This window comes from Aulonocara sp. 'chitande type north' Nkhata Bay, linkage group LG17, assembly GCF_057382095.1.
Source record: "Aulonocara sp. 'chitande type north' Nkhata Bay isolate Kocher_YH1m ecotype deep benthic linkage group LG17, A_spYH_male_GT1.1, whole genome shotgun sequence".
In the NCBI taxonomy this organism is placed as follows: Eukaryota; Metazoa; Chordata; class Actinopteri; order Cichliformes; family Cichlidae; genus Aulonocara; species Aulonocara sp. 'chitande type north' Nkhata Bay.
Genome location: NC_141360.1, coordinates 3,324,315 through 3,901,030, shown reverse-complemented (window position 1 = coordinate 3,901,030; position 576,716 = coordinate 3,324,315). Strand labels below are relative to the sequence as shown.

The following is a 576,716-nucleotide window of genomic DNA, read 5'->3' as shown; positions in this document are numbered from 1 at the left end:
CAATATCCCCGTGCTGGGCAAACAGGTTTTGCAGCCGTTTGAGCTAAGATTTTAAAATTATTCACATAATGAAAACCTATACTTTGTTTCAGGCGAGTTTCCCATTCAAATGCATGTAACAGTGAGAAACACACTGTCTTGGCGAAATAAAGCGTTTTTCAACCACTTCATATAAATCGCTGTAACTTTTGATAGAAGACTCAGACAAACATGTTTATGGCTTTATCTTATAGAACTCAATATCCCCGTGCTGGGCAAACAGGTTTTGCAGCCGTTTGAGCTAAGATTTTAAAATTATTCACATAATGAAAATCTATACTTTGTTTCAGGCGAGTTTCCCATTCAAATGCATGTAACAGTGAGAAACGCATTGTCTTGGCGAAATAAAGCGTTTTTGAACAACTTCATATAAATCGCTGTAACTTTTGATAGAAGACTCAGACAAACATGTTTATGGCTTTATCTTATAGAACTCAATATCCCCGTGCTGGGCAAACAGGTTTTGCAGCCGTTTGAGCTAAGATTTTAAAATTATTCACATAATGAAAACCTATACTTTGTTTCAGGCGAGTTTCCCATTCAAATGCATGTAACAGTGAGAAACGCATTGTCTTGGCGAAATAAAGCGTTTTTGAACAACTTCATATAAATCGCTGTAACTTTTGATAGAAGACTCAGACAAACATGTTTATGGCTTTATCTTATAGAACTCAATATCCCCGTGCTGGGCAAACAGGTTTTGCAGCCGTTTGAGCTAAGATTTTAAAATTATTCACATAATGAAAACCTATACTTTGTCTCAGGCGAGTTTCCCATTCAAATGCATGTAACAGTGAGAAACGCATTGTCTTGGCGAAATAAAGCGTTTTTGAACAACTTCATATAAATCGCTGTAACTTTTGATAGAAGACTCAGACAAACATGTTTATGGCTTTATCTTATAGAACTCAATATCCCCGTGCTGGGCAAACAGGTTTTGCAGCCGTTTGAGCTAAGATTTTAAAATTATTCACATAATGAAAACCTATACGTTGTTTCAGGCGAGTTTCCCATTCAAATGCATGTAACAGTGAGAAACGCATTGTCTTGGCGAAATAAAGCGTTTTTGAACAACTTCATATAAATCGCTGTAACTTTTGATAGAAGACTCAGACAAACATGTTTATGGCTTTATCTTATAGAACTCAATATCCCCGTGCTGGGCAAACAGGTTTTGCAGCCGTTTGAGCTAAGATTTTAAAATTATTCACATAATGAAAACCTATACTTTGTTTCAGGCGAGTTTCCCATTCAAATGCATGTAACAGTGAGAAACGCATTGTCTTGGCGAAATAAAGCGTTTTTCAACCACTTCATATAAATCGCTGTAACTTTTGATAGAAGACTCAGACAAACATGTTTATGGCTTTATCTTATAGAACTCAATATCCCCGTGCTGGGCAAACAGGTTTTGCAGCCGTTTGAGCTAAGATTTTAAAATTATTCACATAATGAAAACCTATACGTTGTTTCAGGCGAGTTTCCCATTCAAATGCATGTAACAGTGAGAAACGCATTGTCTTGGCGAAATAAAGCGTTTTTGAACAACTTCATATAAATCGCTGTAACTTTTGATAGAAGACTCAGACAAACATGTTTATGGCTTTATCTTATAGAACTCAATATCCCCGTGCTGGGCAAACAGGTTTTGCAGCCGTTTGAGCTAAGATTTTAAAATTATTCACATAATGAAAACCTATACTTTGTTTCAGGCGAGTTTCCCATTCAAATGCATGTAACAGTGAGAAACGCATTGTCTTGGCGAAATAAAGCGTTTTTCAACCACTTCATATAAATCGCTGTAACTTTTGATAGAAGACTCAGACAAACATGTTTATGGCTTTATCTTATAGAACTCAATATCCCCGTGCTGGGCAAACAGGTTTTGCAGCCGTTTGAGCTAAGATTTTAAAATTATTCACATAATGAAAACCTATACGTTGTTTCAGGCGAGTTTCCCATTCAAATGCATGTAACAGTGAGAAACGCATTGTCTTGGCGAAATAAAGCGTTTTTGAACAACTTCATATAAATCGCTGTAACTTTTGATAGAAGACTCAGACAAACATGTTTATGGCTTTATCTTATAGAACTCAATATCCCCGTGCTGGGCAAACAGGTTTTGCAGCCGTTTGAGCTAAGATTTTAAAATTATTCACATAATGAAAACCTATACTTTGTTTCAGGCGAGTTTCCCATTCAAATGCATGTAACAGTGAGAAACGCATTGTCTTGGCGAAATAAAGTTTTTTTGAACAACTTCATATAAATCGCTGTAACTTTTGATAGAAGACTCAGACAAACATGTTTATGGCTTTATCTTATAGAACTCAATATCCCCGTGCTGGGCAAACAGGTTTTGCAGCCGTTTGAGCTAAGATTTTAAAATTATTCACATAATGAAAACCTATACTTTGTTTCAGGCGAGTTTCCCATTCAAATGCATGTAACAGTGAGAAACGCATTGTCTTGGCGAAATAAAGCGTTTTTGAACAACTTCATATAAATCGCTGTAACTTTTGATAGAAGACTCAGACAAACATGTTTATGGCTTTATCTTATAGAACTCAATATCCCCGTGCTGGGCAAACAGGTTTTGCAGCCGTTTGAGCTAAGATTTTAAAATTATTCACATAATGAAAACCTATACTTTGTCTCAGGCGAGTTTCCCATTCAAATGCATGTAACAGTGAGAAACGCATTGTCTTGGCGAAATAAAGCGTTTTTGAACAACTTCATATAAATCGCTGTAACTTTTGATAGAAGACTCAGACAAACATGTTTATGGCTTTATCTTATAGAACTCAATATCCCCGTGCTGGGCAAACAGGTTTTGCAGCCGTTTGAGCTAAGATTTTAAAATTATTCACATAATGAAAACCTATACGTTGTTTCAGGCGAGTTTCCCATTCAAATGCATGTAACAGTGAGAAACGCATTGTCTTGGCGAAATAAAGCGTTTTTGAACAACTTCATATAAATCGCTGTAACTTTTGATAGAAGACTCAGACAAACATGGTTATGGCTTTATCTTATAGAACTCAATATCCCCGTGCTGGGCAAACAGGTTTTGCAGCCGTTTGAGCTAAGATTTTAAAATTATTCACATAATGAAAACCTATACTTTGTTTCAGGCGAGTTTCCCATTCAAATGCATGTAACAGTGAGAAACACACTGTCTTGGCGAAATAAAGCGTTTTTCAACCACTTCATATAAATCGCTGTAACTTTTGATAGAAGACTCAGACAAACATGTTTATGGCTTTATCTTATAGAACTCAATATCCCCGTGCTGGGCAAACAGGTTTTGCAGCCGTTTGAGCTAAGATTTTAAAATTATTCACATAATGAAAACCTATACTTTGTTTCAGGCGAGTTTCCCATTCAAATGCATGTAACAGTGAGAAACGCATTGTCTTGGCGAAATAAAGCGTTTTTGAACAACTTCATATAAATCGCTGTAACTTTTGATAGAAGACTCAGACAAACATGTTTATGGCTTTATCTTATAGAACTCAATATCCCCGTGCTGGGCAAACAGGTTTTGCAGCCGTTTGAGCTAAGATTTTAAAATTATTCACATAATGAAAACCTATACGTTGTTTCAGGCGAGTTTCCCATTCAAATGCATGTAACAGTGAGAAACGCATTGTCTTGGCGAAATAAAGCGTTTTTGAACAACTTCATATAAATCGCTGTAACTTTTGATAGAAGACTCAGACAAACATGTTTATGGCTTTATCTTATAGAACTCAATATCCCCGTGCTGGGCAAACAGGTTTTGCAGCCGTTTGAGCTAAGATTTTAAAATTATTCACATAATGAAAACCTATACTTTGTCTCAGGCGAGTTTCCCATTCAAATGCATGTAACAGTGAGAAACGCATTGTCTTGGCGAAATAAAGCGTTTTTGAACAACTTCATATAAATCGCTGTAACTTTTGATAGAAGACTCAGACAAACATGTTTATGGCTTTATCTTATAGAACTCAATATCCCCGTGCTGGGCAAACAGGTTTTGCAGCCGTTTGAGCTAAGATTTTAAAATTATTCACATAATGAAAACCTATACGTTGTTTCAGGCGAGTTTCCCATTCAAATGCATGTAACAGTGAGAAACGCATTGTCTTGGCGAAATAAAGCGTTTTTGAACAACTTCATATAAATCGCTGTAACTTTTGATAGAAGACTCAGACAAACATGTTTATGGCTTTATCTTATAGAACTCAATATCCCCGTGCTGGGCAAACAGGTTTTGCAGCCGTTTGAGCTAAGATTTTAAAATTATTCACATAATGAAAACCTATACTTTGTTTCAGGCGAGTTTCCCATTCAAATGCATGTAACAGTGAGAAACACACTGTCTTGGCGAAATAAAGCGTTTTTCAACCACTTCATATAAATCGCTGTAACTTTTGATAGAAGACTCAGACAAACATGTTTATGGCTTTATCTTATAGAACTCAATATCCCCGTGCTGGGCAAACAGGTTTTGCAGCCGTTTGAGCTAAGATTTTAAAATTATTCACATAATGAAAACCTATACTTTGTTTCAGGCGAGTTTCCCATTCAAATGCATGTAACAGTGAGAAACGCATTGTCTTGGCGAAATAAAGCGTTTTTCAACCACTTCATATAAATCGCTGTAACTTTTGATAGAAGACTCAGACAAACATGTTTATGGCTTTATCTTATAGAACTCAATATCCCCGTGCTGGGCAAACAGGTTTTGCAGCCGTTTGAGCTAAGATTTTAAAATTATTCACATAATGAAAACCTATACGTTGTTTCAGGCGAGTTTCCCATTCAAATGCATGTAACAGTGAGAAACGCATTGTCTTGGCGAAATAAAGCGTTTTTGAACAACTTCATATAAATCGCTGTAACTTTTGATAGAAGACTCAGACAAACATGTTTATGGCTTTATCTTATAGAACTCAATATCCCCGTGCTGGGCAAACAGGTTTTGCAGCCGTTTGAGCTAAGATTTTAAAATTATTCACATAATGAAAACCTATACGTTGTTTCAGGCGAGTTTCCCATTCAAATGCATGTAACAGTGAGAAACGCATTGTCTTGGCGAAATAAAGCGTTTTTGAACAACTTCATATAAATCGCTGTAACTTTTGATAGAAGACTCAGACAAACATGTTTATGGCTTTATCTTATAGAACTCAATATCCCCGTGCTGGGCAAACAGGTTTTGCAGCCGTTTGAGCTAAGATTTTAAAATTATTCACATAATGAAAACCTATACTTTGTCTCAGGCGAGTTTCCCATTCAAATGCATGTAACAGTGAGAAACGCATTGTCTTGGCGAAATAAAGCGTTTTTGAACAACTTCATATAAATCGCTGTAACTTTTGATAGAAGACTCAGACAAACATGTTTATGGCTTTATCTTATAGAACTCAATATCCCCGTGCTGGGCAAACAGGTTTTGCAGCCGTTTGAGCTAAGATTTTAAAATTATTCACATAATGAAAACCTATACGTTGTTTCAGGCGAGTTTCCCATTCAAATGCATGTAACAGTGAGAAACGCATTGTCTTGGCGAAATAAAGCGTTTTTGAACAACTTCATATAAATCGCTGTAACTTTTGATAGAAGACTCAGACAAACATGTTTATGGCTTTATCTTATAGAACTCAATATCCCCGTGCTGGGCAAACAGGTTTTGCAGCCGTTTGAGCTAAGATTTTAAAATTATTCACATAATGAAAACCTATACTTTGTTTCAGGCGAGTTTCCCATTCAAATGCATGTAACAGTGAGAAACACACTGTCTTGGCGAAATAAAGCGTTTTTCAACCACTTCATATAAATCGCTGTAACTTTTGATAGAAGACTCAGACAAACATGTTTATGGCTTTATCTTATAGAACTCAATATCCCCGTGCTGGGCAAACAGGTTTTGCAGCCGTTTGAGCTAAGATTTTAAAATTATTCACATAATGAAAACCTATACTTTGTTTCAGGCGAGTTTCCCATTCAAATGCATGTAACAGTGAGAAACGCATTGTCTTGGCGAAATAAAGCGTTTTTCAACCACTTCATATAAATCGCTGTAACTTTTGATAGAAGACTCAGACAAACATGTTTATGGCTTTATCTTATAGAACTCAATATCCCCGTGCTGGGCAAACAGGTTTTGCAGCCGTTTGAGCTAAGATTTTAAAATTATTCACATAATGAAAACCTATACGTTGTTTCAGGCGAGTTTCCCATTCAAATGCATGTAACAGTGAGAAACGCATTGTCTTGGCGAAATAAAGCGTTTTTGAACAACTTCATATAAATCGCTGTAACTTTTGATAGAAGACTCAGACAAACATGTTTATGGCTTTATCTTATAGAACTCAATATCCCCGTGCTGGGCAAACAGGTTTTGCAGCCGTTTGAGCTAAGATTTTAAAATTATTCACATAATGAAAACCTATACGTTGTTTCAGGCGAGTTTCCCATTCAAATGCATGTAACAGTGAGAAACGCATTGTCTTGGCGAAATAAAGCGTTTTTGAACAACTTCATATAAATCGCTGTAACTTTTGATAGAAGACTCAGACAAACATGTTTATGGCTTTATCTTATAGAACTCAATATCCCCTTGCTGGGCAAACAGGTTTTGCAGCCGTTTGAGCTAAGATTTTAAAATTATTCACATAATGAAAATCTATACTTTGTTTCAGGCGAGTTTCCCATTCAAATGCATGTAACAGTGAGAAACACACTGTCTTGGCGAAATAAAGCGTTTTTCAACCACTTCATATAAATCGCTGTAACTTTTGATAGAAGACTCAGACAAACATGTTTATGGCTTTATCTTATAGAACTCAATATCCCCGTGCTGGGCAAACAGAACAGGTTTTGCAGCCGTTTGAGCTAAGATTTTAAAATTATTCACATAATGAAAACCTATACTTTGTTTCAGGCGAGTTTCCCATTCAAATGCATGTAACAGTGAGAAACGCATTGTCTTGGCGAAATAAAGCGTTTTTGAACAACTTCATATAAATCGCTGTAACTTTTGATAGAAGACTCAGACAAACATGTTTATGGCTTCATCTTATAGAACTCAATATCCCCGTGCTGGGCAAACAGGTTTTGCAGCCGTTTGAGCTAAGATTTTAAAATTATTCACATAATGAAAACCTATACGTTGTTTCAGGCGAGTTTCCCATTCAAATGCATGTAACAGTGAGAAACGCATTGTCTTGGCGAAATAAAGCGTTTTTGAACAACTTCATATAAATCGCTGTAACTTTTGATAGAAGACTCAGACAAACATGTTTATGGCTTTATCTTATAGAACTCAATATCCCCGTGCTGGGCAAACAGGTTTTGCAGCCGTTTGAGCTAAGATTTTAAAATTATTCACATAATGAAAACCTATACTTTGTTTCAGGCGAGTTTCCCATTCAAATGCATGTAACAGTGAGAAACGCATTGTCTTGGCGAAATAAAGCGTTTTTCAACCACTTCATATAAATCGCTGTAACTTTTGATAGAAGACTCAGACAAACATGTTTATGGCTTTATCTTATAGAACTCAATATCCCCGTGCTGGGCAAACAGGTTTTGCAGCCGTTTGAGCTAAGATTTTAAAATTATTCACATAATGAAAACCTATACTTTGTTTCAGGCGAGTTTCCCATTCAAATGCATGTAACAGTGAGAAACGCATTGTCTTGGCGAAATAAAGCGTTTTTGAACAACTTCATATAAATCGCTGTAACGTTTGATAGAAGACTCAGACAAACATGTTTATGGCTTTATCTTATAGAACTCAATATCCCCGTGCTGGGCAAACAGGTTTTGCAGCCGTTTGAGCTAAGATTTTAAAATTATTCACATAATGAAAACCTATACTTTGTTTCAGGCGAGTTTCCCATTCAAATGCATGTAACAGTGAGAAACGCACTGTCTTGGCGAAATAAAGTTTTTTTGAACAACTTCATATAAATCGCTGTAACTTTTGATAGAAGACTCAGACAAACATATGGCTTTATCTTATACAACTCAATATCCCCGTGCTGGGCAAACAGGTTTTGCAGCCGTTTGAGCTAAGATTTTAAAATTATTCACATAATGAAAACCTATACTTTGTTTCAGGCGAGTTTCCCATTCAAATGCATGTAACAGTGAGAAACGCATTGTCTTGGCGAAATAAAGCGTTTTTGAACAACTTCATATAAATCGCTGTAACTTTTGATAGAAGACTCAGACAAACATGTTTATGGCTTTATCTTATAGAACTCAATATCCCCTTGCTGGGCAAACAGGTTTTGCAGCCGTTTGAGCTAAGATTTTAAAATTATTCACATAATGAAAATCTATACTTTGTTTCAGGCGAGTTTCCCATTCAAATGCATGTAACAGTGAGAAACACACTGTCTTGGCGAAATAAAGCGTTTTTCAACCACTTCATATAAATCGCTGTAACTTTTGATAGAAGACTCAGACAAACATGTTTATGGCTTTATCTTATAGAACTCAATATCCCCGTGCTGGGCAAACAGAACAGGTTTTGCAGCCGTTTGAGCTAAGATTTTAAAATTATTCACATAATGAAAACCTATACTTTGTTTCAGGCGAGTTTCCCATTCAAATGCATGTAACAGTGAGAAACGCATTGTCTTGGCGAAATAAAGCGTTTTTGAACAACTTCATATAAATCGCTGTAACTTTTGATAGAAGACTCAGACAAACATGTTTATGGCTTTATCTTATAGAACTCAATATCCCCGTGCTGGGCAAACAGGTTTTGCAGCCGTTTGAGCTAAGATTTTAAAATTATTCACATAATGAAAACCTATACTTTGTTTCAGGCGAGTTTCCCATTCAAATGCATGTAACAGTGAGAAACGCATTGTCTTGGCGAAATAAAGCGTTTTTGAACAACTTCATATAAATCGCTGTAACTTTTGATAGAAGACTCAGACAAACATGTTTATGGCTTTATCTTATAGAACTCAATATCCCCTTGCTGGGCAAACAGGTTTTGCAGCCGTTTGAGCTAAGATTTTAAAATTATTCACATAATGAAAATCTATACTTTGTTTCAGGCGAGTTTCCCATTCAAATGCATGTAACAGTGAGAAACACACTGTCTTGGCGAAATAAAGCGTTTTTCAACCACTTCATATAAATCGCTGTAACTTTTGATAGAAGACTCAGACAAACATGTTTATGGCTTTATCTTATAGAACTCAATATCCCCGTGCTGGGCAAACAGAACAGGTTTTGCAGCCGTTTGAGCTAAGATTTTAAAATTATTCACATAATGAAAACCTATACTTTGTTTCAGGCGAGTTTCCCATTCAAATGCATGTAACAGTGAGAAACGCATTGTCTTGGCGAAATAAAGCGTTTTTGAACAACTTCATATAAATCGCTGTAACTTTTGATAGAAGACTCAGACAAACATGTTTATGGCTTTATCTTATAGAACTCAATATCCCCGTGCTGGGCAAACAGGTTTTGCAGCCGTTTGAGCTAAGATTTTAAAATTATTCACATAATGAAAACCTATACTTTGTTTCAGGCGAGTTTCCCATTCAAATGCATGTAACAGTGAGAAACGCATTGTCTTGGCGAAATAAAGCGTTTTTGAACAACTTCATATAAATCGCTGTAACTTTTGATAGAAGACTCAGACAAACATGTTTATGGCTTCATCTTATAGAACTCAATATCCCCGTGCTGGGCAAACAGGTTTTGCAGCCGTTTGAGCTAAGATTTTAAAATTATTCACATAATGAAAACCTATACGTTGTTTCAGGCGAGTTTCCCATTCAAATGCATGTAACAGTGAGAAACGCATTGTCTTGGCGAAATAAAGCGTTTTTGAACAACTTCATATAAATCGCTGTAACTTTTGATAGAAGACTCAGACAAACATGTTTATGGCTTTATCTTATAGAACTCAATATCCCCGTGCTGGGCAAACAGGTTTTGCAGCCGTTTGAGCTAAGATTTTAAAATTATTCACATAATGAAAACCTATACTTTGTTTCAGGCGAGTTTCCCATTCAAATGCATGTAACAGTGAGAAACGCATTGTCTTGGCGAAATAAAGCGTTTTTCAACCACTTCATATAAATCGCTGTAACTTTTGATAGAAGACTCAGACAAACATGTTTATGGCTTTATCTTATAGAACTCAATATCCCCGTGCTGGGCAAACAGGTTTTGCAGCCGTTTGAGCTAAGATTTTAAAATTATTCACATAATGAAAACCTATACTTTGTTTCAGGCGAGTTTCCCATTCAAATGCATGTAACAGTGAGAAACGCATTGTCTTGGCGAAATAAAGCGTTTTTGAACAACTTCATATAAATCGCTGTAACGTTTGATAGAAGACTCAGACAAACATGTTTATGGCTTTATCTTATAGAACTCAATATCCCCGTGCTGGGCAAACAGGTTTTGCAGCCGTTTGAGCTAAGATTTTAAAATTATTCACATAATGAAAACCTATACTTTGTTTCAGGCGAGTTTCCCATTCAAATGCATGTAACAGTGAGAAACGCACTGTCTTGGCGAAATAAAGTTTTTTTGAACAACTTCATATAAATCGCTGTAACTTTTGATAGAAGACTCAGACAAACATATGGCTTTATCTTATACAACTCAATATCCCCGTGCTGGGCAAACAGGTTTTGCAGCCGTTTGAGCTAAGATTTTAAAATTATTCACATAATGAAAACCTATACTTTGTTTCAGGCGAGTTTCCCATTCAAATGCATGTAACAGTGAGAAACGCATTGTCTTGGCGAAATAAAGCGTTTTTGAACAACTTCATATAAATCGCTGTAACTTTTGATAGAAGACTCAGACAAACATGTTTATGGCTTTATCTTATAGAACTCAATATCCCCGTGCTGGGCAAACAGGTTTTGCAGCTGTTTGAGCTAAGATTTTAAAATTATTCACATAATGAAAACCTATACTTTGTTTCAGGCGAGTTTCCCATTCAAATGCATGTAACAGTGAGAAACGCATTGTCTTGGCGAAATAAAGCGTTTTTCAACCACTTCATATAAATCGCTGTAACTTTTGATAGAAGACTCAGACAAACATGTTTATGGCTTTATCTTATAGAACTCAATATCCCTGTGCTTGGGCAAACAGGTTTTGCAGCCGTTTGAGCTAAGATTTTAAAATTATTCACATAATGAAAACCTATACTTTGTTTCAGGCGAGTTTCCCATTCAAATGCATGTAACAGTGAGAAACGCACTGTCTTGGCGAAATAAAGTTTTTTTGAACAACTTCATATAAATCGCTGTAACTTTTGATAGAAGACTCAGACAAACATATGGCTTTATCTTATAGAACTCAATATCCCCGTGCTGGGCAAACAGGTTTTGCAGCCGTTTGAGCTAAGATTTTAAAATTATTCACATAATGAAAACCTATACTTTGTTTCAGGCGAGTTTCCCATTCAAATGCATGTAACAGTGAGAAACGCATTGTCTTGGCGAAATAAAGCGTTTTTGAACAACTTCATATAAATCGCTGTAACTTTTGATAGAAGACTCAGACAAACATGTTTATGGCTTTATCTTATAGAACTCAATATCCCCGTGCTGGGCAAACAGGTTTTGCAGCTGTTTGAGCTAAGATTTTAAAATTATTCACATAATGAAAACCTATACTTTGTTTCAGGCGAGTTTCCCATTCAAATGCATGTAACAGTGAGAAACGCATTGTCTTGGCGAAATAAAGCGTTTTTGAACAACTTCATATAAATCGCTGTAACTTTTGATAGAAGACTCAGACAAACATGTTTATGGCTTTATCTTATAGAACTCAATATCCCCGTGCTGGGCAAACAGGTTTTGCAGCCGTTTGAGCTAAGATTTTAAAATTATTCACATAATGAAAACCTATACTTTGTCTCAGGCGAGTTTCCCATTCAAATGCATGTAACAGTGAGAAACGCATTGTCTTGGCGAAATAAAGCGTTTTTGAACAACTTCATATAAATCGCTGTAACTTTTGATAGAAGACTCAGACAAACATGTTTATGGCTTTATCTTATAGAACTCAATATCCCCGTGCTGGGCAAACAGGTTTTGCAGCTGTTTGAGCTAAGATTTTAAAATTATTCACATAATGAAAACCTATACTTTGTTTCAGGCGAGTTTCCCATTCAAATGCATGTAACAGTGAGAAACGCATTGTCTTGGCGAAATAAAGCGTTTTTGAACAACTTCATATAAATCGCTGTAACTTTTGATAGAAGACTCAGACAAACATGTTTATGGCTTTATCTTATAGAACTCAATATCCCTGTGCTTGGGCAAACAGGTTTTGCAGCCGTTTGAGCTAAGATTTTAAAATTATTCACATAATGAAAACCTATACTTTGTTTCAGGCGAGTTTCCCATTCAAATGCATGTAACAGTGAGAAACGCACTGTCTTGGCGAAATAAAGTTTTTTTGAACAACTTCATATAAATCGCTGTAACTTTTGATAGAAGACTCAGACAAACATATGGCTTTATCTTATAGAACTCAATATCCCCGTGCTGGGCAAACAGGTTTTGCAGCCGTTTGAGCTAAGATTTTAAAATTATTCACATAATGAAAACCTATACTTTGTTTCAGGCGAGTTTCCCATTCAAATGCATGTAACAGTGAGAAACGCATTGTCTTGGCGAAATAAAGCGTTTTTGAACAACTTCATATAAATCGCTGTAACTTTTGATAGAAGACTCAGACAAACATGTTTATGGCTTTATCTTATAGAACTCAATATCCCCGTGCTGGGCAAACAGGTTTTGCAGCCGTTTGAGCTAAGATTTTAAAATTATTCACATAATGAAAACCTATACTTTGTTTCAGGCGAGTTTCCCATTCAAATGCATGTAACAGTGAGAAACGCATTGTCTTGGCGAAATAAAGCGTTTTTGAACAACTTCATATAAATCGCTGTAACTTTTGATAGAAGACTCAGACAAACATGTTTATGGCTTTATCTTATAGAACTCAATATCCCCGTGCTGGGCAAACAGGTTTTGCAGCTGTTTGAGCTAAGATTTTAAAATTATTCACATAATGAAAACCTATACTTTGTTTCAGGCGAGTTTCCCATTCAAATGCATGTAACAGTGAGAAACGCATTGTCTTGGCGAAATAAAGCGTTTTTGAACAACTTCATATAAATCGCTGTAACTTTTGATAGAAGACTCAGACAAACATGTTTATGGCTTTATCTTATAGAACTCAATATCCCTGTGCTTGGGCAAACAGGTTTTGCAGCCGTTTGAGCTAAGATTTTAAAATTATTCACATAATGAAAACCTATACTTTGTTTCAGGCGAGTTTCCCATTCAAATGCATGTAACAGTGAGAAACGCACTGTCTTGGCGAAATAAAGTTTTTTTGAACAACTTCATATAAATCGCTGTAACTTTTGATAGAAGACTCAGACAAACATATGGCTTTATCTTATAGAACTCAATATCCCCGTGCTGGGCAAACAGGTTTTGCAGCCGTTTGAGCTAAGATTTTAAAATTATTCACATAATGAAAACCTATACTTTGTTTCAGGCGAGTTTCCCATTCAAATGCATGTAACAGTGAGAAACGCATTGTCTTGGCGAAATAAAGCGTTTTTGAACAACTTCATATAAATCGCTGTAACTTTTGATAGAAGACTCAGACAAACATGTTTATGGCTTTATCTTATAGAACTCAATATCCCCGTGCTGGGCAAACAGGTTTTGCAGCTGTTTGAGCTAAGATTTTAAAATTATTCACATAATGAAAACCTATACTTTGTTTCAGGCGAGTTTCCCATTCAAATGCATGTAACAGTGAGAAACGCATTGTCTTGGCGAAATAAAGCGTTTTTGAACAACTTCATATAAATCGCTGTAACTTTTGATAGAAGACTCAGACAAACATGTTTATGGCTTTATCTTATAGAACTCAATATCCCTGTGCTTGGGCAAACAGGTTTTGCAGCCGTTTGAGCTAAGATTTTAAAATTATTCACATAATGAAAACCTATACTTTGTTTCAGGCGAGTTTCCCATTCAAATGCATGTAACAGTGAGAAACGCATTGTCTTGGCGAAATAAAGCGTTTTTGAACAACTTCATATAAATCGCTGTAACTTTTGATAGAAGACTCAGACAAACATGTTTATGGCTTTATCTTATAGAACTCAATATCCCCGTGCTGGGCAAACAGGTTTTGCAGCTGTTTGAGCTAAGATTTCCAAGTTATACACATAATGAAAACCTATACTTTGTTTCGGTCGAGTTTCCCATTCAAATGCATGTAACAGTGAGAAACGCATTGTCTTGGCGAAAGAAAGCGTTTTTGTACAACTTCATATAAATAGCTGTAACTTTTGATAGAAGACTCAGACAAACATGTTTATGGCTTTATCTTATAGAACTCAATATCCCCGTGCTGGGCAAACAGGTTTTGCAGCCGTTTGAGCTAAGATTTTAAAATTATTCACATAATGAAAACCTATACTTTGTTTCAGGCGAGTTCCCCATTCAAATGCATGTAATCGTCAGAAATGCACTGTCTTGGCGAAATAAAGCGTTTTTGTACAACTTCATATATATAGCTGTAACTTTTTATAGGAGATTCAGACTCACATATTTATGGCTTGATCTTATAGAATTCAATATCCCCGTGCTGGGCAAACAGGTTTTGCAGCTGTTTGAGCTAAGATGTTAAAGTTAGTCACATAATGAAAACCTATACTTTGTTTCAGGCGAGTTCCCCATTCAAATGCATGTAATCGTCAGAAATGCACTGTCTTGGCGAAATAAAGCGTTTTTGTACAACTTCATGAAGACAGCTGTAGTTTTTGATAGAAGACTCAGAAATACATATTCATGGATTTATCTTATAGAATTCAATATCCCCGTGCTGGGCAAACAGGTTTTGCAGCTGTTTGAGCTAAGATGTTAAAGTTATTCACATAATGAAAACCTATACTTTGTGTCGGGAAGAGAACTCCATTCAAATGCGTGTAATAGCGAGAAACGCACTAACGTGGTGAAATAAAGCGTTTTTCATGGTCTTCATAAAGACAGCTGTAACGTTTGATAGACGACTCAGACACACATGTTTATGGCTTCATCTTATAGAATTCAATTTCCCCGTGCTGGGCAAACAGGTTTTGCAGCTGTTTGAGCTAAGATGTTAAAATTATTCACATAATGAAAACCTATACTTTGTTTCAGGCGAGTTTCCCATTCAAATGCATGTAACAGTGAGAAACGCACTGTCTTGGCGAAATAAAGTTTTTTTGAACAACTTCATATAAATCGCTGTAACTTTTGATAGAAGACTCAGACAAACATATGGCTTTATCTTATAGAACTCAATATCCCCGTGCTGGGCAAACAGGTTTTGCAGCCGTTTGAGCTAAGATTTTAAAATTATTCACATAATGAAAACCTATACTTTGTTTCAGGCGAGTTTCCCATTCAAATGCATGTAACAGTGAGAAACGCATTGTCTTGGCGAAATAAAGCGTTTTTGAACAACTTCATATAAATCGCTGTAACTTTTGATAGAAGACTCAGACAAACATGTTTATGGCTTTATCTTATAGAACTCAATATCCCTGTGCTTGGGCAAACAGGTTTTGCAGCCGTTTGAGCTAAGATTTTAAAATTATTCACATAATGAAAACCTATACTTTGTTTCAGGCGAGTTTCCCATTCAAATGCATGTAACAGTGAGAAACGCATTGTCTTGGCGAAATAAAGCGTTTTTGAACAACTTCATATAAATCGCTGTAACTTTTGATAGAAGACTCAGACAAACATGTTTATGGCTTTATCTTATAGAACTCAATATCCCCGTGCTGGGCAAACAGGTTTTGCAGCCGTTTGAGCTAAGATTTTAAAATTATTCACATAATGAAAACCTATACTTTGTTTCAGGCGAGTTTCCCATTCAAATGCATGTAACAGTGAGAAACGCATTGTCTTGGCGAAATAAAGCGTTTTTCAACCACTTCATATAAATCGCTGTAACTTTTGATAGAAGACTCAGACAAACATGTTTATGGCTTTATCTTATAGAACTCAATATCCCCGTGCTGGGCAAACAGGTTTTGCAGCCGTTTGAGCTAAGATTTTAAAATTATTCACATAATGAAAACCTATACTTTGTTTCAGGCGAGTTTCCCATTCAAATGCATGTAACAGTGAGAAACGCATTGTCTTGGCGAAATAAAGCGTTTTTGAACAACTTCATATAAATCGCTGTAACGTTTGATAGAAGACTCAGACAAACATGTTTATGGCTTTATCTTATAGAACTCAATATCCCCGTGCTGGGCAAACAGGTTTTGCAGCCGTTTGAGCTAAGATTTTAAAATTATTCACATAATGAAAACCTATACTTTGTTTCAGGCGAGTTTCCCATTCAAATGCATGTAACAGTGAGAAACGCACTGTCTTGGCGAAATAAAGTTTTTTTGAACAACTTCATATAAATCGCTGTAACTTTTGATAGAAGACTCAGACAAACATATGGCTTTATCTTATACAACTCAATATCCCCGTGCTGGGCAAACAGGTTTTGCAGCCGTTTGAGCTAAGATTTTAAAATTATTCACATAATGAAAACCTATACTTTGTTTCAGGCGAGTTTCCCATTCAAATGCATGTAACAGTGAGAAACGCATTGTCTTGGCGAAATAAAGCGTTTTTGAACAACTTCATATAAATCGCTGTAACTTTTGATAGAAGACTCAGACAAACATGTTTATGGCTTTATCTTATAGAACTCAATATCCCCGTGCTGGGCAAACAGGTTTTGCAGCTGTTTGAGCTAAGATTTTAAAATTATTCACATAATGAAAACCTATACTTTGTTTCAGGCGAGTTTCCCATTCAAATGCATGTAACAGTGAGAAACGCATTGTCTTGGCGAAATAAAGCGTTTTTCAACCACTTCATATAAATCGCTGTAACTTTTGATAGAAGACTCAGACAAACATGTTTATGGCTTTATCTTATAGAACTCAATATCCCTGTGCTTGGGCAAACAGGTTTTGCAGCCGTTTGAGCTAAGATTTTAAAATTATTCACATAATGAAAACCTATACTTTGTTTCAGGCGAGTTTCCCATTCAAATGCATGTAACAGTGAGAAACGCACTGTCTTGGCGAAATAAAGTTTTTTTGAACAACTTCATATAAATCGCTGTAACTTTTGATAGAAGACTCAGACAAACATATGGCTTTATCTTATAGAACTCAATATCCCCGTGCTGGGCAAACAGGTTTTGCAGCCGTTTGAGCTAAGATTTTAAAATTATTCACATAATGAAAACCTATACTTTGTTTCAGGCGAGTTTCCCATTCAAATGCATGTAACAGTGAGAAACGCATTGTCTTGGCGAAATAAAGCGTTTTTGAACAACTTCATATAAATCGCTGTAACTTTTGATAGAAGACTCAGACAAACATGTTTATGGCTTTATCTTATAGAACTCAATATCCCCGTGCTGGGCAAACAGGTTTTGCAGCTGTTTGAGCTAAGATTTTAAAATTATTCACATAATGAAAACCTATACTTTGTTTCAGGCGAGTTTCCCATTCAAATGCATGTAACAGTGAGAAACGCATTGTCTTGGCGAAATAAAGCGTTTTTGAACAACTTCATATAAATCGCTGTAACTTTTGATAGAAGACTCAGACAAACATGTTTATGGCTTTATCTTATAGAACTCAATATCCCCGTGCTGGGCAAACAGGTTTTGCAGCCGTTTGAGCTAAGATTTTAAAATTATTCACATAATGAAAACCTATACTTTGTCTCAGGCGAGTTTCCCATTCAAATGCATGTAACAGTGAGAAACGCATTGTCTTGGCGAAATAAAGCGTTTTTGAACAACTTCATATAAATCGCTGTAACTTTTGATAGAAGACTCAGACAAACATGTTTATGGCTTTATCTTATAGAACTCAATATCCCCGTGCTGGGCAAACAGGTTTTGCAGCCGTTTGAGCTAAGATTTTAAAATTATTCACATAATGAAAACCTATACTTTGTTTCAGGCGAGTTTCCCATTCAAATGCATGTAACAGTGAGAAACGCATTGTCTTGGCGAAATAAAGCGTTTTTGAACAACTTCATATAAATCGCTGTAACTTTTGATAGAAGACTCAGACAAACATGTTTATGGCTTTATCTTATAGAACTCAATATCCCCGTGCTGGGCAAACAGGTTTTGCAGCTGTTTGAGCTAAGATTTTAAAATTATTCACATAATGAAAACCTATACTTTGTTTCAGGCGAGTTTCCCATTCAAATGCATGTAACAGTGAGAAACGCATTGTCTTGGCGAAATAAAGCGTTTTTGAACAACTTCATATAAATCGCTGTAACTTTTGATAGAAGACTCAGACAAACATGTTTATGGCTTTATCTTATAGAACTCAATATCCCTGTGCTTGGGCAAACAGGTTTTGCAGCCGTTTGAGCTAAGATTTTAAAATTATTCACATAATGAAAACCTATACTTTGTTTCAGGCGAGTTTCCCATTCAAATGCATGTAACAGTGAGAAACGCACTGTCTTGGCGAAATAAAGTTTTTTTGAACAACTTCATATAAATCGCTGTAACTTTTGATAGAAGACTCAGACAAACATATGGCTTTATCTTATAGAACTCAATATCCCCGTGCTGGGCAAACAGGTTTTGCAGCCGTTTGAGCTAAGATTTTAAAATTATTCACATAATGAAAACCTATACTTTGTTTCAGGCGAGTTTCCCATTCAAATGCATGTAACAGTGAGAAACGCATTGTCTTGGCGAAATAAAGCGTTTTTGAACAACTTCATATAAATCGCTGTAACTTTTGATAGAAGACTCAGACAAACATGTTTATGGCTTTATCTTATAGAACTCAATATCCCCGTGCTGGGCAAACAGGTTTTGCAGCCGTTTGAGCTAAGATTTTAAAATTATTCACATAATGAAAACCTATACTTTGTTTCAGGCGAGTTTCCCATTCAAATGCATGTAACAGTGAGAAACGCATTGTCTTGGCGAAATAAAGCGTTTTTGAACAACTTCATATAAATCGCTGTAACTTTTGATAGAAGACTCAGACAAACATGTTTATGGCTTTATCTTATAGAACTCAATATCCCCGTGCTGGGCAAACAGGTTTTGCAGCTGTTTGAGCTAAGATTTTAAAATTATTCACATAATGAAAACCTATACTTTGTTTCAGGCGAGTTTCCCATTCAAATGCATGTAACAGTGAGAAACGCATTGTCTTGGCGAAATAAAGCGTTTTTGAACAACTTCATATAAATCGCTGTAACTTTTGATAGAAGACTCAGACAAACATGTTTATGGCTTTATCTTATAGAACTCAATATCCCTGTGCTTGGGCAAACAGGTTTTGCAGCCGTTTGAGCTAAGATTTTAAAATTATTCACATAATGAAAACCTATACTTTGTTTCAGGCGAGTTTCCCATTCAAATGCATGTAACAGTGAGAAACGCACTGTCTTGGCGAAATAAAGTTTTTTTGAACAACTTCATATAAATCGCTGTAACTTTTGATAGAAGACTCAGACAAACATATGGCTTTATCTTATAGAACTCAATATCCCCGTGCTGGGCAAACAGGTTTTGCAGCCGTTTGAGCTAAGATTTTAAAATTATTCACATAATGAAAACCTATACTTTGTTTCAGGCGAGTTTCCCATTCAAATGCATGTAACAGTGAGAAACGCATTGTCTTGGCGAAATAAAGCGTTTTTGAACAACTTCATATAAATCGCTGTAACTTTTGATAGAAGACTCAGACAAACATGTTTATGGCTTTATCTTATAGAACTCAATATCCCCGTGCTGGGCAAACAGGTTTTGCAGCTGTTTGAGCTAAGATTTTAAAATTATTCACATAATGAAAACCTATACTTTGTTTCAGGCGAGTTTCCCATTCAAATGCATGTAACAGTGAGAAACGCATTGTCTTGGCGAAATAAAGCGTTTTTGAACAACTTCATATAAATCGCTGTAACTTTTGATAGAAGACTCAGACAAACATGTTTATGGCTTTATCTTATAGAACTCAATATCCCTGTGCTTGGGCAAACAGGTTTTGCAGCCGTTTGAGCTAAGATTTTAAAATTATTCACATAATGAAAACCTATACTTTGTTTCAGGCGAGTTTCCCATTCAAATGCATGTAACAGTGAGAAACGCATTGTCTTGGCGAAATAAAGCGTTTTTGAACAACTTCATATAAATCGCTGTAACTTTTGATAGAAGACTCAGACAAACATGTTTATGGCTTTATCTTATAGAACTCAATATCCCCGTGCTGGGCAAACAGGTTTTGCAGCTGTTTGAGCTAAGATTTCCAAGTTATACACATAATGAAAACCTATACTTTGTTTCGGTCGAGTTTCCCATTCAAATGCATGTAACAGTGAGAAACGCATTGTCTTGGCGAAAGAAAGCGTTTTTGTACAACTTCATATAAATAGCTGTAACTTTTGATAGAAGACTCAGACAAACATGTTTATGGCTTTATCTTATAGAACTCAATATCCCCGTGCTGGGCAAACAGGTTTTGCAGCCGTTTGAGCTAAGATTTTAAAATTATTCACATAATGAAAACCTATACTTTGTTTCAGGCGAGTTCCCCATTCAAATGCATGTAATCGTCAGAAATGCACTGTCTTGGCGAAATAAAGCGTTTTTGTACAACTTCATATATATAGCTGTAACTTTTTATAGGAGATTCAGACTCACATATTTATGGCTTGATCTTATAGAATTCAATATCCCCGTGCTGGGCAAACAGGTTTTGCAGCTGTTTGAGCTAAGATGTTAAAGTTAGTCACATAATGAAAACCTATACTTTGTTTCAGGCGAGTTCCCCATTCAAATGCATGTAATCGTCAGAAATGCACTGTCTTGGCGAAATAAAGCGTTTTTGTACAACTTCATGAAGACAGCTGTAGTTTTTGATAGAAGACTCAGAAATACATATTCATGGATTTATCTTATAGAATTCAATATCCCCGTGCTGGGCAAACAGGTTTTGCAGCTGTTTGAGCTAAGATGTTAAAGTTATTCACATAATGAAAACCTATACTTTGTGTCGGGAAGAGAACTCCATTCAAATGCGTGTAATAGCGAGAAACGCACTAACGTGGTGAAATAAAGCGTTTTTCATGGTCTTCATAAAGACAGCTGTAACGTTTGATAGACGACTCAGACACACATGTTTATGGCTTCATCTTATAGAATTCAATTTCCCCGTGCTGGGCAAACAGGTTTTGCAGCTGTTTGAGCTAAGATGTTAAAATTATTCACATAATGAAAACCTATACTTTGTTTCAGGCGAGTTTCCCATTCAAATGCATGTAACAGTGAGAAACGCACTGTCTTGGCGAAATAAAGTTTTTTTGAACAACTTCATATAAATCGCTGTAACTTTTGATAGAAGACTCAGACAAACATATGGCTTTATCTTATAGAACTCAATATCCCCGTGCTGGGCAAACAGGTTTTGCAGCCGTTTGAGCTAAGATTTTAAAATTATTCACATAATGAAAACCTATACTTTGTTTCAGGCGAGTTTCCCATTCAAATGCATGTAACAGTGAGAAACGCATTGTCTTGGCGAAATAAAGCGTTTTTGAACAACTTCATATAAATCGCTGTAACTTTTGATAGAAGACTCAGACAAACATGTTTATGGCTTTATCTTATAGAACTCAATATCCCTGTGCTTGGGCAAACAGGTTTTGCAGCCGTTTGAGCTAAGATTTTAAAATTATTCACATAATGAAAACCTATACTTTGTTTCAGGCGAGTTTCCCATTCAAATGCATGTAACAGTGAGAAACGCATTGTCTTGGCGAAATAAAGCGTTTTTGAACAACTTCATATAAATCGCTGTAACTTTTGATAGAAGACTCAGACAAACATGTTTATGGCTTTATCTTATAGAACTCAATATCCCCGTGCTGGGCAAACAGGTTTTGCAGCCGTTTGAGCTAAGATTTTAAAATTATTCACATAATGAAAACCTATACTTTGTTTCAGGCGAGTTTCCCATTCAAATGCATGTAACAGTGAGAAACGCATTGTCTTGGCGAAATAAAGCGTTTTTGAACAACTTCATATAAATCGCTGTAACTTTTGATAGAAGACTCAGACAAACATGTTTATGGCTTTATCTTATAGAACTCAATATCCCTGTGCTTGGGCAAACAGGTTTTGCAGCCGTTTGAGCTAAGATTTTAAAATTATTCACATAATGAAAACCTATACTTTGTTTCAGGCGAGTTTCCCATTCAAATGCATGTAACAGTGAGAAACGCATTGTCTTGGCGAAATAAAGCGTTTTTGAACAACTTCATATAAATCGCTGTAACTTTTGATAGAAGACTCAGACAAACATGTTTATGGCTTTATCTTATAGAACTCAATATCCCCGTGCTGGGCAAACAGGTTTTGCAGCTGTTTGAGCTAAGATTTCCAAGTTATACACATAATGAAAACCTATACTTTGTTTCGGTTGAGTTTCCCATTCAAATGCATGTAACAGTGAGAAACGCATTGTCTTGGCGAAAGAAAGCGTTTTTGTACAACTTCATATAAATAGCTGTAACTTTTGATAGAAGACTCAGACAAACATGTTTATGGCTTTATCTTATAGAACTCAATATCCCCGTGCTGGGCAAACAGGTTTTGCAGCCGTTTGAGCTAAGATTTTAAAATTATTCACATAATGAAAACCTATACTTTGTTTCAGGCGAGTTCCCCATTCAAATGCATGTAATCGTCAGAAACGCACTGTCTTGGCGAAATAAAGCGTTTTTGTACAACTTCATGAAGACAGCTGTAGTTTTTGATAGAAGACTCAGAAATACATATTCATGGATTTATCTTATAGAATTCAATATCCCCGTGCTGGGCAAACAGGTTTTGCAGCTGTTTGAGCTAAGATGTTAAAGTTATTCACATAATGAAAACCTATACTTTGTGTCGGGAAGAGAACTCCATTCAAATGCGTGTAATAGCGAGAAACGCACTAACGTGGTGAAATAAAGCGTTTTTCATGGTCTTCATAAAGACAGCTGTAACGTTTGATAGACGACTCAGACACACATGTTTATGGCTTCATCTTATAGAATTCAATTTCCCCGTGCTGGGCAAACAGGTTTTGCAGCTGTTTGAGCTAAGATGTTAAAGTTATTCACATAATGAAAACCTATACTTTGTTTCAGGCGAGTTCCCCATTCAAATGCATGTAATCGTCAGAAATGCACTGTCTTGGCGAAATAAAGCGTTTTTGTACAACTTCATGTATATAGCTGTAACTTTTTATAGGAGATTCAGACTCACATATTTATGGCTTGATCTTATAGAATTCAATATCCCCGTGCTGGGCAAACAGGTTTTGCAGCTGTTTGAGCTAAGATGTTAAAGTTATTCACATAATGAAAACCTATACTTTGTTTCAGGCGAGTTCCCCATTCAAATGCATGTAATCGTCAGAAACGCACTGTCTTGGCGAAATAAAGCGTTTTTGTACAACTTCATGAAGACAGCTGTAGTTTTTGATAGAAGACTCAGAAATACATATTCATGGCTTTATCTTATAGAATTCAATAATCCCGTGCTGGGCAAACAGGTTTTGCAGCTGTTTGAGCTAAGATGTTCAAGTTATTCACATAATGAAAACCTATACTTTGTTTCAGGCGAGTTCCCCATTCAAATGCATGTAATTGTCAGAAACGCACTGTCTTGGCGAAATAAAGCGTTTTTGTACAACTTCATGAAGACAGCTGTAGTTTTTGATAGAAGGCTCAGAAATACATATTTATGGCTTTATCTTATAGAATTCAATAATCCCGTGCTGGGCAAACAGGTTTTGCAGCTGTTTGAGCTAAGATGTTAAAGTTATTCACATAATGAAAACCTATACTTTGTTTCAGGCGAGTTCCCCATTCAAATGCATGTAATCGTCAGAAACGCACTGTCTTGGCGAAATAAAGCGTTTTTGTACAACTTCATATATATAGCTGTAACTTTTGATAGAAGATTCAGACTCACATGTTTATGGCTTCATCTTATAGAATTCAATATCCCCGTGCTGGGCAAACAGGTTTTGCAGCTGTTTGAACTAAGATGTTCAAGTTATTCACATAATGAAAACCTATACTTTGTTTCAGGCGAGTTCCCCATTCAAATGCATGTAATCGTCAGAAACGCACTGTCTTGGCGAAATAAAGCGTTTTTGTACAACTTCATGAAGACAGCTGTAGTTTTTGATAGAAGACTCAGAAATACGTGCTGGGCAAACAGGTTTTGCAGCTGTTTGAACTAAGATTTTCAAGTTATTCACAAAATGAAAACTACTTTCTGTCGGGCGAGAACTCCATTCAAATGCATGTAATAGCGAGAAACGCACTAACGTGGTGAAATAAAGCGTTTATCATGGTCTTCATAAAGACAGCTGTAACATTTGATAGACGACTCAGACACACATGTTTATGGCTTCATCTTATAGAATTCAATTTCCCCGTGCTGGGCAAACAGGTTTTGCAGCTGTTTGAGCTAAGATGTTAAAGTTATTCACATAATGAAAACCTATACTTTGTTTTGGCGAGTTCCCCATTCAAATGCATGTAATCGTCAGAAAAGTATTGTCTCGGCGAAATAAAGCGTTTTTGTACAACTTCATATATATAGCTGTAACTTTTGATAGAAGATTCAGACTCACATATTTATGGCTTCATCTTATAGAATTCAATTTCCCCGTGCTGGGTAAACAGGTTTTGCAGCTGTTTGAGCTAAGATGTTAAAGTTATTCACATAATGAAAACCTATACTTTGTGTCGGGAAGAGAACTCCATTCAAATGCGTGTAATAGCGAGAAACGCACTAACGTGGTGAAATAAAGCGTTTTTCATGGTCTTCATAAAGACAGCTGTAACGTTTGATAGACGACTCAGACACACATGTTTATGGCTTCATCTTATAGAATTCAATTTCCCCGTGCTGGGCAAACAGGTTTTGCAGCTGTTTGAGCTAAGATGTTAAAGTTATTCACATAATGAAAACCTATACTTTGTTTCGTGCGAGTTCCCCATTCAAATGCATGTAATCGTCAGAAATGCACTGTCTTGGCGAAATAAAGCGTTTTTGTACAACTTCATATATATAGCTGTAACTTTTTATAGGAGATTCAGACTCACATATTTATGGCTTGATCTTATAGAATTCAATATCCCCGTGCTGGGCAAACAGGTTTTGCAGCTGTTTGAGCTAAGATGTTAAAGTTAGTCACATAATGAAAACCTATACTTTGTTTCAGGCGAGTTCCCCATTCAAATGCATGTAATCGTCAGAAACGCACTGTCTTGGCGAAATAAAGCGTTTTTGTACAACTTCATGAAGACAGCTGTAGTTTTTGATAGAAGGGTCAGAAATACATATTTATGGCTTTATCTTATAGAATTCAATAATCCCGTGCTGGGCAAACAGCTTTTGCAGCTGTTTGAACTAAGATTTTCAAGTTATTCACATAATGAAAACCTATACTTTGTTTCAGGCGAGTTCCCCATTCAAATGCATGTAATCGTCAGAAACGCACTGTCTTGGCGAAATAAAGCGTTTTTGTACAACTTCATGAAGACAGCTGTAGTTTTTGATAGAAGACTCAGAAATACATATTTATGGCTTTATCTTATAGAATTCAATATCCCCTACTGGGCAAACAGGTTTTGCAGCTGTTTGAGCTAAGATGTTAAAGTTATTCACATAATGAAAACCTATACTTTGTGTCGGGAAGAGAACTCCATTCAAATGCATGTAACAGTGAGAAAGGCACTAACGTGGTGAAATAAAGTGTTTTTCATGGTCTTCATAAAGACAGCTGTAACTTTTGATAGAAGACTCACAAATACATATTTATGGCTTTATCTTATAGAATTCAATTTCCCCGTGCTGGGCAAACAGGTTTTGCAGCTGTTTGAGCTAAGATGTTAAAGTTATTCACATAATGAAAACCTATACTTTGTTTCAGGCGAGTTCCCCATTCAAATGCATGTAATCGTCAGAAACGCACTGTCTTGGCGAAATAAAGCGTTTTTGTACAACTTCATGAAGACAGCTGTAGTTTTTGATAGAAGACTCAGAAATACGTGCTGGGCAAACAGGTTTTGCAGCTGTTTGAACTAAGATTTTCAAGTTATTCACAAAATGAAAACTACTTTCTGTCGGGCGAGAACTCCATTCAAATGCATGTAATAGCGAGAAACGCACTAACGTGGTGAAATAAAGCGTTTATCATGGTCTTCATAAAGACAGCTGTAACGTTTGATAGACGACTCAGACACACATGTTTATGGCTTCATCTTATAGAATTCAATTTCCCCGTGCTGGGCAAACAGGTTTTGCAGCTGTTTGAGCTAAGATGTTAAAGTTATTCACATAATGAAAACCTATACTTTGTTTTGGCGAGTTCCCCATTCAAATGCATGTAATCGTCAGAAAAGTATTGTCTCGGCGAAATAAAGCGTTTTTGTACAACTTCATATATATAGCTGTAACTTTTGATAGAAGATTCAGACTCACATATTTATGGCTTCATCTTATATAATTCAATTTCCCCGTGCTGGGTAAACAGGTTTTGCAGCTGTTTGAGCTAAGATGTTAAAGTTATTCACATAATGAAAACCTATACTTTGTTTCAGGCGAGTTCCCCATTCAAATGCATGTAATCGTCAGAAATGCACTGTCTTGGCGAAATAAAGCGTTTTTGTACAACTTCATGTATATAGCTGTAACTTTTTATAGGAGATTCAGACTCACATATTTATGGCTTGATCTTATAGAATTCAATATCCCCGTGCTGGGCAAACAGGTTTTGCAGCTGTTTGAGCTAAGATGTTAAAGTTATTCACATAATGAAAACCTATACTTTGTTTCAGGCGAGTTCCCCATTCAAATGCATGTAATCGTCAGAAACGCACTGTCTTGGCGAAATAAAGCGTTTTTGTACAACTTCATGAAGACAGCTGTAGTTTTTGATAGAAGACTCAGAAATACATATTCATGGCTTTATCTTATAGAATTCAATAATCCCGTGCTGGGCAAACAGGTTTTGCAGCTGTTTGAGCTAAGATGTTCAAGTTATTCACATAATGAAAACCTATACTTTGTTTCAGGCGAGTTCCCCATTCAAATGCATGTAATTGTCAGAAACGCACTGTCTTGGCGAAATAAAGCGTTTTTGTACAACTTCATGAAGACAGCTGTAGTTTTTGATAGAAGGCTCAGAAATACATATTTATGGCTTTATCTTATAGAATTCAATAATCCCGTGCTGGGCAAACAGGTTTTGCAGCTGTTTGAGCTAAGATGTTAAAGTTATTCACATAATGAAAACCTATACTTTGTTTCAGGCGAGTTCCCCATTCAAATGCATGTAATCGTCAGAAACGCACTGTCTTGGCGAAATAAAGCGTTTTTGTACAACTTCATATATATAGCTGTAACTTTTGATAGAAGATTCAGACTCACATGTTTATGGCTTCATCTTATAGAATTCAATATCCCCGTGCTGGGCAAACAGGTTTTGCAGCTGTTTGAACTAAGATGTTCAAGTTATTCACATAATGAAAACCTATACTTTGTTTCAGGCGAGTTCCCCATTCAAATGCATGTAATCGTCAGAAACGCACTGTCTTGGCGAAATAAAGCGTTTTTGTACAACTTCATGAAGACAGCTGTAGTTTTTGATAGAAGACTCAGAAATACGTGCTGGGCAAACAGGTTTTGCAGCTGTTTGAACTAAGATTTTCAAGTTATTCACAAAATGAAAACTACTTTCTGTCGGGCGAGAACTCCATTCAAATGCATGTAATAGCGAGAAACGCACTAACGTGGTGAAATAAAGCGTTTATCATGGTCTTCATAAAGACAGCTGTAACATTTGATAGACGACTCAGACACACATGTTTATGGCTTCATCTTATAGAATTCAATTTCCCCGTGCTGGGCAAACAGGTTTTGCAGCTGTTTGAGCTAAGATGTTAAAGTTATTCACATAATGAAAACCTATACTTTGTTTTGGCGAGTTCCCCATTCAAATGCATGTAATCGTCAGAAAAGTATTGTCTCGGCGAAATAAAGCGTTTTTGTACAACTTCATATATATAGCTGTAACTTTTGATAGAAGATTCAGACTCACATATTTATGGCTTCATCTTATAGAATTCAATTTCCCCGTGCTGGGTAAACAGGTTTTGCAGCTGTTTGAGCTAAGATGTTAAAGTTATTCACATAATGAAAACCTATACTTTGTGTCGGGAAGAGAACTCCATTCAAATGCGTGTAATAGCGAGAAACGCACTAACGTGGTGAAATAAAGCGTTTTTCATGGTCTTCATAAAGACAGCTGTAACGTTTGATAGACGACTCAGACACACATGTTTATGGCTTCATCTTATAGAATTCAATTTCCCCGTGCTGGGCAAACAGGTTTTGCAGCTGTTTGAGCTAAGATGTTAAAGTTATTCACATAATGAAAACCTATACTTTGTTTTGGCGAGTTCCCCATTCAAATGCATGTAATCGTCAGAAAAGTATTGTCTCGGCGAAATAAAGCGTTTTTGTACAACTTCATATATATAGCTGTAACTTTTGATAGAAGATTCAGACTCACATATTTATGGCTTCATCTTATATAATTCAATTTCCCCGTGCTGGGTAAACAGGTTTTGCAGCTGTTTGAGCTAAGATTTTCAAGTTATTCACATAATGAAAACCTATACTTTGTTTCAGGCGAGTTCCCCATTCAAATGCATGTAATCGTCAGAAACGCACTGTCTTGGCGAAATAAAGCGTTTTTGTACAACTTCATGAAGACAGCTGTAGTTTTTGATAGAAGACTCAGAAATACATATTTATGGCTTTATCTTATAGAATTCAATATCCCCTACTGGGCAAACAGGTTTTGCAGCTGTTTGAGCTAAGATGTTAAAGTTATTCACATAATGAAAACCTATACTTTGTGTCGGGAAGAGAACTCCATTCAAATGCATGTAACAGTGAGAAAGGCACTAACGTGGTGAAATAAAGTGTTTTTCATGGTCTTCATAAAGACAGCTGTAACTTTTGATAGAAGACTCACAAATACATATTTATGGCTTTATCTTATAGAATTCAATTTCCCCGTGCTGGGCAAACAGGTTTTGCAGCTGTTTGAGCTAAGATGTTAAAGTTATTCACATAATGAAAACCTATACTTTGTTTCAGGCGAGTTCCCCATTCAAATGCATGTAATCGTCAGAAACGCACTGTCTTGGCGAAATAAAGCGTTTTTGTACAACTTCATGAAGACAGCTGTAGTTTTTGATAGAAGACTCAGAAATACGTGCTGGGCAAACAGGTTTTGCAGCTGTTTGAACTAAGATTTTCAAGTTATTCACAAAATGAAAACTACTTTCTGTCGGGCGAGAACTCCATTCAAATGCATGTAATAGCGAGAAACGCACTAACGTGGTGAAATAAAGCGTTTATCATGGTCTTCATAAAGACAGCTGTAACGTTTGATAGACGACTCAGACACACATGTTTATGGCTTCATCTTATAGAATTCAATTTCCCCGTGCTGGGCAAACAGGTTTTGCAGCTGTTTGAGCTAAGATGTTAAAGTTATTCACATAATGAAAACCTATACTTTGTTTTGGCGAGTTCCCCATTCAAATGCATGTAATCGTCAGAAAAGTATTGTCTCGGCGAAATAAAGCGTTTTTGTACAACTTCATATATATAGCTGTAACTTTTGATAGAAGATTCAGACTCACATATTTATGGCTTTATCTTATAGAATTCAATATCCCCGTGCTGGGCAAACAGGTTTTGCAGCTGTTTGAGCTAAGATGTTAAAGTTATTCACATAATGAAAACCTATACTTTGTTTCGTGCGAGTTCCCCATTCAAATGCATGTAATCGTCAGAAATGCACTGTCTTGGCGAAATAAAGCGTTTTTGTACAACTTCATATATATAGCTGTAACTTTTGATAGAAGATTCAGACTCACATATTTATGGCTTGATCTTATAGAATTCAATATCCCCGTGCTGGGCAAACAGGTTTTGCAGCTGTTTGAGCTAAGATGTTAAAGTTAGTCACATAATGAAAACTTATACTTTGTTTCAGGCGAGTTCCCCATTCAAATGCATGTAATCGTCAGAAAAGTATTGTCTCGGCGAAATAAAGCGTTTTTGTACAACTTCATATATATAGCTGTAACTTTTGATAGAAGATTCAGACTCACATATTTATGGCTTTATCTTATAGAATTCAATATCCCCGTGCTGGGCAAACAGGTTTTGCAGCTGTTTGAGCTAAGATGTTAAAGTTATTCACATAATGAAAACCTATACTTTGTTTCAGGCGAGTTCCCCATTCAAATGCATGTAATCGTCAGAAACGCACTGTCTTGGCGAAATAAAGCGTTTTTGTACAACTTCATGAAGACAGCTGTAGTTTTTGATAGAAGACTCAGAAATACATATTCATGGCTTTATCTTATAGAATTCAATATCCCCTGCTGGGCAAACAGGTTTTGCAGCTGTTTGAGCTAAGATGTTAAAGTTATTCACATAATGAAAACCTATACTTTGTGTCGGGAAGAGAACTCCATTCAAATGCATGTAATAGCGAGAAAGGCACTAACGTGGTGAAATAAAGCGTTTTTGTACAACTTCATGAAGACAGCTGTAGTTTTTGATAGAAGACTCAGAAATACGTGCTTGGCAAACAGGTTTTGCAGCTGTTTGAGCTAAGATTTTCAAGTTATTCACAAAATGAAAACTACTTTGTGTCGGGCGAGAACTCCATTCAAATGCATGTAATAGCGAGAAACGCACTAACGTGGTGAAATAAAGAGTTTATCATGGTCTTCATAAAGACAGCTGTAACGTTTGATAGACGACTCAGACACACATGTTTATGGCTTCATCTTATAGAATTCAATTTCCCCGTGCTGGGCAAACAGGTTTTGCAGCTGTTTGAGCTAAGATGTTAAAGTTATTCACATAATGAAAACCTATACTTTGTGTCGGGCGAGAACTCCATTCAAATGCATGTAATAGCGAGAAACGAACTGTCTTGGCAAAATAAAGCGTTTTTGTACAACTTCATATATATAGCTGTAACTTTTGATAGAAGATTCAGACTCACATGTTTATGGCTTTATCTTATAGAATTCAATATCCCCGTGCTTGGCAAACAGGTTTTGCAGCTGTTGGAGCTAAGATGTTAAAGTTATTCACATAATGAAAACCTATACTTTGTTTCAGGCGAGTTCCCCATTCAAATGCATGTAATCGTCAGAAAAGTATTGTCTCGGCGAAATAAAGCGTTTTTGTACAACTTCATATATATAGCTGTAACTTTTGATAGAAGATTCAGACTCACATATTTATGGCTTTATCTTATAGAATTCAATATCCCCGTGCTGGGCAAACAGGTTTTGCAGCTGTTTGAGCTAAGATGTTAAAGTTATTCACAAAATGAAAACTACTTTGTGTCGGGCGAGAACTCCATTCAAATGCATGTAATAGCGAGAAAGGCACTAACGTGGTGAAATAAAGCGTTTATCATGGTCTTCATAAAGACAGCTGTAACTTTTGATAGAAGACTCAGAAATACATATTTATGGCTTTATTTTATAGAATTCAATAATCCCGTGCTGGGCAAACAGGTTTTGCAGCTGTTTGAACTAAGATTTTCAAGTTATTCACATAATGAAAACCTATACTTTGTGTCGGGCAAGAACTCCATTCAAATGCATGTAATAGCGAGAAAGGCACTAACGTGGTGAAACAAAGCGTTTATCATGGTCTTCATAAAGTCAGCTGTAACCTTTGATAGAAGACTCAGAAATACATATTTATGGCTTTATCTTATAGAATTCAATAATCCCGTGCTGGGCAAACAGGTTTTGCAGCTGTTTGAGCTAAGATTTTCAAGTTATTCACAAAGTGAAAACTACTTTGTGTCGGGCGAGAACTCCATTCAAATGCATGTAATAGCGAGAAACGCACTGTCTTGGCGAAATAAAGCGTTTTTCATGGTCTTCATAAAGACAGCTGTAACTTTTGATAGACGACTCAGACACACATGTTTATGGCTTCATCTTATCGAATTCAATTTCCCCGTGCTGGGCAAACAGGTTTTGCAGCTGTTTGAACTAAGATTTTGAAGTTATTCACATAATGAAAACCTATACTTTGTTTCAGGCGAGTTCCCCATTCAAATGCATGTAATCGTCAGAAACGCACTGTCTTGGCGAAATAAAGCGTTTTTGTACAACTTCATGAAGACAGCTGTAGTTTTTGATAGAAGACTCAGAAATACATATTTATGGCTTTATCTTATAGAATTCAATAATCCCGTGCTGGGCAAACAGGTTTTGCAGCTGTTTGAGCTAAGATGTTAAAGTTATTCACATAATGAAAACTTATACTTTGTGTCGGGCGAGAACTCCATTCAAATGCATGTAATCGTCAGAAACGCACTGTCTTGGCGAAATAAAGCGTTTTTGTACAACTTCATGAAGACAGCTGTAGTTTTTGATAGAAGGCTCAGAAATACATATTTATGGCTTTATCTTATAGAATTCAATATCCCCGTGCTGGGCAAACAGGTTTTGCAGCTGTTTGAGCTGAGATGTTAAAGTTATTCACATAATGAAAACCTATACTTTGTGTCGGGCGAGAACTCCATTCAAATGCATGTAATCGTCAGAAACGCACTGTCTTGGCGAAATAAAGCGTTTTTGCAAAACTTCATATAAATCGGTGTAACTTTTGATAGACGTTTCAGACGTTTCATGGCTTTATCTTATAGAATTCAATATCCCCGTGCTGGGCAAACAGGTTTTGCAGCTGTTTGAGCTAAGATGTTAAAGTTATTCACATAATGAAAACCTATACTTTGTTTCAGGCGAGTTCCCCATTCAAATGCATGTAATCGTCAGAAATGCACTGTCTTGGCGAAATAAAGCGTTTTTGTACAACTTCATGAAGACAGCTGTAGTTTTTGATAGAAGGCTCAGAAATACATATTTATGGCTTTATCTTATAGAATTCAATATCCCCGTGCTGGGCAAACAGGTTTTGCAGCTGTTTGAGCTAAGATGTTAAAGTTATTCACATAATGAAAACCTATACTTTGTTTCGGGCGAGTTCCCCATTCAAATGCATGTAATCGTAAGAAAAATACTGTCTTGGCGAAAGAAAGCGTTTTTGTACAACTTCATATATATAGCTGTAACTTTTGATAGAAGACTCAGAAATACATATTTATGGCTTTATCTTATAGAACTCAATATCCCAGTGCTGGGCAAACAGGTTTTGCAGCTGTTTGAGCTAAGATTTTCAAGTTATTCACATAATGAAAACCTATACTTTGTGTCGGGCGAGAACTCAATTCAAATGCATGTAATAGCGAGAAAAGCACTAACGTGGTGAAATAAAGCGTTTTTAATGGTCTTCATAAAGACAGCTGTAACTTTTGATAGAAGACTCAAAAATACATATTTATGGCTTAGCTCAAACAGCTGCAAAACCTGTTTGCCCAGCACGGGGATATTGAATTCTATAAGATAAAGCCATAAATATGTGAGTCTGAATCTTCTATCAAAAGTTACAGCTATATATATGAAGTTGTACAAAAATGCTTTCTTTCGCCAAGACAGTATTTTTCTTACGATTACATGCATTTGAATGGGGAACTCGCCCGAAACAAAGTATAGGTTTTCATTATGTGAATAACTTTAACATCTTAGCTCAAACAGCTGCAAAACCTGTTTGCCCAGCACGGGGATATTGAATTTTATAAGATAAAGCCATAAATATGTATTTCTGAGTCTTCTATCAAAAGTTACAGCTGTCTTTATGAAGACCATTCAAAACGCTTTATTTCACCACGTTAGTGCTTTTCTCGCTATTACATGCATTTGAATGGAGTTCTCGCCCGACACAAAGAATAGGTTGTCATTATGTGAATAACTTGAAAATCTTAGCTCAAACAGCTGCAAAACCTGTTTGCCCAGCACGGGGATATTGAGTTCTATAAGATAAAGCCATGAATATGTATTTCTGAGTCTTCTATCAAAAGTTACAGCTGTCTTTATGAAGACCATTAAAACGCTTTATTTCACCACTTTAGTGCGTTTCTCGCTATTACATGCATTTGAATGTTGAACTCGCCCGAAACAAAGTATAGGTTTTCATTATGTGAATAACTTTAACATCTTAGCTCAAACAGCTGCAAAACCTGTTTGCCCAGCACGGGGATATTGAATTCTATAATATAAAGCCATGCATACATATATCTGAATCTTCTATCAAAAGTTACACCGATTTATATGAAGTTGTGCAAAAACCTTTATTTCGCCAAGACAGTGCGTTTCTCACTGTTACATGCATTTGAATGGGGAACTCGCCCGAAACAGTGTATAGGTTTTCATTATGTGAATAACTTTAACATCTCAGCTCAAACAGCTGCAAAACCTGTTTGCCAAGCACGGGGATATTGAATTATATAAGATAAAGCTATAAATATGTATTTCTGAGTCTTCTATCAAAAGTTACAGCTGTCGTTATGAAGACCATGAAAAACGCTTTATTTCACCACGTTAGTGCGTTTCTCGCTATTACATGCATTTGAATTGAGTTCTCACCCGACACAAAGTATAGGTTTTCATTATGTGAATAACTTGAAAATCTTCACCCAACCAGGGTCTCTGCTGCTCGTTGATGCCATCCACATTACACCTGGGCCTTTGATGCCGGCTTCTTCACCACACAAGGTTCTTTGCTGTTCGCTGAGGCCATCCATATTACAACAGGGCCTGTCCTACTGGGTGAGGACATTTACATTTCACCACGGCCTGCGTTGCTTGGTCATGCCATCCACATTTCACCAGGGGCAGTGGTGTTGGCTAAGGCCATTCACATTACACCAGTGCCAGTGGTGTTGGCTAAGGCCATTCACACTACACCAGGGTGTGTGATGCTGACCAATACCATCCATATTTCACCAAGGACTGTGTTGTTAGATGAGGCCATCAACATTTCACCAGGGCCTTTTCTACTGGCTGAGGCCAACTACATTTCACCAGTGCCTGTCTTGGTGGCTGATCCCATCCACAATATACAAAGGCCTGTGCTACTGGCTGATCCCATCCATATTACACCTGGGCCACTGCTCCCTGTGAGACCATATTCACCACACCAGGGCCTGTGCTGCTGGCTTATACCATTCTCCTTTCACCAGGGCCTGTGTTGCTGGCTGAGGCCAACTACATTTGACCAGGGACTGTGCTACTCGTTGATTGCATCCACATTACACCCGGGCCTGTTTTGCTGTCCGAAACCATCCACATTTCACCAGGGCTTGTGTTGCTGGCTGATGACATTCACAAAACACAAGGGCCTTTGATACTGGCTGATGCGATCCACATTACACCAGGGCCAGTGGTGTTGGCTGAGGACATTCACATTACACCAGGGCCTGTGCCAATACCATCCACATTTCACCAGGGCCAGTGTTGTGGGATGAGGCCATTCACATTACACCAGTGCCTGTGCTATTCGTTGATTCCATTCACATTACACCAGGGCCTGTGGTGCTGGCAATTACCATCCACATTTCACCAGGGCCAGTGTTGTTGGCTGAGACCATCCAGATTACACCACGGCCAGTGCTTCCTGTGATGCCATCATCACATCAGGGCCTGTTCTACTCGTTGATACCATCCACATTTCACCAGGGCTTGTGTTGCTGGCTGATGCGATCCACAATACACAAGGGCCTGTGCTACTGGCTGAAGACATTCACGTTAAACCAGGGTGTGTGGTGCTGGCCAATACCATCGATATTTCACCAGGGCCTGTGCTGATGGCTGAGGTCAACTACATTTCACCAGGGCCTGTGTTGGTGGCTGATCCCATCCACAATATAAAAAGGCCTGTGATGATGCCATCCACATTGCAACAGGGCCACTGCTCCCTGTGAGGCCATCCTCATTTCACCAGGGCCTGCATTGTTGGCTGATGCCATCCACATTGCACCAGTGCCAGTGGTGCTGGCCAATACCATCCACATTTCACCAGGGCCACTGTTGTTGGCTGAGGTCATACATTTTACACCAGGGAGAGTGCTTCCTGTGAGGCGATCTTCACCACACAAGGGCCTTTGCCCTGGGCTGAGGCCATCCACATTACTCCTAGGCCTATGGTGGTGACTGATATCATGCACATTTCCCAGGGCCAGTGGTGTCGGCTAAGGCCATTCACATTACACCAGAGACAGTGCTTCCTGTGAGGCCATCTTCACCCCACCAGGGCCTCTGCTGCTCGTTGATGCCATCCATATTACGCCAGGGCCTGTGGTGCTGACCGATATCATGTACATTTCACCAGGGCCTGTGGTGTTGGCTAAGGTCATTCACATTACACCAGGGCCCTGGCCTTTGTTGCTTGCTGAGGCCATCCTCATTTCACCAGGGCCTGCGTTGCTTGGTCATGCCATCCACATTACACCAGGGCCTGTGCTACTGGGTGAGGACAACTACATTTCACCAGGGCTTGTAACAACACAAGCCCTGGCTGACGCCCTGGCTGACGACATCCACATTACACCAGGGCCAGTGGTGTTGGCTAAGGCCATTCACATTACACCAGGGCCACTGTTGTTGGCTGAGGTCATACATTTTACACCAGGGAGAGTGCTTCCTGTGAGGCGATCTTCACCACACAAGGGCCTTTGCCCTGGGCTGAGGCCATCCACATTACTCCTAGGCCTGTGGTGGTGACTGATATCATGCACATTTCCCAGGGCCAGTGGTGTCGGCTAAGGCCATTCACATTATACCAGCGCAAGTGGTGCTGTCCTAAACCATCCACATTTCACCAGGGCCTGTTGTTGGATGAGGCCGTCCACATTACACCACTGCCAGAGCTTCCATTGAGGCCATCATCAACACACCAGGGCCTGTGGTGCTGGAGGAGGCAATCCACATTACACCAGGGCCTGTGCTACTTGTTGATACCATACACATTTCAACAGGGCCATCCAACAGTGGTGTTGGCCGAGGACATCCACATTACACCAGGGCCTGTGATGCTGGCTTCTACCATCCACATTACACCAGGGTCAGTGAGGCCATCTTCACCACACCAGGACCTTTGCTTTGGGCTGAGGCCATCCACATTACACCAGGGCTTGTGATGCCGGCTTCTACCATCCACATTAAACCAGGGACAGTGCTTCCTGTGAGGCCATCTTCACCCAAACAGGGCCTCTGCTGCTCGTTGATGCCATCCACATTACACCTGGGCCTTTGTTGCCGGCTTCTACCGGAATCACAGGCCGATAGAAGCCTGGTGTAATGTATCCTTGTGTAATGTGGATAAGTTACACCAGGGACAGTGCTTCCCTTGAGGCAATCTTCACGCCACCAGGGCTTCTCCTTCTCGTTGATGCCAACCACATTAAACCTGGGCGTGTGGTGCTGGATTATCATGCACATTTCACCAGGGCCAGTGGTGTTGACCAATACCATCCATATTTCACCAAGGACAGTGTTGATAGATGAGGCCATCAACATTATAACAGGGCCTTTTCTACTGGCTGAGGCCAACTACATTTCACCAGTGCCTGTCTTGGTGGCTAAATTGCTGGCTGTCTGAGTGGTGTCCCAGAAACGATGTGGGCTTCATAGATAATTGGCAAACCTTCTGGAGGAAACCTGGTCTTGTTAGGAGAGACGGCATCCATCCCACTTTGGATGGAGCAGCTCTCATTTCTAGAAATATGGACAAATTTATTAAACCCCCCAAAATATGACTATCCAGAGTTGGGACCAGGAAGCAGAGTTGCAGTCTTACACGCTTCTCTGCAGCTTCTCTCCTCCTGCTACCCCCCCAAAAACCCATCTCCATAGAGACTGTGTCAGCTTCCAAAAAGACAAAAAACAAACTAAAAACCAGCAACAAACAACTTAAACATAAACAATCACAAAGAAAGAACAATACAGTATCCACATCTGAACCAAAGAGTAAAACAGTGAAATGTGGATTATTAAATATTAGGTCTCTCTCCTCCAAGTCTCTGTTAGTACATGACTTAATAATTGATCAACAAATTGATTTACTCTGCCTTACAGAAACCTGGTTGCAGCAGGATGATTATGTTAGTTTAAATGAATCAACACCCCCGAGCCATTCTAACTACCAGAAATCTCGAAGCACAGGCCGAGGGGGCGGTGTGGCAGCAATTTTTCACACCAGCCTATTAATTAATGAAAGACCAAGACAGACTTTTAATTCATTTGAAAGCCTGATGCTTAACATTGTCCACCCCAGCTGTGAAACTCAGAAACCAGTCTTACTTGTTATCATCTATCGTCCACCTGGGCCTTACACAGAGTTTCTGTCTGATTTCTCAGAGTTTTTATCTGATTTAGTTCTGAGCTCAGATAAAATAATTATTGTGGGTGATTTTAACATCCATGTAGATGCTAAAAATGACAGCCTCAACATGGCATTTAATCTGTTATTAGACTCAATTGGTTTCTCTCAAAATGTAAAAGAACCCACCCACCACTTTAATCACACTCTAGATCTTGTTTTAACATATGGCATCGAACCTGAACATTTAACAGTGTTTCCTGAAAACCCTCTCCTGTCTGATCATTTCCTGATAACATTTACTTTTACAATAATTGATTACACAGCGGTGAAGAGTAGACTTTATCAAAGTAGATGTCTTTCTGAAAGCACTGTAACTAAGTTTAAGAATATAATCCACCCACTGTTATCATCTTCAATGCCCTGTACCAACACAGAGCAAAGCAGCTATCTGAACGCTACCCCAACAGAGGTCGATTATCTTGTTAATAATTTCACCTCCTCACTACGTACGACTCTGGATACTGTAGCTCCTGTGAAAACTAAGGCCTCAAATCAGAAGTACCTGACTCCGTGGTATAATTCTGAAACACGTACCCTAAAGCAGATGACTCGTAATCTGGAGAGGAAATGGCGTGTCACAAATCTAGAGGATCATCATTTAGCCTGGAGAAATAGTTTGCTGCTTTATAAGAAAGCCCTCCGCAAAGCCAGAACATCTTACTATTCATCACTGATTGAAGAAAATAAGAACAACCCTAGGTTTCTCTTCAGCACTGTAGCCAGGCTGACAAAAAGTCAGAGCTCTTTTGAGCCAACCATCCCTTTAACGTTAACTAGTAATGACTTCATGAACTTCTTCACAAATAAAATTTTTATCATTAGAGAAAAAATTACCAATAATCATCCCACAGATGTAATATTATCTACAGCTACTCTTAGTACCATTGATATTAAGTTAGACTCTTTTTCTCCAATTGATCTTTCTGAGTTAACTTCAATAATTACTTCCTCCAAACCATCAACGTGTCTTTTAGACCCCATTCCTACAAAACTGCTCAAAGAAGTCCTGCCATTAATTAATTCTTCGATCTTAAATATGATCAACCTATCTCTAATAATCGGCTATGTACCACAGGCCTTCAAGCTGGCTGTAGTTAAACCTTTACTCAAAAAGCCATCTCTAGACCCAGCAGTCTTAGCTAATTATAGGCCAATCTCCAACCTTCCTTTCATATCAAAAATCCTTGAAAGAGTAGTTGTCAAACAGCTAACAGATCATCTGCAGAGGAATGGTTTATTTGAAGAGTTTCAGTCAGGTTTCAGAGCTCAGCACAGCACAGAAACAGCTTTAGTGAAGGTTACAAATGATCTTCTTATGGCCTCTGACAGTGGACTCATCTCTGTGCTTGTCCTGCTAGACCTCAGTGCAGCGTTCGATACTGTTGATCATAATATCCTATTAGAGCGATTAGAACATGCTGTAGGTATTACAAGTACTGCGCTGCAGTGGTTTGTATCATATCTATCTAATAGACTCCAATTCGTGCATGTAAATGGAGAGTCCTCTTCACACACTGAGGTTAATTATGGAGTTCCACAGGGTTCAGTGCTAGGACCAATTCTGTTTACATTATACATGCTTCCCTTAGGCAGTATCATTAGAAGACATAGCATACATTTTCACTGCTATGCAGATGACACCCAGCTCTATCTGTCCATGAAGCCAGATAACACACACCAATTAGTTAAACTGCAGGAATGTCTTAAAGACATAAAGACCTGGATGGCCGCTAACTTTCTGCTTCTTAATTCAGATAAAACTGAGGTTATTGTACTCGGCCCTGAAAATCTTAGAAATATGATATCTAATCAGATTCTTACTCTGGATGGCATTACCTTGGCCTCCAGTAACGCGGTGAGGAACCTTGGAGTCATTTTTGACCAGGACATGTCCTTCAACGCACATATTAAACAAATATGTAAGACTGCTTTCTTCCATTTGCGCAACATCTCTAAAATTAGAAATATCCTGTCTCAGAGTGACGCTGAAAAACTAGTTCATGCATTTATTACTTCCAGGCTGGACTACTGTAATTCATTATTATCAGGATGTCCAAAAAACTCACTGAAAAGCCTTCAGCTAATCCAAAATGCTGCAGCAAGAGTCCTGACAGGGACTAGAAAGAGAGAGCATATTTCTCCTGTTTTGGCTTCCCTTCATTGGCTTCCTGTTAAATCCAGAATTGAATTCAAAATCCTGCTCCTCACATACAAGGTCTTAAATAATCAGGCCCCATCTTATCTTAATGACCTTGTAGTACCATATCACCCTATTAGAGCGCTCCGCTCTCGCTCTGCAGGCCTACTTGTTGTTCCTAGAGTATTTAAAAGTAGAATGGGAGGGAGAGCCTTCAGTTTTCAGGCCCCTCTTCTGTGGAACCAGCTTCCAGTTTGGATTCGGGAGACAGACACTATCTCTACTTTTAAGATTAGGCTTAAAACTTTCCTTTTTTCTAAAGCATATAGTTAGGGCTGGACCAGGTGACCCTGAATCCTCCCTTTGTTATGCTGCAATAGATGTAGGCTGCCGGGGGATTCCCATGATGCATTGAGTTTTTCCTTTCCAGTCACCTTTCTCACTCACTATGTATTAATAGACCTCTCTGCATTGAATCATATCTGTTATTAACCTCTGTCTCTCTTCCACAGCATGTCTTTATCCTGTCTTCCTTCTCTCACCCCAACCGGTCGCAGCAGATGGCCGCCCCTCCCTGAGCCTGGTTCTGCCGGAGGTTTCTTCCTGTTAAAAGGGAGTTTTTCCTTCCCACTGTCGCCAAAGTGCTTGCTCATAGGGGGTCATATGATTGTTGGGTTTTTCTCTGTATCTATGAAGCGCCTTGAGGCGACTTTTGTTGTGATTTGGCGCTATATAAATAAAATTGAATTGAATTGAATTGAAAAAATTGAATTGATCCCATCCACAATATACAAAGGCCTGTGCTACTGGCTGAGCACTGGCCCCATATTACACCTGGGCCAGTGCTCTCTGTGAGACCATATTCACCACACCAGGGTCTGTGCTGCTGGCTTATACCATTCTCCTTTCACCAGGGCCTGCGTTGCTGGCTGAGGCCAACTACGTTTGACCAGGGACTGTACTACTCGTTGATTGCATCCACATTACACCCGGGCCTGTGTTGCTGACCGAAACCATCCACATTTCACCAGGGCTTGTGTTGCTGGCTGATGACATTCACAAAACACAAGGGCCTTTGATACTGGCTGATGCCATCCACATTACACCAGGGCCAGTGGTGTTGGCTGAGGACATTCACATTACACCAGGGCCAGTGTTGTTGGATGAGGCCAACCACATTACACCAGTGCCTGTGCTACTCGTTGATTCCATTCACATTAGACCAGGGCCTGTGGTGCTGGCCAATACCATCCACATTTCACCAGGGCGAGTGTTGTTGGCTGAGGCCATCCAGGTTACACAGTGGTGTAAGCTGGATGGCCTGGCAGTGGCCAGTGCTTCCTGTGATGCCATCATCACCACATCAGGGCCTGTGCTACTCGTTGATACCATCCACATTTCACCAGGGCTTGTGTTGCTGGCTGATGCGATCCACAATACACAAGGGCCTGTGCTACTGGCTGAAGACATTCACGTTACACCAGGGCCTGTGGTGCTGGCCAATACCATCGATATTTCACCAGAGCCACTGTTGTTGGCTGAGGCTATACACATTACACCAGGGACAGGGCTTCCTGTGAGGCCATCTTCACCACACCAGGGACTGTACTGTTGGATGAGGCCATGGACATTACACCAGGGACATTGTTCCCTGTGAGGCCATATTCACATTACACCAGGGCCTGTGCTGCTGGCTGATACCATCCTCCTTTAGCCAGGGCCTGCGTTGCTGGCTCATGCCATCCACATTACATCAGGGCCTGTGCTGCTCATTGATGCCATCCACATTACGCCTGGGCCTGTGGTGATGTCCGAAACCATCCACATTTCCCCAGGGATTGTGTTGCTGGCTGATGACATCCACAAAAAACAAGGGCCTGTGATACTGGCTGATGCAATCCACATTTCACCAGGGCCACTGTTGTTGGCTTAGGCCATACACTTTACACCAGGGACAGTGCTTACTGTGAGGCCATCTTCACCCCACCAGGGCCTCTGCTGCTCGTTGATGCCATCCACATTACACTTGGGCCTGTGGTGCTGACCGATATCATGCACATTTCACCAGGGCCATTGGTGTTGACTGAGGCCAAGTACATATCACCAGGGCCTGTATTGGTGGCTGATCCCATCCACAATATACAAAGGCCTGTGCTACTGGCTGATGCCATCCACATTACACCAGGGCCAGTGGTGCAGTCCAAAACCATCCACATTTCACCAGGGCGAGTGTTGTTGGATGAGGCCATCCACATTACACCACTGCCAGTGCTTCCATTGAGGCCATCATCAACACACCAGGGCCTGTGGTGCTTGATGAGGCCATCCACATTACACCAGGGCCTGTGCTACTTGTTGATACCATACACATTTCACCAGGGCCATCCAACAGTGGTGTTGGCCGAGGACATCCACATTACACCAGGGCCTGTGATGCCGGCTTCTACCATCCACATTACACCAGGGACAGTGAGGCCATCTTCACCATACCAGGGCCTTTGCTGTGGGCTAAAGTCATCCACATTACACCAGGGACAGTGCTTCCTGTGAGGCCATCTTCACCCAACCAGGGCCTCTGCTGCTCGTTGATGCCATCCACATTACACCTGGGCCTTTGATGCCGGCTTCTACCGGTATCACAGGCCGGTAGAAGCCTGGTGTAATGTATCCTGGTGTAATGTGGATAAGTTACACCAGGGACAGTGCTTCCCTTGAGGCAATCTTCACGCCACCAGGGCCTCTCCTTCTCGTTGATGCCAACCACATTAAACCTGGGCGTGTGGTGCTGGATATCATGCACATTTCACCAGGGCCAGTGGTGTTGGCAAAGGCCATTCACACTACACCAGGGTGTGTGATGCTGACATATACATCCATATTTCACCAGGGACACTGTTGTTAGATGAGGCTATCCACATTACAACAGGGCCTGTGCTACTGGCCGAGGACATTTACATTTCACCAGGGCCTGTGGTCATGGCTGAGGGCAACTACATTTCACCAGGGCCTGTGGTCATGGCTGATGCCATCCACATTACACCAGGGCCAGTGGTGTTGGCTGAGGACATTCACATTTCACAAAGGGCCTGTGGTGCTGGCCAATACCATCCACATTTTACCAGGGCCACAGGTGCTGTCCGAAAACATCCACATTTCACCAGGGCCTCTGCTGCTCGTTGATGCCATCCACATTACACCTGGGCCTGGGCTGCTGACAGATATCATGCACATTTCACCAGGGCCAGTGGTGTTGGCTAAGGCCATTCACATTACACCAGGGCCTGTGGTGCTGACCAATACCATCCACATTTCACCAGGGCTTTTGTTGCTGGCTGATGACATCCGCAATACGCAAGGGCCTGTGGTGATGTCCGAAAACATCCACATTTCACCAGGGCCTGTGATACTGGCTGATGCCATCCACATTACACCAGGTCCAGTGGGGTTGGCTTGGGACATGCACATTACGCCAGAGCCTGCGTTGCTGGCTGAGGCTATCCACATTTCACCAGAACTACGTTGCTGGCTCATGCCATCCACTTTACATCAGGGCCTGTGCTACTAGTTGATGGCATCGACATTACACCCGGGCCTGTGGTGCTGTCTGAAACCATCCACATTTCACCAGAATTTGTGTTGCTGGCTGATGACATCCACAAAACACAAGGGCCTGTGATATTCAATTCAATTCAATTCAATTCAATTCAATCTTTATTGGCAGACTACATGTCCATAAAAACAAGACAAGAAACACACACACACAACTCCCCCCCCCCCACACACACAACACAAGGTATACCATTAAATATATATATGTATATAAATAAGTATATAAAGCATTTGTAAAAATATAAAACCATAATATACATAAAACACAATTACTTAAAATAAATCAATAAATACACAAACACTTTAACCAGTGCTTTCTGAGACTGGATGAGTAACGGGAACCACTCACTGTCGGATCTGTAAGTGCTAAAATTATACTGTTACTCGAACCATCCAGTCGTTCTCTAAAACTGAACATTAACTTTCTTAAAAGTGCTTTAAAAGTCCAGACACCCACAGCTACAAACATCTGACTGGCACTACCACTTCTAGGTATCCTGCAAAGGATTCTCATCGCATCATTATATGCAACATGCAGCTTCTGCATGCTACATTGTTTGTAGGATGACCACAAGGGGGCAGTATATAGCGGTGTGCAATACGCTTTAAACAAAGCCACTTTAACTGGAAGTGAACAAAAGCTGAATTTGCGTGCAATAGTATTTGCCTGCACATAGAGCTTACATCGTTGTCTGTATATGTCATCATCATCATTCATTTGCTCAGTAATAAAGTGACCGAGGTATTTCACCTTTTTATGAACTTCAAGAGTTTTTTTTTGCCAGTTTAAACAAAGGGAAATTTAGCTGTTTATCCTGTTTGGTTCTACATATCAAAACAGCACTTTTAGCAGCATACTTAGATACTGGCTGATGCCATTCATATTAAACCAGGGCCAGTGGTGTTGGCTGAGGACATTCACATTACACCAGGGCTTGTGCTGCTGGCCAATACCATCCACGTTTCAGCAGGGCCAGTGGTGCTGATCAATACCATCCATATTTCACAAGGGACAGTGTTGTTAGATGAGGCCATCCACATTACAACAGGGCCTGTGGTCATGGCTGATGCCATCCACATTACACCAGGACCAGTGGTGTTGGCTGAGGACATTCACATTACACCAGGGACAGTGCTTCCCGTGAGGCCATTATCAACACATCAGGGCATGTGGTGATGGATGAGGCCATCTTCACCACATCAAGGCCCGTACTGTTGGATGAGGCCATCCAAATTACACCAGGGAATGTTCTTCCTAAGAGGCCATCATCACCACACCAGGGCCTGTGGTGCTGGATAAGGCCATCCACATTACACCAGGGCCTGTGCTTTTGGCTGAGATCATCCACATTACACCAGGGACAGTGCGTCCTGTGAGGCCATCTTCACCCCACCAGGGCCTCTGCTGCTCATTGATGCCATCCACATTACACCTGGCCCTGTGCTGCTACCCGATATCATGCACATTAAACCAGGGACAGTGTTGTTAGATGAGGCCATCCACATTACAACAGGGCCTGTGCTACTGGCTGAGGACATCTACATTTCACCAGGGCCTGTGTTGGTGGCTGATCCCATCCACAATATACAAAGGCCTGCGTTGCTGGCTGAGGCCATCCACATTGCACCACTGCCAGTGCTCCCTGTGAGGCTGTCTTCACCACACCAGGGCCAGTGGTGCTGGCTGAGACCATCTTCACCAGACCAGGGTCTGTGCTACTACCTGATGCCATCAACATTACACCAGATTCAGTGCTACCTGTGAGAACATCTTCACCAGACCAGGGTCTTTGCTAGTGCCTGATTCCATTCACATTATATCAGGGCCACTGCTTTCTGTGAGGCCATCTTCACCACACCAGGGCCTGTACTACTTTCTGAGGCCATTTACATTACACAAGGGCCTGTGTTGCTGGCTTATACCAATTAAATTTCACCAGGGCCTGTGCTACTTGTTGATGCCATGCACATTACACCAGGGCCTGTGGTTTTGGCAGTTACCATCCACATTTTTACCAGGGCCAGTGTTGTTGGATGAAGCCATCCACATTACACCAGAGACAGTGCTTCCTGTGAGGCCATCATCACATTTCACCAGGGCATGTGGTGCTGGATGAGGCCATCCACATTACACCAGGGCCTGTGCTACTCGATGATACCATCCACATTTCAACAGGGCTTGTGTTGCTGGCTGATGCGTTCCACAATACGCAAGGGCCTGTGGTGCTGGCCAATACCATCCACATTTCACCAGTGCCAGTGTTGTTGGATGAGGCCATCCCCGTTACACCAGGGACAGTGCTTCCTTGTAGGAAATCATCACGACACCAGGGCATGTGGTGCTGGATTACGCCATCTTCACCAAACAAAGGCCCGTACTGTTGGATGAGGCCATCCAAATTACACCAGGGACAGTTCTTCCTGTGAGGCCATCATCACCACACCAGGGCCTGTGGTGCTGGATGAGGCCGTCCACATTACACCAGGGCCTGTGCTACTCGATGATACCATCCACATTTCACCAATGCTTGTGTTGCTGACTGATGACATCCACAATACGCAAGGGCCTGTGCTACTGGCTTAGGACATTCACATTACACCAGGGCCAGTGGTGCTGGCCAATATCAACCACATTTCACCAGGGCCACTGTTGTTGACTGAGGCCATCCACATTACATCACGGTCTGTGATACCGGCTTCTACCAACCACATTACACCAGGGACAGTGCATCCTGTGAGGCCATCTTCACCCCACCAGGGCCTCTGCTGCTAGTTGGTGCCATCCACATTACACCTGGACCTGGGCTGCTGACAGATATCATGCACATTTCACCAGGGCCAGTGGTGTTGGCTAAGGCCATTCACATTACACCAGGGTGTGTGGTGCTGACCAATACCATCCATATTTCACCAGGGACAGTGTTGTTAGATGAGGCCATCCACATTAAAACAGGGCCTGTGCTACTGGCTGAGGACATTTACATTTCACCAGGGCCTGTGGTCATGGCTGAGGGCAACTACATTTCACCAGGGCCTGTGGTCATGGCTGATGCCATCCACATTACACCAGGGCCAGTGGTGTTGGCTGAGGACATTCACATTTCACAAAGGGCCAGTGGTGCTGGCCAATACCATCCACATTTCACCAGGGCCTGTGGTGCTGTCCGAAAACATCCACATTTCACCAGGGCCTGTGATACTGGCTGAGGACATTTACATTTCACCAGGGCCTGTGCTACTGGCTGAGGAAATTTACATTTCACCAGGGCCTGACGTGCTGTCTGAAACCATCCACATTTCACCAGGATTTGTGTTGCTGGCTGATGACATCCACAAAACACAAGAGACTGTGATACTGGCTGATGCCATTCACATTACACCAGGGCCAGTGGTGTTGGCTGAGGACATTCATATTACACCAGGGCCTGTGCTGCTGGCCAATACCATCCACGTTTCACCAGGGCAAGTGTTGTTGGCTAAGGCCATTCACATTACACCAGGGCCAGTGGTGCTGACCAATACCATCCATATTTCACAAGGGACAGTGTTGTTAGATGAGGCCATCCACATTACAACAGGGCCTGTGGTCATGGCTGATGCCATCCACATTACACCAGGGCCAGTGGTGTTGGCTGAGGACATTCACATTATACCAGGGACAGTGCTTCCTGTGAGGCCATCATCACCACACCAGGGCATGTGGTGATGGATGAGGCCATCTTCACCACATCAAGGCCCGTACTGTTGGATGAGGCCATCCAAATTAAATTTCAAATTCAAATTTTATTTGTCACGTACACAGTCATACACAGTACGATATGTAGTGAAATGCTTGGACAACTGCTCGTGACCTAAAGAGAACAAAAAAGGAAAAGGCTATGAATAAGATAGGAAATAAATATGAAAAATTAAAAAGGGTAAATTTAACTAGGAAGGAATAAAATATAAATTAAGGTTAAAAATGAAATAACTGTACAACACAAATTAGAATGAAGGGTAAATTTAACTGGGAAGAATAAGATAAAGATAAATATATAAATTAAAGTTGAAAATAAAATAACTGTACAACAAAATACACAATACACAATATAGAACTATATAAGAATGTATGAAGGAATCTAAATATAAATAAATATATACACAATAACAGCAGCTGTACAAGTATTAACCGGAAATGAAGAATATAGTGACCAGTGTTGTGCAAAACCAAAGTCCAGAAAGTCCAGTGTGTGTGTAAGAACCATATGTGTGGGTCAGTACTGTGTGGTGGTGTGATTGAGAGACCGTATCGCCTGCGGGAAGAAGCTCCTCCTCAGTCTCTCTGTGTTGGTCTTCAGGGAGCGGAATCGCTTTCCTGACCTCAACAGAGAGAACAGTCTGTTGTTGGGATGGCTGAGGTCCTTCACGATCTTCCTGGCCTTGGTCCAGCACCGCCTGCTGTAGATTGAGTGCAGGTCAGGGAGCTCGGAGCGGATGGTGCGCTCAGCTGACCGCACAACCCTCTGTAGAGCTCGTCTGTCCTGCATGGTGCTGTTCCCGAACCAGGTTAAGATGTTTCCCGCCAGGATGCTCTCTATGGTGCACGAGTAAAAGTTCCTGAGCACCTTGGAGGGCAGTTGGAAGTCTCTCAAGCGTCTGAGGTGGTAGAGACCCTGTCGGGCCTTTTTCACCACGGTGTTGATGTGACAGGACCATGACAGGTCCTGCGTGATGTGAACTCCGAGGTATTTGAAGCTGTCCACTCTCTCCACTGGGCACTCGTTGATGACGGGGGTCTGGTAGTTCCTCTCCTGCTTAGTGCTGAAGTCCACTATCAGCTCATTTGTCTTACTGACGTTTAGAAGGAGGTTGTTCCTCTGGCACCAGTTCTCCAGATTCCTAATCTCCTTCAGGTAGGCCGTCTCGTTGTTATCAGAGATCAGGCCCACCACGACGGTGTCGTCAGCAAACTTGATGATGGTGGTGGAGCTGGTAGTGGCCACACAGTCATATGTGTACAAAGAGTACAGCAGGGGGCTCAGAACACACCCCTGGGGGGCTCCAGTGCTGAGAGTGGTGGAGGCTGAGACATGTCCGCCCATCCTTACTGCCTGTGGTCTGCCAGTTAGGAAGTTGGAGATCCACTGACACATAGATGAGCTGAGTCCCAGATGCTCCAGCTTGGTGGTGAGTGTGGAGGGAATTATGGTGTTAAATGCAGAGCTGTAGTCTATGAAGAGCATTTTAACATAATTCCCCCTTCTAGTGTCCAAGTGAGTGAGTGATGTGTGGAGGAGATGAGAGATGGCATCGTCTGTGGAACGATTTGGATGGTAAGCGAACTGTAGTGGGTCCAGTGTGTCTGGTAGTGAAGAAATGATGAAGTCTCTGACCAGGCGTTCAAAGCACTTCATTACTACTGAGGTGAGGGCTACAGGGCGATAGTCATTGAGAGAAGCAGGGTGGGGTTTCTTCGGGACAGGAACAATGATGGACTCTTTGAAGCATGTGGGGATCACCGACTGAGATAAAGAGATGTTGAATATCTCAGTGAACACAGGAGCTAGCTGGTATGCGCAGTCTCTTAGGATACGACCTGGGATGCCGTCTGGTCCTGCTGCTTTCCTGGTGTTCACTCTCTTGAAGGCTCTCCTTACTTCATGCTCGGAGATGACGAGCACGTTTCCGGTGCTGGCAGTATCTTCCTGTCTGCAGCCGTTAGCGCCGCTAACACTAGCATTGTTGGAGACCTTAGCTGCAGCCTCGAAGCGAGCATAGAAAGTGTTCAGCTCGTCTGCCAGAGTCACGGCCGCGTTCGTCATACCGGTTGTTGGTGCTTTATAGTCCGTTATTGTCCTTAGTCCCCGCCACAGGCTCCTAGAGTCACTCTGTTGGAGTTGTGACTCTAGTTTCCTCCCGTAGCGCTGCTTCGCCTCTTTCACCGCCCTCCGCACGTTATATGACGCGGCTTTGTACGGGTCCATGTCCCCCGTCATGAGTCCCGTGTTGTAGGCAGCGGTGCGGGATCTCAGAGCGTCGCGGATGGTTTTATCCACCCACGGCTTCTGGTTGGGAAACGTTGTGATAGTCTCCACGGTATCATCCGCTAGTTTCCCAATGAATCCCACAACCGCTTCCGTAAACACGTTGACGTCATCGTCGGAGCTGTTTCTGAACATGCCCCAGTCTGCGTCATCGAGTGCGTCCTGTAACGCGGCCACCGATTGATCCGTCCAGCGCGCGACCTTCCTCTGAACCGGAACTTCCTGTTTCAGCCTTTGTTTGTATTTTGGCATGAGGAAGATGGCGGCGTGATCAGATTTGCCAAACGGGGGGCGGGATTGTGCCTTGTAGCCGTCCTTGACCGTAGTGTAGCAGTGGTCCAGTGTCCTTTCACCCCTGGTGGGGCAGGTGATGTGTTGATAAAAGTTCGGCGCTGCGCGTTTGAGGTTGGCGCTATTAAAGTCCCCCATCACAATAAGCGCAGCGTCCCGGTGTTGTGTCTGGTGCTGTGTGAGTGCCTCATGCAGCTCGCATAAGGCGGTGACCGTGTCCGCTTGTGGTGGAATATAAACGGCACTTACAATGACCGATGTAAATTCCCGAGGTAGATAAAAAGGACAACACATGATGGACAGTAGTTCCAGATTTGGTGTGCAGGAGCGTGTGAGAGGAACAACGTTCGCACTGTTGCACCAGTTGTTGTTCACCATTAAACACACGCCGCCTCCCCTTGACTTCCCCGAGTCCCGTGTCCTGTCCATGCGGTGAACCGAGAAGAACTCGGCCGGCTGGATGGCGTGGTCCGGCACCGCTGGGTTCAGCCATGTCTCGGTGAAGCAGAGGAGATTGCAGTCCCGAATGTCTCTCTGGAACTTTATCCTGGCCCTGAGGTCGTCAAGCTTGTTCTCCAGTGACTGGACGTTGGCGAGCAGGATGCTAGGCAGAGGTGTGCGGTGTGCACGAGCTCTCAGCCTGTTCCTGACGTCGGCTCGCTTCCCTCTAGGCCGCCGCCGCTTCCCTTTGTTCTCCCTCGAGATCTCACTCGGCCAGCTCGGATCCGGAGTTAAAAACTTCGAATTGTGAGTACATTGTATACCAATAGAAACAAGAGTGTCACTGTCATACCTAATGTACCCAATGGTGATGATTTTGCCGATTTAGAAACGCTGAAAACTAACTTAAAAAACAAAGACAAAGAAAAAGTGGTCGGAGCAGTCGTGACGGCAGCCGACCTCACCGGCGCCATCTTAAAGAGGCATCTTAAATTACACCAGGGAATGTTCTTCCTAAGAGGCCATCATCACCACACCAGGGCCTGTGGTGCTGGATAAGGCCATCCACATTACAAAAGGGCCTGTGCTTTTGGCTGAGGCCATCCACATTACATCACGGCCTGTGACTCCGACTTCTACCATCCACATTACACGAGGGACAGTGCGTCCTGTGAGGTCATTTTCACCCCACAAGGGCCTCTTCTGCTCATTGATGCCATCCACATTACACCTGGCCCTGTGCTGCTGCCCGATATCATGCACATTTAACCAGGGACAGTGTTGTTAGATTAGGCCATCCACATTACAACAGGGCCTGTGCTACTGGCTGAGGACATCTACATTTCGCCAGGTCCTGTGTTGGTGGCTGACCCCCTCCACAATATACAAAGACCTGCGTTGCTGGCTGAGGCCATCCACATTTCACCAGGGCCACTGCTCGCTGTGAGGCCATATTCACCACACCAGGGCCTGTACTTCTGGCTGATACCATCCTGATTTCACCAGGGCCTGCGTTGCTGGCTCATGCCATCCACATTACACCAGGTCCAGTGGGGTTGGCTTGGGACATGCACATTACGCCAGAGCCTGCGTTGCTGGCTGAGGCTATCCACATTTCACCAGAACTACGTTGCTGGCTCATGCCATCCACTTTACATCAGGGCCTGTGCTACTAGTTGATGGCATCGACATTACACCCGGGCCTGTGGTGCTGTCTGAAACCATCCACATTTCACCAGGGCTTGTGTTGCTGGCTGATGACATTCACAAAACACAAGGGCCTTTGATACTGGCTGATGCGATCCACATTACACCAGGGCCAGTGGTGTTGGCTGAGGACATTCACATTACACCAGGGCCTGTGCCAATACCATCCACATTTCACCAGGGCCAGTGTTGTGGGATGACGCCATTCACATTACACCAGTGCCTGTGCTATTCGTTGATTCCATTCACATTACACCAGGGCCTGTGGTGCTGGCCATTACCATCCACATTTCACCAGGGCCAGTGTTGTTGGCTGAGACCATCCAGATTACACCACGGCCAGTGTGATGATGCCATCCACATTGCAACAGGGCCACTGCTCCCTGTGAGGCCATCCTCATTTCACCAGGGCCTGTGCTGCTTGTTGACACCATCCTCAATTCACCAGGGCCTGCATTGTTGGCTGATGCCATCCACATTACACCAGGGCCAGTGGTGCTGGCCAATACCATCCACATTTCACCAGGGCCACTGTTGTTGGCTGAGGTCATACATTTTACACCAGGGAGAGTGCTTCCTGTGAGGCGATCTTCACCACACAAGGGCCTTTGCCCTGGGCTGAGGCCATCCACATTACTCCTAGGCCTGTGGTGGTGACTGATATCATGCACATTTCCCAGGGCCAGTGGTGTCGGCTAAGGCCATTCACATTACACCAGAGACAGTGCTTCCTGTGAGGCCATCTTCACCCCACCAGGGCCTCTGCTGCTCGTTGATGCCATCCATATTACGCCAGGGCCTGTGGTGCTGACCGATATCATGTACATTTCACCAGGGCCTGTGGTGTTGGCTAAGGTCATTCACATTACACCAGGGCCTTTGCTACCCGCTTAGGACATTTACATTACACCAGGGTGTGGTCATGGCTGAGGCCAACTACATATCACCAGGGCCTGTATTGGTGCCTGATTCCATCCACAATATACAAAGGCCTGTGCTACTGGCTGATGCCATCCACATTACACCAGGGCCAGTGCTCCCTGTGAGGCCATCTTCACCACACCAGGGCCTTTGTTGCTTGCTGAGGCCATCCTCATTTCACCAGGGCCTGCGTTGCTTGGTCATGCCATCCACATTACACCAGGGCCTGTGCTACTGGGTGAGGCCAACTACATTTCACCAGGGCTTGTGTTGCTGGCTGACGACATCCACAATACACAAGGGCATGTGATACTGGCTGATGCCATCCACATTACACCAGGGCCAGTGGTGTTGGCTAAGGCCATTCACATTACACCAGGGCCAGTGGTGCTGACCAATACCATCCATATTTCACCAGGGACAGTGTTGTTAGATGAGGCCATACACATTTCACAAGGGCCTGCATTGCTGGCTCATGCCATCCACATAACAAAACAGGGCCTGTGCTACTGGCTGAGGCCAACTACATTTCACCAGGGCCTGTGCTAGTCGTTGATGCCATCCACATTATACCAGCGCAAGTGGTGCTGTCCTAAACCATCTACATTTCACCAGGGCCTGTTGTTGGATGAGGCCGTCCACATTACACCACTGCCAGTGCTTCCATTGAGGCCATCATCAACACACCAGGGCCTGTGGTGCTGGAGGAGGCAATCCACATTACACCAGGGCCTGTGCTACTTGTTGATACCATCCACATTTCACCAGGGCCATTTAACAGTGGTGTTGGCCGAGGACATCCACATTACACCAGGGCCTGTGATGCTGGCTTCTACCATCCACATTACGCCAGGGACAGTGAGGCCATCTTCACCACACCAGGGCCTTTACTACTTTCTGAGGCCATCTACATTACACCAGGGCCTGTGTTGTTGGCTTAGACCAATTAAATTTCACCAGGGCCTGTGCTACTCGTTGATGCCATGCACATTACACCAGGGCCTGTGGTTTTGGCGGTTACCATCCACATTTTTACCAGGGCCAGTGTTGTTGGATGAGGCCATCCACATTACACCAGGGACAGTGCTTCCTGTGAGGCCATCATCACATTTCACCAGGGCATGTGGTGCTGGATGAGGCCATCCACATTACACCAGGGCCTGTGCTACTCGATGATACCATCCACATTTCACCAGGGTTTGTGTTGCTGGCTGATGCGTTCCACAATACGCAAGGGCCTGTGCTACTGGCTGAAGATTTTCACATTATGCCAGGGCCTTTGGTGCTGGCCAATACCATCCACATTTCACCAGGGCCAGTGTTGTTGGATGAGGCCATCCCCATTACACCAGGGACAGTGCTTCCTGGTAGGAAATCATCACCATACCAGGGCATGTGGTGCTGGATTAGGCCATCTTCACCAAACAAAGGCCCGTACTGTTGGATGAGGTCATCCAAATTACACCAGGGACAGTTCTTCCTGTGAGGCCATGATCACCACACCAGGGCCTGTGGTGCTGGATGAGGCCATCCACATTACACCAGGGCCTGTGCTACTCGATGATACCATCCACATTTCACCAGGGCTTGTGTTGCTGGCTGATGACATCCACAATACGCAAGGGCCTGTGCTTAGGACAATCACATTACACCAAGGCCAGTGGTGCTGGCCAATATCAACCACATTTCACCAGGGCCACTATTGTTGACTGAGGCCATCCACATTACATCACGGTCTGTGAAGCCGGCTTCTACCAACCACATTACACCAGGGACAGTGCTTCCTGTGAGGCCATCTTCACCCCACCAGGGCCTCTGCTGCTCGTTGATGCCATCCACATTACACCTGGACCTGGGCTGCTGACAGATATCATGCACATTTCACCAGGGCCAGTGGTGTTGGCTAAGGCCATTCACATTACACCAGGGTGTGTGGTCCTGACCAATACCATCCATATTTCACCAGGGACAGTGTTGTTAGATGAGGCCAACTACATTTCACCAGGGCCTGTGGTCATGGCTGATGCCATCCACATTACACCAGGGCCAGTGGTGTTGGCTGAGGACATTCACATTTCACCAGGGCCTGTGGTCATGGCTGATGCCATCCACATTGCACCAGGGCCAGTGGTGTTGGCTGAGGACATTCACATTTCACCAGGGCCTGTGGTGCTGCGCAATACCATCCACATTTTACCAGGGCCTGTGGTGCTGTCCGAAAACATCCACATTTCACCAGGGCCTGTGATACTTGCTGATGCCATCCACATTACACCAGGGCAGTGGTGTTGGCTAAGGCCATTCACATTACACCAGGGCCAGTGGTGCTGACCAATACCATCCATATTTCACCAGGGACAGTGTTGTTAGATGAGGCCATACACATTTCACAAGGGCCTGCATTGCTGGCTCATGCCATCCACATAACAAAACAGGGCCTGTGCTACTGGCTGAGGCCAACTACATTTCACCAGGGCCTGTGCTAGTCGTTGATGCCATCCACATTATACCAACGCAAGTGGTGCTGTCCTAAACCATCTACATTTCACCAGGGCCTGTTGTTGGATGAGGCCGTCCACATTACACCACTGCCAGTGCTTCCATTGAGGCCATCATCAACACACCAGGGCCTGTGGTGCTGGAGGAGGCAATCCACATTACACCAGGGCCTGTGCTACTTGTTGATACCATCCACATTTCACCAGGGCCATTTAACAGTGGTGTTGGCCGAGGACATCCACATTACACCAGGGCCTGTGATGCTGGCTTCTACCATCCACATTACGCCAGGGACAGTGAGGCCATCTTCACCACACCAGGGCCTTTACTACTTTCTGAGGCCATCTACATTACACCAGGGCCTGTGTTGTTGGCTTAGACCAATTAAATTTCACCAGGGCCTGTGCTACTCGTTGATGCCATGCACATTACACCAGGGCCTGTGGTTTTGGCGGTTACCATCCACATTTTTACCAGGGCCAGTGTTGTTGGATGAGGCCATCCACATTACACCAGGGACAGTGCTTCCTGTGAGGCCATCATCACATTTCACCAGGGCATGTGGTGCTGGATGAGGCCATCCACACTACACCAGGGCCTGTGCTACTCGATGATACCATCCACATTTCACCAGGGTTTGTGTTGCTGGCTGATGCGTTCCACAATACGCAAGGGCCTGTGCTACTGGCTGAAGATTTTCACATTATGCCAGGGCCTTTGGTGCTGGCCAATACCATCCACATTTCACCAGGGCCAGTGTTGTTGGATGAGGCCATCCCCATTACACCAGGGACAGTGCTTCCTGGTAGGAAATCATCACCATACCAGGGCATGTGGTGCTGGATTAGGCCATCTTCACCAAACAAAGGCCCGTACTGTTGGATGAGGTCATCCAAATTACACCAGGGACAGTTCTTCCTGTGAGGCCATGATCACCACACCAGGGCCTGTGGTGCTGGATGAGGCCATCCACATTACACCAGGGCCTGTGCTACTCGATGATACCATCCACATTTCACCAGGGCTTGTGTTGCTGGCTGATGACATCCACAATACGCAAGGGCCTGTGCTTAGGACAATCACATTACACCAAGGCCAGTGGTGCTGGCCAATATCAACCACATTTCACCAGGGCCACTATTGTTGACTGAGGCCATCCACATTACATCACGGTCTGTGAAGCCGGCTTCTACCAACCACATTACACCAGGGACAGTGCTTCCTGTGAGGCCATCTTCACCCCACCAGGGCCTCTGCTGCTCGTTGATGCCATCCACATTACACCTGGACCTGGGCTGCTGACAGATATCATGCACATTTCACCAGGGCCAGTGGTGTTGGCTAAGGCCATTCACATTACACCAGGGTGTGTGGTCCTGACCAATACCATCCATATTTCACCAGGGACAGTGTTGTTAGATGAGGCCAACTACATTTCCCCAGGGCCTGTGGTCATGGCTGATGCCATCCACATTACACCAGGGCCAGTGGTGTTGGCTGAGGACATTCACATTTCACCAGGGCCTGTGGTCATGGCTGATGCCATCCACATTGCACCAGGGCCAGTGGTGTTGGCTGAGGACATTCACATTTCACCAGGGCCTGTGGTGCTGCGCAATACCATCCACATTTTACCAGGGCCTGTGGTGCTGTCCGAAAACATCCACATTTCACCAGGGCCTGTGATACTTGCTGATGCCATCCACATTACACCAGGGCAGTGGTGTTGGCTGGGGACATGCACATTACGCCAGGGCCTGTGGTGCTGGCCAATACCATCCACATTTCACCAGGAAAAGTGTTGTTGGCTGAGGCCATCCACATTACACCAGGGCAAGTGCTCCCTGTGAGGCCATATTGACCACACCAGGGCCTGTGCTTCTGGCTGATACCATCCTGATTTCACCAGGGCCTGCGTTGCTGGCTCATGCCATCCATATTACACCAGGGCATGTGGTGCTGGATGATGCCATCCACATTTCACCAGGGTCAGTGTTGTTGGCTGACACCATCCACATTACACCACTGCCAGTGCTTCCTGTGAGGCCATCATCACCACACCAGGGCCTGTGGTGCTGGCTGAGGCCATCCATGTTTCACCAGGGCCAGTGCTCCCTGTGAGGCTGTCTTCACCACACCAGGGCCAGTGGTGCTGGCTGAGACCATCTTCACCAGACCAGGGTCTGTGCTACTACCTGATGCCATCAACATTACACCAGATCCAGTGCTACCTGTGAGAACATCTTCACCAGACCAGGGTATTTGCTAGTGCCTGATGCCATCCACATTATATCAGGGACACTGCTTCCTGTGAGGACATCTTCACCACACCAGGGCCTTTACTACTTTCTGAGGCCATCTACATTACACAAGGGCCTGTGTTGCTGGCTTAGACCAATTAAATTTCACCAGGGCCTGTGCTACTCGTTGATGCCATGCACATTACACCAGGGCCTGTGGTTTTGGCGGTTACCATCCACATTTTTACCAGGGCCAGTGTTGTTGGATGAGGCCATCCACATTACACCAGAGACAGTGCTTCCTGTGAGGCCATCATCACATTTCACCAGGGCATGTGGTGCTGGATGAGGCCATCCACATTACACCAGGGCCTGTGCTACTCAATGATACCATCCACATTTCACCAGGGCTTGTGTTGCTGCCTGATGCGTTCCACAATATGCAAGGGCCCTACTGGCTGAAGACTTTCACATTACGCCAGGGCCAGTGGTGCTGGCCAATACCATCCACATTTCACCAGGGCCAGTGTTGTTGGATGAGGCCATCCCCATTACACCAGGGACAGTGCTTCCTGTGAGGCCATCGTCACCACACCAGGGCATTTGGTGCTGGATGAGGCCATCTTCACCACACAAAGGCCCGTACTGTTGGATGAGGCCATCCAAATTACACCAGGGTCAGTTCTTCCTGTGAGGCCATCATCACCACAGCAGGGCCTGTGGTGCTGGATTTGGCCATCAATATTACACCAGTGCTACTCGATGATACCATCCACATTTCACCAGGTCTTGTGTTGCTGGCTGATGACATCCACAATACACAAGGGCCTGTGATACTGGTTGATGACATTCACATTACACCAGGGCCAGTGGTGCTGGCCAATATCAAACACATTTCACCAGGGCCACTGTTGTTGGCTGAGGCCATCCACATTACATCACGGTCTGTGATGCCGGCTTCTACCATCCACATTACACCAGGGACAGTGCTTCCTGTGAGGCCATCTTCACCACACCAGGGCCTCTGCTGCTCGTTGATGCCATCCACAGTACACCTTGGCCTGGGCTGCTGACAGATATCATGCACATTTCATCAGGGCCAGTGGTGTTGGCTGGGGCCATTCACATTACACCAGGGTGTGTGGTGCTGACCAATACCATCCATATTTCACCAGGGACAGTGTTGTTAGATGAGGCCATCCACATTACAACAGGGTGTGTGGTGCTGGCTGAGGACATTTACATTTCACCAGGGCCTGTAGTCATGGCTGAGGCCAACTACATTTCACCAGGGCCTGTGGTCATGGCTGAGGCCAACTACATTTCACCAGGGCCTGTGGTCATGGCTGATGCCATCCACATCACACCAGGGCCTGTGCTGCTGGGTGATACATCCTCATTTCACCAGGGCCTGCGTTGCTGGCTGAGGCTATCCACATTTCACCAGAACTACGTTGCGGGCTCATGCCATCCACTTTACATCAGGGCCTGTGCTACTCGTTGATGGCATCCACATTACACCCGGGCCTGTGGTGCTTTCTGAAACCATCCACATTTCACCAGGAATTGTGTTGCTGGTTAATGACATCCACAAAACACAAGGGCCTGTGATACTGGTTGATGCCATTCACATTACACCAGGGCCAGTGGTGTTGGCTGAGGACATTCACATTACACAAGGGCCTGTGCTGCTGGCCAATACCATCCACATTTCACTAGGGCAAGTGTTGTTGGCTAAGGCCATTCACATTACACCAGGGTGTGTGGTGCTGGCCAATACCATCCACATTTCACTAGGGCCAGTGGTGTTGGCTGAGGACATTCACATTTCACCAGGGCCTGTGGTCATGGCTGAGGTCAACTACATTTCACCAGGGCCAGTGGTCATGGCTGATGCCATCCACATTACACCAGGGTCAGTGGTGTTGGCTGAGGACATTCACATTGCACCAGATACAGTGCTTCCTTTGAGGCCATCTTCACAACACCAGGGCCTGTGCTTTTGGCTGAGGCCATCCACATTACATCACGGCCTGTGACGCCGACTTCTACCATCCACATTAGACCAGGGAAAGTGCTTCCTGTGAGGCCATCTTCACCCTACCAGGGCCTCTGCTGCTCGTTGATGCCATCCACATTACACCTGGGCCTGGGGTGCTGACAGATATCATGTACATTTCACCAGGGCCAGTGGTGTTGGCTGAGGCTATCCACATTTCACCAGAACTACGTTGCTGGCTCATGCCATCCACTTTACATCAGGGCCTGTGCTACTCGTTGATGGCATCCACATTACACCTGGGCCTGGGGTGAGGACAACTATCATGCACATTTCACCAGGTCCTGCGTTGCTGGCTGAGGCTATCCACATTTCACCAGAACTACGTTGCTGGCTCATGCCATCCACTTTACATCAGGGCCTGTGCTACTCGTTGATGGCATCCACATTACACCAGGGCCTGTGGTGCTTTCTGAAACCATCCACATTTCACCAGGAATTGTATTACTGGCTGTTGACATCCACAAAACACAAGGGCCGCTGATGCCATTCACATTACACCAGGGCCAGTGGTGTTGGCTGAGGACATTCACATTACACCAGGGCCTGTGCTGCTTGCCAATACCATCCACATTTCACCAGGGCAAGTGTTGTTGGCTAAGGCCATTCAAATTACACCAGTGTGTGTTGTGCTGACCAATACAATCCATATTTCACCAGGGACAGTGTTGTTAGATGAGGCCATCCATATTACAATAGGGCCTGTGCTACTGGTTGAGGACATTTACATTTCACCAGGGCCTGTGGTCATGGCTGAGGCCAACTACATTTCACCAGGGCCAGTGGTGTTGGCTGAGGACATTCACATTTCACCAGGGCCTGTGGTGCTGGCCAATACCATCCACATTTCACCAGGGTCTGTGGTGCTGTCCGAAAAAATCCACATTTCACCAGGGTCTGTGATTCTCGCTGATGCAATCCACATTACACCAGGGCCAGTGGTGTTGGCTGGGGACATGCACATTACGCCAGGGCCTGTGGTGCTGGCCAACACCATCCACATTTCACCAGGGCAAGTGTTGTTGGCTAAGGTCATTCACATTACACCAGGGTGTGTGGTGCTGACCAATACCATCCATATTTCACCAAGGACAGTGTTGTTAGATGAGGCCACTCACATTACAACAGGGCCTGTGCTACTGGCTGAGGACATTTACATTTCACCAGGGCCTGTGGTCATGGCTGATGCCATCCACATTACACCAGGGCCTGTGCTACTGGCTGAGGACATTTACATTTCACCAGGGCCTGTGGTCATGGCTGAGGCCAACTACATTACACCAGGGCCAGTGGTGTTGGCTGAGGACATTCACATTACACCAGGGACAGTGCTTCCTTTGAGGCCATCTTCACCACACCAGGGCCTCTGCTGCTCATTGATGCCATCCACATTACACCTGGCCCTGTGCTGCTGACCAATATAATGCACATTTAACCAAGGACAGTGTTGTTAGATGAGGCCATCCACATTACAACAGGGCCTGTGCTACTGGCTGAGGACATCTACATTTCACCAGGGCCTGTGTTGGTGGCTGATCCCATCCACAATATACAAAGGCCTGCGTTGCTGGCTGAGGCCATCCACATTGCACCAGGGCCACTGCTCCGTGTGAGGCCATATTCACCACACCAGGGCCTGTGCTTCTGGCTGATACCATCCTGATTTCACCAGGGACTGCGTTGCTGGCTCATGCCATCCATATTACACCAGGGCATGTGGTGCTGGATGATGCCATCCACATTTCACCAGGGTCAGTGTTGTTGGCTGAGACCATCCACATTACACCACTGCCAGTGCTTCCTGTGAGGCCATCTTCACCACACCAGGGTCTGTGCTTTTGGCTGAGGCCATCCACATTACATCACTGCCTGTGATGCAGGCTTTTACCATCCACATTACACCAAGGACAGTGCTTCCTGTGAGGCCATCTTCACCCGACCAGGGCCTCTGCTGCTCGTTGATGCCATCCACATTACACTTGGGCCTGTGGTGCTGAACGATATCATACACATTTCACCAGGGCCAGTGGTGTTGGCTAAGGCCATTCACATTACACCAGGGCCTTTGCTACTGGCTTAGGATATTGACATTACACCAGGGTGTGTGGTCTTGGCTGAGGCCAAGTAAATTTCACCAGGGCCTGTGTTGGTGGCTGATCCCATCCACAATATACAAAGGCCTGTGCTACTGGCTGATGCCATCCACATTACACCAGGGTCAGTGTTGTCGGATGAGACCATCCACATTACACCACTGCCAGTGCTTCCTGTGAGGCCATCATCACCACACCAGGGCCTGCATTGCTTGCTCATGCCATCCACATTACACCGGGGCCTGTGCAATTCGTTGATGCCATCCACATTACGCCAGGGCATGTGGTGCTGTCGGAAACCATCCACAATACACAAGGGCCTGTGATACTGGCTTATGCCATCCACATTAAACCAGGGCCAGTGGTTTTGGCTGAGGACATTCACATTACACCTGGGCTTTTGGTGCTGGCCAATACCATCCACATTTCACCAGGGCCACTGTTGTTGGCTGAGGCCATACATTTTACACCAGGGAGAGTGCTTCGTGTGACGCGATCTTCACCACAAAAGGGCCTTTGCCCTGGGCTAAGGCCATCCACATTACACCAGGGCCTGTGGTGCTGACCGATATCATGCACATTTCCCAGGGCCAGTGGTGTTGGCTAAGGCCATTCACATTACACCAGAGACCGTGCGTCCTGTGAGGCCATCTTCACCAAACCAGGGCATCTGCTGCTCGTTGATGCCATCCACATTATGCCTGGGCCTGTGGTGCTGACCGATATCATGCACATTTCACCAGGGCCAGTGGTGTTGGCTAAGTTCATTCACATTACACCAGGGCCTTTGTTACTGGCTTAGGACATTTACATTACACCAGGGCCTGTGGTCATGGCTGAGGCCAACTACATTTCACCAGGGCCTGTGCTAGTCGTTGATGCCATCCACATTATACCAGGGCAAGTGGTGCTGTCCGAAACCATCCACATTTCAACAGGCCAGTATTGTTGGTTGAGGCCATCCACATTAGACAACTGCCAGTGCTTCCATTGAGGCCATCATCAACACACCAGGGCCTGTGGTGCTGGATGAGGCCATCCACATTACACCAGGGCCTGTGCTACTTGTTGATACCATCCACATTTCACCAGGGCCATCCAACAGTGGTGTTGGCCGAGGACATTCACATTACACCAGGGCCTGTGGTGCTGGCCAATACCATCCACATTTCACCAGGGCCAGTGTTGTTGGATGAGGCCATCCACATTACACCAGGGCCTGTGATGCCGGCTTCTACCATCCACATTACACCAGGGACAGTGAGGCCATCTTCACCACACCAGGGCCTTTGCTGTGAACTGAGGCCATCCACATTACACCAGGGCTTGTGATGCCGGCTTCTACCATCCACATTAAACCAAGGACAGTGCTTCCTGTTAGGCCATCTTCTCCCCACCAGTGCCTCTGCTGCTCGTTGATGCCATCCACATTACACTTGGGCCTGTGGATATCGGTCAGCACCACAGGCCCAAGTGTACCAGGGCCAGTGGTGTTGGCAAAGGCCATTCACACTACACCAGGGTGTGTGATGCTGACCAATACCATCCATATTTCACCAAGGACAGTGTTGTTAGATGAGGCCATCAACATTACAACAGGGCCTTTTCTACTGGCTGAGGCCAACTACATTTGACCAGGGACTGTGCTACTCGTTGATTGCATCCACATTACACCCGGGCCTGTTTTGCTGTCCGAAACCATCCACATTTCACCAGGGCTTGTGTTGCTGGCTGATGACATTCACAAAACACAAGGGCCTTTGATACTGGCTGATGCCATCCACATTACACCAGGGCCTGTGGTGTTGGCTGAGGACATTCACATTACACCAGGGCCTGTGCCAATACCATCCACATTTCACCAGGGCCAGTGTTGTTGGATGACGCCATCCTCATTACACCAGTGCCTGTGCTACTCGTTGATTCCATTCACATTACACCAGGGCCTGTGGTGCTGGCCAATACCATCCACATTTCACTAGGGCCAGTGTTGTTTGCTGAGGCCATCCTGATTACACCACTGCCAGTGCTTCCTGTGATGCCATCATCACCACATCAGGGCCTGTGCTACTGGGTGAGGCCAACTACATTTCACCAGGGCTTGTGTTGCTGGCTGACGACATCCACAATACACAAGGGCATGTGATACTGGCTGATGCCATCCACATTACACCAGGGGCAGTGGTGTTATCTAAGGCCATTCACCACACCAGGGCCAGTGGTGCTGACCAATACCATCCATATTTCACCAGGGACAGTGTTGTTAGATGAGGCCATCCACATTTCACAAGGGCCTGCATTGCTAGCTCATGCCATCCACATAACAACAGGGCCTGTGCTACTGGCTGAGGCCAAATACATTTCACCAGGGCCTGTACTAGTCGTTGATGCCATCCACATTATACCAGGGCAAGTGGTGCTGTCCGAAACCATCCACATTACACCAAGGACAGTGCGTCCTATGAGGCCATCTTCACCCCACCAGGGCCTCTGCTGCTCGTTGATGCCATCCACATTACACTTGGGCCTGTGGTGCTGAACGATATCATGCACATTACACCAGGGGTGTGTGGTCTTGGCTGAGGCCAAGTACATTTCACCAGGGCCTGTATTGGTGGCTGATCCCATCCACAATATACAAAGGCCTTTGCTACTGGCTGATGCCATCCACATTACACCAGGGCCATTGGTGCTGGCCAATACCATCCACATTTCACCAGGGCCACTGTTGTTGGCTCAGGCCATACATTTTACACCAGGGAGAGTGCTTCCTGTGAGGCGATCTTCACCACACAAGGGCCTTTGCCCTGGGCTGAGGCCATCCACATTACACCTGGGCCTGTGGTGCTGACCGATATCATGCACATTTCCCAGGGCCAGTGGTGTTGGCTAAGGCCATTCACATTATACCAGAGACAGTGCTTCCTGTGAGGCCATCTTCACCAAACCAGGGACTGTGCTTTTGGCTGAGGCCATCCGCATTACATCAGGGCCTGTGATGCCTACTTCTACCATCCACATTACACCAGGGCCAGTGCTTCCTGTGAGGTCATCTTCACCCCACCAGGGCCTCTGCTGCTTGTTGATGCCATCCACATTACGCCTGGGCCTGTGGTGCTGACCGATATCATGCACATTTCACCAGGGCCAGTGGTGTTGGCTAAGGTCATTCACATTACACCAGGGCCTTTGCTACTGGCCTAGGACATTTACATTACACCAGGGTGTGGTCATGGCTGAGGCCAACTACATATCACCAGGGCCTGTATTGGTGGCTGATCCCATCCACAATATACAAAGGCCTGTGCTACTGGCTGATGCCATCCACATTACACCAGGGCCTGTGCTACTGGGTGAGGCCAACTACATTTCACCAGGGCTTGTGTTGCTGGCTGACGACTTCTGTTAGGCTTTGTATTGTTGATTGTCATTTATGCTTAGAAATATTTAACCATACAGTGGGGCAAAAAAGTATTTAGTCAGCCACCGATTGTGCAAGTTCCCCCACTTAAAATGATGACAGAGGTCAGTAATTTGCACCAGAGGTACACTTCAACTGTGAGAGACAGAATGTGAAAAAAAAATCCATGAATTCACATGGTAGGATTTGTAAAGAATTTATTCGTAAATTAGGGTGGAAAATAAGTATTTGGTCACCTCAAACAAGGAAAATCTCTGGCTCTCACACACCTGTAACGTCTTCTGTAAGACGGTTTTCTGTCCCCCACTCGTTACCTGTATGAATGGCACCTGTTTGAACTCATCATCTGTATAAAAGACACCTGTCCACAGCCTCAAACAGTCAGACTCCAAACTCCGCCATGGCCAAGACCAAAGAGCTTTCGAAGGACACCAGGAAAAGTATTGTAGACCTGCACCAGACTGGGAAGAGTGAATCTACAATAGGCAAGCAGCTCGGTGTGAAAAAATCAACCGTGGGAGCAATCATCAGAAAATGGAAGACATACAAGACCACTGATAATCTCCCTCGATCTGGGGCTCCACGCAAGATCTCATCCCGTGGGGTCAAAATGATCATGAGAACGGTGAGCAAAGATCCCAGAACCACACGTGGGGACCTGGTGAATGACCTGCAGAGAGCTGGGACCAAAGTAACAAAGGTCACCATCAGTAACACACTACAACAGCAGGGAATCAAATCCCGCAGTGCCAGACGTGTTCCGCTGCTGAAGCCAGTGCATGTCCAGGCCCGTCTGAAGTTTGCCAGAGAGCACATGGATGGTACAGCAGAGGATTGGGAGAATGTCATGTGGTCAGATGAAACCAAAGTAGAACTTTTTGGTATAAACTCAACTCGTCGTGTTTGGAGGAAGAAGAATACTGAGTTGCATCCCAAGTACACCATACCTACTGTGAAGCATGGGGGTGGAAACATCATGCTATGGGGCTGTTTTTCTGCCAAGGGGACAGGACGACTGATCCGTGTTAAGGACAGAATGAATGGGGCCATGTATCGTGAGATTTTGAGCCAAAACCTCCTTCCATCAGTGAGAACTTTGAAGATGAAACGAGGCTGGGTCTTCCAACATGACAATGATCCAAAACAAACCGCCCGGGCAACAAAGGAGTAGCTCCGTAAGAAGCATTTGAAAGTCCTGGAGTGGCCTAGCCAGTCTCCAGACCTCAACTCCATAGAAAATCTGTGGCGGGAGTTGAAAGTCCGTGTTGCTCGCCGACAGCCCCAAAACATCACTGCTCTCGAGAAGATCTGCATGGAGGAATGGGCCAAAATACCAGCTACTGTGTGTGCAAACCTGGTAAAGACCTATAGTAAACGTTTGACCTCCGTTATTGCCAACAAAGGTTATGTTACAAAGTATTGAGTTGTATTTTTGTTATTGACCAAATACTTATTTTCCACCCTGATTTACGAATAAATTCTTTACAAATCCTACCATGTGAATTCATGGATTTTTTTTTCACATTCTGTCTCTCAAAGTTGAAGTGTACCTCTGGTGCAAATTACTGACCTCTGTCATCATTTTAGGTGGGGGAACTTGCACAATCGGTGGCTGACTAAATACTTTTTTGCCCCACTGTATATGCTTAGAGGTGTATAATCAATTGTGTAGTGATAGGACTGTGATCTTTAACAGGCTGCAAAGGCTTGGTGTGTATTCCACACTAGAATGCACACCCACATCCTGGGAGCACGAGAGAGGTCGTACCTTCTCTTATTGTTTTATGGTAGGATTAACGTAGCTACGTCTGTTCTAGTCTAAGTGCTTTTTGTTTAGATGAACTGTTGGATTTTCCAGACCAGCAGGTTAAGGAAGTCGTTTATGGGGTCACACTCTGACCCCCCCCCCGCCCCCCCCCCCCCCACACACACACACACACACACACAGTATTCTTTGTTTACATGTATACCTATGTAAGATGTTATATGTTAATGACCCTATGCATATTCATGTAACCACAATTAAAGGAGTGCTATGGGGAACCTGGCTGAGAGTCTGATGGAGGTCAAGTGGTGGAACGACACTTGGCTCCAGGCAGGACTCCCTCATGCATGAGTAACATGAAGAACTTTGCCTACTTGTGTCTTGCTTTGCAGTGTAATTATATTGTCTTCAACGTTCCAGCAGATGGGTTCAAGCTACAAACCTATCAACTTCCACAATACACAAGGGCATGTGATACTGGCTGATGCCATCCACATTACACCAGGGGCAGTGGTGTTGGCTAAGGCCATTCACATTACACCAGGGTGTGTGGTGCTGAACAATACCATCTATATTTCACCAGGGACAGTGTTGTTAGATGAGGTCATCTACATTTCACAAGGGCCTGCATTGCTGGCTCATGCCATCCACATAGCAACAGGGCCTGTGCTACTGGCTGAGGCCAATTACATTTCACCAGGGCCTAGTCGATGATGCCATCCACATTATACCAGGGCAAGTTGTGCTGTCCGAAACCATCCAGATTTCACCAGTGCCAGTGCTTCCTTTGAGGCCATCATCAACACACCAGGGCCTGTGGTGCTGGATGAGGCCATCCACATTACACCAGGGCATGTGCTACTGGCTGAGGCCAACTACATTTCACTAGTGCCTGTCTTGGTGGCTGATCCCATCCACAATATACAAAGGCCTGTGCTACTGGCTGATCCCATCCACATTACACCTGGGCCAGTCCTCCCTGTGAGACCATATTCACCACACCAGGGCCTGTGCTGCTGGCTTATACCATTCTCCTTTCACCAGGGCCTGCGTTGCTGGCTGAGGCCAACTACATTTGACCAGGGACTGTGCTACTCGTTGATTGGTTCCACATTACACCCGGGCCTGTTTTGCTGTCCGAAACCATCCACATTTCACCAGGGCTTGTGTTGCTGGCTGATGACATTCAGAAAACACAAGGGCCTTAGATACTGGCTGATGCCATCCACATTACACCAGGGCCAGTGGTGTTGGCTGAGGACATTCATATTACACCAGGGTCTGTGCCAATACAATCCACATTTCACCAGGGCTTGTGTTGCTGGTTGATGCGATCCACAATACCCAAGGGCCTGTGCTACTGGCTGAGGACATTCACATTACACCAGGGCCTTTGGTGTTGGCCAATACCATCCACATTTCACCAGGGCCAGCGTTGTTGGATGAGGCCATCCAAATTACAACAGGGACAGTGCTTCCTGTGAGGCCATCATCACCACACCAGGGCCTGTATTGCTGGCTTAGGCCATCCACATTGCACCAGGGCTAATGCTCCCTCTGAGGCCAACTTCACGACAGCAGGGCCTGCGCTGCTGTCTGAGGCAGACTACATTTCACTAGAGCGCATGTTGCCGGCTGAGGCCATCTACATTTCACCAGGGCCTGGCTGCTGTCTGAGAACATCCACATTACACCATGGCCTGTGCTTCCTGTGAGGCCATCTTCACCACCCCAGGGCCTGTATTGTTGGATGAGGCCATCCACATTACACCAGGTACAGTTCTTCCTGTGTGGCAATCATCACCAAACCAGGGCCTGTGGTGCTCGATGAGGCCATCCACATTTCACCAGGGATTGTGTTGCTGGCTGATGCGTTCCACAAAACACAAGGGCCTTTACTACTGGCTGAGGATATTCACATTACACCAGGGCCTGTGGTGCTGGCCAATATAATCCACATTTCACAAGAGCCACTGTTGTTGGCTGAGGCCATACACATTACACAAGGGACAGTGCCTCCTGTGAGGCCATCTTCCCCACACCAGGGCCTGTACTGTTGGATGAGGCCATCCACATTACACCAGGTACAGTTCTTCCTGTGTGGCAATCATCACCAAACCAAGGCCTGTGGTGCTCGATGAGGCCATCCACATTTCACCAGGGATTGTGTTGCTGGCTGATGCGTTCCACAAATCACAAAGGCCTTTACCACTGGCTGAGGATATTCACATTACACCAGGGCCTGTGGTGCTGGCCAATATAATCCACATTTCCCAGGGCCACTGTTGTTGGCTGAGGCCATACACATTACACAAGGGACAGAGCCTCCTGTGAGGCCATCTTCACCACACCAGGGCCTCTGCTGCTCGTTGATGCCATCCACATTACACCTGGGCCTGTGGTGCTGACCGATTTCTTGCACATTTCACCAGGGTGTGTGGTGCTGACCAACACCATCCATATTTCACCAGCGACAGAGTATTTAGATGAGGCCATCCACATTACAACAGGGCCTGTGCTACTGGCTGAGGACATTTACATTTCACCAGGGCCTGTGGTCATGGCTGAGGCCAACTACATTTCATCAGGGCCTGTGATCATGGCTGAGGACATTCACATTACACCAGGGCCAGTGGTGCTGGCCAATACCATCCACATTTCACCAGGGCCAGTGTTGTTGGATGAGGCCATCCAAATTACACCAGGGACAGTGCTTCTTGTGAGGCCATCATCACCACACCAGGGCCTGTGGTGCTCGCTGATACCATCCACATTAGGGCCTATGATGCTGGCCGATATCATGCATATTACACCAGGGCCAGTGGTGTAAGCTAAGGCCATCCACATTACACCAGGGTGTGTGGTGCTTACCAATACCATACATATTTCACAAGGGCCAGTGTTGTTAGATTATGCCATCCACATTACACCAGGTCCTGTGCTGCTGGCTGAGGCCATCCACATTGCACCGGGGCCATTTGGTTGGATGAGGACATTAACATTACACCAGGGAATGTGTTGCTGGCTGAGGCCATTCACATTGCAGTAGGGCCTGTGCTGCTGGCTGAGGCCACCTATATTTCACCACGGCCTGTGTTGATGGCTGATGCCATCCACAATACACCAGGGCCAGTTATTTCTGTGAGGCCATCTTCAATAGACCAGGGCCTGTGCTGCTAGCCATCCAAATTACCCAAGGGCCTGTGTTGCTGGCCGAAAACAACCACATTTCACCAGGCCCTGTGGTGTTGCTGGATGAGGCCATCCACATTACACCAGGGCCTGTGCTACTCGTTGATACCATCTACATTTCACCAGGGCTTGTGTTGCTGGCTGATGCGATCCACAATACACAAGGGCCTGTGCTACTGGCTGATACCATCCCCATTACACCAGGGCCAGTTGTGTTTGCTGAGGATATTCACATTACGCCAGGGCCTGTGGTGTTGGCCAATAGTCAAAGGAGCTTGCAAAGAAAAGCGTCTGGACTTCTTTAAGTTGCTTGAAGACGTTTCACCTCTCATCCGAGAAGCTTCTTCAGTTCTAATGTCAAATGGTGGAGAGTCCCAGATATAAACCTAGTGGGAGTATATCTGGGACTCTTCACCATTTGACCTAGCCGAACATCATGAAATCTGTATGTGTTTCATAGTGTCGAACAATCTTTGTACAGTTAAAGCCAGCAGTTAATACATGACGGAAACACCAACGTTATCTCTTTTATGTGTTTATACACAGGTCACGCTGATTACTGAACAAAAACCCAAAGATCAGATGTTAAACAGATTTATTTGCTCTCTCTCCTCCTTAAACATGTTTTTAATGTTAGTTATAATTCAGAATTGGCGACTGAAACACGTAGGACACATAAGAACATCAGGAAATAAAACACCGATAAATAAAAGAAGTAAAAGAAGTAAAAGAAGTCAGCGGGGGTTACTACAGCTGTGTACCGGGGCCTGCGCTTTGTCGGTGGGATTGCTTGCGAGGCGAGCGGGTCTATCCCACGCTTTGCCGTGAGACTGGGCAGACATCTCCAAAATCATCGAAACACTTTTGCAAAGAGGCTGTATCTTGACAAACCGACCAGACACATGAAGATTAAACCACTACATTCTCGGCTAAAAAAAATATTAAAACGGTATTTGGTAACACACAAACAGGGTTTTTCAAAGCTCAGTTCTGTTAGCTTCCACATGCTGTTGTGTGCTAGAAACAATGGCCACCAGGCCAAAGCAATGGTTTTGACTCGATCAGCGTTAACCCCGCCCCCTGAGTTTGATAAAATTATTTCATGATGAGAGCCAGGCGCCAGGACTGCCAAAATGAAATAAATAAATATATCATTAAATAATTAATTAAATGTGTCAATAATTAATTAAATGTGTCAATAATTAATTAATTACATGTGTCAATAATTTATTAATTACATGTGTCATAACTATTTATTTAATTAATTAATTCCAATTTTAATTAATTATTGCCACATTTAATTAATTATTTAATGGTGTATTTAATTAATTCATTATGGCAGTCCTGGCGTTCCATAACATTAAACATTATCTTTGTTAGAATTAGCTTTGAGTGTATATTCCAGATATCTATAGTATTATTAGAATCATGAGATTACAACACATTTACCTCTCCTCCACTTCTTTGAAGTGTCTCCCAGTGCCACTGGTTAGCATGTTTTGGTTCGTGCAACTGGTCCGTCGGGTTATTGTCTCCCCAGGAACATTTCCGTTGTCTTTTTTCCTATTTCCGTTGTGCTTTGTGTGCTTTTGCAGCGTTTTTCTTTTTGCAGCGTTTTTCTTTTTGCAAGTGTTTTCTGAGGTTGCAGTCCGTTTGGCCTCTCAGGGCCACTGTAAGGAGCTGAATAACGCGACTGAAAAAAATCGCAGTGTTTGCCCAGCTTAACGCAGACTGTTTAAATTAAGCTGCTGTTTCACATAATAAACCCTGTCAGCCGCAGTATTGCCTTCTGTCTTAACAGTTAAAGCAGTAGAGACGAGCTGTTTACATGTGCGTGGAACTCTAGCGTCATTAACCATGCTAGCTGTTAGCTTATAGCTCATGCTAGCTAACCAGCGAGCAGTTAAAAGGACAACCGAAGCTGCACAAAACACCCACAAACTTATCTCACTACAACGTAGCGCCGAAAATATGACTCGCAGCTCGAGCTCGACACAGCGTCTGTAACATAAGACTGACATCCAGCTAACCACAGCTAAAAAGATATTTAGAGAAAACTTACTGTTTCCTCAGGTTACACGAGTTTTTTCACGCTGAAAAGTTGTTGTTTTGGCTCTCACTGAAGACACTGATGCTGAAGACATAGCTGTTCTTTTGTACTGCTTTTAAGCGAAACATCCTTTGTATGTAAGGTGTTAAGGTTCACATAATTGAGGAAGGAGAGTACAAACAACCAGGTCCAGAAGATCTTGGTCAAACAATTGATTTTAATGAATACACGCGTGGGAAGACCACTGTACGCAGACAGCACTTGATCTTCGACTTAATCAAAGCATACACAGATTTTTATAGCATCAGGGTTTGAATTAACGACACCCCTTCATACGTCACAAACAGAATATATACATACGTCAAATCAAAACCACAATGACTTTTAACACAGTTTAAAAGAACGTTGTCTTCGTCTCGTCTGGAACACGAGCCCCACATCCTGCCAGACGCTGTTCCTCTTTCCAGAGACAAACATGACCAACTTCTCACCTATAAATGAGTCTAACTAGTGTGTGTGTGTGTATGTGTTGACCTTACATGCTCTCTCATCTCACCCGTTGCACTTCTGACCTTTTACCAAACCAGAGGCTCATCCTTATGTGTAATAACCTAACTGAAACTACATGTACTATGTTGAATAAATGTTTTAATCAAGAACCTCTACTAAGAGCTTAGTAAAAGAATATAAAAGTATAACAGACAATTTGAATAACCTAGTAATTCAAATAGCCTCGTCTAACCTGCTACTCAGAATAACTTAGACTCTGCTTTCACTTCTGCTTTCACTTCTGCAAACTCTCTGCAACTTCCTGTCAGCCTGCAACTTAGTCTTTCTAAAAGACACACACACTGTTTAAACCTCTGAATACAATATCAATGCTGCAGATTCTATTATTAATGCAATGGTAATGATGATGATTATTTAACAATAGCAGTAAAATAATTTCCCTGCTCCACAAAGGCCAAGGGTGTTCATCCTCTTCAGCTCTAGCGTAGACGACTGGCTCTGCCATGTTTTTAATGTTTCTTCTTTCCGTGTGTCCGCTACTTTGAAACGCTTGGGCCGCTCTGCCCGCCACAGGTTCAAACTGGTCATATCACTGCATGGCCACATCTGATTGGTAAAAAAGTTACCGGAAACTCCACTGGCAGCATGTTATCTAATGTGTTAAACTAATTATTTTTTAAAAAGTAACGAGTCAAATTTTGCAAATGTAGCGGAGTAAAAGTACCGTTTCTTCTTCACAAATGTACTCAAGTAAAAGTAAAACCTATCGTGCAATAAAGATACTTTAAAAGTACATTTTTTTCAAAAACTTACTCAAGTAAATGTAACGGAGTAAATGTAACTCGTTACTACCCACCTCTGAGTACACAAGGGACTGAGCTGCTGTTGGTAGAGGCCATCTACAGCACACCAGAGCCTGTGCTGCTGGCTGAGGCCATCTAAAGCACAGAAGGGCATGTGCTGCTTGCTTAGGCCATCTACATTACATCAGGGTCTGTGCTGCTAGCTAAGGCCATCAACATTGCAACAGGGCCTGTGCTGCTGTCTTAGGCCATCTACGCCACACCAGGGCCTCAGTTTCTGTTGGTAGAGGCCATCTACAGCACACCAGGGTCTGTGCTGCTGGCTGAGGCCATCTACAAAACATCAGGGTCTGTGCTGCTGGCTAAGGCCATCTACATTACACCAGGGCCTGTGCTGATGGCGGAGGCCACCTACGTTACATCAGGGCCTTAGCTGCTGTTGGTAGAGTCCATCTAAGGCACATCAGGGCCGGTGCTGCTAGCTGAAGCCATCTACAGCAGACAAGGGCGTGTGCTGTTGGCTGAAGCCTTCTAAATTACACCAGGTCCTGTGGTGCTGGCTGAGGCCTCTTTTTTTTTTTTGACTAAATAATATCAATGCAGTTTATTGTAACAAGTCCTTTTTTCCAATAAGAATATAATTTAAAAAAAGAAAAAGAAAAAGAAGGGCCAACACTACAAATACTGACTCTTTGCATAAATGTCATGTAATTGTCGATAAAAGCCTTTGAAACATATGAAGTGCTTGTAATTATATTTCAATACATCACAGAAACAACTGAAACAAAGATCTAAAAGCAGTTTTTTCCCATTGTGATGTTTTCAAAGCGTTCCGCTTAATTTTATTTTGAGCAGTCAAAAATATTCAGATGAGCAGTGTTTGTTGCTCTCAAAAGGAAAAAATAAAATAAGGTGGTTTCTATGAGGGAATGATCTGTTTTGGCTTTTCTTGATCGAGCTGTTGTTATAGGTCAGTTAAGAAATAGAGAGATATTTTTTAATGCGTATTTGCTCATTAGATTGTTTTATGTGTAAAAGAAGGCCAGCTTTGAGACTAGGTCACAGGCTGACAGGAAACTGCATGTTTTTTGTAGACTATGAGCTCCAGACAGAGTGAAACTAAGTTCAGAGAGGTTGCCCTGGCAACAGACCTTAGAAAGGGGAAGTTATTGCAAGCTGCACAGGAAGTTTTAGTGCACAGGCATATTCATAAATCAGACACAGAAAAGAGGAACTGAATAGAAGAAGTTTTGTTTGTAATGAAACTGTGTGTGTCACGTGGGACGTGTGTGACGTCTGAAGTACCGAAATAACACCATATAAGACACATGTTGAGCTGGTAATGTTAGAGATCCTGCAACTGGCGTTTTGGGCTGTGAAGGGGTCTCTCTCTTCCGGAAGATGATTGAATAAAAAGAAATATAAAATGTTTTGACCGCTATGAGTTGGGTTTTCTCTGTTCTATCATGGGGACTGTCATGAAACGCTGTGTGGCAGGCAGGAGATGTGGACCCAAAATGCAGGACTCACAGACTCAGGGGAAGAACTCAAAATCACAGCTTTATTTGCTGGCAGGAAAAAAAACATATAAACTAAACTAGGGAAACAACAAACTAAAACTCACAGGGAGATCCACACAGCATGAGGGACAACACGACACTGACTCAGAGAAACACAGGGTTTAAATACACTGGGAAGTAACGAGGGGAATGAGACACAGAAGGAGAGCACAGCTGGGAGAAATCAGAACTGACAAGACAAGGGAGCAAAGTAGGATACACTCACATGAGACATAGACCTTCAAAGTAAAACAGGAATTAGCACAGACGCAAACTAGACTAGGGGAGACAGAGCAACTAAGAAACACAGACAACACCAACTCAGAGAACTAAACAGAATACAAGAAAACCAAACTAAGACACTACACTAAAGAATAAGCTGGGACAACAAAGAGAACTAAGAACATAATACAAAAAACTCAGAGGCACAAGAAACTCAAAACACTGGGTCACTGACCCAGGACCGTGACAGGGACAAAAGAGTTAAACTGTGGTTTAATACTGTGTACACATTGCATGGTCTGAATGGTCATCTGAATAACTGAGTTCAGACTAAGTCAGGATTAAACATTGCATTCCCTTTCATCTGAGAAATGTTTCAGGTCAAGCATGCCCATATGGAAAAGAAATAGTAAAAACTTATATGTGATTACTCATGAAAGTGGCCACTTTCATGAGTAAATCATATAAGGCTTACATGATTTACTCATGAAAGTGGCCACTTTCTCATTACTTTCATATATTGTTTTAGTAAGTATCCACAAGTTTCATTATATAATTTTTCAAGGGATCTTACAGTGGGGCAAAAAAGTATTTAGTCAGCCACCGATTGTGCAAGTTCCCCCACTTAAAATGATGACAGAGGTCAGTAATTTGCACCAGAGGTACACTTCAACTGTGAGAGACAGAATGTGAAAAAAAAAAAAATCCATTAATCCACATGGTAGGATTTGTAAAGAATTTATTCGTAAATCAGGGTGGAAAATAAGTATTTGGTCAGTAACAAAAATACAACTCAATACTTTGTAACATAACCTTTGTTGGCAATAACAGAGGTCAAACGTTTACTATAGGTCTTTACCAGGTTTGCACACACAGTAGCTGGTATTTTGGCCCATTCCTCCATGCAGATCTTCTCGAGAGCAGTGATGTTTTGGGGCTGTCGCCGAGCAACACGGACTTTCAACTCCCGCCACAGATTTTCTATGGGGTTGAGGTCTGGAGACTGGCTAGGCCACTCCAGGACTTTCAAATGCTTCTTACGGAGCCACTCCTTTGTTGCCCAGGCGGTGTGTTTTGGATCATTGTCATGTTGGAAGACCCAGCCTCGTTTCATCTTCAAAGTTCTCACTGATGGAAGGAGGTTTTGGCTCAAAATCTCACGATACATGGCCCCATTCATTCTGTCCTTAACACGGATCAGTCGTCCTGTCCCCTTGGCAGAAAAACAGCCCCATAGCATGATGTTTCCACCCCCATGCTTCACAGTAGGTATGGTGTACTTGGGATGCAACTCAGTATTCTTCTTCCTCCAAACACGACGAGTTGAGTTTATACCAAAAAGTTCTACTTTGGTTTCATCTGACCACATGACATTCTCCCAATCCTCTGCTGTATCATCCATGTGCTCTCTGGCAAACTTCAGACGGGCCTGGACATGCACTGGCTTCAGCAGCGGAACACGTCTGGCACTGCGGGATTTGATTCCCTGCCGTTGTAGTGTGTTACTGATGGTGACCTTTGTTACTGTGGTCCCAGCTCTCTGCAGGTCATTCACCAGGTCCCCCCGTGTGGTTCTGGGATCTTTGCTCACCGTTCTCATGATCATTTTGACCCCACGGGATGAGATCTTGCGTGGAGCCCCAGATCGAGGGAGATTATCAGTGGTCTTGTATGTCTTCCATTTTCTGATGATTGCTCCCACAGTTGATTTTTTTCACACCAAGCTGCTTGCCTATTGTAGATTCACTCTTCCCAGTCTGGTGCAGGTCTACAATACTTTTCCTGGTGTCCTTCGAAAGCTCTTTGGTCTTGGCCATGGCGGAGTTTGGAGTCTGACTGTTTGAGGCTGTGGACAGGTGTCTTTTATACAGATGATGAGTTCAAACAGGTGCCATTCATACAGGTAACGAGTGGGGGACAGAAAAGCTTCTTACAGAAGACGTTACAGGTCTGTGAGAGCCAGAGATTTTCCTTGTTTGAGGTGACCAAATACTTATTTTCCACCCTAATTTACGAATAAATTCTTTACAAATCCTACCATGTGAATTCATGGATTTTTTTTTCACATTCTGTCTCTCACAGTTGAAGTGTACCTCTGGTGCAAATTACTGACCTCTATCATCATTTTAAGTGGGGGAACTTGCACAATCGGTGGCTGACTAAATACTTTTTTGCCCCACTGTATGTATATATGTAGCTGTAGCCAGTCTTATTCATGATCTCACTGAGGCCTTTGCAGAACAGCAGTGGGGACAGCGCATCTCCTTGGTAGCACTTGATGGTGACTTACACTGTAAAAAAAATAACCCTATTCAAATTAAAAAAAATGATGTCCAGTTGTCACATCCAAAATATTTGGCTTTATAGAATCCAAATTGAGTCACTTGATATGACCTGATACTTTTATGTTGATATAAACAATATTACTAGACTTGACTGAAACTTTAAATTTTGCATTGATCCAAATTGATTTTTTTACATAGAACCATATTTTAATTATTGAACCAAGCTAATATATTGAAATTTAACCAACCTAATGTATTCACATCGAACCAAATTAACATGAACTAATATGTTTGTGTTGAAGCCAGGTAATTGATTTACATATATTCAAACTATATTTTTTACATTTCATTTCAGTTCAAAAATGCTCTGCATTTCCTATAAAAAACAAGACAGTTGGCCAACCAATTATTTCAAAATTATTTATTGTTCCAAACCATTTTAACTATAATCAATAGAGAGGATTAGTAATATACAGATTTAGTGCTACGGCAGAAATGATTAGAGAAATGTTTGTTTTATAAAACCTGCAATCTTTTGAAAACCAGTATAAAACCTGCAATCTTTTGAAAACCAGTATAAAACCTGCAACCTGTCTAAAACTGGCATAAAACCATTATAAAAACTCTTTTTAAACCAATTTGCAAGTACTCAAAAATGTTTATATGTGCACTGTGCCTGTACAATGTAAAAAAAAATAATCTACACATGTATCAATGAAATCAACTTAAATCTCCCTTTCAAATGGGTGTTCTTATAAATTTTGAATGTAGAATACCACTGCAGGCCAACCAAGCAAAATAACCAAGCACACATGCACATGCATGTGCACATACACATGCACACATGCATGCAAACACACTACTGTGCAGTGTTAAGTTCACAATTAAGTTTGCGAATCTTAGAGGTCATCTTGTTAAAGTCAAGCTCCATCATAATCTTTTGAAGAGCCTCAAAGGTGAACCTGAATCCTCGTGGATATTCCATATTAAGAGCATAACAGAGTCCAAAGACCATTGCCACTCCAGCTGCCACAGAAGGCAACTCATTCAGGACTTCCACACCATCAATGATTATCCCGATGTCTCGAGGCTGATGTAGGAGGCTTGAGTTGTCCCTGAAGACGAAGAGTGCCATGGTGGTACTCTGCAGCTCTTCCTCAGCTTCATCTTTCTGGGATATCTTGAGGTAAAATATGGAACAAAATGTACAAGTGAAGAACTGAAGTCTGGCACACCTGATAAATCTTTGACCATAATAAACTACTATTTTGATAGTTGTTTGGTCACAGACTATTAGAACAATTATTTGACTAATCAGATTGTGAATTGCATAATCATTAAATTAAATCAATGGTGGAACATTTTCATAAATGTTCCACAAAGCCCAAGAAAAAAAAAAGAAAACAATACAGAACCCTAAGATATTAACTTGATGAGTTGATTAATCGTTGCTGTCCTACATTAATCACTGCATTTAATAGCAGAGTTGTCAAATTTACATCAAGAGACTGCATCTCATGTAGAGACAGAACAGATATGGACATACCATGTATTCTTTTATCAAGTCCTCAACACATCAGCAAGGTGAATGAGAGGATAATGAGGGAGAGTCTAGATTATTATGAAATGTTTAAAAAGGATGTGCAGTGTAAATGCAAAATGATACCTGTTCAGATTAAATGAAAATGTATGCTTCAGCCATGGAATGGATGGAGCGATCTGTGGTTCTGAAAGCATACAGAAAAAAAAGAATAATGTTACTTCTCTATAAAACACATTACATAGAAAAACCAAGAAATACGTAACATGACATACCAAACAGTCTACAGACCAGCCATTAGCGACTAAGTTTGGCATAGGGTCAATTTTTTGCTGTTAAAATTAAAATTTCTTCAGAAAATGCACATTTTTCCGAGCCGCGCCTGAAAGTCAATTGAAGGAATTAGTCTTATGTCATTGATCTTATATGCTGGCTTGTTATTTCTGTCTCTAAATCATGCACATTAATAATTATCTTTTGCGCTCGGTGTACACACACATAACACACAGATATTTATATGAAGAGAGACAAACGTGCGCGCACAAACACAAGCTTGTGTCTAGAAACCGCGAGCTCACCAGAAAAATTCAAACGAAGCGGAGCACGGAGTTATACTATGAATGTTATGAACTATGAACTTATGCTAGCTAGCTTTATCCACCACCGATGCATCGTGGTAACGCTAGCTAGTTAGGCAAAAAGCCGTTTTTTACCAGTATACTAACTTGTATTCCCGACTGTGATGGTCGGTTTCTGGTAACCAGTTCTAACGTTGCGCAGGATAGCTAGCTAGCTTATAGCTAGCAGCTACAATCATGCAAAAATTAGGGGTGGCTGTCGACCCAGCTTAAATGGGGTTATTTTCTGCAATTTTGGCAATACAAATTATAAAAGCTTTTGTAACACACTTGGCTTTACTTACGTTTATTTTCAGATGAAATTAATCAAAGATGTGACATGATGTTTCCAGCAGCCATGCAGAATAAAAATGGGTCCCGGTCTATTTCTGGTGGGCGTGTTCAAGTGCAAATCACTTTGACTCAAATTAAAGATATTATCTGTTCAACATGAAAAGAAATATATGTTTTGAGAGAAATCAAAAACTTTGCGTTGTGTCCTTTGTACAGATATTTAGTTTCATCCAAATCAAAAGTGGTATTTTAAAATGCAAAAAGAAAGGGTTTCACAATCAAATCAATGATTTTATTCTGTTTTGAATGGCACTTATTAGATTGAATGAATGACTGCATGTTAGACTTTTTTCAGTGTATCGTATGGGCTTGAAGTTGGCCTGTAGTGTTGCACTCCACATAGAGTTTCCGATGAAGGATCCAGGTGTGGGGATATTCTTCTTTTTGACATCCATAATCTAGAGGGGTTTTGGAGCCAGCCTTTGGACGCAATTCCCAGAAATAAGGAGTGACAAAGAGTGAGCAAATGTTCTCTTGTACAGCCACGACAATAATCAGGTGGTGAAAGGCCTTGTAGGAGGAGAACATGTTCAGAGGTAAAAATGTGTGGGGGGGCAGGAGTGCTTGATGAGGAACCCAACGTGGTTGTGGAGAGTCTCCCCTCTTCCAGTTATTGTGCCGTTCTCATCCTCCATCCCACAGAGTAAAAAAAATACTCAGTAAAAGCAAAGGGGTATAGAGAGAAACACACTGACACTACTGGCCAAGTAAGAACAAAATCCAAGTCAATGCTGAAGTACTCCTGTCCATGTTTTTCTATCCTCCTGCGTGGAAAGTGGCGCCGCATGACGTCACACATAAACAGGAAATAACGATAGTGAGCGGTGCTGTGGAGAAAGAATTAAGAAATCACGACCTGTCGGATTTAAAATATTAACACACAAATACAATGTAAAGCTATCAGTAACAGTTAAGACGGACGAAGTCTGAGTTTGGTCCCAGTACGACGTGTCGTTTTCCCAGCTCCAGGAAATCAGCAGGCTCAATGGTCCAGAACGGCACAGATCAGGTCCTGCAGCACGTCAAACCTGTGAGTCACGCTTTGTGCTAAGAAAGACTTAAGTAGGGGAGACCGGGGATAGTTGTAACATTTTTGACATTTCTGTCTGTAAATTGGAGCTCTTTTAAGGTAGTGGATTCAAAATGTAATGCAAAGTATTTACATGTCTCGGCTATTAAATAGTGCAGCTATTTTCTCTGCAGCACAATTACCCATTGCATGGTATGGCCTCAAACACAAAGAGTGAAATGTTACAATTAACCCCATAGTCTGGGTTAGTTGTAACATATCCCGGGGTGAAATGTAACACAATGAAATAAGGGTACTAACAAAACATTAACATGTAATCTTTGTTTATTCAACACATGAATGCACTTAGAGCCATTTATGTAGCTGTGTGTGTGTGTGTGACAGAATGCAGAAATCTAGCTTTTGAACATATTCCAACCCCCCAAAAAAGACAAATTATGGAATTTTCTGTTTTCTGCAACTGAATATTTCATTAATTTTGGTTGGTCTTCCTTGCGTTTGGCCTCATTGGCTCAGTGGGCATTATAACCTACAACTCTTGCACCAATTTTGAACATAACAATGAAGCTGAAAAAATTTAGTTGTTCACCAGCATCGCAATTCCATTACTTTTTATCATGGCTTACCTTGGTGTGGTTTGCAGAGTGCTTCAGAAAGATGAGGAAATCTGTTTCTTGCACCCATCCTGATTTATTTCCACTACCAGTACTTCCTACTGGTCCATCTCTGACACAGTGTGGGAATGTGTATGTGTGGGAACACAAACAGTGGAGGAATTTTGTTCCCAATGGCATTAACCGCATATACAAAGGTGACCAGTGAACCTCTCTCTGCTGATGTCATTGCCCCAACTTGTTTAATATAAGTTAAAGTAATAGTGTGGTAAGTTGTAACATCTGCATTAACCCAGACTGTTGCTGTTACAACTGACCCAGACTCCTATAGCCATGAACTAGCTAACATTACAGCCAACGGCTAAAACATTAGCTCTAAAGACCTACACAGAATATATCCCCATAGACATACAAATAACATAATTTAAGTTTGATGAGTTTAACTGCAAAGCAGATAATGCTATTAGAAATTGAAATAAAGTAGAAAAACTTACTTTTTGGCATACAAATTACTTTTTTTCGTGTTAAATTGTTTGTGTTTGACAAAATGTGCTGATTTTTCACATGTGATAGCAGAACTGAGTTGGGCATGCACAGGATTAATCACATCATTTGAAACTTAGCCCTGATTGGAGAAATTGGAAGTGTTACAACTGACCCACGTTACAACTATCCCCGGTCTCCCCTACAATAACTAGAGTCAGTTATCCGCAAAAACAAACATGACGAGGTCATATTTGTTAGGATAAGACCATATGTCATTTATGTTTATTTATCCCAAAGTTGTGAAATTCAACTACAGCTGTCATAAGTGTGCGTGCGTGTGTGTGAAAACCTAGATGAATATGGAAATGCACAGTAGTTTATACAGGAACCATTTTCCTTGTTTTAGTTTTATATTGTTTTAAATGCAGGGAAAACGTGCTGCTGTTGTACTGAAGGGTTAAAGTACCAAATAATCATAAACAGCCAAAATAAATAAATATCTGCTTACACCTATGAGTAATGTTGAAAGCTCATTTATATTTTACAGGCTGGGCCGCAATCATTATAACGTTCAAATATTTTGATGAAAAATCACTCCATGTTTATTAGCTGGCAGATGTTCATCATCTTCTATGATTCCAGAGAAGTTTTATGAGAAGTTTTATGAGAACTTTTCTTTTCTTTTCTTTTCTTTTCTTTTCTTTTCTTTTCTTTTCTTTTCTTTTCTTTTCTTTTCTTTTTGAATAAATAGTTACCAACCCTTTTTTTTTTTTCTTTAATTTTTACCTGTACCAGGTGAGCTGGGAAAGATGAGTACTGTTCATCAATCATGAAATTCCAAGTTTATAAAAGAAAGGTCTGCACATGCCTTCCAAGGTATGGCTGCATCTTCCTATTCTTGGTCGTGTTTGCCTTAAGCTTCGTGATAGATTTCATGGACATCCTGGAGGTGAGGAATTGTTTTTTCATTCATTTATACATCTTTTCTCTTACGCTTGTCCAATTCAGGGTCATGAGGGCTGTCCCAGCTGTCTTTGGGGAGGAGGCAGGGTGCACCGTGCACATAGAGACAGACAACTATTCACACTCACATTCACACCTATGGACAATTTAGAATCACCAGTTAACCTAACCCCACTAATTGCATGTCTCTTTATTCATTTATTTGGGACTTAAATCATTTTAGGCAGTGAGATAAGGTTCAAGAACTGTGTTTTTAGAATAGTTTCATTTAATGACAGGCATTGTTTTTGTTTTGTTTTTTTACATTTCAAAATTAGCAGTGTAGTTTTCTTGCCAATGGTTTCTGTATTTAACTGGAATGTTGTAAATATAACCAGCAGACATGATGGTGAAGGATTGATCTGTGAACTCTATGTGGCAAATAAATGTCTACCTGTGCTAACCAAGAAGCATTGTAAACAGGTGTATTTATCTTATTTCCACCAGTCCTGATACGAGAGTAATTCTTTCACCTAGCATGTAACAAATAAATCTAAACCAATTTAAAAAGTGATTGGTGATTATACCCCCACATTCCATACATTATACACCTCTCCAGAAGTCCCACAGTCACTGTGAGTGGAAACACATGTAAAAAATGTTTGTACAAAATGGCCTTGGGCACCTTAAATAGCAACATAATGGCTTCTTACACAAAAAATACAATTTCTAATCTGACAACTTAACTATAAACTTTGAAAAAAGTAACAAAATAGGAGTATATTTCACAAATAATTATTTTAAATATTGCTTCAGTAAAAATGTTTAAAATCCACAGTATACTACTAAAAGTTTTCAAATCTATTACAATCGACTGTGCTGTTCTCATTGTCAAATACAAATTCTTTTCCATTATGTGTATTTTGTCGTATATGATAGGAAAGGTCTAGAAGTTACTCCATAGTCATTTGCAATTACACTGTAAGGAGGGGAAGTCTTATTTCCTATTTACCCATTGGTAAAACTAAATACCTACACTAACTGAGCAAAAGAATGAGAAACAATATACAGAATCTTCAAGTTTTATTTGTTTTGTCCCTTTTACCAGGACAAGGTAACTCCATAAACCTTTTTTTAGGTTTGCCCCCTTATGATTGAGGAGACACGCTGAAGCTCACTCACCAGGTAGCTTCCAACTCTCTTTACTTGTAAGCACAATCAATGAAGAGCAGTTACAACCCACTCTCTGAATAATGATTTGTATTCACAATGTAAGAAGAGAAGGTTAACATGCTCCATAATATGGGCTGCATCAAAAATATTGTGCAGTTAAAATGTGCAAACATCATTGTTTTTTTTGTTTTTTTGTTGAAAAACAACAAAAATCTATCTAGTACGACCATCTTTTTTTTTAACTACTCAGAAGGTACTCATTAGTTTAAAAAAAATAGATGAAGTATCCATCCATGTAATTTGAAAGTTTTGTCATAATTTCTTTCTCTTGCAGTGTATTTTTAATCTTTACTGTAAAAGTCCAGGTCAAAAGAAAATTAAACCATGAGTCACGGGCAAGCAACATGACTTACTATGTGTTAATAGACCTCTCTGCATTGACTCATACTTGTTATTAATCTCTGTCTTCCTTCTCTCTCCCCAACCGGTCGCGGCAGATAGCCGCCCCTCCCTGACCCTGCTTCTGCCGTAGGTTTCTTCCTGTTAAAAGGGAGTTTTTCCTTCCCACTGTCGCCAAAGTGCTTGCTCATAAGGGGTCATACGATTGTTGGGTTTTTCTCTATATGTATTATTGTAGGATCGATCTTACAATATAAAGCACTTTGTTTGTATAGCGACTTTTGTATTGATTTTGTGCTGTATAAATAAAATTCAATTGAATTGACCGTGGACCACAAATTACGCCCTTGGAACTGTTCTGTAGGATGGATGTCTGGAAAGATGGCTGGCTTTGTTGCCTCATTGTCCTAAATAGAGCCAACATTGTGATAAAGTGCATGTTCATGGTAAATCATCTCTTTCTGTCAGTTTAATGTTAATGTTAACCCAGACAAACCTGAAGTAACTCAGATATTGGAACAAGCTCGGGTTTAGTGCACTCATTTGTATTTGACATCTTCACTGAATAGTTTATTAATTTTACTGAAGATTGAAGATCAAGCAGATGTGGATCATTAGACATTTGTATTGGCACAAATAAGACATGAAAGTAGGAAATACAATTTCAAGAGAAACGTTTTATTGTAATTTGTTAACTGCTGGCCATTTATTTGATGGATTTTTGTGTCTGCTGTGCTCTCTCTCTGTTTCCCATTTTCAGAATACTGTGAAATCTACCATCCATAGCTCATATGCAGACAGACATTATGACTTCTGCAAATTCCAACCACTGTCCCTTAAGGAGACTCGTGAAGAACACCTCCTATTAAAGTCCATCGCTTGGCCTGAAACTCCACCTTTACCATTTCCTCATTACCTGAGCAAGACCAGTGATCCCTCACACAGCAGCTTCACCATTCTCTCAGGGAGGGAAGACGGAGAGTGGCACAAAGATGATAACCTGGAGATTCTGATCAAAATGTACGACTTCCAGGGGCTTCCAAAGAAATTTGGGGGAGACGTTTTACTTGCCCGGCTCCATAACCCGACTCTTGGTGCAGGTGTGGTAGGGCAAGTGGTGGATCATCTCAATGGCTCCTATTCTGCTGTGTTCTATTTACCCTGGGAAGGAAACGCAGAGGTTGAGGTGATGCTAAAACTGAATTTCAATGTGATCATGGTCTTTCAGTCAACCTTCCTTTTTAATACAATATGATCTTCAGACAAAGGTAGGATTCTCATTTCAAGATAGTAGACTAAACAAGACACAGGTGCAAACGATTAAAATAAGGATAGGGAAGTAAAATTCAGACACAGGAGACAACTTTCAAAGTAAAACACAGAAATGGTAACAGAATCTAACCAATCAGACACAATTCACACTTGACATAAAATGAACTAAATCTGAAAGCCAAGCTATAAACACTGAAAAAAAAGGTTTCAGGTCCTAAAAGGACATGGAAGTTAGCTCTAATTTGGCACTTGTCACGTTTAACTTTAAACTTTGTTAAAACTTCAACTGCACCCAGTCAAAAAGCCACACTCTAAAGCCGAGACCACATTTTTGTGCATGACTCTTACTGCAACCAACTTTAAGCATCAATATTATGTGATACATCATACAACCTCACTTCCAAAAAAGTATGGACGAAGTGATTTGCAAATATCATAAATCAAGATTTTCTTCATAATAGAACAATATAACAAGTTTAAACTGAGAAAATGTCCTGCTGTAAGGAGAAAAAATGTCATTTTGAATTTAATGGTAGCAATACATGTTGAAAAAGTTAGAACTGGGTCGTGTTTACCACTGTGTGGCATCTCTTCTTCTTTTAACAACTAAGGAAACCAAATTTTGTATCATCCTCACTTGATATAGGATTCTAGTGGCTTAACAGGCCTCATTTTATTTTCCTAATGTTGGTCAAAGTCTGTACTGTAGGTAGCCCAATTAAGCAGTATGTGACTCTTCTACTATGAAGCCATGATGTTGCAAAAGATGCACTGTTTGCTTTTGCATTCTCTTTCTGAAACATGAAAGTCTTCCCATGAAAATGCCATCATCTAGATGGGAGCATATATTCCTGTAAAACCTGTAGAAGAACGGATCCTCCCACCAAGCACTGATGATGCTTTTCCACATGTGCAAGCTGCCAGTTCCAATAGCATTAATGTGGTGCGCCTGACATCAGAGAAGCAGGCTTTTGAACGGAGTGCTACTAACATGTTTCCTTTCCTCTTTATTAGAATTTCAATTCATATGACCACAGAGCAGTTTTTTCCACTTTGTCTTAATCCAAATGACCTTAGCCCAGAGATGATAGTGGTGTTTCTTTATCATGTTCACATGTTGCGTCTTCTTTTCAGGATAGATCTTTAACCTGCACTTGTGAATTGCATGGTGAACTGTGTTCACAGAGTGATTTCTGGGAGTGTTCCTGGGGTCACACAGTGATTTCCATGACAGAATTATGCATGCTGTCTGTAAGCCTGAAGGTCATAGCTATCTAATATTTTTTCCCCTTATCCCATGCTTACAGAGATTTCTCCAAGATGCTTGATGATATTATATATTGTAGGTGCCGAAATATGCTAAGTGTTTTCAATCCTACATTTTGGAGCATTGTTCTGAAATTGTTCCACAATTTGTAATTTTTGCATATTTTCTTTTATTCAAAGAAACTGGGCCTCTCTGAAATGTTCTTTATACCCAAATATGTTACTACCATGTTGCCCATTAATCTAATTACTGCCAAATCCAACTGTGTTTTAGTAGAGCTCACTTTTCCACTTTTCTTTCCATTATCCCAATTTTTTTTGAGATGCTGCCATCAAATCCAAATTGAACTTCTATTTCTTAGAAAATAGTCAAATCTTCAAACTTCTAAAAGTATGTTTAAAATGAACAAAGAAAAAAAATGTATATATATAAAATGTATTTCTGTTCCCTTACAGATAAATACTCAGAGAGTGCACTGGTGTGGTAGCGGTTTGCACTCCTGGAGTACTTCTTTTGCTTGTTGATTTCTAAAGCAACTAAAACCATATTAATACTGATAAGATGACCACTATACATCGATATACATGATGTCTAAAAGTGTGGTTTGCATATTTAACTTCAACCATTTGTTCTTGTCATAAGCAGTATGCCGAGGCATGATCATTATGACGTCATCATGATCTAAGGGAAGTTTAGCTGTGCTGTATGCCAATCCACAGGGAAATACACAAATAGGAATGTCATTCTTTGTCCTCCCAGGTAACACTGGTTCACCCCAGTGAGGCAATCACAGTGCTGCGCAGTCTGACCAGAAAACACCCTGACAGGATTTACTTCAAGAGCTTCTTCCGCTCAGGCTACATCAATGAAACTACTGTCTGTAACGTATGTTTGCGTCCAACCCAGCAGCCTGTGTGCAACTACACTGACCTCAGTACAGGCGAGCCGTGGTTCTGCTACAAGCCAAAGAATCTGAGTTGTGATACCAGGATCAATCACTCCAAAGGAAGGCTTAAAAAAAACCTCAAGACCACAGAGACCCTTTTTCAAAGGTGTGTATATGCCACATTATCTGTGTGACCTAAATGGGGAATTTCTAAAGTCGAGGCAAAAAGTGGGTTTTGAGGCTTTTCTTCCAAAAAGCTAATTATTTACACTCTGATATGAAGAAAACTTCGTCTGTACTTGTGTTAATGGTAAATGGGCAAAAAAAAGGGTATTTTTGTTTTGTTCTCTGCAATCTAAATCATTTTGTTGCGTGTGCTTTGCCTCAGTGATGTCAACATGAAAGTCTCCATTCCAGCTTCAGGACCTTCCTGTGTCACTGTTTTGCCAAAAACTAAAGGTAAATTACAAGTTTTCCAATTTTTTACATTTTTTTTAGTAGTATGGAGTAAGCTAAAAGTTTTTGGATGCGATGTTAGTGTTCATGTGGAGAGATAATCCCTAAGAAGTTTTTTTCAGTGCTCCTTCAGAAGCTTGACTGCTACACATGGATCACTCCCTGGAAGCCATGTTCTGTGCCCTTGCAGTGCTGGGTCTTCGTAACTGTGTCAAAACACAACTTGTCTTGATCTCACAATTTTCTTTGCACTGTGTGTGGGCCCACAGTTGTGTGCTGATACATACTACATGTTCAGTTTCCAGTGGATATACTCAGACTTCCCAAAATGTTACAGTACAGCTGTCCTTCAGGAATTCACCTGCACAAACCTGTAAATGTCAAACAGTGACTACAGTTCCAGTTGATCTCCCACTGGATGTGCTCTCTGCACAAATTTAAGGTCCATAAGTAAATGTAAGTGATTATAACAGGACCTTCCAGATGCAATTTAAAAGTAGCTGCAACAGAAGAGTGTCATAAATGAACCATGAGCAAGAGATAAGGTTTTTGGTTTTTCTGACTAGTTTCCAAAATGTTTTGATCACAACACAAGCTGCACTTAGCAGATAAAATGCTGAATGAAGTGCACCCTCTCTCTTTAATCTTCAGTTTGAGGCAAGTTTTCAACATCCACATATGTGGTGAGTTGTAAGGTTTACAATCAAGACAGATTATGATATGTTCAAAGCTGCCATGATTTCATGTAGATGGCCACAGGGTTAAACTGTTCCAAAACTAATATAGTGGTGTGAAGTCTTGCATCTGTAGTATGATGGTAGAGTGGCTTTTTTTCTCTGGAATTTGCTTAACTTACGCATGATTGCCACAGTAAGATTAGACTTATCAGCTGGTTAAAAATATACTATTATTTATTTTTTAACGTCTTCTCAGGTTGGTCCATGGTGAGTAGGCGCACTGTGAAGTCTAGACCCTCTGGGTATTATTTCCACGGTGTGTGGCAAGCATTACGTGGCCACAGAGTTCCTCACTTCAACACTTCCTCAGCTATCACTCAGTGTCTGAAAGGAAAGGTGGTTCATATATACGGAGACTCCACCGTCAGGCAGTGGTTTGAATACTTTAACGCAACACTACCAGGTAGCTGCTCCACAAACCTCTCTGGCAACAATTTGATTTTTTTCACAGTGAAACTTAAATCATTCTCTCTGTATTATTTTCAGATCTTAAGGAGTTTAACCTGCATAGCCAGAAAAAAATTGGACCTTATATGGCTCTAGACTATGTGAACAACATCTTGGTGACATACCGCTGCCATGGTCCTCCTATCAGGTTTTCCAAAGTCCCAATCAGCGAGTTGCGCTATATTGCCAACGAATTAGACAGCTTGACTGGAGGCAGCGATACCGTCGTAGTTCTTGGCATTTGGTCGCACTTCAGCACTTTCCCCGTTGAGGTCTACATCCGGCGTTTGCAGAGCATCCGCAGGGCGGTGGTGCGGCTGCTGTCCAGGGCTCCAGATACACTGGTTGTCATTCGGACTGCAAACCCAAAAAATCTGACGCTCTATGAGACAATCACTAACAGCGACTGGTACTCGCTGCAGCGTGACAAGGTGCTCAGGGCCATGTTCAAAGGACTGAATGTCCATCTGGTGGATGCTTGGGAGATGGTCGTGGCCCACAACCTGCCACATGAACTCCACCCACAGCCTCCAATTATTGAAAACATGATTAATGTTCTCTTGTCCTACATATGCCCTAAAAAAGGTGGCTAGATGTGATTGTTTTTCAGCAGCCCATGCACACACACATTTATTCCTTGCTTATTTATAACAGAGATAAATAGTAATGAATAATTAAACTGAGCCTTTGGATTCTCATGCAACAATCCAGGAAATACTGGAACTCCTTATCTGACACACAAGCAGGATTTACATAAGGGAATATTGCCTCATACAGGCTCATTCCAATGAACCAATCTATGACACACTATGAATGTTTTATTGACAGTAGGTTGTAATTCAAAGTCACTTATTGAGTAGTTTACTCATTACCACAAAAGAAGTAAGCTTCACTATGCTGCCTTGCTTCCAAAGAAAATGTGTTTCGCCACAGTCATCTTTTCAGTGCAACTCTTATTGTGTTTTCTGCAGCAAATCAAATAACACAAAAAGGCAAAATAAAAACGTAAAAAGGGGTAACATTGAGCAAAGTTAGAAATAATTCAAATGTTTGCCATAGATATATATTCAGGTGGACATAAAAATACCGAAATTAATGCTACTAAGAAGGGACATAAGATGGGATATAACATCTCGAAATAGTCACTGATTGTTAATTTAATAATGCTAAACATTACTTTATAAAATATGTAAACCCTGTAAAATGACGTCAGATTTTACACAACACTGCCAGTGAATTTGCATCTATTTCTAGAGTACTGTTGGGAGCATTAATCTGACTGACTTCTCAGGTATTACCTCTAGAGTTAAGTGTTTACTGAAAATATCACAAGACACGTGAATGTATTTTCTGGATTCATGAAAGGACAAAAACAAGAAAAATGTTCTCCAGCTGAATGAAAAGAAAAAGGAAGTCCTTGTCTTTGCCCGTGACAGATTAAGTTAATGACAACTTAGGTTCTCTTGCCACATTTGCTAAATCTTCTATCAGGAACCTTGGTGTAACGTTTGACTCTGTCTTCACTGTCAATGCTTACTTTAAATCTCTGGTTCGTTCTTATTTCTGTTACTTGGATCACCAGGTTGAGTTCTACTGTGTCAGGCTTTGGATTGATATTTGTTATTTATGCCTTTATTTTATCACATCTGGATTACTGTAAATTCATTGTTTACTGGTTTTAATAAAGCATCCTTGGAATGCCTGCAGGTTGTTCAGAACGCTACCCACATACATTAATCCAGGTGCACTGACTGAATTATGCTAAGGACAATTTGGAGAAAAATTATTTATACCAAAAGCATGACCTGTGGTCAGATGAGACTAAACTAGGTCTATTTGGGTAAAGAGATACTGCTCATGTTTGAAGAATGAATCCATCCACAACCCAAAGAATACCGTCCCCAAAGTAAATATGAAAAAAAGATATGAGAAGATTTTGAAAGTAGTCAGCAGCAAAACTTGGGTTCTCGTGTTCTCTTTCAACACGACAATCTCCAAAAATATACGTTGGCATTCTGGTCTGCACATAGCCCTGACTTGAATCCCATTCTCAGGGGTGAAGACCAAGAACCATGCCAGAAGATGGTCAAATCTGGAGAAGTTTAAGAGATTTGCCAAAGAAGAATGGTCTAGGACTGCTCAGGTGGTGCATGTGAGACTTGTTGAAAAAGACAACAAAGGACTGCTGGCTGTTATCCAGCAAAAAGGATTTTCAACATAATTACTGGCAACAGAGGGGCTAATAATGTTGACTCTGGCATATTTTAGTTCTTGTAAAAATATTTTTAATACATAAAAAGAGAGGGTAAGCAGTGCTTTAACAGGAAGAGACCTCGGGTAGAACTTGATTATCTGGAAGGCATGTTTTTCAGTTTAGTACAGAAATGACTAAGCATTAACAATACACTGATTTTCATGCTTTTAGCATTGTATTTTACATATCTCCTTCACAGTTACTTTTCTTAAAAGCTTTGTTGAAAGTTTTTTGCAGAATGAAAATCAGCACTTGATAATTTGAGGAGGTTCCTTTCACACCGACTTGATCATCATTCTTGTGGCCTTGGCTGAGTATGGTGCAGGTGGTTTCCAGGTGCGCCAGTGGAGGCCCGAAGCCCAACCTATGTGTTCACCGTAGGAATGCCAGTCACCGTTTAGATTGGCGGACCCACACTTGCTGTACCACCACCCGCCGCCCTCTGTAAATGTACATGCTCCAACAGCAATGTCACCAAAGATGCAGGGGGAGCAGCCATCATTATCGCGGTCAACTGTGCTAAAGCCATAGCCATTCTGATCAATGCCTTTATAGGCACCACGGATGGCATCACCTTTGGATAGAGTGGGAAACAAATCAAGAAAAATGAATTTTTAAAATTCACAGGGTTTCTTTAAAGTACAAAAAAAGAACAATATCTAACACCTGATTGCATTAACAAACAGTGAGTAACATTTATGTGTATATAAAAAGCAAAAGAAATATGGCGACAGTAAAAACTTCAACAGGCTTCAGGCTTCAGTACCTGCATTTCCACGGTACTTCCCAACATGTAGTTTGAACGCAGTTTTCTCATTTCCCAGTCTAAAGTTTTTGTACTCAGCGAAAGCAGTCCCATCTTCATGATCCCACAGATCCACCCTCATTGTCCACTTCTTGGACTTGTCTTTGGTAAGATAAAAAATCTTATTCAGCCCGAGCCAGTGGTCCTCTGAAAATCAAAGCACAAAGAAATAAATGGTAAATGGCCTGTATTTGTATAGTGCTTTATTTAGTCCCTAAGGACCCCAAAGCGCTTTATACTACATTACACTACAAAGAAAAGATTTAATATTTTTATGTTAGATCCATTCTTGATCTCTAGGATTATATATCACTACATCATAATAATAATCATTGTAATTTATTTACGTGTCAGGTTTCCAAAGCCAGTTTTATATGCTGCCCATTTTCTGTGGAAAGAAACGGCTCCTCCGCTTCGTTTTTGAAACACCGTCCAGCCTCCATCTGGATGCATCTCACAGTAAACCTGAGTAAGAAGTTCATTCACCACATATTAAGAAATTCAGCTGGCATTTACTTCTACTTTTTATCTAAGGAGCAAGAAACATTTTAGAATATGGCCTACAAGTAGTGGAGTAATTCACCTGTAATAAATGGAAATTGAATATTTTATTTGAAATTACAATCTAATCATACTAACCTATGAATACTTAAAAGTAGGTACACTACAATAACTCGGGTTTTTACAGGAAACAAAGAAATTATTATATTGTATGTTAAGTACAGTGTAAGTAATTTTAGCTTGTGTAAAATGTCATGGTAATTTTGCAGAAAAATAAATATTTATGTATCTTACATCCATTTAGATAAGGGGAAATTACACCCTTGGTCGGGGCTATATTATCGAGTATATAACCAGAAGCTCAGTGTGCTTTTTGTCTAACATTATTGTTAACTTAATAGTTATGAATATAAAGTAAACTGTATCCTGTTATCTATAACCAAATGAAACCTTGTTCTGGTGAAATCATTTGATAGATAAATTGCAGTTATAGTTTACAGTGCTGCTTCTGTTTGCTGTGATCTTATAAACATGACTTTGTTATTATTTCTTGGCTCGATCGATACCTTAAACTTGGTCGCGGCTCCATTTGGCTGGATCGTATAAACGCCACTGGATGCTCGTGGTGACAGAGTCTTAATCTGTGTGCAGTCTGTTCCTGAGGCGTGCACCATAACAGAAAGAAACACAATAAGAAGCAGAAGAATAAGACTGAAATAGTATACTTATCTGAGTAATAACAAACAAGATGATCCATACCTTGAGGAGAACCTGCTTTGTCCTGTCTCTAGCAATACAAAGAAACAGTTTTAAAGTGAGTCTTAACCTCGTTTAAATATCCATCTTAAATACTGACAATACAGAAGCAGGACAGACCAAGTAGGGAAAGAATTTTAAAGCTCTTACTTTTACCCCGGCCTGTTCTGTGCAGCTCGAAAGAAATGCCAGGATGAGTCCACAATACACAACCAGACTCTTCATTTTGACCTGTGTTTAAAACAGACCAGACTGTAAACAGTGTTTAGTCCGATGAAAATTGCTGGTAACTCTGCTCTCAGAAGATGACTGGCTGCTCAGAGTAACTCTGTCCTGTTCATTACTGCAGCAGTAATAGTCAACAGTTTTTTCTCCAAACACATACTTGCGTGTTAGGTGAACCTTAAACCCCGTCTCAAGATTAACAACAGCAGCAGTCCCTTTATCCAATAGCTTAACTACCACACCCCCTTCACTGCTATGACAAGCGCGTCACTTCCTACCTTAGGTCAGTGTGAGTGTGACAACTCAAATCTGAACAACTGATGCAGTCATCCAACATGAACTGCACTGTTCTCTGAAAGAGCTTGTTTACCTAATGTTACACAACTTTCACAATGCTAATTTCTCAGACCTCTCTGGCTACACCTCTCTCTAACATTCCAACTGAGTAGTTCTATTTGCACAGCAATAAAGTCAATGTTTGTGGAAGCCAGTTACAGACATTATCTTTTTATTGACTCGGATAGCAAGGGATGTTTACAATTGCTCCTTTGGCGTCTGTAGTTAGAAAAATTACATGTTTCCCTTAAATCTAAATTTCTCTTCAGATATTGTTATTCCCCAGAGACTCTGCTCAGTCATTTCTTCTTATTCTTGAAGATGATAAATTTGATGTAGATATGAAACTGAAAGAATAAATTCTAACTACTTTTAAGCAATTGCCTAACTTTTTATTTAATGGCTCCACCAGATGAAATGTTTTAACCATTTAAGCATGGCACCAAATTTTCCAGTTATTTATGGTTTGTAGTAGTTTCAGTGATCGCCAGGTGTCCCATGAGACGTGTCGTTTTAAGTAAAATGTTTTTGCAACTTTTAACTTCAACTTTTTACTATGAAACACAGAGGTGCCACAGTTCTCAAACCAAACTCTGGAAGTTGATCAAAAAACAATTTATGTCTTATTTTTCCAAATGTTTACAGTAACTTTGGATAAAGCACTTGTGAGATGCTCCACATTTCCCTTGTGTATCTGCGATAATGTCTATATGTACTCTAGCAGGATGATCTTTGTGGTTGTTATGCTACAATCACAGTAGGAAAAACAGTGGTTGGAGAATGCAACACAACCAAAATTACTGTGTATGGTGCGCAATGAACTTGGTTGTTTCGAGTGATTGTTTCGACGACGGGGCCAGCATGACGCACAGGGTGACGGCTGAGGGAGTTGCATGCTTAATCTCTGGGTGACCTTGGTTAGAGCAACTACTTCCAACTGGTTTTTGACAGCAAAGAAATTGCAATTGTTTCTAGGGAGGTTGCAATCTACTCTGGTGTGACTGAGCCATTAAATACAAAAAAGCTAGACTGTGGTGAGTAGAGCAGACAATAATAGCAATTAAGTATGTTATTGTGTGTACCCAATAGGGTAAGCATGAACATGCATGAAGATTGTCACACATACAGCGATTATCAACAGCTATACATATAATTCTTTTGATTTTCATATTTATCATCCCCCTGTGAATCCAATGTTATTTGTTTCCACAATGGAATTTCACCACTAAATAGGGAATGAAGAAATTGAAAAATTTGATGTAATTTGGTGTAACTTGGTGTACCTATTTCTACTGGTCATGTCATCGAGTCAAGTGCTGACTTGGAGTCAAAATTGGGACCAGTCATTGGTTGGGAGCAATGGGACATCTGCAAAAGGGATGTTTAGTGCAGCTATCAAGTTGAAAGCTAGCAGTTACAGTATTAACATTTTATAACCTGTTACCTTGGTCTTGAATATTATTAATGGAATGAACATGGTTTCTGCCATTTTTATGGTCATTTTTTTTTACCTCTTCTTTTGTGGCAAACTAGTAATGGAGTGGGCTCATTGGAGGGTGAAAGAAGGTATCTTTTGTAATTAACTGATTTAAGCCTTGTGTAACAGAGATGACTGTTAAGCTGTGAATGCTAAGTTACGAAATTTGGGCATGTGCTATGGTACTAAGGTTTATCCAATTTATTGTAAATCTATTGTGTGATATGTGTAGTGTGGTGTATTTTCCAGTTGTTTAATGATTCAAAAGCTGTATATTTTAATTATATAAAACTCTAAGTAGCCAATTATGACCAACTGTCACCAACATGATTATCACTATTGTTTTCATCAGCAGTGATTTTTGAATTATTTGCCACAATTATTCATCGGTTTTAGTGACAAAAATATTTTTAATGCACTGCCATCTACACCAAACACTGCTTTCGCATTTTCTCACCTGTACAAATCTTTACATCCAAGTAAAACTGGTCTTCCGCCTTCCTCCTGCTTTAATTCAGTGCATCTCTTATCAGAAAAATAAAAAATTGACACCAAAACTTAAAGAAATTACATCAACAGGGCATTGCCTTCACTTTTACATTGTCCTACATTCCTGCTAATTAAAATTTCTTTGCAGGAAATGTGTTTAGTATAAGTCCTTCACTACATGCATTGTAGGGGGGGCGTGGTATGAAAAGGGGAAAAAACCCCAAAGAAAATGCTTGGACACTGCTAGCATGGGCGCCCACACAAAGGCAAAGCAGGAGATGAAGCATCGCTGAATATGTTTCCAAAACAACTTCATTCTAAGCAAAGACTAGAAAATATGGTGAAGCATATCTTCCCTTTGGCTTCACCTGCACAAGTGCCAAGATAGGTCTCCCTTGCATAATTGGTTTTCCCTTTGTTGGAAGCACGCGTTGGGCTCTTCAAATCACGGACAAACAGTATCCCACATTCTTAATTTTTAGTTCACAAACACTTCTTTAATGACTAACTACTGACATTTTGGGGATGTTAGCTCTTTATACAGTAAGGTTACAGTGGGATACAAATAATATCAGGCTGATCCTGCCACGATTTGTTCCCTCAGTTCAAATCACGGACTAACAGTATCCTACAGTTGTTTATGTTTTTAAACCCATTTTGCACAGAGAGGCATTTTTTGACAAATGTATTGATAGCAATGTTGAATATTATTATCCATCCATCCATCCATCCATCCATCTTCATCCGCTTTATCCGAGGCCGGGTCGTGGGGGCAGCAGCCTAAGCAGAGAGGCCCAGACCTCCCTCTCCCCAGCCACCTCCTCCAGCTTATCCGGGGGAACACCAAGGCGTTCCCAGGCCAGCCGAGAGATATAATCTGTCCAGCGTGTCCTGGGTCTGCATGCCCGGAACACCTCACCCAGGAGGCGCCCAGGAGGCATCCTTGTCAGATGCCCGAACCACCTCAGGCTGGCTCCTTTCGATGTGGAGCAGCAGCAGCTCTACTCTGAGCCCCTCCCAGATGGCCAAACTTCTCACCCTATCTCTAAGGGAGAAGCCAGCCACCCTTCGGAGGAAGCTCATTTCTGCCCCTTGTATCTGCGATCTCGTTCTTTCGGTCACTACCCACAGCTCGTGGCCATAGGTGAGGGTAGGGACGTAGATCGACCGGTAAATTGAGAGCTTCGCTTTTACACTCAGCTCCCTCTTCACCACGACGGACCGGTGCAGCGTCCGCATTACTGAGGCTGCAGCCCCAATCCGTCTGTCGATCTCCGGCTCCCTTCTCCCATCACTCGCGAACAAGACCCCGAGATACTTGAACTCCTCCACTTGGGGCAGGAACTCATCCCCGACCCGGAGTGGGCACTCCACCCATTTCCGGCTGAGAACCATGGCCTCAGATTTGGCGGTGCTGATCCTCATTCCCGCTGCTTGACACTCGGCTGCGAACCGTTCCAGTGCGAGCTGGAGGCCCCCATCCGATGAAGCCAACAGAACCACATCATCCGCAAAAAGCAGATTCTGAGGCCACCAAAGTGAAAGCCCTCCGCCACTTGGCTGCGCCTAGAAATCCTGTCCATAAAAATCATGAACAGAACCGGAGACAAAGGGCAGCCCTGGCGGAGCCCATCACCCACCGGAAACAAGTCCGACTTATTGCCGGCAATGCGAACCAAGCTCTTGCAACGGTTGTATAGGGATCAAATGGCCCATAGCAATGGGCCAGACACCCCATACTCCCGCAACACCTCCCACAGGACAGCCCGAAGGACACGGTCGAATGCCTTCTCCAAGTCCACAAAACTGTTGTAAACACGCAGTTCTTTGAATCTTTGGGCTGAAGGAAGGACACTACTCGGTGTATATATGCTCAATCAACAATCATTTATTTCGGTACAAATCACAATAAGAGCATTACAACGTCCGGACGGGAGCGATGCCTGCAGAGGTTCGACAGCATGTCTCAAAATGGTGGCAACTTTCACAGACTTTTATAGCTAATCCTGGCCCCCCTCTTTGTCATAAAAGCTGCATCTTCACATGTTTTTCTAATTCTTAGTGAGCCTGGCTCCTGACCTTGCCTCCCTGTCTTTCTGTGTGAAACTAGAAGGGGGGTGAAGAATGTGGTTTTATCTCTTCTGCCCAGACACCTAGTCTCCCTCTTATGGCCTTCTTCACATGATTCAGCAGTAAAACATTCTCAAGAAGACAGTGTCAGACATTCACAGCTGATCAAGGATACAGAGTAATGCACATTTTGTCTAATGAACTACAAATGATTATGTTTCTTTTATTCAAGAGTATAATAGAGACTAAACTACATACATAGCACACCATTAGAACTAAAGGATAATATATGGCCTGCAGCTGTTAAGCTAATCTACTACCTTGACTACTGGTCATAAAATGGCATATGTTTAGCTACTTGTCATTAACAACAAAACACATGTAGACTGGTTGGGCAAACTCCCATGCACCCTCAGGTATCCTTGAGAGGATAAAGAGCTGGTCCAGTGTTCCGCGACCAGGACGAAAACCGCATTGTTCCTCCTGTATCCGAAGTTCGACGAGTGGACGGACTCTCCTTTCCAGCACCCTGGCATAGACTTTCCCAGGGAGGTTGAGGAGTGTGATCCCCCTGTAGTTGGAACACACCCTCCGGTCTCCCTTCTTAAAGATGGGGACCACCACCCCGGTCTGCCAGTCCAGGGGTACTGCCCCTGATATCCATGCAACATTGCAGAGGCGTCCACAACGTCCTACAACGCCCAGAGCCTTCAGGAACTCGGGGCGGACCTCATCAACACCAGGGGCTCTGCCACCAAGGAGTTGTTTAACTGCCTCAGTGACCTCGCCCCTGGAAATTGGCGGGTCATTCCCCTCATCCCCAGACTCTGCTTCCTCCCCAGAAGACGTGTCAGTAAGTGCACCCGGTCTGTCCAGCGTCCTCCCCCGCCACCTGATCCAACTCATCACCAGGTGGTGATCAGTTGACAGCTCAGCCCCTCTCTTTACCCAAGTGTCCAGAACATATGGTCGCAGGTCTGGTGATACGATTACAAAATCGATCATCGACCTGCAGCCTAGAGCGTCCTGGTGCCACGTGCACTTATGGACACTCTTATGTTCGAACAAGGTGTTCGTTATGGCCAAACTGTGATTTGCACAGAAGTCCATTAACAAAACACTGCTCGGGTTCAGCACGGTGGCACGGTGGTTAGCACTGTTGCCGCACAGCAAGAAGGTCCTGAGTTCAGTTCCAACATCAGGCCGGGGTCTTTCTGTGTGGAGTTTGCATGTTCTCCCCGTGTCTGCGTGGGTTCCCTCCGGGTACTCCGGCTTCCTCCCACCGTCCAAAGACATGCAGCTTGTGGGGATAGGTTAATTGGATAACCCAAATTGTCACTAGGTGTGAATGTGCAAATGAATGTGAGTGCGAATGGTTGTTTGTCCCTGTGTGTTAGCCTTGCGACAGACTGGCGACCTGTCCAGGGTGTACCCTGCCTCTCGCCCTATGACAGCTGGGATAGGCTCCAGCGCCCCCTGCGACCCTGAAAAGGATAAGCGGAAGTGAATGGATGGATGGATGGATGCTCGGGTTCAGACCAGGGAGGCCATTCCTCCCAATCACGCTGTCGTTACCCACGTGAGCATTGAAGTCTCCCAGGAGGACAACAGAGTCTCCAGGTGGAGCACCTTCCAGCAATTGATTAAAGCAAAAATGAAAGCTTTCACGTAATGTCAAAATTGAAAAGCTTCGATTTTTGAGTTCATATATTTGTTTATCTGACTCAGAGGAGTCAGTGCCTTACCAATCATGAACCTCACTGCACGTCACTGATGTGAGTTATGAAACACTGCTTAATCACTTATCTGGATTATGTGTTAATATTTTTGACTTTGTTTTGTAAAGAGGTTGAAAGGAACCAAAATAGGAAACTTCCCTCATATTGAGTTCTTATCTCCACCAGAATCCCAGCGTTGATGTTTGACGGGAATGCATTCTGAAAGCTGTCTGTGTCTACTTAAATGAAAAGCCAGATAACCTGTTCAAGGAATTCTTGGTAAGTTAAAAACGGAACGATCAGTTATTTTCCTTTTTTTTAATTTGGGATTGGAAATGGAAGGTGGACTTACTTGTCCATATGTATATGTAATTAACTTATCTTTTTCTTTTATTTTTATTTATGTGGATCTTGGAGCAAGCAGAGAAACAGAGAAGCTGACTTTGGGAGTCTATGTTGTCAGACATGAAGGAGCAAGCTCTGCAGATACACCTTAGGACATTGGTGTCATCGTAGAAGGATGCACTGTGCAGCAAGCTCTTAGTGATGTGGCAAAGGGTTGTGCCCTCCTGCTTGGACTAATCTACACTCTAAATCTGAGCATTTGAATTTCTTCAGAAGGTACTGATGGAGTTAGATGGGAACAACCTATCCATGAAGGTGCAGGTTCTGAAAAACAAACTGCTTGAGTTTGAGCAGCCTGCACTCTATAGTTCTATAGAGGACACTGAACTTCTGCAAGGCCTTTCACTTTTCTGCGTTCTTTGTTCTTGGACCTTTACCAACATCCAACTACACTGAAAAAGACTGCTCCTAACTTTGGACTTCAGTTTACGTTTTGAAGCAAAGGTTATTTTTCTAAATATGGACAAAAATGACACTAAAGTAATTTCTCCCTGCTGTTTGCAGGGCTGTATTGTGGGCTTTTCATTGTAGCCCAATCAAGTTTACATTAAGTCATGTTAATGTTAAAAGGGCGATTGTGGCTCAAGAGTTGGGAGTTCGCCTTGTAATCGGAAGGTTGCCGGTTCGAGCCCCGGCTTGGACAGTCTCGGTCGTTGTGTCTTTGGGCAAGACACTTCACCCGTAGCCTACTGGTGGTGGTCAGAGGGCCCGGTGGCGCCAGTGTCCGGCAGCCTCGCCTCTGTCAGTGCGCCCCAGGGCAGCTGTGGCTACATTGTAGCTGCCATCACCTGTGTGTGGATGACTGGATATGTAAAGCGCTTTGGGGTCCTTAGGGACCATTTACCATTTAAAAATGTTGGAATCACAACACTTTCCAGTTTTAATCATTTCAGTTTAACATGACATTCTTTATCTTGTCTTCCTGCGCTTAAAATGCACTTGAATACATGTAAAGATTGTTTAGGAAAAAAGATCTAGAAGCATTTGAATTGCTCAAAGTGTGCTTCAACAAGTTTTACACAAAGTGTTATTAAAGTTAGGTTAACTGAATAAACTTGTGTTCGATTTTTTAAATTTACAAACTTAAATAGAGTAAGTTGCAATTCTGTTAAAGTGATTTAATCCTATAGTTTCAGTAGAGCGTGTTTTGGGTGAGTAGATTTATCAGATTTACTTAAAATTTGTTGTTCAAATTAAATATATCATACATTTTATATTTCACTAACCCAGTTGTGTGGAACCGGTTGACATAACTGGGTGGAGTAAATACAACATTTTATTTCTTAGAGTGTATAGAAAAACATATTATAGCTCCCATATCAACAGCCATAAAAGAGGGGTGGCCATTCTTATGGCGAACAATATGTCATTCGAACTCTTTAAAGAAATAAAAGATAAAGAAGGACGGTACATTGTTGTAAAGGGCAAAACCTTAAATAGTGTCTTGACTTTTGTCTGTATATATGCACCACCAAATAGTCCCAAATCATTCTTTAAAGATCTTTTTGACCTAATCTCAGTGGAGGCAGAGGGAATTTGTATTTGTGCAGGGGACTTCAACGTAATATTGAATTATAATTTGGACACGACTAGTCAAACTAGATGCAAAACACATATAAGCAGACACTTAAACTTGACACTTGAGGAAACGGGACTGGTGGATGTCTGGAGATTACTGCACCCTTCACAAAGGGACTACACACATTACTCAATTCCACACTCAGTGCACACCCAGACTGATTATTTTCAAATGCAAAAGGAAGAATGTCACAGAGTGTTAGACTGTAGAATCGGGGTAGCGGATGTCTCAGGGCATAATGCGATTTTTTAAACAATTCAGTTGGACTCACTTCCAAAGAACACGGTTTGGCACCTTAATGTTGGGCTTCTGAATAATTTTAAAAGAAATTTTTTTTTTTTTAAAAGAGCTGGAACAAATCTTCAGGACTAAAAAGGACACCATAACACAGAAACAAATTTTAGAGGTTAAAATACAAATAGAAAATTTATTGAATCAGGAAGCAGAAAGAAAGGCAAGATATTTGAAACTAAATTATTATGAGATAGGCCCTAAATCTGCCAAATTATTAGCTCGCAGACTGCGAAAACAACAGATAGATACAGCAATACACAAAATTAGAAACCCTATAACTCAAAAGTTGGAAACTAAACCGGAAGAAATAGAAAACATTTTCAACAATTACTACCAAAATCTCTATCTGCAAGAAGGAAATGTAGATGTACAATCAATGAAAAACATTTTGTACTCCCTAGATCTACCTACCATCGGGAAAAACCAAAACGAAGTACTTACTAAGGAAATCACAGTAGAAGAACTGAATAAGGCAATCAGTAGACTGAAAGCCAACAAAACCCCAGGCAGTGACGGGTTCCCCGCAGAATGGTAAAGGTATTTCGGGAGAAGCTTAACCCTATATCCTGCTAAGAACTCTGAATTGGACATTAAAGAATGGCCAGATACCCCCGTTGTGGAATGATGCTATCGTATCTTTGATCCCCAAGGAAGGAAAGGAAGGATGTAATATTGTATCTGAGGGACTTGAACACCTCCCTTCCTAAGCTTCTGGAAGTAATAGCAGAATTTCATGAATGCTCGGGATATAAACTAAACATCGCAAAAACACAAATGATTCACTTCAATTATGTACCGAGCAAAGAAATTAAAGAAGGCTTTAATATCAATTGGAAAACTAAAAATATCAAATATTTGGGTGTCTTCATAACAAGAAGCCCAGCTTCATTGTACATCCATCCATCCATCCATCCATCCATCTTCATCCGCTTTATCCGAGGCCGGGTCGTGGGGGCAGCAGCCTAAGCAAAGAGGCCCAGACCTCCCTCTCCCTCCAGCTTGGAGGAGGTGTACAGTTCATTGTACAGTTCAAATTATTTTCCAATCACGGATGATATTAGAAAAGACTTGGAGAGGTGATCAACATACCCATTGGACTTTAGCAGCAGAATAAATGTGATAAAAATGAATATAATGCCAAGGCTGCTGTACATTTTCCAGGCACTGCCGGTTGAAATCCCATCTCAACAGTTCGAGGCCTGGGATAAAATGTTGTCGATATTCGTATGGGGAGGCAAAAAAGGCAAGAATACACTTCTCCACCCTGCAGTTGCCAAAGGACAAAGGGGGTGCCCAACCTTAAATTATATTTCCAGGCAGCACAATTACCCTTTATGCCTATGGTGTGATAATTCATACACTGCAAAGTGGAAACAGATTGAGACACAAGATAGCACGGACTATAATGTCCAGACACTGTTAGGAGAAAATACCTTAACTGACATTATTAAGTCAAAACTCGATCCCATATCCCAGTTTTCATTACAAATGTGGTACTCTACTGTCAAACATTTAAAACTGCAAAATGGCCGGAGGAAGTTGAGATGGATAGCCTTGGACAAGAGTTTTAAACCAGGACAATATGACTGCTCTCTGTTTAATTACCAAAAAGGACAAAGTTAGGAGCTTTCAAGAGCTTAAGGACATGTTTGAATTGGAAAACCAGGATTTTTTTCGATATCTACAACTTCAAGATTATTACAATAAAGAGATAGCTGAAGCTGAGATGATTAACCCTCTAATTGAAACATTGTGCGACACCTACCAGCAGAAAACTACTAAACTAGCATCCAAATTATGCTCTAATTTGATGAAGAATCAAAGATTTACCTCTTTATATGTAAAGACAAAATGGGAACAGGAACTAAAACTATCAATTACAGATGAAACATGGTACCAGTTATGGGGTTCACTTCAAACGTCTACAAATCCCCTACAGTGACGGGAATTTAATTGGAAATGTCTTATTAGGTTTTTTATCACTCCTCACATTAGGAGTAAGCAGTTGGGCATACAGCAGCCTTGTTGGCGAAACTGTGGTGAAATGGCAGCTAACCACTCCCATATCTTTTGGTCTTGTTCTAAAATTAACCCATTCTGGAAAACAGTGAATGATACCTTACAAAAAGTCTTTGGTTACAAGGTCCCTGAGGATTGTACTGCTTTATTTTTAGGAAATATTGATGATAGAGTTAAAAGAGAGGACTTATATTTAACTAAGATTCTTCTTACTGCAGCAAGAAAAGCCATTACCAGGCTGTGGCTTAAGCCTGAGGCCCCAACTTTCCTTCACTGGACAAACATAATTCAAAAAGTATACATAATGGAAAAATTAACTTTCGCATTGCGACTGAAACTACAGCTCTTTACTCAGAACTGGAAGAAGTGGTCAATGTTTATCATTTCTGATGCAAGAATTGACTTTACTCTCTGAGAACTGTCTCTTATCTGGAAACCATAACAACAACGACATGTAGTCCTGTGGATTTTTATGGATGTAACTTTTATTGTTATTATTAATATTATTATTATATGTGTGCTTTATCTTTATCTACCTGCATATAATCTGTACGAGGGGTTCAGTGGAAAACCAAATTACTGTCCTTTATGTGTACAAACGTTCTAATCTCTACAAATTTTCAACATGAAGGTTTTGGTTTCACATAGGAATCTTAAATTTTATTTTAGTTTATGATCAAATTCTAACTAAGAAACAAAATGCTAATAAAAAGAGATTTGCAAAAAAAACAAAAACAAAAAAAACATTACCTTGTATGTATGTGTGTGACTGTCCTTTATATTCTTACCTTTGTCCACATGATTGCTGGGAACTGATAAGGAAGCAAAGAAAAGAAAGAGCTGTTATGTAACCAAGCTCTTTTGCCTTTCAAACTTTAAACACTAAAGTTTGTACCTGTAAAAAATGTTTAACCTTTACTATAATCCTCCTTTAGAGTATCAGCCCACAGTTTGAGTTTCATTCTCATCAGTATATCCTCAGTAATAGCAACAGCACCATCGTAGCCAAATGTTTGCACCAACAGATCCACAGTGCCTGTTCTGTCCATCCCATCAACCCGAGACTTTGGAATGTGTGTGAATCCTTTCAAGTAATGTGCTCAAGCACATTACTTGAAAGGTACCAGTGGAAAGTCCTGAGTTGCTCATCGACCATTTCTTCCAAAATCCCAAGAAGCAGCTCTGGAACACGGGCCATAGTTACATGTCGTGTAATTAGTTGCACTGCTTGTGTCCATCCTCTGCTTGAGTTCAAATGCAGAAGCACTTTCAGTTTTGAGTTCATCTAGTCTGCTGTTGTTGTTGTCGTCTCACCCACTTCCTGCTGACCTCACAGTCATGTAATCAGATAGAAACTGCTCTCACTGCACACAGTTAAGAGCCGGGTGTTTACTGTAAGTGCTTTACCCCTGCCCTTTCTGCCTATTTTTCATAGAAGTCAGTACAGTATATGGAAGAACAGGTTCAGCTAGTCCACTGAAGGTGGTTGTATGTGGATTTGGGGGTTTCTTACAGTAATAAAGTAATAATAATGTAAAGTAAAAGACAAGATGCCTTTTTATAAAGTGCTTTGTACAAATAAATGTGACTCACATTATAAATTTATGAAAGACATCAGGTAAGATTTCACTTTATTGTTGTCAGAAAAGTTGAATCTGACCTGATTGTTATAAGCCTTACCTTATATACCTTATAATATAAAGTGCCTTGGGGCGACTGTTTTTGTAATTTGGTGGCATATAAATAAAATTCAATTCAATTCAATTGAGAAGTGTGTTTGTGTGTGTGTGATTAGTCCCAGCTGTGTTTCCCTCCTGGTCCTCATTCCTATGCTTGTGATTATTTTTACATTTGTCTTATATAAATATGATTAAATAAATCCTACTTTATTGAAAAACTGGCTATACCATGATTTGATGACTGGAACAGGAACTCCCTTTATCTACTTGTTGTGCTCCATTATCCCTAGAATCTAGGGATCTCAAAGTCCTCGAGGGCTGGTGTCCTGCAACTTCTCCATGTGTCCCTGTTGCAGCACTTCTGAATATAATTGGTAGGGTCATTAGCAAGACTCAATAGAACTTGACTGCATGCTGAGGTGGCAATTTAGTCATTTGATTCATGTTACAGCAGCGCATAAGTGAATGAACATGCTGCAATAAAAGTACTTTTAGAAGTACATTTTTCCAAACACTTACATTTACTTCAATTTACTTGAGTAGGGTTAGGGGTTGCCACTTCAAAACATGCAGTCAGGTTCTATACTCTTGCTAATGACCTACTAATTTTATTCAGAAGTTTTGCAACATGAAAACACATGAAAAAGTTGCAGGACACCAGCCCTCAAGGATTGGACTTTGAGACCCCTGCCCTAGATGGTATGTAACTAAATCACACTGGCTTTCTTACTAACGGTCATCTATCTGTATTGCTATTACTATTTCTGAGTAAATGTAAGACATGTACATGATTATAGTGAACAAATGATAAAAAATAAACACATTTGAGAAATTACAAAATAATTAGGAATGAAATGCTGTAAAGTATACAGGCTATTATTTGCAAATGATTTATTGGGACTTTAATTAACAGGTCTAAAATCATGTTATTTAACAAACAATATATTGTTATTAACTAATACCCACAAATTCTCACATGCTTATGCCACTAATCATATCATGTTCAGCAATTTAAACTTCTTCATTTTGTTACTATTAAGCTATATCCTGATGTTCATTTGTGTTTCAAGCCCAGGCAGATCATTGTGTGACTGGTAGCCTGAGCCATCATACTTCATCAGCAGTGACGTTTCTGTTTGTCTATTTTTTAGTCTTTTCATCAGACACATTTGCACACTGAAATAAAAGTGTGTGATCACACAAATACCAAACTAATTGCACAACAATGAACACCAGAACACAGAGGACTGCATCACATCCTCCTAACAGGAAGCAGGAAATACAGTCTGAGAAGAAAATGGAAAATAAGTGAGTTGTTGATAACAAAATGGCAACAACAGATATCATTTGCTTGTAAAATTGCTGTCCTACAGACCTTCCTCCACCTGCCTCGGAGGCTTTACGAGGATCATGTGACACAAACTGTTTGTGCCCAGGCTGGAGGCTTCCCGTCATATGCGACATCAAGCTCCGCCCCACTGTGCTCCATCTCACCACATCCATCAGGTCCAAACAAAGTTTCAGGATCAGAATATGGTTTCTTGAGAACTTTGAGAACCCTAACAATCTGCAGGACACATTGATAATAACCTTTAAATGACCTGTAACTGGAGGTACAATAAGTTCACTCAAAGAAATGAAACAGCTGCTAGACATGCAACAAGGCAGGTGATGACTGAAACATGTTTTTCTCCACCTAGTGACGGACTCAATTTAACTGACTTGTACTCACTTCAATTAATTCCAACAATAATGCTGAGGTAAACAAGCACTTCAATGAGAAATTCACTACTTAAGGACTACATTAAAGTTTCATGAAAAAAAAAAAAGTTGCCTAACCTCAGAGAAGTCTCCTTTTTCTGCAGCTTGAATTGCATTCTGAGCAATGTAATTGCGTAAGACCACACGGGGGTTGATGCCGTTCATCACTTTGAGTCGCTCCTTTATGATAACAGGTAAGTCACTTGTGCTATCACACTCCCGTCCTAAACGCATCCTGAGATTTAAACACATAAAAAAGCAAGATGGTAGAAAAATGATGGGGGTAAAACAGATATTCCTGCTGATTCATACAATCTGAAACATTGTGTAAATAAGCATGAACAGATATTTAGCTAGGCAGCACTGTGGTGCGGTGTTTGCATGTACTATTTATATGTGGCTTCTTTCCAGTACTTTAGCTTCCTTTCATGGTCCCAAGACATACATGTTTGGTTAAACTGGCAATTCTAAATTTCCCTTAGGTGTGAATGTGAGCCCAGGTGGTTGCCAGTCTCTCTGTGTGAGCTCTGCAAGAGACTGGAAACCTGTTCAGGATGTACTCAGCCTTTCACAGCTCCAGCCACCTTACAGCCCTGAACTGGATAAGCAGAAAAAGCTTTTTGTTTCATATTGGATGGATGGATAGATAGATAAATCACGGCCTTGCTGTATTGGTCCATTTGATCGACCTTTGTTGTTACTATTTATTTTATTTTCAGTTGTTACAAACGGGACAGACGTGTCTGGGGGATAGGAAAGGGAGAAAGAAAGAAAGATGAAGGAAAAGGAAAAACAGAGGGGAAGAGGGACAGTGAGAAAGGACACTTAAAAAGAAAGAAAATCTCCCGGATCACCTGTTGAGAGAAAAAAAAGACAGAAAACATGCAAAAAAAAAAAAAAAAAAAAAAAAGCGCAACATAATAAACACAACACCATCCATCCATCTCCATCTTCATCCGCTTTATCTGTGGCCGGGTCGCGGGGGCAGCAGCCTAAGTAAAGAGGCCCAGACCTCCCTCTCCCCAGCCACCTCCTCCAGCTTATCCGGGGGAATACCAAGGCGTTCCCAGGCCAGCCGAGAGATATAATCTCTCCAGTGTGTCCTGGGTCTGCCCCGGGGCCTCCTCCTGGTGGGACATGCCTGGAACACCTCACCCAGGAGGCGCCCAGGGGGCATCCTTGTCAGATTCCCGAACCACCTCAGCTGGCTCCTTTCGATGTGGAGCAGCAGCTGCTCTACTCTGAGCCCCTCCCGGATGGCCGAACTTCTCACCCTATCTCTAAGGGAGAGGCCACACAACACCATCGCATTAATCTAGCTAAGTGTAAATAACAGTAAATACTAAATATTGAATGTTGTTTTGCAGCACGCAGGACCAACAGCACAATGTGCTTTGAGGTAGCAGCCAAGAAAGGTGTAGTTTGTGTCTATGAACAGTGCACACCTGTGTGCACACCTGTGTGGATGACCGCGCTTGTATTCAAAAGGTTTCTCCATGTAATGATCTACTAGATGGTGTAGGGAGACATAGCCCCGTCCCCCAGGGCATCAAGCAGGCATGGAGGAGATCCAGCCAGTACATACCTGAGCAGCCAGCCCCAGACACCAAGAACCACCAACATTTTAATAAATAAATAATAAATTCAAATAAAATAAATAATGCTGTTCCATCCCAGCGGTGCTGAAGGTAGTCAGGCCATTAATGGCAAAGGAATGGGCTATCTGAGTCCGGCTCTGGAGGTCATCCATTCAAGGCCTTGACATAACCCCTCTCCCATAAGTGCACAGCAGGACTGTATGTGCCACGCCTGAGGGCATCAGCAACCAGCAGGGAGTGTGGTGAGGGGAGATAGGCCTCCATACTTTGGAGGGCCTGAGATGTTCCCAGAGAGGTGGAGTCTGAGACCCGACCTGACATATAGACACAGACAAACAGGCACACACAGACACAAATGTGCATTCCCACCCTCATGCACACATATACAAACACTTGGCACTCACCCAACGTAAAAACAGACACAAATACATATTGCACACACAATCACACTCCCCAAACATACTCTATACCCCAGGTCCAGGTACCCTCGCCCCCAGAGGGGGAAACCACACCCAGGAGACCCAGGAGGTGTTACCCTTTCCCCTGGGGTGGAGGCAAGCAGACTGCCCCCAGCTCCGCAGCAGCAGGGAGGCCTCACATCCCAGACCCCAATTGGACAGCTAACACCTTCTCCCAGCCCATCCGCCCCAATGGATAATAGAGAACGGGGGTGTGTGAAGATGTGTGCTGCCCACAATATAAAATGAGTTGGATGTGGAGCAGCAGTCCCCAACCCCCAGGCTATGGACCGGTACTGGTCCGTGAGTCATTTGGTACCGGGCCACGAAAGTTGAGGCTCAGGTGTAAAATTCATGGTTTTTATCGTTTTTATTGTTAACTGTGTTTCCCTGGGTCTTTTCCTGTGTGTTATGAAAAAAAAATTTTTTTTGGTTTTATACTGGTTTTATTTTGCTGTATTTATCCGCTACACCTTAAAGGCCGGTCCGTGAAAATATTGCTGAACATAAACCGGTCCATGGTGCAAAAAAGGTTAGAGACCGCTGATGTAGAGTACAACAATTATTCTTTTGTTTTGCATCTTCTTTTCAGTTTTTCTGGTAAACATTCATCAGCGATGCTATTCCAACAAATCAGAGTGCAACACAATCAATCACAAGTACCCTCAGTGCTCTTGCAGATTGGGGGATCTAGGGACCAAATCAGTTTTTCAATTAATGTGCTGCACCAGCCGCTTTTGTAGAAGCCATAAAAAAAATTCTGGCTTTCTTTTCATACCTGTATCGACCAATCCAGTGGATCCAGTCATCACGTTGCTTCCTTTTAAGGTCATCTTGGTTGGTCTCGACGAGCTCCTTGAGTCGGCCCAATAATTCAAGCTGTTCGGTCATACCTGGGCTGTCTGCCACCATGCCATACATGAGTGGATTGGTTTGTGCCAGAGACAGGATCATTGCCAGTTCACTAAAAAGAGACATGGTTATGTTTAAAGTTCATTTTAACCCTGGGGTCAAATTTGACCCCATGGTTTCCCTAGAAAACCAATGGGGTCGGCTCTGACCCCATGGGTTCTCCAGGGTTAAGTCCACCTCTAGTGCTTCTTGGTTTTTCCATATATACATATTAGAGTCTTCCACAATATACCCATTTAAAATACCAGAAAACTTAGCTTTAACTTACAGATTATCCTGGTAAGATTGGCTCCCGAATTGCTAGCATATAAAAAGAAGAACAGATGTAACAATTTGAAACTACAGTGGTAAGCAAGGATTCGAGTAACATTGGGAGTATATGGTGGGCAATTGGCAGATCTTATATACATGTTCTGGTTGTTCTATGAAAAGAACATCAGCCACCATACACCCCCTCACCGATCTTCCATTGTTGGCTTATTAGCCACCTTTAGCTCCTCAATAGAGGCACACTGCTCTAGGATGAGGTCCACCACTGAGCCCACAGTGGCTCTCTCACTATCGCCCTCTTCAGGCCAGGGGACACGACTCAGCAAGCGGAAGGTGTTTGTGAAATCGGCACCTGGAAGGCATAATACCAAGGCACAATGGTGACAGAGTGAGAGGGAGAGGACATATAGGTAGCTTAATGATTAGGCTTCCAAGAATCCTTTTTTTTTTACCTGTGTTGTGCATGACACGCAACAGATCTGATACAAGCTCTCGGTCCTCTACCTCTTCTATTCTTACAAGGCCCAGCTTTTTCCTCATGATAGATAGGTAGAACGCCTTATACGTGGGCATGAATTCATCCAGGACGGCTCCTGCCTCTGCTGGATCAAGCTCAGAGCCCAACGCCTCAGCTAGGCGAGCCAGGTTCCAGCGGCACACAGATGGCTGTGCTTGGTACGAGTAGCGCCTCTTTTTGTCTGAGGCATTGCTGACAAAGTCTGGATCAAATCTGACACACAGAAAGACGGTCATCATGTATCATATAATACAAGCACAGAATGTAATTTTCAGTTACTATGTCTCCAAACACTGCAGAGTTAGACTGTAAGGCTTCTACTCTCCGCTGCATACCTCTCCATGAAGCCAAAGGGGCCATAGTCCAGGGTAAGACCCAGGATGCTCATGTTGTCTGTGTTAAGGACACCATGGCAAAAGCCAACACACTGCCACTGGGCCACTAGCCTAGCAGTTTGCGTCATCACCTGAAAATAAACAGAAACTGAAAACTGACACACCAGCATGGAATGAACCAACCTAAACGGAGAGTAAAACACGTGAAATTTTTGTTAGTTCTCACCGCTCTGAAAAAAGCCAAATTCCTGTCTTTCCGGATGCTGTGAGCCTGCTGAATTTGAGGATAAAAAGTGCCACCAATATAATCCAGCAGCTGAGCACGGATATCATCCCGCCCGGCACTGGGACCCTGCAGACCTGAGAATTCATCTCGGCCCAGAAAGATTTCAAAAGAGCCAAACCTTCAAAAATGAAAAAAAAAGAGAGAAAGAGCCATGATAGCATCTGTTTTTTAAAAACACCATTATTACTTATATTTTTCTCTCTATACTGCTTCCTGTGTGGCAACCTGATGAATGTAGGAGCGACACGAAGGACAACTGAGCAGCGCTCAAGAATGCGTTGGCCATTGTTGAGTGGATCTCTGCTGACATAAAGGTCAGAGGTAACAAGGGATGCTGCTCGAGTGCTGGGTATCCCTAAGGCAGCCATGGCCTCGCTGCAAAGGAACTCTCTGATGCTGGAGCGCAGCACCTTCCTGCCATCGCCGTCTCTGAGAAAATCCAAAAATATGTCAGATTATTCAGCTCTCAGTAACCATCAAGTGGCCAAGCTATTTTAGCAACTCAAACAAAGGCTGAGATAATTTATGATCAATTCCAATCAAGTCATAATACTAGCACAATTCTTAAAATCTGAGAGGGGCTTTCCCCCTTAACTTCAGCTGCATCCAATGGTCCTTAAAGGTGATTTTTTTTAAGCTAACTTCATCCACTGGGAAGCCATGGGAAAAAAGTTTTTCTTCGAGTGCTAGAAATGTGGTTAGGAAAGATTGAAAAACTACATCCTTTTGTTATTTATTTACTGATTTATTTTTAATTTGAAGAAAACCTTTTCAAAAGCTCTTTACCCCCAGGTCAGTGTGAAAATAATAATAAATAATGGATTAAGACTGCTGAATTATAGCTACTTTCTTTCTTTTAGTTGACAGTCAGATGTTTGCTGTGCATATAACACTTTTGGAATAGTATGATTATTTCGACCTCTGTTAGAGGGAACTTTCTCTGTTTAACCTCCTTAACATTTAATTGAACACCCCTACACTAATCAAATAAGATGGAAAGGCTGGGTGCGCTTATTTGTAACAGGCACACAGCTATTGAGCAGCATTTAATGTGTGCCAGGCAGTTAATCTCTTAAACAGCTCTGCCCGGGTGAACGCTTTCACGTGAGCTATACTAATGTTTGCTATGTCACTTACTGAAGTGACCTTATTTATCATTTAGCAAGAAGAAAAACGGTCCCGGATGTATAAATATCAACTTTGTCCATGAGATGAGTCTGTATAATGTTTGAAAACTGAGATTAGTATTTTGGTCTAGACAACCCAAAACGTGGTGTCCACATATGTGGGAAGCAAACAATACCTGGAGTAAGGTGTGACTCCTGCGCCTTTCACCTGAACCTCCCATCTCCCGTGTGCACAAGACTCCACTTCACCGAGATACATCACAGCCCCATCTCCGAGCTGACCCGCAAACAGCCCGAACTGGTGCCCGCTGTAGCAGTGCGCCGCTGGCTCGGAGCCTGGCAACAGCCTGGAGCCACTCATATACTCCGGACCCAGAGGATCGCTGAGCACCTCCTGCGCACTCAGGCCCAGTAGCGAGAGCGCTGACTGTGATAGTGCCACAAAAACAGGTCGGACCAGCGGTTGGAGAGCCCGAATTCGGGAGAAACAAGCCTCTGGCACCACCCGAGACCCGGGTTGGTCCGAGTCATCTATTGGTAGTTTTTTCAATACGGTGTTATTGAAAGGTAAGCGCCCCAGAGCCGACGGAACACACTCAGCAGACTCCATGAAGACGTCGTGCGGCTTAATATGAGCCAGTCATTCATAATCACAGCTGTGTGGTGGTGTCTGGGACTTTGTAATGTCAACGAGTGTGAAATAGCCCCCAAGGATTCAGTTCTATGAGGTCTAAATTATGTGTATGAAAATATTAAGTTTAGAAATATAATAATTTGTCATCAGTGTTATTTGTAAAAAAACAACAACAACAAGGGGGTGGGGGCAAAATAAGTTTATTTGGGGGAACATGGGACGTTATACAAAGAATCTCCAGCAGATGGCGGTAACAAGACGAAGAATGTAACGTAACGTAAAAAAAAATACATATATAAAGAAGAAGAAGCCCTTAGCAACAAAAATGCAACATGTATGATGTAAATATGTGTGTTTTTAATATTCATACGTTTTTCCTCTAGCAGCTCGCTTAATTTAGAAAAGAGCTTCCAGTTGGATAACGACCGCGTTCAGAGCTGTGTCTTCCTCTGGCTGTGTGGGTAGTTGTCAGGCTAACAGCTAATAGCAGCTAATCAAACTTTTCAGCACCGATCCGAGAAGAAGATGGATTCAGGGGTTTTAATGGCCACCTCCAGAGGTCGGTTTGTGGAGGAACACTTAACACACTAAAACACATTTTCTAAACAATTAGGAGCAGGTCACAGTTGGGTTAACGCAGACATTTAGGGATTCGTTCCTAGCAAAATTAGCTTAAGTATACAACATACCTTTGAAATTAGCTCTGTATGCTAGCTTATTGTCTTATTCCTGTGTGCTAAGGTTACCTTGACAAATAATTTTACAGCATGTCTTATGAACGTGAATGCTGAATGTACAGACTAGGTAGCAAACATGGGGGAAATGAAGGTAACGGAGTTTGAGAAACATTGTTGTTGTTGAACATTCACTTGGAGGTTGCATTCAAAAACAAAAAGCTCCAGTAGGTAATGAACGAAAACGCTTTTGCTCACTGTGAACTACAGAATATTATTGTCTAACACCATATTTGTTTTATTGATTATACCGTTTTTTATTATTCAATACAAAAAAATCACATAATGTCTCGGAAGTAACTGTAAATGATAACTTAAAGTTTACATCCCAAAATCATATATATATTTTGGTGTAATGTAATCGTTAACATCACAAGCTAATGTGATTTTCCAATATGGTGTCTATATACAATTTTTGTCCTATTCTCAATTAAATATAAGATGTAAATTATTTGCATAATTACATTTCATTGTTATTAATTAAATTTTACAGGGCATGCAACCTTTTTTTTTAAAAACAACAAAAAAACTGGATAGTCTGAAACGATGGGCTTTTGGTTAAGCATAAATGGAAGTACAGATTTCAGTGGTTTCTTTTTCTTTACAGGTGACTCATTACCTCTGGCATCACTGCGCCTTCTGGTATCTCCTTTGCAGCTTATGACAGCGTCAATGTGGCAGGTGCTAAAGAAACAGGACGTGATGAACTACTGGAAGGTGGCAGAGTTTGTCTCATTGGTGGTGGATATGGTCCCTGAGCTGCTAATGTGCAAATACAGGACTCAACTGAACCTAGGGTTAAGAGCTAGAGTGAGTACTAATGATAGTTATTTTAAAAAAAATAAGGCTTTAGGCTCATCACCCTCATGGATGCAGATAAACTACATGACTAGTAAACTGTGCTGTGAACAAAGGGCTTTTCTACTTTTTTTCTTCCCCTTAAACAGTATATTCTTGAATTGTGTCGAAATGAAGACCTTGTGAAACCTGAGTTTATCATGCGTTACCTGGACAAGGTTAAATCGTCGCACACCACCCTGGTAGATGTGAGTGTTTATACACAGATTAAGTTTTCATATTCAGCACACCTGTGTTTGACCCTTAATCCGCTTAGTCATGGCTTTATGAGGAACATAATTTTTATACATGTGTTGCAGACAGAAGCCTCAAAAGAGGATGTTACAGTTACCTTTCTTGAGTTGATTCAGACTCTCCTCAAAGACCCTGAAGAGAGACAAGACTTTTTCACGGTGAGGCAGCATAATTTACAACCCGTTAAACCAAATGCACCCAATTGTGTTATTTGTAGTGACAGTAAATTTCATATGAAGCAGATTTCTGTTGTCATTATTGTTATCAAGCTACAATACACCATGTTCTTTATTGTTTACTGTAATTAAGAATGCATGAATGAAAATGCCATAAAAGATAATAATGATGACAGAAACAAAATATCCAAAATGTATTATTTTTAGGGGTTAAAATGTTAAAATAATATATTACACTGCTGCAGTGTCTGGGTGTGGTTTTTATTTGGGTTCCAGTAACATTGCTTTTATCACAGGAAGTCTTTCCTGCAGAGTTTGGATCTCAGTATGACCGTGATCTGCAGACGCTGTTTTGGGAGTTCTACTGTCGACTGGCTCAACTGCTGCCTGTTCCTGACGTTGAGCAGGTGAGAGGTGTTGTACTGATAAATACAGTGTGTAACAATAAAATTTGTTCAATAAATCACTATGATTTAGTGAGTCACTATATAGGATCATTGTACAAATACTGATGTGGTAATATAAAGGAAGTGTTATATGGAGGTTTCCCACAAAATTACCAAAAAGACCCCACCCCAATTAATTGTATGTTTACAGCTATTTGGTACAGCTCTTAAGTTTAATGCAGTTTAATACAGCATATATTAAGCTTCAGTAATTTGAGTCTTTGATGTCAGAAAGTTGGCAATTCTACTTTGTGTTTATTATTACAGTCATGGTGATAGTGATGTATTGAGATTTTATAGAGATGTGACATTAAGTTGTCTGCCATTTTGGACAATCATGGTGACAATGTAGGATCAAGTGAATAAGGCCCCAGTCACTCAGGCCTAAAGACCAGTCCACAATCATCTTGTAGCCACTGGTCATGAGCGAAAAATGAGTGTTCCTGATAGTGATGTGTCGGTCGCGAACGAAACGGCTCTTAGAGCCGACTCTTTGAAGTGAACGACGCGAGCCGGCACCTTATTGGGAGTCGTGGGTTTTTTTTTTTTTTCTTTCTCTCACCCTCTCTCTCGCACTTTTTTTCCGCTTCACTCCGCACGCGAGCCTTGTGCTTTGCGCTGGGAAGAGGGGGGAGGGGCAGTAGTTACACTCTCAGTAGCACAGGAACAGAGCGGGAGGGAAAGAGAGCCAGGGACAACAGCGTCACATTAGAAAGGTATAGTAATCATCTACAACTATTTTCATTTGCGGATGATAAAGGATTCAGAAAGTTTATTCATGCAGGCCCATATGACAGAGAATGTGCATCTTCTTTTTGTTTTCGTATTTTAATTTATATTTAATTGTGTTGTGGTTTGCAGTGTTTTGTGTTGTTTCACTTTAAATTTGTTTAAAAGGAAAAAGCTGAAAATTTAAATAGTTAAAAGTTGAAATGTAAATAGTTGGTTTTTGTATTATATGATTTATTTATTACATTTTATGTGGAGTGAATAAATAAAAGTATATTTACAGTGGCCCCTAGAGACAAAGCACATAAAAACTCCAAAACACGTACAAAACACAACAGAAGTGCTCCAGGATGCTGGGCGCAGTGTTGAGCTTTTGTTACCTAGTGGCTACACAAGCCAGCAAGTACCAACAACCGGATTTGGTGTGTGGTAGTAACAGGTAAATGAACTTTTTTTTTTTTCAATTATTTGAACATATATGAGTGCTTGTGTATAAATACACACACACAATACACATGTGCTTTCAATTGTGTAATTTAAGTGATCTAGGTAGCTCTGGTTTGGAAGTTCAGTTAATGCTAGAAATGTGTTTTGGAGTTTGTATGTGATTTTTGGAGTTTGTATGTGCTTTGTCTCTAGGGATCACTGTATATATTTATATATAAATAAAACCACTTTTTTTTTTCTTTTACATTAGTAATTCTTTTTGTGAAAGAGCCGGCTCTTTTTTAGTGAGCCGAGCCGAAAGAGCCGGTTCTTCAAAAAGAGCCTAAAATCCCATCACTAGTTCCTGACTGGTTGTGTTTGGTTGCTCGAGGTTGATGATAGTTGCTGGGAAAATTGCTGAAGCCTCAGTCAGGCAGAGAGTCATTGGCCCTGTACTATGAAGCAAGTTCGGTATACCCAGGATATATTTATGCCATCTGGCTTCAGATTTTTTTAAAAGATTTTTTAAAAGATTTTTTAATATACAATAACAATAAAAAGGTTATGTACATAAAATCCAAACAACAAAACTGGTTGAAAACCTACAACTTTCTGTCCATGTAGCATTTATTCCAGTAGTCTTTGCACTATATGCTCATGCTCATCAGTTCACAAAATGTGTTTTTTGTCTAACTCTTAAAGGTAAATGGATAAGAGCTCCTTGTATCCTTGTATTTGTCTAACTCGGTGTCTTTGTTTAGCTTTCACTGTGTCAGCATATTTTACTCTGAGCAGTCAGTTTTAGTAAAGTTTCAAGCCCAATGACACAAGAAATTACTGCTAATAAATTATATGTTAAATGAGTCAAAATAAGTTAAAAATGTATTTTTATTAAAAATATATTATAATAATAATATATATTATGAATAATAATAATAATAATAATAATAATAATAATAATAATAATAATAATAGTATTATTATTAAAATGCTTCTGCATTCTTAGTCCTAAACCAGTGATGAATCTTACACCTGTTGTAATTTTAGGATCCTGTATGGGTCTGTATTATAGATGTGTAGAAAACTGCAAAAGGTCGAATCAACACGTAACAAATTAATGCTCTTAAATGAAAGCTGTGACCTAATATTTTAAAACCTACTTATTGTAGTGTCACCTGTTATGACATATGGAAAAAGATAAAGTTTATGATTAATACGAACTACATTATGTCACTGCTAATAATGCCACGTGCATTAGTAACACTGTTTAGGAACTGGTAACTGTCTGCACTTCTGAGGATTTAGGCCTTTTCATTTATTTAATCACTTGTACTAATAATGCCTGAACTACAGTAAAGGCACATTTTACTTGATAATACCAATGGTTCAGGTTGTTTTTAAGCTATTTTTGAAGTTCAAACCTGTGTTTAGGTAATTAATTCAAGTATACTGCATATTTATTACCTTTACCACAGACTGTGTCCTGGCTCAGAGCTGAATCCTCTGCATTGGAGGATTGTGTTCATGCAGTCTGTGAACCTGCAGATCTGAAAAATCTGCTCCAACACCACAAAAACCTTGCGCATTTAGAGCAACATGGTTAGTCACTTCTTGCAATCGCATCAATTGTATTTTACATTTTTGTGCAAACCAGTGGAAGTAACTCATGAATCTACCTCATTCCGTTTGTGCAGTTCCACCTTCAAGTATGGGCGACAGCATCGTTTCCTCACTCTCTGCAGTCCTCCCCAGCAGAGGATCAAAATGTATAGAACAGGCCAACGAGTCAGATCCACCACAGGGTACCGGTGAAGACGCACACACTGTGACATTTGTGGATGACATTGCAGTTGAAATAATCGCAGTGACTGATTATGCAGAGGTTGAATTGGGTCCAAGCACTGATATTGAAGTGCTGATGGGAGAACACTGCTTTGAAGGAAGAGGTGCTAATGCAGTGGCTGAAGATTCATTGGTCACATTTGCTGAAGAGAGAGCCAAGGAAGAGGGGTCAGGTGAAGCAGATGAGAAAGAAAGACAAGAAAAATCAAACGCCCATTCAGAAGTGAACATGGTTGACTCGGCATCCCCTCAGCCTGTAATGCCTGCGGGGCCGCATGACTGCCCTGACTGCGAAAAGAAATTCAAGTTTGCGTCTTCACTAATTGCCCACAGAGTCATCCACACCGGGGAGCGCCCTCATCGTTGCAGCGACTGTGGCCGCTGCTTCTCCTTCAGGCAGTCCCTCGACAGACACCGGCACACACACAAAACTGGGCGCAAGTATAACTGCCTCATCTGCGGAAAGATCTTCAACTCCCTGTCAGCACGCACTGAGCACAAGCAAACGCACATGAAAGACTACGTTTACACCTGCCAGCAGTGCAACAAGACATTTAACTGGGAGCTGTCGCTTGCGAGGCATCTAAAAACTCACACTGATGGGCAGACTGCAGACGTGCCTACAGACCGCTGTGAAGATGGGAAAGACTTTGCGATGGCCGAGGCCAACATCAGTGAGGCTAATGTTGAACTCTCTGAACTGCAGTGCCAGGTGCAGGCAGATGATAACTGCAGCCCAGACGGTGAGCAACATAAGGGCAGAGAGCCTCAGGGTCTCATCTCTGAACCTGACAATGATGTCATTACTCCAGTCAAGGTCCGTACAAGTGGGCGCAAACGCAGACCAACCATGAAGATCCAGCTGATAAATTTACAGAAGCAAATGATGACTAAAAGCAGGAAAGAGATCACGAGTGCAAACCCTCCTCCACTGAAGCCTTTGCCTTTAAGCTGGTAAAAACTTGCTTTTGATGCGTCATGTTTTAGATATGGTTTAGCTAGTTCCTGATTTTGTTGTGGTGGCATGATGCATGCTCTCTGAAACATAACATCCTGTTTTGCTTACACTTTTTATTACAAGTGTAGTTGTACATATGATTGAGTATAAAAATAATGGGAAAGAGGCTGATTAAAATAATTTTTGATTAATGTCTCTTTTCTTTTCTTTTACAGTGCAGAACACTCATATGGGTCACCTGTGGTCTCGTCGAAGGATGCTAATGAGAGCAAGTGTTCTTTAGCATTTTGGAGTTACTGAATCTTTGCACCATTAATACAAAATCCCAGAGAGAACAATTCATAAATAAGATTGAATAGAAAGTTTATTTATAATATTTATATAATATTATAAATGTCAAAGTATTGATAGATGTAGAAATTATAACTTTATTAAAAACGCAAGCACACTAATAAAGGAATAAAAAAATCCATTAAGAAATTGAAATAGTAAAAGAAAGGGCGATCATAAAATAAAAATCACATAAACGCAAATCTACAAGGGTGTGCATGAGAAGTGATCAAGGAGGTCACTGATTCTGTTAGGATTGGCTCATTGGGCAGGTGATTTCATGGCACAGGGGATCTGACAGCAAAAGCAAGGTCATCTGGAGGTTTATCCTCAACTGTGGAACAACCAGTTCACCTTGTCCTGGTCAATATTCCTGCTGTGTATAGTTATCGGTACAGTCTTAAATTAATTTTAAAAACTGTACATGAAGGTAGGATTGATGAAGCCAGTGCGAAGTCAGGCTGCCACATAATGAACTACTTGGAAACAGGAGAGCTTAGTTTGTTAATGCTAGAAAAAAAATTGAATTACTTTGAATTCCACCTGACCCCCTCAAAGTCAACTTTTTTTAGTATAAGTATTATATTATGACATATCTAATGAAGCTTCGTCACCTTTGAATCATGTCATTCGATTTACTTTAACTCAAGGGTTATTTATATAGAGCTGTTCAAAACAAGTCACCTCAATATGCTTTATATAACTGTCAAATAGCATTTAGGGTCACCGGCTAGGCGTATCTGTGGCCTCTTATAGTGCATAGCAGTGAAAATAAGCCTGAAGTACCTTATTAAACAACAAAAATATAAAAGCATGTAACTGTTAAAACACAAAAGTTATAACAATTTATCCAACATTGATTTTGTTTTATTTTTAGTATGTTTTGTTTTTTTTTACTCTCATTTATGATCATTTTGTCAGGTTCTGCAGCAGACAGCTCATCGGCTGCTTTCTCCTGTCCTGAGTGCTCCTTCCATCACTCAGAACAAGCACAGGATCAGCAGCACATCTATGACGTTCACTCCATTGAGATCACTGAGGACAAGTCAGTCCTTCAGGCACTCACAGATGAAGAGGGAAATTTTAGTTGTGCAGACTGCGAGAAAAGCTTCAGGTTCCTTTCCTCACTAAAAGCCCATCAGCGCATCCACACAGGTGAGCAGCCCTTCTCGTGCTCCCAGTGCGGGCGCCATTTCTCTTTCAAACAGTCGCTGGAGAGGCACAAGCAGACACATACCTTGGGACGCCAGTACGAGTGTGTGATCTGCGGGGAAGTCTTCAAGTCCCTGGCTGCTCAGAAAGAGCACAAGAGCACCCACATGGAAAATGGGGAGTACCTGTGTTCAGATTGTGGGCGCGCGTTTACCTGGAAGTCAGCACTGGTGAGGCACCTAAAGACCCACAGCCTGGATGCTGGCAAGTCAGAGGATTCTTACAAATGTCCTCGCTGTGATTTGAGTTTCAGCTGTGCCAGCTACCTCAACAGGCATCTCCAGACTCACCAGGAGGAACGAGTCCATACCTGCAACTGTGGAAAGAGCTTTGCCTACCGAGCAGCTCTTACTGCACACCAGCGTATTCATCAGAAAGAACGGCCACACATGTGCACACAGTGTGGCAAGGGCTTCCTCTACAAGGGAGGTCTTCTGAGCCACATGAAGATCCACTCCAAGGAAATGCCATTCATGTGTTCTTTCTGCGGCAAGAGCTTCAAGAGAGAACGCAACATGAAGAAACACGAGCGCTGCCACACCAGAGAAAACGTTTTCAGCTGCTCACAGTGTGACAAGAGTTTTGTGTACAAGGCAACACTTGTCAGACACGAGCTGACGCATTCAGGTGAGAGGCCGTATCTCTGCTCTGATTGTGGGAAGGGTTTCTTCTCCCACGCAGAGCTTTTGAAGCACGAACGATTCCATACAGGCCACAAGCCCTTCCAGTGTCCCCACTGTGGCAAGAAGTTCACTCAGTCTTGCTACCTTACTATCCATCTGCGTTACCACACCGGAGTCCGACCATACGCCTGCAACGAGTGTGACAAGAGCTTCCTGAGTGCCAACCGCCTGAAAAGACACCAGCGAACACATTCAGGGGAGAAACCTTATGTCTGCGGAGAATGTGGGAAGGGTTTCAGGCAGTCTTATAATCTGAAAATGCATCAGAGGACACACGTCATGAAGTTTCCATAGAAATGATTTTCATTGTATTGACTGCATTTGAATTGTGTTGCAGGTAAAACACACTGACTAGAAGTTTGTTTGTCATCTTGGCTTGAATTCCTCAAATAATAAAAGTAACAAGGTACTATAGAAATTCAGTCTTTTATTGGTAAGTGTGGCAACAGAAACTTTAACCAAGGTTTGGGGAAAAAAATGTTTACAACAAGACACGTTATTTTCTTTTAACAGCAGTTGATTCATTTTACACAGTAACAAATATCTGGCAGTTCCTGAAAATTAGCTTACACATTTTGATTATTTAGTGTTGCATTTGTTATAAAATTGTCAAAAGAAATTTGGATCTCATTTAGGGACAGAATTCAGTTACAGGAAGGAAGGACATTTTATGTAGAGAGGGGGGGAAAAGTACAAGAAAGTATGTCCTAAACTACCAAGATGAAACGCTGATTTTACTGTAAGAGTGAGTTTGAGCAGCACATAGAGAAGACACCTCAGAGTGACCGGATTATACAAGTTGAAACAGACGTATGAACAGACTGAAGGTTATGCAAAGCCTGTTGAACTCAGAGTAAACTTACACAGCTATGTGCAGAGTGATAGGGCAGTGGTCGCTCCCCATCGCTTTGTTGCGGATCTTGCTGTCGCACAAGCCCGGCAACAGAGAGGATGACAGCACAAAGTAGTCGAGCCTCCAGCCCACGTTCTTTGAGCGGGCATTCATCATGTAGGTCCAGAAGGTGTAGGCGTTGGTCTGCTTGGGGTAGAGCTCGCGGAAGCTGTCGACAAAACCTGCCGCCAGTAGCTGGCTGAAGCCTTCGCGCTCCTCGGGGGTGAAGCCGGCATTTTTCTTGTTCCCCTTGGGGTTCTTCAGATCGATCTCCTGGTGAGCAACGTTGAGATCTCCACACAGCACCAGGGGCTTCTGCATGTCCAGCTCACTCAGGTACGCCCGGAAGTCCACGTCCCAGGTTTTGCGGTAATCAAGGCGAACAAGGCCTCTGCTAGCGTTTGGCACATATGCCGTCACCAGGTAGAAGCTGGGAAACTCGGCAGTGATGACACGGCCCTCCTTATCGTGCTCTTCTTTGCCTAGAATATTAGTCAAAATTAAGTCAGTTGCTTCACCAGTACTTAAACTGTTTGTATAGGTTTAATGTGTTGGTAAAGCATACTAAAAATGTCTCTGTTGGTTTCATCTAAAATTTTATACTGATAAGGCAAAAACATTAGTTTTTCAAGAGCAGGAATCTGGTAATCACACAATGTGCTCATTATGGGAGGACCTTCTAAACTACCAATGGGGCTTCATGCTAAACAGTCCCTATTTGCTGTTATCCACTAATAATTTAAAATAATCATTTACTTCAAACATAGAAGATTACACATCTTTAAAATGTTGCTGTACATGTTTTTTTTGCCATTTCTAGGCACCATAAATAACTAAGCAGAACACAAAGTTCCCCCTTACCAATTCCATAGGTCACTTTGATGGGTTCAGTCTTGCAGAGCATAGCCACCCCACTGTAACCCTCCTTGTCACCTGATGCAGCCCAATACTTGTGAGGGTACTCAGGCATTGAGGTGATTTCAGCAGGGAGGGCTTTCTCTGCACACTTTGTCTCCTGTAGGCATAAAATGTCTGGATCCTCCTCTCGCACCCACTGGGAAAAGACAAATGTGCTTGTTAGTATCAGTCAGTCTCAAAACTAGCTAATTAATGCTTCTCCAGACAGCAAACTCACATCCAGGCCCTTCTTTTTAACCCAGGCCCTCAGCCCATCCACATTCCACGACGTGATCTTCATGTTTGCGTTGCGTCCGTCTTTGCTGGTCATTTTGTCAGGAGGGTCATCATACAGTATCGGAGCCTCTGGTTCCTTGGCTGCCTTTGCTTTCTTTGAAGGAGCTGTGAAATGAAAGACAAATAGCACAGGGTTGGATAATAGATGATGTTGGAAAATCTATCTATAGTAAAGGAAAAATCCATTTCAGTTCATCAGGGCATGCTGGTAGTACCAGAGGCTGTGTCATTTTCTCCTTCCGCAGCTGCCTCTTCTGCCTTCTTGCCCCTCTTCATACTTGAACTCACTCGGACGGCAAGCACACCTCGCAGACACACAACACCACAGGCACCGCTGAAAAACACAACAAGAACCATTTAAGTAATGCATCTGTTCAGTGCACAAAGGTCAAATGCTGCACCAGTATGCAGGACACACAGGAAGGAATCTCATACATAATAGAAAACAATCTCAACATTGAGGATTTGTTGCGTTTCCACTTTTATGTCTTTGTGTACACGTAATCAGCGTTTTAAAATGTAAGCCACAGCAGTCTGAAACAATCAACTCTGTATATTTTTATATATTTTATTTATTGTTTACTCTATTTAATTTGTAAAATGTACACACACACACACACACACACACACACACACACACACACACACGTAGAAAAATATTTAGTATACACATCCAGAAATGCATATACTATTATATATTGTACATATATTTATTAGTTTCAGATGTAGCCATTCTTGTATTTTGCTTGTTTACATTATTGTATTTTGCACAACTCTGTTGCTTGTGAAGCTCGCACACAAGAATTTCACTCACATGTGCTGTACCAATGTACCTGCACATGTGATGTGACAATAAAAGTGATTTGATTTGATTTGATTTTGATTTGATTTGATCATCCTGTGTTCTGGATAATTGCAACCAGCTCTTTTCTGAATCAAGACAAATTCAGAAAATCAGCGTTAGTTCAAGTTTTAATTCAAATAAATTAAAACTAGATTGATTTAGCAGAGCATTTATATAGGTTGTTTGGCTGAATACAGAGCTGTAAACATGATTAAGGCCAACAAACTAGAAACGGAAATTAAAGAAAAAAAACAATAGAAGGAAATGGAAAAGGTTTCAACACTGTAAAGGTAGCAGGTACACCAGAGACGTCTTGAAGAAATTTCACCAGTATGATCGGCAGTTGCTGACTTATGTTATTATATTCAAAGATGCTCAGGGATACATTCAGAACCTTGCGGAGCGTCTTAACTACATCTGAAATGTATTATTAATAAAAGTAACTAATACTGGACAGATGCTGCTGATATCAATGTTTATGTTTGACAGTTAACAATTTGGATAAAATTAAGTCCTTCTATCGCATAAACATACGTAAAACGAAAATAAGCGAACATAAACACAGTGCAGAGGAGCAATAAATACGTACAGTAAGTTTTTCTAGTTCTCTCTGTCTGTATGCCGAGAATTAGACTTACAATGGCCGACTTCAATGTGACTATTTACATCCTAATCACATTTTCTGACAAAGCGGAAGCGAGATGAGCTTTTATTTCAGTGCAAGTCTCTGGTTGAGTGCTTTAAATTCAACACATTGTAGAAATTGGCGACCAGCTGATGTAAAATTAATGCATGCATATAATTTAACAGCAACAGAATGAGCTATTAGGAAGTTTGCCATGTTAAACAACAAGTTTAGCTAAAAGCAGACTGTGCTACCGCTAGCCTTTTCTCTCTGACAAAGAAAGCATGCGGCCTACGCCGAGAATGAATGGAGAATAAGCAGCCAGCTAACAAGCTTTCCTCTGAGCTTATCTGATTATCAACGAATGCAAATGCGCTGAGAATAATTAGCGTCTTCATTTCAAACACGTTTCGGTGAAAAGACATGCAAATAACCTTACTTGCACTTTCACAACAGGATGTAAAGCCCAGACAACTGCTGCTTCCCAGGCACTCCCCCCCAAACACACACACAACACACGCGCCACAGCACAGCTAAGACTTCTGTCCACGTGCTTTGCTGAACTACTGACTGTCTAAACACATGCCTGAAAATTACCGAGAAAAATTCCACATTTGTATGTCTTCTTGAAAAATAAATACGTACTTGCTGCTGTAATGTACACAGTTTATTACCGTGGCATGTTAGTTAAGTAAGGCTCTGTTTTTACGTTGTCTTATGTTAAGGGAAAATGTTAAGGCAAAATGGTCTGTCAATCCTACCAGTGTTTGGGTCCTCTGGGCTTCGTTATGGAGGAGCTGAGCTACAGAAATTAGCCCAGCCAGTTAGGTTTACGTGCGTAAAAGTTAAAGCGATATGAATTAAGATTAATGTGACCTACCGAAGGAAATTTTAAAAAGTAGGTAAATATATTTTGTTTTCAAAACCGCATCACCATAAATTTACTTTTGGAAAAAAAAGTCGGTCTGTTCTCTGGCGGTTAGCATAGGAGCTAATTAGACAGCTATCAGGATGCTTATGCTTTGGTTCTTTTAGAATAGAATTGAATAGAATGCCTATATTGTCACTATACAGTTGTACAATGAGATACAGAGCATCTCCTACTCAGTGTAAACATGCTGGGGGGAGGGGGGGGGGGGTACAGTTCTGCAGCGCTATGTACATATGGACAGTATTAACAAACACCCAGCACGCCCCTGCGGGCGGTTTATCCTTCAAGCTCGGGTCCTCTACCAGAGGCCTGGGAGCTTGAGGGTCCTGCGCAGTATCTTAGCTGTTCCCAGGACTGCGCTCTTCTGGACAGAGATCTCCGATGTTGTTCCCGGGATCTGCTGGAGCCACTCGCCTAGCTTGGGAGTCACCGCACCTAGTGCTCCGATTACCACGGGGACCACCGTTACCTTCACCCTCCACATCCTCTCGAGCTCTTCTCTGAGCCCTTGGTATTTCTCCAGCTTCTCGTGTTCCTTCTTCCTGATATTGCTGTCATTCGGAACCGCTACATCGATCACTACGGCCGTCTTCTTCTGTTTGTCTACCACCACTATGTCCGGTTGGTTAGCCACCACCATTTTGTCCGTCTGTATCTGGAAGTCCCACAGGATCTTAGCTCGGTCATTCTCCACCACCCTTGGGGGCATCTCCCATTTTGACCTCGGGACTTCCAGGTTATACTCGGCACAGATGTTCCTGTACACTATGCCGGCCACTTGGTTAACACACACACATATATATATATATATATATATATATATATATATATATATATATATATATATATATATATATTTATATATATTTATATATTTATATATATATATATATATATATATTTATATATTTATATATATATATATATTTATATATTTATATATATTTATATATTTATATATATATATATATTTATATATATTTATATATTTATATATATATATTTATATATTTATATATATATATATATTTATATATATATATATATTTATATATATATATTTATATATTTATATATATATATATATATATATATATATATATATATTATATATATATATATATATATATATATATATATATATATATATATATATATATATATATATATATAATGTACAATATACAAGACGTAAGTAATATGTAATAAATAGTGTTATGTATATACAGTTGAGTATTGCACATGGAATTGGTATAAATAGTGTTATGTATACGTTATGTTGTTAACGTATGTTATGTTTACGTATTGATTGTCCGAACGTTTAATGTGGAAATATGTAGGTTAAAGGTGTATTATCAGGGTTAAAAAAATGCGCGCAATAACATGTTATCTGCATAAAAATGTTTGCTGCTAAATAATTTGAATCTTGAATTTTGGTGTTGATTGTATTTGTGTTGTGGTCAAGTCAAGTCAAGTGGCTTAGGACCATCCATCCATCCATCCATTCGCTACCGCTTATCCTTTTCAGGGTCGCGGGGAGTGCTGGAGCCAATCCCAGCTGTCATAGGGCAAGAGGCTTAGGACCATATAATAATAAATATGTGCGTGATGAAAGTTGGGCAGCTCGACTTTATATGCTCATATGGGTCTGACCCTTTCACTCCTTTGATTTTTTTCCGTTTTGTACATAACTGTTTTTGGGGCAAATAAAATGCAAGTAGGGATTAAAACCGCAGAATTAATGATTACCGGTGCTGGAAATACTAGCGCTTGATGCAGTGTTTTGATTTTGTTGCCACGGGTACCCACAAAGCAATGCGTGAAAGTCACGTGGTCTGTCAATCTATCCGGTTGTTCAGTCTGACGTCACTAGCCGTGTCTGGGTCTAAACTCCGCTGCAGGTCCATATATCAAACGATCACTATGGCATTACTGAGAGTTGAAAAACTGTCTAAAGTCTTTCATCTTTAATAAAATGATCAGTGTCTGCTCTACCAGGCGTAACAATTGAGTTTAACATCCAGGCATCCATGAAAACGGAATTTATGACATTTAATGGAGTTAGAAGTTAGCAGGGAGTTAGCTCGCTAGCTTCTATCTAAATACAATATAGCATGTCCTGACTGCGGGGTTTTGGAAACAAATTAAAACGTACAGCTCTGTTATCACTTCCAGCATAAATGAAGACAGAAAACTAAACAGCAGTGACGTTTGTAGGGTTACTGAAGTTGGGCTAGCTGGTATATAATGGTGTGCTACGTGACCGCTAGCGACACAGGTATGTTAGCATAATATAAACAAGCTAACTTTTTTTCCACTCGATAAAAGTTAACGTGAGTGTTCTCGGTGGTCAGAAACAAATGTAATCGCATGGCAGGATGCTGTAAAAGGACCAAACTTCAACCAGGAGAACAACTGAGATAATCCATCCACAATACGAGGTTAGTCATTCATATACTGCTGCATGGGCTGGGCTGTAGTTACATCCTAAGGTTTTAAAAACTGAGCTTAAATAAATGATTAGCGGTAATAAAAGCCGAGGGAGGTCAACAGTGATCACTGACTGTTTTAGGAGCTTTTTGAGATCAAATAGAAGAAAATACATAACATTAAACATGTTAACAACACAAAAGCCATATTAAACGCAGACAACTTTAGACCCGGAAGTAGGCTTCGTGGCGTCATCACTGAACAACCGGATTGTTATTTCAACCATGAGCACCGCAACACCAGACAGAACAGCACGGTACAGACACAAGACAGTGCAGACACAACAGTGCAATAGAAAAGGGCAACAATGACAGTGGGTTGTGCAAAAAGTAACTTGCTGTATGAAGGTGTGTGTATGAGATTGTGCAGATGAGTCCAGTATGAGTGTTCTGACGGCTTGGGGGAAGAAACTTTTTTGCAGTCTGGTAGTGAGAGCCCGAATACTCCGGTACCTCTTGCCAGAAGGCTGCAGGCAGGGTAAAGAATGTGTGTGAAGGGTGCATGGGGTCCTCCACAATGCTGGTGGCTTTGTGGATGCAGTGGGTGTGATGAGTGTCTGTGCTGGAGGGAAGAGAGGTTCCAATGATCTTCTCATCTTTTCTCACTATCCGTTGTAGGGTATTGCGATCTGATACGGTGCAGTTACCATACCAGACATATTTAGATATGTGGATGTCTAGTCCAAAAATTTCCAGTATAATCTGATTTTGTTTTATTGTGCCTTTTTCTTGCCTGTAATAGACTTCTAAGAGAGATGAAGGGTTTAAATGAAAAGACACTATAACAACACAATGACTTCCTTCTTTCTGAAACAGTTTTTTCTGCAGCCATGACTGTAGTGATTGGATTTGAGGGCAGTGCCAATAAGATCGGCATAGGCATAATCAGGGATGGGGAAGTGCTTTCCAACCCCAGACGGACTTACATTACACCTCCGGGTCAAGGTAAGTTAGAGTTCCTCTAAGATATTAATGATAACTCCAACATACTGCTTATATGAAAATCTGTTAGTTGACTGCATGCTTTTTTTTATATCTCAGGGTTCCTGCCAAGTGACACAGCCAGACACCACCGTGCTGTCATACTAACCGTCCTGAAGGAGGCGCTGGAGCAAGCGGGGCTAAAACCTGCAGACATCGACTGTGTGGCATACACCAAAGGTAATATAAAAGATTTTAACTTTCAGATGTCTGTCAAAAATTTATCCAAACATGTTCTCATCAAATAAGGGTCATAGTGAACTTTAAATAACTGAGAGTTGATTGTTTGTTAACAAACAAATGTTAGTTTTATATTGTAAGTTACTCAAAAATGTCACTAATTTCTGTGTGCCATTAAAGTTCAGACCTTCGTTAATGAAGAGCTCCCAGTCAGAAAAAGGATAGCTTAAAGAGATAGGGGATTTTTCCTAATAAACAAGCCAAAGAACATTTGTCAAGCTCCACAGTTTATAAAGAAAATGGATCATGTCAAAATTTCTCTTATTTGTCCTTCCTTTGACAACTATGACAATTATTAAGGCCTGCTTTAAGAAACACATGCTTATCTGACTTACATCTTACATCTTGGGTTTTTTTTTTAACTATGACAGAGAGAATATAGCTTAGGGCTATAGCAGCTTTAGACTCTAAGAACATAACTAATGGAGGGTTCAAAACCACCTGATCCAGCCCTAGTTATCAACTATAACAAAAAGTAAGTTTAATCAGACCCTGAGGAGTCTGAGAGCTGAAGGCTCTGGCTCCCATTCTATTTTTATAAACTCTAGGAACTTAAATTAAGCCTGCAATCTGAGAGCAAAGTGCTCTGTAGGAATATTATTGTACTAAAAGGTCTTTAAGATATGAATTGAAATAAAGGGACTGTGATTCTTGACTGATGTCTGTAGAAGACCAAACCAATAAGTTGTTCTCCTTCAGGTCCTGGTATGGGTGCACCCTTGGTGACGGTGGCTCTAGTGGCACGCACAGTTTCACAGCTTTGGGGAAAGCCGCTGCTCGGTGTGAACCACTGTATCGGACACATAGAGATGGGACGACTTATCACCAAAGCCAACAACCCCACCGTGCTTTATGTTAGTGGGGGCAATACACAGGTTGGTTCCTCCCTGTAAGCCTCATGCAGAGCTTTTTGGCACAGAACATCTGCACTGCATTTTCTGATGAGCAGCTGTCAGCTAAACAGCAGTATATTTGAAGTAGAAATGCAGTTTGAGTTTTGTTCATCCTGAATTTTGTGCAGGTTATTGCATATTCAGAGCGGCGGTACCGAATATTTGGGGAGACCATCGACATTGCAGTCGGCAACTGTTTAGACAGGTTTGCCAGAGTTATTAAGGTTTGTGTCATACTTCTCAACATGAAACCATCAAGTTGCATTTCACTTAGTGCAACAGATTATCGAAGTAATCATACATCTATGAAACGATTTCTACACTCAGATTTCCAATGATCCAAGTCCAGGCTACAACATAGAGCAGATGGCCAAAAAGTGAGTGAGATCACTGAATAGTTGTGAATATTTAGTGTTCTTTATGTCTTTTAATTTTTTTTATGTTTATTCTAAACTTTGCTTTCTCTCCACATTGCCAGAGGGAGTCAGTATGTGGAGCTGCCATATACAGTAAAGGGCATGGATGTGTCCTTTTCTGGCATTTTGTCCTACATTGAAGTAAGTCCTTTGCTCTTCTGTAAAGTTGGTTGTGTCATATTGATTGAGTTATCTCAAGGCTACTTTTGGTTTACGTTCTTTACATTTATATTCCTTCCACAGGACGCTGCTCATAAGATGCTGAGCTCTGGTCAGTGTACATCAGAAGACCTGTGTTTCTCACTTCAGGTACAGCATAGCGCCTTTATACACACGAAAGTCAGAAAGTTCATATTTTGGTTACGTGGAAAACATTTGATCCAGTTACCTTTGGTGTCGCAGTGTAGTTATCCTCTGATAAAACACGTTAAAGGAGTTTTTCTCATTGACTTTATAAGATTGTCAGAACATATTCTGAAACAAAAATACTCCTTCTCATTTCAAGTGCAACTGGAATGAAAAGGAGCAGCTGGCATCTTCTGGCAGCTGGTTTACCAGGTTTTGTACATTGTGTGATTTACTGAAAAGTGTGATTCAATTTGTTTAAGGAGCGGCACAGAGGAGGTTTCACACTTTTTTAATTGATAAAATAAACTAAAATAAAAAAAGAACAAGCTTTTCACACACACTGATTTGAACATAAAGTCCTTTTTTGAAAAGCTTGTTCTTTTTTTATTTTAGTTTATTTTATCAATTAGTTTTAGCGAGAGTTACGAGAGTTTTAGCTAATAGATTAATTACATTTTGATTACTGAAATGATCAGTTGAAAGCAGCACATTATTTGAATTGTTTAAGATGATTAAAGCATACTGGATTATCAAAATATTTACCTCTTGAATTTCTGTTAATCAACTACTTGTTGCAGCCCTGATTGGTGTGTTGGCATCAGTGATGTCAGTATTTCCCATTAGTATTGCTTCTGTCTTTGCAGGAGACATTGTTCTCCATGCTGGTGGAGATCACAGAAAGAGCTATGGCTCACTGTGGCTCCCAGGAAGTGCTGATTGTCGGGGGCGTTGGCTGTAAGTATATCTGAAACGATCAGCTGCAGCTTATTCTAAAATATTAAAGCAAATATGCTGAAGCATTTAAGTTTTTGCAGTCATTTTGTGTGCGCTACTTTTACTGTTATGAAATGCTTTGCAATCAGAGTGTAAGGCTCGATTTTATCTGTAAAGAAACGGGAACACCAGTTTTCTTCTGTGTAAAATCCAACAGAATAAAATGACTTCCCACAAGCAGTAAAGCTGTCTACATGAACTTCAGCAATTCTAATTATTATACTCTACAGCGATGGGATACTGTCATTGCCTATCCCTAGCCTGGTTGAGGAGTTTAAATGTGCAGAAGTGAGGCCTGAGATGTCACTCATGGACTCCCACGACCCCATAGTGAGAGGCACTGCTCCCACCCTAGCAACGGGGAGGAAGTGGACCCCAGCCACATCTGTGCTACAGGCGAAATCCGCTCTTCGGCATCGTGACGTGGTGGGTCACGTCCAACAGGGCAGAGGAGGATAATGGCCGAATCACTCGATGAATCCAAGGTCCACTACTGATGATGTGTCCCAAATTTTAAAATGATAAGCTAGATCAGATCTCTAATCCCTAAACCTAACCAAGGAAGGAAAATGGCAGATTAGCCTGGGTAAAAGACCGAAAGTTGAGGCACACAACGATGCGTGCTGCTGACAAAGTTTCTGGGCTGCCTTTCCATCCCTCAAGAGTCTCTCCATCTAAAGCAATGCATTCTTATCAGGGACTGTAACATCTAGTCCTTCTTACTGATTCCAAGGTTCGTTGTTTCTAACTACTGTTTGTTTATGTACTTATTGTTACAGTCACCCAGGAATGCCTTGGATCCCTTAAAGTCTAAGCCCATTTTTGAAACTCCTCTCTGTTTACTGTTGCTATGAATGGAAATGAGTTCACGCTCTCAGAAATGTGTTTATCTCATGTTCCAACCACAGGTAATCTGCGTCTGCAGGAGATGATGGGAGTGATGTGTAAGGAGAGAGGAGCAAAGCTGTTTGCCACAGATGAAAGGTAACCCAGTCTGCCCAACACTCAGATCCTTCACTTTCATTTCCATTGAAACTTCACTAGAATTAGTTTCACTTTTACACGCACGAGCAGCAGTTTGGTCCTAAGACCGAGTACAGCATACTCTCACCCGCCCTACTTTTAAGAGTTAATGTGTTTGTTATTTTCAAAGCTCTGTGAATTCCAGGTACCGTACAGTCATGAAATTTCCTAGCTGATTCCACAGTCAACTGTTAGTGATATTTTAAGAAAGTAGAAATGATTGGGAATGACAGCAACTCGGACATAAAGAGGTAGGCTACATATAATCACAGAATGGGGTCAGCGGCTGTTGAGCCACATAGTCAAAAATTTCCATAGACACACCAGAAGGTCAGAAGCTGTTATAACTGCAAAGCCTGTGGATTAAGAGTTGGATGTCACTCAATCTCATATGTGTGTGAAGGCAGATGAGCAAATACTTTTGGTTATAAAGTGTACCATTCATAGCCACAAAAACATCTGATGTATGAAGCTGTTCTTGTGTGAACACATGCAATGGAGCTCTTCATTGTGACTTTTTCAATTGGTGTGATAGGATGTTGATCTGGCTGAAAGATGCAGATAACAAAGATCAGTTTGTTGCCACAGATTTTGCATTGACAATGGAGCGATGATCGCTCAGGCCGGCTGGGAGATGTTTCGGTCTGGTCAGGTGACAGAGCTAGAAGACTCATGGATCACACAAAGGTAAGGCTTCATAGACCTTTTCAGTTGTGATTTACGGTAATAACCCACCATAGAATCACATTTATGTTCCTTACTCATTATAGGTCGATTATATGTCTGTATGAGTTAAAGTGGCTGTTGGGTTTAAAAGTTGCTAATCCTGACTCTAGGATGGAAAAATTCATTCGTATTGTGTTTGTGTTCATATTGCTGTGCTTGCAGTAAATGACCATGGGTTTCTCTCCTGTTGCAGGTATAGAACAGATGAGGTGGAGGTGACATGGAGAGACTGACTGCAGCACCATCATTTTGTGGTCTGTTGTGACACATTTAGCGTGGTACAGCGGGCCTCAAACATAACACGGCAGCTCCACAGATGAATACTTTTCTGTACATCCAAAACCTGATCTCATCACATGTTTGAAAAACTATTCAAACACATCCAAGAGACATACTGCTGTAACATGGTCCTTCATGAAAAATGTCTCAAACGCTCAGACTGTAAATTAGTTCAGTTCCTGAGCTATGCTTCACTGGTTAAGGCCTTTACACACCAACAACAAAAAATGCAGACTATTAACCAGGAAGACTGCAGGTTTCCATTTTGAAGGGTTTATCCAGACAGATATTTGATATCAAAGGAGCTGGTTTCATATTTTTAGTGCCTAACTAACATTTAAACAGCTCACACACAGAGCTCGGTGTTGGATTGTATGAAGGAGTAGCTTTGTATTACCAAAAATTTTACTTTTCTTAAATTTCCCACCTTTGTAACTTTAGGTTCTGGAGATGTACCCGCGGAGGCCCTCTCCCAGAACTTGCTAGTATAATTTCTTGCACATTTGTGCTCTTATGTACAGTTACAACAGAAAGTTTCTCATGAAATAAGTGAGATTTTCAACCCTGTGAGGTTGCCAGCAGTAAATGACAATTTGTATTGAAATAAAGAGGATTAACAGATCCACTCAAGTTTACTCATTTTTATTAAGCAATACTGTCCTTTTACATTCTTCCTCCTTCTCCAGTGTAATTTTTATTTAATAAATTCTTTTCAAAAATCAACACACTGAACATGGTGACATCCCTTATGGATTCATAAGTAACATTCACCCAATTGGGACCAAATGAAAACAAAAGGAACACAGCATTAATATGGTGATGTGATAAAGGGTGAACTCTTCTGTGCCTTTGACTACACCCCCTGTAAACTGAAGACTTGGGTACAGGAGTCCTCTGCATACATTAACAGTAAAACTCAAGCAGGAATGAGACATTCTTCTGATTTGTAATTGATGGGGGAGGGGGAAAGTCACTCTGGTGAGGGCTTGCACACAGGGATTGGTAAACAAATTCTTTGAACAAAGTGCTTGATTGACCACTCGCTTCACAGAGGACAAAGTATGATAAAAACGGCAGCTTTCAAAAAGGAAACAAATTAAATTACAGCGCCTATAGTTTAAAAAAAAAATAAAAATCTACACATACAAGCTTAAAATGGTAATGAGAGACAATGAAAACAGGTCTGATTAATTAAGGCAGGCTTTCTGTAAGGCGTTAAAAAAAAAGTCCATTGCTGTAAGATCTTAAAGGAGTTAGTCCAAAGTGTCTCAGTGTGGCTTTGCGTGAAGACATCATCCTGAGTGCAGTGTGTGAGAACAGGACTCAAATTCGTCCATCTTTATGTATTTTATGTGTATGTACTTGTGTGTGTTTCCACTAGGGGCCTGTCACACTGCTAGGCTGGGTGCTCCTTGGTGTCCTTGTACCAGATCACCCTTTTTGGATCTGAGAAGCCAAAAAAAAAAAAAAAAGTCAAAAGGGACGCTTCATACAAACAGCAAAGATTAGACCACTTTGTTATGCAACACATTTTAGCAAATTACCATCAATGAGTGTGTGTGACAAAATAGTAGGGAATAATGTCTTGCGCATATGAATGAATGCGCATAAATTAGGAAAACTCACCTTTTTTCTGTCTGTTGCAGATAGCGTTCCACTCTATGGAGTGAGAGAGGGGAAAAGAGGTAGTTGTTATTCACCATAATTTCAGATTTAATGATCTCTAGCCAGATGTCATTTTTAAAGCTTCTTGTGGTGGTTACCTTTACTATGATAGTTCAGAGCTTCCACTAGGTGGCGACAACTGAGCAGCAGCTTTCCATTGCTCTCGTCGACCTCTGCGCATGCAATTGGGTTGAGGGAGGTAGACACTGGAATTGGCCTTTCTTCTGGGGGCCTCACTGTGAGAACTGTGTCTAGCTGTAGGTCTGCTGGATGTTTAGAATCTGTGGGCAGTGGGGTACTGGAACGGGAGTTGGGGCCGGAGCCCTCTGTGACTGGTCTTGCCTCGCTAATGAAACTTAGACCCCACTGGTTCTGTAGCAGCATGCCGATGGCAGGTCGGTCTTCCTCCAGTGCTCCAGTTGCAGCTCCCGCCTTCACCTTGGAGGCATAGCTAACAGCAGGCTGTAGCTTGGCAGGACTGTCTTGCACTGGGAAGGCAGGTGGGGGCTTAAGTAGAGACAAACTGTCCTCGACCCATCTTTCCTTTTGATTAACCTTTTGTGGCCTTTCACTTACACGGCCAACACCCTTCTGACTTTCCCTGCGCAGACTACGACCTTTGTGCTGTGGGCCCCTGCGTTCCTTTTCCCTGCGGAAGCTAAAGGCATGGCTGGGACCCATCAGGTCACCATCGGGTGAAAGCTGCCGTGGCAGCTTGTCGCCTCCAGAGATGCATCCTCCACCCCCACCACCTCCACAGTTTCCCGAGCCAGGAGACAGGCGGCGGTTCCGAATGTGTGGCTCAGAATTGGCGGCTGAAACAAGGACTGCTTGGTCACATAGACCATCAGGCTCACACACAGTGTTGCTGGCTTCCCATGTACCTGAAGAAAATGAGCATTGACAAGTTGATCAGGTATCTGCTGTTTTAATATGTTATCATGCATACGAGCAGAAAATTCCAGTGCTTGGTGATTTGTAAGTGAAATCACTAAATCATATCATAATCACTTCCAATCAACATTACTGTCCTACTAGTATCTTGCCCTTACTTTAGTAAGCATACTTGTAGTGAGTAGTACACAAAGACTTATCACTTGGCATTGGTTAATAATGGTCTTTGCACTTGTCTCTACCATGCACACAAACATTGGGGGTAGATGACACACTTTCATGTGACTTCGGTGTGGCAGAGGAGGTGAGGCTGAACAACAGTTCCCTGTATAGCTGGCTACTTGCAAAGTTGTACAGAAAAAAATACCAATCCCAAAATAGACAGGATTGCTGGAATCAAAACAACTCTTCTGAAGAAATCTACCATCAACACTTTTGATGAGCAATTTATCAAGCACCAGTATAAAACGTTTTAGGTTCAACTTCCTGAGTCGGAAGGTGGAAAAAATGTAATTAAACAGACTTCACCTCGGGCCGTACCATGTGACTATTAATGCAATCTCACACAAGATGCTGATATAATTCAGGTCAACTAATCTCAAATTAATAAATAAATAATGTTGCCGTTGGTTAAGAGTAAACTAATTGTATTCCTAACTGGCAGTTGCCCATCACAGGTCTCAGCTGTCATCACCATACTTGTCCCCGTGTCTGATCTTGCCCAATGACCTGTGTCACGCTGTCCCACTTGCTGGCTCATCATGAAAAGGAGTGACTGGGTAACAGTCTTTACGGGAAGGCTCTCCCGTTTTGGTTGTTAAATCATTCTCTGTCCGCATGGCGCCACTGAAACATACTCAGACCGACTCAGACATTACTGTTGGCCGTGTTCAAATGCACCACAAGTTGAAACATAAAGAGGAAGCACATAGCTTACAGCGGGCCTGATTAGCGTACCCGCTCCAAAGCGCCACATTTCAAAAGAACTGGTGAGACCGACCACCGCCCGGCCGACCCCGTCTCATTTACCGCTCCGAAATTTCGAGAAGCAGGCTACCTCCGCAGACTCTTCAGTGTCCCGACTATTTAGAAACAAAGATGTCAGAAATGATTTAATAGTTTCCATTTGTGGAAAACAACTCCCGCTGGTTCATGTGAGCGGTGCTTGCGGCTAAAAAGATAGAAGCTAACAGCGAGCACCGGTGTTAGCAAACTTTAATTAGCAGCGTCACGATGTGGAGCATAAAACTCGACGGTTTTATGTATCTAAAGGTTCCACTTTGACCATCGAAAAATGTATGAACATTAACTACAGCGGGTCGAGTAGATATGTTTGTTTTTACACGTATTAAGGTTGTAAAAAGCCACCCAGAACGCTAGCCGAAGTTTCGTAACTCCCCCCACCACCTCATTCAAAGCGGAGAAAGGCTTCCCTCGGCGCTGCTAGCCCGCCGCTAATGCCGCGGCCAAACACATAAATAACACATCTGAAAGTGAAGCGTTACACTCAAATATACCGAAATATAGCACAAACTCACCTGTTTTAATATGCATCTCTTTTCGCTTGATGTGTCGTTGAAGCTAAACCGTTGAGTAACTTGTTTACAGCGTTGAGATAACGACAGCAGCCTGCTTGTAACCACCACCCGGAAGCGACACGAAAATGTGGGTGGGACAGGAAGTGCCTGCAGATAAGTGGTCCGGCGGGAATCTCGCCGTGAATTTAACCCTCCACTTCACACATTGTGATAGTGTATGCTTAAAATTGTTCAGCATTATTTTCTGACACATTTTGGACCATTTTATTGCCAAAAAAAAAATGTTATATTTCAGACACCCGTTTCCGAGATATATCCACAACTTGCCCCTAGGCAACTAGGCTTGTATAAAACAGGCAATTACTAACTCATAGATCATTACACAATTGTTGGAAAGCAATAAAAACATAAGAAAATCGTCCAAAAATGTCAACCAATTTTGATCAAAGAATTGAAAAAACACATTTAGATTATTTAGCTTTATGGCTTGATACAGGCTTAAGTTCGAATTGTCCAATATAATGTCATATTGATTCTCATGTTGTGAGACTTTGCTGTCATTCTGTGTGAAACTTAATAAAAACAGTTCTTTTGTGCTGTAAAACAGAGCCGCACATTACACTTTATAGACATTACCTCTGTTTTTTCTGTGCACCCGGGAACCCTGCATCTTGCCTTGTTCAATATTGTATATAACAATGCAGAGAAAACCCTGACAATTAGACGAGCCCCTATAAGCAAGAACATGGCTACAGTAGAAAAGGTAAACTCCCTTTTAACAGAAAGAAAGCTCCGACAGAACTAGACTCAAGGATGGGCGCTGTGGGTCTCTGCTTCCTTGTTTTCTCTTCATGCTTTTGAGATATCCCACACTGGATTTGCACAGACTTTGAGCAATTTTGCATTTAAAACCACATTTTCATTTTCAGGTGCCCCTACACCTGGAAGCTCAGACAGATGGACACACTTTCCAATGTAAACTTAGGATTGTAAAAATAATAATCTGATATCATTATTATTACTTGGTGCTACATGAAATAATATTATTATGAAAAAACACACAGTTATCAAAGTCTTCCACAAAAGTACCCCTTATCGCACAAAGAAAAATTGAATTTCTGATCAGGCAAAGTAAAAAAAAGCAAAATTAAAAACAAAAACGCTCTCCACATCTTCTTACACTCACACGTATTTTTGATTTACAGTTTATGTCATTTTAAATATGATTACTAGAGGAAATATTCTTACCTTCTTCTCACATCATGCGATCGTGTCACTGTGTCAGAAAAGGATGCCCGATGTTCAAATCACGCTTCATAGTGATTCCCACATCTTATTGAACTGAAATTAGATACCTTTCCAAACATTCTGATTGATCATTTAAGTTCACATGTACTGGGCCTGAGGCTTAAAAATGTTCTGTGTTGTGCTGTAGAGGATTAATGTACAAAACAGACTACCATGACAACTCATGTGAAAATCATGTGGACACTTTATGTCAGATACAATTTTGTGATTATTATTGTTACAACACTCATTACATTACTTTTTCATTATTCCACAAAATATCCTGAAATGTATTGTCTTATAATTACAGTTAACCCCTCTGAGGTAGTGTTAGAGCATGGTTCTTAAGCCCAGGTCCTCTGCCAGAGGCCTGGAAGTTTGAAGGTTCTGCACGGTATCTTTGCTGTTCCTAGGTCTGCAGTTTTCTGAACAGACACCTCTGTCTCTGACCTCTGTGACTGTGGAATCTTTAGAGCCAATCTTACAGCTTGGCAGTTGCAGCTCTTAATGCTTCTATTGCCACCGGGACCAGTTGTTCTTCTAGCCACTGTTACTTTTCCTGTGCTCCATCCTGATGTTGCTTTCAGCTGGGATTGCCACACATGTCACAGCTGTGATCTTCTGTTCCTTCCAAAGCACCTCTATATCTAGTTGGTTGGCCAGCAGCTGCTTTTCTTAGCCCTGTGTTCTCAACCACCTTTGGTGGTAATGATAATTGGAGACTTCTAATCTATATAATAATAATGGATTGCATTTACAGTGGCTTGCAAAGGTATTTGGCCCCCTTGAACTTCTCCACATTTTGTCACATTACAGCCACAAACATGAATCAGTTTTATTGGAATTCCACATGAAAGACCAACACAAAGTGGTGCACACGTGAGAAGTGGAACGAAAATCATACATGATTCCAAACATTTTTTACAAATAAATAATTGAAAAGTGGGGTGTGCATAATTATTCAACCCCCTGAGTCAATACCTTGTAGAACCACCTTTTGCTGCAATTACAGCTGCCGGTCTTTTAGGGTCTGTCTCTACCAGCTTTGCACATCTACAGACTGAAATCTTTGCCCATTCTTCTTTGCAAAACAGCTCCAGCTCAGTCAGATTAGGTGGACAGCGTTTTTGAACAGCAGTTTTCAGATCTTGCCACAGATTCTCGATTGTATTTAGATCTGGACTTTGACTGGGCCATTCTAACACATGGATATGTTTTGTTTTAAACCATTCCATTGTTGTCCTGGCTTTACGTTTAGAGTCGTTGTCCTGCTGGAAGGTGAACCTCCGCCCCAGTCTCAAGTCTTTTGCAGACTCCAAGAGGTTTTCTTCCAAGATTGCCCTGTATTTGGCTCCATCCATCTTCCCATCAACTCTGACCAGCTTCCCTGTCCCTGCTGAAGAGAAGCGCCCCCAGAGCATGATGCAGCCACCACCATATTTGACAGTGGGGATGGTGTGTTCAGAGTGATGTGCAGTGTTAGTTTTCCACCACACATAGCGTTTTGCATTTTGGCCAAAAGGTTCCATTTTGGTCTCATCTGACCAGAGCACCTTCTTCCACATGTTTGCTGTATCCCCCACATGGCTTGTGGCAAACTGCAAACGGGACTTCTTATGGTTTTCTGTTAACAGTGGCTTTCTTCTTGCCACTCTTCCATAAAGGCCAACTTTGTGCAGTGCACGACTAATAGTTGTCCTATGGACAGATTCCCCCACCTGAGCTGTAGATCTCTGCAGCTCGTCCAGAGTCACCATGGGCCTCTTGGCTGCATTTCTGATCAGCGCTCTCCTTGTTCAGCCTGTGAGTTTAGGTGGACGGCCTTGTCTTGGTAGGTTTACAGTTGTGCCATACTCCTTCCATTTCTGAATGATTGCTTGGACAGTGCTCCGTGGGATGTTCAAGACTTGGGAAATCTTTTTGTAGCCTAAGCTTGCTTTAAATTTCTCAATAACTTTATCCCTGACCTGTCTGGTGTGTTCTTTGGACTTCATGGTGTTGTTGCTCCCAATATTCTCTTAGACAACCTCTAAGGCCGTCACAGAGCAGCTGTATTTGTACTGACATTAGATGCACACAGGTGCACTCTAGTCATTAGCACTCATCAGGCAACATCTATGGGCAACTGACTGCACTCAGACCAAAGGGGGCTGAATAATTATGCACACCCCACTTTTCAGTTATTTATTTGTAAAAAATTTTTGGAATCATGTATTTTCGTTCCACTTCTCACGTGTGCACCACTTTGTGTTGGTCTTTCATGTGGAATTCCAATAAAATTGATTCATGTTTGTGGCTGTAATGTGACAAAATGTGGGAAAGTTCAAGGGGGCCGAATACTTTTGCAAGCCACTGTATATAGCACTTTTCTAGGCACCCAAAGCGCTTCACAATTCCACTATTCATTCACGCACTAGTGCAGGCAAACCACAGTTGTAGCCACAGCTGCCCTGGGGCAGACTGTCAGAAGCGAGGCTGCCATATCGTGCCATCGGCCTCTCTGACCAACACCAGTAGGGTAAAGCGTCTTGCCCAAGCTTTCTTTTTCCTTTTGAACTACATGTTTTGTCTCTCTTTAGACCTCTACAAGTTATTTAAAGCACAATCAAAATAACACAGTTCACTGTCATGAATATGCTGCTACAGAATAAAAAATATTCCAGACTTAGCTATCCAACAAACAGGAGGGTCTAAGACTGGGCTGTAAAGCAAACATTTAAAGCCTGCTTCAGTGTGATATTCAGCACACTGACTTCGTGTTTAATCTTTAATTCAATTTGATGAGCCAAAATATCAGAGCAGTCACTGCTGATGTACCTTTAGAGACAATGTATAGATGATGTCCAGCTTGAGCGGACTGCTAACATCCTACAAGATGATCTGTAATCTATTATTCTGCTCCAGTGATATTTACACAGATGGATGAGTTAATCAACATGTAAAACACTAACAACACAGTAATTTAACACAAGCTCACACTGGATGCAGTCCTCATCCTGTGCCAGTGGTTTCATCTAACAAAAAAAAAAAATCTGTCTTCAAGATCCTTCTTCCAGATTCTTCCACTTTTGTAACTTCCCTTTCTGTACCTCATTCAAATTTCTTTAGCCATCCTCCTCTTTTCTGTAATTCAGATGTTACACTTTTTTTGCTCTCTGCTTCTGTGCTTTTAAAGATTACAAATGGTTTTCTTGATAAGCCAAAACATAAATCCATAAATCCTCCATGTAGTGGCATCAGTGGGAAACATGTTTCAGGACCATCCCCACAGACAGAGCGGCCAGGAAAGCAGAAGAACACCATGTCAAAAAGGCCCTGAGTAAATGTGGTTATTCCAGCTGGCCATTTGTCAAAGCTGGGAAGACACTTAAAGAAAGCTCCAGGCAATCCAGGAGAGGAGGAGGACAACGTAGGCAAAAACCCTTAGTGATCTTATGTGTCATGAGTATTGGAACAGCTGACATACATTTTCTCAAAATACTGCCTATCTGTGGCTTTCAAACCCCAAAACACGTTGCGCCAAAAATTGGTCCGCAGCAAAGATCCGCTCCCCTGGCACAAACACAGTAATATAGTGCCAAAAAACAAAACAAAAAAATACACACAGTGAACTAATTTAAGGCTCTTTTTATTTTAAATGACAACAGTTATGTTGGAGCAACGAAGTGATTTTCTCCCAATAGCTCAAGGACTCAATAAATCCACCTTCTCTGAGTGTGTGCGCATGTGTCTCTTCAGCCTCGTAGACGTACAGAAGCCCTTCTTACAGAATGCGCAGCTGTGTGGCTTCTCGCCGGTGTGAGTCCGTACGTGTATGTTGAGGTCTGATGAGCACCTGAACCTCCTCTCACAGTAAGAGCAAGGGTACGGCCTCTCTCCAGTGTGTGTGCGTTTGTGCAGGAGCAGCTCCCCAGAGGTCAGGAAGGTTTTCCCACACTGGGAGCATGAGTGTGGTCGCTCCCCCGTGTGAGTCAGGTTATGTCGGACGAGCGAGGTGGACTTGGAGAACCTCTTTCCGCAGCGGCCGCATTCGAACGGGTGCTCGCCTATGTGGCTGTGGAAGTGTTCACTCTGAGCGCGCTTGGTTTTAAAGCTCTTCGGGCACTGAGGACAGCTGAAGGGCCGGAAGTTGCTGTGGATGCGCTGGTGCCTCACAAGCTCTCCGTGAGTGAGAAAGGACTTCTGGCAGGTGGTGCAGAGGTATGGCCGCTCCCCTGTGTGGATTCTCTCGTGGCGTGTGAGGCTGGCCAGCTGGGTGAAGCTCTTCTCACAGTATGAGCACTGGAAAGGCCGCTGGCCATTGTGAGTCAGGAGGTGCCTGTTAAGGATCTGAAGCTGCGTGAAGCTCTTTCCGCACTCTGCACAGGGGTGGGGACGCTCTCTGCTGTGGGTCTGCTGGTGCTTATTCAGAAGCCACATGTGGGTGAAGCTTTTCCCGCACTTGCATGGAAATGGCCGCTCACCTGTGTGCTTCATCTGGTGTCTCTTCAGGTCCGAGGCTCGGCCGTAGATCTTCTCACACATGGGACATTTGTACTGACGCCTTACGATGTGCCTCTGCCTGTGCCTCAGTCGATCCAGGATGCTGCTAAAGCTCTCACCACATTTCTGGCATTTATACTGACCGCCCCCCTTCTCTGACACCACCTCTGTCACCACCACCTCTGTTGTTAGGTCTAGCTGAGGGTTGCAGGTCTGGCCACAAGCTGTTCGCTCAGAATGCAGTTTGAGCAGCCCCATCTGAGTGAACCGTTTGCCACAATGAGAGCAAAGGAAGGGGCGCTCTCCAGTGTGGATGCGCTGATGTCTGGTCAGATCCCAAGAGTTCTTGAAGCCCTTCCGACACTCCTCACAGGTGTACGGGCGCTCGCCCGTGTGGGTCCGCTGGTGACGAGTCACGTCCGAGACCCGCGTGAACGTTTTGCCGCACTCCTGGCATGTGTGTGGGTCGGGCCTGTTGTGGATGGGGAAGGGCTTTGGGAACTCAGGAGGGAACGTCTTCTTGGGGGTCTCACATGTCTGTGCAGCCCTCTGGAGTTTGGCGTATTGTTCAGGATGGCTGTGCTCAATGTGCTGCAGCAGGTAGGACTCTTGCATGTGGAAGAAGGGACACTCTGAGCAGGCAAAGACCTGGGTGGACATCTCCACTGTGGTGCCTACAGAGAAACACAAAAGTTAAAATGTGCAACAAAAAAAGAGAGAAAAACTCACCTTAAAGTGTAGATGCCTCATCTAAAACTTTAAATGACAGTTATTAAAAGTGAGACAGCAAACCTTGAACAGCTTTAAAGTGACTAACTGATTTACCTTGGGTGCTGAGGTGCTCAAGGCATTTGTGGTGTTGCAGGAGAGACTTGAGGTCACTGGGATTGGAGAACACCTGCAAGCAGTCCTTCAGCACAGAGGGGGCAGAGGTAAGCCAGGAAACAGTCTGTTTGATTATGGAAAAAAAAGATTCAGTCTGAAGAAGTTTAAATTCCAAAAGACAACTGTTTTGAAGAGAAGGAGGGGGAATGGTGATTAAATATGAGACGTGACCAAATAGTCTCGGGAACCAGCTCACTAATATAAAATAACTTTATCTGATTGAAATTTGCCCAATCTCACCTTCAAGATCATCTTCTCATGTATCACTGGACTGCTTTCACTCTGGCTGTTGGTTTTTTACCTGGCTTCTTGGGAAACCTGTTCTGTCCCTGTTTACTTACAGACTGGATCTTTGTTGAAAGATCACAGTGTGTTAAAACAGTAATCCTTCAATGTGATATTCATTCAGGTGAGTCAGTGAAGTCTTGGGGAGTACTGAGTGAAGACACAGTCCTACTAACAATCAGCCAACTGCAACTAAATGCAACACTTTTACAGCAGAGCTGTGCACTGACAGTTTTCACCCTGTGGGTACAAATTCAAACGTGTAAAATCCAGTGAATGCTGGTGAAAATCAGGGAGGTTCCTGGTAATTAATTTCTTAATCGACCAAACAATGAAAAAAAATACTTGATTAACTGCTGAGTAGTTGAAAACTAAGAAGAAAAAACAAACACTGAAAAGGCTAAAGATAGGAAAAATGTATGTATATCTTTAATACTACATGCACAAACTACTAATACTGTTACTCATCTTCAGTACCTTTGGTGACTGCTGCCCAACCATTCAACAGTGTTTGATGTATAGAACAGTATTTTATAATAATAATGAATCTTATATGGCCAATATTACGCTTTCACGTAGGCCTACCTGACCGAGGTCTGGCACCGGCAGAAGTCTTTCTAATTTGGAGAGAAACTCCCACACAAGCAGCTGCATGTCCGCATCATAGCTGAGGCCATATTCTGTGGGGAAAACCTCCTGAGAAGAACAAACATTAACAGCTAGTAATACAAAAAAAAGTTAAAAGGAAGAAGATAAGAAATACATGGATTGGCTACATCTAAGAGCATTTGCCTGGTAAAAATGTTCCCTCTCTGCTGGGTCTTTCAGGAGTGTTTGGGTTAGCTCCACAAAGATGGCCTCTTCTGCATCCACCTCTGCATCCCCACTCTGAAAGAAATCATTACAACTGAGATCTTTGTCACTATCAGACCAACAATAATGATAAAGGATGAAAAATGATCTTGGAAAGCTAACATTTATATTTGATCATCCACTGCATATTTAATGGGTGATTAGAATCATTATTCTGTTTTAGAAGCCATTCTCCCTCTCTACAGAATATGCAGATTAAACTAATCCATACCTCTCACAACCAGTAAAACGTTCCACATGACACTAACAGCAACACAAGCCCTGAATGTGATCAATCCACCGCAGCTACATTACTGGTAATACTGATAAAATATGTTGTCTCTGAACGCAGCTTTGCTCATTGCATTCAGAAAGCTCTATTTTAACTCTACCAACAGACTATGCCTGTTTCCAAAATGTATCGCCTTTCACAGTTTGTTATCAGACTTCTGATGCTGGATTTAGAGGTGAGTTCAGATGAAATGTTTCCTCTGCAAGGTCTTCACTCACTGAACTTTTAACAGTAACACAACTTTGGACCTGGACTTTGGACTTGTTCAAAATGGTGCTAACACTTACTCCTGTGTATCCCGGTGGGTGGATTCGCTCTAGGTGAGGCTGTACACACAGGATGTTGGCTGTTTCCTCATTTCTGCACAGCTCAAGTATAACCTGAAGCAACAGGAAGGTATTCATTCAGCTACTGTCACTGGATTACCCACTTGTGGAGTGGAATGCATTTCTGTGCACCTACTGACTCACTCTGGCTCGCAGCCGAAGCAGCAGTTTTCCTCGTTGCTTCGGATTGAGCAGGTCCGGAACTGATGCTGTGACCAGTGTCACAAATTCATCAAGCTTTTCATAGTCGAGAACATCCCTCCGTTGAGCCACCTGCCACATGGCTGCAGAAATCAGCCGCATAGGAGGGATCAGCAGTCTTAGGGATGACAACGGCAGGAATATATCTGATTAAACACACACAGTGGACAGAGTTATGTCTTTTTTGGAAAGTCAGATGTCCTCTTGTGACAGCTCGGCAAACCATCTTTATAATTTAGCACCAAGAGACAAAGTTACAAGAAAATCATCTGTGAACCCGCTGGTGCACAGGTGCTGCTAAGCTACTGTGAGTATAGATGAAGTCTAGTCTTCTCAAGACGTTGTGAGCCACGTAAGCCTCAACAAAATATTTCACAGGAACTTAAAGAAACATCAGAGAGATGCATGAAGGTGGGAAAAAATGGGTGTTTTTCAGGGTGCTGCCTAGATTAAAACACTGCTCTCCAAAGCAGCACTGTAACACATGTCGGGATTGCAAAAAATAATATAAAACATCCAACCTGTTTTTCGAGATAAAAGTTGAACTTGTTGGCAAAACAGTCCAATAACCTTTTGAGAGTACAAAAGTACTGTTTCTATAATTGGGACTCAGGTGAATTTATGGCCACATATTACAAGCAATCGATTAAAAATTCCCAGTTATTTCAAAATATTTACAAACATTTCCAAGATAGCTTAATGTTGCCATTTATTGAAAGTATATTTAATTACTCACACAATATATCAGAAATAGAAATTTAGTCATGTTGAACAGTATTTGAATATAGCCCAGTTAAATTAGCTAAAAACAGATTAACTAACTTAAAATCATAACACTAAGAACAAATTTACTTAAAAAAACAACACGAATACAGTGAACATATTGTATGAACCTAAGTATTAACGGTTAACCCATTAAGTTTTCCATGTTTACATTAGCATAGCTAACTAGAATCACTGCATTTAGCCGCGGCGAGGAGCTAACGCGCACACACATGGGCGGCCTGGCTCGCGGTACCAATGAACGCTGCTGTGACACGGACCTGTGCTCTCAACTGGACCGCTTTCCATAACGCAAACTACAAGAATTCCTTTAAAAAAGTCACTAGAAAGCTGCAACCAGCAATTAATTTGCTATTAGCCCTAACGCAAAGCGGAAACACGTGGGCCAATGTGTGATTTCCAAAATAAAAGCATTAACAAGTGCCCAAAAGTGTAAAGAAAAAAAAAAGCAGCCCCGGTTAATTCAAAACATTTAAGTCATTAGCTAAACAGTTGCGCTTTATGGGTCTCAAAAGTGCAGTCACTGCCAGTGGTATAAGAACCTAACACTGAACTCAGATCCTAATAACAGATGTGATGCTGATAAATGAGAAGTTCATCCAACAGATAACAGAATGTTGTAATTTACCAAGTAGACAAAAAACTTTATTTGAAGTGTTTTCCAAGTGCAAATTTCCATGACTTTGGCATTCTAGTATTTCTCCCAACACAGCATTGTTCTTTCACGAGTGAAGGTGGACGCTAATCTTCTGGTGTCCATATGGGTCCCACACCTATTGATCGCATAGCTTGATATGACAATACATTCATTTGGAGATGTCAGATTTATTTACAGGTGATGATCAGGAAAACATGGAAACAAAACCAAAACACTAGGAAGAAGCCAGAAAATTAAACATTATTAATAAAACATGGGTTAATAAAACTACTTAACAACTGACAGTAACAACACTTAAAGTGTCTTAGTAACTTTCTGGTCAAAGCATTTTGTAAGTCCTGATGACATCATTGTGACTTTTCAACAATACAGCACTTGAAATGTTTCTCGCCCCCACAGAAAAACTGATTCCACGCATTAAAGAGGATAGTCCAGTCACAGCAGCTCTGTAGTTCAGATGTTTGTTATGCAGCCAAATGATGTACGACATCCAATCACATGGTGTTAGATTCAAAGCAGAGTTAGCATTTCCAAGGGCAGGGCAGGGCGAGCACTCTGCATCTTCAAGCTCCAAAGTCCTGGAACCAACCTTTAACAAAGAGAAGTACTTTGAAAACAAAGTTCTAACACAGGGAACACAAATGCATAATCACAAATACTACACATCTATACATTCTAATCAATAACATTTCCAGCATCTCAAACTGGAGAATTAGCTGTTCGTGTCTCAGTGTAGCAGTAATAGAAATAGATTTTGGATATGGAGGGCTGATTGGACAAAACGAGGAGCCGATAACAGAAGAAAATTAGTAACGGGGAAAAGTCACTGCGCTTCTACACCGGATATCTCGTATCATGCACTTCGAAAAGCACATAAAAGCATGACGTTAAATTATTGCATCAAAATTAGCGAAGACAGGCACATGACTTTTCTAGAGCGATAACGGCCCACCCTACACAGGAAGTGTAGAGTGTAAATTCTTAAAAATAGTACAATTTACATTGTAAATTGAAGACCTTTCAGGCAAACGTTGCATAGCTAATACTAGATCCAAGGAAGTGATCTTGAATCTTGATACCAGCTGGCTAACCACTGAATATGAGCTCTCAGAATGGTATTTATGATACAGCTGCATCAATACTAACTTTAAAACTGTTTGTTTCAAATTAGCGCTATTTAAATCCCATTTTTATATCAGGCTCGGCAGCTGTGGGACAAAAAAAGTTAGATAACATCCGTAGCCACCCACTTTTAGCTGGAAACTTCCAGGCGCACTCATTCTTACCTTTTAAGGGACTAAGAAATACACGACGAGGAATAACACGAAATCAAAGACCACGAAAGCCCAGAAGTCAAACCAGTAGGAATGTTTCGGTAAAGATATCGGAGCTCCTTTAGATTTAAAGATTTTAAGATCTTCCTCTGACTCCGTTACAGGAGTCGTGCCGGGTGCCATGTTTGCTATGGCTTCAGTCTCGCGCTCCTGGAAGAGAACACGATAATCCTTCAAAATAAAATCACACCTTTGCAACAACGATTGGTTACTGAATATTATCACCTCATTTCGTCTACTCCTGCGTGTATAGATCTGTTTCCCCCCCTTTGAACAATGTATTTCATATAGCAAGCGCTAGATGCTAAAAAAAAAAAAATCACAAACATTTTAGGATTAGGCCACCTCATGTGACTGGTCGGGTGACATGGTATTTTCACCTAGTTTTACTGCACTCTTACAGCTAATATTTGTGACATTCAATCAATTATATTTTCAATGGACAGCACCTAATTATAAGCATGTTACTTCTCTGGCCTTCTTTGACACACCAGAAACTGAAAAATCCTTCTCAGTTTCAGGGTGGCTGTAGCTCAGGAGGTGGAGCAGGTCACCTACTGATTGGAAGGCTGGTGGTTCGATCATTGGCTCCTCCAGTCTGCATGTCAAGTATCCTTGGGCAAAATACTAACCCCAAGTTGCTCTCCAATTCATCCATCGGAGTGTGAATGTAGTAGCACTAAGTACAGTGAAAGTGGTTGTGTAAATGGGTGAATGTGGCATGTTGTATAGAGCGCCGTCAGTACTCTGGGACAGTAGAAAAGTGCTATATAAGAATCATTCCATAGTTGTCATCTTATAATCTTGTTAGGTGCATCTTTTGTATTGGACTGTAAAAACTCTTCCTACAAACCAAACTCCAGACTGCATCCAAAGCATATAACATACACGCAATTGATATCATCAGCAGAACGTCCTGCATGTAAAACTCTTTAGAGTTAATGCCACATCTAGCACCATCTTTGTTGGAATTAGTATATACTGATCTGATTCTAAGTAAAATGTGTTTCATATTCCTTACTTTCACTTGAACATGTTTTTTTTATTTATATTTTTCTTTTAATTCTTATCATTCTAAGAGACATGAATAAAATAAAATGAACACAAAAGACCGTTTTTGCCTGTGTGACACCAAATACCATTTATTAGGGCTTTACAAAGACTACAAAATCCTCCAGATGAGGTAAATCACTGTCTCTGTCTATTTACATGATATGTTACATACAAATGTACAAAATATAAAACATTTAAGGACAAATGTTTCACCCAAAAAGAAGAAAACGTTCTCTCAAACCAGAGTAAATGCTATGGTTTTCAACTGAGATGTAACTGCAAAGTGTTAAGTGGGGAAAATGTCACCATGGTGTACACTGTTAACAGGAGTGTAGATAGGTTTGATATGCGGGTGTAAGTCTAGGTAAGGAGCAACCACCCCTTTAGCATGCAACTACACCCCTTTGCCAAAAGAATGTGCGGACCATCAACAACTTGGCTGCGGAGACACGCGTGAAGCTGAACACAGGTAGGATTGTAGAGGATAGAATTGTCCTGAGGTTGTGACAACATGACTTCTTGGTCTCTGGTGAGCTCTGACCAGTAGCACCTGTTGGTTGTTGGTAAATGTTTACAGTACGGTGTCAGATCAGCTTCGGTGCCTCGGCCAACTAGCAAGCCTAACATGGCGGTAAGCTTCAGTTAAAATGTCCAGAGGGGAAGTGTTTCTAATGAACAACTGGGATTCCTAAGATCCAGAAATATTATGGCAGGATGAGGAATACTGGAGTAAGTGCCTATTTTTTTTCTTCTCCTTTTGTGATTTTAGTGAGTTAAAAAAAAGCTGTTTCTTACTGTACACTGTATGCCTCCTGCATAGGCACAACATCCAATCACCACAAGACACACACCTGTTTCTGACAGCGTGTTAAATTTTGCATTTCTTTTTTTTTCTCTCTGTTTTCAAAGTACAATAATTTATTCGGCGGGTTAAGCATATTGGAACATCGACAGGGCAGAATGCATCTTTGATTCACTGTGCAAGACTTAAGTATTTACAACCCAACCCAACCTCAAAGTGTGCAAAACCAACCCACTCGATAAACAAAGAGAGGACAATCAAAAATCTAAATGGCTTCCGTCCAATACACGCATACATAAAGGTAAAGGTCTCCTCATAATGCATCCCCTTTAAAAAGGTTCAAGACATGCTCATCAGGCAAGAACACCTGAAACAGTTTGGTTGTGCTCCTATCAGTTCAAGTGAGCCCAGCTCAACTGGGCACAAAACAACAACTTAAAAAAATATCCCAACCCCTCTATTATATACTTTTTTAAATGTTCATACAATATTGGTCAAATTCAAATACACTATTCACTCTTTTATAATCTAACTGTCAGAAAGGAGAAAGGGTGCTTTAGAGGGAAAGGGAGGGAAAACAAACAAAAGTGGCTGTTTGTCCCACTGCAAGCAGCATCTTTGACATAGCAGGAAGCATATCAATACTATCTCGTCTTCTCACCAGAAGATGCTTGAAAAAAAACTTTTGAACATTTAAGGCAGTGGAGAAAGCACCAATATCATTGTTCCCCTATTCAGCTCTTTGACTGATCTGGTTAACTTGTATACGGATGCGACAATTTGGATTCCTTTCGGGTACCTCACGGGTAGAAACCGAAGCACATGTCAAAAAAGAATTTCTAATGAGGGCCGCAGAATACCACGCTACTCTGTTAGGTATTACTGAACTCAGGGTCAGCCTACATTGCACCAAACCCTGTGCAGACTGCCAAAAATACCTGGTTACTCCTGTTACAATCCACAGAGGGCGCTGTCTGCTCTCTTCACGGTACATTTCATCCAAACATTGACAGCAGGCCAAGAACAGCGTAATGTAGACTTCTACAACCATGTTCGGCTCTGCATTGTGTTTACATTTGGCAGTCAAATCGAAACGAAACGTTGGCACTTTTCAATTTTTTTCTTCACAGTAGTAGTGAGACTGGATCACACACACACACACAGACAATGCGCTTTCGTTGTGCTTGTTGTCGGCATGGGGGGGGGGGCGAGGAGCGGCTTGGCAGTGCCTGACGCCGACAACGTTCAGGGCAGGAGACCAGCACCACGAGGCTCAACTAGTGACTGAGCTGAGGGCAGCAGAGTGTGTTAGTATGCTCCAATATTAGCTACACCCTCGTCATGTTCACAAAAAGCAAAGATATTTTTTTAAAAATGGTACAGCGGTGAACAAAATCTACCCAGTAAGGAGCAGGTTTGGTTGACCATAAATAACTTTTACTGAAACCTGATGATTTGTGTGTAAACACAATGGATGTAAAACAGCCTGTGGCCACTAGAGAGCATTACATCACCTGAAAGATAGTGTAAGAGATCAGGGTAGTCAGAAGTGGAGATATGGTACTTTGCTCAAGGACACTGTGGCAGGCTGGACTGTAGATTAAATGATGGCCTGAACTTTTAAAAGCTTTCATTAACAGAGAGTCTCCTCCTGCTGCCTGTGTGCAAGTGCATTCATTTGAGTGTGTGTCTGTGAGAAGCACCTCTGTAAACAAGGAAAGACATACACAACAAAACCCGACCCTAAATGTAAACACCTGAAAATATAACTAGATAACAAAAAATCCAGTTTGATCACGCTGAACTTCTTTCATTTTCTCACACCCAAAATGAAAAGTGTGAACAAAGTGTGATGTTCCTTATCAGACACACTAAAACCTATAATATATATGAAAAGTTGTATTCTTCAAATGTTACACATCCATTAAAAATGACTGGCGAACACTATCCGATGTCAGTAAAATAGATTCGATCTTACGCATATTGTCGTTTACCTTTTTGATCACCGGGGACCAAGTTGAAGACACATCTTTAAGACATAAAATAATCTGATTTAATATTGCACCATCGCTGTGTAAAAATAGGCTTTTTTCTCTCTCAAATGTTGGGTAAATCATTTTGGATAATAAAACTTTTCATATATCATTTGCTAACTATAGGGGTGTCCGGTAGTGATGGGGGTTTGATAGTTCCCAGGTTCTGGGAGGTCCAAGGGGTGCGGGTTAGGGGATCAGTATCTCTTGCTCTCATAGTGCTGACTCCAGTGAAGAGTCTAGCTGGTCGTCATGGTGACTGGTGCTGTCACTGTCGCAGCTCTGCGTGCTGGAGTAGTTTGCTGCCTCCTGCAGCCGTAGCAGCATGTTCATCTGCAACATAATGCAGAGTTAGAATGGAATGGAAAACTAGAGACACTCAAAGCAGGAAAACCTCAGCATTTCATAACTTTAGCAGGGCTCTACTGTTGGCGTACAGGTTTGATCGTGCTCTGATGAGTGTGATAATTCCTACCCTGGTGATCAGCACATTTGCCAAGAGTTTACAAGATAAATCTGAGGACTCTCCAAATGATTACTACAGTTAGGATTTACTGTTGCTAATATTCAAAAGCAGATTTCACAAAATCAATCAAGAATTTTACGCAACTCTAAGCTTGTGGCTCCTGTTTTTATTTTATACCTTGTGAGTCAGTCTCCATTACCATGGCAAAATGTGCTCAAGAGATACTGTAATGGTAACTACCACAAAGGTGGCACATAGTACACATAGTGTTTGTAGACACCATAGCATTGCAAATGTGCAAGATGAAGTTATGAAACATTACAGGTTCGTATCTGAGATTAAAACCCAACAGAAAACCTTGTGCTAAATAGCCCGCAATAAAACAGCAGCACTTTTCATCCCTGCAATAGAGCTAATGGTCTAAATAATGCAGGAGTGTTGCTGCATCTGGCGCGTCACTTCAAGTGTTCCTGAAATGAGCTGTGGCACACCTGCGCTCCAAATGCTCACACGTGGACACACACACACATTTATTAAATCAAGCCAGTTGATTTTGGGTGACTAGTCTTTATATCCTTTTGGGCTGCAATAATGATTATGAATTCTCTCTTTCCACCATTTCCTGCCTCGTCTTCCAACCCTCCGTCACGTTAAGCATCTGGTGTGTGTGTGGGTGGGTCACTGTGGTACTGAGGAGCATTCTCTTCTCAACCTGTCCTTCTTTTCTAATAGTGCTGTGTGGTACTGCAAATAGTATCAGTCTGATACCAAGTAGATCCAGGACCAGTATGGCTACTACTGACACTGATACTTTTAACTCATACAGCTTAGAGACAGCAGTTTGTCATGATTTATAAATAAGTTACATCATCAGTAAACAAATGCAAACATATTGTCATAATACACATATGGGCTATAAATAAAATAGAATAAAATAAATAAAACAGGAAAAAAAGCATTTTCCATAGTGCATGTCTGAGGTGTATTTTTTCATTTCCCAAAAAATATTTTTCTGTACTTACAGGACAGAAATAAAGTATCGATACTGCTATGATGGCATTGATCTGATACCAACACCAGCGTCAGCATCGATGCTATCAGCCCACTTAGCTTTTTTCATTTTCATTTTGTTCTGGTGCCAATGTAAACGACGTGTTCATTCATTTGTTAGAAATCAAGTATTGACAAAATGCAACCTGCAGGTTATCAACAGCCGCTGGTAATAATTTTCAGTCCCATGAGTCTGTACCTCTTTATAAGGCCACGTCAACAACACCCAAACACTGCCTGAGCAGTGGCCCGCAGCATTGACGTGAACATTCATGCTCTACAAAGAACTTGCTCCATCAGCTTTCTCAGCATTCATGTTTGCTCTTTTAATTCTTAGTCACTTAAAAAACTCTGAGAACATCCTTTGTCTTTTGTTCCTCACCAGTGGGTCTCCCTCAGTGTCACTCTGAGACACTTGCTTGGATGAGGCGCCCTCCTTGGACGAGCTGTATCCATCATATCCCACGTCCTCCGGCCTCAGCTGGAGCAGCGACTGCCCGTCCTGCTGCAGTGAGGCGGCGTTCCATGGATATGTGTCATTCACCCACTTGGATGGATCTTCCCATGCAGCTCTTTTGCCGTACAGCTGCAAGAAAGGCAGAAAAGGGAGAGAGGTCAATCAAGCTTTCTTTTTTAATAAAACACTGTTGTTCTAATCTTATGATGGTAAAAATTTATGGTCACAGAGACTAAAACAGTTTGCCACTCTAACCTACAATTTTTTTTAGCATTGTGTGAAGTGACATAAAAATCAGACACTGTGGTGATGATAATTTCTTTCTCAGTTTTATTTCTCGTCTCATGCCATTTTAACATTCATGCCAGCCCTATGGTGCATGACAAAATGGTCCGGCAGAACGAGAACCCCCTTAGATGAAAGTAAAAGCGTAGAAGTGTTTTAACACCGCTAATTTCATCTGGACTAATGTGTCCTTTGTAATAGAAATACTGCTAAAATCCTGTTATGCAGGGTTAAAAATGTTGAAATTTGATCTCAGCATTTTCTCTCACAGTAGCAGCCAGCATTCATTCACACAGACAATGGCACACATTAAAACTTGTGCAGTTAATGAGGCAGCAGTGCAGATGTGTTAAGGCTTTATTTTACTGCATACTTCCTTTTGTTTGGATTTTATTAGATGCTGTTATATACTAACCTGAAAAAATGTGTCACTTTAATGTTCTTTTTTTATTTCTAGCATTATGCTGTAAAAAGATTTATTGGTGAAACCACACAGTTATGTTTTATCAGGTCCTACCTGCAGTCCTTCCCTGACAGCCTCCAGCAGGTAGGGCACCAGGGAGTAGTTCCACAGGTCAGTGAACCAAACCCGAGAACCCTCTACATCCATGGGACAGGACAGGAACAGACGAGGGCCTGTAGGGACAAAAAAGAGAAAGAGGATGATGAGTGAAGCAAAGATCAGTGACATGGTGCACAGTTAAAACTAATGAGCTGCCGAAGAGACGACATACAGAAAAACTTTATATTACTGTGCACTGAGACAGATAAGAGCTAAAATAAGGCACAACAGAGATTTCAGTGTTATGGTAAATGGTAAATGGCCTGTATTTGTATAGCGCTTTTCTAGTCCCTAAGGACCCCAAAGCGCTTTACACAACCTGTCATCCACCCATTCACACACACATTCACACAGTGTTAGACAAACAGCACACACACTAGTGTGTGTGTTTTTGTTTGTGTGTGTGACACCTGACCTATGGTAACATCGGAGGAGCTGTGTGCCTCCAGGAAGCTGTTGAGGTGCTGCCAGGTTTTGGGGATCCAGTCAATGATCTTAATCAGGTCATTGCTGCGCATATTCTTATCAATCTCTGTCTCAATCAGCTTCCGCCGTAGGAAGCGCCCCAGGAAACCTTTGACTGGTTCAGTGTGGTTGGTGCACAGCACCCACCTATGATAGGACAGATGATCAATGGCCAAACAAAAGCACAGAAACAAATCAATCAGCTCAACATCAAATCAAATTTCTCATCAAAACATCTCAGTTTAAACATGATGTGATAGCGTTTCTTCCATCACAGTTTGGATCCCATTCTGTGTAACTATAATAGAGTCATATTAAATTAATTTCTGGCTCATGTTAATCTCTTTCTAATCATATTGTATTTGTCCAATCATCAACTAGTCAAACATGCCAAGCAGAAATGGTCCTCACTCAGAACAGGCATCACAGCCTATTAATTCTCATTTAACAGGGCTAATTATCCAGGAGACATAATTAGAGCACTCCCTGTGGAAGAATTTATTTATGATCTCTGAGACACAGAGTATTGCAACCAAACAGATCCAAAGCTCGGCAGGAGGACAAGTAAAAGTACAAATCATTTCTCTTTTGGAGAACTGAAGGAGCTTTTAAACACAACACAATAAAAGTAAGGTATACAAGTGAATAAGCAATGTTACACAAAGAATAACAGAGCCAAATGTGTCAAACCTGAAGTTGTGATGCAGCTCGAGGTTAGGAGACGAAGACACCCCCTGATTCATGGTCCCAATAACGTAAGGGCTGGACAGACAAACACATGCGATTACTTAGAGTGCTTAACCGAGAGAAAAATGCAGAGTTTTTAATACATAACATTTAGATATGTTATTATAGTGAGTTTACAACTTGACTTGAGTGGGCACGAGCATGCTACAAAGCTGTTCTTTCCTTTTGCCTATGAAAGTTTTTTTCTTCCCATATTTGAATCCAGCTTTCAAGAACAGAAGCTGAACAGACTAAAAATGCTGAGAGGCAAAACTTGTGACATCTGAATTTAGGCTGTGAAAATAAAATGGACTTGACCTGACTAGAGCTGTGAGCGACAGTAGGACTTGTCCCTGCAAGGCGTTTCAGCATAGAGGAGAGGAAAGTTTCTGGCTCACCATTTGTGATACTTGCAGTTGAGAAAGCCATTGAAAATGTCGCTGAGGGAGCCGATATGGTGGAGGTTGTCCAGGATGACCACAGTGGGGAGCTCTGTGTCCGTGTCCTCAGAGTTACACTGCTCAGCCAGGGTTGATAGGTACTGACGCAGGTCCTGTGTGGAACAAAAATATTAATTCATTTGTGATATAACACTAATTGGACAATTTTTAAATGCAATGTAACAAGTCCTCATATTTCTGTATAAAATCCATATGACATGCGCCACTATCAAATCTGTATGTAATAGCCTTTCTACCCTTCTGGATAAACTTTTATGCTTAAATTATGAATTATAATGACTTGTGACTGGTCAGAAACAGCATTCAGTAAACGCAGCAAAAATGGAGCAGGCATTGATGACAACAGATTGATGGGGTCAGTATGAAAGGAGGAGGTGGGCAGCAACAGTGGACAGGCTAAAGCAGCTTAAATAGTGCTACCTATATCAGTTTTTCCTGATAGGCAGGTAGCTGATCTGCCACAATCGTGACTGAGCTTGACTTTGTAGCCTTGATAAGCTAAAAAAAAAAAATCTTGTTCTTCATACCTTGCTGGAATTCTGGTCGACATTAAAGCTGGCCACATTGTGCTCCGTCACTTCCTGCCCCATGTGGGAAATGATGTACTCAGCCAGTTTGGCAGCCAGAAAGGATTTACCGGTGCCACTGGGTCCTGAGAGGATGATCCGACGGTGCTCCATCAACAGGTTGAGATATCGCTGGATGATGGGCTTCGGGATGAGAGTGTCAAACACGAGACTGTCTATGCTGTTCTCCTTAACACCTGTAATGAACAAGGAAGGAAAGAGGAAAGGAAAATATGAATATTATACAGCAGACTGGAAAATGAGGCTCAAGTTTACGTTATTGTTACCAGGTCTGCATATTTTCTGCATTGCATTACTACAAAATCTATAATCCACAAATAAAACGTCCCAGCTGACTCACCTTTAAGGTTGACCTTGATGATGTTGTTGCCACCCACCAGGTAGCCGCAGGGCAGCAGCTCGGGCACTTCAGAGGCGTGGGAGCGAATCACCTCACCCATCCTGTAGCAGACAATGCTGTCTGAGCTGAGACCCAGGCTGGTCAGAGGATCCACGCGGAACACATACTCCTGCAGCGAGGGTGAACAGTGGAACTTTAACAACTGCACAATCAGCCAAGTTTACAAATCTCTCTGTGTTGTGAGGGCTTTTTTTTTTTAAGTCATTTAAATATGAAATCAACGATGACAACAGGAGCTTTAATTTGCACAGATTCATTACTGAGATGATTTATTACACAAGCTAGTCCTCTTACAAACTACAGCAAGCTCAGTAAGGAACATCTGTCATGTGGACAAATGATTTCTGCTTACTTTAAAGAGGCGTCGGATAACCCCATCCAGGACATCCCACTTGGTTTTCCCACTCACACCTATAGACCCAATCAGGTACTCCTGGCTTTGTGTACCCTGAGGAGTTACATACATGTATTACATATAGCAATATAGCCTAGAACCTCTCAGAGTTTAATACAGTGGTTTTCCTGGAGGAATCATTCACAAACCTTGGTGATATTTGGCCCACTGCTGATGGTAACCACTATTCGCACACTGCGGCCCTCTTTGCGTAGGTTGCCCTCATAGCTGTCATCGAGGAGAATATCTGAAAATAGACCTTAATGTTAGAAGGAAAAACCAGCTTGAATCCGTCAGAATAAACACACTCTTGCTCTGCCTGCCAAAAAATATAGCTAGAAACACACAGACTCCAAAGTAAAATGCAGCTATCTTTAATGTGATAATTACATTTAGTCGGGGTTCTCATACACTGATTTTTAGGAAGTGCACAGAATGATAATGTATGAGCAGAAATGAAAGGCGAGTAAAGAAATGAGAAATCGTTCAGTGGAATGAGCTCATTTGAGTGTTTCTAGCCGAAGAATTGTTCATCCATTCACGAAGGATGTGACAGAAGAGTGGGATGATGTGACTTTTGCCACACTATTAACAGCTCCCCTCCTAAGTCTCATTCGTTCTCTTTTTTCTCAGGTTCCATTTTGGCGAGAGGAAGGGGGTACTTTGTATTCGGCTGGCTACCCTTGGCAGAGGGCTCTGTGCTCGGGTGATAACAGCCCACTGGCCCACTTGCCTTCCCATATGTCGCTGCTCTTGGCTCACCGGACGTTCAGGTAATGAGAGGCTAGGTCATCAGAGGGGGCCGTGCCTTCTAAGTTAATTACAGTCCAAGTGAGAGGGACAAAGTTTTCCAGCTCTCAAAAGGGGCAGGCCTGAAGAGATTGAAGAGTGTTTATGTAATAGGTCCTGCTTGGCTGCAAACCCCCACAGCAGGGAGGGGCAGATATTTCATCATTTTAATGCAGCTCATCCGGATCATTTCTCTCCACAAACACAATTCTCTGGCATTTATTGAGGCAAGTATGAAGAGAGCTAATCCAACTTGATGCTGCACAAAAACACGAATTACTGCAGACTATAAACGATGTCCTTCAGCATCACCAGACACACAACTCCTACACTTACTTCTCAAATGAGAAGTATGAATACAACCTTGATGATGAATACAACCTTTCTGAAAGAAGTGCCTTTTATAATCAAAAAACATATCTAGTTGTATGCTTTGTCTTGACTGTGAAAATCCTTTTTGTTTCTTTTTTTCCAGTTATCCACCCTCCCACTGCATTCACTGCCCAGAACAAACTGCTGGGTGCAATGCTGCTACACAGAGACACCTCAGATCGACGGGCTGCAGAAACTGAGCTCACCTGACATGATGGTGTCTGTGATGTTGAGGTTATTGAGGGACAGCCCCAAGGACTGACGTGAGGAGGATGAGGAGGTGCTAGAGGTCTCAGAGGGTGGCCGGGCTGTCTTCACGGGTGTGGCTGTCGGTGTTGCGTTACCGCTGGACTTCAGACGATCATTTTCTGCTTTCAGCGTCTCAATCTCATTCTGTGTGTTGCAAATAAAGAAAATCATAGCAAATCTAACAGAAACTGCTTTTAAAGACACTGACTGATAGGCTCCTCCAACAGCAGATGGTCATTTCCTGCATTGTTGTTATTCTGAATCAGTATCACTGGAATTATAGGCTGTAGGCAGCTTTTTGATCTTCGAGCCTTCTTTGTACTGAAGATTAAGTCTCAGATAAGGAATTGGACATGATCCCCATCTGACAGGGAAACTATACGCAGCCCACATTCAGAGGCATCCACTTAACTGAGACACAGGATATTCTTTAATATGTGTTCCTTTGAAAATTTGAAAGTCACAGCATCTGTGTACACTATGCTTTGAAAGGATGATTTCATTACACTGCATCAGGAGTACTGGAATAAATAATGGGAGTTTGTTTTCATGGAGAAACTCCCCTTTTTAAAAATTCAGCTTCATGGAAAAGTAAACAATTGAATTCCACCTTCATGAGGTGTTTTCCCCTCGAGAACCTAACTTTATCAACAGATATTTGATAGGAGTCTGTTTGCAGTACGTTAGAGGCTATGCTGGGTTGCAGGTAAAGATTAGTGGAAAGCAGAAGAGAAATGCTTTGGCTCACCGACAAACTCAAAATCATCGACTATCATCTGAGAGCTATTTAGCTTTTATCAGCTTTTTACTTTATCTGCATTCATAGCTGGACAGCAAACAACGACCGGTGGAACAGGAAGTCTTGGCCTTGGCCATCCTCTGTTCTCTGATAATCATCAGAGAACAGAGGATGGCTTTCCAGACTGCTTAAAAATAGAATGACTGTTTTTTGATGATTAGTGCCTGTTTGGAGGCTGCTGGAAGTTTTTGCATTTCCCAAAGTTTATATCCTAATAGGACTTGATGTAATGGTTGGACTTTTCTGATTTAAGCTTACCTTCTTTCTTGCATAGCATTAGATGAAAACAACTAGTACCACGATCAAGTACCAATAGCAGTTTTCTGTTGCAGGTAGTGGAGGGTAAGTCATGCGGAGTATTTCTCAGTGTTGTTTACCTTGATGCAGATGTCTGGAAGGTGTGCTCCTCACAAACTAGAGTGAGATTTTGCAATCTGCATCTAATTTCAACTCACCATGCTCATTGCTGTTTGCACTATTCCTCCCTCCAACATTTTAACACTTGTCTGCTGACCAAATAACAGATTATGCTTTAACAGCAAGACATGTTTGGTTTGCATTGGCAGGAAGTTAACACACCTCTCACCTCTCACTGGAAGAAAATCAATTAACAGCAATATGTGCTCATTTTAATGTCAGTGTTTTGCCCATCTCCAGTGGCTCCCTGTGGCCACTTTACTTTTTTTTTAATTCTCCTGAACTTTAACAGCAGTTAAAGCAGATTTAATCAGATTTCAATTATTTAAAAAAAAAAATTTAGCAATTGAAGGAAAAAGCAGGTTGAATTCACAGCCAGACTGTTGGCTCGCTGACATGCCTGATATTAAAATGCAACTGGATGATTTATTTTTTACTTTTAGTATTATTAAAATTATTATCCAAGTAGGATACTTGGATTTTAATTCATTTGCACAAAGACAGGTAAAATTCAAAATGTCAACATTTTAAGAGTAGGTATAACAGATATAATCACTTCATTCTATTTCTACAATTTCATAATGTCTGTATTAATGTTTTGTGACTCTATGCAGATTGTTGTTGGTGAAAAACTGCCAAAAAATGGCTCTGCTGTTACTAAAGCTTGCAGACCCCAGTACTAGGAGCTGAAAAATAAGACATCAAGCACAAAACCTGAAAGTTTGTTGTTTTCACTTCATCACTTAAATCACTTTAAGCATATTTGCACTGCACAAGACATAATGTGGATTGCACAACACTGGTCACTATATTCTTCATTTCCAGTTAATACTTGTACAGCTGCTGTTATTGTGTGTATATAAATATATATATATATACATTCTTATATAGTTCTATTGTGTATTTTGTTGTACAGTTATTTTATTTTCAACTTTAATTTATATTTTATTCCTTCCTAGTTAAATTTACCCTTTTTAATTTTTCATATTTATTTCCTATCTTATTCAAGCCTTTTCCTTTTTATTTCTTTAGGTCACGAGCAGTTGTCTAAGCATTTCACTGCATATCGTACTGTGTATGACTGTGTACGTGACAAATAAAATTTGAATTTGAATTTAATTATATCGTCCTACATGCTGTTATGAAGGACTGCAGCATCACTTTGCACAATGTGGTGAAAAAGCACTGACAGAGGTGACTAAATGAAACTGGGCCAAAGTAGGCGGAGTTAGCAGTGAGTCAGCTTAGCTTAAAAAAGGCTGAAAGTCGAGGGAAAGCCTGGCTTCCAGGTCAAGACAGCCAAGTGTACAAATGAAAGAAATGAGAGACAATTTTTCATCAGTGGGCAGAGCCAGGACAGACATAATATGAAGCTATACTAATTTGCTGCAAGTTCCAGCTACACATTAACCACACTGACAGTTCTATTGTGCCTCTCATTTTACTCTTGGCCCGAAGGCAAAGAAGTTTAAATGTCATTACGGTCATTGACAGTTTCATTTTCATTCTGGATTATGAAGCTGCAGTACATTTAAGATAAGATAAGATAACCTTTATTAGTCCCACACATGGGAAATTTGTTTTGTTACAGCAGAAAGTGGACAGTGCAAAGTTATATAGCAAAAATGAGAGAACATTACCTGGGTTACACATTTTAAACAACACCATAAAATAGAATTTAATAGCTAAAGAGTGAGAGCACTAGGTGACTTGTTATGTTGTGAAAGGATATTCATATTTTTCACTACAATGACCCCTGGCAAGCTGATAGCTGTGCATGCTGATGCAGCTTGAGCTCAAATATAAATCGACACAGTTCAGCATTGACCTGGGTTTAGTTTAAGCTCACCTGCATGCGGTTCATGGCCTCTCGGATCTGGTCCAGGTGATGGGCAGAGCTAAGTGCCTCCAGGCGGATGTCCGTCAACTTGAGCTCCTTCTCCCTCAGCTCGTTCTTCAGCTGGAGGATGATTTCTGCCTCAGCCTCAGTGCATTCACATAGCCTGAAAGTGGGTTCACACACAGGGAGGAGGAGGGCTCACCTTTAGGGTTATACCAAGCACGTACACCAAGTCTGGAGAATGTGCACTTTCAGGGGGAACAAGAAAGCTGAAGTTCAAGCTGAGTCAGTCTGGGCTGGTATCACATGGGTGAACAAGGAACGTTAAGCACTTGGTACAGCAAATCCTTCCCATTGATACTACAGTACTTTATTTTAGCAATCTTACAGGAAAAGAAATATTGCAATATGTGTAGGATGTTTATGCCAGAATTTATGACAGCCATGCAGCATACCGGTTGCTCTTTTCTTTATTTAACATTAATGTTTAGTCTGAAATGTAAGAGATCATTTTCAGAGTAAACTAAAAAGGCTGATGTGGTGTTGTCATAATGACAGAGATTCAGCTGTTTTCGTAATCAGCAGGCAGATATTAAAAAAGTCGACATGTAAAAATGCTTTGTTTGCTAAGTCAGAAACCTCCACATGCCGAGACTATAAGAGTTAAGATACCACGCATGCCAGGTTATCTTAACCCAAACAATACCTGGCATGACTGTGATATATATTTATATATCTATATATAAATAGATATATTGACCTTTTGTAGTAAGATGCAGACAATTTTTTCTGACATGTCTGACAAAACAAGAACAGTTTTCTTTCCATTCTGCTACTTTTCCATAACCGAGAACTGGACAATTTTAAGGTCCTGGTTCAGTTTGTGTCCCGGAGCAAAGCGCTAATATGGAGAAGAACGCCACACAAACACAAACCACTGCAAACACACTCCCAGGGAGCATGCCACTCAGTGCCTGTTACCGAGATCTGTGCTTGTAGACCACATAACCATTTAGCTTTTTCTTTGCCGTCCAAATGGGGGAAGACTTGCTATCGCAAACGCACTTGCTACAGTAGGTAGAGAAATAGTAAAGAAATAATGAAACAGAGTGGTTGGATGAAAGAGAAAAGAAAAGTGAAGTGAGGGTCAGAAACAATTACATATTCAGAGAAGAAAAAGAAATGAGACAAGTGTGTATTTCAGTTATTATAGATCGTAGATACGGCAGAAGACAATGTCTCATGTGAATAGAACTGTGAGAGTGAATGAGTATACATTTACTCACTCTGTGGTGGAGGGTGAAGAGCGCAGCGTGGCGATACTGCCTTGCCTGTTGTCGTGCTGCAGTTTGGGTGAGGAAGGCAGAGAGTCGGTCATCTCCTCCATCTCATCGTGGGCTGACTGCGATTTGGTTTTCTTCTTGCTGAACGCCTGCTTGAAGGAGCTTCGTAACTGCAACACACATAACACAAACACACAGGGGCAGAAACATCAGTACCGGCCGTGCTAACCTCCTCAGTCATATCATGTCAGTTCATATTAACCCTGATGATATTGCATCCTGTCAGGAAGTTACTCCGTGCTGTTTCCAAGCAATGGGCACTGTCTGGTTTAGGTAAAAAGGCAAGAAGCAAGACCATAAGTACAGATGAGAATGGGGGGGGGGGGGGGGGGGGGGGGGGGGGGGGGGGCAGGCGTTTTTAATGTTCCTAAAAATTTTGGGATGAACAGGCAGTCAAAATGAGGAGGGGCGGAGGAAAAGGAGGGGGGAGGAGAAACAATGGGGGAAAGGGGAAGGTCGCTGTATCCATGCCGACGTTCTCAGAAAAAGGAGGAGGTTGCTCTAAGAGGGGGAGAAGGCAGGGCAAACGTAGGAGCAAAGGAAGTGAAGATGAGGAATCACTGCACACAAACGAAGACACTCTGGGAACCACTGACCTGAGCCGGGAGGGAATCGGCCACCTGAAGATGCAAAACACACCCAACATTAAGCCACGCAAACACACACCCCTGCTCTGCAGGAGACTCAGTGTTGATTAAAGCTAACTGCTGCAAATATCACTGTTTTACTGGAGACATTCCAGTTACTGCTGTTGCTAGAATGGTAATAATCGTGATGAATGTTATTACAGTTGCGTTCCCTTTGGTAGGAGGAGAGCATTTCTGCAAGCATGCTCAGTGTTTGATCACCGCTGCCTGAGGTGATCTGAGGTGACAAATAAACTTGTCTGAATACGGGACAGTTTAGATCTCAAGTCAATAAAACCAACATTTTACAAAGCAAAGAGTTCAGGACGCAACATGAAGTCAGCACAATGATGCACAACACAAAATATGCAACATTTTACAACACTGACACTCATAAGACTGATATTGAAATGCTAATTATTTGCAGCTTAGGTTATGAGTTGAAATTCATGGTTGTAATTGCAGCTATATGATAATATGCAACTTCATCCTTCACCTTGCCACCCTGCAAGCCTGATGTGTGGTTTTTGTCTTTGCTTTTCATTCACTAACCTCAATTCAACTCTGTCCTCCACCCATCATACACCCAGGAAGAATTTATGCAAATGAATAATTAATTGCTGCTGAAATAAGGAAACGGCTGGTATTCATGAGGCTGGCTTGATGTTGACATGTCAGGCTTGGTGGGGAACTTTTACACTGTTAGTATGCATTTCATTTCAAGGGCATGTGTTTTGCATTGCAGCAGAGACTGGAGAATGGCTCTAGTTTGTGTGCTCCTTGGCTGAGACAGAACTTCTAATATGTCATCTCTCTCACTCAGGGGACTGCAGCAAATCGCAGCTCTCAGCCAGGGATGCTGAGTAGCTTGTACAGCAACCAGCAAAATTAGCACAGATAGAGCAGAGAAAGGGGAAAAGGCTTTATGGCTTTGGATGTTTTGGGAAAATGTATATATACATTTGTCAATTGAAGGAAAACTGCTTTAAACATACATCTGAGACTAGGATTTAACTTCAGTTCAAGATGCATTTTAGACATGTGAGTCAGCAAACACTCAGTTTCCTTTTTATTCCCCCAACATGCTCTGTAGGAGGAATAAAGCTATATGCCATGCTGTTTTACACCTCCAAGCTTGACCAAGTCCAATTGTGTAACTGAGGGATTAAGAGCTTTTCTCAAAAGCACTTTGACAGGAAATTTCGAAGAGTGTTTCTCTTCTATCCAAAATTGGAAATTTAACAAGCACTCCTCTAACCTCTGGGCAGAAACTCGACTTTTTTCAGGCTGAACCTCTGTGTACATGACATTGGTGGCCTCTGCTTCTTTTCCAACCTCATCTGCATGTTAGACTAAATATGAATTTCCAAGTGTTTCTCAAACAGTGACTGCAGTGTGGTTCATTATGCTTGATCCTCTTTTAGGTCAAGATGCCTTCAAGACTTTGCTGCACACTCTGCATACTCAATCCTCGGAGGAATCTCAACTCAAATATGACTAAATATTAGATTTTTGATCTACATGGTGACTTGATCACACGTATCAAACCAGTTAATCACAGACTGATTCAGTCATGTAAGGCAGCAAACACCCACTTTACACTAAAGAAGGAATGATTGGGCATAAAAAAATCAGAGCATTAAAAACATGGATTGGCATTTTGGGGCAGAAATGATCCATTTGCTTTTGATTTGATGAGCAAATAACGACTAAATAATGCAAGTTCTTCTGAGCTCATGCAGGTATAGTTAATGCATTCTTCTTGTAGGAATGTGGATGATTTTTAGTGAGAGCAACAGTACAATCACATTTATTTGATAGAGCTGCAAAAATATCTTTTCTTTATGCAAATAAGACATTTAATCTCTTAATGTGGGCATATAAAGCACATCTAAAATAGCTTCAATGCCACTGAATAATGTATATGTATCTAGGGGATTTTTTACCAAATCCACCTCCAACAATGTCTGGATATTTTCATGTGAAAATATAAAGCATCTGTTGGTTGCAGCAAATGAATGCAAGCCAGAAATTAAAAGACACCTGCATATATAGCATAATCTCAAAATACCCAAAACAGGCAGCTGAAAGTATTTTGAATGGTGCTCATGGCCATTGATCAGTGGTCATAACAGTTTGCATATTAATGATCAAGGAACCGACCTCCCAGCCCATTGTTCGAAGACCATTGCTAGTTTCAGTCATTATGCAAATGCACTGTTTATAAGATTGGGGAAACCTGCCGAGTGGGAGAAATGACGAAACCGAAAACGCTGCGCCCAGATGAACAGAATCAACCTTTTGGGGCTTTGGTTAAGAAGTACTCAGTTCCACCCCTCTCTTATATTTTGCCTTAAAAATTAAGCTCAAGGTCCAAAAGTGCAGTTCATTGTATGAGCAGTTGAGGCTGTCCCCCAAACAATCAATCCCAATAGAAAGGCATGTTTAAGGCATAGTACAACAAGTGCTTTAAGTCTTTCTAGCTAACCTTCTGTTCATGAGTACAAGTATGTTTTACTAAGGGTGCAGCCACTTTTACTGTTAGATTTTCTAGCAGATTTTTGTGTCTGTGCGATACACTCGTAAAGCGAATGGATGTAGCTTGTTAGTAAGAACTCAGATTACACCACGCTCCCAACCAAAAATCAGGGTGCTATGTCCTTTCATGATGAGTCTTTGAGAAGAGCCACTGTTAGCCACTGGAACTATGGAAGGTTTGAGGTCTGGTTTTGAAATGTGATTTTACTCTGAAGCTTTAGTGTTTTTATCTTTTCACCTACCCAGCTCTTCTTCTTCTTCTTTTTGTCTTCGGCATCCTTGCCCAAGCTGCCCATACTGGAATGACTGGCTGCGCTGTTAATACTGGACATACTTTCAGAAGAGTGCTGCCGTCTAATCCTCAGATCTGGAAAGAACAGACAAAGCTTTCTTTAGTGCAAAGAATGTTTAGGTGAACAGTGTCACTACATTTATTGGTTGATACTGGTTCTTATTTAAAGTGCTGCAGGAATTGTTTCTTTCAATCTGACTCACACAGCACAAAAATCTGTAAATAACAGGGGTTCAATTACCTATGGAGCCAGTTGCGCTAAATATTCATCCACTTATCAAAACATCATTTAATTTTGTCTCCTGCCAGCCTGCTCATTACCTTTGTCAAGGTGGTTTGGGCCATTGAGTGCCACCTGGATAGCTGTTTGGGCGTCTGTGTTCTGGGTCTTCAGCATTTCTATCGTCTCCCTCAACTCTGCCAACTCGGACTCCTTTAGTCAGAAAAAAAGAGAGAGAACAGGAGGTGCTGTTTTATTTTTTATTTATAAAGACAGAAATCTCTGTAGTCTAAATAAAACAGACTTTCCAAATCCAAAATCAGTGATCAGACCAGGTTATTTTTAAAAAGGATGAGGAACCCAAAAATGTTGGAATCGTCCCCTTAGTTACATTACTGAGAGCAGATTCTTAAATTTGGCATTGAGGTAGCTGTGTGTGTGTTTGTGTGTGCGTATGGATGTGTGTGTGTGTGTGTGTGTGTGTGTGTGTGTGTGTGTGTGTGTGTGTGTGGGGGGAGGGGTACATTTTGAGAAATACAGTAGATTTGCCCCAAAGCCAGCACCACCTGCTTAGAATAAGAAGAATACTGGACCAGATAAAGGGAGACTCCTACTCTGTCTTTCCCCAAAACTCACTGAGGGATGCAGATAGGGTTTTCACTTTAATTAAAAGTTAGGATGGCCTTGTTTGACAAAGGCAGCTCACCCATCTCAGTCTCCTTTAATTTATAAAGGATTAAAAAGCAGCCAGGGCTTGTCAGCTATGTGTGCATGTATATGTGAACAGAGGGGAGCATTCTTCATTTGTGGTAGGGGTATGCCTAAGAACATATTGCTGCTGCTGTGATGAGTTTTAGTTCTTTTCAAGCTCTTTTGAAGTCCTAGAGAAAAAAATAGCTGCGGGCAAAAAATGATGACGGAAAGACCGCTTTAAACAGATTTTTGTTATTAAACTGGATACTTTTACTTACATATAAAGCACTGAAGTTTGAATCCTAAGCATGTCAAAAGACTTTGGTTAAGGTTAAGAGCACTGCTAGAGAAAAACTTTACCAAGTAAACTCCTTCAGCAGAAAACTTTTCACGAGTCGAGAATTGAGCCTTTAATATATTTTTATTATGTCACAGTGACCAACCTCTGACTTGATACTTCCCACTGAAATTATTCAGTGCCACACAGTTTCACGTTTCTAATCATTTCTCCTCTTTGTAGTCTCTTTTGAAGATGCCACACAGTGTATTTTAAATTCAAGAATAAGCTCTTGTACCTTTTGCTCGGCTGTCATGGTGAGGCTCTGCAGGCGGCAGGTCATGTTACTCAGACTCTTCTCAAAGGCTGCCACCAGGTGAGCCTAAAGACACAGGAAGACAAGCAAACTTAATCCTCGCTTTTACTTTTTTTACATGCTTTGGCTCACTATTTATGTTTTTCTTATGCAAATCGAAAATCCAGATTCAAAAAGAGAAAGCACTGAAGTAAATAAAACACACACACACACACACACACACACACACACACACACACACACACACACACACACACACACACACACACACACACACACACACACACACACAAGCCCCAACACATTCTGTATGCAAAACTACAAAAGTAAATCTCAGAACTGAGTTCAATATGAAATTTGACTTTTCTCGGTCAATACAATAAACGCAATTTCTACTTGGCCATTTATAAATTAACATTAAAATGTTTTTAAAACCCCTGTTGAAAAAAAGAGCTCTGACAGAGAATCATCTGGTGCGTTTTGATAACTTTGAAGTGAGTTTTCGCTTGATGACTGCGGACAGAAAAAAGCTTGGTGTGGAAATTTTATTTGCCCACGAGTCTGAAGGCTTTGGCTGTGCCGTCCTGAGGAGGTTTGAAGAGGGAGCACTGTATTACTTCACTGCTGCATCCAACTGCTGTGAATTAAACACCGTGGACGCCAAAGATGTCTCTCTCAGCTAATTAGAATAAGAACGCATTGATACCTGAAAGATGGTCAATGTTTGGCAACGTCATGCCATCTGCTCTGCGGGAATCATGGTTTTGTGTGTGTGCGTGTGTGGATTTGGTTGTGCATGTGTTTTATCTATATGTGTTTATAGGGATGTCTGGTGAAGCCTTATGTTCATCAAGGCTGCATGTACTTTTGTGTGTATTCGTTTGTGTGTGTGCTGTTCGTTCATTCTTCCGTTCTAAGCAAGACACAACCGAGTCACCTGTCAAACCTGGTGTGTCACAGAGAGGTGGGAAGCATGCCCAGACAAATCTACACACAGATACGCACACACAAACACCCAAGTGCATTTATACACTTTCATTTACCGAATTCAGCAGCATTTGTTCTTGATCTTGCCCTCTAACAGTTGTGACAAAATCAGAAAAGTCCTCATCTTTCTATGCCTATGACGACATTTGGCCCATCCAAGTCCATAAATAGACACGTGCACGGAGTAGCACCCTGTGCTGCCTCTTCCACTCTGTGTCCCTGGCTAAATCAGCGTAGGTCTTGACCTTTAGAAATGCCAACTGTTCCGACACATCCCTCTAACTCCACATCTCTTTCCAACTCCACCTGTGAGGCTCCAACTCATCAACCCCCAGCCCACCTGTCAGCTCTGAGGGAGGCACCAATCAAACTCTCCTGCATCCCAGGGCTGAACCATCTGTCCTGTTCTGGAGGCTTGAGCCAGATAGTGTTTTCTGACCCTTGTCCTGATCCTGGGGTCTCAGGTAAAGGTTGACAGTAGGCCAAATCAGAGAACTAGATGATGAGAAAGTCTTTAAAGTCACAGCTACTTGATGCCACCTCTGACGATGTACACAACATCTCGAGGGTGTTATATGTTACCAACGACACAGAGTCACGACTACTGTGTTCAAAGCCAGCAACTACTGCTGGGCTACATCCTACACTGTAGTACAGTACAAAAACAAGGGCAGGTGACGAAAGGAGGAGGCCCAAAGTCAGGAAGGAGGAAAAGGAAAGGAATACGAACAGGAAATATTGGGGAGGGTTGACTCTTTTTTTAAGCTGAGCAGAAAGGAGAAAAAAGGAGAGGGAAGAAGGTCAGGCTGACAAAGTGAAGGGTGAGAAGAGGGGGGGGGGGGGGGGGGACTGGGGGAGGAGGGTTGCTTGTATGAACTCTTAAACCCAGTATGTCAGCCAAGACAGGAAAACCAATCTCCTTCATGGTTGAAAGAAAATACTGACTAATACTTTTGCCCCCTAGTCCCTTTAGCAGGATGGGGTGTCAGTTTTGCTAATTCTGGTCTATTTTGCTCCAATACAACCAAAAATATTTAGTGTATCAAAATGATGGCAAGGCTAGGTGTGTTTCTAAAAGCAGTGGTGAGACAGTATGAGAACACTGACTGTGTCTTAGCATAATATATATTTTATAAGATCAACATTCAATTTCCTGCACAAACCCAAGAAAAATAATAATAATCGTTAGTGCAGCGGCAAAGCAAATGTAATAGGATCACGATAAGATGACCTCAGTCACGGCACATTTCCTCTCTGGTCCTCTTTTATAAATTGTGTGGATGAAATGAAAAAGCACCACGCCAGTGAGCGATGACACGGAAAGACGACACCTTCCCCATGGAGCTTTAAAATGTATCTTTTGCCTTCATCATGACTTTGTTATTGTTAAACTGTTGTCAAAGGAATGTAAGATTCTGTAAGATTTCTCTGTCAGCTGGGGAAAAAATTCTTTGACATTTTGAAAGCCACACACAAATGTAAATGACCTTTTATTTCACACCAAAGCTGAACAGAATTAACAAATAAATAGCTACATTTTATAAGTGATTTTAAAAACTTCTTCCTAAGGCACTGACATAAAAAAAAAAAAACTTTTTACTTTTATTTGCACATCAAAGAGTTCTTATATTTGCTACCAGTGACAATGTGTAGGCTTTTATACACCTATAAATATATATATAAATATACACTCTCATACACGTGAGAGTGTGGGCAGTAACAGAGATGATAAAAAAACCCGTCTGTGGCAGGTCTTGAGTACATCACAATGAGATTTGGACTGTGGGTGGAGAGTATCTGAGGACTCCTGAGGTTGATATTGCCACAGTTACACTCCCCACTGGGAGGATGAGATGAGCTTAGAACACTAGCAACCCACCATGCTATCATGTAGATGTAGTGTGATGCACTTCTAGCATATGTCACTAGTGTATGTGGGTTTCTCTTGTCTGTGCTTACATATGACTTGGTTATGACACTAGTTGCATATTACACTGCTATTTAATTTCAAGACGTGGAGGATCCACAGTGCAACTCGTCACCTATAAATTTTAAGTGCTCCTGCGAATAAACTGCATCAGAAAGTACATTTGTATAAAATGTAATCTCAGCTACATTTATTACATCCACCCATCATGTCATAAATAAGTAACATGACTTCCCAACACTTCTTTGTACCAAAAACAGCAAAGCAAAGGGTTTTGCATCAGCTATTGTGCACAACTAGTCAACTATCATCAGGAAAGACTGAAATATAATGCTCTTTTAAATATCTGTGAATTGTTTTTGCCTTTTTCCACACTCTGCCTTCAGTTTCAGCTTTGCACAACTCTGTGATCAAAGAAGAGGACTGAAGCGAGCAACCTGACTGCTTCCACGCACGATCAGACACTTGGCATTGATGGTAGGGAGGTGGAGTCAGATGCTGAAGTCAGTCTAACTAAATCTCCACAACGACTTTGTCTTTGGGTTGAAGGTCTCTGCATCTGTTTCACCCACGCATGACGCACTTGTGTCGAGATTCACTTATCCTCATCTCCCTGTTCTCTTTCTTCAGCCATCTATCTCTATTCTATTCTCTCTGCTTGATTGAATTCGGGAGAGGCTCTTTGCTGAAAACCCACCAGCTGAGACAAAAGCAGAGAGACAATCCTCGCTGTATGAGACACACGAGCACACGCAAGGAAAAGCTCTAACCAGGGACAAGAAAACAGACACAAACCTACAAACAGGCAAAAGCAAATACACACATGAGGGCTTCAAACACACAGCAAAGGATTTAGAGGGTGTCTTAAAGATTTGTATTCCTCCTTCAATAAGCAGCGCTTCCCATAAAAGCTCTCTGACAGCAGGTTATCGTGCAAATGTTCAGGCTGTTTTGACGGCACCTTTTGAAGTAAATAAACTCACGTTGGCAGCCAGCTGAGATGTCAGAGTCGCCACCTTCTCCTGAGAGGCGTCCAGCTCCCGACGCAGCTTTCTGATTTGCTGGTTGGGAAGGAAAAACGAAATGTGAACATTCGGTTAATGCGCCTAAAAACCATAAAGAAAGTAAGACTGATTGTGATGTAAACACGATGTGAATTTGCAACTCCCATGGTGATAACTCTGATGTAAAAAGAAAACTGTGCAGGCACATGGGAAACTGTTTAAAAAGACACTGGAGTGAAGTGTGAACATAAAGTGTGGGGGATTACCGTGGAATTTTGGACTGTTTGGCCCTTGATTGAAAAGAAAAGAGTAAAAATTAACGCTATGTTGCATGCCTCCATCAAATAGCAAGTCCTGATGTGGCTGGAGAGACAGAGGTTATCAACAAGCCACAGCAATGTTCTTTTCATGGTTTCCGCAGCAAAGTGAGGAAATGGAGACATTTATGCCTGAGATGGTTCAAAAAGTTTTTGCAAATACCTGAAATTCATACTTATATAATTCACAACAGCAAGACGTCTCAGTTTAGCAAGGCGGACAGCTCAGTGCAAGAATGCAAGAACAGTTTTCTGGATTATCATATGATAAGATTAGCTGTATATTTTTATTCAGTCACTCAAAAATATAATGTCTTTTTTATTATTTGTTTTGAATTCTAAATGTGTTTAGATTTACTGCACAGTCACTGTAGTCCACAACTGTTAGTTTGCACAGAGTGAGCTGTCCCGGAATACTAAACTCCACTTATCTGGCAGGGTTAAAACAAACACTGCAGTGTATTTGCGATCACTGTTTGACCCAAAGTTACGCTTAAAGCACATGTAGAGACAAAAGGGATGAAAGTCAAACCATAAAACTGGAAAATCAAAGTAGAATCAGTGATAAACTGAATAGGCTTTTTGAACAAGAGCCAAAGGTCAGGGCATGGATCCCATTACAGAGTAAGTGTTTGTAATGAGTTAACAATAAGCTATGCAGAATAGTAAGGATGTGTAGATATTTATGATCTAGATGAAATCAATGCATGATTAGATAAAGCAATGCGACATAGAGCTAAAATAATTGATTGCAGAATTTACTTTTATTTATTCACAAAACACTCTTTTGTTTAGTTCAGAGATCAAATAGATATCACTGTTTGTGCTTTGATTGACATGCACAGATTGTCTCTGAATACAGACGCTGTGCAGCACAAAGACATTCAGACACAGAAATCAGCCAACAGGGACATGCACGTGACATCTTAGACTAAATCCCACACAAAATCAAATCAAATGGGTCAAAAGTAACCTTTAGGGATGCACAGCAAGACACAAGGCACTCGAACCTTCACCCACACCACAGAGCTGCTCAGTGGCTGTACCGAGCAGTTTCAAAGCATCGGTGGCTCTAACTATAAGCCTGTTTAGCTGAAAGCTGATAAGGAGAAGCATACATGCAAACAGAAAGATGGACACAATGTTAGCCGCCCTTACCTCTGAGTGAGCTTTTTCCTCTGTCTGTAAGAATCAAGCAAACACAGTTTAGAAACATTTGATCGCTGCTCTGGGGAGATGTGTTCCATCAGTAAAAGCACCAAAAGCAAAGAAAAGGGTCATTTTAATTAAAAGTAGATTAAAATGACAGAAAATGTAAAAAATTAAAGAGGAAATGGTTTATGTACAGAATGACTCAACCTGATGGAAAACTTTGTAAACAAAACCATCTCCATCGTTCATCTGAACGTTTACTTTGCAAATTGCTAGCGCAGTCTGAAACGGGCAGACGTGTGTGGTAATCGATTCCTCTTGCTACAACTAATCCCCCACCTCACTGAATCCGAGAGTCGAGCACTGCATGTGCTATTACTGCAGAATCTAAATTGTCAAGAATTTGTTACTTCAGACAAATGCTGTCACAGAAACTTGCCATGTCTTCTACAAAAATAGAGAGGAAAAGGGAAAGACTGAATGCTACGTAACATCACTGATAGGAGAGGACGGAAAAGATGTTCACCCTTCAAATTAAAAAATAAAGATGATTTCAGTTTTATTTTATTTTTGTATGCAAACATATGAAGTTTGGAGCTCAACAGAAAAAATGTTTGAAACAGTCTGAAGATCAATCTTGTTTCAAATACTGGCAGCTAGGGATGGGTATCTGAAGGTTTTATCTTCAGATACCCATCCCTTTGTCACCGGTTTTATCCAATACCGGTGACAAACTAGTACTTTTGAAACGGTGCTGAACCGTTGAACACAAACTTTGTCCAAAAACCTCTTATGTTTAGCTGTTTTTGTGTAAAAAGTTAACAATGTTAGGCTTTTCTGCAGCTATAGGGCATATATGGTATCACTCTTGGCTGGAAGCAGTGCTTAAACAATGGAAAAAACAAACTTTGTCCAAAAGCCTCTCATGTTTAACTGTTTTCCACTTTTTCTTTGGTCATTTTAGCCTTTTTGGCCTACTCAACGTAAATTACACACGAACAACATCAAGCTTCACACACAGAGAAGAATGGCTGCTGCCGCCATCATCATCCGTCATCATTTCTGCTACACTGGCAGGGCTAGGGGCCAGGACTCTACTCTTCTGGTTCTTGGGGGACGTTGCTAACTCCGGGTCCGATAACAGGCACCACACCCGCAGTAGATGTGCCCGGTGTGAGCTCTTGCAGCAAAGCTATCAAATACGGTGCATTTCTCGGCTTTTAAAAAAACGCTATGCGTCGCCAGGTGTTTCATTAGATTTGATGCTTTAGGGTGATACTGTGCAAAGGAGGTTATCCTTTGCACAGTATCACCTTAAAGCACTTGTTGCAGGCTGCTGAGTTTGCTGTGGAGTACAGCCAGACTTTTGCCCGCTTCGCCTTGGGGATTTTTAATCTGTAGCTCTGCTCTAAAAGATCGTACGTACCTGGGCCCGCCTACTATCCTTGGAAACGTAAAATGATTGGCTAGAATCCAAAGTGTCTGACATCTCAGGAAAAAAAAAGCACCGAAATAAAGCACCAAAATGTGCGCTGCTTTTCGGTCTGGTTACTACCGTTTATGTCAGAACGATACCGGTACCCATCCCTACTGGCAGCTGCCAGTGTTACCCCTCAGCCTGCATGTAGATGCACCTATGGCATCACTTTGAAAGTCCTAGATGACATCCTCCTTGATGTATTGTGTTCACAGGATGTGAGTTCACTGAATTTGGAACTCAAATTTTCAGTAGATGCACCAATGGTATCAATTTCAAAACACATCATCATACGTCGCCTTGATCTCAGGTTATCGCATTCACAAACTTCAGTGTCCACGCTATTCATCCAACTCCCTGGTGGGGTGATGACAAAAGGATTTTAAGTGTGCCTTATAGTGTGGAAAATACGTTATACAGAAGAAAAGAATAGATCGCGATATATATCGTTACCGCACATGCTTCAAATTATATCGCGATATGAATTTTAGGCCATATCGCCCAGCCCTAGTGGCGTCTTCTTAAAGGCTAGAAGCCAAAAGAGAAAGGCAGAGAAGATGCTAAACTGCTTTTGCCAACTTCAAAATGCTCTATGTGAGTGGAGGAAGGCATCAATTAGGACTGAAAAAAATATTGTCACCCCGTCCTGGTAAATATTTGCAAATAGTTACAGTCAATTCCTTTTTCTGAAAATCCTTCTGAACACAGTGATTCAGTAATTATTTATATTACAATATAGAAATTGACATGTTTGTATGGAATGCTATTACTACAGAAAAAAATAATAGAAGTGAAATCTCAGATATATTGCTATGGTTAGGGTTTTTTTCTCAGTAGGGATTTCTGTCACACTTCTTAGATACTTACCGCAGAATACAGTGACGACGTGCTGGAAACCAAAGACAGTGAGGAGCCATGGACTGTAAGACACAGAGACGGTGCACATGAGTAAACAAAGACTTTTAAGGTAAAACGTGGATATTTGTCCTTTAACTGTCTTCACCTTGTGACTCAGTTTGCAATACTTATATTATTAGAAATTATTTGGCTGATTGGTCAGCAGCTCTTATGCTTACTTATTCAGAAAATGTAAAGTGAAAAATTGCAATCAGTTGTGGGACTAAAAAAAAAAACAATTTAAAATGCTGACCAGAACAGAGACCTATCAGCAATGCTGGTATCAAAGCACTTGATAGCTGGTGGGACTTTGCTTTGTTGAAAGTGACAGTAAAAACGGTTTTCGCTGTTTTAGCTTTTTTGTGAGGAATTGGGTTTGTTCTGGACAGTCCGTCGAGAATGAGTGTGTGTCTCGCCTTCATCAGTGCTGTCTCTGAAGGACCCAGAGCGGCTGATGGCACGTGGTCGTTCCTCCAGAGAGGTTGCGCTGCCACCCAGTGGGTGACCCTCTCCATACAGGTCAAAGGAGTCCTGGGTGGGGATACTGTTGGAGCGGCTCATGCTGCTGCTGCCTGGTGGCAGGTTATACTGACTGATGTTGGTGGGGCTCACTGCACAGAGCAAAACATATACATCTACCATGTTATATTTTCACGTGCGTTTCAGTCATCAATCATTCATGCAGGCACTAAAAACCTACTTATAACAAGTTGTTAAATAATAATCACCTCAGATTATTTATTTATGCACTGAAGAATGCTTTAATTAATTACAGATCATATCACAAGGATCCTTTTTGTGCTCATATGTCTATCATAGCCTTTGTTGATACGATATACACATTTTAGGCACAATAGGTTTTTTCCTTTTGACTCACAGAGGTTGGAGTAGTGGTATTTTCCTGTGGTGGTGCAAGAGGCTCCAGGAGGAGACAGAGGGGACTGGCTGCCAGTATCCTGAAGACCTCCTGTTGAATGGGACCTCAACCACTCCTTCCCTTCTTCATGAGATGTCTGCCTGGAGGAGGTAGGGTATCTGAAACCCACAAAACACAGTTTAAACTCAAGGCAAGACATTACTTTTTAGTAATGAACTTTATTACTTAAAAGTTCAAGTGATGAAGACGTGTAAACTAATGAAGCTACACAGTAGAAGGATGTGAGCAGATGGCATAAAAATATTAAAAACCATACCACACAGAAGTGGATGTGCATGCATCTACACGCATGCAGTCATTTATGTATAATAACTATATATATTCACAAACACACACACACACACACACACACACACACACACACACACACACACACACACACACACACACACACACACACACACACACTACTCAGGCTTAAAGCTGCCAAACACACAGACTCTGCTGTTGATCTCCTCTCTCCCAAACTCTAAAGTAATTCAGCAGCAGAAGCCCCCCTTATCGCACACATGACAATCGGCCATATTTAATCCTCTGAGGATGATAATTGAGTTTGCACTCATCTCTTTTCAGCAGCTTCTTCCTTCCAACGCCCCCATTACTACGCTTGTCACATCTGACCCTGCTCTAGTCCTGTGTCTGTGCTCGCTTTTCTCTCCAGCAGCAATTGGGCGTCTAAGATTGCACTGAGTGCTGTCAGACTGCAGCTGGAGTTGAAATGGAACAGACTGAAATATCCAAGGGTCAGTGTTTGAGTCGGTATACTTAGTGCTAATATAATCACAACCAATCCGCTTATTTACAGCGTATGACTAAAGGAGGCAAATCTATTAATCTAAGCTCCCCATGTAGAAAGTCTACAGTTTATAAAAGAGCTATTTGGCATGTTTAAGATGAAAACAGATTGCCATTGCCAATAAAAACGTTAAAGTGAACACTGCAGACCGCACTGAGGCAAAAAAGGCAAAAGCGTCGTGCGAGATCAGATGGTTTTAGGCTCCATATAGCACGAGCGTCAAATGCTCGAAAAATGAAAGAACACCCAGCATGCCCCATCCGACACCTCTCCAGCAGTACTCTATAATTGGCTGGAAAGGCTGTTCCCTGTATCAGTTGTGCCACTGTGATGAATAGGTCATGGTGCTTCAGTTTCCGTCCACTCAGTTACAGCTAAATTCAAAACATTCATTCTATACTCGCCTCAGCTAACAGAGCAAATGTTATCGGAAAGTTTAAGCCATTTTTGGAAGCCGAGCAGCTCAGTGGCTGCGTTTGCCACATTTCTAACTTTGCATGAGATGAGTGTAGGATTAGGATGAGCACAGAGAAGCAGACAAGCAGACAGATGGAAAAACACACTGCTCCCTCATCATCCCAGATAGCATTCATAGTATGTTAGAGATTTTTTTTTTTATGCATCAATTCAAAGAAGTCAAAATCTAATTTGAGCTCCAGAGTTTGTTACATAATTGCATGATAAACAGAAGGGAAAAAACTCTAAAAGTTGAAAGAGAAAAAATCCACAACTAGACTCAAATATGAGTTCCCTATATATTTAGTCAAATGTAAACAGACTGTATGTGAAAAGATGGACATAGTTTATTGGGCTAAAAAAAGGAGGTTTTCAAACGACATTATTCCTAGGCAGCGGGGGTTGACTCCTCAAGATGAAAACAAGACTGTGGGAAAACAATGCTTGTGACCTCAATAAACATTTTCCTGGTGAGTTAGGCTCTGTAGTTTAAAGTCTTAATAAACACAACAGGATATTCATTTGTAAATTATGGATGATAAAGCAGGTCATGCTTTATTAGTGTCACCATTTAGGTGAGATTATGGTGGCGATGTTTGCTTTTTATCAACAGCCTTTGATCAGTGCTTGACTTAAGTGCTAATATAATCAGAACCAATCTGCTTGTATCACTAAAGGAGTCACACACTGTAAATCTGCAGTTCATAAAAGAGCTATTAAGCATACTTAGGATGTAAACAGATGGTGTAAACATAAATGTTTACGCTCATTTTTTTTTTAATATCGACTCTCAGTTTTTATTTAATCTTCAAAAAGTTTTTATTGAGCAGTAGTTTTTCATTGACCCACATCCTTATCAAACCTGTGTACTTTATCATTATCACCTCAGCCTAATTATACATAATTCTGAACATGAACTGATGGAGAGTGGTTGAAAAACTAGTTAATAATTTTTATCGATTCATTTATCTAATAATTTAAAGCAGGGGTGTCCAACTCCAGGCCTCAAGGGTCGGTGTCCTGCAGGTTTTAGATATCACCCTGGGTCAACACACCTGAATCAAATGATTCGTTCATCACCATTTAGCCATTTAGGTCATTTACCCATTTAAATCAGCTGCCACCGCCTTTGAGGCTTGGAGTTGGACACCCCTGCTTTAAAGTAAATATTTTACTGTTTATTGATGACTTTTACCTGGGAAACACTGCTATGGATTGTGCAAATAATGACACATGAAAAACAACACGGAAAGCCTGACATTAGAATGCAGATGCATGTATGCATGTGATCTACATGGAATGTGGCTGCAAATGTGTTGTACCTCAGTCCTTTTTTGGGAAGTGTGTTTCTGTCAAGTGGCATGCTGTTAAAACACAGAGGATGAGCAAATTAGATGAACACCTGTAAACATTTGTTTTGTGATACACAAGAAAAAGAACTGGTCACATTTTACAAACTTGACTTTTGACATACACAAAGATGCACACAATGGAAAATCCATTAAGACATTACTAATGCACCTCAGTGCAAAAGACTACGTAGATAAAACAGGCAGAATTGAGATTGTTTCATTTTTGAGACAGCTGAACTAGTGAGGGGAAATAAATGTGTTTGCTGCTTCTATGCTCTATGATGTAATTCATGCAAAGTGTGTGGACAAAAAAATGGAAAGGCCTTTATAGAGGCTACACGTAGGAATGGGTGTCAGAAATGATCTACTGTGGTATTTTTTCTGTCATGGCTTTGGACTGTGAAACTATCAGGACTGTTAAATGTCTTTAATGCTAATTGCTATCCTTATAGTACTTTGAGACAATAACTACTGATTGAACTAGCAGATATGTGAAATTTAGGAGTAGAGGAGGTATTATTTATTTATTTTCTATAGTATCAAAACCATGCCAGAAAAAGAAACTTAAATTGAACCAAACTGTTTTGTGAATGAATGATTTCTTTCTGTTATTCATCTGTATTGTATGTCTACATCTTAGGATAGGGAGATAAACGTTTTGTCTCTGTTCTCAAATGAAACAATGAATACGATTCTTCCCAATCGTATTCCCTGTTACTCACCCCTCAGACAGGGTGGACTTGACACTGCCGGTTCGTGTAACCTTGGGCCCATGGTGGCCCAGCGGCATATCAATGGACTCAGAGCTGGTGTGCAGACTGGTCATGCTTTGGCAGCTCAGTGTGTCCTTGCTGCCAGCAGATGAGCTACAGGCAGGCCAGGGCCGAGCGTTGGAGGGCAGGGAGAGGCCAGAGGCTGGGCTGGAGGCCGGGGAGTCGGTGCACATGTCTGGGGTTTTACCATACAGAGGGCTGCTGCCACCGCTCAGGCCGCCAGCGCTGCCCAGGCTCCCAGTGCCAGAGGAAGGCGAGTCCAGACTGGCTTGTCTCGCCAGTGTGCCGTGCGGGCTGCCCAGTATTGAGGGGCACTTGCCAGAGTCGGGCGTGCCAGGAGAGCTGGCCTTGCTGCTAGCTTTGGTACCAAACAATCTGAGGGCAGAGAGGTGGGTGCAATCATTTAGAAATGCTCAAAAGACAAGTGATGAGCATCTGCAAGATCCTTACTGGAAAATTTAAGGACTCTGGTATACTTCGGGTGTGACAAGTGCAGTGATCTCACTGGTCAAACATTACAAAGAAAACTACTACAATGGTCACAAGAAACCCATTTTAGGATAGTGGAAAGCAGCTTTTATAAACATCCCCTTGCTTTGCTGTAGCAACAACTTTATATAACAGATAAAAAATATTAAGCACATTTTACAATACATTTCTCCCTGGCAGCGAACTCGACCTCGGCTAGATGTGAACTCTCAGTGATTTACACTGACACATCTGCTTTCACAGCTTCGCCGTTTCAACCCTGTGACTTTAAATAACCTAATCTGTTAGGCCACTCAACCCTGTTTGCCTTCTGCATATGCTCAGGCAGCCTGCTACTCTGCTTGTGCCTGTCCCACTCTGTCACCGCAATCACACAATATATAGGTGACACACTCTGGGGGGAAGAAAAAAAGCTATGACATGCAGATGAAACGTGTTGGCTTGACAGATTGGATGGGACGGATGTTTGGACGCGCCTGCCGAATGCATGCTTCTAATGAGTGAGGGACTGGTGTGCAGAGAAAGTCCTGTCTCTTGTCAGTTCTGATAAACACTGCTGGGTTGAATTTGCTGAATGAAAAGCCATCAGACCCTCATCTTCAGGGTAAAGATGTGTTGCATTTGCAGTGACTTATCAGCTACACCAGGGAGCAATCTATGTTATGGCACCCCTTAGCTATGCAGCCAAGTCTACTGACTCTATCAATATTTCCACGGAGGCAATCTAATATGATTTATTAAGTGTCTGATATTCATCTTGCACATCCAAACATATCTAAAATTGATAGAGATGGCATATATTTTAAGTGAAACTTTGACATTATGGATATCTTTTCTCTCCGTTATAGAAACCTGGGGAATAACCTGCAGTGGAAAAGCGTCACTAAACACCACGTATCATAATGGATTAAACTCGCCTAAATTCTGGAGAAGATATGGTGAAAAGATTCAGTCTTTCAAAAAAAACTGCCCCAAATGTCCTTGCTGTAAAAGATGCTGCTTTTAACTAACAATCAGGGAATTGAAAAAGAAATGTGATGAAATGCTGGATTCACACAGAAACACAAAGTCAGGGACAAAGACAGAATGAGTGCAGTGTGTGCGTATGGTGTATCAGACCTGCGAAAGGTTGGAGAAGCGATATCGGGGTACTTGGAGCCTGGTTGCCTGAGGCCTGACTGGCCTGTTGAGGTGGAGGTGGGGCTAGACTTTGGGGAGGTGGATAGTCCTGCTGCTGGGTCTTGATCTGACACCGCCACTTTCTCCTTATCGGTCTGGTTGATGGTGATGGGACTAGAGCGTTCTGAGCCCACTTTTCCATCCCTGCGTTTAGTGCCTGTTTGCGTTGTTGCCCCACCAGCTGACTTGCCACTGACATTTGAGTCGATGCTGCTGGAGCTGGAGCGATGCCCACTGCGCCCTGCGGCCACCCCACTGGAGGATTTAGCTGGCCTGGGTAAGGAGCGGTACTGCAGGGTCACTTTCGAGCCACTGCAGCTGAGCAGGATGCCATCATCCTGGGGCTGTGAGCCATCCAGACTGGTCTTCCGCACACCACTGATGCTTGCACCTTTGCTGATGGCAGCTGAAGATTTGGGTGCCTTGCCCAGGGTGGCTGAGCCACTGGCGAGTATCGCACCACTGGAGGTAATTAGCGTGCCAGTGGCACCCTGGATCTTCTTGTAACCAAATGAGCCTGTGGTGGGTGGGCGTGTGATGCCAGAAGGGGGTTTCTTGCCTTCGTCCCCACTACTCCTGCCAGCGTCTGAGGGTGAGCGCTGGATGCCAGATGAGCTCTTGGAAGGCACCTTACCCTTCTCTGAGGCTTTTGCATCATCGGTTTTGCCTGTCAAAGTACACAAATCCAAAAATATCACCAATCATTGCATCATCTGTACTCGGAGTTTACCCTTTGGTGCCATAGAATCAATATATTGGTGCCCACAGCCAGAATCACAGCAATCGTTGCTCATGCTACAGCCAACCAAGTTATCTGAAGCACAACTCGCTGTGTTTAGTAAACATTTAAGATTCAGTCATGTTCATCTTAAATCAACATTATTATTACGACTTCTTCTTCAGCGTCACGTAAGCCCATTAAAGTTATTTTTGCTCTTTCTATAAAGATCACTTTCTGATGTCTGATGTGAAAAACATTCACTAGGAAATCACCTAGATACAATCATTTTTAATGTTCTAATATTAATACCAGTAATACTCGATCAATATATGTTGTAGATTAGGGTTTTTTTTTAAATGGAGTCTCCTTTGTTCAAAAAGTCACATTTTAATTCTGTCCCAGTCTATAATCGCTTTGTATAATTGCTCTACTTCCAAAATCACTTCTAGACAAAGATGGCAGGCTTCCTCTCCTACCTGGTGTTTTCAGGGCAGCGGACGTCCCCTTGGTTCTGGGTGGTGTAATGCCCACCTGGGCTGTCATACCCCTTCTCCATGAGCCTGTTTGGGACATCTGGGCCAGCGCAGCTGCCTTCTGACTGGCGTCCTCATACTGGCCCTGGGTTTGGGAGGATGGGGAAGACGAGGAGGTCTTCCAACGGGAAGAGCCACTGCTAGGATCCATGCTTGCATCCAGCTCCTCCTCTACCTTCTTCAGGTCTTCAGCTCCAGCCCAACTGCTGCTCACCACCTGCTCCGCATGCTTGGATCTGCTTCCTTTCTGGGACTGTGGGGGTTGTCATACAGAGAATCAGGGAGTGCACACAAACTGATAAATAGATGGAAGAATTCAGTAACAAAACTGTAATGCTTCTGGGCTGCAGTTTATACCAGTAAGTCTTAAAAGCATTACCTGATCATCACTGCAGTTCCTTAACAATATTTATAAAGAATGCAAAAAAAAAAAATGCAGTGACAGGAAATGATTGCAAGCAAGTTTTATATCTTGGTTTGTCAACCCTGCCTTAAATGGAAGAAATCAAATAAGTCACAATGCTTTGAAAATTATATGCAATATTTAAACTATTGAAAGGTGACACACTAAAGCAATACAGTCAGCAAAGAGTCAGCAAAAAGAAGTAAGTCTCTGCACAAGCTGAGCAGCGTGGTTTATGTCTGCATGTGAAGTGTTAGCTATCTTTGGAATCTCCCACATCCAGATCTCTGCTTTTGAGGCGCATATGAACGCACCCACACAAACTCAAACACATAGCAGTGACAGCTAGCCTACCGGAACAGATGGTCAGTCTCCCTAGCAACGGTAGAGTCTCTTAAGAGCCCAGTCTGTTAGGTATTTCATGAGGGGCCAAGAATACTTGGCAGAATACGGTGAACGTCTCTGAGGAGAACCGAGCACCGGCCCTCTGTCCACAGTTAATTCCTTGAGCACAAATATAGAAATCAAATTAAGAAAAATAGGAACTGTTCAAACTATAAAACTATACAGTCCTGCTCTCACTATAGCAAGTATGCATACTGCTGTGATTTGGTGCTATTGTTGCAATATTATCAAAGGAAATGTCAAATCACCATAAATCCTCAATCCCACATTGCCCCAATGCAATGCAACACCAAAAAAAATGAAACCCTCCATGCCTGCTTCTTTCACACACTTCACCGCCAGTTTATAATGGGAGCTTATCCCAACGGTAACAAAGCAAGTCAAGTAAGCGTGTAAAATTGTTGGTGTGTGCCTTGATCAAGACATAACACAAAGTTGAAAGAAATGTGAAAGTTTAAATAACAAGATGTGACAAGACATGCAAAGTCGTGATTTTCAAGTTGGTCACGGCAGGAAATGTGTTTTAGTTTGGGAGATAATTACTGTGCAACTAACACTGGTTACTCACAGCTGCTAACTGCTCTATAGGTATCATGACTGAGACTTGATGCTACATGCTCTGTGAGTGCGGCTTTGAACTAAACACTAATCCTACAATAACACCATGGTCACGATGGTAATATGCTTATCATTTATTACATTTAACTAAAACACATGAGGAGGTATTAGCGCATATATTTCATGAGATTATGGGAGAGTAGATGACTATGAGTGCATCCATCCATCTAATTTTTTCCTGCTTATCCAATTCATGGTCATGGGGGTTGATGGGGGGCTGGAGCCTATCCCAGCTGCCATAGGGTGAGAAGCAGGGTACACCCTGTGTGGGCTAACACAGAGAGACAGGCAAGCATTCACACTCACATTCACACCTATGGCCAATTTAGAATCACCAATTAACCTAAACTCCATTAACTTCATGTCTGTGGACTGTGGGAGGAAGTCGGAGAACCCACGCACACACGGGGAGAACAGGCTAACTCCACACAGAAAGGTCCCAACCAGACGGTGGATTCAGACCCAGGACCTAGGCAATAGTGCTAACCACTACACCGCTCACGGCAGTGCTTTCATTCTAATAACTAGATATTAGACAAATATCATCAAAGAAACTAAAACTAACAATGAAAATAATAAAAACTGACCAAGGAAACAATCAAAACTGAACTGAAAAGAGTCAAACAAACTGAAATTACAGTTGAAAATAAATGGGCAAAGCTAAAATAAACAGTTTAATGTGAAACTGTATAATAACTTTGATGCTTAGCAGATGTAACATTAATCAAATTCATCCTGACCTGTGACCATTAATACTAAACCCCCCCAATCATACTATATGTAGCAACTTATAATATTTTTGCCACATAAATAAATGAAAATGAAGCATTATGACATATGGTGGTACTAATGTAAACATTAACATCTGCACCAGAATTTATGGTAATCTCTCTAATTAACAAATGAGTAATTTTGCCTGAACCCATAGAGGCAGAGACATGGAACAGAAGCCTAAAAAAGTCATAGATGATGACGAGCCACAGACAACGTGTGGCTATCCCAGCTGTGAGCCTATTTGAGGCTATCGAATGGTTATTTTTTTATGTGCTCACCTGCGCTCCTTTGCTTTTGCGCGATGAGCTGACACAGGAGTATGCAGGTGTGTTCAGATCATCAGTACTGATGTTGTCCAGCGTGTCACTTAGGCCGCTGCTCACTGAGCTGCTGTCGTCCCAGCTACAACAGGAGAGAGAGAACGGACAAAGAAGAAGACAATGGTGAGGCCACAAGAAGAATGAAGTTTTAACCATCCACGATAGCAAATCATTTCCAGTCATCAAACCGCTGTGCTCCTTTAGTGCATAATTTGATATCATGAGTTTTTGAGACTTCCCAGTTTAATTGTTTTCCCCACAAAATGACATTTGTAATGTAATGTAAATTTTTGTGTTTGCAAGCTCAAGCATTATTTGCTACTATCAGACATAATTAATCACCTGCAGTAATAATACATTAGTTTGTATTTGCTTTCACTGAGCTCTTACACACATATATTCAGACAGGCAAACTGAGAGTCGGCCGGCACTATAGATGTGACAGCTCACAGACACATGTACAGTCCTGACAGTCCTCACACACAACAACTGGTTTACATACCAACATATCGAGTCTCATCTGTGTGTGTTTGCCTTTGTGTGTTGGTCTGTGTGTGTTTCGATGACACACCCGTAATTAGCATGACAAATCTAACCAAATAGCTCCAAGACTTTAATTTCTGAAAAAACAAATAAAGATGTACCGAAATGAGTGCGCACACCACATCACCCTATAATATTCAAACAGACAACAATGTCAAGGGGCTTTGATATGTCACAAATGTTCATTTTGTTAAAAAAAAATGATAAAATCAGAATTAAAAACATAAAGAATGAAATTCTGGAAATGGAGAACCCAGAAAGCAGGAGAGGCGGGATAGTTGGAGAGCTGGAGATGTGCAGACATGTGCAGAAGAAGCCCAGAGAAAATGATGGTGCTGTTGAGTCAAAAGCATAAGAGCTGTTATGCTTAAAACATGCATATAACTTGACTTTTGTTCCTTTTAATTGTGTTTTTAGGCATGATAATAAAGAGAGAAACCTACTCTACTCCTGTTTCCCAAACCAAGGTGTACAAAAACACAGTGCCTGAGTGTAGGCACTAAATATTAATCGGTGGTGTATATTCACTTGACACCTGTAATGAATTTAGCGGTGAGCAGACACCTAGCAACCCAGTTGTCCACTGGTGCAATGCAAAATTGATTTGGTCTTCTGACAGATTTCAAATGAGCAACATTTATCTTCACAGCCCAAATCTGACCAGGCCCCTGACTCATAATGTCTGCAGGAAACTTTAGGTGAAACAATCTGTAATGAGATCAACATTTCTAGAAATTTAGGCTGGAAAAAAACCTGCCCCATGTAAAAAGAAATATTTCTATAAAAAAGCACAAAAGCAAACATCAAAAGTAGGGCTGGGCTATATCATACCGTTCACGGTAATACCGGTGTAATTTTGGGCAACGATAGGAAAATGAAATATCGCGATAGAATATGGGTAAAACGCGCATGCGCAGTGCCTAGGTTTACATACGCACATGGCGGCGACGCAGAATGAGAAGAGCGAACACGGATCGTTAAATGAAACGGATGAACCAGAACTGGTTTGTAAAAATGCTGCAACTTCAGTGGTGTGGAACTGGTTTGGCTTTCGTCCGTCAGATACACAACAAAGCACTATTTTTGGTAGCGCATGCTAGCGGGCCGTCGTTATTACCGTGTTGTTTGGAAAATACGGCACACTTAAAATCAATCCTTTGATATTTTTTTTTCTGAAAATCGACAGTGCCCCTTATAATCCCGTGTGCCTTATGCATGAATTCTGGTTGTGTTTACTGACCTCGAAACGATTTTATGTACACGGCGCTCGAAAATCTGTCAAATGTTTTAGTACGACTTTGCTAAGCTACGAACCCGCACCGCTTGATGGATTGCCGGAGCATTACGGCTATATTAGGCAGGAGCCTCGCGGAGTGATATGTATGATATGTACTGTGCTTCAACATAATATTACCATATTGTGTGTGTGTGTGTAACCTCTTTTTAAGTTGTGGATATTATACATGGTTATGCTGAGGATATGTCGGCCAATTTCCACTGGAAATACCTTTTGGTTAAAATGTCAGCAAGGAATTTGCACTGTAAATTTTTTATATAACTTCAATGCACATAAAAAAACAGCTGCTTGTTTAAGTGAAAATACATTAATGGGGTTTTTTGCACTAAAGTTGTGGAGTTGTAAAGTATTTTGTCTAGTGTCAATTATATCGTCAGTTATATCGTTATCGCAAATTTTAAAATTTATATCGTGATAGATATTTTTGGTCATATCGCCCTGCTCTAATCAAAAGCCAATTTCTTATTCTGTCATTCTAATTTTTTATTCTGAGATTTCATTTTCCTTCAACTCAAAGCCATTATTGGAAAAACGTCTCAGAGATGGAGGAATAAAGCACAGCAGAAGCTTGTCGCACAAAAAATAAATGCTATCCCAGCTGTCAGTCTGAGCTTTTCAGTCGTGTATCTCCAGCTTTAGAGGAGCTATTCAACAAAAAAGAAGCTGCTGTTGAGCACTGAGAGTGAGCTTCTAATATCAAACACAAGTCAAACCAAGTGTTGCACTCAGTGTGTTTCTGCACATGCCAGACTTTTACAAACAAAGCTTGATCAATGGCAGTGAAACATGCCTGGCTTGCTTTGCTTTAATCTTTTCCTCTTAAGCTGATACTGCAGCTTACCTTTCACTGGATGAGTGTCCAGGGTAACTGTACAGGTTTGTTCTGGTTTTAAGATGCATTTAAAATTTTGGTGGTGACAGGCTGCCAGGTCACCTTCATGATCTGATTTAAAGTTACCCCTTTGCTCAGCACAGCTTGTCTCACAAACTACAAAAGTGACAGGGGGAGTTACGCCGCACACTGCTGCTTCCTGTGAGACCAGCCTTCCTCAGCGTGACAGACAACAGGGGCAGATGGAGTCTAACTTAAACCTCCAAATGAACTTGGGAGCCCTCCAAAATAAAACCCCTGCCAAAAAAACATTTTTGTTAGCAGAAACACAGAAAGATGTCTTTTATGTCTAATTAAACTTAAAATTATTGATATGAAAAGCTGAACATTAAATTCTATTTTTAAGACAGGATAAGCAGAGATCAAAGACAGATGGTTTTGCACACCAAAAATCATTCAAGCTTATTTTAAAACTTCTCTGTTTACACACTGTTAGCAGTTTGGAATTTCCTCCAAACTGAGATTAACTGGACTCGATAAATCAAGTGCTGAGCAGTTACAAAATGCAAATGAGGGAATGGTGAAACAGCAGTGGGAAACTATCATCATAATAAGTAAGCAAAGGCAGATGGCAGTGAAAAAGCTCACTGACTTCAAAATAAGACTTATTTTGCACTGGTCCCCTGGTAACAACAGATTGCCCTTTCATTCTTTGGTGGCCTCTCTAATGTAAAATTAAAAATCATCTTTGTGAAGAATTTTTCTGAACGGTCGGGGAACGACTGAATGACTTTTTACATAATTAACTCTGAATCATGCTGAATTATTGCTGCATGCATAACTACAAAATGCAGATGATCAATATCTTTATCATTCACTTCTTTAACAATCCATCTTCAACCAATTTATGTTAAACAGTATAATGAGCAATGGCAGCATCTTTCTTTAGTGAGACAGTGTTGCTAATGTTGGTGCTATATTTGGAGAAAAATTGAGAATTCTTGGAATAAACAAGATGATATTTTGGGATTCTAATCACACAAAATATACTGAACAAAACAAAGGAAAATAAGTTCCAGATATCTCAGCACAAATTCAGGTAACAGCTGAGCACCGGTATTGATCAGCTCCCACATATCCTGCACAGAGCTCAGAGAAGACTCCTATTACTGGAGCTTCAGTGTTAGTTGAGCTCAGTGAACAGTAATGGATTACTGGTCTTGGTTTGTGTGATTTGGCTGGGGACTGCTGCAGAGCAGCATCCACGCTCTGTGGAACTTCCTGGGATAAAGTGTTGATAATACAAAAAGAAAACAACAATACATTCTCCTCCTCCGCTTTAGAGCCTGGCTGACTGTAAGGGGCTGAATATTTTATCAGGATGACTCCCTGAAACTGGCAGAACTCTGACTAACCAAGCTCCTCCTCTCAGACTTGCACGTCACAGCATCTCCTACTGGAGAGAGTGGTATCCTTAAAAATGGCACAGACGAACTCAGTAACCCAACAGCAGGAGGCAGGCGGGCCGGACTTCTGTGTCATAGCTTCTTAAATTAACAATAAGTTACAATGTACAGAACAGACTACTCGAGTGGAGATACTGGCTTCTCTCCCTTATTTCAAAAGCAAGGCAGTAAAATGAGAAGATGGTGTGAATCAAGTCATAGTGTGAAAACATGCGACTTCCCTCGTGATGCTGTGACGTCTCCAGCTGTAATGTCCTACATAGTGCAACTTGTTATAAGTCAGTATAGGACAGATTCAGTGGTATCGAGCTGTAAGGTAACTAGTGCTATAAAAAGGTTTGGCCCATTTTTAAGTTCCCGGGACCTGCTGGGGAAATCTCAGCATGGAAAATCTACAAAAAAGGACGTTAACAAGGCACCTGCTGACCCAAAAGGAGCTTGAGTAAAAAGTGCTCATGAGCTAAAGACAGCTACCTGCTGGACTGATGTTTTTATTTCACTGCAGATTCTATTGTAAATCTTTGATTTTCGCAAGGTGCCTCCATGCTGTGAATGCATTGAAGGGCTCCATTCAACCATGCAAACATCATCTCATGCAATATTCAATACAGCTGGTCTTGTTCCTTCCACAGCCCAGAGGAGAAATGCTATTAGCGACGTGAGCAAAGGCTAGCACTCGGGATTACACTTTATCTTGGTGATAAGCGTGATTTTGACGAGTACTTTAATAAATATTTGGAGGCGGTAGTACTGAAAAGTATTAAATTGGTATCGTACAGATGAAAGAATGAAACATTTCCTCAGAGGACCTCTTATGTAACAAATCAGGAAAGAAAAACACGTAAGTTTGTCACATTGAACACATTTAAGTGTGTTCATTTTTATGTTTTCAGCTAAAAGAAAGATTTGTCAAAAGAAAAAAACAACACTAAGACAGTCATTTAAATGACGAGGATAAACAGGAAATTGAAGTGACATGAACACAACGATTACCTCAGACGACCAAACAATAAAAAACATTCAGAGATAATAATCAAACCTGATGAGCAGCATTTTAATTTAGTCTAAAACAGTGGAGTGGATTGTCTTTGAAACAGTAAATACCTCTTAGGACAAATGTAGAGACTTAAATAATGTAAATGGAAAGCACTCATTTGCATAGAGACTAATCCAAATTAATGCCACTGAGCTCCTGCAGTAAGACTTAAAAAAAAAAACATTAAAAAATGCAAGTCATAGACTTGAAATGATTTGCAAGCAATAGGCTCATTTTCTCCTCGGATGGAGTTCTTACAGAGCCGAGCTATCAGAACAAACTGTACAATATGACAGTGCTCAAAACACACGACAGTGTTCACAGGTTCAAAACAGAGCTTAGGTATAGAGCAGTTTCCAGCTTTGCCATCAACTTACCTCCCATGGGTTGGGTGCTGTCTGTTGTTTTATCAAAGAAGAGTTCTACTTTGTTCAATACCACGCCTACACTACCAAGAGGCAAAACCCCACCTAGCAGAGAAGCTAGGAGCTGTGGCTCGACTGGGAGTCAAGAGAGAAAATGGAAACGAGAGAGAGAGAGAGGAGCAAAGGAGTCACTCAGTCTTCCACTTTTACCCACTGCTACTGCCAGCTCCCCCTCCTCTCTCTTCGTCTCCCCTCCCAACCAGGATGGGCCTCTGCCAGCCAAGGAGTGCCAGGAAGACATGTCGTCAGCAGGGGGTTACTAAGGGTTAATTAAATGACGATGACAATGCAGAATAGAGTCAAATCAAAGAGGAAGGTCTATTCTGGGGAGCAGAATTTGTTCTGTCTTTGGTAAAAGCCTCTGACTGGAAGTGACCTCATGAATAATGCGTGAGATGCTCAGCAACGACTGTCCACGCAGCGTTGCGTTGGGATATAATTAGACAGATTCACGACTCCCCTCTTTGATTCTTAGGCAAAGAAAAACTATAGAGCTTATTTCTTTTCACCAGTGAACTTCCATTCACGTAGTTTTGTTTTGCTGAACACTTGATTAGAAAAGCTTCCAAGACATCACCGACATAATGAGCCATGGGGTTTAACCATTTTCTTTGGATTTCCCGTTCAATGCTAACGCTAAGCATTCCATTTCGTCTTTTAATTTTAACTGAAGATTGGTCTCTGATGGCAGAAATGTACTTTATCAGGGAGAAGTAAAAGTGAACTGGATGCTGGTTGCTGTGTTGGGAAAGAGAAGTCAAGCAGCATTTACTTAAAATAAGAAATGTCCCAGAAAAAAAGCAAACAAACTTAACAATCAGACCCAGCACTGACTGTGGAATCGAATTCACCTCGACACAACTCAATTAAAGGAAGGAGCAGGGTGACCTTGGAGGGATGGGCTGGAAATATGTCTGCTGCTAAGCAGTGAGCCAGCAGGACAACAGCAGTGCCTGGCCTGACTGGTTAATGTGTCCAGACGTCCTACTGCAATGCAGTCAAAGACAACAACAAAGTCTTTAGCTGTTCAGCACCGTAGGGTTTACAGCAGGCTAATACATCCCAGCAGGGGTTTGTTCAAGTCTATGGCAAGCTGCTGGCAAATGCAAACAAATAACCCGCATAAGCCACAGTTGGTCCAACCACCAGCCTCCTCCTCCTCCACTGGCCTGAAGCTGGAAACTTCACTAAAATATGATTTAAAGCTCCATACAAACAAATACAGTACGGCATGTGACGGTAAGTCAGCAGCATTTTTGTATTTTCTGAAGAAAATGTGAGCAATAAACTACAAAAGCATACTGTTAAGAAATGTTTGGGTTTTGGACTGACACTAGACAAAACACACCAACTAAAACACATCACCTCAGTTCATTGGAAACACCCCAGACCAAATAATCAGTCAAATTACACTGATAATAATCAAGAGCATCATGGGAGACCTCCAAAGTCTGTTCCTCATCTCTTCTGTAGGATGACATTAGAGGCTTATTTAACAGCTCCGTGCATAATCTATGATGCTGGTTTGCTTAGGTACCAGGATGATAAATTTAGCCATGTGAGGATTTGATTGGATAAAATGGAGGAGTCCATCTGTGAGGAGAAAAAAGGGACATCAGACTTACTGCCAGATTCAGAGCAGGTGGTGAGGGATCTTAATCTCTACATCAACAATGGGTGAGCATCCAGTCTCTCAGATGTCTTACTCTCAGCCCTCTACTTCTGCACCATGCAGCACAGATTACATCACTATAAATTTAACATATTTCTTTAGTTTGTAAATATCACTCAACTTCCAAATAGGGAGGCATCGGAAGCTTATTCACCATCCAGCACAAGTAACAGGAACTGTTTCTTTTTTCTGTAGGCTAGCAGTCAGGTTGCTAGCACAAGGAAACACACAATGGATGAAGATATACCAAAAGTTCAATTTCATTCCAGAAATCCCATTAAAATGTGGCTGTTAATGAATTATTCTGTATGCGTGAAGCTTAGCAGCACTTTAGAAACCTGTGTATCTTTACTGTTTAAGGGTGAGGTTTTAATTATAAATTATAATGTGGATTAAAGTAATTCTTATGATTTTCAGCATATGTAACCTTTGACATTATTTGCAGGCGGGGACCCTAACATCTGAACCTATTTCTTTTTTTAAGATCCTATTCACTCAATATTTAAAAGTGCCCTGAAAAATATATGGGACCCTCAGATTTAATTGTATTTATTATTAAACACAGAAAGTTCAGAAATCAAGGGGAGAAGCAGCTTGACTGTCAGGACTTCAGGCTTTGTCTATAAAAATAATGCTGTTAAAAATATACTATGTATGGTTTTACTGCAAATGACCAAACTGTATGTTGTGTAACCACAGTCCACCTATTTTGACTGACTGTAGGTGGAGATGCTGCGTCTGTACCAACGTTGACACCAAACCTAGTTTTGAGAATGACGCATGGATATTTCAGAAATGTTATTTTCTGAGCTGTACTGTGGGAAATGAAGGCATCAACAAAAGAGTAATGCCACCTAGTACTCATTACAATGACACTGAACTCACACAGCAAATAAAAGCAAGGAAAAAAAGGTGTGTTTTAAATGAGCCCTAGAAGCAGCAGGGCATCGGTGGGTCACACAGCCACCGTCTGCTCTGTCTGACAGGTGACTTGGCAAACCAAACCTAGCATCCTCTGCACTTCTGAAACAGAAAATCCTTTGTATTCCTGGGATTACAGCAGTAAAACTTGATAGACAGTGGCAGCACAGTGTCAGCTCTCCAAAGCCCCTCAGCTGAGGTTTGCATCTGACCAGCTCTGATCTCTGCGTTTCACCAGAATAAACAATCAGCCGCTGACACACAATCGTGTGGAGACAGACTTGACATGGTTTGCCACAATTAAGGACTAAAAACGTAACTAGTTAGTACAACAGTCACCCGGAATGATAAAGACTAAACAGTCAGCATTTTATTTAGATATTTAGATTTGTTGATTTTCTTCTCTATCAGATGGTTAAAAGCAGAATTATGTATTGAATCTGGAGTCTGATGATACCTAATTTGGGACACAAACAGTAATAGGTTTAAAGGCTTTGTAAATGCTGTTTTGCTGTAATTATACCGCAACACTCGTCATTTAACAAGATTACGATTTCATAATCCACAACAGAGTCAGGCTCCATGGCAGTAAAGTGAATTAACAATGACAGCAGCTTTGTTGATTCTTATCTTCACTAACTCATTAGGCCTGTCAGATGATGAATGGAGTCATATGCTTGGAAATATTTAACCAAATGAATTGATGAACCCGAGGCAAATGCCCCTGTGGTCCATTCTTCCTAAAATCTATCCAACATTACCTTGTAATCCACCTATTTACAACAGACCGACTGTTGAACAAATCTGGATTGGCCGAAAAGTCTAAACTCAAAAATGCAATTAAACATTTCTTAAATCGATCCTCTTAAACAACACGAGACACCCCAGAAAGGAACGAATAAATCTGATGCTGTCACTTCAAGTTCTGTTTTTTCTTTTTTAGTTTCATCACAAATCTCTTCTGAAAAACATGCAGACAATTCAGTGTTTTGAACAAATTCCCAATCCAAGTAAACTCTCAGTGGAACATGGTCCGCATCAACAGTCAAATAAGCTGCTTGCTTCTCTTTTGTAAACATGGCACTTTAACTAGAGAAACTTATTCAATTAAAAGTTTTAAAATCAGCAGAGCGTTAACACTCGAAACACATTTGGACCATTGCTGGTAATGGATGAAATTTCTTTCTTTCTAATACAGCTCTAAATCACTGTACAGGTAAAATCAATGGCTCTCCTTCCTTTTTTCTTCCTGAGTTGTATTACATCTATTCAAACATGTGGGTTACGGTACAGCTGGACACACACAAATAAGCATTTAAGGAACACCTACATGGAGTCTCTATTATTGGTGTTGAATGTCACAGGAACCTCACACTGTCATCATAAAATTAGTTATCAACACAGCCTGTGAATGCCTGGTTACCACACAGGCATTTGCATCAAGAATCCAAAAACTGTCCTCATCTGTGACATCTTCTGAGCGTACGTAACACATTGTTACAGGACATGATTCTCTCATGCCACTTCATGTCAGTGTAATGTGAGTCAGCACTGTGTCGTCACAGTTTTTCATAAGTCAAATCACTCAGACCTAAGATCACTAAAAGTCTAGAAAAACTGCATGAACAGAAAGTAAGAAAGTGCATACACCATACCCTGAGAGAAGAAAAAGTAAAGGAAATAAAGGATTCATGATTGCATGTTAACTGTCCCCTCCTAAACTGATCACATAATTTACTTGTGATGGACAGACATCAATTGCAATACACACCAGAGCTCAGCATCATCTGATGCAAATCAGAACTATTTTGTCAAATTATACCATGGGAAAGGGTAATAATAGCTCATAAATCATTTTATGCTTTTTGCTTTTGCTCTTATGTCTGATGAAGAATAAGACCAAAAGGGCGGGTGACTGAATCAGCCACTCCCCCCAGCCTTAATCACTTTCAGTCCCAGGCAGGTATGGATGCTCAGATGACCCAGATGAACTGAAGCAGAACTTGACCATATGGGACGTATCATCAATGAGAGAAATAGACAGGGCAAGCCTGACCTCACTCAGTAATATCCCTTCATCCTTGTCACCCACAAGTCCACGCTGATGAGGCCAGGTGGATAGTTCACCTCCGTATGGAACCAGGGGCATCTCCAGTGCGTCCCTGCTGCCACTTAACTAACCAAAAGATGAACCCCTGTGCACGCTAATTGTCTTCAATCAAGTTGAAACATTTCTATATTTAAATATCGTATTAATTAGTAATGGCAGGAACATACTTCCTTAAAGGGCCTAACTCCTCTATGAGGTATCAGCACATTTAAATTCTAATATATGACTGAACATTTATAGGATAGTGAGGGTTTAGCAGGAGTATATTTAATCAGGCCTATCTTTATGCTATGGTGTTTTCACATTAATTGTAGTTATAGCCAGGAGTTGAAACTGATTTAGCATTTTCAGTTGAGGAGTAACCAAATTTGATAAGCAGTTTCACAAGTAAGAGTTAACTTCCATGTGCTGCAGCATGGAGTTGTCAGTGATGGCATGGAGATGCTTGGTGATCTTTCACATGAACATCATGCACATTTTCTGCACCCATACAACAGAATACATGAAAGACATTGAGGTCAATCCATCAAACGATGTCCACGTGGATATAAAACAGGAAACGTGATATTCAAATAAATTCTGAAACCTTTTCACTGGATAAAATTGGAATGATGTTCTATGTTTGATCAGTTTAATCGGTTTTCATGATCTCTGGAATTAAGAATTTACTAACGGTTTGCTAAATTAATTCAGGTATAAATGTATTTGGTTAATTAGTGACCAGGCTTAATGTCTATTTGGTACAATTCTCATCAGTAATTGGAAAAGAGAGCTTTTCATCTAGTGTATATCTGGCATTTTGAACAGGTCTATTCTAAATATTATTTTGATTTAACTTCTGATTTTTACCTATTAGAATTGTAGTTTAAACATGTTCTTTTTTGTTTAAGTCTCAGTGAAATGAAAATACATTTTTTAAAGTGTTCATACTTCCTGGATGCTGGATACTTTCTTCTTTTATCTCGTGCTATAGGCTATGCTATATACAGTAGCATAGGCCTATTCAGACCTAGTTTTATCCTTGAGATCTTTCTCCTTCTGCTGGTCTAACAGCACAGGTATACAAGGAGGCTAACAGTTAGTCTTCTCCAGCATCATCGCACTAGTTCAACAACCAAATCTGCAGGAAATTAATATCCTTTTTTATCCATGTTTAAACTGAAATATCATTATGAAACATTATGCCTTTGGACCACTTTTCTAAGGGTAATCAATCATCATACTATAAAGATTTTATGTATGTGTGTTCCTTATTTCCCCCTAGATGAGAAGACCGATCTTGATCAAAGTTTGCATAAGGAAAATTCAATATCTAAATCACATATCACACATATTTTACACAAATTCCACAGTCACATATATTTGTACATTTGACAGATCAGCTGAGTATACATTGGAAGATCAAATACACATATTTGACTGTGAGGAAAAGTGGAACCCAGAAACAGTTTTGAGGTGCAGTTAGGAGGTGAGGGGTCAGTTCAGGGTAAGACTTATGGGATGTGTGTGGGTAAGCAATAGTGTGTGTGTATATAAAGAAAGACATGTGTACATGTGTGCTGGTGTATATGTGTTGGGAACATAGATAAGACCAGGATTCAATGGTACTCCTAAAGTCAGAAATGCCATGTCCATCTTGCATTTAGCAGCATGCGCTTCCTGAAGTTCCACACAGAAAAGTTATTATTGCCATACACACACACAGATACACACACACACACATGCACACACAACACACTTATATCAGTGCCAAAGAATAGGAAACAGGAGGAAAACGGAGCGTCCAAAAACAGGGAAACTTTCCCTCGAGCATCTTTGAATGAAGAGATGGCTAATTAGAGTCTGGTTGTGTGGGCCACAATTTGCCCATTTTTGAGAGGAAATATATCTGTATGCAAGCATCTGCACAAGTGAGGGCACATTTGCATGAACATACACACAGTTGGGTACTCAAATCAGTGATAAAGCATGTCCCAATTATCACAATTTGTTAAGTTTAGCCGGTGTGCACTGAGGTGGAAATACTGAAAAGGACAAATGTCTGAAAAACTGACAGTTGCCAGAAGACTTTAGAAAGCTTAGATAGCAGAAGCTTTGAGACGCTCCAGTTTCAGGTGCAATACAAATATATTCTTCCTAAGCGGTGCCCCTGGAAGAGATCAATGAGAGAGACTTATATAATGACTGCGTTTGTCATTGGTAGTAAAAAAACCTTCTCCTCTAAATCTCTTCACTGCTTACAACAGCAAAGACAAGTAGAGCGGCTTCTCTGCGACTGTCACTGCTACGCGGAGTGACAGGCCGAATCCTGCTGCTCAGCAGCACACACGGCATATGGAGAAGTCTGTACATGCACACAAACACACATACACCCACACCTAAATACACTTAAATGTAGTACACCAACAAGCTTTCTTTTGTGAAGCATGGACAACACAACCACAGCACACTTTCAACACATATAAACTTGTCTCCAAGCCCCCGAAGCTTTAGACAACCAAAAAACGCAGAGCCAGCTGCCACAGTCCAGCTGCGAGAAAGAGATGGCAACACACTCGAGCCACCGGGATGCTAAAAGAGAAGCCCTGTTACTTATTCATGTCTCTACTGAGAGCGGGGAGCCTGCTGGTGTCAAAACACTCTCTTTGGGCGTCTTTTCTTGACAGCAGAGCCATGAGCATGTGCTCATCTATGTTGTATAACAAGAAGGTATTTTTAGGCAGGTGCTTTTAGCCAAGGCTAAACTCAGCATTGTTTTGAAGCAGACTGATCAGAAGAGGGATCTGAGCTTTTGTCATTCAGCTGTTTTCGAGCAGATGGTTGGCTCCAGGGTACTCGGTTCTAGCACAGATGAAATCACTGGAATACTACTTTGCGAATGGATGCCTCTGACAGCCAGTCATGTTGCAGTTTACGCCTTTTGTCCAAATTTGTCTGACTGTAAAATGTTATTAATTGTCATTAATTAATTCCACAGTGACCTTGACCTTTGACTAAAAAAATCTTCACCTACAGTCCCAATGAATTCTTGTGCTAATCTCAAAGAAATTCTATTAAAGTATTCAGATTATTAGTTTAGTGGGATTGGAATCCACATGCGGAAAACCTGAAATATCTCCAACCACAATGTCACCTGCAGGAAACCATAAAGTTACTATCAAAAGCAGCTGTACGTGTGACGCTTATTGACTTTGTTCTATGACAATTAGGCTCTGTCCTAATACTGAGGATGAAAGCACTCAAAAATAAAACTCCTCTTCTAATCTTTTGTCTTTTTGTAAGACATAGACACACTGGCACAGCTCATTTAAAAAGAAATGGAGATGCGCACATACAGTATCTCATGTCATGACCACTACAGTAAACATTAAGTCCACGTGGTCCTAGTCCCAGATGGTTTCAGTCACCTGCCAGCCATGATGAGTCATTTAGATACATATCCTGAGGGGCTGTGTTGGTTTGGGATAAAAATGCCATGGATGGCAGCCAGGGGAGCCGTTATGGACTGTAAAAAGCACGAAACATAACGAGCCTCGTGGGAACTCAGTTTACGTACACAGACCAACTTCCACTTTCTGCCTCTGAGGAACCCTGTCTACTGCTGCCAGCAGAACTGCGGAGAGAGTAATGTGCATTTTTGTATCCGTGCTCATGCTTGAGGTGGTGTAAAAGACATGAGTGTAAGTGTGTGTCCTTGTGTGTGCAGTTTTCCAATTATTACTTATGACAGAAAGGAAATCCAAAGGAGAAGGACGAGGGGGGGAATTTTAATGGCCACAAATTATTTACCTTGCTGATAAAAAAACCAACGAACAATAAATGCACAGTTATCTCTTGTGAACAAATAATTTGTTCCAAAGTAAACTTACACTATCAAACTATCAGCCAGAGACGGATTAAATCCCAGACTCTAATCTAAGAATTTCTCAAAGTCAAAACCCAATCTCCTCCATAATTGGGATGCTGTGTTAAATGAAAACAGAGTGTAATAGTTTGGAAAATATATTAAATTGAAAATATAATCTGATTAACACTTTGATAATAAATGCAGAAGAAATATTAACAGTCATTCAATGCACTAATTATCACCTAAAATTATGACCAAGCCAAGTAATTTAAGCCAAGTATGTTCACCTGGACAAAAGAGCAGTTGGACGGACATTTGAGACAGAAAGGTATCATACACTAGCTGCCAGTTACAGGGCAGGCAGAATTTCATGGATACAGTATGTTCACCTCCTAAGCAGTTATAATCAAGATAGCTGGACATGAAACGTGCGAGATCAAATACTTTCTTGCATTTGTCATTCCTAGAAAGCCAGCTTACACATCTGAGGTAAAAAGTTGTTTAAAGTCAGTGAACAAATTATTTAAACTTGGGCCTCATCCTCTACTCATTTCACTTCAAGCCAAGGGGCTTTATGGAAAAGCACGCTGTACCACAGAGGTAAAGCCAGGCTGAAATGTAGAGCTGAGTGAGAAATGGATTTGCCCCCTGAGTTTCGTCATGTGTCCGTGGGTGTCATGGTCCCTGTGCCTCACCAGCTGATTCTGTATTAGGCAACATGTTTTCTCTCTTTCTCTCTCTCTCTCTCTCTCTTGCTCTCTCTCCTGCCGGGGCGATGCTCATTACGGGCTCCCGCCCCTGGCCCACGCACCTGCTGCCGATCGGGATAATCACAAGGCCGATTTAAGACAGCAGCACTGTGTCACTCGTCGCTGGATCGTTGAGTTATCAGCGTCAGTCGCTCAGTAGATTGCAAATAAGGATCTGTGAGTTCGTTCCGTCTGTTCGCCTCTAACTATTATCTCTGTGTACAGATCTATCCCGGACCTTTCCCTGCCTGCCTGTCATCCCGTGGACGAGTGTGTGGTTGGTGTTTCCCCAGTGTAGGGAGTGAAGAGAGAGAGCCTTTGGAGGACGTCAGATCCCCGTCTTTTCCCTCACATACCCCGGAACCCTGGACCCCCCTCCCCTCCCTCCAGCACTTTGTAAATAGCATCACCTGGTGTCGTTGTGTGAAATAAATCTGTAAATCCTGTAAGGAGTCCCGGTCTGCGCCTGAGTCCGTTAACTGAAACCTGACAGAACGATCCAGCCATCATGGACTCAGCAGGTCGGGACCCAGCCACTCAGGACCCTGTCGCTCAGGCACTCATCGCTCAGGGAGCTGCTCTGGCTCGACACGAGCAAATGCTCGAGCGGCTCCACCACGAAATGGCGGCGCTTACGCAGGCGGTCGCTCGCTTAACACCTCTGGAGAGTGATCCCCGGCCGGCGGCTCCCGCCCCCCAGGAGCCTGCGCCTGCCGCTGCGAGCACACCTCCGGCACCTCCGCCACCCTCGGACGGACCCCTGCCCACGCCGGAACCTTTTACGGGTGAGTCGGACAAGTGTGCTGGTTTTCTGGCTCAATGTACTCTTGTGTTCCGTGAGCAGCGGCGCTTCCATAACAACGACGGTGCCAAAATAACCTTTTTTGTCCAGTTGCTGCGGGACCGGGCTTTAAAGTGGGCTCAGGTCGTGCTTAGCTCGGATCCTGGGATTGCCTATGCTGATTTCCTGTCTAAATTCCAGACTGTGTTCAATAAGGGCTCAGGCGCTGAAGTCGCCGCGCTTCGTCTGCTGAACTACAAACAAGGGAAGCGGAGCATGTCTGACTATTCTATTGATTTTTGGATTTTGGCTGAAGAGACAGGCTGGGGCCCGGAGGCCTTACGGAGTGCACTGCTCAATAATGTTCGTGAGGAGGTGAAAGATGAACTCATTATGCGAGATCTCCCCGACTCTCTTACCGAGTTAATGGCTTTATGTATTAAGGTGGATGACCGGCTGCGGGCTCGTCGTCTGCCACGGCACTACAATTCCCAGGAGGCCACGGGGCAGTGGAGGGCTGGCTCCACCTCGGAGCCCAGCTCTTCCCGGCAGGCAGAGAGCGCAGACGGAGGAGAGCAACCCATGCAGATTGGAGGCTCGCATCTCTCCGCCGCGGAACGCCAGCGCCGTATCTCTGCCGGTGAGTGCCTCTATTGCGGCCACAAGGGACATGTGGTCGCCTCTTGCCCATCTCGAGCAAAAGGTCGCGCCCACCAGTGACGGTAGGAGTGCTGGTGGGCGGTCTCAGCCAAGACAAATCTCCTCCACGGTTAATGCTGTCTGCCCAGCTCACGGTCAACACCAAAGGTCATGTTCTCTCCGTTTTGATAGATTCAGGGGCGGAACAGAATTTTATCGACTCTGAGCTAGCAGACCGCCTTCAGCTAGGACAGGAACCTCTTCCCCACACTTTGCGTGTCACTGCTTTGTCCGGCCAGCGCCTACCTGACATTACTCACGTCACTGAGCCCGTTATTCTCACTCTGTCTGGCAACCATACTGAGGAAATATGTTTTTTTGTGTTTAAGGCCACTCGGACGCCGCTCGTTCTCGGGCACCCCTGGCTTCGTCAACACAACCCGTGCATTAATTGGCTTACGGGACGCATTACGGGGTGGGGAGAGGAATGCCATATGACCTGCCTTAAATCCGCCTCACCGCCTCACACACCAGCCTCCCTCGCCAAGTCGACCGCGCCCTCCGATTTGTCCGGAGTACCCCCTGTTTATCATGATCTCGCCGAAGTGTTTCGCAAGGACCGGGCCCAGTCGTTGCCTCCTCACCGACCGTACGATTGCGCTATCGACTTACTCCCTGGCGCGCCATTGCCTACTAGCCGTCTCTACAGCATCTCTCTACCGGAGCGAGAGGTTATGGAGTCGTACATCTCAGAGTCCCTCGCCGCCGGCTTGATCCGCGCATCCTCATCGCCCGTAGCAGCAGGGTTTTTCTTCGTCGAGAAGAAAGACAAGTCTCTCCGCCCGTGCATCGACTACCGTGGATTAAATAACATAACCATCAAAAACAAATATCCACTCCCACTTCTGACCTCTGCTTTTGAGCTGCTCCAGGGGGCGACAGTTTTCAGCAAATTGGACTTGAGGAGCGCATATCACTTAGTTCGGATCCGAGAGGGCGACGAGTGGAAGACCGCCTTCAATACTCACCTTGGACACTTTGAATACTTGGTTATGCCATTCGGCCTCTCTAATGCCCCTGCAGTTTTTCAAGCACTCGTTAATGATGTCTTGAGGGATTTCATTGACAGGTTCGTCTTCGTCTACCTCGACGACATCCTGATCTTCTCCAAATCACTGTCAGAGCATGAGACCCACGTCAGACAGGTCCTGCAACGCCTGCTGGAAAATCGGTTGTTCGTAAAAGGTGAGAAATGTGTCTTCCACGTGTCCACAGTTGCCTTCTTAGGCTACGTCATCGAGCAGGGAGACCTACGTCCTGACCCAGCTAAGGTGGAAGCCGTGGTGGAGTGGCCTGAACCCCCCAACCGACGGCAGCTGCAGCGGTTCCTCGGCTTCGCCAACTTCTATAGGAGGTTCATCCGGGACTATAGCAAGGTAGCTCTGCCTTTAACGCAATTGACCTCTCCCAAGGTTCCTTTTCAGTGGAACGATGCTGCCCAATCAGCCTTCCTGGAGCTGAAAGAGCGATTCGCCTCAGCACCCATTCTGGTCCAGCCCGACCTGACCCTGCAGTTTGTGGTGGAGGTGGACGCATCCGACACGGGAGTAGGAGCGGTCCTCTCACAACAGAGGGATGGTAAGCTCCACCCGTGTGCCTTTTTCTCCCGTCGTCTCACCCCCGCAGAACGCAACTACGACATTGGCGATCGGGAACTTCTTGCCATCAAGCTCGCCTTGGAGGAATGGAGGCACTGGCTGGAGGGCACTGCCCAACCGTTCATCGTTTGGACAGACCATAGGAATCTGGCATATCTGCAAACCGCAAAGAGGCTTAACGCCAGACAAGCAAGGTGGGCTCTGTTTTTTACGCGGTTCCACTTTTCAATCACTTACAGGCCAGGATCCCGCAACGTCAAGCCGGACGCCCTGTCTCGACAGTTCTCCACCTCCGAAGACCCGGCGGACCCTGCTCCCATCCTCCCGGCCACCTGTGTGGTGGGGGCTGTCTCCTGGGAGATCGAGTCAGCCATTCGCGAGGCTCAGAGAGCCGAACCGGATCCAGGAGGCGGTCCTGCGGGGCGCCTGTTCGTTCCCCAACCTGTCAGGTCTCAGGTGTTACAGTGGGCACACACAGCCCGTTTCTCCTGTCACCCAGGAATACACCGCACAATTGCTTTCCTGCAGCGCTACTTTTGGTGGCCCACCCTGAGCCGGGACGCCAAGGAATACGTCTCCGCGTGTGCAACCTGCGCTCGAAACAAGACCCCAAACCAGCCACCCTCGGGTCCGCTTCATCCCTTACCCACGCCTACCAGACCATGGTCCCATATTTCTCTGGATTTTGTGACCGGCCTCCCGCCATCTGCAGGTAATACGGCCATACTCACGATCGTTGACCGCTTTTCTAAGGCGGCTCACTTTGTTGCTCTGCCCAAGCTGCCTACAGCATTGGAGACTGCTCGCCTGCTCACCACCCATGTCTTTCGCCTGCACGGCATTCCAGATGACATCGTGTCTGACCGGGGTCCTCAATTCACGTCCCGTGTGTGGAGGGAGTTCTGCACCTCATTGGGATCTAAGGTCAGTCTCTCCTCTGGTTATCATCCGCAGAGCAATGGCCAGTCCGAACGGGCGAACCAGGAGTTGGAGGCGGCCCTGCGCTGCGTCGTCTCTTCCAACCAGGCCGTCTGGAGCGAGGAACTGCCCTGGATCGAGTACGCCCACAACAGCATGACCTCCTCCGCCACGGGCCGCTCCCCTTTCGAGGCTTCTCTGGGGTTCCAGCCACCTCTTTTTCCCTCCATCGAAGGCGAACACTCTGTGCCATCCGTCCGGGCGCATCTGCGTAGGTGTCGTCGGGTGTGGAAGGCCACCCGGGCTGCGTTGTTACGCACCAAGGACCGCAACAAACGCTTCGCTGACCGCCGCCGGTCCTCCGCTCCCGCCTATACTGTTGGGCAGAAGGTATGGCTTTCCACACGCTTCGTTCCCATCCGGGCGGAATCCAGGAAGCTCTCTCCTGCCTATATCGGCCCGTTCGAGATCTCGGCTTTGGTTAACCCTGTGTCCGTTAAGCTCAAGCTGCCTCGCAACATGAAGATACACGATGTTTTCCATGTGTCTCAGGTTAAACCTCTCCGGTCCAGTCCTCTGTGCCCGCCTTCCAGGCCCCCTCCTCCCCCCCGGCTCGTGGACGGTCTGCCGGCTTACTCGATCACCCGTATCATGGATTCTCGGCGGCGGGGGCGTGGCTTCCAGTACCTGGTGGATTGGGAGGGCTATGGCTTGGAGGAGCGGTCCTGGGTCCCTCGGGCGGCCATCCTGGACCGGCGCATGCTGCGGGCGTTCCATCGTCTGCATCCGGATAAGCCTGGTGGGTCGCCGGGGGGCTCCCGTTGAGGGGGGGGTACTGTCATGGTCCCTGTGCCTCACCAGCTGATTCTGTATTAGGCAACATGTTTTCTCTCTTTCTCTCTCTCTCTCTCTCTCTCTCTTGCTCTCTCTCCTGCCGGGGCGATGCTCATTACGGGCTCCCGCCCCTGGCCCACGCACCTGCTGCCGATCGGGATAATCACAAGGCCGATTTAAGACAGCAGCACTGTGTCACTCGTCGCTGGATCGTTGAGTTATCAGCGTCAGTCGCTCAGTAGATTGCAAATAAGGATCTGAGTTCGTTCCGTCTGTTCGCCTCTAACTATTATCTCTGTGTACAGATCTATCCCGGACCTTTCCCTGCCTGCCTGTCATCCCGTGGACGAGTGTGTGGTTGGTGTTTCCCCAGTGTAGGGAGTGAAGAGAGAGAGCCTTTGGAGGACGTCAGATCCCCGTCTTTTCCCTCACATACCCCGGAACCCTGGACCCCCCTCCCCTCCCTCCAGCACTTTGTAAATAGCATCACCTGGTGTCGTTGTGTGAAATAAATCTGTAAATCCTGTAAGGAGTCCCGGTCTGCGCCTGAGTCCGTTAACTGAAACCTGACAGTGGGAAGTGACAGCCTAGCTACTGACAATAACACGTGAGAGGCATGCATTTTGTGCATTTCTGTGTATATGCTTGCCTGCATGTACTTGATTTCATAAAGGAAAAGGAAGGAAGGAATGAAGTAAACAGGGTTCCAGAGTTCAAATTCTTTTCCTTCTGGGAGTCTGTAGCCTGCGGGCATCAATATTTCCTCATTGCCCCTGAGGCCCAAAATGCTACTGCTGACTTTAGTTCAAAAGAGCAGAGCATTTTTGGATTTAAGTCAAGGAAAGGTGAGAGACAGTTTAGGCAAAAATATTTAAATACAGAGATAAAATGCAGGGTGAAGCTGAGCCTTGGCAGTTTGCTTGGTTCATTTTTATTCTTATCCTAAGACATCTTTTCGCCTCAGTGTCAAATCTGATAGGTCAATCGGTTTGAGACTGATGGGGCAGGTTAATCTCCTATTCTGAACCTCTGGTCAGGACTAGTATGTTTTGCCGCTTGGCCAATCACAGATATGATCAAACTCACCTCGGGCTGACTGGCTTGACTGACTGGCTTGTAACAAACAAGCTTGTGAGGCTGAGCACATAACCAAGAAATGGAAAAACTGCCTGGGTTGCAAAACAACTGAATCATATACAGAAAACACACATATTACAAGCAAAATATCACCCGTGTTTCTGCAAGTCATGCGTCATATTGTGTAAATCTGCCTAGTGTAACCATGCACATGTAGCATTAACAGAATCATAATCTTTAAAATTACAGGACTACTAAACGCTGCCACTCATTAAAATCTTGACAGAAGCTGAAGCTGTGACACTGGGAAATGTCACTGCATCAGTCAATTCCCAGCAGTCTCTCTGATGGCTTGTCATCACAATCTTAGCCTGACAGCTTTAAATCGATTGCCAACCCTCCTTCGCCCCTTTAAATCTCTGATGGTGTTACAGCAGACTTGTATAACTTTTGAAGGACATATTTCTTACTTCCTTCTTACCCTTTGTTTTTATGCCAGGCACATCTAAAAACCAGGAATGACATTTTGCCACAACGTTTCAAAGAGCCGGAAAGTAAATAAATGGCAGACAGAAATGAGGCAGGTCGAATCTTCTTGCATTCCACGCATGTGCAGGACTGGAACGTAAGCGTTTTCGGCCGTTTCAATGTGGACGCACAACTCTGTGAAAACGACTGAAAACGATAGTGTGGACACGGAGCGTTTTCAGACGTAAACAACGTTTTCAAATCTATCCAGGCTAGTGTGGACGTAGCCTTAGTCACTTGCCCATTCTCTGGACTTTGTATCCTATTAGGTGTGTATCCTAAAAAGCCTATATATTCCATTAGCTTTAATATCTTTGTACTGATATCTAATATCTTTAATTGTTTTGGGTAATATACCCAGATATTCATGCTTTTTAGCTCCATAATGCTCATTGTGCTGAATGCTTTAACCGACAGATACAATCAGGTATAATATGATATGGCTGCAGTTGCTATGGTGCCAACCTTTCTGCCATTCTGACCACAGCACATTGCTTTTTTTCACACGCACATGCATCACTGGCTGCAAAGCACAGTCCAGTGGGTTTGTCTTAGCAAACACCCACCTGGCTATGGTTGAAAATGAATGACAACGAAGCTATCAAATTCACAGCCAGATGCTCGGGAGAGGAAAACATCAGCTAAAAGCCAACAATCAAAAGTGGAATGTGAAAAGCTGTGTTCAAATTTGAATATTAACAACGTGCTTGCATGAATCTCAAAAAGTGTGAAACCGGAGCTACTCCTGGGTGTGAACCACAAATGAATCAAACAGGCACCAGAAAAACAGGCAGCTATGACAGTCTCCATCCTCACCTGTCAATGTCACCCTGCATCTCTTTGCTTCCTCTTTGGGATACGTCTCGAGAAGAAGCTGCATCTGAGGCTCGGCCGGTGTTCCGTGCATACAGATGAAGGCTGCCATCTGTAAGGTATCTGTGAGGGGAGAACAAATTACAGGTATAAACGTTTAACTTCAGTTTGCTTTAGAAAGTTATTCTTTTTTAACTCGTGGCTCTTACACTTTAAGGTCCTTGTTTAAGTGAAGAAGAAGCAAATTATGTCAACTAAACATAAAGGAAGATGCTACCTTGGCTAATCTAAATAATGAACATGAAGACTGTGTGTGGATTTTGCAAAGTCGGTATAGAGAAGCGAGTTTGTGTCTCTGTGTACCTGACAGTGAACGAGCGGTAAGATTTGAGGCAACTTCCAGATAGCTATCAGACACGGCTGGTAGAACACGGGGGCCATTAGCGCTGAGTTAATTAAGCTAATAATTCAGCTAATCACCTTTCCCTCCCAACATGTTGTTACATTTTCTGCTCTGTTCTTCTTCTTTAATCTTGCAGATACCTTGCTACATCACACCTCATCCTTACCATTCCCTCACAGTTTTCTCTTTACAGCATATCTTCTATTGGGAGTGTGTGCTCACATGATTGTGTGGGTAAAATGTGAAAAGCCTTTTCTCCTACGTGCTTAAGTCATTTATTGCTATTGAGCGAATGAAGGTCAGAAGCCTGCTGCTGTAATGACTTGCAGAAGACACAAACTCATCCATTCTCACTCAGGTAATCTGTCAGTGTCGTGAGTCCTCTCAAGGTTCACATAAATGTATTACTTGAAACATCCTGTGTGTGGTTTTACTATGAAAAAGTATACATAGCCTTGCTGTATGACAGTAAGCTATTTGTATTAATGTGCAGAGAAAGGCAGGTAAGGCCTTGGTGACTGTATGAATACAAACTAAGCATGAATTTCTGCACACTGAAATGGAAATCTGTCACATGTTAGCAAACAAATGACCTTTAAAGTGGACTTTTACTGAGTATAAATGATGTGGTGTTGATATTGTGCACTTAAGATATTTCTTCTTTATACAGCAAAGCATAGTTATGTATTTAATTTACATGGATTACATGGTGGTGCAACATGTTTAAAATCTACGAGCTCTGTGTTCAGTGCATAAAAAGGCTGAGAGCTACATTATTCAGAGGGAGGAATAAATGTAGGAGGCACAACTAAACAGAATGCTGTTTCACACCACAGCGTGGCACAGAGGGATCAGCTAAAACCAATTCAACTTATTTTGACTATAAACATCAAAAATTCATTCAGTTACTGAAATCACAAATAGCCCTAAGATAAATATTCAAAACACTGTCCTGCACTGGTCGACATTTTTTGGGGGAGGGTTACTCGTGTCTTAAAGACTGAAAATGAGAAAAAAATAGCCACAGGCTTACTACTTAAATGTACACAAACCTGGAGGGGTCTGAGTGCCCACTATAGCGCCCTGTGGTGGTGCCTGCGCCTGTTGTGCTCGCCCTGGGCGCAGCGTAGCCACTGGGCATCGAGGGGGCGTCACCTGCCTGGAGACGTGGGGTTTGTGATTGGCCCAGACGCCAGGACATGGGGGAGGAGCGTGCAGCGAGGGCAGGTATACTCCGCCCATTCACCTCAGTGGTTACTGTCGTGTCAAAGGTTGTTTCTAATGTACTGTGGAGAAAGAGGGGTAGAGACATAGAATAAAATAATTTATATTTCCTCACAATATACATTAAAAATGTTTTCCCCATCAGAATGATGTTTTTGAAAATCCTAAAAGAGTTTTGAAGATTGCTAGGTGTATAGAGGGTCTTGGCAAAAATCACAAGTCTAAGACGCTGAAGTAATACCAAGTACACGCCTGTGCAAAGGGCAAATCAATCAGGTGAAAAGATCAGTCATATTTTCAGTAGACAGCCTTCTACAGTTGAGTTCCACTCCCTTCATCTCACATGTCTTTTTTCTAACACTGTGCTTGTTTGTGCGTGTGTGTGCGTGCGTGCATGAGTGTGTGTGTGTGTACACATGCATTTAAAAGTGTGTGACCTTCATAAAGTGGTGTTTCTTCCAGCGTTTTAACTTGAAGGGGGAGGAGAGAAGAAAGACTCCCATGAGAACTTATGTCAGAGCATCACGGTACATCACACAAAGATGGAAATGGAGGGAAGGAGACAGCTCTGCTTCCGCTCAACTATCAAGTGGATTTGATAGAAAATAACATTTGGATTAGGTGCCCTAACAAGGCTAAAGAAGGGAAATGAACCTCTTCAAAACACATCTGCTAATGTCACAACAATAAGCACCTGCCAGTGCATCTAGTCATTGGCAGGTTTGACTATTTTGAAGACAATCTGAATAATTTGGAACGCTTGCTGTAATATTCCCAACCCATCTCATGAAACCTGTATTAAATCTCATTGTTTTAATCACTAATGACAGAAAATGCCAAAAAATGTTTGATAAAGAGTACTATAAGAGTACAAGAGAAAAAGACAATGATGTAATGATGGACAGAGACCAAAAAGCACTGACTCACTACTATGACCATCCTCCACTAACTGAGGAACTGCTGCTTTTCCCCTCCAAGTCTTTACCAGGATCTGCATGTAAGAACTGTCACATTTGAAAGATCAGGATGATTTATTGCATGGAATGAAAGCAAAATCCAGCCTGAAACTTTAATTATTTATGTGAAGTAACAGGATAATAGAAGTAAGGCAAATGAGTCAAAGTGACTGGACACCAAGCCCCGCAACTCCACAAACTACAGCATATGTGCACTCTCAGTGAGAAAAGTGGGAACTCACTTGAGCTCTCTCTACTGGGGAAAAGAGTGCACTGCAGTCAAATAATGAGAGAACGGACAGACCTAACATAAAACCAGGCATCTCTGACAATCTGTTACTTTAAGGATAAGCTGGTAATGTGCATTCCAATCACAAACATCCTTCTGTGGGCAGAATACTAGCATGAAATTGAAATGATGCACATAACACAAGTGGTAGCAGGCGCTACAAATCATCTGTTTTTCAGGACAGGATATAATGATTTTATGATCAGATACCAAACAAAAACATTATTTGCATATTTATAATATAATAAAATTTTGCATAATTTCTTGCATATTGGCTTACTGACTGTAGCACATCACGCAAGTGAAATGCAGGATAGTAGTGGGAGTAGTAGGAGAGGCCTTTGCCTCTGCACACTGGTCTCATTAGGTGACAAAAGCAGTGACACTTTAAAACAGCGTCTCACACATAACAGTGTTAGAGATGTGAGAACAGTGTGTGTGTGTGTGCTTAGCGAGAGGACAGAACGCTGCACCCCTGAGATGCCAAGTGCCAACATAAGAAGGACAGCAATGCCACCCATATTCACTACACATCTTTATCAACACCTCCTGAGATCCACACACATGCTCACATGGCCAGTGACGTAGGTGATTCAATGTTATAGTGTCTAGCTAAAAGAGAAAGAATGCTTATCTTATCCATCACACCCAAATATGGAAATCCAAAATCAATTTGCCACAGTATAGAAATCAAAATCATTTAACCAGTCATACACAATGTGGCCCACTTAATCAGCTTATCTTTATCTCCAGGCAGCAGAGAGAGAAAATGAGGAAGGCAGATAAACCGAGAGTGACTCTGCATGTAGGTGTTCAAATAAATAGGCATGAAAACCAAGAATATGCCTGAGCAGCAAGTACAGGAAAAGTGCTAACATACCTTACACATCCTACCCACCACATATGTATACTCATGTCAAAACACACACACACAGCAATAAAAAATATTCAATATTAAGACCACATTTCCCACAAACCCTTTCCATTATCTATAGAACAGGACTACAGCCCCCAAAAATTGATCTGAGACTATTTTTACGCTTGTCCAAGGGCTTGGCATGGAAATAATGCATGCTGACAGCAGGGCACTGCTTACTGCTGAGCAATGCTTAATATAAATATGCTGGACCTTGTTCTTGCAGCTGCTAATGAGCTCTGTGTTAATATCCAGTTCATGGGAGCTTGTCGTTAGCAGCACTTCAGAGACACTGCACATGTCATGGTGTGTTTTTCAGATTCACAACTCTGCACTCTTGCTGTTCAAGTCACAATCATCCTTCTGAGGCAGACAGATGGTATCAAAATTTGATAATGTATACAAAATGTATAAAATGTCATATGCTTCGTTGTGGATCTGATTGCAGATTATAAATCATAATATTGTATTGCTTGCTATTAACTGTTATTTTAGACGACTATATAAGTTACTGTCTTTTATGAAATTGAGGAATAATTTTACTTAAAGAATTTTTTTTAACTTTCAACTTACTTCAACATTACCTTTCAAACTACTGAAGAAGTGAATTTTTAGTAGGGCACATAGAAACCTAGGGATATTTGGCATGAAAAAAAATCATCTGCAAATTTTTGTTTTTTCTATTTTTCTATTTTTTGTCATTATTGGAAAATTGCAGTTATTGAAACTGTTTTCTGCTTTCACAATAATCAGGTTAACAGCGATAGCAGCGCATTTGGTGGATTACACAGTTGCTACTCTCCAACTTTTGAGGGGAGAAAATACATGTGTGACAACTAAGATTTTTGCATGTTTTGTTGAGTATTTTGTGAGTTTAGAACTTTTGCAGTAAGGCTGCTGACATTAAAAATGCTATTGACGCATACATTGTACACATATTATACCACATAATATCCTCACTTCTTAATTCCTATATGTCAACTCAGAATCTCCTTCATTCCAAAGCAATGAATAATTTAAGACGTCCTATATTCACTGTTTTCCAAATGTAAACACAGAATAAACAAGCCGGTCTCAGGAAGCTATTATGTTCAAAATGTCGTCTGGCGGTTGCTAAATCCCTTTGGGACCAAACGGCAATCCCTCAGGTGCCAGCAGACTGGTTGACATAAAAAAGGGGCGATATCCCTCGACTGTTTGCTGTGCTAGGTTTGTCCTTGAAGATTATAGCTTTTCCTCACATGTGGAGTTTTTTTGCATAGAAAAAAGTGGCTGTAAATGAAATGTGGGGCTGTATGTGAGGGCCCCATCGCATCTGGATATCTAAACAATGGTGTGAATGCCACTCAAGCTGTGCGATGGCGAAAAGCAAGGTCAGTTCAATGAGAGAAGGAGACTGTTTCAGAGTCTGTGTAACCGTAGCTTAACCACATGAATCTCTGTCAAGCGGGTCAATCCTTTCTGTAACATTAGCCCTCACTATCTTCCAGACAAGGGCGTAGTTTCAGTCTGTTCTGACATAATATCAAAGCTATTTAAAGAAAAGATAAATGTATGTGTATGAGTGTGCAATCACATAACACTGAGCTTATTGGAGAAAAAAGCATTTGCAAACTTGCTTCTAAAGTTACGATCCGTTTCTGTCACGGTCCTGGGTCGGGTCGACCCAGCATTTTGAGTTTCTTATGTTTTGGTTTATTTTTGCATTATGGATTGGTTATTCTCTGGTGATACTGTTTTGATTACAATTATATTCTGATTCTTTAGTTATCTGATGATGATGTTGATGACGATGATGATTATGTCTGGTTTAGGTTTTGTTATCTTGCCCTTATGTTTGGTTTAGGTTGCCTGTGCTTAGTCTTCTCTGCCCGTATGTCCCTCTGTTTGTCCATGATGTGTGAATACCTCTGAGCTACTGAAAAGGACACAACAGAGACTGTACTTTCTGAGAGTGCTTAGGAAGAACAACATCACACAGAGACTGCTGGTGTCTTTCTACAGAGCCTCCATCGAAAGCATACTAACGTACTGCATAGGCATATGGTACGCTAGCTGCACAGTGGCTCAGAGGAAAGCACTCCAGGGAGTAATCAACGCTGCCCAAAGGACAATCGGCTGCCCTCTCCTAAAACTGAAAGACCTACACAGTTCCCGCTGCCTCAAAAGAGCCCATAACATCATAAAGGACACCTCACACCCTGGTCACTCCATGTTCGAACTGCTGCCTTCAGGTAAACGGTACAGAACAACATACACAAGGACTAACAGACTCAAACACAGTTTCTACCCAATTGCAATATCATGTCTCAATGCTACTAAAAGTAGATGACTTTCATTGCCCCTGTTGTCATTTGTGCCCTTGATGTTGGAATGCTTTCAGACATGTTTTGTTGGATGCGCTAACAAATTGATTGAGTGATTGATTGTTTGAGTGATATATCAACTAGGTCGTATGTTGAGTGTCTGTATGGGGCCTTAGGCCTGGATTGCTTGGGTGTATCTACGGTATGAGAATACTGTATTTTATATGTATTTCTATCTTTTATATCCTATCATTATAGTTTTTAAGTATTTAATTATAGTTTTTAAGTATTTATCTTTTGTGATGTTGCACTGACCAGAGACATCTTTCAATTTCATTGTACCTGTGACAATGACAATAAAGAATATTCATTCATTCATTCATTCATTCTGCCTGTTTACGAGTCTGTCTCTGTCTGGCGTGTGCTTCCTGTCTTATTTTGTAGGTCTGTGTCCTTTGTCAGTGCGTTCAGCTTTGTGCTCTCCCTGTCTCGTCAGTGTAATCAACGTCAGCCGTGTCTCCCAGCTGTTTCCTCTTTGCTCCGTTCACCTCTTGTATTTAGTGTCTGTGTCTTCCCCTACTCGGTGTCGCATTGTTAACGTCTGTTCACCCTCACTTGCTGCGTGTTTAGGATTTCCAGTCCTCCTGCATCTCTGTTTAGAGTTTTGTTTGCTTTTGTGAGTTTTATTTTATCTTGATGTTCTGCTCCAGCAATAAAGCTGCATTTTCTGTCTAAACCTCGTGTCCTGAGAATCCTGCATTTTGGGTCCACCACTCCTGCCTGCCTGCCACACAGCCGACCATGACAGTTTCAAAAGATGGCGTTTATTAGTAATGGCATCATCATCCCCCCATTTCAATCAAAACTGCACATAATGTGCTTTTAACTTCAAGTAACCATTTCATACATTTTAATTTGGAGTATTTTTCTTTCCTGTTGATAAGGGTACAAATACCAGAAAATCTTTTAAAATAGGAATGTAATGAGTCAAATGCCATAATTATCAAAATCATCAAGCTATAACTAGCTCCTAGGTCTTGTTAGATCTGATCCTGCTTAGATAATGAAAACACGATTCCTATCTTGAAAGTCACACTTAAATTTTGCAAATTTGCTTGAGCACAGAGCATGAAAAATTCCTGTAAGATGCTTTACTGCAAAAGCGTCTCAAAAGGAAGACCTTTTGGTCCTTGTTCATTCATTTAGTGGTGCATAGGCAAATTATTTATTCTATCTTTGGCAAATATAGTCTCACTTGTTTTTCTAGGCACTCTTGAAAAAGTAAATTAAGTATGTTTCAGCAGCTAAAACTAACTTCTTAATCTTGCAGTCTGCTCGGCTGGGGTATAAACAGATGTAAGTGCTTCCTATATAGGAAGCAAAGAGAAGGACAGAGTAATGAATATGACAGCCATGTCTGCTCGAGCGTAACAGTGATTAATTAACTGAGGTACAAAGCTTCTTGGTGATTAGCACCATTTCTTATCCAGGAGAGAGATTAGGGTGGCCTGGCTGGGCTTTTGTTGTGGACAGAATTGGTATTCAAACTCAAAGGCTCTCTTTACATTCAAACATTCACAAGCTGACTTCCCATTTTACACTCGGTCTAATGACTGAAAGCTGAGCGGTGATCCATACTGCTGCCACCGGTACCTACTGTTTTACACTGTTTCACTGCTTTAACTCACATACACATATACACCATACACAATGCTAATGTGGTGGTATGATGATGCATTTTTCAAATACTTCACGCTGACTGGCCTTGTGCGTCTGATGCATGAAAATGAGACTTGCCTCCTTTGACCAATCAGACACCTCACACCCCAAACCTGTGGGTCCCATTGGATTAAATGTGGTGGTAAGACAATGCCGCTGTATTGATTGTGCCTGGCTGAGACTCCTCTGAGGAATAAAGGAGTAGAAAACAAACACAAAAGCATGCACACACACACAGACTGCCATTTGTCATGGCTGTCGACAGCCCGGCCACCATCTTCCTCTGTAAATGGGGCAAAACACACAAAATAATAGACTGAGGGTGAAGGAGAGAGGCGAGGAGGGAACATTTCGCCCAGGGAGCTGATATAAACCAATAGATCATTTTGCCTTTGCCGCAATCTTTTCACTAGATTCTCTACGGTGCCTACGGCTCCCAGGTAGGACAGCTTTTTAAGGTGTTGGTTGTCCATCAACTCCTGAATGCCATTACATGTGTGCCAGCTGGTGAGGAAGGTGGCGTCTGCTTTTAATTAAATCCAGGATAGGTGGAGGAGAAGATGGCATGCTTACAGAGTGAGTATCATTAATAGTTGGGGACATATCTCCCTGATAAATTGTACAGAGTGAGTCAGTCCAATCAGATCTGTTTATTTGCTAAGGACGAGTGATGTACAAACTCACTTGGGTAATCTCAAGATTCAAGATTCAAGAGCTTTATTGTCAATACAGTAGTATACACAATATACAGTGTACCGAAATGCCCCCCATGGTGCATTTATAAATATATAAAGGATATATCTCCAAGAGATATAAAACTAGGAATTACATATAAATAACATGCTATGTTTTGGTAAAATTAAGGGATAAAAAGGTACTAATTACTAACTATACAATTCTATACAATACTATAATTGTAACTATACAATATTAACTGTATGATAAAGACAGACAGGACAGAGACAATACAAAGTGGAATGTGCAGTAGGTATTGAATAGAGATAGATCCAATCCGATATTACGTATCGGTATCGGTCTGATACTGACGTAAATAAAGGGAAATAAAAAATGTAATCCGATCCATTAAATATCAAAAAACTTGCGACACGGCGTAACTCGGCTCATAACTGTAGCACGTTGGAGTAGTATGCGTCACGTGATAGAGCGGCTGTGTGTATTTGTAGCCTCGCTAGCAATCCGGCATTTCATCTCCGAGGAAGTGATCCCAGAGAGAAGTAAAGCAAGTGTCATCTCTGAATGTTTGTAAAGCATTCCCGCGTTAAGCTTAACAACCGATATATGGAGCGACTGCCTCTCTCTCTCTCCCTCTCCTGCTGCTGCTTCAATCATGAAACTGATCAATGATCAGCTGATCTGTCTGTGAAGGTTCTCAGTCATCCAGGTCATCGTAGTCAAAGGAGCTTGCAAAGAAAAGTGTCTGGACTTCTTTAAGTTGCTTGAAGACGTTTCACCTCTCATCCGAGAAGCTTCTTCAGTTCTAAGGTCAAATGGTGGAGAGTCCCAGATATAAACCTAGTGGGAGTTTCCCCCCACGGAGGGACAAAAGGACCCCCTGATGATCCTCTAATCGCCTGAGCCAAGGTGTGAAACTGGGTGTGGGTCCCAATCAGCCAGAGTTTCGGGTGTGTTCATTGTGAAACCTGGCCCCACCTTATCATGCGAATTCCTGAGGTCAGATGGCCCAGGATGTGAGTGGGCGTTAAGGCGTCTGGGAAGGGATCTCTGATCAGCTGATCGGCTTTTCTGTCGTGAGTCCGTCTCTCTTGTTTGTTTATCGCCCACTTTGCACCAGAAAGAGGAAACCAGCGGCTGAAAAACAGCAGCACGTTTAAGCTTAAGCTGTTGTTAGAATTTATTTAATATTACTTTCTACACCAGGATCTTTTTCTACGCAGCTGACGGCTGGTAACTGTGCAGGGGCGGATCTAGCAAAGTTTAGCCAGGGGGGCCGATATGGCATTAACAGGGAAAGGGGGCACAAAGACATACTTTTGTTTCTTATTCTCATTTAAAATGTCGAGCTTTTAATAAATATTTATCTGAATCTGACACCCAAAGTTTTAATCTGATGTAAAATGTATAGAAGTCCATTACTGTATATAGTAACTATTAAGTCTAATATACCCTAGTAAGCTATAGTACTTTTTCCTTTGGGAAGGTACCATCTGTGCAGTCTGCAGTTCTGTTGAAGAAAGATGTTGAATCTATTTAGTTATTCTTCAAAATTAATTGATTTCTGTGCATTTTTTTCTCACACTGCATCAAATTAAAGTTGATTATGTCGATTAAGCATCATGAGGTGGAGGGTGGGTGGTTCCCTATTTTTTTGGGTTTTTTTGCTGGGAGTTTTAGAACCCTATTAGTCAGGTTGCTTACTCTTTAAAATACCAGAATAGGGAGGATGGAGCAGGTTTAAGTTTATTAGATTGATCAGTGTTGCTGAACTATGAAATATTTTGGGTGCAGTCTATTTTTTGCATACAGGTGTAACAGAATAGCTTTAGTGTTTGTTTTTTAACTTGAGTTTGAACTAAAAAAAATTTATTGATTAAAAAACACGCTATATCGGATTCATATCGGTATCGGCAGATATCCAAATTTATGATATCGGTATCAGACATAAAAAAGTGGTATCGTGCCATCTCTAGTATTTAATACCAGTTTCAAATTATTGTCGGGATATCATTGACGAGACATGACAAAGACATGTGCAAAATGCAAAATGTGCAAATATAATATAATTTTGATGAGTATTGTAAGGTGTTTGTAAAGGCGTATGTGTATATCAGTCCTTTTGTGGTAGTGAGTTGAGGGCTCTGACTGCTTGGGGGAAGAAGCTCTTCCAGTGTCTGGTCGTCACGGTTTTGATGCTGCGAAACCGTCTGCCAGATAGAAGGAGGGAGAACGGTGCATGTGAGGGGTGGAGAGTGTCCTTCACTATGCTGTTCGCACGTCGGATGATGTGTCTGTCATAGAGTTGGGAGGTGGATGTGAGAGGGCCTCCAATGATCCTCTCTGCTGTCCTCACTATGCGCTGCAGACACTTGTTTTCAGCGAGGGTGCAGTTCCTGTACCACACAGTGATGTAGCAGCAGAGGACGCTCTCAATGGTTCCCCAGTAAAATGATGTGAGGATAGGAGGAGGGAGACTGGCCTTCTTCAGTTTCCTAAGAAAGTGAAGACGTTGTTGGGCTTTCTTCATGATGGTGGTGGTGTTCAGGTTCCAGGAGAGATCGGCTGATGTGTGCACACCCAGGAACTTCACACTGTTGACCATCTCAACAGCAGATCCGTTGATGTGCAGAGGGGTGTGAGCCATTGAGAGACAGGTTGTTATTCTGACACCAGTCTACCAGGTGTTGTACCTCCTCTCTGTGCTTTTACAACTTTAAAAAAAAAAAATTGTTTTTATATATTTATTTTTAGTGGCGATGATGATGTGATGATACATATGGCTCTGCGAAGGGAGCATGTTCTATATTTGGGTTGTGGAAGTATTGATACTACTGTGGCTAAAGCACTGGGTAGGCGTATCTGGTAAAACACATGACTGGTTCAAGTTGGTTCTGTTGGTTCACATGGTAAACCACAGGGTTCTGTTCTTGGTCCCCATTTTATTTTTAGTGCGTTTACTTCGTGGTTTTTATCTTGAAAGGTGCTATACAAAATAAATAATCTGGATAAAAACCAGAAACTGTTGTGTTGTTGCATCTTCAGATTAGGGTCATCCATTAAGCGTTCAAAGTAAAGAGCTCTGCACGCCTACCTGTGGCTGATCTGTGTCCCCCGTAGACTGGACATGGTCTCTTCTAGGTTCTGCCGCAGGTCAGCGATGTTCTTTACTGTCCTCATACGTCTTGTCTCAGGGTCTTCTCCTGCACACATACATTTTTACATGATTTACTCAGATCCCTGGACATACTTTTACAACAAGCACCTGTCACCCATTTACACAAAAGCTACAAACACACACAACATAAAAAGTGATGAGGATGGCTGACATACAGTTTTTCATTGGATTTCACTGAAATGTCTCAGTAGGGGGAACAAAATGATGACCGATCACAATGACAGACTGCATTACGGTGAATGTCCCTAACCCACTTGCTGAGAATTTGGATCTCATACAATAAATCTGCCTGTCAGGCTGCACTAACATGCACTTCTTCTGCTTTAAAAAGTGTGTGTATCATTTTATGCGGTATTGACATTTTTCCTTCAGGCTGATGCTGAAATGTCATGCCATGACACCACGCAATCTGTCACTTAGTTTGGGACACAGTCATGCCCGCATGTAGAAGCAAACTCTGCCAGAGCTCCTGTGCTTCTCTGTCAGACATGTAGAGAAATGCTTCCATCTCTCTACCTCGCCCTAGAGCAGGAGACAGCTAAGAAAGCACTTCATATATTTTATGTTCTCTTTCAGTGCCTCGTTTACAGATGAAGAATTTGTTTCATTAAGCTTACTGAAGTAGTGTTGCTAATAAGCACTGGACGGGCAACATTTCAGAAGTGTGAGCAGCGACCACAGACCAAAGTATCTGCTTGTCAGCTCCAATTAAGCTTCTCTGTTAGCTTGTCAAGCTAGCCCATACCCACAGGCAGGTACCACACAATGGGTAATTAACAAGTGGCACGAGACACAGAATGGATGGTGGTCACAGTGCTTTCTAGTTTTAAGGTGATTTCACAGGGAAACTGTCTCCGTGGCACAATAAATGAGCCAGCAGATGTTGGCCAGTGTTGTGTAATGGTAAAATGACTGCAAGAAGCTTTTCTCTGTGTTTCAGGCAATGCAGCTGTGATTACAGTGTGGGGCACATTAGGGCAGACGGAGGTTCTAGAGATTTGAAAAGGCCTCAGGGAACTCCTCTGGGCCAGCTCATTGCCATGGGCAGAAACCACAGTATCTGAGTTCTTTATCTTCTGGAATATACAGCAGGATTATTTTGAATTTGAACAGAAATGCTAAGCTAGTTTCCTAGATAACACATAACATTGTAGGATGGAGCTCTGTTTTTTGTACAGATCCCGTCTTTTTGAGTCTACACTGAACAACGTGATCAGGCATGAACTACTACAAAACTGGCAGTACGTCATTCATTTTACACACTGAGACCAGTCTTCCTGCTTTGCAGGATGTTATGTTACAATACACAGTGGTAGAGTCACTTAGGCACATTTAAAGAAAAGTGCCTTGATGGACACATTTCATTTATCTTTGTTTTGTTCAAGCTTTGTTTTTGAAAGAGAACAACTTTTATTTTATTCACTATTTCACTATTTATTTGATCATTATTTGCTGCAGTTGCCTAAGTTCTTGTGCCTGCTGAGGCTCTACTGAATTAAAAAAGTTTAATCTGTGACTCACAAGAGCACATGGTACAGGTCTGGCTAAACCTTATTTTTCAGTCACTAAAGTCTTGGGTCGTTTCATATGCTTTTAGAATCCATTCACTTTTCATTAGTATATGGGGATATGCCTGGCCAGGGAGCCGCTGCCAGTCCCCTCTGAGGTCATCCCCAAACCGCAGCCTCAATTCATGTTCAAGCCATCTGCCATTACCTAAAATGAAGACGTGGTCCGAGCTAAATTCCAGAAAAGTCCACACTGCAATATCTGTTTGTTTTTCAAAGCTCAAGACTTGACCTCAATTACAACATGGATCTTTTAGAAAGGCTAAAGCTCCTTTAAGAAGGGAGATCCTGGATCACATTATCTTAATGGGAAGGGGAGCTCTTCACTGCAAACTCAAAACATTACAACCGCATGATTTTGTCTTTCTTTGTAATCTAGTGATGGGATTTCCGGCTCTTTTTAGAGAATCGGCTCTTTCGGCTCAGCTCTCTAAAAAGATCCGGCTCTTTCGGCTCACAACCGGCTCTTCAGGTTGCTTTGTTGCTTTAATTTATTTATTATTAACAACACTATAAAATTATGCACAAAAAGAATTACTAATGTAAAAAAAAAGTGGTTTTATTTATATATGTTTATATATAAATATATACAGTGGCACCTAGAAACAAAGCATGTACAAACTCCAAAAAATCACGTACAAATTCCAAAGCATGTACAAACTCTAAAACACATTTCTAGCATTAACTGAACTTCTAAACCAGAGCTACCTAGATCACTTAAATTACACAATTGAAAGCATATGTGTATTGTTTGTGTATTTATACACAAGCACTCATATATATTCAAATAATTTAAAAAAATGTTCATTTACCTGTTACTACCACACACCAAATCTGGTTGTTGGTACTTCCTGGCTTGTGTAGCCACAAGATAACAAAAGCTCAACACTGCGCCCAGCATCCTGGAGCACTTCTGTTGTGTTTTGTACATGTTTTGGAGTTTGTATGTGCTTTGTCTCTAGGGGCCACCGTAAATATACTTTTATTTATTCACTCCACATAAAATGTAATAAATAAATCATATAATACAAAAATCAACTATTCACATTTCAACTTTTAACTATTTAAATTTTCAGCTGTTTCCTTTTACAAATTTAAAGTGAAAACAACACAAAACACTGCAAACCACAACACAATTAAATATAAATTATAATATGAAAACAAAAAGAAGATGCACATTCTCTGTCATATGGACCTGCATGAATAAACTTTCTTAATCCTTTATCATCTGCAACCGAAAATAGTTGTGGATGATTACTATACCTTTCTAATGTGACGTTGTCCCTGGCTCTCTTTCTCTCTCTTTCCCTCCCGCTCTGTTCCTGTGCTACTGAGAGTGTAACTACCGCCCCTCCCCCCTCTTCCCAGCGCAAAGCACAAGGCTCGTGTGCGGAGTGAAGCGGAAAAAAAGTGCGAGAGAGGTGGTGAGAGAAAGAAAAAAAAAAACACGTGACGGCTTGCGATAAGGAGCCGGCTCGCGTCGTTCACGTCAAAGATCCGGCTCTAAGAGCCATTTCGTTCGCGAACGACCCATCACTAGTTCCTGTGCTATTCAGAGTGTAACTACCGCCCCTCCCCCCTCTTCCCAGCGCAAAGCACAAGGCTCGCGTGCAGAGTGAAGCGGAAAAAAAGTGCGAGAGAGATGGTGAGAGAAAGAAAAAAAACCCCACAGCTCGTGATAAGGAGCCGGCTCACGTCGTTCACTTCAAAGAGTCGGCTCTAAGAGCCGTTTCGTTCGCGACCGACACATCACTATTGTAATCCGTCTTTTTCTCATGTCATCCCTGATGTGCAAAACTTCTCTCACCAGCTCTCCTTCAAGAAAGATCCAATTACAATCCCATTATAAAGTGACATGAAGCAATCTAGTCCCAGAATCTCCATTATGAACGGACTCTTAATGAAACATTGAGAAGCAGTTAAAGGTGCGAATGTGTGTGAATCTATTTGTGTGTGTGTGTCTGTGTGTGTATATAAATGAGAGCCATAGCAACAGTGCATGAGAAGAGGTCTCACCCGAACAATGCTGCAATGACATGACTGCATCCACAGTGAAACCAAAACATTACAGCGTTACACTTTCTGCTGTAAATAACTGGTTTTAAAGACTAGCAGACTTGTATGGTTAAATCTTTTGCACCTGATGACGTAATGTAGCAATATGCTTATACAATATTTTTTAGCTCCTACTTTCAGTTCCAACCCTACAGAGAGGTGAGAAGCCACCAAGCGCTCATTTGGATTCAAGCTTACATTCAGATCTTGGCCTGGAAAGCACAGGAAGCAGCCAAACTGAGACCAGGCCAGTGTGTGCGTGTGAGAGAGAGAGGGGTTGAGGGAATAGAATCAGGAAAGGTATATACACACATTCTTAGACACACACACACACACACACACACACAAATGCTCGATGTTAAACAAATGCTCCTTGAAACAGAGTTGACACAACAAAATGCAAATGGCTACTGTTTAAAATTGACGCATTTATTCATACACTCGAGCATAAACACACACACACACACACACACACACACACACACACACACACACACTGTACAGTACCAGTCAGTGCTTACATGTAGTTCCTTCCCCTACTTTTTCATGCTAACTGGTACAAATAGCCGTTACTAGTGCTAAATGACGTAATGTAGCAATATGCTTACATTACGTGTATGTAGCAATTGCTGCACTACTCTGCCTGGTTTACACCCAATGTCATTTACCCATTATATTGTATATTGTATAGCTTTCTTGTTATATGTAAAATTGTATTGTATTTATTTAAATTTTTACTTTTTAATTATTTTACCTGCATTACCTGCATTTTTTAATCACTCTTATATTTAAATGTTCATTTGCTATTTTATCTAGGGATTGAGAGTAACGTAGTTTCTATTCTCTGTATGTCCTGTACATGTGGCAGAATTGACAATAAAGTTGACTTTGACTTTGACTTTGACTAAATGCTATCAATGTACTCTCACAGTTATCTAATTGTACAAATGCATACAAAATAACACTCACGTAAACATAACTGTGCACTACTTTGCCCTCACTGCTGCAGTTTGTTGCAAATCAGTTTGAATAAAGCTCGGCTTCTCTCAAACTCTCTCATTCTCTCTCTCACTCACACACACACACACACACACACACACACACACACACACACACACACACACACACACACATATACTGTATTTTCCCCACTACACGGCACACTTAAAATCCTTTAATTTTCTCAGAAATCGTCAGTGCGTGTTATAATCTGGTGCGCTTTATGTATGAATTGTGGTTGTGCATACTGACCTCGAACCGATCTGTCAAAAATGTTTCACTACGACTTTGGTAAGCTACGAAGCCCACCACTTGATGGATTGTCAGAACATTATGGCTACCGTAGTCAGAAGCCTAGCGGACTTGGAGTTCTCTGGGTCCAAAACTCCGTTGCTTAAGGTCCCAAAGTCAAACGAACACTGGAGCACACTGAGAGTTAAAAACTGTCTAAATTCTTTCATCTTCAATAAAATGATCAGCGTTGCCGCTTTACCAGGTATAACAATTACGTTTAACATCCAGGCATCCATGAAAACAGAATTTATTAAATTTAACAGAGTTAGAAGTTAGCAGTAAGTTAGCTCGCTAGTTTCGCTATTTACCTAAACATGATATAGCATGTTCTGACTGAGAGATTTCTGAAAAAAATAAAATGTACAGCTCTGCTATCACTTCCAACATAAATGAAGACAGAAAACTAAACAGCAGTGACGTTTGTAGGGTTACTGAAGTTGGACTAGCTGGTATATAATGATGTGCTACGTGATCGCTAGTGACACAGCTATGTTAGCATAACACAGTGAAAACGCAGCTGTTTCTATGCGTTTGGGCCTTTCGTCCACACGTAAACTGCGTTTCGAATCACCGAAAACTGAGATTTTTAAAACTCCTTTTTTGTGTTTACGTGTGGATGAGGAATACAGAGTTCGTCATGCAACGTCAAAGGTATGTGCCTTTTTTCACGTCACGCAGTGAGCTACGTTATTGTGTACATGAGATGAATTGCAGAATGGCAGATAGAGACAAAATACTGTTACTGTTAATCTGACTATCTGCAGTTTTTACACGTTTAATTATACACACGCAGTTGCTGTCCCGCCATTTAGAAAGGCAGAGGCGTCACAGTGTAATTATTTTACATGTAGTTGTTTTTTTCCTGTGTAATAACAAACAAATTTCCCACGTGTGGGACTAATAAAGGTTATCTTATCTTATAATATTCAACATTGCTATCAATGCATTTTTCAAAAAATGCCTCCCTGTGCAAAATGGGTTCAAAAACATAAACAACATTGGGATACCGTTTGTCCGTGATTTGTAACAACTAGATATGCTTCATCATATTTTCTAGTCTTTGGCTTAGAATGAAGTTGGTTTGGAAACATATTCAGCGATGCTTCATCTCCTGCTTTGCGTTTGTGTGGGCGCCCCGTCAAAAACCTGTCCATGATGCTAGCAGTGACTAAGCGCACCCCCCCGCAGTGGCTCTGCGCCCCCCCCAGCGGCGGGCCCCACACTTTGGAAGCTCTGGCATAACATAAAGCATAACACAGTGAAGCTGGAGGATGAACGCTAACTAAGTTAACGTGAGGGTTCCCGATGGTTTTTGACCAAACTTCAATAAGGAGAGCAACTGAGAAAATCCATCCACAATACGAGGTTAGTCATTAATATACTGCAACAACATGGGAATAGAGCAGCTGTGAGAGAATTCAACATTAATGAATCAATGGTACAGAAGTGGAGGAAGCAAGAAGAATGAGTTGAGTAAAGTTTGACTTATCTGTTTTGTTTAACTTAATGCGCCTTATAATCCATTGTGACTTATGTATGAAAACAGATCCGTTCATCGACAGTACACCTTATAATCCGGTGCGCCTTATGGTCCGAAAAATACGGTATATCTAAGTGGACACAAATGTGTTTCCTGGCAGCCACTTAAGCACATTGAGAGCCTGTTAATTACATCAATGAACACTATCTGTTTAATGTAATGCATGGTTTTATCTGACACACACACACACACACACACACACACACACACACACACACACACACACACACACACACACACACACACTTTTTAAGCACTTTCAAGGTCCATTTTCAAGCTTTTCCAGCACATTACAAAAAAAACAGAATGCATATTTCACTTCGCATCGCCTCAGTAAGACCAAAATAATAAGTCTACACATCAGATATTGATGCTTCTTTCCTATGTGACACAAGAAATAGGAGACAGATGTTTGTTTGTTTTTTTAAAGTTCATTCATTCAAAACTAACTGTAAGATGTTTAACTACATTGCTTTCTGTATTATTGTTAAAGTTTTAAATGATCACCTTTAACGTGTTTATTCTAATAAAATCATGTCCAGTATGACAGGCATGGAGAACAGCACTGACTGGGAGAGGCTTTGAACAGATGACATACTCAGTTCAATTCAGCATATAAGACTTCATCTGCCTTAAATAAAAAGTGAGCCTTAAAGTATGAAATACTCATATACAAAAACACATCAAAATTTGTCTTAGTGGCTGATAGTGCCCGACAGGTCTCAATGTGAGCTTGAAGCCATTATGAATTTAAGTTGTTTAATGTGTAGGTTCTCACGATAAACAGATTCAAACAGTCACACATTGAAACAGACTGACATGTAGAGGTGCAAGGCAGCCCAGGCGGAGAAATTTTGCTTTTATACTTTGTGACAATCTGATAAGAAAACTATTCAACCAAATAGTTATTTGTGGTTACAGTTTCTAGCACTTTTAAGCACCAAATCCAAAATCCAAGCACTTTTCAAACCTTGAAAAGGCAATATTAAAATCCAAACATTTTCAAGGATTTCAAGCACCCCTACAAACCCTGTGTATGAAGTTGATGATTGTTAAAATAAAAAATAAAATGTTAACAATTACTTGGTTGCTCCTAAATCTACGACATGAGTATATACAGAAAAGTTTGACATGGTATGCAAAAGAAAAAAATAAAGAAATACACAAACAAAAAGTTTCATAATTGTCAGTTTCATAATTTCAGATTCAAAACTAACATTTTCTTTGATTGACTCATATCACTTTTCAGAAATCCTTCTTAATGACTCCTGTGTTTCTCTCACGTTAAAGCCAAGTTTGTGCACATCGTTCCACATGGGAAGATAGCAGATGGTGTGTACACTGGAAAATTTGACATATATTAACAGAGCTGGTGCCAAGGTATAGCACAGTACCAGGTTAGACTCCATCAGCTGAGATTTACATTAAACCACTTAAAGCTGCATGCTCAACAAAGTGCCTCATTTGCAGACTGTGACAGAGTGAATGCAGGTGAAAAATAGGATGTGTAATATCTAGGAAATAAACTACTGCTGCTGTGCAGATCTTTTAGGTGAGAATGCAACATATCTGTGAGTGTAAAGGTATGGACTACAGGAAGCAAAGTGTTCTTCAAGAGCATGTTCTTGCAAAACAATGCCTTAACCCTTTAAGACCTACCATAGAACCAAGTCCACCAGAGCTTGTCTTTATATTTTTACATGCTGTGGAGCCATTTTTGGGAGCATTTCAATACAACCGTTATAGCCCAAATTTTAATAATATGTATGCATTAAGTCAATAATAACTACAAAAATTTAAATTCGTTTTTGGTTTCTTTTTTACATATATTTCTAGTTAGAGAAATGCAAGAGGCTTATCCCTCAAAACTGTAAATACAAAAAGGTTGCACAAAACAGTTTCCAACAACAGGAAATTTATTTTAAGTGTCTTCATAGCTTTATTATTGAGATACAGGTGAGATGATTTTTATATACTGCAGGAAAAATGAAAATAAATACTATAATGCAAATTTGCAAAAAAAACAGCAAATGCCATCTATTCAGAGAAGGACAGCTTGACTCATCATGAAGGTTATGAAAATAACCATCCTATCAGAGCTACTTTGCTTCTCAGTTTGTTTCTTTAAAAAGCAAGATTTTAAATGAATAGAAATTGTTTTTTAAAGCTGCTGATTGACGTGTGTGATCACGTGTGTAATATGTAATAAAAAAAACAACACTTTTAAAGTCCTTTCTAGGCTTTATATGAGAATGAATGCTCACTTACGTGGGCGAGGCTGTGCGTGCAGCACCTGCTCCAGGTCACCCAGCATGGTGAGGATCACCTCCTTATCAAGCTGAGCTGTTCCTTCACGAGGACCTCCCTCAGAAACCTCCTCCTCCGCCCAATATCCGCCATCTTTCTCCCTGCCTCCCTGTTTCCCACCTCCCTTGTCTGCTGCTGCCACCTCCTCATCGGACCGCCCCCTGCTGACCTCTTCATCTGTTCCTGCCACCTCTCTGGACCTCCGCTGTGCCTCAATCCTCGGGTGGCCACTGTATGATGCCCGCTGTGGCCGCCCTCCTGCTGCTGTGCATCGCCAAGGGACTGGAATGAGAGAATGCTCTGACTGAGAGAGCACTTTAGTGAGGGAGAGCGACAGAGATCGAGCTCTGGTGCCCCTTACACCTCCGCCTCTTGTGACCACATCCTTCCTGGGGCTTCCCTGCAGACTGCCTCCTGCCCGTTGTGTGGAAGATGAGTACAATGAAGAGTTTTGAGGTTGGGAAAGGCGAGACGGCGGCAGCTCGTCGAGCTCAAAGGTATAAACCTGCTGTTCGCCATCACTGAGCAGGGTCAGGTTAGTAAGCGAGCGCTGCTTGATCCGCAGGTTGAGGTTGTCAGGGAGAGGCTGCGGAGGCCGTCGAGCTGGGCTGCCGCCCTGATAAACCGAGAACTCCGCTCCTCTCTTCATCCTCTCTCCTTTTCAACTAACCTCTTTACCGCTGGCAGCTCAGAGACTGAAACTATACATGCAAGTGGATCTACCTGTGCATGGCACTCTGTTTCACATCTTGACTGCACTAAAACTGAGAAAGCAGATGGAAGCAAGGAGCGCAAAGAAAGCAGAGGAAGCATAAGAGATGGAGCCCCAGGTCCTGCGTCTCCCGACTGATGTCCAGGCTTCAGTGGGCTGGAGGGAAAGCGAGCAGAGGGAGTAGAATGGAGAGAAAACCACCTTCTCAGGCATGTAGGTAAAATCCAGATCCATCATTAAGCCAGCCCATGGTCATGGTCAGGCGCCGAGCCAGACACAAACATTCATTTCTTCCACTCCTTCCCTGTCCGCATGCTGTCTCTCTGTCTTCTTGGCTCCTTTCTCCTGCTTCACCACAGTCAGGGGCGTGGATGAACGACTCGCTACATCTCTCGCTCCTCACACATTCTCTCTTCCTCTTGCGCTCTCTTTATCTTTTCCCCCTATTAAATGGCAGTGTCTTTTCATTCACTCTTATCTATCTCCCCCTACCTTCTGTCTCTCCTTTAATTACCACCTGACAGCTACGCTCCTCCTGCCTCCTCTCTGACGGTTCCTCTCTCCTCACAGCGGAGAGTGAACGGTGGTGAAGCCGGCAAATGGGCTCACATAGCTCTCGGAGCGCCTGCATCTCTCTCTCTCGCTCTCTCACTCACTCTCTCCTTTCTCACATTCTCTCCCCCCTCTGTGTTTATCACCCTCTCTTTCACCTAATCTCTCTCTTTCTGTTCTGCTCTTACTAGCCCTCTTCCTGTATGCCTCCCTTCCCCCTCTTTCTCAGTGTCTCTCCATCTCTCTCCCTCACAATGTGACAATGAGTTGCTTGGACAGTGCACCTGTAAGCTTGCAGCCCCCGCTGCACCACTCTGACCACCCAAACTTAATTAAATGCTATCTTGAGGAGCTAAAGCAGCAAGCCTGCAGCTTATCGCGAATCAACAATGAGATCACCGAGCCAACATATTCCCATCAATCACTGGGAGCATTATTAGCACTGTCTCTATTAGTCACAGCTGTCTACCACAGCATTCTCTAATCGTGACTACTAACTGCTGGAGGACCCTGGAAGCAGTTGCCTCAGAAAACATAATCAAGGTGATCCTAATCATCATGCCCTATGAGGTACTTCATCGCAAACTGATGTTTTATCATGAATAAAAGATGAACAGATGAAGACAAATAAACGGTGACACTTTCAAGCTCAAGCTTAACTCAACGTATGAATGAAGAGTTTATATAGAGTGCTGCTTTGATGTTTTAAAACTGGTCTTACTGACACTGGTTCAGTCTGTATATGTAAATGTATATGAGAAGTCTTGTCATGTGGCATTTGTGGTATGCATACACTTGAATTTCCTTCTCAGAGACTCATTCCTGTCTCTCTACTGAAGAGCAGGAAGAATGAAGACTGCAATGACCATGAAGCGAGTGACATTAAAAAGCAAGTGTTTGCAATGGACCCCAAACAAAGAGAACGGTCAGCACCGCAGTCTAATTTTATCCTTGAAATCACGGGCTTTGGAAAAGCCGCGACCAAAGCAAAATGTCTGGAATGTTGCTGCCGACATGACATCCCCAAACCTATAATCACATGCTGTTGTTTGTGTATGCTGGTCTTCTGGCTTCACTTTGAACTTGACGTCTGAATTAAGAAGTTTGATTTTAAATGAAGACATCACCATCTGAATCAAGTGACCTGTTCTAAAATGGAAAACCCAAAAAGTCTCAAAGGATCCTCTGCGATAAAATCAGTGATGAAAAGATTATGACGCTAAAGAAAAAGGAGAGAGGACACATCTACCACAGATGTAACCTCTGAACTGAAGGCAGACCAAAGAGCTATAAAGGACGAAAGAGCTGTCACAGTGACCTCTTCATTTGGAACTGGTAAAATGCAACTGAAACAAAGAGATTTGTCTGTGCCAGCAGTTTGTGTTTTGATGGTCTGGTGCCTGCTTTAACCTCTCATCCTTCTCCTGTCTGGGCTTTTGTGGTTAGAAACTCCTTTAAAACTGGTCAAATGTCCCTCAGTCCTGAACTCTCAGATGCAGAAAAACGCCACAGTACTGTAATTCCAAAATGAAGACAACCTACAGCTCCACTTTATGTGTGTATATGTGTTATGTGTGAAGCTTTACATACAGCCATACCGATCTTGTCAATGTTTTTGATAAATACTCGGAGACTGGCAATGATAAACCATGTACATGTATGTATCATGGTGACTGGTGGTGGTGCAGCAATGCGATTATATCAGCTGGTGGCAGCCTGGGGCGAAGTAAACATAGCTGCAGATGCTCCCCGTGTCCAGCTGTCACTGCTGACCTTTTCCTTTCCCTACATGAAACCAGCCCAGAACAGGAACCCTCCCAGTAAGTACAAACAGACTCACTTTAGCACATTCACACACCAGCTGCATAATACCAGTACACTGAGTTGGCCACAGCAGCAGCTTTCAAAAGGCTCTCTGATCCTGCAGCTACTTTTCCACCTATACTCCATTAACCTCGTCTCTGACAAATATCAGTGTGGACAGCTAATCCATATTGTACCAAGAGTCTCTACCTAAGCTAACACATTTTGTTCCAATCGTTTAATGAAGGAAAATGTCATTTTAAATCAGTTCCTTTAGCATGTAGCAGACCACTGCAGTAGAATTATTTATCTACAGGGACAGATCATAATGCACAGATACTTATGCACATTCTCACACCCACACTGAGAAATATCCTCCAAGCGGAGCCCACATCTGTGTGGTGACCTGGTGCATACCTGATATCTCCTCCAGGCACTGTTTGGCTGTCTTGCTGTAGACTAGCTCTCCCTTGGTGGGGCTGAGGCAGGGGTCGGCTGGGGCCACCATGGTGCAGTCATTTTCTGAGAATGTCCTAAAGGCACAAAGAACAAATAACACACAGCAGTTAAGAAGATAGGTTTATCAGATATTTCAGTCTAACCTGAATTAAAGGCACTGCAGTCATGGAGGGATGGATTTAACTAAATTTGCTGTGTGCTTCCTCTCCACCAGCCTGAGCTACCTCACACTGTTTGTTTGCCGATTTAAAGAAACAAAGGTGGAGTCCAACACTCCTCATAAGATAACAGTCTTACATGTACATACAAACTTTGAACAATGAAAATGCCACAAAACCATGCAAAAACAGACTAAAGGCACAGAACAACACAGTTATACAGCTGACACGCAAACCCAACAGAAAGCCCTCTCACGCAGGAACACACAAACAGTGAAACACATACAAACTAACACTTTAAACCACACACAAAATCCCGAAATGCACACAGTAAAACTGCATTACAAACTGAGAAAACAAAAAACAGGCAGGCAGAGAACTAAGCACAAGCTACTGAACACCATGCATTTCTTCCAATACATACACACGCGCGCAGACACACACCAGGGACCACCACCACCTGCAGAGCTGCAGATAAAAATTGGCTTCCAATTGTGACAACAGCATTCGCCTGTGACTTCAGTTCATGTGAAAAAGCTTTTCTTCTTCCTGCAAGCTTCCCTCACCTCAGTGGATTCACAAAGACGGAGACACAGATATTCACTACCATTGCTGTATGGCACAGTATCACCCAAAAAATAAGAGAATAGATATGGGGGGGGTGCGCAGTAATAAGATATTTGACTCTGCTGCTTTAAAAAAGAAGATTTACTGCTGGTCATGTAAAGAAATGTGATTGAAGCTGCGGAACTTTGAAAAAAAAAATTAACTGCACCAACAATTTTTGTATTTTTAATCGCCCCCTGTAAAAATTGTCCGGTCAACCTAGGTTATGGAAGCATAGGATGAGAACGGGCATTGCAAACTACATTTCTCTGTGGTGCAACTGTGAGTGCATGAGAAAGAGAATGGGAAAAAAATTATTTCTGCACACAAAAGTGGTCTGTTAAGCTTGGAAGATACAACAACTTTAAGTGGGCAGGGAGAAAGAATCCAAATGAGACAAGGATGCCTAATTGTGGCAAAAATGCTGGCAGCACAGGAGGGGGCCTTTATGCATGGTGACGGCTTTGGATGAGGAAGAACATGAAGATGGAAGCCGCAGATATATGAACGGAAGGATATATCTTAGAACACAGCAAAAAGGTTAAGATCTGCACATGAACTGTTCCTCGAGAATTTTATTCAACACCGAGTATAGTCTGAGACACATTATTACGTAATATGTGTAAAAGATGGGATAGCACGGCAGTGGGGCATTGAGCATTCTCCAGGGTGTACGCCGTCTCTTGCCCTCTACAAGAAGAACTGGATAAGCAGAAGAAAATGGATGGATGGATGGATGGCCTACAATTTCATACCTACTATTATGTAAAAAAGCACAGGTGACTTTCACTGTAACACTTTTGGAGGGGGCCAGCGTTAACACCACAGATATTCTGACAACCCATTAACTCTGCATGTCTGTTGTTTCTAATGATAAACAAATTAAAACACTCCAATGTATCTCTCTTGTACCCTCCAGATTCAATTCAATTCAATGTTATTTATACAGCGCCAAATCACAACAACAGTCGCCTCAAGGCGCTTTATATTGTAAGGTAGACCCTACAATAATACATACAGAGAAAAACCCAACAATCATATGACCCCCTATGAGCAAGCACTTTGGCGACAGTGGGAAGGAAAAACTCCCTTTTAACAGGCAGAACCAGGCTCAGTGAGGGGCGGCCATCTGCCGTGACCGGTTGGGGTGAGAGAAGGAAGGCAGGACAAAAGACATGCTGTGGAAGAGAGCCAGAGATTAATAACAAGTACGATTCACTTCTTGCAAAGTTAATTGTTGCAGATGCAAAGTTGATAAAGTGCCCCCCCCCCCCCAAAAAAAAGAGACTTTCTTAACAACTGAGAGATATATATAGGAGCAGCTGCGACGGATGCCAAATTTGAACTTTCTAGTTCCAATTACTGACCAAGATGGCAAGAAACAGTGAGTAGAAGTCCAAGCTTTAAAATGTTCTCTCAGAAAACTCTGGGTAACATCACAGATGGTCCATCCACTTCTACTACACTCAATGCTTCTGTTTACTTTTTGCTCACTGAGTAGGCTGCCTGTGTTTTCACACTTTAAGTTTTAGTTCCCTGCTTCAGAGCTGACTATCACTCATTATCTCCTCAGGACTGATAGCCGCAGAAGCTCACTAAATGTGTGGGATTAAAGGAATGCTAATGCTCGAAAGAGGCACTGCTGAATGTGGCAGAGCTGACTGTGCGCTGCAGAGGAGGTAGTTCAGAGAGAGAGAGAAAGGGTGAAGGATTTAGTCTTGTTTAATGGGATTCCTAACTCCCTTTCTCTCCTAACACAAAGCCATCCTAGAGACTATTTTTTTTCTTTGGGATTTACCCACTTCCTGCACCTCTGATTGCTGTAACATCATGAAACCATGTGCCAGATGCATGCTTCTAACAACACTGGCTGAATGAGGAGAAGGGGAATGAGTTCTTGAACACTGCCAATGTCTGGATGCTCACATCAAAGATGAAACCCAGACAGTTAAATAATAGGCTTTGGCAAGCAGCAGGGAGTGGATGTTAATTTGTTCAGTGATGCCTGTGAAGGGATGTGGAGGCGAGAGCAAGACGCACAGTGGGGAGGCTCCAGCTGATCACTGGGAGAACTCCAAGATCTCATGGGGTGTGTGAATGACTGTAAGCATGTGCGAATGTGTGCAGGCAAAAAACGGGTCAACAGGTTGCTCTCGCTGGGTGTCCTTTGAGTAATGACGATAGGACAAATAAACACACACACACGCGCCTCACCTGTACATGAAGGGGGCCACAGTAGCTGTATTAGGATGGTTGTGCTGCTGCTGCTGGGGAAGCTGAACTACTCCATTTCCTCCTGGTGTTCCTCCCCCTCCCCCACTTCCTCCCACAGTGGACGCAGACAGGGCTGAGGTGCTGGTGGACGAGGTCATGCTGGTCCGTTTGCCCTCTGAGCCCCCTACGGAGCGTTGGATATAGAAACTCCCACTTTGCCCCCCTTTGGTTAGCTTGGCCCTCTCTCCCTCTCCTCCCCGTATATTTCCGCTGCTGTTTAAGGCGGCCTGGTTTTGGGCCTGGGACTGACTTTGCGGCTTTGCTGATGATGCTAAGGGACCTTTAAGTCCTGGCTTTGGGATGCCGCTTGAAGCTGAGGGGGTGCCACCATCTTTCTTCCCTGACGATGACTTCCCTCCTTTTGGGATGAGGCTGGCAATTTTTGAGGACTTCTTTGTGGACTCGGGAAATGTGTCGCGCTCCTCTTTTGGGGGAGAGCTGTCCTTACAGGACTTCCCAGACTTGCTCTTGTCCTCCTTGTCTTTGGAGGAGGCTTGAGACCTGCTACCACTGGCGGACGCCTTTGAATAAGAAGAGGGTGAAGATGAGGACGTTTTGCTTGGTGCGGTGAGGGACGATGCAGGGGTCTTTGTAGCCATTTGTTTGGCTGTAGCACTGCTACTAACACTGCTGCACGCTGACCCTGTAGGCGTCAATCCATCTTCACCATACTCTGATAGGTCATCTTCCTCCTGCAAAGCCATCTCCACCACAGATGGTGATGCTCTTGAAGCTGATCGGGGGTTAATCAGCCGAAATTTCTCCAGCATTGACCTCTGAGGCAGTGCAACACTTGACCCTACTTTTGACCCATCCCCTTCTGGGGCTTGTGGTGATGGGGTGGTAGAAGGGGAGTGTGTAGGGCTTGCCAGCATGGATGAAGTTGCGCTGTGCTTAAGATTCATGGACTTGCTGCGCCAGGACTTGCCAGCTGTGGGGGATGGGATGGCAGAGGCCAGCTGCTGCCCGCTGAGGCTGGTGGGAACCATGCCACCAACACCACTTCCATTCATCCCACTAGGTACTGGGATGCCTCTCACAGCCTCTGAACAAAGAGAGTAGAGAGAAAGAAAAATACAGGATGATGATTAAAAGGGATATCTGGTTAATTACAGTTTTTGATGTACAAATTTGCAATTTCAAATAACCAATTGATAAGCTGCAACAGGTTATTACTAATCTTTCTGTGATGAGATTGGTTGGAATGATTTTCCCATTGAGATGTTGCACAGAATTGATTACAAAAAGGAGGATTAGTCATGTATGCTGCATTACGCTACCTGTAAAGTGTTAGGTTTCCCCAAATTTTATTGCAGTTTGATAATTAAATGCAATTTTCCTATTTTATTTTATTTTATTTTTTTTACTTTTTATCATAGTCATTTATCAACAAGTTATTAGCTAAAATGCTACACTTCCGCAGGCTTCCTGGATTTATTTGACAAGAAAAACTAGTTCAGAATACTCAGCTGACTCCCTGCTGACTTCCTTTGTGGTTTTACACACATTCAGCAAAAAATAGTTAACTCTTACATTATTTGGGGAAAATTACAAAAATAAAACCCCAGAGCTTATTCTCAGGTGACAGGATATCAACAGCGAGTTGAGTTAAAAGAAAAGACTTCATGTTTATTACAACACCGGTGTCTTACAAGGAGTTTGCATTCAACAGTGTTTTACCTTCTTGTTACAATTCTTTGTAACCTGTAACCGCATGTATACATGTATATAACAGACTTATAAAGGACAGGCTATCATGTTATGGTAGTGACAAACAAATTCTCACCATCATAAATAATAAAGGAGAATTTCCTGAAAGGAAGCCATTCAATTAAAATATTGACCTTTTCTGGAAAAGATCCACCTCCCAATGAGTAAAACAACAAATGAAAGTTTGAGAAGCTTTTTTTTATTTACTCTGCAGCTTCATTCCCTGAACATTTTTTATTTTGGGATATTCATATTCTGCATTTCTTTTTTCCTCTTTCTACTTTCATCCACACAGCTGGAATTATACTGCATACAGCTATATGAAAGATAAATAACTACCTTTCACAGATCATCAACACCTGTGTATCTCTTTTATACATAAACTTTATCCCAGACCTCACAAGTATAGCATTTGCGTTAGGTATGCACATGAACACAACTTCACCTCCCCATGAACACAAGTTTGAGTTACTTTCTAACTGAAAGAGACAAATAGCAGGGAAAAAGTATCAGCAGAATTATGATAGGGTAAGTAGAGAGAGGCGACAGAGTGACAGCATGAAGTTATGCTCCATTAGACTGAGTGTCTGTCTGTCTGGCTGTCACTCAGCACAGTGAGCAGGGTTCAGCTGGCTGTGAGTCACCCCCACTCTGCAGTTTAAAGCCTCCTCAGGCAGGCAGAGGAGGGGGGCTCAGATTGAGCTGTGGCTGGGGCCGAAACACTTTAACCGGCTTATGCTTCTGACAACATCCTGTAAAACCTTTAAACATGCCTGAAAACACCTCAGTGCATTCAGCACAATGTGTCAGGCTGTAAAGTGTCAGGCCCTCCTTTATATAATATTGTTTAAACTGTAATTTAGGAAATGGCTGTAAGATACCTGATAATGGTTTGGCCACACTTTGAAGGCTTTAAAAGTGACTGACTAGAGCAGGGGTAGGGGACTCCAGGCCTCGAGAACTGGTGTCCTGCAGGTTTTAGAGCTCACCCTGGGTCAACACACTGAAATCAAATGATTAGTTCGTTACCAGGCCTCTGGAGAACTGCAAGACATGTTGAGGAAGTCATTTAGCCATTTGAATCAGCTGTGTTGGATCACAGGACACATCCAAAACCTGCAGGACACCGGCCCTCGAGGCCTGGAGTTCCCTACCCCTGGACTAGAGCAAAAATCTGTTGGCTTCACATTAGTTAAGGATTGATTTGGATAACCATATAATAATGTGACAAGCAACTGACAACTGGAGACATTTTTAGCCAATAACAATTTTTTAATATTAGAATGATTGTAACAAGTTAAATAAATAAAGGAGTGTCTGCTAGGGTGTAAGTCTAAGTGGAACTGCAGTTATATGTGTTGTTGTAGCCAATCTATGTTAAAATAAAATAATTTTTTAACATGTGTTAAAGTGTATGGATCTGTTCTGAATGTGCTGGTGGGTTTGTGTGAAAGGATATCTGTACAACAACAAAATCAGTTTAAAGTCAATTAAAAAGGATAATGAACTGGCAGCCCCCCTCTTTTTCTACCATGAATAGGTTTAAAAGCTGAGATAAGTCACAATACCAAAGTTTCAAATCTCAGATGAGACCAAAAGAGCTAAATATGGATTGAAGACTTATCAGTTAAATGCTGGTGCAAAGAAAAAACATTTGCAGCTCCAGTAGCATAGCTGTTGTTTTGAGCGTGTGTCTTCCTGGCAAAGTCCTGGAGTTTATTCTTATGCTTATTCCTGCAACACTTATTGTTGCAGGAATACGCACAAAGGCATTTAGACTTTGCAAGGTATTAAATGGCTGTCTGTGGGAATAGTTTGTCAGCATGATAGCTTCCTAAGTGTGGAGTAATAAAACTTTACAGGTGATGAGATGAAAACGAGAGCCAGGTTAAAATATGTGTAATCAGATCCATTAGTCCCAAGTTCAACAAATATGTACTAATTACTTGTGTCTGCAACTAATAGTAATATATTACTTTATAGTTACTGTGTACTTATGAGTCTGAATATGAATATGTTGATAGCTGTTCCTATGTGGTCCCATCACAAGACTGTCTCAAGATGGTCATTTCTTGTCCAGGCAGTCATGTGGCACAGGCATAAACGTTGATTACAGCATACATTGTGAGTGTGTGTGTGTGTGTGTGTGTGTGTGTGTGTGTGTGTGTGACCACTATGCTGGCCCCCATCTTTTGAGATAAGTGAATGACTTTTACATATCTGATAAATCTGACTGCGAATGAAAGAGATGGCGAGCATTTGTGTGAGTCTGCCTGCGGTGTGTGTCTCTGCTTGTGTGTCCAGTCAATTAACCCTGTCTTCAGAGATTCCCCTTCCCTCCTCCCCGCTCATCACTTCCCCACCCCAGAGGCAGTTTCACAGCACCACCACACTTTTCACCGTGCAGTGACTTGCTGTTGCCGTGGCAACAGACTCTTATTTTCCTTTTTTGCCTCAGCGACCACGGAATTAAATGCCACTTTGTCTGGGTGGCGGTGGACCCTCTGCTAACAAATACAAACACACACACAAAGTCAGAAGCACACGTGCCCCTGACTCATGTATGTACTGACAAACCCTTCTGTTTACCACACAGTTAAAGACTGAAATTCACCTGGTGTGAGTTTCTACACACTGGCCACACTCCAGTTTAACACATTTGAACTTGCTCTGCTTCCCACTTCACATCACTGTGAGTAAGACAAATTATCGGCTTAAGGAAACCAGCACCTTCTCCACTCTGGAGTACTGGAGTTTCACAGCTGCTTCTTTATCTTCTTTCTGACACACAAACAGAAGTATTTCTGAAGTATTTGTTGTGCATACATTTTTTGCAAATCCTTACTAAAACAGTATGACAATGTAGTTTGAAAATATATGAAGGATGTTTCTCCTGTTTCGTCTTTCCCTTTTCATGTGTCCGCTGTTACAAATGCCCATACCAATAGATGGCAAACAGATAAAATCAAATAATATATTGACCTGGCCATTGGAGCTTATTGGCTCTGATAAAAAAAATATAGAAACAAACTAGAACGCTAGTTTTAAGTAAACCCTGCCCCTTTTATAGATCAGACAAGTCGACATCATGTACAAAAAACTGCCATGTGTAATCTCCATAATCTTAAATGGCTGTAGTACTAACAGGTGGAAACTATGCAAAAAGGAGGAAAATGTGATAAGTTTTTCTTAAATAATATTAAAACACTTTCAAACTCATTTGTGCAGTGGCCTGGCTTCATTATTAAAATGAAAATAAAGAAATTATGCATAATAATATCAAATAAATAAGAAAATGAAATCTGTAAAAATTGTTAGAGGTTGGGATGAACATTACAGCATTGTCTGCTCAGAGCTGAATACTATATTTGTACTTGTTTCCATTAGGAATCTGAATTTGCACAGTCACAATTAGAAAAGATGAAAAGATTTCACATTAAACGAGAACATGTCCTATAAGGGGCGAATGTAAGTAGCTGTAAGAGAGGAGGGGGAAAAGCTTGTGGCAGACACTTCCTGTATCTGTTTATGTGCCTTTTGATTTCTCTGCTACCTGTTTTTGGCCAGAAGGATCCGACTGCATAGCTGACATTTCCTCAACAATTGATCCCCCCTCCACTTTTTGGTTTGTCTATTTTATTTTAAACCAAAACACCTTTTCCATCTCCCCTGCAGTGAAGCACCAGTCCTACCGGCTTATCTCTCCAAACTGAGGCTTTGTCTTTTGGCAAGACTCCACTGGAAAAAGACACATTTGCCCTTTAATACCCTGCGTATCATTTTCAGGAGAAAAAGGGGAAAATGTTACTGAAACCTTTGAAACTGTGACGTAACTAATAACCATAATAAACCTAAAAAAAACCCTGACATTTAAACCCAATTATAACTAAAAGCACATTAAGACTAATGTGAAATGTCAGTTTCTCAAGAGCTTGTTATTCCCCGTTTTTAGCAATTTTCAGTTACGATTGATCACATACTATCTTTCCATCCTTCTGTGTTATCTTTCACCTCCCTCTTCCACTGAAGAATCTGAAGTTTCAGACAGAAACTGGAAGGGTGAGTGCACATGTGAACTTTTAGGATGAAAAGGAAGACAGAGAGAAATGCAGCAAGCGTTTGCTGCAGGCATTTCACTGCTATCTCTGTTGGGTGCCATTCACTGTGTCTCTCCTCCACTACATCACCATCTACTGATCCTTTGCACTGTTTTCCTCAATGACTGTGCAGTGCTTTAAGAATAAATGCTGGCTGTCTTTTGTTAGAAAACATTTTTGCCAAAGTAAAAGGTTTGTTAATATACCTTCAGGAGTGGCGTTATTATTATGATGATGCTGAGGCATGAGAACATGTTTTAATTACTGGCATTGTGTTAGCCAATAACTCATAAGAATTCTTATGAATGAGCCATGACAAAATCTTAAAGCTATTATAAAGTGATCGAACGAGCCAACAGTAAAGAATTGTGTAATTAACACATTACGAATGGATATATTTACTCTTCACAGCAGAATGTGGCCATTAACACAACAAGGACTTTTCAGTAATTACTTTTCTGTTAAATAAAATGCCACACACTCACTCTTGGCCTCTGTAAGACCCTTTTCTCAAAAACATTACTCTTATTAGCTTGATCGTACTTGACAAAGCGGTTTCCTGGATTCACCCCCTGCTCATTTCTCAAGCAGCTCTATTCGTGCTGTGAATATTTTCACCACCTCCACTTAATGGTATCTATTCCAACTCAGTTGGAATGAAGAGCAGTGGATGATTCAGCAGACCAGTTAAGACTAGTGACATCAGCCTGTCTGACTTGTGTGAGTGGTGCCATCAAGTGGTTGGGATGAGGAATGGAAAATCACTGCCTCTACCTACTGCAGGAGTAGGCAACTCCAGGCCTCGAGAGCCAGTGTCCTGCAGGTTTTAGATCTCACCCAGGGTGATTAGTTCGTTACCAGGCCTCTGGAGAACTTCAAGACATGTTGAGGAGGTCATTTAGCAATTTGAATCAGCTGTGTTGGATCAAGGACACATCTAAAACCTGCAGGACACCAGCCCTTGAGGCCTGGGGTTGCCTACCCCTGACCCCATAGTCAAACTCTGTAAACACACTCTTTACCTCTATCGTTGCCACTGGCATACTGAAGAGGCTTGCTCTTGTCAATGCTGTTGAAGCTCTGGCTCCGACGGTTGAGGTTGGATGAGCCTGGGCTCCTGGAGGCCCCGCTGCCCGCAGCAGGTACTCTGGAGGGCCCTGGTAACCTGCAGGAGAGGTAGAACAATGATAAGTAAGATGACTGCACATTAACTCCAACCCAAAAAAGTCAAGGAAAGGTGGTTTATTTATAACAGGGGATACTTTAAAATCAACAGTCCTTTGTCAGTAATAACTTTCATCCAGTCATTCTGGAGTTCAAATGTGCAAAAGTCACCCTTCTTGTTTCAGGGAACAGCAGAATTACAGAATAACACCAAGGTACTAAAATGACCACCCCTTCCAGAACATCAAGCTCAAGCACGGCTTAACTAACTGATGACATCTCACATTAGCTTCACCTAAAGCACACGGAGATTTGGTGTCCCGTCACTTCCACTGAAAGCGCCTTTAAAGTATGCACTGTTACCTTTAACTGTTAGGCCTCGACTAGACACAATAACAGATGAGATACACATTGAGATTTAAAAATCTACAAATATTGGTATATTTTCTCACAAATAACCAGCCCTGGATTCAGTATGTGTCAGTGTGTAAGATGAAGAGAGATCAGAAGTCTTTGTTTCATCTTGGGCTAAGGAGGGAGGATAAAAGAAAAACTGTGTGTTCAGGTGCACATGTGCTGAGAGTCTGTGTCATGACAGGCTGATTGAAAGCTCAGAGCTGATCAGAGCTACTGTAAAGCCACGCGTGATATAAATATTTCCTTCGCTTCAAACGATCATAAAAAGGAACTACAGTCACATCTACCAGGGGGGTTTGTGTTTTCAGTCAGTCTACTTTTGAAACACACTTTTGCATCATTTCTTTCTGTTGACACAGTCAAAGCTGCCAGTGTCAAATGGTGATTTGCCATGCTGCAGCTGGAGGAGTTTCACAACTCCCAGAAGCGTGTTAAAAAGAAGAATCTCATCAAAAACCTGTTGTACAGTAACGTTATGCTGCATTTTTTATGTGGTGTGCCAGATGCATTCATACATCTGTTTGTTAGCACGTTTCTTCAAAAACACATTTAGCAGCTGGTTCAAAGATTTTGACAAGCTGGATCTATTTCTGCTGTAACTCAACATGATTTTTCCTTTTTTGGTGCCTTGGTTTCTCCCACAGATGCTTTACACTGTTTTCATGTTGAAACAATATCAAAATGCAGGTTTGAAAAAGGGCAGAGATAGCTCAAAACCTTAAAAAACGTTTATGGAACTTTGAAAAAAACAACTTCTGGTGAAATAGAAAATGTATAAGTCAAGATCTTCTCAGAGAGAGAGAGAAAACGCTGGACTGTAACAACTTGATGTCTCTGCATGAACTTTGCCATGACCTTAAAGATAATTGATTTGCTATGCTGAATATGTCGCTTGTCTGTATCGCAGATGGAGCCGAGATGTCGGAGGGAAACGTAATTTAGGCTCTGAATTGTGCAGTGGTGAAAAGCCCTCTGGGGGAAAAACATATTTCATATATTCCATTCTGTGTTTAAGGCTTTCATGAAAATAAACAAATGAAAGGACAGATTGACATCTAGCATGGATAACAAACCTCCTGACTACTAAGAAATCTCTTCCGCCACTGCTTTCGGTACTCTTCTATTTCTCTGCCACATGGGCCAACTATGATACACTTCATAGGAAACACAAAGTGCAGTTCTCTCTCACTCAATATGCTTTAGTTGAGAAAAAACATTATTTTGATTTTAAACACTGAATTTCAGTGTTCGGAGCATCAGTTAACTGCAAAGCAATTCACCACCAACAAAAAACAATCAGTGACCAAATCAATACGAGTAGAGTTTGATCAAGGAACAACAAAGTTTTCTCAGTCCTTTATTTCCCTAAAGTATCACTCTAAGACTTTAAAATGAGGGTGAGTAACAGAGCCAAATTAAAAGCTGCTGACTGCCCTCCTGACACGCGTGAATCTGCAACAACTGAGGACAAGCTCACACTGACAGTCCAAAACACTAAGCGGGTAAAATACGCGTCCCATCTCGTGGCACACGATGCTATCGTTTTAATTCTGACTGACACAGGTATGAAGGTTTTATGCACAAATTTATCTTGGAATTATAAGACAGAAAATCTCATCTAGGGGATTTATTTACTCATCTGCATCTGAACTTCAAGTTTAACTCTGGAAAATGTGTGAATCGCTGACAAATCTAAAATATTTTCACACATTATGCAAAAGACTGGCTCCCACCTAGTCTTTTTGTCACTGCACAGGATCAATTTCCTTTATGTCTGAAAACATGCCATGGCATCGATGCAGAAATTCGCCGTATCAACCAAATCGCCTGGATGAAGGTCTTATTAAAAAAATAGCTGCTGAAAAAACTGCTTCCAGTGCATCATTAAATATCACTGGAGCAGGACTGTTTTTTATTTTCCTGGGAAGGTAGCTCAGGTAAACAAAGCAAGTTAGTTACTAACCAGGTATCTCTTCCAGTCTGTGATGCAACAAGGAACAAACAAAGCACTATATTAAAATCCAGCAATTATATTATGGCAGCAAGAAGCAAATTATTTGGATCTAACTACAAAAATTCAAGGCAACTTGGGTGTCTCCCTCAGAAAATGGAACAAGGCGCAGCAGGAAGTCAGAACAAAAACTGCCAAATATGTCAGCCCCATGTGCTGAGCAATGAAAAGATGGTTTTACACAGACAAAAATAAAATATGCTCCTGTGCACAAAACTTCATCAAGAGGAACAAATGTGTCCCTTACTCGCACTTCCCTTCTTTGAATTACTATATGATTTTGCATCCCACTGTTCATTTGTAGCAGACGAGCTGACTGTTAAGAGATGCTGATCCAGGCCTGAGCGCAACACTGGTGCTTTACCCGAGAGGCCTCGGTGAGCTGCAGCAGGAGGTGGTTCTCGGGTCAGAGCTGAGTCTGCCATTCACAGAACAAAAACAGATGGAGATGTATAGTAGCATGCACATAATGCAGAACATTGCGCCCAGAAATGCATACAAAGGCAGACTAGCGTTAATAGTATATATCTGCTTTAATATATTTAGTCTGCACGAGAGGAACAGACGAGATTGATAGACAAAGACAAAAGAATGAACAGATCTAAAAGGAACAAAAATATGAAATGGGAGGGGGGATGAAAGTGCACACAAACAGGGGTGCACATCAGAAAAGGAAGGCGCTGTAGCTGCAAACCCCGACAAGAGAAAATGAGAGATAAACAGTAGGAAATGAGATGGAGATTGAGGCAATTCAGATGGTAATCAGAAGTAGTTCCTTTTATCATAAGATTCTTTCATCTTCCAAAATACATGTTTGATAATACATCGGCAAAATGGAAGAGAGAAAATGTGATGCAATTCCTCGACAGGGAATTTGTTTTAGACTGGACAGATCTGAGGTGAGGTAGGGAGGTGGGTGAAATCCTTGCAGAGCAAAGAGAGTTCTCTGCCCTTCACAATGTTGTGCCATTGAGTCTGTGTATTCAAAACAGCCCTTTCCTTATCTCATGACTAGTTCTTATAACATCTGTTATAACCCTGTATTTGCAAGAGTGTAAGACATCTGCTCTGACACATCTGGCCCCCACATGGCCACTCAATGCCACATCAGGCTTATTAAAATGGTAGAAAGATACCGCAAGTAGGCGGGTGGCCAGCAAACTGCCAAACATCACTCCCTGCTGCTAAGATGAAGGCCACACCGTACCGACATTTAATACGCAACATCTAATGTACACTCTATTTGAAATCATGGCAGCTAAACTAATAAAACATGTTGATGGTTTTATAACTTTCAGTGTGTTGTTCAGCTGCTCTGATATGTCAAATGAAAGCAGAATAACTCAAATAACTAAATTGTCAAGACTGTGCTAACATGAGCTGAGCAAACAAACAGGAGATGGACTTATGGCAATGAGAGAAAGGCAACTCAACTCAAGGTCCACTTGAGATATAAAATAAATTAACTTTTGCAATATTTCTGAGTTGAATAAAGTGTCACCATCATTCAACGTCACATATTCTACTGAAATTAAAACTGTACTTACATTCCTACCCATCAATGGAACTTAAAGCTGTACATAATCCTCATAACAGTGGAAATTAACGCTATATTTTCAGATCATGAACCCAATGGAAAAATAAGAATGGACAGAGAACAAAAAAGAATCAAAAACCGACCCCTTGGAAACACCATGTGAGAAAGAGGTGAAGGATGAGAATTGTGTGTCTACCAAGATGTACAACTGGAGTTAAGGGCACAAAACATAAAACGGATAAAGTGTTGTGTTGTCTGACAGTACACAGAAGTTAGTTAGCATCCATAAGTCCTGAGTAGTGATGTGTCGGTTGCGAACGAAATGGCTCTTAGAACCGGCTCTTTTTAGTGAGCCGAACCGAAAGAGCCGGTTCTCTAAAAAGAGCTGGAAATCCCATCACTAGTCCTGAGTGGTGATCCACAAAAAAATAAAGCACCTAGCCCATGGTAGTGTCAGGTATTAGCGCAGTTTATTCAGGAAGTAAATCTCTTTTGTTGTAATTCAGGTCAGATGTCCACATCAAAGGGAACTAGATTAAAAATCCACAACCCATTATGTGAAACATATGAATAGCTATTTGTTGACACCACTTATTATGCACAGAAAGCCAAAACATAACCTGCGCTTATGTTTCGTTTACTGTTCCAACATCAGAGAAGGCAGATTATAGCAAAGAGCTCAACACTGTCTAGCTGATATACAAAATACAAAAATATTTAGCACAGTTTCCACCACTGACAAAAGGGAAACAAAGAGCCTGAATGTGACTGTGTCAAGTGAAAAGGCCAGGTGTAAACTGGATAGGTCCTTGAGTGCTAGCTAACAAGCAAGCACCTCAGACATTCTGAGGTAGTAAGAAGCACACTAAAGCTCCTAGTACCTTGAGGGAAACATTCCTCACCACATTCAGCACAGTGCAGCATGAAAGACACACAACAATTTATTTCTATTTTAGAATTGCTAAAACTTTCTTGCTTCGGGGATAACAGAGGAGGCAACTCGTGGTGATTAAAAATAACTTCTCAGAAGGCAAGAAAGTAATTAACTGTGGTAATCAGCCTTGAATGAAAATGAGATGGCAAGAGAAGAGTGCCTGCACTGTCACCGCTCACTAATATAAGTGATTTGTTTGTGTGCGCGTGCGTATGTGTATCTTCATCTGTTTGTGGGGAATTAAAGAGCTATTTCTGCAGAGCGGCAGCAGCAGTGATGTGAGAGGGCAGATTATCACCCATAGGGCTGGAACTGCTGGCTGCAGCATTTTTGCCATTGCTCAGTGGTGGCTGGAGAGGAATTATTTGCCAACGTGCTGGTTCCCACTGCTTCTGAGTTGGAACAAATGCTGCAAGCATCAGACAGCTGAAGGAGGCTGTGCACATGCAGCACGTGTGGCTACATTTTAAAGTGTATGTCTTGCATGTATGTGAAAAATCCCTTTTATCTTTGTTGTTCTGGTCTGCCCATATCTGGGAATGAATTTCTCACCCTTAATGCTCATGTTTAGAGCTGTTATAAGTTTACCAGCTCACACAGGACACAGGTTCCCTGCCTAGCAGCTATATCAAAGTGCTTTGCAACACTGTAGTTATTTATTCAGCATCTTTGTCAAGATGTTTAAAAGTGCTAAGGGACACAATACGCAAAAAACATTTCTTAGGCAGCACAGGCTCCCAGAGGTAAGCACCGTCTGCTCCGAAGCATAAGGTTCTGTGCACTGGTATAACTGAATCCTCCACTAAAACAGTAATCTCACTGAGACTGAGATTGTGAGATTGTCAACAGGAGGTAGCATCCAGTTTTACTCATATTTATTTAGAAACAAATTCCTAGCAAGCATCTTTACAGAAATACTGTATCCATGTAGTGAGTACACACCTTTTGTGATGGACTCATAATGTTTAAGGAGTCTGTATTTCATGTGGGAACATAATGGCACAAGCACACGAACATTTAGCACATCACATTCTGCTCTTCACTGTCACACATTCGTTCAAACTACCATAAAGCTACTGCAGCTACATCCTGAGAACCCAAGAACAAAACACAAAATTCTTATAAGGTGTTCTGCCTGTTGACCTCTGACCTGACTGTGGAGAGAGCAGCTCTTCAAAGCCCTCCCTGAAAAAAAACTAAATTGCACATATTAATTAGCTTAACAAATAAAATAAAGACATTTAAAGATCTATTTTTCCATAATTACCTGGTGTTTTTCTTCTGTGGTGAACCTATTCCACTGTGGCCTGGAGGACTTGCATATCGTGCTGTGAGACTGAGGAAAAAGCAGAGAAGATGGGCAACACTGTTAACACAGTCAGATAAGAAATAAGACCAGTGACTTGCTGGAATTTTCTTAATCCATGTCTTAATGTAATAACGTGTGAGAGGGGAGCCATTCAGATGTAAGCATAGGAGGGGGAGAGAGATGGACCAAGGGATAGAAGAGAAGAAGCATGTGGTAAATACTGTAGCATGCCAGTGCACATTTCTTTGATTTTTCACATGATGGCTCACACATGTTTGTTACCACACACTTATGACTAGGCCAATAACATCTCCTAATCCATTTATAGGGCTGTTGACACACACACACACACACACACACACACACACACACACACACACACACACACACACACACACACACACACACACACAACAACTTTCACAAACAATTTTCTGAAGGCATGGTTTGAAGAAACACACAAGACAGAGGCAAAGGAAATACCCACAGCACCAGTCACAGTTAGTCATTGGCAGAGATGGGAATGACTGTTACAGGAAGGAAACTCTATTCATGTTTGACATGTTTGTAATTAAGCAACTTGTAGAATGTATTTTCAATAAAGATGTGCTTTTACTGACCATTTGTATATCTGGTAAAGTCCTTCTCAATTACCATGGTAATCTGACCTGCTTTTAAATGTTAGCTCCTACGTCATTTGTTTGTTTTTTAGTGAGAAAATAGACTTAAAACAATGGAAACATTAGCTACCTACTCCTTAGCTGCCAAGATGTTAACATACTAGTGTACTAAACAATAATCTGATGATTAAATGATGTTAAATAAAAGCATATAAAATAGATAAAATTACAAAAATGAAAGATAAAAAATAAACGTCAAATGTTCAATTAGGCATATGTGATGGCAGAATCATGTTACTAGCTAATGACAATAAAACAAACAAAGATGACAAAACTTTCAATGACCACAATAATTGTGGATTCTAACCAAATCAATGCTTTGCTAGCAGCTGCTAGCCCTTTGTCCGGAAGACACATTTAACTGCTACATATTAGACAAATTTAAGCTAGTTCCCAGAAGAAACCCTTTGAACTAACATTACCTTTCACAGGCTGATCACAGGTGGAAACCTGAGCTTTCCAATCATTGTCTTGATGAATGAGAACAAGATGAAGTTCAGTAGTAAAACCTTGAATCTGTCCTCTACTCAGAGTTTGCAGAGCTGCTTCGGCTGAAGGACAGAGGAAGCAGCAAACACCAGCAGTCTGTTTAGAGCTCCTTCTTTTCTGACAAATGAGAACAACTCCTTCTCTGTTTTGTGTTTGTGGGCTGCTGGTTTGGCACTGGTGACTGAAAGTGGACAAGACGGACAATAAACTACCTATACTGGGTCATTGAATGAGGCACAGCAACTATCTTCTGTAAGTTCGCACCACTCAGCTATTCATAAAACTGATTATGAAAAAGTGCTAACAGGTTTTACATTATGATATTTCAGGCACAGGTGACACCCACCAAAAGATGATTAAAAAAGAAAAAACTGGTTTAAAGAAGAAATGACTACAAAACCTGCAGTACAATTATATACTACAGAAATGAGGATTAGGGTTCAGCAAAATCTTTAGCTGTTTCCTACTTTAACAGAATTTGGCCTAAAAATGTAGAAGTACAATAATAGGCTGGTCTAGGCCTTTTTGCAGTGATTTGATTAAATATGCTGAGTACACATACATCATTTTGTAGAATCAATGAGAGCAGAAGAATCATTTTGTTCATAAGTTAAACTATGAAGGATTAGGCCCTTTTACGGTGGTGGGAAAATTATTAACTTTTCAACTGTCCATCTTTACTATAAGTTCCATTTCTCTCTCTCATCTTTCTCCATTTACACCTCTTGCTCCAGACAATTAAATTCCTTTTTAACCCACCTGTGATGAATGCAGAGCTGCAGTACATCTCTAATTGCCTTTGCAGGTTTTCATGACACCTTGTTATTCTAACAAGCTCCTGAGCAGAGAGTAGAACGCAATTATAGTGACGAGCACCTTTGCATCATGTTAATAATGAACTATGTAATAAATGATACATCAGTGAATACTCGCAACAAGACACCCACAATGTCATCTCCTAGTAGCATGTAAGTGTTCCTGTAAATATTCTAAGAGGTCTTTACTGCACAAAAAAGCCAAGGTGTGACAGTTTAGTGGAGCCTGTCACATGCTAAAGTGCTCTATCAGCATTTTGGGGGGAAAAGAAGGTGGAGTCTAAATTTGTGCATTGTATTTCTTTCTAAGAAAACCTTTTGTCCTTCTGCTCTCTGTCCTTTCTCTCTTTTTACCCATACTCAGAGTAAAGGGCTGTAAAAGGCATGGATGAGGTAATATCTAAAGGCAACAGAAGCTGCAGGAGTATAACGAAAAGGAAAAATAATGCGGGAGTTCTAGCAGTATATGGACAGTAAAAAAACCTAGAGTGTTGTGTTTTTTTCCATTACAAGACCCATCCTTACCCTCACTTCCAACTATATTAAATGTAATGAAACATGAAGGCAATGGTATAGTCTCCAGCCTGGGGTGCTAATCCAACCCACAACATTCCAGATCATTCCAGTGTGGAAAAAAGAAACACCAGAACACATGAGGGCAGGATCAAGAAATGGTGATGGAATAGGGGTGGTGGAGACGAGAGGGGTGGGGGATTACAGTCTGTCACTTTTCATTGTATACAACATACATCAACGTGGCCTCTCTTTAATAGTCCGCGACACTGCAGTGCATATGCAAGCCATATTGGATACCATTGCTGTGCTATTAATTTCAGTTTCAGCTTCCTGGTAGCCACATCGCTGAGGTCAGACACAAACTAAAACTGATGGGTTTCAGAGCCAAAACGTGAGGCATCTGTGTGCTCGAATCACTGTGATGATAGCAGGTAATAAGATGTCATCTGACCTTGACATCAGGGGATGAATTTCCAACAAAGAGCGTTCAAGCTTGAGTATCTCACACAAAGCCACATACCTAATTCAGCATGTATCAACTCCACATCTACTTTACAATAATGCTGGCTAGGCAGCAGTTTCTAAGCAACATGCTGCAAGTAGTTGAGGAACTTGAATGTCACAACACCAATAAAGTAACACACCATTCAGTAAGAGGTTGAAAGCACCAGCAATGTGCAAAAATGATTTCTGACCTGCCATTTATTCCTTTACCCATTTATGGGTAAAGGAAAACCAACCACCTCTTAGTAAAAGATGAGATGCAAACAGCAAATTCATCACTATTCCACATCTTCAGAGGCATTATGCCACATGACCAAATGTGGTGCCGTGTCCAGAATAACATAAAAACTGCATATTTTGCCACTGGATTGGAACATTCTGCAGGACACAGTAGAAAATTAAATACTGCTATAAAATCAAGAACAAAATTTCCAACCAGGCGCATAGCACTATTGGAGCTGGAGCATGGATAATTAGCTTCAAATACATACAGTACAAAACTGGGTTTTTACAGTGTAGTATCCCATTCATTAAATAAGCTGTTGACAGACTAATGTCTTGAACACACTTCATTTCAACTTCTCACTGGCAAACATCGTGTCCGTATTAACAGCCTATAATAAAAAGCTAAACATAAAACATGTCATATAAAAGGCTAAACCAACAAACAAGAGGAACTGAACAATTTACCAGTTCACGATGCCACTGAGACTAATCCATCCTCCTCATGTCATCGTGTAATTTCCAAATATTGTCCAGTGCCTGGATGCTACCACACACACACACTCTACAAGATCCAACTATACCTATGAGATGAGTCAATCTTGGCCAGGATGCTTGCTCTCCCGTATGGCAAGCGGCTCTTCCTGTCGCGAGACACAGCGGTGGGCAGACGCGAGGAGCGCCATACCAGTGGGTCAACGTGGTCGCCCCGGGACATGGCGAATAATAAGAGGGAGGGTTTGCTGTGCCCTGCCAGGCCTGGGCCCCCCTGCCTTGTAGAGCACTGAAAGACTGAAAGACTGTGGCTCCGGGCTGTCGTGCTGTGTCCGATGGGGAGTTCCCCTTAAACACATACAGAGTCACACTCATCTCATCCCCTGCCCTGGAGACACCAGCTAGGCCAGCAGGTGCTGTCTATAGAAAGCTCCCATACCACAACTACAGATGAGCAGCAGCCCAAATGAATCTCTGTGTGTGAGTGTGTATATATGTGTGTGTATCTCTGAGGAAGAGATCATTTGCAAACTTTAAAACAAAATCCATTCAGACATGTTAAATCTTCAGGGTCGACTGGAGCTTACGGGAGCTTGCAAAAATGAGAATTAAAGTAGATTTCCATGAATAGATTTAATTACATTTCCATGTTTTGAGAGTGAAAAGGAAGTGGAGCCTGCACCAGCCAGACATGAAGCCTCACACAGAAGAAACTTACAATGCTTTAATATCATCTGAATTAGACATAATATGAAAAGTAAATGTCTCCCTGTGCTCTGGTGGTAATTACTCAACTTCATGGAGTCTGTGTTTCTTTAATATACAGTGAAATGTTCCTGTTCATATGTGTAATGTATTATTAAAATATAGTAGTACATGTGCTGAAACTATGAAGCTATGATACTCGACTCAGCATATTACTTTAACACAAGTCTAATTATCTGATTATCGTTGCGGTTAACAAAACCCCTAACAATGAATGAATGAATGAATGAATGAATGAACAATTACGTTGTGGCGATATGAGAAATAAATCCTGCGTGTTGCCAATGACATACATTAAATTATGGAAAGTGATACTCGGGGAATTTGGTTGAGAACATTAAATCACCCGTTTATGATGTTTGAGTCATGCATTCATGACTGGCTCATTCTGACTCACACACTGACACTCAGACACACAATTCAGAACTGTGGGACCTTCTTAAAACATTGCTTTAAAAACCAGCAACAGCTCATGAGATTTCAATTGATGACAGGTCAAATTATGTTGCATCTCTAGACTGTTCTTAACACAATATTTTTCCTGATTTGAAAGCAACATTATCAATGAGTTCCTTCATTTCCATCCTTCCTTCTGACCTTTGCAGACTGTCTTCAATCAGCTATGGATGTTGTCACATTTTGATAGCTTATTTTTCACAGACAGACATGGACTGATCCTCTGACCTCTAGAGACGGACCGATCCGGACCGATACTGACCTAAATTACTGGATCAGATATTGGAGAGAAATAAAAAATGTAATCGATCCATCAAATATCAAAAAAGCACCTCACAAAACTTGCGACATGGCGTAACTCGGCTCATAACCTTAGCATGTCGGAGCAGTATGCTTCACGTGATAGAGCGGCTGTGGCGTGTGAGACCTGTCGGTGGTCTGGTTGAGCATTTGGAGCCTCGCTACCAAACCGGCATTTTATCCCAGAGAGAAGTAAAGCAAGTGTGTAAGTTCATCTCTGAATGTTTGTAAAGCATTCCAGCATTAGGCTTAACAACCGATATATGGAGCGACTTGCCTCTTCTCTCTCCCTCCCTCTCCTGCTGCTACTTCAATCATGAAACTGATCAATGATCAGCTGATCAGCTTTTCTGTCGCGAGTCCGTCTCTCTTGTTTGTTTATCGCCCACTTGGCGCCAGAAAGAGGAAACCAGCGGCTGAACAACAGCAGCACGTTTAAGCTTGATAAGCTGTTGTTAGAATTTATTTATCATTACTTTCTACACCAGGATCTTTTTCTACGCAGCTGACGGCTGGTAACTGTGCAGGGGTGGATCTAGCAAAGTTTAGCCAGGGGGGCCGAGAGGGCATGAACAGGGAAAAGGGGGCACATAGACATACTTTTCTTTCTTATTCTCATTTAAAATGTGTAGCTTTTAATAAATAATTATCTGAATCTTACATCCAAAGTTTTAATCTGATGTAAAACATATAGAAGTCCATTACTGTATATAGTAACTATTAAGTCTAATATACCCTAGTAAGCTGTAGTACTTTTTCCTTTGGGAAGGTACCATCTGTGCAGTCTGCAGTTCTGTTGAAGAAAGATGTTGAATCTATTTAATTATTGTGGAAAAATAATAGATTTCTGTGCATTTTTTATTTATTTATTTATTTTTTTACACGTGCATTAAATTAAAGTTGATTACATCGATTAAGCATCACAAGGGTGTGGGGTGGTTCCCTATTTTTTTTTTGCTGGAAGTTTGCAACCCTATTAGTTAGGTTGCTTAATATTTCCACTAAGTACTCTTTAAAATACCAGAATAGGGAGGATGGCGCAGGTTTAAGTTTATTAGATTGATCAGTGTTGCTGAACTATAAAATATTTTGGGTGCAGTCTATTTTTTACATACAGGTATAACAGAATAGCGTTAGTGGTTTTTTTTTTTAACTTGAGTATGAACTTATACAAAATGCAGCAAGATATTAAAAAAACAGTTTTATTGATTTAAAAAATACACTATATTGGATTCATATCAGTATCGGCAGATATCCAAATTTATGATATCGGTATCGGACATAAAAAAGTGGTATGGTGCCATCTCTACTGACCTCCACTGTGGCCTTCAACATTATTCACTTATTAGTGCAGAAGAGAGACAGTGAGGGTCTACATGGAAATCATCTGAGACACTTCTTTGGTTGAAACAAATTCTTTCTTGAGATCTAAACTAAAAAAAGATGAGGAAATGTGCAGCTTCTGTAATGGCTCGTTAAGTGTGTATGTATTGATTCGTCAAGTCTGAAACTAGGTTGACACAGCGATGTGCTTCCAACAATTCACTGTTTTGTGTATGTGTGTTCAAAAGAGAGAGAGAGTGAGAGCATTCACCACCTGTTGTGGGGGTGGAATAAAGAGGGTGGGAATGGGAGGCAGCTGTGCCCCTAATAACCCCCCTAAGACACGATACACTGACCCCACTGCCACCATCTCCTAACTCAACCAAACACAGTGAAGTCAAAGCTCTCGACAGTATCATCTTACTCACATGCCCACTCCTTAAATACTGAGACTTAACTCTGTTATTGCACTGGTTTAATGCATATACTCTCTCTCTACAGTCACACACTAATAGAAAACATCACAGCCAAACCGTGTGGCTGTGTAGTAACTCGATCTGGCCGGGGGGAATGCTGCTCATGTGTGGCATCTCAGGCCTTCTTTTAAATGCTGCTGTGTCTATTTACATCACACAAGTACAGGCCTTCTTTGCTTCTGCTGCCTTTTACAGCGCTCATCCCTCTGTAGGCCAACACTTCTGCTGTATAATCCACGTCTTCTTATACTGTATTTCTAAATAAACATACAACAAGCATCGTCATATTAAACACCTCTGGGGTCCTCACCTGATGAAAAGCCATGAAACAGTTCTGCAACATCTTCTAGCTTATTATAGCTACCTTAGTACTAAATGATGCTGTCAGCTTTTGCACTGAAGTGCTTATAAAGCAAATGTTTGGCATTTATTTTCTGTCAGGCACAAAAAATGATCAATGATACTCTCACATGTGTTTGTTAAACACAGGCTCACAGGCTTAGATTAGATTTCTGTTCAATGGATGGTCAGATTAGAACCTGAGTCAGGTCTGAGATGTACCTGTGTGCCAAGTCTGGTTTCTCAACTCTGTGAGGAGTATGTGTTTTGTAGTGAGATCAGAGACTAAGATTTCAATACTTCATTAAGCACTTTGGGTCAGCTTGTGTTGTTTTAAAAAGCTCTACAGTATATAAATCAAATTGAGTTGACTAATGTAGCTTCTTTGCTTTCTGTCAGCTAACTTGCCTCGTCTTACACATGGAGCTGATGCAGCAAAAACCTTAATCATCATCTTTGTATCTTGTTATTCATTTCCTGCACCACAGAGAGGAGGTCACATCCCTCAGTTTTCTGTTTAGAAAAACTGTAACAGGACCTAATTGAGCATCTGAAAGTGATAAATCAATGAATATTGCAACATCAAGCATGCATCCCAAACAGGCAGGCAGCACAAGGGAAGCAAAACAAAGACTGATCGGCATGAAAATCTGTGTCCATGTTTAGTGTAACATACCTGGATTGCATCTCTTGTGATTTGTGGCTGCTGGCAGATGATGCGGTGCTGCTGGTCTGCTGGCTGAGCTCCACCAGGGACTGGTAATACTGCTGCTGTTGCTGTTGCTGCTGTTTGTAGCGTGACAGGATGAAGAAGAGACCCAGGATGCTCTTTAAGTTGCCATTCCTGATTTCTGGAAGGTAAAAATGGATTGTAAGTGTTTGCCGTGTTAGTTATTTAACAATTCCTCCATCATACAGCCATGGACCTACAGAATCAAATTCTCTATGAATAGAAATGTGACTTCAGTCTCAAGCTCAGTCATCGCGAGCGTACACGCAGAGCACACATGTGCGATCTGCCTGCATCCATGTATCCTCTAAATCTACCTATGCATTTTCTTGGAATTAAAGTATTTTCTGCAAGTGAAAGTAATCAGCCAAAGATAACATTTTCCCAGAACATGTATTTTGACTTTCAAGCACTATAAAACGAGCATATGCTGATTGTGGAAGAAGAAAAAAACACTCAGGGACAGAGCTCAAGAGCAGCTGTTGTGAAGCAAACGTAAGTATTTAAAAAGAGCAATTACATAAAGATACACAGAGTTATAGAATAAGCACTTCAGTTACTTAACTGTATTTAGCAGGAATGATTAAGGCCACTGCTCAGAAGAAGGTCCAGCTGTTATACTGCAGATCCAAATAAAGCATCTCTAACCCGAGCTACACACAGCTGGATAATTTAGGAGCGGTGACCAGTAGGGAACTACTACTCTGATGTATTACTGGCACAAGTCTGTTGGACAAGCAGCCAAAAATATAAAAGAGCTACTTTGTTTATAGTTCTGCTCTCGCCATGAAATAAGGAAGTGACTGCATGTGCTGCTGGGTGAGGGTAGAAGTGACACATTTCTGTGTACTGATGAAGGCAAAACCATTCAAATGCGTGAGATAAAAAGGAAGAATGAACAGTTTGGATTTTATTATCTGAATGACAACTAAAATGAAACAAGCTAGAAAACAGCAGCCCTGATAACCACGAATGAATCACCATATTCATGCTGCAAAATGAGCTCACAGCAGAAAAGAGTAACAAACAACAATAATAAGATAGAATTCACGTTTTGGATATTGGATCTTCAACAAATAGCAGAGCTGCAGATAAAGTAACTTCTTAAATATGCTGAAGAGGCAACAGAAAGAATCCTCTAATCAATAAGTCTATAGTGTAAATCTTACCCTGAACACTTTTGAGTTAATCTCAGACAAAACTCAAACAAATGCTTCCCTCACACACACACACACACACACACACACACACACACACACACACACACACACACACACACACACACACACACACACACACACACATAGTGCTGAAGTAGGATCCAGTCGGCGATGAGGAAAAAGAATTGATCACTGGCTAACGCACCCGTTTGTGAAATGGGCTTTTCATACCAAACCCTCAGTGAGAGCTGGCACACAGAGGAATGGGAAGAATGGCAGTGGCTGACACAGGGTTTTTACTACATTTTTCAATCTGGTGAGGAACAAACATTCCCCCGGCCATCCGTGGCTATGCTGCAGAGGCTGTGAAAGTTAGGGAAGATTAATCTCTTGGGGGCGTTTCCTATTTTCTAACACCCAGAGGTGGTAATATACACTAGGCCTTTGAGAGAATCAGAACAGAAAACGCTTTCTGTGCTTTAGGGAAAATAACGTTGCAGATTCTGCTGCACTGGGACTAAAACTGTTTTGCAACTTGTAAAAAAAAACCCAGCCCCCGCTGAAATGATACTGTTGAGGACAAGAAGCAGAATAATGCTTTATCGATCCAACAGAATAAGTGCTTTTGTGGAAAAACTCAGCAGCTCATTTTCTTTAAAGAAACTTTAACAGGATGCAGGCTTGGGCCAAGGTGACAATACCAACCACGCAATTCAGCAATGCTAATTTCTATCCCCCTTTTGAGAAGATGTTGTCTTTTCACATGCCTTTAATTTTTGGTGGATGATCTAGTTCCTCTTTCAAATTATCATGTAGCATGTAATTTCCATTTAGACAGGGGATGAGTCCCAGATCTGTTAAAAGAGCCGTGTAACAGCGTTGTCCCCTGCAAATGACTTTAGAGGTAATTGGCAATGACAGACATGTTTTGGAGCCAGCATGACTGCCATGCATACTATGTTCACGGGCCAACATTTTATTCTAGTGCAGTGAAACTGTAAATACAGCAATCGTTTTGTGAACATGTGCACAACCAAAGGCTGATTTGTCTTCAAAATATTTGTGTTGTTTAGGAAAGCAGGACTAACAGTTGTAACCTAAATTGTGTTTAGAATTTAGGTATGAAGATGAATTCCTGACGTCACTATTCTGCCATATTTTCAGTTACTTTTCTGGCAAGAGTTTCTACACAAATTACTCAGCTTATCATCTAACAAAAGCTCTGTATGAGTGCCGGCTCAAAATGTGATGTGAAACTCTCCCGGTGAGCCACCTTTTTCTGTCCATTTAGAGTAAAAAAAAAAAGAAGACTGCAGGATTCTGTGAGACACTAATGGCAGTTTGGTAAAGCTCACATTAGACATTTTTTGTCAGAGATCCATACCTGCTTCATGCCAGCAAGTGTCAGCAGGAGAAATGCTGCTCTGGAGCATTTAAAGAAGAAGTTATTTAATGAAACAGCGAGGCTAGGCAACACATGTCATCACTAATAGCCTGTGTTGCCTCCTTCACTTTTCTCATCAGCAGCTTCTGCCTTCTCTTTACTTCCGTAAGCTTTTTCTAAATAATTGTATTTTCTAATTTTTTCACGTTTTCCATCATTGCACTGCTTTGTCTTACTACCTTTCCTACCTCTACTTGAAAGGCTTGGGCCCTGCCTTCTGATCAGAGGACAAGTGTGTACCCGTGGTTGATCTTGTCCTAAAGCCACTAATGAAAAGGACTTTAATGTGCTGAGTAGGTCATACTATAGGTTTCCTGGTAGCACTGGAACCAAAAAGAGCCTGTCTTTTTAATAGCCTCAGTGGGTGAGACCCTGCATTGGAAAGAGTGTTTAATGACCTGCTGTACCCCTCAATGTAACCAATTATCAAGTGTAGGAAACATGTGTTTGGGGGCTTTACACCTGCTTTTAAGGGTGGAAATGCTACACTGAACTTCCTGAAGATAATTATCGCATTTGAAGAGGTAAAACTTTATGTTGCCGCTTTGAGATATTTTGTGTCCAAAAGGGTCGAACTTGACCATGTGTTTTAGTGTATGAAGTTTGTCTTTATAACATGTTTAAGTTGACAACACAGCAGCATGCTCTCAGTAGCAGTGCAAACATTGGAAGCTGCAATTTCAAACATATTAATAATATTAGTGCAACTAGTATGGATGCTAAGTAGGCTTTAGGTGATGATAGTGTAAGTTGCAACAATGACTGAAATGTATCCTTGCAAAAATGTCAGATTTAGTTAGTCATGAGGATTTATGTCTGGGATCAGTTTCCACTGTGCCAACACATCCGGGAGATCTTAGGTTATTGAATTTTAATTGGAAGTCTTTCTTTGTCTCAAGTCTTTAGTAAAAAAAGCCACCATCATCCTCCTCTGTAGTGTGTGGACTCAATTTCATTAAAGCCTATAAGTCCCCTCGGTGAAATGTTTGTACGGGGACTAAAACACTCTTCAATGAGACGACTTTTTCCGGAACTTTGGTTTAAAGCCTCCCACCAGTGAGCTGCAAGGAGACTTCTGGAATAGTTATTGCAATAAGTAGTTTCTAGGTTCCTGTATGCACATCAAGCCTCCCACTTTATTTTATTCCCACATCTTGTAAAACTATAATAAAGACTGCATATTGCCAGGAAAGCCCTGGGCAAATTCAGTTAGACATGAGAGGGCAGACACGGCTGTCTCATTCAAGTCACAAACACAACCAACACATGCTCAATAGAAGAATGACCAAGAGAAGCCAGCAAATGAAATGCATCAGCAACAGCAATGAACAGGGTAACCAAATAGCCCATATATTTACAGACCCACTTTGAAATTCCAAGCCCAGCAAGTCACTTTGCTGTTTTTAGTGTTGTAACTGAGCATGGAGAATTTAGAGCTGTCGGTCAGTGTGTCAGCCTGTTAGGCTATTTCTGCTGCTCGAGATGTCAAGGGCAAGTTCAGCCCATTAATATTTAAAGGGAGCAGAAACAACATGGGTCGGAGCAAGCACTGGTCCTTGTAGATGTGCATTGTGAGTATAAACCTTTATGAATATGATATAACCATCCCAATACGTACTGACAGAGAAACTATTAAATGTTCTTTAAGATCTCCGTACTTTGAAACGTAACAATAACAACGATTTCATTTATTAAGGGGAAAAAAGCTACGCAAATCTACCTTTCCCTATATGAAAAAAGTAATTGCCCCCAAACCTAACTGGCTGAGCAGCAAAGACTGAAATTAGTCTTTCACATCACTGTGGAAGAATTTTGGCCAACTCTTCTTTGCAGCATTTTGTTAATTCAGCAAACCTGAAGGATGCTGGGTAGAGGTCGGCCTGTTAAAAGTCATGCAAAGCATCACAATCAGATTTTATGTCCTGAACTCCATCTTGTTCTTTTGAGTCGTTCAAACGTGAATATGTGTGTTTCACTGTCCTTCTCCTTGTCTAGCAGAGATCAGAATTCATGTTTTCATCAATGACAGACAGTTGTCCAGTTCCTGAAGAAGCAAAGCAGCCTCGTCACACTACCACCACCATGTTTGACTGTTGGTATGATTTTCTCTTTATAGAATAGAATAGAATAGAATAGAATTCAACTTTATTGTCATTGCACATGCACAGGTACAGGGCAACGAAATGCAACAACTTTTATAAAAAGTTGTGTTAGTTTTATGCATGAATGAAACAGGATGCAAACCTTCCAAAAAGTTTTGCGTTTTACTTGTCAGTCCACAGATTATTTTACCAAAAGTGTTGGGATCATCAAGTAGTTTTTTTTCCAGTGTGTGTGTGTGTGTGTGTGTGTGTGTGTCTGTGTGTGTGGTCAGCTGTGATTTTTGCTTCGGAACTCTTTATGTTGAATCATGATCACTGACCTTCACAGAGACTGTGGGGCCTGCAGTTCTATAGATGTTGTTCTGGGTTCTTTTGTGACCTCCTGGATGAGTCACTGATGCCTGTGACTCCTGATATCCTCACCACTGTCCAAAGTTTTCTTCATTTGTGGATAAATGGCCCTCACTTTGTTTCTCTGAAGCCTCAAAACCTTAGAAATTACTTTGTACCCATTTCCAGACTGACAGATGTTAATGATTTTGTTTTTCATCTGTTCTTAAGTTTCTTTAGATTGTAGCATGATGCGTTTTATCTATTTTATCTTTTATCCTACTTCACTTTCTCAGAAAGGTTCTATTTAGGTGATTTCTTGTTGTGATTCGGTGCTATAAACATTAAATAGAATAGAATTATTCATACCTTGGTGTAGCTTGCAAAATTTAATTCAGTTTTTAAAAAATATGCTTAATCACAGTTTATTTATGATTTTTGATTATCTGAAACATGCAAGTGTGACAAATATGCCAAAAAAAGAAAACAGAAATGGCACAAATAAGTTTTCACTGCACTGTATGTGCTGCTTGCTGTACTGAAGACATTTTGACTGCAGTTGTACATACAGATACTTTTTTATGGAACCTTAAGGTGTCCCTGCAGAGTCAAATCAAATGTAAAACGTATTCTTAATATATTGTTTGGAATGTCTAACCCTAGCCTTGTGAGACAGTTTCAGACAATCATTCACTTTGGCAGAAGCCGTTCAGAGTAGAATGCTTCATAAGACTGGCGTGTCTTATAAAGCATGTACTGTGTACCCTGATGGTCAGGAGGCAAATCCAGCCCTGCAGTTTTTATCCTCCCACAATCCACTCTGATGCCCTAATGACTGCCTACACTGCCATAGTGAAAGCTGTCATGATACCAGTGTGGTAAATTCCATTACCGTGAAGTACACTCACATGTCTCGGAAACAGGCTTAAACCAGGTTTCTGAAAACATTTGGTACTGTGAAGAAATGGAAACCTACCCACAGAGGATGGGTCGCATTGAAGCCAAATTAATTTTCCAGATTTAGAAATTAGACAAATACAACAGCCACATCTCTCTTCTGCTGCTCCACCGACTTAATTAAGTTTAATCAGGCCTCAAATTTTGTATTATTCCTACCTTCTGCTGAGAGCCCTTGTACATTCACTCCTCTGGCATCCAGGAAACTGAGGCAGGCATCCACATTCTCAATCTGTTGAGAAGATGGCAGACAGTCAGCACAAAGCACAAAGGATGTGATGACACTTAACATTCAATGAGCCTAAATGTCTCGGGGCAGAGGGCTCAGAGGATGGAGCTTATCAGCATTATGACCCATAAAGAACATCATTGTGTGGTTATTACCCGACCCCCGCACAACCTTGGGATCAGGCCGCATGACATACTGACTGCAGTGTGACGCCACCTACACAATCCGCTGCATGTCATGTTCACGGATTCAAGGGGAGACACAAGGCCATATGTACACAGTATGCTGGTAAGTGGTAGAAATACACCCCCAGAGTACTAACATATATAAGCAAGACACAAAGATATGTGGTACTTTGACACATACAACCCAACAACAGAGACAAACACAGGAATAAGCGTTCGCATAATTTACACATAAACACAATGACAATAGTACAGTGTGGCCCACGCTCACAGTGTAGGCAACAACTCCCACCTATGTTTCAGCTGTACAAAGGCGCACTGAGGCTGCAGTTATGAGGGGGATTTTTGCCATCCTTGACAGCAGCTAGCGGGTCGCTTCATTAACATGGTGGCCACCCGCCAATCCCCCTTAATAGGCCTTTTATGATCAGGCCAAAGGTCTTAGCGCTTTACGCAGCGCAGTGTGTCAGGGCCATACAAAGGGCAGGCTGGGCAACTCAGCCAGACGTCCAACGGGCAATGATGATTCATGAGCTGCAATTCCCTGTCAGCCCTCTAAAGCCTGCTAGCTTTTTCTCTCTTTTAAATGTGCGCTTGCTCTGTATTCTTTTCTCTCTTCATCAAAAAGAATCAGGACACTGAGTCATATCTGTACACAGGCTGTTTGGCAACTGCATTGTCTTCAATGTGTTATGTGTCTTTTAGTAAGGAATCAGCTTAAATGTAACAAGACACGGAACTTGATATTTTAAATGTTAGGGCAGGGCTACAGCGGTCATATGTGGTGAAGCTAAAAAAAACCTCAGAAAAATTGATAAAACATCTCTGTGGATTTTTTCCTCACACAGGTGCAGAGCCCTGGTCTGAGTGCTACTTGAAGCAGTAGTGTCCACAGATTTTTTTAACTCTGTCACTCCCTGCAATGCACAAAAGGCTCAATATAAGTGAGCTGAGTGAGGAAGTTAAACTTCTCCAATAAAGTAAGATGGATTCAAATCCTACAGATGAAGGCTTGCAGAAAGCCTTCATCTTTTACCATATGAATCATCATGCTGACACAATCGCACATGCAGCACAAGCTAGAGCACTTAAAATAGTATGATGACACAATTAATTTTATGGTTAATGCGGATTCCATTTACAACAAAACTAATCAGAGATCATTTTTTGGCAGGACATTATGAGGCTTTGGACTGATGGAAAGGATCCTTATGCTCACTGTCAACCTGACTGTGGAACAAACAGAACGGGATTGTCAGAACTGCTGGAAAAATGAATGGTGATCTAAACTTCACTAGACAAGCTGGATCATCAGTTTGTCTTAAGGAAAGCACCATCTATTGGTGAGACAGAAAACACTCTCTTTACTCTGACTTTGAACTAATGCCCTCAGGACGACGTTGTAGGACGCCACTAGCTGGCAAAAAGGATTTAAAAAGAGATCATTTGCGCCAAAAGCAGTAAGTATACTGAATAATAAGAAGCTGTGATGTCCACTCAAAGGCTCAAACAGCACCTCAAAAGCCATTGCTGAAGTACAGCAACCACTTAGCAGCCACCTTGTCTCCCAAATATGATGTTTATACTGGTTGTACCAATGGGAGGCTGCATGGGACACAAATTCACAGACGGAGCTTCTCCATCTGCCTGACACAACTTATAACCACCCACACACAACAAACCCCCACACATTTCGGTTTCCATATTCTTTCCCCACATGTTGCGCTCAAAGACGAACATGTGTGCTCTGGCGTTAACTTTGTTTGATTCTTCCAGACGCACGTTTAGAAGTTTGCATGTTGAGAGACATGTGCGAAGCAGCATTCGTCTCATTACGTCAGTCTAATTAGGTTTGAAGATGTGTGGTGTAGGAGTTCTCGCAGTCTAATGCCTGCCAAAACAAACAGCTTATAGGTACAAAAGATATGCCATCAAAAACATTTGCGAGATAACAGACGTTTTTATCAGCAACTCAACTCAGCTCATTCAGTTGCAAATATTTACAACACAAAGGAGTGCTGTACTACTTTGCATCTTCTCCACGGGCAACGTATGTGTTTGAAGTCTGATTTAATAGCTGATAAAGACAAAAAAGGACCAAACCCATAAACATGCAGTAAATCTCTTTAGTTGGAGACAGATCTGCCAGCTTTTAAAGCATCACAGAAACAAGCCTGTGCTGTTATCCTCTGTGACTTCAAGTGGTCAACCAACTATGAATTCTGAGACTTTTAGACATAACCGCTGTTTGTTTTTAGTCTGCATTAACTGCAAAATGACGTAAACAAGGGGAATAATGATTGAAGGCGTTGATGACGGCTGGAGCATTAATGTTCCACAGGGTCCTGGCGATGTTTAACTGCTAGTTTGGTGGGTGGATTGGCTTTGTGGCATCCTGTAACAGCCTCTAGAGAAACCGACATAATTTATTTTTCCTACACATCCTGGCATCACACAGATCCACATAAGCCATTAAAAGCCATTTGAAAATGGGGCATTATGATGAGGCACACTTTACTAAATCATGAAATACTTTAAGCAGAAAAAGGGGAGCACATATTGAGGGGTGACAGGAGTGCACATGTAAAACACACACACGAGAGGAAGGAGGAATGAGGGGTGCTGTTAAGTTTCTGCGATGAATAACTTTGAATTAAGCTACATTTCATTTACAGCGTCACAGTCCGAATCAAAATTCCTGATTCTCTGTAACATCGGCAGCAGGGCAAAGACGACTTATGCAAGTTTCATCCTTTCTGAGGATGAGGACTCCCTGGTACACCTGTCTTACACTGTCTTGTATAAAATCATTGGATGCTGAGGTAAAGCCAAAGGAACACAAATGAGCTACACTCATTTTATTTGCATTTGTATTACAAAACCCTAACCTGCTAAATATGGAGAGAACAGTTTCAAATTTTGTCCATGTGATACAAAGGCCTCTGCAATGATCATATACGTCACAGAAATAATGAAGTGCTCAGATGTCTCTTTGTCATGATGGACTGGTGAAGCCTAAATCCATCTATCAATCTCCTGCTCCCTTCTCCCCTCATCCGTGAACCCAGAGATATTTTAAACTTCTCCATTTGGGGCAGAAACCTGTCCCTGACCCCAAGTGTCAGTGTCCATTCATCCATTCACTTCCGCTTATCCTTTTCAGGGTCACAGGGGGCGCTGGAGCCTATCCCAGCTAGGGCTGGAGGCAGGGTACACCCTGGACAGGTCGCCAGACTGTCACTGTCAGTGTTTTTTCCCTTTAATGGCTGACGACCATTGCCTCAAACTCGGAGGTGCTAATTGTCATTGCTGCTGCTGAAAACTGCTCCAGTGAAAGCTAGAGGCCACCATCTGATGAAGTCCGCACAACCACAAGATTTACACAAAGTAGAGATGAGACCAAGGGCCACCAAAGTGGAAGTTTTCTGGCCCTTGTCCCCACTTAGAAATTCTATCCATAGAAATAATGAACAGAATCAGTGACTAAGAGCAGCCCTGGCTCCCCCACTAACATACTTAGGGAAATGTAGCATACCATTTGACTGCCACCCCTCATTACAGGCAGCCATCATCATATATGTAGTGAGTGTAGATAGCAATTACTCAATCGGAAACATGCAGATCCTTTATACAGTTGGCACAAAAGTCATTCCAGTTACCAGATTTCCTTATTTCCCCAAACACAGGTGAAGAGTGCAAAGTTTGAATGGGACTTTGTGCCGTATTAGACAGGCTATTAATGTTAAATAAACCAGGTTGAAATACGCCAGACGTTTCCTATCATGGTGGGGTATTGAAAGCTCTAAAAGATGTTACAACAAAGGGCTGCTTTTAATGCCGTATCTGTGATGAATGTGGCATTGTTGTGTCATGTGTCACCTTTTTATCCTTAATAGCATCTTAAAATAAAAACAACCACAAAACAAACAAAAAAATGTTCACTTGAGGACTTTATGGCTACTGCTTTTTCATATAAATCAAAACTACACAAACAGTTTAGAGACTTTTTGTCTTGAGGTGTTCTTTCTTCCATCAAAACACCCTGTGAATTTTTCTAACCACAAAATAAAAATAATATTTAATAGTACTTGTGTTAAAAATCTTGTCTTTGCTTAAAATTTTCAGTTTAAAAAGCAAAGTTATAGAAATTCAACTCTACAGTGGTACATTCTCCTATTCTTTCTACTCCAGTAAGACTCAGTAAGACAAACATTAGATGTTGGCTACATCTACTGTACATGTTTTCAGTTCAATTCCCCGAAGTCCCATCTTACATATGAAAAGTGAACTGGAGCACGTTGGGCCTCTCTAAAAGTATCAAGTGACTGATGTATGATGGTTGGAATTGGAAAGTGTTATCCCTTATATTGCAACTGTCAAATACAAATGAGCCAAACACCTCAATTATCACTTTCTACGGGACAGAAAACAACCTTCTTCAAGACAAGACTGGAAAACCAGGCGTTAGCGCTTTGTAGCCCATGAGCACTGCTAAGTAATTGAAGGGTTTTACTTAAAATGCTACATCTCCACTGGAAAATAAATGCCACCTTACATCCTTCAGTCCGTTTTTCAAAAACACAGATGACTCAAGCTTCACAAACAGAGCCATTTTGTGAAGTTTTGGCATGATTCAGTAGAGTTATAGCTTTTGTTTTTAAACCATTTTATTTTGAAGCCAGTAATCATTATATGAATCCTTATTATTTATTATATATATTTATGTTATTCCACACCTACATGGAAACATAATTGCAATCCTGGCCATCGCAGCACTGGGAGATTTAACAGAGGCTCTTGTTTGTGCGTTGTGTCAGGAGAGTGACGGAGCCGACCACATATTTATTCACGGTTGCTGTTCACACCCTCGGCTGCAGCTCTGCAGCTCACAGTCGGACATATACCAACAACAACAACCTACAACAGTCAGAGCACCAAGTTTATGGCGTTATTTTTGTGCCCTATTCTGAGCGCACGTAAAAAAAATAAATAAAAATTGAGCGCATGTAAAAAAAAAAAATTGCAGGTGCAAGTGTTGCATTTTGATGAGAAATTTATTTTGAGCTTAGAAAAGCTCAATTTGAGTGAATAAAAATTCATTGCTGCGTTCAAAAAATGTATTTCAGTGTTTGCTATTATCCACACACACAACAGCAGCCCCTCAGTTTTTTGCATGTGTTGCTCGCGCTATCAACATTTCTGCCCGTGTGCGTTCAACTCTTTCTCTACACCGTTATATTTGTGCCACAAAACCAGCCAATCACAGACTTGGATGCAAAAAATCTGGTTGGCTGTTCTGGTCTCTAATCAGCTCGAAATGACGAAATGCAATATCCCAGAATCCATTTCGTCCCAAACTCAAACGAGGCAGTGGCGGAGGAACACAGAGTGGCGGAGTTTGAAATATTACTCTGTCTGGGTCACAAAATAAACTTTTAAGATATTTTCATGCGAGAATGTTTCTGTGTAAACTTCAAATATCTGCTCGATTTATCAAGACGTCACATATTTGCATAAGTGCGCTAACGTTTTCGGAGATGCCTGTTACCCACCAGCTGACTGGGTGGTCTCTCGGGTTAAACATAATATAAAAGGCTGAACTGACAAAAAATCACCGACTACACCACCAGGTATTATACGAAAAACCATAAAGCCTTCGAACTAAAACAAACGCTGTTGTGACAGTGATGTACACTGTCTTGTTGGTATATGGGGGCTAAGGGGCGATCGTGGCTCAAGAGTTGGGAGTTTGCCTTGTAATTGGAAGGTTGCCGGTTTGAGCCCCGGCTTGGACAGTTTCGGTCATTGTGTCCTTGGGCAAGACACGTCACCCGTTGCCTACTGGTGGTGGTCAGAGGGCCCGGTGGCGCCAGTGTCCGGCAGCCTCGCCTCTGTCAGTGCGCCCCAGGGTGGCTGTGGCTACAATGTAGCTGCCATCACCTGTGATACTAGAAAGTAATATTAAATAAATTCTAACAACAGCTGATCAAGCTTGAACGTGCTGCTGTTGTTTAGTGCAGCATTTCCTCTTTCTGGCGCAAAGTGGGCGATAAACAAGAGAGACGGGACTTCTGGCAGAAAAGCCGATCAGCTGACTGATCAGTTTCATGATAGAAGTAGCAACAGGAGAGGGAGGGGAGAGAATGAGAGAAGAACAGCTTTGTGCCTTTTTTCATTCTAGCTGAAGTACGGGACCAATCACGTTCCTTTCCCCCTCAATAGGGATGTATTGTAATTGGTCAAGCCCAGAGTTGATCATGACCAATTGGCTAATCCCCCACCTTTCATTATTTATACTGTTACAAAAACAAACAAACAAACAAACATAAAAATGAAAATGCAAAAACTGGGTGAGAGGGGCTGCTATTGTGTGTGTGTATGGATAATAGCAAACACTGAAATACATTTTGTTCACTCAAATTGAGCTTTTCTTCGCTCAAAATAAATTTCTCAAAATGCAACACTTGCACCTGCAATTTTTTTTTTTTTTTTACGTGCGCTCAGAATAGTGGCACAAAAGTAAGGCCATACAAGTTTAAGCCGGAGAGGCGTGATTGCGGATGTGGCCCAGGTGCGTCCGGCCCACTGCAGCAGCTGCACCGTAGACCACGCCCCGCCACATACCCGACTGAGGCCGGCGAACCTTACCCCCGCGGCAGGAAATCGGGAGAGGCAATCAGCGCCCCGGCCCCTGGCCCAGCGACAGGGAGGTGTCCATCCGCCCTCATCCGCGGCGGCAATGAGCCGAGGCTCCCCGGCGGCTCGGCAGGCGGGCAGGACCGAACAGCACGCTGGCGTCTAGTGGCAGAGAGGCCGGACCGGACAGCACGCCGACCTCCGTCTCCCGCTTGGCAGGCCCTGCCGGCGCGCTAGCCTCGGGTAAGGACGCTGAGATTCTTTTTTTGCCCCAACACGGTAATGAAAGTTGACTGATGACTCAGGTGTATCCAAATAAATCCTGCAGACACAAACCACTGCGCCACCCTTTTAAGACTTTTCTCTAAAAGACCAAAATCGATACCAACTAGAGCTAAACAAAATTAGCTCTGCCTCAGAAATCCCTGTATCAAAGTTCATCTCTCTTCTTCCAATCACCCCACATGGCAAAAGATAAAGACTGTTTTTGTACCTATTAATTCCTCTTGGCACATGAAACCTAATGAGGCAGAACTCCTCACTTGTGGAGACAACACATAGTTGTGATACTTTTTACAGCCAGAATATACTTTATTAATCACTGCTGCTTTGAAATCTAAAGGTTTACATGGATAAAAAGCCAAATCCCTGTGCTCTCTAGAGGCCACTTGTAGTCCAAACGTCTAGCAAGCAGAATTAAACATGATTTTTCTTTTCCCCCCCCATAAAAAGCCAAGGCCTGAAGGATACTACGGGTTAGAGTGGTTCACCACACATTCAGGATTTAGAGCCACTCAGCCTTTCTTTCAAATAAACCAGTTCTCTTGCTGTCCGTGACCTCTGCATCAACTCCCTTCATCAGATTTAGGGTCTGACACTCTATCTTCCACTGGTGTTGTCCTAAACCCCCATCTTGTCACTATCAACGCATCCACAGCAGGCAGCTGCTGACAGACAATGAATCAAAACGGATAAAATGAAACAGAACTTTAGTGTAGCTGATGGGCAAAGGGCAGGCTGGGTTAAAGCATTCTGTCTCATAATCCAGGGATCATCGCTCATCATGTCAAAACCCACAGCAAAGGAAATTTTTCCTCTCATCTGGTACTGGCTGAAGAACCATTTGGTGCAATATTGATCACAACATCAGTCGCCATAATCCCTTACCCTGTCTGAAATCCTTCTCTGCTGTAGCTGAAGATCTGTGGTTGTTGCTCATTTTTTAAATCACCATAAGAGTGAACCTCACACACCCAGATTTATCCAGCTCACTCAGGCTTACAGAGGTGATGTTTGTATTCACAGCAGCCTAAATGTTATGAAGCTCTGTGTCATAAAACTTTTCTAACACAAGAAAACCAAACTGAAATCATTCAATTCAAGTGGTTCCTGATTTTTATCACATCGTACCTCATATTCCTGTAAATAAAACTATATAGCTTTAGCAAAATCCTTTGAAGATGATGCAGCGCTAGCTCAGTCAGCACGTAAACACGCATGATGTATAATCAACATGTGTGTGCCAGCACAAACCTATATCTATGGATGTCTCAATTAAATATGGTGGCGCATTTTCCAGTGTTTACAGCATCAAATAACTTGGAGGTCTTCCATGTGGCTTTGTGCATCTGCTGCACACACGGGGTGTGTGTCTGCATGTGTGAGAGAGTGAAAGCAAGGCAGACAAAGATGTTTTATGGATAAAAAAGTCTCTTCATCAATGTTTGGCCTAATCCCTTTAAATCTGTTTTCGCTGTTTGAGTCAAAACTCATTATCGCTTCAGTCAATGATGGAGTAATAAAAAAAATATTACAACAGTGATGCAATGCACACACAAAGATTGCTCCTACTGTCATTTCATCTGTCCCCCTTTATCCGTCTGTTCTCCCTTTTATTTTCTTTCATTTTGGGCACGGCTCAGCCTGAGCTACAGTTGGACAAACTCTAATCGTACATCAGTGACATCAGGAAAGAATCAGCGAGTTCTTTTATTTTGAATGCAAATATCCAAGAACTTCTCCAAAAATGGCTGATCAGCTAAAGAAACAACAAAAAAATTGTTTATAATCCTATAAACTAAGAAGAGACGAATTTTAAAAAGAAGAGTCAAAAATCTAATCAAAGCCGAGACTAAAATATTCCGAGTTTTAGTCCCAGCTGAAAAGCAGTGGAGTGACATTATTTGGTTAATGGAGCACACCTTTTAAACATACTGAATGGCATCAAGATAACCAATCTCACTTAACCTCTTCCCAGCTGATGGTTTTGCAAATAACTCTGTCAGCGAGTGACAGAAGAAACAGAAGTATTCTTGTTGTGTAAGAGAGTAAGCAAACACAGAAGAGGGCAGAGGAGCGGAGGGTGTTTGTCACAGACTAGAAGACAAGTATTTCTTGTTGGCTTTTAGGCTGACGCCAGGTATGTCCTTTGTCTTCCTCATATTCACTGTTGCAGTCCTGCTCTAAGAAGGTAAACGGCACCAACATGATGGATGGTATTACTGTTGACAGGTGACAGATTTGTCTGCCAGTCATGGCTGAGGCTGTTTCTCCTGCGAGGGTCAGTGAGGTTAAGATGCTCACTTATTAGGCCTGTGTTTGTATAACCTGCTGAGCAGCAGTGATGCAGGAGTGAAATATGCTGCCATTCACTCACTCTCTCACCCACTCTTTCTGCTCCATCAGCTGAGAGAGTTCTGTCCTTCAGTAAAATGCCTCAAAGCTCTGTCTGTAAGCTGCTTCTAACTCGCCACATTCAATGTGTCTGTTTTACTTTATTATGCACACCATATTAGATGTCCTTTCTGTTACTTATCTCGTTTAATCCTGTCCTCATTTAAATCATTTCAAATATCTCTAAAGACTGATACATATAACTATTTATGACAACACAATAAAACAACCTATAGAAGAAAAATAATAATGGGAATAATTCATTGGCCTAAAACATATGTAAATGGGTCCCACTTAGTAAGTTGTGATGCCAGAAGTCTTACAGGAGTCTTAAAAAGCGAGTACCAACAATAAGGCTGTGTTTTTGCTTCTGAACCTAAAATAGTGGTTTGAGAAACTCTTCTCAAGGCTGCAGAAGTCACGCCGCAGCATCTTCTCTCTTCTCACCCGCCACAGAAGATAAAACAGTGCTGCAGATTTTACAGCAGCCTTTCACAGATGTTGAATGTCAGATATGATTTAGTCTGCTGGAGTGGTCAGAATGTGGCCATAAATTTTTACTTTAAATTCCTTGAACTATAACACCACTTACAGCAGGTCCTGTTTTTTTTTTTTTTTTTTTTTTGTTGTTTTTTGTTTTCTGTTTCACTGGTTAATAAGGACAAGCACAGTGCGGCTGTTTAGGAACCAAAAGCTGGGTGTACACATTTGTGGTTAAACCCCAATAATCTGCAGAGATGTGACATGTTATAGTAGGTCCTTTGTTGAACCGACTTTGTGATAAATCAGCTGTAATCACAAAGAACTGCTAAGACATTTAAATATTCCCTTGTACAAGCAGTGAGTGGGCACTACTTTTAATTGTGTAAAGCCAGTGGAATGAAAACATAGGAATCACATGACTCCCATGCAAAACTACTGCTAAAATCATGAATTTTGACTCTGTAAACACGTGAAACACAGTTTTTCCTTTTTCCTTTGCAAGGCTGAGCATACTACAAGCTAGCCACTTTCTGTTCAGGCAGCTAGGAATGAAAATGATGCTTAAGGACCATTTGCAGCAGTGACACATCCAAAGTCATGCAGCCCGTGGCTCCGGAAGGTGCCAAGGGTCACTGAGGGCAGGGAGGTGGATGAGGGAAGCTACTGTAACAGCACAAGCTGAAGGTTGGCAGTGAGTCATATGGTATAAACGTACAGAATAAGACAGATTGAAGAGTGACACGAGAAAAAAGCATTAAAGAAACCCATGCAAGCAAAAAACAGGTTAAGGACAGGGTGAGTGAATCGGTAGAGGACAGCTATTCCCAAACTGAAACAATCACAGGGAATACGGGTCGGTCGAGAAGGGTTGCAGCTGGTATTTCACAGTGAAACAAACTGAGGCAGATCAAAGTTTAGCAGTGCTTCACTGTGCCCATTTAACAAGCCAGCTCTTCGCTCCCTTACAGAACATTTGCCGATACCATTCAGCTATAATGAGTGATTAAAAGCTTCCAATTGAGACAAGTGAGCTTGTAACGAGCCCCAAGGTGCTCCATTTATACCACAACCATGTGAGGGGGTCCGTCGATGCCCAGAAAACAACAGAGAAAAAGACATATGCCACACGGATGCTTCAACACATATAAAGAGCAGAGATAGATAAGCAAATATTGTTCATCAAAGCACAGATGCTGGGGCATTTGGGTCTCTGCACCTGATCCAGTAAAAATTAGATCAAACTTAGACCTTTGGTCCCGAGTTTATTTTTGATTTAGTCATCCTGAAATAGATTGCAGATTTTCACTATTTCACTTATAAAGACCTGCTCTTACTAGATTTCTAGTTCTGTGAATGTATACTTTGCTAAAAGCTAAACAATTCCTCAGACGTCCACATGAACACGACAAAATTAGCTCGTTACATAGATGAATTATAAAGATTAGGAAACACCAAAAGATGCCTCTAAAATTATAAGTGGCGCAAATACCCAGAGGTTCAACCCGATATCACAACAAAGCATGTAATAGGCAGTAGCAGTTGCAGTAAGTTTCAGTGGCAACAGCTGAGGGAGATATTTTATTTCAAGCCAACATGAAAATAATCACAGGAAAGTGTTTAAACAGACATATTAGCTCCCTTGCTTAATGGACTCTGACGATTAAAGGCGTGGACTGTACTTCATGTTTTTTGCTCACTATCGACTTTGTGGCTTTAAATATATCTCCCCCTGCTGGTAATGCAGCTTCTGCATTCGTATCTGCTTTATATTTTGAAGAGGCAAAGCGTGAAATGGACACGGTGGACCGGCATCTCTAATACATGTTTTGCTGTGAAACCGGGTTGAGAGGTTTCTATATAAGCTCTGCGTCACGTGTGTGACTTTGTTTTGGCTTTGATGGCCCATCACAGTAGAAGCATGTGTTGCACAGCTGTGTGATGATGATTAGTTAGTTCACTACTGCTGATCAAAATTACAGTAGTGATTTTTCCCACTGATCAGTGCCACTCTGAAACACAATATTTCAAATATCAAATGTAGTTCCAGCAAATGTTAGCTTCTAGTTGAGTGTGCACCCTGTACAGTGATCCTGGGTGCAACCCTCTTCTGAAAAGATTATTACTACTATTATTATTCTCAAAGGTGTTACCTCAGCCTTTGATGCAGAAGGTATTTATTGATGTGTTTTAGATGTTTGTCCTATGGGTAAAAATTGGAATGTGAACCCTTCTAGTCACTCTCTACCCGCTCTGCCATCAGGGCATACAGACTGAACAATAAGAATGAAATATATTCGGTGTGGATGTAGCTTCAGCAGCTTAAACGGGCCATCTGCCTCCTCCTCCTTTACTCGCTGCCAGTCGCCGGGCATGCAAAATGACATCAGGGATGTTTCAGAAACCCTGAGTTCCCATCATCCCTTTGTCAGTGTATTTCCAGACCAAATGACTCTCATAATAGGCTAGTCGTCTGACAGCCAGGGCTGCTGTAATCAAATCAAAGACCAGAAAAATACTGTCACACAAATGCCAGTTGGTTTTGCTTAGCAGGAACCCAGGCCAGGAACTCAAATTAGGAACACAATCAATTAGAAGCAGAGATTAATAGCGAGCTGTGCCGACGACGAAGCGTCAGGCCAGTGAAGATAATGCCACTGAGCGACTCGTGCTGTTCGTCCTCGCGTCTGGCTGGTGTGCAAGCTGCCAACAGATGGAGCCCAGATGAAACTGGTGGACTTTTATAGTCTCCAAGAAACCCTAGATGCAGTTAACCCTGAATTGCAGCACACACCCAGTCTAATCATGAGAGAAAGGCTAAAACGCTCAAAGTATACATTTGTAAATAACTATGCTGATCAAATCATATCTGGTTCATTTATAAGATTTGTAGTCACTGACTGCATAGATTTGTGCCATGCAAGCAGTATTGTTCCGGGTACCGAAATGCATCAGTGATTGGATGAGTGGGTAGTTAGTTAAAAACTATCATTATCTTTTAACTGCTCATCTAGCAGCACTCAGCTAATAATGTTATTTTGTCTAATACTTTAGTTAATGACCAAATACTTTGAGCAAACCAGCTTCAGCTAGACAGTGTATGTGTTTGTTAGTGCATCAAGAATTTATTATTTATTAAGAAATGTAAGGAAGCAACTTTTCTACTATAGTGTAGCCATTCTGAGCATGTTCGCCACGACATTTAAGCTGAACATTTGACTAACTTAAGCTGTTGTGTTTACTTCAAACTGAGCACTCTTTAAAGGTTAACAGCACAGAAACCTCATGGTTATGATTTGTTTTTATGTAATTAAAAAATTGCAAATGTCTGTTGCACATCACTAAATAGAAACAGTACTTCAGATACCAGTCAGAGGAGCTTACATTCCCTCACAATATATTGTGCTTTTTAAAGCACTTTAAAAAATGACAAGCAAAAAGACAAAAATTGTCTGAGTAGCAGCCTTTTTATATCACATCAGATTTCTTTTTCCTGAAGAGTGAAATGCACTGTATTCTAGCAGACATGCAGTGCAGTAAAATCTGACTGTGTACTGCAGTTTGACGCAATCACTTCAAATTAATCAAAAGAGAAAAATTTGCATTGTGAAAACTAAAAATATTGAGGGAGGTCCAGAGCTGCCAATAGCCAGTCTAAACATGATCCACGACACACTTGAAAAGTCAATAGCTCAAATGAAAAGCAGTACGAACGAGTTGATTAGCTTGGTGAGTTGTTTGATGGAATCTTTCCTACCAGGGCCCGGACAACCTTCTCCTGACTGATGCAGCAGCTCAGCATCTTTGTATTCATTCATGTTTGTTTTCTCCTGACATCCATTGCTGAGGTCGCTGGAAGCCACACACACACACACACACACACACACTCCCTGAGAAAGTCAAACTGCACAGTCATCCGTATTGCAAGGAAGCACTCAGTGGTTTGCTAATGATGTCTGTCTATAATGAAGTGGATTAGTGTTGCAAGGCTTTAATATTTTCTGCTGAATGGGCCTCTTCTGCCATCCCTCGCCTGCCGTTCTCGTGTTTGAGCTCGATTCTTCTGAGAAATAATTTTGGGGAAAAAAAAAAAGAGAATCTCTCGCTCAATTCAAAAACCTGGGTGTGCATCTAATTTCTTTAGATGTCTGTACAATTATGAGAAACTGCACTGTCAGGGGGCATGAGGTTTTACATGACAGAGGGAGAGCAGCGCATGCCGCAGGTGAGGGAGATGAACAAAAACCCTGTGTGAGCCCTTTAGTCCACAGAATGCATTTACAGCTTGACATCACAGGCATTTAGCAGATAGATGTCTCCCAGATTCAAAAATGAAAAGAGCATTCAATTCAACAAGAAAACTGTTTTCCATTCCTGGAAGCATTTGTTTTACAGTACAGATGTGGCCACAGTAGAGGTCTGATATAATTTGCTTTCGCTTCACCTGCAAGTGACAAAAAGGAATCTGTATGCATTATTAAAATGATTAAGTCCAGGATCAAAGCATCTAAAAGAGGATATAAGAGACATGAGAATAAGTGTAACTATAACTTCAAGTGTATTATTTAAAAGGTTAAGCTTAACTGTGCTTCAGCTGTGCTATTTCCATCTCCATTTCAGTGTTATGCATGAGATAAATGGAGGCTTTTGTTATACACTGTATTAGTAAGGCGATCAAAGATCAGACTCTTTAACATATTGTTCTTAATGAGAGCAAATTAGACCAGTGAAGAGAACTTGAAAAGAGTTTCTAATAATTCATACTTCCACTGTTCTTCAGCATATTATCCCACAAGCCCATGAGCAGTCAAAGGTAATACCCTTTAGTCTTGTAATTATAAGGGCCAAGAACTCAGGGGCGATGGAAAGGGACTTCCACAGTGTGCTGGCTAGCTAAGTGTGAGAGGTCAACACGAAACGCAAAGACTGTGAAATCTATACTCAATGGAATATACTTTAAATTTTACCCTTCACTTGTATGATAAAGCATGCTTGCATGAAATAACATGAGAAGGGGGAAAATGACTGGACTGTACTGACTGTTTGTAGAAGATAACTATGAAACGCACATTTTACACAATTCACTTCAAAGACCAAATAAATATCAACAACATTTTTTGTTTGTAACAAAACAAAAAACTGCTGGAAGTGACTGGATTTCAACTGACCTGTGGCCCTTTTTGTATTGTGAACAAGGATTTAGAGGGGAAAAAAAAGAGCGCATTATGTATGTAGATTAGCAGACGAGCTTGCAGATGCTGATGTCGTGCTGGTTTCTGTTCATCATCTTCCAGCAGCTGCTCAGTTGGCCTCGCTCCACTCGACAGAGTGCCAGCGACCTACCAGTTAGAGAAACAGGCTTGTGACTCCAGGATCACCGCCTAAAGTCCCAAATGAGGGGGAAAAGCTGTGCAGAGGAAGTAAATCAGACTCATCTGTCCCTCCACTGACAGCTGTTGCTACTGTCATGTCTCTGGCCAAGGCGTTTAAGCTCCAGGTGTAAGGTGGCCAGTGGCAGATTTCCAAAATTCACAGCTCATGTCATAAATACACAGCCAAGAGTGAGGAAAAAAATAGCTTGATATGGGGAAAAGTTGTCAGTGAGTAACTTATGTTTCAAATTAATGTTAGTGGTCGAGCTCGCAGGATAGGCAACCCAAACAACATTGTTTTGCTCTCGGAAAGCCACCATATGTTCAAGTGTTATCACATTTATCTCTTAGGGTAATACAGTTCATTTGGTGGAGCCAAGGCAAAAGCAGTTTGCAATCTGGGATCATGTTCATACAGACAAAACATAAAGCAGCCAATGGGCAAACCTGGACTTGATCACTGCTACGTGAACACACACATTAGACTGTGACTTCTGTTTTTAGGGCCCGAGCACCGAGAGTGCGAAGGCCCTATTGTATCTGCTCCGTTTCTTCTTATTATTATTATTCAGGCAAAACAACGGCCTTTCCGAGGGCCTAAACATGGTCAAAAACTCATGAAATTTTGCACACATGCCAGGTCTGGTGAAAAATTGTGTATTTTAATGGTTTTACATATGAGCACTGGGAAATGGCTCTACAGCGCCACCTATGCCTTGTTAAATGCAGCCCTACGACCACATCGTTTGAGCTACATGTATGAAATTTGGCACACATGCCAAGACGAACAAAAGTCTGTGGGCCCATTGACGCAAACCCAACAGGAAGTCCGCCATTTGGACGTGAAGGTGACATTTTGGCTCTAATTTTGCCAGTTCCATGCCTCGAACTTTTTTGAACTCCTCCTTGGGATTTGGTCGTATAAGCTTCATCTTTGGTCAGTGTCAACTACACACCTGGGCCATGTTAAATTGCGGAGCTTTTGAGTTTTCACAATATGGTGAGGCCGTGGCGCCATGGCGAATTTCGATGTCTCGCCATGAAAATCTTATTGCCTCTCATTTTGTCATACATTTTCTGACCTTGACCAAAGTGAACACATATGATAAGGCTCCACCCCTGAACATATTTCAACTGCCATATTTGACATCAGGGACAGCGCCACCTAGTGGGAACAGGAAATGTCATGTTTTACACTTTGGGGTACAGTATTGTGATGGGTGACATCTGCAGCCTCAAATTTCTCCAGGAAAGCCTTAAGAAGTTGGTCTTGGGTTACAGTGAAAACTGTGAGTTTTCGCGAAAGGGTGTGACCCCAGCAGAATGGCGAACTTTGATGTCACGCCATGAAGAAACAAATTGGTATAACTCAATGAAATCCAGTCTGATCAGTACCAGACTTTACAGGCATGATGTCAGACCCGCCCTGAACGGATTGATGTGCCCATTGTCGGGAATACGCACAGCGCCACCTAGTGGCAACAGGAAATGTCATGGCTTTAATTTTGTTGTACTGATTTTCACAGGTTCATCGTGGCCACCTCAAAAGCGGTGAATATCACAATCAGTCCTTCATGATGCTTTAGTGCGAAAATTGTGACTTTAAACTGAACGGCGCACCCTGGTGGCAACGCTGTTCACCATGAACAATGAAGTGGGTTTTCAGGGGCTTGGAAAGTTTAAAAAGTCTTGAAATTTGGTGCATACCTCCAATGTGATGAGGGCTTTTTTGCTATGTGATCATTTTCATTGAATATCCCAAAATGGCTCCACAGCGCCCCCTACAAAATTTCAAAACCACAGCCCCTGCTCTGTGTTTTATGTATGAGTCTGAAACCTGGTAAGCTTATGGAAGATATTAAGATGTACAAAAAAGTCTCTTGGAGCAATATCCCAAATCCAACAGGAAGTCAGCCATTTTAAAATTAATGTGCAATTTTGGCAACAATTTCCCCTCTTTTCAGGCACCATTCTTTGACGAACTCCTCCAAGGGATTTCATCAGATTGATGCGATCTCCAGTGTGTGGAATCTAAAGACCTTTGTGATGTTAAATTGCGAAGCTTTTTGCGTTCAGGGAAACGGGGTGGTAATGGCGGCACGTGGTTTCAATCACTCGCCAAAAAGCAGTAATCTGCTGTCAATCAAAAACACAATGTTCAATCTCTCCCAAAGGTCATAGGCGTGATGAGACTCGAGCTCGGAAATGTTTGTTATGCCATTTGTCAGTAATAGAGCGCCACCTAGTGGGATGCCTAACTAATCATGAATGAATGAGATGAAATGTTAGCTGGTGGTTAAATGCATGAATTCCATCAATGTGACATCAGATCGGACGTGCTGGTTTCAGGTGTTGGGCGTGGCTCGACGCGCCGGGGGTGCGAGGGCCCTCATAACGCTGCTTGCAGCTTTAATTAACTTTATTTTTCATAAAGTTTTAATGAAGTAAGAACTGATTATTAGCGTTGTTTCACAATACTTTGAGTCTTTTACAATCTGAAACGGGACCTGAAAATTTAACTGTACATGAAAAGAAAGACAAAATCATAGAAGCTGCATCCACCTGACCATGAAGGTTAGCGTGAACTTAACAGACTCCTGCTTCACTTTACACACATTGGTGCTTAGAGTGCTTTGTGCTTAACACGTAATTTAAATGTAAGATTAACATGATTTCACATATCCTAATTAGCAAGCTGCTATTTTACAGTATCTGCCATTGTAAAAACCTTCAAACACTGCTAGTTGGCTGCATCGTTGTAGAGTTGTTTGTATGTGCGTGACAGATATTTCCTTCCTTTCTCACTCACTCTATAAGCAACTGTGCTTCCTCAAACTTCTTTTTCCCAAGCTGGCCAGACCCTCTGCAGTCAGAGCAGGTGGTGGATCAATGGGCTTAGTAAGCGACTGGGACAAAGAGCAAACTGCACGAACACACACAAACACCCGGAGCGAACGATGGCGTATCGAAACACATACTTGCATTGCTGCAGAAGCTTGCCCTTAGTGACCAGTGCAAGAGTCTGGATTCAGCTGTTTCCAGGCAGGACTAGAATCATTTTATGTGACAAGAAAAATACATTTGCAAGAGTTTTATTTTTGCAGGTTTTAACACAGTGAACTCTCACACACATTAGGGGTCTGCAAGGTCTTGATGACTCTAACGTTTTCTTCCTTCCTGGTTCTTTAAACTTGTTTTTCCAACATAGTGCACAGTCTGCTTTCACCACAGCTGGACTCACCATGGAACAGCTGAAAACTGCTGTGTGAAACAAGTTGTAGAAATATGTTTCGGTTCATTCTGGTAATGGGATGCTTTTGGGAAGAAACAGTGATTTTATCAAATAAATGTTCTTGCCTTGTGTGGAAGTCCATCTGTTAAAATTGATCCATATGAGAAAATAGCACAAAGAAACACTGTGGTACACCTATGACAAAGGTTGACACACAGAGGACACGCCGTTGGGACCAAACACACTCGTCGCCCCCAGTGTTTTATTAAGAAAGCAAGCCAGAGCAGCTAAAACTGCTTTAGTCACTTTTAATGGCAGGAGGGCAGATGCCAAGGGCAAACCAACACTACATAAACACTTAGTCAACTCTGGTTAAAGTGAGGGGTAATTATCTCACAGTGACGAAAATCAGCGGTTATGCAGCCGTCATCTCATTAACAGAGGGGAAACACGACACTGCCAACACCACTCAGCCGCAGAGCAGCCAGAAATACAGATTTTTCAAAATGGCAAAGAAGTCCAAGATGAAACTGTTTTTGGTCAGTTGGTCAACTGCGGTTAAAGTGGTCATCACCATCTTTCTGACCAGAAAAACAAGAGTCATGAGGGGCTCTGATCATATATGACTCTTATTTACTGCTAGAAATCTGTGGCTGGGTTCAGGAGAAGTGAGACTTTGCATATACAAGAGGTGGTGAAAGAATTGCCAACAGCAAAGCGTATTATAAAGGGAACTAGTTGAATCAGTTTTACTACTACTGCTAACTAGTCAGTCTGCATTTAAAAATCAGCACAAAACCAACAGATTGCAAACTCAAACCAAGTGTGAGTACTTTATACAATGTAACTTTTTCTCACTCAAATAATATATGAAACCATTACTTTATCTTAGCTCTTGATCACTTAAATCCAAATAGAAGTGAGAGCTGCTCATGACAACACTGTCTCTGTTAATATATTTATATCCACAGGTTTATAATGCTGTCAGTCGCTGTTGATGAGGGCATCTCCTAAATGCTGCCAAATCTGTCTTACCAGATAAATACTCTTCATTAACAAGCCGCTCTCATGCAACAGTGCTTTAAAACAATATAAGAGTTAGGCTAAAATGCACTCACCATTTGCGACTGGCTCCTGGGGCTGCTATTGATATCCTCCACCTTCTCATTCGCTGCATGAGAAAGGAAATGAAGACATGAGATTTTTACAGTAGACCCATACTGAAATTTAACATCCTGACATCCAGGGACTTTTGAGTTCAAGGTAAAAAATACAGCAGGAAAACTCTGAGATTAGCGCTGGAGAGTGCATGAGTGAGTGCGTGAGCGCACACGCGCGAGTTAAGGTGCAGATCAACTCCGGAGAGGTCTGGGAAGCAAAGCTACCTAATTCGTCAGCTGCCGCCAGAGAGTTACTGACAGGCCAGCTTGGCCTCATTGTCTGCAGGAGGGGTAAAGTTTCAATCTGTGTGTGTGTGTGTGGGAGAAAGGGGGAGAGAGGGAGAGACGCTGGCGTGAATGTGAGAGTAAGGAAGTGAGACAGGAGAAGATTTAGTGAGACAGACTGCAGAAAGGAAGAAACTAAGCACATAGACAAGAAAGTGTGTGTGCATGTGTGTGTCTGTGTGTGTGTTTAAAAGAAAGGAGAGAGAGTCCCACACAAAGTTTTGCCAAACTGATGAAGATGGAGAAAAAAGGAGAGAGCAAGCTATGACAGATGCCAGAAGAAGAAAAAGACTGTGTGAGAGAAAAGTGTCTGAAAGATGCTAATACTTTATTATATAAGAGCCACTGCTGGGTAACTTACTTGAAAAATGTGATGAATTACTCATTATTACTGTGTGGTTTCAGGCAGCTTAGCCAGTTGTCAGTTTGGGAGGAATTTACTACCAGCAGCTAGCATGGCAGCAGGGACTGCATTTGGCTGCTGAAGTCCTGCCCTGTGTTCAGGGTCTAACCGAATACAGGCTTATAAGCAGCTCATTCAACACTACATGTGTTACTGCCATCCAAAATAATGCATAAGCTGAACAACGTCAGGATGGCACTGTTTGTCAGCGTCTTTGATAGATGATCCTTTAAAAATGTCCTGACATGTGTGTGAAAACAGCTTGGTTACTTGGTCCCTTCTCGCTCTGCTAAGTCAAAGCTGAGGCGGTGGTATGTTTTTACTGCTCTTTGTCTGTCTGTCAGCAAGATTATGCAAACACCACAAAGCCAAATGTCAAGAAACCTGGTGCAATGATGCTCCTGTTCTCTATTAGGATTATTGGAGGTGGATTTTTAAATAATCTGGTTGCAAAATTAAATGCCATAAGCCAAAGAAGCCATGCCAACATCTTCAGCTTGCTTCCTTAATTTATTGCACTCATTGAAGTTCAAATTGCTGTCTAAAGGAATGAAATGCATGGGAATCAAATTAAATCCCAATATTTCAGAGATCATTGCCACTAATTTAGAAATTCTATTAGATAAAATCAAAAGTTAATTTGGATAATCAGAGCAGGATACAACTCACACTGTGGGGAAGGTAAACAGGAAAGATGATTATAGCCCCACAGATAAATTATACAACTGGCATGGATCCACTGTGTATTCTGCAGCAGTTGTTATTTGGATATAATAATACGATCAAACAGTTTCTTTGGAATGGAGGAAACTCTGGACAAAATTAGCACGTCTATCACTGCCACACGTGTAGGATCCTACAGCACGTCATCGAAATGGCAGAGCTGGCCAAACACTGGACTGGGAAAAATTCAGTTTGAACTGGATCTTGATTGAAAGAGAACTTCCCTCTCCCTTTACTCCTTTATAAGTATAAACTCAAGCTATGAAGCAGGAGTAAACCTAATTTTATGACAATGTGAACAAATATAATGTATTGTATAAAAATGTAGAATCTCTCCTCTATGTGGTTTAATACCAAAATAAGAATTGGTATAAACAGACTATTTGTGGGGCTCAGTGGTTAAGAAATTGTGTCAAAACTGATGGTTTCTTCAAAGAAGGTGATTTTATTTTATTTATTACACTCAAGGAAAAACAGAATTTGGTGGGATCTGGTAATTTTTGGAAACGCCAACAAATAAGGGATTATATAAGAAGAAATATCCAGCTGCATCGAGGAACTATCCCAATGCTGTGTCATTTACAACTTCCAACAATATACCACAAAGCATCCTCATGGTATGAAAGGTGTCCCTGGACAAACAGGAACATCAGCAGTCTTAGGATAACCTGGGGGGAAAAAAACCTTCACGTTCCATGATGAGTCATCGGAGAACATTATTTCCAAAAGCCGGAAATTTGCCAGGGAAGCCAAAGGCGAATTTATTTAATACAAAATAGTTGATATTACTATCCTCGTTCCCTTACATAAAATGGTTTTGATTAAAGATGGTTTATGCTGGAAATGAAGGACTGAAAGAGGCACTTATGTGCATGCATTTTGGGAATGCTGCAAAGTATTTCCTTTTTGGAGAAGATGTTTGGGATTGTATGGACCACCAATGTCAGCAAGGCTCTGGGGTGCCTTACTGCAGCTGAATAGGTTTGTTGTGAGAGCATCAATGGTGTGTTTTGTAACTTGTGCCAGACTCTGAGATTATTTCCAAATCTTAAAAACTCACTGAACAAATGATGGACAGCTTTTGAGAAGCTTTTGTAGAGTTAATTGTAAACGTAAGATGCCAAAAAAGCAACTGGACTGTTTTTATGATTTGTTATCCAAAGACAAAGGAAAAGAATCATTTGATGTGTCTGATCCACATACTCACTCCATGTCTTTGTCTGACTTTTTCTTGTGTCTTTTTTTGTATTTTGACATTTAATTAAAAGAAAAAAAATCTAAATTTAAAAAATAAGAAACCTGGTGCAAAGGTGGAAAACAGGCAAAGGAGGAACCCCTGTAATGTTAGATTGGGATCACCTTTTATTCAAACTACTGGAAGGATTTTGGTCTTAGAGGAGGAGGTTTACTCTGAGTCTTCATAACAATTGTATTTTAACTGAAATTGAAGTTAGTACAAAACCAAATAGAAACAGTCAGTTGACCTGATCCACCCAATTTATCCACTTATCCCAAAATTTATAGGAGGTCTATTTATTTGTGTCAGGAAACTGTTTGCCTCCCACTGCAACAACATCACTGGCCAGTCTTCAGTCAATCCTTCTCTGTGCAATTTCTGCTGAGACTGCAAAAATCATGACCGATATCAGCAGCTGCAGTTTTATTCCATCTATTTAATCCTAATCTCTCACACATGTTACACAGTAAGGTGTCGTCAAATGAAAACAGGAACAGAAGGAGAAAAAAACAGAGTGAGGGAATCAAGGATGGAGAGAAGCAGGGTGCAACAAGCCAGAGAGACACGAGGCACGAAAAAAAGAGACCAACAGAAAGGGAGAGAGAAGTAAAGACTCTCTGTACTCCAATGGGAGACACATGCCTCTGCACCCATGGGTGAGTTATAGATCTGTGCTCTTATAGTTTGCCCAGCACCCAAAACAAGAAAGAGCTGCTGTGATTTGGCCCAAATTTCAGACTGAGAAACGGCTTCGCTCCAACTCACCACAACAAAGCTCAAATACTGTGTCTGTGTGTTTGTGTGAGTGAGTGGGTGGTCGATTCATCCACCAAACAGAGCAAACTATAGACACACACACACTCTGTTGGTAATACATGGGCTTCATCCATCTGTACTTCATTAATATTCTTTTTTTAAATATTGAAAGTTAGACTCAAAGCAAGACTGTACACTGTTTGTATGAGAGAAGTCAGTGTTTCTGTCTCTTCATGACTGTATCTACTTTACCTTTTTAACTGTGATCTGCACAAAAGTGGATTAAGTTAAAACACTGAAAGAGAACACACACAGATGCTCACCTATGATCTGGATGATCTGTGCCAGCAGGACTCCATCGGTGACATCCTGGCTCAGGTCCTTGATGAGACGCGGACAGCCAGACTTGGCCAGGTAGTGATTGGCCCAGTCTGTGTAGATCTGTAACAACAGAACAAACACTCTGTCAGTTTGTGTGTATTGTTTTAGACCCATTAGTTACACCACACAGGATCCCAACAAATCATAACATTAGTTACGGGATGTCGAAAAGTTAAGAAAGACTGTACACTGAATGGCAGAAAGGAAGGGATGCTGAGTTTTGTGGCTTTGCTCTAAAGGCTACTTGAACCTTGCTGACTGTGATAGCCTTCAATCACAAAACCAGTGCTGAGATCCCCTCCCCGCCATCCATCCTATAACAGCGTTCTGCTCTGCTCCTCACACTTTACAAGAAAAGTGGTAAATGCCTGCCAGGGAATAATGTTCAAACACTCGGATTCCTTGCACATCTTTGCTGCTCAGGCACAAATATTTCATCAAGGTTTGACATTCGGGCCCAGACACGAACACACAAACACACAAACACACACTTCATCCTTAATACTAGTTCTCTATCTGATGCTGGCATTTGATTTTAAAATGACAGACTGCACAACTAACAAATTTTTATTTTTATTCCTATTTATTCTATTTATCCCCTTCGTATATTTTATTTATATTGTCTCTGTATTTATATATATGTGTGTGTGTATAACTCTGTAACTTCTGTCGGTGCTGTGCTTTTTTGGAAATCGAATTTCCCAGAGGAACCCACCCGAGGGATTAATAAAGTTCTATCTTATCTTATCTTACTACTCTGTGTTTCTATACAGAATATTTAATGAACACCCAGAAAACTAGAACACTGCTAAACAAATTTGAAACAACTCAGAACAGATTTGAAAAGTCTTCCTTGATGTGTAAAACACAGATCCAGATGTTTGCAGGAACAGGTGAATTCACTTCCTAACTGAATCTTTCAAACCTGGAAGGGCAGCAAGTCATACAATCCTTTGCATTGTCGCCTAAAACTCTTAACAGAATCTTTATCTTTCATTAAAGCCCATAAGCTGACTGATAAGTGAAGCTTTGTCTGTTGAGATGCAGATAAGTCTTGACAGCTGTTGCACATTCACCAGGCTCCAGAGATGAAAGATGTGAATCACATTTGGCCTCCAAGTGCTTGGCCCCATGCACTATACAGAAGAATCAGTGGCTATGCAGGGCCAAGGATTTCCCTCTAGCTTGCAAACTTTACCCTTGCCCTTCAATCTTCAAGATTTCCTTCCAGACTTCTCTGACTAAGAGTCAGGCAGCAGTACCAGCTCTTCCCACTGTGATGTGGGTGCATTTGATGCAGATTTTAATAGACAGCCATAGATGAAGTCTTTCGTCCTAAAAGGCTCGAATGGAGATGCAGCAGCAGCCCATATAAAGACACCAACTGCTACAGCGCTGCTTGCTAAAGCTGTTCTTGTAATCCCAGATGAAAAAAAAAAAAAAAATCCAACACAGACCTAAACAGCAAGAATGACTTTGTGAAGGGAAAATCCCCTCAAAAATGTAAGATCATCCATTAGGGTAGGAATCTACAACTTAAAAAAGGATCAGATTCTCTTGAGTTGAACTTTGAGATTTAATCATGAATAACAAGTCTACATGAAGCTACACAGCAGCTCAAATTTGAGACATTTCCTAAGAAATTTCCATAAAAGCCAACCATTTCCCATGTTGAAGTAATCCTCACATCCCCTCATTTACCTCACACGCTGCTCCCAATTAAAAGCATTTCTCCCCCGCTCTTTTCTTTTTCTTGGAAGCGGGAAGTTTGCTCCTTTAAAGTTGCCGCCTCTCATACATTTGTATCTGTTGTGGTTTCCTTCAGCAACTTTGTCCATGATGAGAAGTCGTAAAGTGTAACCCAGAAAAAATGAGAGCCGTCATCGGGGAAACTCCCGTTTCAATATGAATGCTGGAAAACAGACATCCGTTAAGACCTGGTCGCAAAAAAGAGGCGCACGCTCGCAAATGAGGAGACTTGCGTAGACGCACTGAAAAACACACTGTAAATGCAAACCGCGTCCCATCGGGGGGCAAGTAAACAAACAGGAAAGAGAGACGGGGTGGGGGCGGCGAAGTGTGTGAAAAAAAGGAATAAAGAGTGTGTGGCAGCTACAATCACAGCAGGCTGCAGGAAATTTCAATAAGGCTTTTGCAAAATATGCTCAACTGCTAAGGTCATCTAGTCGACACAAGCTCAAAACTGAAGACCAAAGATGAAGGAACGGGGGTTTGATTTGTATCATATTTAGCAGCCACCGTCTTCTGTTCCTGTTCCCTTTTAAGGATAAGGAAAGAGATGTTTAAGGCCTCTGCGGGGGAATGCAACCAGACACACTCATGTGAGCAGTGGTCAAGTTTCCATAAGACACACTTGGGTAGACAATTCAAAAAAAAAAAAAAAAAATCAAGAAAAAAATGGCAAATTATTCACTTCTACTCATTGAACTGGTCAGTTTGTCAAATTTAACAGCTGGTGGCAATAATTCTCCAGTTAGATGCCATTGGACCATTGCAGAAGAAGAAGGCATAACCAGAGAGTCAAGATGCAAGTTTCATCTATTAATCTAACAGAGGTCAGACTCTCTCAGGCAGCACTCTTTGGTAGAGCAGTGTTAAGGTTAAATGCTTCATATGAATCAGAATTAGTCTGCTTTCAGTGTATTGACACCTCAGGGAAGCCCAAAGAACTTTTGTTTTTGCAAATATAAAACAGGTGGATGAACTTGGAGGGAGTAATCCCTTGAGGAAGGTGTGATACTCAGCAGATTCAATAAATTGGGTGAAATTAAGGCTAAAATAGCCAGCTGCTTCTGCATCTGCTGCAGCTCCTTGAGGGGTATGACTCTAATGTAAACAACATCTTCAGAGGTGTGCATTATCAACATGTTTACTTTCTGAATTTTAAACTTTGTTTGCCATGATGTGGCAGTTCATCTTGCAGACTGATAATTGTAATGTTTCATTGAATGAGATTCCAAGAATGCTCGACAGACCAAACGAGGCAGATGAAATATCAAATCGGGGACCAAGGCGACGCTGTTACAATAACTTGAATGAACATGCAAACAATTTCTGAATTGATTGAAATGGCTTCCAAACACAAAATAAACAGGTTAGTTTACACATTTTGTGTGGGTTGGGGGAATTTTGCAAAAACTTGTACAAACAGATCGACTTGTGCGACAGTTTTAGTAAAACTTACCACAAACTTTACCTTGCTTTTACTTTATTGCATAAGTGGACTAAGATATTCACTTTTCCTGTGGAGGAAATGTGAGTTGTACAATGTAAGCAAGTTTGTGACAGCTTACTCAAAAATGCTGAGTCACCTCGAATGTTTGTTTTGTACTACTAACCATCCCACTTTTGAACAGTGTTTGCTTAAAGATTCACATTCAAACTAAAATATGTTGGGAAAGCATACACCACCACACTGGAAAACCCACTTTGCTTTTGTCCACAATGCCACCAAGCTATGAAACTATATGACACACGGAGACATTGCTGTAACGCCTTTTGCTGTAGGAAAAACCGTCTTATGTTGTTCCAGATCTGTGTCTGGGCATTTTGGGATATCTGCAGTCAGCTGATCGGCTTCAAAGAGGGGAAAAAAATAAACTTTCAGTAGAGCTCAGGCACAGCATGGCAAACATGAAGAGAGACTAAAAGAAATAAAGACTCTCCGTTTCTCACTCCAACTTCAGTTAGAAAGAAAAAGGTAAGAATGAAACAAGCCGATGTTTGGAAATCTAACTCTAGTCCTGACTCCAACATTGACCTGGGAGCTCTCCTCACCTGTCTCCTCAACCATCTGGTCTTACTATCTCTTCTCTGCTCTCTGAGCTTCTGACAAAGCGCACACATCAAAGAAACATTTCTCAAGAAGCTTGCCTCCTGTCACTGCGTGAGCACCGGCTCACTCCCATTTGAGTGTGTCAGCCTCCTGTACTCGTTAACCCCTCCTCGCTGAGTCCCAATTGCTTTGGGAAGCAGCAGCTGGCACTACGACAGAGGCAAAACATCAGCAGTAACGCCACCTTCACTGGTGCTGACTGAGACTACTGACATCATAGACTGACACACATGCTGGGTGAGACAACACACGCATGCATACAATACAATTACCAAATGCCCCAGCTTCTCATATGCAAGTAAACACACACAATTATTCCCCCTCCTCCTGGCCACCCTCCTTCCTCTTTCTCTCTTTCGGCAGCCAGCATCAATCAGCAGAAGTCCAGTATCTCTGGTGATCTTATCCTTATTGGTACCACATGAAGTAGCTCTCGCCTCTTTTTCTCCACCTGCTCTGCAGACCTCTCTTGTCCCCTAGCGCACCAGGCTTCCCAAATACTACTAACAAGCAGCTCTTACCCCCGGAGCAGACAAACTGCCTTCAACAGTCCTGATCACAATGCAGTGACTACAGCTACGCAGGTACTATTGGCAGAGTCTGCAGTGGCGCTGCTCAGCCTCCGGGGGGAGCCAGGTAAAAAGAGAAAGATGAGATGCAGGAATGAGGCACAAATGGGGAAGAGAGGAAGTTCACCTATAAAGTACTCACTGTATTCATTAATGTACTTCTACTGAATGACTGTTAATGTATGGCCTCTTTAATCAGGGCATCATTCCAAAGCTGTCTAATAAATTAAGAGCTTAATTGCATTCAAGGAGTTGGAGCAGATACACAGTCACTCGGAGGACATTTAGCTGTGTAATGCCGTTTGAAATATGCAAGCCAGGAGAGAGACGTCTCTTCTGTGGCTGCACTGGCTCAGAAACCAACTTGGCACCAGTGCCGCTCCCGCATGGGTTCTAAATGTAATTAAACACAACATGAAGCCGCATTAAGTAAACGAGCAGTGAGCCAATGGAATCAATGGTTCCGCCACCATTCTCTACTTCATCTACGTCTGGTTCATGACAAACCAAGGGCTGCTTGGATCAGACAGAAGCAACACTGGTTAAAAAAAAAAAAAAAAAGATATCCACAAAAGCTCTAGCTCAACAGAAAATCTGTACTGGTTGTACTGTTCAGCTGACAGGTGATCTCTGATAGGATCCAAATAAGTAGAATTTGACAATTTCTTCTCCTGAATGTGCGAAAGAATAATTTCAGCAGAAGAGTCAGCAGGTTGGCACTGTGCTTGTAATACCTGGCTGCAAATGCTCTATAAAGGTAAGCACTTCAGCACATGAATGTTAAAGCAGAGCTCAAGCATCAAATCCTGCACAGGTCTTTCTTCGCAGAGAATGTCAGACAATCCAATAAAGTAACAGTAAACTTATTCAAGTAGAGTGAGGCATCGCAAAGTAGTGCTGAAGAAAGTTCAGTAAATGACTGATTTTAAATTTGAAAGCAGTGTGCTACAGAGAGCCAGCTAAGGAAGAGTGGAGGTCATCATTTCTGACTGTCGAGTTTGAGTGGCTTGAACTTTTTAAGATGTAAAGTGCATCTAAGCCGATGCTCTTTAAATAGCAAATTCTGGAGGAAGCAAAAGCGTCAATCTGTTTCTGTAGGCTCAGTAAAAACAATGACTTGCATAACGCTCGACATTCTGAAGTTCTGCTGAAGACGACTTCCAAACCAGAGGGAGCCATGACATTTCAGGGCAATAACTTTTGGAATGGGAGCAACTGACAATCTGCAGCTGCATTATCAAAGCAGCTGGAAGCCATTTCTACCATGAAAACCTTCCTGGTGTTTCCAGGGATAAGTCTGACTCACAAAATGTTACCTCACATCTTCATTATCTTGTTCTGGCATAGCAGAGAGAGGGAGAGAGACCTTCAAGCCCACCTAATCTAGAGGTAATAAGAGCAGGCGGCCATCCAGCAGGTTTTACTCCAATCTTGCAAAAACCCAAGTGGGGGGAGTTTACAAATCATAGACTCAAAGTTTCTTTGTGGCCAGCCTGGCGCTATGAGGGATCAAAAATAAGAACTTTATTTACAGGATGTATAATTCTGCCGAAAAATACAGGATTGGACCTAAAATCTGGAGGCCATGAACGGGATGAGTGGGAAGCACCTTTGTTGTTATGCCAGCTGTCAATCACAGCCAAGCCTGGATATGTTGGGTTCAGATATGTGGGGCTGAGAGAACAGTCACGTTCAATTTACAAGAATGGTGAATCAGAGTTACCCGGGGACAAAACACACAAGATAAAAATTAAAGAATAAACGAGAACAACAGTTTATGCAAGCCTAAAAGAAAAGGAAGAAGAGGCTAATTAAGTCAATTCTCCTTAATTCTCTGCTCTTGGGCTCTTAAATAAAAGTATTACTCAACATTTCCTGTGAATTTATTCAGTGTGCATCACTGTTTGCTTGGCTTTATCTTTTCCAAGGAAAACCGATTAAACGTGTGTCTGTTTCAACGTCTTGCTGCAAATTCGCCCAGCTGGATCCATTTATACCACTCAAATTTATTGAGCATCTCCATGGCAGACAATGGACATGCAGTACTAGCACCAGAGTAGAATGTGAGTGTGAGTACATTTTATACATTTTCTAAGCTATTCTAAACGAGTCAAAGCAGTAATTTGTAACTTTCAGGCTAGTGCTGACCACATGACATCACTGCAATCAGCCGATAACACTAAAGAAGCACATGCTGCTAAAACCTGAAACATTCAGTCATCACTTTCTCATGCCACAATCTGCCAAGCCACATTGTCATTTCAGGGGAAACCCTGAGCAGAAAATGACATAATTGCACGGCTGGGAGAGGTTTGGACACACAATCCATGCTGGATGTGCTTGTGCGCGTCAGTCAGCGCTGATCTCCTGTAGTTCAGCAGGACTGAAGGCCAAAGAGCAAGGAGAGGAAGATGGAGAGTGAGAGAGGGATGCTAGCCAGACAAAAAGGAAAAGAAGCGGCAGCTCCAAAACAGCCTCGAGACAGATGAGCACAAACACAATTTAGAGACAGACAGCGGCAGGCAGACCGTATTCAGACAGAGATGAGTTTGTTGGCCAATTTGATAAACTGTCTGTGGTTATAAGCACCAATTACAGACAATCATTTGCCAAAGCAGCAAAATTTAAGGTAGCACAGAGGGGAACTATTACATCTTGCTTTCCATCACTCTGTGCCAGGAAAAAGGCTCAAATATCTCTTATCATTCTGTTTTACAAAGCCAGCCTGGCACAAAAAAAACTAAATGTTACGCTAACTATAAAACACCAAGTATAATATAACTCTGGGGCTGTGACTACGAGCATCAGCACTTAAGAATCCATTTTCTGCTCAACTTTAACCTTCGCTACGAGGTGAACGGACCGCTGGGGGTGAGATTCTTTATACGAAGCACACTATCACTGGATCAACTCAGCAGCTAAATTATGTTTATAAGACAGAACCCCATGACCGCCATTTGAGAAAGTCATTTTTATCCAACCTCCAAACACACTCTCAGCTAGAAGCTGTGACACCAAACAAGGAGCCAGAGGAGTAGATTTGCATCATCTTCAGGTCTAACAGATCGTTGAAACTGCACAGCTATAAAACAGAAAGGTGAGGTGCTGAAATCACAATATTTACAATGCAACGTTCAGATCCAGGCATGAGTAAGTGTGTATTATGGAATCTGGCAGTGTCTTTCTTCCTATACTCTCTGAATAAAGGAACTTCATATATTTTATTATATGCATAAACTTTAGTCATATATTTTCGGTTTTTTGAATCATTTTATTTTACCACTGTTATATAATGTCCTTCGCTCTACAGTAGGTTTTATTACTGGGATTAAAAGAAAATTACTACAAGTCCCACAAACACACTAAATCGCAGCTGTGTGCTCAAAGAATCATCTCTTCCTCCAAAGTACATGTTGACTGCAACAGATGCCGGCGAGGTCACACGCGCACAGTGCACGCTCACATGGAGGTTTATAAGACGGTTGCGCACGCAGACGCAAACAGTACAATACTTTACCATGGAAACCGCAGCAAGTGAGGCAGCGTCTGGCCTGCCGGCTCTGTGGCCTGTGATCCAGACGCTGCCACCACTGTGCCGGTGAAAGACACGCATAGTGTCAGTCGCACACAGTTACACAAATATATGAGCTCTCCGTGGCTCACCCGTATTCTGTGCTTTACAAAAGAATCCACCCTAAAACAACAGCACAAAAAATGAATAAGTAAATGTTGATTTCAAATCCAGGTTCCAGACAAGTACAGCTTGAGCCAGCTCTTACAGTCAGCAGGTATTTGTGTGATATGTAAACATCATGTGGGGAACTGTCTTAATTAGCCACTCAGCTCACCAGATGAGCTCCTTCTACAGGCCCAGATAGCTATACACCTCACCATAGTGATAACAACCTTAATTTGGGGCTTGTGTTGAATGCCTTTCCTGTTTAGAGGCCTTAACAAGTGGCCTGGGGCTTCCGGCTGTCACCCAACTATTCCGGGATGCCACAGGGCTCTATAATCATTCGTTCTGACCTCTGCAAGCTCCGCCCAGTCAAAAACACACAAATAAATCAGAAGAAACAAACAGGCTACCGTGTCATTAGCTATTCCTGTTGTAGCACAAAGCGCTGCTAGAAATATATGGACACAAACAGCTTCTTATCATGATGACAATCCACCACGACTCCGTCAAATCATTCCCCCAGAGGGTTTGAATTATTCCCTAAACCGATTCCAACAAAAACCAAATCATGAGGACATGATCTGTGTGAGTCATCGCTGGCCTGCTCCGATTAGTCACACTTCCTCATTTTTCATCAAATCAAGATGAGTCAGCTGCTGAGTTTGACTGGCTGTGGTTGGTTGACAGCATCAAATGGGCTCCAGTAAGGCACGAGTTGGAAATACTTTCACCGACAACAACTGTTGCTTTTGCCATCATAAACTGTTTGTCAAGAAATAAGAATTACTTGCAATTAAACATTTTATCAAATGCACATGGGAAAAAACGCAGACATACAGTAAGTCACTTGTGAGACGGGATTGCTGAGATTTGCAGACCTTTACCAGCACATGGCAGAAATGCTGCACCAGCTGCTAAAATCTTGACCAGGTATCAGCCCCACTGGACGTTTCTGGCCTTTATTGTTTGCGTACAAAGCCCATTTATTAGCCAATTTACATGCTGTATACAACACATGCCTGTTTGGTTTCAGTCGGGGCTGCCATCTGCTTGTTGAGAAACAAATTAATGTAGATTGCTAGATTAATGGGTTTTTGATTGGGTGGCAGCCAGAATGCCGAGAGCCAGAGCCTGCTTTTATTAACAAGCCTCTCAGAGGACGAGGACAGGATGGCGACACTACGCTCGGCCACTTAGTGAGCGGGTCAGACTGCAAAACTGCTGATTGTTTAGTACACTATTGACTCTGAGAGCACAATGTGAGTCGTCCGTGATAAACACGCTTCTGCGTGAGCATGAGAGAGAGCCATTTCTTTTAAGTGGCTGGTTTTACTTTAAATTAAATAGTTTCTTAAAAGCAAAGGGAAATACATCACTCTCTCCTTTCTGTCTCAATGCAGTGCATTTTCTTTTTTGTTCCATCAGTGAGCAGCAAGAAAATATATTTTGATTAGTTATAGGTTTTGGGATAAGGATGAGTGGTTTCCAGCCTTGACTGACACACACTGGTTTCACTCTACAACACTTCGTATTCCATCACTCTGAGTAATCTGTATCTTTCACAGAACTAACAGTAGAGGGCACCATAGCAGAAACACCAGCATTTGGCTTTTGTGGCGCTGCGGGCTGCCTGAAAGCAGTCCGAGGGTCGTACGAATTAACTTAATGAGTCATTCATGGATCGCCTGTGAATCACTGTTTGAGAGTGAAAGCCAGAAATGGCTGGCCACTTCAAAGCCTAAGTGGCTTTGGCTCTTTGGTTAGTAATGAGGCATATTTCCCTCTGTTCTCTGCAGCCATAACCTATAAACCAGATTCCCCCTGCCCGGGCCTTAAAGCAACAGATCTGTGAGATGCAGTGTCTTTTCAGAAGGTGTGACTTATCAATTGACTGTGTAGCAGACAGGGTGCAGGCAATTTAAGATGGACATTTTAACCTTTTTCTCTTTTTATTGTAATACTACCAATGCTGTTTTATTATTATTTTTTGTTTCTTAGACTGAGTTTTACTCTCCTCTTTACTCATCACCTAGTCAATGTTCGCACAGTAGAAACAAAAACGTCTAAATCTAAAATACAAACGATACACAGAATATAAAGAAAGTCATCTCCATTAATTTTACATATAACTTATAGTTTGTAATTTTCTTTTCATTCGTGATTGTTATTATTGATATTGGTGAATTAATTACAGTGCAGTGAGGCTCTATCAGTGAAGTAAGGGCATCCTGATATCTGCTGCATTCATTTTGACTGTACCTTTCTTTACTCGGTGCTTTTATTAACAAGCCTCTCAGACTGCTCATTGTCATTCCAGCAAATCACTGCAGCACTGATTTGCTGGAATGACTTAACTTTGATTCTCTTATGCTATTACCCTAATTGTGCATTTCAAGTGCCATGTGAACAATGAGAGCACAGAGCAGAAAGGAAACCAGACACGTTAGCTCCATTATGGAAAGACATGTGGCATTCATTTCAAGCAACAGTTTTTAAGCATACTTAATGATGTTGGTAATCCATGGAAGTAAATTGTATTGGGAACTTGTTTAAAAATAATATGGGATATTGTAAATTCTCAAAATCAGTGCAAGCTGACAGAGTTTATGACTCCACCTGGTGCACAAAGCCCTAAAGAACTGCCTACTTTTACCATTTCCAGCCATTATATTTCTTCCACTGCAAATTGGGGTAAATAAAGGACTCAATCTACCCAAATATAAAGGTCTCCCAAATTCTTTTACACTATAGATTCTGCACACCAGACCTCCACAGCTTCTTCACATTCATCTCCTTTCATTGCTGAAATTAATATGCTTGAGATTTGCAAAAAGAATCTGTGCGCCATGAATGAACCTCTTCGTGCCATCAACAGGGTCGAAAAAGGTCGATAAACTTCAGTTTCCTGTAGCTCTTTTGATGTCAGACGCAGGGGATTCCATCACGGCACTTCTTCAAATAGTTTGAAAGAGAAGCTTCAAGGAAGAAAGTTCACGATGCAGAGATACCTCATACCCAAGAGTAATTTAGCAGAAAGTAAGATTTAATGCTGATTAATATTCACAGTCACTGAACTGATGAAGCGGTCAAACACAAGCCAAAGCTTTCATTTAGCAGCAAATATTTAGTCACCTCCCAGGGCAAAGTGGTTATCATTCAGTGCCTGGCGTGCCAGTTCTGTGCTGGCACCAGCAGAGGGACCTGCAGACCAGAGGAAAATGGCCTTGATCATTAACTCTCTCGTGCCATTAGTCCCCCGTGGTTTTTACAGTGGCTCCACCAGCTCAGTTAAACCTTACCCGTCTACATTCTACAGTGACATCATTCATAAATCACTGTGCATTAAAGCAGCAGAATTAGCAGCTAATTAATTTGATGAGCTACCAACATAGGTAATAGCGGGATGAATGATTTATGCTTATCTTTATTCTGTCCTCTCTGTACTGCTCTTATCTACAAGCTGTGCTTTGTTGTTGCAGTTGCCAACATCTGTGATGGGGATTAATCAACTTTATCTAATATCACATTGTATTTGATAAACATTTGTCTCGACAGAGGAAAGAGTGGAACTAAAAGCAACAGTATATTAGTGTGACAAAAAATGTGACTGCATTTTTTAGACTAGTGCTCATCCACTGAAAAAGAAAACCCACGGCAAATACAGAACCCAGACAGACAGAAGCTTGGTACCCACGGGAGAGTTCCAGTAACAGTCAGCTTATGCAATCTGCAGCCATCAAAGAGTTACACCGACACCGAGTAAAAAACACTGCTTAAATAACGGCTGTGGTTAGCTTGGCTCTTAGTACCCACCAGCCCTGACATTTACTGTAAGTGTAGTGTCAATATACTAAACATCTGGAGCTGGTGGTCCGTGACTGGGCCTTGAATCACAGGTGACTGCTGCTGAGTCACAGAGTTTTTTTCACTCAGCCCTGCTGGAAGTGTCTTCTCCTTTCACTCAGACTGGGAGTTGCTCATTCTTGGTTTGTGTGTCACTGTTGGCATTTGTTTATTTTCCCAGTTTCTTTTCTCACATGCTGTTGATTGATTGTGTCTTCATGTGTGTTGATTGTTTTTGGTGTTTTGATTACAGAGATTTATAGCTGAGGCTATCAATCAAACGCTACTGCTGCAAGGGCTGCAACAGCTGTTCACATTAATATGTTTTTTCCTTTACTAATCTATCTTTTTTGGTCAATAATATGTGAGGAATTGATGAAAAATAGACAGAGTTATTGTTTTGACATATAAACCAACTTTTTTTCTTTTCCCTCCATCCAGCTGTTCCAGAGGTTAGAGTGCAGTCTGTCAGGATTTCCTTGTTTTGAGTTTTGCTTGTGACAAATTTAAAATTGGACACAGACACAAAAGAACACACTTCCACCAGTGTCACTTTTAGTGTTTCCTCACTGGTCTCTAAGGCAGTTTTCATCCATTAATAGCTGTTGACATGAAGCAACAAGAGGGGTTCCGTTCTGCATGTGCTTCTCTTGTACCACACACACACACACACACACACACACACACACACACACACACACACACACACACACACACACACACACACACACACACACACCTTTCCACACTCTAAGCCATCCCACACAGCTACAAAAACAAAGTCCAGACAAAGGAAGGAGGGCGTGCATGGATTTGTGTGTAAATCTGTGTTCAAGAATAAAAGAGGCAAGAGGTAACAAAAGATCAGACGTGTTGAGATGAATATGTTGAAATGAAGCTTTGTTAGCCCTGAACTCAAACTTACGTTGTGTGTTACAAAGTCCGTTTTAAGTACATCTAAGAGTGGAGGAAAATTAAAGAGTCAAAGCAAAGGCAAACAGAAAGTCAGAGCTGGGATTCTAAAAACATCTGTAGGAACAGGACTTGGGACAAACACCTGCTGACTGGAGAAAGAACCCAAAGAAAGAAAACAAAGGAAACAGAGGGAGGCATGTTTTTTATGCGTGAACCTGCAGAACTTCCAGCCAGGGCAAAAAGAAAACACGAACAGCTATTTTGACTCAAGTTGACAAATGGCGCTTACTTTCCAATTCCCTGTGATCTTGTTCCTTGCAGTCCTGAATTCTGTTGTTTGGCAGTAACATGGGCCAAACAAAAAAAAAAGCTTCAGGACATGTGGGCTCACCAGTAGCAGCGAGGTCGAGGCAAGCCCTGCCAGTTTGTTAGCATGCAACTTTAAGTGCATTCAAAGGAGCTCAGTGTGCGAGACCTGGCTTTGCACACTAGCTGTCAGAAGAGAGACTTGTCAAGCTCAGTGAAGGGATGGAGTCTTGTTTGATCTCTCTCCCCATCAGCCTTTCTTGTCAAGAAGGACATTTATGAGAGGCGATGTGTTGAAGGGGCAGCTGAAAGAACTTTTTTTAAAGATCATATCATGCTTGAAAATCTCAGGGGCCTTCATCACAGCATGTTTTAAAAGCTCCTTTTAAAGTGAGTGTTAACAGCAACCTCCTCTCCGCTGCTGCCCTGTTTAAGTCGGTCGCCTATTAGTGTCTCCCACTTTCCAAGGGAGAATGGGGAAGTGGGAGGGGTGGGCTCTGCAGATGGGTCTGAGGGGTGAGAGACGGTGTGATCAAGTTGCACGGACCCAGCGGCTGACAACATTATTTATTAGCCATTCCTAATGGATTTAGAGTGACAGCAGTTTCAGTTCACTGGAAGGGTCAAAGTCAGAGACAACAGAACGCTAATGCCAGCGAGGGTGACAGGCAGATTTGTAACGGACCCCTCTTGGGCTAGGGGTGGGTGGCAGATTGGGGGCTCTGAGAATTCAAAAAGCAGAAAAGAAGACGATTCAGAGGAAGCGGAGCGGGATAACTGTTCTTCTCTCAGAGGAGTGAGAGTGATGGAGAGAGATGTGTCTGGGACGAGACAGCGAGCGTTTTTCCAGTCTATTTGCCCTCCGTCTAGACCCAGAGTCAAAGGGGCAGGCCCAATAAAAAGACTGGATATTGCAGCACAGACACTGGGTTAGACAGAGTCCAAAAATACTGATGGTAGGCTGTACTGTGGAGTAGCTGAGGACACTGAACTTCAGTGATAGCCATCAAGAAAACTCCCACATCCACAATCTATCTTGCAAAGACTTTCTACCAGAACTCTCTCTGAAGGTTCCAATTATGCTCCAAATAAAGCTGAATAGGTCTATCCAGACACTTTGCACCAAGGCCATTTGGATACCTTTTGACATCAGAATAGGCAGCAAGAGTTGAGACTTCATCTGAGACAATGGAGGTGGTATTAATAAAAGCTAGCAATATATATGAGTAAACAACTCAGTATTTTATTAGCTTCCATTAAACAGAAAGAAGTCTTAGCCAGCACAAGAAAGACAGTTTCTGAAATCCTTTCCAAAGGATAAACAGAAACATAAATTAAACAATTCTGGGCGTTTGGGATCAAAGTATACGCTCAAACCAGCGTTTGATGTAGGCATGGACCGAAATGTGCATGTTTAAGAAGAAATGCAGTGTATTCTGATGTTGATTAAAATACACCAAGTTCTGGCCCGCAGTTTGATCATCACAGTCCAGAGATCAAAGGGGCGAGTGAACTGTAGCTTTCTGCACCAGTGAAGAGCACGGGTCCTGTTCACTCCTCTTCCACTCAGAGGTCACGAAGCTGAGGCAGGTTCCAGGGTTCAAGTCCCACTGGGGCTATTTAGGAATACTCATCACATAATAAAAAAGAACCACCACAGTTGGTGATTTCTATGTCATGTCCACACAGGCATGACATAGTTCACAAATCCACACAGGCATGACATAGTTCACAAATCACTCCCTCTTGACCTTGACAAACAGCTTTCTGTATTTAAACCTAAAAAAATGCAGCAGCATCGAGACTCTGAAAGGCAACCAGTGTGACAAAGTGGAGAATTACAAGCACGCACCTGCCAGGTCACTATTTCTCTGGCTCAGAGTCAGCACGGTTGGATACAGTTCCTGTATTCAACATTGATTTGTTTCCTCCTACTTAGCTGAGAAAAAAAAACCCAAGAGTTGCGGAACTCTGGCAAGACACCTGCAAAGAAATTTTGCTTTATGCTGCCATGATGCACTGTGACACACATCAGCACACACTCTTTGCAGAGGAAAGGGGCTTGACCATGCAATGCTTTCATTTATTGTCTTACAAAGGGAACAAATGATTAAAAAGGGAAGAAAGGCTTATGAGGGAGTGATACTTTTGATTGCTTTCAGGGTTTTTCTTTACAGATTGAAAACTTTGTAACATTTAAAAACAGGGTGCAAAATTGACATTGGAAAGCAGCAGCAGTAGCTTGTACACACTAAAACCCAGGAATTCCTCCAGAGCTACAGTAGAGAGGTTTTTCAGCATGACTTGGCACTGAACCCTCAACAAACATAAGACCTTGGGGGAGAATCAAAATCCTTTTCAGAAAGGATGAGACCTTGAAAAGCATTTGGATAAGGTCAGCTCTTCCACCAGAATGTATGAGCGTGCTGTTAGCAAAACCATTATTAGAATGCTCTGTCCTACATGTTTCCACTGAAAAGCAGCCTTTTCTGCTCATTAGACATTATATAAAGCCACACAAATTAAATTAGTGTGTGTGGGAATGTGGGCAGTGTGGAGGTGAGGGCTGTAGAAAGCAAAAGGCTTATATACTTTCTCTGCTGTAATTTTCATATTCATACTGTTTTTTTTTTTACATTTTTGTCAGAATGTACATCTCACAAATGCACAACATGCACAGACCAATACAGCATCAGTGCATATGAAAGACCAGTGCTATAGTCATATGAATAATCAAAAGTTCTTAGGAGCACTTCTTTTAGATGTTACAGCTGAATTCACCTTGAGCTTTCACCCTAATGAAGAGTTTTCTTTCAGGAAAGACATAATGTGTCATGTGTTCTACGGTGGCACATATTCTAACAGCAAAGAAATTTACTGTGTTGTTCCACAAGGTTGTTGCTTGGGCCCTCTTTTTTTCTTGACTTTTAGAAACTGTTTACCTTATTTTGTTAAAACAAACAAACAAAAAATCAAAAAAACTTGAATTAGTTATGCATGCAGATGCCATCCATCCTTCCATCCATGGCTGAATTAAGTTAGACTGAGCCCACTTTTGAAACACAAAATACTGCAGTCTTTTTTCTTCAATAAACTGATTAGCTTTTAGTATCTCGTGGTATGTAAAATCTCATGGACATGAATACAGCTGTAGAATGGCCATTGCATGGGTGTCTTGTAATCAGTCTTTTTGTGAGAGTGGCCTGAAATTAATTTAATGTTTAAAAACATAAAGGGCTTTCCAGTTATTTCCCAACTTCCTTGATTTTACCCTTGTGGTGACTAGAGATTTAAAGAGATCTTGTCTTAGAATTAAAAAAGACAGTTGATGATAAATAAAAGTATATACAGGTGTGAAAATAGTTGTGCTCTTTTTCGATGCCAATATTAAAAATTCATGAACCCAAAGTTCTCAGCAGCCCATAAAAGTAAAGTAATATAAAAAAAATCTAATGTGGAAGAATGAAGGGCAGCAGAAGGCAAGAGGCAGAAGGAGAAATAATATGAGGAAGCAGCTAATCCTTTATCAAAGCTCTCATCTTCTGGCCAGTGGAGGGGAGAAATGGTGATAGTGAGTGTTGAGTATGTAGACAAGTGGTGCTCCCTGCTATGAATACCAACCAGGTGATCCAGCCACATCTGCAGCACACAGTAGGAAAAATAATACCAAGGTCACACGTAAGTGGCTGGTCTTAAATAATAACCTGTCTATTTAAGTGGCCTGCAGTTTAGTAGATAAAGTGTGCCACTCAGAAATGCTTCAGGAGTTTGAAAAATCATTTGCTACTCAAAAAGTGAGAAATATCCAGCTGGTGCATGTGATATGATTTTGTCTACACTGGAGAAAAGTTGCTTGTTAGTTTTTTCATGTCCAGAAGGCTTCAAATGAAGAGGAGCACTACAAATACATGAGTGAATTAGTTTATCAAGTGAACCTGCCAAGTAGGAACTTAATCTCGCTCTGATAACAACAAGTCCTGGATGACTGCTTCGATTTGAGAATTGACCTTTTCCCTGCAGTCTCAACAGAACAGCACATTCTGCTGTCAGCTAAAAAACTCCAAAGTGGCACTTTTCTTGGCTCACAGGCCTGGGTGATGGGCAGAAACCAACACGTAAATGCGTATAGCAGTAGACTTGTTTAGGATTCAACACCTAAGTTTGTTTTCAAGTGCTGTGGATGACTGCCATTGGCCTTTGAGTTTCAGACTTGATAAACTGTAGTTATTTCCCTTTTTTTTTTCTAATACAGATCAGGATTTTCATACATTTTTTTCAAAGCTCACTTTGATCAGTGGTTGTTGATCAATGGTCATGAGAATTTGCATAATTTTGATGAAGGAACTGACCTCCCAGCCCATTGTTCCTTCAGTGGTACAAGTTTCAGTCATTATGCAGATAAGATTGGTGAAACCTGCAGTCAGCTGAGACTGAAGAAGTCACTTGGATGAGTGACGAAACGTTACTCCCGCTGACAAAGCTACATCCAGATGAACAGAATCAACTTTTGGAGACATACAATTTTTTACATAGTTTTACGAAAACCAAACTGAAAGCCCAGGAGGTACTGGAACAGCCAGGGTTAACGACTCAGCAGATTGGTAGTTAACAGAGGAGGTGCAACGTTGCTCGTGCCTTTCAAACAAAAAGGATGGAACCCATTCTGAAAACATTTTCTTCAGTAACCCAGTAGTGGGTTAACCGAGCAGCAGTTGAAGTAACACTGCAAATAGCGGATGCACTGTGGAGCTAAAGGATTTATGAAATATGTGGTGCAAACCATGGCATAGTGCAGTGAAATACATAAAAAATCCAGGAAAATCCACTTTAGCATATTAAAAACACTAACAAATGGACTTTTGCGCCTCACACTGAGCTCTGAGCGGACACAATGTACAGAATGATCCTACAATATACCGCAGCTTGAAATCTGTGCTGTTGCAAAATGCTGCAAGAGCAAGCTTTGATCTTGCAGCATTACAACACCAACTCCATCTTCCCTCCTCTGTGCTCCCAACATCCACTGCTGCCTGTTAATATTCTCAGCCGCTCCCCCCTTATCTCACCCCTCTCCCACTCATTCTTCTGCCTCTATCTGTCCTCCCGTTTCTCCACCATTTTCACCTTAATCTTCATATTTTCTCACCCATTCATCTTTCCTTACTATTACATCTTCTCTTTATCACCTCCTTTTACTCCTCCTCCTCATCTTTCCTTAGACAAGTGATCACAAAGCCATGCGTGCACCCTCGGATATAGAAGGAGGGAGGAAGAGAAGTCTAGTCTCGCCTATGAGACAGAGAGAGATGATGAGAGAATCAGGTGCTATGTCTGGATGACCTAATGAATAAGTAAAGCTGTAACCTTAAAATGGGGAAAAAGGAGACAAAAAAAATGAAGAAAAAAGTTCTCGCTAATGTGAAAGAAAAAACAAATTGATAGCTGGGTTTGGTTTCAACAGCTTAAAGAGCACAAGAAGCAGTAATGGAGATCTCAGGCCGTGTTTCTGATTTACCACTTCAATATAATGTGGCTGCCCCAGAGGCCAACAAAGCAACGTTCCTAGGAACAGATAGAAATTTACTGCATTCATGGATGGATTGTCAACTGACACCTCGAGCTCCCCCCGATGCAGCTGTAGATTTAGCAAAAAAATAGTGTAACTTGTGCCATTTCTCAAAGAACATAATCCAAAGCGCTTTTCAATATAAGGGGTAGGTGGGGATCCTGTGGGAATTAAATCCCCGATCCTGTAAACCAGCAAGCAGTTTGGATTTCTCAAAATGAAAACCACCTTTCTCACACCCCCTCCAGGCTTGCTCTGTTTGTTTTAAAGGGCAAGAAGGAACAAAGGGGCTGATTGGGGTCATTATGATGAGGTCAGCACATTTGTGCTCAGAAAGGTTTTGTAGAGCAGTAAAGCAAAGTTTACTGATTCATTTCAGATAAAAGATGACAAACTTTGTGGACATTTCTTTAACAATAGCTTGTTGTAATTCTGGTACCTCTGCAGCTCACTAAATACCACACTTAGTCTTGTTTGCTTCTCCAAAGAAATACATGACTGTATTGTAACTTGTTACTAAGCTAACAAGATATATCTTAATCGAATGATCCTTAATATACAGAGACTTCCCCTTGGACAGAGTACAGCCAGGTGTTTCCTCATTTCTCTTTAGGCTAAGCTAAAATAATTTAACTGATAGTTGATTAATTATATGTAGATATAACTGTGGCAAAAGGTTCAGAATTCCAAGAAAGAGAAAGTGTTGCAAGGTTTTTTTCTAGCCTGATCTACAGCAAGTACGCTGCTTACATCCATCCACCTCTCTTACATTTATGTGGTTTGACACTAATAAATATCACTATAAATATAAGTTAGATGAGCCTGATAAAATCTGTGAATATCCTTTTAGTAATTATTTGAGTTTGATAAGTTGAAATAAATGTCTAAAATGTTAACGTATGTGTTTGTGTTAAATTAAGGTATTTATTTACATTTATCTCAGACATAAAATTCAGTATGTGGTTCACAGAATACCTTCTTTGCATGAATTTAATATTTTTGTTTGAAATTGAATCAAAATATTTGAGAAATAGGTATCTATACTGCTCAGAATCTTGTACTAAAATCATTAATTATTCAAATCAATATTATTCGTCTTGTAATCGGAAGGTTGCCGGTTCGAGCCCTGGCACCGACAGTCTCGGTTGCCTACTGCCTACTGGTGGTGGTCGGAGGGCCCGTGGCGCCAGTGTCCGGCAGCCTCACTTCTGTCAGTGCGCCGCAGGGCAGCTGTGGCTGCAATGTAGCTGCCATCACCAGTGTGTGAATGGATGGATGACTGAATGTAGTGTAAAGTGCTTTGGGGTCCATGGGGACTAAGTAAAGCGCTATACAAATACAGGCCATTTACAAAATTGAATATTAAGTACAATTTTGATTACGTTCAGTTTACAATATTAAGTAAATGGAACACAATTTTGGATTAACTGACCATCTATATTTCAGTTACATTGACCAAGCGTGTCAGTGTTATTTTTTTTTAGTTATTTTTCATGTTTGTGTAACAACTACAATTATTCATTTCAACTTAATATGTTTAAGCCTTAGTTATTCAAATGATCAAGTATATTGAACAGATTTGACTGGTTTCCAATCTACTCAATATTTTCAAGTGTAAAAGTGTTGCCTCAAAAATTTTTTAAGTAAATGTCAGTTTTAGTTTTTAGAGTGCAGAAATGAGAAGCCAATGGCAGCATCAGAAGCAAGGTGTGTGTGCTGTTCACTTTCAGTTTGCAGACATTGGCTTCAGGTACAGTCACAGAGAATACTGTTTTATTTTGATACTAAAGTCTTTTTTCATAGATTATCACAAATCAAATCAATGGAATTTATAGTAGAAGAAATTCTGCAATAGTGCAAACTTTGACTACATATTAAAAAAGTGCAGAGCCTTTAAAAAGCTACTTTACTGTCCTTGCCCTTTGAGTCATCTCTTTAGCTTTTCCATGCCATCCATCATTGGCTGAGGTCACCGCAACCTTTAAACTGAAATATTCTTGACGTTGCTAAAAGTAATCATTAGGGGAAAAAATAATAATAAACTGGCTTCGGTGAAGATATAAAGGATGGGGGGAAAAATCTCCTTTTTTGAAGAAAGTGGGCAACCCCCTAATTATCACTAAAACCCAGAAAGTTCCACATGGCTTTGCGGCCACGTGACGATGAGATGGCTCTCTGCTCACAATGAGACTAAATCATCAAAAAAAACCAAAAAAAAAAACAGTGAGTCATTTTCGCCGATAAAAACTGCTGTCCCGGGGAAGGCTTTGTAAACGATACGATCCTTTCAAATGGAGGGTTTTGAATGTGCAGGTCCCTGAAACCCTAGACCTCAGGCCACTTGGTTTTTGTGGTGCATGTCAGTAATTCCTCTGCCTAACAGGGAGAAAGTGATATTTTGCAGCCACAGGGGAATTGCCCGAACACCGCAAACCTCATCTTACTACCCTTATATACAGAGGATTTTCCAAGAAGGGGTTGGGGGGTTGGAGGGGGCAACAATTCAGTTATATAGAATGAAAAAATTTTTTCTCTTTCTTTTAATTTCCAAAAAGACAGATCGGTTTATAAAGACAGAGAAGGAACACAGCGAGCTGGTGCACGTGCACACATGCAGCCACGCACCTTAGAACGTGGACCTCTAATTCTGATCTACGGTCGCATCGTTCTTTTCCAGGAAGGTCAGTGGCCCTAAAGAGGAATTGTATCCTCGCTGAAGGCAACATCTGGTAGGATTGGCTTTAACCTTGCATGCTCTTTGCTCCCTGTCTACTCAATACGTAAAATAATACGTCTGGAGTCATGACTTCCAGAGATGATCACGTCCACGACTTCCTCTCCTTTAGTTACCCTTCTATTAGTACTGATACCACTTCAGTTTGCACCCTATTTCCCATATCATTTTATTTTACAGAAAAACTTTGGTTCCAATACAACTAATTACTACTAATACAACTGCTACACTACAGTGCACATACACACAGTGAAGACTACAGTTTATCACTAGGTATTCTCAGGCTGTGTATTATTTATCCTTAACAATTCATATAGATATTGCACTATTGTATATGTAATTCTCCATTATCAGCCCTTTATCAACCTATTTATGTTCCTGTGTTAGTTGTGTGACACAAATACTGGAGTACTGCAGTAGTCTAAATGTTTTTAATACTAGGAGCATAAAGCAGAAAAATAAAAGCAGGGAAAGTTAATGACAATGCCATTCTAAGTAACTTTGAATAGTGTACAGTACAGTGTGTCAGCTTTAAGCACCACATCTGTAAACTGTTCAGTGTTATGTGGATCATTGTAAAACAGCCAAACCAGCTCATACATCGCATTTACTCGGGAATTCCTCACAAATACTTCACACGAAAGAGTTGGTGCCGTGAGCATCAGTGTAGATTTGTGTCAGCATCAGCCTGTGAGGCATTAGGTATGTTACATCAGTGTGAGAAAACCATTTGGCCTGTCTTAACATTCTGGATAAGACTGCACCTCCGCTCACACTGCGCCACACACCATCATGCTGTCAGACAATCACACTGTCAGGAATGTGCGTCACCTCCAGCTTCAACAATACCTAACTAGAGGTGAATGTACTTCCTGGAGCTTGGTGACCTTAGATTGCTCAGGTAAACACTGAGTGACCTTCAGTAAACAAAGCCACTTATTTTGTGAACACAAGACCCGTCAGTAAGCATCCTTTAAGAGACCGTGTCTCACTGCAAAGAAATGCACGAGATCAGCTCCCAAAGTGTGTCTTTGACTATTGAGTGAAAAAATGGTAATGGTAAATGGCCTGCATTTGTATAGCACTTTTCTAGTCCATAGGACCCCAAAGCGCGTTACACTACATTCAGTCATTCACCCATTCACACACACATTCACACACTGGTGATAGCAAGCTACATTGTAGCCACAGCTGCCCTGGGGCGCACTGACAGAGGCGAGGCTGCCGGACACAGGCGCCACCGGGCCCTCTGACCACCACCAGTAGGCAAACACGGGGTTAGTATCTTGCCCAAGGACATTTGGCATGCAGCCAGGATGCAACCTGGGATCGAACCACCGACCTTCTGATTAGGGGCTGACCTGCTCTGCCACCTGAGCTACAGCCACCCCAAAAATGGAATTGAATTAGAATACAATAAATGTGTTTTACCAGCTAAAGAAAATGCACCTTTTATATATGAATTGAACAATGTACAGTACCTAATCAGACACCTAAAAAAGGTCAATGCATATAAACAGTTTTTCCTGTGTAAGTCTGTCAATTCTTTGTTGAAGAAACAAATAATCTGCTGTTACTTTGATGAATTAACCTCTCTGCTCATCATCTCATTGCAGTCAAGCCAGATGTTTTGCTTCAACCAAACAAGTAGTAATCCAAAGCTAACCCTGAAAAAGTACCTTCACCTGATCTGAAGGACGGCCAGCATGTCGGAAGGTTGTGCAGCAATGGAGTGCATCAAATGTCGATATGGTCAATTACTTCTAAAACCCCTAAAGACTGAGACGAAAGGCGAGCTTGTGACTGAAACAGGGGGATAGAGTTGTTTTAGAGTATCTATAGTATCTATAGTCATAAAAAGTGACTTACAGCCAGCATCACGGTGCTAATATTAGTCATAAGATCAGACGCATAATGAGATGCTGAAACAGAGATGCTGAAAATTCTACATTTACTGGTTGATTTACCACGAGCTGGCCTGCTGGAGTATAGGGACACTGGGATGGTGCTTCCTCAGAGAAAGACAAACATGTCTATGTATGAGAGTCTGCAAACAAGCCTCTGTGACTGTCTGTAAACTCAATTAGCATGGCATGAAAGACGAATGGCGTGTCTGTGTAATTGTCAAAAGGAATTATGTGCTGAGAACAAGCTGGAGAAATTTCATCTTTGCAAAAGCAAAGCTGTCAAACAAATTACGGTTCAACAATAGTCATCCCCTTTTTCTCCTTTCTATGCATATTGAACAAAGCAGAGACAAGGATAAGCATGTTTGTTACACATCATTAACCACTATATCATGTCACATTGCTACTAATACTCTGAGACTAATCTTCTTTCCCCCAATGTCACTGATAAGCTCGCTCTATCTCTTGACTCCTAAGTAAAATCAAATGTACTGTGGGCCTTGAATCCCCACTCATTAGGATATCAAAGTCTTAACAAAGGACACTTATCTCTTCCTAACCAGACCCAGCTAATTGAATCCAGAGCTAGATAGAAATCTAGTGAGTGTGTCAGTGGATTAGTAGAGCCTGTCACCACGGTAACCCATGAGAAGGAGGAGCACTGAAGTTGCTTGCTGGGGTTTGTTGCTTGCAAATGACACTGCAGAGCATTCTCACTCAATATCCGCCCGATAACGTGCTCTTCCTGAGGCGAGTGAATCTGTGCTGCGATCCTTCATGTCTCTCAATCTGTGTCAAACAGGAAATGAGAGCAGATGTAAAACATGACTGTTCACTGACTTGAGACCTCGTTGTTTCCAGGCCATTGTCATCTGGCATATCTGATTAACGTGAAAACTTTTAATTGGAAAAAAGGGAGCTATCCATGGGTTCCTCATTTCCTCTTTATTCTATTCCCACCATTGATATTGCAAACCGATCTCCCCCTTCCTTTTTTATTTCTTCCTTCTGTTTAGTCACTATCCAGTGTGGATCAGTTGATGTAAAAGCAAAGCGTCCGCCTCTCAGCGGCAAGCTCTTGAAGCCTCAGCTTGCTGAAGACCTTGAGATGTGGGGAGAGTAACTTTGACACAAAGTCATGCAGCCTGCTGAGATCAGGAGCTGTGGCGTGTTAACCACTCTCAAAAACTTCTTGGCCCAAGAAGAACAGCGGTTTTGTCTGGGGTGTTGGCCTTAACTAACCTCAACACCAACATATAGTCTGTAGACTGGAGACTGTCAACAACCTGTGCCATGAAGAGAAGTGTGTCCGTGTCTTATTTGGTGACTGTCTGTGAAGGCTTTTTTTTTTTTCTTTTTCCTGTTGGTTGTTCTTATTCATTCTGTAAGCACCCTGACACAACTTATCCATATTCCACAGTGGAAATGTAGAGAACATGTCAGCTTCTTGTCAGAAATTGACAATTTAAATGGCACAAGAAACAATGTAGCAAAGAATATGCACATATGAGAATTTCAGAGAAATGTGGGAATATATTGCGCTTTAAACACGTTTCAGTAACTCCACAATTCATTGCAGTTTGATTCTGGATCCTTGGCTGTTCTGACAAATCTACAAATCACAAAAACAACAGAGTTGATCAGTAATGCACTGATCTTTGCCATTTTCTCTTTTCCCAGCATTTCCTTTCTCATGAACTCTAACAGTGTCAACTCTCGCTTTTCCCTGGAGCATCTTCCACTTCTTCCTGTTTCTACTTTGTCTTGTGAAAAATACGCTTTTGCATGCTCACAGAAGGAGTTGCAACACAGGAACGCATGCTGGACGAGGCAATCCCTTGCTGGATTTCATCTAAGTGCCAGCATGCGCTCCAAAGTGAAAGCGTATCTTGGGAACGTTTTCGCAAGCTGAATCTAGAGGTTTAGAGGGGGCGTGCAGGAAAAGGGCGGTTTGTAGAACTCGTGTTTAAAACTGTTCTTTTCAGAATTTTTTTGTTAAAATTTCGCTTGCATGTGCAGCTATAACAAGCGTGCACTGAGTGCTTTCAGTGATTCCTCGTTGAATACTATCTACAATCAGCTGACATGCTGAGCCACCAGGTGCAAGAACAAGTAGGCAATAATTTTCTCTCTACTGATCTGGATATAAGCAAAATAAATGAAAAGGTTGTGGAGGTGATTTCAAATTTTGAAATGAGCCGGGTGGAGCTGGAGTTCTTCCAAACAGGTGCTGCTGAGCTGTCGTCTCAACAGGAGGCTGTAGGCAAGGCAGACAGTGTAGGTTTGTGTGTGTGGTGGGTGCTGGAAGGAGGTTTTTATGGTTATTGTATTATCTTATCCTCCTGGGAACTGGTCCTGATCTGCTGCTTCCTGCTTTGGGGGAAGAGATGGGCCAGAATTGAAGAGATAATGTTGTCTAGCCAAAATGACTGTGTGTTACTTTGTGCATTAGATGAGAAAGAAAATAGCACTGGACTGCGGCAGATTTTTCCCCTCATTTCTCTTCATTTCATGTAATCTGCACATGCTTTATCAGCTGCTACCGTGAAAGAGCAATGACATGCAACTACAATTCATATCTGGAGTCATAGCGGGACACTGCAGGTATACATGCACCTGATATTTGTGTTGTTTTTTTAAATAGAACACAAGCATACACTGGAGGAGCTCGACTGCATGCAGTGCCTTGAAAAAGTATTCAAACCCCGTGATCTTGTCCACATTTTTGTTGTGTTACAACCACAAACAATATATTTTATTGGGATTTTATGTGATAGACCAACACAAAGTAGTGTATAATTGTGAACTAGAAGGAAAAATATATGTGGCATTCAAAGTTTTTTTTTTTTTTTTTTAGAAATAAAAATCTGAAAAATATGGCATTCATTTATTTTCAGCCAGTCAATACTTTGTCTAACTGGCTTTTGGGGCATGTCTCTACCAGCTCTGCACATCTACAGACTACAACTTTTCCTGTTCTTCTTTGAAAAATTGCTACAGTTCAGCAGATTGGATGGCAGGTGTCTGTGAACAGTAACATTCAAGCCTTGCCTCAGATTCACAACAGGAGTTAGAGGAGTCAAGCAAGGCCAGAATCAGCCTGCCAAAGATTCCAGTTGGCCCAATGAACATCTTCGGAGAATCTGAAGGAGGACAGAAATGTTTGAGTTTTAACTGCATTTCCATTCTTTTTTATAAAGACCTCCCCTATGGCAATTCATATAACACCATAGTAAATAATTAAAAGGTATAATACATATAAAATACATATGAAGTTGATTGTGGATATTTTGGTCACACACTGAAGTAAATGGCCTGTATTTGTATAGCGCTTTACTTAGTCCCTAAGGATCCCAAAGCGCTTTACACTACATTCAGTCATCCACCCATTCACACACTGGTGATGGCAGCTACAATGTAGCCACAGCTGCCCTGGGGCGCACTGACAGAGGCGAGGCTGTCGGACACTGGCGCCACCGGGCCCTCCGACCACCACCAGTAGGCAACGGATGAAGTGTCTTGCCCAAGGACACAACGACTGAGACTGTCGGAGCCGGGGCTCGAACCGGCAACCTTCCAATTACACTCTTGAGCCAAGATCGCCCCCTGGAAAGTACTAGAGAAGTATTATCACCCACTGATGGTACATGATGAATATATTTCACTCAAAAGGAATTATTAACCTGCCATTGGCTTGAAAAGTTAAGAAACCAACAAAGTCAACATTAATGGTCATACAGAACTTCATTGAAATATATCTAATAGTTCAGAATGAAGCTGGATCCAAATGCCAGATGGACTGACATACCAACACTACAAGCATTTAGCTTAAGTTTCATTCCCTCAGGGCTTCTGTGTCTTTTCCATTTTGACATGCCAAGTTTTTCTCAAAGTCAGTAAAAACCTTTCACAATATTTGGTCTGTTATTAAATTTTCTGGTGAATTTAATATGTTTTTTTAAATGCACAATTTGAATCTGAAAGTAAAACAAAGGATGAGAGAATACTTGGGCAAAAAATAACATTGCCATAGTGCATGTTGGCAGAAGTTAATCTGGACAGGAAAGACACATGCTCAAACACACACACTTCAAGCTAGGAGGGAGGTAACGCAGTGATGTAGTCTGGGGTGTCTGAAACACAGTGACAGGTAAGGATGGGGGTTGTATCAAGTGTGCAGGTGGGATTCTGAGGAACCCAAGCCACCCAGTGAAGGAGACTTCAAAGGAGGTTCCAACAAGAATGTCAACATTGACAGCTTCTGAGTAACACACACACATGCACAGACACACACAAACACGCACAGACATGTGATAAACACAAATGTTTGCCTTTGAGGTTTAAGAGGGTTCTTTTGCTGCCATCACAGTCAAACACTAACCATAACTCTAAGTGCTGGGATTGTCTTTGTGGTGCATGTTATTTCGTCTGCTAGGACACACACGCGCACGCTTGTGTGTGCGTGTGCGCACACACAATAAATCTAGGTGACATGGTTGTCTTGGTGGAATATCTTATTTCACCTGTTAGCGCACACACAGCTTCAACTGTTCTGTTTGCCTTTATGGCATATCTTATTTCATCTGCTAGCACATACAGAGATACACACACATACAAACACGCACACATCAAGAGATGTCTTAGAGGCTTATGGCAGTATTTCATCTACAACCGTAATGCCCAAGCACACATATATAGTCCAGAAGCTATGGCGGTCTTTGAGATACACCTCAAAAGAACAAAACAAGAAGTGTTTTAGGGGAGTCTGGGTTTGAGAATGGCAGCCTGTGATCTCAGCTAGCATCACAGTTGCTTCAAACTGACAAAAGAAGAAGCAGTGCTCAGACTCAAACTCCAGAGGAAAGATATTCAGCAACACTATACTGCAAATGCACCTACATACAGGTAAATACATGATAAGTATAAAGCAGTGGGGAAGCTGTCCCAGTTTCCTTTTAGGCTTTTAATCTTTACCTTAAAAATATATTCAGATTTACTGAAAGTTTCAAAACATCTGGAGCTAAAAAAGACCCAGCCACACAGTGTGTTACAAATCTCCTAAACACACTCTAAATCCAAACATAAGACCATAAAGTGAATTTGCCTTCTAAGATAAGATAAGATAAGATAAGATAAGATAAGATAAGATAAGATAAGATAAGATAAGATAAGATAAGATAAGATAAGATAAGATAAGATAAGATAGAACTTTATTAATCCCTCGGGTGGGTTCCTCTGGGAAATTCGACTTCCAAAAAAAGCACAGCAACGACCGAAGTTACAGTTACAGAATTGTTATATATATATATACACACACACACACACACACACACACACACACACACACACACACACACACACACACACACACACACACATATAAATACAGAGACAAATATAAATAAAATATATAAAGGGGATAAATAGAATAAATAGGAATAAAAAATAAAAATACAAGTGAATTGCACATTTCAAGTATTGAGTCTATTGCACTGTTGACTATTTACAAAAAGTATTGCACAAGGTATTGTACAGTGAGGTGAAGAGGCACTACAGCTTAGTTGTTCCCCCCTCCTTTGTCCTCCTGTTTCCCCTCCCTCTCCCCTCCAGAGAGGAGTTAAACAGTCTGATGGCGTGTGGGACAAAGGAGTTTTTAAGTCTGTTAGTTCTTGTCTCACTGAACAGACTCTTCTGGTTGTTTATGGCCGTGTGCAGAGGATGCCCAGCATTGTTCATAATGTCCAGCAGTTTCTTTAATGTCCTTTTCTCTGCCACTGTCACCAGAGTGTCCAGCTTCATGCCGACCACAGAGCTAGCCTTCCTGATCAGTTTCTCCAGCCTGGATGAGTCCCTCTTTGCTGTGCTGCTCCCCCAGCACACCACAGCATAGAAAAGTACTCCAGCAACCACCGACTGGTAAAACATCCTCAGGAGCTTCCTGCAGATGTTAAAAGACCTCAGCCTCCTGAGGAAGTACAGTCGGCTTTGGGCTTTTTTATACAGGTGCTCTGTGTTGCATGACCAGTCCAGTTTATTGTCCACCCACAGCCCGAGGTACTTGTACTTGTTGACCACCTCCACCTCCTCCCCCTCTATCTGAACCGGCAGTGGACCTTCTCTGGACCTCCCGAAGTCCACAACCAGTTCCTTAGTCTTTGAGGTGTTGAGTTGCAGGTGGTTTGTGTGACTCCATGCGACAAAGTTCCTCACCAGACTTCTGTACTCCTCTTCCTGATCATCCCAGATACACCCCATGATGGCTGTGTCGTCTGCAAACTTCTGAATGTGGCATAATTCAGAGTTGTAGCAGAAGTCAGAGGTGTACAGGGTGAAGAGAAGAGGGGACAGCACAGTTCCCTGTGGTGCTCCTGTGCTGCTGACCACAGTGTCAGACGTGATGTCCTTCAGCCTGACGTACTGTGGTCTGTCGGTGAGGTAGTCGGAGATCCAAGCCACCAGGCAGGGGTCCACCTCCATCCTGTTCAGTTTTTCCTGAAGCATACAGGGCCGGATGGTATTAAAGGCACTGGAAAAGTCAAGAAACAGGATCCTGACCGTGCCTTTTCCCCCATCCAGGTGTGAGTGGGCTCTGTGTAGGAGGTACAGGATGGCATCCTCCACTCCGACACCCGCCTTGTATGCAAACTGTAGTGGGTCCTGGGCATGTTGTACCTGTGGTCGGAGGAGGTTGAGGAAGAGCCGCTCTAGAGTCTTCATAAGATGTGACGTCAGTGCCACCGGTCGGAAGTCATTCAGCTCATTGGGCCGGTTCTTTTTGGGGACCGGGACGATGCAGGATGTCTTCCAGAGGGCAGGCACTCTCCCCAGTTGCAGACTGAGGTTGAAGACTCGTTGTAGCGGCTCCCCAAGTTCAGCAGCACACGCCTTTAGCATCCTAGGACACACCTTGTCTGGGCCTGCTGCCTTTCTGGGGCGAAGCTTCCTCAGTTGCCTCCTGACCTGATCCACTGTGACACTGGGAGATGTTTGGGAGGAGGGGAGGGGGGGAGATGTCTTGCTGCTGAGAGAGGGATTGGAGGAGGGGGGTGTCATGGTGTCAGGAAGGGGGGGAAGCAAGGGAGGCAGGAGAGTGGGGAGAGGACTCTGTAGTGAAGGTGAGGGTGAGGGTGGGGGGGTTATGGGCTGGTCAAACCTGTTGAAGAAGTTGTTGAGTTCGTTTGCCTTCTCCACAGTGCCCCCCACTGTGCTTTTCTTGGTGTTGTGGCCTACATTTATCATCGCTGAATGCATTGGCTGCAGAGCAACAGCAGTTTACATTTCTCCCCTCCTTTCCTCCTGCACTGATAAGGGAGCAATTAGGAGGTTATCTTTCAGCCAGATCTAACTTGAACACTGCTCACTTCTAGTTGCCTCTGTTACGTGTGAGTCCAGACAGACCTTAGACGAAGTCCTCCTGACAGCCAAGTTATTCCTGTCGTTTCCTGCTGGGAAGGGCCTCCACCTTGCAACATCAAAGCAGAGCAAAGCGCCTCCATCGCCTTGGGAAAGTCACTGAAGCTAATCCTCCAGCTTCCAGACGCACGCGTGATAAAACTTAGATACAGACTGATACTGAAAGACACACACAACCCGAGTCCTTATTGTTCAGTGGTGTTAGTAGCAGATGAAGTGGGATGATGGAGCAGCACAATCAGCAGCAGTGGCCCAAAAAGTTTTACAGTAGTTGGTTTTGGGAAAGCTTTTTGCTTATCTGTAATAAATAAGTTTTAGAAATAAGTCCTTTAGTCATGTTGTGGGGTTTTTTGCCTTTAAAATGACAAAGAAGATAAAATTATGCTAGCCTGTACAAGCTAGGGACAAACGCCTCATTGATTCAATCTAAAATACTAAGCTGCAATACGAGCAACTAAAAGTAAGACTGACATATGTGTCTGTAATCACTGAAAGTGGAACTGCTGAAGAAAAACACGCGCACTAATAAAGGAAAAAAGAGCGAGAAGCAAAGAAAGTGCCTTTTTCATTAGAGCAACGAGCAGAGGAGGATATAAGACACAAGAGTGCAATTTCAACAGAAAGAAAAACATGAAAGCACTACATTAAACAGCAGACTTCTCCGGCCATGCAGTAACTTAAAACAAAATAGGCTGCTATTACCATGATGAAATGCTGAGCTTGTGAATCCCATAAGCATGTGCAAATATCAAACCACCAAACAGCACAGATATTGAGAAGGGGGGAAAAATGAGCTTAATTATACATTTTATCCCTCACTGAGACTGTCATGGTCCCCGTGCCTGCTCGGCTGGCCCTGTGTGGCTACATGTTATGTTTTGTCTTTTCTCTCTCTCCTCTCTCTCTGCTCGCTGCCTGGGCGGAGCTCATTGTGAGCTCCCGGCCTCCACCACCTGTAGGCAATCACCTGTGGCTCCTCACCTTGTTTGCTCCCGCTACTTAAGGCAGTGACTGAGAGCACCTCGCCGCTGGACTATTGAATAACGCTCGTCAGTGCTACTTTAGCCTCAGCCAGTTTTGAGCTCTGTCCGTGAAAGTTCCGTGCTAACCCTTGTTCTCTGTATGCAGATTTCTCGTGTTTGGTTTGGAGACTCTGGACGCTTTTCCCGACCCCGCTCTGCACCCCTGGGAACCCTGGCCCCCTTCTCCTTCACCTGTATATAGTGCACCTGGAGTGTGTAAATAAACCTGTTTTTCTGAGATTTCAGTCTGCGCCGAGTCCTCCCTGCTCCTCCGTGACAGAGACAGTTTTAGGGAGTGTTTTGTTGCCACAGCCTTGCTGGCCAGAATAAATCCTGTGTCTTAGCTGCTACTGCATCTTGATGCTGCCGGTCAGTATTTGTTGAATGATATGAAAAGCCTATAAAAAACTCCCTGAATTTCATTTCATTACCTGAAACCGAACAGACGAGTGACACAGAAGACAAGAAAAGCTCTAAAAACGATCATCAGTGACCTGCATTTTAATCGGTCCATTAACGTTCTTATTTTCCACTAACGGGAAAAAGAGCTTCTGTTCATATCTGCCACCTTTTTCCCCATCACCATCAAGTTCAGCTTCACGGTTGATGAATGTTTTCTTTCCCTTCAGGATTAGGGGGCAATTTCTTACAACCTGGATCACATTTTTGTAGATGTAGTTGGCCATCGGTGTCATTGTCTGACTGCTTACGTGTCTTGCTCCATCTTTTTAGCGATGTTGTGGTCTATTCGATGATATATAGCTATTAATAGACATCAATGCCATATTTTATTAAAGCAGAAATATCCCATTTAATGTCAGGCAACGTCAATGCACTTTTAAAGCAAGTATTGTAAAGCCCGACTTCCTTATTTTCACATTACAGCCTCATGTGTGAATATTACACTGTTGTTAGAAGCTATTTGTTCTCTGTTTGGTTTTGTTATCTTATGATTGTATGCCATTTTGTCAATTATTTCTGCTGAGATTTTTCACTTTAAGCTTTTACTAATAAAAAAATCCTCTGCAATCTACCCTTGGTTATTGAGAAGTGAACTGAGCTGTGAAGTGGATCAGCTCTAATCAGAGAGCCAAGTAAAAAGTTGATCTCTATCCATGCAAAATAACTGCTAACTGGAAATCAAAGTCCTCTCTACATTCCCACTATAAAAACTGACCACTGAAACAATTATGACCGCATCTAAATTGGCCCCACTGCACCCTCCCTAAAAACACAATCCATCAAGAAATGTGAGGGAGAGCTGCGGTCTGCGTTTCCTCACTGCTTAATGAAATGCCTGGATACAGTCAAACAGCTCCAGCTACTCGAGGAAAAAAAAAATCAGAAAAGGCTATCAAACTGAGGTCACTTTGCTTTGTGCAATCTCCCCAAATATTCCAAAATATTTCAATTAAAACTGCACAAATCAATGCCCTTGTCTCCTTCTACACTGAAAAAAAGGGACTGGCCATCTCTTGGATTTATGTAAGCATCTTGCATGTATTTAACACAATTGCCTCATGTTTTAAAGTTAAATGTAACTATATAGTGTAAAAACTACATGATATGCAGAAAGGGTGTATTAAATTGTTCATATCATGTTCAGGTGAAGTAAGTCAATAAGATAGCAACGTTAAATCTCGTGAAACCACGCGTGATTTCATCTCGCGGGCTTTGGATCGTGGTTTAAAAAAGGCATCCATCTCAGTCAAGTCGAGCAGCCAACTCTACGTTTTTGGTATGTCTTGATTTTTTGAATTAATATTTACCATATTTCAGCCAAATGTAGTTAAACGTCTAGAGTGCCGCCATGTAACATGCTAAAAAAGAGCCGTTAGCTTATTTGCTGTTTTATCTGTTGTCAAAGAATTGGCGCTTTTTCATTTGAATTTGTCTTTGGCACAAGAGCCGTAATATCACATTAAACCTAATTATGAGGCACTCATAACATAATTTGGTTTTCTGTGTGAATAGATTTGCCAACTGACTCTTCAGTTACATTGTGTATTTACTGCACCGTGGTGTTAGTGAGATTTTGGACATTGAACAGCTTTAGCTAATATCATCAGCGGCATTATGCTAGCTTACATCCCTACCCCTCCTGCCCTCACCTGCTGTCCTTTTGTTTTTGTTTTTGTTTTTTTTGCTGCACATTGAGAGACGACCTCTATTCTGCATTTCACCAGGAGTCAGCTGATGGATTGTGGGTTCAAGGTGTTATGGTAAGCAAGTATATTCTATTTTCGTTTCTGTAACTTAATTATAATAGGTTTTTTATAATTATTAGGTGCATGCATACTCACCCTATTAATACAACTGAGAAATCCAAAATCTGCCATAGGTTTAACTTATACCTGTATGTATTGCCAGAAAGGTGATTACTGGACTCGCATTAATGCACACTTGAACTGAAATGAGGTTGTAACTTGTGGGTTGTTGGGTTGCAAATCAGAAACAAACATCTTTGGATTTTTTTAAATCCCATAAGATCTGGAAACACAGTTTTTATTCAACAAAACATTACTGATTAACCAAGCACAGTGCCTGCTGTTATTTCAAAATAATTTTATGTCATTTCAGATAAAATGCAGCATTCCAGTGCATCCCAACCATGCCTTTACAGTCAAGGTTTCTGACGGAGCTGAGTTTCTCTCTGACAGTCTGCTGAAAGTGTTTGCAAAGTGATCGGGGGAACAGGGCACAAAGCTAAAGGATGTAGCTGCCATTATGACAGTAAGAACTTTAAAATTCTTTAACTACAAAGTGTATATGTATTGCATTAGGTCAGTAAAAGATTTTTATGCTACATCCATTGAAACAGCAAACTATTACCTGTGAGTAATGATTCCACTAAAAGGATGCCATAATTTTCGTCATGCATTTACTGGCCCACTGAGAAAAAATTATCTTTTTTTAAAAATAAATGTTCTGGAAACTATATATCCATAAAGTTGATGTCAAACAGGAACTTTTGATATTGCTTTGTAGATGCTGGTGTTGCATGTTGACTGGTTTAAAAAGTCAAGAGTTTTTGTCTGGGATCATTTTCTTCTGTGCTACTGAAAAGTTCACAAATCTTTGTTTTCTTTGTTATAATACTCAAGGATGACATTAATGCTTGAAGTCCCTCATCAAAGTGCTCCGCATCTGTGTGAAAGACAATTGCAACATCTTGGTGCAGGAGTTCATGGTGAGTGTTTTATGAGTAGATTGTGGATTTGCAACATTTAAAAATGCATTTAGTTATCCACTTGATCCTCATTGGACTGGTTAGGACCAGTAGTCCTCTTTAATAATTTGAAGTTCACATGAGGCCTGGTAGTGAACTCGGCCGCCGGCTCTTGAGGCCCCACCCCCACCCCTGTATTAGGGGTCACATCAGTGTGAAAAAAACTTTAAATTTGTCATTCTAATGAACAAAGGAAAATCCCACCAGTATTTACTTTAGCTTTTGTTTGAAAAAAAAAAAAAAAGACCAACTGACCAACAGCTAACCAAATTGTGGGGCTGAAAGTCTAAATTCTAACATCTTCTGAGTGACATAACCTGGATTTCTGATGGGCCGGTGTCTTTCTAACAAAAACGAATGTAAAGCATTTGAAATTATTATGTTTTTCACCCTCTCTTAGAAACTCTGTTAGACCATGAATGGCAGCATGGCAGGCCACTCTTTGGCTATAGCTATTTACTATGTTGCTTGCATTGGTTTAAATTACTCTAACATTAGAACTGGTAGATTCAAAAGAGATGAGCTTAAAAAGGAATCTTAAAGAAATGTTTTGTGTTTAACCAGGACTTGACTGAGGCCACTGCACAGATTGAGAAAACCACAATGAACATCTGTCTCCAGAGGATGCGCCAGGCAATGACTTTTCTGATGTTGTTCTTCAAGATCTGGATAACGTGACCTTTGCAGTAGCCATGCTGTTTGGACCTTTTTTATTCCTTCAACATGAGTTACCCATCACAACTCTGCTACACTTTTGAGGTGATTCAAAGGGTGGTAATGGAGTTGGATGCAACTCAGCTCTCAAGAAAAGCTCACAACTAAGACAAAACTGCTCCTGCAACGAAGCTCACTGTTATGCATGTGAGGTGACCAGCTCTAGGTGAGAGGACATTTAAATCTCACACTTGTTCTGCTGCATTTTTGAAGCTCAATTCCAGGAACGGATCGCAGGGTTCATTTTTATATACTCTGCAACTGCCATGAGGACGAGCTGTTTTTTGTTGTTGTTTGTTTTTCCTTTTGCTCTGTACAAGTTCTGTTTGTCTGTTTGGCAGCATTTTTAAATTTCTCTTTGTATTTTTTCTTTCTTTTACTAGTGAAGAGATGTAGCGTGAACAGTTATACAGTCTAAATATCCCATATGGGTCGTGTGAAATGGTATTTTCAGTTTCATTCAGTTGAAGTAAAGAACGTTGAATATTTCTAAGTGTGCTGTTTTGAACCAAGATGTCACAGTATGATCAGTGCTGTAATTTTTGACAGTCACTGTATCAATGTTATTTTTGCGTCTCTTGAATAAAGGTTTTGACCTGCAAGTGCTAATTTCTTTAGTTATTGGGGTAAAATGGGTAGTGTTAATAGGAAGGTGTTTGCCAATTCAGTAACCTAATTTAATGTTAATGGAAACTAACATTACCTCAAATTGTTTAGTTATAATTGTTGTTTAACTGAATCTTGATGTCAGAGGCCTTAAATAGAATGTTTTGATTTGTTCTTTCCCAACATTTTTCAAAAGAAACAGTCTAATTTCTTTGCTGCGATTGATTCCAGAGAACACGGAAGAACTGACATTATTTAACTGTTGATTTATATAGATTCAGTAGAGGAGTAATGTCAGTTTAATTCTTTACCTACTGCAGTGAAATTAGACATGTTGTTTTGAAAGGTTACTGGTGGATGCCAGCAACCATCTTGGAAGAGAACAATACAATCTGTTATAAGGCCTCCATTTGAAAATTGTGTATTTGATACTAGAATATAATAGCAAAATGTAATTTGAAGATAACATGTAGTATTTAAGTGACCAAGTAGTATTGGGTAAAAGTTATTGAATGGTGTTGGGATAAAGTGAGAAAATTGTGAAGGATTAAAATATTTCAAGAGCTCAAATTACTTCATCAAAACATGTTTAAGTCACATTTTATCAACACAAATTGCACAGATTTATTGAACATGAATAAATTGTGTTAATTTAACTCAATTGTTTAAGTTGCTGCCAAAGCAAAACATCTGTGTGCAACAAATGTCCACCATTGAATTAAGTAAATCCAACAACATATTTTTTTCAGTGTAATTTTACAAGAGGCCCTCGGAAAAACTCCCTCTGCATTCTTGCACACAGTCAGCAGATGTCCAAATATGTTTAACCTTATCAGCTTTATGATATGGACTCCAAGGTTTATACTCAAGGATGTTGTCTGAGCTGCTCTCGCTGTTTTGAAATTACTAAACATAAAAATGTCCTTTAAACTAATAGCAACATAAGTTCCATGGAAGCTGATACAATACAACTATGCAAGCAGGCGCAGTGGCAATGCGTTGATGTTTAGCCATGATCACAATAATTGGCATAAAACACAAAACAAAGGAGAAGATCATGCAATTTGTTGACAGCTGGAAAGTCAGAGGATCATTATGGCAACTCCATAGAAGTGTGTATTACATATAATAAGCGACTTATCCCATCACTAAAACCAAAAACAACAACATGTTGGTGGAGCCAGTTGTGGAAAATGCTGACATGCTGGTGGTTACGGTGGAAAGGTCGGGATCTTTGTTAGAAAGCTACATCGGCACATCCAAGCCATCGAGTTCTTGTGAAATATTCTTGTGTTCTTGTGGTGCGAGTTACTTCTTAGCCACTGTAAGTGTAGGGTTTTTCATTGTTATTTTTTTCATCCAAAGCAACAATTTTTGCCTTTTTCTCTTGTATATGATCGACATCTCTTGACCTCACTTCTTCTCTGATGCTCCCACCTATCTCTTTTTTTCTAGAAAAAGAGCAGCATCTACATATTGAACTTGGGTGTTTACAGCATGTGTTCAGTGGCAAGACATGAAGCCAATCCTGGGCAGACCACCTCGCTCTCTTTGATCATCTCTCGCTCATTCTTTCAGCACTTCACTGTATCTGGTGAACATTTACAGCTTAAATGTTGTGCTGAGCTGAAGGAACCCAGCATGCTGCTAATGCTCTATGTAAAGCCTCAAAGTCAGTATCTTGTCCACTTGTGAGGTACATCAGACTGCTGGAAATTCAGCCAGCAAATAATACAGCAGAAAAGCCCTCCAAGGAGGAAACTTTCTCCACCCTAACTTCACCACATGTAAAGGCAAAACAGCAGCATTATTCATGCCATGTCAAATATTTACGACACTCTGTAGTTTATTCAGCTTTGGCCAGTGTTCCTGATGTTGGTGTTGGTAAACAAAATCCTTACAGGAGATGCAGAGACTCCAATTACACAACGTTAACTGAAAATATCCAGATTTCTTCTCAAAGTGAATGACACAAAACAGACACTTTGCTAATAAGTAATGCAAACTGGCAGATAGCATTCAGATATACGTGCAGTCTTTTAACGAGGCAGCGCACAAAGGTCAGAGGCGAGCAGCAGCCGATCGATGCAAACAGCCTCATCAGCTGACCTCAGCCTGTCAGCCTACAGATCTGGAAACCACCTCGGAGTTTTTTTATGATGCTCTGAGCTTCCCAAGTTCCAGACATTTGGAAAAGCTTAGTGTTTTGTGTTTGTGTCTCTGACACGACAGATAAATTCAAAAAACATTGGTGAAAAAGACAGGCCTTTTGAATTTTTGGTGATTTACGACAGCACAATGTTGCACCATAAAAAGTGCCTCTTGGGCCTTGATGTATTTGCAGTGGGTCGTGTGGAAGATTGGACCAAAATCAGGATTTTTAGAAAGCTTTTATTCATCCGGGGGAAGACTGACTTAGCATGCACGCATTTTCAGCGGTGCTTTACTTACTCATAATGTTCCACGCTCTCACGTCTGGAAGCCTTCACCTGCTGGTTGCCGAGCTCCTCCAGCCAAGGACTTACAATAGACAGCCAGTGAGCGCCTTGCTTAAGGGCACTAATGAAAACGTAGGCAGAACCTTTTTATTCAAGTTCTGGATCCCAGATTTAACCGCAGTGACTGTGTGACCCCTGGACTGCCGTCTTCTCAAAGTGTCAGTCACTCAGCGAAGGCACTAGCTGTGGAAAGTGTGTGCATGCACGATGATAGTTGTGTGGTGGAAACTAAAGGTGGAGGGGAGGACAAGCACAGTCAGAAAGAGTGAAGAAAGAAAAAAGCCGGCTTTTTTGCACTCAAATTTCCAAGTTTAAAGCAAAATGGGCATCTGCTGACTGGGGGGGGAAAAAAAATTCAGGGAAAAACGCCAACTCCCAACTGCCTTAGGGTGAGTGTGACTTATCAAACCCTGCAAAGAGGATTGATACAGGAAAACGTGCAAAGAGGCCGCTTTGCTGAGAGGCCTTCGTGCAATTTTTCCAGTGAGGACAGATGGAGGACTGCCGCTAAAAAACACCCTAACTGGGAAAGGATTGTGCAGTCCTGACGCAAGAGGGGCACAATTCCACATGTCACAGAGCGTCAACAAATATGTTCAAATATTTAAACAGATTTCCCTATAATTACACCCCTACTGACCCTTGGATGCGATACTGCCTCTGGGCCGACCACTTCAGGCTCGTGTTGAAACAACCGCAAATTAATTCCTCACGTTAGGCGTCCAAGTTTGCCTGAGACGGTATAATGCTGCGTACCACTTGACATGGATGGCAGCACTCACCGGCTAGGCTACTACTTCCAAGGCAAACATACTTCTACCCATTGCGGCTAATGCTCCAGCCCAAAACATTAGCTGAAGTGTCTAATGCTGAGGACAGACAGAGTGCAGCCACTAAGTAAGCTGGTTGCTGTCTAAGCTTGGTGTCTGGGCTTGGCAAGTTTGAGGACAGTGGCGGAAAATGTACCCGTAATTCCCTCCTAACGTCCCCCACCCCACCTCCCTGTATACCAAGCGTCTACTGACACAATGACTCATTCAGGCTAAAGTGTCTCTATTTAACCTTACCACTTTGTCTCCTGACAGTGAACTCTACTGCTAATAATTAATAAGATTAAAAATGAATCTTTTTTCTTCTTTTATCAAGATTTCCTCAGCTTTTCTGAAGCAGTAACAAATGGGCAACAACTCATCCTGGGTGTGCAGATTCATTCAGAAGGAAACACTCCTGCAGACAGCAAAACCCTTTTATTTTACATTCCTCGTTTTAAATGGATCCAATCAGCACTACAAGGATAATATAATTCTTCCATGCAAACTAGGTAATGTATTTTTCTTTACAAGGACTAAAGCACAAGGCCGTGGGTTAAACTTCAAGAATAGTGCAGTTGTAAACACCATGCTTCACTGCACACACATTATTAAAATCATAATTTTGTCTCCCATCACGGACTTGAGTCACACTCCTACCGCTCCATTTGGAACAGTTACCCCTTTACAAGATGAAAAGACAAAGTGTGTGTGTGATCTACAGCCAGCTGCTTCAGCCAAACTTTGAATGTATCAACTTCTTGGCAAGTCATGATAATTTTTATTCATCAAATAATTTTAATGACCCTTTTCCCCACAGACTAGTGCAGAATAATTGTAGCGCTGGTTGGGTTTTAAAGGACTGATACAGACACAGTCTCGCAGGCAACCTGTCATGTGTTGCTATCTAGATAACGCAAATTCCAAGCCAAGGTTTTGGGTCCCATTTGCACGCTGCTACCCATGCTTGCTACAGCTCACTCCTACAGTGCTGCAAGGTGCTGCTTTGACATTTTCACTGCAACATCTGTGAAAACATCAGGTGTTAAAAGGGATAATCTCAAAATACCCTGGAATGTTTGCACTTAGTCATTTGAAGGGGAGCTGTGGTTCCTGTTAATACTTTATGGGGTTGTTTGCAGCACTTACTGTATATATGTGGGCTAATATACAGCAAGCTGGTCCTTATATCATTTGCCAAATCACAACTTATTTTGTAATAATGACTGGCTTACTGGACATTAGAGGGATGGTGCATAACCACTTATTGAAGACACTGTTAAGATGACAGATTATTTCAGTGAGGAGGCTTTACTTCCTCCCCATCTATACCTGAGATTTACACTTCTTATATAATTTTCTTGCACCCATAGGAAACACAGCAACATATTTACATAGTAAGTGCACATTTTCAATAACACAGAAGAATCTGAGTATTATGATCAAGCATTTGCCTTTATTGGCTTTCTCAAAATTTAATCCATAACCCGGAGTTCTTGCAAAAACACACATACAAAACACACATCAGACCATTAGAGCTGCTAGTAAGATGGTGTTGAGCATAGTAAGCTGTAAAAATGTCTACATGCTGCTATGCCAAAGGCAGAGAAACCCTCCCAAAATGAGGGTAAAGTGGGCCGGTAAAGAGTAAACAACTTTGCTGTTAAGTGTTACAGCTCAGGTTGTTAGTGCCAAGTGCTTCTCTGGAACTGAGATCTGGGAAAATGAGGCTCGCACATACATAAAGGCATGCACACATTCCCAGTCTACAAAAGGTTTGTAGACCCCCCCAAACCCCAGGACATGCTTTAATTTCACACAATTGCAAACATGAATTGTGTATATTCACACTAACTGATATCGTAGACTATATAAAGAAAAAAGCTGCGCGCCAAGTTCCTTCTAAGATATTTTACAGGCAAGAAAATGTGCAGCAACCACAAGCTTGAACTTCCCCGCCTGTTTTGAAACAAATGTAGTGTTTGCTTCAACTATAATAAGGCCTCACTGAAACAGTAATACGATAATAATAGAGTTTTATGGCTTTACAAGATAAAAAAGTTTCCTAAGAGAAGGCCAAAACAGTCATTTTGATCTTGTCTCTGTGCTCTTGCTCAGCAGTCACAGACTCACCTGTGACTAGAGCTAGTTATTAGATGCCACTTGTTTCTTTTTTGGGTCATATTGGGCATGGTGTTTCAGCAATCTTCCTGTACTATTCATCTGTGAACTATTAAGATATTGTATTTAGTCTTCTAAGTAGCTTTTGTTTGCCAACAAAGGGAAATAGTTCAATGGAGGGTGAAGGAACAGTAAGAGTGTTATGATGTAGCTTTAAACTCTTACTTTCTGTTTCATCGGGGAGAATGTACTCTTGCCCAGGAAATGGTGAAGATAACCTCTCTGGCATGTCCTGGGCCTACTCCTCCTCGTCCACCTGGGCCTCTGGACATGCCTCACTCAGGAGAAGCCCAAACCACCTCAACTGGCTCCTTTCAATGTGGAAGAATAGCAGGTCTACTCTGAGTTGCTCCCAGAGGTGTGAAAGTATCACCTATCTTTAAGGCTGAACCCAGCCACCCTTTGGAACAAGCTCATTTCCCACCTTTGTAATCTAATTTTTGGTCAAGCGTTCTATTAAAAAGATGAAAACCGCATTGTTCCTTCTGAATCTGAGGGTTAACAAACGGACGGCCTCTCATGGCGCATATCTTATCACAAAGACAGGAGTGTGGTGCGTTCCAGCAGATTTTGCTTACCCCAAATACAAATGAAAAAAGTTTGACAAAAGTCAAAAGTTTGTGTCCGCAGCTCGGACACAAACTGTTTGTTGTTGTTTGTTTTGTTTATCCGTTTGCTTCACATCTGCTGGCACAAAGAGGTTTTCCTCCTAGTGCTTTGTCACAAAGCATCACCATAAAGCCATCACCTCCAACATGTTCAAAGAACAATGAATAATAATAATAAAATGTAAATAATGGTTCCAATTTAAACACAAAAGGTCTAGCAGCATTCACTGAGGACTGGCTCAAAAAGAGATCCCATCTTTTCTAAACTTACAATACTGTCTGTTGAACAGCATCTCCAACTCCTATGGTCTGGGCATGATAGAACATTGTATTGTACATACTGTGGCTTCAAACCGTCTAAATGCCACAACTAAGTGAGGGGTGAGAAGGGAGGGAGTGCCGTGTAGCTCAAAAAGAAATGTGCTCCAAATGAGTGGCACCTTAGCCAGTGGAACTTGAATTAGGTTTGAGTTGTTGGCTCAGACTTCTTCCATCTTGGGTATCCTTAACGTAAGGCACCTGGTCCATACAGCACCCACCTCCCAATCCCACAGCTTCAGCCAGACAACCTCATTTCACTTCCTCTCCTTCTGTCCTCGCCTACTCTTAGAAAAGTTGGCTTGAATCTACAGATTCGAATTTGGTTCCTTAACCTGTGGTGCAAAGCAGTGTCCCTGAACCAGCTACTACAATTTCCCCTCTCTCTTCAGGCTCACATTTCCTTCCAACCTCCACCCTGTAGTTACCTTACCTTCACCTCCCCTCTGTCAGTGCGCCCCAGGGTGGCTGTGGCTACAATGTAGCTGCCATCACCAGTGTGTGACCGTGTGTGTGAATGGGTGGATGACTGGATGTGTAAAGCGCTTTGGGGTCCTTAGGGACTAGTAAAGCGCTACACAAATACAGGCCATTTACAGGCCATTTAGCTGTTCCCTCCACAAGGCCAAAAAGCGAACCAGATGCAGAGAAAGATTAAGGTTTTAAACCTGAATGAGGTGCCTGCATCTCCTTCCAATCCAGCAGCTCAAATGTCCTAAATCCTGCCATCTACCGAATGTGTTTCTCCGGTGAAGATAGCAGAGTCACACTCTGCACTGAGCAACTCATCTTTTTGTGAAGTACCTTGTATCAGCTTTTCCACATGAATCATATCCTCTCCACTCACCCTCAAATAATCTTTTCTATCCGTTTCCCTGGCTGTAGTCTCCTGCACAGTTCTTTCAAAATCATTATCTGGCTTCACTGTACTTTACTTTGAAACCTTTCTAGTCAAAGTACAGTGAAGCCAGATAATGATTACCTATAGGTGTTGCCAAAAGTTTACTTTGAAACCTTTCTAGTCAAACTTTTGGCAACACCTATAGGTATCTGCATTTGAAAGAAGCAATACAAAAGCCTCTTGTCTCATCTCCAACGGGGCAGTTTGGTTGGACAACCTACTGGCAAACAACAGTCAGCATGATAGCTGCTACAAGGAACCTCATGCCCTTTCATTAAGACTTCAGTCTTTTCAGTTTTAAAAGCAGGAATACAACATAAAATGAGTCTCTGTGGCTCTTCATCATAACAGGATTTTAAAGGCGAATCTTTGCTTTTTTCCCATATCAGTTGATGTCAGATACAAACGCTTAAATAATGAATCACTGAGTTAATGACCTTCCAGTGTTGACACAGACATAGACTCACTGTAATTTACTTCTGCAATATGAGGGCAACGCATAACCATCAAGAAGATTATTTTTAAAAACAAGCCTTACAGTTTAGTGCTATTAATCAGATTCTTTGTTTTAGAGGTAGGGATAAAATAGGTGGGGGTGTGTGGGTGGGTGGAAGCTTGGTGATGCTACTGTCCCCCTGGCAGATGGAACTCTACAAAAACATTGTTTATTTAAGTGACAACAACACCCAAGGCCGCTGGGTTGGGAGAGGAAATCAGAAGAGTTTTAAAAAACTCTTAGAGCACGCATCACCAAAAAACCCAAGGTTGTTAAAAGCTAGTATGAGCTTTCACATGGGAGCAACAACAACAGCAGCCAGTAAATAAAACCAAACTGCAATGTGTGTCAGGAGACGTATCCTGTGAGAAAATTCACTCTGATCCAAAAAGCAGAGCTCTGCTGACCATGTGGGGAGGCCAGCAGAGAGGAAAGAAAGTGAAAGGGGAGGAATTAGACTTCAGCTTCCCATGACGGCGCCAGGGCATGTAGTTCATGTTTAACACTCATTAATAGCAGTGTTAACACTTTATGGGCAAACATAATACAGCCAATAGAGGAAATAAGGTTGTGATGTTGAGGTGGAAATAATTTTATTTTATACTAGAGAGGTGCTTTAATGGAAAGGCCCATCTGTAGCCCACACAAAAGACTAGCAATAAAACAATCTCACAGGGAAGTGGGATAGATGTGGGATACATTTAGACCCGGCTTTCCAAAAATGGACCAAAGATATGAGTGAGTTTCAATTAAAAAAAAAGAAAATTAGTTTTTCTTTACATATATTTTCTACAGATTCTGGTTGATCTATGCATCAAATTACTGCAGAGCTTACAGCAGATTGTACACAGTGTAATCACTTATTAGATTTCAACTATTTCAACCACACACTTCTTCTTCTTCCTGCTTGTAAGCAGCGTCAGAAAATACCAACCCTCCCACTTCATTAAAATGACTTTATAACTTATATTACTGTAAAAATTCATTTCATTTTTATTGACAGAGGCGCACAGACAGAGACATGCACCCACAAGGCTCCAGTTGCAGCTTTGCAGCATGCAGTTTTACAGTCCATTTACTTTTACCAAAAGGCCACGGACACATCAAATGATGCCACAGTGCTCGAAAAAAACTGGCCAGAGGTTAGAGGGGTCATGCGTCACTGAGCCAGTGCATGACCTCATGACTGCATTATGATTCACGAGGCTGCCTCGACCTGCATTATCTTTCCACAACTGTAAATCTACAGAAGTTGTGGCTATGCATGTCCGCATCACACAATGTCAGAATAAACTAGAACAGCCAAGCAGACTGTTTGTTTCGCGTTCCGAGTTACAGTCTATATAAATTACATTAGAACAAGACAACGTCCACAATATAAAAGATGCTGCGGCACGTAATCGGGCCTTCCATTAAACTGAGGCTACCATCTTAAACATGCAGCCACACGTGGTACTGTTAGCCAATATGAATCAAGGTACAACAAATGCTTCTCAAAGCAAACATGCTGAAATATGAGTAACAGTAATGATTTCCAGTTGACGTTTTACTGGCTTTTACATAAGGCTTCTGCAGACACAAAAAATACACAAAATAAGAAAAACCGACATGTCTGGACTGAAAAAAAGGAAAAAAAAATAATGAGAACACAGATGCTGGTTGTGGGTAATGATGAATCTAAATGTGAGGGCTAACCGCTCCACAAAAACATGTGTGATCCGTCTGTTAAACGCCCCGTAAAAGCTCGAGCCAAGGGAGGGTACTGCACCAAACCACCACCCAGTATCCCACCAGAACAAGCTTTTCATCCAGCTGGCTGCATCTGAGGATTGGTTTGTATTTTCTATTTATCAAAAACAGTCAACAGTAAGCCCTTAAATGTTATCCAAGGATGAATGATTGGTGTCCTTTTTTATGCAGCATTCGGTCTCATTTCATATTGCTAAACATGCACACCTCTAAGGTGCAATCTGCAACCAGTGTTTTATAGTGATAAATATCAGTGGGCAACTGGAAATATAGTCTTGCAAATGTACCTTTGGAGCCAGGAGATGAACTTTGCTCCAAGCTTTTTCAATGCGTACTGCCACGTCCCTATAAAAACACAGCTACCTGCCATTTGTCATAACAGAGGAAGACCCAGTGAAATTTAGCATTAAAAATAAAACACACATATTGGCGAGTCGGTGCATTGTTTCCAAACTATATAAAGTCTAAAGCAACATGTATAAAAAGAAAATTGTCTGATATAAACTTTAGAACTGGAACATTTTAATATTTATGACTGAGCTGACTTGTGCCCTAGAGGAGTACTTTGGGTTTATTAGCTTTGTATGAAAATGTTCCAAAAGAAGATGTGCATCATTTTTTTAGAGCTACTGAAAATCTAGATAAAATGGTAAAAATTGGAAAACATTTGACGCATTTAGCCCGCAGACATGTTATCAGACTGTGCCTTTGACTTGATAGTATGTACAGTCACCCTTGCACCACTTTTAGGTGGCAAGAATCCTTTATTTCTGCTCATAGTTAGTGCTGCGGCAGCGTAAACCCTGACTCAATACCTCATCACCAATCTTTCTCCCTGGACGTCTAAAAGCACATGCTTTGTGGCTATTTTTAGCATGCGTTATTGGATGTGTTAGCATGTTCATTCCCTGTCAACGCTTGGTTGGATGCTTCTGACACTGGTTGTTGTGGCTTTCCCAGGTGTTTCGAAAGAGCTGCCTGACTCACTGTTTGACAAGCTGTGGTGATATAGTGCAGATTAACCAAAATGAATCAAGAAATAAAAGGAACAAGTAAAGAGAAGAGAAGAGAAGCTTTCTGTGACAGCTGGAGACAAAACTAGTCCAGGTGTGTTTTAACTTTCTCCCGCTGCTTTTCTCCTTAAAATATCAAGGAGGAAAAGATGGTCAGATAAAGGAGGAAAATAAGAAGGAAAGGTGAAGGAAAAGTTAGGGAAAGGATTAAAAAAACATGACAAAGAGAGAAGGGATGGGTGTAAAGGTCAACTGAAAATACCAGTAAGTGAGTAGCAGGGTTGGAATTAGAGACAGGCTCCAGTCAGGAGAGACAGAAAAAAGGACTCAGAGAGGAATGCTGGGAATGGGTAGGAGCAGAAAGACAGTGGCAGAAGACAGAGTGGAAAACAGAATTGCTGGGAAGATGTAAAAAGAAGCGCTCGAGGAGGAGAAGAGAAAAGAGCATGCTAACAAAAACAGGGCAGACAGAGAGACTGCTGACAGACAGCTGAGTTGAAAGAGGTAAAGAGGATCTACCTCCACCACACACTCCAAACTTCCTCTGTCTGTGACTGCAAATATCTCTCTGCTGACTGAAAGTAACCTTGAAGTATTGATGGTTCAGACACTCTTGTCATGTGAAACTCAGTTCATAAATTGCTTTTCAAGAGGGCCTCAAACATAGGATAGCAGTATACTGATTACATACAGACAGCAAATGGTCAGCTAAGCCAATTCACGACCAAAGACAAGAAATACAAGCAAGCATGCACAAACAGACACAGGAATAATAAAAATGTATGTCGGTATGTGTGGACAGATGCAAGGAGATTTTATATATATATATATATATATATATATATATATATATATATATATATATATATATATATATATATATATATATATATATATATATATATATATATATATATATATATATATATATGTATATATATATATATATATATATACATATATATGTATATATATACATATATATGTATATATATATATATATACATATATATGTATATATATATATATATACATATATATATATATATATATATATATATATATATATATATACACATATATATATATATATATATATATATATATATATATATATATATATACATATATATATATAAAAATCCTCAAATGCACAATTCTGTGTTTGTTTTTCTTTTTGATGACACAACAAACAAGAGATGAAGATGAACAATTCATGGAACATTTGATTCTCTTGGAACATTTAAGGTTACCTTTGAACTAGCAGAAGGCCTGGAGCATGCATGGCAGCGTGTGCACGTATGCAAGTGTGTATGTACATGCATACATGCATGACAACAAGGCATTACTTTGTCATGTAGACATGCATGCACCGTTTCATGCATACAATTAGTGCCCTGATTTTCTGCACACAAAACCCTAGTTAAACACCAGAGAAACCTCAAAATGTGGGGAAACAACAACAGGTTATATAATCATGGAGCCTCAGGTGGGTATAATGTATGATGTCAAGCCTTTTTCTTTGAATAAAGCAATGAATTCCTAACAGCTCTAACACATTTTATTTTCATAAAATTGTTTAAGACTCACAATAAAAAGCAGCATAATTTGCTTAATCCTGGCTCCAGTGAAGAAAAGAAGCTCAAACCCTCATGCGGTTTTTCATTGCTTTCTTCCAAAAAGTTGTGCAGCGATTCTTGTTTTTCTTGGTGTTTTGGAGGGAGCAGGATGGCTGCACTTCCAGGGGAAGGTATTTTTAACCGGTGTGGCTGTACTGTAAACACCAGCCTCTCTGTGTGTTCTCACTCCAAGATTTAAACACAACGGCCGACAGCAGGCTCCCAGCAGCACAGAAGGCAATGAAATACAGTGTGCAAGACAAAAAAGCACAGAAAGAGGGAGGGAAGGACAGCACTGGAAAGCATAATATTGTTTCAAATATTTTCCCAATTTCAACCCAAGGGTCATCAGAAATCTCAGCAGCGTGGGGGAATGTTGCAAAAGTGGACTAATGTAAAAAATGTGAGTGAATCACATCAGTGGTAGTTATTCAGCAGCAGCATATGTTAGGGTAATCTGATTTTTTTCACATTTCATGGTTTAATTTGATAATCTTATGGTTCAAAATAATTTGTTAGACTAAAAATCACTGCCATGTTTCCAGCTTGGATCAGGCCTAGTGAGCTGGGGTGGACTCCCCTGTTAACACATTACTTCAGATTGGCTGAACAGACCACAGGCTCGTTGACCTTCAACTGCACTGCTGCCACAACTGCAGGGACAATCTACTGCAGAGCTGCAGCTAAAACACTGAGTATGACAAAAACTGCTGTAACAAACATGGGCTGCAATCTCTTGTTACACATGTAAGTGGTCATTTCATGTCATCTCTCACCCCACTTTACTCAGAAATTGAATATTTTGTGGGTTCCTTTAAAAAAGCAGTTTAGAATCAGTGCAGCCTAAAATAATACTTTAATCTTGTCACAGTGTTTTAAAGAATCACCTCTCTTGGTCTTTGTTACTGGAAGAAGTGCTCATCCTGTTTGTTAGTATCCGCACCCCCTTCTTTTCCAGATATGGAGTTCGGCACACAACGAGTCAGACCACCCAATGACTAGAACACGTTCAGACACCCTGCAGAACCGATCTCAGCCAACCTCCCTCCCCTCTACTGGAACAAGCTGGCCTCCCTCTCATTCCCTCTGTTTTCTCTGTTGTTTCAGCAGCGTCAGAGCCACTTGAGGGGTTGAGTGAGAACTGAGTGAAAGCTGGAAAGCCAAAAAGAGCATGCCTTGACCGCTGACATCCAGGCAGAACCTGCCAGGGTTTGTCAGAGGTTAAATAGGCCAGTGCACAGCTACCAAATCTGTAAACTGTAAAAAATCAAATGACATGAAGACAAAGTTTTCTTTTACATAAAAATAAGGGTTATAGTAGATACATTTAATGGTGATAATGAATATTAAACCCAGTTAAAGGTAACTGTTGTATAAGGTTAATTTTATTATTTTGCCTGCATGGAAGAAGCTGGTGTGAAAGTGCCAAATGAATTTGTGCTGCACACGAGACATCAACTTAAAAAACCCCAAAAAACCATCAATGGCTCGATTGCTTTGCAGATGACTGGCATGCTACTGAAACCTACTGCACACAGACATGAGCCAAAAACTGATGGTAAGAGAGGCAATGGTAGAAAACGGAAAAAGAAGACAAGAGAAAGTGACAGTATCAGGGCCACCCACAGAAAAAGGGAGGTTTGTTTACATTCTGCTCACTCAAACTCACCGGACTCTGACCTTATTCCCTAAAGCATTCCATCTTACTTTCACCCATATTATTGCTTAGAGGTTTATCAGGTCAGAGCATGAGAGGAGACGCACCAAACAAGAAAAATATACAACAGAACCTGATTATTAGCTGTGCAAAGCAAACACACTGAGGATCAACAGGATGTTTTTTTGTTCTTTAAGTGGGTGCGTGTGTGTGGTGCTCTCTAGCACCAGAAACACTTACATCCTAGGATAACACAACTAACATCACAGGACATCAAAAATAGCAACATGCAACAGTCACCGCTTGTATATACAATGAGCTGCATTTCTGAGACAAAGACACCCTCACACCCCTATTCAGTGTGAGTATTCACTAAGAGAGCGCATGGCAGAGTAGCAACGTTTCAGCTTTAAGGTAACAGGTACTTAAAGTTGTCCGCAAACAAACAAATTCAAGCGCAAGCAAAGCATAAAGGCATGAACAGGCATAGCTTTAGCACCCACATATTTCTTCAAGGATGAATAAACAGAAACCCCATCAGCATTATTTATTTTTCACCCTACCATAGAATCAATAACAAGAGTGTGATGCAATTTAAAGCGCTACCTCAAAGAGAACCGTAAAATACCAGCTAAATAAGTCTCTGGGCTGTGTGATTTGGACAGCTGCCAAAACTCTAGATGTACAAGATAATTCCCCATCAGTGGTACCAATGCTGACACTTCATTAAGGCTCAGTCGACTCGCATAAACTCTTCACTGAACCCATTCATCTAGCAGCGCCGTAGGCAAGGATTGATGTGAACTGTCGGCAGAGAGTACAACAGGAAGAGCTGTATTCTAATCTCAATTGTGGAGGGTTATATGGAAGTACTTTTTGACAGCCCAGAACCATAGATTGACATGGGAGATATATGAAGAGGTAAGGTGTTGCACAACACTGCTAAAGACACACAAGGTTTGCACTTCCGCCTGCTTGCATTTGTGAGAACTGAAATTAACTTTAGCTAAGAGCTAAGGTAACCTGGAAATTCATAGCATTGCAAGCAGTGAAAGTACTTCAGAAAGAAAGGCTGATCATCTGATGCAATCAGAATCTGTTTCAGTAGACAGCAATTTCTGCCACTCACAGCAAATGTCTTTCAGGTTCTCGCTTTTGCAAAGTTAGCTGTAAAAAGCCCACCAGCAGTATCATCTACAGTGAATCTAACTTAATTCCTGGTATCTGTAATATATGTACAAAGAGTTATACTAATTGTTAATTTAAATTTAGTGGCAAAATCAGAAGTTCGGAAACACAGTGGAAAGTAACACACACATACTGTACGCACAGACTTGCAGACACTCCTGTGAAATAAGTGTAGTCTATTGTGTTGTAGATCCATGGGGGATTATCCACCTCACAATAAATGCAGACCGAATTAATCCAGCTGACAGTGGCCACAACAGAAACTGGATGAACTAAAATTAACCTTGTCTGAGAAGTTTAATTGTGCCCTTTGCACACCATTAGACACCCAAGTAACAGCCTGCAACACTTTTGTCCACTGCTTATCACAGATGGAGCGTGAGTGCGGCGGCCTTTCTCTGCCATAGCTACAAAGTACCTTCAGCTTTGGACTCGGACTATGATTTGTTTTTAGAGGAGCTTGTATTAAGATTCACTTGGACTTCCTTCTTGGCTCTGTCAAAACCAGCACTGGAGCACTTACTGTGTTTAATACTTACATAAAATATTTATTTTTCTTCCACTTTTGTCATGGTCATTCTGCTCCAGGAGTAACAATACCAATGGGATATGCTGGACTCTTGGGGACTCTTGGGTTCACGATTGTGCTTTCACAATGACATGTAACACACGTTGTTATTAATGTTTCATTAACATTTATTAAGCAGACAAGTGGAATTTTCCACCACAGGCAGGTGAAATCTTAAACATCGAAAAAATACTTTCGTCTTTGGGAAACGCCAATCATGTTAGGATGTGCTTAATCTCAGGCAAACAAGCTAACACATGCTGGCACCACTGTATATATGGAGGTGGGAGCTGCATGTGCACAAACAAGCATGCGCGGTACACATGTGCACGTGCATACATAGACCTGTGCTTGATCCTGTTGATCCTGTTTGATAAGAGGACTCTAAATTAAACAGGGGGTGTTGGTTGATGTGAAGGAATAATGACAGCATTTACTCCACTTTCTCTCCATTATTTTTCCCTCTGGAAGTCCTGAAAGTAAAGCTCTTTAGTGACTACACAACACAATTAGACAGACTAATTACCCCCTCCATACCACCCATTCCTTACACACACTGACAGGCTGGGGCAGGCAAGTGATTTCTGCCTGCCTACAGGCTTCTCAGGGACAAGGACTATAATATTGTGCGCTGATTGCACTTCATTTCAGGCAGTTTAGCTGATGCTCTGTCCATTAGTCTTGCAAACCTCTAGTGATATGAAGGACGAGGGTCAGAACTGCAGTGCACTTGCAACAAATCTGTCACAGTAGACCTTGTTGTTTATGGAACACTGAATAAACATGAACAAGAAAAGAACATGTGAAAATATAGATAGAAAGATGTGGGAAACCTGGAGAAATTTCCAAAGCATAAAAAGTAATGGACATTGGCACAAATTAAAATCAACTTCTAAATTCATCTTCTTCAATCTCCAGTCAAAAACAAACAGTCACTTATTGGAGCAAGCGGGAGTCAAGCTGTGTTAACGAGCTGAAAGTCAAGCTGAAGTTGCCGGTTCAGAAGCAGGTTAATGATGAAACACCCCCCTCCCTACCTGTTTCACAGTCACCCTGCAGGTGACTTCAACTCAATCACAGACACACTGGGAGGATTTAAATGCAGAAGGCGCACTGACCCCTGCTTTAATGCCTTTTGCCCACATTTCTTCAAGATCACGAGGAAGATCAGCAGTTTTGTTCAGTATCAGAGAAAAAAAGATTCACACTTAAGGAGTCACTTTTTTGTCTGTCAGGAAATCATGTAGCGGTAAAAAGAATCAAAAGCCGGTGCAGGGAGGGAGAGAGATCAACTAGCTAAACAGGAAAGTTTCACTTTGCGCTCACACGGCTCTGGATGTGGGATGGGCTGAGGCTCTGCTGAAGCTATTTGGCGGGGAGTTTTGAAAACTGCTTCCTTCTCAGGATACACCAGCCCCACCTTCACTGTTCCAGTTTGAGCCAAACATTTTTGCAAAAGGGAAAGAACTTGGAACAGCCTTGATCTTGCAGGGTGAAGCACTTAACAAGACTATCTGAACCTATTATTCATCTACAGCACTTTGATGCAGCTGGACGTATTAAGAATATGCTCTGAGAACAGGGGGACAGCACCAGTAATCTATCTGAATTATTATCCTGCATGAGCGTGTACACACAAACCATGTTCCTCTAATCCTCTGGCCTACTACAGTAGCTTATGTCTCCATAGACGAGCTGATCAGGAATTTCATATTTCTCGACAAAATGCACATACAAATGCCTGAATACCTACATTTCTCGTCCGCTACTAACACACCTTACACACACACACACACACACACACACACACACACACACACACACACACACACACACACACACACACACACATTTTTAAAGCGTATGGAAACTAAATGGGCAGCAGAATGAGGTAATACACTGCCGGCAATACATTACTCATCCAGTTTCCCTTCTTAGTTGATGACCCAAAGCCGGCAAAATCATCCCACCAGCGCACACATGATTCACTGCTGTGTGCTTGAGCTCTGTTTCAAGGCTTGAATGACACCTGCTCAGAGAGCAAAGCAGCCACAGAGAGACAGTCTCTTCTCTGACACCTGTGTCTCCGAGTGTCACTACAACCTGCACACATAGCTGCTAACAGTCTGTCCATCTCCACTAACCTTGCAGATCTTGCTCTCCTCCGTCTCGGCTTTGGACTTCCCTTCTGGGCTCTTCTCTCGCTTGTAATCAGACTTGACTGACAGCTGGCATGAGAGCCCCGGGGCACCTTCGTTTGTCCTGAGTTCCTGCTGTCGGGCCATGTAGCCCTGCGAGGTGGCTGCTCTGACCGCGCTAGGGATGGGGAGAGCGGTGTGCACTGGCTTCGTGCCCACTGCAGAGGGTTGCCTAAGCTTGGAAGCTACGCCAACTACCGGCATGGCAACAAAAATAATAACAGACAAGTAGAAGACAGGTTAAAAAAGAAGAAGAAGATGAAAGGGAAGCAAATCTGCAGTGTCTCCTTCTGATGTGTGGCCCACGACGGGAAGGACAAACAAAAAAAAGAAAATAAAAAATAAAAAAAAACAGCAGTTGCCTCTCAGACCGAGAGGAAAGCAACTGCGCTCATTCTGTAGCCTACAGCCAGCAGGACTCACAGAAACTGAGAAGGCTTCTCCTTCCTCTCGTTCACTCCCTCCTCCTTCTCCTCCCACAAGCAACTACATTCCCTCCTCTTCCCCTGCACTCTCTCTCTCTCTGTCAGAAGTGTACCACAAAGTCAGCCAAAACTGTTCAAGGGGGCGTGAACTCCTCTGGAAGATATAACCACCACTCAGCAAAATGGTGATTACAGAGACCTGGCTGAGCGTGCATGTGCGCTCCCAGAGAGAACTGTCAAGACAGCTCTCTCTCGCTCTGTCCCCCCCACCATCCTCTGACTTTCTGAAGCCAATAAATAGACTTTCTCTCTGTCAACATGTGGAGCTGGCCCTTCCTTTGATGAGAAAATTAGTAAAACAAACAAACGTTATGATTTTTTGGTGGAATAAAAAGAGTTATACACAATGAGGAAATCCAACAGAGAGAAAGAAATTGATTATTTCTGTACTAACAGTTGTAAGAAAAAAAACAAATTTTTTTAAAACAGATTTTTGGCCAGGTACCACTTAACTGTTGCTACTCAGCTGCTTTATACTGAGAAAGAAGTGGACTCTCTTTCTCCCACAGCTGCTCAGCCACATTCACTGTTTCCCTTTCTCTTTGGGCTATCTGAGTGTACTCATTTTACAAGGTGTGAGACATTTGTCAGCAGTGGCAAGAAACCTTTGGTTACAAGCAGAAACAGACACTGACATGTGGGCTGCGCTAAACAGTGTTAGGTACCGGGTAACTGTTTTAGGCACTTAAAATAGAGGACAACGAACAGCAGGGCCAGTCTTTGCCTTTAAAACAGCACCAATCTCCTTGCAGTTCAGAACAGCTTTGAAAACTTGGTTATTTCTGCCCTTTTATTCAGTCACTGATTGGCAGATATTATCTGCCACAATGCAAAACATATGATTATGAGTGTTGGGCCAGTACATGTCAACTACATGAAACAAACCTGACTAAAATAACTGATGATGGCTCTACAGAAACAGATTTAAAGTTAATATTATTATTACTCTTTTGTAAAAACAGATCAAATAAAACTGATGTAGGACAGCAACAGAAAAGTTGCAATGCTGCTCCAGATGCCACACAGCTGGTTTTAAGCACTGTGAAACAAGAAACAGGCTCCTTCAGTGTCCAGTGTGGTGGAGAACGACTGACTCCACCATTTAGAAAAACTAATGTTTTTACTGTATTTGGTGTGTGTTTCTCTATAATAATAATAATAATAATAATAATAATAATAATAATAATAATAATAATAATAATAATAATGGATTGCATTTATATAGCGCTTTTCGGGGCCCTCAAAGCGCTTTACTATGACCATTGTCCTCTTGCGAAATGGATTTCAGCCACACTTTAGTGTTACCGTTGATTTAGTCTGTAACATTACAGAAATGAGTAAGGGCAGGGTTAATGCAGGACAGACATAAATCTGTGTGAGAGAAATTCTTCAAAGACTACGAACGCATGTAGTTTTGGTCTGTATGTGCCTCCATTTGGACTGCGTGACACAATATGACATGGAGTTTTTTTCTCCCCTTGTTGCTGAAGGATCTCTGCTCTGTGAGACACATAAAAGGGAGTGAAAGTTTTATGTGGAAAGGCTGCGTCTGGTTCAGTTTAGAGAGGCGAGGAGATGCGCTGCAGTCAGAGGGGCACATTGCGGTGTCATGGCTAACCGGAACTTTTTAACACGGCATCGTCCAATAAAAAGGGCCGGGAAAGTGAGGAAATGCAAACACAGGCCACAAATGTGACCTTGTCACAAAAATTACAACATGTCAAAAGCTACCTTTCTCCAGCAGAGCTGCAGACTCCATACACTCCCTTTTTGCTTGGTGAACAATAGCGAATTTGAGGGTAGGAATTTACTAAAAATGGCCTGATTATTTTTACACACCCTTTTTTCCTCTTCAGTACTTTTGACAGTCAATCGCCTTGCCTAATAGGGACGCTGCTTCCCCCAGCTCAGAATAGCACCAGCTACTCCAACATGTTTTTAATCATGCACCAGGGGCTGTCATGACAAGCCTGAAACAACAGGATACCACGTGAATGAGTGGCGTAAGTCCAAGTCTAGACTCCAACTGCTGCTGCCTGCCAGGTTGCACGAATCGGAGCGCATCTGGCAGGTATCCAACTCTCCAGGACAGACTGGAACTGTCAGGGAATCCGTATCTGATGAGGTCTCTTCACAGGGGTGCTGAAACAAGCCCAAATGAAACCTCGGTCAAGTCTTAAGAAAACCTCTCACTTCCTTCTGGTTCTTGTTGGTTTCTGGAGGTAATCACCTTGCACTGCAAAATCATTTCCCAGTGAGAGAAAGCTATTCAGGTTCCTACAGGTAAAAGAACTGCTGCTGTAGTGCTGAATGTTCCGTGTTTACCAAACGTGAAAGCTCCCAAAGTCAACATGAGCAAAGCAGATCTCAGGTTAACACAAACCCATCCAGGAAGGTCAGCATCCTTATGTTTGGGTACCAGTGGCAACCACTTCTGTAAAAACAGTGTAACAGCCAACTTTGTCAAGGTTGAAAGGGGAAGAGGGGAATCTAAAGTGATGAATGATTAATATTATTAAAAAGATGAGTCTTCTTATGCTGCAATTTATGTGCTAAACCTTTGATGACTTGGTGTTTCTTAACTTTATTTAAAGACCACATTCATCCGAATTTTAAATGCCAAGTCCAAACTCAAAGAACCCACACCACAATACCCATTATTTATCAGGACCAAAACATGGTATCAAAGAAAGATCCTTTTCCACATGTTAGATGACCGCACAAATTCCTCAACATTTAAGCTCCATGGGCTTTTCTGAGAAGCCCCCGCTTCAATAACTCCCAGAAAATAAGCCAAACAACAACATAAAACCATGTGTCCATCCTGATGTGTATCAAAAGTCCAGGCAGCTGGTGCTGTAGCATCTCTGTACTTGGCACACATTTGGCCCCTTAGCACCAAATATGAATGACTAGTATAGCTGACAATGTCCCAAATGCAAGATTCACAGACTATCGTGTACGCTCGTCTACTCAAGGTGTCACGCGAAATCTCCAGAGAGGAGGCAGACGGTGGAGGTCGCAGACAAGGAGGGAGTGATGAAAGCTTGGAGGTTGACTGTACCAACCATCTCTACACAGTGCATGCGACAGCTAAAAGCAGTATCATGCTATTATCCCACACTCGTTGCTCTCAAACAGGCAATAACCTGGTGCTGTGTGCAGTTGGGTGCACTCAGCCCCTCTTGGCAATAACTGTTCTTTTACATAAAAATTCACTTTTTTAACAGTTGATGTTTAGACCTACACTTCTAGCTGGAGATTGATGCTGATCTTGTCAACATTCAGGTCAAAATTTGAGTGAACTGACTACTGCTGGAAAACAAAATAAGGGTGGCAGCATTTTAGTCAGTAAGAATAATATATAGTTCTGAGTTATGGAATAATTAATGACATGTGTTTATTATCTCTTTGAGGAAATGGGTGGATGGCTAACCAATACTGATTGTTGTACGTGGTTTAGAGGAAAGATACCACCCACGGTCACATAACGTCAGCACTGAAGTTGTGCTATAGCTGTGAAAACAAACACGGCGGGGCACTAGAGATAAGAGGGGTCAAACACCTTCCTACCAACCCAGCATACACGCACACACAGTTTAAATACAACTCCCCCAGGGAGGCTAGATAGATAGTCACGCACCTGGTGCTGTCAGCACTCTCAATGCTATCAGTCAACCGCACATGAGACAACATGGAAAATAAAACAAACACATGCTGGCACACACACACACACACAACAAAGTATGTCGCTGAACATATGGTGGCATCCATAGTGTCTTAATGAACGGCATGTGCCATTAATGTACATCAAGGGTCAGCCAGGTAGAAATAAACACGCATTTGCTTTCTCTCACTGCTTAAACATTTACAAATAGATTCCTGCTCCTCAATCAACCTTTGGCTTCTCCGCAGGCAACCATCCAAGCAAAAAAAGCATGCATTCAACTAAAAACAATCGAGCATCATGGGAAAACTTGTTTCCCACAGGTCTTCATATTCAGTTGTGAATTGCTGCTTGGATATAATGTTTTCAATAAGTTTTGAATATGAACCCCAGATGTAAACGAAGTGGCTCTGCGACTATGTGCCAAACAGCTCTCAACTAGATTGTGAGTCCAAATGTATGACCTTCATTATCATGTGAACATTTTTTTTAAATTGTATTGAACCTACGTACTCAAAATAAACAGAATGTAATTCAATTCAATTTTATTTATAGGCGCCAATTATTGGAAGGTAAAGACCGTATAATAATACAATGAAAACCCCAACACCTTTGCCAAGCACTTGGTGATAGTGGAAAGGAAAAACTCCTCTTTAACAGGAAGAAACCTCTGACAGAACCAGGCTCTGCTGTGAGCGGTTGGCGGTGAGGGGAGGAAGAACAAAACAACGTATCATTAGTGTCGCTTTGACAGTGCATCTTATTTCACTTGCTTTTGAGTGAAAAAGAGTCATTTGCAACTACAGCTGTGAGATGTATTCATGAAAATCTTTCCTCTTCAAATGCAAAACGTATCTTAGAAATACACTTAATGTTCTATAGAATAGAAAACTACTTTTCTTGGATACTGGATGGCAAAGACCTGCATTTTGTTGCTCGTCAGCTCCTTCTGATTGTTCAAGGAAACAACATCTTTGATGAATTTCAGTCAAAACCATAGCACTAAAATAGCTTAGCGGTTATAATTATTACTACTGATATTCTTATGAACTTGGGTAAGGGTGAACCTTCCATTTTAGCCCTGCTTGAAATATCTGCAGCCTTCGATATCGATGATCATGCAAGTTTTATTAGCAGACAGCAAATCTGGGTTTTCTTTATACTTATGTAACAGATACTTCAGAATTCATTAATCAATGCATGTCCTCATCTGCACGCCTCGTATGTGGATTCCCCAGAGCTCAATCCTTGAACCAATTCTGTTTTCTTTATGCATGTTACACTGGGGCCATCCACTGAATGTTTGCATCCTCAGCAGCTCGTCTGTAAAGCATAAAGCCAATTTAGCTTTTTAGGTTTGGGGCAGGGAGTAAGGCATGTTTGAGGGATGGTGGAATTTGAAAAATGTCCTCTTTCAGGACTGCAGTTATAAACAAGACATTAAGTGTAGGTTTGATTAATTAAAAGTAATTAAGGCTTCCTGAATTCCTCTCTCAGTCATGCTGCTTGAATTGCCATGAGGTGGGCTAAGAGCTCTACTACAATGAGGACTAGAGTGAAAGCAGGCATGTGGAGCAGCAGGATTTCCCCAGCACTCCAGTCGGGACAATTCTGGCTCTTCCTGTTCCTCTAGTTAAAGGGGCCACTGTGGCTTTTTTTTCACTTCTTCATTTCTCACTTGGACATTCATTTATTTACTTTTTCATTATCAGGGGCAACACTCATCACTTTATTCCCTCATATGCATTTTTTCATATTTAGTCACATGTATCTCTCCCTTACTGACTTACTCAACCTTTCCTTACTCACTACTCAATATCTGACTTTCAACAGATGAATGTAGTTTATTCTGTTAATTTTGGGAACCACTGTGCTTTACTTAAATATGCACTTGCTCAGTTATTAATTTAATATGCTGAATGCTTTCGCTGGCATTCACATTGACTCACAATCATTCTCTCGCTCTGTAGGATTGTTCCCTCTGTTGCTCCATCGTCCTCTGATGCAACGATATCAAAGTCCCCTTGGTAATGTTACTGAATGGATTGCACTGGTCCTGTAACACACACTTTCTGAGGTCAGTGTTTGGATTCAGATTAATGGCGAGAATGTTGGTGAATGTGAAAAGAGTCACTGACACCAGTCTTGAATTCTTTCTCATTGTGTTGTATGAGTGAAAGCAAAACATCATTCTTCTCCTATGACACAGAGAAACTGAGGAAGGAGGCAATAACAATGCATCACTTTAACACAGCTTGTTCTACGTGCTGGGATATTTACAGTGGCCCATAACTGCTATGTCATTTTTCAAAGACAAGCTTATACTATGAAGAGAAAATTTACCATATAAAAAGCTCTTTTGGGTGACATTTTTAATAGTATAGCGTCCGCAGTGTCATATTATGGCATGTGCTCTTTGTCCTGTCAAACGCAAATACTCCAACCTTCCCACTAAGCTTCACCCACCTCCCGTTTATAAAAAAAACCCATCCACTTTCTTGTCCTTATTGTAGAACACGTTCCTCACTTCTCTTTAGTAAAAACTTTCATTTTTGTTGCCAGGTTGGTGTAAATCAATCCCACTGATGAACATCACATTCCTTTCCCTAGAGATTTGTTATGGTTTTCCCCACATCCACCCCACATCTTGATGTTTCCACTCTTGTCAAAGACTTGTATCCTCACTGAATCTTGGATTTCACAGCTGGGGATGATAAAGTGCTGAAAGGGGCTCTTCCCTCTAAAACAACAAGCAGCTAAGGGAACGTGGATGTGCTCTAATTTCTGGATTATGCTGGAGTGACGATGGTGCTGCCTGATCGATGGCACCAGCATACAGAGATGCATGAAGCGCAATAAAGTAAAAAAAAAGAAAAAAAAGAATAACTAAACAGTTAATTTGTTTTTTTGTTTTTTTTTACTTAAGCTACATCAGAGCTAGAACAACCAGAGCTAAGGAAGCCAGTCCAGAATTAAAATAGGTGGCTACTAGCAAATCTAATTTATCTAATCAAGCTACAAGACTGCTCTGGGGAAATGCAATAAAAAGGCCAGAGGAAATTCAACTAATACAACACCAACATGATACAAGAAGAATCAGGGAATACTTCAGCATCGAACATTAAAACGCCTCACCTTGGTGCATCTCTCAGCACATTACAGTACACTGACAACAGTATGAATGCTTCGTGTCTTATCTTGATCATGGTTGACATAATAAATGGAATGTAGAGAAACTTGGCTCTTCACTGTCTTTCACAAATGATTTTACTGTTATTCAGGTTGTTGATAAAACACAAGCTCAAGTGTCTTTTCCTGCTCAAGATCTCAGCTATTTCTAAACCACATGAACCCACGGTGACCAGGTGTCACAAACCTTGACAGTAAATCCACTTTTGTAACTGGTTTCCTGCTAACTATCTCATTAAAAACATCCCATAATGTGTGACAAGACTAGCTCTCCCATTGTAGCATCAATCATCAGAAATAGGAAATGGTTCCACATGACTGTTATTAAGGGGCCGACTTTGCAGCATTAAAAGGCATATTTGTAGCTTGGTACAAAAAAATGTGACCTCTGTGGAGAGCTTAACTTTTCATAATAGCTCAGGATAAATTTAGAATTTATAGTCTAGCAGTGGAAGCACATTCATAGTCCACTGGCAGTCCAGCCTACATGTAGAGAGCTCTGCTGTCAGATGAGGGCAGTGTACAAAGTCTGTGGGCCACTCTTGAGGAAAGTTCTAACACAAAAAGAGCTATAATGAAACAGAATGTTACAAACAACAAAAAGTGTCCACAGCAGCCACTGTTTATGGTTTTCAGTGTTTTCTTTGTGGTTCTGTCGCTCACAGTAAAATCTGCTGTTGGTTCTTTTCCTGTTCCCTCTTGTCAACCATGTCTGCAGAGGGTAAAAACCCCTATTTGCACGTTCTTCGGATGGAATAATGTATGCAGATGAGCACAGTTATGGGACTGTAGTTACACTGAACTGTAATAGAGATGTTGATTTGTTGATTGATACAGGCAATGGAAGGCAGCTGGAATCTGCCAGACCATATTCATTATGTCAAGACAGTAAACTGGACATCTTCACTGGGTGTGTGTGTGAATGTCTATGTGTTTGGTGTCTCTTGTAGCATTCCTAATGGATTACCTGACTAACATTAGGGCTTGTTGTATTCACTGTTCTGTTACCTAGCACTAAGTAGCAAATGTGTATGTCTGTCTGTTACACTTGCCAACGAAGCTAGTCGGCATTACCACTGTAAGTTTTTAGCTCAGGAGTTCCGTGTTGCCGTCCCTCCCTCGGTCTGAGAGGGACCCACACCTTACCGGTAGGTAAGGTGCCAAGGGGGTATACACCAGGCTATGGTGATCCATCAAACCCTGGTTCAGCCTGGGCCATTTCCCACTAGAGCAGTTTTGTGACGACACCCTATGCTTAGCCTTGAACCAAGTGATTGAACTGATGGTCACATGGTGCACCCTCCTGACACAGCGCTGACCTACCTGCATTTTGTATTAAATAAAGATAGGCATATCAAGTGAGCCTTGACACTCGTATGCAAGCAGAACACACCTAGTTGTTGATGCCAAAAAGCCGCCGGGAAATTATTTTCCAGGCAGCTCACTATAAGCCAATGGTGTGCATCCTGGCTGGAATGTCAGCTGGTGAACCAGCCGGCCATTCCAAAAGTGACTTTGCGCTCACTACCATTAATGGACGTCCTATTTGAGTGCATCGACATGGATCTCTTTCGGCCATCTCACCGGAGTGCCCACAGATATCGCTTTGCATTATTTCTGATGGATTATGCTCGGTGATACCCCGAAACAGTACCTCTGCAAAGAGTGTGGTGCAGACACACAGGTCATCTCCCAAGTCGTTTATGTCTCGCACGCTAAAAGACCTGTACGAATTACTGGGCATTAAATCTATTCGTCCCAGTGACTACCACCCTCAGACTGGTTGATGGAGTCACTGAATAACACCTTCATGTCCACGATTCGTAAGTTTTACAAGGATGAACGCAATTGGGATCGCTGGTTAGACTCTCTGCTGTTTGCAGTATGAGTTGCTGTTTGGCAGAAAGAAGCGGGGGGTGTTGTACCTAATTAAATAAAACTGGGAGGAAGGTCCAATCCCAGCTAAAAATTAAGTTCAATATGTTCTGGACCTGAGAGCAAAGTTACACACGTCGGGGAGGTTTTCACAAGAGAATCTGCTCCAGGCCCAGCAACATCGGCAGCACTTGTACAAGAGAGGGGCTAGACTCAGCCCCACATCTGCAACACCTTTTTGCAGATATGTTCCCTGCCTGGTTGTACAACACTCATAGAGGATCATTTGGAAACACGCCCTGGTGTGAAGGTGCGTTCACGGCCCTACAGGTTACCTGAACATAAAAGACAAATTGTTCAGAAGGAATTGGCTGAAATGCTAAAGCTGGGAGTAACAGAAGAGTCACAGAGTGCATGGTGTAGCCCCATAGATTGTGTAGTGAAGAAAGATGGCAAATGGTAAATGGATGGATTCTTATATAGCACTTTTCCACTCTCCTGGAGCACTCAAAGCGCTTTATACAATATCCCACATTCATCCATTCACACAAGCACTTTCTTTGATGCTTTTTAGTGCTCCCTAGCTAACAGGTATTCACAGATATTGCTGCTGCCTGTTTTGATTGTCCACAGTGACACCTTGCCGGAGCATTTGCAGCAGGTAGCCGATGTCCTGGAGTCCCTGAGCCAGGCGGGGCTCAGTGCTAACCTGGAGAAGTGTCCGGTTAGATGGAGGGATGTACATTACCTGGGCTACTACTTGGAAAGCAGACAGGCGCACCCTCGGATAAAACAGAAACAACTCCATCCTGCCCCCAAGACAAAATAAGAGGTGAGGCAGTTCTTGGGGCTGGCTGGTTACTACCACCGGTTCGTGCCCAGCTTTGCTGACCAGTCCTTTGACTGATCTCACTTGAAAGGGTGCCCCAGATCTGGTCCAGTGGACAGAGCAATGCCAGGCGGTGTTCGTGCAGGTGCAGAAGACTCTCTGTGGGGAACCCCTGTTCTACACTCCTAACTTTCCCCTCTCTTTTATTCTGCAGATTGATGCCTTAAACAGAGGACTGGGGGCACGTTTGTTCCAACAGGTAAGGGGGGTTGACCGCCCTGTGGTCTACATCAGCAGAAAACTTCTTGCAACACAGTGTGTATCGTGTCCTTTGTGTCCTTTGTGTGCTACAAAAATGAAAAAAATCCAAAATTAAAAAATTACATAGTGATGGCCATATTTTATATTGTCTGCAATTATGGCCGATTTACAGCCATCACACTCTACTTAGCAGCATAGAAAAACTTTCCTTTAAGCTGGCCCGAGATTTCCATACAGCAGAGGCATCAATATAAGAAAAACTCAAGCCAGACATGATGGGTATTCTGCTCCCCAGGATATAGACGAAGGTCTGAATCAGCAGCAGGGAGTCCACTTCTACAGCACTTTCAAGCTCCTTAGTATCCTCATTCCTCACTGGATTATGTTAATATGGGTAAAATGCAGATAAATTCCCTGTGCACACCTAGTACCATAAATTCTTCCAAAAACTTTGGTTTAGGGATCATAGTATAAGGATTCAGCACCATATCATCACTACAGTCAATGTCTTTATAATATCAATAAAGAGAGCTTATTTGAACCTGATAAGTGCTTGCTAAACAACAGACAAATGTTCTGAATCCCTTATTAACTAGCTTAAGCCTCATTACTTCTGCTAAAGCACACACAGCTTATGACCTCCATCCCCTAGGCTGTAAATAGGAAAAGCTTGTTGTTTGCTCAACTGATAAACACATATTGGTGTCATCTGTGGCTGGCCTGGGGTTGCTTTGACTCGGCCTCATTAACACTGTGGCTCATAACGACTGTTTTTATGATGACCGAGAGCGCTGTCTAAGGAAAAAGAGTAAAAAAAACTTCAGCTGTACCCCTGGAAGTCAGCATGGTGTCAGCAGAAACCAGATGTGAGAGTGATACTGTGCAAGCATACCTATGTACAGAAATGTGTTAACTATCATGGAAAGACACATGCCTTATAGCACACATCCAAAAAAGTACAGTTCAGTGTAGAATGTCTATTCAACAGCAAAACCTTGTTAAAGATACCTTTAAACAGCCCATAGCGCTGTACTTTACATGTTCGCTGTCTTGTAAACTACACACAATCATTACATACGTTTCTAAGACAAAAACAGCCGGGAGCTGTCTTTGCTCTGTTTTGATTTATGATTATGCTGAGAAGGGGGAGAAGTGAGTGAGGACAGTCATCTAATTGGTACACTGACTGACGGAGGTTTAAGTCTAACATGGAATCAGAATAAGCAGGAAGGGTGTACCTATGACTCTATGTGCGTGACAAGACCGTGTTGACTGCGACTGAGTTCCTCTCCTCTGACACACATGTGTCGGCTATACATCCTGTTGACATGTAGCGAGTAGAAGCAGTCAGTGAGCCCCTAGTTCATGGTTGCTATAGCATTGTTCCATGTGATCTGTAAAGGTAAGAGGATAACTGTGGATTTGATTGAGGTCAGATACATAATTATTTTAAATAAATAAATAATAAATACTGTTTTAATGATTAAAGATCTGGACGTCAGGTTTAGATGAAATTGGCATTTTATTGATGGAGATAATGGAGGTCTATTTGAAACAAATGATTCTCTTCTATATTGTAGATCTGAAATAACTACTAATGTGTGTGTGTGTCTGCAAAACAGAGAGGAGTCATTACAGATGTCTGCAATCACTGAATCCACAAATTCTCTGAATGAATTTCTGCTGCTCTTCTTTCCTGCGTTATCTTTCTTCCCCAGCTGTCTCAATCAGTCAGTGCGATCCTAAAGATGATACTATAATAGTGTATAATGTGTGTGTGTTTGCCTGACAGAATGACAAGTACCTTGTGGGTTTATCTTTGTGTATACATATGGATGATAGTGATGGTGGGTTCAGCGTGATGGCAGCATAGGGGGTCCAGCAAGTGTGTTTAGACTTAGGCTCTTCTCAGTGTTTCCATCGTGTTATGATGTTACTGCTGAAAGCTTAAGCATGCTCTCTTGGTGATTATAACATTTTCTTAGGGTGAAAGAGCACTGCTCTGTTTTATAGCTGAAAATTCACAAATGATGCGACTAACCAGTAGTACAAGGTTTTATCTAGTGCCACTTCGTCTAGTTTATACTGGGTTCTTTTCAAAACATACTAAAATATGATTCATATTATCCAACCAGTACAAAAGAAGTCCATCTACTCTGTATCCAGTATGCAAGAATTAAAACAACCACCAATGTTTCAGGCTTTACAAGCAAAAGACCTGTTGCTCTTTTTAGCAACAAGCAGTGTTGGCATTGACTCTAGCAAAGTACAACCACACATGCAAACCTCAAAGAGACAAGGGATGTCAGAGCTTGTTGATACTCATCACTTTACTAATTGATCATTGCCAGCGAGCATTCACTGATTGGGGATCAGCATGGACTAAAACCTTAACAGCTTTTTTGGTTGCAAAAAGGTGGAAAGGGTGCAAATTTGATTGGAATTTTTTGCAGCGGGATCATTCAGAGAAGCTTTGGAGTGGATCACAGTTAAATGTTCTTGTTTTCTACTGCAGACCTTGCAAAACTAACTAACTTTAACTAACTTTAACTAAAATCTTTGATTGTTATGTGACAATTCAAATTACGGAAGTCTTACCTCCCTCCTGCAACCATTGTGTTGTTTAACTCAGTAATTTATTTTTTATTATTATTATGCTGTGAAGTGGAGCCAGTTTAATGTACTTTTACATCTATTGTTTCTTTGTGAGTCTTGGCTGTGTTTTTAACATGCAGCTGTTGACAGCCTGAGACTTACTGTCAGCTATCAGATTTCTGTTGCCCAGGCAACTGGCAGAAAAATGCTTTTCACTCATCAATCTCTTGTCGTGTCCAAATTCATGGGCTGCATCCTCCTGAAGTCACATTTGTAGACCGATTACGTCACAGCGACGCGCTGAAGGCTGTCCAAATTCGTGCACTCCTCCGAATGCAGCCGACAAAGCCATCCTCCTTTTCCCCGAATTTGAAGGATGGGTCGGGCGTGTCCTTCGTGGCCTACCATATCCCAGAATTCATAGCACGGCCCAGCCAAACTCCAGTTTCCAACAATGGCGGCCGCTACTAAGTTTTAAAATTACTCATACTAATCTTTCTGGGTCACAAAATGTTTAACATATTTTCAGGCGAGAAAGTAGCTGTGTAAACATCAAATATCTGCTTGGTTTATCAAGATATCGCGTATTTGCAAAAGTGCTTCGACGTTTTCGGAGACGTCTGCTACCCACCAGCTCGATAGCTAGCCGGGAGCTCGAGGGTTACTGATGCGGCCGAGAACGGCACAACTCCCGGCACATCATTTTCAGATCACCGCGGACTTTCGCTGCTCAGGTTAAACATAATATATAAGTCACTTAGACAACCTTAAAATGTTATTGTTGGGCTTTTTTCAGTGTTTTATTTGTTTGTGAGTAAATCGGTTTGGTTGAGATTAAAGTTATTAGATTAGATTAGATAAAATAAAACTTTATTAATCCCCCTCCTCCTTGGTTTTTACACAGCTGACGAAACGTCAAACAGAAAACTGATTAAACAGAAGTGTGAGACGGTCGAGAATTTACGCCAGTGTCCTGTTATATTTTAGATAGCAAGGAGCAGACGGCTGAGTTTATTGAACTCCACCGAGACAGCGGTGACGCTAATCACAAGGCTAGACCGTCCAATTTCACAGCCATTTACTTCCGGCCTACCCGACCTTCTGAGGACCCGGCCCACGTAGACTGCGAAGGCCGGGTCCTCAGGAGGATGCAGCCCATGAATTTGGACACAACCTCTATCTCAGAAGAATAATCAGATTCTTTATAGGTGCTAGTAACCATAGGTTACTACTACAAAACAAGACAAATCACCTGATAAAAGCATGCCATATGCTTTTGTATTGTAGGCAAACACGAGGCATTTGTGTTCTCAAGGTTAAAGCAGCTGAAATTTAGGATGAAGCAGGGAAATTAATGTAGTGTTTTGATTTCTCATATGAATCACCACACAAAGCACAGGCACAGAGCTGTGGCAGAGTCAAAGAAGTGGCTGTCTTTAATCTCTAACATTCTCCCAGATGTGAATGGATTGAGTGAGGTCAAGGTACTACTGGTAAAGTGGTAAAGTTAGCATTGTATTGCATAAAGTAAAATATTTGACCTTCCTTATCTCTGTCTGTTGGTTTATCCAGTCTCAGAAGCAATTTGCCTTCTTATGTACCCCAAAATTACTATCCCTTAAATAAGTCTATAAAGGCTAGTAATTAGTGAAAAGAAAACTGAACTGAACTCTATTGGGGTAGCAGTGGAACAGCTGCAGTGGAAAGTAATTTAGTGAGTGATCTTGCAGTGGGAAACTTGTGATTTAGTTGCAGAGTAGCAGCTGTAATATCTTACCCAATACTACTGGCAAAACTCACTAATCACACTTCCTTTACGCAGATCCGGCAGCCACCTCCATGTAAAAGTAATGCGCAGTCCAGTTACTGCTACCATGATGTGATTAGCAGGCTTAATTAACTTTAAAATGCTACACAGAGCAACATAGGCTTTATTTTTTTTGGATTGAAGCAGCGGAAGTAAATCAAATTGAGGAGGAAATAGTGATTTGCAATGCTGCCAAAAAATTGTAATTCCTTCCTACATGCCTTTATTGGCTTATTGCCTCCAGACAAACCGTTAAAACAGAAATTGCCGTGTGGAGATCTGTCGGGTTGCCTCTGGCAGGGCACACAGTTTTTTCACGGAGAACATATCAGGGGGAGTGTGCAGTCAGCTGGCTCAAATCCACTGTCAGATTCTTGTTAACAAAAAATACCAGCGCATCTAAATTAAGACAAACAGACTTTAGTCACTTTTTAACAACAAAAAAAGCCAACAACACTTTAAAAACTGCACATTTTCAAACCACAGTTACAGAGTGAGGGAATGGTAACTGATGGTAATGGTAAGTGATCTTGTAGCAGATGGGAGTCAGAGGGAAAGATAGCAGAATCTGCTCTACCATCAGCTTGACATGTAATAATGGTTTTTGTGGACCACAGCCACATGGAGCAATCTCCAAAGGCTTGATTATCAAAACTAACAGGAACTCATGGCTTTGCTGTGAATAATAAGACTGTTGCTTCATCGTGAAATTTGGATATGATTTCCAGCTAGATCACTGACTTTACAGCAATAATGACACATGTTCGCTTATTTCTTTTTAACACTATAATCTTAACCTGTAATAAACGTTAAATCACATCTACAGCATTCCCTGTGGGAAACTGATTTTTTAATCTTTGATTTTGGAAGTTTCTGGTAGAAGAATCATACACAATTTTTTTTGACAGGTCACTGTACCTATTTCTCCTGCTTAAAGTGCTCTGATGAAAACCAAATAAAAGAGGGCTAAGAGGCCAACGGCAGGCTAGCCAGCCAGTTACCACAACCCCTCTTAACAGCGTATACACATTTTCCAATTAAGGTCTTCAACTCCCAGCTTTGCGCCCAGGCAGACTGCCACTGGCTGCCAAAACACGAACAATCTAGTCAGAAGACTTATTCTTATTCTCTGAAAGGCCATGGTGTGTGATGCTGCCTGCTCTGACACTTCATCAGTGGGTGGGCACTGGCGCGTGGGCACAAGGCTATAAAAGGTCTGGAGGAGTCCAATCCCAACACCCCAGTGCATTTGGACCAACTGCCAGTGTGTTGACGGTATAGATATGTTTGTGTGCCCTGGAGCAAAGTGGATAGACCTTACGTTTTCTGCAGAATTGTGAGTGGTGTTGTAACATATAGCAGACTCCTCCCACTGACTCATAACGCTGACCCGAAACTTCACTTTAAATATAATCTCGTCCTGCAGTGAAAATGGCTGTGTCACTGCTAACAGGCTGGTGGCAGCTTTTAAGTGTACCAAAAAAGATTTTACAAGAAGAACCACAAAACCACAAGTAAGTCAACTCAACTATACACTTTTTCAAAATGTCAAAATGACACCAAATATCCCCAGGCAGGTGTGTAACAGTTAAAGGTGCTGTATGAAAATGTGGGTGAACGCGTCTCATAGAGATCTGGGTGGTTTAAATGCAGTTCAGTTACAGGTAAGGAAAGTACCAGAGGTCAGCTAAGAAGATACTTTGCACATCAGCATCAATGTGCAGGCTAAGAATAAAAAATAATAAAATAAATATTTTTATAAATAAAAATAAAAAATTTATAAAATAAATAAAAAATAAAGGTAAAAAATGCTTCCTCAAAAAAAAAAAGAAAGAATACATAAAGAAGAAATAATTCTTAGCTTAGATCAAACACTCAGTGTTAAACATGTTTTATGCATAATTTCTCTTCAACAGATTCAGTTTCAACTAGAGTTGCACGTCATGCAATCATCAGTGGCTGAGGACCCAGACAAAAAGCACAAATAGCAGGTGACTTTGCAACTATGCAGAAAACCACATTGTGTAAATATCTGGATCATAAGGTTTGAATGACTTCAATGAGAAAACACATTAACCTGTTTGCCAGCGCACATACAGCAGTGGCCAAAAGTTTAAATACAATCATCATGTACATGAATGTCATGGTAATTGGATTGGCTTTAAAAGAGGAAGAGCTGGGTCCGCAAGTCTCTAATCCACACTTTGTCAAAAGGCTGAAATGTGTAAATGTAAACTGATTTAACGTGCCTTAGAAAGTTGCACCTCAACCACATGTTTTTGGTGTCCATCAATAGCATCTGGCATAATACTGGCTGGATATCTGACTACTCTTGGTATAGTTCATGTACATTAGTTTGGTTCCTGGCATGACACTGCTTTTAAGTGTAATCCAAACACTTCCAATAGGGTTTAGGTCAGGGCCATTCTACAAGCTTAGTGTTAACAGTGTGCTTGATGTAAGTTTGGGATCATTGCCCTGTAAGAATACCTGTGTCCAAGTGGTAACTATTTAGCTGTTGACTTGAGGTAAAATTAGGATAATAATAATAATAATAATGGATTGCATTTATATAGCGCTGTTCAGGGCCTTCAAAGCGCTTTACAATTCCACTATTCGACCCCTCCTAACTACAGTTTTATCAGTGAGGCCAGGGTGAGCAGGAGAGGAGGAGGGGTTGCTGTCTTATTCAATGTAAGCAGCTATCTCCTGGAAGTTTTCAGTCTTTTGAATATGTGGCTTTACAGCTGAAGGCCCCATCCAAAGTTGTGTTTCTTAATGTTTACAGGCCTCCCAAATACTGCACAGACTTTTTTAATGACCTCAGTGAACTGCTGTCTGTGATCTGTGTTGATTTTGACTGTGTAATTATTGTTGGGGATTTTAACATTCATGTGGAAAACCCTCAGGACAAAGGGACTAAAGACCTGAGTAACACTCTGGGCAACTTTGGGCTGACTCAGCATGTAACAGAGGACACACATAATAGAGGACACACTCTCGACCTACTGATCTCCAAGAGCCTGAGCATTTCAAACATTACTGTGTCTGATGTGGGCTTATCTGATCATTACTGTGTTTTCTTTGAAAGTAAAATCTCAGCCCACACAAATATATCAACAGCAGTGATCACAAAACGGTGTATAACTGAAGACAGTAGTGAGATCTTTAACCAGGTCTTCCCATTAACACCTGACCTGTCCAAAGGTTCAGTCAATGAGCTCGTCAATAGCTTTAATGCAAAAATGTTAAATGTAATGGATACTATTGCCCCCATTAAGGTGAAGGTTATCTCTGGAAGGAAAAAGTCTCCATGGAGAAACTCCACACTGGTGAAAAATGAAAAAAGAGAGTGTAGGAAAGCTGAGCGCAGATGGAGAAAAACAAACCTCCAGGTTCATTATGACATCTATAAAGAGAAACTTCACAATTATAATTTACAACTGAGGAGTGAAAGAAGGTCCTATTTCTCTGACATCATCACTGAAAACAGCCATAATGCTCGGGTCTTATTTTCTACAGTTGACAGGCTAACAAACCCTCCTGTGCCAGTGGCAGCTGAACTTCATTCAACCATGGCCTGCAATGACTTTGCCAAATTCTTCACAGACAAAATCCAAAAGATTAGACAAGCAGTTGGTACATCAACAGCAGATCCAGGATATGTACTGTGTCCACCGAAAAACTGTTTAAACACCATCAAACAGTTTCACCCGATTAACAGCAAAGACCTGGAGGACATCTTAGGTCAACTGAACTCCTCCTCCTGCTGTTTAGATGTCCTGCCAACAAGTTTTTTCAAAAAGGTCTCAAAGACTTTAGAGTCAGACCTGTTACAGATCGTCAACTTTTCTTTAATATCAGGCGTGTTTCCAGAACCACTAAAAACTGCTGTAATCAAACCTATACTGAAAAAGGACAATCTTGACAAGACACAAATGAACAACTACAGGCCGATCTCAAATCTCCCATTTTTAAGTAAGATCATTGAAAAAGCAGTTTGTCAACAGCTCAATTACTTCTTAAAACAGAATAATTGCTACGATGCCTTCCAGTCAGGTTTTAGACAGAACCACAGCACTGAAACCGCTCTGACCAAAGTGTTTAATGACATATGTCTGAATACAGACAGTGGAAAAATGTCAGTCCTAGTTTTACTGGATCTCAGTGCAGCATTTGATACAGTTGACCACAACATATTACTCAAACGACTGGAGAACTGGGCAGGTCTTTCAGGAACTGTACTAAACTGGTTCAAAACATACTTAGAAAACAGGAAATACTTTGTATCAATAGGTAACTTCACATCCGAGCAGACAAGTATCACATGTGGAGTTCCCCAAGGTTCCATCTTGGGACCCCCTCTGTTTAACATTTACATGCTCCCACTGGCACAGATTATAAAGAACAACAAAATAAACTACCACAGCTATGCAGATGACACACAAATATATATCACAATGTCACCAGGAGACCGAGGCCCTGTACAGGCTCTTGGTAAATGCATTGAGGAAATTAATGACTGGCTGTGCCACAATTTTCTCCAGCTAAACAAAAACAAAACTGAGGTAATAGTCTTTGGCGCCAAAGAAAAACGATTACAGGTCACCAGAGAACTTCAATCTATACACCTAAAAACCACAAACCAGGCGAGAAATTTGGGTGTAGTGATGGATGCAGGCCTAAACTTAGAAAAACACATTAAGACAATAACAAAATCAGCTTACTATCACCTCAAGAATATTTCAAGGATAAAAGATCTGATGTCTCAACAGGACCTGGAAAAACTAGTCCATGCATTCATTTTTAGTAGGCTTGATTACTGCAACAGCATCTTTACAGGTCTACCTAAAAAATCAGTCAGACAACTACAGCTCATTCAGAACTCTGCTGCTCGAGTCCTCACTAAGACCAAAAAAGTGGACCACATCAGTCCAGCTCTGAGGTCTTTACACTGGCTGCCTGTCCGTCAGAGGATAGACTTTAAAGTTCTGATGCTGGCCTATAAAGCTCTGAATGGTTTAGGACCAAAATACATCAGTGACCTCCTGACCCAGTATGAACCTTCCAGATCCCTCAGGTCATCTGGATCCGGTCTTTTATCAGTTCCCAGAGTCAGAACCAGACACGGAGAAGCTGCATTCAGCTTTTATGCTCCTTATATCTGGAACAAACTCCCAGAAAGCCTCAGATCAGCTGAAACACTCAGTTTATTTAAATCCAGGTTGAAGACTCACCTGTTCTCAGCTGCATTTGAATAAAGCACCAAATCCACACTTTTAAGCTTAAATTTCAAAACTTACACTAACTACTGATCTTATCTATTTCTGATTTTATCTGTTTTGATTTTATATACTGTTTTGTTTGTTTATTAAGCTTAAATTTCAAAACTTACATTAACTACTGATTTTATCTACTGTTCTGATTTTATCTGTTTTGATTTTATATACTGTTTTGTTTGTTTGTTTGTTTGTTTGTTTGTTTGTTTGTTTGTTTGTTTGTTTGTTTGTTTGTTTGTTTGTTTGTTTGTTTGTTTGTTTGTTTGTTAAGTGGGTTTAGAGCTCTGGGTAGCTCCCCAGCTGGGTCTAGACTGGGTCTAGAGAGTATTTTAAATTCAGGGAATTTAAAATAGAAAGTAGCTCGTCCACAGAAGGACTGGTAGCTCCCCTTACGATAAGGGTTCAGATCGCGCGAACAAGTGTGAAATGTGTGTGTTTAGTTAGTTTGTTTGTTTGCTTGTTTTAATCAATTTTAAATCATGCTTTTTATTTGTTTTTGTTTCTAATGTCTCTGTAAAGCACTTTGAATCACCTTGTTGTTGAATTGTGCTATACAAATAAATTTGCCTTGCCATTTGCCTTGCCTATTCATTCACTCTCACATTCACACACTGGTGGAGGCAGCTACAGTTGTAGCCACAGGTGCCCTGTGGCAGACTGACAGAAGCGAGCATTTGTAGATAGTTCTCCTCCTTCATTATTCCATCTACTTTGTGCAGTTACACTGGCAGCAAGAGTACCAGAGCATGATGCTAATACCGAAATACTCGATAGCTGGTTCCAACATATCTGTTTTTATTGTGGTCAAATAACTCAATCTCGTCTGACTATGAACGTTTTCCCCAGAGCATTTGGTTTGTCCATGTGGGCAGCTACAAATTTCAGAGACTGAAGGTATTAACAGTGGAGCAGGGGCTTCTTTTTCTCAGTCCATGGCAATGTAAAACTTGCTTCACTGTGGACACTGACACTGGTATTCTAGCAGATTCCAGTTCATGGCAGAATTGAGCCTTGGTGGTTCCAGCATTGTCCTAAACATCCAAACCACTTTCCTCTCATCTGAGGGTTTTTCTAGTCCTTGGCAAAGTGGTGACATATCCAGGTCCAAAGACCTTCCCAACTTGTGTAAATCTACAATTCTTTGTCTTAGATCATCACTGAGTTCCTTAGACTTTTTTTAATTGTTTTAAAAAAAATACTGTTCTGAGTATTGGTCAATCCAATGAGTGCTGTCAAATGCTGGCAAGGAGAAACTAGCAGTTGTAATCACTCATGATCACTAATGGGAAGTTAACAGGCCCTGGCCTTGTCAAGTTAAAATCGTAGAACCTTCAGCACCACTTATTAAAGGATTTAAGTGAGTGTATGTATATATTTGAGCCTGTGTGGGTTCCAAACTATATAATAATTCAACCCAGGAAAAAGGACAGTTCAAAAACAATTAAAAGCCCCCAAATTGCCATGATATTCATGCCTACGGTGAGTGTATGTAAACTTCTGACCCCAACTGAATACATCAACAACTCAGTTCACGTATATCCTGACAAGACTGTATGGTTACACTTACAAAGGATTGGTCAGTTTGTTCTAAGTTTAATCACAATGATGTGTAAAAATATATTTTCTAGTCTATATAGGATGAACTGCAAGAAGCCATATTCTTTTGGTTCGGCCACTACAATTACTCCAGGCTTGGCTACTTCAAAGAAGCATGACAAACACACTAAGCATCATGCTCCATTATCTCATCCTCTTGCTGTAAAACTTGCTGTCAGAATCATCATTGCCTTTTTAATTTGCAAAGTTTCCTAAACCAGAAGCTAGCTGTAGGGGCCAAGACAGATCTGGAGAAGACAAACATGATGATGGTCAGCCACAGGCTCTTTTCTCAAACTTCCCAGTTACCGCTGTCATCTTGTATCGAGCAAGGGAAAGGCAGTGCACGGCAGGAAAATGCTTTTTACAAGTGACAGGGGTTACTGCTAAGTCACAGTTGGGTTTCCTACAATGAATATGCAGTAAGAGAGAGAGTAGAGATGGTAAGTACATGTATTCACATCTGAATGCATATACAGATATTAGTATTATCAAGTATTCCATCAAAAACATGCTCCAACTCCAAATATGTAATATATATATATAAAGTCCTTATTAGACTGCCAGCTAAATCTTATCAATCACAGGCTGGTGATTTCATCTTTGCATGGAACAGGTTTGTCTTTCAGATTTTCTTCTAAATGTAATGTTAAAAAGTAGTTGATGGGTTGTAGACTGTTGGTAGGTGACTAGGTTGCGATGAGCTGCAATGGACTGGTGGTGACTAACTAACTAACCCAGTGCTTCACTGTTCCAGAGCTGAGTTCCATTTTTCCACTCAAATAAATAACGTCACAGCACCTGTGAGAACAAATAGCACAGAGAGCAGTGAGGCCTAACTTTACAATTTTACTAAATGAAGAGAGACACTGTGGCCTAAATAGTGCCGTTACTTCAGGTATGATTCAAGATGAGGAGAATAATCAGGCCTCTTTAACTGGATAAAAGTTTGGTTCTGTCGTGGTCTGGGTGGTTTTCCACAGCATCAGCTCCTCCCCACTGGGTGGAGTCTTTGTTGCTCCTCACCTGATGGCAATCGTACCAGCAGTATTTATGACCGGCGCACTCAACTGGTCTTCGCCAGATTATCTGCCAACTTTAGTCAGTTCTCGGCCTCACGTCCGTTCCTTGGTGACTAATCGTGTGTATTAACTGAATCTCTGTTTTTCTCGTCAGCCTCTGAAACCCACCTACCAAGCTCTCCTGGATACCAGTTTGCTGCCTGCCTCCCTGCATTGCATGCAGCACCCACCTGGACCTCTCCTGCCTCCCCCCTCCACGCAACCCCCACCTGCAAGCTTGTAAGACAGCTCAGTGTACTTAGATTCACTCGCAAACCTCTGTGGGATTCCCCTGACTGCTCTGTCCTCTGTTTCAGTGCCCTGGCCCGCCACAGTTTCCCCTGCCCAGTACCTGCACCCAGTTCTCCCTGCCATCTAGTTATCACCACAGTATTTTTCTCTCGCCTCAGACACCTAGTTTATGTTCATTGATTCTAGTCTGCACTTTCTGTTAGCCTCTGAGCATTGTAAAATGAAATCTCTTTTCGTTACACCTCACCCCTGGCCTCCGGTTTTGAATCTGCACTTGAGTCCATCCCATGTCCGCGGGCCACTGCGCCTGACAGGTTCCTCAATCATCAGTTCACTGCCTCCTTGTTCTGTATTAAGTTAAGCAATTTAGACACTTGAACAGAAGCAGGGTACTGTAAAGGCCAGTTTTACTTTTCTACCACCATGATTTCATATAACCAAACAAATGTACAGCAGTTCTGCCTTGTGTTTCCACTGTTTACTCAAGCCGAAAACATACAAACTGTTGAGAAGAATGTGGTGGAAAACACACAGCAAGATGTACAGGGTGGGCTATTTATATGGATACACCGTAATAACATGGGAATGGTTGGTGATATTAAAGTCCTGTTTTTGGCACATTAATATATGTGAGGGGGCAAACTCCTCAAGATGGGTGGTGACCATGGTGGCCATTTAGAAGTCGACCATCTTGGATACAACTTTTGTTTTTTCAATAGGAAGAGGGCCATGTGACACATCAAACTTATTGGTAAAGTCACGTGAAGAACAATGGTGTGCTTGGTTTCAATGTAACTTTATTCTTTCATGAGTTATTTATTCATGAATATTTTTAAAGAAGCAGCTGTGGAGAGTGCAGTCAGTGGCAAAACAGGAAGCTGACCTAAATTGGAATTTTCTCTCATTAGATACAAGCAGTTTGACTAACCTTTCAACAACTTGTGCAATTGGCCAAAAAACTTCCAAAGGATAGGGTGACGTCCCACTATGGAAAGTAAGCCGAGTCTGAAACGTCCCACCCACCCAGCTGGAAAGCGCTCCCACAACTACTGGACTGTGAAATTACCACAAACACGATGGGAGAAAAAAGAATAAAACACATCTTCACTGCCTCAATGCAAAGAGCCAGGAATGTTAATTTCACAAACAAACTTCCCACCAGATACTGTAGTGGAGAGACTTGAGCATTAGCTTTTTCTGTGGTTACTGGGTAGAAAACAAATAAACTGGCTGCCCTTAGGGGGAAAAGGAGCCAAAAAGAGTAATTTTAAAAACTTGAGTTTGATGCAGGTGGCAGAGCAGTACGGTCTGGAGCTGGCCATCAGAATAAAAATACAGAAGATAACAAAAACTGGGTAATGCAATTTGTCATTCAGCAGAGATTTAAAAAATCTGACAAACCAGCTGTAACTAAATGCACATAAGGTTTTTTTGCTCCCCTTTTGAGTTTTTTAACGCTGTTATTTTTTCTTCCTGCTCCAAGACATATTCTTTGCACGCCCACTTGAGCTTGAGGTCAGGCGGTGAAAGAGGCCAGGTTTGGCTGAGTGTTCGCAGCGGGGAAACCATGTCTCTCCTCGTGGTTAATACCCAGTGGAGCCACTGTGCACAGCAACTATAAAATGGACCTAATAGCTCTGATGAGGGTGGAGGTGGGGGCATGTGGATAAGAACAACAGATGCTATTGGCCTGAAGCATCATGCGATAGGCTGCTGAATATTTGCAAAAATGACTTTGAAGCACACCTACTCATTATGGTAATAGGCAGCTCTTAAAATCTGACGTATGGACAAATGGCTGTGGTAAAACAGAGCCGGGATGGGTGAAGGTCACAGAGTACATCAACAGTATCAAAGAATTCTCTGTGTGTCCTGGCATGACCTCTTTATTCCGTAGCGAGCTTTGGTTTCCCTCGGATCCGTTTGATTTCATTTGTCCAATATAACAATTTTATAAATCATTGAGTTCACAAGGATTACATTTCATCTAATTTCATTTACCTAAGTGAACTGAGCCTGGCAATACATCTTAGGTGATAAATAAGTCGGTGTCTTCTCTCTCTCTCTCTCTGTAATACCAAAAGACTCATAATAATAAATGATGACATGGCTTAATTCGAAGCACAGCTGATTGCCAGTTCTCAGAGAAACCCCAAATGGTCTAAAAGCCCCAAATATTCTAAACTACAACAGACTGTTGAAAACAGGAGCAAGAAATTGCCTTTGGGAAACTGGAACCAATTTTGGTATCACTGAAATTTCTTAAATACTGTTGCAACAAGAAACAACAATGGTGCTCATGTACTTATGTGATGAACACCAGAATCCCAGTCAACATGTTCTAGTGCCGAAGATGAATTCAAACATCCTGTTTTCTTTGATCTCCAGTTCAAAATCCAATTTCTTTTAAGGCCGGGGGAGGGGGGGGAGCAACAAAAAAGTAACAAATGATGGATATTTCCACTTGTGAACTGTTAATTAAAACATAAAAGTGGACTTTGCAGCGCTCTAAAGATTACAATTGTTTCAGCAAACAGGATGGTGTGGTCAAATTAGGATTTTCCTTGAAAATTTTTGTGCACTGAAAATGTATTTTAATGTGTGCATCAGAGAAAGAAGTTCACTGAAGACTCTAACTACCCGATCTTCTTTACAAAAATGTTTAACGAAACCAAATCAAAGCAAATCCTGTGGCATTCGCATTCAAAAATAAACCACCAAACATCAGACATTGTGACAACAGCTTCAGTAGAAAATCTCACACAGAAGTTGAGAATGAGCGCAGTCTGAGACTCTTCCAACAGACTCAATAAACTGATCTGTAAGGCCAGTAATGTTGTGGGGATGGAGCTGGACTCCCTTAAGGTGGTGTTGGAGAGGTGGATGTTGTCCAAGATAAAGACAATGTTGGATAATACCTCCCACCCACTCCACGACATGCTGGTCAGTCACAGGAGCACGTTCAGTGAGAGACTGAGATTACCAAAAAGCACCAGTGAACGACACAGAAAATCATTCCTGCCTGTGGCCATCTCTCTGTACAACACATCCACTTAACACACTGTGAACACTGCAATAGCTGCACCCTTTTTGCACATGCTCTTCTTTCTCATTCAGCTTTATCAATAGGTGACTAGGTGATATATATATATATATATATATATATATATATATATATATATATATATATATATATATGTATAAAAACACCCAGCACGCCCCTGCGGGCGGTTTATCCTTCAAGCTCGGGTCCTCTACCAGAGGCCTGGGAGCTTGAGGGTCCTGCGCAGTATCTTAGCTGTTCCCAGGACTGCGCTCTTCTGGACAGAGATCTCCGATGTTTTTCCCGGGATCTGCTGGAGCCACTCGCCTAGCTTGGGAGTCACCGCACCTAGTGCTCCGATTACCACGGGGACCACCGTTACCTTCACCCTCCACATCCTCTCGAGCTCTTCTCTGAGCCCTTGGTATTTCTCCAGCTTCTCGTGTTCCTTCTTCCTGATATTGCTGTCATTGGGAACCGCTACATCGATCAATACGGCTGTCTTCTTCTGTTTGTCTACCACCACTATGTCCGGTTGGTTAGCCACCACCATTTTGTCCATCTGTATCTGGAAGCAAAGTATTCTGATTCTGATTCCACAATCCAGAAGGTATAAGTCAGGCACAAGCTCAGCTGACCAGAAACAACAATCAGTGCTGCAACACCGGGCACGAGGTGTAGACTGCAGAGAAAGGCAAGTCTCGTGGGTCCATGTTAGCTTCTCTCAGTGACTTGCCAGAAAAGTGAGAGCTGTTGCCGGGGGGGCTCAAAGCCACAGGCTGTCTGGTGGGACCAACAACGAAGTCAGCAAATCAAAGTAGAGCTGCTGTAACTCTCTTTGTCATTTTTCCACGTCTCCCTGTGTGTACACTGTCCTGATCCGTGGCCTGTGTAGGTTTGCTCTCCTCTACTGCCTTTCTTCCTCTCACTTAGTTTAGATTACTTTTCATTTGGCCCAAACATGAAGAAGAGGAGACAGATCAGGAGAAAAAATTAATGGCAAAACTGTAAATGTAAACGTTACTACAAGCAGACCCGCTTGATAGGGAAAGTGTTTATGCATAGTTTTGTAAATATCTGCATATTTATAATTAGTTTCTCTCAGTGTCCATTCTCCATTACCAGAAAGAAAATGCCCACCAATTCTCACTGAGTTGTTGCTTCTTAAAAAGAACATAACATAGTCAAAGGAGCTTGCAAAGAAAAGCGACTGGACTTCTTTAAGTTGCTTGACGACGTTTCACCTCTCATCCGAGAAGCTTCTTCAGTTCTAAGGTCAAATGGTGGAGAGTCCCAGATATAAACCTAGTGGGAGTGACCCCCACGGAGGGACAAAAGGACCCCCTGATGATCCTCTAATCGCCTGAGCCAAGGTGTGTAACTGGGTGTGGGTCCCCATCAGCCAGAGTTTCGGGTGTGTTCATTGTGAAACCTGGCCCCACCTTATCATGCGAATTCCTGAGGTCAGATGGCCCAGGATGTGAGTGGGCGTTAAGGCGTCTGGGAAGTGATCTCAAAACTGGATTATAGATGGCAGAGAGTTGGTGTCGTAAACCCCCGCCTCTGTTCAAAGATGGTTGCTCACAGTGGACATAGATGGCTTCTTTCACTCCTCTTTCAAACGCCTTAATGCCCACTCACATCCTGGGCCATCTGACCTCAGGAATTCGCATGATAAGGTGGGGCCAGGTTTCACAATGAACACACCCGAAACTCTGGCTGATGGGGACCCACACCCAGTTTCACACCTTGGCTCAGGCGATTAGAGGATCATCAGGGGGTCCTTTTGTCCCTCCGTGGGGGTTACTCCCACTAGGTTTATATCTGGGACTCTCCACCATTTGACCTTAGAACTGAAGAAGCTTCTCGGATGAGAGGTGAAACGTCTTCAAGCAACTTAAAGAAGTCCAGACGCTTTTCTTTGCAAGCTCCTTTGACTACGATGACCTGGATGACTGAGAACCTTCACAGACATAACATAACTTAAAGAGAACATAACTCACAGTGGTGAGTCTGAAATCTACGGTTAGTGATGAACCTCAGAGAAGCATGATACACAGTATCAACCATTCGAAGACATTGAGCAGAAGCATTCATATATAGAATATCTCCATAATCCAGCACAGGCAAAAATGTTGCAGCAACAAGCCGCTTCTTTGTGTTAAACGAGAAACACAACTTTTTAACTTCAGATTTTTCACAAGATTCTCTACATGTGGTTTGAAGGTGAGCGAGTCATCAATTAAGATTCCCAGATATTTATAGGTGTGAACCAACTCTATTCTATTACCTTCAAGAGTGGTTACTGATGGGATTGTTTGGGCCCATTTCCTCGATTTAGAAAACAACATGAGCTTTGTTTTGTCTGCGTTGAGAACAAGTTTAAGCTGAAGTAATGAGTGCTGGACAGCAAAAAAGGCTTTCTGCAAGGAGTCAGTGGCTTGGACAAGAGTTGAACCACAGCTGTAAATAACTGCATCATCAGCATAGAAGTGCAAGTTTGCCTCTGGAACATTTAGACCAAGATTGTTTTTGTAAATGATAAATACAATTTATCTATTATGTATTTTCACACATAAATCTACTGCTCGTAGGGGATTTTCTGTTGTGGGACAGTTGTTTGGGAAAATGAATCGTCCAGCTGTCCTGATGCATGCTCGATCATCCAGGTAAGTAAATCCCAAAAGGTTGATTCTGTTCATCTGGACGTAGTGTTGTCAGTAGGAGAAACGTTTCTCACTCATCCAAGTGACTTCTTCAGAAAAGGGAAAGATCATCTCTGAATTAAAGAGGGGCCCTAAGGGTATATCTATCACCATCTTACAATGCTGTGATTGCAGCCATTCCCCAACTCTCTGTGAATGGTACTCAGGCCACTGATCAACGGTCTTTGATCAGTAGTTGTTGATCAATGGTTATGAGAATTTGCATATTAATCATCAAGGAACTGACCTCACAGCCCATTGTTCATTCAGTGGTGCTAGTGTCACTCATTGTGTAAATCTACTGTTTATAAGGTTGGGGAAACCTGCAGTCAGCTGAGATTGAAGAAGTCACTCGGATGAGCGACAGGATAATAATATTACTAACAGTATATAAATAAGCAAAGGCTAGATGTTGAAGGCTTTGTTGAAGAGGTGAGTTTTAACAAGTTTATTAAAAGAGTCGAGCGACGGGGCTTGCGTACCTTGGATGGGACAGAGTTCTAGAGGGCGGGGCCAGGACACTGAAGGCCCAGAACCTCCAAAGGTATGGAGGTTGATGGACTGAGGACCGTAGTGTCCGAGACTGGGTGCAGCAGGTCAGACCGCAACTGCAGGATCAGGGCGTTGAGGGATTTGTAAGTGAGAAGAAGGATAATTAACCCATAAGAACCCACAGTGACACAGATGTCACCACCCATTTAAATACTGAGAAAAGTTTCTTTTATAAAACACGACTGAATATCCTGATGCAGTCACTTAAATCACCTTCTGATGCTCGGCTTCAACTCCAGCAGGCTCTCTTGAAAAATGTAAATGTATATAAATATAAATCCTCTGTTCTTTGTCTTTTTTCTTCCTCAGCCTGGATGAGACAGTTGTAAATGGATTAGGTAGGAGTAAATGGATTAGGGTTAATTGCATGCTTTAGGATTAGCAAATAATCCATTATCATGGAAACTATTCTGATGAAGGAAAAGAGATCATATTTGTCATTTATCCTCCAGAATGTCTAACTGTGATTATAGCCTATGTACTGGTTCACTGGCTACAAATATCCTCTCTAATCTAGTCGAGGTACAGAATGTGCATGTTGAGGAGGAACGACGATCAGGGAGTAATTGTGGTGCCTTTCTGCATACTCCTGTCATTACATTTCTATCACGTACTAAAAATGTGGGTTTTTTCTTGTTCTCTACATAACGTAATTACAAATTGACTGGGAGGAGATGAGGCAAATGACCTTCCTTTAGTGGTGCAAAATAGGTCCGCGTTTCACCATCTCCTTCTGTCAGGCAACTGATGTGCTCTCTGTTATGTCATTGTGGACAGTTAAAGGACAACAGGGCATTATTTAAATGAATAAATCACTCAGCCATAAAACTCATTACTGCATGCATGAGGACAGCGTGTGTGTGAATGTGAACATGCTGTAAATGTGAGTTGCAGTGGTTTGGATCTTGACTCGGGATTCCTTCAAAGACTGGAATATGTTTTTAGACAAGGAAATAAGCAGCCTGGTGACCAGAGTTAAATTATGGAAATGATTTCCAAATCCTAATTTACATTGTGCTCAATTGATTCTGAATTTGCATGGAACGATAAACACGCTGAGTGTGGATAGATTCGCTCCAAATCAAAAAGTCACTGAGACACACTTAAACAGGCGTAAAATCAAAGGGATCAAAATTGACATTTTCTTTTAACATAATCATGCTGTCACTTTTAAAGTGCTACAACCATTTATCAAAAAGGTCATAAGAAGGGTTTACATGTCATACAAACAAAATTAAACGTGCTTTTAAATGTGAGACAATTCACTTCTGCTCCTCAGTAATTTGTCAGCACAAAAGAAAACGTGTTCTTTGGCTTCATTTGGGATGCACAGCTTTGAGTATCTTATAATGACAGGCTGGTTAGCTTGTATACGATTCTGAATATGGTGCTCTGTGTTTTGCCGTTTTCCCCAGCCAAACCTGTGTGCCAGCTCAAATAATGTCCACTCTGGTTGAATAACTCTGCATGAATAAGTCCAGCCTTTCAGGCTCGGGATGACTGATGTGTGTCTTTTTTATCCCCTTTTCCATTTCCATTTTGATTATTTAGCTAAAAGGTCTCTCAGTGTGCCCTGCAATAAGGCATATGAGCTAATAGATTAAAGAAGATTTAAGGCCATGCTTAGACAGACAACAGTCTTTGTGCTCCTGGCATCACTAAGCCAGGCAGGAATGCCACTGAACTCACTTCAACTTTAAAATAAAGGGCTACTTTGAATAAATAAAGTCCAATATCAGAAGGTTTCACAGTAGCAGGTACAGAAGTAAAAAAAGAGATTCACTTCAACCTCTGAAGACTTCAATGAATGAATGAATGAAGTATAATGTTTGTCAAGGTGAGGAGCAAATTAAACTGAGCACAGAAGGGGAATAGGGAGTGATGTGATTCAGCAGTGAAAGAGGGACCTGCCATTCTCTTACAAACACCCACACATCTTTGTTGGTCTAACAGTCAACACAGACTGAGATATCTAGCACACATACAGTTATTTCACAAGCACAGCGAGGCACTTTTTGTCATGGTCCTCTGGTCCAGCGGTCCACAACCCCCAGGCCACGGGCCGGCACCGGTCCGTGAGTCGTTTGGTACCAGGCTGCGAGAGTTGTGGCTCGGGTGTGAAATTTATGGCTTTAAGGGTTTTTATTGGTTTTTATCGTTGTTGTTATTTTAAATCGTTTTTATCGCTAACTTGGTTTCCCTGGGTCGTTTCCTGTGTGTTATAAATAAATCTTCTTTTTTTTGGTACCGGTACTGTTTTTGTGTTGTTGTTGTATTTATCTGAGACACCTTGAAAATATTATCAGACATAAACTGGACCGTGTGCAAAAAAAGGTTGGGGACTGCTGCTCTAGTCCTCCCTGCTCACTCATGTCTTTCTCTCTCACTTTGGTTTGCCCCACCCCCAGTGTGTGTGGGTGTGTCCTCACTAACCACACCTTGTGTTGCAGAGGTGGACTTTCCTCCTGCTCCCATCTGTCAACACCTGGACATGTTGATGGGTGTGACTGACCTGAGAGTGAGCGATTAAGTGAAAGGAGGAATTGATTCTGTTTGATGGGCGTTTCTACAAACTTGGCAGTTGTGGATCAGACAGCTTAACGCTTTTGCTACTGCTAACCATCTGAAGTTTCCATTCTCTTTATTGCTAAATCATTCACTGTAAATAAACGCACTGGATGATTCAGTCTGCATACTGAATGCATTTTTTTAAAAAAGCACAGACATAACAATTTTGATCAACAGTCCTGATTATAGCTGCTTTTTCTCCCTCCTACTGCTTTTCTCCATATACCCCATCTTTTTTATGCATTTCTCTCTGAGACAGACATATAGATAAGAAAAAAAAAACAAAAATAGAAAATCATGAGCACCTACATACCTAGAAAAAAATCAATAATATCTGAACAGACAATATCAACTGGCAATTTATCTGCGCTGCTGGGCAGTCATAAGATCATCGATAAAAATCAGACACAGAATATGTCTGAAAAGAGGAGCTGCAAAGGTTAGGTGAGTCATCGTGAGGTCTATATTACAGTGATGGAGCAGAAACTTTTCCTCAGTGTTGCTATGTATGTATTTACAGCTTCACAAAGGAGGAGAAGATACACCCCTGTTACACCCCTGTGCAGGTTTCAGGATTTCTTTACACCAATATGACTCTCTCCTTTAAAGCTTTTTCACACTAGTGCTGTGATAAGCTGGTAAATTCATTTGTTTAAGTGTGTTTAGGGGTTCAAAGTGTGGTGTAGTCGCACCAACACTGATTAACACAGAGGAAGTCAGACTGATGTGACTGTGGGAGGAGGCTTAAAGAGCAACCATCATGAGAGGGATGTACTGAAAAAGAAAAGAGGACAATCCAGAAGAAAGCGTTGATATAAAGAGAGAAAGAAAAATGTTAATAAACAAGTCAACGAGGCTTTATAGTGCCAACAGAGTCACGTCAGACCAAGAGAGAGTCTGTCGGTGGAGGTTTATCGCTGTAACACTTGAGGGAGAGTGAGAAAAAGTGTTTGACAGTTAACGATCTGCTACCTTTATAGCACTTAAGAAAGGCAATAAGTCTGTGAGAGCAGGAGCAAAGAGAATAGTGCACAGAGAAAAGTCAAAAATGTGGTTTGCTTTGACTAGAAGCTATAAGTATACGAAGAACAAGGGATATACTACACGACTGATTTTGGATGGTATATGCTATATATGATATTCCACCAAAAACATTGATCTTTTTAAATCAAACAAATTATTTGGGTTGGCATCACACCCGGTCTTCTCTCAACTTTCAGTCACTTCCTGTGATCCAACTTTTAGTGAGGGGTTACTTATTGATCTTTGCCGTTTATGGAGACAGTCGACCAGAGGATTAAGTGAGGGTAGGAATATATGACTGGAAAATGTGTAAATGGTGCAGGTGATTTATAGTACCGCTCTCTCACAGTAGCACACAGCTGTTGGGAACACTTCTCCACTTATCTGACCTGATAAAGAAATCAAAGGGGTAACTCAAGGTCAGACCGTTGTTTCCTCTTTCCCCTGCTACTCTTCATCTAAAGACCGTCTCTCTCGTCAGTCTTTGCTAACTTTGCCCTGCTGCCCATTGGGTGCTTTTCATTTGTTTCCACTAAATTTCTGTGGTTTTTATTAACATTACAAAGAATCTTCAGAAATCCCGTTCCTGTCTTCGAGCCATGTAGTCCTGCACTCTGAATACTGCATTTCTCACTCTTGATTTTTGTTTTCTCTCTTCCCTTCACAATTTCCATTCATGTATTTTCACTACCTTAAAATAGCAACGTTGCCCTGCTGCACGCATTTTACGTTGTGCCTGAGGTTGCTAAGCTTCTATTTGGCATTCGCCCTTCATCTCCACTGCTAGCGTTGTCGCTGTCTGTGGTTGTTTGAGAAAAGAAACAACCTTGCAATCCGACTCACTGGCTCTCAGTGATTTCCTGAGACTGCATGATTGGGGTACAACCAGCTCATCAATCACCAAGCCTCAGTCAGAGACATTCCAGCTGTAAATATTAGGTGATTCAATATTACCATGCCCTCATTATCTGCTATTAGGCAAGGAGGGAACATGGAGATCCTGCCTCTGTGGCCTCCAAATCCTGTCTTAGTCTGAGATGAGGAAGTAATCACTCCAATACATCGTCTGAACATTTTCAATACAAGTGAGGGCAGCTAACCGCTAAACATTCACCATAATAAAAAGGAACACATAGTGGGTAAAGTAATTAAAGTTTGCCTAGTTGCTTTCAGCTGTTCCTACACCACTGTGAAAAGCTCCGTACGAAAAATCTACATTTGCAGGATCATCGATTTAGACTGAGGCTTGTCCTCGATTCTGTTTGTTATGCTTAACGTTCCAAACATAAGGATCTGTGGGATATCATGCAAACAGCAGTAAACATATAAATCTGTGCAGTTTGAACTCTGTACCCCCCACAAAAAGTCACAGCCATCCTTAAAAAGAACCAAAAAACGTATCACAGAGATACCTGAGATACATGTTCTTTTAGTGTGCCAATCCAGTCACAATGTGCACCAAATGCTCCAGAGGTCAGTTACAGGATATGATAAACTCCTTGAAGATATGTAAAGCAGTGTTCAGCAAACAGCTCAAATCACATGATCTGAACTGGGGTACAAGGAGCTAAGAAACCGAATGCAGAAAAGAAATAGCTATAAAGATGATACACTACAGACTTGTACCTGGTTGGGTAAACACTTGGAATAACTTGAAAGAAAATGTTAGACTTTTGCAACACGATCTAGCCTGCAGTCAAAACACACACACACACACACACACACACACACACACACGCACACACAACATATTTAGAGGGTCATTTGTTGCTCTGTAATGAGCTGTAATGTACCGTCGCTTTCAGAATGGAGTGTTCCTCACTCATCAATATTCGTTGCAAATAGTGAGGCTTCTTCACCCATGGATGCTGTAGAAAGAAGGTTAATATCATTTCCTGCTGCACTTCTGCTCAGCTACTGCACCACGTCTTCCAAACTGATGTGTATAACGCTGACCCAGAGTTGTTTTTCAGTTTTGGCCTCAGTTTGAAAAAAGGATCTAACAGCAGAGGTTTGTGTTGATGCAGAGAATAGCTGCAGGATCAGGGCAGCATGGAGTCAGGGTTAGAGATTAATACTACTGTGGTTTTACACACAAACAAACATTACCCATTATTCTCTGAAACTACAGTGCACTTCCTTTCCAATAATATATCCACACATTTATGAGTAGACCTTGAGAACATATTGTTTATTTAATTGTATTATTATTTTTGGACATAGATCACAATAGGAAATTCGGTACTGGAAAGAGTGCAAAGCCATTTCCCTAGAACAGCAAAGTCAAGCAACAACTCATTCTCAAGCTAAAGCCAATCAAGTGTTCCAAGCAAAATACACTCATTCTCATTCATAGCGATCTTGCATGCATTCCTGGGCAGTGATTTTCTGCAGATTGCATACACACGTACAAAAGTGCCCTGTCTCGACTACAGCACAGCTCTAATTCCTAGTGCAATTACGTGGATTATAAAACACTTGCTTAAACACTAGGAGAAACGACTTTAAAGCATTGCGAGACTCATCAGATCAGCATTTAGTTGACAAAATTGACTGGGAAAACCTCGAGCAGGCAGACGAGTAAAAACTCCTCCACATTCTGCTTCTCGGAAGGCACATCCTGCCGTTTTGCAGCTTACCTGTTTTGCATGCAGATCTGCCTTAGAAGCCAAGTTAGGACTGGTACTTGGGGTCACAGGGGCGCTACGGCTACCCCCGACCAACATCGCGTGCACAGATGCCAGCCACCTCATGATGGTGCAGCACGAAGTTTTTGCCCTAGAAAAAGTGTCCAGCAGGTAATACGGCATTCAAGCAAAGAGGTGCATGGAGTAACCGAGCTGAGAAATGTCCAACCACTGTGCTTTAAATTTACCAGTGGCATCAAAGACTGTGACGAGGGGTGTGACCACTACCTCACATTCAACCCATTCACTCTTACTGATCCACACACACAGCATTACCCACTGACACAGATCCAACAGGAAAACAAGTACACACTTACAGTGCATACAATGACACAAACACACACTAATCCAACATGTATGCATACAAATGGATGCTCATACACCCCTACCCCCCACGGCCCCTGTGCCACACAATCCTTCCCCCATTACTCTTCTGCCATCTGTCACTTTCCCCATCTCCCCTTGTCCTCCAGACACATTAGCTTAGCTAGATACTGGCCTTCAACACTAACACACGCACACACGCGGAGCTCCCGCTGGGTTCCATGGCTATCAGATACAAACCAGCAATGGATTCCCAGCAGAATTATGGAGACAATTAATCCAGCAGCTGAGAGATTGTATACTGCAAACTTACACTCAGACACTTACAAACATATGGGGTTTCATTTCAAAATACCTAACGCCAGTTTTGGTATAAATCTTGCAATGTTAAATTGTTGCGCTTGTGTGTATGGCTACAGTACTGTGCAAAAGTCTTCAGCCCCCACTTCTCTATATTTTGCTCGGAAAATGTGCAGCAATGCATTGATATGTGAAAGCATAAATGGAAATGCAGCATCAAAACACAGTATTGAGATTCAAAGTCAATTATTAGTATGATAAATGGCCTGTATTTATATAGCGCTTCACTAGTCCCTAAGGACCCCAAAGCGCTTTACGCATCCAGTCATCCACCCATTCACACACTGGTGATGGCAAGCTACATTGTAGCCACAGCTGCCCCGGGGCGCACTGACAGAGGCGAGGCTGCCGGACACTGGCGCCACCGACCCCTCTGACCACCATCAGTAGGCAACGGGTGAAGCGTCTTGCCCAAGGACACAACGACCGAGACGGTCCGAGCCGGGGCTCGAACCGGCAACCTTCCGATTACAAGACGAACTCCCAACTCTTGAGCCACGATCTGATAACCTTTACTCTTCAACACAGCCTGAACTGCCCTAGGCAAGCTTTCTGGTAATTTCTTAAAGTAGTCTGTAAAAGGTAGTCCTGGCTCCCTGCAGGAGATTCAAGACCGTGATTCATTTCTTGTGTTAGATGCCTTTTTTATGCCTGAATGATTCACGTAGCTCAGGAAGTAAAGCAGGTCATCTACTAATGAGAAAGGTGGTGGTTTGATGCCTGGCAGCTGCCAAATACTAACACCAAGTTGCTCTCCAAGGCATTTGTTGGAGTGTGAAAGTTAGATAGAAAACACTTAGACATAGGGTGAAAAAAAAACATAAAGTGGAAGAATCTTTACAACAATGCTTTGTTATATAAAGCGCTTTGAGTGCTCAGGTATGAAAGCGCTATATAAGAACCAGTCCAATTAACATTAAAAAAACATTCCTCCAAAACACTGGACTGGAAATGAGTGAAAAATTCCAAATTCAGCCAACAACCAAAGAGACTTCAAAAACACTGGAGAGCTGTTAATAAAGTCAACTTTTTTAAAAATGCAAAAAAAAAGTCTGGATCATTAGAAGCAAGAAATGAGGAACGGTTCAAGACTTTTGCACAATACTGTAATTCCTAAGTAGCGCTTCATAGGCAAAAAAGAAGTTCAAACATTGGACTGTTACACTGAACGTTGTGCCATAATGACAAAATATCCTTAAAGATAATTGTCATTTAAAACTTCACAAAAATCTTATTGTGTATGCAAAATATCCCGAAGAACCTGAAGAAACAAGGAGAATCCTTCTGTCTGACAGGTACTTGGTGCAAATGGAATACGTGTTTAGCCACCTGCGCTGAGTTTCTAAGTGTGGACTTATTTAAGTCCATATGACTGGGCCTATATCAAAACAACCACAGGATCCCTAAGTCCTTTTTTAAAAGAGGCAGTCCTATGGATGAGTACAGCAGTGCATACTAGATTTAACAAGAAGATAATCCCCCAGAGGGCTTTAGAAAGCGGCTGGACAGTAGCATTCCTAAAAACTCCCCCCAGACAAAACATAGAGGGGAAAGTGTGTGACTGTTTGTAACCAACTGTAGATGTGTATTAGTGTGTGCGTCCTGCTCAGGCTCATGGCCGAGCTGGGAGAAACATGGCCATATGTGGTGACCAGGCAGCCGTCTCTGCTGGTCTCTGTGTGACTCTGGTGAGGATATGGCCCAAGCTTTGACTTAATTCATGTCTTAATCCCCTGTCTCAGCGTGGCATTGCACATGGCACGGTGTTGCTGGGGTGTGACGGAAACACTGCAATTGACTGCGCCTTCAAGTCTAAACTGTCATTTCAACAAAAGCGAGGATCGTGAAAGAGGAAGGAGAATTAATACATCGAAACAAACAAAGAGATCTGAAGTGACAAGCATAACCTACTTCTGAAGGCTGGTGTATCATGACTATATATGTGTACATGCATCTTTGTGTGTGTGTGTGCAAGAGTATGTGTGTGCATTTGTGTGTTTATGTGTCTATCTCCTAACAAGGAATTGCCTTTGGGGAGAGAGCTCTGTCTAATCTCAGACTATGAGACATTTTCAGTAACAAACACTGAATCATGCAAAACATGTCACCGAGCCAGAAAGCAGGCTCATGTGATGTGCTCAGCTTTCATGCTTTAATGCATAATGAAACTTCCCTGTCACTCTAATGAGTTCAACATTATAGAGGAAAGGTTACAATTAAACCTCAAATAAAGCAAAATCCAACAACAGCTCTGACACGAACACAGCTGGAGGCAGAGTGACATGTCAAGTGATGAGCTTGGTTTGGTGGATGGCAGACACGGGAAATAAAAATAGGTTCAGTGTCAGTTTGATGTAGTATAAAAATGAAAGGAGACCAGAGAGAAAGAGCCCATGTTGCACATTTGTAAGAGTTAGGGGGCAAAAATTACAGCAAATGACACACTGATGATTAAATGTTTTTTAACCGAGCTGAAAAATGAAACCAGAACTGGTAGAAACTGCAGTTTCTCCAGGTGCCACTTGAGGCTGACTCCAAATGGCTGTATGCTAGCTGCTAAATGTCAGTCCGCTTCATCTTCTAATTTCTATTATTAAAAGAATCGCAGCTGTTTACTGAATGTGCTGGAGCATTTTTACAGATTACGTGAGTAATATTATAACTTCATACGTGGTAAGTTTATTTTGTGCTTCGGTTTTGGTGAGTGCAATGCTAGTCCATAGCTTACCGCCAGTATACTTTGTCTGTGCACTGCACCTGTACAGTTTATGAATATAGCTTGCTAACGAGGCTTGCTAGTGTTAGCTCACCAATTACCGCTTCACCATTCCATATAAGGTCACTTTTGGCAAAAAAAAACCCCACACACATATTAAAGTTCAAAAGCAGAGGTCTACCACCATCCTATGGTTCAAGCACATGATAGTACTCTAGCAGAAAAATCTGAAATGAACTTGGTTGATCAGGCACCATTTGGAAAAAGTCTTGCAACGTTTTTTTCTTTAATTGTCAACTCCAGTTCTACACTGCGGTCATTGAGTCTGTCCTGTGCTCCTCCATCACAGTCTGGTATGGAGCAGCCACTAAACAGGACAGGAGCAGACTGCAGCGGACTGTACGGGCAGCAGAAAGGATCATCGGCGCCCCCCTGCCCTCCATCCAGGATCTGTTCCTCTCAAGGACCAGGAAACGGGCAGGGAAAATCATCACAGACCCCTCACACCCTGGACACAGACTTTTTGATCTGCTGCCCTCTGCCAGATGGTACAGAAGCCTGCAGACCAGGACCACCCGACATAGGAACAGTTTCTTTCCCCTCGCCATCTCCCTTCTTAACAGTTGACCTGTCACACTGCTCCCACTGCCAGACTGCAGCTGCACCTTATGTACATTCTGTAGTATTCATTCCACCTCATTCATTTCTGTATTTTATGTATATAAGTTTAGATTAGTTATTTATAGTTGGTTTACACAGCGTTGTGTATGTATGTGTATGTATGTGTAATGTGTATATATATATAGACACGTGTGTGTGTGTGTGTGTGTGTGTGTGTGTGTGTGTGTGTGTGTGTGTGATCTACATTGCTGTGCTTGAGAGCCACCATTTACCGGAACCAAATTCCTTGTATGTGTCTGCACATATACTTGGCCAATAAACACGATTCTGATTCTGAAAAGTCAGCAGAAAATCAACTACAACTGCAAACACTGTCATTTGGCTAATTTTCCAGTGTTATACGTAGCCAAGTCTAAATCAACATCGTGTTAAAATAGAAAAGAGTTTTCTTCTTAAAATGCTGCAAGTCAGGGTCAAAGAATCTCCCTCTTTGCCTATTGTGAGATGGCACAGTGATAACAGAAGGCAATCAATGCGGCAACTGGACATGCAACATGACAAAAGCAATGGGGACACATTCCTCGTGCTCGCAATTGATATTATATAAGAACAGCCGAGGAGACGTGCTGCAATTCAAAACTGAAATCAAAGTTCTACTTAGACTTATCTGAAGAGCTGATTCTATATGCTTTCCAAATCAAAGAAGCTTCGGTTCCTAAAAATGAACAGCCTGCAGCTAAATTCTTTCTATAACAGACCCAAAACCACATTTCATCTTTACAAAAACACATTATCAACCACCACAAAGTTGGACTACAGAACAGAAAGCCACATCTTTGGTCCAAACTTATAAACATCAAACTTCAGTGTAAACCACACTCCCTGCCACAACAGGGGTTGGAAAAGGAAATGATACTATGGTAAGTGCAGATGCAAACAACAAAAAATTAACTGTACTCTTACTGTTTTGGTCACACTGGCCTTTAATGTGTTGCCAATGAAGTAAATTTTAATTGACTTGAGAGAGAACGAGGCAGAGAGAGAAGTGGGAGGGATAAAAGGTGGAGTAACAAACATTTGAACAGCAAGCGTTGGAAGTCTTCCACATCCCTTCCTGCTCCTACATCCCTCCCACGTTTTTAGCACTCGGTCCGTGCTGAAATGCCCCAGTTGATATGACTCCTTTCATCCAGCTCCAAGCGACCCAGGAGAAAATCAAAAGGGCTGTAAATGTCTCAGCGTGCGAATGGCATTAAAACCAATTCCCTGAAGACAGAAAAGGGCTTTTCCAAAGCGGACAAGAGCGCCCAACTCCACTTTAGGACACTACATCACTGCATGGGGTAGCAGTTGTCATCTGACTGCATCTCAGTATCCATCTTACTAAAAGTGTGATTTAAAAGCTTTTGTCTGATACAAAACTTTTTTAAAACACTACCAAAACTACCAAAAAGTAACAATGTTTCAGCTACATTTGTACTGGACATCTGGATATTTGCCTTTACCGTTCCAGCCCCTTTACATTTTATCCATCTATTCCTCCAACAGGGATCAAAAATCACACATATCTAAACACTATTTTTTTTCTTTTTCTTCTTTTTGATTGTCAGTTATATCAAAGTTAGTAAATCCCAGAGGATGCTGTGATGTAGAGCTGTATTACTCTGCATCCATGCCCCATCTCTCTTCTTGTGAGGTCCCTGTTTCCTTGTCCTTGTTTCCTTTGTTGTGGCTGCTTTTGCTGTTAATGTATTGTGGTACGGTCACACTGCTGTGTTAGTACGATACATAACTTAAAACTATGCCGTGACATAATAAACTTTGAAGCAAACTGAAAAGGCTGCATAGGAATAAACTGTGTTAAACGCTGTTGTGAGGCACTGTAAAACCATCAAACTCCCACTCTGGGTCCGTCAGTGATTTCAAGGAGACGCTGAGCCAGTTACACCTATGAAGGGTAAATCAAGCGTGCCACCTCAATTAAAGTGCATACGGTCACAGTGTCCACATGTTTACAGTGTATATTTACGGCTAAAATGGGGTAATAAACAACCCTCGTCTTACTGAGCAGCGTGACAGGCTGACAGTAACGCAGCACAGGTGGGATTAATTCAAGAATGACATAGAGTGGGGTGAGGAGGGGACACTGCTGCACATAAATATTGATATCGTGAAATCAAAGGCTCTAACTTTAAAAAAGAAAGTGACCTTACTGAGACAACTTCATTTATAGTGAGAATACTGGTGTAGCTGCAGTGCAGTACAGCTTGGCTGGAGTTTTGGAAGGCCTCTCTTATCCTCTGCCAACGGATCCAGGGGCCAGAGGGGACTTGAGACATTTTTGGAGGGTTTTTTCCCCCTACCAGCAGCTTTTTTGGAATGAGGCAGATGTAAACAATTACTGAGCAAAACGCTAATGATGGGAAGGAAACAGACGAGGGATTAGCTGGGTTTCATCCCCAGTTTTGGTATTATTTGATGCACAGGCAAAAGCCCTGTTTTTGTTTTTTGTTGTTCTTTTCAGCAAGAGGGAACGGACTAACTTCATACAGTCTCTTCGGTGATGGAGGACTGCAGGAAGTGGCTCAGTCAGAGCAGAACAGACAGAATCAGTGGTTTCGCTTCACCCGCGGGATTGCGTCAAAGAGAACTGAGAACTTCAGTGAGAATATTGTGGATGGAAAACTGGGAATTTAAAGAAAAATACAGAACTCCAAAGACAGGTCTGCTAATGTGATTCAATATTTGATGAGACAAACTAAAAAAGCAGGAGAGGGGAGAGAGAAACATGTTCTGTAGAGTTGTGACCTTCTGTGATGAATATTTTAATAACCTCGAAATATCCATAATATTCATAAAATTCATTTAGCGTTACACCTTTAGGATCAGGCCTGTTTCCAGCAGGTTGCCAGTTAAACTAACAAAACAGTGTGGTTGTACATAGGAGCTCACTGTTTTTATACTCTTGGTCAACATTCCCTGAATAGACAGATGTTATAAAAATACAAAAAAACACTGATTTCTTTCATCTCCTTAAGTGGTTGCTGAGCGCAACGCGCGCTCGGAATAGATTTTGGGTAACGACTCCCCACGCTGCCTGAATAATTCATCTCAACTTGCTTTAGCATCAGGCTGGGAAGTTTCTGCCAAAAATAAAATCTCTAGTAAACATGAGGTCTCTCATATGTGTGTGCTTAAAAAAAGAGAATAAGAGACCATTACAGGGTAGAACTGCTGCCTGGCATTTTGGCTGCCCGATGCCTAGTTTATGGCACGAAGGAGGTCACAAGGTACATCAGTGGAGAGGAGGCATTTCAAGTGTGCTCCTGAAATGGCCCAGCACTGTAGTTTTTGTACTCTAGGCATGACGTGACAGGGGTTTCAAATGTTTTAAAGAGATCAATGGAAAAAAACAGAATCGTCAGCATTTACTTTTTTTTTTTTTAATTGTTTATTTTATTTTATTTTCACTTGCTAAATACGGGACAGACTTGACTGGGGAAAAGAAAGAGGGAAAGAAAAACAGTGGGGAAGAGGGACGGGGATAAAGGGCAAAAAACAAAAACCAACAAAATAAGCAGACAAAAAATACAAATATCAATCACCTGGATCACCTGTTGAGAAAGAAAAAAGAGAAAACAAGCAGAAGAAAAAAAAAGAGCAACATAATAAACAACATCATGATGATCTATGGGAATATGACAGTAAATACTAAATATTAAACATTATTGTGCAGCACATAAGATCGACAGCGCACAGTGTGCTTTGAGGTAGGAGCCAAAAAGGGTGTAGTTTGTGGGTGTGATCACCCGTGTGTACACCTGTGAGCATGGACGCGCTTGTTTTTAAAAGGTTCCTTCCTGTAATGATCTGTTAGAGGGTGGGTGTGGGGGGGCCACAGCCCCGTCCTCCAGGGCATGAAGCAGGTATGGAGGAGATCAAAACTCCAGACATCCAGAGGCCCCCAGAACACAAGAGACCAAGGAAGACCAACAGAGGGGCAGCTGCGCCACTGTCCCAGAAAGAGCTGAGGAGAGTCCCAGATGAGGGCTCACTCAGCAGCCGCGGAGCAGAAGCCAGGGGGAGTTGCAGTGACGTGCCCGTGAGCTCCGCCGGCAGCCAGTCGTGCCTAAGTGACCGAGCCCCAGGCCGAGATGTCCCCAGAGAGGTGGCGTCTGATACCCGACCTGACATATGGACACAGACATACAGGCACACACAGATACAAACATCCATTCCCACCCTCATGCTCTCATATGCAATTACTCAGCACTCACCCAACGTGGAGACAGACATAAAGAGACGCTGTACACACAATCACACTCCCCAAGCGTACTCTAAGCCCCAGGTCTAGGTACCCTTGCCCCTGCAGGGGGAAACTGCACCCAGACCCAGGTAGTGTGTCCCTTTGTCAGCATTTACAAAAATGCAGAGGATACCGTCGGCTGTGTGTGCTCACATGTGGAGATGCAGAAACTCAGAAAGAATCAACAGAGAGCAATGACGTGCCAAACCATCAGACGTACAACACTACTACATTGTTTCGCTGCCAAATGGACCAGAGCCACGTGTCTGTTTACCACTCCTGATGCTTTGACAGTGAATCCCCACTGATTGTGAAGACAATATCTTGTCAAACAAGTCTGTCTTCTTGTTGTATTGCAGAAACTGCAAAAGATGCATTGTGAAACTCATGTGGAATCTGACACTACGTACAGCTATGAAACTGCTTCCTCTGTGATAAGAGTGGGAAAGTTAAGGTTAAAAGTTCACATCACTTATCTGAAGATCAATGTTAGGTGCTAACATTGATCTTAGTGATATAAACTATTTTGCTGCTCCTGTAAATATGTTTCTGTTCCTGTAATGGCTCGATCACATTAAAGTAAGGCAGGTGACTGAATTTCCCAAGCGGATCAAGGGGACAAACAAGAGGGACAAGCTCTTACAACCTCAGTCTGAGCTTCACACACACAGTCGTAATTTAAGAGAGAACAGGGCAATGACAGAGTCACCACGTCTGTTACTGTGTGTGCATGTGTGCACATATTTTTGTTTTTTAAAACAAAGATTTAATCAAGTCAGGGTTCCTGAATCTGTCGCTGACGCTTTCTGCTGTTGATATCACCACAACATCAGAGTTATATTATTCTTACTCAAAACATCATTTCTGTTTCCATTGCCGACATGAGGAACAAAATCCTTGCCACTTAATTAGAGGGATGAGCCTACACTCACGCATCGTGTCTCTGAAATGTTCGGGCAGCTCGGAGCGCCGCGTGGCTGCCAATCAGTAATGAAGAACAAAAGCAGCACATCTGCTGTGGCTTTGGCAGGAGAGCACCGAGAAAGGCCTCAAAGCAAACTCCAAACTTTTATAGTGACTGTAAAAATGACTGAACTCTGTGCTGGGATTAAAAAAAACAAGACAAAAGAAAAATCATAATAATAATCTGGGTAAACAAAATCTGCTTGCTGTACAGAAACCGGTGGAAAGTCGAGGCAGCTTGAGGACAACTATCAATAGGACTAATTGACGTAACCTAGAGCTCATAACTCTTCCCACTGGGGAAACTGGACGCTGTCATTATAGCTGCAGCTCTGGAGAGGAGGAAAACAGGCAAAGTAGACAAAAGTCTTGGCTTTTTTAAACTCCAACGTTTCAAGCAGATATCAAAAGATGAGCCAGTCCAAAGAATTACAAATACTAAAAACATTTTACTGAAGATGTGGGTTTGGGAAGAAGAGTTGAAAACCCAACTAGGCAGTTTATAGTGAAACTATAAACTAGAGCCATCAGGGTGCAATAACTGAGAAATCTGCAGTCATAAGCTCAACAGACATGAACAACATCTATCAAGAACACTGTTGTAGTCTCTTTTCCAACATTTTACTTTTTCTAGTGACACAATGTCAAATTTTAATTGCAGAGCGCAGCATTGAAGTCAATCTCTGATTTCTGGTATCCTAGGACTGCTGGGGAAGCCTTCCAACTGTGGGCGGCAGGCGTCAACTCAACACTGTAGTTTAGGGCTGCTGATTGGAACACGAATAAAGTACAATTTGCAGGGGAAACAGGAAAGCTCCATCCATCACAACCCGATGAAGACATTCAGAGGAAACACGTGGCCAGTGTGCACTTTTCACATAATATGCAACACACGCCTTCAGCTGTCCATATTTTGCTCTATGATGTGGTGACAAAGCTTAGAGCATCATCCTTTGAAAATTAAAAAAGAAAAAAAGGAAATTTGCTCACGTGTTATGGCCTTATTTATGAGTATGATGGTATCCTCAGTGTTATCAAGGCCACAAAGTATGCAGTGATTTCCTTTGTTATCGTGTATTGATTATAAATTACTAGAAAAGTATCAATTATTGCGTACTGTGGGATTTATCGTCACAGATGGAACTAATCTGTGACCAGACCGTTTGGTTCAGAATAACTAGTGTATAAAAAAGGTTAGTGCATGCCACAGCCAGTAGGTTTAAGCAGTTATGTGTGACCAAAGAATTTGTTGCATCATATTAAAGTTAGGTTTTAGTAATTTGCCAAACAACAACGTTTGGCAGTCGAAAGGCACACGCAGCCTCGCTGGGAAAGCTACCGCCACCCAAAAAGCTCTTCTTGCTAAGACGGGGCACGAGGTGAAGGGTTTTGGTTTGGCTATGGCAAAACAGAGAACTGCAAAGCAGAAATGAATCGCGACACACAGCTGCCTCCATGCTCATGCTGCATTGAGAGAACAACAGGCCTATCCTAGCCCTAAGCAGTGACATGTCTCCTCTCATCCCTCCTTAAAATGGCCTAGTGAAGTCCATTCTTCCTCAGAATGACATGCTAATGCTGCATCCGGCTGAGCTGTTTATGTTATCGGGTGTCACTAACACCAGGTTATATGCTTCTGCAAGCTATGCACAAAGCTCCAAAACAGGATCTTGGGAATCTGAGAGGACTGTGAAGACTTTTAACCATGACCATTACCATGACAATAGTCAAGACACAATTCCTAGAAAACAAAAGAAAGTGAAAAAGAAAATGCTTAGCACTGTTGTCTCACTGTAAGAAGGTCCCGAGTTTGAATCAGAGTTTGCATGTTCTTCCCACGTGTGGATGAGTTCTCTCTAAGTACTTTAGCTTCCTCCCACAGTGCAAAGACATGCATGAGGTTAGGTTTATTCTTGACTCTAAATAGGTGTGGCCATAGGTGTGAATATGAGTATCATGTCTCTATGTGTTAGCCCTGCAACAGATTGGTAACCTGTCCAAGGTGTCACTTGCTCCTCACCTAACGAAAGCTGGGATAGGCACTCCTGTGACCTTAATTGAGTAAGTGGATGGAAGGCAAATTTAGGAAAAAAGAGACATTATTACAGTGAAAATGAAACAAAAACAGTCTTAAAGATGTCTAACAACAAAGTGGAGAGAATGGATTGGGATTCAATTTCATTTTTGCAAACATATATTTCAGATGTATTTAAAGACGACATGGATGCTTGGAAGGTTTCTTCAAAGAACAGTGATATCGTTACAAAATCTTAAGGCAACTATTTGGTTTCTTGTGAATTTTCTGATGGCGCTATGATGCAATGACAACCAGTCATGTTTACCCAGTTTTGCATTTTAAGTCAAATAATGAATGTATGAATCAATAAAACATTGCAAATTTTAGCAGAGCAAAAAGTGGTCTTAGATAGGACTAGGTACTTCATCCTGTCCTCCAGCCTGGACATCCAACCTTCAGCATGATTCATAAATTCTCATATTCAGTCTCAAAAAAATCTACACAACAGCTTTTGTCTGTACCTGAGAGGCAGCTTACCTAACTTTCCTCCTCTTAAACTCTTTCTAATACGTACAGTAAACAAGTTTAATAATTCAGTAGTTATAGCTGCTATCCCAAGAAGAAAACATTCTCGCTGGGCTGTGGAGCAGGAAGAAGGAATAAGTCAATAAGTCATTGATGCTGTGATATTGGCAGGAATCACCTGAGCTGGATTTTTGATGGAAAGGAGATTTTCTAATATTCGTCTCAGGATTTTCTTTTAAAAACGCCTTCTTGTCTGAAAGGGCTGAAATAATTATCTATGTTTTATTTAGTATTTACATATAAATATGCAAACTGAGGATTGACAAATTGAATTGCCCTGAAACATTCCTTGTTAATGCCAGAGATCAGAGGAGAATAGGCAGACTTGAGCCAGACTGCACTGTATTGCGAAGAGTTGTTTCTGAATGTGCAGCACTTCAAACCTTGAAGTAGATGGCATACAGCAGCAGAAGACCGCACTGGGTGTCACACATGTCAGATAAGAACATGAAAATGAGGTTCAAATTTTCAAGCTTGGACAACTGAAGGAAAAAGCTTGTCTCGTCTACATAATATAGAACAAGCTAATAAAAAACACTTAAGCACAGCCCTGGACGGCAGATAAGATACTGAACGGATCAGCTGGCCTTTTCTCTTGAATGTTCTACAGTGCCAAGAAATCGACAACCAATTTGCCAGATCCATTCAGTGTCATGGTTTTTTGAGTTTCTAGTAAGTTGATTTCATTTTGTATTATGGTTTATTATTTAACGTTCATTTTGTCGTCCTGAGTCTGTTCTCTGTTAGTTTCTTGTACATTTAGGCTGCGCGTGTGTCTTTGTCCTCTGTATCCCCCTCTGTGTGTCTGTGTTTATGTGTGTTTGTGTGAGTCCTTGTGTCTTGTTCTGTTCCCATGTTCCCCTCTGTTGATCACGTTTATCTACGTTTCCCCAAACTGTCATGTCTCTCCTCTCACTCTCTTGTCTCTCTCAGTTCGTTGCTCTCTCGCTCTCTCCACCTTGTTATCTCATCCTGTTATCTTCTGAATCCATCTCATTTTCCTGAGTGTTCTTTCCTCTCAGTTCCTATATGCTATGTTGTGAGTTAGTCTGTGTCTTAGTGTTTCCTGTTTTATTTTGACAGTCTTACGTTACATGTTCAACGTGTTTAGTTTAGCTTCTTTTGTCTCGTTGTGTCTAATTTGCCTCAGCTGGGTTCCCCATGTGTTTCCTGTTCCCTCGTCATTCCTGGTGTATTTAAACCCTCTGTTTCCATCTGTCCATTGTTACCATCTTCTTCAATCGCTCATGGCTGTGTGTCTCCCTGTGTATTTAGTAATTTTAGTTTGTGTTATCTCTGGTCCAGCAATAAAGCTGATTTCTGAGTGAATTCTCACCTCTGTGAGTCTGCGTTTGGGTCCTATTCCTGCTTGCATCACATGGCTATTCATGATATTCAGTGTTTATAGCACAACCCAACTGCTGGAATAACGATCAAAGGCCACCTGATGGACAGATTCAGGTTGAGGTGCTTGCCTGGGTTCCTGCCTTACCCACTCTTTTTTCAATATTAATAGATAGTATGTATAGCAAGGGTATATATGTCCAATAGTTTTGACTAATGATTGTAAAAAGGACATAATGAGGACTGATCATCCAAAGACATTTCAGTGACTGGATTTAGCAGAACAAATACACTCCATGGAAAAACTGACTGCTCCATTAAAGACTGCTGGTGGCACTCATGGTAAACGGTAAATGGACTTCTCCAAAGGTTGATTCTGTTCATCTGGACGTAGCGTTTTGTGGGAGGAACGTTTCGTCACTCATCCAAGTGACTTCTTCAGTCTCAGCTGACTGCAGGTTTCCCCAATCTTATAAACAGAACATTTGCATAATGACTGAAACCAGCCCACTGAAGGAACAATGGGCTGGGGGGTCAGTTCCTTAATCTTAATTATGCAAATTCTCATGACCATTGATCAACAACCACTGACCAAAACCATGAGTACCATTCACAGAGAGTTGGGGAATGGCTGCAATCACAGCATGTAAGATGGCGAAAGATGTACCCTTAGGCCCCCTCCTCGATTCAGAGATGGTCTTTCCCTTTTCACGTAAATGGCCTCCTTGACTCTGCGCTCAAACCAGCATTCCTCCCTGTCCAGGATGTGAACATCCTCATCCTTGAAAGAGTGTCCACTGGCCTGTAGGTGTAAATAGACTGCAGAGTCCTGGCCTGGCGAGGTAGCTCTTCTGTGTTGTGCCATCCGCTTTGCCAGAGGTTGTTTGGTTTCCCCGATGTATAAATCCTGGCAATCCTCCTGGCACTTACCAGCGTACACTATGTTACTCTGTTTGTGTCGGGGGACCCGATCCTTGGGGTGGACCAATTTTTGGCGCAGCGTGTTTTGGGGTTTAAAAGCCACAGAGACCCGGTGTTTAGAAAAAATGCATCTCAACTGCTCCGATACTCCTGACACATATGGGATCACTACAGGTTTTTGCTTAGGCAGCGGTTGTCCTTCTCTCCTGGATCGGCTGGAGCTTTCTTTAGGTGCCTTTCCAGCTTTGACAAAAGTCCAGCTGGGATAACCACATTTACTCAGGGCCTTCTTGATGTGCCGTTCTTCTGCCTCCCTGGCCGCTGTGTCAGTGGGGATGGTGTTCGCTCTGTGTTGTAGCGTTATGTATTTTCGGTAAACCATACAGACTTGGTGTAGACTCCGCTGGGTATAGCCGGTGGTATGAGGTCCGGTCAATAGCCTTGTCTTGTTCTAACTGCTTCAGATAGTCAGGACACATACTCACGGAGAAGCAGCTTTTCAGTGGTATGGTCCTCGTCTGTGGAACAGCCTGCCGGAGGAGCTCAGGGCCGCAGAGAACGTACATGTTTTTAAGAACAGGCTCAAGACCCACCTTTTTAATTTAGCTTTTACTTAGCGTTTATTTATTTTTTATGCTTATTTATTCTATCCTGTTATTCTATTATTAATTTAGGATTTACCTAATATTTTTGGATTTTATTCTTATTCATTTTTTAATCTTCTTACTCTATTTATATTTATATTGTATCCTGTTCTTATTTATTTTATCATTTTACCCTGTATATATCGTATTGCGTCATATCTCCAGTGTTTCCTCGGAGGGCGCTCTCTGCACCGGGGCTGTTATTGACTGTGGCTGCTGGGTCTCTGGGGTCCTCTCAGCCTGGTTGGGGGGCTCCTTGGCCTCCCTCCTGCTGTGTGCCCAGCCCGGAGGCTGCGGTCTGTGACCGGCTCCCGGTGCAGACGACTCCCTGTTATAATGTTTCCTCACTTGGCTCATGCGAGCCCAGCCCAATTTTTACTCTTTAAGTGTGCGCGTGTGTGTATGTGTGTGTGGGTGGGGGTGGGGGGATATATGTGTATTGAGAGTGTGGGGAGTGAGTTGGAGGGTGGGGTGGGCTGCTTTTAACTATGTAAAGCACTTTGTGCTACATTTTTTCTGTATGAAAAGTGCTTTATAAATAAAGATTGATTGATTTCTTCCTGTAGCCACTTCCTGGGTCTCGTTTCAGGGGCTCATAAGTATTTTCATCACTGAGTAGTGACAAAATTTTGGTCAGTGGTTGTTGATCAATGGTCATGAGAATTTGCATAATTAAGATTAAGGAACTGACTTCCCAGCCCTTTGTTCCTTCAGTGGGCTGGTTTCAGTCATTAAGCAAATGTACTGTTTATAAGATTGGAAACCTGCAGTCAGCTGAGACTGAAGAAGTCACCTGGATGAGTGACGAAATGTTTCTCCCACAATACGCTACGTCCAGATGAACAGAATCAACTTTTGGAGATTTACCTTCCTGGATGATTGAGAATGCATCAAGACGGTAAATGGACTTCTTCTTGTATAGCCCTTGTATAGTGCTTTATACACCATGCCTCGTTTACCCATTCACACCCATTAAAACACCTTTTCTATATAACGTTCACACTGGTGAGCACATCAGGAGCATCTTGAGTTCCAGTATCTTGCCCAAGGATACTTAGACATGCAGACTGGAGCACTCTGGGATTAAACCAAAAAGCGACTGATTAGTAGGTGACCTGCTCTACCTCCTGAACTACAGCTACTTCCAAATACCGTGGAAAACAATGGGCCAAATACCAAAAGTCAAAACATGACTGAAAGCATTATGTTACTACTGTGTTTGTTTACTGTGTTGTAAATGCTATTTTCTATTTTTGTTATTCTCTGCACTTCCTTCTTCTGTTGCATGTTCTCTTGTCAAAGGAAAAATGTGTCTGTGTGTTTAGATGTGACTGAGTATAGTGAATATGTCCTCACCACCCCTTGCAGCACTAACCCATCTGAGTGGGACTTAAGAATTTGCTACCGCTTGCTACTTACTGAGATTCAGTGTTTGCTTTTTGGTTTGTATTACCATCTGCACAGTTTGTTTTACCCAGCTGCCCACACGTTTCAACATCCACACAGTTATTTATTAAGACTGGGAAAAAAAATAGCAAATGCTGACTCCTAGGTGGCTTTAAAATGGACCATGTGGGCTTCCTTTGTAGAAATCACACACACACACACACACACACACACACACACACACACACACACACACACACACACACACACACACAAAATACTTATCCTCCACACCCAAACAGTACCTCAGCAACACACAAACAAAGATGGAAAAGCCATCTGGGAGCCTAAATGTTTACAATTCTCTTTTGGCTGCTGGCTGTCTGACACAAGGCGAGAGGCCTCCGCTCCGTCCGGTGAAGAACAATTTACATCTGCCCGCTTCCCCTCTGGCTTCTGCCGCTTCTTTTGTCAGTGCCTTGCCTTGAGAAGCCTTGCAGTTTTTATCTGTGGTTTGTCACCAGCTCATTTTGCGGCTGCAGGTCAGTGGGCTGCTTTGCTAATCAGCTGTTTGGATGCAGCTGGCTACAGTCTTAATGAAGGGCTGTAAAAATGTCAACAAAACCCTGACCAGAGTGCTTCCTGTTGTAGGAAAAGGCTGACCTGAAGAAAAAAACAAGAATTGCCCTATGAGTAATGAACCCCAAAAAATTATTTTCAGTTTCCCCTGAATTCAAGATTCAGGTTGCTTTCTTGGTAAAAAACAAAAAACAAAACACTTAACTGAACTACTAAATAGAACTATATAGAAGTCAAAGAGAGCTATTTCACTAAAAAGCAAACTGTGTGAGTTGCTCATTCTCTAAAACGTGCCAGTGCATGTCTATGTTATGTAACTATATTTCCAAGTAATTATTTTTAAGTGTTAAATGGCGTATTGGGAGTGACAAGAAAAAGGATCCTACACCTTATCATTCAACCAATTATTAAAGTGTTTTTTGGAAGAAAAATAAATCACAGTGAAAAGAAAAATAAAAGAAATTTGAGGGAGTGAGAACAGAAATTAGTGCAAAAACAATGGAACATAGTCATTTTTATATTTCATCAATAGCCTTTCTTTTGTTTTCTCTCGTTAACCAAACTGACTGCATATGTTCAATCAGAGTAAATTAGCTGCCAAGTGGTATAGCTTACAGAGTAGTTTACATGAAAAGCTGACTTCTATATGCCTTCAGCTATAGACTTTATATGTTTTGAGCATAAAGGGTACAACAAGGAATGATAAAGACATGTATGTAAAGAGGCCTAACAACGATAAACTGCATCATGCTTGCAGAACTTGCAGGAACCTATGTTTCTTTTTTGTTTTTTAATGGGCCCAGGTTGGGATCACAGAGAGGCCCAGCGAGGCAAAAAGGTATAAATAAGCTAATCTCGTAAAACAAGCTGCCAAAAAGGCTTTGAGCAATTAAATGTGTTATGGTGGCTGGTAGGGTGATTTTACCGTTTAATTGATTCTGGTGTAGCTGATTTTTAATAAGGGTTGATCAGAGTTTGCTGTTGGCAGGTCACTGATGATGTCCAGCAGGTCTCTGACCATGTGAAGGGCTGTGAAGCCTGTGATACTGAGCTCAGAGTCAAACTGTCACATGAATGGATAAGGGAGATGAAGGAGAACCAGGAGCTGGCAGCTTCAGCCAGAGCTCAGATTGGTTTAAAGAAGAGCTGACAGACAACTGTAGATGACCACTAACTAAAATAATTAAACAATGATGTTCAATTTCAATTCAATGTTATTTATACAAGACCAAATCACAACAAGGTGCTTTATATTGTAAGGAAGACCCTACAATAATGCATACAGACAAAACCCAACAATCATATGACCCCCTATGAGCAAGCACTTTGGTGACAGTGGGAAGGAAAAACTCCCTTTTAGCAGGAAGAAACCTCCGGAAGAACCAGGCAATGTCAATTCTTTTTTCTGGTACTCTGTACATCTACACATTCAAGTGGAGCATTTTTGCTATTAAAAAACTCAACTGGCTTGTGAAGAACAAAATCAAAATTTTAGATTTTCACACCTGGAGTGGGTGTAAAGTTGATTTGACTGTGGTTTTAAACAGAGCTTAAGAGTATTTCTTTCTGTTTATTTATGCTCAAATATACAAACAAATAAGGTGATTTAGTTAGCCTGAAAACTTTGATCCACCCATTTTTCTCAGAGTATGAAGGTACACTCTACACAATTTCATTAAAGCTTTTGTAAAAACTCAAAAATGAAATAAAGTGAAATAGAAAAACAAAATCAGCTGAATCTGAGGGGGTCAGATGGGAAACTGGAAATTATTTGACAGATTTTATATCTATATATGCATTGTATATTTTCTGCTGCTTATCTGGGTTCAGGTCAGCAGTCTGGGGGCAGCAGTCCAAGCAGAGAAGCCCAGACTTTCCTCACCTCTTCATAGCCACTTCTTCCAGCTCATCTGGGGGGACACCAGGAGTTGCTCCCAAGCCACCCAAGAGATATAATCTCTCAAGCAGAGAGTCTCTGCATCTTTCAAGCTGGAGAGATGACATTATGTGAAAACCCTATTTTCATAACATCTGTTTTTTGTTTTTGTTTTTTAAAGAGGATGGGTTTGCTTGCATCTGAAACAACACAGCTACCCATAAGCCTCCCCAAACTGAGGCTGAGATTCTTGACACAGAATCGCTTAAAGCTAAAGGCTGTTACCCAAGCTCCATCAGTCTTAAAGGAAAACAAATCAGACTTATAAGGCATTGGTTTTAGGGGCCACAAACACTTTGGGAAATATGTAGTTGAATGCATATTAACAGATATCTGACTTACACAAAAAAACACAATTTTGATATATTCAAGCAGGCCGATTACAGACATGTACAAAACCTGTAAAATAAACGTACTGTTTACTGTAGACAGGTAAACAAAGGTATGCAGCGCTTCTTCTTCTTGTCCCTGACAAGAAGTGTTTTTCTTTGACAAACACGAGCATACACCACAGTGTTTAGCATTCAGGGATGAACCAGTTGTTTGCACTGAGCTTTGTGTAAGTGAACCAGAGCCAGGCTGCCACATGCTTGCAGTATAATAACGGCTGTCAGCCTGGGGGTTGTGGCGGGAGCCCCTTTACACCAGCCTGGAGCTGGCCTAAGGGCCTCTGTCATTATGTAATAAACCTGCATTAAGGTCCACATGTCCATTTATTGATAGCAAAGAGCCCTGCAGAACCTACATTGTGTCAGAAAAATTATTGAGAGAATAACATGCGGAATGTGGCACTGTGTCCTCGGGCATCATTACACAAAAGGACAGCTTGTTCCATTATCATACTAACACGTTTGCAATGCTGACAGTGGCTATTCTCTGTATCTGAAGTCAGTAAGGGATGAGCATAAGCGTACTCGAGGAAGAGAGAGAATCATGGAAACAGCTCAGTTTCCTTTAAGTAAGGTCTCTAATTGTTTGGATGGTGAGAAAAAATGTTAACTTCAAAAATGCTTGGGTTGATTCCAAGGATATTTTAAGTTCTTTGTTTTCTGTAAAATCGACCTTGCTCCATCCAGCTCCTTCACTAACAACACTGGAAGGCTCTTTGCCCCTCAGAATATACCAGACTGTTTTGTCTCGGATTTGAGCACCCACAACAGTCCTTATACTTTGTTTACAGCAACAGGTTCTAAATCTAAATGCCACGTTCGGATTCACCTCCAGACCTTTTACCTGCTTAACACCTGAAGAAATAAAGCCCATCTGTCTATAAGTCACTCCTTAAAGATTTTTTTTTAAACCCAGCAGTTATTATTACACTAATCAAAATCAGTTAGAGGAAAATTAGAAGATAGAACAGGGGATGTTTGATATTTTGATATCAAGAGTTAATAATAATAATGGGGAGAGGAATCAAACCCACCAACAACCCACTACAAAAGAATCCAAACCTTCTTTAAAATAAACAACAAAATAGAAGCGTATGCTGTAAATTTGTAATAACATAAGAGTCAACTCATGCCAGTCGTTTGTTTTTGTTTGCTCAAGTAAAAGAGAAAAAAAAGCAAACCTCATTCAGTGTGCCTGTTTATTTGATCATTCTGATCTTACATGTTTACATACGTAACAAGATTTTTATCAGCCACACATGACTAATCATAAGCACACACTCGTCTTGATCCAAATGAACACTTCCTGTTATTCTGGAATGACGTCCAGAAATGCAGCTGTGACTTTTGTCACATGTGGACCAAATGGAAGAAACCTGCAATGCATTTATTTCCACAAGACTTTCATTCGTTTGCATATTTTTTTCCACTGATTACATCAGATGAAGAACTCTAAATGGGTATAAATAACATAAACAAGTATTTATACAGACAATTAAATGCATTCTGTCAAAATTTCAAATACATAATGTTATATTGTGAATGTTATAGTCAGGAGGGTTATGAGAGAATCTGAACCAACAGTACAGACAACCTTAGAATTAGAAGTTATTTGTAAATGAAGTGATCTAAGAGAAGCTCACCTTTGACCTGCACACAGAAAACAACTCTTCATACTTTTGTACCTTTCTTCGACTGTAGGCACTCAATTTGATTGCTTGATGCAAACGTTTAATTTGATTAAATTTACCAAGATAAAAAAAGAAAAAAAGTAAGGCAAGACTGACCGTTGTGCCTCTCTACATCTCCCTCTTGTGGTTACATGATGCTTGAGGTCATGGTGTCCGTGTCGGCTGGTTAGTGATAACCCGCTTTCAGGGTTATACGTTTAATCCCCCACCCCGACACACACTTTTCTTATATGGTAGATAATCCTTTTGCCTTTAATTTAAAATAGGGACAATGAAAATTAAGTTACTAAATTGAAAGAATTTTTAAGAATTATGAACATCATAATATTTGAACAGACAAAAAACCCAATAATTTTATTACTAGCAAAAGGAAAAAGCAAAGAGAGTAAAAATGAAACATATTCTGTAAATTGCACCATTCTAAATAATTTATAGGCTCTAGTTAGCTCTGCCCCTGATGACATAACTTCTAGGTGGCTGTCTGATCCATCCCATCATCCTCATAACAAAAATTCTGCACCCCAAATTGCAGGAGTCAAGACAGAGAGGAACAGTCAGATAAATTAACTCAAGGCAGGTCAAGATTAAGTGCCGTAGAAAATTAACGTTGCAGCTTAGAGCTTTAAGGAGAGCTTTCAGGAGTTACAAACCAGACTCAAAGTTTTTAAACTTTATACAGGTAAAAAACCCCAAAACAAAACAAAAAACAAGAAGCTGAGGGACTGACGGAGAGTTAATTGACAGGTCAACAGGAAGTGAGTAGAGCTTTGTCAACAATCAAACTCCCCTTTCTTCATTTTCTCAATAGGCTAAATCCAGGATCATCTGGATTGGCCTTTAAAAATCTATTAAAAATCTGTTAAACACACTAGCAGTGTAAGCTGGGAGGAGATAATCCATTCTCCAAGGTCCCTGGCACCCCGACACCACTGAGGACACGGATCGCCACTCACTGACATGACATGAGAGAGAGTTAATCTGATGGAGGGAGCACGGTGACCCATGCTAGGTTTACACACACACACACACACACACACACACACACACACACACACACACACACACACACACACACACGCATATAAAGTGTGTAAATAGTTGTTGAGGCTTTATCTCCTAGTGGCTTCAGTCTGCCACACATCACTGCATAAGCTTGCAATTCGAGGCTCATCCCCTCCCACTGGAGATAATGAACCCTGAATTTCAAATTTAATTTCCTATCTTTGATTTTTCTCCTGTTGTCTCGTTCTTTCCTGCTATCAATTCAATTAGCTATCTCAGAGTTCAAGCAGTAAATGCTGATGAATGGCACTAAAAGAAGGACTAATTGAATTTCGATCAAACACAAACAGGTTTCCGTTTGGAACAAGGAACAAGCTCACCGTTTTTCACCGTTCATTCCAAGCAGATCAGAGTTCAAAGTGGGGAAGAGGACTCAGAGGAATGTGTCCACGGCGTAGATCACGTTATCTCATCAGCTCAAACTGGATGAGCACAAACCAGCATTTCATTTCAACACGACGCTGATAAAAATCAGCATAGTGGTGGCATGCCACATTTCCCCAGTCTGACCGCCGACTCATTCCAAAGTGTTCGCTCATGAACCACGAGCACACATACACATCCTGAGGCGGCAGCATTTGACAGCAGGCACCTTCAACACAATGAGTCACTGTCAAAAAAGAAAGACAAACAGCTCATAAATTACAATTATCTCTTATTCATTTCAGTGCACCAAAGTGTCAGGACAGTAGCACCTGCCCTCTAATTCTATGTTTCACTCCACTAATGCATGTGTTTAGCAGTACAACAGATTGACCTTAACTCAAAATTCCAAAAAGGTAGTAATTATGGAAGAAAAACAGAAGCAAAGGCCTCCCTTCCAAGTCGCTCTGATTAATAGCGTCCCTGTCTGGCATAGTTCAGCGGTGATCGGATTTACAACGGCGTAATTGATGGGTGAACTCCTACTGTGAGACAAATATCAAGACAGGATTTCCTTCCAAGCTGCAAGCGTGAAGATTCCTAGTGCGTAAGGAAGGAGTCGAATGGAATGAGAGCCAAACCATCTGCTGGTAAAATGAGCAGAAGATTTGTGGAGATTTGTAAGAGGTGAAGCTCAGGTCCTCTTTCCTCAGAGAGTGGAATACAGACCGAAGACTGAGCAGAGAGAAGAGTGAAATGAGTGCGTTTAATAGAGTACAATGACTCCACAGAGTGGGAACAAAGAGTCTTTCACACACCTGGATGTGTGTGTTGGGTTGAGATGAGATCATAAATTAGTAGATAGAGAACAGATAGGAACATAGGTGAGGACTGAGGAGCGAGAGGAAGAGGGTCTTATAGGGGCAGAAGAAGTGAATGAAGGAAGGCTGTGTTTGCCTTCAGGGTTTTGTTTACGCCTACTGAAAACAGCATGCTGGGTAACTTGCATGGACAGGAAACAGGGTCAGATATGTGTTCCTGCTGAGACACGGCACACAGGTGGAACGAAACGAGGAAAAAGAATGAAGATGCAGAGATCTTATTGAATGCATTAGGTCATCGTTGGAAGGTGTTTGCCACATGCGACCTGTGTGCAGGTCTGAACTGTGGCCACCACTAATGGGCACTAAGAGAGGTCAGTTCTTCCAAACACAAGCTTGCATGCAAATAATGGTTGATGTATACTGCAAAACAATCGATGTGTCACTTTTCTGTACCGACAACATCCACTGCATGTGTCCTAGCACGCTCAACAGTTGTTCTGAGGTTTCCTCCTTAAGACAGACAGCGTTTAGCTTCAGGCTCAAATGAACACGTAACCATGACCTAAGATCTCTTACCACTACAGCTTCATCGTTGGCACGAGTGGGAACAAAGACAGGTTAAGTGCCAGATTTAAACCACAGCTGATGACAGATAAACACTTAAATGACATTAAATGACAAAGTGAGGTATAAGCAAGAGAAATTCCTGAAGGGGGACTTGTTAAACTGCTACAACTTTATGAATGCAGCTTCCTTGGACATATTCCCCACTCAGGGAATACCTGTCAGGATATGTTTCTAGGAGAGCTGTTTTTTATTTTGTTGCAAGCAGCAGACAGACTGTTTCCGACAGGTTCTGGTCCTCTGGGACGTCTCTCTCCAACCAGCCAATTTAGGCCTAGCTACAGCTGTTTGTAGAAGGGTTACCAATGGTTACAAGTTTCCACTCGTTGAAAGGGTGACCAGAATTGGGCACTTTGATTCATTTTCTTCTTCCTTTTGTTCATGTGCCCAGATAGATTTTTCAAATTATGCTGTGGGAAAAGATCACAAGGGTCTGTAATATAACTACAGTTAAATCTCTGCACTTTCAATTAGGCATTTATCCCATATTTTATCAGATATCAATCCTAATCCTGACTCAGAAAGCTGTAATAATTGGGACAATGTGCTAATCCATAGAGTAGACCTATTCAGAGCTGAAGAGTTAACACAGCAAGCAAAAAGCTAAACACAAAGCAACAGGAATATGAAGATGTTTCACACTTCAGCACTTTTCCTTGTATGTTTGCAAAAGTTTCTGGCTTAACTGGGCAGCTTTTGTTACATGTCGAGTTACTGACCTGCCATGCCATAAAAGCTCACACCAGTAACTCATAATAATAATAAATATGTCACAGGGGGCACTTTGGTAATAAGAAGTTTGTCCAATCTGAATTTGACCCTGTGCAGCCCAAAAGACTTCCTAAAGCAAGCGCTGGCAGTTTTTTTCCAAGTCTGGTTTTCCTGAATGAAAAATATAATGCTCTTTGTGAAATTACATAAAAGTAAGCTAGTAAAAGCCAGTGTGACTCAAATAAAAATATTTAAGAGGTGATGGAAAAACATGATGACAAAATACACAAACATAAATTTTGACCTTAAGGTCAAGGACATTACCCGATCAGCCTACGACTGAGGGGTAAAAGGTCTAGGAAGGAGATTGAGTGTGAAGAGATTTCTAAATCATATGTGTCATGTTTCACAGAAAAATTTAATCCAAAACGTCCTTACTACTCCTCAGAGAGCAAATATAAAGGTGAAAAAACAAAAAACAAACAAACAGTCTTTTGAAGGCCTTTAGCTAACTGAAGTAGGCTAAAAAACTCTGCGTTCATGTGAATGGACAAAAACAGCAGTCAACACCGTTGAAACGATGAGGTATACTCTGGTGCAGTTCCTGCCTAATTGACTGAGGGAAACCTAAACCACACCCTACATATCAGGGGCAGCGTGGAGTCAACAGGGCAGAGTAAGAAGTAAGCCAGGGGAGACCACAAGGGGTTAAGAAAGAAAGACAACTGACAGCAAAAGTGAAGTGAACCAGTGCAGAACAAGTGTAGGTCACATCTATACAGGAAAGCAAATCCTGGAAATACAGCACTTTACATATTGAACTCCAGGCAGTTTGAGGGCTAAAATACACACAAACCCACAAGCGGGAGGTCAGGGCTATGAAATAAAAATACCAGAATCTATGCCACTGTTGGCACTGGGAGTAGAATAATAAAACTTGTGAGTTAAGCCGTCTAGAGCATAATTCCACTAGCCATGGCATGAAAAATAGCCCGAGTGCTTCTGCTGCGGTGGAGGAACAGTGAAACTGGATCATGAGCTGAAGCAGCAGCTCAGCGGGGGGACAACGTGTGGGTTCAGAAGCCTGGACTTTAACGAGGTGTGAAACTGATCGGCTCGGCACAGGCCAAACTGATACACCCACCCACCCGACATTAGTGTGGCCCGAGCAGCATCCAGGACAAATCAGCAGGGACTTTCAAACAAAGAAAGCAACCGTGCCAAAGCTGATCGCGGTCCATTATCAGTACACTCATCCCCCGCCAAAGTTTTAATATCAACAGCCCGCGTTTCATGTGAAACGATTTTGGTACGATGCTTATTCACAGTAAGACAGAGATTACTAATTAGTAAGAATCGATAGTCATGAGTCAACATCCCTAAAAACATATACAATACATTTAAATATTTGTTTTATTTATTTACTGAGACTATAATAAATACTGCTCTGAACTGGTTACTTATTGATTCATGACATTTCAGGACAACTCTAAACCACCACCAAGATTATTGACATCTTGGAAAGTTACCAGAACTGTCAGGAGGCATAAAAAACTTAAATTGGATGTTTTTCAGAGACTGAGGCAGAGGCTGAACAGGAAGAAACAGAATCTGTGATACTGTTTGTCAATAAGAACATTATGAGCTCCGCCTCCCCCATTCTTATAGCCACTTCAGTTGGAATGGGAACATAACAGATCACAGGGGAGAACTAATATTAGCAACTAGTAGTAACAGAAAAAATGTTGCTTTAAATTGGAGTAAAATGGCATTTCAGGCACAGTCCCAGGCTCTTTTATAAATGCATGTTTCTGCCCCATTCCTTCAGAAGAAATAAAACTTGGAGGTTTACCCGCAAAGAGCCCCTCACATGCAATCATCCCACCCATCAACAGATGGCAGTGTTCTGTCTGTGATTGTGAGGGGAAAGAGGCAGGAGGAGCAGAGCAGATGCAAGCACAGGGAAAAGCTTGTGTAATGATGGATCTAACCTTGGGAGACAATTGTTAGGCTGCAAATGAGCCGCTGTTGATGGCAGGAGGCAAAGACCGGGCGGAGCTGAGCTTCCTCCCTTCAGAACTAAAGATTAAGATCATTTTACATTTATATTACAGGCATTTAGCTGTAAGCTTCAAGCTGCTAGTTAACTAAGTAAAAACAGCAATGCTATAGTTAACATTTGGTTGATGAGTAGATGGTACCATGTACCTATTTAATGATTTGTTAGTTTTTTATATTTAATTTTTTCATAATCAAAGGCATGAAACAAATTACCTGGTAAACATCGCTGCATGCTGCCAGTGGGGGAGGAAACATAAAAGACAGAAGATGAGAAAATAAGTGGGAGGATAAAGAGGTAGGGGTCAGGGGGAAAAGAGGGCACAAGGAGGAAATGGGAACAGAAGGAGAGTACAGAAAAACGGGGCGAGAAGGAGGATGCTGCAGACACGGAAAAGGTCAGCTGCCTCTTCAGCATTTCTTCTTGATAAACTGAGGAAAACAGTGGCCTGGAAAAATCTTTGTTTCTCTGAGATGTTGAACATGTCATCGCTATGTCTATAAATGGGCTCCTGTGGGGCAGAAACAGCCAACCTGAAATGTAGATGGCCAAGAAACGCAGCAGAGAGAACAGATGCACACAAGTGTGCAGGGAGCCGGCGGTTTTGGTTCTTAAAAAATAGGTGGTTATCTTTAGGCGGCACTAAACGAACTGACGACATTTAAAAAACATTCTAAATGTCTCTCTGTGTTTTATTTTAACAGTCACTAAAAGCAATGACATAAAGTCTGTAAAATGTTGGCTACTTTGGAACTCTTTGATTTGTTGGAGAGACACAGGATGGCAGTGTGCCTCGGTATTCACTCTAAAATGTCCAACGCAGATATATGAGTGACATGGGAGGGAAATGGAGACCTTGTCCTGTGGAGGTGGTTACCTGTCGAATGTAACGCGCTAACACTTGCATGTGGCCCCACTCTTTTAGGCTCATGATAGCTTGTAAAAATATTACATCCCAGCAGTACTAGCTAGCTATAGTTTGCAGTAAGCTAATATGGTCTTCTCAAATAAAGCTTGAACTGAGCACTGTTAGATTTATACACAGTATTAAAGCAATAACTGCAAACTACAGCCTGCACAGTAGTAATTAAAATGACGCAGTCTCTTCAGTCCAGATGTTACCACTAACCTTCTGATACTTAAAAGTTAAAAGAATTGAGACAGGGTGAGGATAGCTGTTAGTTCTGTAATTCATTGTATTACTGCAATCTGCTAAGCCAAAGACTGGAGATGATCCAATAGACCAGCGGTCCCCAACCCCCGGGCCTCGGACCGGTACCGGTCCGCGAGTCGTTTGGTACCGGGCCGCGAGAGTTGAGGCTCAGGTGTGAAATGTATAGTTTTCAAGGTTCAAGGTTCAAGGTTCTTTATTATTTGTCACATGCATAGTTATACAAGTATAACACACAGTGAAATGTAGCCTGACATGCTCCTCGACATGTGCAAAAATTGGGGGGGGGGGGGGGGGGGGGGGGTGTAGAGGAAGAACATTATATATATATATATATATATATATATATATATATATATATATATATATATATATATATATACACATATAGTATATACACTGGGTGAATGTGCAGTAGTAGCAGCAAGCAGGTGAATTCTGTACATAATATGAATAGATATCTGACTATTTTACAGGATAGACAATATAAACATATTTAAAATTAAAGGAATTGAAATGTACATTGTGCCTTGGTTTAGTGTCTGGAAGAGTCCTGTCTCAGTCAGTTATAGATGATGTGAGCGGGCGGGTGTGTGTGTTTAGGGCACGGATGGCTTGGGGATAGAAGCTCCTCTTGAGTCTCTCTGTCCTTGCCCGGAAGATGCGGAACCTTCTACCAGATTGCAGAAGTTGGAACAGTTTGTTGCCTGGATGGGACGGGTCCTTCAGTATCTGCGCTGCTCTAGTCCGGCATCTCCTGGTGTAGGTGTCCTGAAGCGGGGGGAGAGCAATCCTGCAGCAGCGTTCTGCTGTACGGATCACTCTCTGGAGAGCTTTTTGGTCCTTCACACAGCTGTTCCCGAACCACGATGTCATGTTCTGTGTGAGGATGCTCTCCACAGCGCCTGTATAGAAAATCCTGAGGATCTTTGGAGAGACCCTGAACTTCCTCAGTTGTCGTAGGTGATACAGGCGCTGCCTAGCCTTTTTGGTCTGGACCTGAATGTGGGCAGCCCATGTCAGGTCTGAGGGGATGTGGACACCAAGATACTTGAAGGACTGCACCCTCTCCACTGGAGCTCCATTGATGATAATGGGCTTGTAGTCTCTGTGCTGACCCCTTCTGAAGTCCACCACCAGCTCCTTGGTCTTGCTGACGTTCAGCTGGAGGTGGTTGTCCTGGCACCACGATGCCAGATTCTTCACTTCATCCATGTAGGCCGCCTCATCGTTGTTGGAGATGGCACCCAACACCACTGTGTCGTCAGCAAACTTCACAATGGTGTTGGAGCCATGGGTGGCCACACAGTCTGAAGTGTAGAGGGAGTAGAGCAGTGGCGAGAGGACACATCCCTGAGGTGCTCCTGTGTTGATGGTGATGCTGTTTCAGGGTTTTTATTGGTTTTCAGCGTTATTTTGTTATCGTTTTTATCGTTAACTCGGTTTTCCTGGGTCTTTTCACGTGTGTTATGAATAAATAAATGTTGTATTTATCCGAAACACCTTAAAGGCCGGTCCATGAAAATATTGTCGGGCATAAACCGGTCCGTGGCGCAAAAAAGGTTGGGGACCGCTGCAATAGATGATCCATAGATTTTTTTTAAAATGTCACAGATCTGCACCAATTTGTGTTCATTATACCTGTTCTTTTGTAGGACATTTCAATTACTGCAGAGATGTCAGTTCTTTATCTTCCTTCACAAGTCGCTAGCTCACCTCCTGCAGCTCAAGCTAACATTGCCTCCCACTCTGAACAGCACCCACTCACCACAGACTGAAAGCCGATAGTAAATATTCAGGTTATTCCAACAGTAACCACAGTCGAATCCCCTCCAGTAAGATAACATAATGCTGAAAAATGCTTATGATAGGGTCTCCCAGTGGTTCAACCAGCCTGGGCCAAAACCACATACTCTAATCTTGGCACAAAAAATAGCTTAAACTAAGTTTTTCAAGAGCCTTTCTGCTGACTTCAACTATCCACTGTTATAAAAGGTGAAAAGAGGGCTGAGAGGGAGACATGACATATTGCTGTTGCATGTTACTAAGGACATGACTTAATTTAGTAAAAACACAGTAAAAACACTTTGCCTGAACTTCTTAACCTGTGTTTACTTCATCACAAAGTTACTGCTGCTTTGCAAGTTATTAAAAGTATAAGAGTACATATTGCAACTTTACACAAAAAACATCATAACCAAATAAAAAGCTTCTTATAGGTACTCATAATTTCATTTAAGAAAAAAAAGGTTTTATTTTAACCCGAGTATAATAACTATTCATGCTCTCTCTCTTTCCTAGTGTCTTCCCAGCACAGGGTCCGCTGCGTGGCTCTGTCTTCTCCATATGGATCGGTTTTGGGTGTTTTCTGGGGCGAGATCCACTGCGCGCATGTCTTCGGTGATTGCGTCCACCCCACTGATTAGCCTTGTCTCATGCTTTCTTTCTTTATGGTAGATTTTTGTTCTGTTTTCACTGTTTGTTTGTTTGTTTGTTTTTTTTCACTGTTTTCACTGAGATTTGAATTTGAATGCTAATCAATAAAATCAAAATCAAATCAAATCAAATCAAAAATCACTGCCTCTTTGGTCTTCTTCGCAGTTGGCCTTAAGGGTCGAGTTGGAGGGCTGTTCTTGACACCAAATTCTCCTCGCTGCGCATGTTCATACCACTGCAGGCACGCTTCCCACATCTTCTTTTCGATCGGGGCAACTCCGAGCCATTTTTGAACATCTTCATTTATCACACGATCCAGGCGGGTTAAGCCCATCGTCCACCTGAGGATCTTCATCTCCATGGCGTTTAGGATCTGCTCGTGTTTCTTGGTGGTCGGCCAGCAGTCATATAGGGCCACCGGCCATATGACTCTCTTGTAGATCTATTCTTTCTAATCTAAAATAATTCCTCAAAACATTTGTAAGTTTCTGTTTTCAGACAAATAAGAGCAAGTGCTTCTCTTAGGTACTCATTAGTTTGGGACACTTAAGGCTAGGTAACCTGATTCAATTCCCACCTATTATGACAGTATGAGAAAGAAAAAACTTGATTACAGTTAGTCTTTTGGTTTTAGGTTTTATGCAAAAAGAGTAAAAAACAATTGAAGTAGGTGACAGAATGACTGGGACAACAAAATGTTGTCTACTGTGCTGATAAAATCTCCTACTGCCAGTCTATATGAAGTGAAACTTAAAATCTCCCCAAAGTTTCATTCCAGAATCTAGTAACAGTGTACACATGTGTGAAGACACAGACAGCTACAAAAGGCATCATATATACAATGCATACACACTGCAGATGAAACACCAAGGAAGGGATTAAAAGTGAAGCTTTTATGCAATTAACTGACTTCTCTGTCAAAATTATGAGTGAATGCTTAAAACCTGCTGCCAGATACTCAGTCTTACAAATAGCAACAGCACACTTCCACTCCACTCCTGCGGGGGAAGTATCTCTCATCGTGCTGAGTCAGGGGTCACAGGATATAAGAGCAAAGGAATTGATTCAAAAGTGACTGACTGCTGTATCCTGGCACTATACATACTTAAAGGTCTCAAAGAGCAGGAGAGAAAAAGGAAAGAACAGATAAACTTACAAGCAATGGAGTTTTCCAGTCTGGTCATATGTGAGCCTGTGGCTACACCACTGCTGCTCCTCCTCTGGCTACTGTGGTCAAACGCTATTAAGGACCCATAAGAGAGACGGATTGCTGCTGACAGGCTGAAGAAAGACCCAAGCATATTTATCTGGGTTTCTTTGACGTCTTGGTGTTTAGGAAGGTGGTGCTGTGTGTGTGGGTGGGTAGATGGGGGGGGGGGGGGGTTCATGGGTAGAATTTACGCCGGATTCCTAGTTCATGACCTCCCTCCCTTCTCAAAGTGGGTCCTTGTGTCATCTCTAATTTGACAGGCCTAGTTTTTCCCCCCACTGCTCTCTGGTTGAGCTCGGAGCTTTTCTTTTGCTTGTTATTTCAGTAGTACTATTACAACACAGAACCGACAAAACATATACTTAACTTGTCACAATTATGAGGCTTTCACAGCTACCATCAAGAAAAAAAAAGCCTGAAAATTGTGAAAAGTGTAGTTTGATTAAGTTTGCAGAGAGCTGCCTGGTAAGGAAGAGGAGAAACTCAGTATGTATAATTTATAGCAGCTCCATGCCATTGGGAAAAAACTCAAATGGCATACCAATTAAGTCATTTTCTCTGGTTTTTGCAGGACTGGTGATTATTTGGGATAGAGGAGGTGCAGGGAGGCCTTTTTTGGTTTGGCTCACATCATGCCTGAGGTATGGGGATCCTCTCTTTTGGTCCTTGTGACCACTGACATCTAGGGTTACATTCAGTAGAGCTGCCTCACTTCCTGCATTGCTCATTCGAGGACTAGTTTTACCTTCTCTGTGTGTGTGTGTGTGTGTGTGTGTGTGTGTAATATATACTTTGCTTGTGTGCTTTCCTTACACAATTTTCTGTCCAGAAGCAGATTTGCAATAAATGGCAGTTATTTGCAACTCCAGCTGACAGTGACTGACAGTTCCAGCCTTTGTACCTGACACATCTAGACAAGCCAGATGTTGTGAAATCCATACATATGGGACCCCAAGAAAATCAAAGGCTCATCAACACTGTTCAACAAAATCATCCTTCACATTTTAGTGATCTCTGCTTTAGATCAGTGTTATGAAGTCTTGGCTATTTGACCTAGAAATAGAATGTAAGAAAGCTGCACAAAGCCAAGGAGTGAAATGGTGATAGTGTAAGTTCGCTTTAACAACTAGGCATAAATTCAACAGGAAGCATAGATTTTCTTTTCATCTCCTTTTGCCAACTCGCTTGCTTCCGTTTTTCTAGATGAAGACTGCCTTAGGGGAAAGCGACAGACTGCCGCCCCACGTGATGCACAGCAACATTTGGTGGCTGGCACTGCCAATCTGGGACCCGTCACAGGACCCACCTTGAGAAAGAAGTCACCCACAGTGTGCCACAGATGGGATGCCATCAAGTTGGCGGACTCCTTTAGTTCATTGATTCATGTTGACCTCACGATAATTTTACAGCATAAGGGGAATTAAAGTACAATTCATTCATAAGGATTCTCTCATACTGACACTACAGACTGCTATGAATTAGACAGTTTCTGTGCTGGATCATTTAGACACAGATATATCTAAAGAAGCTACTCTGCTGCAGCAAGGAGGACCAATTCCAGAACAGAGTTATATCCTCCACAGGATGGAGGTTGTTTATTCAGCTCCAAAATAGTCATTTTTGGGACATGGAAGTTTCTCGCATAAGGTGCCTGAGTTCATTTTGCACAAAGCTGCTGGGAGCAAAAACAGGATGAAGCTTCTCCTTTTGCTCAAAACAGATGCCAAAACAGAAACAGATGACAGGAGCAATATAGGGCATGCATTCTGACTGCTACAGAGGTCAGCTCTATAAATCAGGCATGGACTTGGCCTGAAATTGAAAAAAAAAAAAGGCAAACAAACTGGGACATGTGGAGGAGGAGGTGAAAATGAGCCTGTTCAATATCACAATGCCATGACATTTAGACACAATATAACATCAATACTGCTGTTATCATTACTACCAAAACCACCACCATCATCATTTCAACTACTATAACTGTAAAGAACTGCTACTATTACTACCCATCTATGAATGGAGTGGTAGCATTCAAAATACACTCAGATCCCCTATGCTTCCTGGCTCACCTCACTTAAGCTAAACAGGCACTAATTCAGTGACTACGATGGGAAACAAGATTGGTCTAATGCCATGCTCGTAGAAAAAATGTGCAGCATTCAGCTGCTCACCACTTCAGTATGTCTACTTTGACATATTTGCGAGACAGAGAGAGGAACAACTAATCATTTCCCACTGTGTTCCTGAGGGGGAAAGGGGGCAAACAGAGGTGGGAGGTTAGAATGAGTGAGCTGCAGGAATTGCCTATCCTTCACCTTATTTATCCACTCCTCTCCTTGCTGTTAGGGATAAGACTATTTTCATGTTGTTTTATTAAACACTATGTGGCCTTATTTATTAGTCTCACCCCAGACAACTATAGCAAGCAGTGCAGCACCAGTTTGTACAGCCCCTGACTGGACTGAAAAGGTCCATTGAAGCTCTGTACATAACTGTGTGAGTGTTAGAAGACATAATGCAGAGCTAAGAATCACATTCATCTTTTTTGCATTAGTGCATTACTTATTCCACCACTATGATAACTATGATGTGTTAACTAAGATGTGGCTCATGCTCACGTGGCCCTCATGCGTGCATGTGTGTAAATTAACCGTGAAACTAGTCTGTGGTTTGATGCTCCCACTGGCAGCTTTGTTCAGATGGTTCCAACCACTGCAGAATTTGCAGGGTGCCAATGGTTTCCTGCATGTTTGAGCATCAATCAGGCATGTCGGTTTGAATCATACACTCCTTATGTCCCATGCTGCCTCTGGAGAATAACATAAATACACAAATTAGCATCCTAATATGCCATAAGTAAACCAGTCTCAACATATCTGCTAGCTGATGGGTATGCAACTTTCTGTGTCATGTTAAAGTTAATATGACTGTGGAGGTTAAGGGGGAGCACAAACTGATTAAGAGATTCACTGATTGGCAAAGTATGCCCAGTCAGAGCTGCTTGTCAGATGGTTGATTAGCATCAGAACATCACTCTTGCTACCCCTTTACATCATCTGACTGTGGATCACAGATTTTCAGTGGCATTTAAATGTTGAGGTAACCAAATGATCGTGCTAAAAGTTGTGTGAGGGTAAGAGGAAATCCTGGATTTGGATTCGGAGTCAGTACTGGCAGACACCTTAATACTGAGAGGGGAAAGACAAATCAGTGTTTTCCTATTAACATAAGGGTGAAAAAACTGAACGAGAAACTGCGAATTATCCATCACTGAAGACAAACTGACATCAAAATCAAATCAAGCATGAAGTGTTTCGATGGCAGTGTAGCAGAGATTGATTATATTCTATAATTATATTTTAAAGAGAAGGCATAAAAATTTCTTTACAAAAGCACCCTCATTTGGTGTTTAGATGATGGTTGTGGGGAAACCTGTTAGGATCTGGGCTGGTTGGGATTTTTTGCTTTCTTTTTGGAGTCCTTTTCTTTAGGAACAGCTGGGCGTGGCACACCTGAGGATTGTTTGGCTCCATCAAGCTGAGAATTTAAGGAGCAGTGTGGCAACTACTCTTCACCTGATCATTGGCTCTGCTTCAGTGTTCTCCACTCATCAGCTGTGTTGGGATCTTTGGAAGGACGCCTGCCAAGACGTCACCACTCTTCCTTCAGCGTGCCTGCAATTTGCACTACTTACCTGGACTCTTTCACGCCTACGTTGGTTGTAAAGGGGTAACAAGAAAGTTCAGCCAATTGTTTATTTCTGAACTTTTTATTCAATTTGGTGAAATGTTTGCACTCATTTCCCAGTTCGATGTGTATCTGTTTCCCTCTCCTGAAATTGCCTGAGATCCTCCGCTAGATTTCCTCCTTTTGAATGTTAATTTCTATAATGGCTCAGGATATAATTATTTTCACTGCTGTGTGAGACTGAGTTGATCTGCCTCTGTGACACATGACAAAACCCATCTAAAACATAAAGAAGTATTCGTATGGCCTCTGTTCCTCAATCCTCACAAAAAGAAACTGAGTTTCTCTCATACTGACACAAAGACTTTTTTTTTGTTTTTTTTTTGGAACAAAATTACAACCCATAAAGATACGTGATGTCGCATAGCAGTCATCTGGTTTGGAATCATATGTGAATGACTAATAATGAAAAAGTAAAGTCCTCCATTGAGGGTTAAAATACCATGAGGATGCACATTAGAAACATGTGTGGTCCCAGTGTGAGAAAACACCATTCAGTGGGTTTTATAGAGGAAAAGAAACAATTCCACCAACTTTTAAAACAACTTGCATGAGAGTGAAAGTTACGGCACGTGGTGAATATCACTGTGTGAAAAAACTTGTATCTGTCAGCGAGCTGAATCAACAGACGTATCACAACACTGTTGTTCTGCTTGGAGTCAAGGGAGAGGTAGGAAAACATTTGTGTGTCACAAGTAGCAGATCTACCAATCACAGCCGCAACATGAGAGGCTTTAGAGAGCTCATATCAGATCAAAGAACAAAGTTTCACTAGGGATTGTTGATACTTACTTATTAAACAGTGAGAGAGGAGGAGATGAAGAGCGGGTGGGGGTGTGAATAGAGGATGAGCCTAAAGGAGACAATACTGGACAGTTGTCCTGAAAATCTGCATGCATGTGTACCCATCTTATTGGAAAAAGCAATTCTCGCTAAATATAAGGATTTATATTAATTATTAGCTTTTCATCAACAGTGAAAGCATATATTTATCCTCAAGTTGCCCATACAGACCAAGATAAAACAATACATCTAAAGTGCTTCCACTACGCCTTGGCTGCACAGACATTAATGAAAGTACACATCGCATGCACACAACTCTGCAAACACTTGTAAATCTTTAACATAAATGTGACATCTTGTACAAGACATATTAGGTGTGATGTGACAGTAAAGGCTGGAGAGACAAAAAGGGTAAGAAACTAGGAAAAAGTGAAACGAGTTGGGTTGGAGAATGAACTGGAAAGCTTGTCTCAGTTTGGCCTTGTCTCTACAGATCAAGAAATTCTGACAGGAGAGCAACCAGGGGAAGCAATAACCCTGTCAAAACCACTAACTGTCATCTGATCTAAGGGTGGTGAAAGAGGAAAAAATGTATTTGGGACAAAAATCTGCTGTGACACCGTGTGCTTTCAGAGCCTTGATGAAGCTGAAGGAATTGAGGCAAATTGAACAATCAAAAATATTTAACTCATCTTGGAAAAGAGCAGGTAGCTCAAGTTGTAAATGAAAGTTGAAAAGAGCAACAAGTCCTGAAAGTTGTGAACATGTATATTAGAACATATGTTCTACAAACAGGACACCATGCAGTCCTGTGGAAGCCTCAACACGCCCGCAGTGCTTCCATAGAAATTAAGAGAGCAAGTAGTAGTCAGGTTCTGCTCCTTAAACAGACTGTATCATTATCAAGAGCAGAAGCAGTACTATAAGAAAGCTTTGCATTATCAAATGCCTGCAAACCTCTTCTGTAAAGAGAAGTTTGCCAAAATGATCATACAGAAATAATTATTTCTGCTAAATGTGGTTCTACAAGCTAATATGGGGTATACTTAAGTTTTCATTAGTTTTCATTCTTTTTCACACGACTGTATGTGCTGAGCGATGGAGTAAGGAATCGTATGGCTTTATGTAGATTCATTGCACTGAAAGGTTTTTAGGCTTGGTTGGCTGGTAGGAAAATAAGAACTGCTCCCATCCATCTATCTCTGCAGCTAACTTTCCTGTCTTCTCTTCATGTGCCTTTTCGACCACTTTAACACACATCATTTCCAGGCACACAACTACACATTCATAAAAATAAATGTCAAGGTGGCTCCCCTTTGTGCAGCCCACAGGTGACGTGTATGGCATTTTGTAAAAAATGACAGTAGAAGAAAGTCATCAGAAACTCTTTCTGACAGAGGCAGCCAGTTCCCTGCTCACTATTCGATACACTAGGCTGAATCACATGGCAGCTTTTTATGCTCGTGTCAGTCAGGACCAGCACTGCGCTGTGACTGCAGCAAAGAGTGAAAAGTGCTGGTTGTCAGTTGACATGTTACTTGCATTACTGGCAAATTATGCAGGTTTATGTACGGCATGGATGTTGCAAGCATCATCACTCTCAGACTTGCAGGTTTAATTTTATTCTAATATGCTGAGGCAGCCCTTTTTTTTGCCATTTCCTTAGATTTAAAATTGCAATTCCTTTGCTTAGGGTATCAACCCACTGTAAGTACAAGCTAAAACCCAAATGGCTACAAATACATATTTACTTTACCTTGAGAGCAAACCCAACCATCTACTCTAAAAGTCTTACAGCACGGATTCCTTTTCATCCCAAATATGTAGCAAACAATTTAATCTTTGGATGGTGAAGGGCTGAAAACAAAAACAAAAAATTGTAAGGTGGTAATACCATAAGGACACTTGGAACCAAAAGAGTAGATGCAGTAGGACATTTGATGTTTTGTGATTTAATTTCATCATCAGGTTATCAATAGTCAGCGCACACCACTCACCTAGATGATTCCGACTCTTCAGCTCTGCTTTTATGATAGTACTGATTCTTGGAAGATAAGAACTTGAAATTCAATTACAACAACTGAGATAGAATATATAAAGCCAGAGATGTTTGCTCCAAAAACAAAGTCACTGCTTCACTGTGTTTAATAAAAAAACCCGGTTCAGTCACATCATGGCCATTTCCCAAACTTCTTAATGACTGATAGTGATGGCAAACAATCTAAATGAACTATGTTGGTGGTGTTGTAGTTAAACAACTGATTTATTCCAAAGTACTTGGAATGATTAAATTAGCCCTATGATTTTTCTAAACATTTTCACCATTTATTATATTCCTTTAATTATTCTCATGTAGTAGTCATTCACTGGCTGTTTGACCTCTATAAAACATCTCAAATACAACAGATTTACTAATAGATGTTGGATAGTAATTAAGTACAGCAAGAAAATTCATGTCACAGCACACTTTAATCTCGACAAGCTCTGTTGGTGATGAATTTCACTGAGGATAAGACTAATGACTTTTTACTGACAATCTTAAAGTCACTCCAAAAATTCACATTTAAACTTTCTAATTTGAGATTGGGGGTTTTTCAGACACTTGGAAGTGAGTGTTAAAAAAGGAGAGGAATTCTTAACAGGGCCGGTTGTACCAAGGATTGTCCCAGGAAATTAATGAGATTAAACTTGCATGAGATGATTTCAGGGCTTGTGAAGATGGGACAGATAGTCAAGCCAGCAGAGGGATTTATCTGTATTGATTGGGTGCAAGGTTCAGCTGCAGGTTAGCTTTCAGCACCTAGGGAAAATCTGATAAAGGGAAGGCAGGATATAAGTACATGCCCCTCTGAGGCCCTGCTAACTGACTTGAAACAGTGCACATGTAAACTGCAAAACCACAGAGGTGTTTCATCATTGTAACTTTAGAATAAAGGTAGATGGAGAACAAATACATTCTGAAAGCTGAGCTACAAAGTGAACATCACCGAGCGGTTTGACAGTCAAGCAAGTTCTTTGATGTTTCTATAAGAACCCTAACAAAAAATTACATTTGCTGCAACTCAGAGAAAGACACATCAGATAATTGGCTGATTATTCTAAAGCTATATAATCATGTGTCCTTGTGTAAAACAACCTAAAAGAAACATCTTTAGTTAAAATAAAATGGAAATTTCAGATTTTTGTTTAATTTAATATGGTAGTTAACATTAACCAGCTTAGTGGTGTCAGCACTTCTGCTAATCTTATATACGCAAAACTACATTAATGCACAAAATGCTAGGTATGTTAATTGGTTTTGATTAAAAGCTTAAGAATTTTCCATTTGTAGGAAACTGAATTGAACTAATATCAAATTGCAAGTGAGCATTTAAATACAAATAAGTGCAACAGATTAAATTTCATGTTTTCTAGAAACAGACCTGAAACAAGCACAAGCAATTTAGTAAACCTGTGATTTCCTTTAGCTTTAAGATTTCTATTCTCTTTCCTAATGACAGCAAATAAATAAAAGAAATCCCAAATATTGAATAAAATAACCTTCACAAATCTGTTACACTTTATAATTCCAGGCTACTGTTCTGTTATTATTGTGTCAACCTCTGATACAAGTGAAATCAAACAGTCATTAAACTTGCCTTAGGACTGAGTGCACATCAATAGGAACGTAATTTTCCTTTAAGAGCCGATGTAGGACTATTTTCCAGGTGAGCCCCCCTGAACAACATGAAAGATCTCCAGATTACACACATGGGAAACCTGCTACCTCCAGCATGCTACTGTGACCCTTTCACCTTTCATTCGGCATATTTCACAAGTCAACTCTGCTTTTAACCAGAAACCTCTCGTCTGCAGTAGAAGAAAGGAAATCAAAGCACGTGTGTATTAGCAGATTGGCCAGACACATGTCTCACCCCCACATATCACATATATTCCATTCCCCCAACAACATGCCAACTCACAGATTTCATCTGTCTTTTCATCGTGAATTTTAATTACCTTGCTAGCGTGACATTAACCTTTTCATACAGCAACCAGCTGTCATATCCCCTCATGTGTGACCTGTTATCTGTCCCGCAAGTGGTTAATTTGGGTTGGCAGTGGGTGGTTCCCTGCTGAGAAGAGGGGAGGAATAAATAGGTTGGTCGTTTGGTACACACCTGGAGATTAAACGCTGCATTAAAACAGAGATGAGAAAAAAACCCTGTATGTTAGGCCTGACATGTGTGCAATAACATGACTTGTGACCCTCCTGATATCTCTGTGTAATGGACCGCATCACAGGTAGCATGCCTACAGCAAACACATTTCACTCTGGCACAGTCACATGGATTGACTGAGCATGCGTAAGTTCCTTCACATTAAATAAATTTGTCAAAGAACCTTAATTTGAGCAAGGCGATTCCAACATTATAGTCGCAAAGGTTTAAATGTAGGATACTGACATAGAGCAAAATCAGGTAAGGAAAACTGCATGTAAAGTAAACAGGACAGCAATCCAGCTAAGATCATATTAACAACTTCTTCAGAGTTTTTGATGAAAAGCTCAGAGTCAAGGTCACTTCCTTCAGAGTATAACTGATCAATTACCCAGAGGAATCAAAGCTGTGAAGCCGATTTATTGCCTCTGTAATATTCAAAACTTCTCTTCCTTCATGGTAGAGGTCAGAAATAACTCCTGCCCAGTAAGCCCACAAGATACAAATACTGACCGTTCGGCAATGGGCCCCGCTGAATGCAGATTATACTAATTGCACTGCAGTAGGGTGGATAAATAACTCAGAAAAAAGAAAAAAGAGTAAAAAGGTGAAAGATGAAGACTTTGCAGGTGATAATGAGCTTGGTGGGAAGTGCTTTGCCATTCTAGTTTATTTGAGTAATAATAATTGCATTTGCCAGTGCTTGTAATAAATGAACAGGAGCTGGAATCAGTAACTCTAATGCAACAGCGTGCATATGGAGTGAGACACAATGACTGTTTTGGGTTTTTCAGATCACTTGAAATGAAAATTCTGAAAATTCAGATTTTCCCCCCCCTTTTTCTTTAATTCTGATTCTTAAGATACAAGATTCAATTGACTGAATGATGAAAGATGATTTCTTGCTTGGGAAAACCATCACAGAAACTTGGAATTCTGATGAATTCGGACATCAATAAGTAGAATTCTGAGACAGGTAAATCTGCGCGGACTAAAGTGACCCCTCCTCAAATTCTAGCCTATTTTTTAGGCTGAAAAGTGAGAGCCAAGTTCTCTTCTGTAATTTACCCCTCTTACATTAATCTAATGCAACAGTTCAGACTGAAAAGAGAACGCTGAAAATCCAACATTTTTGTGTTTGCCTGGGTATACTGGTAATGGTAATTGGACTAGATCTTATCTGGTGCTTTTCTACTTTACCTGAGCACACAAAGTGCTTTATGAAACAGGCTCCATTCATCCATTTACATTTTGTAAGCTTTTTCTAAGTGTTTTCTACCTAGCATTCACACACATTCATACTCCAATGAATGCATCACAGAGCAACTTGGGGTTAGTGTCTTGCCAAAGGATATTTGGCTTGTTGACTGGATAAATTGCTGTACTTCCTGAGCTACAGGAAAGAAATTGATTTGCAGTTTATTATATTATGGATGCAAAGCTCCCAAAATATTGCCAAACAAATGAAGTACTTAAGCTTACTTACAGTACTTAAGTTCTGTGGTGCCAACTAAATTCCAGCCACTCGCATGTTGCATGTGGTTGCAAAATGTATCTTTAGAGATAAAGGTGCATAAGCTACAGCCTAATGGAAAGTGTCTCTCGAATGGTTGCATCAAGATAAGATTATCATTTCCAAGGTTGATGCATGAACGTACTGCAATTATTTCTACAGACCTTGCAAGCATAATTCAGCGACTTGATAAAAGTGACAAAGTATTAAAGTCAGCAGAGACTAAAGGAAATGGCTGCAATATATCACTGGCTGTCATGCATTTTATGAGATACAAATGAGTCCTGTTACATCCTCAAGCAGAGAACATATCACTGTTTCCACTTTGTAAGGTCACTTACCTACAGGTAACACAGCATGTGAATCATCCGTTGCAGTTGCCTGAAAATGCATAAGTAGGCACCATCATGCATTATTAAACCACAGACCTGATAATCTCCCTCGTCCGATATTTACTGTACAGTAAGATAGGAGGCTGAGGGTGGATTTTCCTCTCTTTTTATCTCAAGGATTGGCATGGCAACAATAGCTTCACAGAAACCACTGTGAGCATTATCAGGAGACAAGATGTGTGATCTAAACACATAACGCTTAGAAGCCTGAGTCGCGTCCCAGAGTGACAAAAACCTGCCTGTTCAAACTGTGTTTGAAACGTGAAGTCAATTCATGATGAGCTTGAGCTTTCTCAAAAGATATGTAACGCAGATGGAAACCATCCAAAGTGGTCCACTGTTCGTGTTTGGAGTGCACTGATGTAGTATAGCCACAGGTAAGGGGTTGTATTACGGAAGCAGAGTTTTGTCCTATAGACAAAACAGTTGGAGAGTATTAGCAGTGGAATGCAGGTATATGTTTATCATAGTCTTATATGGTCTAATATACCTAACTTTTTTTTTTTGCCAAGGCAAAAAAAAATCCTGGCGGCTGCCAGTGGTACCCCTCAGCCTCCTAGTAGACATACAGTGGGGCAAAAAAGTATTTAGTCAGCCACCGATTGTGCAAGTTCCCCCACCTAAAATGATGACAGAGGTCAGTAATTTGCACCAGAGGTACACTTCAACTGTGAGAGACAGAATGTGAAAAAAAAATCCATGAATTCACATGGTAGGATTTGTAAAGAATTTATTCGTAAATCAGGGTGGAAAATAAGTATTTGGTCAATAACAAAAATACAACTCAATACTTTGTAACATAACCTTTGTTGGCAATGACAGAGGTCAAACATTTACTATAGGTCTTTACCAGGTTTGCACACACAGTAGCTGGTATTTTGGCCCATTCCTCCATGCAGATCTTCTCGAGAGCAGTGATGTTTTGGGGCTGTCGCCGAGCAACACAGACTTTCAACTCCCGCCACAGATTTTCTATGGGGTTGAGGTCTGGAGACTGGCTAGGCCACTCCAGGACTTTCAAATGCTTCTTACGGAGCCACTCCTTTGTTGCCCGGGCGGTGTGTTTTGGATCATTGTCATGTTGGAAGACCCAGCCTCGTTTCATCTTCAAAGTTCTCACTGATGGAAGGAGGTTTTGGCTCAAAATCTCACGATACATGGCCCCATTCATTCTGTCCTTAACACGGATCAGTCGTCCTGTCCCCTTGGCAGAAAAACAGCTCCATAGCATGATGTTTCCACCCCCATGCTTCACAGTAGGTATGGTGTTCTTGGGATGCAACTCAGTATTCTTCTTCCTCCAAACATGACGAGTTGAGTTTATACCAAAAAGTTCTACTTTGGTTTCATCTGACCACATGACATTCTCCCAATCCTCTGCTGTATCATCCATGTGCTCTCTGGCAAACTTCAGACGGGCCTGGACATGCACTGGCTTCAGCAGCGGAACACGTCTGGCACTGCGGGATTTGATTCCCTGCCGTTGTAGTGTGTTACTGATGGTGACCTTTGTTACTTTGGTCCCAGCTCTCTGCAGGTCATTCACCAGGTCCCCCCGTGTGGTTCTGGGATCTTTGCTCACCGTTCTCATGATCATTTTGACCCCACAGGATGAGATCTTGCATGGAGCCCCAGATCGAGGGAGATTATCAGTGGTCTTGTACGTCTTCCATTTTCTGATGATTGCTCCCACAGTTGATTTTTTCACACCAAGCTGCTTGCCTATTGTAGATTCACTCTTCCCAGTCTGGTGCAGGTCTACAATACTTTTCCTGGTGTCCTTTGAAAGCTCTTTGGTCTTGGCCATGGCGGAGTTTGGAGTCTGACTGTTTGAGGCTGTGGACAGGTGTCTTTTATACAGATGATGAGTTCAAACAGGTGCCATTCATACAGGTAACGAGTGGGGGACAGAAAAGCTTCTTACAGAAGACGTTACAGGTCTGTGAGAGCCAGAGATTTTCCTTGTTTGAGGTGACCAAATACTTATTTTCCACCCTGATTTACGAATAAATTCTTTACAAATCCTACCATGTGGATTCATGGATTTTTTTTTCACATTCTGTCTCTCACAGTTGAAGTGTACCTCTGGTGCAAATTACTGACCTCTGTCATCATTTTAAGTGGGGGAACTTGCACAATCGGTGGCTGACTAAATACTTTTTTGCCCCACTGTACCTGTGGTATTAGTTTCAAGGTTTCAGAAAACTTGACCTGTGAACTCGAACTTGTGTGAGATTTTCAGTAGACACACCTATGTATCAATTTGAGACTCCTACACAAACGTCACAAACTTGACTGTCCATGTTGGCCGACCGCCCAGCAGCCTGATTACAATATCTCATCAGCCTTTTACAGCCGAGTGGGAAAAGGGGAAAGAGAAAACCTAAAACAAGCCAATATACAACTAAGTATTCTTCTGTATCCAATGAATTTTATTTTTAATACCATGAAAGACATTCACCTTCATTATACAGGGTGGGCCATTTATATGGATACACCGTAATAAAATGAGAATCTTTTATCTTTGGGGTCATCTGAAGGCAATTGTCTATGGTGTGAAGATACGAGATGTGCAGCACCTGAAACTACGGATACTGGATGCCTGTGCTGGCATTTCTCCTGCGGTGTTGCTATCAGTGTGTGAAGAGTGGGAGAAGAGGGTTGCACTGACAATCCAACACAATGGGCAGCACATTGAACACATTTTATGAGTGGTCAGAAACTTGTAAATAACTCATGAAAGAATAAAGTTACGTTGAAACCAAGCGCACCATTGTTTTTCTTGTGACATTACCAATAAGTTTGATGTGTCACATGGTCCTCTTCCTATTGAAGAAACAAAAGTTGTATCCAAGATGCCCGACTTCTAAATGGCCACCATGGTCACCACCCATCTGGAGGAGTTTGCCCCCTCACATATACTAATGTGCCACAAACAGGACTTTAATATCACCAACCATTCCCATGTTATTACGGTGTATCCATATAAATGGCCCACCCTGTAGTTTTGAGTAGGTGGATACAAATATGTGGTAAAACAGCTTTCACCCTTGGAAATGTCATTAGTTTACCTAATCTCTATGGGTCTACAGAGATTAGCTAAACTGGGAAAGGAGAGAAAAAACCATCAGCACCTTGGAAAATCACTTCCACGTTTGGAGTAAATGTGACATCAATATTCATGGAACCAATGTCTTTTTTTCATTGGTGCCATGTTGTCATGATGATTGCAATTTACAAATACAGCATATTCTTGGCAGTGAAGATTTTGCACACGTGTCACATTAAAATCCATTTCTATCAGATATGGAAAACAAAACTGTTACACTGAAAGGCAAACTGTGTGGACCTACTGTTTCTCCCATACAAAATTACACTGATAGTAAAGCCTCATCAATATACACGCCCAACTCAAACACATTGGGGTTTTTTTATTTCTCAAAGTTGCGATCGAAAAGTGACCATTTCTGCTTTCCATCCTACCATTAGTAACACAATGCCCTGCTGCATTAATGGAAAATAGATTTTGTCATATTCAATACAACATGGCTTTCATTTTCTAAATTATAGTCCCCATTAGCGTCATAATGGAGGATAAAGCAGGGCCTAGATTGTGATTAACTTGTCATGACCGACTACCATGTAGTGTTCGTGAGGTCTGAGACAAATCCACCCCACACTTGACTTGTGCAATTTAAATAGTGAAGATGGCAAACGAACGTTTGAGTTTTCATGGCAGGACCTATAAATAACCAATGGGTTATACTGTGGTGCTCATTTCCATCTATATATTAAGATTTTGGTAAAAATATTTCAAACTTAGGATACATGGGTACTCTATCCAACTGTGACGCTGTATTGATCAATGGATTGCTACCTGGTATCTGGGATGATCTGGGACAGATCATACTACTCAAATACTTGAAATACATACTAAGTTAATTGAAATTTTTGCATATTCTTCCTCACTTCCAATCTTCATACATGTGGCAGGTGGTTTTACTACAAATTTTCTTAAAAAGCAAAACAATTTATTACTGCTTGAATTTAAGGGTTCTGTGTCAGGAGACTAACTGCAAACAAAACTGAAAAGGTCATTGCCCAGTGACATCAGGAAACAGATTGCAACAATCACCAGATGCCCTTTCTGTCATGTGTGAGTGTGTGGCTGGCAGTTAGCAGACCCAAATACAGACTCAGAGACAGATTCGGAAGCCACACAGCTTTGTGCAGTCTAACTGGAAACCAGAACTTACATGACTAAGCTAACAGGGTGTGCGCGCACACGCAAGGAGGGACCAATGATGACATGACAGGGAACTGAGACAAGCTGAAGACTGAAATACACAGGATAACGAGAGGACGGATGACAGGCAACAGAGCTGGAACAAAGTAGACATAATGAGACAAGGGAAGCACAAGGCACAGAAACAAAGACTATCAAAATAAACAGGAAACAGACAGAGACCGCACAAGGAAGACAGAGAACGCGGGCAAAAGAGCAGAGCACAGAGAGAGAACAGAGAAACCAGATGGACACACAGAGACATGGTGCAAATAAACACAGAGACAAGACAGATTTCACAGGGAGACAGAAATAACTCAGGAAGCTAGACGTTAGAGGACAGGGACGACTGAGACAGACTAGGCACGAAAGGGAACTAAAACTAAACAAGGAGCAGAGAACTCAGCAAACTCAGGAAATAAAAAACTCTCTTAGATCTCATTCCAGAAATACAGAACAATTCCAGGCAAACACAAAGTACTGGGTCAGGAACCTGGGACTATGACACTATGATAAGCAAACAAACAGCACACACAGCAGAAACAAGTGGACGGATATTAACTCAATCATATGAACAGGGAGAATAAGAATGGAGGGAGTGTATGTTTGTGGACAAAAAGTACAAATATAAGTGATGGTGGAAATGACAGCAGGGGCGGACAACATAATAGATCACTGCTCCATCCTGCTCCTGCCCGCCTACAGGCAGAAGCTGAAACAGGAAGCTCCAACCCGGAGGGCGGTGCACTGTTGGACGGACCAATCGGAGTCTGCGCTGCGGGACTGTTTTGATCACGCAGACTGGGAAATGTTTCACGTGGCCGCCAGAGACATTGATGTGGATTTATCAGGAAATGCGTGGAAGATGTCGTCCCATCCAGAACAGTCAAATCCTTCCCAAATCAAAAACCCTGGATTAACGGAGATGTTCGCGCGGCACTGGCGGCACGGAACACCGCCTTTGCCTCCGCGAACACATCGGACTACAAACACGCACATTACCAACTCCGGAAGACGATCAAAGCAGCCAAACGTGAGTACAGGGACAGGGTGGAACAACAGTTTGACCACCCTCGGAGTATGTGGCAGGGACTAAACACGATCACAGACTTTAGAGGGAAAACCAGCACACCGCAGACCACGGCCTCTCTGTGTGAGGATCTAAACGTATTCTACGCTAGATTCGACACAGCGAACACCATGAGACCGGACAGTGTGCGCACCGCGGATGACGTCAGTGCGCACACTGTGTCTGAGGAGGATGTGCGGAAGTGCTTCAGGAAGGTGAACGCACGCAAAGCTACTGGTCCGGACGGGATTCCCGGCCGCGTCCTCAGGTCATGCGCGGCTCAGCTGGCTGGAGTGTTCACGCACATCTTCAACCTTTCCCTCTCTCTGTCTGTAGTCCCAGCCTGCTTCAAAATGGCCACCATCGTCCCTGTACCCAAATCCTCCACCATCTCCTCATTGAACGACTGGCGACCTGTAGCCCTGACCCCCATCGTAAGCAAATGCTTCGAGAAGCTGGTCAGGGACTTCATCTGCTCTGCACTACCCGACTCACTGGACCCTCTACAGTTTGCATACCGCCACAACAGGACCACTGATGATGCCATAGCCCTGACACTACACACTGCCCTGTCACACCTGGAGAAGAGAGACACGTATGTGAGAATGCTGTTTGTAGATTACAGCTCAGCATTCAATACCATCGTTCCCTCGAAGCTGGACAGGAAACTGCAGGATCTAGGACTGAGCAGCTCCCTCTGCAGCTGGATCCTTAGCTTCCTGTCTGACAGACGCCAGGTGGTCAGACTGGGCAGCATCACCTCATCCCCCATTACACTGAACACTAGTGCTCCACAGGGGTGTGTACTGAGCCCTCTCCTGTACTCACTCTACACCTACGACTGCACAGCCACTAACAGCTCCAACATCATTGTGAAGTTTGCGGACGACACTACAGTGGTGGGTCTTATGACCAACGGTGATGAGACGGCTTACAGGGAGGAGGTCAGCGCCCTGACCCACTGGTGTCAAGACAACCATCTCACCCTCAACGTCGCAAAGACAAAGGAGTTGATAGTGGACTTCCGGAGGTGCAGAGAAGTACACACCCCCATCACCATCAACGGCGCTGCTGTGGAGAGAGTGAGCAGCTTCCGGTTCCTTGGTGTACATCTGGCTGAGGATCTTACGTGGTCAGTACACACAAACAAAACAGTGAAGAAGGCGCAGCAGCGCCTCTTCTTTCTCAGGAGACTGAAAAGATTCGGCATGAGCCCCCGCATCCTCAGGACCTTCTATCACTGTGCCATTGAGAGCATCCTCACTGGATGCATCACCACCTGGTACGGCAACAGCACCGCCTACAACTGCAAAGCTCTCCAGCGAGTAGTGCGGTGCTCTGAACGGATAATTGGAGGTGAGCTTCCCTCCCTCCAAGACATCTACAGGAAGCGGTGCCTGAGGAAAGCGGGGAGGATCATCAAGGACTCCAGTCACCCCAGCCATAAACTGTTCAGACTGCTTCCATCAGGAAGGAGGTTCTGCAGCATCCGGTCCCGTACCAGCAGACTGAGAGACAGCTTCTTCCACCAGGCCATCAGACTGCTGAACACTTCATAGACACCTCAGCTTCACTACTGGAACTTCAACATTATGCACTCCACACTGTATATAAATGCCACTTGTTTTGCACATATTCAACTCTGTATATTTTATATATTTTATTATTATTATTTTATTTTATTTTTTTACTATTTAATTTGTAAAAATGTGTATACACACACACACACACACACACACACACACACACACACACACACACACACGTAGGAAAATATTTAGTATACACATCCAGAAATGCATACACTATTATATATTGTACATATATTTATTAGTTTCAGGTTGGCCATTCTTGTATTTTGCTCGTTTGTGTTGTTGTGTTTGCACATCTCTGTTGCTTGTGGGGCTCGCACACAAGAATTTCACTCGCATGTGCTGTGCCAGTGTGCCTGCACATGTGATGTGACAATAAAAAGTGATTTGATTTGATTTGATTTGATTACTAGACTGTATAAACAGAAATTTGCATAGCAAAACAGAGAAATGTCATTGTGAGTTGTATATACAGAACACCCGTTTCAAATATGGAAACATTCTGGATAAAACATTTACAAAATCAAACCAAAACATGTTTATTTGTGGAGATTTCATAATAGACTTATTAAATCCAAACATAGATGACCAAAGAGTCATCTAGATCTATGCCAGATTTCCGTGGCCCTCTGTTAAAGACCATTTCATGCCAGTCAGTTCAGCATTAGATATTTTCCCTGATTAATATGAAAGCCAGTTAGGCAGGTGTGTGTGTATAATGGAAGAAAAAAGGCTTGTCCTCATTTCCCCAACGCTAGAGAAGCAATGACTTACAAGGATTGACTATTTGCCTCTCTACAAATCAGCACTCATTATGCAAAGTGAGTGAGCCCTCCGGTGTGGCCAGAAGAATGTAGCGGAGAGCAAACTCAACAGGATGTTGATTCACAAGAGTAGGGGACACAGCGGTGCTACCAGCACTGGATGGTAACTGGACTGAACAAGTGTCAAGTGTAATTTAAGGGCAAGACGAGGATAAGCACAGTGAAACCCTACTCTAGGGCCCCAGACTGTGGAAATAACCTGATTGACAACCTATCCACAAATTCATTTGCCTGGCTGACTGCCCACGAATTAGGCACAGCGCCACCTCAGCACCTCTGTGAGCCACACTGTCAGGGCTCATTCACTGATTTCCATGTTGGAGCCACCCTTACTATACACCCAACATCTAAGGGATGGAAAGGGAAATAAAACTTTTACTTCAAAGATCTGTTACTTTCAAAGAACTTCATATTTATTACTTTGATTCCCCGGTTACTGACCATCCCCAGTGCTTTGTCCAGTGCTCATTTCATTTTTCTATTCATACTCCATGTTTCCCTTTTATTTACCATACATGCTTGTAGAATGATTGTAGAAGTTAGAATTATTTTTGATCCAACACTGTTTTCCACACATGCCAAATACACAAATGGCAGAAACTTCTGTGAGAAACAACTTTACTTCCAAACTTTCATTCTTCTAAACAGATTATAGAGCTGTGATGAAACTGTGAAGGGAAAAAACCCCTCAGCACTGCATACATCAGCGTCAGTCACCACCAACTTTGACAGTGAAAATGGTCAACTTTGCGTTTTTTTGTTGTTTGTACTGCACATTTTAAAGTACAATTAATTACCTGTGTTAAGTGGGAAAGTACAAGCAGAGCGAAAACAGTTTCCCTCATTTATCAGTGAAATCATTCATGACATTCATGACAAAGCCTCACAGCCTCACTCAAGTGTTTGTTCCCACTTGGAACAGAATCTTAAAGTGTCACCCAAATAATTAGGAGGAAACTCACACTTAAAGCTCATTGTCCGCTGTTCATCTTGATGTTTCTTGGTTTTTTTTTTCATTAATCAGATTGACTAACAAGGCGACTAAAATATTTATTTAGGCTTTATAAAGTGTTTGCATTGTTGATTTTGTTGTATTTTTTAATGAAAAAAGGCCAAAGAGTCAAAGAAAGAGAACTTATTGCAATAAAAGAGTGTGATTATGAAGAAAATTCACATATTATCATGAAACAGACTTTTCCCTTGCATTCACATTTTAGAGCCATTTTAAACATTTACTGTCACCTCTCTTGGTGCTAGCTGTAGCAACTGCTATGCAATTTTCTCCACTTGGGCTGCACAATATGGAAAAAACTATTTCACAGTCATTTTTTTCATATCAATTCAAATCAATATGTTTCACAATATAAATAAAGTCACTATTTTTTTAAAGCTTAAAGATTCCTTTTTACTCCCGAGTCTGATATACAGATATAAAGTTAATTTTGGTTAATTTTGTAATAATGTAAATATTATTTAATTTAATCTAATGTATCATAAACAGTTGCAAAATACATCCACTAGCTGGGCCCACGTCCTCATTTTAGGTTTAACAGCGTTTTAGTAGGTAAAGGTGATGCTTGGACATGAATTCAGCTGCGGTTTGGGGAAGGCCTCGAAGGGCACTGGCGACGGTTCCCGGGCCTGGCAGATCCCCGTGTATTAAATAGGAGTGAAGAAGTTAAAGAATTGAGAACAAGGAGGGAGGGAGGGGCATGTAAACAAGAATGAACACCTTGCAGAACTGGGGGAACCTATATAGATGACAACCAGAAGGAGCGTGTTTGGAGGCGTGGTCCTGCTCCTGAAATTCCCATACATAATCTCCAATAATTTTTGTACAGTTCAAATAATAAATATTTGGGTCCTCCATGGACAACAGCCCTCCACGAGTATCATTTTAAAAGGACCCTTATTGAACTATATACTGCATTTTATGTGTGCACCGTGTGCCCTTTGTTCTCACTGCAACTTGTTTTTTCACCACTTTGCTGAAGTTGTGTTGGGAAAGGTGGTTGTGCAATATAATAATTCCCAGCTCTTACAAATGTGTTAGCTACAGCTTTCCTCCCACTTCTCTGGCAAACGAGCACATTCACAGCAGCAAAGATCAGCGGATCAATAGAAACATACGGCAGCTTCATCTTCAATGAACTTTCTTTTTCTGTCTTTGTTTGCACCGTAGCACATCTTCACGTGGGAGGCAGAGATTTTCAAACTTTCAGTTCCTCTATTAGTCACGGCGTAAAATTGATTACAAACGGAGAGGAATTAAGAGACGTTCAAATTACATAATTATGACACTTAACTGCGAGGCATTTCTAACGCTGAGGAATTTAAAGGGAACTGTTCATTTTGTGAGACTTCCAAGATTCAGAATTAGCAGCTACATCAGGGCACGCAGAGAAAATGTGAATGTGAAGCACCAATGTGATTAGAAGGCTGTTTTTTTAGTGTTTTCTTTGATAAATTTTATATCTGGAAAGGACAGTTTTCCAAAATATTAACAATAATAACACATGTCCTCATCTTTGTGTATACATGCCTGAAGACTAGAAGAGGTAAGACAATCGGTTCTGTCTACCCATCTGTTTGCAACCCACAGACCTACACATCATTCTGTTCGTGTGCTTGTCCCATGTATGCCCATCTCACATTATTATAAAAGTAACTATATACACTAGAACCTGGGCAAGTATATTTGTATTACTGTCATGCTTATTGTGCTGAGGCTGAGTTTTGTTTTTCTTTCCTCCTTTTTTTCCCCTTTTCTCTGTTCTTCAACCTGTTTGGTACAAAGCAATCAATCAACTGTGGCGTGGTGCCACAGTTCAGACAGTTAGGGTTGGTCTCATCTCCACTCTGCAGTCTGCCTGGTACCCTGACTGGAAACCTTTTTGTTCGAGTCACTACTCACCTCTGGGCTGTGGACACTATCAGCACCGCTAAAGAAGGAACTCACCTTCTCACAGTCTGCCTACCCGCTCTTCACCTGCGTGGCCATGCAACCTCTGGATATCCACCTGGCACCCGTGTTGTCCTCCTGAGCTCTCACTCACCTCCACAAAAAGTCACACAACCCAGAATACTGAAAAGACTCAGCGCTGTTCCTACTGCCCTGGAATCAGCATTAACTCTCTAACTCTCCCCTTACCTAAGACCACTTATTCACTCCGCACTGCAGTCATCAAATCTAACACTCTCACAACTCAACAAAACTTGCTAGCAGTCATCTGAGACTGTTCACTGAATCCGGTTTATATTTAACTATTAGCTATTCTCATCAGGATTAATGGCGTGTGAAATATTGGAAGGAATCTTACAATCTTACAAACAGGACAAAAAATATCTACATATCTATATTATTGCTAATATATATTGTAATATATCTATATCACTAAAGCACTTCTGGATGGATGCAAACTGCATTTCGTTGCCCTGTACCTGTGCATGTGCAATGACAATAAAGTTGAATTCTAATTCTAAAAATATGACCCTTTTGTTCCAGGTTATATAGAATTTGCCTTTTTGTAAGCTAAAAGAAAAGGTCAACTTTTCCAGATTAAAGATCTCAGAGTTCAGGGTACACCCACTAATGATCTGTGACTGCCTTCCCATTATTAAAATTCAATATGGACAATTTAAGAATACATGAATGAATGAAAATAATGTGTATCCACTCAGTCGCAGTATCTCAAAAAGGCTAAAGGTGTAATTTTTTATGTTTATGTACCTTTTTTTCCTTTGGGGTCTTGAAATGTCAGTCCACCAAATCAGTTAGGTGACTTATAGTAATCATTCAAAAGCTCTTTGTTTTATATAGAGCACACTGAAATTATATCCTAGGTATCCAAGAAATACTCCTGTACATATTACACGTCAATCAAACCAAAAGCAGAAGGCCAGTACTGCTGGGACACACCACGTTACTTATCCCAGCATGAAAACTACTTTCTGTGACCTTTAAGCTTTACTGTAGCAGTTTATTGACTTTCTGTCTCAGCATACATCTCTGATAATACAAGGCAGCATTTTAGAGACATTTTTGTGGACAGAAGCTGCTTCACTGAAGCCTTCCAGTCATCCAATAAACAGCAGGAAACAAGGGTGGGGGAGGTGTTTTTTGCTGAATATATGAGAAAATAATAAAAAATAAAACTGCAAGATTACAGAAAAGGGATCAAGAATGACTTTTTAGATGGTGAAAAGTTAAAGTTAAAGATTAAACACAGGAACAGTGAACGCCAACTTTTTCAGTCTCCACAATTTCATTGGTGATAAAATACAAACCAACTACATTGATTAAAAAAATAAGAACGACAGAAAGTGTTGGTTTCTTTGACAGATGGTAACTCCAGAAAGTGATAAACTGAAACTCAACATACACATAACCCTCCACTATTTGTTTTTGTTTAAATAAGTCTTATTTCACCTGTTGCTCCCTGGGGATGTTCTAGTCAAGGGCATCTAATCAGTCACCCTAATTCTGATTTGAGAACATCACCAAATTAGGGCAAACATTTGCTTCAGTAAATACCAAACAATTTACAATGTCTACTTCATTTTTTACATGAATGTCAGTTGCAGTTCTTCTCGTGGCTTTACATACGTGGTAGCTTGTACTGCAAACTGAGGAGAACTTTATATGAGTTAAAGTAAAGCTGGTAGCTATGAAAAGTATGGTGTTGAACTGCGTACAAAGAAGAGGATGCAGCTTGCTGAGGCTGCTGCACAAATAATACTGTGCTCTGCTGCCAAGGTGACACTGCATCTCTCACCAGCTCTTTGTCCGCAGACTCTAACCTGTTGACAGGATGCCACATCGCATAGTTGAGCTCACTCTTCACACTGATGGATGTTCAAGACAAGCACAGCACATCAAATCCCCCATTTTTTGATCTGTTATTTCCTTGCCCTAACAGTCAGAGAGGCAGAGGCTGACAGAACGGTTTAATGCCAGCACTTGTCATCATTTTTCTTACCAACCAATCCCAAAAGCAAACAACGGCTGCTTTACATGTATAGGGCTGCAATTTATTCTTGCAAAGAGAATCAAATCCAAATCAACACTTGTCATACTTGCCTAATGCAATAAAAACGTACCTTTAGGATGGGATACAGTTAACGATGAATCACAGGGTTGGTAATCTACGGGTGTCTGAAATTTCCTAACTCCTTGAAACAACTGAAATTTTCAGTATTTTTCTTCTACGATGATAAAGAATTCATATAGTGCAAAGAAAAAGCAAGGGAAAAGGGAAAAGACTACATCCCCAGTTATTACAGCAGAACAAACCCGCAGAGAAAGATCGATGGTAATTCTTGGTGAAGCATTTGTTCTGACAAAGCCTCAGAAAAGTTTGAGATAAAACCATAAATGAGTGATAATAAAGTTTTACTTCCCACCACTTAGGTTTAGGTTTAGTACACCCCCCAAAATCAAAGTTTCCCCTCTGACAAGCTTTAAGGACAAGTTTTTTTCCAATTCATATTTTCTAAAAAATTCATCAGCTGGCGCAGTGTGAGTAGCTGGATGGGGTCAGGGTCCATGAAATAAAAAATGTTAAAAATACTTGCCAAGAGTTTCTGTAATGCAATTGTTTGTTTCAACAAGCCCGCCTGTACACAAATGCCATGTGCAAACATTAGGATAGACGGGCTGCCTGGAAATGTATCTGGTGCATGGGACAGACAACCCCAGGACTTAATTTATGAACACAGACGAGAGCTTATAACCTGGAATATATTAAGTGGTCACTATGAAAGTCTACGCACTCACATTACTGACATGAAAGTCAGGTGGAACATTCAATGAACTTGAGCATGACCGACTTGTATTAATAGTCTGAACACACAGTCCCTGTGCACCTTGGTGGCCTTTTTAAATGTAATTAAGCTCCAAATGTCACGGTCTGACTGGGGCAGACCGTATGTGTTGCAGAGGAGGACTCAAACGCAGACCAAAACGTGGTGTGGATTAACAAAACAAGCCGTTTATTGAGGTTAGCAACGAGGGTACAAAATAATAGGGCATCGGTGAAAACTAAACAATAACCTAAACTGGGTGAACTAATAACAAAACATGAAAAACCTTAACCATAGTGAACTGACATGGGTACCTGGAGATGAGACATGGATGAGCAGACGACCTGACAATGGCATGAAGAAAACAAAAGGCTTAAATACAGACATGAGGTGATCAGGGGAAGTGGCGACACATGGGGGAAACAGCTGACAGACATAAACCTAATGACAGGACCAGGAGAGGAAAGCTAAATACAATAAACAAAGAACACATGACATTGTCAGAATAAAACAGGAAATACTAAAACTAAAACATGACAACACAACTTAACAGACCTAATATGTGATGAATAAATACAAAACCCCAAAACATAGAAAACCCAGGAACAATAACTGCCTAAACTAAAGGCAGATAGGAAATAACACAAACTAAATCACATAACAAAATGAGACAAATACAAACATGAACTCAGAGCGCTGGGTCAGAGACCCAGCCTGTGACACCAAATCTCATCACCGAGTTTAAGTATGGAGAAATGCAAAGGACATGGAAGGTTGAATGTGTAAAGTAAGAACAAGCACAGAGGAGACAGTCAGTAATTTTCAACAGGTTATGAGAGTGACCGAACGAGCTGAAACAGAGACATTGGTACGTGTGTGTGTTTGGGTGTGAGTGTGTCTCTCCACTAGACGAGTGAGGAGTACAGCCTTGGATTACACAGAGAGAGGATTAACATCTCTACAGTCGAGGGATCTGTGTGAAATTGCAAAGGTGTGCCACTGCAATTTTCACTGCTGTCAGGCTGCCTCCTCTAGGGTGTGAAATTTTCACCAGATACCAGACAAAGATTTCTGCTGTGGTTGGCCAGTTTGTCTACTTGGCTTTCTGGAACCTTCTGGTCTATATGGGACACTAACCTTACATTTAGATCTTAGTTCTGATTAAGGTTTCATGATTAAGGAAGGATGCAAAAGCCTCAAATCAATTAAATTAATCAGAGGCTGAATGAAACTGTCCAAGGATTATGAGGAGACAAGAAAGAAAGTGAAAAAAAAAAGTCTACATGTATAAAGATGCAGTTAAGAACTGACAGAGAATTAAAAATGCAAGACCAGGATTCCTCTTCTTTTTAATTTTAGAACCACTTTAAATCAAAGCACTTCTATGATTTCTTGCAGTCTGGGTTCTGTTAGTATTGTTGTTCTGCTTCTAGTTCACTCGTGATCTGGTCTAGTCTACTTAGTGTTTCCTTGTTGTCTAGTCCCTGTTGCTGGGTTTGATGTGGTTTCCTGTTTTATTTTTATTTTCTCATGTGCTTTTTATTTACTTTTACTTTCTTGCCTTATTGTTGTGATTCTTTTCAGCTGTGTCTTGCCAGCCTTATCTGTCAACTTTCATGAGGATTTCATGTGGGAGTTTTTAAACCATCTTTCTTTCCATCTAGTTGTTGTCACAATGTCTGTAAATCCTCTTTGTGTGTTTCTTATTGTTTATTCATTCAAATCACATCAAACATTTTGAAAATGTCCTAGGCCCCTTGAAAGCTCAAGATTGGATGTGGAAATATTCTATACTCCTGATCAACTGCTGTGCTCCTTCACTGAACTCTAGAGTAAAGTGTTACCAGCGAGAAATGTACCCAAAACAAAGACAGGAAATTATCCCCATAAACACGATTCGTGTAGAGACAGATGTTGGAATAGCAGCTGCTACTCATGATCAACAAAAGCAAACAATGTGTCTGGATTCAGAAATTGTTTGTTCCTAACGGCTACAGTATGAACACCAGAAAATCACAATAGGTTTTGGCAAAAGAACAAGGCAGGTCCGTGTGTCCATCGCATGGACACACATTCTTTAGTTCTCAGATGACAGTTTTTGTTTAGAGAAGGTGGTTTAATTCTAATTCGACAGACTTAGAAGGAAAAGGTTACACAATCAGCTTTTCTGTTCTCTTTTCTCAGGCAAATAACTATTTTCATCCTCGACATGTATTTACTAAACTTGAAAAATTAAAAACTGAGCAAATCAGATCGAATTTTGCAACTCAGCGGGAAGTACAGCTGCTGCTTTTCAAGGTTTGTTTACTTATCTAGTGTGTATTTTTTGTATTTTTTCTTTTGTTTTTTCCTTCACTTCCCTTTCTTTTCTCTTTTTCTCTTTGTGTTTGTCCTTGCAGAGAAGTCAAGTGGCTCTCTGTGTCTCTCCGCCAAAGCACAGGTGACACGCCGGACACCTGGAGGAGAAGGCTAATGAGGTGCCCTGCCACTCCAAATCTTGGCTTCTCATCTGGACTTTTAGCAGGGGACTGCAGAGGGGAAAAACGATCACTGCAGCTGTGACCAACTACTGACATCTAAGCACGCATCAGTGTGTGGAAGCTCTTCAGGAAATCATTACAGTTGAACTCTAACTCGTGATAGTGTTATGATATGTTGTCTGCATCAATACATCAGTGTCTGTTTAGCTGAAGTGAAAAAATAAACTACCGAAAAAGTCAAAAAGCATGTGTTATAAACCAAGTCGTGATCAAAGAAAGAAGTCAAATATACCTTTGCAGATCAAAGGATAACCAGACTCCAAGTTAAAGCGATTTGAAAAAGAAAAGGTTGTCTGTATTATAAGTAAGCATTGTATCTCCAGCAGTTACCAAACATGCTCTAAATGAATACAGTGAAACGCAATTGTTGCGTGATGTTAAACAGCAGTTCTGCCTTTCCTAACCCAAAGAACCACCTTCAAGAAAAAGGGTGCTCTGTGCAGCATTTTACAGATTTACCTTGCTGATGTTGTTCCTCTAAAAGGTAGTGGAAAAGGAGCTCTTGGTTCTCCATGACTTCTATAAATTGTACATGACTGTGCCCTACTGTATCATGAGATGATGGGAAAATTAACCTCATGCTCTGTCTTTTATATTGTACAAGGTCTAAGAAAAAAAGTCATATCAGATTTAAACCAGGCTTTGGCACAAACTGTAGGTGTTTGTTTTTACCTCCAGATCACTGAATAATGTAATGTGCATGTCCCCATAGGGAGATTAGCCCTCTGCATTTAACCCATTCACCCAGTGAAGCAGCGGGCAGCCACCAATGCAGCGTCCGGGGAGCAGTGTGTAGGGACGGTAGCTTGATCAGGGGTACCTCAGGGTAGCCGTTCTATGGATTCAAACCCCCGACCTTCCAATCACAGGGCAACAACTCTACCTACTGAGCTAGCCCTGACCCAATAGGTGCTGATAACTGAGAAAAAATACATTTGTACAGAAAAAGTTACACAAACGTTTCTCTAAAATGCACCAAAACCATCTGTACTAGCCTGGCATGTGTCAGTCACCAGTCTCTCTGGCAACAGGTAAGCTTTATTCACTCTTCCAACTGACTGCAGGTCTGTTACTGACAACAGGAGAGCATGCTGGAAAGTGGGTCACTGTCAACACCGTCTGTCTCCCACCCATATGCTTCACCAGCACCTCAGCTAACCTCAGGATATGCATGACAAAGAACTAAAGAGACAGTGTCAAGTGTGTAACCTTACCTCAAAAATTTAATAAATAAAAATCACCGCAGTCACTTTTCTACTATCGACCGAAAACAATTTTCAACGATGCAGAAGCTGGTGAGTGAAGCCACACGATGGTTCGTGGAGGGGAAACAAAACCCTGTGTGCTCTCTGCTAGGAGGACTGATTTACCTTCAGTGCTGCAGAGTAAAAGTGCCAGATTAAAAGTGACAGTGCGGTCTCTCTTGAGCCCGACTGTTAGATTTGAGCAAAGGGTCAGTAAATCAATGATAATCAGCAACCTGGTAACATTTCTGAGAACTTGTGTGCAAGATGCTGCTGGTTTTTGACCTCGTTCCTTCGGGTAATAACATGTACCTCCTGGGCACCTGGCTAACACTTTCACAAACCAACAAGGGGTTCAATATCCTGCTATAGGCTACACACCCTTTTGTGAAGACGTAACGTGTGTTCTTTCAGTGAACATCAGCTCTATGTAAGCATAAGGACACCCTGGAGTCTATCTCATTGTAGAAGTACGAGCTCTGCCTCTAACGGTGGTCATTTCACGGCCTATTGGCTCACTTTTGTTTCTTCTGGCAAACAGGAACACGTACTCTTTAGATGTCTAATATAACCCAACAACACACCGCAGTAATGATACAGCAAATTAAACTCATTTGTGCACATCCTCGTTATCTGTGAGGCAGATTTTACATTTCCTCAGAGCCATTATCTTTACATTACTGTCAAAGGCGCCTACACCGTAACAGATATTTGCCACTGGAAATTGGAAAGGCAAATTTTTCTGGAAAGACTACTTTGTATGTTTCTTAAACAGACTGGATAAATGAACTGTTGTGTTTAATGAAAGGCTGTCAAGTTTGGATTGTGGTGAATTTGACAATTCAGCTCACATTTAGCTCTGAAACTGATGAATAATGCAGTGCTGTGGTTGTTGAGCAGAGATTATTTTGTTATTGTCACCACATGTGGTTGGGTTTGTAACACTCCCAAGCATTGTGTTTTTCAGATGTTGCAGAGTGTACCGAAGGCTGCTGAGAAAGCAGTTGAAATAGGTCACGAAGAACTTAACTGTTTCTTTAAGGGAAGCAAGAGAAGCCTGACAATATTTAGTGTTATTGTGTAAGAGTTGTGTCACAGTGCAGGCTTAATGCGTTTTGATTCATTAGAACTGGCCCTCTTTCAGTGGCGTGAAAGGTGTACATCTGTTAAATTAAAGAGGACAGTCTCAATTCTGTTAAACTCATTCCCCGCTGTGCTCCCTCTGATGTGGCTAACAATCAGTGTTCCACCTTTATAGGAAAGGTAATCCATTAAATCCCATCAAACAAGGCTTCAAAAAATTGAAACCATTCCCAGAATGATCCTCGCAGCAGGGTGGATCCACAGGACCTCAGAAGTCACTGTTGGAAAGCTCCAAAAATATGCTCTTCCTCCTGTGTTTCTCGTTTTATAGTCTGTGAAGCCCTGCGGTCTGGTATCTGCATAGAAGTTACTGACCTGGGAACAGCACAAAGAAAACTGACAGAGGATCTGTTTCCCATATGGCAGCTGCCTGTTATCAGCATCATTTGGATGCCACAAAGCACATCTGTTGCGGAAACAATTTGATAATAAAGATAAAGCTGAGTTCAAACTTCCCATTTCCCCATTTCTGATTTCATACATTTTCCCGTCTCCACTGTCTCCTACTTTATCACAAAGATTTGTTTCCAGTTTTCTCTCATTTCAAAAATATACTTCTATCTTTCTACGTAGCACTCTTAATTCTTATTCTCATGTATATATCTCATGTATAGCTCATGCACATATCTTTCTACGTAGCACTTTTAATTCTTATCCCTACTTTTATTTTTTCATGTCTATTTAAGTGCTATTTATGACACTATGTTTGCACTGAAGCACCGCAGCAATTTCCTAATGTTGTAAACCTGCTCAACATTTGGCAATAAACCCCTTTCTGATTCTGATTCTGATTCTAGAAGTGTCCACCTTTAAGAAAGAGTCTGATAAGCAAGAAACCAGGGAAATGACATTTAAAATTCCACCCTACCTGTGCTGTCAGCATTATGTAGCAGCGGTTTCTTTTCAAGCTTCAACCCTCTTACTTCTTGTGAAATGCGTGAGCACTAAAATAAAGCCAGATGTTCTAATGTCTGAGGTACCATTCTCACTGGATTGAGGCACAACATCAAGCCAACTGGCACGCTATGTTAGAGTAAAGTGGTTCAACTTAGGCTGAATAACTACGTGTAATCTCTGGGACTGAGCAATTACCACACACACACCAAACTATTGCCGTTGGCTACCTGTCAGACTAGTGGAAGTGAGAACCAGCAGTCTTTGATTATGGTCTTCAGTGCACAGATCTAGGATTTACTCGTTTCCATTGTAGCACATTATCTTCCCTTCATCATTTGCAGCTATAAATGACCTGCAGAAGGCTGTCATCATAACATCAGAAAAGGAAAGCAGAGACTAGAAAAAAGAAACTTCAGTTTAGTCCAGTATCAGACCAAAATGCTCTGCAGTGCGAAACGAGGTATTTTAAACAAATTCTCTAAAACTGTAACATCCCAAAGGGTTTGGGTTTTTTCTCTGGTGATAAATCACCTTCGAACAGGCTTTGGTAGCATACAGGTAAACAGGCGTGAAGAGAGAAATTAGTGAAATGCAATGTTGAAACCACTGACCATAACTTTTAGTTTTTGAAAATGTGCCTGACTGAACAGCAAGTCTTGCCCTAGATATCCACTCGTTATGAAACCTCTGTAATTGTCTCCAGTCACCAACTGAAAAATAATAGATAATGGCTTCTAAACAGCAGCTGTATATGAATAACACAAAGAAAAAAATTGGTGCCACACACTTGTTTAATCTCTACTGACAAGTTTGTCTTAAATAGTTCTTAAATCTGTTACAATTAAAAAATATCACCAAGTTGCCATTACAGAGAAAGTTTCCCCTTAAATTTATACAATCAAGGTTATCTGTATTCCAACAGCTCTGTTTTCAGTAAAAACAATGAAACTTGAAAGCATCATTCATATTTATTTAGATGAATTTTTATAAAAGTGTACTTTTCCATCTGAAAAATACTACAAAGGAGAGCTGTTTTCTTGTGCAGTTTTGTTTCATCAAATGTATCTTAAGTGGCACTTTTCTTGCCTTTGAGTAAGTTACACTGCATTCATTTGCAGTCAGTTTAAAACAGTTTAGCCATCAGCTTCTGAAGTTGCAACACACTGCTTTATCTGCACTTTGCATAACAGAGGAAATCCAAAAGCAGGATTTGGCTCGTTAGTATGGGTATTCAAAGAGAAATTATTTTTACATATACTTCTTAATGACAGTGCATAGTTGTGGCTTTCTTTGTCTTTTTTACTTTACCTGCTGGAGTTTGCACTGGATCACATTTCATTCATTCTTCTCAATGATTTCCACATAGAAATCATAACGGCTGTACTATTACCTGGTGTTGTTTTTTCACTTATTACAGTAGTATCTAATCTATGCTTTACCAGTGCAATGCCTGGCAGTCAGTGCAGCTTTCTTCTGTTGTTGCTGTTTAAGCTGTCAGCTTTAGCGGTGCACTGGGGTGGGTGTAGCTCAGGAGGTAGAGCAGGTCATCTACTGATTGGCAGGTTGGTGGTTCAATCCCTGACACCCCGTAGGCATACCAAATATCCTTAAGCAAGAAACTAACCCCAAATTGCTCTCTGATACATCCATCAGAGTATGAATAGTAATTAAAAACATCGAAAACAGTGCTGGTGAATGTGGCATGTTGTATAGAGCCCTTTGAGAACTCCAGGAGAGTAGAAAAGCTCTATATAAGAATCAGTCTGTTTACCATCCTGTCAGGAGACAGAAAAAGTGACTTAAACTATTTGACTTTTTTTATATACTGTAAAGAGTCCAAAACCTTTTACAACTTCAACATGGCAGAAAGTGAAGCACATAAAACAAGAATAGCCACTTATTTTAAAAATTACAATTCATTGAAGAAAGCCTATTCAATTTAAATGATTTAAAATTTGGAGGAAGGACATGTGAGTGTGTAAGCAAAGGTGCAGGTACATCTCTAACATCACATCAGACATGGCAACTATTGTTTTAAATATTAAAAAAACCTAATTTATAGCATTAATACAACTGCACACATTAAATAAAAAGATTTATTCTGTATAATATTTCAATAAATAGTTTTCCATACCATAATATATAAGCTAAATCTACTTTGGAGTTACCACAGCTGCAAAATGTTGCAATGCTGTTGCAAGAGCCAAACCTATTTCTCGCAAAACAGGCTTTCTGAAATTGTGTCCTAGATAAACATATATAGAAATGCAGACTGGCAAAGAAAATTGCAAACTGTAAAAAAGGTTTTTCATTACATTCATAGCAAGTTTTTTTTCCACTGCCGACTTTTTCCATCTCAATCCACACTGAAATTAAATCTAAATACCAGTATACACTATGTTCTTAAAGTCACCACGTTAGGTGGCCAATACACAAATGACATTTAAAATGCTTCACAATATTTTTTAAAAAAAGTAAAAGAGTAATTTTAATTTTAAAAAATGCGTTAACGTTAGCTAGCTAATAGGCAATCGATGACCAATATGATCTGAACCCAAAACACAGGAGCCCAAGGAAGCCTGAATAACGCTCAGTACAGGTCAAATAGAATAAATCAAATGCAATCCTTTACCAACGTATCCTGAACCACATGTTAAAAAATGTAATCTAATATACAAATGTTAAAACTACTCTTGGTCGCAGTGATCACATGTTTATTTCAATATCTCCTCCACCTCAAAATGTTTCACTTCACTCTTAAGCTTGCCATTTTTGAAATAGATCTTTTTATTTGATATTATTAACTCAAGTGTAATACTGGCACTGATAGCTTTTAAAATCTGGATGGACCTCAGCTCGTTGTGTTTTATAGCCACAGAGAAACGGACAGATTTCCGTCAAACAATACAGACTCACTGTGGGCTGCACAGTCACCCACTGAATGCCCACTCTGAGCCAGGCAAAACCCTGATAATGGTCTGTATCTCTCAACCTTAACTAAAAATAAGAACAGAATCAGACAAATGAAACATTTGCTTTCTTTATTCAGCAAATCCCTCAGACTGTTCTCAGCTGACATTTCTTGGATTTTTATTTATTAATACACTTTTGTAGTACTTAATTCTCCTCTTTGGTGCTGTCCTGTGCAGAAACAATCCACAGACTCATGGAACAAAACCACACTAGCCCTCAGCCAAGACGCCCATAAATAACGCCAGAATTAGAGATGAAAAACATTGCTTTCTTCCAGACACCGTGTTTATCTGAAGGGCCAAAGAGGGTGTTTTCATCCAAGGCCAAGTTCTGGTCTCTGTGATCAGTCGGCCATGTTGTGGAGAAAATGCTTATTATGTGGTTGTATGCGGGCCTTGTTTGTTGTGACCTTGAGGCCTCATCCAATAACGCAATGGGGCCCTCCAAAATGAGAGGAGTGACCACAGGAACCGCCCTAGGGAAGAGAAAAAAGTGACCAAAAGCTGTCGAACTGAGAATTCGCTCCCATCTTTTGGTCTAGCCTGTACAAACACTTTTCCACTGTTGCAGGATTTTGACACATTACAATGTCTCAGTCTTTCTGGCTACATCTTAATCCTCCTTCCTTTTATCCCTTTGTGCACATCTCAATTCAGCTCTTCATCCTGGTGAAGCACAATATTCTCCTTTGCTTTTTTATGCAAGCATTGCAAAATCCTGCAAACTGTACTATTGTACTGTACTGTACTGTACTACTTGCACATACTGCTATACATGAAATCAAGACAAACCCATTTCCCTCTAGTAAACAAGCATTTAAGGTTTGAAATAGAGCAGATACTAATGGTATACCACAAATACTCCATCGATATGTTGACACACAGCTCCCGCCACACTTAATGTTTCCATCCATTTTTAACACGTTACATTTTTGTGTAGGGATTCAGCAACTTTCAGGAAGTCTCATACATGAAATCATTCCTCATTAGTTATGATGTCACCGTATTCTGGCTGATTTTATGAGTCACACTACCCGCCTTCATCCCAGGAACGACCTGTTTGTGCAAAGACCACTTCTTGTTGCATCTCACTTGCAACTGCAAAAAGCACTTCTATTAATAATAACAATGTATACTTTATCCCCAGGGGGAAATGCCTCTCTGCATTTAACCCATTCACTCAGTGAAGCAGTGGGCAACCACTGGGCGCCGGGGGAGCAGTGTGTAGGGACAGTATTTTGCTCAGGTGTACCTCAGAGTAGCCGTTCAGTGGATTCGAACCCTTGACCTTCCGATCATGGGGCCACCACTTTATTGAGCTATCCCTGCCCTTATTACCAACGTGGCTCTGCACACTAACAGTAACAATAATACGCATCTGGGTATTTAAAACATTGAATTTAATTTTAAAGAAACACTTATCAGCACTTTCTGCTTAACCCAAGTTAATAATTAGTATGTACCATGGATGTTAGAGTTAAATGTTTAGCTGGACACTTGGCAAACCAGACAAAATAAAGCAAAACTACTGCTTTGGTGAGTAGGACTAAGAAATGCAAGGCAGAGGGATTCCCACTACAGTGATCATCCATGAGTACTACTGCTCCTCTCTGGAGGGGAGAGGGAGGGGAAACAGGAGGACAAAGGAGGGGGGAACAACTAAGCTGTAGTGCCTCTTCACCTCACTGTGCAATACCTTGTGCAATACTTTTGTAAATAGTCAACAGTGCAATAGACTCAATACTTGAAATGTGCAATTCACTTGTATTTTTATTTTTTATTCCTATTTATTCTATTTATCCCCTTTGTATATTTTATTTATATTTGTCTCTGTATTTATATATGTGTGTGTGTGTGTGTGTGTGTGTACATATATATATATATATATATATATATATATAACAATTCTGTAACTGTAACTTCGGTCGTTGCTGTGCTTTTTGGAAGTCGAATTTCCCAGAGGAACCCACCCGAGGGATTAATAAAGTTCTATCTTATCTTATCTTATCTTGCTCATCTCTCAGTTCGGCCCCTATGAACACATCTCATTCCCACTTTAATGGAATTCTGTCAGGATGATCACATTTACAAGACAAGCTACTGCTTCAGTTAATTCACTTCGCTTCACAAGTTATTGTTGGATATCGTCAAATAACACATCACACAGACAAATGGTGTTTAATAAGAGGAGAGCTCGATGCAGAATACAAATCTGTTTGACAACTCCACATTCCATGTGTAAATTAAATAAGCTGACCACAGTGGGAATAACTCTGTCTCTGTTTTTTTTTTTCTCTTCTCGTGAATTTTACCACTTACCAGCAGCACCCAGAGGATATAACTTGCACGATTTAACACACAAGGCTAAGACAGAATAAATGCAACACTGAGCTCATATTCCATCATGTGCTAGCACAAGCCTCCACCAGTCATGAGTGAGCACCCATATCTGAAACCCCACCCGCGGCACCGTGGCCCCTCTTAGGAATCCAGCTGTTGTGCTAATCCTGTTATCTGCCGTTAGATGTGCAGGAATCTGTCAATCAGCCTGAATGCACTGGGATAATACAGTCCACCTCACCTACAACAAGTGTCAGGTTAACCCTCACAGCTACAAACTAGATCTAAGTAAATCCATTTGGATGCAGTCCAGACACAATGGTAAATGGTAAATGGCCTGTATTTATATAGCGCCTTACTAGTCCCTAAGGACCCCAAAGCGCTTTACATATCCAGTCATCCACCCATTCACACACACATTCACACACTGATGATGGTAAGCTACATTGTAGCCACAGCCACCCTGGGGCGCACTGACAGAGGCGAGGCTGCCGGACACTGGCGCCACCGGGCCCTCTGACCACCACCAGTAGGCAACGGGTGAAGTGTCTTGCCCAAGGACACAACGACCGAGACTGTCCAAGCCGGGGCTCGAACCGGCAACCTTCCGATTACAAGGTGAACTCCCAACTCTTGAGCCACGATCGCCCCAATGACATACAGGTGCACTCACGCAGTCATTGTTAATGCTGACAGCTTGCTTCTTCACAAGATCCGGCCCCGCACTCAGGGGATACCCTCATCACATGCCAACATACTGTGAATTGAGCATACATAATGCATGAAACAGCTATCAGCAACATACGCATGTTAAATTCACCCATGCGAGAACAAAATCAGTGCCACAGAAAATACTGTGAAACTGCTGAGACACATCCACTGTGATGTCAAGTGCTTCCCTCTGTAGTTCAAGCCCTGTCACTGTTAAGGATTCAGTGCCACAACTACTGAATACAAATATATCAAGGATTATTTTAAGTCATGTTTCAAATAACAACATGTTGTTACATTTTTTTTAAATTATTTAAACTTTTAAATGCTTGCACCTCCTGACTGCTCTATGACTCCACTTCTTTCTGTGCAGAGACCATCCTGAACTTGGTCCACAGTAAAAGATACAGCACAGACTCAGAGGCCTACAATAATCAACATTTATTATGTAGCTCACTTTGTCAGTTATAGAGCATATCCCTTACTCACAGGGTGTTACTGCTCATGCAGAGATAACAGGATTGCACCCCATTTCTGGTTTTGCTGCTTTTTATGACGACGTGAACTTTCTGCTGGCATCTGAATGACTTTACATCATTTACATACGTGCACATGTAGATATGTTGCACATTGGTGAAAACAATCCATTTGACAATTACTAAACACAAAAGAAATAAACAAATCATATTTCAGTTCTAAATCCAATTTGTGCTGTATTCAGTGGTTGATAATACCATGCAATATTATGAGTTTGGAAGTCGTTTCACTTTGATGGTCAACATTTTTCAACAAGTAGAGCTAAAGGAGATCAATTAAGTGGTTTTGGTCAGTATTTTCATGCTACAGTGCTGCAGCTCCAAATCAATCAGAAGAAAAGACTGAGGCCACTCAGCTCTGTATACCAAAAGAAAAGCATTAGAGGAGAAACTTGTCCCCGATGTAGAGCTTTGTGGAGACAAAATGGCTGTGTCAAAGCATGGACAGACCCAGTGTATGTTAATATACTGTACAACAATAACACAAAACCACAAGAAAACATGTATCAGTAATACAGTTTCAATTATTAATTAGTAATTTGTGTATTACAAAAAAGGCAAATCAATTGACCCGAGTTTTCAGATTTGAGTCTGGATGTAGTTTCTCAGGAGTGATGGAAAATTGTACTACATGTCTGGCAGCTAACAGACTCTTTAATTATACCCAACGATGCCAGCCATATGATGGGAACTCTTTAAGAATGAACAACAGTTTGTTCATTTTTTATAAATGAATCTTACATATGCAAGGGGGTAATTTAAAATGCATGTAAAATTAAAGAATATGTCTGAATAACAGCTATACCCTGCAAACTCAAAGTAAAGACTGTTCGTTTCTTTTCAGCTGTAACAATAATGAAAAACAACACGTTAACATTTGCAGAAAAGTAACTGATCTGCTGCCATGCAAACTAAAAGCTAAAGAAATTATTTAATTTCTAAAATCCCTGCAGAAAAAACCACATGAGCCCAAAACTATGCATTCTGTTATGAATAATATATATATGTCTCAATCATCCAGGGAAGTAAAACGTTTCTCACAGTGAAAATAGATGTCCAGATGAACAGGATCAACCTTTTGGGAATAATATGTATAATAATGATAATATGTTTTGAAACTCTATTTCCATATTTTCATGTTTTGTCGGTAGAATGAATACGAGGAACTCTGTAATACTGACATCCTTAAAAAAAACTCCACAACTCTGTCAGACTTTTTTACAGCTGGCTGTAAGAGCAAATTAAGACAGGCGGCTACCGCCCAGCTTTGCTTCTGTGTGACGAGAGCATCACCCTGCGCACAGACTGCATAAATGTCAATGCAGGGTGCAGATGGAAGGCCCCATGACACTTCCTAGCAGTGTCATGGGGTTCATTTCCCACTCAGGCTAGACCCTTATCCTCCTCCCCGAGTCAGTTTTTCCACTCTTGCACATCCCTTTCATTTGGTGTCATTTTGTTCTCCTCTCCCTCAAACTCTCTCTGGCAACTCCTTCCCTCTTTATTGTTCTCTATCAGTCTGACCTGGACATCACTGCTCTCATCACTCTGCCTCTGAGGCTTGTTTTTGTGAAAGCCACAGTTATGATGGCTGCTCTGTTTTGACATGTTTTCACTCTGAACTTTTCAGTGGTCTAAACCCACTAATCCTTCATGAATGAACTACTGATATACCATGCCCAACAAAGTGGGTTTGTGTATATTTTAGGGTTAGGGTGGGTTCTCTTAGGATGTCACCACACTATTACAGTGCAGTAGAGTCATAAAAAATTTATCAAGTTGTGTCAATCTAGCAACAATTGCTAACCCTAACCCTGTGACATGCATGTGCTGTTGAGAAATTCTTTCACTCCTTAAAGTTTGAAACTCTGCCATTAGTCAGTAGTTTCATTGTTGCACTATTTTTAAAAGGGAAAATATTCTTTGGTTGTCTGTAACAGGAATGAGGTCCTTACCTGTTCTGAGCAAGAATAGATACAATATAATAACGTGAAATGAACATTAAAGAAATCCACTAAATTTCACAATAACATTCTTGCCTAAAAGTGGCAAAAGGTGTTGAAACAGTTCACCTTTCATGTTAGATTCGAACTGCATTATTTCTAGTGCAGCAGCAGTAAAGCAGTCAAATATACAAATACTTATACAAATATAAGTTAATAATAACATAAAGTAGCAGAGGGTTTTTTTCTTTGGTGTTAATGACATTAACAACAGGGGCACCAGAGGGTCAACAATGAGACAACCCCCAAAGCACAGATGGTTTAAAGGTGGAGGACACTGACATTTTTCCCTCCTCATCTTTTCTGATTATTTTTGCTTTAGTTTTGATTCAGTTCAATTCAATTCAACTTTATTTATACAGCGCCAAATCACAACATCTGTCGCCTCAAGGCACTTTATATTGTAAGGTAGACCCTACAATAATACATTTTGCATTTGGACAGTATCAGGGTCACTGCTGGCAGCATGAGGCGATACCTGGGACCCTACAGAGGTTGCACAGGTAGTCCAACTCCTCCAGGACTGAACATCAATTTGTGCCATTCCCTGAAAGTTTGTTGTCTCCCCCACCACAGTCTCAAGACTGGGAGACAGGCAGTGAGTCCAGGAGAGCTGGACAGGGCTGTAGAAGGTCCTTAACATCTCAACAGGACAGGTATCTGATCCTTTGTGCAAGGAGGAACATGATGAGCACTCCCACAGTTAGAAAATATCTCTGAATAACCAGAAAACAAAGAAACAGAAAAAGACTTCATGAGGGTGGCATGAGCGCCTGATGTCCTCTAGTGGGCCCTCTAGTTCCACTATCAGACCCTACACTGGCCCAGTGGGTCCAGGGTTCCTCCTGTTACACAACAATGCCCAACTTCATGTGACATGAGTCCCTGAAAGTTTCAGGAGGATGGAGGAACTGATGTCACTGACTTCCCCACATTCGCCTGACTTAAATCTAATAGAACACTTGCTTATTTATATACCTAATTTGTGGTTCAAGTGCTCTGACTGACTTTATAATGTAAAAATGTTTCATTTTAAATCCAAGCAGTGCAATGTGAAGCTGAAGACCTCGATGGCTCAGGCCAGTAGGAGGAAGGAATTTCATTTGGATAGAAACTGAAAAAATAAAATGTTGAATTTTCAGTCTCTTCAAGCAAAAGTCAAAAGTCTAAAACAAAAGTCACAGCAAACAAAACCACTCACAGTTCTGCACAGTATCAAGCACATCTCAGTATGAACATGCCCGGTAAATCGTTTAACCATCATAACCAATCTCCTATTACATGCTATGTTCAGATTAGACTTATGGCACACTGGCATGCATTAATTAGATTAGAAACTAAATATATACAAACTCAGTCAGGTTTAAGAACAGTCTGTCACACAGAGGACAAACCAGTTCATTCAGTGACAGCTCATTGCCACTATCATTGATTGTTAGGGCAAGAAAAAAGGTGCACATGCAAAACAGCTTTAATAGGATCTACCGGTAGATACGACTCTAACAGCGAATGGAAAAATCTCACAGGCTGATGACAACTTTCCCATGAGATGCCTCAGTGACATAGCTGCCGCCCCTGCCTGACCATTCACAACCAATTACTATGAGCTTATTTTCCCTAGTAAGCATTACGGTCGTAATTACTGCTTCAAGATGGATGAATGTGAAAATAAGAAGTACCATCCATCTGGGAAAAAGACAGCGAGTAATGGAGGAGGAAAAGTGTAAAGTGTGGGAGGAAAGGAACAAACACTCCCAGGGTGATGAAATAAGAAGTGCTGGCAAAACACAGCTTTCTAGATTTCACACAAAGATCCTCAACATGTTTATCCACTGGGTATTCACAGGAGTATATTACAAATAAAAACTCCATACACATCTCCATACAGCATGCAGAACTTATTTAAAGCTCATCAAGTAAGGTTGAACTCAACATCTTTGCAAATGAACTGTTATCAGCCCTGACAATGCAGTCGGCTGTGAGGCGAAAAGTTTGTCCTGCTAAAGTTTGGACAACAAATCTAATCCTAATAGTCCACTTGAACAGCTTGAAAACTGTAGGCAGAGCCTTTAAAAGAATGCATCAAAATAAATGAGAAGACTGATAATACTTTGCATTCTTGTACAGTAAATGTGAACCAGAAGCTAGTTACCTTAGCTGATAACAATATAAAATGTTCCATTTTACTACTAGCTTGGCTCTGGCTTTATTCCAGGTAACATAATCTGACTACCAGCACATTTAAAGCTCATTAGATAGCAGATTATATCTTATTTGTCTAATATGTAAGTGTAAAAATGACAAATTGTAGTGTCATGTTAGCATTAGACTGGTTGGCTGGAAGCAATAACTTCCTAAAGTCATGATGCCAGTAGTGCTTTAGCTAAGCTAATGAGCTGCTGGCATGTTTACTTTACAAAGATCAGTCGTACTGATTTTCTTATCTAACACTGAGCAAGAAAGAAAATGACTGAAAATCAATTCAATGCTTAAATTAAATGTAACATTTGTCCCTGACATTTTTCTGCACCACGAGTTTATCTTATTCCACCCCACACAAAGTGAAAGAAAAAAACTCGGGTCACATTATAAAAGATAAGGAAACTGAATGTATTTGCTCCATCTTTTCACACAGCATTTCTTTAAGTACAACATTTATTTTGTGCTGAGTTCAACTACCACAGATGACACATCCACGTGAGACTAACCCTATCCAGTCAGGCAATTACAGCACACAGAAACCCCCCACAGAAACATACTAGGAAGATTTAAAACCTATAAGAAGCTCTTTTGCTCTAAACCATTTGTTGCCTAGCTCAAGGCAACAATCACAACAAAGAGGGAGAGCTTATCTTTTGGCAGGACGCACATCTAACCGAAACGAGAGCCAAACGGTTTCAGTCAAATTCCCCTGATAGATGAATATTTGATGTCACACTCTGTTCATTCACTCTGCTCCAAACCGAGCTCGATGCTAAAATCTCTTTACCTACAATGCAGAGGTTGGAAAATAGAAAGACACTACATATGTTTACAGTACATGACCTTTAATGCAAGTGGAGACAGAGTGATCGACTTTATCGACATTATTAGAACAGTATCCGATTTCAATTCATGTCACATGACAGGACATATGCAACATGGGCATGTTGTGCACAAATACAGGTTCTTGCTCACAACTTTTATCTTAAAAATCAATGTGCTTGTGGAAAGCTACATCGATCCATTATTATAAATTATTAGTAGTTTGTCTGTCTTCTCTAACAGGGTATAAAAATTGGCTAATAGCACTAACAGCAAGACATCATTGTAGTCTGCTAAAGAGAAAAAAACTACTATAGCACTCAGGTTCTAAAGAACAATCATCCTTTTTATTGAGACCCTAACAGTGCTGCAAAAGTCTAACTTGAACTCATATGTTCCCTGGACTTCACGTGGAAATTCATTATGCTTATCAAATGCACTTCATTAGAAGAATGAGGTCAGAGGAAGAGGGAGGAAGAGAAGTCTCTCGCTAACAGGCTTTGTTTGCATCTTAGTACGTGTACTTTTTAAGTCCATATAAAAGTGAACTTACAAACTCAGCTCTCCAGACAAAGGGGGGAAAACAAAATACAAAGTATTTTATAAAATAATATTCTTCTAAAAGTGTAGAAAAATTCTCACTAGATCTTTAAACAAGTACAAACTTAACACGAGTAAAGCCATAGCAGAAATACATTTAGCTAGACTCACACTGCACATTACAGTCTGTACTAACAGAGGTTCCATAATCAGTCCAGTGATTCACTGAACTCAGTGTCACTCCTTCATATTTCTATATGAATATTCTTATTTTTAATAGGCTATTTCAATGAAAACGTGCAATTTTACTAACAAGAACAACACTGGCTTCCAGATGATTTAGATGATTATGTAATGGCAGTGTTACTTTTCAAAATGAGCTGTGCACAGCGCTTAGGCAAATGTCAAAGCCTACATATAGCCCAAAACTAACAAGATGAGCAGATACAGTTAGTCTCACCGTGTCAGTGACATTAAACATTTGAAAATTCTGTGGCTCAGGTTAGTTGACCTCGCTGCGTTATTTTAACATTTTGCTCTTCCTCTATATGTATGGCCAAAATGGCATCTAGTATATGTTTGTCATTGACACATTATACAGAAAAATGTAAGGCAGCACTTGAATTACATCATGAGATCTAATGTTCACTGGACGCATTTACAGCTAAATAAATACAATAATTGATCGGACAGGCAAAGGCCAGTGCCACTGTCCTCGAATCCACGTTCTGCAGACAGTGTGAACTTGCCTGACGCCTGGGCTCTCGCCATCGATCCAGCCACCGCTGTTACGGATGAATCTGATCCAACTGAGGTCCAATGTGCAGCATTTAGAGCGCGACTCAAAACCATCTTCTAATCACACCATTATGTAGAGACCATTGTAGCACATGATATAACTTTACCAAAACAACAAAAACAAAAAAGGAAATCGTATTTATCTTTTTGTTAAAATTAGAATCCACTTTCCCATTCCCAGAGACGGGAACATAAAAAGCATCTCAAACAGAGAGTAAATATGTATTCTCAGAGGGAGGCTGGGATGCACCCTGCCCACTGTGACACCACATGAGCCGAGATAAAAGAGTAAAAGCACCGAGGGGGAAGAAACTCCACCTTTCCCCTCATCTTCTTTATAAATAGCTATTAGCAGATATGGAGCAAAAAAGCTACCGGGAATTCACACAACAGCAGCAATTGGACCAACATGTTCTCCTTTTTGTAAAGAGAACAAGATACCAGGTGATAAACAAACTTTTGTATACAGCTGCTTCTTTGAAAATGCAGCGTGCACACATGCGTGCACACATGCGTGCACACATGCGTGCACACATGCGCACCCACATGCACAGAGAGGCTAGGGAAAAGACAGGAGCAAAGTTAAAAGGACAGAAACCTGTCACCTACCTTTTTCTGGTCCTCCAGCTTTTGACTTGTCGACTTCTTGCCATGCTTGCTGGCTTCTGGTACATCCATCCCTGATCCAAATAAATAGCTCCAGAAAATAATCACATGAAGTAAGTTGAACACAATCCACTTTGGTCCAGAATCCAGGCTACAGTTTGACAACAAAAGCCTGTGTCCGGCTAACGCCTTCGCCCGGACACAGGCGATCCATCCCAGAGGTTGGTATGTATGGTCAAAGTAAAATGAGAATGCTCTGTTAGCTGAGAAAATAGCAAGGTTCAAGCAGAAGGCTACCAAGAGAGGCTCATTATGATAACTGGAACAAAGTGAAGATTGATGGCGACGTCCAGTCTGCAGGTTGTCTACTTTTGCATGAAGACAACAGTTAGGCTTGTTTCTCCCTCAGTGCAGTCCCTGGTACAACACAATGTCTCGCATCCACATCTGTGAAAAAACAGACACACAATGCATTCTATGATTTATATGGAGAAAATACCCCCCCCCCCCCCCCCCCCGCCCCCAATAAAAACAAACAAACCCAAAACAAAACAAAACAAAAAAAACAACAACACAATTAATGCAAAAACTCTCTGCCTCACCAAAAAGTCAATATTCCCCTTGGTGCTGCACTGTACAAATGGCGGGGGTTTCTGCATATCAAAGTGAATGTTGCCATGGTGCTGAGAGCGAGAGCGGGGAGAATCTTCATGCCATTTGTTCTACATTGAGCAATTGTTTTTGTTGTCTTAGTATCGAAACCCATTTTCGAGCAAAAAGAAGCATGGAAAGAGCTAAGACGTGCTGACATTGGGTAAACTGCAATGAGTCCATATGGATAGGGCTGGGGCTGCCTCTGTGCAAAAGTTGGTTTACTGACATGGTTGGTTTACTGTGCAAAAACTTGGTTTACTGACATCCATTTACAAGGCCTTATGCTGCACAGTTATCGCTGTTATCGGTTATGAATGAAACCCCAGATTAGGATACTAATTCTATAAATATGGATGTAGGATTGTATTTCACAATGTCATAATCTAAAGCCTTGAATAGGCTAGGAAAATGTTGACTCTTAAACAGGAGCATGAGTTATAATGCCCTTCCCACTGTCTTGAAAGCTCACAGACATCACAGAAAACAGTCTCCCCAGCCAAACACCGCTCGACCGTTAGGGGGCCTGTATAGCTCCTGTTCACTTTCATCTCCTCTCTTAACACAGCAGGATCTTAACAGTTCGTACTTGCCACTAAACACTTACCCAGCTGCAGAGTGCAATGTAACACCGCAACCGTGTCAGTTACTTAAGGGCAATCATGTCAAGTGCTGCCAACTCAGAGCTGGTTCTTGGGGACACCATGACTTGAGCGCTGGAACCCAGCAAGCTGAAACTAGAGTGTTACCTGCGAGCAAAAAGCTGAAAAGCACTTCTTTTAAGTGCCACTGGGATCTTGTTACATTACATTATCTGATAGCCTCAAAAAATAAGCAATGCACAGGGGATATTTGCTGCAACAGCTTATGGAAAAAAATTACACCAACACACAGCAAACTAGAAATGCTAAACCTGCTAAAAACACAGCTATATTGCTTCTGGACTTCCCCATTTCCCTCAGCAATAGAATTATATGAGAGGCTTTCTAAAGTCATGCATACTGCATGAGTGCTAATTTTTCTCCATTTTTCTCCTTGAATATTACAAAAGAAACAATGGGACCTCACGGGGAACAGCATGGCACACTTTTTTTTTTGCGGCAAGGAAAAGGTTAGCCGGTACCACCAATCAGAATGACAGGAAGGCCTTGTATCTAGGCCACTGGGGTCAGAGGTCATTCTTCATCTGCTTTGTGTGACATGCAACAGAATGCACAAAGCACCTTTGCAAAAGACGGAAGCAAGACTTAAATAGGAAAAAATAGTTTACCTGACAAGCTGTACATGTTGCTCCATATATTGCAAGATATAACCAGTAGCCAGTGCTCAGAATAATGCTAGTGTGTTATATATAACCAGCTACTGTGGTCATTACTTAGTCTACCAAAAATAAATAAATAAGTAAAAGTGTCATTTTCCACAGCACATATTTTGACTTGTGGTAGTAGTCACAGCACAAGTGTTCCTAATAACATTCAGCCAGACCCCTGAAAACAAAGCAGCTAACAGAATTCCATCCTCATTAATTTACTTATACTTTTGCTTTTCCTATGGTGACATTTTAAAATGTCTGCCATAAAAAAGATGCATTAGTTTCCACAAATTAATCTTCAGGCTTATTATTTTAATATATTTACACAGCACAGATTATAAGTTTTGTTACTCTGTGAACAGAACGTCAAAATGAAGTTGCTTCATTATACAACCCACTCAGTCAGATAGAGAAAAAGACAAAGTTTTATTTTATTATTTTAATTTTGCAAAATCATATTTTACAATGTCCAGATTGAATTATAACAGTTAAACTTGTGTTTGATTTAATGCTATAAGGGTAATTCATGTTTAAAATGTTATAATGTCAAGCTTAGCTTAATGCTACTAACTGCAAACTGGTTAACTTTTTAGAGCACTGGAAGGCTTTGGACCCCAATAAAAGTGACAGACCAGATACTTATTACATAGTTTCTAATGAAATTCAGACAACTTTGCTCACAAACTGTCTTATGTTTGCTTGAAATCTAAACAATAACTCGACTGTCACCTTGCTAACGAACAAAAGAAACTCTGTGCTCTCATGGTCATTTAGAAGAAAATGACTAAAAGACACAAACAATTATTTTGATAGTCGACTAGTCACCGATTATTTTTGCGATTAGTCGACTAATCAGATCCATTGAACGTAAAACGTACAGCTTATTGCACCAGCAGCATCTGCTCTTATATAACTATCATTAGCTTACAGCTGTAAGTGTTTAAGGTCTGTGCTAACTAAAAATAAAGACAAGATGATAGTTTATTACATTTTAATGACATTTACAGATTGTTTCGGTGAAGTTTAATAAACTCAGCCGTCTGCTCCTTGCTATCTAAAATATAACAGGACAACGGAGTAAATTCTGGAGCATCTCACACTTCTAAAAATCAGCTGTCTGCTTGATGTTTATTCAGCTGTGTAAAAACTATAACTTTAATCTCAGCCAAACCGATTTACTCAGGAACAAATAAAATACTAAAAAAAGCCTAACAATAAAATTTATAACTTATCTAAGTGACTTATATATATATTTAACCTGAGTAGTGAAAGACGGCGGTGGGTTTGAAAACGATTTGCCGGGAGTCCGGTGTTCTCACGGCTCTAGTGAGCCTTGAACCCCGGCTAGCTATCGAGCTAGTGGGTAACAGACGTCTCCGAAAACGTCGGAGCACTTTTGAAAATATGCGGTGTCTTGATAAACTGAGCAGATATTTGAGGTTTACACAGCTACATTCTCGCCTGAAAATATGTTAAATGTTTATTTTGTGACCCAGAAAGAATAATAAGAGTAATATTAAAACTAACTAGCTGCCGCCATTGTTGGAAACTGAGCAGGGACGTGCTATGAATTCTGGGACAGAGCTACTTCTTCTTCGGGAGTTTAACGGCAGCTGGCATCCTTGTACATGCAGTGCTGCCATCTTCTGTTTCAGTCCGTTATTACACTCTTAAATCCTACTACTTATTCCTGCGTCTTTTGGGATCTTACAAAGCTTCAAACGACGCGTCGACTATTAAATTCGTCGTCGACGATTTTGATAGTCGATGTAATCGTGACTAGTCGACTAATCGTGGCAGCCCTATTGTCAAGTGTCATTTAAAAATAAACACAGTTCTGTTATTCCTCACTGCATACTGCAAATACAAGTAGTTCAGGCAACAAAGTAAAGCCAGCAAGGATTTGTTAGCATTAATAAGCAACAGCCGAATAAATGTGGAAGTGACACAGCTACTCTCAGTTAACACCGTTAACCTTAAAGTTAAATCTCACACGGCCTGTTCAAAAGTGCTTTTATTATTAGGCTATAGCTGAAATAAAACACAGAGAACTGAGAATAAAGGTTTCCATACAATGAAATTTACACAGTCAAATGACCATTTGTGCCTTTCCCCTGGACCTTTTAATAGTTTGTATAAATATCAAGGGCAAATAGTTCAACCTTGATTCCTGAAGAGTGAAATCAATTTTTCATATGTCAGTATGTTTTTACAGATGAACGCTTTTCTCTTTTAAGTAAATGTCATGAATTATGTTTGCATCTTTTGTATTAGTAAATAACAAACTGAAACTAGCAGGATTGTGCTTGACCATGTTTCACACCATGGCTTATCTGTGCTGGAGCTAAAAAAAAAAAAAAAAAGATACATCACATAATGTACATGCAGACTTGACAAACTTGAAGGTTTTTTGTTTTTTAATTAAAAAGAGATTTGAAAATGATCACAAGTAAAAGAAAAACTTGATATCGCGCATTTTTATGTTAAACACAATATTGTATGCTAAATCACCTTCGGTTGTAAGGAATCCTATTGGAAGTGAAACCTCCATATTTATGAGCAGGAGCCGCTGCAGTTTTATCACAGCCTGGCGTACTGCTGGTAATCCCAGTTTCAGCTCCACAGCTGGTACGCATTTCTCTCACCCAGTGGCCTTTCACTAGCACTTGGTATTCAAAGGGTGTCTGTTACTCTCCAAGTGGTCAATAAAGTTTGATTCATAAGGCCTGGGGCATTAACTACACATTGCTGCTTCAATTCGAATAGATGTAAATGATGGCCATAGAGCCGGCCTGATTTCCTCGGGGAGAGCATGTGGGTTGAGGTTATAAATTATCACCTCAGTAGGTCAGAGGTCAAACATAAAGAACACCTTGCCATCACATTAAAATGCTATAACATCCTAATGGCATTCCTTCAACATAAATGTCATTTGGGCAGCATGTGTACTGGACCAGCTACTATGGTCTCTTAAACAAGTGCATAATGCAAAATCTATTTTTAAATATTTGCACAGATCTTCATTTCACTTTATTTGGTTTAAATGTAGCCGGTAATATTCCATAATTTGCATATTCTTTTAGTAGTACAAGATTTCATTTTGTCAGTTACTAATATAAAAGATATCCAGATACTCAGATACATTTAGTTCATTTTTGCAGTACTGAATGTGAGAAACAATATTCTTATACACTCTATGTCTGCTTATGAGCCAGTGTTAACTGGACAGAAAAAAGACTAATGGGAATATACTTAGCAATTAGGACATCTGTAATAGCCTTGCCATACTTCACTAGGCTCCACAGTGGGCCATTAATATTACTGATAAATCTAATAAATGCAGTAGGGATCTATTGCTGCACATTATAGCACTTAGGGGACCTCACTGACCATTCCGCAGCTCACTAGAAGATTCCTTAGCACAGTTACAGCAACATAGTTTTATATTCATAATGTGCTTATTATTGTTGACTGCGAACCATTTAACACTATGCAGTTGTATTATTATATCAAAACATATGCAAAAGAGCAATGAATGAGCAAAAAGCAGCAATACAAAGTCAATGTAATAATGTATATAGTGATTAATTTGTTTCAAAAAGTTGACAAAGTTTGTAAAATGATTCCCAACAATGCAAAAAATAATGCAAATAATACACTGATAACTTGCAAAATGTGCATTGTCATATTAGCATAAAGAAGTGTGTAGAGCCCATTGAAAAGTGTGTAGCTCTGTATGAGCCCTAATGCAGAATAACTATATGACAAACACAGATCACTGTGAATATGTGAATCTACTCTGACAGGCCCCACTTAATAGCATTTAGTTTACACCAGTGGCGGCTGGCCCATAGGGGGCGCTCGGGCTCCGCCCCCCCAAATGTGGAGGAGTAAAAATATATATTTTTAAAAAATTCATCAATGATAGTTTTACTATGTGTGTGCCCATATACAGCCAGGCGTATTTTAACATTTTCACCAGCTGACTCATTAAAGTTCAACCAACAAACGGTGTTTTTCTTCTTCTGGGGCGCTCGTCAAAGCGCCCTTGATATGCAGCGAAATAGCCTATCATTAAATGGTTGCCAGGGGAAAATAATAAATATTTGACCTATCAGCGTCGCTGAATTAAATGGTTTGGGGGCGCTTAAAATTGCGCCCCTGCAGAAAACGCGCGAAGATTTGCTGTTCTAGAATTTTACCTCAGTCAGTAGCTTAAGTGAGCTATAAGGTCAGAGAGAGACGATGGCAGCGGTATTGTTAACGGTTGAGGCACAGCCTCCCCCAAATTCGGTTAGATCGCTTCTAACCTACCCTTTTGCCAGAAGGACAATGGCAGAAAAACTGCAAGTTAAAGAGTTGGGACCTGACAAGCCCGAAATTCAACTAACCCAGGCAACGAAGGAGAAGTCAAAAGCATACAACAGGACTTTTTGTCGGAGTTGGTTCCAGCGCAAGTCGTGGCTGACAGGCTGTGGAACAGCTAATGCACTTTTTTGTTTCCCGTGCATACTGTTCAAAAGTGACAAGTGTGATTTGACGTGGACACAATCTGGACAAACCGACTTAAAGCACCTCTCCGAACGAATCAAGAAACATGAAAGCTCACGAGTTCATATGGACAACAGTGTAAAGCTAGCTGTGCTAGGGAAAACTAGCATAGCGGCGCAGCTAGATGATGGACATCGGATTGCTTTAAGAAGGCACAACGAAGAGGTAGATAAAAACCGTCATATTTTATCTAAAATCATCGATTGTATTAAGTTTTGTGGTGCTTTTGAGCTAGCAATGCGGGGACATGATGAAAGTGATTCCTCAGACAATCCAGGGATTTTTAGAGGTTTAGTCGACTTGATGGCATCAATTGAAAAAAAAATCTGTTCATGTTCATTTTTACAAATCTATACAAATGGCCAGAATATGGTTGTTCATTTTAAATTTAAATTAAAATTGTGTTGTTTGATGTACTCATTAAATGGGTCATTTTAGTCGATATCATAAAAATTGCCCCCCCTGAGATTTTTTTCAGGAGCCGCCACTGGTTTACACACTTTGTTTTTAAGGCCAACAAAGTAAAGCATGTTATATTAGCGTTAAATCACAATAAGCGAGTTTTTAGCATATAAACATTTAAGTTAAAATCTTTTCCAGATGACTAAAAGAAATCTACTGTAGAAGAAGAAGTCTCAAAACTCCCTACGGAGCCAATTTGGCAAATAAGGTGCAAAAAGCCTGCAGCTAGAGTTCCAGAGGTTGACTTCATGTAAAGATACACCCACCCAGGTAAACATCCACACAACACACTGTCTGCAACTGCTTTGATCCTTCAGTCTTGATCCATCAGACTCGCAGCTCACTGTGCACAGCTACACTTAAGAGAAGATGCAACAAGAGGCAAAAAAGAGGACGGAGGAGACAGAGAAAGTAATGCAAGTGATGAACTGTGTAAGCCAGAGGAGCTCGCCTGCCAACCTGAATGAGAAGAGCACATGAGCATGTACACAAACATCAGGAAACCTTGTTATAGATAAGGCACACTACAGATAAAATACTGACTAGTCCCGTGTAATTCTTCACCAAATTTACACCCCAAGCTTTACTTGGGTGATGAACCGCAGCTAAAACGAAAACCCCAAAAACTGCAACAATCTGCCAGATCTGTGGCATTTTTCCTGTTGTCACGGTAACTGTTGAGCACAGACAGCATGCTTGGGCGTGTGTATATTTGTGCATTCATGTTTGTGTGGCTACAGGTATCCTGGCTTTCTTTAATGGGGTAATAATATGGTGAAGGTGAAGACTGACAGAAGAAGTGGCAGCTCATTAGCTTGAGAAGTGCGTGTTGTGGTGTCAATATTATATCGGTTATTTTGTTTCACAAGCTTGCACGAGTCTGACATTTTCCTGGCACCTTGCTGTTTATTGTTCTCAGAGATCACAGACTTATTTGTAGTGACAAGGAAATCATTCAGGAATGGCATCTGACCCTCACAGCTAAAACCCTACCTGCCAAAACATCCCTGTTAGCTTGGGATTTTAAATCTCATGCTGGTGTCACGGTTCTGGGTCCGTTGGACCCAGTATTTTGAGTTTATTATGTTTTGGTTTATTTTTGCATTATGGATTGTTTTCTGCTGTTCTGGTGCTTTGTTTATTATTATCATTATAGATCTGTTTCTGTTATTCTTGGTGAGGGATCAGTTCTTAGGTTTTGGGTTCTCATGTGTATTACAGTTTCTGTTCAGTGTCTAGTCTGTCTCTCAGTGTCATGTCTGCATCTGGTTTAGTAATTCTTGTTTCCTGTTTTATTGTGAAAGTCTTTGTCTTATGTTAGTGTGTGCAGCTTAGCTCCCCCGTCTCGTTAGCCCTGATCTCCCCCAGCTGTGTCTCCCTTCTGTTGCCCATTCCCTCATTACTACCCTGTGTATTTAAGCCCTGTGTTTTCCCATGCTCGGTGTTGCGTCGTACCATCAGATTATACCTGTGTGTTTCGGTTCTCCATAGTCCATGTTCACTTCATGTTTTGTTTTCGTACCAGCAATAAAGCTGAGGTTTTTGAGTTTCAAGTTAGTGTCTGAGTCCTGCGTTTGGATCCTCCTCTCTGCCTGCCTGCACACAGAGCCCTGACAGCTGGCAAGATTACTCACATCGACCAAACTAAATACTAAGGAAAAAATGCACTGGGAGTAAAAATGCAAAGCTATTAGGATACTGGCACCTGCAGGGAAGCAGCTAATCATCTGATGTATGAATAAAATTAATGAATAACAGAGGTAAGAGTGGAAAAGCTTTTTATGTCTTTTTTTTTTTTTTTAACCCATTTTGTTGTTTTTTTTTTTTTTTTTTTTAGATTATAGTAACCTCTAGAAAGGGGAAAATGTCCCCACAAAAACCAATAATACTATTAGCTGTGCAGAGTAAAATATAGCCTCACAAATCATTTGCATTAACTTTAAATTCAGTGACCTGAATTTGCACAAATCATCAGATTTGTTTCTATTTTCTTTTACCTTTCTTTGCCTACATATAAAACAACTGTGGCACTGCTATGGAATAAACTAATGAACATGCAAGCAGGTTGGTTTGCTCTAAGCCAGCTAGCTTAGAGAACTAGAGCTATGACTGGAAGTCTGGCTGGCTAACTTAGGAATTAGCTTGCCAGCAGCAGAAGTGGCAAATGACTAGTTAGCCATCTGCACCACCATTATCAGCAAGCTTAGCTGTTGCACAATGGTTTCCCATTTTGTGGCGTGAGTAGGCCTTTGGTTATTGTGGACATACACTGTTGTCAGTCTGCTGCATGTTCTTCGTTTATAAGTGCTTCTGGTGAGTGCCTTTTACGTTGTCAATCTCCTGTCAAAGACAGCTTTTTTCCCCTCGAAGCCTTTTTGGTACAGGTTAAATCCTCCTGATCTTTTAATGAGAAGGTCACTTGTGCTTTTAATACATCAACACTCAACAATTATAGTTATATGATGGAATGGGCAAGTCACTAATATCCAGACTGCAGATGGTTCAAAACAGGGCTCGACTCCTGATTGGTACATGTAAACATCACCGTATTTCCACGATTCTGGCACTATTACATTCACTACCTGCTCAGTAAAGAACCAAATTGAATACCTTGTGTGAATATTAATAACCTATGGAGCCTGGTCAAATCTTGACAAAAACTTAACTTGAGCTTAGTTTTTGTTGCTTTCAGTTAGTGTGGTTTGGGGTTTTTCTTTTTGTTAATTTGTGTCTAATGTTGTCCATCATACTGGGCAACCTCTATAGTTGTTTATATATATTTATAAACTCCTGGCGAATCAAAATTAAATGTGATGACTCAAAAATCTCTATCATTCAAAGTGTATCCCGCCTCCACCAGTGGTCCATTTATACATGCATGTCTCGTTCTATGCATCTTGAGAATTTCACTTACTTGGAAGGCTAAACTAAAGACAAGCAACGGGACAAGAGGTTAGCAGGGCAAGCAGAACATTTTTGTGGCTACACCATTGCAAAATAAACACCCCTGTGGCCCTCTGTGTTTTCAACTTAAGAGGTCATAAAATACCTATGTTATTTACAGAAGCCTCCCGACTACATTCAGAAGCTTGTTCATGATTTTATTTATAGCTCGCATTCCCTTATCACTGTGGTCTCTGAGGCTGTTTCCAGTTACTTTATATATAGTACATTGATTAGTCATATCATTTGAAAATACCAGTAAAACACAACATGTAAGACATCCAAGAGAACACTGCACCAAGCTTTTCACCAAGCAAGTCAAATTTATGATTAAAATGGCTGAGGCTTAAATATTAATGCAGGAAATACAACACTTCAAAAAATACACTTTAATTAAATCCATTTTAATGTCATATAAATTCACATGTAATCCAGTGAAATCTAAAAAAACCCAGCTTTTTTTCTCTGTTAACTGTTAAAAGAAATCCAAAATAAACTTTGCCCAGTTTCCCTTTATTGACTCACTGTATTCATTAACTCCATTCTCTGAAAAATCCACTCTCACCACAAGAATCTGACATCAGTTTATAGATAAATAATCTGTGTCACACCGTCTCCAGGCAGTCTTTGACCAGTCTTTCAACCCACAGCACCACTGGCATCATGTTGTTCCTGCTCTCCCTCCTTGGGCTCGTCTGACAGAGAGGATGACATGCAAGGAAAAAAAAAAAAGCTTTTCCACTCCTCCTTTCATCTACATACAAGCTGCATTACCACCCAATTACACTTAGATTACATTAATGTGCTTTCACCCAGCCAAGCTTCCTCTGCGTGCGCCAAACCCATTCTCCACCCTCTGCGATGCCTTTGCAGAGCATTATGGTGGCGCGTAATCTTGTGCTATTGTGTCGGGATTAACGTCAAATCTCATTATAGCGGTGGTGGATCATGGAAGACAGAAGGAGCGAGGAGAGGAGGGGTCGTCTTTTTTCATTTTAAGTATAAAAGAAGAAGAGAGATTATAGCAGGACTATCAACAATTAGGCACTGTGGTATTTTAGATGTTGATTCATAATAGACAAGAATTTGTCATCAAACGCGCACACACACACACACAGAGTCAACTCAACAGATATCAAGAGGTCAAAATGAAGTACCGTGCCACAACACAACTAAATGCACCATAAACAACTGAAGCATCCTCCTTCAGCTTGCCACACCCTGCCCCCCGTCCCCTTCAGCTTTGCATGCAGTTCATAAACTTCTCTTTTATAACCAATAGATTTGTGAAGGTTGTAATTGTGTAAGTGATATACAGCAGTACCGGCTCAGTTTAAAAGACCACCTCACAAAGTGATGTTGAGGGGAGAGCCTGTCTCTATTAAATAAAACAGATTGTCAGGCTAATTTACATGGGGACCGAAATTGCATTTCAAAGCATACGCACCATTTTTAAGAGGGTAGAGTATTTCCTTGCAGATACACAATTTTAATTCCCTCGCGTCACATGCCAAACATTCTAAACACACACACACAGAGTGTGAAAAGAATCCCATATTCTCATGTACACATGCTCACGCACATTCCCCCTCCCCCAGCAGTGCACCATGCTGGTTGTGAGCCTCAGGAGCCCCAATAAATCACATGGAGGCCCCAGAAGAAATGAGGGATAACAGCACAACAGTGTTACAAACATTGATTGCCGAATGCCTCATCTTTTTATATTCACAGCAAGGCAGGGGTGCTGGAGGGGAAGGACAGCTCAAGAAAGCTTGTGGGCCAGAGGGGTGTCAATACTCGCTATATGCGCCGAAGGTCATTGGAATTTATTTTATTCAGTTATTTCTGTAATGGCAACGAGATTCTGTTATCAACCTAGGGGGGATTTTCAGAAAGAACATTTAAAGATGGAAATTAATAAATCAAATGAAGATGCTGAGATACTCTGGGTCATCATAGGGCAGCATCAATATTTCCAGGATCTTACATGAAAAAAGCCCCAGACAAATAAAATTTGAATTTGATTTGAGCTTTGTGAATGTGTTGCACGAAAGATCAAAACCCTCCCACAGCTCAAGTGTCGCCAAGGTATGCAGAAAGGGCAAAAAAGGGCTGAGAGAAAAACTGTCAAGATGAAAACATATTCCTGAATAACCAAGTGCAGGACGTGAAGATTAAATTTGAGGCTCAAATAGCTTAGGAGGAAGGTCTGCACAAAAAGAAAAACAAGACTTTATAAAAAACAATCAGATTCTTCAGGAAGATCTTGGGGCCTTAAATATGAAGCTTAAAGATGCAAAAGAATCTGAGGATGAATATATAAGAAAGTTAGAACAGACAAGAAAACCTTGAATCAGCAAAGCAGTGTGAGGTCTCAAAGCAAAATCAGCTGGCAGATAAATGTAAAACAAAACAGGAAGACAACCAAACCTTAAACCAATGCAGCATGAATCTCCAGAAGGAAGTCCAGCAGCTGACAGAAAAACCGCACGGATGATGAGGGTGTGGATCTAGTTCACAGAACTGAAAGCTGAAAACAGGCCAGGCTGGAGCAAAATGCGAAAGAACAATATAAAAATGCAAAACTGTGGCTCCTCAACACATTCTAGGAAATTAAAGATCAGGTGGAAAACATTTATTGAGAGAATCTGAAGAGGTCCATGATGACCTTGGGCGACTCAAAGATTTAGGCAGCAAATATGAAGAAATCAAATCAGTTAACGAGACCCTTAACCACAAGAGTTGTGCTCTTCACAAAAACATCGAGGGGCTCCAAAATGAGCTTCATAAAGGTAAAAACACAGAGGACAGAGATACAAACAATCAAGCAAAAAACCCCACAAAGGTGTCATGTAGATTATTTTTATTCAGTTCTTGTAGATATGTGTGTTTGACTTACAGTGACTGGTACTGCTTAGCTAAAATGAATCCAAGATTTTGAGGGGGGGTTTGTGCTTGGGTTTGCTGATTTTTCAGTCGTGGTACAGCTGTCGTTAAGAGCTTCTTCACCTCAAACTACTTTACAAATTAGAAAGTGAGGAAAGCTACCAGAAAATAGACTACAGGTGAAAATAGATTTACAACAGCAACGTGTTAGCAGCAGTGTGTTACACTCTACTGGGACTAAAATCATAAAGATGATAATTAGGCGGTAGAAATATTCATCCAGGTAGCTCCTCAACCAGTTTCTTCCCTGACAAGGGTGGAGCACATGCAGAAGTCTACACATAAGCCACGGCATGTCGGTTGGTGTGTCACACTCTGCCCACAATCCTGTGTGGAGGGAGGGGTGAGGCGTGGTGATGGAGGGGAAATGGGAGAGGACCCTTCAAGTCTCCAGCATTCCATTAGCCATTCTGTGATGTACTGCTCCACTACCTAGATTCTTTCTCTCTCCCACACACGCGCACGCACACACACACACACACACACACACACACACACACACACACACACACACTGCCTCCTCTCTACACCCTCCCCCATCCTACTGCCTCTCCTCTTCATCCTCCTCCTTCACACACCTCACACCCTCCGTCAGTCACCATCCATCACACAAGACCTCCACAGATGTGCTTGCAAGTAGCACCCACACACACACAGAGCTCACACTCAGTCCTATGGCCACATACACACACAACAACAAGCACCCTACCAAAAGACTCTAGACTCACTCTTTCAATCCTCACAGGCTGGTCCAGACACACACTCCTGCAACAGCTCTCAGCGTAACACTCTCCCTCGTTTTCACTCAAACATAATCTGGACCCTACTCTCGCACATGTACGCACACGCCAAGCCACCATCTCTCTCATCTGTGGCAGTAAGAGGCTCGCAAAGCAAAAACCTCCACGGCTGGAGGGAAACAAACCCAATTAGGACACAATTAGCATCATCAGATCTACCTGTGAGACAGAGCCTCACGCACATGCTGGCACAACAAAGCGGCATACGGGATGGGGCGGAGGAGGTGGGTGTGAGAGGTTTGTGGAGGAAGGAAAAAAACCCCAATGCTCACTCACTCCCTGCTGCCTTTAAAGGCTGCTGCTAATTTCCCCTGCCTTTCTGATCACTGCAGAAAAAGAGCAACACTAATGAGCCTCACTCCTTTAAATGAATCAGTAGTACAGCACACCAGATAACACTACTTCAAGAAAAAAAAGGGTGAAAATGCCAAAACTCTGAAAAGTTGTGTACATAGAAAAGGACACGATGTGTTGTCTAAGTCACGCTGATCAACAAGTTTGAAGCCAAAGACAGAATCAAATGAACGTCTCACCTTTAAATCTCCTGCCATGAACTACTTTAAAGGAGGACTCAACTCTATAAATATTCTCCTGCAGGATCCTGCTCCATGTGTTACATATCCAAACCTGCCTGCAGCAACAAGAATAAGAAAATCCTTTCTCTAGATTCCAAGTACACCTTGTTAACCCTTTTATCCAGGATGCTAACTCCTCTCCAGTGTGAGTGCGGTGCATGAGAGAGAAAGAGGACAGAGTGGTACTGTAATAGTAGTAGAATGAGGCAGGAGGACGAAGCGAATGAGGCAGGAGGGATGCTGGTGGCTCACGTCATGATAGAAGTAATCTGGCGTGCTCCCGATCAGCCAGGGAATCCAGCCACCGGAGGAGAAGAAGAAGACGATGAAGAAGAAAGGAGGAGAGCAGAGGGGAGAGGAGAGGGGAATGAAGGCAGGCAGCAGTGAACGAGTGGAGGATGCGAGCTCCCTCCCTCCCCTCACACTACTGAGTATCTCTCTCTCTCCTACACACACTCCTACCCCCCGCCCTGCTACAGATTGCATTGCACTGATGAAATTTTAATGGTTCTTTTAGGAAGAATAATGAACATGCTAGTCCCTGGAGTTGTGTGTATGTGTGTGTAAAAGGTGGGGGGGGGCTTACTACACACACCTACAGAGGCATGCAACAAACGTGCACATGTGCAAAGACACAGTGTGCTTTTCCTCCTTATTCTTCTTCTCTCTTTTTCTCTGTCTCTCTCACACACAGAGCGATCCTGCACAGATTCACTTACCCTCTTCATTCTTTTACACACCACATTCAGAAACACACACACACACACACACATGCACATGCACATGCCATCCAGACTTATATTCAACAACATCAAATACTGCTACTGACAGGAAGACACACACACACTCACTCACTTACATAGCAAAGAGAAGATTGGGATGGGGGAGTAGACAGTGAGAGATCCAACCCATCCTTAAAATGCTCTCTTGGTATACACTGTCATCCACACACACACACATATTCACACACAGGCACACACCCCAATGAAGTGGAACAAAGAGCACAGAGGCAGCATGCGGAGGTACCGGGAACTCCACGTCGTGAAGAAAGTGAATCTTTAAAGTGTACTGAGTTTACTGCTGCTGGAGTGTATGTTAGAGCACAGTTAATAAGTCACTAATAAAACAAAAATACCTAAATTGTTAATCAAAAGATTAACAATTACCACAAGAAAATTACGTATGACACATCCATATAAAGGAAGTGCTTCATTTAATTGCTGAAAACTCAACTTTGAAAGCTCAATCACTCTCTGGACTAAATAAATCTTCACAAACTCATTAATTACGAAGGCATTAATATAATTATTAAAAATGTAGAGCTATGGTTAACTTTTTGACTCTCAGGCCAAAGGGACTGGATTAAAAAAGCCAGAATAAATGCTAAATGGCATGCTCTGACACCGATGGATGCATTGTGGGCCAATTGGATTTGAGTATCATGGATGCTTTTAATATAAACAAAGAAGTTACATACTGACCGGCCTTCTGAACCCACATGCTGATTTCAGACAGAGGCTGCGGTTTAATGGTAATGACTTACATGTTAAACAGTCGGAAAAAAGGTTTCCCTAAAGAGTAAAGTTCAGGGGGGAAATGCAGCTATTGTTGTCATCGTGACTGTATGGGAGTGGTGTGCTTGGATTTGTCTCACAATGGCAGCACAAAGCAGTCCGCTGCTTGTCACAGTCAGCAGGTCTTTATAAAACATTTTTTTCTTAGAATTTGGTTGGTGCCTGGAGGGATGTTTTTGAGCTGCATCCCATCTGGTTCAAACCAATAGGACAAAAAGAAAGAAAGAACCCAAACCAACACACGTCTCTGTGATACGGTAATATTTGTTCTTCTGACAAGCACAAAGGCTGAAGACTGAGAAAAAAAACTAAACTGAATTTAATAGGCGTCATTTTCTCTCCCACACTCGTTCTCTGGAAACCACTTGTGCTGAATTAAACAGGATCAACTGGTGGACTTGCCATATAATATGATCTGTACATCTACAGTCAACATCACAGAGATACTCTGACCAAAACGCTAATTACTTCTAGACCTCCGTGTCTATGCCATTCTTCGTCACCTGACTTCCAGAGTAAGATCACCATATCATTCAGAGCATTCCTGCCACTGCTGTGTTCGTCAGGTCCGACTCATTTACTCCCTCCTGAATAAATGGGTCGGACCTCCTCTCTTCTTAAAGCAGAGAGAGAGAGCATGCAATGTGTAAAAAGAAAAGAAGAAGAAGAAATAAGTAATGCTGGGTACGTTATGTTTTGATCACATTTAATGGATGTAATAATGTTTTCATTACTTTAGCATGAGCCTCGTAGACTCCTAGGGTAAAAGAAAGGGAGATAAAGCTTAACAGATGCTTGCTAGCACAGGCTTACTCACTTTATTTGTTTTAAAGTTTGCTAACATCTTAATAGTTTAAATAAGTGTGATTTTCCTCTTTTCTTTTCTAAGAATTTTTACTAAGATTAACTCGTATATGCTATAACAAGAAGCACTAAGAGAGCAAAAACTTCTGCCAAGGCAGCACACTCTCAGGCCAGTATTAGCATTGCATTTTGGTTTTTTTGCTCTTTTAAAATTTGCTTAAAGAAGTTTGTAGCGCAGTAAAAATAAAATACATTTTCTGAAAGTTTGACTTTATTTGATCTTGAAGAAGAGGTCAGAGGTCAGAGTAATGTGATATTTAGAATCCATATGCATCACATATGCCTACATGCTGTCAATAGAAACAATCACAGTAGGAAACACAGTTTTCAAAATATCTCTATATAGCGTTATTGTCACTTTGACCATCAGATCAATCCATTGACTTTGAAGGAGAGGTCAGAGGTCAAATGTGACATGATGTTTTAAATCTTTACACTGTATATGTTGTCAACACACACCACACTTTTAAGAATCACACTTTCTAGGTTATAAGGCTTTTTGTCTATTTTCAACCATTCACTCATTGAGCTGACCTTATTGACCTCAGTGGCTGTAAGCCACATTTGAATGGATTATTACCATGACCCCACTCTACACTCCTACAAAGCTTTATTAGAGTTCATTCAAAACATTATGAGCAACTGTGTTCACAGAATGAATCTTACGCACGCACACAAACAAAAACATAACATCCTAGGCGGAGGTAATGAGCTGTTTAAAGAATACTACAGTTCAGCATTATTCTCCTTGTAGTACTCAACACAGCTGCTGTAGCACAAGAGTAAATCATTGGACATTTAAAAACATGATGTGTACATGAAAGAACATAAGAAATCCACACAATCCATAAAAAATAACAACCATGAGTCAGGTTGGTATATACACCAGTCTAAAATGCCAGTCCTAGATTCTGTAACACACAAAACTGAATGCACAACAGCCCTCCTGCGCTGTAATCCAACAGGTTACAAGAGCTGAGTTAAGACAGGAGACAGATTAGCGCAACACTACAAAGTGTTGGCCCTACTATGAATCCTGTGGCTCCTTCACTTTTGCACCTTTGCACCACAGATCACCATTCATCACAGGGAGCAGCAGTGCAATAAAAAGAGCTTAAAATAACAAGAAACTAAATGGAATTTGTCACAATTTATCCATTGAGCTCAAAAACACATATGCAATTACCATTTCAGCTTAAACACAGTTTTCTTTGCACATAGAATACAAGAATAAAACGACTGGAAAGCTAGCAGTCTACCATAGTACCAATTCCTCATAACACATGATGTACTGCAGATCCCAGGTGTGACTTTTTCAGCCATATCTACTTTCCTGCAGACTGCTACCTTTTGCAGTTCCCAGCCCCTGCGCAAACCCCCCCAAATCCCATCAGGATTGTAACGCGACATGACCGCAAGTTTACCTGATGCAGAAAGACGTAAGACAATGCTGAGCACAAATAGATTTCAACAATGTTTCTGGAGAAAAACAAGCAATAAACTTTGAATCAACTCTCTTTAGCTGTGGAAACTGTCCTCATATTCCTCATCAACCTGCTGCATCCTACCTCTGCACTCCATTCCTGGAAAAATCCAATTACCTTTGAGGATTATACCCATCTATGCCCCAAAAAACAGAGCTGAAAAAGCAACCCTAATTTAAATGCCCAGCTCTGATGCCATGTTTTGTTCCCCTCCAACGCGCCAATTCCCCGGAGACAAAGTTTTCCCTCAGTGTCACCGAATGGAATGTGCTTCTCAGTCTCACAGACCCGCAAAGCCACTTGAAAGTATTTCTTTTGTTTTTTTCTGAAATGACACGATGCTTGAGAACCGGAGAGACAACAAGTCTGTTGAGTCTTAGAGGATGTTTGAGGTCTGTCAATAATGATGGGAATACCAGTGGGAGACAGCTTGAAAAGCAATTTAGCAGCCCAGCAAGGGGTTTGATGAGAACAGTCGTTATGCGTGACGTGTGAATTGTTCTCTATCCTGGGATACAAAAACAGCAGCTCACAAGGTTAAAGCAGTCTGGAGACTAGGTCGGCTTCACTGCAGCTGCAAGATTTACAATAGTGACACCTGAGCAATAGGGCGACATCATATGTTAACGTTTGGAGGAAAGCGAAGAATAGGGAGCACAGGGGTGTCAAACATAAGGCCTGTGGACCAAAAACCAGCCCACAATGTAAAGAAGAGCCTACATTTAGGATTTTTAAGTGTATTTTCACAAGTTGTACAGTTGTTTCTACTGATAAAAACATCCCATGGCTATTCATACTAAATCAAAGTCATTCAGTAATAGATCAACAATTAAACCACAGAAAAAAACTTCCTGTTTTTTTCATTACCGTACTAGTTCAAATCATTACTATATTTTGTGGGTTTTCTGTTTGTTTTTTATTTATTAATTTTTTCACGATTTCAGAAAATGGACATTTACTTTGAAATAACCAAAGTTTTCTGTTCCATAATTGCATTTTCTGTAATTTTACATGTTTATTTCTTGCCGTTTATACCTGTAGAATCATGTTTTTTCATTTACTAGAGCAGCAATTTTTTGTAAGTGGAAGTGCTGTTGAATTTGCACTTCTTTTTCTAAAACAAAGATATTTAATTGATTAAATGTAGGTAAACGTCTTTATGCTGATAGAAAAGGGAGTTTCACCGATCATACTGGGCATACAGGCTCCAGTGTTCCTTGTTGTTCCTGTTCCTCTAAGACTGAAAAAAATAGAAGGTTGTATGAAATGTTTTTTTTAGAATATCACAATAAATGTCCATTTTAAATTACAGAAGAACAAAGTCAAATATTCCTCTCACTCACCTTCATAGCATATGAATGGATGCCTAGAAGGTGGGAAATAAGTATAAAAAGTTAATGGGATGCTTTAAAGAGTGATGTAAAGGTTAGGCAAGGTTTAAATGAACTTTAAAATTCAAAACCCCAGATACAGTTCAAAAATATAAATAAATAAATCTTCACTGCAGACCAGACGGACAGCATACCTGGTGAGCAGGATATTATCGATGTGAAAAAAAAAAAAAGAAGCCCAAATCCAATTAACAGGTTGTTACCGAAGTGACCTTTCCCTTCATTATCACTTTCAGGCATCCCCTGGCTTCCCAGTTTAGTGGCCATAATGGAAGACATTTAAAGAGTCGCCAAACTGAAATTGGTTATGGCTGAGCTGAGGTGTGTGTGTTCAAAGATAAGGGTTTCCATAACTAAGAGAAATATATGAGGGTTTTCCTGAAGGAAAATTAACGACATTAGTGTCACAGCACTTCCGCCTCCCTTTTGCTCCCTCTCCGGGTGCCCAGGTGCAGTTTGGTTTTATACTATCTCATTTACGAGGGATTGTAATGGGTGGGCGAGGCTCAAAACAAACAGGAGGCCAATTAAATGTAAGGGCTTCCTGGGCGAGTCGCCAGTAACAGGGCCAACAACTCGTTTCACGTATTCTCATATATTTATATATTTTGAGTTGTGGTGGATAATATGGATATGACACTTTCTTACGGTACACTGAGACGTTCATATAAATCATATTATAATAAGTTTACTTGCAAATCGATTTAGAAGTTATTCATGACTATGGTTGTTAGTTTCAAATGACTGTACATGACCAGAGCATTCTCATTCCCAATGCATAACATGTCACGGCCCGAGGTGCGTCATCCTAACGCGAAAGGTACCCTTCCATGTCCTTATGAAACGCTCCAGATTCTTAAAGCGAATTGAAAGGCTTTCTATGCGCTTTCCTTTTTTGTTGCTTTGCAGCTTTCTATTGCACCCCTAACATTAACCATAACCTTACATTTATAGATTCATTCCAACCCCCTCTTGTGCCTCGGAATGCGTAACATACAGACGGGTTGGGCGCCCAAAAGCATAACATAGATTTGTTGCATAGCGTCGGTATGTTACGTTTTGGGATAAAAGCGTGTTGACATGACAGAAACAAATATTGAAAAAATCTAATGAATTGGTGTAAAGAGAACATTACATCTACTATCCTTCAACTATACTGATATTAAATTAATCATCCACAATCTCTAAAGCTTGAGCAAAACGGTCATAAATTGAAGACCTATTGTAGTATATTGTGACAATTACTATCCACTCTGCAATTCTTCTTTACTATTTATTTGCTCAATTTATCACATTGTTTGGTTATGCCTGGTGCAAAATGCCTTCAGAAACTATACAAAAACTTTGCACACATTAGCTAGTTCTAACTACTGTAGCTTAGCTACAAATACCTGCCTTTAAAGGGTTAGCTGAGACCACAATAATGCCAAAAGGAGAGTCAATATCAGGCTTAAAATAAAATCAGTGTGTAAAACTACAGTATAGTGCATTGTTTTAAAATAAGGGAACTTTGCATATGTATATATATTTTTACCAGTTTTTTAACCACACATTGAATTTTACTGTTTACTATTTATGGAAACCTTTGTTAAAATAATGTGCTGGCAGAAAATTATTGGAACATTTTCCATTTTATCACAGAACGTTTTTATAAAATACTTTATTTAAGTAGCCAGAAATCCATCATTTCACTAGGGTTGGGATTTTCTTTCCTAATTAATTTATTTCAGATTTCTCACTGTTTAAGGGGAACTGCTAATTCCCAGTGGGGTCCAAATGGTCGGCCCTCTCACAACTTTGAGGTTAAAGGCTAGAAAAGCAATGTTGACCCCAATATCAGTCAAGGGATACCAATTCAATGGCACTTAATTCTTATGGAAATCTGAAATAGATCGATCTACACAAATAAGTTGTCTTTATGAAATTTTAATTTGCCTTGGAAAAGGGTCAAACAATAATACAGAGCGCAGCAGCAGCAGTCTGCGTGGCTTTTGACAAAGAAGATAAGAATAATGAATAGAAACACATTATCTATCCACCATGGTCTAGTGATGTGTCGGTCGCGAAAGAAACGGCTCTTAGAGCCGAATCTTTGACGTGAACGATGCGAGCCGGCTCCTTATCGCAAGTTGTGTTTTTTTGTTTTTATTTTTCTCAGCCTCTCTCTCGCACTTTTTTCCGCTTCACTCCGTACGCGAGCCTTGTGCTTTGAGCTGGGAAGAGGGGGGAGGGGCGGTAGTTACACTCTCAGTAGCACAGGAACAGAGTGGGAGGGAGAGAGAGAAAGAGAGCCAGGGACAACAACGTCACATTAGAAATGTATAGTAATCATCTATTTTCAGTTACAGATGATAAAGGATTCAGAAAGTTTATTCATGCAGGTCCATATGACAGAGAATGTGCATCTTCTTTTTGTTTTCATATTTTAATTTATATTTAATTGTGTTGTGGTTTGCAGTGTTTTGTGTTGTTTCACTTTAAATTTGTAAAAAGAAAAAGCTGAAAATTTAAATAGTTAAAAGTTGAAATGTGAATAGTTGGTTTTTGTATTATATGATTTATTTATTACATTTTATGTGGAGTGAATAAATAATAGTATATTTACGGTGGCCCCTAGAGACAAAGCACGTACAAACTCAAAACACGTACAAAACACAACAGAAGTACTCCAGGATGCTAGGGGGCAGTGTTGAGCTTTGGTTACCTAGTGGCTACACAAACTAGCAAGTACCAAGGACCGGCTTTTGGTGTGTGGTAGTAACAGGTAAATTAACTTTTATTTTAAATAATTTGAATATATATGAGTGCTTGTGTATAAATACACAAACAATACACATATGCTTTCAATTGTGTAATTTAAGTGATCTAGGTAGCTCTGGTTTGGAAGTTCAGTTAATGCTAGAAATGTGTTTTGGAATTTGTACGTGCTTTTTGGAGTTTCTACGTGTTTTGTCTCTAGGGGTCACCGCATATATTTATATATAAACATATATAAATAAAACATTTTTTTTTACATTAGTAATTCCTTTTGTGCATTATTTTATATTATTGTTAATTATAAATTAATTAAAGCACCAAAACAACCTGAAGAGCCGGTTCGGAGCCGAAAGAGCCGGCTCTTTTTAGTGAGCCGAGCCGAGCAGGTTCTCTAAAAACAGCCAGAAATCCCATCACTACCATGGTCGCAGAATACAGTCAGAACATTCTATGCTAAAGATAAGCTTAACACACAGACAACAGCCGAATATTACAATTTTCCATCACAACATATAACTCCAAAGTTGTTCGTGTTGACTAGATATACAGGTGTCCAGCTAAACTCTATCCTAAAACAGCAAGCAGCATTAGAAACATGGTTATCGCATTGCCTCCAAATCTCCTCCTTGGCTAAATGACAGTATTCGTTGTCTAAAACGTGATTGTCGTAAAGCGGAGCGCAGGTGGAGGAAAACTCATCTTAAGGACCTTTTAGCTTCTTTTAATAATGCGATCAGAGATGCGAGGGCTGCCCATTTCTCACACTTGGTTACAAAGAGTAGAGGCAATCCTAAGGCGCTATTCAACACCATTAGTGACATTGTTACTCTGCCTGCGGCCCCTATTTTTTCTAACGAGGACTGTGAAAATTTTCTCTCTTTTCTGCTTGCAAGAATTCATAACGTGAGAATGAGTTTTACACACTCACCTGTTATCTCAATCTCTACCCCATCTCGGCCCATTATCTTGGATACTTTCTCTCCTGTTTCACTACCTGAGCTGGTAAAACTAGTGAATTCAGTAAAAGCATCCTCCTGTTCACTTGACATTGTACCTGCATCATTATTCAAAAATGTCTTCCAGTCTATTGGCCCATGTGTGCTCACTTTAATCAACTCTTCACTGGCATCTGGTATAGTTCTGGTTTATTTTAAAAATGTTGCTATTCTCCCACTTTTAAAAAAACCTCAGCTTGACTCCTCTCTTTGGAGCAGCTACAGACCTATCTCTTAGTTACCGTTAATTGCTAAGCTTCTAGAAAAGGTTGTGGCTAAGCAACTTATGGCAGCTCTAGATAAACATGGCCTTTACGATAAGTTTCAGTCCGGTTTTTGTCGATTTCACTCCACGGAGACCGCTCTTCTTAGGGTCTCAAGTGATATCTTGATGAATAATGATGCAGGAAAATGCTCTGTTCTACTCATGTTGGACCTCACATCAGCTTTCGACACAGTTGACCATCACATCCTCGTTGAAAGGCTGAAAAATTGGGTTGGTGTATCTGGAACTGCATTAGAGTGGTTCTCCTCTTATCTACATCACCGATCCTTTTCTGTGGCAGTCTCCGATTTTAGGTCATCCTCTACCTCCCTTACTTATGGTGTCCCTCAAGGGTCAGTTTTGGGGCCTTTATTGTTTTTAATATAGCTTCTCCCCCTCCAGCATATAATGGGCTCTTCTGAGGACATTTCTTATCACTGTTATGCTGATGATATTCAGTTGTACGTTTCTTTTATGCCCGAGGATTTATCTAGGCTTCAGCGTCTGAATGATTGCTTAGATTTGATCTAACGTTGGATGGCTGCAAATTTCCTCCAACTCAACGAGGGGAAAACCGAAGTCCTCGTATGCGCTCCTGATAGATTTTTATCGCAGATAGTGAAAGCCCTTGGTCCTCTCTCACTCTATGTTAAATCCTCAATCAGGAATTTAGGTGTCACCTTTGACTCGAGTCTCACATTGGACGGGCATGTGAAATCTCTGATTCGGTCTTGTTTCTATCATTTAAGAAATGTGGCTAAGCTAAGCCCGATGTTATGTCGCTCTGAACTGGAGATTGCTATACGTGCATTTATTTTGTCACGCTTGGATTATTGTAATTCGCTGTTTATGTGTCTAAGCAAAGGTTCTCTGGATCGTCTGCAGGTTGTGCAAAACGCTGCAGCGAGGCTTTTGACAAAATCCTCCAAGTACTCTCATGTGACACCGTTATTATCTCAGTTACACTGGCTTCCTGTTGAATTTAGAGTCAATTTTAAGATCCTGGTCTGTGCACGGACTGGCACCTGCCTACATCTTTGATCTGCTACAGCCCGATGTCCCCAGCAGGTCTTTGAGGTCATCTGATCAGGGCTTACTTGCTTTAAAAAATACTAAGAGGAGGACTAAGGGTGACAGAGCTTTTGCCACTGTGGCCCCGAGACTGTGGAACTCTCTCCCCCAAACATTAAGAACTGTGGACTCAGCAGCTGTTTTTAAAAAACAACTCAAAACTCACTTTTTTAAAACTGCTTTTGGTTAATTTTTTGCCTGTTTTATTTTCTCTTTTTAAATCTTTTTATGGCTTGTAATCTTATGTGCAGCACTTTGTGATTCTGTCTTGAAAGGTGCTATATAAATAAAATTTTATTTATTTATTTATTGAGGTTCCTGCTTTATTTTTAAATGACTCACCTTGATTTACTCTTGTTCATTCCACCCTTTTGCTTTCTGACATACATGTATCTAACTCACCCCACGACATGCACCAAGTTACAGGTTTGCTTTACCATCAAGCTTCTTAGCCAGCCTTTCAGTGTATATTCTTTCTGTTCTAATTTGACTTTTCGCCTGTTTTATGGCTCTTGCTTTGCCCTTCCCATTGTGGGCTGACTCTGTCTAACGAGGCCTGCCACACACCCTGTACTATATAACACTATTTATGAAAGGAAGAGGAATTACAACCTTTCCTTTGCTAAAGTTTTGGAAAGGAGCTTTTCAAAAAACAAATGGCAACTAATTCACAGTGACTTTTTCTGTGATTATCAATGAAACTGCAAATGTGGAGGAGAGGAAAAAAGCATCTTTATTAGAATAATAAAACCTTTACAACAAGCACAAAATGGCTTAATAGCTTGCTGGATATATTATTCAGGTCTCTGTACATTTTTGCTCGGGTGGAGTCAAGATGCCCCATATGGCTTTGGCATAAAACAGGTAGCATCATAACTCCAGGGCAATTTAGCACAGCACTGTAGATAAACAGAGAACGGTATACTGCCTGGAAAATGACAGGCACTGGCATCTTCATAGCCTTCCATTAAGACTCATCTGGGTGGAAAAGCCGCCGAGGACAGATTTCATCCTCCAACAGTCTCCAGGTTAACGTCGATATTAGATTTCATGGATGAAACAGATGCCACGCAAACCCAAATGTGCGTGCAAGTGTGTGTGCACTCATGTCATTTGGTATTCAGAACGCAGTACACCCACCACAGGCTTGTCACTGAGATCCCTCTGGAATAGGCAACTGAAACTAGAGCAACTTGGGAAATTCTTTGAAATTCCACTTTAATCTATCCAGTCTTGACATGAAATTACACCTGCAATTTTATGCACAGCATGGATTTCCTCCTTTAAAGGAGGCATGCTATGCTATGTTTTTTTTAACCTGAACTATTGACAATAAGCAGTTTACAACAATGTACTCAGTAGTTTTGAAGCTCCTCCTTCTGATTAGCCTCATACTGTAGAGATGTGTCGGTCGTGAACGAAATGGCTCTTAGAGCCGGGTCTTTGAAGTGAACGATGCGAGCCGGCTCCTTATCGCAAGCCGTGTTTTTTCTTTTTCTTTCTCTCACCCTCTCTGTCTCGCACTTTTTCCCGCTTCACTCTGCACGCGAGCCTTGTGCTTTGCGCTGGGCAGAGGGGGGAGGGGGGTAGTTACACTCAGTAGCACAGGAACAGAGCGGGAGGGAGAGAGAGAGAAAGAGAGCCAGGGACAACAACGTCACATTAGAAAGGTATAGTAATCATCCACAATTATTTTCATTTGCGGATGATAAAGGATTCAGAAAGTTTATTCATGCAGGCCCATATGACAGAGAATGTGCATCTTCTTTTTGTTTTCATATTTTAATTTATATTTAATTGTGTTGTGGTTTGCAGTGTTTTGTGTTGTTTCACTTTAAATTTGTTTAAAAGGAAAAAGCTGAAAATTTAAATAGTTAAAAGTTGAAATGTAAATAGTTGGTTTTTGTATTATATGATTTATTTATTACATTTTATGTGGAGTGAATAAATAATAGTATATTTAAGGTGGACCCTAGAGACAAAGCACGTACAAACTCTAAAACAAGTACAAAACACAACAGAAGTGCTCCAGGATGCTAGGCGCAGTGTTGAGCTTTTGTTACCTAGTGGCTACGACCGGATTTGGTGTGTGGTAGTAAAGGGTAAATTATTAAATTATTAAATTATTTGAATGTATATGAGTGCTTGTGTATAAATACACAAACCATACACATGTGCTTTCAATTGTGTAATTTAAGTGATCTAGTAGCTCTGGTTTGGAAGTTCAGTTAACGCTAGAAATGTGTTTTGGAGTTTGTACGTGTTTTGTCTCTAGGGGCCACCATATATATTTATATATAAACATATATAAATAAAACCACTTTTTTTTACATTAGTAATTCCTTTTGTGCATAATTTTATATTATTGTTAATAATAAATTAATTAAAGCAACAAAACAACCTGAAGAGCCGGTTCGGAGCCGAAAGAGCCGGCTCTTTTTAGTGAGCCGAGCCGAAAGAGCCGGATCAATAGAAATAGCCGGAAATCCCATCACTGTCATACTGACAGTACAAAATGCTGTCCTGGGAATGATTTTTGCAGACTGTGCAACCAGAGAGCGCCATCGCCCCCTGAAGCTGTCCATCCTTTTCGAATGAGAACATGGCAGGGATATGACTAACCTCTAGTGTTAGTCATATCATTAACATGCTTTGCCAAGGCCCCAGCTGTTTTCTGGGCAAGCATGAACATCCAGAAGGGCTCTCTGGGGGCACTAAGGCTGAGAGTGACAGCCTCTCTGAACATCCTGTCTGGTCGAGTGGATGTTCCCTGTATCACGTGGGGAATTCAGGACACTTTTTAATTTACTGCTGAACAAAATTTGTAAATATAATTAGTGTTTTATTTTATTTAATAAGAGAACAGCTTAACTTTGTAGAGCAACATTGTCTCCAACTGCAAACTTTAAAAAACATTTTTTATTCATTACTTTATCCTGATGTTCCCAGACCTGTGCAGGGTTTGGAGCCACTTTGCTACTGTGATGAAGACAGGCCACAGATGGGCAGAATAGAGCGCTAACCAAGCACATTAATAACTGCATCATGGCTCACACGATGAAGGTCAGTCATCCTGAGCAGAGCTAGGCGGGCAAGACTGACAGATGTGCTCAAAGCTGCCCATCACTCCCACCTAATTCTCAGCCCTGCCTCCCAGTTGTGCTGTTACATTTCATCTTCTCCCTGTCCTTGGTGACACTTGTGAGCATACACTGAGGTCGAGACCAGGGGTGTGTGATGAAATTAGCCTCTTGAGGACGATGGATTACTCCTTTTACTGTCACCAGTGTGGGGCTAGGGGTTGGCAGCAGGTTAGTGAATTACATAAAGGTGAATCCTATTACGTAAATCAAGTAAATCAAAATTTCCAGCTCAAAAATGCACGGCGTCATAAAGTGGTGCAAGAAAAAGTTTAACGTCAAAATTAATATGAAAAAAAAACTAACAGACCAGAAACAAATAACCAAGCAAGTGGAGGACAAGGATCACCTGATCCCCCTCCCCCAACAGGAAAAACTCAATTTACTTTCCTCACTTCAGTTTTTACAATAACATTCATATCATCCCACATTCGTGAGATAGTGCAAAGAAATTCACCAAGCAAGGAAGTCATTTTAATGAATGATAAATTACATTCAGCTAATATAAGATTCACTTTATTCATCCTCAGGGACTGGGAAATTCTTGAATGTGCAAACATCTAAAAATGTTGTGTGTATTTGTGCAGGCTCAAGGACAGATTCATTTCTAATGCCTCACATGTTTTGAAGGCAACAGGAACAAGATTATTGTTCTCGTTGGCTGCTGGACAAAGTGGCAACGTTTTTGTGCCGACACATATTTGACGCCCAAGGCGTGCTCCGAAATCAAGCCTCTTCACTGAGATTGTTCATCCTATGCTTTTTCACATCTCCTTTGGCAACAGATGTGTGTTTTCCACGGCATCAGCAAGAACATCATCTGAAGAGGAGACAGCTTGGCAAGACAAGCGTTAATGATGTGAGAAGTTGATCTTGTAAGTCCTGCTATGTATAGGTTTTGCGTTTCTTAACCCCTTAAACCCCTTTTACTTATTCACTAATTATTATTATTGTTATTATTAGTAGTATTTTTAAAAATGAAAAACGGACGGATGGAGACTTCAAGTGTTAAGTGAGAAGTTTAAAAGTCGTAAATATAGCTTATTTTTTCAGACTTTTGTCACATTAGCGATATGTGGTGTCATGGTTTCACTGTAATGACTCTGTCACGGTCCTCCAATCCTCACTGGTCAAGCTGCCATTTTGTGTTGTTTTGGTCCTGTTTTGTCCGCTTCCTGTTCCTCCTGTGTGCGTGTGTATCCCATAGTGATGTGTCGGTCGCGAACGAAATGGCTCTTAGAGCCGGGTCTTTGACGTGAACGACGCGGTGGTTTTTTTTCTTTTTCTCACCCTCTCTCTCTCGCACTTTTTTCCCGCTTCACTCCGCATGTGAGCCTTGTGGCGTTATTTTTGTGCCACTATTCTGAGCACACGTAAAAAATAATTGAGCGCACGTAAAAAAAGTTTGCAGGTGCAAGTGTAGCATTTTGAGGAGAAATTTATTTTGAGCGAAGAAAAGCTGAATTTGAGTGAACAAAATTCATTTCTGCGTGCCGAAAATGTATTTCAGTGTTTGCTATTATCCACACACACACAACAGCAGCCCCTCTCGCTCAGTTTTTGCATTTGCGCTCGCTCACAACGTGTTGCTCGCGCTCTCAATATTTCTGCCCATGCTTTCCCACCCCAAAGTCAGCCACACCTGCCGACAATCATACTCACCTGCTGCTGCTGATTCTCGTCACAGGCGCATGATTTAAGAGCATGGCTGAGCATCACTCAACGCTGGATGGTTGAGTGACCTTGTCAGTGGAACACCAGCTTGTGAAGGTGAATGGGTCCTTGCCTTCATTTTGGAGAGAAGCTCCAACTATTGGGTCTTGTTTTGCCAGGAGTTCAAATGGTGCAAATGGAGCAGCACTTTTAACAGACCATTCTCATTCCGAATGCGTAACATACCGACGATTTGTCCCATAGGAACGTGAAAGGTAACCTTCCATGTCCCTGTGATATGCACCAGACTGGGGATGGAATCCAATGCAAAGACACTCCCAGCGGTAACACACGTTCCAGCCCTGTATTCCAGCCCTAACCCTAACCATAACCTTATCCCTAACATTAACCACACTCTTAATCGTATTAGGTAGTGTTTTCCAAAGCGATTAATGATGGGAAAGTAAAAGAAATGTACATGTGTAGATTGATTCCAAACGGTCGTCATGTTTCTGAACACGTAACATACCGACGATTTGTCACATGGCGTCATATGTTACGCTTTGGCATGATGAGCACCATGGATGAAGGGAGAAAGTCACTGCACGGGGGTTGGGAAATCATCACGGAGGAGATCACATTAATTGGAACTGTTTGCACATCGAAGATTGTTTCACTCGCTGGGCCCACGTCCTCATTTGAGGTTTGACAGCGTTTTAGTAGATAACGGTGAATGGCTTAAACATGACTTGAGCTGCGGTTTGGGGAAGGCCTCGAAGGGGACTGGCGGCGGCTCCCAGGCCTGGCAGATCCCCATGTACTATATAGGAGAGAAGAAGTGAAGGAACTGAAAAGGGGAGGGAAGGTGGGGCACGTAACAACTTGTAAAACTGGGGGATGATATATAAATAAGAGCTGGAAGGAGCGTTTTTGAAGGCACTCCTGAAATTCAGATACTTTATCTCCAACTTTCCTCACTGTCGCTTCTCAGGAAGTCCTGCATTTGGATCCTGTTATTCTCTCAAACTTGACAGAACTAGTGTAACAGGCGATCAATGCTACGGTTTGTTGTAGAAGAGAGAGAAAGAAAAGGAGAGTAAAAAAATGTCCAAAGATAAGGTTTGCCATCATAAACACATCACAGCTTTAACTTGACTGGCGTGTCACAGAGCTGCAGTCCATTCAATCTGACCAATTTTACCTCAGACAAAGAAACTATTCTCACTTGTATTTTAGTTGAAGAAATAATGTTATTGCTTTCTAAAAAATAATTAGTTTTGCATTAGATTCACTGTATGTCTAATAATGAAACCACAGACGCTGCATAATGCGAGGCCCACAGTGCACATTTATACCTGAGCCTCGCAGCTAAGCGACTGCACAGAGGATTTCCGCTGGCTGTTTGTGGATGCGTTGTGAGCTCGAGCTGCTAGGCAACAGTGCTGGAATGGTTACTTTTTTATGCCTTTTTCATGAGAGTAAATGCTACACTAGTAGATGAAATACATTAAACCGGCTTATATGGCAGTGAATACTGTCCTGTTTTACTCACTGCAAGTACAACTCATCTAGGTTTCAATGAAAGCGACGACAATAAGCATTACAGGAATCAATTGCATAGTGTGCTAATGCAAGCAAAGATAGGATTAAAGAAAGAAGAATGAGATGAAAGAGGTACAAAAATGCAAAGAAATAGGATTAAGGGGCATTTTGCAAGCAGGTAAAAGGGGTGATTTGTCTTCTTGTACTCAGCACAATAGTACACAGCGTTAGGACGTTTGATTCATGGGTAAAGGGGGATGTTGGGTCGCTGTGAGGACCGCTACAGTAAGATCAACTCCCATTGTAACCTCCTACTCATCCTCTCTAATGACCTTGATGCCACCATTATGCATGGAGAATACAACTATTCTTTTGTATAAAAATATACAAATGCAGTAAATTGGCTCTCTTGGTGAGCAATTGTTCAGTGGAAAGTAAAGTTAACCTAATGTGACACTGAAGTAGTGGAAGTCATAGTACTCGTGTTAATTCCCTCAGTGACAGTGTAAAACATTAGCAAAGACGTTAAATTATGGCCCAGATTATGCACTCCTTTTAGTTAATGAGGAGGAAAATGGAAAACTGCCTGTGCTATAAAGAGATTGTTTTTACAGTTAAGTGATAATGAAAGCTGGGTTGGGTTACATAGCAGAGTTACTTTGCTGAATGCAACCGAACGCAATGGGGGGAAAAAAGCAAGCAATTTGCTCTAAGACCAAATTAAGTCATGATCTGAAAACTTGCCATTAACGACAGGGGGGATGAAACTGCTGGTTAATTAACCTGGTGTTGGAACACAAGGTAAAATCACAAAAAAGGGACACAACTAATTACACGCAAACTATCATTTACGTAATACAGGGAGGTTTTTTTTTTTTTTTTTTGAGTTTTCCCCCAGAGCCACATGGAAACAACAATAAATAAAGAGAGCTAATAAAAGCTACATTAAGAGGATTAGAGCCATTATGAATAATTTAAGACGCCGCTTAAATACCTTCTGGTGAAAGAGATCTTTCGGGCCTTTCTTTGAGCCACTGAGGAACATGCTGCTTCCAGCATCACTGAACCTTAATTTGTTTGTGTGTATTTGCAAAGTCACCAAATCTCTGCACCTTCTTCACACTGGATTTGACCTCTGGCCTCAGACCACACATGCAAATATTCAATTAATGTCTATTTAGACGTGACTTACACTCAGACTGCTCCTGTGCTTGCAGTGGAAGCAATAACTGGTGACATTCCTTATGAGCCGTGTTATTGGCATGCTGCAATTTACACGTTGTTGTGTAATAAAACAATTTTAAATCAATGTTTCCTGTCAAATGCAGAATGTATTAGGTGTGTGACAGACCACATAATGCAAACTGAGATTGCTGTAATCGCAAAATGAGCTGTTTCGGAACAATCAATCACCCCCCAGGTTTATTTTGTTACAGCGATCGCAGTATAATGAGAGTTTAGCTACTGTTAAAATCCTCCCTTTAGTATTTAATCTGTCTGCACACAATGACATTACAGCCCAGTCTTTCCTTTAATGTTCTACAACAAGCAACAATAAAATCATCTTATCCACTATGAGTGCATTTGGCTTGCCTCAAATCAACCACAAGCATTAACTCCAAAGTCACATGAATTGCATTAGGCTGACATACACGACACGTGGATCCATTTCAATTTGGGCCCCGAGGCCCTTTGACATCTTTTATCGTCAACACAGTGAGCCGCTTGTCGTGAGAGATTGTGAAGCATTATCACACTGGATGTCAAGCAAGACACAACAGCCAGTCAACAGAGGAGAGGCTGTGTGGAAGGCAGGCTGGACTGAGGAAAATTAGATGAGCAGCTTGTTGTCCCTCACTCAAAGATGAAATGAGAAAACTGTATAAGTCTATGCCAGATTTCTATTTCGTCTTTGAGACGTTTTTTTCTAGGATCTCAAATGTCATAATATTGAGGATAATGGTCACAGTGCTGTAATGTAGCCCTAGCACTACTGAAAGCAATGGCATCTTGCACAGATATTCATGGTCTCTAGACACGAATTCTAATGTCTCTGATGAAAACCTGGCTTTTCATCTACTATCAGTAGGCCAAGTGTAAAATACCTTAACATCAACCCAGTGCAAAGGTCTTTTTTGGTGCTTTTCTGATATCTTGCAGTGAGGAAATAAAACCTGTCCTCAACAGAGATACTGCCTTAAAATCTGGTAAACCAATATGCACCACAAACAGGGCAATACAAAAACATCTGTAAAACCTATCCTCAAGTTAAAAATAGAGGTTCATGACGACATATCTGCACAACCCATTCTCAACCCCATCAGCACACTCTGATACATTGAATAAAATCGTGAGTTTGGTAAACATAACATTCTGAATATTTTTTAAAGGATATGAACTGCTAACATTAGCTGTAGTGTAATTTGGTTGCAACTCTGCTGTGAATGTAACTGCAGACTTTGACCATAGAGTCAGATGACTGGCTTTCACAGAACCAAATCCTTTAACTATTAATTTAGAAACCCAGAAGCCCAATGCTGCTGACATGACGCAAGACAGATTCTGATGTTTTCCACGTGCTATTATCCCCCACTAATAAAGCAGCAGCAGCAGGAGCTGGAGCACAACCTAGCACAGAGAAATCAATATTCCAAAGTGAAAACATATTTGGGTCAAATGGGAGAGTGGGACCCAAAAATAATTTAGGTGAAACAAAACAGGCAGCTCTTGTACACAAAGACTGCTTTACCTTACCTAATCTAAAATAAAATACAAAGTGAGCATCCATAAAAGCCTTTCCTGGTTAGTGTAAACAACCAATAATAGCAGCAACAAGGAAAAATGTTTCCTTGTTTTGCTTATTTTGTTTTGCTTATTTTTAATGCTGACATTAAAAATAAGACGTGCATCCCAGTGTCACATGGAGCAGCACCTAATGTGTGTCAGTCTTACTGTCACACAAAATGAGCAGCCCAAGGGTTGTTTGGTGCGAATTAAATTCCAATGAAGGGTGAATTCACATTCTAAAAAAGAAATCTAATTAAATTGCCATGCATGGTCATGTATCTTAAATTACACGCCAGCACCATGCAAATGTGGAAAAACTAACACCAGATGCAGACTTAGAGCGCGTGGCTGATGGGGTTTCTGAAGGAGGCAGAAACGCAAACACACACATGCTTATGTGGGACGACATTAAAGCAAAGAAAAAAAAATCCTGAAACATAATTTTATTATCATGCCTGTGCCTTTGATTGCAACAAGTTCATGTTTTTTTGTGCAAATTACTGTAATCCCCAAACCCTACACCTGCCTAGATGAAAACAACTCTGCTAAATCGAATCTGTCTGGCATTTGACAACAACATGGTCTATTTCACCACAAAGCAAGTGATTAAATTCCCCTTGACCCCAGTATGGAAGAGGATCAAGGCAACAAGAAGAGGAGCGTTTCAAGAGGTAAACCCGTGTCATTCAGAACCTGTGAACTCGTTGATGTGCGGGATCGTGGCTAATACTGAATCGAATTACAAGAGGTCCCCTGCACACACAGCTTTGATGTTGAGGGAGGTAGGTCAGCAGCAGGGTGAAGGTAAGAACGGACAAAGAAAGGTGGAGGACCACTAAGAAGGGGGAGGATGGGTGTTTAACTCAGACATAGGTGCTGAGCCTTTACATCTGATTCACAGAGGAGATGTGTACAGACACCTAAAATTAATGTCTGTAGACACGGGTTTTCAACAAGAGGGAGACATGGTTGGGAAAAGAGGACAATCGCTCTGGCAAAGCAAAATGTAATAGCAGACATTATGAGACTATTCCAACTGTTTTTTTTCCTCTGAGCCACTGGAGAGACTTGACATTTCACTCCTAATTCACTTATATTCACACTTAATCACACTTACAAATTAATCAGAAGCTGAAAGATATGTCATATTTGCTGCAGTTTCCATCCCTCCTGGTTGAACCAAGAAAGGAAAAAAGTCATCCACAGTTTGATAACCTGTTTCAAACTTGAACATACCTTACTCCAACCTTTATTTCATATTCAGATAATGAATCTGGGTAAAGGAATATACATATAGGGTGCAAATCCACAGAACATTTTTAGATAATAATGAAATTGGATTAGCCAGACCACATATGAGCCAGGTCCCATTGTCGCCAAAGTGCTTGCTCATAAGGGGTCATATGATTGTTTCATTGTATGCATTGTATATTGTAGGGTCAACCTTACAATATAAAGCACCTTGATTTAATGATAATAATAATAATGTGTCTGTGTTAATCCCTGTATGGAAATTAGCCCTCTGCATTTAACCCATTCCCCCAGTGAAGCAGTGGGCAGCCACCAATGCAGCGCCCGGGGAGCAGTGTAGGGACGGTACCTTGCTCAGGGGTACCTCAGGGTAGCCGTTCAGTGGATTCAAACCCCTAACCTTCCGATCATGGGGCAACAACTCTACCTACTGAGCTATCCCTGCCCTAAGGCAGTTGTTGTTGTGATTTGGTGCTGTATAAATAAAATTGAACTGAATTGAATTGAATCAATCAATTGATCAGAACTCGTTACATGTTGTATAAAGCACATCTGAACAGAGAATTAATTTCTTTCATTCCAACTTCTCCTCTCCCATGGACAAGACCAAAGAGCTGTGAAAGAATGTAGGGGACAATGATGACCTGCACAAGGCTTGACTCTTGCTGATGGATCATGCTGATCTTGCTAATGGCTGCAAGACCAAGATAAGTTGGTGAAATTGGTGACTTAGTTTGGTGAGAAGGTGACAGATGTTGGTATCATTATTTGAAAATAGAAAAAAAATATGACATGGACCATCAATCACCATCTTAAGAGCCACACAAAATCTTCTCACGATCATGAGAAAGCTGGAGGATCAGCCCTAAACTACTCAAGAGGAGTTTGTTAATGATCTGAAGGCAGTTACAGTCACCAGGAGAAAAATGGTAAAACACTACGGGACTGAAGTCTTGCAGCTAATGCTTGGTCCACCTGTTCAAGAAGATACATGTACACGCCCGTCCTAAGTTTGCCAGTGAATATCTAATCATTTAGTCACTATCTAAATGATTCTGAAAAGGCTTGGGAGGAAATGCTGTGGTCAGGTGAAATCTATGGCATCAAATCAACACACAGAATTTGGACGAGGAGAAATACCAAGTGTGTAACCCAAAGAACAACATCACCACAGTCAGTCACAGCGGAGGAAACATTATGCTTTGTGGCTATTTTCCAGTAAGGAAACAGGATGTCTTCACTGCATTGAGGGGCCCAAAGGACTGGGCCATGTACCATAAAATCTTGGGCAAGAACCTCCTTCCCTCGACCAGAAAAATGAAGACAATGACCCAAAACATACCACCAAGGCAACAAAGGAGTGGGTAGAGAAGAAGCACTAAAGTCATGAAGTGGCCTAGCCAGTCTCCAGATAGAAAATGAGTGGAGCTCAAGTTTTAAATTGTCAAGCAGCAGCTAAGAAACCTGAAGAATTTGTTTAAAGAGGAAACTTTTTGGGTTTCCTCTAGTGCGATGTGTGCAAATCTGGAGACATAAGTGGCAACAAGTGTTTCTCTATCAAGTCATTTTTATGTGGAGATCAAATACTTCTAACATGTAAATCAATTTAGAAGTTTCAAGTGTATAATGTTTTCCCTCATTGTAATTGGCATTATGGATAGAGTAAACGGAGGAAACCAGTAGGCACATTTGCTGTCTGGGAAACAAGGCAAGGCACCAGTTCAAAGGCAACAAATCGAACGTTCATCGCACATGGTCACAAAAAATGCTTGTGCCACCATTTCCCTAGTCTGACTCTAGCACCAGGTTCAACAATTCTTTTAAATGAATAACCAAATGTTCTTCTAAATACATGATATATACACCTTTTTGCACATCAGATCATCCACCCTTCAAATATCATCTGGTTCCAGAAAGAGAGGGTGACCTACTTTGCCAAAAATGTCAGTAAGCTGAACTTCATGAATGTCTCTCAGCTGGTCACTGGGAACTAAAAAAAGAAGTTTTATGCAAGCTTCCCATCTGCTTCAAAATTATAACAGTTAGTAACAGCCAGTGTGTCGTGGGTATTTGTGAGGCAATACTGCACCTGTGAACGAGGTCGGTCAGGTCTATTAGATGGGTAAGTGAGGAAAGGACGGGGGTCCAGGGTTGTGAATTAATAAGGTCCAGTGAGAAACAGAGGTGTGACGCCTGGCAAGGTGTGTTTTCAGTGCCAGGGTTCACTCATAAAACCAGCCTGGCTCCCAGGGCATCATAAAGCTCATACACCCCTGCTGGAGAGAGAATACTGTGTGTGTGTGTGTGTGTGTGTGTGTGTGTGTGTGTGTGTGTGTGTGTGTGTGTGTGTGTGTTTGAATCAGTGCTGCAGAGGGAATTTTACACTAGGTGATTTTACAATGTGTGCTTCAGGAATTTCATGTATTCTGTTCCAGCTTTGATTAAATCGATTCAAGTGTAAATTACGTTACATGACCAAATAAATGAAAAAAAAAAACCTGCTTCCAAAGAATATCCAGGCCTTTCTGTTTAATACCTCAAAAAAAAGTCCACACAGCTTGGTTACAAAGAAATTCAAAGCCAACACAGATCTCCCCAGGAGATGCAACTGAAAGAATTAGGTAGTAACAAAAGCAAATAGCAGCTCTGAGCTGAACAATTTCTGAGGCTCAACAGACACAGCATGGATCAGCTGCTTTAACAGAAACAACCCTTAATTTTGTAATAAAGCCAAGCTAATGCAGAACTATGAGGCACATTGATTGCTTTGTAGACTCAATTTTCTACTTTTCCCAGTTGCATATCTCAGAAATAAAACACAATATTTCCCAAATCTTTGCTAAAGCATGAAGTTCAAAGGAAAGGATTAATGATTGGGCTGCACGAACATTCATTTTCTATACTTTTAAAGCTTAATAACATAAAATAATTTACTATAATTATTTCCCAAGTTTGTAATAGACATCTTTAATGTTTTCTCAAATACTTCTTTTAGGTATACACCAGCCGGCTTGCCAGCTATTTGTCATGCTTTCTACCACAAGATGCAACTTCTAGATTGTCATCAGTCCCAAATAATAAGATTTGGTGATATAAAATTAAATTTGAATTGAAAGAGAAATATCAAAGGTGAACGACAGTCCCAGCAGAAAACAGATTGTAATACCTAACCAGTAGATCCTCGTGTAGGTTAGTTGTTAGATCATTTCGCCGATGCCCCAAATGAAATAGCAAAGACATAAATATATCACATTATGTTAAATGATGGACATCATATTTCAGCTTTTTGCCACAAAACAACATGACATATCTATCACAATGCGAATCCTAAATCTGAGCAGCAAATATAGAGCTACAAGTACAAGTTCATTAGCCAGCTTGGTACCAACGTTAACTGATCACTGTCTGTTCATTATATAAACAAAATGACTAGTTACAGTTTTATGAGGGATTAACTGCTCAAATTATTATTCTTACTTTCAGTCTCTAACTTTAAGCTAACTAACACCATGTTGTACCTCTGAAATCAGAACATCCTTCATCTCTTAAATCTCTTTAGCTTTTAGTCATGCAGGCCACCTATTTCTATGCAAAGCTAACTGGACCCTGTGCTAGATTAATGTAATAATAAAATAATATTAGCACATAGGAATACAAACTTTACTTCAGTTTAAATAATAACCTTCTGATAAAGGTAAGTCGGCTTGAATCAGGTAAGTAGAACATGAGCAGAAGCTCTATTTTCTATTGCCTGCATTGTAGAGAGTGACTTTGCCTCTAAACAGGAAAATGTGTACAATCAGGGGTTAAAGTGGAATCAGCAGGTGAGGAACCCTAAAATCATTTGCAGCGGCTCAGCGTGAGGAAAAGAATCACAGCTCAGAATTATTTCTATTGAGAGCTCCGTTTGATTTTCTTAATGTACAGGCTGTGTTCAGTTAGTCACAGTCACATAACACAGTTACTCTACCTCAGGCTATTTTGCACCAAATATGTTTCAAAATATGAGAAAACACAATACCACATGTACTGCATAATACCGCTTCAAATTTCCAGCTCATCAAATACCACTGACCCGTCCTTACCTTTAAATCAAACCTCTCTTCTTCCTCTCCTGCCTTTCTTATCTTTCTCCATCTCTGAGTGAAGTTAGCGCTCTTTCTTTTCTCACAGCTGCAACTTATGGACACCTGCAATCGTTCCAGTATTGTGCCAAAAACATATACATATTTTAATAATAAAAATTATGACACTAATAAATAAAAACACCGGCCCGCTTTAACCCCTGACTAAGGCACATGGTTATGCTACATCCCCTGGTGATTAATACATAAACATGTTGCTGTTTAAGATCAAATTAGTCTCGCAGTGACGTGAAATAATTACTCCTCTAAATGCGTTAAACCAAAAGTAACAAGCCTGTTTTGAAAATGTAAGAAGTACAAACTACATATATTTGTGTAAAAATGAAGGGAGTAAAAGTAAAAAGTTGTCAGGAAAAAAAATACTTAAGTAAAGCACAGATACCTGAAAATTCTACTTAAGAAGTATTTGTACTTTGTTACTTCCCACCTCTGCATTTCAGGACTGTATGACTACCAAGCAAAACGGTCCTGTAACACTTGCTGAGAGCAAATGAATTTAAACTTTATCAAATTTATACCTACATAAAAAACACCAGTTTATCTGTTTGTCACTGAACAAGCCTGTTAGTTGGAGCAGTTATCAATGCTGCATGTCATAAAGATAGGGGGCTTTTGAGACTGGAAGTGAGACCAGGAAAAGGCAGAAGGCCACTATCAAACCACACAAAACAAACAGAATGGTGCTTGTTTGCATGCTCTTTAGCAAACCGCAGCAAAAGTTTATTTGCATTAGCTGGTGTTCACCTTTTAATCCTGGATTTCAGACCCGAATCACTGCATTAGCTGCCCTCTGTGCACTCATCCTGCAAATAAGGAAGCCAAATAAGCATTACTTATTAGACTTTCTTTTAATATTCATCATCATGAAACAAGAGCGAATTACAAGTGTTTCTGAATATTTTGGTTTGTGGGTTAAGCAAATAACAAGTCAAGTAGGCTTGCCTTAATCATAAAGATGCATTAATTTTTGGGCTAAAGCAACACCACATAAAGAGGGCAAAGCCTGGGACTCTTTCACTTTCTCCATGCTTTCACTTTTGCAACTGTTTTACATTCATTCACAGAATTCTTTAACAAAACAGCTCATTGTATTCTCACTCCACATACAAATACATGACACGCTCAGTCATGCCTTTCTGTGTGCTACACATGGAACAGTAACTCATTTCCTTTTCACACCGTATAATGTTATGAGCATCTTATAGATTTTGCAGTTTAAGCAGCCAGCCAGTCAGGTGTATGTTGTCATGTTAACTGCTCTACCAACAGAATGAATGCCATTCCTCACTCTCCTCTAAATCTCTACACAAACCCAGCAACACGCACACTGAATGATAAAAACTCTTTTGAATATTCATGGAGAGTTGGTTTTCCAGTGCGAGCAGAATCAGACTCCCTGCTGAGTTTAGCAGGGTGGGGCTGGGATTCACAGCACCGGCGACTGAGAAGCGGGGTCGCGTACGCTTGAGCAATCCCGATGACGGCATGGTTAAAAATAGTGGCGTGCCATCATGCTGAGCAAGTCTCTGGATGATCTGAGGGGGTGAATTGAGCGGTGTGTGGCATTCTCTCTTCACTCTATCGTTATGTGGAACAAGGTGCCAGTACTCCCAGTAAGGAATAAGATCAATCTGACTGGAGGGAGGCTGTCAAAGCTCCTCATCGTCTTCATCTGACATGTCTTCACTCCTTTGGTGGTCTGTCTGGAGCATGAATGTAAGGTGTTAAAGCAAATTTCTGTTGAGCTTTATGATCCTGTCCAGTCATACTGATTTAAGGTGGTTTGTATGGTAACAGAAAAAAAAATTATCATACATCTTACCTTTCAAAGATGAGAATCCCAGTATCTACTGTCAGCCTAAGAATAAGGGAAATGTCTCTTTTTCCCTCTATAAGAGTCCCTTTCAACTGTTATACACACAAATGTGGGGTACTTTTAAGAACTTGATTGGAATTATTATGGACGCTCAAACGGTAACTTTCTGTCAGTCTTAATCAAAGATCTGTCTGCAAACAGCCTTGCAAGTCTCACTGACAGGAAATACTGTAATTGATATTGTTAGGCTCATTCAAAAGAAGATCAATTTCTTTTACATTTTTGGATATGTTAAAACTTTTCTTCAGAATATCTACAAATTCCAAGGAAAGCTTTGTTTTTCTTTATATATTGAGCAGAAATAAGATCTCTGTCCAAAAGGATACATTGCATTTTGGCAGTAAACCTTTCATTTGTTAATACACAACAGTGTGGAACTGAGAGCAGTGCCAATGTAAATTGGTGGTCTGAAAGCTCAGGCCAGGGGCCTTGTCAGCTGCGCTCCTGCAAACAGTAATAACTCTCTACAATCACACCGTAACGATATGCTAGGGGTACTGTTAACTCTGTGTGTAATAATGGTCTTGCTTCTCCCCATGCCTGCTAACAGAAAAGATGGTAGCAGTGTTAGTGGAGTGCAGTGGTGTGTGGTGGGGCCCTACGGTGGCGACAAGGTTTGCACTGGATCATTATCCTCTCCATTAACATCTCGATTACACACCTTGGGTCACATTAAAAAGAAGCAGATATGTGCTCTGACCTTTGTTTGTGGCATTACTATAGCTGCTGTCCAGCTACTCCTTTCCAGAACCACAACGCTCTACTCGCCACCTCCCACTTCCCCTCCACCTCTCTCTTCCTCATTCTTCACTACCTCTGTACTCCTAACAGTAAGAACTAAATTACTGTAACTGAATATCCTGCATCAGTTCATATCCTAAAGTCCAAGCACACTCTTTGGTTATGTAGCAGGACCATTAATGATCCGAAACACACCAGCAAGTCCACCTCTGAATGACAACCCCCCCCCCAAACAAATAGAAAAACAAAATGAAGATTCTGGAGCGATCTACTTAAAATCCAGACTAGGATCCGACTCAGATGCTTGGCATGACTTTAAACATGCTGTTCATGCTAGAAAACACCCCAATGGAACTGAATGAAGACAGTACTGTAAGGAACAGTGGCCAAAATTTCTCTTTCAGTGATGCGAAAGACTCATTGCCAGTTATTGCAAACAGTCGACTGCAGTTCTTGCTACCAAGGGTGACACAACCAGTTATTAGGTTTAGTGATCAATTACTTTTTCACTAAGCCCAGGTAGGTTTTTATTCCCTTAATAAATAAAATCATTACTTAAAAACTGCTTTTTTAATTTACACTGGTTATCTTTGTGTAATATTAAAATTTGTTTGATTATCTGAAACATTTAAGTGTGACAGATACACACTGTATCCCTCGTGAAGAAAAATAAAAATGATAAGACTAAAGACAAAAAACGGTTCAGTGGTTCAAACCTAGTGCCCCAGTCTACATTTAATAGCCTGAATCCATTCCAGCCTCCAGAAACAAGCCTCATAAATCCCCCCCAGCACGAGTAAACAGTTAACACAACCTGCTTTTTGACAGAAACATTACTGGTAGAATCTGGACATTACAGGACTTCCTGCCTTAATTACTGCAGGGTGTCCCTATGCAAAGCACCCCCAGCGAGCTGCTCAGTGGCCAAAACGGTACCCAGATATAAATGGGTGAAAATGGGAACACAAAGCAGGAGTCTGCAGAGAAAACACACGTGCATTCAGTCATCATTCTCTGAAAAAATAAAGATGAATGAAAACAATCTTTCCATTTCACTACACTCTTCCAGCACCCCTAACCAATCCACTCATCTTCCCTTCAGTTTCTCCTGGTTTCTGTCCCCCTCTCCATCAAAAAGCTGCTTTACATGTATGAGGTGCACACAGTGGAGCTGTGATGAAAGAGGCAGAAATATGTGACAGAGGGACATGAGCCTTGAGCACACCTATGGTACCAGCAGGATCATTCCCATAATTCAACACCACACCCTATTCTCCATTTCCCCCCTCCCCACCCGCCCTTTATGCTCTGCAACGTGGTGCTTCAGCTATAATGCGAGGACAATGGAAGGAGATGGTTTATTTCATGTGCCGTTTCCATTGGCACAGCAGTAATGAGAAACAACATTAACATTTTGCTGACATGTGTTTCTTCCCCCTCCCTTGTTGGGCATCAGACTCCAGTCTGCAGTGTTGGTGTGCTGTATTTCAGTATATGTCAAGCATTACATACCTAATATGATGCATTACAAATGTCAGGAGATTGTCCTGAAATAATAGAATTAGTGCAGAACGTACAGGCAGATCATTTCCATTCAAGGCCACGCCTCGTTTTCTATATCTCACATAATTGCTTAATCATCTGTTGAGAAAGTCTTGACTTTGACAGCCAAGAATACTGAAGAGATGCTTTGACAAGCCAGCTTGAATAAAAATCCTGTCTTAAAAAGCCAACAGATTGCAAATCCTTGAATTTTAGATTCTGGAGCAGGATTATTGGAAATCCTATGTGCTAGATCCATTCAGCATCATGCAGATTTCCATGTTAGGCAGTTTAGCAGATATGCTTAACTACCAGCAGAGAGAAAAAAGAGATAGTAGAGCAGAGGATACTAAGATAAGTCAGTGCTCTGTTCTGCAATACCACAGCGCTCCTGTTATTATTACAAGCGTCATGAAAAGTGGCACTCTTGGTACTGAGCAGGGCTGCCTCTGAATGGATGGTCTGGGAGAATGTGTGGGGGTTTCGGTATGCGGAAGCCCCTCCATGCCATACCTCCCATAAAAAATAGATGAAACCACTCAATCCTTGTAAAAGTAATTGGTTCCCTGGTGACTGTTTTCCAAAGCTTCACATTATACCAAAAAGAAGGTTTGTAGAAAGGATGGTGAGCACAGCTCGGTATTTGGAAAATGACACTGATTCAGCGGCAGGGATGAAATAGCCTCTTTTAGGTGGTGGTTAGTGGCTATAACGTTCTTGCGCTTTTGGTGCTTTCACACATTTGAGCAGATTTTCTTTGTGTGAGATTTCAACAGTCCATCAGCTCACGACAAGCTAATGGTTTGACTGTGACAGCCTCCTGGCTGATTCGACAGTGGCTGGTTTGTGTGTGTGTGTGCGCGCGCGCGTGTGTGTTTGTGTGTGTTGACTGCTTGTGTACTGATGTCACAGTGAATTCTATTTGAGCAATTTTCTACACAAAAGCAGTTTAAGAAATCAATCAGGTGCTCCACCTCTTGTTTGTGGTTTAATTACCCAAAGCGACAGCGGTGCAAATCAGCAGTGTGCTTGCTGAAATGCACACGCCTGCAATCTGACAAATGGCATCAAGCATAATTGCCTCCAAATAAGCAAATTAATGGACATGAGCATCAGTACTGGCGCTGGAGAAATGTCACAGCTCACAGGCAAAATATGGACTGAGTGTTGAGTGCTGTTTTTTCAAAAAACCAGGCGGTGTATGAGATGGTGAGCTAATACTGACAAGAAAAGTGCCTGTTTATTAGAGCATTCCAAGAGTACTGGTGATCAGCGAAATGTCACTGCAGGGGTAGTTAAGTGAAAATTAAGTGAAAAGCATATTATTTTTAAATATCCATCCTTTCTTTTCCACATAGTGATATTTTGGACTTCTTGATGCTTACGATTCCCAAGCAGGCCCATTAAGATCTCCAGTGGCCAAGGTAACTTTGTCCTTGTGGATACTGCCCTCAGGCTATGCTGTTCAAAAATCTTAAACCACATATCCTGCAGGAAAAACTCAAACACTGTAAAGGACAAAGCAAAAGCCTTCAGAAATCTGGCATCCCCTAACACCTACTGTACAGTACTATCTTTGGCAACAACTAAACTGAACATACACTTCCTGTGCCAGCACTCCGATACAATTGAGGTCAGTGGAATTATGCCCACAGCAACCGAGCAATACACACTGGTCTGTCTGCAAATTTTGTCCTTGGGACTCTGTCAGCAGTTTTCTTTGGGCTGTCTTTCTACTAAAAAAATAATTCTACTCAGTAATCATATATCCGTCATATTTTCAAAAGCTGATTAAAGGCAAATTAAAACAAATGCATCTCCAGGACTAAACAGAGGTACAGTAAGTATTTCTTGCTCCTCGAATGATTCCATCTTTATCTTCTCTGATTCAGTGTTTCCTATTAAGTTGGAATGTGAAATTTTCTGTTGCTTATCTGAGTGCAGGTCACACAAGCAGTCTAAGCAGCAAATCCCAGACCTCCCTTTCCCCAGGGGCGACCTGAGGCATTCCCAAGCCAACTGAGAGATATACCTATTCAGCATGTCCTGGGTCTGGCTGGGGGCCTCTTCGCAGTAGGAAGTGCCTGAAACACCTCACTTAGGAGGCATCCAGGTGGAATCCTAGTCAGATGCATGAACCAACCATCCAGAATGGCCAAACTCCTCACCCTAGGCCCACTATGGGCGAGCCTAGCTAACCTTCCAACCTTGTTGTGCAATCTCATTCTTTCACATACTACCCAGCGCCACAGAGGATGCTTCATATTTTATTGCTAAAGGCATTGAAACAATCCAACAATACAGTAGCTTTTTGCAGTATATAAAATGCATTTGTCTTTGCCTTACTTGTTCTAAAGCTTACTGAAACTACAAAGCATCTAATTATTCTACAGTTAGGTCACACTACATCTTACAGCTCAATGCGTTAACATTTTTCAAACTAAATGTTCTGAATAAGCCAATATGCAATGCATTTGCATCAATGTGAGCTTCTTTGCATGAACTTGCAACCTTGCAAAATGCACTCTTAGCGAGGGCTCTGCAAGTCAGGAAGTTTCTCTGAAACAGGGACAGTTTGTATTCCTGCTGATGGAGCAAAAATAATCATTAGAGGACAGACTGACAGCCACAGATATCAGCGCAAGTTGGGAAGTGGCAGTTGGGGGGGATTCATTTAATCTGGTCCTTGAGGGAATAGCAGGTACCACCAGAAATGTGTGAGACGTATTGTATTGCAATGTAATGATTCTGTCTATTCCCGTATACATCAGTGCAGCTATGCACCCACATCGCACCAACTGGGGACCCTACGACCCTCAATTGAGATCAGTTGGACTGTGTCTGAAGTGGTTTACAAGGTAACTTGAACTGAGTAAAGCAGACTGTTTTTGAAGTCACAAGTACTGACCGTCATGTAGAGGTCAGTGGTGCTGGAGCCCGGTTGTCTCCGACTTTTCCTACCTTCGTCCAGGGGGAGGTGGGATTAAGGGAGACAACAAAGCATGTTCAGCACAGAGGTCTGCCGAGTAAGCTAAAGCAAACGACAGCTGTGCTACTTACTGGCTGCAGCTGACAAACATGTCAGGTCATTAGGGCAGTTTCATGCCCAATCAGGAATCATACCAGAAGCACAACACCAGTACTGAAACACTGTGCCTTTAGCTTTTTAAATGAGTAGTTTTGTTGGACATAATCATGAAAGTGAATATTAATCATTACGTTTTTACATTGCTTATTGTACTTTGAATTTGACCCCGGACTTTTCATAGCACAATCGACAGATCTGTTGTTGTTTTGCTAAGCTTGTATAAATATAGAGCACATGCACGTTAACAGCAGTGTTGGGGAGTATTCAACTAAATGCATTTTATAACCAAGTGTTTAACTAAATTTTACAGAAGCATGCTAGTGGTGCATGCATACTTGCACAGTGATTCAAGTAATCCAGTAACACAATGATGTGATGTTACATAGTTAGAGGCATTACATGTCTCCTTTATGTTTCATTACATATGACAGATGACTTACTTTTGTAATACAGCAGATTTCTGGTTGTTCTTAATGGCGTCTGCATGTATAAACATGTCATTCATCAGCTATAAATCTTTATGTTCTCTATTATCGTTCCCCCTACAGCATACACAGCATAACACATCACGCATCCTCTCATTTCTGCACTCGCACATAATTTTGGAGCCTTTGAACCCTGTCAGTCTCGTGTAAGCGTAATTACCATCACTGCTATATTTACTTAAAGATAGAACACCTGCTGTTAAGCTATAATACTCCTTCACACCTGAAATATTTCAAATTTCCTCCATAGAAAACCAGCCACCAAACCTGCACACTGTGTGATTGACAGGAGACACAGGAGGGAAAGTGCAGACGAGCCGAGTAAAAAGAAAACCTTTTTTTTTTTTAGCTTTTACAGAGTATAAGTTGCTTCATGCAGCTCAAGTCACTAAAGTATATTACATCTGCATAATTTCCCCCATAATCCATGATTCTATCAATGGTACCTAATAATAATGTCTAAGACAAGAAATCCTAGATTGGAGTTTAATGTCAGAGTTTTATCTCTGGGCGCCTTTCTGCTGAGTCTTCTGTTGACTGACTGGTGATTAGATTATGTGGGGTACCATTACATATTCAAGTGCTGCCATACTGCAGTCTGGAAGTATTTTAGGCTATCTGCTCTCTGGGCGATCGGAAAGATCGAACAAAGGAACTGTAGGGGAACAAGAAAAGCGTCCCTTTCACCTATTTGAACGACCTTCCCGCAGAATTCTGGACTTAATCTGCAGACTAATCCGTTTTGACTCGACTTGATCAATAACAGCAGCAAAATGGGAAAATAATTGTCCCGCTCAGCGATGGTTATGATCAATGCACCTTGACACAACATGACCTGCTGGCAGAGACGAGAGCGGGTTGGCCAAGAGAAAATAATCTAGTGAAGAATGAAAGTGACATCTGTCCTCTCAGGAGTAACTACTGCAACACAACTATCTGACTCTCTACACTTGGCTATTTATGTGACAAGAGAAACAGGAAGCAGCTTTTTTTTAACCACAATCTTAATGAGAAGAATTTAAAAAGACTAAACACAAAAGAAAAGCAATCAAACTGAGATTGACACTTCCACTTAGTGGCATAATGTTCTATACTTCCACAAAACTGCGTATTCTAACGTCTGCATCCTCACATGCTTATGATGACAGTGTTATCATGCTGATTCTTACACATAACATGCTTACCATGGAACCACGGTTTACTTGGTTGAGCTCAAAATCTGTAACTGTATGTTGGTATCAGTTTCCTATGTTAGGCGACACATGTAGCTTTTTGTTTCTCCCACAGAAAAAATACAGTCTGGGCAGAATTCTGTCAAGCCACAGTTTGTTAGTGATTAGCTTTCTAACACAACTTGTCAAACTGATGAGTGTAAGTTAGTGCTGATAAGTCTACATCCTGGCGCAATGCTGTCAAGTCAGAGATACAGTTCTTTAAATAATTGTTAAGAGAAAATATGAATTCAGTCTCAGTACTGGTAATTCTAACCTAACTTGGAGGTTATTATACTGTACATTGCTGCTGGGCAATATTGACTGTTTACTCTAATGTCAGTCACAGAACTTTTTTTTTTTTCAATCCAGATCAGTACTGAGAGATATTTTCAAAAACTTAAAGGGCTTTTCACAAATAGAGGGTCAGGATGATGGCTTCTACTGAGAAATAAGGAGGAGTGCTAACCACCGTGCTGTCTATATGTTACATCAACCATGTCATTGTTAGTGTGCCTACGATAAAAGAAGTCATAAGATCACTCTAGCCTCCAAGCTACCCTGGATTGGAGGAGCGGTTAATAAAATGGATGGACGGATACATACCATTCATTAGATATTCTGATGTTTTGGAGATCAATGGTCCTTATTCAAATCAAATAATAATGATCAGTGTAGCGCGCAATGAGAACACCACAATTCATGGAAATCAGTTCAACACTTGCACGTCAAAACAAAAATGCCTAAATGTAGTAGCTCACTAACAACTGACAGCATAGTGTGTTACCCCATTATAGCAAATCCTCATTGATCACAATGAAAACACTTACATTTTGAGCCATTCCTTTAAACAGTGTTGTGGTATTACTAATAAAGCAAATGTGTATGAAGCAGGAGTTCATAACATTCCCCACAAATTCACCGTGTACTCATGCTTAAATAATGTTAGGAGTCTTCCTTTCATTTAAATCATATACAAGGTTGCTGTTTTCAAAGAAATTCATTTCATAAGCGTGAACTATTTCATTATTTGCTGACAGTATTTCTCAAAAATATCTTTATCTTTTTTATTTTCCATTAAATAAATTTAGTCTTATGAGTCACCGAAACGTATCTCATTATGTTCAACAATCTACTCATTACCCAGAAAACATTTTAATGGGATCCTTTTTCATTTGAATTTTAACTGTACAATAATAATCTCTAATCATAAAGTAATTATAATGTAATTTACCTCTAATGTCGAGACAAATACATGTCGAGATGTACATATAGTGTTTTTGTCAGCAGTCATAAAGCCCAACACTTTCTGTACGTTTTTTTCTTTTGGACTAAACCGGTTGAGACAACATCTGGCAAACATCTGCAGCAGAATAGCAAGTTTCTGATAAAACAAACTGATTTCACTCAGCACGTCTTCTCCTCCACATGTCAAAGTCGAAACTGTGGCTGCAGAGGAAGAAGAGTGCAACACAATCTGTACTTCAATATGATGAGGAGAAATGCTTTCAGTGCAGCCTGACTAGAATGTAATGGGTTTGCTCTGCTGTTTGCATGGCTACAGAGCAATAACAAGCCATGAAGCAACGCATAACTGAAGAGAAAATTAAACACTCTCACCAAAATACATACTATGAGCAGGTAATATAAGCATTAACTGATAAGCTGAGTGCTATGAGATGCATCTCAAGGTGCTCTGCAAGGTGAGAAGGAACTGATTCTTGTTGGACACAGTTCAGTGAAGATGATTTGGCTGACAGCGCTCACGATGTACAGCTGTCCATGTATTTAGTTTCCTACCAGGACCCTAGAATTGTTTCTTTTTCTTTTTTTGAGAAGAAGGAATCAAGTTGCTTGCACTTGTTTCCAAACTTCTTGCTTTGTCTCAGCTGCAAAGGATTCTACATTTATCTTTTATTTAGCTTATGGCATTACTAATACAAAGGAAAGTGATTGACAGCAGCTGCTGCACTGTTGCCTGGAGACAGCAATGGGATGCTTCTGCTGTCACAAGCTGCATGTGAATCTGAATCTAAAACAACAAACTAGCAAAGCTTAGTGCTTTAAATCACTTAGTCCAGCTAGAAAAATGTGGATGCTAAATTTCAGGGAAGAAAAGAGCGTGGATACCTTGGATACAGTGGTTGTACCAACATTATACTGAGCAGCATTCAAGTAAAGAAATGCACTGATTTAAGAAAAAAAACTACAGTGAAAAAGTATTTGCCCACTTACTTCTTTTCATATATTTCTTTTGCATTTAAACATGATTCAGATGCTGAGATGCTGATTGCATTTATTAAGCTACCCAATCCTATCAGGCCCTAGATCTAAAAGCGCCCACTCACCATTTGTTAATCATGAATTAAAATTAATTAATCACATTTTTGGGGGGATCATGATGAGAGGAATCATCAACAAATGGAGAAAACTTGGAACTGTGGTGTATGATTCCAGGAGTGGTCAGCCTACCAAAATTACTCCAGGAGAGCACTGATGACTGATCCAGCAGGTCACAAAAGAGCCCAGAACAACATCTAGATAACTGAAGGCCTTACTCGCCTCAGTTAAGATACGTTTATCATGACTTAATGTTAAGAAAGAGACTGTGGTGAAAACCACTGCTGACCAAAAAGAACACAAACGGTCGTCTCACATTTACCAATAAACATCTCGATGATCTACTTAATAAATAAAAATTTTAATAAACCATTCTGTGGATGGAAAACACAAAACATGGACGGTTTGGGTTCTGTTACATGTGCCATAAAACGAACACATTTTATACAGAGAAACTCAAACACGGTGATGGTAGCGTGATGTTCTGGAGCTGCGTTGCTGATTCAGGAGTTGGACAATCTTGAATGAGTTTGTGTCCCTGAAGCTCAAGGGCACTTGGGTTCTGCAGAACAACAATGATCACCAGCAAATCCGCCTTTGAATGTCTCAAAAAAACAAAATAAAGGTTTTGGAGTGGCCTAGTCAAAGTCTGGACTAAGATGGGAGTGAGAACCTTTAATATGACCTTGAGGAAGCCATTCATACTTGAAAACCCTCCGTTGTGGTAGAATCAAAACAAATCTGCAAAGATGAGTGAGCCCAAATTCCTCCACAGGGTCAAAATAACAAATACGTATAAGCTACTAATTAGAGTCAAATCTATGATGGTAGCCTAACTAGACTAAGCTTATTTCTGATACAAGAAAATGTGATTTAATTCAGAATGTTGCTTAATGAGACACAGACACACAGAACGCACAGTTGCCCATCTCTGTCCCTTGCTCTCACACTCACACTTGTGCACGATTTCCTCTCCCTGCCCTCTGTCTGCTTCTCTCCCTCTGTTCTCCAGGGTAATCAGCCCATAAACACTCATCCATCCGCAGCCACACACCTGCTGCAATCTGTTGACTTTGAGCGAGATCTTTCACCTGTCGCTCGCAGTGAAGAAAAAAAGGTGTGAGCTGCTCGCTTTGGAAGTATACCAGTTCTGCCTGGTTAGGTTTCACAATGTGAGCCACCAGGATTTGCTGACAGCTTTAGGAGCCCTCGCAGCCCAGGTGATAAATGTTTTGATGTAGCCAAGGTTGTAAGTGTCATTCCTTTTCTCTGAAATGTTACCAAATTTCTGGTGCAACCGATATGACCCCTGCTCACTCCGATATCTTTTTACGGAATTGTTGGGAGACGTAATTGTACACTAATCAATGTATATATTTTTTCCAATAAATAATCTTTAAGAAAAAGCTGCACAACTGTAGCACAGATATATGGTAAACCAAAAAGAAAGATTTGGACCTGGGGAAACATGGCCTGTGATTACACAGTCTATTTCTATAAAACAACAAATCGCTGCACATCAATACGTTCAACTGCTGGATGAGTGCATTATCTAGGCACAGCTGCAGCAGCTACTGAAATCAGTAGCAATGTTCATGTAATGTTATCATTTTTCCTCCATAATTGGCAATTCCCACAAACAGAGGCAATCGTGTGAACAAACACCATCAGATGCCAGGGACACAGTACAGCGTTCCATTGATAATCAGGGGAGGCTTAGAGGCATCTACTGATCAGCATGCAGATGTCCTCATCGCACGGTGATGATAATCTCGAGCCTCTAGACATGCAAACACAACAGTGTTCGTCAAGCAACAAGGGGGGGTCAGTGTGATCAATAGCATGTTTTCGTGCACCTCGTCTCCAGCGAGGAAGCGAATTAAGGTATCTTTGGATACTTTAATAAAACTGCAAATCTGCTGTTTCCATTGGTAACAACTGATCAACAACTGCTGGTTACTTTGCTTTCTTTGTTGTGATTGCTTGCTACCCCCTTTACTGTAAAGTTATAGCAGTGCATACTGTAATTGCATTTTCATGGGAATCTGCAGACACTCCATTTGCAGTGCAGGAAATATATGAATGTTTTTAAACTTGATCCTAATTTACTGCTAAATTCACCGTTGCATTTAATAGAACCTAGATTAGAAAATTGATCTGTTACATTTGTAGGCTATTTATCACCAAGAATACCAATTTAATCAATAAAATTTATTTAGTTTTGGCAACAAAATGAATCTATTTCCACATCTCGTATTAATCTTAAACACAACATGTAACCTATAATGTTTCAATGCATGCAGTCTTATAGTTTTAGAGCTCAAATGTGCAGCTGTCACATTCGAAACAATCTGCAGCACAGGGAGCGTAAAGTAATACATTACCTTGTTTTAATATATATTTTACTGCTATGTTCAACTCACAAGGTAACAATTTTCTGCAGCTTTACTTTTATTTGCCTTATGTGCAGCACCAGTGTTCCATCATAATCATATCTGTTATCTCCAGATATCATTTTGTTTGTCAAGCCGTGTATGTTGTTCATGCATACGGGGCCACGTTTACTATCATAGAACATTTAGTGCTGATGATGGTTTTGGTTTCATGGATAAAAAGGTGTGCTTTGACTTAAACATTTAGTAAAACACCACCACCACTGAGTCTCTACTCTTTCATCCCTCAGCTAGTTCAGACTGTATAGAAAAATGTACACTTTGAAGTCACACGTTTTCTTGTGAAGCTCTGCTAAGCTGACTGTTTTTGCTGTCGACATCTCGTTCTCACATGGCCACACAGGCCAGGTTTGGATAACTTTTACTCCTTAATAAATGAAGTCATCATTTAAAAACTGCATGTTGTATTCACTCAGGGTAAGTTTGTCTAATATTAACTTTTGTTTGATGATCTGAAACATGTAAGCGTGACAAATAAGAGGGCAAATACTTTTTCATAGCACTGGAAAAAGTCTCTCACTCCATTCACAGTACCTGCATCATGTTGACAAATAAAACTCGTAGGAAGGTACTCGACAGCTGTGAGATCCCTCTCTATTTCCCCTGTGTGCTTTTGCATACAGTGCAGGTATTGCCACTTTAGAAAAATAATTGCACAAGGGGATATCATCTTTTCACCGGTACGCTGACCATTTTTCTGAAGGCTTCACCACTCAGTGTGTTCATAGATAGATGTGCTGCACAGCCTTGCTGCAGCACATATTTGAATTTAGTATTAGTAATACTATGAGTATTACTCATTGCAACTGTTCCAGGAAACTTCAAGCAGCTAAGCAAGGTGGTGTTCAGGTGGTGATTTAGGGAGCGCTTGATTGGCCTTTCTGCTGGCACTTTTAATATTGATTGATTGTGCTCATTTAATTGTAGGAAGTTAAAATCATGATCAAGATCCAAATTCGATTAATTGTGCAAACCTAATGAGATGGTGGTTCAGTGCAGTCTGATCTGCAGGCTTGGTGAGGCTATAGCAGGTGCATCGGGATGTGAATGAGCAGCAGGGAGCTAAGAACTTTGAATAATAATGAATGTTTTCACTAAGCAGATTACAAGGTTTTTCATGTTTTCATATATTGGGGGTATTGTGTAATGTCAAATATTTCTCCGTTTTTGCTGCTTTGTAAGTATCTATAGTAATACTAACTTACTTGTACTCTGGACATAAACCCAAGTCTCTAGTGTCAAAGTCTTGAATCAAACATCCCAGCACACCCTACAACATGCATGTGCTGGATGCTGTAGGGTGCTTTATAGATACTGTGATGCTATAGATGGCATACAAAGCATTTATGCTGTAGGAGGGATGCAGTGCAAAACAATTAAAAGAAAAATAGGTAGTATCATTTCTTATTTAAAAATACAAATAGTAATTTATAATCAGGCTATAATAATCAAAATTAAGTGGTAAGCATGTCCTCTCCACTAGAACATCATCTCAATCCAATTCCAGGTCAAACGTAAGAGCGGGAGCACTTCACAGGAACAAACAGGACTTGAGCTCGGCGGGTGTGTTCAGGTGTCGCCACCAACGCTTTCTGAAGAGATATGAGGGAAATGTGATGGACGCGACAGATGTGAGGACCCTTCAGGAGTGCAGTGTTCCATTAGTCAGGCTGTGATCTACTGCTGGTCCTCTTCAATACGCCCTCTCTCACACCTACACCCTCTATTCAGGCCTGTAGAGGAGCATGCTGTCCCTCTTCATTCGGTTTCAGTGTACGTGCTCATTTGGAAAAGCAACAATACCAAACAAGTGCATCTTGGCTACAAGTCCGACTCTGCCCTGGCTCTCTCTGGGCACATTTGATTTTTCTTTAAACTTGCAAAGGTTTTTGCAGGATTTTGTGATGCGATTTTGAAATTAATCCTTTTAATTCGACTGCAGCTTTTAGCTTTCATTTCCACGTAACTGTGTTCACAGCTGTGCCACCGGACCTGAACAGAGGCGTCCTTGAGCATGCCTGCCCTCACACATCTTCATTTTTTCAAGGCAGCAAATCACATAGAAGTATCTCTGGCTCAACAGCTCGCCATACAGGAGAGAAAAAACATCCCCCAGGTAAAACATAAACATCTATTCATTCGCTCTCCAAGGACAGCCAAAGAAGCAGATAAGAATTGTTGGTGCTAGGTGGCTGTTGGCCGCAGCTGGAGAAGCAGAGCACGCTTTTGTTTCCATGCTGAAACACGGTTTTGGGCCTGAGGGAGAGAGTTACAAAATGAAAAAGAGGAAAGGAGAAGAGAAGAGAAGAAAAAAAAGAGAGCGTGTCAAAGGATAGAGATGATGTAAGCGTGACAAAAGAGATGGATGCTAACTTGGAGGCATGGTGAGAATAAGTGATGTTGGATGAATAACAACAAGACTAAGGAAGAGAAACAGCATAGAAGCCATCATTGTTACCGCAGCTCATCAACTTGTGATGACAGATAAAAGTGTTACACTTCTGCGAGTAAGTGAGTCATAAGAGCAGCACTTTGGAGGAACGGCGGCGAAATTCGCTGAATAAATCAACAGCTTTGCTTAGCAGGCGAGCACAGACATAGCAGAAGAGCAGCGAGGTTTTGTTTACTATTCACCAACATGAGCCGCTGCCGAAACGAATCAAGAGCAGACTGCGAAAAGCAGATCAGACCCGTCTGCTTGGTCAGAGTTCATTCAGCCAATAATCAACCAAACACGTATGCTCTCTTTCACCAGCCTGCTTTGTATTCACAGTTACTCCCATTTACAGCTGCTGCTTGATACAATACAACTCTGGTTACACAGGGCTTTTATGCCTTGCTAAAGGGCACCTGAACAATAGCTTCAAAGGGTGTTCAGTTTTTTTCTAGCTCAATGATGTTCCAGTCACAAAAGGCCACACACACCTGAAAGAATGTAGGCTGAGTGAGCTGAAATTAACCAAAGACGCTGGCGAGTTGAGGCAGGGGTTGCACATTTTGCATTTTAACGCACATCATCTATCTTTGCCTGTGCCACAGTAGGCCACCAACACTTGGGCCAGCCTCATTTGTTGAAGGAGGGCTTGAAGCACAGTGAAAAGCTACTTATGAAGCATTAGAATATTACAAAAAGCTAATAAGGGTCTTTAGTAAGAGTTTCATAAAGCTGGCTTTTATGGTCTCTAAGAGTCCAGTCTTCCAATGACAATGAGCCACAGCTTTATAATATTAACAATGTCTTAACAAGCTATGAAAACAGGTTTAATGACAGTGTAGTCTGTTATCATTGGCTTTGCTGGTTAATTTAAAAACCATCATGAATTCTTGAGCTCGCACTGGAACGGTTCGCAGCTGATTGTGAAGCGGTGGGAACAAGAGTCAGCACCTCCAAATCTGAGGCCATGGTCCTCAGCCGGTAAACGGTCAGGAACAAGCCCCTGCCCCAAGTGGAGAAGTTTGTCTTGGAGAAAAGGGAGCGGGAGATCGACAGACAGATTGGTGCTGCGGCTGCAGTGATGCGGACGCTGTACCAGTCCATCGTGGTGAAGAGAAAGCTGAGTGTAAAAGCGAAGCTCTCAATTTACCGGTCGATTAACTCCCGTACCCTACCCTACCCGAGCTGTGGGTAGTGACCAAAAGGACAAGATAGCAGATACAAGCGGTGGAAATGAGCTTCCTCCGAAGGTTGGCTGGCCTCTCCCTTAGAGATAGGGCGAGAAGTTCAGCCATTCGGGAGGGGCTCAGAGTAGAGCTGCTGCTCCTCCACATCAAAAGGAGCCAGCTGAGGTGGTTCGGGCATCTGACAAGGATGCCTCCTGGGCGCCTCTTGGGTGAGGTGTTCTGGGCATGTCCGACTGGGAGGAGGCCCAGGGGCAGATCCAGGACACGCTGAGACCTCTCAGCTGGCCCGGACAAGCTGGAGGAGGTGGCTGGGGAGAGGGAGGTCTGGGCTTCTCTGCTTAGGCCGCTGCCCCCACGGCCCGGCCTCGGATAAGCTGAAGAAGATGGATGGATGGAATTGTTGAACTCTAAAACAAATCATTAGTAGGCTGTCTGTTTGTTGGCTAGCATTAGCCATGGCAGTACTGGACCCCAAAAGGTAATAGACCTGTCAATATGATGCCAAGTGCTGTTCAAAGCTTTGAGAAAGCTGGAAAAGAGACCATTTCACCATTGCCATGGGACCAACGCCATGGCCCTGCAGCACTGTCACCAAAATTAGAAAACACTTTGGGAGACTTCACAGTGATTCAAAAACAAATAAGAAAAAGAAAAGAAAGACTATAGGGCAAATCAAAAGATGCCATGTACACTGAGGCCTTCAAAGAAAATCTTCAAAGTATAAAGGTAAAATGTTTGCATTGTTTCATTAGAAACACTACTTGAATATAAAAACAAATGATGCTGAGGGGTCGGGTATGACACACACAGTAAATAACAGGTTGATGACTTCATATCACTGTTTAAATTTAGTATCTATGATTTGCAGGAACAAAAAAGGAGCCTTTGCAGCCAAACAGGCAGCGCGCCTTTTCTTTGTCTGCATGATGCTACAGTAATGTTTGGCCTTGCCAGAGGTACCTAGTTTATCTATTCATTTACATGTAAAAAGCTCTGACGCAGTTAAATACAGTTCTGAGTAAATAATTATATTTGTAACATTATCAGGATTTGGAAGCTGAGATGCAGTTTGACTTTATTAAATAAAGCTTGTTTCTTTTAAAGAATATTAAAGTAATGAAGAAAATTTTTACTGTAGATTTTACCACAATACAATCTGACTACATGTTTGTTTGGGCTAATTTGACCAACTTGAATTGAAAGCACTTACCGTAATAACAGAATCTTTTTTTTATCTTCAGGGTCATAAAAATGTGTCTGTGGATTCATTTTTTGTGATTCACAATTTAAATCGCAGTATAAATAAGAAAGTTTGGACCTGGGTATTTTCCTCAAAGCTTTTAGCATGGTCAAACCACAGTACTGTCATAATCACTTTAAAGCTCTTTATCGTCCTGGATTTGAATGATTCAATGATACACTGTGTTCCAGGATCAAGGGAAATGGAAAGAGCTTTCTTATTCGAGTCCTAGTAGATGGCCGGGATATTAGTACAGAAGGGACGGCTAATACGGTTTAAAATGAGGTATCTGATTCTGCCTGGCAGCGAGGGAGAAGGACTGAAGCAAAGAGAAAAACCCAGACAGAAACGGGAGAGAGAAAGCCAGACGATGCAAAAGAAAAACAAGGCCAATTAAAATGAAGGTTTTACAGACAAAAGACGTGGAGGGGGGGCAGATGAGAGGATTAAAGAAACTGACAGAAAGAGAAAGGGAAATGGGGACCTAGAGGAACAGCCTTCTGAAGATAGACATATGTGATGTGAGGCAGAAAAAGGGTGATAAGACAACTCACATGGTTCGGGTAAAGTGAATGAGAGAAAGGTACTACAAGGGCAGCAGTGGCCTTATAGCAAGCTGGCTTTTAACTGGTCTCTACTTGGCAGCTCCCAGTGGCCAGCAGTAAAAGAAGGTGATTGTACTGGGCAGCTCCCAGTGTTAAAGTGTAATATGATGAGAATGTGAAGTTAGGCAATGCTGTAAAAAGAAAAACAGTGGTGTACTCAGTTGGCCTTCCTAAGTCTAAAGAACGAACATGGAACTGTGAAACAAGTTGTTTACATAAAAGATTACGGCAATATGAAAGATAAATACGATGAGAAAGAAAGAGTGCAGGAGATGTGACAAAGCAGGAAGCCAGTGTAAAGCAGATGCAGCTGGAGAAAATACAGCTGAGTGTTTCCAGCTCGGATCCAAACAAACCAAGCCCGTTCCAGTTAGGAAGCGATCCAAGAGGAAGCTGAGGTGATAATGAGACAGTCCTCATGTCCAGACTTACCAGGCAGAGGATGGTGGGACAAGAAAGAGAGAGAAGGAAGGAAGGCCGCAGGGTCAAAATTGTCTAGCCAACATTCAAACAAGCAGGAGGGGAAGCATCTGAGCAACCAGCTGTGATTGAAAATGCCTGCAGCAAGGATACCGAGGAGCACAGCGACATATTGTATTATCTACAGCGAAATGAACATCCAGGCATCCGGGAGGGGGTTTAAGCCTTTGGCTGTTTCACCACTTTCCGTCTTATAATATTCATACTTAGACAGCCAGCTCTGGTAATTAACAGCTTCAGTTTAAGGTATTGCAATGTATTAATTCTGCATTGAGAGAAAAGGGTGTTCAAAAGTGGGGTGTCTTTCTATGGTGTAATGTATTGCATGAGTAAAATCAAAGAAAAACATAATAAAAAAACAATAACAAAGAGCTGTCATTAAACAAGTTATGATTTTTGCCATAATCGTTTATCCTGTTAGATCCAAAAAGTTGTTAGCAAAACAAAAATTAGAGCGAATGTACGCTCATCAGTGTTGTCAGCCAGTGGTGACCGATGTTAGCACTACAGAGGAAAACTTAGGCAGTCACCACGACGTCCTTTTTATTTAAAAAAAGATGGTTTTGCTGGTCAAGCATACCCATCATTTCTGCAGAGCCTGCCCCCTGCAGCAAAGACGGGGGGGACTTGTTTTGAGTTTTATATCTGAATCAAACACTCCAAAACCTCGCCAGTCTGAAAGCAAGCCAAGTGTGTAATACTCAATCCCTGATGCATTAAAGGCAAACATAAAGTGAAATGAGCTACTTTCAGTGCATTAGCTATGTTCTGAGCACACTACTGGCATCATTAAACAGGACAGGAGGAACCGGAGAAGCCAATCAACATTTATCCACAATAAACTAAACCAAATCTCTTGAACCAGTAAAAGTGTCTACTTTGTGTGCTATATTGTACTCTATCGCAGAAAAACTAGCAATTAATGCATGAGTAAATATTTTAAAAAGAATTTACCGGATGATATAGATGAGAAAACAATAATCTCAGAAAGCCAATAATGTGCTGATTGCCGTTCTACGTGCATATTAATGTTAAAAATGCTGAATGTGGGGAAACAGAATAAAGCGTGCAGGAGAGAATCTGGGTTATTTGTCATCCTGGTCACTGTGATCAGACACTATTCTGTCGTAGAGGAGGAGAGGGGAGAATGAGGTGGGGTCTCAGTTGATGCACTGCATCTGCAGGCAAGCAGCGTTCATGCTTGAGTGGAGAAGCTGGATGAGTTCACCACGTCCGCACGTTTTCTCCACAAGGTGCACTCACACGCAAGCAGGCACACGAATGCGGGAATGCATCTATCGTACCTCATCTTCCAAGTAGGGAAGATGACTTCACTTCTACACCAGGTAGTATGACTTCATTTCTGCCCGTCTCTGCCATGTTTCGCGCTCTATTTAGGACACGGTGAACAATAACAGCACTCGCTTTTGATTTAAAAGCTCTACTCACTGCTTGGATCCACACATGTTAGAATCACTGCCAAGAATCATGCACAGAAACAAACTGTGACTGAATCACTTGAGTGCAGGACGTTACGGTGATTTAGGAAGTCACCGTCACCCAGAAAAGACCACTGGCTGTAGTTCTCTTGCAGTTTAAAGAGTACAGTCCTATGAAAGAGTCTCAAGCAACTCCTGAATTCTTTTTATTTTGCCTTCAAGGAGCCAGACTTTCATGAAATTGGCTTTTTAATAGAAATAGAGCAACAGTTCTCCAGACATTCTGAAAGTCTTTCAAAGTTTTTCTTTGTACATTGGCTGCTTTTTCACTCATCGTCACACCAGTCCTTGTACCTGATGTTTTCTTTGTTGGTTTAATGAATCCACTTAACAGTGACCCATGAATGACTGAACAACAAAAAAGGGACCTACAAGGAATGAGTCAGTGTTGTATCTACACATAACATAACACTTAACAGAGCCAATATGAAATTGTATCTTTAGGCACTGTGTAGCTAGCAGCCTCTTTGTTCCCACTTCTTTGGTTAAATCTACAAAAAATGCCAGCGATAACAAAAGCTTACAGGCATAAAATATTTTTGCACTAACAAGGTGATTCTCAAATACAAGTGGGTGATATAGCTTCAATATTATGCCACAATATTTCAATCAAATTTGAAATAACAATATTCCTGACGATAAAGAAAAAATACTCAACGCTTTATTGGTGCTTGCAGTTTGTAGGCAGCACTTGCACGTCTAAGTAAATGAAGCACACTTTTCCATCCTTCTTTTCCAATGAGCTTCTGTCATTGATGATATACTACCTAATTTACAGTGTGAATCAACTGAAAGTAGGAGCCAGCAGCAGCAGCCTTATAGTGCAATAGTTATAGCAATAGCATAATACCCAATGGCACAGTCAAATGTAATGTACCAAAGTTGCCAAATGTTTTCCCTGGAAAATTTTAGTACAACATAATTGTTTAATAATTTAATTAAACATTAACTAAAGTAATTTCAGTTGCACTGCACAACATTGTCACATTATGTTTTCTACCTGGGATGTTGTACCGTGACCGAGCTTTTTAAACATTTGCTGAAATCCCTGCTTTTCCACTGTGTAACCACATCAGTAATTTCTATCCACTCTTCCTGTTTTATCGACTCTAACAAATGAGTAGTCCACCAATGCTTGGTTAAGACGTGTGTTTGGATTTGGGCCTCACGTAAGCACCTGCGTCTTTTTGCCTCAACTGGGAAAACAAGTTTGTTGTTTCCAGCTTTAGCCTGGACAATGTCCTTATCCATTTTACAAAGTGGTGAGCTTCGCTGCAGATCACTGAAGTAGCTCAATTTTTAGGGACTAAGTCCTCATCGGATGCTGATGCACAGCTCTTGCCCTCAGACATGGCTGGACTAATTTTATATCACATAAGAAGTAGAAATAACAACATTCCTGATATTCATACAGGTGTTAATAAGTTTCATTTTCAGTCCAACCCCCAAAGAGCTTAGCTATTATGTTAGCATGTTATCCTTAAAAACATATGAGGAAACTGAACAAGTGGAAGAGAAAAAAGAAAGTGTCAGGCCTAAAAATCTATATACAGCAGATAATGTTTTTAAGAAAAATGAAAGAGAAAACCCCAATCGGTCTCTCACCCCAACTGGTCGCAGCAGATGGCCCCGCCCCTCCCTGAGCCTGGTTCTGCCAGAGGTTTCTTCCTGTTAAAAGAGTTAGAGTTTTTTCTTCCCACTGTCGCCAAAGGGCTTGGTCGTAGGGGTCATATGATTGTTGGGTTTTTCTCTGTATGTATTATTGTAGGGTCTGCCTTACAATATAAAGTGCCTTGAGGCGACTGTTGTTGTTATTTGGAGCTGTATAAATAAAACTGAATTGAAATTGAATTGAAACAAATCTAACACCTAACACAAGACGTGAGTGATACTATATCTGGCTCTTCAGTTAATCCATCCACTGTTTACCAAAGGCTCATCAGAAATGGTCTCAGCAGTAGTGTGTCTGTCAAGAAGCCAATTTTCAGGAAGGGAAACGGGGAGAAAAGGAGGTTGCACAAAAACTGGACTGAAAATCAGTGGCAACAGAACTTATGAAGAAATTCATTCAAATCTGAAATTTATTTTTAAATCACTGTCAATATGTAAGGAAGAGATTAGGAGAGCAATGCAACAATCAGTGTTTCCCCTGATCTTTCTTACTCTTTTCCTGAAAGCAGTATTTAAATGTCAAATGTCTACACTGCACAGAAAAAAAACATATTACTTTGATTCCCTTATTCTCAGAGATCAGAGGTCACGTTTAGTTTCCATAACCTCCCACTGGTTACTTACTGGTAACTCTCTACACCCCTTTGTAGCTTCTCCTACAGTATTTTCCACATTACTTCCAGCTTTCAGTGTTCAGTGGTTGTTGCTAGGGCACTTTTGTATGCAGTCATGCTTTTTGAGGATTTTCTACTTACCAGAAGAGCTCCACAATTTTTGGCCAAATCCAAGGACAGTGCAAGATGTAGAGAATCATATTAGGTCAAGTATCATTAAAGTAGTCTGTATTATTTATGTAAGACCAAAGCAACAAAGACCCTGATAAATTCTAAATGTGTTATTGACAGTTATTTTGGTCTCCTCAAGTTCTAATAAATATGCAGTGTGATATATAAAATATATAAATGCCTGTAGGTGGTAAGAGAGAGCACATTAAAAACTTGGTGTGTCATTGTTCTGAGCATTTGCAGCTTCTAAAATAGCCCAGTCCTCATGAGGATTAAGACAATAGTGGACAGTGCTGAGAGAGAATTGGCCACTGAGTTATTAACTCACAGCTCAGATAAGCACAGATCACTACTGCAGCTGCCAGCAGTGCCGAAAGGCAGCTCACCAACACCTTGCCCACAAGATAAGGGAATTAGAGTGGAGAAAGGCAACAGTTTTTGTCCAGATTGCCAACACGACCATATTGGAGTTGTGTTTGTCCCATTCACCCTGTACTGTATCCCCGAGTGCACCACCATCTAGAACAATGGACAAAGACAGACAACAAGGAATAAGTGCAGGAGGAAGCAAGGATGAGAGGAAAACAGCAGGAGGCAGGTGATGAAGCCCTTTTTGCATGCCAGCCTCTTCAATAAAACTCATCTGTTTCTTAAGGCTGCTATATTTCAGTCAGCAGCCAAATCTCAGACTCACACAGCATTTCAGCGTTAGCATCACTGGATTATGTTCACATTGCCGTCCAGGAGTAAACAGTAGACTGTTTAAAAATGGACGTATCGCCACAGGTAACGGGCACACAGTGCTTTTAACTTTTTGGACTCCATAATGGTTGGGTTCCTAGGGGAAGGTACCAAGTCTTGTATGAACTTTTTGTCTTTTTGAATTTAATAAGAGAGATATATCCCTGTCATCAGTCTACATGTATTCTGGAGTGGGAGAAGTTATTGACTATATAGGCAGAAGTTGCAGATCCTCTTGAAAGGCACTCTGTGTCATGGTGGTGAGCAGTAAACAATGGCTGTGGTGCCAGGGGCCCTACTGACCTAGTTGTTTTAGTCATGTTTAAGATGGAAATATTAAAAAAGATGGCGATATTAGCTCCTGTGCTCCAGTTTTGTGTTTGAGTTCTGCACTATAATCCACTGCTGGTGGGAAAGGGAGAATAAAAAGGATGGACTGTCGACCAGTTTAAAAGCATTTTATTTCTGCCTCCACCGCTCAGCTTCCATGACATCACCCACTGGTTTTGACCTCTGTAACAAACTTCAGTGACACTTACGGTGCCTTTCAAGATGTGCCAATTCCATTGGCACTGATGCACCCCGATCACAGACGAAGGCTGAGTGATGATAACAAAGTGGTCCCTCTTCTCTCTAGTCAAAAGGATGGTGTCTATGTCTTCCACAAAGAATTTTAAGTTTCAGTTCGACTGACCACACAACAGTTTTCCCCTTTGGCTCAGTTTATTTTAACTGAGCTTTGGACCTGAGAGGATGGCTACGTTTGTGGGGTATGATTACATAAAGTTTCTTTTCATGATAGAGCATTTGTGGATGGCATAACGAACTTTGCCTGGGCTCAGTAACACTCCCAGAAATCACTGTCTTTGAACAGTGTTTTTTATGACAAAATCATCCCCAGGACCTTAGACATAACATGTTGGTGTACTGGCCTTGTCCCTTGCACACAGAGATTTCTCTATTTTCATGACATTGTGCACTGTAAATGATGAGGTAATCAACGTATTCACAACCTTACACTGAGGAACATCATTCTGAACCTGTTCCACAATCTATAGATAATTTTGTTTTGCAGATTGGTGAACATCTGCTCATCTGTGATTCTAAGAAACTCTGCCCCTCTAAGATGCTCTTTTTATACCTAGTTATGTTACTGCCTGTTGCCTGTTGCTAATGCTAATTAGTTTTAAAATGCCCCTCAATCATTTAGTTTACAGTACCATTTAGTACCAATTAAGTACCGCTAAGTGTCTCAGTTTAAACGTTTGATGTTTTCTATGTTTTACTGTGTATATGGGTTTATGAGATTTTCAAAATATTCTCTATTTACATTTTTCCCAACTTTTTCAGATTTTTTTCTAAAATGAATGAATTTTTGTACCACTTGGGGTTTGCATAGTGATACCGCTATTGATTGTAATTCAGTTAAAAAGTTAAAGTTAGCTTTAATGGATTTGCTGGAGCTAGTTTACAAAGATTGCTAGCCTGGTTTAGCACTGGCTGCTAGGTACCGTTTAAATAGAAAGAAAAAACATCAGAAGCAGCTAACGAGGATACATTATTTAAAAGGAACAGGTTAGTTTTATTTTCTAGTTTTAGTTTTCATATCTTGAACTTATTCGTGGGATGTTTTATATTGTCAATTTTGATCTTACAATGTTTTTTTCTTTGCTCCGGCCCTACCTCACCATTTGTTGCTAACGACACAGCTCACCCTGAGGAATCAATAACACCATCAAACTTCATCTTACTCTCATCGTGTGAAATTTCTCATCTCACAAGTATTGCTATACAATGTTGAATACCTTCAGGCATCTCAGCAGACATTATCACAGCCTCAATGTGCTTAGTGTCCCTCCACCTCCTTCATAACCAGCACCAGGCTCTGCATTGTTTGACCTCTGCACCTGCCTTGAGGGGAGATGCTTGCTTGATTTGTTGGTGAGGGTGGGACAGCCAAGAATTGTCCAAGCAGACAAAGCAATAAATTGTGAGAGTGAGGATAGTGGCTGCAATGGGTGGTGGTACAGAGGATGGATGAGAGCATAAAAAAAAGAAAAAAAAAACAGGAAAAGAAGAGAGTGTCCTTCAGGGAAATCGAGATCAGATTGGAAGAATGGAGGCACCACGTTAACAGAAATAAATCTTTACAACCTTTTTCTAAAAATGCACACTCACAGACACTCCAATACATCATCATCATCATCATCATCATCATCATCAACTTTATTTATAAAGCACTTTAAAACAACCACAGCTGACACAAAGTGCTGTACATTGGAACTGTAAAATAAAATTACATGAGATATAAATAAAAAACAAATAAAAGAAGAGTGAAATCATTAATTAAATAACTACTGCATTAAAAAAGAAACTAAGTCTCACTGAGGTTAAAAGCCAAGGAATAAAAGTGGGTTTTAAGACGTGATTTAAAAGTGGACAGTGAAGGGGCCTCTCTAACATGCATGGGCAAATTATTCCATAATTTTGGAGCCACAATAGAGAAGGCCCTGTCCCCTCTGAGCTTCCTCCTGGATCTCGGTACCTCCAGGAGCAGCTGGTCAGCTGACCTGAGAGACCGACAGGGTATGTGGGGATGAAGAAGCTCAGAGAGGTAAGGCGGGGCAAGACTGTGTAGGCATTTAAAAACAAACATAAGAATTTTAAAATTAACTCTAAAAGACACAGGCAGCCAGTGCAGAGAGGCCAGCACAGGGGTTATATGCTCTCTCTTTCGAGTTCCTGTTAGGAGTCGTGCAGCCGCATTTTGAACCAGCTGCAGACGTGAGAGCAATGACTGACTGACCCCCACATAAAGTGAGTTACAGTAGTCCAGGCGGGAAGAAATAAAAGCATGGATCACTGTTTCAAGGTGCTGCCTCGAAAGAAAAGATTTTAGTCTTGCCAGTCGCCTTAAATGATAAAAACTGGACTTCACCACTGCTCTGATTTGGTTGTCCAATTTAAAATCACTGTCCAACTTAAAACCAAGGTCAGTAACAACAGATTTAAAATAGACTTCCAGGGATCCTAAAACAACAGAGGAGGACTCACAGGGACCACTGGGTCCAAACACCAACACTTCTGTTTTCTTTTTATTAAAATTTAAAAAGTTTCGAGCCAACCAAGCTTTAATGTCATCTAGACATGTCAAGAGAGGTTTTATGGAGATGGCATCCTTGCGTTTTAGTGTCAAATAAATTTGGCAGTCATACTACGTGTCTCTCGGTGGTTCCTTTTGCTTTTGGGTCACATTACCCTGTCTGGGTGATACTCACTTCACACTCAGCTTGGATGCCTGATGTCCAATTAAATCATACAGTGAAGCAGTAAGCAAGATGCTACTGGGGGGAAAAAACATTTGTCAGATGACAGAAGGAGAAAAAAACCCCAGTTGCTTCATTCCACAGAGAACCAGTGAGCAGGCTGGGAGAATGCACCTGGTGGCTGTTTTTGTGAAGACTCACAAACACAGCCACATTATCGACTGTAATATGTACAGACATGCACACGTTTGTGGCTATTCCCCTATCATCTCTAAGAGGCTCTAGATGCAATGCAAAGCTGTGTGTTACAGTCCTTTAGTGCCTGTGGACTCTCACAGATGAAGACATGAATGTGGCTTTGATATGATATGAAGCTGAGAGGTCAAGAGCGGTGCCCTACATGGGGAAACATTGAAACAGGAACACAGGCTAATTAAAAGGAGTCTCCTGACCCACATCGCTGTCTAAATACAGTATCACACTGCTTTTAGTCAACTGACAGGAACAGGCTGCAATATTCGCTGTCATAGTATTTATTTGGAATTAGGGAAATTATCAATTGGACACAGGTATTCTGATGTATCTGTATAGCAAAACAAATATATACAGGCCCAGAGGATGCTAAAGGAGCACCAACTTTACAGGTATCATCACCAGTTTAATCGTTACTCAGTAAATTATGTCACCAATTCATATACATAGGGATAAGTAGGCAGTAGTTTTTATAAGAATGTGCAGACTTTCAGGAACAATACTACAGTTACTATATATTTTGAGAAAACAGCGACCCAACTCTATTAGACAGCCTAAACTCTGTTACTCAGTGACCTTCTGTCACTAAACATGATCTTTATTAGCAAATGTCTGTCGCCCATTTATCAAAATACACAGTATTGCTTCAGATTGAGCAAGAAATCCCCAAGGCTGTCAGCTGTTTAGAATATGATCAGTCTTCCTATTTAAAGCATAACTTATTACTAAAATTCAGCAAAGAGGAGAAAAGTTTAACATCATTTCTATCACACACTGATACAACATCGATGAGAAGAGGATGAATTTCAGTATCAAACGTTATGGCTTGATATCCACTGCTAGATACAACTAGATGTCCTTTATATGTCAAAACCAGGCTTTTGGAAGTGCTGGATTATACTTCAGAAAAGTAGGTTTTAGTGAATACTTAGAGCTTGTTAACTCCTGGCTGTGAACTTGACCTGCTAAGTGGATCCTCTATCTGATCATTCCAGGAGCGGATAAAAGCAGATCCAGGGAGTGGAGCTTTTGGAAATGGGTGTCATTTCGTTATGTGTCCAATCAAACCTGTAGCCGAATTAATTTGTGTAGCCTTACACTGGAAACAAGTGTGTAAAACCCTGATGTAGTGCAGCAGATCACGTCTACTACTACTGCTGGTTTTTAAGGATTTGTTTGCTGCATTGGGGCGATTGTGGCTCAAGAGTTGGGAGTTCGCCTTGTAATTGGAAGGTTGCCGGTTCGAGCCCCGGCTTGGACAGTCTCGGTCGTTGTGTCCTTGGGCAAGACACTTAACCCGTTGCCTACTGGTGGTGGTCAGAGGGCCCGGTGGCGCCAGTGTCCGGCAGCCTCGCCTCTGTCAGTGCGCCCCAGGGTGGCTGTGGCTACAATTTAGCTGCCGTCAATGTGTGAATGGGTGGATGACTGGATATGTAAAGCGCTTTGGGGTCCTTAGGGACTAGTAAAGCGCTATATAAATACAGGCCATTTACCATTACATTCATCAGTGACAGTGTAGTCCAGTCTTACATCTGTATTATTGCATGTAGCTCCTCTCAGATTAGAGAAAATTCAGAACAGATATCCAATATTTATCTACTGAGCAGGATATTCAACAGGAGGATAATTATGTGTGTTAAAACAGCATTCTGTTGGGAGTCACGCTGAGATACCCAGTAAATAATAACTTGGTTAATAGGTCAAAAATTATTAAGCAAACGCAAAGTGAGAAATAATCATGGGCCTAGAAGCATAATACACCTTTTTGAAGATTTCCTTTTCAATTCTAGCCAGAGTATTTTCTGTCAGTTGGATTGCAGCTAAATTAAAATAACTTCAAATTAAAAATTAATAATAATTCTGTGTCAACTGTAATATTAAAAACAAGTAAATGGTCTGTATTTGTATAGCGCTTTACTTGGTCCAAAGGACCCCAAAGCGCTTTACACTATACACAATCATCCACCCATTCACACACTGGTGATGGCAGCTACATTGTAGCCACAGCCACCCTGGGGCGCACTGACAGAGGCGAGGCAGCCAGACACTGGCGCCACTGGGCCCTCTGACCACCACCAGTAGGCAACGGGTGAAGTGTCTCGCCCAAGGACACAACGACCGAGACTGTCCAAGCTGGGGCTCGAACCAGCAACCTTCCGATTACAAGACAAACGCCCAACTCTTGAGCCACGATGGCCCCTTAAGTAATTTCATAAATAGAACTACCAAATTATCCATTCATTTTCATAATTCCATCAAGGGTGCTGGACCCTGCATCCCAACACTCATAGTGTCACAGGTACCCACAACTACAGTTAAACATTGACTCGTGCAGAAATCTTCTCTTTTCTTTTGCTGTAATTATATTTTTTCATTTATTTGGATCACAGTTGAAATAAGCATATATTAGAACTTTTAACTCCAGTGGGATGAAGCAGGAGGACCCCTTTGTCCTTGCCGGTCTCCATTGCAAATTGCGGTATTGGAGGACCTTTGATGGATGTCACACATCTGTGAGCGATTGTACACAGAGGTGATTGAAGCGCGTCACATCGGCTGTTCTGGTACTAAGCCCTCATTTCTTAAAGCTTGCCCATCTCGGGGGTTCATCAACCTTTTGTTCTATTAGTAAATTTATAAATTAATAATTAAACGAATACACCACGTTCCTACCACCATCCACAGACAAACAATGCTATTATTATTAATAATTATATTTAATGTCAGAAAGTGCTTGTATTGGACCTCTAATTGCTAATTTTAAGACACATGCAGCACCTTCAACTTATTAAGGGTCCTCCAGTAATGGAAATTACTCCTTTAAAAGGCCCACACTTCCATCCTAGTTAGTTATCTGCTCTTAGCTGGTGCTCCTCATCATTTTGTCCAATCAGCTGGTCACTGGGTAATACCTTCAATAGCCTTGGGTGGTCTGCTAAGTGTCCTGCATCCAGCAAACCTTACTCTAAGCATTTGTATTCAAAATGCACCGCTCACTTCCTCCTTCGTTGTCCGACAGTTCCATGCATATTGCATGTGCCGGCGTCAGCCCTTTGCTGCAAGGGGGCTGATCTTCAGTCAACAACAAAAAGACCATCAGAAGCGTCCAGAGAGCAACATCCTCGTACAGTACACCAAAATCAGGAAAACATATCAATTTGTAAACACGCAGCTTAGAAAACGAGGGGAAAAAAGCTGAAGGAGAGCTGACCCGAGAACACTGAAGGAAATCAAACTGTCAGAAATGACAGTTTGACAGAAAATAAAAACCTGGTTATTTTTCTGCATTTGAGGTTGACATGAATGTGTGCTCTGTTTATGAAGTAATTACCAGTTATTATTTTATAATTCTATAATGAAGTAAACCAGTACTCGCATTTCATCACATTTCAGACTGAGTCTTCTAAGCATTCTGTAACTAGGGTTAGCTTGAGAAGAGCAGAGCTAGACTGTATATTGGACACCAAAGACAGATTAAAGTCACTAAAAACATTTTATATTCCTTCAGTAAACTAGTAACAGTCGTTATTAGTAGTTCATTACATCTGCAACCCTAGTGTTACATGTTAGTGTTTTGCCTGCATGTTGTAATATTTTGTCCAATCTATTTTGCATCTGATCTGTAATGAAACTGTAGATGAAATCTTAGTCCAACAACCTATTTTTTAGATGTGATCATTACTAACACTAACATTAATGACAGAGGTTTGATGTTGCTGAAATGCAAGATGCAAGCTCAAGACTTTTACTGTACACAAGTCTTGAACTAACCCTCATGTCTTTATATTTGAATTCCAAGGAGACAGAATCACTTGGTCTTGAGCAATGAAGAAAAAGTAAAGACCTGACAAGAATATAGAAAAAGAGCAATGGGATGATAGCAATCCAGCAAGCACTCGGTGACAGTGGGAAAGAAAACTCCCTTTTAACAGGAAGAAACCTCCAGCAGAAGCAGGCTCGGGCAGGGGCAGCTATTTGCCATGACCGGTTAGGGGTGAGGGCAGAAAAACAAGCCTGTGGAAGACCGACAGAGATTAATAATAACTAATGATTTTATGCAGAGTGATGTGTATGCATATGCAAAGAAGACAATCCAGAGACGAGATCTGGAATGTCCTTCAAGAAGCTATAAGAACTATTTCACTCTATGCAGTGTCTGATTCCTCTTCATGTTTAGTACCAGCACCCTGCATCCAAATACACTGAACTCATACATCTCAATATATCATCTCTATGAAAATGCCACAGTAGTGATATGGCTTATAAAATGCTTCTTAACTAGTGTTCATCATGTTTCAGTTGTTAAAATTATTGATGAAATCAACATTTATTTTACTGGTGTAAAACATACCTCATGTACCTCGTGTATGTATACAAATTATAATTTAATTTCATGCAATAATAGCCCAACATTTGTCAGTAAATCAGCCCACAATTCCCATCTTAGTAAGTCTGCCAAGCATCTCAGGTTTACAACCTGAATATTATGATAAACATCTGCTCCCAATAACTCCAAGCAGAGCAGTAAAACAAAGGTCCCAAACAGAGTTTTTACTGCACGTAAAACTTAAACGGTAGCCTCCCATATCTAAATAACACCTTGTAATCAGTGAAGGAGAAGTTGGCAACGACATGAAACAATTCCTTCCTGACAATCCTGGCCTAAAATCAGGAAAAATGGCAGGAAACGTTCATTTCCAGCTTCCTCTCTTATTTCTTTGTTCCAAGCTAAAAGGCACAGGAGAAAAAACAAACAGAGCAAATCAGGTGCTGTCTCCTGAACTAGCTTACAGTACCTGAAAAAATAACTCATACTAAATTACACAATCTTGAACTATACTTTACAGACATAACCAGTCTTTTTGGCACTTGAGCATTTCCAATCGCTCTGTTTGATAAGTAGAGGAGAAAGCAAATCAAAGTTTTTATGTAAGTGCGATGAAGCAAAAAAACGCAAAAAACCCTTAAACATCAAAGTTGCAGCAATGTGGTCCGTTGTCGACCTGACCACAAGAGGAACATGAGAAGTCACATCCAAGCGTGCCAAATGATGAAGTCAACCATTCCAGGATACTGGCGGAAAGAAGGCTAATTGGAATTGGAAGGCAAGGAGCTGTCGTCACTCTGCCTGACAGCGAATCAGACAGAGGAAGAGAGCAGCTTTGACGGGCAGGTGATGAGAGACTGCTGCTGTTACTGGTCAGGACGCCAAGCTAGTATATGCACATCAGGCACAACGTGAACTCTCGACACTGAAAACCCCTACAGCCCCAGATAGAAACAACTCGTCTGAAGAGCATCTCAAAAGTAGGTAGTAGCATTTCTACCATAACTGTTACCCAATCAGACTATGACACTACACTACAGTAAATGTATCCTTCTGATGAAAAACACTGAAACCTCAGTTTGTGCTGTTATCTCTTGTTCCTATAATCTTAAATTCTCTTTCCAGCAGTATAGAGATTGTAACAATAAAAACAAGAATCGTGGCAGGGTTAGTTATAACACTAGTACCACCAAGTATCCTTTGGTTCAAATGGAAATGAACACAAACAGCCAGCCCATCGGTTACACAGAAGACTGACCTACTTCAGACTGCCCAAAATATTCAAAGTAATCAATTCTGGATCACACTGTGCAAAACTTTCAACTCCTACAACAACAACCCTGTTAACCATTTCCAAGATCTTCACTCTTTAAAGGGATCACCCAGACACAGTGAGGCACAAAAGTGGACAAAGACGAATGAATCTGTGGTGCAGACAGAGTGAAAGCAGCCAGGCTTTCCCATACAGGATGCAGAGAGCCATAAAAACAAACAGGGAACAATAGACATGGCCGACATGATGAATGGATATTCATGAGCAGAATATCTCAGTAGCTCTTAAAGGCATATTTAAATACATCGTCTTGGAGCTTATTGTTAGCAGCACATACAGATGTACTCGCTGTCTGAGCCCTTATACAGTCTGCTTACCTTCTGAACCTTTGTCATCCTTGTGAGGAATAGTTGGGAAAAATCCAACCTAGCCCTGTTTTCAGCCATCTGACAGTCTAAAGGAAAGTCTGAAAAGAAGCTGAGTAAGGGAGACTTCATGCATTTTGATTCAATATGTATATTTATGTAACTTGACTGAGCTGTGTTTAAGAATGAATCGTCTCCAGGAGTAATGTAAGACAAACAAAAAATAAATGGACGGATCACTTTGTACAGCAGTAAGCTGCTGAGTCAGCTGAATCTCAAATGGAAATTTCGATTCATTGCTGGTTTTGGCCGATAGGGGGTAAGCTAAATAATAAGAGCATCTTATGACAAAATGATAGCCCTGCAATGTTGTTCATTCTTAACCTTGGAAAAGAAGTTTGACAAAATAGTCTTGGCTTTTCTGTGAGATATTCTTACATAGCTGGGGGGGAGTAGAACAATTAGTCAGGTCCTCGAGGAGTCAGCACAGGCCACAAATCCCTCAGTGCCTTGAGAGCTCTGCTGTAGAAACATGGGATAGTAAGTGCTTCCAATGCTACTGATTAAAAAAGAAACTAGTGGGACACATGGTGTAGTCTCACTTTCTTTGTTTAAAAAGATTATTATCTGATGCTAAAAACCACTTTCAACAGAGGGGTGACAACCCTAATATACTGAATGACGATAAAATTCCAACTCTCGGATCTGTGTGGTAGCAACTATGTCCACTGAGTAAGAGATCTAGTTTTGGGGAAGCCGAACTGACCCTGTTCAAACTATTCTGGTGCAAACTTTAACAAAAATAATACCTGACCTAGTGTGTCTGTATCTCAGGCAGAGATGGGCAGTAATGCATTACTTGTAACGGGTTACTGCCCATCTTTTTACAGCGAAAAAACCCCCTAAACAAGCTCCGAGTGCGCAACGACGTAATGGGAAATTCACAGAGAAACTCACGGATTCTTCCACTGACCGCTGCAGCACACCTGCACCAGGGTAAACCTCCGCCTACCCCAGTCCTGCTTTACAGGTGAAAATAGAGCAACAGGACCGCTGAGTCTTTGATTTCATTTATTTTCTGCTGTGTTTTACTTGCATCTATTTGAAAGAGTGAGTGTAAACACAAAAAATATTTTTATTTTATGTGCTGGAATGTGCAGAAAATAGGTTTGAATGTTAAACTAATTTCTTCAAGTCAGAGAATGTTGCATATAATTTAATTTTTGCTTGATGCATAAAGTTAAAAGATTAAAACTGATAAAACAAGTTTAAAAAAAAGAGACTTTTCCATTTGATTACATTTTGTATGATCGATTAAGATAAGATAAGATAAGATAAGATAGAACTTTATTAATCCCTCGGGTGGGTTCCTCTGGGAAATTCGACTTCCAAAAAGTTACAGTTACAGAATTGTTATATATATATATATACACACACACACACACACACACACACATATAAATACAGAGACAAATATAAATAAAATATACAAAGGGGATAAATAGAATAAATAGGAATAAAAAATAAAAATACAAGTGAATTGCACATTTCAAGTATTGAGTCTATTGCACTGTTGACTATTTACAAAAAGTATTGCACAAGGTATTGTACAGTGAGGTGAAGAGGCACTACAGCTTAGTTGTTTCCCCCTCCTTTGTCCTCCTGTTTCCCCTCCCTCTCCCCTCCAGAGAGGAGTTAAACAGTCTGATGGCGTGTGGGACAAAGGAGTTTTTAAGTCTGTTAGTTCTTGTCTTGGGGAGAAGCAACCTGTCACTGAACAGACTCTTCTGATTGTTTATGGCCGTGTGCAGAGGATGCCCAGCATTGTTCATAATGTCCAGCAGTTTCTTTAATGTCCTTTTCTCTGCCACTGTCACCAGAGTGTCCAGCTTCATGCCGACCACAGAGCTAGCCTTCCTGATCAGTTTCTCCAGCCTGGATGAGTCCCTCTTTGCTGTGCTGCTCCCCCAGCACACCACAGCATAGAAAAGTACTCCAGCAAGTACTCCAGATTATGCAGAAAAAGTAGAATTGGGCTGAAAGATCTATCGCTTTATCACCTATTCAGGTTGTAAATCGTGTTTTTAAAAAAGTAACTAAGTAACTAAGTGATTAATTACTTTTGAAAATAAGTAATCAGTAAAGTAACGTGATTACTTTTTTGGGGAAGTTATCAGTAATTAGTTACTGATTACTTTTTTCAAGTAACTTGACCAACACTGATCTCAGGAGGTAGAGCGGGACATGTACTAATCAGAAGGCTGGTGATTTGAACCCGGGCTGCCCCAGTGTGCATCCCAAATGTCCTTGGGCAAGACACTAACCTCAAGTTGCTTTCCGATGCCTTCCAAGTATGAATGTGTGTGAATACATTTTTGCATTATGCATAGAAAATAAGTGCTTGTACGAATGGGTGAATGAGGTTAGTCATATAAACAGTTTTGAGTGCTCAGGTAGAGCAGAGAAGTGCTATATAAACCCAATCCATTTACCTAATGTGATCATTTTTATAGGTTTTATAGGTATAGGTTCTGCAGATGGCAACGTCACTCAGTTGGTTATCAGACAAATTCCGGAGGCAGGCAAGTCAAGATCGACTGAAATGTTTTCTTTTACTTTTGGTACCATGGTACACGTGTCACCATTAAACCAACCATGTATCTCTTTTAAAGTAGCTGTAAAGTTAATATTTACATGTTAGAATACAAAAAAGTAAAAGAGCATTTAAGCAACACCCAGAAACCTCTAGACTCTACTGAAAAAATGTGCACGCTGACTGGCTGGAGTCCATATGTGAGAGGCCTGAGTGAACCAGAAAGGTATACCTTTTGCCTTCAAAGTAAAGGTTGGGCCTTTACTTTGAAGTCAACACATATAAAACAGCACAACTTTTCCCTCTTTGTGATACCCACTTGCCAGCTGGGAAAAAAGAATATTTCTCTAGCAACTGGTGGTTACTAGTGGGTCACTGATCAGTCTCTAGGCCTTACCAGCAGTTCCATAGTAAATGGAACATCCAACAACCACTCACAACCAGTTGAGGAATACAAATTTTTCCGATGGCCATACCACATCACATTGACCATGATAATACCATTTTAAATTTTTAAGTGATTTAAAAGTGTCCTATGTAGATATAGCATTTTCTTTTTTATGTTGGTAACGTTAACAACAAAATTAGCTCAGGCTTGTCTAAGAGTGAGAATTGCTTGTCAGTAAAAAGTAAAAAGAGGGCAACATCAGCAACCTCCAACAAAACAAAATATGCAAGAAAACCGAAAACCCTCTTCCACTACCTGCGGCATAAACACACTGTCAAGTACAACCAGGATACCAAGAAGGAGATGCTACTGGCTGATTATGTTCAACCCAAAAGTAATGAAATTACTCAACGGAGTATAGCTGGCACACTCACAAGTTTCACTCCATGTTACAGATAGAGCCAACTGTGGATGGAAAAGAAATGAAATACAGATGAAGTTGCATGGATGAAAAGCAGAGCTTTAAGCATCCTGTTTAAAAAGCTTAACCAAGAAACAACATCTCAGGTAGAAAACATCTTTCAGTTTCAGATTTATTATGTGACAATGCTGTGCAGGCTGCTGAGGAGTAGCAAGGTTTTGTTACTTTTTTGTGAAACTACAATGATAAGCAGTTATGTGAGAAATTTGTGCTTATGCTGTGTCACTGGATATTATGCTACTGCGATAACTATTGCACTATAATGCTATTGCTGCTGGCACCTTTAGGCAATAGAGTCACACTTTAAATAGGTTAGTCTGTCATTAATGACGGTAATTGACTGGGAAAAAAAGAAGGAAAATGTTCATTTTGCACTAATATTTGCTGCTGCCTGCAAGCTGCAATTAAAATACTGAACAATAAAGAGTTTAGTGTGTGTACATTATACCCCCCCCCCCCACCCCGACCAAATCATTGAATTCACCTGTTCCAGTCACTTCCATAACCACAAGTTTATAAAATCAAGTAATCAAGTGCACACTGGTTCTACAAACACTTTTCAAAAAATGGGTCACTCTTTTAGGAACTCAGTGTGGTACTGTGATAGGATGTGCAACAAGTCCAGTTGTGAAATTTCCTTGCTAACAAAGTGGAAGCGACTGGGAATGACAGCAGTTCAGACATAGAGGATGAGGATGCTGATGTGCATAGTGCACAGAGGTCGGCAACTTTCTGCCTTCAGATCAGCTTAAAAACAATGTGTAGAGATCTTCATGTAATCTGTTTCCATGGCCAAGCAGCTGCATCCAAGCTTTATAGCTTTACACTTTGCACTAGTGCACAAAGCAAGGTTCCATAAAGATATGTAAGAGTGAGTTTGTTGTGGGAGAAGTTGACTGGCCTGCACAGAGTCCTGACCTCAACCCATCAGAACACCTATGGGATGAATTATGGTAAATGGACTGATTCTTATATAGCGCTTTGCTACTCTCCCAAAGTACTCAAAGCACTGTATACAGCATGCCACATTCACCCAATCACACCCATTCTCATAAGCACTGACACTAAACTGCTTTTCTAACAACATTCACGACAATGGATGCATCGGAGAGCAACTTGGGGTTAGTATCTTGCCCAAGGATACTTGGCATGCAGACTGGACGAGCCAAGGATTGAACCACCAACCTTCCAATCAGTAGATGACCTGCTCTACCTCCTGAGATATAGCCACCCCAATTAGAGCGGAGACTGCAAACCAGGCATATTACTTGGCCATCTCAATCACTACTCCAACTTTAATTTCTCTTTATCCATACCCTGGTTAACTCTTCCTGATTGGAAATCATGTAAGCGCTGTTAGGATCTCCAGAGTTGAAATAACACCTGTTTACCTGGTTTTTCACCTTTTTTTCTTTAAAAAATTGGCTGTTTTAGTCTCAACAAGCTTGTGTCCAAACAAATTTTTGTTTGGACACTTTATGACAGTTTCTAGTAGTTTATGTTGTTGTCATGGAGAGCTTTATTAAATTGTGTTGTTAGTTTTTAATACATGTATGCAATTTAGCCAGGAAAATCTGCATTAATACATAATGAATAATGGCCAGAGAAGATAATGCTGAAATGCGCACAAAATCTTGTTTCTTTTGCTAAAACATAGATTTACCAGGTGGAAATCCAATCCCCAAATCACCTTGTGTATGGTATCTTTAACAGCATAGGTTGTTGCTCATATTCCTGTTTGGATTAAAACCAGAGGGCCGCGATGTCCAAGATGGAAATGCATTCACTCCTGCTGGCAATCCCACTGGCCTGCAATCAGAGACTGGGCCAAGCTACAGTGCTGTTTACAAGAAACAAAAGCCAACATCTCTGCTGTTCCTGACAGCCATTGGCAATCTAAAAACTCCACACTGTGTGGATTATTTCAGGTGTCTTGTACCTTCCTCCAATCAAGACCAAATCTGGTCCTCTAAACATCCTTGTTTGTGAGTAACTTATCTGCTGTGGCTTTGAGCCAAAGTCTAATGAATTCACTAATCCACAGACACACTTCCTCCGACTATCAAATCAATAAATACAAAGGAGTTGTCCCAGTGGTTTAGGTAAAGGTGAATTCCATCTACACCTCAGTTTACTGATGCCAGAACTGCCTCCGATCACTCAACATGATTGATTTTGAAACTTTAAAAAAACAAACTATGACTGCAAAAAACAAAATCGTCAAGATGCCGGCATGAATAAAGCTCTATGAGTCTAACCTGCATGTGGATGTTAAAATACGATGTCCCTTATGTCTAATTTTCATGTTTAATTACTTTTCTAGCTGTGTGTTGCTTTCTTATTGGCTAAGCTTTATTTACTTCATGTGTATAAGCATTGCCTTTATTGCTCTGAGTAAATGAGAGTTGCAAATTCTCACTGGACCCTCCTGCATACACAAAGGTTAATGGAAGAATGAATGACTACAGACAACCTCAACCTGTTCCTCAACCTTCCCCCCACCACAGGTAGGCCACGGCTGGGTGGACCGCCACACAATAATCACCTGCAGTGAGAGGAAATCACTGTTGCTATGGAAACACCATTTAGGAATCTCGTGATCCCAAGTGCACATGCTGCCTACAGCCTAATTTGTCCAAATTCATAACTTCGTGCTGGTCTATCCTCTAGCTGGAGTACACAGGAACATTACCACACACTAATAAACACTTTAGAGTAGAATTAGAGTTATTATGCTGAGGTGGGCAGCACTAACGCGTCTCTTGACCTGCACGGAGATCTGAGTATGTTTAAATATTCACAAATCTCTAAAAGGATATGGAAATAAAAAGTCAAGATTAAAAATTACAATCATCTCCTTTTCATTCAGTCGTATTTTCATTTTTTGTTCTTTTTATTTCTGTAAATGTACACTAAGCAACATAAAAGTGTTTCTATTAACAGCAGATGAAATGATCATGTCTCATGTAAAATAAGCTGTTCGCAGGAAATTATCAACAAAAGCTCTAGTTGCTGATTGCTTTGTGGAGCTTTTTATAGTTTTTATTGCACTGCTTGATCTTGTTGCCAACCATGGCATCAAATTATAGCCTATATCACTCAGTAGTGAAGACTTCTCTTTCGCATTGTTTAAAACAAATATAAAATGTTCAATTACAACTTATATGTGATATGCTGGACTTTTCCTACAACATCAAATGGGAGCAACACCTGGTAACACGTTATTTCAGGGCGATCTGGTGTCTCAAATACCAACTTAAGATGCCAGGAATCCTCTCACCCTTCAAATGTTCAATTTGGAAACACTCCTTGTCTGAGCTTTGTTTGGGCTCATTATCCTGCTGCAGTATGAATGCATCTCCACAAAGACACAAACCAGAGGGTGGAGCATGTCTCTAAAGAATAGAGTTCTACTTCTTCTTGGTCACGTTGGATTCAATTTGGTGCAAGTATCCAACTCCAGAATAGAAAAACACCCCCAGGCTTGAATAACTCTACCATCATGTTTCAGTGTGGGTTTGATCTGCTGTGGTATCGTTTTTTTCTCCTGTTGGTCTCCTTACATACACCCTTCTGTTACAGCCAGTAATCTCTAAAAGGGATTTATCACTGAACAGGGTTGTTCGCTATTATGAAATGCTGGCACATGTTTATCCACCCGAAGCATTTGATCATAGAGCAGGGTGATATGGTCAAAAATATTTATCACGATATATATTTGAAAATTTGCGATAACGCTATAACTGACGATATAATTGATGCGAGACAAAATACAACTCCACAACATTACTAGCGCAAAAAAAACGTCCATTTATTTTCACTTAAACAATCAGCTGTTTTTTATGTGCATTAAAGCTATATAAACATTTAACAGTGCAAATGCAAATTCCTTGCTGAAACTTTAACCAAAAGGCATTTCCAGTAGAAATGGGCTGACATATCCTGAGCATAACCATGTATAAGATCCACTGAAGTTAAAAGGAGGTGCTTTGCAACATTAAACTGCAGTGTGCCAAATAAAAAAGTCAAACACGTATTTTTTGGACCATAAGGTGCACAGGATTGTAAGACACATTAAGCGAAACAAAGCAGTCAGATAAATCAAACTTTATTCAACTCATTCTTCGTGCTTCCTCCACTTCTGTACCATTGATTCATTAATGCTGTATTCTATCACAGCTGCTCTGTTCCCATGTTGTTGCAGTATATTAATGACTAACCTCGTATAGTGGATGGATTATCTCAGTTGTTCTCCTGACTTAAGTTTGGTCCGTTTACAGCATCCTCCCATGCGATTGCATTTGTCTCTAACCATCAGGAACCCCGTTGACTTTTATCAAGTGGAAAAGTGTTAGCGTTCATCCTCCAGCTTCACTGTTTATGTTATGCTAACATAGCTGTGTCGCTAGCGATCACGTAGCACATCATTATATACCAGCTAGCCCAACTTCAGTAACCCTACAAACATCACTGCTGTTTAGTTTCCTGTCTTTATTTATGTTGGAAGTGATAGCAGAGCTGTACGTTTGAATTTTTTCAGAAATCTCTCAGTCAGAACATGCTATATCATGCTTAGGTAACTAGCGAAACTAGCGAGCTAACTTCCGCTAACTTCTAACTCTGTTAAATGTAATCCGTTTCATCCAACGATCCGCTTTCCCCTTTCTCATTTTCTGTTGCCGCCATGCTTTTTCGGCCATGTGAGCATGCGCGTTTTACCCATATTCTATCGCGATATTTTATTTTCTTATCGCTGCCTAACATTGTACCGGTATTACCGTGAACAGTATAATATGGCCCAGCCCTATTTGATCACCACTCATGGTCTGTCTGATTTGTTGACAATGATCCAGTTCCACAAATGCTTCCATCATGCCATGATTTGGCACCAAGAAAGGCCCCTCTTTGCTCTACAGTCTCACTTTAGACACATTCACTTATGTCTGATGGCACATCAAGACTCCCAGTCAATTTACTTTAACAAATTTCTTAAAAGTGGATCAAATCACACCATCATTGTAAACAGTTCAAAAGCTGACCCTTTTTGGTGTAAACAAAGTCAAAGCCACTAATCAGAATTAGCAATATTGCTTTAAATTTACATATCAGAATATTTTGTTTTTTGAAATGAAGCTTGGTCTTTAAATTTCCTGAACATTTTTTCAGTGTTTTCAGTGTAGGTCCAGGTAGTTGAACCCTCTGGATTGCAGGTAATGCACATTTTAGCACCTGTACTAGAAACCTGACATTCAAGACGATGCCCATTACACAAAGAGAGAAACGTTGTGCTGTGCTGGTGCTTCATTCAAAAAACAAACCTTGTAACTTTGCCTTTGTAGTCTGTAGCTGCCACTCTTACACAAAGCCAGAGCAGAGAGGAAGAGAAAGAGTGAGAGATCACATGCTGTAATCATTAATGTATCATCCATCATCAATCCAATAAGCTGTGCAGCCCCATGAACCCTTTGCTCTCCTTTAAGGTTGCCTGAGGACTTGGTTTCTGCGAGAAAATGACTTTTTCCCTCTGTGACACGGGCTCCAAGCTCTGCTCTGTTGTCAGTTCTTGTGTCCTGCAGTATGTAAACAATTATCGCGCTCTACAATTTTTGCAGCGCTAGCAGTGACGTGTAAATGTAGATTACAGAGAGAGGGGGAAAAAGCACACAGGCAAACTTAATGAACGGCTGGCATTGCTGACTAGTCAAGAGTTACGTGGGGTTAAACAATTAGCCAATTAGCCTGCTGGATAAACAATGCGGTTGCATATGTTTATTCAGGGAAGATGTTCAGAGGCGAAGACTTTTTATAGCAGCATGCTGACGATGTGCTGAGTCAATGTTGACTCTGTTTGCAGAAATGCTAAAACAAGTGCAGCAGCTGGAAAACGGCACCAACGCTGAGTGTCAAAACAGCCAACGGAGCTTGTTTCTAGGAACTGAACAAAGTGGTCCGCAGTTATATCGTGCAAGGACAGCCTGGGAAGATGCAGATACTGCTTTGAACACAGACTGCTCTTGCACCCAGCACGACATGACCGTTCCCATGTCTTGAGGGAAGAAAAATTACAATCACTACCAAAAGTATGATGATTGTATATAAAAAAACTAGGCCTCGCCACATGAAGGGACGGAGAAGGCAGCGCCATTCATTTACATCCAAACTCATGCAATATGGAGGATGTAATCATTACTGTGGCACATTCAAAGTGAGAGTTTTTCGGAAGAGCAGGGAGGAGCGCATTAGCTGTACATTAGCTGGTAGACAGGGAGCCATGAGCGCATTGATTAGGTCTGCATGTAGCGCCAGGACCGATATCTGTGGGCTGTGGACATTACACAACCGCTGTCTCTCTTACAGTGTACTTCTTATACAGCATGTTCACCTGATTCATCCCTGAGGAGGCACGATCTGTATTCAAAGAATGCATTATAGGTATTAAAGACCAGTGGTAGCTCGAGGAACTGCACTGATGACTTCTATTTGGAAGTTACACATTGCATAAAAGTAAGTCAGAGGATATTTCTACTGTGGTTCAACCAGCATTTGCCTGGCACAAAATTTAAAAGAAAAAGCAGTGGGTGCCCTAAATCTAGGACTCCATATCTTGCTAACACTGGTACCACTTCTACTACTAACAATAACAATAATCTGCACATAAACAGACACATAATCAGAAGAAAGTAAAGATTAACGGCTTATTTTAAGATTAAGCAGTGAAAAAAGTGACTTTTGTTTAAAACAAATAACAGCTACAGCTGACCTAACTGACTGAGGAGCTGGTCCAAAGATTTTGGTGCTACAACCTCAAAAGCACAATCGCCTCTGTTTTTAAAATCAGAGCGTGGAACAGTTAGGAGACCCCTGGTCAGAAGAAGTCTCAGTAGCTCTGATATATACGCAAATGCCTGTCAATGTAGAGCTTTTTTGTTAAGTTGCACGAATTGGCCGTTTCTTAAGGAAAGGACATAAGCAGCATTCTTTAATATTGCTCTTGAAAGGTCAGAGGTCATGGCAAAAAGAACATTTGATGTTGTGCTGAGGGACGAGCAGCTGGAAAGATTTCTCCTGCTCCTAGCAGAGCTTCTTCCTGTGTCTATGAACACTTGAAGCCATGTTCCTCTCTGATAACTCTTGTGAACTGATAGGCATATCACCCCTACCATAACCCGCACTCCAGACCTCATAATCACTCCTTTCTTGTACGCCCACCCCCCATGAACCTGCTCTGGCAGCCACTGTCAGTTCAGGCTTATCCAGACACCTTTCGCTGACATAGTATGAGATTGAAGCCCAGTTATCTTCCCTGTAATGCTGCATCCTCCCACCACACTCCCACCTGCAGTGCTGCTGCTGCTGAGAGGGGAAACATGATAATCCTCAAAAGGTAAAAGCACAATATGTGGCAAGGACTCTCTCAATGAGAAGCTATGTAACCTCAGAGCTGCTCTCTGCCCACGCCACATGTTGGTCACCCTCCTCCCACTCCACATCAGTTGAGGTGTGTACCCACTTGCCCTCATAGCATATCCAACCAATGACAGTTGAAGGCGGAATAAAAACGCGAACTTTTACCTACAGACTAATATCACAACAGTGATTGTCCAGGTCCCAGAGGAGTCTGGTGTTTGTTACCATGGCAGTTCCCCACACCCCCACTCCCTCCTCCAATGTGTCTTTTGCTCCTGCTTTGCTGACCTGACCTTCCATTGTCCATTTATCTATTTGTGTGTGTGTGAGAAGGGCAGAGGCGGGGATTATATGGTCCTCCAGGCAGCTGTAAAATATGACTTATGGCACCACAGTGTTCTAGATGCTACAGCAGCTTCTCTTGAGAAAGGAGGCGACAGAGACGGGGGTTGGTGTTAGCAGATAGGGAGAGAATGGGGAATTGATCTGTTAGAAATCAGAGGGGAAGAAAACCAAAGGAGCAATAGCGGATTTCTTTTCATGTACTCCAGAGAAGATTAGGGCTTAAGCGCCGGCTAGTCGCGTGGAAAAAAAATCTCATTGGGCAAAGAAGAGGATTGAGGAGGAGAAAAAAAGGAGTCAAACAAGGCCACTGCATGACGCCTTTTTCTCTCTCACTTGTATTCCCCCGTGTTAAAATATGACAATCCAATTAGTGCTCCATTTCAGAAAATCCACAGTTGCTCACTCGGGTTCAAACCTGAGAGAGGAAACAGAAAAGGGGCAAGGATAGAGCCTTGGTATTGCCATTCTAGGAAAAGACTGATTTTATGATGCTTATCAAGCCGCCTCTTTTTGTGTGCGCCTTTAAGGAAAGATAACAGGTACATACAAACCCAACAAAAGTTACAAATCAGCAGATCTTTGAGGAACAATGACAATGAATGTCCTTAGCAATAAATTTCATGTTCCTACAGTTTGGCTCATTCCTACAGTGATATTTCCCCATTTGGATGGCTGCATGCTCTATGTGTACACCATGGCAACATAGTCATTAAGCCAAACATATTGAAGGATTGAAATTGGGAGGTAGCTTTGACAAGCTAAGAAAATAAGAAAATTCATTACCAACTTTATGTGTGGCTTTTGTCCTGTCTTCCTCCCATCAGCCCCAACTGATCGCACCACCAGATTACTGCCTTTCCCTAAGCCTGGTCCTGCCCGAGGGTTCTTCCTGTTAAAAGGGAGTTCTTCCTTCCTACTGTTGCCAAGTGCTTGCTCATAGGGGCCATCTGATTGTTGGGGCTTTCTCTCTATTACTGGAGGGTCCACCTTACAATATAAAGCACATTGAATTTATTTGAATGGAACTGAATGTGCAAAGGCTTACGTTCATATAACGTTGTGGAGAACAAGGGCTTTTTTATATACTTTAAATACTGAAACCCAGCTGCATAACACCATCGCAACTCAGAGAAGTGGCTTTATCACTGTAATTAAACTGACACAAGACTGAGGCTAGACAAAGATTTCCTTATGTTATAGATAAAAGAATGCTTCAAAGAGGTAAACACTCCAGTGCAGTGTCAAGAGCTTTTTCTAGTAGAGTAAAGTACTGAGTTTTATTCTACCCTGTCTTGGTTGAACCTTCCATTCAACATCCTACAGACACACCGAACAGCTCTGTGGGATGTACATGAATAAGTCTGGAATCATTAAAGAATGCCGATTTAATGTCCATAAAAGCCTGTGTTTGTTCCCCTAAAGCCATGTGTCCTTGAGAGAGATACCAAACAGTCATCATTCAAAACAGCACAGCAAGTATAAGCCACAGCTTCATGCATAATATGTAAATGTAATCTCCAAAAAGTCTGTACTCATCCACAAACACTTTGTCTCGCCCTGGGCTCTAGCATAATCTGTTTAAACCAACAGAGAAATGAGCCAAACTTAGAGAGCCTATTTGACATTATTTACCCTCTTTTGCCTCTGCTCCCACTATTTTTACATTTTGATAGTCATCTTTGCAGTTACAGCTGTGTGGCAGCAGCAGAGCTACTGTAATCAATGGTTTTCCACAGAGCGCCATTCCAATGAAGCCAATCTATGAAAGCACCAGTGTAGGTATTGATGTTTCTTGGCAAAACTCCAGCCTTCACACTCAGTGATGTGAAAGAAACTACTACTACTAAAATTTGTGTGGGCTACAAGCAAACCTCAACAGCACAGGCAGAGCTCGGGAAGCAAAGAAAAGATTTAACAATCAACGGTTCTGTATGCATTTAATTTAATTTAACAGTAATTTGGTTTTCTTGCCCCAACAGATTTTTTTTGGTTACAATCTGCAACAAACAGCACATCTACATTTGCTCAATGAGAATCTAACAGATTCACACTATTTGACTGACCCTGTCCACTCAAGGAAAGCATTTCCAGGCCTCTGCCTTATCTGAGGTGGATGTTTGTAGAGGATTCCAATCTAAACCTAAGCTAGCAGGACATTGGGTTCAGCACTGGGATGATTTTTGCAGCAGCAAGGCACTAAGCAGGTTAAATCCACCAACAGTGCAAGTATAGGGCTCTGTCCTTCAACACATTTATCCACCTTCATTTTCACATTTAACTCTTTATGGCCTATTTTTGTATCTGTATATTGTATAATGAGCCACCCATGAAAGGCAGTTTACAACAATTCCACAGCCAGACATTCACCACAACCCTAAAGCCACAACTAAACAAAGGAAACACATGTAGTGAGTTGTCTTAGACAAACTCTTGCACCGTAAAAAAACAAATCCTAAAAAAACACTAATATTCCAGCAGCCGGGGCGCCAAAATAATACCAGAAAATAACAGAAAATAACTTTCCCATGAAAATACAGTTATTTTCAGTAATGACAATACAGTTTGTTGCCCTAATTTTACATGGGATTTTTCTTCTTTGCTTTTAAACATTAAATTAGGAACAATTTAATGAGATTAAACAATGAAATTACCTATAAACAAGGTCAATGAATGTGGCAATATAAATAATAATACTTAAATGTACAGAAATATACAGTTAACAGTTGGTTTAAATAATAATAATAATAATATATGCACATGTACAGACAGATACATTTAAAAAACAAGAAAATTATGTTTTATTACATTTACAGTGATTTTATGTTCATTTACATTTGAAATGTAAAATCAGTCTATTTATGTGAATTTAATGATATTCTAGAAAGACAGTACAAAACTGTAAAATACACAGTAAAATACTTTTATATTGCTTTTTTTTTCAAGTGTGGGCTACTTGCCAGTGTGCAACATGTTGTATGTAGTCTGCCATGTTTTGTGATTTGCTCACACACCAGCTTTAGGCAGTCCTTAAAAATATGAGTAAAATGTCTTGAAGCATGCTCAATCATCCAGGTAAGGAAATCCCAGGAAGTTGACACTGTTCATCTGGATGTTGTGTTTTCAGTGTTCCATCTTCTTCAGTCATGAAACACAGATTTCCTCCCACAATATCTGTTCACACCCAGAGATCCTTTATTATTTGTCTATGATGTTGTGCTAAGTCTAATATAAACCATAATCATGTCCATAAATACATGCCAGCAAGTGATCAAGTCAGATCGATGTTATCCCCAGCCAGGAGTAGATTTTATGATGCTGCACTTTGGGGGCTGAGCCTTTTACCCTCCAACTTCACATGTGATTAATGACCTCTGACCTTGCAAGCCATGACCCCAGAGACAAATATGTGTGATAGGAGCTGCATGTGAGAGGTCAAAGGTCAATACAGGCAACACAGGAGTTGCCTGGAGTCAGTCATGCACTGAAAAAAAGGCTTTACTTGGATTTACTTGATTCAATAGTGGACACTGGTTGCACACAAATTTTTTGCTTTGGCAGAAACTTAAACAATTGAGTTAAATCAACACAACGTTTTCATATTCAGTAAACCTGTGCATTTTGTGTTCATAAAACGCGATTGAAACATGTTCAGATGAAGTAAGTTGAGCTCTTGGAATATTTTAATCCTTCACAATTTTGTCATTTTATTTCAACACTATTCAATAACTCTTACCCCAATACTACTTGGTCACTTAAATACTACATGCTGTCTTCATATTACATAATGTTCAACAAAGTATAGATCCTGGTTACCATAAAGATTGAATGGATCTACAATAGCTACGATCCTCCTAACCTTATTCTGGTGCAGGGGGGCTGGGAAATAACCCTGAAGTGATAGGTTACAAGGTAGGACAACTCACAAGTCTATCACAAACCACCATTTGCAATTAAATTCACAGGTAATTTAGAATCACCAATTAACCTAACTCTAACAACTGCTTGACTTTTAACTGTGGGATGAAACCAGAATACCCAGAGAGAACCCAGTGCAAACTCGCCAGATTGTGGATTTGAACCCAGGACCTTCTTAACGTGAAGCAACAGCACTAACCATCATGCCACCAATCCAGACTTAACAAAAGGAGGAAAGCTATGATTTCAAGGCTTGATGCAGAATTCTTTTGTACGTTTTTGTCCTTGACAGGTTAAACCACAATAAATAGCAATAGCATACATGTGGTGTGTGTGCAGTTGTCTGCATCTTATAACTCCAGTGATTTTCCTGCAGTTTGACATCTCGTGCGATCTTGTGAATTTCATGAGTTCAGCAACTAACCACTCTTACTAGATTGTATCATGTCATCTCAACAAGAACAAATTAAGTTGTTGAATTTCGTACAGATTCTTCATGATTTAATTACGTTCATAGAAACATGAAATTATTGTGTTGAAATTACAAGTTAGACTTTTTTAATGCAACAACCACCCAATTTACTTAGAGGCGGCTGCTCGATTTGACTGAGATGGATGCCTTCTTGAAACCACGATCCAAAGCGTGCGAGACTGAAATCCCGTGCAGTGTCGCAGTAAGTTATTGACTTACTCGAAAATGATATGAACAATTTAATCTAGCCTCTCTGCATATCATGTAGTTTCTACACTATATAGTTACACTTAACTTTAGAGCATGAGGCACTTATCGTTAGCTTCATAGCATAAGTGCCTAAGTCATTGACTTAGTCAAATGACTTAGGCAATTATGCTATGAAGCTAACGTTATGTTAAATACACGCAAGATGCTTACGTAAATCCAAGAGTTGGCCAATCCCTTTTTTTCAGTGTGGTGTCCCAGTCCCAATTAATACCCTTCAGGTGAAAGTGCAGGTTCATGCCCCAAGAAGAGGACACCTTTCTGTTGTGTAGCTGAACTAAATGTCTCTGTGGAGAAGGCTAGAAAGAAAATTCTAATTCTGCACACAGTAATCAATGACATTCATTTCCTAAAAACAGCAGTTTTCAGCTGTGGTAATTTGCATTTGAGTTATTCAGTTTAATGACCTTCTTGAGATAAACACTCACAAATTAGCATAGTGTTGTGATCTATTTTTGTTGTACCCCATCTGCAGATACAACTTTGAACCACACCAAGATTTTTAACCAGCCATGGTAAAAGACAACTCCCTGTCTCCACGTCCATGCCCTATCCATTACCTGACACCACTACTGTTCATCTTGCATGACACATCTGGCAGTAATGCAGCTATCCATCAGTGGAAGCATGTCGTGGTGTAAATCATCGGCGATGCTTCATGAGCTACAGACATCAGACCCACCAAGCGTGGAAGGGAAGAAAGAGTCAGAGGTAAGGACAAGGATAGAAAAAGACAGAGAATCGTAGGTAGAAACCAACAGATCGTGGATATTATCAGTAACCATGGCAATTCTGCTGGTTTATTCCAGTCCAAACTCAGCCCCTTCCTCCTTTGTCAAACTTCCCACAGCAAAAAATCAGGCACAGAGTGTATGAAATATAGATACAGATAAACAACACTAGTTCACCTAGGCCGCACTTGTAACACAAGTGTATTGTACCAGGAATATCTTTTAAACTTTGTTGATCTGGCCTTTCGGTTAGAACCTTTTTTAATAAATCACAGAGGTGTTTCCAAAACTTCATTTCAAGTGCTGACATTTATCAGTGAACCCCCACAGCCTTGGCGATTGGTGCAGAAGCATGCATAATAAAGGGCAAAACCATGAAGAGTATGAGAGTCTAGTGAAGGGCTTTCAACTTGCACACATCAATCTCCAGAGGGAGACGGGGGGATCAGGGAAGGTTCTGAGCTTCAGCCAGTTGATTTTATAATCTCTTCCTTCTGTGAGGACTGGAAAACATGGAGGACTAGACACAGGGCAAAGGAGAACACTGGGAAGTCACTTTTCTGCAGCATATCTTCAGTTCACTGTTTATGCTTGACTGGTTTGTTTTAATGGCTTCTTTGGAAAAGCAAAGTTGCTTCCTTTTCCAAATGCAATGTCTTTTCTTCAGCTTGCTTAAAAAAATTTATGTTGCCACTTTGCCCCAACATCAAATTGGTCCCAAAACGACAAAAACAACCGCTCATAATACACTGAACAACATCATGGCAGTGTCCGGCCTAATTCTCCAGTCCGCTGTCCTCATGTTGAGTGGATGAATGTGTGCCATTTTAAGGACAGCTCTCCAGTAGGGGCCAGTAGGACAACACGCACACGACAGACTCACAAACAGGCAGATACACTGACGGCGGGCACGGCAAACTTCTGCCTGCATCTCCCTGTCTGCCTGCCTGCCTGTCTGTCTGCTGTTATAAAGCATGTGTGATGATGAATGAGCTTCCTTCAGTCAAGAGGAAAGCGCCCTTGTTCAAAGTCACAGCCTTGAGCGAGTTATCACACTTTGGAGAGCTGCCCTCTTATCCCTCCAGGAGGGCAGGGCACACCTGTCGATGCACCTTCACATATCCTCACACTCTCACATGTACATTTACTGATAAGCCGCCAGAAAGCTTAGATCCCAGCCACCCTATACTCACTCAACACAAACGTGTTCACACATAGAATGCAGGCTGACATTATTAGTAGGAAATGGGCAACCTTCAGGGGTTTTGGCTGAAAGACAGCAAAGAGATCTGTGCGTGTGTGTGTGTGTGTGTGTGTGTGTGTGTGTGTGTGTGTGTGTATGTGTGTGTGTGTGCGCATGTGTTTTGTAGCTCCAGACTGCCACAGGCACAAAGCATTTATGGATTTTAAGTGGCAATGCAAGCATGGGCAGTAGAGAAAACATTAAGTATATGTAGGAAATACAAAATCTACTTTAATAAGAAATCCAGGGGTGACTCAATTAAAAGCTCATTTTCCCAGCCTCAGGAGCCACACACAGAAACTCTGCAGGTTATAGCTTAAAGATGATGCATTGAAAGTGCATCAATAAATGTTCTGCTTTAATCAGTGCATTAAAATTTCAGTATTACCAATGACACACACGCCTCCGCTCTCAACAGAGACGTGCCGAGAAACCCATTAAAAGCTCCTCTGTGGTGGCGAACATTAATACTATGTTTAGCAGAAAGCCCACCAAGGACTGTAAATGTCCTTGGGAAAAACAGTCAGAATATATCTAAGAATGCCTGAATTATGTTTGCTTCTCATGTAACGCACTTCTTGGCTGGTGTCATTTTATTGCACGGCGTAGTTGTTATATGGCTGAAATCTGGAAACCAATTGATGCTGATCAGCCAAAGGCAGATGATTTGGGAATAACGGGATTGAAACAGTCTGTGGATTTGTCAAATCTGGGGAAGTGTGACAGTACTAATTAGGTTTTAGACTTTTAAAAAAGTGTCCCAGAAATTCCTCTGAGAAGGGAAGAAAAGTCTAAGAGTGAAAGGCAAACAATAACACTGCTGACTTCTTTAAATCAATCCCCAAACACTTGACACAAATTATTACAGTACGCTTGAACAAGGATGTTATTGTTAACATGTGTAAAAAATGTGCATAGTTTCATCCTAAGTAATGATATAATAATTGCTCTTGGTAAATTTCCCATGGGGCTGCACAAGAAGAAACTAGGTAATAATGCTAATACTATGAAGTCTGAAAAATAGAACAGAAAATAATTGTACAGGGTTAATGTTAATAAAATAGGCCGTAAAGAAATGCATCATTTCAAAATGAATCCATTCTGTTTTTGTTATGCAAATTACACTTAATGAAATTATAGGGAATTAATGCTTTGCTGCTGGAGCACTGGCTCACAATATCTTTGCAAAGTGATTCACATTTCTCATAATCCCATGACATGTCTGAGGCATGACGACGTAACGAGCTCTGCTGCAGAGCTGTGATGTCATCCACATTGTTCAGCATTTTTTTCCATCAGGGAAGCTAAAACCGAAGCTAAAATAATAACCATCATTATGAAAGTTGAAAATGCACAGTGTAGCACTTATTAATCACAGTGATTAATAGGGAACGATCATTTTTCCACATCTCAACAGTTCTTGATTGTGAAAATTAAAATTCAATTCTTTTTTATTATATACCAGCAATGTGCTCTCCTAGATTAAAACTGATAGAGTGCCTCAACATGGGTGGGAGGTAAATGTGTAATGCTGATGTTTTCAATTTGCCATGAAATGAAGTAAACACAACCACTAAACAAAGGAAGTGTTCTCACCTAGTGATGGAGTGACTTCATAGTTTGGAAGAGCATCTTAACAGCAGATGAGCACATGTTGACCGTGTGTCATGTGTGCATATATCAAAGACTTCTCAGGCAAGACAAAACTCCAGGTTATGATACCATAGCAGATAATATCTCACCAGTGGTTGGGCAGTTTAATATTTCTCCGATCAGAATTTTAAGGACTGAAACCCCTTTAAACAGCTGCTATGCCAAAAGATGCATCAGAAAATAGCTGGAGTATAACGCCCAAGGCCTTCGTTCATTTCAGGACTTAAGGACACGTTTTCCTCTTCCTGCATCTTCTTACTTTGTGTATCTGCAGCTCAGATCAGCTTTAAAAGCATATGGTGTCCCCTGGGACTCTCCTCTTCCCTCTCATCCCATGCTGGAATGGATCTTGCCTAACTCTGGCAGTCCCTCTGTTTCCAAAATCTACAACAAATTTGCCGAACATGGTATAAAGCCCCTGCCCATTGAATCTATTTGGGTCAGGGAACTGGGAGAAGTACAGGTTAATATAGACTGGGATACAGTGTGGTCTAATCTGAGTTTGACTTCTAAGAACCTGGCACATCAACTAATTCATTTCAAAACCATACACAGAACATACATTACACCCTGTAGGAGGTTCCAGATGAAACTACAGGCTACGTATCACTGTCACATCTGCAATGATTCGTCACCAGGCACATTTTTGCACATGTTTTGGGACGGTCCTGTTATATCCAATTTTTGGGTCTTTGTGAACTCTGTGTTATCTGAGGTGCTTGCTGAGTTTTTTATATTCCCAATCCTGGTCTTTGTCTCCTTAATGATACCTCTGAAATCTCCTTAAAACAAATACAATGCAAACTGTTGTTCGCTGGATTCACATCCGCAAAGAAGACTATTACAAAGCAATGGTTCAGTCCTGACATTTGTATGGAATCATTCTGGATACGATGTCTTATCCGTGTTATTAATTTTGAACATACCACAGCAAAATTAAATAAAGACTGTTGAAGCTTGGAAAATCTTCTCATCCAAAGTTATCTCCTGGAAGAGGCAATAACTGGTTTTGACTTTGTGTTTTTGTGTTTTTTCTTTGCTGTCCCTATGCCTTGTGACCAATGTTTGCTTTGCTACTGCAGTTTACAGTTGTGCTGTTTTAAATCAATAACATGTTGATCACAAAAACAGAAAATAGCTGGAGTATATGTTTACAGGGAGGCCAAACTAGCTGTGAAACTGATGGAAACAAAAGAAATAATGAAAAGAAAAACCTGCTTACATTCATGCTTCATCTGAAATCTTGTGATAGTGAATGATAGATATAAATACTACCAAGTAGTAGTGAAGGCTTTGAAGGGATTTTTAATAAATGCATGAATTACATTTAGAAGTTAACTCTTAAACTTCTGGATGTAAAAATGTCATCACTTCATGCCGTCATTTGGTCCTACAAACCATTTCTTTGATTTGTTTGGGTTTTTGTTTTTTTGTTTTTTTACAAATTGCCATAATAAAAGGTTAGTTCAAGGTAATCTTGATTCTAACTTGCTTTAAGTTCATACAATTAACCTGAAAAAAATGATGCCTCTGGCCAAGGCTCTGAGACATTCTCTAAAACTTCTCTCTCTCAAACCATGAAGTCAACACACTAGAAGTTCACATCATTTGTTTAGCAGTTGTGGTTTCCTCAGTCAGTCACCAGCACCATACTTATTATTGCCATTCGTCTGTTATCAGCAAACTACATCATAAAATCAGGTGGAATATTTAAGGAAAAATCTGTTACATTTTGGTGTAGATCCAAATTACTGTCCTCAGCCAGTGATTTTGCAGAGTGGGCTTCTGGTTCAGGTGATCAAGTCATATATTATTTTCTTATTTAGAAAATTTAATCTGATTGGAATCTCCCCCTAAACCTCTTTTCTAACTGCCAGACTAACATCAATTTCTTGACTGTACAGACACATCAAATGACAGAGCTTTTTTGGCAGTTGCTATATCCGCAGCAGTGTTTTTTTCTCTGTGCCATCAGAAGTACCGGCTAACACAAGCTAACAGACTTGTAGTCCCATCCAAAAACCAGAGACGAAGTCATTTAGATTGCAAATTGCTCCGATGTAGCAATTACATCACTGAGTCTCACAATAACCGTCAGAGTTACAGAAAGGTTACCTTGGGGAAATGGAGCATTAGGTTCCATCTCAAATACAGAGTTGCTACTCCTCATTACCATTTCATGACTCAGAGTAAATCAGAGACTTTCTCCTCTGTAAGGTCTGAAAAATTATTTGCTAAACCTGACGCATTCCACATGGATCTCAAAGTTAGAGCTAGCACGTTGGAAACTGAAAGTCTGAGCAAGGGGACTGAACATGGATAATAAATCCGGTTTGAGGTTAATGCCTTGCGTGTGGCCCCAGATGTCACTGATGGACATATCTCTTCTGTCAACAGTCATGTGTTAATGAACTGCAAAATAATAATAGAGACTGGCTGCATATAGCCAGTCTCTATATAGTCTCTATTGGTACAGTCAGAGCCGCCTGTCATGATTGCATCTTTTTCTTTCCTTATGGCCACGATGGAAAAACTAATTGAGCTAGTCCACCCACTGAGTGGTACAAGGCATGGAAATCGCCAGCCCTACAGCACCGCAATTACCTACATGCAGCTTCTGACAAAAATTCCACTCAAAATATTTAAAATACACATTCAAAACACCTATTAGACTTCTCCTTATTTGCGCTTCCCCAGACAGATAGCTCTGGCTTTGAACACAGAGCTCCACTTACCTGAAAGTGTACTTAAAGGGAGGAGTAAGTGACTTCTTTCAGACAGTAGATTAACTGATGGCCTACATCAAGGACATTGTCTAGACAAGAACAAAAGTTTTCTATGAAATATTGAAAAGAAGTCTGTATGTGTTGATCATTTTCTCACAGAGATCTTGGCATTATCTAGCAAAGGTCTGGGTTATTTCTAATGACAGAAACTGAAAGTGAAACTGAAAGTGTCCCGTGCATGTCAACCAAGTAAAGCAAAAAGTGGACAGCTTCTGTCCACTTTTTGCTTTACTTGGTTGACATGCACAGGATGGGTTTGATATTGGACACTGACACAAGATCCTGTGAGTGAAAAAGAAGTATAGAATGATCTGTAGGAGCCAAGACATTGGATCAAACTATCAGTCCTGCAACTAGTGGACTACACAACCTATCACCTAACTGCTGCTAATGTGTGCTCACCACTGGAGTGTTCAGATGCATGTAATATTGACAAGTTTTCTCTTATGCAGTTAAGGAAGACCTATATCCCTAAAACAGTTGATGTCAGAGTAGTTAAGCCACTAAGGTAAACTTTGGCTTTAAACTTTCATTTTTGATAAAGCTTACAGTTAAAACTTGATCAGATGACCCTGAACTCTCCCTTAATTATGCTACAATACGGCCAGGCATCTGGAAGCTTCCCATGATCCACTGTGTGTTTCTTCTTCACTCACCTCTTTTCACACTCCATCTGTTTACACACCACTCTGCATTTAATCATTAGTTATTATTCATCTCTGTGGCGGGGTGTGGTTGGTGGCTCGGCTGCAGGGGAGGAGTGGAGCAGCGGGTTCAGGGTGTGGTGTCAGGGATCATCATCTAATCACGCCTTCCCTATTTCAGTAGCGGCCAGGCCGGAAAGGAGGACGGAGCTGCAGCAGAGAGCAGCAGGCAGCGAGCGAGCACTGCAAAGTGCCCGCGAAAAGTGTGAAATGGAAAACTGACAACACAGTCATTGTGAATAAAATAAAAAAGCTGAAAGTGAGCATTCTGACTCGGGTCCTTCAGGGTTACAAACTCTGACTTTCTTCCACCGTGTGTCCTTGAGATCATGTCCCAGTATCTTGGTATATATCTTATCTGGTAAAAGTCTTTCAAAATCCATGCCTCTGACGAGTGTGGACTTACTGCTAAGAAAGTCTCTAAGCTGAGATAAACCTGATGACATCATAAGGGTTGTATTTTTCCAAAACCTAAAGTCTTAGAAAGCTCTCTACAGTATATCTTTAAAATGCCCGTTGCTGATCAAACTTACAAATTCACTCATATAAACCACATGCTTTATGTGTTTTTAAATACTTTTTTGGCAAGCCTTCATCCCAACAACTCACGAGTAAATGGAAAAAATACACTTGATGTGGCAGGTGTTTCCAGCACTAGAAAAGTGTGAGAACTTCAACTATTCCGTAATACACTGAAGCTGTGAAAACCTCAGCATGAGCCACCGTCTCACTGTGACTGGCAGGTGAAAATGACATCTTTACTCGTGTTTCACTGGAAAATCATTGTACATTAGCTGCGGAAGCTTAATGGCATTTATAGCTGTGACGCACTTCAGGGGCACAGACCACATATTGAACCAGTCAGCTTCAACACTCTAGGGGGCTGCATTTAAGCAGCAAAAACATATGTAGCCAAGCTACCCAAGCTCTCTGAGGTGCATTAGGTTTGAACACAAAGCCTCCACACTACGATTTTAATCTCACTTTAGCACTGCAACGATTCCCCAAGAGGGGAGTGAACTTGGACATGAAAGTCAAGCAAAGCTGCCACATTGGACCGCACTGGGCCTTAGTTTGGACCGGAAGACAAAAAAGAAGTGGCTGCTGTCCATGTTTTTCCAGTGTGGAAAAAACACTGAGTGGGATGAGTAAACGGAAACCAGGACAAACTGCTCTCATCCTTCCACCCCCTTGATCCCAGTGATCGCCCGCATTATTTAATGACAGAGTTGCCTTATAAAAAATATGGTTCATAGATGGCTCATGAGTTCTTTGCAGCCACCGGTACAATCATACTGTCACATATGCTGCTCAGCCGATGCCAACACTTACTGTGGCTGGGCAATCACGACTGGGTCATGACAAATCGCCTTGTTGGGTGTCTCTGCCAGATGAGAGCTGCTCAGTAATGTGGGTGGAGTCTGGAAATAACAGCATCCACTCTGCTGCTTTTCAACATGGACAAACGAGAGAAATGAAGGCACGTGTCACTGCTAGATGATAAAATGATAAAACTTTCATGTCTTCTCAGTTTCCACAACACAAATATATCTCCTGTTGTCCCGTCCTACACTGTATCAGCTCTAAAAATACCCAACACTACTATGTTTGCACATCACTGTAGTGCAACCACCCTGCTAAAGCCAAAAAAGTAGTGGTAGTAGAAACATGTTTTGTGCGATTATGTAACGTTTCACATTGAAGTGCTACAATACACCTAGTAACTCATTCTGAATTTAAAAACTCCAAGCAGCAGCAGAATCTCAAAATTAAGTTTAGGAATTATTTGTCACTTTGTCTGGTTACAGACTTCTGAATCCCCACCTGCAACTGCTATGCAGTTCAAACAGGTTTGTCGCTGTGTTCATTATTAGACATTTCCCCTGCTTAGCAAAATCAATGAGTAAGCCCCTTTGTGGGCTGATGGGGATGCCTACTTCCTCATTCAGCAACGGCTGTGGCAAAAATCAGTTTTTCTTCAAAAGAAAGACACTGAAAGGCAGTCATTTTTAAGTACAGCTTGTGATTTAATTTGAATCTAGTCTCAAATCCATTTAAAATATCTGAGAAATGCCACACCGAATAATCTTTCTTTGTTTTCTTTCACGATATTTGTCATGATTTGAAAAAACTGTATTGGTACATGGGTGTATTAATTACTTTTTGCATAACTCAGGTAATATGGTTCATTTTGAGGGGAAATTAATGAACTTTCCCACATCTAATGATGTACAGCTGTTTACAATCGTCATTTAACTGCAAAAAATCATCAGCTTTCTAAAAGATGCATACATCACTTTAGACCAGGCTGTACAGTCACATAAAATTTAGAGAAAGCCTCCTTAAGTTGTATATCACTTCCTCAAATTAAATGTCCAAATTAGCATCAGGATATCATAAAGGGTAACGAGAACATCTGACAACCCAAAGGTCAGAGATTAAATCGCTTCAACAGCCTGTATCCACATACTGCCTTATTAATTAACAAGAACCCCATAATTTCACTCAGGCTTCTCAGATAAGAACATTAAAAAAACATCTATGGAAAATTAAAAAGTGCATTAAAGGCAGATACGAAGGCTTCTGTTAATCTGACTTCTGGCTTCTACCATGTTCAATAAGAAGTTCAAGAACAAGCAATGCCCCTGACAACCTGCAAGGTAATGATCAGAATCTTTACAATGTGTTCAGGAACAACAGCTTGACCTGCCTCATTATTAATTCACAGTTTTCCAAAATAGCTTGAGCTCTTAGGGTGCCCATACAAATCAATACTCATGAATGTAATATCCAGCACAGCTGAAGGCTTAATAACAGTAGGAGAGTGCAAAGTGAGACAAATCAAGGACAACTGAAGGTGAAAGTAGAAAATTGAATCAGGGGTTGGTTTTAAAGAACATTACTGACAACAGAGGACACCAGTAACAATGAGTGATGAAGAGTAGGGGATGAGGGGAGGATGATGAACATGCAAATGTTTGGTTAAACATTCTGCACGTCACACCTAAAGGCCATAGCTACTATGATTACATAGCTCCTCAAGTGCACTTCTCAAGGATAACCCATCCTCATTTTCAAAATGAGGGGTTTTTGTAAATGGTTTCTAAAACAAATAATAATGATCAGAATCTGCAGTAGAACAAAATCAAATAATTTCCACCATTCAATAATTCACTGTAATTCCCAGCTTTAGGTAAAGATTAAGTACCTGAAGCTACTGCATAAGAAATGTACTCTAATACAAAGAGCACTGTATGTGCTTTAAGCATCACTGCACCAGAAATACGTGCACAAAGTAAACTGTAGCCTAACATCTTACATAGCAATGACCCATTTTAAAACAACAGCATTATGTAAATGTTGAGTTTTTTGAAATACAAATTCCAAATAATAACAAATTGTCACTACAGCTGACAGTGTGGTGATCCTATGACGGCCATGACTGTGGGAGCTGTCCAGGGTACTTCTGCATAATGAGCAACAGTATTACTTGCTTTTGCAGTAAGTGTTTTACTCAGATTGTTGTAAAACTATACATTGCAGATAAAGCAAGCTTGCTGCAGGGTGCATGCTGCACAGTTCACCCTCACCTGACACTAAAGCTGCAGGGATGCACAGTGGTCTCCTTTTCATCTGATGCTAACTGTCTAAACTATAGCAACCATCAAACCTACCTGCTAACCCTGACAGACTGCACCAGCAAGGATGACAGAATTTCCTGTTCCAGATAGCGTCTAAAGTTTAGCCAAAAACTTATTAGACTTTTAACAACTTTTTATGTCACTGAGTTATTTAATTTATTTTTGTTTATTTATTTCTTTATTTTACCACTCTGTACTTTACAGCCTGGAGAAAGCTTGTGAAAAGTCTTTGGGTCCTAAACTATGATAATATTTAATGATGTAAAACTTTGATCCTGCTACATAATGTTGCACATGCAGAACTTGCACAAGCAAGTTAGAAAAAACATTAAGAGGAGTCGTTTTTTGTATGGCCTAAATGAATTATGGGGCAGGCCAAAGCTTCCACTTCCACTCAACAAATACAAATCCCTTGGGACCACATTTTCAAGCAGCATTTGCCTAATTTTTCAACAGAGTTGATATTGCGAATTTTCACGTTTCAGTTCTTTCCGTAAACCTAACCACACTTAAACCAGACAGAAAATCAAGCTAAACAGTCAAAATACCACAAAGCAAAACACAAAGCTCCCATGAAACAAGTCTTTGTGTTCCTTTTGGTCAGCAATGGTTTCGTTTCAGAACTCTCCCATGGATGCTTTTTGTGCTCAGTTTCTTTCTTATTGTTTAATCATGAAGACTTACCTTAACTGAGGCAACACATGGACACGATCAGCAACAATCCTCGGTAGTCTGTGGCATTGAAATGATGCTGAGCTAGTACTAACAGGGCTCAAAGTGTGCCAAGAAAATGCTATCTATACACCAATGTTGTTTAAATCAATTTCGGATCTGGCAACTAATCTTTCCAGTTTGGGAATCATAAATTGTAGCCTCAGTGTCCTGTTCTTAGCTGACAGGAGTGGCACCCAGTGTGGTCTTCTGCTGCTGTAACCCATCTGCTTCAAGGTCTGATGTGCTGTACACTCAGAGATGCTCTTCTGCACATCTGAGTTGTTACAAGTGGTTGTTTCAGTTACTCTCACTCTACTATTAGCTTAAATTAGTCTGACCTTTCTCCAGTGACATCTGGGATCAACAAGGCATCTTCGCCCAGGAAACTGCCACTGTCTGGATATTGTTTGCTTCTTGGACTTCTCTATAGAGACGTTTGTGTGGTAAAATCCCAGGAGATCAGCAGTTCCCAAAATAAAGAAACATTCACACGTGACACACTTGTCTGGCAACAACAACCACAAAATATTCAAAGTTACTTACATCACCTTTCTGCCCCATTCTGACGCCTGGTGTGAAACTCAGCAGTTTGTCATGACCTTGTCTACATGCCTAAAAGCATTGGGTTGCTGCGTGTGATCGTCTGATTAATTAATTGTGTATAACAAGTGATTAAACAGCCATTCTGAGTAAAATGACTGTTGACTGTTGTTGTACATCAAACCACTATCTGCTTTTTAAATAAAATGCCATACCCTGCCAATTGGATAAAATCAATGCTAAACATTTTCCATGACCATCTGTGTGATCTGTATAAAACAGATACTATAGATATTAAATTATGGTCCTTAGACACCAACAAACAGAAAAATGTTGGGATGCGATGGCCTTTAGGAGGAATTGAAACCATATGTAAGAAAAGAATGAAGGCTATTCTTGACCAATTTATTACTGATCAAAGGCTTTCTCTGGTCGTAGCTTTTCACTTTAACTGAGAGGTTATGTTTTCTTTCATGTAAGTTGAGGAAATACATTGGAGCTTTGAATGCTTGGTTTAAAAAAAGGCACTTTGAAATGGTCAGTACTTTCTATGAAACCTCAAAGAGACATTCTGCATGCCACCAAACACATCTATTACTGCAATACTGACTCCAAATAGTCTCTTATTAGTCTCCTGCTTTCCCTTCTGTGTTTATCCGACGTATCTCCAAACACACTTGCACAGTTGGCTGACGTTATTGACAGCACAGATCGTTCCATGGCACGCACTGGTTAGACATGGTGACTGGAACCTAATTGTTGATATTTTACCAATGACATTTTATGCATGTAACTGATAGGCATTTGACTGACAGTCAGGTGACTAGTGAATCGTCCCAAGGTGCGAGCCATGCCAAGCATGTAAACTGAAAAATGCAAATGCAGCATGGAAAGCCCTTCACTGTTGATTTCTGATGTCATTTAGCTGCTCTCGCCTCTGCAGACTGCTGTGGTTCTGTCTTTAGTGGGTTTTGGAAATCATTCACTTGCCTCTTAGTTGTCCCATTAAGTCCCAGTTGGTCCGTGAGATGCTTTCGATTGCCGTATGCTGTCACCACACAGCAGTTGCTCCACTTGCTGTAACATGCAAATACTATAGGTTTTCTTGTATGTCCTTATATTAGAATGCATAAACTGTTGCTCTCTTAAAGACGATACTCTACATATTGTGAATTTCTGCTGGGAAGTGTAGTTTCCATGTTTAAAAGCATCCCTCTTTGCACTTGGTCTGCAGACTAACCCATGCTTCATGACGTATGAACACATCCCAGTAATAAAACAGTACACATAAACTAGGTCTGATTCCAATCTTTGAACCCACTGCACAAAGATCAATGTTGGACCACCAGTCCATTAGGTCACAACTGAAAACCTCAACCCCCTCCAGGCTGCCAGTGAATGGAAAACTTGCTTATTCTGGATCCAAAGTGATTGCACATACGTTCTGTCAATCCAATAGCCAACTAAGCAGAGGATCCTAGTTCCAGTGAGTGTCTCCTAAGCACTGTCTGAGAAAATAATTGATGCTGAATCAGTAATTGGAATTGTTGTGTGATATGTGCGAGTGAGCTTGCATGTGTGCGTTGGCATCAATCAGTGATTAAAGGGTTTGCAGTGTCATCCAGGCCCAGAGGGCATAAGCAGCAACATCAGTGAAATGAGAGGGGAAATGATAAACAAATGGGAGTTCATTGTGTATTCATGAACCGCTGCCCATGGGCATCATAGACGTGCTGCATTTGTGTCATATTCCAATCCTTTGAGCAAATAAAGCCACACCAAATAGATGGGTAAGTCATAACAGAGCTTTTGATAGACACAGCAATATGGAACGTTCCAAAAACAAATGATGAACAGATCTTTTGTGACCATCATAGCTAATGTTGGGGTTGTTATATACACAAGCACAAAAGTAATGCATTAAGTTTCTTATTGACTCACTGGAGAAAGAAGTTTGTATCACTAATCGCTGCATTAGTCTGCAACATGACCTACAATATACTGCACCGCAACTGACGAAGCATGCATTAGCTAGCTTTGTGTTAGCATACTCTGTTTGTAGATGCTTGTAGAGTCGATGTCGTGTTAGCACTTTTTCCATCATGTGTTTGGCCATTCGTGCATTAGCAATGAAAGTTTTGTCTTTACCACATTAACCAAAAATTTATAAACTTTTATATCTGTATTAAGAAATTACATAATTTATAAATACAGCACTTACTAATACCTAACTAAAGCTTAATAGTGCATCACTGTAGTAATTATAGTACTGCATTACTTTGGACTGCATTACATCAGACACTGGTCACAGCATACTGGAAATCCCAGGAATGGAGGACGTGGCTTAGCCAATGCGGTTAGTAAGAATACAGACAGCTGTTCACTGGATAATTCATTAATTGCTTGCTTATTTCAAAAATGCTACATTGGTGTACATGGCTTCAAGCAACCTTCCAAAATTAGGAACCAGTTAGACTTAACTTTAGCTAATATAATATAACCCCTATTGGATTTTTAGGATAAAAATCGATATGGGTATTTAGTTATTTAAAAATATGACATATCAGCTAAAACCGGCAATACAAACAAGTTTTCCTATGTTTGTTATTTATTTATTCATTCAAATTCATTTTCTGTTTTGCAAAAAGTGGCTTTCTTCACCTGGCTAAATTACTGTGGAAACTTATTGCTGAACACGTACCCTGGTTGGGAGCAAATTATTTTCCAGATTTCAGTTTCAAATCAGTCAGAAGTGCCACGTTACCACTGACTGTTGTATTTACAGTGCACTTTAAAGAAATTATAGAGAATGTATAATGGCCACATAAAGTTATTAAGCCGTACCTTACTAAAACCAGTGAATGAACCGGGCATTGTCATAGGAATGTGCATCTATTAATTTGTTGACACAGAAAATGTATAAATGTTGTTGTACTTGATTCTAACACGACTAAAACACAGAACACACATTTATGGGACTGTAACATTTAAGAATGCGTGTTTAGCACTAAAATGTTTTTCACATTGATCTGCCAACAAATTAAAGCAATTGCAGCATCTGCTTTATTAGGCTGAGGAACAGTAACATTTATGTCAAAATGTATGGATTTTAAAGTTTCAGAGCTGTAATACATACACACTCAAATCTGTCTTCTCTGCAGCTCTAACCTTTGTGTTATCTGCAACAGTGTTGCATTTTAATGTTTTCACACATGGATATAGCAGTAATTCATTTCCTATACACAACCTTCCTTTCAATTAAAGTAACACTGTTTCCATGCATGAAAAGGAGCAGGAAGAAGAATAAATTCTTATTGACACCTGCCCCTATCTGTGATAGTACAAGTAGGCACTTACAACCAAAAATACACTCTGACACTATGTTAATGTTAATATTCTTCTTTGTGTATTTTTAATCAGCCATTTTATTATCATCCTTTCATAATGCGTCTGGAGCAGGCAGGATTCATGGGGATCATTTCATGTGGAACAGTGGTTACATGACAGAATGATCATTTTTATGTGAGCGAGCACAGAGTCTGAAATAGGAAACCCTGCTTAAGGGAAAAACTTAATAACCGCTGTCCTAACACTTGCTATCTGCAACCTGGGTTTTAGGTTTTGTCAAGCCAGCTAACTGTCACGGTACTGGTCTGCAACCCAGTATTTGTGTTTCAAACTCAGTAATTATATTATTTGATTATTGTTGTTCATAGTTTTGGTTTTCTTTAGCTCTTAGTGATTATAGTCCTTTCCCTCTTAGTAGTTATCTTAGCATGTGTGTAAGTTTCCCCGTGTTACTGCTTTCAGTGTTCCACGTTTCCAGTTTCTTAGTGTTTTAGTTCTAACTTTTGTTCTCGTTCTCGTTTAGTTTAGCAACTTTGGGTTCAGTGCCTTGCCCAAGGATTCTTGTGCAACCTTCCAATTAGTAGAGTTGCTCCAATGAGCTACAGCCACCAGTCAGCTGTTAGAAATGCCAATACCAATAGATTGTCAAATAATACAGTCCACCAATTCATTCTCTTTCACTTATACTTATCAGGGTGAAGGAGCGTCTGGGTTGCCAAATTGTCGCAGGGCTAATACAGAAAACCGCTCGCACTCACATTCACCAGGCAATTTAGAATCACCAATTATCTAACCCCACTAACTGCATGTCTTTGGACTGTGTGAGGAAGCCAGAGTACCCAGGAGATCCCACGCAAACACGGGGAGAACATGCTCCACACAGGAAGGCCTCGGCCAATAGCACCCGGCCAGATGGTGGAATCCAACTCAGGATCTTCTTGTGGTGAGGCAGTGCTAACCACTGCGCTGCCTTGCTTCCAAAACTAGTAAATCCTGCAAATAAAATAGGTTTATAATCTACAACTGGTAGCACAACTGGTGCGCACATTTCCACTGGAAAAAAAAGCAAAAAACAATAGCATTAGCATGACTCATGAATATTGCTGGACCCAAAGTTGGAAACACTGTCTCACGCTGCTGCAAGAAATTCACTAATGACTGGCAGATGACTGGCTTTAATTTTTTTGTTCACCGCCATTGTTTTTTACATTTTACACTAAGGGTTCACGAAATGTGGTCTGGTTCTTAGAAAGCACAACCACCACCAGCAGGGACACACCGGCAGCACCGGCATTACATCAGTGGAAAAGAGATATTTAGGTGGATGCACTGGCTAGCAGGAATAGAGCACACCCACCCATAAGAACACAATAACACATAGAGACAGCTACTAGTTGAGATTATTTTTCCCCTCCAAATACCATAAAGTATTAGGGACAGATCTATAATTGTGGCATTAAGGTAGCCAAGACTGACTCGTGTCTTTCCATGTCAGTTCCTATTTACACCAGTTATTTTTTCTGCAACCACACAACTGCGTTGTGCTACTCTGATTAGTGACTTCAAAGTAAATGTATACTGTAATGAATCTCAAAGGTATACTCACCATAATTTTAAATAAAGACAAACCAACCTTATTTTTTACTGGAGCTGGATAGGACAACTACTGCAAAAGAGAGAAGGTTCTGTCCAGCTCAAACCAACAATGGCTTGGAAACAAATCAGTTTATTGCATCTGGAGAATGCATTATTATATTATTGGAGAATTTGCAGCCAATACATATGGAATCCTTCACGGGGCACATCACTTTCCCATCAGTCTTTTCCAATGAGTGACAGAATGCATTTCCTTTAGCCTTTACTACAATTGCATAAAATACAATATTACAGACTTGATGTGTATTCACATTCAGCAGTAAGATCCTGTTACATGCAGTGGGATCAGTAATTTTCTATGTAGCCTGCAGCTACTAATGTATTCATGGAGACTGAGTGGTTTGCATCTTTTGGCAAATACAGAGCAGCTCACGCTTTGAAATGTGCACTGAGACACTGACATGTGGCATAAGATGTGATGAACTCACATAACCTTGCAAAAAACTCACGATTCATGCGAGCCTTCTTCAGTTTACCCGCAGATAAGCCCTAGCGCTAACCCACCACCGCTTTGATGGTATGATTGATGCAATGCTGATTTATTATACAGGAATACAAAAGTGGTGGTCTTCCCATTCGTGTCAGCAACATTCCCTGGCTGTAGCTGTGGCTAAACCATCCAAGACACGCATGCACACGTATGCCACTTCTAGTTAAGCAAGTAGGATCACACACACACGTTGAGATGACCAGAAGTGAATCCAATTACTTATCCGACAAAAAAAAAAAACAACTTGCAAGAAACAATACTGAAAGTGATGCCTGTGCTCTGCAGACTCCTAAGGTGCATGTAGTGGATTTAATTCTCTCATAGTGGCATGTTGTATCGTGCAACAGACTAATGCACCGAGGGCAGATTAGTGTTTGACCAAGCTCTGATACCTTTACATACAAAAAAAGAGAGATGGCACAACAATGCAGCTAGGGTAAAAAATGGCAAAGAGAGTGGCAAGTGCAAGATCGAAATGGAGATGTAATTGTAATTGGTACTGAACCTCCCAGCTGACACGTGATAAGAGCCTGTGATGTGGGGTAGCTGTGCCTAGAGAGAACATCATTGTGGCTTATTTTGAAGATATGGGCCTCGCAGAAACAAAAGGAGCCCTGTAAAATGCAAATTACCCCCTTAATTTCCTCGAAAGTCTACAGATCTATATGTGCGCTCGAGAGCATGCTTGGTGTGATAAATCCTGAGGGCATCGCAGTGAATGTGGTGAATTCTGGAACTGGTGCATATTCATAATAAGAAAAAGAGAGGAAAGATGTTTTGTATGTGGATGTAGAAAGAGTCCAATAAGTATGACCTTTACCATTGCCTTTTACTCCACAGATCATTCCTTTAATTGACGAAGAGGCTTTTTATGTGACTGCTACACAGTTCTGGCAAAAGTCTATCTTCATCTCACTGCAGTTAGCGTGTAATGCGCCTGCTTCAGCACTTGCCTTGCCACTACAAGATCATTAAACTGCCATGCCATTCATCATTTCTGATTCACTCCTTGGGTGGAGCAAAAAAAAAAAAAACGGTATGATACATACCAAAGTCTCCCCTCTCTGTGCTTAATACGCACCCATTTCAATGTCAAGCTCAGCTTAAAATGAGATGGGAGATGAATGGGCCTGATGTAAATAAGAACCAAGTGTGGATATTTCTCCTTACCTTGTGCTCAGCCTGCCATGCTCAGACTAATGGGTTATCAATCTTATAGCAAATGACATAAAAATGTAGATTCACACCATTTGTGTGGTGTGCAGTGGCGGCGTTTCATATTAACGCATTAGCATGAGTCAGGGCTGAAAAAGGCCCATTTGGCCCACTGTTACACTTATATCAAGAGGAGAAGTAGATGTGGACTCTGTTATCTCACCCTTTCCAGCTTCAATCTTCAAGCCCCATTTTCATTTTTTTCTTTCATTGCAATCATTGAACTGCAGCCTGTTTTTGCCACATTGCTGCTGTTTTAGGCATCAACGTTAAGAGCGTGCTTTCAGCCCTGCCAATCAGAAGAAATGTAAGGCAACAGTCACGCCTGTTGTCAGGACTCTTTAACAGAAGTAATATACAGTCCCGATTAAAAGTTTAAGACCACTTGAAAAATAGCAAAAAAAATCATAGTTTGCTAGTTTCCAAGTAAAGCTTCAACAAGAAGAAATGGGAGTCAGACAAAACATTTTTTGAGCATGCAGTTTATTGAAAACAACACTTAAACTGGAACAGGTTGAAACTGAAACTTTTGATCGAGACTGTATTAACATCTAACTCAGTCTCAGCTCAGCTGGTTTCATTTTCTGGATATTTGCCAGAAAAATGATGGAGACAGCTTTTAATAGCAGCAAAAAGTACATCATATAGCAAGGACCAGTAGTTTACAAGTTTTAGGACACTAAAACCACTGTGCCGCTGCTCAGGTGTGCCGTGAGAAATAATCAGGTGTGCCGTGGAAGATTATCTGGTTCCACTTGATTAGTATTCTAAGTGGTCGGCATGAGAAACGGGCAGAAAAATTACATTCTCTTCCACTTTTTCTATATTCTTGTGTGTTCAACGGGAAAGTATTGATTGCTGCATCCAATCACACAGCACAATGTAGGCATTGTGAAAAAAGTAGTGATAATTTGTATGTATATTACATATAAGTGATTGAACATGATCACTACCGCTTATCACGTCCAATATGGCGGAGAGCAACGAGCACATGACGTCACAAGCAAAACCTCTACAGTGGCAGCAGCTGACTCACAAAGGAGTGAGGTACACTAGTGTCGGCCTAAAGTCAAACAACATGTTTGTACTCAACTGCTCCATGTTGACAATGTGTAGCATTGTGAGAGACTCAAATGGAAACGCACACTGTGCTAACTTTCTCTGAACCTCCAAAAGTCAAAATAGAGACATACTGAATGAGGCAATAAAAGATCTGTCAAGTGCCAACAAGGTACCTGTGTACTTGTACAAATGTGGGTTACTGGATCAGCTGTGAGACAGGTTGGTATTATCGAACAGACTAGACACTCGACTAGAGGCTCTATCTATTAGGCAATCCATTCTTCAAAATTTCTTACTGTGTGAATCCAAGGTCACTTCAGGGTAAATTCAGCCAATCCTGTCATTTTATTCATTATACTTTCATAATAGGACTGATGAAAAATTGGCTTCTTGATCATTTTCATATAAGAACCATGTCTGCGCTCTACTTCACCTTAAGCATTCATATTACATGTTCTAACTGGCCAGAAACTTTAAATTAGGAATCAGCTCCCCAAAAATTCCACTAGTTTTAATCCAGTTAGAAGGGCTGGCAATGTCCTTTCTTTTTTTTATCTTCTTACAATGCCAATTGTAGGAGCATTTAAAGCTCTTCTTGATGCAAAAATGTTGCACAATATAATGTATGTTAAATAAGCTCCTATAAAACAGAACATTTTTTCCACACTTCAGCACCCACAAACATCACAGATTGAACCTTCAGTTGATGTCCCACACACACAGTTCTGCAATTTCACGTCTATTATAAGCCGAAATGTCTGCAAATTGCCCTTACTTCTACAATACTAACACCATTTTTCACACAGATTAGTCCCCGCCCCCCAATCTAAATTTCTAACCTGTGTTCTGACCACTGCACCAAAAAGTCAAAGAAGGATGTCCAGCTGACAGTCACGTTACAGCTACAACCTCAGAAGTCAAAGTTTTTTTCAGTCAAGACCTGACGTTCAATTCAATTCAGTTTTATTTCTATAGTGTCAACTCACAGCCACAGTTAACTCAAGGCGTTTATATTGTAAGGTAAAGTCTGAAGAGTTTTAGGGCAAAAAAATCAGACAACCCTGTGTAGGCAATCAATCGGCATCAATCGGGAAGGAACAAGAAGGTATCAGATAAAGATGATTTGCTTCTTTTTTTTGTTCAGCTGATCTCCAGGCTTTTCAAAAATTTGGATCTCCTTTTGTCACACCAGGGCTCCCATAAAATTAGCCCACGGGCTAAAGACAAACCATTGGATTCTAGATAAGGCCTTCGGTTCCTTGATTCCTTTATATATAAAAGTATAATATTGATGACCATTACTGTGGACATATACACACAACAACCTTCCAATCCTTCACTGGAGAATTTATCCACAGCTCATAGCTGCAGAGACACAAACCTACATCTCTCACGAGAAGTTCATCCAGTATCCTCAAAGAGCAGCTCCACAGGCCGTCAGTGCCACGAGGCTCTCTGCCTTGAACAGTCAGTGGTGACAAATAATCTCTCTCCTACCCTACCTCTGCTTTTTGTCTCTTATTATTCCCTATTCCCCATGCCTTCCTCCTCTCTACAAAACAGTAAAAGCAGCAGTTTGTTTTTTGCTCTTTCTCATCTCTGTGTTTTGATTACACGCCACTTTAGTCTTTTCTCCTCCTCTTTTCAACAGTCTTTAATTCTTGAGTCTTTGCTATTGTCAAATGTGCTTTGCGGTGGATTTACTTTGAGCATCCGCAAGTAGTTTCTACACAGAAAAGACTCATGAGTTAACCCAGATTCACTGTAACTCAGATGACAACTGCATGACAGGGAAGAAGGAAACTCAGAAACTGATTAGTCAGTTTTCAAGAAGAAAAAAATCTCAATCCCAAAGTAAAATCTGATGACATACCTTCAGGTACTTCTTAAGGTCCAATTAATCACATGAGTCTCCGTCCAAAAATGACAATGGAGCTAATCGATGCTGATGGGAGAGCATGTCCCTGCTCTCTATCAGGGGCCTTTAAACCCCCATCTGCCGCGGTTAGACCTAATTTAATCTGACACTTTAAATGAAATATCTTAAGCCGTCATTGATCTTGGTGAAACGCTACCCTCGTGATCCCACACAGACACAACCCAAGGGCACAAAAAAGAAGTTGTAAAATGAAAGATTTGACATGAAAGAGAAGGAAGAGATGAGGGAAGGGAAATGAGGAAAGATCGAAGGAGACGGGAGAAGGGAAGGAAAGCTATTACTTCTATGCGGCAGGAAGCATACTTAGAGAAAGAAAGCTAAAAAAGAGTGAAGAAGAAAAGATTAAAATATGATGAAAGTCGTGCAGGAAGCTGGAATTAGCTGATGATAAGAGTGACAGTCATAATGGAGAGCTGAACAGAAGGACCAAAGCAGGAGACAGGGGTTGAGTCCCCAGGGTTCACTGCTGCCCCTAACACACAGCATCAATGAACCAAACCAGCCCGACATGTTCCTGTTCCACATCTCAGCACCTCAAACCACCCTGGTGCTCATCTCCTTCTCATTTTAAACATGCACTTAAAATGCAGACACAGATGTAAAACGCATGGCTTCATTCCACCGGAGAACATATAAAATTATTATTACTTTTTTTGTGGTCCCAGCACCATGTGAGCTTCAAACCTTTGTCTCTTTTAACTCATTTTACAGAAACCATTTTTCCAAATATTAAAAGTTCTCTAAACAGGAATGATGTACACTAAATTTCCAGATTCTGAATCTGGCCAGATATCTAAACTTGGTTTTCAGTACTCTGACCAACTGGATGGAAACATTTCAGTCATCAAAAAATGGTCTTGAGGTTCAATATCCATCCTTATTACTTGGACAGAAACACCTGGAAGTGGTTTGGTTAGAGAGTGGATTCATTGCAAACAGAAAGCAGAAAACTAACCAAAAATGTCAGAGACGAAAAGACAAAAGGCAGCGCAAGAGGCAAACACAACTCAGTTCAACGAGCAGCTCCAGTGATGTTTATAGCCAAGACCACATCTAAATGGGGTTGAGACAAAGACAGAAACCAGAGCAAATAAAATCTGATACAAAACCAACAAAGCCACTAAAAAGAGTTTGTGTCTTTCCAAATGTAAAAACATGGTATTGCTGTGTTGTGTTATTGTGTTCCAACAAGGAGAAATTTACCAAACATGGTTAAATAATCAAATGGAGTCATGTTAGTTACTTGGATAAAAGTTTGGATCCAGCGTGAATGAATGGAGTAATGCCCATCAGCGGTTTTCAGAATCATTCAAAAGGAAATGATACTTCTAGGTTTAAGCTTCCACTGCATGACAGCACACGACAGATAGCGATGAGCGCATATACTGAGTTTCAGCAGTTATCTGATTACCTCATTAAACAAGCTGTGTTCCAGTTATTTATTTGCTGGTTTCAACTTCCTCCCTTCTCTTTGTCAAAAAGAAGAAGCTGTTTTCAGCTGCTCCCTTATTCACAGAGATCACCACAGGAGGTACCCCTGCATGTTTGATTTGGCAGATCTCTTACACCAGATGCCCTTCTTGATACAACCCCAAATGGATTGGTGGCTCCTCCTGGCATCAAACCAGAGATCTTTTACATGTCAGGCAAATGTGTAGACCACTAACTATATGCTGCTTTTCTTTCTCATACAAAGCAAAAAGGCTAAAAAAGAGTGGTACAGTGGTTAGTACTGCTGCCTCACAGCAAGCAAGTGCCTGGGTTCAAATCCCCCATGTGAACAGTGTAGAGTTATGATGTTGTGACTGTGAGGATTCTCTCTGGGTACTTCTTGACAGACTGGTGACCCGTCCAGGGTGTACCCTGCATCTTGCCCTATGGCATCTGGTATAGGGACCAGCCCCCATCCTGTATTATAGGGGAGGGGTGCTGTCCATTGTCTAAATGGATAACAATTATTGCTTGTAGTGACCATTCCAAATAACCAAAAGGACAGATATTCCCAAACACCACTGGCCTTTGGCAACCAGAGTCTGTGGGCTCTTCTTTAGAGCAGGATTCACCAGAGTTAAGGATTTCTCTTGAGCTAATAAAAACGCTTACTTATGCAGCCCCATTCACCCTACCAGACTCTATCTAGCCCCAACATGACTGCAGCGTCCTGACACGACCTCACGCCTGCCTACTGAGTTGATAGTGAACAAGACGCAGACAAATCTGTCTGCTAAGGTTATTAGTATTCCCAAGGGAAGAAATCCTTACCCCTCTCAATTCTGCAGCTTCTGGTTGAACGAGGGGGGGGGGGGGGGGGGGGTTTAAAGGCCATCAGCGGGCTCACAGCCAGTTCAGGCCTCACAGCGCTCCTGTGGGATGCGGATACCAGATGCCGCAGCATCTCACTTGTTACACAATCAAGGAAATAATTGGTGCGTCTGACTTGGGTGTGTAATTCAATTAGGGCAATAAAGAAGCTGTTATTATTCGCTGGAACAAACACAGAGTCTCGCATGGCAAGAGGTGCGGTTTATGGTAACACATGAAATGTAGATGATTAGGGAGTTCATCCATGGACAGCTTTTAGGAAAAACTGGACTTAACAAAGCTTAAACAATGATAATAAATCAGTTTTAGTTTACTGTCACTTTGTGAACACTTTAGTGTCTGTGTCATCATTCTGCTGCTATACAAGTATCTTGGATTTTCTATATTTATATACTATCCACTTTAGGATTTACTATGATTGCTATAGATTTTCTTCATAAGAGAAAAAAATGCCCCAATTGGTTTCTTATCAGGCGACTCTTTACAGCCTTGCACAGACAAAAATCAATGCTGCAACCTAGTGAATCTGTTCAGCAATCTATTATTAAAAATGTTCCAGGAATTCATGAGTCCAGGCTGTGAGGGATACTAAACAGATTAGGATGAGTCCAAATTCCCGTCTGCGTCTCATGAAAGCAAACATCATGGCTCCTCCTAAAGTGAGGTTTCGATAACGTGAACGACAAAACCTAGAGCATCTTGAGCTGACAGACATCTTGCAGACATCATAAAAGGAAAAGGACAAAAGTCCAAGAGTGCATGTCTGCAGCTGCTTCACATAAAGTTTGTCACTGCCCCCCACCCCCCGCGAAAAAACCCCTGAATGATTCCTTGTGGAAGGTAAAGATCCCGTGGCTCAGCTGGCACCAGCTCTTCAGCAGCTCTTTGATGGTGATGAAACTGATTTGAATGCCAGCGGATGGCATGAATCCGAGGAATACTGTTCAAATCGAAAGTTATATTAAGCTAACCAAAGGAAAATAGGCTATCCATGCTTGCCTCATGATCATCGCCAAATGCACGCAGTTTGAGTAACATCTGCTCCGTCTGTCATGATGCTTTCAACCATCGCTGCTTGATCATTACTCCCCGAACTGCTACATCAACCTCGCCTTGTTGATCTTCCAGCACCTTGCAAAAGTGTTTCATGTATTTACACCCATGGCAGACACACTCATTTAGAAGCAGGTGCAGTCAGGAACGATCCACACTGTGCATCATCTTTTGTTCATTCCCACAAGCCACACATTCCCACGCCCAACAACCCAGCAACACATCACCAAGTCGTAAAATGAGGCGTTTCTCTTTCAAACTGATTGCAAATTGTCTTACCTGATGCAGCTACTAAAGAACGGAGGTTTCCTTTTTTTTTAATCGCAGCTCTTCAATCACACGAGAAAACCAAGACGGCTTTTAAGAAGAGGAAACTGCTGATTTGGATCTCCTAGAGGATGTTTCTGGAGAGGACAGATCAGTTCCCAGCTCGGGTGTCTGCGGGAGAAAAAATGCTCTGTTCAGACTGAGAGAAGGCAGCAGGCTGCACACCTCTGAGCGCCAAGCCCGTTTAAGCGCTCAATGGGTGGGTGTAGCTGCTAAGAGGGACACGAGGTGGCGGTGTTGCACCCCAAATGGCAGTCTGTAGTCGCCTGTGGAGGTGGCTCTTTCTGCAACCTACTGTGGCATCTGTGAACCAGCAACAAGGGATATGAAATGTAGTCTGCCATGCAAAAAGGACTTTTATTGCAGAATCAACAGGTTGCATGTTGCTTATATGAAGTGATGCAAATCTCAAGCACAACTAACCTTATTAAATTTGTGTTTTACTTTCTATTGTGATCACAAAAGACCTAAGGAGGGAGATGTTTGTGTTACAAATGTCTCTGAGAGTACAGTATTTTATTTTACCATCATTATTTCTTCAACCTTCATTTTCTTCAGTTTGAGAGAAGGCGTTAACTAAAATTCCATTTTTAGACAGAGTTGTGTGTGAGTTGTAGGTAAGGTTCAAATGTTGATACAGGTAACCATGGCTATAATCACAGCCACACAAAAGGTATTTGTGGTGATATTCTTGTCAACAAATCATTGAGTTGATAGCTCACTGTCACTGTTATTATTTCTCCTTAGAGCCGGGCGATCGTGGCTCAAGAGTTGGGAGTTTGCCTTGTAATCGGAAGGTTGCCGGTTCGAGCCCCGGCTCAGACAGTCTCGGTTGTTGTGTCCTTGGGCAAGACACTTCACCCGTTGCCTACTGGTGGTGGTCAGAGGGCCCGGTGGCGCCAGTGTCCGGCAGCCTCGCCTCTGTCAGTGCGCCCCAGGGTGGCTGTGGCTACAATGTAGCTGCCATCACCAGTGTGTCAATGTGTGTGTGAATGGCTGGATGACTGGATATGTAAAGCGCTTTGGGGTCCTTAGGGACTAGTAAAGCGCTATACAAATACAGGCCATTTACCATCCCTACCTTACTTTCCTTCCTCAATGAAATTGTTGTTGCTTTTTACACCAACACATATATTTATCATTAATGTCTTCCAGGAGGGTTAGAACACGTACAAACATGCTGGTATTGGTGGCTTGTACAAGTTGTCTTGGAACTGGTTGTGAAACCACAGGTGAAGGAGTTGAGGGTGGTGGTAGCTGAACAAATGGATGAGTGACGTTCTGGTGGGGAGTTTCACTTGAATGTCTATTCTCCATTGCTGATGGTGATGAGGTCTCTGGCTGTTCTGCAGCGTTGTCCCAATCCTCATCCGAGCTTAACTGGATCATCCATCCATCCATCCATTCATTCGCTTCCGCTTATCCTTTTCAGGGTCACGGGGGGCGCTGGAGCCTATCCCAGCTGTCATAGGGCGAAAGGCGGGGTACACCCTGGACAGGTCGCCAGTCTGTCGCAGGGCTAACACACAAGGACAGACAACCATTCACACTCACATTCACACCTAGTGACAATTTGGATTAATCAATTAACCTATCCCCACAAGCTGCATGTCTTTCTAGTTAGAGAAATTTAAGAGGCTTATCCCTCAAAACTGTAAATACAAAAAAGTTGCACAAAATAGTTTCCCACCACAGGAAATTTATTTTGAGTGTCTTCATAGTTTTATTTTTGAAATACACCAATTTTTATATACTGCAGGAAAAACGAAAATAAATATTATACTGAAAATTTGCAAAAAAGCAGCATATGCATCAAAATAAACTATTTCCAGCAGTGCAATATGAGTCCTAAGCATCCCAGAAACGACACCGAAAGTCATAAAGTCAAAGATAACTTTTAAAAACACCAGTATAAGCTCATGAGGCCCTGATGGTAAAAAAAAAAAAAAAAAAACTACATTTCCGCGAAAATGACATCACTTCTTTTATTTTATCTATTTTATTATCAAAAACAGCAACTTTTGTGGAGCTCACCTTCCACTACTTCATTGCACTGAGGAGAGACTGTAGCATTCGACTGTGGATCCTCTGAGTCTCCTTAATGTCTTCCAGGAGGGTTAGAACACGTACAAACATGCTGGTATTGGTGGCTTGTACAAGTTGTCTTGGAACTGGTTGTGAAACCACAGGTGAAGGAGTTGAGGGTGGTGGTAGCTGAACAAATGGATGAGTGACGTTCTGGTGGGGAGTTTCACTTGAATGTCTATTCTCCATTGCTGATGGTGATGAGGTCTCTGGCTGTTCTGCAGCGTTGTCCCAATCCTCATCCGAGCTTAACTGGATCATCCATCCATTCATTCGCTTCCGCTTATCCTTTTCAGGGTCGTGGGGGCTGCTGGAGCCAATCCCAGCTGTCATAGGGCGAGAGGCGGGGTACACCCTGGACAGGTCGCCAGTCTGTCGCAGGGCTAACACACAAGGACAGACAACCATTCATACTCACATTCACACCTAGTGGCAATTTGGATTATCCAATTAACCTATCCCCACAAGCTGCATGTCTTTGGACAGTGGGAGGAAGCCGGAGTACCCGGAGGGAACCCACGCAGACACGGGGAGAACATGCAAACTCCACACAGAAAGACCCCGGCATGATGGTGGAATTGAACTCAGGACCTTCTTGCTGTGCGGCAACAGTGCTAACCACCGTGCCACCGTGCTGCCCTGGATCACTGGCCTTAAAATGAAAAAAAATATTAAAAAACCCCACAAACAATTTAGTTACTGGTTAGTCCTACAAACTAAAAACATTAATGTACAGTCCAGCATCAAAAGGAGTCTAAAACTGATTTTTAAAAGTCAAAAAGTTACAAAGTGCTATTTTAAGATCATATCTAAATCTGGTGAGCAGCAATGGTCTGCTAAAGATACTGTCAGCTTGTTTTTGTTTTTCCTATAATCACCACAATAAATTGTTGCTTTTAAGGCGTTTTTAAGACACATAATTACCTCCTTTTCCGCTTCCCTTTTCCCAATCTGCTTCCAGAATCTGACTCAGTCTGCAGATCAGAGGTTGCTTCAGACCTCCGCAGTTTCACCCTGGGATTTTCATAGTTTTCTGTAAATTTTTGACATACATCAACAAAATGTTGTTAGTGAAATTACAGGGAAATTTTTTGTTCTGTCTTTAATGACAGAATATTTGGTAGCAATAAACAAAAATGCTTCTTACCAGCTTTCCCCAAGATGCGAACTCTGTACTGTGACCAGTTTGCATCTGGAGTAACTCCATCCTTATTGATATTGACTCTCCCTGGTGGCCAGAAACAAGAATCTTCCGCTGGTCCTGTAAACCACTTGCAAGGAATTATGGATGCACCTCCACCATCCAGAAAATCAACAACTGCAAATGGTAGCATGCTGGTGAGAAAGCAAAAAGAAGCCAACTAGTACAGCAGTGGCAATGCCACATATCCAGACTTCAGTGGCAAAAGCACCATTTTCTGTTTTAATTCATCAAGTAATACAAGATTCATTTGTTTAGACAGATTTGAAACAAAGTAAATTCCAAGGCATGTTGAGGCCAATGGATAGCTGAAAAAGGCATTACAGTTTTCAAAGACCTGACACAGTGCTTTGACAACTTGGCAATCCTGTAAAATGTTTGCCACAATAAGAATTGTTCCCCCTACATTGAAACAGTTATCTCCCATGGAGCAAGAAACACATGTCTGTCCATCAGTGTATTTTCTGTACTGCTTAAAAGTTCCAAGATCACTTGTTATTGGTCCAGACTTATGAAGCCGTTTAAGAGGAGAGGGAACAGACATCCTCTCTTTTCTTCTGAATACTTTGCGTCTCATAGACGCGCTTGACAATTTGTTCCACAGGTTTATGAGGCCTCCGCACAATCTTTTTCAGTTTACCCAGAAAGGTTTCAAATGGGAAGCAGGAAATACTGTTGATGGGAGTTACACATGTCACACTGAGCGTTTCACTTCCTAAACGTTTTCGTCTTCGTTCTCTTCTGCCTTCAACAACTTTCATCGTCGCTCAGTCCCATCCCTCGGGACAGTTGCATACATCATGCCGCCTCTTCAGGTGCAAGCGGCGTCCATAACTAAAGCTCCATGCAAGGTCCTACACTGAAAAGTGATCCGCCTCATTCTCAGGAATCAGCTTTTTAAGAAACCAACGTGGCTCAGTTCAAAATTTTGTCTTAAACAAAACTCATCATCTCGTCTGCGATATGAGTTCATCACGGTTTTTTGCTGACATATCATCTGTTCTGGAATGAAATTAATGCCTCTGTAGTAAATAAAATAAAATAATATCTGGCTTCTAGCATCTGTTATTTAAGGAATGTATAAAAATAAGACATCTTCTGCTCAGTCTAAAAACCCAACTATGACAGAAATCTGTTTGTGTGGTACACCTCACCTTTTTAGGGGTCGGCTTTTTGTCTTTCACCTTGACATCGGCAAATGTTCAAAAACCTGCCCTAACAGCTAAAACTCTGCTGCTTTACAATACCTAAAACAATACTAGGATAGATCTGAAAATATAAAGTGTATTATCCCCCAAAGAAAGGTCTAAAAGAATGTTTAAATATGAACTTTATAGTAAACAGGATCTGATGCACCAACTCTTTCTTCAAGAACTCAGCAAACTGGCCACACCGAGTGTGAACCGTGGGTTTACTTCTTGTCATGCTTCCCTTTTAGAGCTGAACCACGTGCACCCCCCTCCAGAATACTGTGTCTCTATGGGATGCACTTGGATGGAGGAGTAAGGTAAATAGCTGCCAAGGAGGACAGTAACAGAACACTGCTGTAATAACACGCAGACACTCATAAATGTGCTGTGCTGTTTTATGTACAGGAAAAACAAAGAGGTCCATCCACGTTCTCTACCAACGCTCCACCTCACACCATCGTCTCTTTTCTCTTCCCTAAAGAACACAGAGCCTTCTTGTCCTTTTTGGTTTTATGTGTCGTGGGTGAGGATGACGTCGATGACACGGACGTCGTGGACGATGGCGGGGAGCGAGGCGAAGGGGACGCAGTGGTGGGGCTGTTGCACAGTGAGGCGGGGGCCGACTGAGAGCCTGGCTGCGGGTAGTTCTCGTCTGCTTCCTCCATGTGGATGATGGCAGAAACGGAGGAAGGGCGGCGCTTGGAACGGACGCTGCCTGTAGGCGGGCTGGGGCTGGAGGGCTCGCTCAGAGGCCGGTGGACGGCAATGGCACTACGGAGGCAGTTGAGCCACTGCTGCTTGTGGAAGACGTCGTTGACCTGCAGAGTGTGTGACTGTGCCTGGCTCGGGTCTTGGGAACGTACCCGGAAAATGTTCTTGGCTGCAGAGAAAGCAGAGAGCGTCATTAGGAACGGGGGCAAAGTGCTGCTCAGGCTACTAGCGGACACTTTCTGGGACGAGCCTTACCTTTGCTGAAGGCTCCTCTGAAAAAGCCGCCCATTCTGACATCGCCATCTTGCAGGTCCTCCAGCACCAGATCCTGCACTGCGATTGGCTGCCGGTACACCTGGAAGCACTGGCGCTCGTTCCTGGTGACGGGGCGGGTCAGGATCAGCAGGTCGGTGAACAGGAACACGTGCAGCTTCTGAAAGAATTTCCAGGAAAAACAGAAACTTTCAAACCAGAGCATCATCTGAGCACATAGCCCGCCTCATGTGGGACGGCAGCCTCGTGTTAACATGCAAAGAGAAGCACCGAAGGACAACTTGGAAGTGTGCGCTGTGCTCACCGTGCCGCTCTTGTTGCGCAGCTCCCCGTGACACAGAAGACTCTTGCACCGTTCGATGCGAGCGTCCCTCTGCCTGTCGTCCAGATACTCCAGCTTGTCGATGTAGTACTGGCACTCGGACTCCCCTTTCTTCTTGTTGATGTCAGACAAAACTCCCTGGATGACAGTGATCTGAACACACAAGCAGCCTAATTATTACATGGGAGAGGCACTATGATGGATCAGTGTGTTGAACCAGTTTGTCTCCTGGACTTACAGCTTCCTGCAGGCTGGCAGCATCGGGGTGTTCTGCTGGAGTGTGTCTCAGGATTTCCTTGAGCAGTAGGGGGTACTTGACCAGGCGGGATCTGGGAATGTCCAGGAAGCTCCACAGGTCCAGTTTCCGACTAAAAGGTGACTCGAGGCACCGCTGCAGGAAGTCCTGCACACGTGGGTCTTGCTTCTTCTGGTCCAGCAGCGCCTTGGCTGCCAGCTGGTTACTGCAGTAGTCTTTGTAGGCATTGAGCCTGGGCAGCTGCAAAGGAAGGAGGGACTCTTTATCTAACTGCTAATTCAAAATACGGTTTTACTAGCGTAAAAGCTTTTGATGGCTCAAAAAGTCAAAGACACTTACCCAGCTAATAACAATTTGCCCAATCTGGCCCACGGTCCTGTCTGGCCCCGTGGCTTTGGAGAGCTGCGCCAGAAGGTCCTCGTGCAGTGGGATGTAGGCATCCAAGTTGCCGAAAATGTGAGTAAGCTCCTCCTCTGACATGATGGACAGCTTCAGCATCGGGTCGTGGTACGCCTGTGGATGGAGCAAAGTGATCAGTAATATCTGGGCAGAGCTTTGGGAGCGGCTACTAAAAATATCTTGGTCAACAGTTTTAGGGGTACAAAAAAAAAAAGACAGAGGAACAATCCCTGTCTTTTTATAGCTCCTGGCTGTGCTGCATTCAAAGCCTGCCAGACTGATTTAATCTGTTTGCTTTATATGTACTCCCGCTGCCTCAGAGCTTTTAAAATGACAAACCTTGCATGCAAGCTGCAGGTCCTCAATCAGATGCTGTTCTCCACGAAACAGCTCAAATATGGCCTGAGGAATGGGAGAAGGCACAGACAGATGTTTTTTTAGTAAACATGTAAATCAGGTTGTCATTACATCGTAGCCTAAACCATAGTGAGCTTAGCCAAGATGGCTGAATGGCTTCTAGTCCAATTTAAACCATTTGACACAAAGACATGTGAACTAGTCTAGCAAGCATGTAGAATTCATCCCTGTCTGGACTCCTGGACTCACCTCTTGCCGCTTGATCTCTTTGGTGGAGAAAGTTCCTTTCTGGTGGATGTCTAATGTCTCGGACCATAAGGTGCTGTTCCTCCTTTTAGGTGGTGTGGGGGCCGCTGCCTTGCTGCAAGGCTTCTGGGGCATGCCTGGCAACTTGCCATCGCCCCAGAAAGAGGCCTTCAGAAAGAAAGAACACCACATGTCAGACATGTTGAAAGGGATGTCCCTGTCCCCCCAATGCGCTGTGTTTCCATTGGATGCCGTGAGCGCTTACCTTGATGGTTTGGGCGAAGCGCCGGAAGACCCCATTCTTTACCGGAGAAATGAGGTTGGCTAGCGACGTCACCCTGCCGAGAGAACGGACGTGCTTGTTGCTGGGTTCCTGCAGAAGGAGGCAAAAACAGAAGGGGAGGTTAGTCGTGCAGTTATTCTATCATAACACTATGACTTCATTTCCAGCAGCTCTGGTCAAACATTTACAGAGTAAAGTTTCAGCCATCTCACCTCTAACTCCTTGTTGGCCTGGTTCTGGCAGTCTGTCACTTGCAGAGTCCGTTTGATAGGCACCAAGCTACCCACTTCATCGTAAGCCACCATATCTTTCAGTAGAAACACAGTATCCTTTTAATCCTCACGAGTTGGCTTCAAGTAATCCACACCAGAGAGAAAAAAGGTGGCAGAAAATCAAGAGTTATAAGCACGTAAAAAGACGGAACAGATACACCTTCCCCCTGTTTGGCTTTTTCTGGCATGGGGCTCCCTCATCACTCTGCCTCACACTGACAAACCATTTGTTACATTCTTCTACATTTAGTTCAGATTTCTGATTTTACTTTTAAATCCAAAGTTAACTGAATAGTAGAAAATATGTCCAAGAGAGACACGATCTGTGCAGCAGGGCTCATTAATTACACTGTTCTGCACATACATTAGCTGAATAACTGATGGATACTCTGAGGCATTGTTTCTTTTTACCAAATTCATCAGGATAAGGGCCAGAGGCAGGAAACAGGTTGATTTTTTCATCTTGTCCCATCAGTCTTGAGCTCCTTACCTTCAGTCGTCTACAGGACAGAGGCTCTTATCATGTGAAGACAGTTTGGTGAAGGGCTGAAAGACTAAAACAGTAACTTACTATGATAAAGATTTATGATTCTACTGCACAGAGAGAGAATGACAGTAAAAAGATAAAACATTGGTATCCATGTTATTTTAAATATCAACCATTGCTCCTAACTGACAGAAACCATGACAACCAACACAGTTCTCAGTGCTAATGGAAACATTAACCCTTTAAGACTTACCATAGAACCAAGTCT

At 41.4% G+C, this 576,716-nt stretch overlaps 11 protein-coding genes and 1 long non-coding RNA gene across 31 annotated transcripts; 4 read left to right on the top strand and 8 right to left on the bottom strand.

Moving 5' to 3' along the window:
- The first annotated feature begins 81,205 nt into the window (after positions 1-81,205).
- Positions 81,206-91,829, top strand: LOC147309476 (NXPE family member 3-like). 4 transcript variants are annotated; one of them, XM_086268667.1, is made up of 7 exons: positions 81,206-81,447; positions 83,343-83,496; positions 85,822-86,247; positions 88,360-88,652; positions 88,875-88,945; positions 89,876-90,082; positions 90,166-91,829. In XM_086268667.1, the coding sequence occupies exons 2-7, from the start codon at positions 83,377-83,379 to the stop codon at positions 90,717-90,719; spliced, it is 1,671 nt and encodes a 556-aa protein (XP_086124793.1). In that variant the 5' UTR covers positions 81,206-81,447; positions 83,343-83,376; the 3' UTR covers positions 90,720-91,829. The 4 variants fall into 4 exon arrangements, with proteins under 4 accessions (XP_086124793.1, XP_086124794.1, XP_086124795.1 ...); XM_086268668.1 differs by having other exon boundaries at positions 83,299-83,496; XM_086268669.1 differs by lacking the exon at positions 83,343-83,496.
- Positions 90,409-97,525, bottom strand: LOC147309475 (angiopoietin-related protein 5-like). Its single transcript, XM_086268671.1, has 7 exons — positions 94,828-97,525; positions 94,593-94,673; positions 94,446-94,473; positions 94,253-94,344; positions 93,533-93,650; positions 93,147-93,332; positions 90,409-92,954 (listed from the first exon to the last, which is right to left on the bottom strand). Exons 2-7 carry the CDS (start codon positions 94,665-94,667, stop codon positions 92,656-92,658), a joined length of 798 nt encoding a protein of 265 aa, XP_086124797.1. The 5' UTR covers positions 94,668-94,673; positions 94,828-97,525; the 3' UTR covers positions 90,409-92,655.
- A 5,166-nt stretch (positions 97,526-102,691) lies between these two features.
- On the bottom strand, positions 102,692-114,638 carry selenoo2 (selenoprotein O2). The gene is made up of 11 exons (XM_086269563.1): positions 114,174-114,638; positions 113,096-113,299; positions 112,811-112,988; positions 112,585-112,715; positions 112,185-112,462; positions 111,951-112,084; positions 111,731-111,762; positions 111,329-111,514; positions 108,573-108,729; positions 108,109-108,300; positions 102,692-108,019 (listed from the first exon to the last, which is right to left on the bottom strand). Exons 1-10 carry the CDS (start codon positions 114,605-114,607, stop codon positions 108,133-108,135), a joined length of 1,902 nt encoding a protein of 633 aa, XP_086125689.1. The 5' UTR covers positions 114,608-114,638; the 3' UTR covers positions 102,692-108,019; positions 108,109-108,132.
- Positions 113,958-124,617, top strand: LOC147309473 (uncharacterized). Of its 5 annotated transcripts, none has more exons than XM_086269562.1 (9): positions 113,958-114,564; positions 116,023-116,175; positions 116,313-116,411; positions 116,523-116,615; positions 116,930-117,040; positions 119,710-119,833; positions 119,929-121,030; positions 121,250-121,302; positions 122,286-124,617. In XM_086269562.1, the coding sequence occupies exons 2-9, from the start codon at positions 116,026-116,028 to the stop codon at positions 123,551-123,553; spliced, it is 3,000 nt and encodes a 999-aa protein (XP_086125688.1). In that variant the 5' UTR covers positions 113,958-114,564; positions 116,023-116,025; the 3' UTR covers positions 123,554-124,617. The 5 variants fall into 5 exon arrangements, with proteins under 5 accessions (XP_086125688.1, XP_086125685.1, XP_086125684.1 ...); XM_086269559.1 differs by lacking the exon at positions 113,958-114,564 and adding an exon at positions 114,841-114,972 and having other exon boundaries at positions 115,973-116,175; positions 122,286-124,616; XM_086269558.1 differs by lacking the exon at positions 113,958-114,564 and adding an exon at positions 114,880-115,190 and having other exon boundaries at positions 115,973-116,175; positions 116,978-117,040.
- Positions 123,669-127,399, bottom strand: apex1 (APEX nuclease (multifunctional DNA repair enzyme) 1). Its single transcript, XM_086269567.1, has 5 exons — positions 127,254-127,399; positions 125,561-125,679; positions 125,287-125,450; positions 125,013-125,205; positions 123,669-124,633 (listed from the first exon to the last, which is right to left on the bottom strand). The coding sequence occupies exons 2-5, from the start codon at positions 125,619-125,621 to the stop codon at positions 124,119-124,121; spliced, it is 933 nt and encodes a 310-aa protein (XP_086125693.1). The 5' UTR covers positions 125,622-125,679; positions 127,254-127,399; the 3' UTR covers positions 123,669-124,118.
- Positions 127,400-127,564: 165 nt separating this feature from the next.
- Positions 127,565-137,049, top strand: osgep (O-sialoglycoprotein endopeptidase). Of its 5 annotated transcripts, XM_086269566.1 has the most exons (13): positions 128,950-130,023; positions 130,100-130,186; positions 131,051-131,179; positions 131,276-131,395; positions 132,155-132,330; positions 132,477-132,572; positions 132,676-132,725; positions 132,827-132,905; positions 133,008-133,073; positions 133,757-133,847; positions 134,795-134,870; positions 135,498-135,596; positions 135,829-137,049. In XM_086269566.1, exons 3-13 carry the CDS (start codon positions 131,065-131,067, stop codon positions 135,866-135,868), a joined length of 1,008 nt encoding a protein of 335 aa, XP_086125692.1. In that variant the 5' UTR covers positions 128,950-130,023; positions 130,100-130,186; positions 131,051-131,064; the 3' UTR covers positions 135,869-137,049. The 5 variants fall into 5 exon arrangements, 3 of the variants coding, with proteins under 3 accessions (XP_086125690.1, XP_086125691.1, XP_086125692.1); XM_086269564.1 differs by lacking the exons at positions 128,950-130,023; positions 130,100-130,186 and adding an exon at positions 127,566-127,712; XM_086269565.1 differs by lacking the exons at positions 128,950-130,023; positions 130,100-130,186 and adding an exon at positions 127,575-127,716.
- On the bottom strand, positions 136,541-140,165 carry LOC147309470 (uncharacterized). The gene is made up of 4 exons (XM_086269568.1): positions 140,012-140,165; positions 137,678-138,463; positions 137,541-137,573; positions 136,541-137,360 (listed from the first exon to the last, which is right to left on the bottom strand). The coding sequence occupies exons 1-4, from the start codon at positions 140,025-140,027 to the stop codon at positions 137,311-137,313; spliced, it is 885 nt and encodes a 294-aa protein (XP_086125694.1). The 5' UTR covers positions 140,028-140,165; the 3' UTR covers positions 136,541-137,310.
- A 4,536-nt stretch (positions 140,166-144,701) lies between these two features.
- On the bottom strand, positions 144,702-151,682 carry LOC147309469 (uncharacterized). Of its 2 annotated transcripts, none has more exons than XM_086269254.1 (9): positions 151,622-151,680; positions 151,349-151,546; positions 149,665-150,651; positions 148,565-148,739; positions 148,382-148,474; positions 147,743-147,838; positions 147,536-147,646; positions 146,606-146,729; positions 144,702-146,454 (listed from the first exon to the last, which is right to left on the bottom strand). In XM_086269254.1, exons 4-9 carry the CDS (start codon positions 148,721-148,723, stop codon positions 144,983-144,985), a joined length of 2,055 nt encoding a protein of 684 aa, XP_086125380.1. In that variant the 5' UTR covers positions 148,724-148,739; positions 149,665-150,651; positions 151,349-151,546; positions 151,622-151,680; the 3' UTR covers positions 144,702-144,982. The 2 variants fall into 2 exon arrangements, with proteins under 2 accessions (XP_086125380.1, XP_086125379.1); XM_086269253.1 differs by having other exon boundaries at positions 144,703-146,454; positions 148,565-148,767; positions 151,622-151,682.
- An 838-nt stretch (positions 151,683-152,520) lies between these two features.
- Positions 152,521-568,469, bottom strand: nav3 (neuron navigator 3). Of its 7 annotated transcripts, none has more exons than XM_086270023.1 (41): positions 568,319-568,469; positions 454,058-454,501; positions 289,559-289,676; positions 285,790-285,842; positions 266,024-266,096; positions 259,818-259,992; positions 251,720-251,788; positions 245,412-245,554; positions 238,523-239,627; positions 235,503-235,618; positions 223,172-223,280; positions 213,027-213,260; positions 211,575-211,694; positions 189,384-189,507; positions 186,849-187,158; positions 185,592-186,318; positions 183,933-184,358; positions 183,181-183,222; positions 180,547-180,704; positions 180,086-180,280; positions 179,640-179,692; positions 177,302-177,325; positions 176,093-176,116; positions 175,806-175,883; positions 171,891-171,974; positions 170,724-170,835; positions 170,353-170,477; positions 167,543-167,566; positions 166,890-167,056; positions 165,613-165,766; positions 162,505-162,691; positions 161,287-161,384; positions 161,096-161,191; positions 160,684-160,852; positions 160,284-160,519; positions 159,694-159,848; positions 159,260-159,331; positions 158,520-158,716; positions 158,060-158,178; positions 157,183-157,386; positions 152,521-155,617 (listed from the first exon to the last, which is right to left on the bottom strand). In XM_086270023.1, the coding sequence occupies exons 2-41, from the start codon at positions 454,124-454,126 to the stop codon at positions 155,498-155,500; spliced, it is 6,864 nt and encodes a 2,287-aa protein (XP_086126149.1). In that variant the 5' UTR covers positions 454,127-454,501; positions 568,319-568,469; the 3' UTR covers positions 152,521-155,497. The 7 variants fall into 7 exon arrangements, with proteins under 7 accessions (XP_086126149.1, XP_086126150.1, XP_086126152.1 ...); XM_086270024.1 differs by lacking the exon at positions 568,319-568,469 and adding an exon at positions 468,253-468,324; XM_086270026.1 differs by lacking the exons at positions 454,058-454,501; positions 568,319-568,469 and adding exons at positions 166,585-166,671; positions 343,725-344,269.
- On the top strand, positions 322,875-325,971 carry LOC147309468 (uncharacterized). 2 transcript variants are annotated; one of them, XR_015125827.1, is made up of 6 exons: positions 322,875-322,911; positions 323,033-323,164; positions 323,613-323,648; positions 324,007-324,159; positions 324,531-324,616; positions 325,220-325,971. It is a non-coding gene; the product is annotated as an uncharacterized LOC147309468 (long non-coding RNA). The 2 variants fall into 2 exon arrangements; XR_015125826.1 differs by having other exon boundaries at positions 322,877-323,164.
- A 1,878-nt stretch (positions 568,470-570,347) lies between the features above and the next one.
- Positions 570,348-571,785, bottom strand: LOC147309466 (uncharacterized). The gene is made up of 4 exons (XM_086270121.1): positions 571,599-571,785; positions 571,376-571,484; positions 571,082-571,103; positions 570,348-570,703 (listed from the first exon to the last, which is right to left on the bottom strand). The coding sequence occupies exons 1-4, from the start codon at positions 571,783-571,785 to the stop codon at positions 570,407-570,409; spliced, it is 615 nt and encodes a 204-aa protein (XP_086126247.1). The 3' UTR covers positions 570,348-570,406.
- A 916-nt stretch (positions 571,786-572,701) lies between these two features.
- On the bottom strand, positions 572,702-576,498 carry LOC147309465 (neuroepithelial cell-transforming gene 1 protein-like). The gene is made up of 9 exons (XM_086268604.1): positions 575,902-576,498; positions 575,672-575,779; positions 575,410-575,574; positions 575,143-575,205; positions 574,744-574,917; positions 574,387-574,644; positions 574,131-574,301; positions 573,800-573,986; positions 572,702-573,722 (listed from the first exon to the last, which is right to left on the bottom strand). The coding sequence occupies exons 1-9, from the start codon at positions 575,992-575,994 to the stop codon at positions 573,292-573,294; spliced, it is 1,650 nt and encodes a 549-aa protein (XP_086124730.1). The 5' UTR covers positions 575,995-576,498; the 3' UTR covers positions 572,702-573,291.
- Between the last annotated feature and the right edge of the window lie 218 nt (positions 576,499-576,716).

Bases quoted from the DNA above. Each gene is read 5' to 3' on its own strand.
- LOC147309476 (XM_086268667.1), top strand. From the start codon at position 83,377: ATGAAATTCCAAGTTTATAAAAGAAAGGTCTGCACATGCCTTCCAAGG. The intron at 83,497-85,821 runs GTGAGGAATTGT...TCCCATTTTCAG, and splicing joins ATTTCATGGACATCCTGGAG to AATACTGTGAAATCTACCAT. The intron at 90,083-90,165 runs GTAGCTGCTCCA...TATTATTTTCAG, and splicing joins CTTTAACGCAACACTACCAG to ATCTTAAGGAGTTTAACCTG.
- LOC147309475 (XM_086268671.1), bottom strand. From the start codon at position 94,667: ATGAAGAGTCTGGTTGTGTATTGTGGACTCATCCTGGCATTTCTTTCG. The intron at 94,474-94,592 runs GTAAGAGCTTTA...TTGTATTGCTAG, and splicing joins CAGAACAGGCCGGGGTAAAA to AGACAGGACAAAGCAGGTTC. The intron at 93,651-94,252 runs GTATCGATCGAG...CTTCTTACTCAG, and splicing joins GAGCCGCGACCAAGTTTAAG to GTTTACTGTGAGATGCATCC.
- LOC147309473 (XM_086269557.1), top strand. From the start codon at position 115,157: ATGGATTCAGGGGTTTTAATGGCCACCTCCAGAG. The intron at 115,191-115,972 runs GTCGGTTTGTGG...TTTTCTTTACAG, and splicing joins TTTAATGGCCACCTCCAGAG to GTGACTCATTACCTCTGGCA. The intron at 116,412-116,522 runs GTGAGTGTTTAT...CATGTGTTGCAG, and splicing joins CGCACACCACCCTGGTAGAT to ACAGAAGCCTCAAAAGAGGA.
- apex1 (XM_086269567.1), bottom strand. From the start codon at position 125,621: ATGAAGAGGGGCAAGAAGGCAGAAGAGGCAGCTGCGGAAGGAGAAAAT. The intron at 125,206-125,286 runs GTGAGTTTGCTG...GTCTTTTCCCAG, and splicing joins TTAAAAAGAAGGGCCTGGAT to TGGGTGCGAGAGGAGGATCC. The intron at 124,634-125,012 runs GTAAGGGGGAAC...CTAATATTCTAG, and splicing joins CAAAGTGACCTATGGAATTG to GCAAAGAAGAGCACGATAAG.
- osgep (XM_086269564.1), top strand. From the start codon at position 131,065: ATGACTGTAGTGATTGGATTTGAGGGCAGTGCCAATAAGATCGGCATA. The intron at 132,331-132,476 runs GTTGGTTCCTCC...AATTTTGTGCAG, and splicing joins TTAGTGGGGGCAATACACAG to GTTATTGCATATTCAGAGCG. The intron at 132,573-132,675 runs GTTTGTGTCATA...TTCTACACTCAG, and splicing joins GGTTTGCCAGAGTTATTAAG to ATTTCCAATGATCCAAGTCC.
- LOC147309470 (XM_086269568.1), bottom strand. The intron at 137,574-137,677 runs GTAACCACCACA...CTCACTCCATAG, and splicing joins TCTGAACTATCATAGTAAAG to AGTGGAACGCTATCTGCAAC. The intron at 137,361-137,540 runs GTGAGTTTTCCT...TTGGCTTCTCAG, and splicing joins CTGCAACAGACAGAAAAAAG to ATCCAAAAAGGGTGATCTGG.
- LOC147309469 (XM_086269253.1), bottom strand. From the start codon at position 149,692: ATGGAAAGCGGTCCAGTTGAGAGCACAG. The intron at 147,839-148,381 runs GTAAGTGTTAGC...GATTTCTTTCAG, and splicing joins ACCCACCGGGATACACAGGA to AGTGGGGATGCAGAGGTGGA. The intron at 146,730-147,535 runs GTAGGCCTACGT...ATAATCAAACAG, and splicing joins CGGTGCCAGACCTCGGTCAG to ACTGTTTCCTGGCTTACCTC.
- nav3 (XM_086270026.1), bottom strand. From the start codon at position 343,982: ATGCCGGTAGTTGGCGTAGCTTCCAAGCTTAGGCAACCCTCTGCAGTG. The intron at 266,097-285,789 runs GTGAGTGCATTT...TCTTCTCAACAG, and splicing joins CCAGGAGCCAGTCGCAAATG to ATTGAGAATGTGGATGCCTG. The intron at 239,628-245,411 runs GTAAAGAGTGTG...CTCTTTGTTCAG, and splicing joins TGCCAGTGGCAACGATAGAG to AGGCTGTGAGAGGCATCCCA.
- LOC147309466 (XM_086270121.1), bottom strand. From the start codon at position 571,785: ATGCTACCATTTGCAGTTGTTGATTTTCTGGATGGTGGAGGTGCATCC. The intron at 571,485-571,598 runs GTAAGAAGCATT...AAAAATTTACAG, and splicing joins TCGCATCTTGGGGAAAGCTG to AAAACTATGAAAATCCCAGG. The intron at 570,704-571,081 runs GTGGCACGGTGG...TGGATGATCCAG, and splicing joins CAGTGATCCAGGGCAGCACG to TTAAGCTCGGATGAGGATTG.
- LOC147309465 (XM_086268604.1), bottom strand. From the start codon at position 575,994: ATGGTGGCTTACGATGAAGTGGGTAGCTTGGTGCCTATCAAACGGACT. The intron at 575,575-575,671 runs GTAAGCGCTCAC...TTCTTTCTGAAG, and splicing joins GCTTCGCCCAAACCATCAAG to GCCTCTTTCTGGGGCGATGG. The intron at 573,723-573,799 runs GTCCCAGAAAGT...CTTTCTCTGCAG, and splicing joins CTTCAGCAAAGGTAAGGCTC to CCAAGAACATTTTCCGGGTA.